Raw genomic sequence first — 576,716 nt, 5'->3', positions numbered from 1 at the left:
TATGGCTAATAGTATTCGAGGCAGAGCCATATACCTCTCACCTTAAAGTACCCACTGCCCATTAATGGTACAATATTTTCCTCAGATACAATCATTCGCTCAGATTTGTACAATCGCCTTGTACTGAAAACCATGCAGTATGCGCGGAAAAACGCAAAATGATTATATGGTCGATTGGTATACACTACAATAGTTCAAAAACATTTGTAAAGTGCTTTTCTCTCATAGGACTCAAAGCGCATAGATATGTCTCACATTAGTTCAGGGTTGCAGGCTGGACTGTGTTACAGAGGAAATAGTCAGGTGCAGTGGCGTACCTAGGGAATTTGACACCCGGTGCTGATTATTTACAGACACCTCCCCCTCCCCCCCTGTTTGTTGATGGGAGGGTTGACGGGATGGGGCGCCAAGCATGTCGCTGAAAATGTGGGAGTGTTTTGGGGGGAAAAGGAGATATCAGGATGTGGACGGAGCTAACCGTTATGAAACTCTGTACTTTATACAATGACGCAGAAGATGTCAGTAATCTGGTAGGACATTAGTTTATGACAATAGTACGATTAGATTGTGAGCTCTGCTGCGGACAGTCAGAAAAGGGGGACATATGAAAGAGGGGGATGCAAAGGAGGAGGAGGGGGGATAAAGAGATAGAAGCACAAGACAGAGAGCCTGGTGGGAGAGGAGAAATGGCAGGAAGGATTCTCATCAGGACTGTAGACATCACCAGGGATGTTAAAAGAAGCCAATGAAATCTGAAAAGAGGAAAGGGTCATGGGGAAGACAACAGGGTGGGTGGGAGAGCTGGGAAAAGCGATACGATTACCTGCAATCAAGCTAATCTAAATTGCCTGCTGGCTTCTCTGCTCACTACAGAAGTCAGCTGTCAGCATCTGTATCACTGGAGTCTGCAACAGCAGACTGTCCTGCATTATTAATTAAGCTGATCAGGATAAATAATCAATAGTCCAGGGCACTCTGGTATTACAGCAGCCACTGCACATAGCTAATAATGACAGGCAGCTTTTGAAGCACTAAACACATCCTGCCACCTCTCCCTGCTAATGTCCCAGCTGCAGCACAGCAATCATTCTCTCTACTCGCCCTGCTGCTCTGCACATTCACTCACTGCAGGCTGTGTGTAGAGAGCAAGGAGACACATTGCCCACGGGAGCACTAAACACATCCTGCCACCTCTCCCTGCTAATGTCCCAGCTGCAGCACAGCAATCATTCTCTCTACTCACCCTGCTGCTCTGCACATTCACTCACTGCAGTCTGTGTGTAGAGAGCGAGGAGACACATTGCCCACAGGAGCACTAAACACATCCTGCCACCTCTCCCTGCTAATGTCCCAGCTGCAGCACAGCAACCATTCTCTCTACTCGCCCTGCTGCTCTGCACATTCACTCACTGCAGGCTGTGTGTAGAGAGGGAGGAGACACATTGCCCACAGGAGCACTAAACACATCCTGTCACCTCTCCCTGCTAATGTCTCAGCTGCAGCACAGCAACCATTCTCTCTACTCGCCCTGCTGCTCTGCACATTCACTCACTGCAGGCTGTGTGTAGAGAGAGAGGAGACACATTGCCCACAGGAGCACTATACACATCCTGCCACCTCTCCCTGCTAGTGTCTCAGCTGCAGCACAGCAATCATTCTCTGTACTCACCCTGCTGCTCTGCACATTCACTCACTGCAGGCTGTGTGTAGAGAGAGAGGAGACACATTGCCCACAGGAGCACTATACACATCCTGCCACCTCTCCCTGCTAGTGTCTCAGCTGCAGCACAGCAACCATTCTCTCTACTCACCCTGCTGCTCTGCACATTCACTCACTGCAGGCTGTGTGTAGAGAGTGAGGAGACACATTGCCCACGGGACAGAAAGGGGGAGGGGTGCTACATCTAGTGCAGGAAGTAGTACAGTCCCCTGCACTGCCTGCTTCTATTTTCCCGAATGGTGGAAGAACGCAGTGACTGAGCACCACAGCAGCACCCCTAGCCATGGCTACACCCGGGGCTGTGAGCACCTGCAGCCTTATGGTAGGTACACCACTGGTCAGGTGTTCATCAATGCCAGACTAAACAGGTGGCTTTTCAGTTTGGACTTAAAGGATACCCGAAGTGACATGATGGGATAGACATGTGTATGTACAGTGCCTAGCACACAAATAACTATGCTGTGTTCCTCTTTTTCTTTCTCTGTCTGAAAAAGTTAAATATCAGGTATGTTAGTGGCTGACTCAGTCCTGACTCAGGACAGGAAGTGACTACAGTGTGACCCTCACTGATAAGAAATTCCAACTATAAAACACTTTCCTAGCAGAAAATGGCTTCTGAGAGCAAGAAAGAGGTAAAAAGGGGGATTTCTTATCAGGGAGGGTCACACTGTAGTCACTTCCTGTCTGAGTCAGGACTGAGTCAGCCACTTACATACTTGATCTTTAACTCTTTCAGGCAGACAAAGAAAAAAAGGAACACAGCATAGTTATTTGTGTGCTAGCCACTGTACATACATACCCATGTCTATCTCGTCATGTCACACGTCACTTTGGGTGTCCTTTAAATGCTTCCAGGGATGGAGCTGTCCTGATTGGTTGTGGCAGGGAGTTCCAGAGTGTAGGGGCAGCATGACAGAAGGCTCTGCCTCCAAAGGTTTTGAGGTGGACTCTAGGGGTGACTAGTTATTAGATCCTTTACATCCAATATTGTGTGGGGTGTGAGGCAGTTGCAACAAATCCTTCAGTTATAGAGGGCCCAGATTGTGCAAGGACTTGAATACAGAATAGTAGTTTGGAATGTTGGATTTTACCATTGTATCTGAAGAGAGAAAGTGTCATAATCGACCCATTTTATGGGAACAATCGATAACTACCTTCCGATGACTTACGATACCACCAATCTGATCGAAAGATCGTTAGAGATGGCCCGAACGGTTCCAGGCGAACTTCCGGCGGTTCGCGTTCGCCATGTAACGCAAACTTTTCCGGAAGTTCGGTTCGCCCCCATAGTGCGCCATTAGGGTCTACTATGACCCTCTACATCACAGTCAGCAGGCACATTGTAGCCAATTAGGCTACACTCTCTCCTAGAGCCCCTCCCCCCCCTTATATAAGGCAGGCAGCGCCGGCCATTACACTCACCCGTGTGCCTGCATTAATTAGTGAAGGGACAGCTGCTGGCGGACTCTCATACGGAAAGATTAGTTAGGGTCTTGTAGGCTTGTTAGCTTGCACCTGGCTGATTGTTATTGCTAAAATAGCACCCTACAACAGCTCTTTTGAGAGCTAATGTTCTCCTGATGTGTGTGGTTTTTTTTTTTTGGTTTTTTTTAGTGTTGCCCACTGACACTGCATTATACAGCCCTATATGTTGCAGCTGGACCTTGCTAATTGCTATAACTGTGCCAGCCAGGCCCTGCCTATCTATACTGGGACACCTACCTATGCCTACCTACCTACTGGGGCATCTACTTACCTATACGGTGACACCTACCTATGCCTACCTACCTATACTAGGGCACCTACCTATGCCTGCCTACCTACCTATACTGGGTCTCCTACCTATGCCTAGCTAACTACTGGGGCACCTACCTATGCCTACCTACCTATACTGGGACTCCTACCTATGCCTAGCTAACTACTGAGGCACCTACCTATGCCTACCTACCTATACTGGGGCACCTACCTATGCCTACCTACCTATACTGGGGCACCTACCTATGCTTACCTACCTATACTGGGACACCTACCCATGCCTACCTACCTATACTGGGGCACCTACCTATGCCTACCTACCTATACTGGGGCACCTACCTATGCTTACCTACCTATACTGGGACACCTACCTATGCCTACCTACATACAAGAAGATAATAAGGTTGTTGCTTCATTGTGGACAGACCAAATTTGATCAGCTGGACAGTCACTGTTCTGTCATTGAGCTACCACAGCCCGGCGACCATATGGGCTGGAAAACTGCCACGGCCTGCACTCTCGCCATGGTGCGCACCAGTCCAGCACGGCCGTCACTACGCAAACAGCTGTTTGCAGTGCGTTACACAGTGAGTTTGGTGTGTCAGTGTGAAGCAGTACACTAATTACACTACCTGATTGATGTATACACATGCAAGATGTTTGAAATTACTTTAGGCCTGCAATTTAGCATTCAATGTGATTTCTGCCCTTAAAACGCTACTTTGCGTCACATCCAGATTTTTCCCCGGGACTTTGGGCATGTATCCCACTCCGCCATGCCCCCCTCCAGGTGTTAGACCCCTTGAAACCACTTTTCCATCACTTTTCTGGCCAGCATAAGTGTTTCTAGTTTTCAAAGTTCCTCCCTATTGAAATCTATTGCGGTTCGCGAAAGTTCGTGCGAACCGAAAATCGGAGGTTCGGGCCATCTCTAATGATCGTATCTGAGGAAAATATTGTCCAGTGAATGGTCACCTTTCACTTTTCCATGCTATGCCGTGCAGGGCGGCAGCAGAAATGCAGCCTGTACGTCTGTATGCATTTATTAAGCATTATTGTGAACGTGCACCTTTGTGACTTGTTGAACTGCATTACCCAGCATGCCTTGCCCTTTCTCCCAAGAGCTGATTTGTAGGCCTATCTATACAAGTATATGTAGAGTGGCTGGATAGTGTATGGATAGTGTACTGGGCTCTGCCTCTGACACAGGAGACCTGGGTTCAAATCTTGGCTCTTCCTGTCCAGTCAGCCAGCACCTGTTCAGTAAGGAGACCTTGGACAAGACTCTCTAAATTGCTTCTTCCTATAGAGCGCGCCCTAGTGGCTGCAGCTCAACCAATTTGAGTCCGCCAGGAGAAAAGTGCAATATAAATCTTGTCCTGTCTTTATCAGTAACTTTGGCATCTGTTCTCAAACCGGCAGCCCCAAACTGTTTCTTGGACTCGCACCTTGAAGCCGACGCGGACAGGCTGAGTGACCGGAGCAAGTTCTACCACCCTGGGGGCGACCATTTCACCCTGATAAACATCTACAGGGAATACAGCCAGACGAGGACGAACCACGCCAGAAGTGAGTGTCGGGGATCCATCAAACACCACATCCCTCCAAAATAACATCCGAGTCCCGTCACAGCAAGTAGTCTCTAGTAGAGAAGGGCAATGAGATGCTTGATGTCACGGTTACACTAATTATATGCAAATGTATGCAGCTTGGGAAAGGACCACTCCAATGCAGTATCCAGACTTTTGTGAGACAACCTGTGTCTGACCTTCCCTCTAGTGTAAATACATTCCTGACGGGAGCTGCAGAGGCAGAGATAACGCTTTAGTGTCTGTAGCAGACCTTTCTCATCTGCATAATACTGTTTCCCAGCCGCAAGATATTGATGCTTATGAAACGAAACCCCAGATTCTGCTGCTCCAGGCAAACTAAATGTAAAGAACCATGTTAAGACATAAAGAATGCGATAGAAGAGGGGTAAGGAAGAGTTTAGCTAGGGATATGGAGGCTGCCATATTTGTTTCTTTTATATTGGACCTGAACTCTTGCACAGGACTAAAGGAAAACCTAGACAGACTCTAATACATAAATGGTGCCTTTCTCTAATTCCTGCTCATTTGTGACTAATCACAAGCTGTGATTTGATCTCTCCTCTGCTACAGCAGAGAAGCTAATAGGAAAACACAGGATGTTAAACCTGTCTGCTTCCATGAAAGAAGGAAGTAGACACACTGCAGATTTATTGCAGGAGTTTAGCAGGAGGCCCATGTGACCCGGCCCTGTGGATGAGGGGGTGGGTGCAATGATGCTATAGGTCCTGGAAAAGCAGCCGGTAAGGGTCCTTCCACAGTAAAAATTGCAAAAGCAGTGCGCTGTGATCGCAACTTTCATGCGTTTTTTGAGCGTGCGTTTGGTCTACAGATTTCGGGTGAAATGGGCGGGTGCAATTATGATTCCCACCATAGAAAAAAAAAAGCCAGCGGGAAGTTTTTGCACATGGGAGATCACACAGCAAATCTCATAGCAACGTGTTAGTTATGCAATCTGCTTGTGCTGCCATTTATTTAAAGTGGACCTGAACTCCGAAGTTCCTCTCTGCTCTAAAAGATACACAACAGAAAAAAAATCTTTGTTACAGCTGATACAGATCCTGCAATAAATCTGCAGTGTCACCACTGTCTGCTTTTGTGAAAGCAGGAAGCAAACATCCTGTGTTTACAAATTCGCTACATTGCAGAGGCATCCAGCTGACACAGCTGAGAGATTAAATTACAGTTGTGATTAGTCACATATGAGGGTGACTTAGACAGGCTTAACACTCTAAATACATACAGGTTGCATTTCTCTCTGTTTTCCTTCTGTCATGTGCAAGAGTTCAGGTCCACTCTAGCCTAATCACTAACACAGGCAAACTGCAGTAGGCGCTAAGTTTATGACTGAGGTAAAAATGTATGGCACTGCGATTACCATGATGATCACATTGTCCTTGCGATCAGCGAAACGCAGGCGCTTCGACAATCTGATGAAAGCGCATGCAGCGTGGGTCGGCACTAAGAACATGTCTTAACTCTTTGCAATCTGAAATGAATTGTGTATACTTCATCCACAATAATGCCTGCATGTTTGCATGGTTGTTTTCCCCACCAGAGGAGCTGGAGCGGTGGTGCCAGGAGCACTGGCTGGACCACGGTGCCCTGGAGATGGCGGGCATCGTGCGGGAGGAGCTGCTGGACATAATGAAGAGGCTGGAGCTCCCGGTGTCACCGCCGGCATTCGGCACAGAGGAGAATGTCCTGAACCTGAAGAAGTCCCTCCTGTCTGGACACTTCATGCAGGTGGGAAAAATGAGGACTTGAAAACTGTAAAAACAGGGATCAAGTGGTCTCTAATGAGCCCCAGCAAGTCCCCCTATGGACCTGACTGCTAACTCCGCCCCCACCTGGCAACTGCTAACTCCACCCCCACCTGGCAACTGCATAGCCTCAATATTGGCGAGGAGTAGAAATGGTCAGTGAAAATTTTATGGGTTTTTTTTTTGTACCGCAGATAATTAAGTCAATGGAAATTAGCATGCAATGTGTGAAATTATGCTGCAGAATGTACTTTGCAGTTTCACATGCGCAAGGGGGGGGGGAACCCCACAATTTTGCAAATTTTTACAGAAGTGTGATGGTCTCTTGACTTTCAATAGATGTGCAGGTGTGGACCCCGCCCAAGTGTTATCATTACCGTCATAGGTGATTGGCCGGGAAAAGAAGCAATGGTTGCAGGCACACTTAAATCGTTTTCTTCTCATTGGCTATTTCACCACATACACTAATCATCAATGTCAAATTATTTTATTTTTAAATCCTACTTCCCTAAGAGGAGGGAAGTCTCTGGGTCCTATAGAACCTTTCCGTCAGGGATGAGCAATGGATGAATTCCAAATAGGTATTATTCGAAATTCATCCAGGTAATTAGCACACCGGAGTGGATAAACTTACCCAGGAGCCTTCTGCTTTAATCCGTCCCATGCTGCGTTCCAATCCACCGCACTTCCTCCTTCAACCCGGAAGGAGGAAGTGCGGCAGTCACGTGACCGTGGATTGGAACGGAGCATGGGATGCGCCGTGGAATGGATTAAAGCAGAAAGCTCCTGGGTAAGTTTAACCCTCCCTCCCACCCCCCCATCCCCGCTCAGGTATGCTAATTACCTGGATGAATTCCGAATAAAATCTATTCAGAATTAAGCCGTTGCTCATTACTTCCCAGGGGCGTAACTAGACATCACTGGGCCCCCCTGCAAAACTTTGGATGGGGCCCCCTCCCCCTGCACACTGATTAGGGACTGTCTACAGAGCTTTGTATGATTATCAGTGGCTGAGCAGATGCAGTCATTAGAACAATTATGCAGAGAGCAGAAAGTTTTTTTTTTTTTCTCTCCTTGCCCTCAGTTGTCAGTCTTTAAGGACTGGGCCCCCTTGCGGATGCATCCCTTGCAGGGTCTATTGCTACTTCCCGTTCCTCTCATGGTCACCTCGGTCCAGCCTGCCATCAATGGAGGCTTCGAGAGCCTGAGTGTTCCCGAAGACTGGCGGCTCTGTACTGCGCATGCGCAAGTGTGCTAACGCAGGCGCTGTAAGGAGCCACTTGTCTTTGGGAGCACTCATGCTCCCGTGGCGGCACAGTAGTATTTGACTGATCGGTCGAATACTGCTCTATCGGGAGCCAGTGCTACAATGTGGGGACCTGGAGAGGGATGGGAAGGACTCAGAGCCTTCCCTCTCCTTAGGAAGTATGTTTTTTTTATTTTTTTATTTCAGGTGACATTCACTTTAAAAAAAAAAATGTATTGGAGGTGTTATTGCTGCAGTAATTCATACTTCTTTAGTTTACACATTATTATATTTTTATTTGCCTCTCTCTGGTGTGCCAGCAGTACAATGTAAACGTGTGTGTTGCAGATTGCACGAGATGTAGACGGATTGGGGCATTACATCATGCTCACCCACAAACAGGTGGGACAGTTACACCCGGATTCTGGCTACCGGCTCAGCCACGCGTTCCCGGAATGGATCCTCTTCCATGAGTTCAGCGTGGCCGACAGAAGCTGCATCCGGACCGCCACCGAGATCTCCCCAGAACTGTAAGTATCCGCATCGGAGCACAGCCCCTTGTCTGCCCACCACTTTCCAAATGACCCCCAGCATACACTGGGGGGGATGGGGACACCGGCTACTTACCCGGGGCTTCCTCCAGCCGCTGGCAGCCGTCCTGTGCTCTCACCGCAGCTTCACATCCAGCCGGTGGCCTGGGGGTCCCCTCCGGTACAAGATGCCTACGCGAGGAACTCACGGAGTCGCGCTGACGTCATCGGGACTGTACTGCGCAGGGACAGTTGGCCTGCGTAGTACAACCTGGATGACATCAGTACGACTTTATGCGCCACGCGCTGAAGCGCAGTAGGTGCCGACCGTGTGAGGTCGGTATCTGCAACGGAGGGGACCGGGAGCCTCCGGAGCTGCGGCGAGGGCACAGGATGGCTGGAGGAAGCCCCAGGTAAGTAGACTTTTGTTTACTCACCTCGGTCCTAACCTTTAAAGAAAGGCGGTGATTGTGCAGTGAAATTATCAGGAAAATAAACTATGGACTTAGGATGGTCAGTGAGATGCAAATAATTTAAGTTGATGCAGCATTATAAAAATTTTGTATGCAAATGTATTCAGCTTGAAAATGATTGGATAAGATTCTGCTGAGGCAAAATTTGACTGGTCCATTTTCAAGCTGCATGAATTTGCATACAAAAGCGTAATCCTGCATGGACTTGAAATTTGCATCTTAATGACCATCCTTAATATGGACCTTATTCAACGAATTTTACTCAAATTTTCTTTGAGTATACTGTTGCGAAAATCTTAACATTTAATATACATGTAAACGTGTAGAAATAAGAAGTACGTTTCTTCCAGAGTAAAATGAGCCATGAATTACTTTTCTCCTATGTTGCTGTCACTTACAGCAGGTAGTAGAAATCTGACATTACCAACATATTTTGGACTAGCCCATCTTCTCATGGGGGATTCTTAGGGTTTTCTTTATTTTTAAAAGCACTTATTGAATGGGTTTTGTTCCATCCAACTGCCCAAAAAAAGTGTGCAGGGAGGCTGGGCAGCATCCTTGTATAAATCTTTTTCAGGGAATCCTATATAATAAAACCCTAAGGCTAGGTTTCCACTTGTGCGTTTTGTGTCAGTTTTTCTGCTCAGAAAATTTGCATAGATTTTAAAACTAATGTTAGTCAATGCAGCCGTTTCCACTCTATGCAAATTTTCATACGCGTGAAAAAATCTGAGGTCCTGTATCATTTTTTCGGACATTGCATACGATTCGCGTAGAATGCTTTGTATAGGCAATGCGAATTTTCGCGTTACTTGCCCGAAAATTTGCATTAGATCCATGGTTACAGGAAGTTGTCAGCAGTCATGACTAAGCTGTTACTAGGCAGATTATGCATATGTAACTAATGCGAATTTTCGCGTACGAAAATTCGCATTAAAACGCGTACAAATTTCCATGCGAATTTTCACCAATCAGAAAAATCTTATATGATTTTTTGCAGGCGAAAATGTAACGCTACAGTGGAAACGTACCCTAACTGTCCCTGCGCGAAACGTACCCTAACTGTCCCTGCGCCATCCTCCTGTGTCTGTGGGTTTTGGCTACTGCGCATGTGTAGCCATTGGGACAGAAGGACGACGCGGCCAGGGAGCCGGGCGGACTGCGTGAAGAGACCTAGTGCCTGTTTTCAAAAGAGCTTAGGTCGACTAATGTCCTTATAAAGAATAAAGGCCATGCTGAGAATATCCCATGAAGAGATGGGCTAGACCAGTGATCTGCAAACTTGGCTCTCCAGCTGTTAAGGAACTACATGTACCACAATGCATTGCGGGAGTCTGACAGCCACAGTCATAATTCATAAAGGCAAATGCATTGTGGGACTTGTAGTTTCTTATGAATCATGACTGTGGCTGTCAGACTCCCGCAATGCATTGTGGTACGTGTAGTTCCCTAACAGCTGGAGAGCCAAGTTTGCTTATCACTGGACTAGACCAAAACCTGTTGGTAATCAGGGATGAGCACCGGATGAATTCAGAATAGGTTTTATTCGGAATTTATCCAGGTAATTAGCACACCTGAGCGGGCCTGTTGGTAATGTCAGATTTCTACTACTAGTGACAGCAACATAGGAGGAAAGTAATGTATGGCTCGTTTTACTCTGGATGAAATGTACTTATTTGTACGCGGTTTAAAAATTAAGATTTTCGCGACACTTCCTCTTTAACATGAACCAGAGATGAAGCACAGCGAGGAGATGAACCACCCTCATGTATTTTACCATATATATCAGTGGGAACATTAGAGAAAACACCAACCCTGCTCTCTGTTTCATCTTTCACTGCTCAGCCTGCTTGTTATCAGCCCTGATAACATCTCTGACTGAGCATTCAGTCTGGCTTTGCTCAGGAATCATTATAGCCGAGTCATTCTAGCAGAGCCACAAGGGGGCAGGCTTAGGCTTGAAAAGCCATCACAGACGACACTCTGGTTTTGCTCAGGAATCATAGCAGAGTGTCGTCTGTGATGGCTTTTCAAGCCTAAGCCTGCCCCCTTGTGGCTCTGCTAGAATGACTCGGCTATAATGATTCCTGAGCAAAGCCAGACTGAATGCTCAGTCAGAGATGTTATCAGGGCTGATAACAAGCAGGCTGAGCAGTGAAGAATGAAACCGAGAGCAGGCTAATGTTCCCACTGATATATATAATCTCAACAAAGCAACTTTTCTCACACCAATCAGTTTGAAAAGGTGCTACAAAGTAAATCAAACTTGAGGTTTTTTTCCTTGCTTTCTGGGGGCCTTAACGTGTACCCAAGGTGACATGAGATAAACATATGTATGTACAGTACAAAAACATATTAACCGCTTCCCGACCACCTAACATGGAATGGAGGAAGGACAGTGGCTCTCTCCGACGCATATATATGCGTCATCTCGCAAGAAACGAGATGAGGGGAGCTTGCGCGAGCGCAAGCTCCCGTGACACAGTGGGACTCAGCCGCCTGCCAGCCAACTATTAGCGCTGGCAGGTTTTTTTCTTTTTATTAATCAGGTATTTATATTGCGCTGACCTCTCCTGTGGCGCTGTACAGAGTATATTGTTTTGTCACTAACTGTCCCTCAGAGGGGCTCACAACCTAATCCCTACCATAGTCATTTAGGATAAAGACAGTTATCTGTATTTTTTTTTTTTTTTTTTTTTTAACAAAATGTAATTTTTAATTAAAGCGGACCCAAACCAAACATTTTTTTAAATTAAAAATATTTAGTTGCACCACTCTAACACATACAAAGATAAATACACACTCCTTCAAAGCTATGAGCATTTCAGTGCATGCTTTTCACCCTTCTCTTTTCATAGCTAGGGTTATACTGGGGGCAGCCATTAGCAATTCCTCCATTGCCAGACACCATCTACTCCACCAGTTTGCCGGAAATTCCCGGCAATATGAAAGGAAGGAAGGGGTTTCTCCAATAAATGTAAAATATTTTATATTTGTCATCATGCAGCTGAAAAAAGGCTGCTATTTATTATTATAATTTAGAAAAGAGATTTTATTTTTGAAATCTTGTATTTTTCATTTGGGTCCACTTTAATATAAAAAAACTAAACATAGCAGCAATCAAATACCTCCAAAAGAAATCTCTATTTGTGGTAAGAAAAGGAGGTAAAATTCATTTGGATGCCAAGTTGTATGACCGAGCAATAAACTGTTAAAGTCGTGAGGTGCCCTGGTCACTAGATGGGTATTCTCCTCTGGGGCTCAACAGGCTGATAACCAGGTTGTTTTACTTGTTTTATTTTGCCGCCCGAGTTAATTTCTAGGCATGGAAGTGACAAGCTTCTGTCTTGTTGATACCTTGTCTGGAACATAGTAAACATCACTGATAAGCAAATTACAGCCATAAACTGTTTCCTGGCAGAATACAACTTTTAATAGCAGGGGGAGATAATACATTAACTATTAACTTTTTTTTTTTTTTTTTTTTTTAACTCTGGGACACTAAATAGGTTGCTGTCGCTGATTACAGACCGTAAACCAGTCAACCTACTTTGTAAATGTTTAAATATAAAAGAAACCCCTGGGATACCTGGGCTCCTTTTAAAATCTATATTTGAACTTACTTGGGGCTTTCTTCAGCCCCCCGTAGCCAACAAGGTACCCCAGCGTCCTCCTGGCTCCTCCCCCGGTCTCGCCGGCGGTTCCGTTAATCGGCGACTTCTCGCTGATGTGCACCTCTGCCATGCACGTTGAGTTCTTTCACATTAGACCACGCATGCAGGAGACGTGTCCTGCACGTATTGAATAGGCTGTGGCGCGCCGTCGGGAATCTGTGGTGCGACGCTGGGTAGTGGCGGTAGTAATTAAACAGAGGGGAAAATGCCGATTCGACGATAAAATGCTCCTGGGTGCGTTGTACCACAACGCAATAAAACGCAGCATCAGGTGTGAAAGGTAAAAAAAGTCTATGGACTTTCATTTTATCTTAGTTAACGCAAAGTTTCAACTTTGCATTAACGCTGAAAAAGGGCTCTAGTGTGAAAGAGCCTTAAGCGTCATCGGGGTCTTTTTTAAACAATTATATTTATCCTCCTACTCCTAAAAATGACTTTTCTCATCAGGTTATTTTCACCGGGGGTTTACTTTGAAAAAAAGTTATTTCCTTGACTTAACGCAGGAGAAAAAGGTAACTGAATAAAGGGCCATTGTGGCTAAAGTAAATAAAATGAAAATGGTTTATACTTTCCCGATCACTCTTTTACCTAGATTATGACTTTGCGCCTGTGTGATACTAGCCTAACGTTGAAGACCATGCCGTCCTCTCTCACGCCTTATTTTCGGTCTTCAGGTTCATGCAGTCGGTGCCTCAGTATTATTTCAGCAATCTGCCCGCCAGTGAAAGCAAAGAGATGCTGGAGAAGGCCGCAAAGCCTCCATCTAACCCTACACAGAACCCACAGGAAACGCCGGGCATAGAACAGGAAGAGGAGGAGTCTCTGAATACTGCCGAGCAGAAATGTCTCCTGCAATGATCACCTCATCTATCCTAAAGGTGCCTACACACATCCAATATTAATTGGTCAATGTTACCACCTTCACGTATAAGGGTTAAAAGGAACCCAAAGTGTGAGACCTACAGACGCTGCCAGCGATGGTTTTTCACTTCCTGAAATCAGTCAGGAAGTGAACTCTTTGCCCCGGAAATGAATAAATACAATGTATTTATTCATTAAAAGCGCTTGGAAAATCGCTTTTCAAATCTTTGTCAAGAGCTTTACAATTCAATAGAAAGGATAGGAAAATCGGTATCGCAGGAGCCGCGTTTGCGATTGGATAGAAAGCTCATCGCTCATGTGAACACTCACAGAGCACCATTGCACAAGCACTTTTAAGGCGATTTTTAAAATTACCAGCGCTAAAACAGAAAATCCTCAATCGCTCTACATGTGAACAAACCCTCACACTACATGGAGGTGGTAAAATTGGCCAATCAAAATTGTATGTGTGTTCCAGGCTTTACCTACCTACAATGATCAACTAGTCTACCCACTGAGCAGATGGTGCCTCCTGCAGGAACCTCAGTGGATAACTGCAGCAAGAAAAGTGCAATAAACATTTTAAGCACAAAAGGATTTAATGAACTGTGAAATGTACAGACGGATGTTACACATTCAGGACTTCGTTTTTGCAGAATTGTGTTTTGGTATAATAATAAAATATATAACTCCTGTTTCTAGTACTGTTAGCTGCACATTTACTTATAACTTGTGCGTTATTCCTCCACATCAGTAAGAGAGGGCAGTAAAATCTGATCTACCTGTGTATAAAAAGCTGACGGGAGCTGCTGGCTGATTCGGGGGGCTGTCAGTTAATGGCGAAATCGTAGGGCTGTACACAGATGTCAAAGAGGCCCTGTAGTGACATATAGCAGGAAGCAGTAAAGAGGCCCTGTAGTGACATATAGCAGGAAGCAGTAAAGTATTCAGGAAACCCACTTATGGTCATTTTCCTGGTTTCATCAGAAACCCTTCATATAGCTATTTATTGCTGTATTATTAGTCTGTAGCCCTGTCCTACCATGTATGTTTAGCCTAGGCTATTAATTAGGTGGAATCCCCCCCACCACCAATGAACATTATAGATTACAAGGTCGTCCCCCTATTGTTTCGAAATAATTTATGTGTACCAATTCTAGTGATATCTCATACCATACATTATGTATTTGTACTTGTATTGCAGGATTGTCATGATCGCACAGTGTCTTGAACTTCTCATGTATATATTTTCCCCAATATTTGTTTTGCACTACCAAAGATGTTGGCGCTAGATAAATAAAAAAATAACATTCCATGGTGGTGCACCTACCAGGACTATAAAGGTAGCCATATATCTAGTGATTTGGCTGTATGATCGACTGTTTATTTTCTCTCGATTCTATAAAATGATTGAAATGGTGTTCCAGTATGCCCAATTGGTGAAGAGGCTGATTTCATGTCAAATCTACCAGCTTCATCGATTGAACAGGATATGAGATATCAGTCGATCGCACAGGAATCTCCTACTGTTTACATGTCATTCGATTGGCTCTGAATTGATTTTTTTGCATGGAGACACATTGGTCAGATCGAATGTGAATTGCTTAGGATATTGTTTGTAGTGTGTGGGTCACTAATCGATCGACTTTTAATCAACCATACTGAAGTCTATTCCTTAATAAAGTCAATCGCTTTGTTGACTGATTCAGAATCTCTAGCTGTATGGCTACCTTAACTGGCAGGGAGAGAAAAGATTTTAAAATGGACATTAACCAAATTATGTATATATGAATGTAGTAAAAAAAGTATTTTCACTACAGTTCCCCTTTAAGAATTCTGAGTTGATGTAAATGTATGCAGTTCTGAAAATAGACCCCTCTAATGCAGTGGCTGCAGGACTGATTTGGTCTCTAAGGGTGCAATACACATGCAATTTTGATTGGCCAATCACTGACCAATTTTACCACCACCATGTACTAGGCGGGTAAACAGCTTGTGCAGGTAAGTTCTTATACTACATGGAAGTGGGAAAATTAGCCAATAAAAATTGGATGTGTACCAGGCTTTAACTGCATACAAATTTGCATGACCTATTTTATCCACATCTCACTGACGGCCCCTAGTGGTGAAATTTTAGTAATGCGGAAGAGTTCTTCACACTGATAAGTGCTTTTTGAATTCCTCTATGATGCCGTCCATTCTGTCTGTAGGGACTAACATGACCGTCCTGAGCGGTTTCACGGGGACGTCGTCAAAAGACCACCTTCCTGCGAGCTGGGAGTCGCTCTCCTCCTGCACCGAGTAGCTGAATTTCAGGATCGCGTTCTGTGAAAATAAATGACACTTTCCATGTTAGAGGGGATATTACACTCCCATAATGCACTGGTGAGGCAAGATTTCATACTCCCATAATGCACTGGTGAGGCAGACCTGCTCTGCCTTGGCACTGACACACTACTAGGAGAAGGAGCTGGATCAGTGAAGAAACGCATGAAATGTAAAGTTAAACCACCCCTGTATCGGGGATAAAACCATTGCATTAGGCCCATATAGGGTTAGATGACTTCATTCTGAGAAGTCTGATGCTGCTTGTTGTCTTCAGGATCCCTCCCATTTCCTGTTCCCCTTCTGTCCCCAGCCCTCCCGGAAGTTCACTCGAGTGATTCTGCACTGCGCATGTGCAAGTGCCACCGCATGGATGAGCACTTCTCTTGCTGTGCATGCACAATTCTGAATCACTTGTTAGGGCTGGGGAAAACCATCTGAGAGGTTCTTTAAAGGGAACCTTAAAGGATACCTTAACTGAAATGTGACATAATGAGATAGACATGTGTATGTACAGTGCCTAGTGCACAAATAACTATGCTGTGTTCCTTTTTTTCTTTCTCTGCCTGAAAGCGTTAAATATCAGGTATGTAAGTGGCTGACTCAGTCCTGACTCAGACAGGAAGTGACTACAGTGTGACCCTCACTGATAAGAAATTCCAACTATAAAACACTTTCCTAGCAGAAAATGCCTTCTGAGAGCAAGAAAGAGGTAAAAGAGGGGAATTTCTTATCAGTGAGGGTCACACTGTAGTCACTTCCTGTCTGAGTCAGGACTAAGTCAGCCACTTACATACCTGATATTTAACGCTTTCAGGCAGAGAAAGAAAAAAAGGAACACAGCATAGTTATCTGTGTGCTAGGCACTGTACATACACATGTCTATCTCATTATGTCACATTTCAGTTGGGGTATCCTTTAACTAAGAGGAATATGGCCGTTTCCTTTTAAACAATACCAGTTGCTTGGCAGTCCTGCTGATCTCTTTGGCTGCAGTAATGGCTGAATCACACACTTGGAACAAGCATGCTGCTAATGCAGTCTGACTTCAGGGGATGCTTGTTGAGGGGCTGTGGCTGAAAGTATTAGAGACACAGGATCAGCAGGAGAGTCAGGCAACTGGTATTATTTTAAAAGGAAAACTCCATATCCTTCGTTTAGGTTCCCTTTAAAGAGACTCTGAAGCGAACAAAAATTGCTATTTTTACCTCACAGTTCGCTTCAGTAGTGGTAAACCGCCGCATCCCCACGACAAGGGGTTTATACCCCCCAAATCTCGGGCAAACCTCCACGACTTTTAGTCGTGGATTTTGCTGCCCAGGGAGGCAGAGCTTTGTGCTGCAGCGCTGCCTCTACTGAAACCAATCTCAGTCTTCCTTCACAGAGAGGGGTGGAGAGGGCCAGGAAGAGGCAGTGATAAGTAGCGTTTGACTGTTCGGTAGAGGCAGAGCTGCAGCAGAAAGCTCTGCCTCTTTCAGGGAGTGCTGCCTGGATTGCCCCCCCAGGGATTTGGGGGGTCTGAACCCCTTGTTTTGCCGGGAGAATCGGCGGTTTAACTCTACTCAGACTCCTGAAGCGAACTACAGGGTAAAAAAAAAACCCCGCAATTTTTGTTCGCTTCATTATCTTTAAAAGGAGATCCCAGTTGAAAAACACCGGGAGGGACCCTGGTTCCCAAGGAGGATCCTTATTAATCTTTTGCAAACCTGATATTATCTAGCAGACAGTATACAAATGGACAGTATTGAGGAACAGTACCGAGCAGGAGGTGAATGAAAACTGATGGTGTAACAAACTGATCATTTTTTTTTTCATCCTTCAGTACAATGTAAATCCAACTTTTAAGGATACCGAAACCAAACGGTTGTGGTAAAAATGATTGCAGCACTGTGTAGAGTGCAAACAGCACATACCAGCTGCTCCTCCTGCCCCCTCCGTCTGCCGCCGCTCGGTGTATACATCCCAGTGTGCGGTGACTTTACTGAACTTTGGCCCGGACATACTGCATCCTGTGTGCGCAGTATGTCCTTCCCCCTTCACTTCTAGCCGGCGCATAGTGCGAGGCTAAGAAGCACGCTGACCCCTCCGTGCTGCGTGTGCGCTCCACTAAACCAAGCGTCACATGCTAATCCATGGAGTTCATGTGAGGATGCCACAATGAAAGACACTGCTGTCTCTCCCCCCCCCCCCCCCCCCCTCAAAAAAAAGAAAATTGCTGCAAGTTTAAATTCAGCATAGCTTGCAGATGGAGTGGTTGGTATGTGCTGTTTACACCCTACACAGTGCAGCTATCATTTTTAGCAGAACCTTTCGGTTCTGGTATCCTTTAAAGGGACTCAGAGATGAGTCTCACTGCAGTTTTTTACTTACCCGGGGCTTCCTCCAGCCCCATAAGCACGGATGTGTTCCTCGTGTCCTCCTCAGCACCGCCGTCCTCCCGCAGTCAGATCCTGGTAAGCGGTTCACGTTGTACGTTGTCATTTCACAATCTAGTGCTGCCATATTCCTGTGTGTCCATCACGGTCTTGGGCCAATTTAGGGAGAAGCCAATTAACTTATCTGTATGTTTTTGGGATGTGGGAGGAAACCAGAGTGCCCGGAGGAAACCCAAACAGAGAAAAACATACAAACTCCAAGAAGAAAGTGCCCTGGTTGGGATTGGAAGCGAGGACACAGCGCTGCGAGGCGAGAATGCTAACCACTACATCATGGTGCTGCCCATATGTGAATATAGCCACATGTATTCCATACAAAACTGCCATTTACATTCTTTAACCTCAACTGGAATTCTGACAGTTAAGTAACATCAATGTAATTTCCATGCCCTGAATAATGAGAGTTGGTGTGATTAGACTGGGACGGGCCTCCAGCAGCAAAATGGCTGTGCAATGGCCCAGGACAGATGTAGCGGATCTCCCCACTGTTCACCATCGTCTCATACTGGTTACCTCATTACTGAGACGCCATCTCGCCGCTCTCCTGGCCTCAGCATCCGGGGAAGGCACAGATCATTTCAATATACAATTTTAATTAAATGTAATTGAGCGTGGATTAGATACCAGCCTCTCGTTTTACACATAGGTTTTGCTGTAAAACATATTTTATGGCCGCATTAAAATGTAGTTTAACAGCAAGGAAGTTTATTTCTGTGGGTGACGGTTACAAATGGGGCAAGTGTGGGCGAGTAATGACCGTACTTACCGACAGTAACTCCATGGCCTGTCACTCCTCGCTAAACGGATGGCGACACGTCTGACACAAAATACTCCAGAGTACAGAGGAACTTTGCTTACAAATAACGACTATTCTCTCTCCTCAAAGTGCATCAAGGAACTAAACTGGACCCACAACCTAGGATGGCCTGTGTGCTAAACTCTGGCCATTGCAACCTGCAGAAGATTTGGGCGCAGGATGAAGCTGAAAAAAAGCTCACCCTGCTTCTGCAAAATTCCTGGCGGCATTAATTGCTATACCTTCAAGCCGCCATGGACTGTTTTTAAAGTTATTTGGGCTCCAGCTTTTGAAGGCGCCCAAATTATTGTCTGAGCGCTAATATAACCACAATTCCTATTATGGCCTATGGTGGCGCCTAGCTTTCCCTGCGCTGTTTCAGCTTGAGGAGGAGCTTTAAATACGTTTAGAATGAGACCACAAATTACCAAAGAGTTAAGAAGTCTCAACACACTAGTAAAAAAATAAAATTATAAATCATTAACCTCCTTAGCGGTAATCTTAGCGGAGTTCAGCTCGGGGGTGGAGAAAACAAGCAGGAGCGGTAACCCCGAGCTGAACTCGGGGTAGCTGCCGGGAGATCTATGCAGAGCGATGCGCGCCCGGGAGATCCCGACGTCGGCCGTCCTCCTTCCTCTCCTCCGAGACTCTGCTGCCCCCGGTGATATTGCCATCTGTTGTCATGACGACAGCCAGCAATCTCATTAGAGCAGATATACAGCGCCACCCAGAGACCTGAGGGAAAACTGCAGTTCTGAATCCCAGGGGGGTGACAGCTGAGCTGCTGCAGCTCTCTCTAGCGGCATAATTTTTCCAGGTTTTAGGATCTAAAAGCATACAAAAAGATTGCACTGCTTTTTACACCCTAAAATCCGGAAAGAATGATAACGCCAAGGCACTGTTTTAGGAAGAAGTTAGAGTGAAACCAAACCAGAAATTACCTCATAGAAAAACTCATCTTCTGCATTCGCGAACATCATCTGCGCTTTGGCAGGAGCTCCGCCTCTTCCTCCGCCCCCTCTGGGTTTCTCTCCCGGCTCCAGGAAGGTCTTGCAGATGATCAGATAGTAGAAGCACCGGCCGCAGGGCTTGTTGGTCCGCTGGGCGTCGGCCAGTTCCTTCCTGTAGGGGGCGGAACAAACAGGAGCCGTTTAGACCATGGAAGCTGCCCACACGCTTCATTGCCTACCATAGCCAAATACAAATCATGGGGTGTCCCAAAGCAAAGCTCTGAGGAGACAATGTACCAGTCTCCCTTGCGCCCCCTAGAGGGCCATATCACTGGTGCGGTCACTGTAACCCATAAAATAAAGAAAAAACAGAACCGATATTCCACACACGACTTATTTCAATATTTATTGGGTACAACTATAATAATAAATGACACGATTGGTTAAAAAAAGCAAAAAATTGGGAAATGCAAAAACACATGATGGTGACAGTATAGAACTGTGTGTCATATCAAAGGGGACTATTAGTAGCATTAAGGCAAACATGAAGCAAAATTGTGTGTGCCGTACAGAAAATGAAGTGAACTTTAGTAGCACAGAAGAGTCTCATTTTTATTTTCAGTGATTGAGCTTTATTTTTAACACATTGCATCATTCTGTCACAGCTGCCATTTTAAAACCACTCTGTCTGCCTGCGATTTTGATTAAGGAAATCGAAATCGCCAACGCAGGACATTTAGCATTTTGGGAGCATTTCCACGCTAATGAATTGTATCCCAAATGGCTTGCAAAGCACTATCACAAATCGCTAGCGATCGCGATAGCGTTTTGCGCTTTCTAGTGGCTTCCAGGCCTGAAGGCCCTTTTCCACTAGCAGTCGCTAGCGTTCACGCTGAACGCTAGCGATTGCTGAATCGCAGTTACCGGCGATTCCCCGACGTTTGTGGCCGCGATTTTGCTATGCACTGCATAGCAAATTCGCGGCAAATATCGCTCCGCCGCGCGTTCGCGTTCCCGTAAAAAACGAATCGCGGTAGTGGAAATGACCTACCGCGATTCCTATGTTAAAAAGCAAACCGTAGCGATTGTAAAATCGCTAGCGGTTTGCGTCTTTGCGATTCAGCCAGCGCAAACACGCTGGTGGAAAAGGTCCCTTAGACTGATACAATCTCTCTACCGGCCTATACAGTGGCTGCACTGCAGGTAGCACAATCTTGTGAGCAATTTTGCATCTTGTCAACTTTCTACTCTAGATTGGCCCTCAGCCTGTCCCTTTTTTGGGGGGAATTTGCCTGAGCTTTCATGGTCTGTCTGGAAAAATCATTTTGGGCAAGAATTCCACAAGATTAATGTCCGTAGCTTTTAAAGCGTAACTGTCAGGCTGCAAAAGCTAATTTAAACCTCTATTCTCCGGTGTTAAACTGTTTAGAAGGAAGCCAAAAATGCAATAGTGAAGTTAAAAATCTCTCTTACTGTGATGTGTGCTGAATAGCAAGGCTGTTATTCCCAAGCTCTGTAAGGAGGGCGGCAGGACGCATAACAGATACTGCAAAGCATTCTGGGGCTGCTTCTCCCCAGTGCACTACCTTGGGTCATCCCCTTCATTTCCCTATCACGCCCTAAGGCTGCTTCACAGGCTCATGTTACAGCAGCTTCTAACAGCAGCAGCCTAAACTCACAGCACTGAAAAATCACAGGGCATAGGTTCCGTTAGAGTATACTGCATAAGTCCGCTATTGTTCCTAGCCACATGGCTAATTAATATTCACTGCACAGTAGTGTTGTCCATTAGGATAGTTTTTGTGAGTGGAATCATCAGGAAGCAGGGAGGATATGACATCACAATTGGCTTCATAGGAGACAGACAAACATGGAACCTGCCATGAGCTGTCAGGAGCATCATTCTCTGCAAATCCTATATAAAAATTGTGTGAAATCCAAACGTGGACAGTGAAATGCATATGTAATGTAAGTAGAGCCAATATTTAGCTACTGATGTGTTTTTTTTCTCTGAGACCCTATACCTAACAGCTCCTCTTTAAGTGGACCCGAACTCTTGCACAGCACACAATGAAAGGTCTTCATTCCACGTATGATTGCTGTAGAAATTCACTGCTCTATGTTCTTTGTTAAGCCAGATCAAACATATTCAGGAAATGCTTTTGATAAAGAAAACCCTAAGAATCCCCCAAAAACAGATGGACTAGTCCAAAACTTGTCGGTTCTGTCAGATTTTAACTGCTTAGCTGTAGTGGTCCTTTACATTTCAGATTTTTTTAGCATCTCCATAAACTGTAAAGAAGATTCACACCCCCCCCCCCCCCCCCATTAAGGTTATAGAGAAAAGAAGAAGTTCTTCCTTTAGTTCCACTTTAATGAAGAAAATATGCAAACCGCTGTACAAAATGCGCCAGTGCGATATATATACGTAATGATAATGTCCGTTCATTTTAAATACAATTAGCTTTACATAATCAAATGAATGGATAATTTTGCCAACAGTGGCGGTAGGTTTCCTAGACTCAGCCGGCAAGGAGGGGGGTCCCCCTCCCAGACAATTCCGGTGTACAGGCATGCCGGCGATACCCGTTTACTATGGACCCCGATTATCACATTTCAGCCTCCTCCTCGGGAGTCGGGCTGTCCCTTGCCTACAATCGCTTTCTGCAGATCATCAGCCTCTAATTGGCCCATAAATTGTGGAAAAAAACAAAACATCCTGAGACGCCATCATCTAAAAGGAAGAAACGCTGAATTATAACTCGTCCACATTGCAAAATAAATTCAAAAAATCTGCCAATAACAATAAACGTTATGCAAATGTGTGCACATTAAGTGTGCTGTGTAAACAGAAAAAAAAACACTTTGCCGACAGTTTACTGTTAAATTACGGGCCGGGAGCCAGCTGGTTCTTACACCGCCATCCGCTTGTAACGTAGAATGCCATTTACCGCCATTACAGCCGGTCTGACCCGCAGGCTTGCCAATTCACTTGTGCCAGATCTTAACGAGATTTACGGCAGCCGCGTGAATGTGGAAAGAGAAAATTTCTCTACGTCCCGGGGTGACCCTCTCCACTATGACGCCCACTATTACGCAAACAATTTTCCTTCCCTACGCTAAACAGCGCCGAACGCTGGCATCCATATTGAGAGTTGTGGTTCATGGCAGGTAACAAAAAGCAACCTCAAAAGGACTTAAAGAGGAACTCCTGTGAAAATAATGTAATAAAGTGCTTCGTTTTTACAATAATTATGTATAAATGATTTAGTCAGCGTTTGCCCATTGTAAAATCTTTTAAACGCTTGATTTACATTCTGACATTTATCACATGGTGACATTTTTACTGCTGGCAGGTGATGTCAGTGAAAGTAGTTGCTGCTTGCTTTTTTGGCAGTTGGAAACAGCTGTAAACAGCTATTTCCCACAATGCAATGAGGTTCACAGGCAGGAAACTGCTACATGGTTCTCACAGTTTCCTGTGGGAGGGGTTTCACCACAATATCAGCCATACAGCGCCCCCTGATGATCCGTTTGTGAAAAGGAATAGATTTCTCATGGGAAAGGGAGAATCAGCTACTGATTGGGATGAAGTTCAATTCTTGGTCACAGTTTCGCTTTAAGAAACTGCACTTAAACTGAGTTTCTAGTTTTCACTCCACCATGATGTCACACAGCACCGTTATCCAATCACAGGTGGTGGATATAGAATTTCTCTCCAACTTTATAAATAAGCTTTATAAGGCAAGTGTAAGGGTGGGGCTTGTATATTACTCCATAAAATGTTTTTACTGATCTGTTTTACGTTACCTGATATTTGGATACAAGTCCATTTTAAAACTCATCTCTGTCCTTCAATTAAAACTACATTACCTGGAAATGTTCATTGTGGACCACATTACACCCCTGATGAAGAGGCCAACCCACGTCCCTGAAAAAAAAGTGCTAACCCATCCTCCTGAAGAAAAGGCCAAGTAACCCACAAGGAAAGGGAGGGCACAACACATTGAAAAAAAGCGCCAAAATAAGCCCCTGAAGAAAAAGCCAACCTATGCCCTGACAAAAAGGGCCAATCCACAGCCCCGACAAAGAGGGCCAATCCACAGCCTCGACAAAGAGGGCCAATCCACAGCCCCGACAAAGAGGGCCAATCCACAGCCCCGACAAAGAGGGCCAATCCACAGCCCCGACAAAGAGGGCCAATCCACAGCCCCGACAAAGAGGGCCAACCTACACACCCCTAACAAAAAGGGCCAACCTACACACCCCTAAAGAAAGGTACAACCCACGCCCCTAAAGGTACAACCCACGCCCCATAAGAAAGCCTCTGACAAAAGGGCCAACTCCCGCCTCAGACAAAAGGGCCAACTCCTGCCTCAGACAAAAGGGCCAACTCCTGCCTCTGACAAAAGGGCCAACTCCTGCCTCTGACAAAAGGGCCAACTCCTGCCTCTGACAAAAGGGCCAACTCCCGCCTTTGACAAAAGGGCCAACTCCTGCCTCTGACAAAAGGGCCAACTCCTGCCTCTGACAAAAGGGCCAACCCACGCCTCTGACAAAAGGGCCAACCCCCGCCTCTGACAAAAGGGCCAACCCCCGCCTCTGACAAAAGGGCCAACCCCCGCCTCTGACAAAAGGGCCAACCCCCGCCTCTGACAAAAGGGCCAACCCCCGCCTCTGACAAAAGGGCCAACCCACGCCTCTGACAAAAGGGCCAACTCACGATATGGTGCTTTCTTCCATTAGCAGAAGGAGGTTGGCACAGTGCAGACGATGTAACCACAGTCATTCATCTTTAAAGGGATCCCGAGGTGAGAGGGATATGGAGGCTGCCATATTTATTTCCTTTTAAATAACGCACACTGGCTGTCCTGCTGATCCTCTGCCTCTAATACTGTAAGCCACACCCCTGAACAAGCATGCGGATCGGATGTCTCTGACAAGATTAGCTGCACTCTTGTTTCAGGTGTGTGATTAGCGCTGTGTAATCTGACCATAAAGATCAGCAGCACTGCCAGGCAACTGGTATTGTTTACAAGGAAACACATGGCAGCTTTCATATGGGTCCTTTTTAATAAGAAATGCTGTTTTTATTTTCCATCACTAGTATTACTGGCTTGTACTGTTGGGGGAACTCTGTAAGATACATTTCCACTAATCCTTATGGCCAGCTGCCTCTTATTTTGCTCTCTTAAAGAGAAACTCCGACCAAGAATTGAACTTTATCCCAATCAGTAGCTGATACCCCCTTTTACATGAGAAATCTATTCCTTTTCACAAACAGACCATCAGGGGGCGCTGTATGGCTGATATTGTGGTGAAACCCCTCCCACAAGAAAAGTACGTACTCCTGACAGTTTCCTGTCTGTGTACGTTGCTGCATTGTGGTAAATAGCTGTTTACAGCTGTTTCCAACTGCCAAAAAAAGCAAGCAGCAGCTACATCACCTTCCAGCAGTAAAAATGTCACCATGTAATAATTGTCAGAATGTAAATCAGGGATATAAAAGATTTTACAATGGGCAAACACCGACTAAATCTTTTATGCATAATTATTGTAAAGAGGACGCACTTTTTTTATTACATTATTGTCACTGGAGTTCCTCTCAATACCACTCTTGGGCTGATCACAGGAGGTGAATTACATCAGTACCAACAAATGAGAACCCAGATAAAGCTAAAGGGGGGTCCTCTTGACCGGCTTCCTTCAGAGGCTGTAATAAAATGTCAGACAGAATAACACAGTGTTTGCGCAGATCTGCAGGAAACAGTAACAGCCTACAACCTATCACTTCTCCCCAAGCACTATTGGCTGGACGCTCTGCCTGGCTAATTCTGGTGAGCTCCCGGCTGGCTCTCCCCTCCTATCACAGCAGCTCATGGAGAGGAGGCGGGACCAGCCAGAAGTGCAGTGAATACTAATTACGTGGCGTGATGCACAAATTTGCAGCTAGGGGGCAGCATTGCAGTTCATGCAGATGATCCTTCTCCAACTTTCTCCTGATCTGCTGCTGCCGACATACGGGACAGGAAGCGAGCTGCAAGTTTCTGGTTCCTTCTTTCAAAAAAATCACGATCTTGGAAATTTTGCCACAATTTTAATGCAAGTCCATGTGAGCATTTAAAAAAACTAAAACTTAATGATCCAAAAAACGTTCTGTGGTGTGTCTCCAGTGGTGGGGCTGGGAGTATATAGGCTCTAAATTTAAAGGAAACCTGAGATGAAAGCAGTCTCCAGTTTTACACTCACCTGGGGCTTCCTCCAGCCCTCCTGAGGTCGCTCGGTTCCTCGCCGTCTCCCCACTCTGCACCTAGCCTCTGCATGACGGCCTGGACGATACACACTTTGTCGTACGTGCGTGGCTGGGATTGTTTTCTGCTGTCAATTTGAAGACTTGGAAGCCCTGGGCAATTGCCCAGTTTGCCCCTGTGGAAGCGCCGGCCCTGTATTTGCCTTTCCCGCCCCACCTGGCTAATTCTTCATGGCACCTGACTGGAAAAAATATCTAGGGAGAACACTGCAGTCCCAGCTCTGTGAGCGGAGTCACACTATAAACCAACGAATGCCAATCAGAAAACGGCACAGAGCATCTAAATCAATCACAGCAACAAGCGCCGAGGTCTTTATGTGCCAATCCTACGAGAAACGATTACCATTCCGCTACTGCTACGAAAGAGAAACAAAGTCGGAACATATTCCATCTGTACTTATCATATCAGCCTCATTGTCTGCGTTCTTCAGGTCTGCGTACTCTGACACATTTACATTTAAATAACCTCGCTGCATCGGAGGGGAAACGAGCGAGAAGGAGAGCGGGGGGGGGGGGGGGGATTTACTGAAGCTGCTGGTGCATGGGGAGAGCGATGTGCACTGGGGGAGGGGAAATGAGTGTGTGGGGGGGGGGGAGGGGGGAGGGAGTTACTGAAGCTGCTGGTGCATGGGGAGAGCGATGTGCACTGGGGGAGGGGAAATGAGTGTGTGTGGGGGGGGAGGGGGAAGGGAGTTACTGAAGCTGCTGGTGCATGGGGAGAGCGATGTGCACTTAGGGAGGGGAAATGAGTGTGTGTGGGGGGGGGAGGGAGTTACTGGAGCTGCTGGTGCATGGGCAGAGCGATGTGCACCCGGGAGAGGGGAAATTAGGAGGAGGGAAAGCGGGGTGCGGAGGGGAGTTACTGCAGCTGCTGGTGCATGGGCAATGAACATCTTGTGGATAAGTTGCCCGACCGGTTTGGGCAGTGATCTGCACTGGCGGAGTGGAAATGAGAGAGAGGGAGAACAGGGTGTGGAGGAGACTTACTCGAGTTGTTGGTGCATGGGGAGAGCAATCTGCTCTGGGACGTTTATGAACCTCTCACTGATGGGCAGCCCGACTGGTTTGGGCACAGCGATCTGCACGGGCAGAGAGGAAACGAGTGGGAGGGTGATTGGGGTGCAGAGGGTACTTACTGGGGAGGGTGATTGGGGTGCAGAGGGTACTTACTGGAGCTGTTGGTGCATGGGGAGAGCGATCTGCGCCGGGACGTTTATGAACCTCTCGCTGATGAGCAGCCCGACTGGTTTGGAGTTGTCCCGTAATATTTTATCCAGCTGTTCCACGGTGCTCTGATCGCAGGAAGTCTCACAGCGGCTCAACACCAGCTCTCTCACTTCCTCTACACACGGGGTGTCCTGAAAGAGCAATGTAAAAAGAATGATAATTTTAAAGCTCTGGTGCATGCTTCAAATTTTGCATATAATGTAATATCTTAATTTGCACTGCACATAAACCTTTATTTGGGTACAGACTGTGGAGGGTGGGCGGAGAACGTGAAATAGAAGTTACAACCCTTTAGGGAGGAGCTTTTCTGCAATAAACTGGTGCACCAGGTAATTTATACTTTATTCTTCATAAAAATGTCTACATTAAAAGGACCGCTATAGCAAAAAGTAAGCAGTTGAAATCTGACAGAACCGACAGGTTTTGAACTAGTCCATCTCCTAATAGGTGATTCTCAGTTTTGTTTTCAAAAGCACTTCTTGAACTGCAGTTGTTAAAGGATACCAGAACTGAAATGTGACATAATGACAGACATGTGTATGTACAGTGCCTAGTACACAAATAACTATGCTGTGTTCCTTTTTTTTCTTTCTCTGCCTGAAAGCGTTAAATATCAGGTATGCAAGTGGCTGACTCAGTCCTGACTCAGACAGGAAGTGGCTACAATGTGACTCTCACTGGTAAGAAATTTCCCTTTTTTACCACTTTCTTGCTCTCAGAAGCCATTTTCTGCTAGGAAAGTGTTTTATAGTTGGAATGTCTTATCAGTGAGGGTCACACTGTAGTCACTTCCTGTCTGAGTCAGGACTGAGTCAGCCACTTACATACCTGATATTTAATTCTTTCAGGCAGAGAAAGAAAAAAAAAAAAAGAAACAGCATAGTTATTTGTGTGCTAATGTAGCATGAACTAATTCCCGCAGGACGACTGCTTTGCGGTATTGGTTTTTTGACCCTGCATAGTTTGGCATGCGAAAGCAAATGCATATTTGCATGAGCATTGCCTCATAAAAAGCCAATTAGGCCGGATTTGCAAAGCCAGACTTGCTAGGGTTAAACTTGGTGTTTGAGCATGCATACATTTTCTCATGGAAAGCATTGTTTTTTGTGTGCTAGGCACTGTACATACCCATGTCTATCTCATCATGTCATATGTCACTTCGGGTATACTTTAAAAGGCTGATATAGAATTTGCCAATATATTCCACATTTTAATCGCTCTTAATGTAAAGAACGCTTTCCTAAATATATGGCTTAACCTCCTTGGCGGTAACCCCGTGTGTGACACGGGGTAAGCCGCCGGAGGGTGCCGCTCAGGCCCTGCTGGGCCGATTTACATAATTTTTTTTTTGCTGGACGCAGCTAGCACTTTGCTAGCTGCGCCAGCACCTCGATCGCCGCCGCCGCGCGCCCGATCGCCGCTATCCGGTGCGGCGCGTGCCCCCCCCCCCCCCAGACCCCGAGCGCTGCCTGGCCAATCAGTGCCAGGCAGCGCCGAGGGGTGGATCGGGTCTCCCAATGACGTCCCGGCCTCGCTGACTTCATCCCGCCCCGTCGCCATGGCGACGGGGGAAGCCCTCCAGGAAATCCCGTTCTTTGAACGGGATTTCCTGATCGGTGATCGCCGAAGGCGATCGAAGCGGGCGGGGGGATGCCGCTGAGCAGCGGCTATCATGTAGCGAGCCCTCGGCTCGCTACATGATTAAAAAAAAAAAAATTTTAAAAACTGCTGCGCTTCCCCCTGGCGGTATTTTTCATACCGCCAAGGGGGTTAAACGTTTTTTTTCCTCCATGCACAGATCACGTAATCCAAGCTTTTATATTGCCCTCTGATGTATTTATACATGTTCATTAGATCCCCTCTAAGGCGTCTTTTCTCTAGACTAAATAAACCCAGTTTATCTATCCCTTTCTCAGTAAGTGAGACCTTCCATCCCTCATTCCATCAGCTGGGACATCTTATTACTACGGATGGTCAGTGAGATGCTAAAAAGGACAGATCGGAGCACATTTTATGCAGCTTGAAAATTGACCAATCAAAATACAGCAGCTGCTGCGTCCAATTGGTCCATTGCATAGCTGCATACATTTACATAAAATCTGCATCCATTCGGAACGATTAGGATCTCAATGAGCGTTACTTTAATAAATCTTCCTTTCAGGCCAGAAATGAAGGTGCCGCCATCAGATCCCATCGGGACTCACCTGCCTCTCTGTCAGGTTCAAAAGACTGATGAAGCCAAAGATGTGATCCTCGTTGTCGCCATCGTCATCGCTGTCCTCTGCGCCTTCAGCTTGCTGTGATAGAGGAGGGAGGGGGAGGAGTCAGGATTTATATACAGATATTGCAAAGATCGTCAGCACACCATTAATCAAAAGCACATAAAATTTATTGTGCCAGTTTCCACAAGATGGACCAACAATTGTTTCGGGGCCACGCAGGGTCCCCCTTTATCAAGGCATGTGGTTTATATACAGAGACATTATCAGGTGGTGGAGGTAATGGGGGGGGGGAATGGGAGGGGGAGGAGTCAGGATTTATATACAGAGACATTAGCAGTAGGTGGTGGAGGTAATGGGGGGGGGGGGGGGGAGGGGGAGGAGTCAGGATTTATATACAGAGACATTATCAGTAGGTGGTGTAGATAAGGGGGGCGGGGGGGATGGGAGGAGTCAGGCTTTATATATAGAGACATCAGTAGATGGTGAGGATAAGCGGGGAGGGGATAATGGGAGGGGGAGGAGTCAGGATTTATATACAGAGACATTATCAGTAGGTGGTGGAGATAAGGGGGGGGAGGAGTCAGGATTTATATACAGAGACATTATCAGTAGGTGGTGTAGATAAGGGGGGTGGGGGGGAGGAGTCAGGATTTATATACAGATACATTATCAATAGGTGGTGGAGGTAATGGGGGCAGTGGGAGGGGGAGGAGTCAGGATTTATATACAGATACATTATTAGTAGGTGGTGAAGATAACGGGGAAGGGGGGTAATTGGAGGAGTCAGGATTTATATACAGAGACATCAGTAGGTGGTGGAGGTAAGGGGGGTGGGGGAATGGGAGGAGTCAGGATTTATACACAGAGACATAAGTAAGTGGTGGAGGTAAGGGGGGGATGGGAGGGGGAGGAGTCAGGATTTATATACAGATGCAATATCAGTAGGTGGTGGAGGTAAGGGGAGGAATGGGAGGAGTCAGGATTTATATACAGAGACATTATCAGTAGGTGGTGGAGGTAAGGGGGCGGGGGGATGGGAGAGGGAGGAGTCAGGATTTATATACAGAGACATCAGTAGGTGGTGGAGGTAAGGGGGCGGAGGAATGGGAGGAGTCAGGATTTATATACAGAGACATTATGAGTAGGTGGTGAAGGTATAGGATGGGGGTTGTCAGAATTTATACATGGAGAAATGATCAGGGAGGACATATACACTTAGGGGGTGGCAGCGGGACAATTTCCAATAGATTTCAGAAATCGGTGTGCAATGTATGAGCAGGAAATATATCCCTCTCAGATCAGATTGCACTAGAATGCGATCTATCTAATGGTAGATCTGGTGGGAGATTGAATAATGTATCACCGCCTACAAAAGTAGAGGACTTCGCTTTCTGCTACCATGGATTGGCATTCGATTAGCTACATACTAGCAACTACTCGGAGAGTTAACTAAAGCACCTGTGGGGGTGGGTGAGGGAGGGTAAACTTACGCATGCTGCCATCTGATCCGATGCGTCCCACGTCGCTTACACGTCACTACCACACTTCCTGCTTCCTGGGTGAAGGAGGAAGTGTAGTAGTGACGTGGACGTGACTTGGAACGCAACGCGGGACACATAGGATCAGATGGCAGCATGCGCAAGTTAACCCTCCTTCGCCCGCCCCCACAGGTGCTTTAATTAACTCTGAGTAGTTTTGAGTATGTACCTACTCGAAAAGCGCATCCCTGTCTGCTACCAACTCAATACACAAGGCTAGGGGCTCCGCCTCTGACACAGGAGACCAGGGTTCAAATCTCGGCTCTTCCTGTTCAGTAAGCCAGCACCTATTCAGTAGGAGACCTTGGGCAAGTCTCCCTAACACTGCTACTGCCTATAGAGCGCACCCTAATGGCTCTAGCAGAGTCCAACAGGAGAAAAACTCTTCTCTACTACAGTAGCAAAGCACAACATTTCTGTTTCCACAATTTGCCACTGTAATTGAAAAAACTGGGAGACCAAAAACCATATCCTTAATGGTGCGCCACTACACCAATAATATAACCGTGTGAGAACAAGGATACAACGATACATAGCAGAAAATAATTTTTGAAGAGACAAAAAAGTTTCAAGATGATCTTAAATTTTAATGTATCAAAAAGTTCTTAAAAAAAGAGTTCACAAATCTTCAAATGGATTCATCTTTGTAAACAACATCCCATTATTACATACAGAAAACATATGATGAAGTATGCAATCGTTTAGAAAGGCGACAACGTCGGAAAAACCTTCAGGCCTTCACAAACAATTGTAATAATCTGTAATGTGCAGGACAAAAATATAGGATGGGTACCATCTGGGCAAAATCAAGCCAGAAAACACCACTTAGACTACCATTGGACACAGCACACAGGCAAGGTGGACCAGGAGAGAGTGGTCCATCTGTATCTAATAATGGGATGTGGTTTACAAACATGAATCCATTTGAAGATTTGTGATCTTTTTGATACTTAAGAATTTAAAGCGGAACTGTCATTATAAAATAAAACACGTTTCACTTACCTGGGGCTTCCCCAAGCCCCCAGCAGCCATGCTGTCCCACGCCGCTTCTCGACGAGCCTCCGTTCTCCCGCCGCCAGCTACTTTCGGTTTCGCCATCGGGCCACTGCGCGGCTCTGGCCACGCGTATCCTTTCTTCGCGTTCCCCGCTATTGCAGAGCATCGACTTACAAGTGGAGGTACGGGATCGAGCGGCGGCGGGGGAAAGGAGACTCGTGGAGATTCGGCGCGGGACAGGACAGCTGCTGGGGGCTTGGGGAAGCCCCAGGCAAGTGAAACAATGGCCTCAATTCACTAAGATCATGCTGGAGATAATAAGGCAAGAGAAAAACTTACCTCACACAGTAAGAGAGTAATCTTATCTCTTCATTCCTTAAGTTACCTCCTCTGTAGTTAATTTACCTCCTCTGTAGTTATTTTACCTCCTCTGTAGTTAATTTACCTCCTCTGTAGTTAATTTCACATGCAGTTAATTAACAGCCTGTCTTTAAAGTGAACCAGAGACGAAGCACCCTTGTGTATTTTACCATAGAAATCAGTGGGAACATTAGAGAAAACATTTACCCTGCTCTCTGTTCCATCCTCACTGCTAAAAGTGTCTGTTATCTAGCTGAGATAAGAATCCCGGACTGAGCATTGATTCTGGCTTTGCTATAATGACTCAGCTATAATGATTCCTGAGCAAAGCCAGCAGGGGGCAGGCTTGGACTTGAAGACAGCAAAGAACACAGTCTCAGCTATAATTATTCTGTAGCAAAGCCAGACCGACTGCTTAGTCGGGATTCTTATCTTAGAGGTGATAACAGGCAAATTAAACAGAGAACAATGTAACAAAGAGCAGATTAGGTGTTTACTGTCATGTTCCCACTGATTTATAAGGTAAAATACATGAGGTTGCTTCATCTCTGGTTCTCTTTAACTCTGGAGTTATTTTAAGGATTGGAGAGTTAACTTAAAGACAGAAGAGTTAACTTTAGGCTTGCCTGAGGTAAAAGGTTTCCTGAATACTACATGCCTTATCACCATGGTAACAACTCTAGAAGAGTTATTAAAGACAGGAGATAAGCTTAGTGAATTGAGGCCAATGTGTTTAATTTTATATCTACAGTTCCGCTTTAAGATCATCTTGAAACTTTTGTCTCTTCAAAAATATTTTCTGCTATAGATCCTTGTTCTCACATGGTTCCAAAATGTGCCAGTCAAACCAGCAGGCGGTGCTTCAAAAACAAACAAACCCCAAAACGTTAATTTGTAATATTTTCTATGTTCTTTATTCATCATTCCTAAGTCTTTCTCAATGGATGCATTTTGGAATGTTTGCTTCTTTCTAGTCCATTTAATTTTTCCGCAGTTGAGAATTCGGCGAGGCAATGTAACACACAGGACATTCGCTGCCTCGTCTTCTGATAGATGACAATTATCGCACAGGTATCGGTGGAAAAAAGAACAATTTCCAAAAAGTACTGAAAAACCTGTGACTTTACGGCCCAATTACCTGCAAATGTGTGCGTTTTTATGATAGATAAAGTGCAGAGGACAGCATGGAAACACGACCACAGGGGTCTAGAAGGTAGACCCCAGGTAAAAGTGAATCTAAAGCGTAAGACATATGGAGGCCGCCATATTTATTTCTTTTTAAACAATACTAGTTGCCTGGAAGTCCTGCTGATTTTTCTGATCAGCAGTGTCTGAATCACACACCCGAAACAAGCAGGCTGCTCATCTACTCGCACTTCAGTCAGAGCACCTGATCTGCTGCATGCTTGTTCAGGGGCTATGGCTAAAAGTATTACAGTCAGGGGATCAGCAGGGCAGCCAGGCAATCTGCACTGTTTGCCATTTGTCAATGATTCAGTCAATGTTAGCACTTTGTAAAATCTTCTGACCCAGATTTGGGCTCAGTCCACGCTACCACAGATTCATGCTGTGTATGGTGACACTGATGTGATGTCACTGTCACAAACCCATCGTTCAGAGTGTCTCTGTTATCAGACATTTTATACAGAGCCTTCCCATTAGGGCTAGTCTGACTTCTGCATGGCATTTGGAGAAATTGCTCAGGACGGGACTTTGCATCTGCCACCGCATCGTACACAGGATAGAAGAACATTCATTATTATTCAGGACAGTTACATGAGTTATTCTGGCTTCAGCATCATAACCACTTCCTAAATCTATGGTATTTATATTGTTATGTAAGCCTGCCCTCCCAGTAATGTATAGCCTAATCTATGATGTCACACAGCCTTCTGCCCCGGAGGACTCTGGGAGATCAGGTGACATTATTCCTCACGTCACAGAGGGGGAAAAACTTTCTACAGTGATTCGCCAGCGGTAGAGAGCAAGACAGAATATTAAATAGTAATAATTCACTATCATGATAAATACGGTACCTTAATGACGCTTCCTATGTGATTCTGCTGAATGATCAGATCTGCCATTTCTGTGATGTTCACGTGAGCTTTCAGAAAGAGCTGTCAAATGAAAACACAAACAAAACCAGGTTAGTATTACCATATATGGTTAGATTTAATGCGGACCTGAACTCAGAACGTCCTCTCTGCTCTAAAAGATAAGCAACAGCATAATAACCTTTACAGAAAAACATTTCTTTGTTACAGATGATACAAATCCTGCCATAAATCTGCAGTGTGTCTACTTCCTGCTTTCATGGAAACAGACATAGGGTTAACATCCCGTGTTAACAAATTAGCTGCTCTGCTGTAACAGAGGAGATCCCTGAGCTGATACAGCTGAGAGATCAAATTACAACTTGCGATTAGCCACAGAGGGGGGGATTAGACAGGCTAAACTCTCTAAATACATACACGATGCATTTCTCTCTGTTTTCCTTCTGTCCTGTGCAAGAGTTCAGGTCCACTTTAAAGTGACACTGAAGCGGAAAAAATGATATAATTAATTGGTTGTGTAGTACGGATAATTAATAAAACTTTAGTAGCAAAGAAAATAGTCTCATTTTTATGTTCAGTTATACAGTTGTTGTTTTTTAGAACATTGCATTATTCTCTAATATTTGCAGTTTACACATTACACTCAGCATTGTACATTATTTCACAGAGCAGGCTAATGACCTTCTGAACTTCCCTCATCAGAAAAACAAAATACAGTGTCTGACAGTTGAGATAACAAGCTTCAGAAGACAGAGCTCTCTGCTACCTTTCAGTCAGAGAGTTCAGTGAAGCTTTTTTGCATAGATAACAACAGATATCTGCGCTGCTAATGTTCTATTTCTTAGCTGTTGTACTACACATACAAATCATTATATTATAAGTTCATTTTCACTTCAGATTCCCTTTAAAGGACTTACGAGGCGAAAGTAAGAAAAAAAGTTAATCACCTGCCTCACCTTTTAAGGCACGGAGGACGCCGTCCGCGCCCTCCGTGTCGATCCGCCGGGTCCTCCCGCACGTTAGCCCCCCGGGCCGGCTGCCTCTCGTAAAATGGCCGCTTGCTACGCTACGTAGCATGGATTGGGGGGGGGGTTGGCCCTAGAGCTGCGCAGCCGCACCAGCGGCTATGCGGACTGCGCAGCCGCAGCCACAGCAAGCGGCCATTTTACGAGAGGCAAGAGAGCTTGACCCGGGCCGTGGGGCTAATGAGCGGGGGGACCCGGCGGATCGGCGCGGAGGGTGCGGACGGCGCCCTCCGTGCCTTAAAAGGTGAGGCAGGTGATTAAATTTTTTTCTTACTTTCACCTCGTAAGTCCTTTAAAGAGACTCCGTAACAAAAATTGCATCCTGTTTTTTATCATCCTACAAGTTCCAAAAGCTATTCTAATGTGTTCTGGCTTACTGCAGCACATTCTACTATCACCATCTCTGTAATAAATCAACTTATCTCTCTCTTGTCAGACTTGTCAGGCCTGTGTCTGGAAGGCTGCCAAGTTCCTCAGTGTTGTGGTTCTGCTATGAACTCCCCCCTCCAGGCCCCTCTCTGCACACTGCCTGTGTGTTATTTAGATTAGTGCAGCTTCTCTCTGCTCTATTATCTTTTACAAGCTGGATAAATCCTCCTCTGAGCTGGCTGGGCTTTCACATACTGAGGAATTACATAGGGGCAGAGCTGTCTGCACTCTGCAGTAAGAAACAGCCTGACACTTCAGTGGAAGATAGCTGCAGGGGGAAAGAAACACACAAATGATCTCTTGAGATTCAAAAGGAAGGGTGTATACAGCCTGCTTGTGTATGGATGTATTTTCTATGTGTGGACATACTGTACATCAACCTACTTCCTGTTTTGGTGGCCATTTTGTTTGTTTATAAACAAACTTTTTAAAACTGTTTTTAACCACTTTTAATGCGGCGAGGAGCGGCGAAATTGTGACAGAGGGTAATAGGAGATGTCCCCTAACGCACTGGTATGTTTACTTTTGTGTGATTTTAACAATACAGATTCTCTTTAAAGCCCAAGAAAATAGTCAGCCAGGTCGGATATTTTCATAAACACAATTGGTAATCTGACTAATTAATAAATTATTATAACTTTTATTGAGATTCCTTTAAAAATCTGTCAAGCTCTGATAATCCTATAAAGAAATACATTCAAGGGGTAGGGGAGCAAATACGTAAATACGTATTAGTGATCCACAGGCATGAGTATTGCTTCTGCTCAAGGCATCAACCCCTCACTCACTTGCTAAATGGTACTAATGATTACATCAAAAAACACCACCACCAACCCAACATATTTCACCCCTCAAATGGGGGGCAGCGGCTGACAGAGCCGAAAGGCTGTTTGTTGTTTTCTTGTTTGAAATGCATATTTAATGTACTTATTTAGCTGGCCCCTTTTCTCTGACGTAGCCCCCCATTTGACCGCCCAATAGAGACAGATAATAGGCTTCAGGCCTGGAACCAACTAGAGCGGGTTTTTTTAAAGCGTTTAGGGAGCAGTTTAAAGAGAAACTCCGACCAAGAATTGAACTTTATCCCAATCAGTAGCTGATACCCACTTTTACATGAAAAATATAATGATTTTCACAAACAGACCATCAGGGGGCGCTGTATGACTGATTTTGTGCTGAAACCCCTCCCACAAGAGGCTCTGGTACCGTACGGTACTCTGGGCAAACTGCCACAATGTAACAATGACACACACAGGAAATGGCTGTTTATAGCTGTCTGTTAAAGCCAGAACAGCTACATAATCTGCCCACAGTAACAATGTCACCATGTAATACATGTCAGAATGTGAATCTGGGAGAGGAAAGATTTTACAATGAGCAAACTCTGACTAAATCATGTATACATAATTATTGTAAAAATTAAGCACCTTTTTATATTAAATTATTTTCACTGGAGTTCCTCTTTAAATCCCTAGCGATATCCCTAAACGCTCAGCCAATGTGAATGGACGGGACAGATTCCACTAGATGGATTGCTATTAAAGGAGATCTGTAGTGAGAGGTATATGGAGGCTGCCATAATCTTTGTATGTGTCAGGGTGGTGCAACTAAATATTTTGAACTAAAAAAAAAAAAGTTTGGTTTGGGTCCGCTTTAAGCAATACCAGTTGCCTGGCTATCCAGCTAATCCTCTGCCTCTAATACATTCAGCCATAGGCCCTGAACAAGCATGCAGTAGATCAGGTGTTTCTGACAATTTTGACAGATATGACAAGATTAGCCACATGCTTGTTCCTGGTGTGATTCAGACACTTCTTCAGCCAAATAGCTCAGCAGGGCTGCCAGGCAACTGATACTGCGTAAAAGAAAATAAATATGGCAGCAGTATATGGGCCTGATTCACAAAGCGGTGCAAACACTTTGCACGCCTGTGAAAAGCCCTTTATCACGCCTAAACTTAGATTAGGCGTGATCTGAAGGAATTCACGCGAACTCCCGCGCGCAAAGTTTTACGCGCGTAGCGCACCGCGAAGTGCCCATTAAGCCCTATGGGACTTTGCGCGCGCAGGTACGCGCAGTAGCTTCGCGCGAGTTAGAGCACAAAGCGGTGATAACTTTGCTAGTGCAAAGGTTATCACGCCTAAAGTCTTTTAGGCGTGATAACTGAGTTATCACCGCTTTGTGAATCAGGCCCTATACCTCTCACTACAGTTCTCCTTTAAGGAAATCGCAGTCACAGGACATGCAGCATTTTGGGGGCGTTTTCATTCTAATGAATTGTATAGGAGCCGGGAAATCACTCCCCAAATCACTTGCAAAGCGCTGCCACAAGTCGCTAGCGATTGCACTTTGCACTTTCTAGTGGGTTCCAGGCCTTAAAGAGACTCTGAAGCCTCTTAAAAATCCTTTCCTGTTTAATAAATTAGCCCTACCTAAACCATTGCATTCTAAAACCCCCCTAACTCCCCAGGGGGCGATCTGTGCAGCGCTTCCGTGTGAGGCGGGGCTATGAGCTGCAGCCCTGCCTCACGCACGTCTGTCAGCGGCGGATCTCTGCCTCTCCCCCCGCCCCTCTCAGTCTTCCTTCCCTGAGAGGGGCGGGGGAGAGGCGGAGATACGCGCTGACAGACGCGTGTGAGGCAGGGCTGCAGCTCATAGCCCCGCCTCACACGGAAGCGCACAGGGGCAGGAAAATCCACGACCAAGAAAGTCGTGGATTTTGCGGGGGAGAGGGAGGGCGAGTTAGGGGGGTTTTAGATAGCGTACAGCGGCGGGAGTGCGACGGTTTAGGTAGGGCTAATGTATTAAACAAGATTGTTTAATTAAAAAAAAGGATTTTTAAGAGGCTTCAGAGTCTCTTTAAATGACAGCGCTCTCGGCCACTTTGAAAGTGGGAGAGATCAGTAAAGCTCTTTTGCATAGATAACAACTGGGGTTTCTTAACTCTTCCTGTACTGGAAACAATATAAGACTCAAATCTGCTGCTAATGTTTTATGTCTTAGCTGTACGACACATACAAATCATATAAGTTTATTTTTACTTCAGATTCCCTTTAAATCAAACAATAAAAGCCACCTAATTAGTCTGGCATTTATGATCCTATAACCTTTTCCCTAACACAGGGGTCCCCAAACGTTTTGGGTCGAGGGCCGGGTCAACATACATCAGACTGCTGGGGGGCCGGAGTATACATAAAATGATGTAGAAGTCTTTGCGGGCCAGACAGTGAAGCATACCCAGGTGACAACCAGCAGTGGACAGCAGTGTCACCTGATGTAGAATTTGATTGGAAACCAACAAATTACTGCTTTCTACCTTCCATGTGGATGGGTGGTGCCAGCACTGCTATTCTATATGCTGACCACCAATATTTAAAGATGTAGTTGACTGCATCTATAAGTAATACATTTTTTGTGCGTGTGTGTGTGTGGGGGGGGGGGTAATCAGGGGGGCGCATTCAGCCCAAGGGCCTTAGTTTGAGGACAATTGCCCTAACACATCACTAGGTACTGATCTGAGACAAGAAAAGCACTTTACAAATGTTTTGTAGCTACCCCATATGAGGTCTGTGGTCACCAGGACAGGCATGTCCAAAGACAACCTGAATGAACAGTCCAACCAACCCTTGTGATGCACTCCGGTGACACCATGCCAAGAGAAAAGAAAGGAGTCCTTACTTACCTACACATACCCTGCAGGGAAAGCTTGAAAAGCCAAATACAAAACCATCACCCCAAAACACCAAGCCTCATAGATTGCAAAAACAAATTATTCACCTGCTTTAGCAACTTCTTGATGCCATCATGGTCGCCATCAGACATGGTGTGGGCTTCAAAGTCAACAGTGACTTCCTGGAGTGAAAAGAAAAAATTATTAGGATGGATAAAAAGAAAAGGACAAACATTCAGTATATTTACTACAAATAGACAGAGCACATTTTAACAGTAACCTGAAGTGAGAGGTAGTGATGATGCTTTCAACCATGAACATCAGGTGTTACGCCCACATTGTAATGTGGCTTTCCGAAATGCATTAAGCAATCCTTCTACTGGGCATGGGCAGTCGTACTCGTGCATGCCCAGTGCGGTCATGTTAATCCAGAAGCATGCTTGCAGACAAAATACTTACCTTAACAGTTAGAAGCCCCGCCTAGATTGTCCAGGGGCGTTCCGGATCCTTGCTGAGACCCACCATTCCAGCGCAGGGTCTCTCTGCATCCATGCTGGGCATGTGGGACATGTGAACTGTCAGTGTGTAGGATGGACTACAGATCTCAGCAGAGGGTTCTGTCAGGCCACACTGATCTGTGCAGAGCTGTCGGGCTCTACAGACGATCAGTGAGCAGGCCGGGCAGACGATCAGTGGGCAGCCCGGGCAGACGATCAGTGGGCAGCCCGGGCAGACGATCAGTGGGCAGCCCGGGCAGACGATCAGTGGGCAGCCCGGGCAGACGATCAGTGGGCAGCCCGGGCAGACGATCAGTGGGCAGCCCGGGCAGACGATCAGTGGGCAGCCCGGGCAGACGATCAGTGGGCAGCCCGGGCAGACGATCAGTGGGCAGCCCGGGCAGACGATCAGTGGGCAGACGATCAGTGGGCAGCCCGGGCAGACGATCAGTGGGCAGCCCGGGCAGACGATCAGTGGGCAGCCCGGGCAGACGATCAGTGGGCAGCCCGGGCAGACGATCAGTGGGCAGCCCGGGCAGACGATCAGTGGGCAGCCCGGGCAGACGATCAGTGGGCAGCCCGGGCAGACGATCAGTGGGCAGCCCGGGCAGACGATCAGTGGGCAGCCCGGGCAGACGATCAGTGGGCAGCCCGGGCAGACGATCAGTGGGCAGCCCGGGCAGACGATCAGTGGGCCGACGATCAGTGGGCAGCCCGGGCAGACGATCAGTGGGCCGACGATCAGTGGGCAGCCCGGGCCGACGATCAGTGGGCAGCCCGGGCCGACGATCAGTGGGCAGCCCGGGCCGACGATCAGTGGGCAGCCCGGGCCGACGATCAGTGGGCAGCCCGGGCCGACGATCAGTGGGCAGCCCGGGCCGACGATCAGTGGGGAGCTGATGATCAGTGGGCAGCCCAGGCTGGTGATCAGTGGGCAGCCCAGGCTGGTGATCAGTGGGCAGCCCAGGCTGGTGATCAGTGGGCAGCCCAGGCTGGTGATCAGTGGGCAGCCCAGGCTGGTGATCAGTGGGCAGCCCAGGCTGGTGATCAGTGGGCAGCCCAGGCTGGTGATCAGTGGGCAGCCCAGGCTGATGATCAGTGGGCAGGCCAGGCTGATGCTCAGTGGGCAGGCCAGGCTGATGATCAGTGGGCAGGCCAGGCTGATGATCAGTGGGCAGGCTAGGCTCGTGATCAGTGGTCAGGCCAGGCTGATGATCAGTGGGCAGGCCAGGCTGGTGATCAGTGGGCAGGCCAGGCTGATGATCAGTGGGCAGGCCAGGCTGATGATCAGTGGGCAGGCCAGGCTGGTGATCAGTGGGCAGGCCAGGCTGGTGATCAGTGGGCAGGCCAGGCTGGTGATCAGTGGGCAGCCCAGGCTGGTGATCAGTGGGCAGCCCAGGCTGGTGATCAGTGGGCAGCCCAGGCTGGTGATCAGTGGGCAGCCCAGGCTGATGATCAGTGGGCAGGCCAGGCTGATGATCAGTGGGCAGGCCAGGCTGATGATCAGTGGGCAGGCCAGGCTGATGATCAGTGGGCAGGCTAGGCTCGTGATCAGTGGTCAGGCCAGGCTGATGATCAGTGGGCAGGCCAGGCTGGTGATCAGTGGGCAGGCCGGGCTGATGATCAGTGGGCAGGCCGGGCTGGTGATCAGTGGGCAGGCCGGGCCGGCGATCAGTGGGCAGGCCGGGCCGGCGATCAGTGGGCAGGCCGGGCCGACGATCAGTGGGCAGGCCGGGCCGACGATCAGTGGGCAGGCCGGGCCGACGATCAGTGGGCAGGCCGGGCCGACGATCAGTGGGCAGCCCGGGCCGACGATCAGTGGGCAGCCCGGGCCGACGATCAGTGGGCAGCCCGGGCCGACGATCAGTGGGCAGCCCGGGCCGACGATCAGTGGGCAGCCCGGGCCGACGATCAGTGGGCAGCCCGGGCCGACGATCAGTGGGCAGCCCGGGCCGACGATCAGTGGGCAGCCCGGGCCGACGATCAGTGGGCAGCCCGGGCCGACGATCAGTGGGGAGCTGATGATCAGTGGGCAGCCCAGGCTGGTGATCAGTGGGCAGCCCAGGCTGGTGATCAGTGGGCAGCCCAGGCTGGTGATCAGTGGGCAGGCCAGGCTGGTGATCAGTGGGCAGGCCAGGCTGGTGATCAGTGGGCAGGCCAGGCTGGTGATCAGTGGGCAGGCCAGGCTGGTGATCAGTGGGCAGGCCAGGCTGGTGATCAGTGGGCAGGTCAGGCTGGTGATCAGTGGGCAGGCCAGGCTGGTGATCAGTGGGCAGGCCAGGCTGGTGATCAGTGGGCAGGCCAGGCTGGTGATCAGTGGGCACGCCAGGCTGGTGATCAGTGGGCAGGCCAGGCTGGTGATCAGTGGGCAGGCCAGGCTGGTGATCAGTGGGCAGGCCAGGCTGGTGATCAGTGGGCAGGCCAGGCTGGTGATCAGTGGGCAGGCCAGGCTGGTGATCAGTGGGCAGGCCAGGCTGGTGATCAGTGGGCAGGCCAGGCTGGTGATCAGTGGGCAGGCCAGGCTGGTGATCAGTGGGCAGGCCAGGCTGGTGATCAGTGGGCAGGCCAGGCTGGTGATCAGTGGGCAGGCCAGGCTGGTGATCAGTGGGCAGGCCAGGCTGGTGATCAGTGGGTAGGCCAGGCTGGTGATCAGTGGGCAGGCCAGGCTGGTGCTCAGTGGGCAGACCAGGATGGTGATCAGTGGTCAGGCTAGGCTGATGATCAGTGGGCAGGCTAGGCTGATGATCAGTGGGCAGGCCAGGCTGATGATCAGTGGGCAGGCCGGTGCTCAGTGGGCAGGCCATGCTGTGTATTCTGGGCTCACCTCATTCACCGCCTCGTCCTGCTCAGACTCGTCATCCTCGATGTCCTCCTCCTCAGAATCCTCCCCGGAGTCAGAGTCGTCCTCGTCCTCCGGTCTCTGCCCTCCCTGCTCGGCCAGGGCTCTCCTCTTAGCGCTGGAAGCCATGCTGTCTCCTCCAGGCTCGGCGTGCGTGAGGCGGAAGTAAACAGGAAGTGACGCGGAGCGTACCACCCTGCAGCCGGGAGGGGGGAGCTGGCTGTGTATGGAGGGGGTGGCCGGGCGGAGGGTGAGGTGAGCGGGGACGGGCTGCTGGGGGAGGAGGGGGGTGCTGGGAGTCTCCCGGCAGGCAGAGGACCCCCCATTATCTCTGCTGCTCTCTGGCTGCTGGGCTGACAGGCGGGGGGACGTCATTATATTGTTAACATTTTGCATTTTACCTCTTGAAATGTTTATCCCTGAGCGTTTATGTCCACACACCATACAATCCTGCTTGTTCCCTTTTACTTCTTCCATGTAGCATAAAAGATTATCAAACAACCCTTTCAAAGTAAGAAGATCCTGTGCTTTCAAATCAGCTTATCTGCCGTGGCAGTTAGGTGACACGGGAGAGATCAAATTACAACTTGTGACACAGGTGAGGGGGAATGAGACAGGCTAAACTCTCTAGATACATACAGGCAGCCTTTCTGCACCGCATTTATCTATGTTTTCCTTCTGTCCTGAGCAAGAGTTCAGCTCCACCTTAAGTGTGAGACCAATGGAAGCTGCCATATTTATTTCCTTTTAACCACTTAAAGGGAAGGTTCAGGGACAGTTAAAAAAAAATCCAAATCCACTTACCTGGGGCTTCCTCCAGCCCGTGGCAGGCAGGAGGTGCCCTCGGCGGGTGGCTGACCCGACCTGGCGAGGCCGGCGGCCAGGTCGGGCCTCTTCTGCGCTCCATTGTGCGTTTCACGCCGGCGCGCTGATGTCATCGGACGTCCTCCGGGCTTTACTGCGCAGGCTCAGAATAACTGAGCCAGGTCGGGCCTCTTCTGCGCTTAAACCCCAGGTAAGTGGATTTGGATTTTTTTTTTTTTTTAACTGTCCCTGAACCTACCCTTTAAGCCCTCGGTCGTTTTCACTTTATGCATCCGAGCAATGTTCACCTCCCATTCATTAGCCTGTAACTTTATCACTACTTATCACAATGAACTGATCTATATCTTGTTTTTTCCGCCACCAATTAGGTTTTCTTTGGGTGGTACATTTTGCTAAGAGCTACCTTACTGTAAATGCACTTTAACAGTAAGAATAAGAAAAAAACTGAAAACATTCATTATTTCTCAGTTATCGGCCATTATAGTTTTAAAATAATACATGCCTGCATATCTAAAACCCACGTATTGTATTTGCCCATTTGTCCCGGTTATTACACCGTTTAAATTATGTCCCTATCACAATGTATGGCAACAATATTTTATTTGGAAATAAAAGCATTTTTTCCGTTTTGCATCCATCACTTTTTACAAGCTTATAAAAAATACATAGATATTTAAAAAGTTTAGACCCTTAGGTAAATATTTGTGTTTTTTTTTTTTTTACTGTAATGTTTTTTTTAATTATTAAACATTTTATGTGGGTATTTTTGGGAGGGTGGGATGTAAATAGTATTTGTTTGGGGAAATATATGTGTATTTTTATTTATTTTTTTACATTTAGATGTAGTTTTACTTTTTGGCCACAAGATGGCAACCTTGAGTTTGTTTACATGACGTCACTCTAAGCGTACAATGTACCCTTAGAGGGACATAGGAGGCAGAAACAGCGAAGCTTCCAAGAGAAGCAGTCGCTTTTTCTGCGGGGGAGAGGAATCAGTGATCGGGCACCATGGCCCGATTCATTGATTCCTGGGCTAACGATCCGTGGACCGGGAGCGCGCGTGCACGCGTACGATCGGCCGTGGGAGCGCACATGTCCTCCTTGACGTAGTTCTACCTCCTACCACCTTAGGTTGCTGGATATAGACATCCATCCGATCTGCATGCTTGTTCAGGGTCTATGGCTTAAAGTATTAGAAGCAGATGATCAGCAGGACAGCCAGGCAATGTGCATTGTTTAAACGGAAATAAACATGTCAGCCTCCATATGTCTATCACTTCAGGTTCCCTTTAAAAGCAGTGGACCAATACAACAGCCAGGTGACCGTTCCTTTAGCCTCCATATTTCTCATCGCCTTCTGTATTGCAGTCGTTTTCCCTAATGCATTCTATTTTGTGACGATTTCGCCGACCAGTCTTGCCATGGCAGACAGATGGGGCTACATGTTGGGTTTGCTGCTTCTGATGATGCAGGGAGTGAGGCTGGTGTGTAATCTGAAGAGTGCAGACCAGGGTCTTATCTCTGAAAAGCCTCCCCTCCTATAGAGCCTCCCCTGACTCATCAGCTCGGCCATAACCGCCTGTCCGTTACACACTCCTCTGCTGCAGGCACAGTTCAGATTGCCATAACTGTTGTCTTTATTTCAGGCCGCATCCATCACCATGAACGTTTTATTACTCAAAGAGCCCAAGTCCGGGGACCTGGCTTCTGATCCTTACATTAAGGTGAGCACAGGAAACTTACCAGCCGTTCCCTTTCCCTTTAAAACTTATATGAGGATGTACAAATGTCTGATGTTCAAAAAGTAAATACAGGGAGTCCCCTGTTAACGAACAATATTGGGACTATAGGATTGTTCTTAAACTGAATTTGTATGTAAGCCAGAGTACTGTGTCTCCAGTACAACCCCCACTGTAAACCCCCCCCCCCCCCCCGAGCCTCCAGTGTCCCCCTCTGTTCCCCTGTGCTTCCACAGTATCCCCCTGTTCCTCCAGTGTCCCACCCCTGTGCCTCCAGTACCCCCCCCCATGCTTCCAGTGTGCCCCCAGTGTTCTTCTCTGTCCCCCAGTGCCACCAATGTCCTCCCCCTGTGTCTCCAGTGTCCCCATCTGTTCCCCTATGCCTCCAGTATCCTCCACCATCCTCCTGTGCCCCCCCCCCCCCCCCCCGCCTCTAGTGTCCTCCTCCTTCCTCCAGTGTTGTCCCCTTGTGCCTCTACTGTACCTTGCCTGTGCCTGCAGTGTCTCCCTCTGTCCCCCAGTGTCTCCACTGTACCCCTAAATGCCTAGTACAAATTGCAAGTGTGCTAATAAATATTGATGTTATGTGTCACTCTGGGTGTGTGTACGTTACTGTGACTTCTCATCCCCCTGCAGGAGTTGTCGTCCCGCGGGCTGCGAGCAACGCTGATCCCCGTCTTATCCTTCCAGTTTGTGTCACTGGACCAGCTCTACTACAAGGTATTATCTCACTGTCTATTACCAGCCGTAATCTTGTGTTAACGGGACTCTTACCATGTTCATTGACTAAGCCGATGATAAAATGGCCTCAATTCACTAAGATCATGCTGGAGATAATAAGGCAAGAGATAACTTGTCACCACGCAGTGAGAGAGTTATCTTATCTCTTCATTCCTTAAAGGTGCGTACACGCGCACTACTAAATGCAACGACGGGTCCGCCGGACCCTCCCGCCGTGTGGATCAGTGGATCGTTCAGAAACAGCCTTATCAGTCCGCCGACAGCGCGTACACACGCGCATACTGTCGGCTAAAGACCGCCCAGCATTTGGTAGTGCATGTGTACGCACCTTAAGTTACCGCCTCTGTAGTTATTTTCACACGCAGTTAATTAACAGCCTGTCTTTAACTTTAGAATTCTGGAGTTATTTTAAGGATTGAAGAGTTAACTTTAGGTTTACCTGAGGTAAAATGAATACTAGGGCCTCAATTCACTAACATCATGCTGGAGATAATTAGGCAAGAGAAAACGTACCTCCACACAGTGAGAGAGTTATCTTAGCTCTCCATTCCTTACGTCACCTCCTCTGTAGTTAAGCTACTTCCTCTGTAGTTATTTCCACAATTCTGGATTATTTATTTCTGGTTATTTTAAGGATTGAAGAGCTAACTTCAGAGATCTCACCTTAACCTCAAGACAGAAGAGGTAAATTTAGGTTTGCCTGAGGTAAATTGTTTCCTGAATACTACATGCCTCATCACCACGGTGACCACTCTAGAAACTTTATTAAAGACAGGAGGTACGCTTAGTGAATTGAGGCCATTGTGGTGTATGCACTGAACTGCAGTAAGCAGAATAACATGATGAGTAGAGCAGAATGAAATACATTACATGCAATGCTTTACGTTCTACTCATCATGCACAAGGCTTATGTACATTAAAAGGATCCTTGAAGTGAGAGGGATCTGGAGGCTGCCATATTTATTTCCTATTAAACAATACCAGTTGCCTGGTTGTTCTGCTGATTTTTTTTTTGGCTGCAGTATTGTTTGAATCACACATCTGAAACCGGTATGCAGCTAATCCAGTCACACTTCAGTGAGAGCACCTGATCTGCTGCATGCTTGTTCTGGGGCTGTGGCTAAAATTATTAGAGGCAGAGGATCAGCAGCACAGCCAGGCAATCTGCGTTGTTCAAAAGGAAATAAATATGGCAGCCTCCATATCCTTCTCGCTTCAGGTTCCCGTTAAGGCTGCCATGCAATTTCCACTTATTTCTGAATGGGAAAATGATCGGATATGGGAAAAGCAGGCTGGACTGGCTATCGTTCCCTGTGAGTGTCTGTTTATGTCTTTCCATTCATTTTCTGTCAATATCCAATCAGAAAAATGATTGGAATTTGAAAACAATTGCATATGTGTGTAGCTAGCTTTCTTCTTTATTTGCTCTATGTCAGATCTGAATATCGATCTGATCACTGACTCGAGTAGGATCTGAAGTGAAAATGGCATGGTGTGTACCAGGCTTCATTCTTTTTAATGGATACAGGAGGTGACATGTGACATGATGAGATAGACATGTGTATGTACAGTGCCTAGCACACAAATAACTAGGCTGTGTTCCTTTTTTTCTTTCTCTGTCTGAAAGAGTTAAAGGGGTTCTGTGGGGGAACCTTAGGATAAAAACCGCAACTTACCTGGGACTTCTATCTGCCCCCTGTAGCAGTAATGTCCCACGTCGTCCTTCTCTGATCTGCCGTTCCCCACCGCCGGCCCCGGTCTAGCGCGTCGCGCGGTCGAACTGCAGCTGCGGCCTGCTCGCTCCCGCCCATGTCATCTGAAGCTTACTGCGCAGGAGCAGTAAAACCTCATACTGCGCCTGTGCAGTAAGCTTCCGAGGACGCGAACGGCACCGCGCATTTTTCGGCGACGCCAGAAGAAAATTGCCCGGGGCCGGCGCCGGGAAACAGCTGATCGGAGGAGGACAGCGTGGGACATTACTGCTACAGGGGGCTGATAGAAGCCCCAGGTAATGGTGGTTTTTATCTTTACCAAACCCCCACAGAACCCCTTTAAACATCAGATTTATGTGACAGTTTATGTCTGGGTCTGACTGGGTTGGACTTGAGCGAAACAACCGTTGATAAGGAATTACATCAATAAAACACTTTCCTGGCAGACAATGCCTTCTGAGAGCAGGAAAGAGATAAAAAGGACAATAGTTCCTAGATGGCATACTTCAATGAATGTGTTATTGATCATAGACTATAAAACAGTAAAGACCTGAACTCAGACCGTCTTCTCTACTCTAAAAGATAAGCAACAGCATAATAACCTTTAAAGAAAAAACATTTCTTTGTGACAGCTGATAGAAATCCTGCAATAAATCTGCAGTGTGTCTACTTCCTGCTTTCATGGAAGCAGACATATTGTTAACATCCTGTGTTTACAAATTAGCTGCTCTGCTGAGGCAGTCAGCTGACACAGCTAAGGGATCAAATTACAGCTTGTGATTAGTCACAGATGAGGGGGAATTAGACATGCTAAACTCTCTAAATACCTACAGGGTGCATTTCTCTATGTTTCCCTTCTGTCCTGTGCAAGAGTTCGGGTCCACTTTAAATATAACATAAAACTGTGGGATACCTAAAAGAAAGTCATTTTTAGTAGGAGGATAGATACAATTGTTAATCTCAGTTTATTTTCACCCCATCTTTCCTTTAATGCAGTTTAGTGTATACAAATCCAAACAGGCATCTGTTGCTAAATAAATAGTCATAGAAGCCTAGTTATCAAAAAAAAAAAAAAAAACTTCACAAACAAGCCGTCTTTAATTTAAACGTAAAATGGTGGAGGCACTCGAAAGGTTTAAAACAATATAAAAAGGAGAGGTAGGCTAAGTTCTGTGGTGATGTAGCAATCAAAAACTCGATTGAGATTTTCAAGAGTTTATTGGCTAAGGGCTCCGCCTCTGACACAGGAGACCAGGGTTCCAATCTCGCCTCTGCCTGTTCAGTAAGCCAGCAGCTATTCAGTAAGGAGACCTTGGGCAAGACTCCCTAATACTGCTACTGCCTATAGAGCACGTCGTAATGGCTGCAGCTCTGGCGCTTTGAGTCCGCCAGGAGAAAAGCGCGATATAAATGTTCTGTGTCTTGTCTTGTCTATTGCATAAAAGGTCTGAACCGAAAAGGAGCACCCATGATTTTAAGTTTGCAAAGCATGCTGGGTTTTCTCATTAGAATGCTCAGAGTGTCCTGTCTGGAATGATCTTCCCGTGCAGTGTAAATATGTACTTCTGTTCTAGCTCTCTCACCCGGAGCAGTACGAGGGTCTCATCTTCACCAGCCCCCGGGCAGTAGAGGCTGTGAGGCTGTGCTTGGAGACGTCCGCTAACAAGGAAGGTGAGTGCCAAAGCCGGTTCTGTGTATTGAGAGAATGAATTGTGATCTTGTGGAGGCAGCATTATGAAGGATTTTCACTGAAAATTAGCTTTGTTCCGATATATAACAGGGAGGACCGGACTTGTACTGTTTACCGCCCTAGGCCAACGGTCAACAACCATCCCAGTCAGTGACATGACTATATATTCTATGGTACTTCAGAAGATGTCAGCACTATATAAATACATAATAATAATATGGGAGGACATTACACTATGACTATGGTAGGATTAGATTGTGAGCTCCTCTGAGGACAGTCAGTGACATGACTATGTACTCTGTAATGTGCTGCAGAAGATGTCAGTGCTATATAAATACATAATAATAATATGGGAGGACATTACACTATGACTATGGTAGGATTAGAGTGTGAGCTCCTCTGGGGACAGTCAGTGACATGACTATGTACTCTGTAATGTGCTGCAGAAGATGTCAGTGCTATATAAATACATAATATGGTAGGACATTAGACTATGACTATGGTAGGATTAGATTTTGAGCTCCTCTGAGGACAGTCAGTGACATGACTATGTACTCTGTAATGTGCTGCAGAAGATGTCAGTGCTATATAAATACATAATAATAATAATATGGTGGGACATTAGACTATGACTATGGTAGAATTAGATTGTGAGCCCCTCTGAGGACAGTCAGTGACATGACTATCTACTCTGTACAATGCTGCAGAAGATGTCAGTGCTATATTGATACATAATAATAATATGGTAGGGAATTAGACTATGACTATGGTAGGATTAGATTGATAGCTCCTCTGAGGACAGTCAGTGACATGACTATGTACTCTGTAATGTGCTGCATAAGATGTCAGTGCTATATAAATACATAATAATAATATGGTAGGACATTAGACTATGACTATGGTAGGATTAGAGTGTGAGCTCCTCTGAGGACAGTCAGTGACAGGACTATGTACTCTGTAATGTGCTGCAGAAGATGTCAGTGCTATATAAATACATAATAATAATATGGGAGGACATTAGGCTATGACTGTGGTAGGGATTATATTGTGAGCTCCTCTGAGGACAGTGAGTGACATGACTATGTACTCTGTAATGTGCTGCAGAAGATGTCAGTGCTATATAAATACATAGTAATAATATGGTAGGACATTAGACTATGACTATGGTAGGATTAGATTGTGAGCTCCTCTGAGGACAGCCAGTGACATGACTATGTACTCTGTAATGTGCTGCAGAAGATGTCACTGCTATATAAATACATAATAATAATATGGTAGGACATTAGGCCATGACTATGGTAGGATTAGAGTGTGAGCTTCTCTGAGGACAGTCAGTGACATGACTATGTACTCTGTAATGTGCTGCAGAAGATGTCAGTGCTATATAAATACATAATAATAATATGGTAGGACATTAGACTATGACTATGGTAGGGTTACATTTTGAGCTCCTCTGAGGACAGTCAGTGACAGGACTATGTACTGTGTAATGTGCTGCAGAAGATGTCAGTGCTATATAAATACATAATATTAATATGGGAGGACATTAGGCTATGACTGTGGTAGGGATTATATTGTGAGCTCCTCTGAGGACAGTCAGTGACATGACTATGTACTCTGTAATGTGCTGCAGAAGATGTCAGTGCTATATAAATACATAATTATAATAATATGGTAGGGCATTAGACTATGACTGTGGTAGGATTAGATTGTGAGCTCCTCTGAGGACAGTCAGTGACATGACTATGTACTCTGTACAGTGCTACAGAAGATGTCTATATAAATACATTGTGATAGGGACATAATTTAAATGATGTAATAACCGGGACAAATGGGCAAATAAAATATATTTTTTTTAATTATGGTACCATTATGTATGTACTATTTTAAAGCGATAATGGCCGAAAACTGAGAAATAATGAATTTTTTCCATTTTTTTTCTTAATATTCCTGTTAAAATGCATTTAGAAAAAAATAATTCTTAGCAGAATGTACCACCCAAGGAAAGCCTAATTGGTGGTGGAAAAAAACGAGATATAGATCAATTAATTTTGATAATCAGTGATAAAGTTATTGGCGAATGAATGGGAGGTGAAAATTGCTCTGATGCATAAGGTGAAAAAACCCTGCAGGCTGAAATTATTAAACTACATAGATTTTTTGAATCTGTACAATTGAGATTGAAGTGTACGGCTACCCTACCACCCGCAAATCGCAGGAGACAAATAAAGTAAATAAAACTCGCTGGGTTCCCTTTGCAGCGGCTGGACTTTTTCTTCTGCGAGGGTCACCTTCTCTCACCTTCTCATAATAAACTCTGTTTCCCGGTGCTGATTTGTACAGCGTGTGGTGACATTTCCAATAAGCCTGTGATGTCAGCTGCTAATTAAATAAAGATAACAGCATTTTGTTTTCAATTAGAGTGTCCCACTCAAGAAATTATTGTAAATTAACCTCCCCGGAAAAATGTGATATTGCGGCCGCGTTCGGATTTTTAATTAGGCCTTTTCATTTTTAAGCTGAAAAAAATCACAGGCCGCGTAATCCTCAATCATCGCTAATATGTTGTTGTAGGTGATTAGCGCCCGCCGCAGAATGAGCCCCCGGCATTTGTATTTATGTTTTTATTCTGCTTTATTACCAATAAAAGCATTAGCTCGGCCGAGGGGAAGAGGCACCTGAGCTAACGACGTTAGGCGGAGGCCAGAGAAAGCGAGAAAATGCGCTGGATTGCAGAGGGGTAGAACAATGCGGAAAAGACGGAAATAAGATTGCATGGTCTCGTTTTTATGAAAACTCAATTGTCAATGTGATGAAAATTTCGAATTTGTGTTGATGCGTGCATTTTACCCTTTAGCAGCCAAATTATGTAGAGGCTTGCAAGTGTTCCAGGCCAATTTATTTTGGCATTATTTTTTTTGTTATTTGTTACATTTTCCTGCTTATAATTAGTACCGCTGTAATGTGTATTTATGGCCACTTGTCACTAGGGGGCAGTGAGTCATCCAGTCTCCTGTAATGTGGCAGCTGTCACTGCATCTTCCTGTAATGTGGCCGCTGTCACTGCATCTTCCTGTAATGTGGCAGCTGTGGCTCAATCTCCTGTAATGTGAAAGCTGTCACTGCATCTTCCTGTAATGTGGCAGCTGTCACTGCATCTTCCTGTAATGTGGCAGCTGTGGCTCAATCTCCTGTAATGTGGCAGCTGTCCCTGCATCTTCCTGTAATGTGGCAGCTGTGGCTCAGTCTCCTGTAATGTGGCGCCTGTCACTGCATCTTCCTGTAATGTGGCAGCTGTGGCTCAATCTCCTGTAATGTGGCGCCTGTCACTGCATCTTCCTGTAATGTGGCAGCTGTCACTGCATCTTCCTGTAATGTGGCAGCTGTGGCTCAATCTCCTGTAATGTGGCAGCTGTCCCTGCATCTTCCTGTAATGTGGCAGCTGTGCCTCAATCTCCTGTAATGTGGCAGCTGTCACTGCATCTTCCTGTAATGTGGCAGCTGTCACTGCATCTTCCTGTAATGTGGCAGCTGTCACTGCATCTTCCTGTAATGTGGCAGCTGTCACTGCATCTTCCTGTAATGTGGCAGCTGTCACTGCATCTTCCTGTAATGTGGCAGCTGTCACTGCATCTTCCTGTAATGTGGCAGCTGTGGCTCAGTCTCCTGTAATGTGGCAGCTATGGCTCAGTCTCCTGTAATGTGGCAGCTGTCCCTGCATCTTCCTGTAATGTGGCAGCTGTCACTGCATCTTCCTGTAATGTGGCAGCTGTGGCTCAATCTCCTGTAATGTGGCAGCTGTCACTGCATCTTCCTGTAATGTGGCAGCTGTCACTGCATCTTCCTGTAATGTGATAACAGACATTGTACAGAATACATCTGGGGTGCAGCATTTCTGTGAACTGTATTGATTATTCTCCTGATTTTCCCGCTGCTAATATATTTCCTGTCTTGTTCCTCCAGCTTGGGATTCGTCTCTGAGGAGTCAGTGGAGTTCTAAGCCTGTCTATGTAGTCGGCAAAGCTACGGGCGGCCTGGGTAAGTACTGAACACCGTCTGGGGTGTGCTGCATCAGCTGGGTGGGTGTCTAATAATGTATTTCAGCTATTCCTAGACATGTGGTGGGGTCAGGACAGCAGCCTGGCGCTATTTCCATGTGTTGCTGGGTAATAGCCACTTACTAGCAGAGGGGGCTGACGCTTGTGACTTTTAAATCAGTGATGAGTTTAGGTTGCATTAGCACTGTGTTGCTTCAGTATCACTTGCTCACTCACGAGGCTCCTGGACTTCTCCAGAGCAGCCCCTACTTTATGGAACTCTCTCCCCCCCATTAGGCTCATCCCACCTTCAACTCATTTAAAGGACAACTGAAGTGTAAGGGATATGGAGGCTGCCATATTTGTTTCCTTTTAAACAATACCAGTTGGCTGGCAGTCCTGCTGATCTATTTGGCTGCAGTAGTGTCTGAATTACACTAGAAACAAACATGCAGCTAATCTTGTCAGATCTGACAATAATGTCAGAAGCACCTGATCTGCTGCATGCTTGTTCAGGGGCTATGGCTAAATCTATTAGAGGCAGAGGATCAGCAGGACACCCAGGCAACTGGGATTGTTTAAAAGGAAATAAATATGGCAGCCTCCATATACCTCTCACTTCAATTGTCTTTTAATTAAGCAGGGCTTAAAGCGGACTTGAACTCAGAACTTCCTCTCCGTTTTAAAAGATAAGAAACAGAATGATAACCTTTAAAGAAAAACCTGTCTTTTGTTAGAGCTGATACAAATCCTGCAATAAATCTGCAGTGCGTCTACTTCCTGCTTTCATGAAAGCAGACATAGGGTTAACAGAGAAGAAAAGAACAATCGAGAGCCCCCGATAGTGTGATATTGTAACACAATGGACGTCAAATGGTTAGAGTAAAAGAATTATACTCACAAGTGTGGGTTGCCACGTTCAGGCAACCACTTGTAGCACGGTCGGGGAGATTAGGCCTGTCCCCGCTCAGGCTAAAAAGTCGCTCTCTGTGTAGAAGAAAAAAGGTGTCCAGACCTATCCACCAAGTGGATGTATCATGTAATGAAAAAACAGAGGCGCCAACAGGATAAAAAATGATGCCAATTCAAACCAAATAAAATGTGGGTGGCACTGGTGGATATGCCTCCCCCACAAAAATAACCACCACAATATATGGTAATCGTTATAAATTTTAATCAATTTCAAACTCCCAACAACAATTAATCTGCAACGCGTTTTTACACTATCTAAGGCTCATCTCGTGTGAAGCCTAACGCTTTTTCCCACGCTTCTTCCTGCAATTACTCCATCTACGTCTTGGGCTCTAACAACATGCCGCTCAGGCATTAGCCCGAATGTGACGTCTGAATTCCGCCTAATTACGTTATGACAGCCTCAACCAACATGGTTGCGTGAGGCACTTGCCCTCAGATGACGTACATCCGCCCAGAGCGAGCACCCAATGGCTGGACAGATACTTGCAGCACTCATTTCCGCATACAGCGGAACACACCCACCTGCAGCTGCCGCTATCCATCTCTATCTAGAGGGTATTTAATAGCTAGCGTGCCGCCCGATCGTAACAGAGGCGCCACGCTAGTACACACCACTGCTGGGGTAAGTCGTTTTGAATCTCCTTCACTTGCCGCTGTATGCCGCTCATATTCACCACACTCATAGCTGCGTTCCAGTCAGGATCAGCACTATGGTATCCTTAACTTCTGCCCTCCATACAACACAGTGTTCACGTCCTTGCATTGCTATGGTCGCCCAATATGGTCCCCTCCTCCCTAGGAGCTAATGGTTCCCCCCCCCCCCCCCCCCCTCTCACTCCCTTATTATTTTTTCCCATCCCATTTCCCTCTCCTCATGAGCCCCTCTAAAAAATATTTCCCTCATGAACCAATAGATACCCACTGCCCCTTAGTGGGGAAATGGCATACAGTACAATAACTAAGACTATGATGATTATTGTTATTATTATTATTATTATTATTACTATTAACATTTGAGTGTTTTCTACCTCCATATGCATATAAATATTTAATTGGTTTATCATATCAACCTAGCTGTTATCACTAATGATTGAAGGTTCAATACTTGAAGGACAAATTAAATGGATTATTGAGGGATGTTTATCTGATAGTACGGTCCTAAAGAGGCCACACGGACAATCGCCATCGACCAATCTAATATATTATATAGATTAACCTATATGTATATTTTTTTTATATATATGGAGTTTGTTGGTCACTAATGTGATTTATGTTTGCGATCTATGTTTTGGATTATACTGTGGTCTTGATGAACTATTATTGCTTTTTGCGTTTGACCCGGTTGGATCAATGCTCTTTGTATATTGTCATTTGCACATGTTGTTCTTTTCAAGCCCCCCCTTTTTTTATTATTGTTTTTTTATTATGTTTTATTCATGTTCTTGTTTTATTATTTATTTTCAGTTGCTCCTGCTTTTATGTGTTTTGCCTGAGGAAGCGGGCTTGTGTCCCGTGAAACGCGTTGCAGATTAATTGTTGTTGGGAGTTTGAAATTGATTAAAATTTATAACGATTACCATATATTGTGGTGGTTATTTTTGTGGGGGAGGCATATCCACCAGTGCCACCCACATTTTATTTGGTTTTAATTGGCATCATTTTTTATCCTGTTGGCGCCTCTGTTTTTTCATTATAGGGTTAACAGCCTGTGTTTAAAAAATTAGCTGCTCTGCCGAGGCAGAAGAGATTCCTGAGCTGACACGGCTGAGAGATGAAATTACAACTTGTGATTAGTCACAGATAAGGGGGATTAGACAAGCTAAACTCTCTAAATACATACAGGGGGCATTTCTCTGTTTTCCTTCTATCCTGTGCAAGAGTTCAGGTCCACTTTAAAGGACACCTGAACTCTTGCACAGGATAGAAGGAAAACCCAGAGAAATGCACCCTGTATGTATTTAGAGAGTTTAGCTTGTCTAATCCCCCTTATCTGTGTCTAATCACAAGTTGTAATTTGATCTTTCAGCTATGCTACCTGACTGCCACTGCAGATAAGCTCATTTGAAAGTACCGGATGTATATGTCTGCTTCCATAAAAGCAGGAAGTAGACACACTGCAGATTTATTGCAGGATTTGGACCAGCTGTAACAAAGAAATGTTTTCCTTTAAAGGTTAGTATGCTGTTGCTTATCTTTTAGAACAGAGAGGAAGTTCTGAGTTCAGGCCCGCTTTAAAGGACACCCGAGGGGAAAATAAACTAATGAAATAAATGATTGTATCTATCTTCCTTCTCCTAAAAATTACTTTTTAAGATATTCCACAGTTTTATTTTATGTTTAAATCTACTTTTTAAGTTTCAACTGTTTTATTGATTTTGCTCAATGACACATGCATTGAAGTATGCCAGAGCTAAAATTTATGAACTATTGACCCCTTTTATCTCTTTCCTGCTCTCAGAAGCCATTTTCTGCTAAGAAAGTGTTTTATAGTTTTAATTTCTTATCAGTGAGGGTCACACTGTAGTCACTTCCTGTCTGACCCAGTCCTGAGAGGAACTGCCACTTACATACCTAAGGTTTAACTCTTTCAGGCAGAGAAAAAAAAAAGGAACACAGCATAGTTATTAGTGTGCTAGGCACTGTACATACACATGTCTATCTCATCATGTTACATGTCACTTCGGGTATCCTTTAAGGCCAGGCTGGATTCCTTTCTTGTCAGATGGACAGCCTATACGCAGCTCCTGTTGGCACTATTGATGGTTTCGGAGTTCTTCCTGTATAAATAAGAGCAGCTATGACAGGGAAGGAGGGGGGGGGGGGTAGCGGGTGTATAAGCCTCTTCTCATATACGGTCGTGACACCTGAATCTAGCCCCGGTCACCTCAGACGACAATCCTCAGTGTAGTTAATAAACTCCAGTCCGTTTGTAAATACATTGAATTTCCTTCTCTGTGGATAGTCCGCTGAACTGGCGTTTCCTCCTCTGTATCTGCCAGTGGCGGTGCCCTCTCCTCTTCCCCCGGTTTAATCTATTTTCCTATGTGAGTGTGTGATTTACTGTCCTGTCCTTGGACTGTATGTAGCAGCATATTGCTGAATTAATTTGTTTTCTAACCACCCGTAACTCTGCAGGAAAGGCTCTTTTATGTGAGGCGTAAAGAGAGGCCGTAAAGCTGTCAGACGGGTGTTTTACTCCGGTGCTAGTTGTGTGTGTGACTGGCGGTGTCAGGGATCAGTCGCATGGGCCGCCTCCCATTTCCCCCGAGCGACCTCCGGGCTCCGGGCCAACGCTAATGCAGCAGAGGATCCGTAACGCGCGCCGGGGAACCGCGACATTCACAGCGCGCCGGGGTAATGGCAGAAGAGCGCAACGTCGCTTTAGTATAGCGCGCTCAGGGCTGTAGAGTCGTCAGTTTATCAAACCTCCGACTCCAGGTACCCAAAATTGCTCAGACTCCTCGACTCCTTTCAGACTGCGAATTGTCTGTAGCGGTATGCGGTAATCCCCTTCTGGCATCCAGACAAACAGGAAGTGGCGCTCACTTCCTGGGGCTGAAGCAATCACATGTGCGGAAGTGTATTGCTAAAATATGAAATGAGATTTTTCAGCAGATTTACTGTCCGATCGTTTTTCTGATAGATTTTTTTTAAACGTTTTTCTGATCGATGTCCATTCACTTCTATGAGAAATCGATCAGAAAAACGATCGGGCAGTAAATCTGCTGAAAAATCTCATTGTGTATTTCCAGCATTACATGACTTCTGGTTCCTCACAGGTTGCCGCAGAGCCACACAGTAACGTAGGTTTGCCTTTGCGTTGGGGATGTGGCGTAAACGTCTTCGCATCGTGCTGCACCGCATCAGTATAAAGGCCCCATAGACTAAGATTGGCCTGCGGTGGGGTGCGGTAAAAATACCGCACCGCCCCAGTGTGAAATGGCCGTTACTTACCAGGGCTGTGGAGTTGGTACAAAAATACTCCGACTCCTCAGTTAATGGAGCCATCGACTCTGACTCCAGCTACCCAAAATTGTTCCGACTTCACAGCCAATTGGCAGCGATGTAACAAGAAGGGATGCAAAGGGTGGGATCGCACCTGGGCCCTTGGATCACGGGTCCGACCCAAGGGCCGTTTCACACAGTCTTCTGCAGGTGGTGCATATAGCTAAGCAGACAAGCGTTGGCATTAGTTTCCATTGTTCCCTCATCACGTTTGGAGAAACGTGGGGGGCACAGAACCGGTGAACGCAACTGCAGCATCTGAAAAATGTTGGATAGACCGCAATGTTTGCGCAATCGCCTGCAAATGATGGGAAAGATGAATGGGGGCGTTCATCCCAATGTGGGTCAGACATGTGCCGGCATCCGTCCTCCTCGTTTACTGACGATTTACGTCAATTGCGCACGCACCACAGACGAAATTTCCAAAGTGCTGCATGTAGCTTCCAGCATCGGTGGCTTTTGCAGCTAAATATCCCCCAGGGGGCTCAAAACACGATGACGAATCAACGACAAATGATGCCGAATGATAGGATGAGGGCTCAGCTACACTGTTCAGAGTATTCAAAATCTGTTGACCCTCATATTACATGGAGGTTGGCCAATCAAAATTGAAGGTGTGTAACCTGGTTCTCACTTGCAATTATGATTGACCAATCACTGACCAATTTTACTACCTCCATGTACTATGCCATTCGTTAACCACCTGAGCGGCCGCGGTGGATTTCTCAGGCCCCCCTCCCCCGGCGCAGCCCACGCTGGCGCAGCCTCTCCATAGCCTCCAGGGGTCGCAATGGCGGCATCTGGAACTGGCGTCATGCCCAATTGTTGCCATGGCAGAAGTCTCAGCCATCGCGGAATCGCGGCTAGGTAAATATCGCCGACGTCGAGCGGAGGGAGAGGGACAATGCCGGTGGACGTTTCAACGTAGGCACGGTTTTTTTTTGTTTTTTTTTAAAAGCATCACATGGCCGCAATTAAACAAACGCCAGGGTGGTTAATACTGTCCTGCATGAGCTGTTATATTTTGTATAGGATCGCAGAAAAATCGCATAGCAATCGCAACGCTATGCAATTTATTCCCGCAATTTGGCAAATCAAAATATTTTCCTGCTGTTTTTGTTTGTTTTTCTCCTGGCGATAATCACAAACGCCCTGCAATGGTGCCGTACAACCGGACGGATCGTGGCTGCATCTAAGTACTGGAAAATAGAAACGCGAATGGAATCTGCGGCGAATGTTTCCGTTGGTGCAATGCATTTGTGATGCGATTGCAATAGCATTTCTTAGTAGAAAAGGTACCTAAGAATTTGCAAGCAAATGGTATGCGGATTTGGATTTTGCCCAATGGAAATCATCAGGAAGTGGATTGGACTAGCGTAGTTCTAAGATGCACTCTGTTTTCATATCTGCTGACTGTAATTGGCTCACTAGCGGACCTGAACTCAGAACTTCCATTGTGCTTTAAAAGATAAGCAACAGCATAATAACCTTTAATGAAAAACATTCCTTTGTTACAGCTGATACACATCCTGCAATAAATCTGCAGTGTGTCTACTTCCTGCTTTCATGGAAGCAGACATATTGCTAACATCCTGTGTTTACCAATTAGCTTCTCTGCCATGGCAGTCAGCTGACACAGCTAAATGATCAAATTACAACTTGTTATTAGACACAGATGAAGGGGAATTAGACTGTATAAACTCTCTAAATACATACAGGGTGCATTTCTCTGTTTTTCTTCTTTTATGTGCATTCTTGACAAACTTAGAACATTCTTGTCATCGATCACTTGTGTCTGTGGCACAATAATATCTTGTCTGATGGTTCCAGGTTCTCTATAATCGCCCTATCCTCCCCGATGATCTCATATCCGGTCCTGTGAACGGCTCGAAGCATCTGCTTATCTGCGTCGCAATGACCCGTTCATGCCCAATGGCTTTCTAATGAGCGTATCGGCGGGACCTGATCTATGGCATCATCTCCCCATCATCGTATGAATCTTTAATACGCCCCTGTCTCTCGCGGCGTTTATTTCGCGGAGCGGCATTTCAATTGCCTTCATCATCGAGCTATCAGCGTTGCTTTTTTCTCTTGAACAAGTTTTAATTGTTGGGTAATTACAATCTCCTAAATATTTAAACAGCGGCAGATGCCAATCTCCTTCTGCCCGATAAGCCGCGGCGTTCCGGATCTCACGTCTTCCGGATGAAGGGACGGTGAGGAGAGGCGATGGGATCGCATGTTTCAGAGTGTGGATGGTTCTTTCTGAACAGCTCAGAAGTATTTGTACGAAATGGACCAAACGGTATCCGTGGACCGAAACAGCACAAGGGAAGGCAAGAGACCTGGGCCCATGTGCAATAAGCTTTTTCTCCTGAGTTATCTCCTAGGAGATAATTTTCATATGCTCTTTAAAATGACTTTTAAAAAGACTCTGAAGCATTTTAAAAACAGTTTTTACCTGTTCTTTAGCTTAAAGATGATGGTCAGGGCTAAAACGCTGCATTCCCACAGCAGAATGAGGGTTTTATAACCCCCAAAATCCCCTGGGCTAAAACAGGGGAGCGCTTCCTGGTAGAGGCAGAGCTTAGGGCTGTAGCTCTGCCTCTACTCGTATCAATCCCCGCTGATCGCTGCCTCTCCCCGCCCCTCTCAGTCTTCTTTCACTAATGGAGGCAGAGCTACAGCCCTAAGCTCTACCAGGAAGTGTCCACGGTTTTTGCCCCATTGATTTTGGGGGTTATAAAACCCTCGTTCTGCCGCGGAAATGAAGCATTTTAGTACTGGCCACATTCCTGAAAGAGGAACTCCAGTGAAAATAATGTAATAAAAAAAGTGCTTCATTTTTACAATAATTATGTATAAATGATTTAGTCATTGTTTGCCCATTGTAAATCTTTCCTCTCCCTGATTTACATTCTGACATTTATCAAATGGTGACATGTTTACTGTTGGCAGGTGATGTCTCTGCTGCATGCTGTTTTGGCAGTTGGAGACAGTTGTAAACAGCTATTTCCCACAATGCAGCAAGGGTTACCGACAGGAAACTGCCAGGAGTACCATGGTCCTCAGAGTTTCTTGTGGGAGGGGTTTCACTACAATATCAGCCATACAGCGCCCCCTGATGGTCTGTTTGTGAAAAGCAATATATTTCTCATGTAAAAGGGGGTATCAGCTACTGATTGGGATAAAGTTCAATTCTTGGTCAGAGTTTCTCTTTAAGCTAAATAACAGGTAAAAAATAGTTTTTAAACTGGCTTCAGAGTCTCTTTAAGCATTTGACAATTGAAAAAGTACTTGAAAGTAGGTGAAAAAAGAAGTATCAAAATTGTTTTGGGTATTTTCTTGCTTGTTGGTGGCTTCAAACGCAATTTATGGCAAGGTATGAAAATATCGCCTAGGAGAAATCTCGGGAGAAAAAGTGAACGGCATATAGCCCCAAAAGCTAATAGTGCAGTATGTTAAAACACCAGCAAAATAGATAGATTAAAGTGGATCCGAGATAAACTTTTACTCATTGCATAATTGTGTTCCTTTCATATAGTTTACAAGCAGACCCAAGCCCGTTTAAAAATGGGCTCTAGGGTCTGTGTTTCTCGCCGCCGCAAGTTACTATGACACGCGCACACCTGGCCGGCCACTCACGCCCGCTCGGCTCCCTGGCCCTGTCCTCCTTTCTCTGTGCAGCTGGGTCCGTGCTGTGCACATGCGCAGTAGCAAAAAGCACGGACCCAGCTACACAGAGACAACACACGCAGGGACACAGGGGCTTTATTATAGAGGATAGGGCATTCCTCAAGCCAAATACTTTTTTTGTTTTGTTTTAAAAACTCTAATTCCCTATAAACTAAACGAGCCTCGCCCACAGCTTTTCACAGTGCCTTGGCACTGTAGCAAAGGCTTATGGGAGCTCAGTCTGGGCAGGAGGAGGTTATTAGCCAGAGATTTCAGAGGCAGAGGAAAGGAGGGAGGAGGAGAGGGGACTGAATTTACACACAGGCAAGCTGATAGCATCTCCAGCTCTCAGCCTGTGACAATGTGACAAACAGAACATGGCTGCCCTCATTGTATCACAGGAATAAATATTCATATACTGTTGAAGCTGTTTGCAGCTAGATATGCTGTGTAAACTATCTAAACTTTAGATAAGGTTTATAGACAAGCTACTTGTTATAGAAAGTTTTTCATCACAAATTTTAGTTTGCAAGAATCCTGCAACCACTGTTAGAGCTTACAGAGGATTGCCCGCCCCTGTTCAGGTATGCGAGGGTCCTCAGAAGGCCGCTTCTGTATCATCTGTAACAAAGAAATGTGTTTTTTTTAAAGGTTCTTATGCTGCTGCTTATCTTTTAGCGCAGAGAGGAAGTTCATTCGTTCAAATTGAAAACCCGTCAGGGCAGCTGTAAAGAGTAGTTATATTTACCTGCGTCTCGTCCCGCAAAGCCGTCCTGAAGACCCCGCATCATTCCACTTCCGGTGCCTGGCCCCGCCTCCCCTCACTCCTCGGAGAAAAGACGTCGTGGGACGAGACTCCGCAGGTAAATATAACTTTTCTTTACAGCTGCACTGACAGGTTTTTTATTTTTGGATGGAGATCCATTTTAAGCAGTTTTGGGGCGTGGCTTTTCATGTTAAAATAACAATTTACCATTTTCCATGCTCCCAATTTTATTCTAATGCAAGGATGGTACTTTTGTGTCTTTTAGTGGAAGACCTCGGTCTGTCTTCAGGAGGGGAAGCCTCGGGCAATGCAGAGAAACTGGCCGACTTAATCTGCACAAGTAAGTTGTCATTCCGAACACCGTGAACCTAAACCAACAGGAAAAATGAGCCACCCTGTACCCTCGCCGGTCCTCAACGATCCTCCGTTTTGTTTTTACCGACTTGGAGTCGGCCACGCGCATCCTTCTTTGCATTCCCCTTCTATTGTGGAGGGGAAATGTAGAATATATATATTACATAAATAATAACTCTCAGTCAGCCTGGCTCTATTCTGGTACATTGCCAGGGGGAGGGAAACTTGTTATTTCCCCTCCCACATTCCTGCTCCTCACTGATTGGCTGAGAACAGTTCAGTGGGACAGGCTGAGGCTGGGAAGGGAAATACACCTCACCTCTGCAGAAGCTGCTACAATACAATTTATGCTGTGCTCACATGTGTTTACAAACCCAGCTAGATATGACAGTGCAGTTTCTCTAGGAGAAAAAGTGAGTAAAGCAGGAAATTACATCAGGATTGGCTTCCTTCAGAGGCAGTAAAGATGGAAAATGCCCAGAACAGTTTTCTCTTGATTTACTATATAAAACTCACTGAAATAAAAATGTGGACATCACAATACATTTGTAAGTAGAACAAGTATTTATCTACTTATATAGGCAAGGTTTTTTTTCTGGGATAGTATGTAAGGATCAGTTACCTGAATGACCCCCGGGTAGGGACGCAGTGAATGAATCCAAAGATTTGTGCTAATCCCAGCCTCACCTGTGTCGCTGCAAACTGATTTGCTTTCCAGTCCGGATCGCCCCCATTTGTATTGCTGACAACATAGCGCAGACCTCTCCGCTCACGTCTGGGCCGCTCTCCTACCTGCCGACATCAAAGAGGACTTTGAAGAAGGGAGAAATGTTTTTAATGTACTTTGGCCTAGATGGAAATTGGGCAGCCCAGGGAGGGGAATGATGAAAACGGCCTCTCCTCGCTCTGAGTAAACACAGAAGAAAGTCATTCTTCCTTTCTGCGTGGGATGATTTCCAGTCACCCCAGTCTCCACTGATGTTGCCTTTTTCATATTTTTTATGTTACAAAAGAACAAAAAGCTCTTTCTTTTTTTTTCTTTTGTGGCAAAAACTTGAGAAAAAAGTTTGTAAGAGGTGAGATGGCGGAGCTGTTTAAAGGGATGACTTGTATCAAAGAGATCTCAGTTCTGAGTATATGAAGGAGAGCTGAGTCACATGGGGAGGGGGGAATCTGTCACATGAGGGTGGGGGGGGCGTCTGCCACAAGGGAGGGGGGGGGGTGCAGTGCAAGATCCCGGCATGAGATCAGGTCCAAAGTCCACCACAATAGAAGAAATAATTGGTATTCGCCGTGTATTTCGTTCATATTGTTTGCTCTACAGACGGCCTGCACATCATCATCTTTACTACTGGCAGACATGAAAAAAAACTAGACAGCACCAACTGCCATTATCAATAATCACACCCCCAAACAATGACATAGGTTAAAAGGTTTTTTTTTTGTTTTTTTTTATAGATATACATATGCACAGGAGGAGATGCTGGTTGCTTGGCAGTTTGAAACATCTGTTATTTCCCACAATGCAACGAGGTTAACAGACAGGAAACTGTCAGGACCTAGGTCCTGACATCACACTGTGGGAGGGGTTTCACCACAATATTAGCTGCTGGTGAATAAAATTCAATCCTTGGTTAGAGTTCCTCTTTAAAGTGTCCCTGATATGACATGGGGTAACGCAGGAATGTGTGGTAATAATGCTGTGCACAGACAGCGCATGGCAATATTACCCTCACTACTGGGACTGTACACCACAAGGTATGCTATTAGCAAAACTCGCGGTACTCTAATAGCGCAACCATTGCTAAGGTAACATGCGTTACTAATGAGCATTACCGCTAGTAGCATGCGTTACCTTAGCAACGGTCGCACTGATCGAGTACCACTGCTCGTGCTAATAGCATAATGCATGGTGCACAGTGCCGGTAGTAAGGGTAATATTGCTGCATGCTTTCTGTGTAGGGCAGTATTGCTGCTCTTTTCTGCATCAGGCCGATGATGAGATAAACATGGATATATCTAATACTACCCTAGTAAGAACTTCTCTGTAGTCCTTTCTGGTTTCCAGTTAAGCAAAAGTTAAAAAAAACACTTGACTTAATATCTGTGCAAAAGAGCTTATCAACAGCTTGACGAATTCAGTCCAGTTTCCTGAAAAGTAAATAGAGGCTAAAACCGCTTAGAAACGATGAGCTAAGGCTTCTCATGAGGAACTTTAACCAAGGATTGGACTTCATTCCAATTAGTAGCTGATACCCCCTTTCATATGAGAAACCTTCACCTTTTCTCAAATAGATCATCAGGGGTGAGGTAGCCATGGAGGGTAATTTGGGTACTTATGTGAACCCAGTGTTTTTCGATTATTTAGGCAAGTGAGGCCATAGGAACATTTCTCTGAGACGTTTTAAAGGGAACCTGAAGTGAGAAGAATATGGAGGCTGACATACTTATTTCTTTTTAAACAATGCACATTGCCTGGCTGTCCTGCTGATCCTCTGCCTGTAATACTATAAGCCATAGCCCCTGAACAAGCATGCAACAGGTTTTTCTGACTGAAGTCTGACAAGATTAGCTGCATGCTTGTTTCAGGTGTGTGATTCAGACACTAGTAATCAGATAGATCAGCAGGGCTGCCAGGCAACTGGTATTGTTTAGTAGAAATGAATATGGCAGCCCCCATATCTTTTCAGGTTCCCTTTAAGAAGAAATTGGTGTCAAGCAGGAAACCGAGGACACTCCGTAAGATATGATAATAAGCGATGGAGTCCTGTTTCTGCGATGGCGGGATACACTTTTACCATAACGTCTGTTTATTTAGCTTTGACATGAAATGTTTTGAGCCGGGAAGGATTGCATCTGTCCCCGCGCCGTCTGGCAATCTCGGAAGTGACAGACAACGTGTTGATGCGTTCGACGGAATGAACGATCCCCTCCACAGCTGAATTTGGTTATTTTTAACTCGGCGGATAACTTCTGTCACGTCTCGTTTTCTCCATCCGCGCACGCTTCAATTTGCTCACCTCTCTGGAAAATGAAGTGAGAGGTTTGAAGTCGCGAAGATCAAAGGATGGCGGGGAAAAACGTTCCGTTTTGTCGAATGAGAGGGATGAATTATGTCTTTAAAGGGATCAGTAATAATGTATGTTTCCTGCGCACTTTGTAACAGCATTGGATTTAATTTTAAGAGCCACATCTCCTCAACACCCGGTGTGAGGTCGGGGAGTGAACTCCTGATTGTCTAGGCGGCGATGTTCAGGGTTGGGGTTTTTATTTTGGGTACTTTTTAGTACTTTTTTCAACTACAAAATGCTGAAAAGTTATTTAAAAAAGAAGTTGAAAAATTATCACCTCGGAGAAAATTCGGGAAAAAGTGAATTGCAGATGGGCCTTCATGTGTAGCATGTACACTACAATATATATCCCTCGGGGCTGTATGTTGGGGACCCAGCCGCAGTGTAGCCTGCAGTCAGTAATAGGGGTATATGGCCACCCCCAACGGGTATATAAAACCTGAATCAGACTAATTGCGTCACATGGGGGGTTTGATTTAATAACCTCCGTAGCGGTAACCCCGTGCTGGACACGGGGTAAGCCGCTGCGGAGGATTTCTCAGGCCCCGCTGGGCCGATTTGCATATTTTTTTTTTAATACACGCAGCTAGCACTTTGCTAGCTGCGTGTTACCTACGATCGCCGCCGCTCTGCACTGATTCACCGCTACCTGCCGCATTAGAGGGTGCCCCCCCGAGACCCCGTTTGCTGCCTGGCCAATCAGTGTCAGGCAGTGCTGAGGGGTGGATCGGGACTCCCTCTGATGTCTGTGACGTCATCGCGCCCGTCGCCATGGCAAAGGAGGAAGCCCTCATGGAAATCCCGTTCAGAACGGGATTTCCTGATAGGCCTAGTCGCCGGAGGCGATCGGAGTGGGTGGGGGGATGCCGCTGCTCAGCGGCTAACATGTAGCTAGCGCTAGGCTAGCTACATGATTTAAAAAATAAATTAATTAAAAACAGTGCTGCGCTGCCTCCCTGGCGAATTTAATTGACCGCCAGGGAGGTTAAAAGATCTAAAAGCAGTAAAATCAAAATATAAACTTGCATTGTGTGTCCATGCACACTTGACCCTTTTTCTAATAACCGTTAAATGTATTGCACTTATTCCCAAATAAAGTACACCTTATATCACCATTGCAGACATCAGTCAGTATACAGTGGCTTGCAAAAGTATTCGGCCCCTTTGAAGTTTTCCACATTTTGTCATATTACTGTCACAAACCTGAATCAATTTTATTGGAATTCCACGTGATAGACCAACACAGAGTGGTGTACACGTGAGAAGTGGAACGAAAATCATATACGATTCCATTTTTTACAAATAAATAACTGCAAAGTGGGGTGTGCGTAATTATTCAGCCCCCTTTGGTCTGAGTGCAGTCAGTTGCCCATAGACATTGCCTGATGAGTGCTAATGACTAAATAGAGTGCACCTGTGTGTAATCTAATGTCAGTACAAATACAGCTGCTCTGTGATGGCCTCAGAGGTTGTCTAAGAGAATATTGGGAGCAACAACACAATGAAGTCCAAACAACACACCAGACAGGTCTGGGATAGACTTATTGAGAAATTTAAAGCAGGCTTAGGCTACAAAAATATTTCCAAAGCCTTGAACATCCCACGGAGCACTGTTCAAGTGATCATTCAGAAATGGAAGGAGTATGGCACAACTGTAAACCTACCAAGACAAGGCCATCCACCTAAACTCACAGGCCGAACAAGGAGAGCGCTGATCAGAAATGCAGTCAAGAGGCCCATGGTGACTCTGGACGAGCTGCAGAGATCTACAGCTCAGGTGGGAGACTCTGTCCATAGGACAACTATTAGTCATGCACTGTACAAAGTTGGTCTTTATGGAAGAGTGGCAAGAAGAAAGGCATTGTTAACAGAAAAGCATAAGAAGTCCCGTTTGCAGTTTGCCACAAGCCATGTGGGGGACACAGCAACCATGTGGAAGAAGGTGCTCTGGTCAGATGAGACCAAAATGGAACTTTTTGGCCAAAATGCAAAATGCTATGTGTGGTGGAAAACTAGCACTACACATCACTCTGAACACACCATCCCCACTGTCTATATGGTGGTGGCAGCATCATGCTCTGGGGGTGCTTCTCTTCAGCAGGGACAGGGAAGCTGGTCAGAGTTAGTGGGAAGACTGATGGAGCCAAATACAGGGCAATCTTGGAAGAAAACCTCTTGGAGTCTGCAAAAGACTTGAGACTGGGGAGGAGGTTCACCTTCCAGCAGGACAACGATCTTAAACATAAAAACAGGGCAACAATGGAATGGTTTAAAACAAAACATATCCATGTGTTAGAATGGCCCAGTCAAAGTCCAGATCTAAATCCAATCGAAAATCTGTGGCAAGATCTGAAAACTGCTGTTCACAAACGCTGTCTATCTAATATGACTGAGCTGGAGCTGTTTTGCAAAGAAGAATGGGCAAGGATTTCAGTCTCTAGATGTGCAAAGCTGGTAGAGACATACCCTAAAAGACTGGCAGCTGTAATTGCAGCAAAAGGTGGTTCTACAAAGTATTGACTCAGGGGGCCGAATAATTACGCACACCCCACTTTGCAGTTATTTGTAAAAAATGTTTGGAATGATGTATGATTTTCAATCCACTTCTCTCGTGTACACCACTTTGTATTGGTCTTTCACGTGGAATTCCAATAAAATTGATGCATGTTTGTGGCAGTGATGTGACAAAATGTGGAAAACTTCAAGGGGGCCGAATACTTTTGCAAGCCACTGTATCTAGAGATTGCACATTCTCCTTTCCAGACCAGGGTTCCCTCTTCTGCTGTCATCAGGGGTGTTATTATGCAAAAGGGTCCAGTGTGCATACATTTGCACACAAAGTTTGCATAATGCTGCATCAGCTTGAAATGATTTGCATCTCATTGACCATCCTTAACCACCTTGGCGGTAATGACAAGCTCAGCTCGTCCATTACCGCTGCGGTGTATTGCTCCGCCCTTTGAGGGTCTTTCTGGCCCAAATTTTCGGAGGGGGTGTAGCTAGCACTTGGCTAGCTACATCACCCCTCCGATCGCCGCCGGCCTGCTTTGATCTCCCGATCGCTGCACTTTTTGCTTAAACCCCCCCCCCCCTCTCCCGCAGCCTCTCCATAGCCTCCAGGGGTCGCTATGGCGGCGATCGGAACTGTGCATGACGTCAGACGTCATGTCCGATCGTCGCCATAGCAACGCCTGAAGTCTCGGCCATCACGGGATCTCGGCCAGGTAAATATCGCCGGTGGCGAGCGGAGGGGGGGGGCACAGTGCCGGGGGACTTAAAGAGACTCCGTAACAAAAATTGCATCCTGTTTTTTATCATCCTACAAGTTCCAAAAGCTATTCTAATGTGTTCTGGCTTACTGCAGCACTTTCTACTATGACAGTCTCTGTAATAAATCAATGTATCTTTCCCCTGTCAGACTTGTCGGCCTGTGTCTGGAAGGCTGCCAAGTTCTTCAGTGTTGTGGTTCTGCTATGAACTCACCCTTCCAGGCCCCTCTCTGCACACTACCTGTGTGTTATTTAGATTAGAGCAGCTTCTCCCTTCTCTCTTATCTTTTACAAGCTGGATAAATCGTCCTCTGAGCTGGCTGGGCTTTCACATACTGAGCAATTACAAACAAGGGCAAAGCTGTTTGCAGGAAGAAAAGAGCAGCCTGAAACTTCAGTGCATGAGAGATGCAGGGGGAAAGAAACACACAATGATCTCTTGAGATGCAAAAGGAATGCTGTATACAGCCTGCTTGTGTATGGATGTATTTTCTATGTGTGGACATACTGTACATCAATCTACTTCCTGTTTTGGTGGCCATTTTGTTTGTTTACAAACAAACTTTTTAAAACTGTTTTTAACCACTTTTAATGCGGCGAGGAGCGGCGAAATTGTGACAGAGGGTAATAGGAGATGTCCCCTAACGCACTGGTATGTTTACTTTTGTGCGATTTTAACAATACCGATTCTCTTTTAGGGGAGAGTGTAGCTAGCTACACTACAAAATAGCCTTTTTTTTTTTTAAAAGCCACCCATGGCCGCACGAAATAGAACGCCAGGGTGGTTAATTGTAACTGATAGGGTAACATAAACAAGATAATGTAATCACTTGAGTTTGGAAAGCCTCATACACACGCTCAACAGCGGTCTTTTATGCAGCACAATTATCAAACAACTTTTGTTGTGAAACAATAAAAAAAAGTTGCTTGTTATTGTTCACACAGCTGATAAGACTGATAAGATGTCAATGCAACAGTTGGATTGAAGTCTTATCAGTTGTGTGAACAATAGCAAGCATACTTTTTTTTGGTAATTTCACACCAAAAGTTGTTCGATAATTGTGCTGCATAAAAGACCGCTGCTGAGCGTGTCCCACTGAAGAAGAAAGCACTGTGTTTAACTGTTTGAATGCTATTCTGCTACCAATTTGTTTCTGCTAGTAGGTCTAATGCTGCAAAAAAAAATTTTTAAAGAGACACTGAAGCGAAAAAAAAAAATATGATATAATGAATTGGTTGTGTACTATGAATAATTACTAGAAGATTAGCAGCAAAGAAAATATTCTCATATTTTTATTTTCAGGTATATAGTGTGTTTTTCTAACATTGCATCATTCTACAATATGTGCAGATTACACAACACTCAGCATTCAAAATGAGTCTTTCAGAGCAGTCTGTGAACTAATGACCTCTCCTCTGGCAGAGGAAAAGTAAATAGTTCAGGAACAGTTGAGATAATAAAAGTTAGATAACAGCCCTCTCCACGACTTTGAAAGTCGTAGAGCTTAATGGCTTTTTTGCATAGAGATAACAACTGGAGTTTCTTAACTCTTCCTGTACTGAAAACAATTAGACTGATGTATCTGATCTTAATGTTTTATTTCTTAGCTGTACTACACATACAAATCATAATATCATCATTTTTTTTTCGCTTCAGTGTCTCTTTAAGTGTAATGTGATAATTTTAGCTACACATGAAAGGTTGCTTCATGATGGACACAGTTAGATAAAGGTGTTCTGTACAATACAGTAGACGAGTATAATTGATAACGTCACCTTGTGTTTTTCTTTTTTTTTCAGAGGCCGCTTCCCACTCGTCCCCCCTCCTGTTCCCTTGTGGATCTCTGAAAAGAGAGGTACTCCCAAAGAAACTGAAGGAGAAAGGTGTGTATACTGCTCAGAAATTGGGATTGTATGTCAGGGGAAGAGAGGCATTTCTTCAAAACAATAACGGAGAGGTTTCTAGGAGGGCAAAGTGATACACATCTTAGTTTTATTGATTATACAAAATTATTTGTGAATGTACAACATAGAATCGGATCGGAATTCCAGTAGAGGACGACACAGGCCACTATTTACCAAGCTCATCTCCTGTATTTAATAATGATTCTGTGCTGTTTTTACTGTTATCACCATGGTGATAAATCATCTAGTATTCCATCAGTAATTTTACCTCAGGCAAATCTTAAAATAAGGACTCTGTCCTTAAGTTAAGCAGTGATTTATAAAATTGGTTTCAAGCCTTAAAATACGGCAGAATTCTAATGTTAAAGACAGGATGTTAATTCACAGAGAGGAGTGCAAGTGATAACAACTGTAAAGTGTGTGAGGAGTTATCACCTGGCCTGAGCTGTCATTAGGTTAAGTGTTACTGCAGACTGCAGTGTAAAGTGAAGTCTGTTTTAATTTTTACTAGTTTATGCAGAAGGGGTCTCTGTATAGAGAGAAATATACACAGCGGGCACACAGAGAGGGGGGGGGAGAGAGAAAGACCAAGCATATATAAACATAGCCACATAGATATACACAGAAACACTCACAGGCCCAGCTACACACACAAAGCCTCTCTCTCTCCTTCCCTGGCTGTCCTACACAGGCTAGCTGTAATCATACTACCAGCAGGAGGGGTGGAGCTACATCCTGCCTGTGTGTGCTCCTTCCCTACCTATCTACTGCATGTGAGAATAACTAGAGAGGCGATAGCACTGGAGTGATAAGACAACTCTCTCACTGTGAAAGCTGATCACTACATGTTAATAAGGCAAGCTTCCTTAATGAATTAACACTATTGATGGGCACGATGCTGATGACGATAAAAACAGGCGCCAACAACTATAAAATATGCTAAAAGCAGTTTAAAAGGCGGTAATGGTGGACTTACCTCCGAAGGACACAAAAGGTCTCATTCAAAGAACCAAAACTTTATTTGGTCAAAATTCCACTATGCGATGCGTTCCACAGGAAAAGAACTCCGCACCTCTGACACCGAATTTACCGAGCGCTATTCTCAGACACTCTAATTTATTTATGACACACAACAAACTAACATTCCAGAGAGATGCACCTGCCAGTAGTAAAAATGTTGCCCACCTCTGATACATTTAAAGGGAACCTGAGGTGAGAGGAATAAAGAGGCTGTCATATTTGTTTCCAGTTGCCTGGCTATCCTGCTGATCCTCTGCCTCTAATACTATTAGCCATAGCCCCTGAACAAGCATGCAGCAGATCAGGTGTTTCTGATATTATTGTCAGATCTGACACGATTATCTACATGCTTGTTTCTGGTGTGATTCTGACACTACTGCAGCCAAATAGATCAGCAGAGCTCCCAGGCAACTGGTATTGTTTAACCCCTTAATGACAACCAGACTTCTAAAAACGTCCTGCTAGAGCCGGGCTCCAGGACATTTTGATAAGTCAAACAGTGCTGCTGCCACTGTGCGCGTGCACGTGTGCGCTCCCGCGGGTGCATGTGCGTTCTTGTGCACGTGAGATTAGTGAAAAGAAAAAAAACATACCAGTGTTTATACTAAAACTATAGGGGCCGAAATTGGAGAAATAGTATATTTTTTTCATTTTTTTCCTTGTTTTTCCCTATAAAATGCATAGAAAATAAAGTAATTACTGAAAACAAATATCAACCCCAAAAAGCCCAATTGTTGGTGAAAAAAAAACAAGATATAAATCATTTCATTGTGATTAGTAGTGATTAAGCTATTGGCAAATGAGCGGGATGAAAATCGCTCTTGTCCAGTTTTCTGTTTTTAAATGTTAAGTGATTGAATTTTCATGCTATTTAGAACAACCACTGATATTATTCTTTGTTATATGGGGTGATTGTTGTTGCGGAATAGGAACCTCTGGCAGCTGCACTGACCTATCCCTACCCAGTTTGAGAGCTGCTGTATCCTCTTTTTCTTACTAAAATCCATTCAATGATTTTTCTTTCTTAACTTCAGATGAGCTTTTAAAGGACCACTATTGCAAAAAAATGTTAAATTTGTGTAAACACATACAAATAAGAAGTACGTTTCTTCCAGAGTAAAATGAGCCATAAATTAATTTTCTCCTATGTTGCTGTCACTTACAGTAGGTAGTAGAAATCTGACAGAGCCAAGAGGACTTGGACTAATCCATCTCTTCATGGGGGATTCTCAGAATGGCCTTTATTTATTTTAAAGACCCCCCCCCCCCCCCCCCTTAGCAACTGCTATTCCCTAAGTGCTTTTGAAATGGAAAAAAATGGAAGAAAACTGTGAAAATCCCCATGAGGTTATGGGCTAGTTTAAAACCTTTCAGATTTCTATTACCTACTGTAAGTGACAGCAACGTAGGAGACAAGTAATTTATGGCTCATTTTTCTCTGAAAGAAACGCACTTCTTTGTATGTGTTTACATGTATTTTAAATATTAAAGCGGAATATAACCCTGCATTTCAACTTTGCTCTAAAACATTATTTACAGCATATTATATGCAACCAACATTTTTTTTTTTTTACTAGACCAGCATTGGAAGGGTTAAACACAGAGGTTTAAAGTTCCGTGGAGAGATATGCAGCAGTTCATTTAGATACATTTAACTAAATAGAATGTAACAAGTGATAAATGTTACACACTCTTTGGCTGTCCTCCAGCTCCTTCTCAGTCAGAGAGATGAGTCACATGCCACACTTAGATACATTTATGTAAACAAAATGTATCTATTTCAGCTTCGGATGTGTCTGCAGAAATCTCCAGGAACTTGAAAGCCCTGTGTAACCCTTCCAATGCTGGTCTAGTAAAAAAAAAAAAATGCTGGTTGCATATAATATGCTGTAAATAATGTTTTAGAGCAAAGTTGAAATGCAGGGTTATATTCCGCTTTAAGATTTTGGCAATAGTGGTAAGAAAGTGTTGGCAAGACCACCGTGGGAACCGCGACCATCCTTCACACGTGTCGCCGCCGCCGCTTCCTCTTTAATCAGGATTTTAAATTGGCGTAATCTGCGAAGGGTTCGCACTTCCCGATGAGGGTGGCGCAGCCTAATCCTCCGCGCTACAAACACGTTTATTGTGTATGATCAGGATTTCCATGAGGGAAGCGGGGCTGATTTTAGTGCCTGCGTTCTCTCGGCGAGATTGCCGGCGTAGGTCTTTGTAATAGGCCTCTGCTCTCCGACAGCCTGTTTTATAGAAATACATTTTTATTTTCTAATTACAGATGTACCTCTGGAGACCATAACTGTTTATCAAACGGCGCAGCATCCGGATATACGGTCCTCGCTGACGCGCTATTTCGCACAGGTATATTAATATTAACAGCCTGCCGTTACACAATCTAATAAATGCTCTGGCTTTATTCCCCTCTTAAAGAAAATGTTCTCGGCTGTGTTTTTTCATCCTTGGGAACATCGACCCGCCGCTGGTCCCCCGTCTTATTATCGTGTAGTGCCACTTGTTTTATTGCTGGTATTGACTGCCGGAATCTGGGTTAAAGGGACCATGCGCAATTCTACCCCAGGAATTAAAGCGGTATTAAGCTCTGACATAATATTCAATAAAAATGTGGTTTCTTACTTTTTATATCCCATACAGTTAACATATTTGCTTTTGTGCATAAGTATTATTATTCATTTAGAAATTACAAGTTCCCAAAGTACACTTTTATTTGCTCTGAAAGCTGCCATTGCGTTTTATTCATGACGGGTGTATTTATAGTATAATGTACCCAGTAATGATTTCTGAGCAGCTGTCTATGTTCTGGACACATTAGAAGAAGTTTCTGCACAGTCAGGGAATGTTTACATTCCTCTCTGCTACAATTAAAGCCAGTGGTTACCTATTTAAAAATAAAAAAGTCAGATACTCACCTAAGGAGAGGGAAGGCTCCCGGTGCCCTCGGTGCTGCGCTAGCTCCCCTGTTCGCGTCTGCCGCCGCAGGGACTTCGGAGGTCTTCGGGAGCACTCGGGCTTCCGAAGACGGGCCGCTCCATACTACACACGCGCGAGTGCGTCATAGAGGGCACTCGTGCATGCGTAGTATGGAGCGGCCCCGTCCTCAGGAGCCCGAGTGCTCCCGCAGGCTTCCGAAACATCCCTTCGGCTGCGGAAGTGGCAGTATTTGACCAAACTGGTCGAATACTGTCACGGGGGATCCTGCGCGGGACCGGGCACCGGGAGAGGAGAGGGAAGGCTCATTAGGACCGAGCCTTCCCTCTCCTTAGGTGAGTATCTGACTTTTTGATTCTTATAATGGTAAACATTCACTTTAAGTAAACACAAGATAATGGCCTCAATTCACTAAGCTTATCTCACTAAGCTTATGTTGTTACCATGGTGATAAGGCATGTAGTATTCAGGAAACATTTTACCTCAGGCAAACCTAAAGTTAACTCTTCTGTCTTTGAGTTAACTCTTTAATCCTTAAAATAACTCCAGAGTTAAAGACAGGCTGTTTATTAACTGTGTGTGAAAATAACTACAGAGGAGGTAAAATAACTACAGAGGAGGTAACTTAACTACAGAGGAGGTAACTTAAGGAATGAAGAGATAAGATAACTCTCTTACTGTGTGGAAGAAAGTTTTCTCTTGCCTTATTATCTCCAGCATGATCTTAGTGAATTGAGGCCAATGTTATCACCAGTTTGGATGCAGGGAGCATTCTATTGAAGTAAGTCATGTGTTTAACCCTTTGAATGCTGTTCTGCTAGGAAAAAAAATTGTGGTAGTATATTATATTATTATATGCTGTAAATAATCTTTTAGAGCAAAGAAGAAATTCTGGGCTTTATACCACTTTAAAGGACCACTATTGCAAAAAAAAGGTGACATTTAAAATGCATGTAAACACATAAAAATAAGAAGTACGTTTCTTCCAGAGTAAAATGAGCCATAAATTACTTCTCTCCTAGGTTGCTGTCACTTACAGTAGGTAGTAGAAATCTGAAGGAACCAACAAGTTTTTGACTAGTACATCTCTTCATGGGGGATTCTCCGTGATTAATTCTTTACAAAAACACTCCCTGGAAAGGAACTGTACACAGACGCAGGCTCCCCCAACCTGTTTGCACACTAATACTGAGCAACTGCAGTCCACTAAGTGCTTTTGAAAAGATAGAGAATCTCCCTGTCAGTTCTGCTCGGTTTCTTCTACCTACTGTAAGTGATAGCAACATAGGAGAAAAGTCATTTATAGCACATTGTACTGCAGGCAAAAATGCACTTTCTGTTTTTTCAGGTATTTTAAATGTTACCATTTTTCGCGATAGCAGCCCTTAAAGGGAAATCCCCTTCCAGCAGCTTGTGGAGCATGCTTAGAATTTTTTTTCAATATTTCCTAAACTTTCTATTCCATTTTTGTGATCACCTATGTCCCCCCCAGCACTTAATTTTTTCTGTTGTGGCGGGGGGGACGTGGGTGATTGCGAAAATGCTGCAACAGTGGGGAGCAAGGAGGCAACCCAGCTTCAGAAGGAGGGGGTGGGGCTGATGCAGCTCCGCCTATGTGCAGTCGCGCCAGCGAATTCCTCTAGTGCGCGGCTACTGATGATGCGATCAGTACAAGCCGCACAGTAGAGGAAGCGTATGGAGAAGCCGAGTGTCTGCTGTCCTTGCTGCGGCATGTACCTGGTAAGCCACTGCCAATACGGAGAGAGGCCAGCGGTACAAGGAGGATAGTGGAGGCATGCGGGGGGAGCGGAGGCACGCGGGGGGACACAGTAGGAGACAGCACACTTGGAGAGGGGCCTGCAGTACAAGGGGGATAGCAGAGGCATGCGGGAGCGGTGGCGGGAAGGGGGGGGCAGGAGGGCGCATGGGGAGACGTGGGGCACACAGGAGGCCATATGGGGGAGACATGGGGACACGGGAGGACACCATTTGGGGGATAACATGTACAAGACGCTCCTGGAATACGGATGCACCGATTTCATTAGCTCCTGGCCGTGTCTATCAATGTAAGCCGCTCCCATTGGCTTACACTGATAGACACGATCAGGAGCCAATGAAAGCAGCTCCTGACCGGCTCACAGGAATTCTGCTGTTATACAGACGGCAGAGTGGGTGGCCCAGGTTCCCGACTTGCGGCGGTTGCGGCGGGTATGTGCGGCGATCGTTGGGATTCCGCCGTTATTGTACCAGCGGTCTCTGGTCCTTAAAGAGAACCTGTACTGAGTAAAAATATTTAAAATAAACACATGAGGTAACTTCAAATGAACATTACATAATTACCTTGCCATCAGTTCCTCTCAGAAGCTCACCATTTTCTTCTGACAATAATCCCTTCCAGTTCTGACAATATTTTGTCAGATCTGAAATATATCAGTTGCTGTCAGTAAAATATCAGTTGCTGTCAGTTATAGCTGAGAGGACAACTGATGTACCGGGTCATGTCCATGTTTCCCTATGGCTCAAGTGGGCGATGTTACAGTTTAACTGTGTGCTGACCAGGAAGCTGTTAGGGTAATGGACATTTTCAAAACGGTGGACGGAAAATTCCCTTGATCGCAGTGAACAAACAGGACGCAGGAGAGGAAAAATAGATTGAGGAGTAGACTACACAGGAGGTAAGTATGACTTGTGTATGTTTATTTTGACTTTTAATTTTCAGTTCAGGTTTTCTTTAAGGGGGCAGAGACCGCTGGTACTTAAGTTGTTAATAAATTATACAGTTAATCTTCAAGTTTGCTTTTTGGGTTAGATTTTTTTTTGTACAAGACCCCCATGGATAGGAGGACCGGTTGCTGTGTTAGCGTTTAGCCTGATCAAGGAACTCCTCTCATCACCGGCAATTTCCCCTCCTAACACCTGAGTCAATAGAAACCCAGCAGATGTCGGCAATTTCCCCTCCGGAAATACTGACTGCTTCAGACAAGCCGATCATCTCCAGCTCACATCATTTATACAGACACAATTCAATATGCCGCCTGTTTGTTGCCATTACAGATTGTTGCAGATTAAAGGTTGACATAAAAAAGAAAAAACTAAACTGATTCTATATCCGCAAGAAAACCAGCTGCTTGCCCACTAACTCATATAACACACTTACTGTATATCAGATATACGCTCTAATAGGCTATATCTTGCATTTTTGATTTTTTTTTCTTTGTGTGTTATGTTTGTTTTCATTTTATTTTTGTTTTTATTATTATTATTTCATTGCATTATTTTTTTTCGTTCATTTTGCATTTTTTTTTTGTTATTTTATTTGTTCCTAATTTGTTTTTATTTGTTTGTTATTTTTTTTTTTAATTGTATTATTTTTTTTAGTTTATTTTGATGATATTAGTAAATCTCTTAAACATATTTTTTATAACTATTACTATTGTTTATTTTATTATTATTATTGTTGTTGTTGATGCTGTTATTATAACTATACTGTTTATTGCCATTATTGCAATTTTGCTTTTGAATAAGATACTGACATAAAGAGAATTTATTTTGCGATGAACCTCACAAGACAAGATCACAGGGCAGGAGCGAGTCTGTAATGTTTGGTACACACCATGCAATTTTCGGTCGGATAGACAGGTCGAATCGATTATTTCCGACCGGACCAATCTTATATCTGATTGTTTTTCTGATTAAATTTGTATAGAAGTGATCAGAAAATCGAGCAGAAAAACGTTTTGAAATTAGAGCGGACCTGTCAGATGGATCGAACCGATTATTTCTATCTGACGGGAAATTGCATGGTGTGTACCAGGCATTAGATAGTGTAGATATATAGAGGCGTGGGCTAGTATTGGCAGATGAGGAAGGTGACCTCATCCTCACTCAGGTGATGTCGGTCTCTTTCCAGAAAAGGTCAATTATGTTGAATTAAAACGTGTGGTGTAACAGGGCTTCAGAAGGGTGACATACGAATTCTGTCCCACAGATATGAGAGAAGAGGGTTTTTTTATGTTTTGGAATTTTTTGTTGTAGTTTGTATACAAAACAAGTTGAAGAGGACCTGTAGTGAAAATGACATCATGAATAGAATTGCTGATCGTTTACAATATTCATTTATTGATTATTTAGTCAGTGTGTAAAATCTTTCCTCTCCCCGATATACATTCTTAAAGAGCTGCACCTGCACCCTACTGCTGTCAGGTGCAGCTCTGCTGAATGTTTGTCGCCGAGAATTCCAGCCAGTGAAAATAACACCAGAATGCTGTTGGCGGAGAACTCCAGATAGCTAAACAGCCTGGGCTAAGCATCACTGGAAGGGCGGAGCTACATAACGCTAGACAGCAATATATATAGATACAGGAAGGGTTTCTGATGAGGAAACCGGGAATATTACCATAAAAGTGGCCACCCTGAATAGTTTACTGTACTCTACTATGTGTCACTACAGGGCCTCTTTAACCAATTTCCATATGGAGGACTTAGGTGAGAAAATCACATGTTTAAAACTGGATCAAAGCAGGGTGTAGATTTCAATCACTGCCGCCTGGAACTGGTTAAAGTGGACCTGAACTCTTGCGCAGGACAGAAGGAAAGCACAGAGAAATGCACCCTGTATGTATTTAGAGAGTTTAGCCTGTCTAATTCCCCTCATCTGTGACTAATCACAAGTGTAATTTGATCTCTCGGCTGTGTCAGCTGGTTGCCACGGCAGAGCAGCTAATTTGTAAACACGGGATGTTAACCCTGTGTCTGCTTTCATGAAAGTAGGAAGTAGACTGCAGATTTATTGCAGGATTTGTATCGACTGTAGCAAATAAATGTTTTTCTTTAAAGGTTGTTATGCTGTTACTTATCTTTTAGAGCAGAGAGGAAGCTCTGAATTCAGGTCCACTTTAAGTGAGCAAGTGTGGTTTCCCATGATGCATCAGTCCTGAATATGCAAATGATTGTAATGTAACCCAGTCAGGGAAGTTTAGTGCATATGAAATAACTAGAGAATGACAGCGAGCAGGAGTGCCGGGATATGTGCATTATATCTGAGCAGACCCTTGTTTCTTACCTGCATTTACTTCACTGCTCCCTTAGGCTTTGCTGCTTTGTGATACTCCAGTGCCCTCTAGTGGAGCATCCTGTAATAAGACTACCAGTGATGTATTTACTGTACAGTGGATCTTGGTTGATGTCTTCATACCTCTAAATGGCGAAAACAAGAAATGATGCACATTTTCGCCTTATTAAATTTCTGTGCAGCGTTCAATAGCGGTGGTTCGATATGCCCTTTTTTACACTTTACATCTTTAAAATATGTGTATTTTTTTTCTTCACACAGAAACTGCATATAAGAATTGAACTTCATCCCAATCAGTAGCTGATACCCCCTTTCCCAAGAGAAATCTATTCCTTTTCACAAACTGATCCTCAGGGGGCGCTGTATGACTGATATTGTGGTGAGATCCCTCCCACTGTGTGATGTCATGACCATGGTCCTGACAGTTTGCTGTCTGTGAACCTCGTTGCATTGTGGGAAATAACAGCTTTTTCTAACTGCCAAGTAACCAGTATCTCCCTCCTGTGCATAGAACTCTCAGTAACAAACATTCTGCACAGATCACCTGGCAGGACGAAAGATGTCACCATGTAAATCAGAGACTCCACCAACAATTATATAATGGGTGAGCAGTGGGCAGGAAATGTACAAAAAATGTACTGAAAACTGCCTTGTACGGGTGCCCACAGATTACTCGATATTGCGGCCTGTCGACCTTCCGATTCGATTATTTTGTTGAATCTGAAAAGAAATGGTGTGGCAACATGGTCACACAATCGATCTTTTAATTGATTTCCTAACAGAATTGGTCAAATGGATTAATCGGGTATGGCAGAAAAATCGCGGTCACAACGGCTCAATCGGCTGCATGTCAATAACCGTTATTAACATGCAGCCGATTGAGCCGTTGTGATATCGCGAGCACCAAGAGACGCTCGTCCGATGTCCCCCCAAGTGTAAAGTGTAAAGTTTTCCTGCTTTACAGTGTACCTGAGATGGATGGTATGGTAGTATTTATACTTATCTGGGGCTTCTTCCAGCCCCATCAGGTGCGACCGGTTCCTCACTGTCCTCCTCAGCCCCTCCCCTCTCTGGTAAATCGCTCCGGTAATCTGGGCAGTCGTGGCTGCGCGCACCCCTGCCTTGTGCGGGAGCATTCTGCGCCTGCACAATACGGCTGCGGCATGCGCTTGTGGCCGAGCCATGCATGCGCAGAAGAGCGCGGCTGGCCAGATTACCAGAGAGATTTACCAGAGAGGGGAGGGGCCGCAGAAGACTGTGAGGGACCTCTTGCACTTAATGGGGCTGGAGGAAGCCCAGGTAAGTATAACTACCCCCATATCATCCATCTCGGGTACACTTTAATTGCTCACTACCAGTTCAAGCAATTTCCTACCTTTATCTGGTCAGCAGGCGCCCGTCAGCTAATCAGGTGTACGGTCATACACCCTTTGCCTGCTGAACCAAATCTAGCAGGAATTGCATAAATTAGCATTCAGGTGGGAGGCTTCGGTTGGACGTAATCGTTGATTACATCTTTTACAGGGACGCCCCGTGTAGGCACATCTCCCACACGGTCCCCTCCCTAACCACACACCTGTCAACCGCATCCTGGAAGCTGCAACGTCTCAACTCTCCGCCGACATGACTCCTGGCCTCTGTCACTGTGCGCCGTCATCGCAGGTGCCTGTACCATGTGGCACTGGTGTGACGTCACAACATGTGCCAAGTCAGTTACGCCAAACACCTGAGGAGGCCGGGAGCTGCGCCGGCGGAGAGACGAGACTGACACTGAGCAAGGGAGGGACACTTTACACTTAGGGGGCGGCAGCAGGACAATTCCCAATAGATTTCACTGGGTATACATCGAGTGATGTGTGGCCAGCTTAACTTTGTCACCCTCTCTGCAGATGAGCCCTCATTTCTTGTTGCCCAGCTGTGTGTGTATTTCCCCACCCGCCTCCTACGAGCTGTCATTACCTATTTTCAGCTTTTCTCCCAGAACGTTTATCCTCCACGTTCTCCTATTTATCAGTGTGTCGCTCTCTTATCTAGGAGGACCTGCCAGCAAGTATCGTCTTCTTCAGCCCGTCCGGAGTGAAGTTTTGTCTGGGCGTTATCCGCGAGCTGTCAGCTGATAAGCTGCATCAAATCAAGGTAAAACGCACCGAGCAGAGGAGGTGAAACTACGAGAAGGTTGTCAGTTATATAGCTAACAATCCCGCGACACAGACGGCCGCAGTGCCAGGCAGGTCTAAAGGTTCCCATACATTTGATTTGATTGTTTTATCGATTCCTCTCATAATCGATGATGTTCCATTCTTCTTGATCAGTGGAAATTGGCTGATATCTGCCTCAGTAAATACATTTCCTCAATTGGGCAGGATGGAAAATATCGGCTAATTGTGAAGGAATCGGTTACTGTTCACATGATTTCGATCGAGTCAATGTTTGGTTTAAGAGCCTGGAGGCAGAACATTGTTCAGATCGATTAGTAAAGGAGAATCGCTAGTATCTCACGTGTAGATTGTCGGCCACTAGTCAATTAACTTTTGATCAACCACATGGACTTTGATCACCCACTAAAATCAATCGCCGCCCCCTTCAGACCTTTGGCTCCCTCGCCGTCCTCCACCAGGATCCTCTGAAACTTCTCCCATTGGGGCGTACTGCGCATGCTCTGACGCGTGCACTTCTGTTGCTGGGAGCATTCTGCACCGACTGGAGACATTTCAGCTGACCCTAGCGGAGGGTCCAGGAAGCCCAGGAAGATGGCGAGGGAGCCAAAGGTCTAAATGGGGCTGGAGGAAGCCCTAGATATGTATGAATTTTTCTCCCACATCTATGTGGAGAATGTATAGGCAAGGGAAACCGTTTGTCAACACAAAATATTCTCTCTGTAAAATATAAAAGTATTCCTGTACTTAGTGATAAGGTCCATGCTACCCCTCTTCATAAGCCTGCATCCAGCCTTGCCTTCCACTGAGATCTACAGAATACTTGCTCCCTTGAATGTGGCCAGCTCTTTTTAGGCACTCTACTCAATTCGCAGAACAGCTACCCCGGTACCAGTTGCAGTTTTGACACCCCTAAAGTTATTTGGGGGGGGCAACACTTTTTTGTTGTTTGTTTTATTTGGAACAGTAAATGAGAAAGCGAATGGATCCAAGCTGAACAAAATGAATGTGTATTTTAATGCATATGCTTTGTATTTATATATGTCTATCTCTTTAAAAATAAGGAGGCTGTGTGTCTCTCTTTTGGGCAGGTGGGTTCACTCCCCCCACCTATAAAAATCCCACCTCCATTTTAGGTCCTTGCAACTATGACTAAGGCCACATACAGACATCAGACTATAGTCTTTGGAAAATGAAAGATCACAGACCAATCTTACCCCCTTCATGTAGTATGAGAGTCATACTCTACACAGTCTTTTCTATGGAGCTGAACTCCACATCAGAAAAAAATCTTTGCAAGATGCTGCACACACAGATGCTGTACAGACACAAAAGATCAGTATCTGCAAAAGATCTGTTCCTGCCAAAAATCCATTCCTGCAAATTGCAATGATAGTCTATGAGATCTGCAGATCATCATACACACATGATTTAACTGACATTCATCTGCAGATCAGATCCACCAGGATGGTTTTTCAGATCTGCAGATAAATGTCAGTTAAATCATGTGTGTATGATGATCTGCAGATCTCATAGACTATCATTGCAATTTGCAGGAATGGATTTTTGGCAGGAACAGATCTTTTGCAGATACTGATCTTTTGTGTCTGTACATCATCTCTGTGTGCAGCATCTTGCAAAGATTTTTTCCTGATGGGGAGTTCAGCTCCATAGAATAGACTGTGAAGGTATGACTCTCATACTACATGGAAGGGGGTAAGATTTCTGTCTGATGGGGAGCTCAGCTCCATAGAAAAGACTGTGTAGAGTATGGCTCTGATACTACATGGAAGGGTGTAAGATTTCTGTGTGATGGGGGAGTGCAGCTCCATAGAATAGACTGTGTAGGTATGGCTCTCATACTACATGGAAGGGGGTAAGATTTCTATCTGATGGGGAGTTCAGCTCCATAGAATAGACTGTGTAGGTGTGGCTCTCATACTACATGGAAGGGGGTAAGATTTCTGTCTGATGGGGAGTGCAGCTCCATAGAATAGACTGTGTAGGTATGGCTCTCATACTACATGGAAGGGGGTAAGATTTCTGTCTGATGAGGAGTGCCGCTCCATAGAATAGACTGTGTAGGTATGGCTCTCATACTACATGGAAGGGGGTAAGATTTCTGTCTGATGGGGAGTGCAGCTCCATAGAATAGACTGTGTAGGTGTGGCTCTCATACTACATGGAAGGGGGTAAGATCTCTGTCTGATGGGGAGTTCAGCGCCATAGAATAGACTGTGTAGGTGTGGCACTCATACTACATGGAAGGGGGTAAGATTGGTCTGTGATCTTTCATTTTCCAAAGACTATGGTCTGATGTGTGTATGTGGCCTAAGGGTGTATTGTAAGCCCGACACGCGTTAGGTGACCTTGTGGAGGATTTTGTGTCTGTCCATCTACAATTAAGTACCACATTTTATGCCTCATGAATGTTTGCGGATCATCTCTTTTCTCCTCACTGTACTCTGCTTGGATACTGGATCCTGCACCTGGGAGTGACATAGTAAGGGGGGTTTCAGAGCATTATGAACTTTGTTTTTTCAAATTATGCTAGCTCAATACTTGCTAAGAAGGGAAAGTTAGACCGGCTGTTCTCTATAAACACACACAGGGTGGATTTCTCTGTGTTTTCCGTCTCTCCTGTACAAGAGTTCAGGTCCACTTTAAGGTCAGCTATACCCACATCCTGATTTGGAGCAGTGAGTGATGGTAGCTTAGCCACACCTCCCCTCCCAAAATGCATTGCTCCCTCTCTACTAGACACTATGGAGAATGAAAAGTAAACAAAAGCAATTATTCGATGCATTCTGTGAAGTGCTGTGAAATTGCTATATAAATATATAATAATAATCTTATCTATTGCCCAGATTAGGTAAATCAGCTCCTTAAATTTTTTTGTGAACAGTTTGACTTACATTCTACCCTTTTTTTTTAGTTTGCTGCTATTGGTCCAACCACAGCCGAGGCGATGGGGGCAGAGGGCCTGTGTGTGAGTTGTACAGCGCAGAACCCCACCCCTGAGGACCTGGCAGAAGGTATACAGAAGATCCTGAAGCAATGACCAGTGGAGGCAGAGGGCCTGTGAGTGAGTTGTACAGCCCAGAACCCCACCCTCGAGGACCTGGCAGAAGGTATTCAGAAGATCCTGAAGCAATGACCATGACTGATGGCATTCTGTGGATTGCCTGATACCCGCAGCACAAGAAAAATCCACTGACTCCACCAATACTGAGGATGACACATAGGAAAACCCATCTTATAGCATGGGCCAGAAGCGTATTATTTTTATTAAAAGCAGAGCATGTGATGGCAAACTACACAATCAAAGGCTACCTACAGACCAGATGGTTAGCAGCTCCAAAAATTGAGGAAGATGTAATAAGACCAGATGGACGTGAGAGTAAAGTTAGCTGGTCTCTAGAGTGCTCCTAATGGAGCCACCCAGCCCACTTAAAGGATACCACAACTGAAATGTGACATAATGAGATAGACATGTGTATGTACAGTGCTTAGCACACAGATAACTATGCTGTGTTCCTTTTTTTCTTTCTCTGCCTGAAAGAGTTAAATATCAGGTATGTAAGTGGCTGACTCAGTCCTGACTCAGACAGGAAGTGTCTACAGTGTGACCCTCACTGATAAGAAATGCCAACTATAAAACCCTTTCCTAGCAGAAAATGGCTTCTGAGAGCAAGAAAGAGGTAAAAAAGGGGAATTTCTTATCAGTGAGAGTCACACTGTAGTCACTTCCTGTCTGAGTCAGGACTGAGTCAGCCACTTACATACCTGATATTTAACTCTTTCAGGCAGAGAAAAACAAAAAGGAACACAGCATAGTTATTTGTGTGCTAGGCACTGTACATACACATGTCTATCTCATTATGTCACATTTCAGTTGTGGTATCCTTTAAGGACCAATAGGGGACATCTGGAGGGGAGGGAGTTCTTCATGACACTTCCTCATCAGTAGTCGTTTGCATATTTTTCTTCTTGCTCTAGCACAAAAAAATATTATTTCCCTATATTTTTCTATGAAGGCAACCTTTGGTCATGTTCTCCTTTTATACAGAGTGGCTACATTTTTAGAGACACTCCCCTCCAATGAATGATGACAGTATAGCAATGAGTAATGTATAAAAGCTCGCTCAGTATCAAAGAGAACCATTTATGCATGCATTTGAGGTAAGATAAAAGATTTAAAGAATTTTGAAGCAGGTATGATCTGGGGACCAAGAAGAGCCAGTTACAATATTTTGGTAACTGTTAACATTTGTTTGTCATGCAACACCATCTTGGGTGTGGCAGTGGGCCCAAAAACACCAGTGCAAGCATGGACTTAAAGAGGAACTCCAGTGAAAATAATTAAAAAAAAATGCTTCATTTTTACAAAGGTATAATTAGGTATAAATGATTTAGTTAGTGTTTGCCCATTGTAAAATCTTTTAAATCCCTGATTTACATTCTGACATTTATCACATGGTGACATTTTTACTGTTGGCAGGTGATGTAGCTGCTGCTTGCTTTTTTGGCAGTTGGAAACAGCTGTAAACAGCTATTTCCCACAATGCAACAAGGTTCACAGACAGGAAACTGCCAGGAGTACCACGGTCCTCAGAGTTTCTTGTGGGAGGGGTTTCACCACAATATTCGTCATACAGCGCCCCCTGATGATCTGTTTGGGAAAAGGAAAAGATTTTTCATGTAAAAGGGGGTATCAGCTACTGATTGGGATAAACTTCAATTCTTGGTCAGAGTTTCTCTTTAAGAGACTTGTGGGTCAAGAGGTGACAGGCGAGTGGCACAAACCGCCTGCAGCAACTGAAGCGCAACAACAACATAACACATTGACACTTGATGCTATGCAGGCGCACCAAAAAAGCATACTGGAACGCACAATCCAATGCAATGGTTTTAATATCAGGAAACCATCGACTGGGGAGTCAGAGCCCCTACTGTGGGCGCTGGATGACTGGAAATGGTTCTTTGTCCTATGGTGCTTTGGGTCTTTATTCTTTTTCACCATTATGTCACACAAGCATACAAGACATACTCAAGCATTACAAGTTCATGGACCCCTCTTGCCAAGTAGTGACCATCAAATGGGCAGCAGTAGAATAATGGACAGGGCCATGTTCTCCTAAATCGTGACTAGTCCCCTTATAGCACAGTTGGCAAAGTCTAGTCCTCGATGGACAGAGAAATGGAGAAATGTCTTCTACTTGATGCACCACACCTTTCCTAATTCAGTTCCATTCTTTAATTTGAGCTGTGCCAGTAACGTGTGAGGACCTCGGCCTTCGAGGGCTGGAGTTAGACATCCCGGCACCATAGAAACATCTCTTAATGCCGCAGACTACCTCAGCGTTGTCGTATATCAGGCGCACTCGTTTCTGGCTTCAGTGATCCATGATCCAGATTCACTTTCAACAGGACAATGCACCCTATCACCGGGCTTGATTGGTCTGTCAGTGCCCACTAACAGTACAACATTTTCCTGAGATGCGACCATTAGACTATATTTTTACGATCGAATTGTACATAAAACCACAAAGTGTGAAGAGAAAATTGACATGAAACATTCTATGGTTGATTGAAAAACAACATTTTGTTGATTGGAATGTTGGATTTTTTCTATCGTGTTTGATAAGAGAAAGTGCAGTAATCGCCCCCGTAATGGGAACAATCAATAATTACCTTCCGATCCCGCAAATCTAATCGAATGATCGCATCTGAGGAAAATATTGTACTGTTAATGGACACTTTTAGATAGGTTTAGAATATAATACAAAAGCCTGCCCTCCTCGTCAGGAAGAGTTAATTTATCCAATCCCAACGTTTTGGGGACCTACAGGACCCCTTTATCAAGAAAAGCAACAACATTTAAGCCATGGGCCCCAGCTAGAGATTGGTTCAGGGAACATGTCTACACCTCCACTTGGCTCATTGGCCAGTTTAGTCACCTGATCTCAACTCTATCAATCATTTGTGGGATGAGGTGGAAAGATCCATTAGAAGCCTAGAAACTCCACCATCCAGTTAGAACCAGCTACGTCTGCATAGGCCAATTTTCTTGCCTAAAACAGTTCCAACAATTTGTGGACTCGAAATGGTCAAATAATTCTGACTTGCATACAAAAATGCAGTTCAACAACGGTTCAATCAGATGCACTTCCTGCTGATTTTAATTGGACTTATTGCAAGTCTGAATTATTGGCAATGACCATGTGGTGTCTCTAATAATATGGCCACGTCTCTATTGGTCGAATATATTTCAAGCCCACTTTAAGTTGAAATGAGCCATTTGTTTGATAGATGAATATAGAATTTTTTGTTTGAAGGAATCCTGTAAGTTAAATAATATTTAATTAAACTTCGAATATATTTTATTGATCTGGTGTTCGTTTTAGCTTTGTTGAAGAGATTAAATGAAAGAGGTTCCCTAAATAAAAAATTATTTTACTGTTCAGATGTGAATATCTTCTATATAATTAAAACAAATCTCACCTCTCATCTTAGGTTCATTTTTTCTTTTCTTTTTTTTTCTTTTCTTCTTCTTCTTCTTCTTTTCCTTTTTTTTTTTTTTAAAGTGGGTGCATAATATAGTGCTGGAACTGCTACTTTGTTGCTGTTTTCTGTCGGCTTGGAGACTGCAGTTTTTCCCCAGGTTGTTTTGCGCCTCTAGTTGTGTCCCAGACACGCCCCCGTATAACAAATTACAACATATATGGCATTGCGATCATGAAGCGATCAGAAACCTCGTCGCTGGAATATGATTCAGGTGCTCAGGGCCGCCGATTTACAGTTCAGGAGCCTGTAGGCACATGCTATGGCGCCCTGATCTCCGCCCCTTAAAGAGAACCAGAGATGAAGCACCCTCTTGTATTTTACCTTATAAATCAGTGGGAACATGACAGTAAACACCTAATCTGCCCTTTGTTTCATTGTTCTCTGTGTAATCTGACTGTTATCACGTCTGATAAGAATCCCCGACTGAGAAGTCAGGCTGCTCCGTCTAGCTTTGCTACAGAAAGATTATAGCTAAGTATGTATTCTGTGGCGTTATTTCAAGCCCAAGCCTGCCCCCTTGTGGCTTTGCTATAATGACTCAGCTATAATCATTCCCAGCAAAGCCAGATTTAATTGCTCAGTCTGGGATTCTTGTGACTGCTGTTATCAGACACTTTTAGCAGTGAGGAGGAAACAGAGAGCATGGTAAGTGTTTTCTCTAATGTTCTTACTGATATACATGGTAAAATACACAAGGGTGCTTCATCTCTGGTTCCCTTTAAAGAACAAGCGACACCCATGCTAACCTAGAAATAAAAAACACATATAAGGAGATAAATACTACTTCTACTTACATAACAGATGTATTGTGCTATCCACATAATGATTCCTGTGAATTTTACAAAGGAAAAGCAGAAAATCCTATTCTAGGCAGTGGCCATCATGCCAAGCTAATGCTGACATCATATCCTCCCTGACTCTTGTTTCCCCCCTCCCTTCTCTTTCTCATTGTGTATTCATTAGCTGCCCTCCTCCCAGAGTCTTCAGACACTCCCACTGAGGTGTGTACTAGGAACTTCACTGTCTTATCCTCCAATCGCTGAGTCACCTCAGCCTTGCTTGTAAACACAAGTAATCAGAGGGAGTTTCTGATAAGCAGCAAGGCAGGGAAATAAATTGAAGAGGAGGAATATATTATAGATGGAATATATTATAGATAAAAAGAACTCCCAGCATTCAACTGTTTGGCACTAGAGCCAGTGCTCCTAAAGTATGTGATAACTACAAACCATAACAGCAGAAAAAAATAGTTCTGAATGCAGGATTAGCATCTTTATCACTTAATACACTCAGACCAGTTGCTGTTGAAATTTGATTTTTATGGTGACGATACCGCTTTTTAACAGGCCATATATGCCCCCTCCCTCCCCCATATAAATAGTCAGATGTTACCCCCTCCCCCGTATAGTCAAATGTGCCCTCCTTCTCCCCCCTATAGTTAGATGTATGCAGCCCTGTATAGCAGTTAATTCCCTCCCTTTGCAGAGAGCCGAGTGGAGCATTAATGAGAAGAAATTCACCGTGCCCCGACCTTCCAGTGTGACATCACTCCACGGCAGCACCGCACACCCGGCTTCATCTCCTTTGTAACAGTGGAATCTGTCATGTGACGCACTCACATACAGGCGCGTCACATGACACCTTGTTACCAAGGAAAGGATACTGGGAGCACTAGAGATGGGAAGTTCGGATCTTTTCAATGATCCGGATGATTCGAATCGGATCTTTGATCCGAATCTCGGATCATTTTACTACCGAAGCATTCAGGGGTGAAATGAATAGCAGGGCAGGTCTTTCCCTGCTGTGGACAGGAGAAGGGGAGGGGGTGGACACACAGAGAAGGGGAGAAGATGGACAGAGGGCAGGGAGTGGACAGAGGAGGGACGAGCAGAGAGCAGAAATGTTTGTTTGCACACAATACCCACATGCTGCAATCATATGCTTTACATGTATTTCACCTATATGCTCATCTGTATACTTTGAATGCAAACATCGCACAGTGAAAGAAAGCATTCCCCAAAGCATTCCCAGAAGTGAAGTGCAGCTGTTTAGAGCAGTGCAGGTGGATCATATTGCACAGCAATCACAGTGCCTGCAAAGTTACTGAGCTGAGCTGAGCCAAAAGCTTCCAATGTGTTCACTGAGCACAACTACGGAACAGACAGCCTGTAATGAGAAGCACGTTTCAGCCAGTATGTGCTCTACACACATCTGGCAGTGGCACCCTTGTCCCCTCTCTCTCATCTACCTGTCTCCCAGCAAGGCTGGCTCCCATCCAACAGAGCGATCCATCTCTGCTCTGCTTCCAGGACCCCGCTGCCCGCTGAGAGGGCAGACACGCTCCTGGCCCCGCCCCTTTTGCGATCCGAATCACTCATTTTGATGATTCGGATGATTCGACTCACAAAATAGATTCGGATCAAAGATTCGAATCGTTCATGATCCGGACAACACTAGGGAGCACTGCTATGGAGAGATGGAACGTCAGGAGTGGTGAGTTTCTTCTCGCCCCGCTCTCTCACAGAGGCAGAGGGAAGGAGAGAAGTGGGGCCACACTGGACGGCCAGTGAGCCGCCTGTCAGCCAGTAGCCGCCTGTAGGCATGTGCCTACTGGTTAATCTGGTGCTGAAGGGACAGTGACCGTCGGTAATGTGTGATCTGCTTTCTACAACCCTAAGGCCTTGTTCACATTAGGCAATGTGTATGGCCGCAAGTGCACCCGATCGCACGCCATCCGCATTGCTGTGCATTGCACTGCTGTTCCTATTTATTACAGTGAATGGGATCAGTAATTTGTTTTGGCGTGCAGCAGTGCGATTGCGCAGTGCGCATAGTCTGAAGTGCTATCCATGCACTTTTGATGTTCTTGCTGATCGCATACTATACGTGCTGACGAAATGCGCACCGCAGCGCGAATAGTGTGAACCTGGCCTAAGGGCCTGCCTCTACTCGTCCACTGCATTCAATATTAATCAATGGGTCAGGTCACACTTGATTGTGTTTTTCACCTGCAGAAAAACAATTGATAGCAATGCAAAACTGCCAAACAACTCACACAGCAAAACTGACGAGTGGAGACAGCCCTGGAGTGTGTGTGATAAGAGTGATTGCTGCCGGTGTTGTGTCAGCTGTAGCCTCCAGCTTTATTTACTGTTCACTGTAGAAACCAGAGGACAGTGAAACTGAGCTGTGTGCGGAGGGCGTGCGCTGATCAGCAGGAGGCGGTATGTGGTATCACTCCAGGAAAACACACAGCAGGGGGTCAACAACCCATAAATATTCCACTAACATCTAAAGCGGACTACTGACCTGACATCCCAGGAAGATGGATCCCAGGGATGTCTGACGACATCTTCCACGCAACACGAGTGAACAGGAAGTCAAGCGATCGCGGTTCTTTGTGCAGAGTCGACGGGGATCTGAAAGATCCAATCCCCCATGACGGTCCTTATCGCCTCATTGCCAAACATTTGCGTAATCGCGTGCCTGTAACCACATCGCAAGACCGCAGAAACATTTGCACATTGCTAAAAAAAATCGCCAGTTGTAGAAATCATGTACTGGGTGTGGCCTTTAGGCAGGGCGCACACTTGATGATGTGTTTTGCCGTTCGATTTCTGGGTCTCTGACTTTCCGCCATCGTGTTTTCCCGCATGCGGTTTTCTGCGTTTGTTTTATTGCAATAAAAATAGATTAGAATTAGGAACGCACGTGTTATGTGGGGTAAAAGCAGAAAGCTCTCCAATTTAAAAATTGCAGGCAAAAATGTGAATGTGGAACCGCAAACAAAATGTGATTCCCAAGTGGGCCATTGACTACCAGGGCCCGTGCTGCAGTGCGCAATTTGCTGTGCGCACCAGAACATGCATGAATCAGGTAAATGTGCTCCTGTAAAGAGGTACTCTGTGCTCCTATGAAACCTCCAAATTCCCTGATTAGGTCCACTTTTGAAACTTTACAAAAGTTAAGCATGAAGTTACTTTTAAAGTGTAACTGTCGGGAATAAAATAAAAAATCAATTCTCAGATTTTATCTGGTAATAAGGATGCTAACCAGGCAATCCAAAAGTTAAAATCACTATTACTTCTCTTGTTTATAAATGATCATTCCCCAGTTTACCTGACTCTTATTTGGTACGTTGCTGCACAAAGGAAGTTGCAGGGCATGCTGGGTTGTCTTTTTTTGCTTCTTTATTTCCCCCAGACTTAACTAATGTACAGAAGCAAAAAAGGACAACCCAGCATGCCCTGCAACTTCCTTTGTGCGGCAACGTACCAAATAAGAGTCAGGTAAGCTGGGGAATGATCATTTATAAACAAGAAAAGTAATAGTGATTTTAACTTTTAGATTGCCTGGTTAGCATCCTTATTACTTGTTTACCAGATAAAAATAAAGAATTGATTTTTGATTTTACGCCCGACCGTTACTCTTTAAAGGGAATCTGACTTAAAAGGAATATGGAGGCTGCCACATTTATAGCAATGCCAGTTGCCAGGCAGTCCTGCTTATCTGCTGCCTCTAATACGTTTAGCCAAAGACCCTGAACAAGCATGCGGATCAGATATTTCTGACAAGATTATCTGTATGCTTGTTTCAGGTGCGTGATTCAGACACTACTGACCAGAAAGATCAGCAGGACAGCCGGGCAATTTGCATTGTTTAAAAGGAAATAAATATGTCAGCCTCCATATCCCTCTCACTTCAAGGGTTACAAAAGGCAAAAAATAAAAAACCTGTTTAACTTACATGAGTCTTCTTGACGCTCCATGCAGTCATCCTGAGTCGGCGGCATCTTTCCGAGACCCTCCGGCCAACAGCGGCAACCCCCTCAATCCTAGCTGGTCATGGCCAGTCAGACGCTACTGTGCATGCGCGGTCCCGAGCCGTGTGCACCCGGATTGCGTTCCCATCGCCTGGAGTGCTCTTTGTATGCACAGTAGCGACTTCCATGTACTGCGCATGTGCACAACGCTCCCGGCAATGGGGATACAGCGAGGAGGTGCGTGGCCAGTCAGCGTTAAGGTCGCCGCTGCTGGCCTGAGGGTCTCACAAGGACGGTGCAGGCAAAGGGCGACTCCAGGGCTCTGCAAGAAGCCCCAGGTAAGTTAAACTGATTTTAATTTTTTTGCCTTTAAATTTCCTTTCAGGTGTTGTGTAAGGCCTTGTACCCCATACACCATTTTAGCAAACAAATGTAATTAGTTGCCTTAACTGTTACTGAGGAGGCTTTCCCAGGCATCCTATCTAAATTGATAAGATCAATAGAATCCTCAACATGACATAAAGCAGACTCTAGTGATGAAGAGACATCGTAAATTCCGAATTCAAATGGTGTCTCTTCATCACTAGAGTCTGCTTTATGTCATGTTGAGGATTCTATTGATCTTATCAGTTTAGCCAGGATGCCAGGGAAAGCCTCCAGTCCTCAGTAAAGGTGGCCATACACTGGCCCGATTTGCGGCAGTTTCGACAGCAGATTCGATCACTGGGATCGAATCTGCTGCCAATCGTTCGCGCAACACGCACCCGCCGATCCGATTTCCTCCCGAAATCGGATCGGTCCGTCGATCGCGCCGTGCGGGAAATTACCCTCGATCGCCCGCGGGTAGGGAGCGCGTCGCTAGCGGCGGCCGATCCGATCAGGTATACATTACCTGAGGCTGGCTCCCGGGCATCCCGTCCGTCACTGCTCCCGTCATGGCGCCTCCGGCATCCTCGTATAACTTCCGCTGTCATGCCAGTGACAGCGGAAGTACAACTAGAGGGCGCTCTATTTGAACTTCCGCTGTCACTGGTGTGATAGCGTAAGTTCTATGCGGATGCCGGAGCCGGAGGTGCCACATGACGGGGACATCACGCCCGGGAGCCAGCCTCAGGTAATGTATACCGGCGGGGGGAGCGGCGGCAGCACCACCACAACAGATTGTGATCGGTTTCAGGCTGAAATCGATTCACAATCTGTTTGCAGGAAAGGCAGCCATACGATCCCTCTCTGATCAGATTCGATCAGATAGGGATCTGTCAGCTGGTCGATCTGATGGCACATCGACCAGTGTATGGCTGCCTTAACAGTTAAGGCATCTAATTACATTTATGTTTGCTAAAGAATGTTTCTCCTCTGTATGTCAGTGTATATAAGCTGTGTTTTTCAGTTCTGGTCAGGAACCAGTCCGACGAAGGCTTTTTATAAGTCGAAAGCTCACTGTTTATCCATCTCTAAGTTAGCCAATAAATGGTATCATCCTGATTCAAAACTTCTTGCTTTTACTCATGGCTAACACGGTAAGACACTTTACTGCTTCTACCATTTTAGCAACATGTTCAACTGTGCGATAAGCAAGGACTTTAAAAAGTATTCCCACGTATGCCTCTGTTCTTGAAACGCACTGCTTTGCGCATTTCCACCCACAGAGCTGCCCCTCTCAGTGTCACTGGGCTTGATAAATAAAGCTAGGATCACACTCGATAAAAACCCTGCAACACTTTTGTAGAGCTAAAAAACGCAAATTCAGGTAATCTATGTTTTTGGCCCTTGCATTCCCTGAAATCACTCCAAAAAATGTTGCAGGCAGGCACAGTGATTTGAGGTTTTGCCCAATGACAATCGTAATACGGGAATCCCAGCCATAGGCTTTCATTAGCCTAGCACAGTGATCTGCAAACTCGGCTCTCCAGCTGTTAAGGAACTACAAGTCCCACAATGCATTTGCCTTTATGAATCATGACTGTGGCTGTCAGACTCCTGCAATGCATTGTGGGACTTGTAGTTCCTTAACAGCTGGGGGGCAAAGTTTGCAGAGCTCTGGCCTAGCACTTTGGGAATCACCAGGGATTCCTCATAACCGCAAATGGTAGCCAAAAATGCTCCCGTGGGCACTCAGGCTTTTTTAGTTTCCATTGAATCCAGCGAGAAATTATTTAAAACCTTATTTGCATGTTCATAGGCCCCAATCCTGGTCTAGATTGCCTGAGCATTTCTGAGTTATATGGAGTATTCGTCTGTTTATTGGCAGAGGGGTAACTAGAGGGGAGCAGCACCTGCGATCGCAGGGGGCCCAGAGCTGTGGGGGGACCACAACCACTACCCTTCTCTTCCTCCGATACAGGGGACTATACTTCACATCAGGGATTTTGTGGCTACACTTGTTATGGGTACGAAGATCATGATGGCCACACTTGTATGACCCTTGTGAGATGGGCCCCAAGGCCGGGAGGGCATCCTGCCGCCGATCGTTAAACTAATGAGACGTTTGTTCCCATTCATCTCCCCTCTAGGCCCACATGATCACTGGCATCAATGAGATGCCTGAGTCACTTCCAAAGTAACACAGCCACGCATTACTTCCTATTTGAGTACTTATTGTACGCTAATAGGAAATAATGTGCAAGGACATTTTGTGGCCAAATAGTAAAATTACACCTACCGGTACATACATTAGGGAATAAAAAATGTTTAAAGGATACCTGAAGTGACATGTGACTTGATGAGATAGACATGGGTATGTACAGTGCCCAGCACACAAATAACTAGGCTGTGTTCCTTTTTTCTGTCTCTGCCTGAAAAAGTGAAATATCAGGTATGTAAGTGGCTGACTCAGTCCTGACTCAGACAGGAAGTGACTACAGTGTGACCCTCACTGGTAAGACATTCCAACTGTAAAACACTTTCCTAGCAAAAACATGGCTTCTGAGAGGAAGAAAGCGATAAAAAGGGGAAATTCTTATCCGTCAGGGTCACACTGTAGTCACTTCCTGTCTGAGTCAGGACTGAGTCAGCCACTTACATACCTGATATTTAACTCTTTCAGGCAGAGAAATAAAAAAAAGAACATAGCATAGTTATTTGTGTGCTAGGCACTGTACATACATATGTCTATCTCATCATGTCACGTGTCACTTCGGGAATCCTTTAATATGTCAAGAGAGTAAATTATTAAATTATGTGCTTGTAATTAGTGATGGATGTAAAACTGAAAAAAATACACCTTTATTACCAAATAAAATATTGTCACCATACATTGTACTAGGGATATAATTTAAACGTTACAATAATTGGGACAAATGGGCAAATAAAATGTGTGGCTTTTATCCACAGTTTTACATAATGGCCAAAAACTGAGAAATAATGATTTATTTCCATTTTTTTCTTATTGCTCCCATTGAAATGCATTTTAGAATAAAATAATTCTTAGCATGATGTACCACCCAAAGAAAGCCTAATTGGTGGTGAAAAAAACATGACATAAATCATTTTGTTGTGATATGTAGTGATAAAGTTATTGGGGAATGAAAGGGAGAAGCGCTGAAATGTGAAAATTCCTCTAGTCCATAAGATGATAACAGCCTGCGGGCTGAAGTGGTTAAATATCGGCTATTGGGCGCATAACTGGACAATTTGGGCGCCCGTTAAATAGTGGGAAATTTTTCATTTTGAGAATTAGTGGTTTGTAAAATATCGTTTTCAAATTTGTTTTGACCATTCTAATTTTTTGTAAATTATAGTTTTAACTGTTTTAATATTTTGAAATTCGTTTTGAAAATTATCCTTTTATTTTGAAATGTATTATCTTACAAATGTATCACTTATAGTATTGAAATGTATTAATTTACAAATGTACCACTTTTTTTACTTACAGCGGAGAAAGGGCGTTTTAGGGTTAGGCAACAAGAAAGGGGTTTTAGGGTTAGGCGTCAGAAAGGGGGATTTTAGGGTTAGGCACCACCAGCGAAGGGGGTCTTAGGGTTAGGCATCACCAGGGGGGAGAGTCTTAGGGTTAGGCACCACCAGGGGGGGATGTCTTAGGGTTAGGCACCACCAGGGGGGGATGTCTTAGAGTTAGGCACCACCAGGGTGGGTCTAAGAGTTAGGTATAGGTAAAGGGTGGGTTCTGTGTGAGAGAGATATTTTCTTTTCATTGTTAAATACTATATTTTGCAACTACGTTTTCACCCAGCACTCTTTTTTTTATTACCGTCATTTTAATATATGTAGTATTCTATTTCAGATACAGATGAAGAAACAGTAAAAATAACTGACATATTTGGGGTTGCAGTACTTCTAATCATTAAAACTAACTTTAGAAACAATTACTAAATTTAACGTGTATATTTACTTGTAAACCGATATTTTCTGTATCATTGCCAAAAAACAATGATTTCGACTTGCGATGCTGAGCCTTTTTTTTCACAGTGCCTCTATTTCATTTAATTCTGGTTACGCCAGAGTTTGACCGGTGAGTTTTGTGCCTCTTCCTGTTCTTTGTGTGATCCCGCACAGGGTCGGGCCGAGGCATAGGCTGGAGAGGCTCCAGCCTCAGGGCGCAGTGTAGGAGGGGGCGCACAATTCATTCAGCTGTCATTCCTAATTGTGTTTGAAGCAGAAAGAAATAAGAAAAGGGGATACATGACAGTGACTGCAAGCCAGATAACTAGATATTAAGGTGTTGGGGAGGTTGTGGGCCCCGTGGCACCTCTTAGTCTAATAGCAATCAGTGTGTGACTGGGGTGGGGGGGATGGAGGGGCGCATTTTGGTGTCTCTGCCTTGGGTGCTGGAGGACCTTGTCCCGGCTCTGATCCCGCAGGTTACAGCGCGGCAAGGACCGATCTGTGCTTTTTACGAAGACTCTGCGAGGAGAATGGTGGGTGTGGAGCCTTGGTCTCTCTCGCGGTGTAATCTCCCCTCATGACTAGTCTGATAGGGAAGACACTGAGGCCTGCTGGAGGAACCCGCCTGGTGTGATCAGAGAAGATTGGTGTGTAAGCGATTCTTGTCAGCCTGAAATGGGCCCGGCAGTGATGTGTGACAGGAAGGTGACAGTCTTAATAGTAAACTAACAGCGGTCTGTTTGATCACCTCAGGTAAATCTCTGACACGCGAGAAGAGAACTCTGTACTTGCCAGCGATACCTTGTCCTGTCCAAGAAGACATTACTAGGCTTGTACAGTAGAAATGCTTTGTGCAGCAGCTGAAATGTCAGCAAAATGTCCAACAAAAGATAAGAGCAGAAACAAAATCCTGACAGTGCCTGTGTTCTGAGGAGATGCTTCCCCCGGTGACACACGGCTGGCGGAGACTGGGAGAGATCTGTGGAGGATGCTTCTTGTGAATTCACCCGTTCTCTTGATGTTACAGAAGTCTATTATATATATTATATAGTAGTAGCAGTAGGGTATTGCTTCCAAACTTAAAACCGCGCTCCAACCAAGCATGAAGTCCCGGAGATAATACTCCAACCGTAACATTAGGATATTGTACCGTGTTAGCCATCAGTAAAAGCAAGAAGTTTTAAATCAGGATGATACCATTTATTGGCTAACTAAAAATGAATAAAAATAAGCAAGCTTTTGGCCTTGCAGCCTTCGTCAGGCTTACATCCTATACATCCTATACAGGACAGGATGTAAGCCCGACGAAGGCTGCAAGGCCAAAAGCTTGCTTATTTTTATTCATTTTTAGTTAGCCAATAAATGGTATCATCCTGATTTAAAACTTCTTGCTTATATTAATTATATGTTACAGGTCTATTATAACGTTATACAGTACTGTATGAATATCAACTATGGTAATAATTACAAGGTTTCAAATGGATGTATACAGTGCATCTAGAAAGTATTCAGAGTGCATCACTTTTTCCACATTTTGTTATGTTACAGCCTTATTCCTAAATGGATTAAATTCATTTGAAAAAAGTTTACTTGTGGTTTTGGCAAATTTAATAAAAATAAAAAAAATTGAGAAAGCACATGTACGTACATATTCACAGCCTTTGCCATGGAGCTCAAAATTGAGCTCTGAGGGCATCCTGTTTCCCCTGATCATCCGTAACATGTTATGCAGCTTAATTGGAGTCCACCTGTGATAAATTCAGTTGATTGGACATGTTTTAAAGGGACCTTGAGCTGTCAATAAAAATAAAATTTGGACCTACCTGGTGCTTGCTCAGCCCACCGTAGGCCGCAAGGTCCCCCGGCGCCCTCCTGGTTCCTCTTCCAGTCCTGCTGGCGGCCCCGTTACTGGCGACTTTTGGGCTGAAGGTCGGTAATACACTTCCTGGACGAGCACGGTATGCGTCATCACACCGGCCAGCGTGAGAGTCCTGCGCATTCATGCATACGTGCGTATGGGGAGTTGTGCAAAGTCTTACCGCACCTCCTGTGCCCCGGCGTCACCCTCCGTACATCTCCAATTCATTTTGTTCTGTCCCCCTGGTCAGTGATGTTGGTGACCTCTGACCTGGACATACTGCGCTGCGAATGCAGGCCTGGCAATCATGCCTATTTAAGGGGAAGTCAGGGCTGGATTACCATGCTGGTGGGGCCCCTTAGAATGTGAATGGGGCCCCAATCGAATGCTTGTGTTGCCTGGTTGTTAATACATAAGGCATTTTAGATACAATTTTGCGGGAGGGGGGACCATTTGCTTAGGGCCCCATGTGGTCTCAATCCGGCTTTGATAATAACACTTTTTATAATGTGTGTGAACTGAAGTGGACACAGGGCATCGGTCATCTATCGCGGCTCAGTACTTAAACAATAACCACCTGACCGACAAGTAATTGATTACTTTACGATTGCAATTGAATTGGGTAGTGGTGATAAAAACAACCTCTTTAGCTACTCGGTTTTGATAGGATTTGAGAAAACAAATTGGATCTAGAATCAATTGAACTGATAATGTTGCACCACTCGATGCGATAAGCTGTAAATGATCCTGTGACAATGATTCCCAATGTTCTGGGAGTCGGAGTTGATGGTTTCATAAACTGAGGAGTCAGTCTGAAGATTTTTGTACCAAATCCACAACCCTGGTAAGTATTAGACTAAAGAGTCGGAGTCGGAGCCATTTTGGGTACCTGGAGTGGGAGTTGGAGTCGGAGTCCGTGGTTTCACAAAATGAGGACTTGGAGTTGGAGTTGGATGATTTTTGTACCGACTCCACAGCGCTGCCAACTGCCAAGCAAGCAACCTCTCCCTCTGTGCATAGAACTCTCAGTAGCTAACATTCTGCACAGATCACCTGGCAGGACTAAAGATTTCACCCCCAGAGATAAATCTCAGAGTGTAAATCGGATAGAGGAAAGATTTTACTATAGGCAAATACTGACTAAGTAATTTCTATATTTAATATTGTAAAAATAAGTAATTGTATTAATTGTTACTTTCACTACAGTGCCACTTTAAAGCGACAGAATGGGCCCCAAAAAAGCCACCTGTGTAAGGCATACATGTCAAACTCCGGCCCGTGGGCCATATCTGGCCCTTGGAGCCATTAGAATTGTCCCTCGAGTAGTTTCCTCATCTTGCATTATGTTTGGCCCACTTAGGACCACCAAAGAACCTATATTGGAGGATAAACCCTAGATCATCAGGGAGGTCATATAGGGATGGGGAAAGCACTAGGTACCAGGGAACTGTGTAGGAGAGGGAGGGGGGCCACTAGAGACCAGGAAACTGTATAGGGGAGGGAAGGGGGCAACTAGAGACCAGGGAACTGTATAGGAGAGGTAAGGGGGCCACTAGAGACCAGGGAACTATATAGGGGAGGGAAGGGGGCCACTAGAGACCAGGGAACTGTGTAGGAGAGGTAAGGGGGCCACTAGAGACCAGGGAACTATATAGGGGAAGGAAGGGGCCACTAGAGACCAGGGAACTGTATAGGAGAGGTAAGGGGGCCACTAGAGACCAGGGAACTCTATAGGGGAGGGGAGGGGGCTCAGCCATACTATGGGGAGGGAGGGAAGGAGGATCAGCCATACTATGCCAGGAAAAAAACATATATATAAGTAGATAAATACTTGATCTACTTACATAACACATGTATTGTACTGTCCACGTTTTGATTTTAGTGAATGTTATATAGTAAATGACGAGAATTCTGTTCCTGGTGGGGGCCATGTCTTTTGCCCACAGTTAAGGCTAACTCGTGATGTCATTTCTGCCCTTTACTTTTTTTCTTGTCTCCTCCAATCGCTGAGTCGCCTCAGCCTTGCTTGTAAACACAAATTATTAGGGGATCGTGTTTCAGATAAGAAGCTGGCAGGGAAATAAAGGGAAGAGGAGGAATAGATAATAGATAAAAAGAAACCCCAGCATGCAATTCTTTGGCACGACTACTAAAGGGCCAATGTTCCAAATCATAACAGCAGAAAAAGTTTTGAAAGTTTTGAATGCAGGATTAGCATCTTTATCACTTAATACACTCAGACCAGTTGCTGTTGAAATTTGATTTTTATGGTGACGATACCGCTTTAAGGATTACCACTATGCAATGCACGACTAGAGGAAACTATTATCAGCATAGCACCAATGCAAAGCTAATAAGATGGATGAAGAAGGCCCCCTAGTGGGCCCCACTGGTCTAAGGGCCCTGGTGCAGTAGCAACCTCTGCAACCCCTACTGCTATGCCACTGGTGTTTCTGTTTTGTTGTGGATGTTTTCCCCTCTGTCTTTGCATGCAGGAACATGTTTGTTACTTATGACGTTTATATTGTGATCTTTTGTACTTTCATTTCTCTTTTTTTGCGAATCCACTCCCTTTCTGAGGTCTCCACAGATCTCAAACTGACGTCACTCGTGAACAAAACAAAAACAAAAGATGTTAATGATAAGAAGACAGAAATAAGGCCATGTAACAAAGTGGACTACCCACTACATTGGCATATTTAAAGAGTAACTATCGGGCATAAAATAAAAAATCAGTTCTTTATTATTATCTGGTAAACAAGTAATAAGGATGGTAACCAGGCAATCCAAAAGTTAAAATCACTATTACTTTTCTTGTTGATAAATAATCATTCCCCAGTTTACCTGCGCAGTAGAGCGAACTCGACTTGGATAGGCTATTTCTGCCTGATCTGTGCCGAGAGCTGCTACTGCGCTGGAGCTTGGGAAGTTAAATATTTACATAGCCGCTGTTCAGAGCAGCCCTGCGAGACCATCGTGGGACGGAGGAGTATGGATGAAGCCTCAATCGGATTCAGAGGCTCCCCCCTCCCAAGGTAATCACCCCGCAGGGGCCTTTTTTTCAGTACAGGTTCTCTTTAAAGAGAAGATGAAAATTCTCTGCTAAGAAATAACTCAGGAGAAAAAGTTAATTACATATGAGCCCTATTATTGTCATGTTTTTTTGTTTCCTGTCCTGGCATAACTTTTTTTCGTACACTTCCAACTTTTATCAGGTTTGGAGGTCTCTGTAGACAAGATAGAATCACAGAAAATAAAGCAGAGCAGAATGCATGTAAAATTAGCTTGATTACCCATAAACTTTATCTCGTCAGCAGATTTTGGCCATCAGTCATTTTTAATTATTAAAAAATCAAGCAATTACCGGTACTCCATTCACAGTGCCTATCTGGAAGACGTATGAGGACCATGCCCTTGCCGAGACATGATGGTTTTAGAAGTCATCCTCAATAAAAACCAGATGACAAGGTCTTCTCCACTGGGCACAAGTTGTCACCAAACTGAGACCCATGTTTGTTTGTGGTGATCCGGCACATTTCAGGCACACTTTGAGGTTCTTCTGTTGAGCAAACACTGGAGAAAGTTTTGTGGTTTAGTGAGAAACACACAAGTCATTAGTCAGCAGTCCATAAAAGGAACCTGGCAGGAGATGTTCGTCACTCGGGCATTGTCACCAGAGCAGAGAGGACAAGCTTGGGAGGGTCAGTGGTAGAGACATGGAGGCTGCCGGTGTCTTGGTTATATGCTGCCAATGGTTTCTGATGATGGCCAGGTTTGGCACCTCTGAGAGGCTTTTCCACCGCCGGGACCACACTGATCTTCAGCCGTCCAACCTCCAGCCTGCCGACCTGGTCACTGACCACATCTCTGCACAGGTGAGTAGGTCAATAGACAATCTATTTTAGGCTTAGTTCACACTGCAAAACGCAATCGCCAAGGCCTAGTCTAGTGGTGTAACTAAGGAGCTTGGGGCCCCAAGTACTCGCTTGATATGGAGCCCCAAAACTTATCAAGGACAGCTGCAGTGTCAGAGAAGTGTAATCAGAGTAAGGAATCAGTTTGGTCCTTCTAGCCCAGGAGCCCCAGTATGGTCCCAACCTCTGCATTCCCTATTGTTACTCCATTGCTAAGGGCTTGGCTATTGCGATTTTACAATGAAAATATCTTGGGTTGGGGGGGTAATATCTTGGAAGTGTACCAGGCCAGGCTTTAGTGTCCTTGACCAGCAGTTGGCTGATGGTGTAATGGTTAAGGGCTCTGCCTCTGACACAGGAGACCAGGGTTCAAATCTCGGCTCTGCCTGTTCAGTAAGCCAGCACTAATTCAGTAGGAGACCTTTGGCAAGTCTCCCTAACACTGCTACTGCCAATAGAGCGCGCCCTAGTGGCTGCTGCTCTGCTCTGGCGCTTTGAGTCCACAAGGAGAAAAGCGCAATATAAATGTTATTTGTCTTGTCTTGTCTTGTCTTGACCCAGGATGAGAATACAGATCAGGTGTTCTCGCTGCTTCAGCTGCATGCTTGCTCCGCATGTATGACTGATAAACGTCTGAAAGCAAACGATCGGCGTACCAGCCAGGTAATCAGCATTAAGACTGCGTTAACATTTACCCACGTGTGCATTTTTCCCCACTTCCAATGCTGTGTTTTGTGATATTTCAAGGTCTTGTCTTTTTTTCCTCTGCGATTTTGTGCATGTTTTTGATGGGAGTTTTTAGACTGTGATTGTTCTGATCATAGCAATGGAGTTAATTGGCAAGAAAACGTATTTCATTAATGTATACCTGAAGTGAGAAGGGTAGGGAGGCTGCCATATTTATTTCCCTTTAACCCCTTGGGGACCGGCTGCCTAACCCCCTTAAAGGGAACCAGAGATGAAGCACCCTCATGTATTTTACCATAGATATCAGTGGGAACACTAGAGAAAACACCTACCCTGCTCTCTGTTTCATCCTTTACTGCTCAGCCTGCTTGTTATCAGCCCTGATAAAATCCCCGACTGAGCATTCAGTCTAGCTTTGCTATAATGACTCAGCTATAATGATTCCTGAGCAGAGCCACAAGGGGGCCGGCTTGGGCTTGAAAAGACATCACAGAAGACAGACTCAGCTATAATGATTCCTGAGCAAAACCAGACTGAGTGCTCAGTGGGGGATTTTATCAGGGCTGGTTAGAAACAGGCTGAGCAGGGTGTTTTTGTCTTGTTTTGTTTTTTTGCTTGTTTGTTTCGGCAGGGGGTGGTGTGGGTTCACTTTAAGGACCAGGGCATTTTACCTGCCAGGGAGGTGGGCGCATTTGGGGGGGGGGTCAGGCAGCCGGATCCCCAGTCTAGCTATTTAGCTACCCCCCCCCCCCCTGTAGCCAGGTGTCCCCCGTCGCCAGCAGCCTTTACTCACCTCCCAGGCTCCAGCGATCAGCAGCTCCAGCCCCTCCGCTCCAGCCGGCATCCCCGCTCGCACTGCCGTTAAGTTCCGGGTCGCGACTTGATGATGTCATCAAGCCGGGACCCGACATTTACGTCAGAGCGAGCGGGGATGCCTGCTGGAGCGGAGGGGAGTGACGATCATCGGGGGAAAGTCAGGAAGGTGAGTGGATCCCCCCCCCACCACCGCGCACCACTAACAGTGATCACGTGATCAGGAGCCAATCGCGATGGCCCCTGATCACTGAGGGGAGATGTCGGCTTAATCTCCCCTCTTGGGTACGAACGATCGTGTCGGGAGTGGAAATGGCAGGTGGCGTAAATACTACTCCGCATCAGGCTAGAACTGCCACAAGTGCGGCGTAGCATTTACTACGGGTGCGGTCCGGAAAACGCTAAACAATACCAGTTACCTGGCTATCCTGCTGATCTCTTTGGCTGCAGGAGTGTCTGAATTACACCAGAAACAAGCATGTATCAAATCCAGTCAGACTTCAGTCAGAGCACCTGATCTGCTGCAATGCATGATTGTTCAGGGTCTATGGCTAAATGGATTAGAGGCAGAGGATCAGCAGGACAGCCAGATAATGTGCATTTGTTTAAAAGAAAATAAATATGTCAGCCTCCATATGTCTCTCACCTCACCTCAGGTGTGCTTTAAAGTCAATGGGAAGCAGAAAAGAAAAAAAACAAAAAAAGAGGGCATGCTCTGGGTCCTATAGAGCAATCCCGCTCCTGTCACGGTCCCGCGTTCCAGCGATGTCTTCCCTGTTAGCGGTATTCAATCGAATTCTGCTCTCTACTGCCACTGGAGGCTTCGGCAGTCTTCAGGAGCCCGAGTGATCCCAAAGATGGCCCCATCCATCCTGCGCCCTCTCTCTCCCACTCACGCAGGCGCAGTCAGTACAGAGCCACTCGGGATCCTGAAGACTGCCAAACCCTCAAAACCAGGAGATTAGAACCAGAGATCCAGTGCTGGAACGCGGGGCCGTGAGAGGAATGGGATGGCTCTATAGGACCCCGAGCCTTCCCTCTCCTTAGGTATCTGCTTTGACACCCCCCCCCCCCCCCCCCTACCCAGAGATTTCAACTGATCTGACAGCCACAGGTTAAATATCAACTCTCTGGCCTTCCGTCTTCTTTATTAAATTCATAAATATCAGAATGATAGAAATATATAAAATATACCGAAATTTTAAGTATATATTTTTTTTTTCTCAGTTAATCGTAATTATGATATAATGCATACCTCACAACATTTTGAGATAAGAAAGCGGGACACTTAAGCCACGCCCCTGATCACGCCCCCGTCACACCCCTAGTCACATATATCATAAAGATTTCATAAGGTAAATATGTTGTTTTATAATTCAGACCACACTGGTCCTTTCTATCCTGGTTCATTATCCTTCATATTAACATTTAAAAATAAGAAGTATGTATGTTTCTACTGAAAAATGTGTTTCATTGACCCTAAACTCTATTCAGTTCTTTAAATTGATATATATTTACATAGCTCTGTACATCAGTCCTGAAAGAGGGACAAATGAGGGAGACAGAGGGACAGGGTTCCCAAAGAGGGACTGTCTCTCCAAAAAGAGGGACAGTTGGGAGATATGATAATGGACATGCTGTTGCAAGGTGAATTCTGCATCTTCTCATAGTTCATCTTCAGTAACAATGTTGGAAACAGGGGCGTTACTAGAAATCACTGTGCTCCCTTGCAAAACTTTGGATGGGGCCCCCTCTCGCCAGCAGTACAGCACTGCACACAAGACCCTACTGCACACTGAATAGGGACTGTCTACAAATCTTTGTCAGCAAAACTTTGTATGATTCCTTATCAGTGGCTGAGCAGATGCAGTCATTAGAACAATTGTGCAGAGAGCAGAACCTTTTTTTTATCTCCATGCCCTTAGTTGTCAGTCTCTCAGGATAGGGCCACCTGTGGCTTCTGGGCCCCCCTGTGGCTGCATCCCTTGCAGGGTCTATTGTTACGCCCCTGGTTGGAAACTAAAGATGATGGATGAGCCAAAGGCTGTGGTAGGGTGTTATTTCTCAACATAATGACAGCATTTCATAGAGGAGCATATGATCAGTTTGATTATGCCACTGATCTGTCCTTCTCTGATTGCAACCACGTGTCCCTCCTTCCTCTGTAGGCCAAAACAGGAAGCCCGAAAAAAACTGTAAATGATACAAAGTTTTATATGTACTTCTTCTTGGCATACACACTAATTACAGAATATTCTGTTTATATCTCCTTCAGCAATACTTGGCGAAGTATGGCTGGACAGAGCCAGTCATTTGGGATGGAACGAAGGTCAAAGATCATGAACCACCAGAAGACCTCAGACTCATGGGCGAGGCGATCATGAATTCAGGACAACAACCGGCTGAGCCTAGTAGAAGTCCACAGTTCATCGAGGCCCTGAAGAAATTCCAGCAGCTCAGCGGTTTACCCATCACCGGCACACTTGACGATGCCACCATCAATGCCATGAATAAGCCAAGGTGCGGAGTGCCAGACAACCAGATCCCAAAAACCACTGTTGAGAAAACTATCTCACCCAGTTCACCAAATACAACCAATACAACGAACCAAGGTTCTGCTCCTCCAAAGATTCGCCGGAAGAGATTCCTGGACTTGCTGATGAACTCGGAGAAGAACAAGAAGGAACAAGAGGCCTTCCTAAGTGGTGGTGGAAGAGTGTTCAACAAAAGGCTGCTGAAGTGGCGGATGATCGGGGAGGGCTACAGCAGCCAACTGTCTATCAATGAGCAGAGATATGTCTTCAGGCTGGCCTTCCGCATGTGGAGCGAGGTCACTCCTCTGGAGTTCCAAGAAGACAACAAGTCACCTTTATCTGAAGTAGACATCAAGCTCGGGTTTGGAAGAGGTATGTGCCCATTGCCTTCATTAAAGTAGACTGTAGATTGTCATCTAGACAGATGATTGTGATTGTCTCATGCAGTGGTGTAGCTAAGGAGCTATGGGCCCCGGGACGAGTTTTGCATTGGGCCCCCCAAGCACCCTATACATAACAGTTGATACGATGCAACAAAACCTGCCAAGGACAACCACAGTATCAGCGGTAGTAAATACGAAGGAGGCACTCGATTGGCTTTCAAACTTGCGTTTTATCAAATCCCAGTAATACACGACATGTTTCAGGGCATATCCCCTTCCTCAGGTGTACATACATTGAATGTCACACTTGGACATTTGGACTCTGTGATGTCAGTGATCAGCTGACTTGTCAGCTGACAAGATGGAGGTGGTCCAATCAAGGGTGTGGTGATTAGGAGTATGTATTTATTCACTGTGTGACATTCAATGTATGTACACCTGCGGAAGGGGATATGCCCCGAAACATGTTGTGTATTACTGGGATTTGATAAAACGCAAGCTTGAAAGCCAATTGAGTGCCACCTTCGTATTTACTATATTGATATCGCGTGTGGAGTGGTGACCCGCAGAGGGATTGCGCACCGGCTACTTAGACTTGACCAGGTCTAATTCTACAGGAACTCGCTGCAAATTGCTTGTTGTGCACAGTATCAAAGGTGCAAGAAGGGATTGGGGACAGTTTGTTGATTACTGCATGTGCAGTGAAGCACTACTGTGGACGACTGGCGGATTTACTGGGTTGCCCAGTGGAGGAACGGATTGGCCTGGGAGAACATCGAGGGAATTGAATCTGTAATTTTGAATCTGAATTTTGGTGCCCACTAACGATACAACCTTGATTGTACAATCTTACCACTTCTATGTAATATGAGGGACTACCTAGAGAATCCATTCATAGTCACTCTCTTTACTCTTTATTCAGACCAGCAGACACATTGCTAGCCAGTAGGCTCTACTCTGTCACTCAAGGGATTGTGTACCAATCCCTGCCGGGCAACAGAGGTCCCCCGAAAGAACCGGGACTATAGATTTGGTAAGATTGTACAATCAAGATTGGTTCACTGATGGGCACTTTAAAACAGATTGTGTAGGTGCGCTTTCTTAATACAAATATAAGAGGTCAATTGGCCAATCAAGGTACACACGTTAAGGTGCCCATTAAGTGCAAGTTTTAGTGAATGATCTAATTTTTTTTCATAAGATCATCCAGATCAAACGAAAAGATCATATTTAATCAATACACAGCATTAACCTTCTGCCGCCCGTGTCACGCCAATTGTCGGTAAAGTCCTGGGGCTGTAATTTGCATGAGATCGCGCACATGGTGCGCACGCATCTCATGCTCGGAGGGCGGAGCTCCGCCCCGCCTTCAGTCTCAGAGCGGCTATTGCCGCTCGGGAGACTATTAGACGGCGATCACGCCGTCTATTTACTAGGTGCAGCGCTGCACTGGGGACAGCCGTGTCACACGGCTGACCCCATGGGGGACAAGAGAGCGATCGGCTCTCATAGGCAGAAGCCTATAGGTAGGAGGGGGGAGCAGGGTGGGGCAGAGGTGAGAGAGGCTCCAGCCTCAGGGCGCAGTGTAGGAGGGGGTGCAGGGCAGAGGCGAGAGAGGCTCCAGCCTCAGGGCGCAGTGTAGGAGGGGGCGCTGGGCGAGGCGAGAGAGGCTCCAGCCTCGGGGCGCAGTGTAGGAGGGGGGCGCAGGGCCAGGCCAAGGCAGAGGCGAGAGAGGCTCCGGCCTCAGGGCGCAGTGTAGGAGGGGGGAGCAGGGTGGGGCAGAGGCGAGAGAGGCTCCAGCCTCAGGGCGCAGTGTAGGAGAGGGGTGCAGGGCAGAGGCGAGAGAGGCTCCAGCCTCAGGGCGCAGTGTAGGAGGGGGCGCAGGGCGAGGCCGAGGCGAGAGAGGCTCCAGCCTTAGGGCACAGTGTAGGAGGGGGGCGCAGGGCCAGGCCAAGGCAGAGGCGAGAGAGGCTCCGGCCTCAGGGCGTAGTGTAGAGGGGGGGAGCAGGGTGGAGCAGAGGCGAGAGAGGTTCTTGCCTCAGGGCGCAGTGTAGGAGGGGGCGCAGGGCGAGGCCGAGGCGAGAGAGGCTCCAGCCTTAGGGCACAGTGTAGGAGGGGGGCGCAGGGCCAGGCCAAGGCAGAGGCGAGAGAGGCTCCGGCCTCAGGGCGTAGTGTAGAGGGGGGGAGCAGGGTGGAGCAGAGGCGAGAGAGGTTCTTGCCTCAGGGCGCAGTGTAGGAGGGGGGCGCAGGGCGAGGCCGAGGCGAGAGAGGCTCCAGCCTCAGGGCGCAGTGTAGGAGGGGGGCGCAGGGCCAGGCCAAGGCAGAGGCAAGAGAGGCTCCAGCCTCAGGGCGCAGTGTAGGAGGGGGGAGCAGGGTGGGGCCGAGGCAGAGGCGAGAGAGGTTCCAGCCTCAGGGCGCAGTGTAGGAGGGGGTGCACAACTCACTCTGCTATCATTACCCTGTTGTGTTTGAAGCAGAGAGAAATAAGAAAAGGGGATACATGGCAGTGACTGCAAGCCAGATAACTAGCGATTAAGGTGTTAGTCTATTGGGGCACCTCTTCGTGTAATAGCAATCAGTGTGTGACGGCTGGGGTGGGAGGGATGGAGGGGCACCCTTTGGTGTCTCAGCCTCGGGTGCTGGAGGACCTTGTCCCAGTTCTGCTCAGACCCGTTATTTAGTTGCAGAGGCACCAGATCAGCTGCACTGATTGTAAATTGCTGGGAGAATTGCTGTCTGGATTAAGCTGCGCACTTGTACTCACTGTCAGCACATTCTAATCACTGGGAGGATAACAGGTAGAGCTCGGCAATAAAATCAAATGACTGAACACAATGTTCCTAATTAGTTTTCCACTCTCCTGAAACTCTTTTATTTGTAGTAAATCTCAGAGTGCTGATCGTAGACGTTCCGCACTATTTTATATGATGAGACAGGGCCTAATTACGCCACTCTCTCCATTATGCAAATTCTATTTCCCCTCATCGTTCTTATCGACTCCTGATTTATATTGGACATAATGAAAAGTAGACAGGCTAAGCCTAAAAAGAATTTGCATGGAGTACTGAGGAAAGTCAAGACGACACTCAGCGCAGCCAATCGGACGCCGGTATAGGGCCAGGACAGATTACAGGAAGTGGAATGCCTAAATGTTAACTGTTTTCTGAAGAAATTATGCTATAGATCAGGGGTTTCTAACTCAAATACAAAGTGGGTCAAAATTGAACACTGAGACCAAGTCGCAGGTCAGCCTAAATGTCTAGTTTCCCTCCTCTACAAAGTTCCCTGGTGTCTAGTGGCCCTCCTCTCTCCCTTATACAGTTCTCTGGTGTCTAGTGGCCCTCCTCTCTCCCTTATACAGTTCCCTGGTGTCTAGTGGCCTCCCTCCCTCCCATATACAGTTCCCTGGTGTCTTGTGGCCCTCCTCCCTCCCATATACAGTTCCCTGGTGTCTAGTGACCCTCCTCTCTCCCTTACACAGTTCTCTGGTGTCTAGTGATCCTGCTCCTGGATCAACTGGGATATGTGCAGATTCAGGATGGTTTGTTTGTTTTTGTTTTTTTCTTTCTGGTTGAATTTGAAGGACGGATGTCATCAAATTCATGTCATTTTCAACCAAACTATGTTGCTTTGAATTGGTCACAAGATGGCAGTAAGTTCCCAGATGTGATCATGTATTTGTGTCCTCTGCCTCCAGGTCGCCATTTAGGCTGTTCGCGGTCGTTTGACGGCTCCGGTCAGGAATTTGCGCACGCCTGGTTCCTGGGGGACATACACTTCGATGACGATGAACACTTCACAGCTCCAAGCAGTGACAATGGCATCAGTCTCTTAAAGGTAAGAGAATAAATATTATGTAAATAAACGTTTCTGTCACTGTGTGAGTAAAATCATAATTCACGTGGAATAGACGCGATAGATCAGCGGAAACAGGCGTTTCTGGATACACACAGCATTAGAGACTTAAGACGGTGTAAAGTGAACTTATTTTGGTACTTATCCGTTAGCCGGGCGCATCCGGCAGGTGGCGCTGTTGTAGCGAATTTGGATGCGCTGTTGTATCTAATTTGTATCTAATTCCATTCATAGTTACTGAACGTAGTACTGTGTGAATGGAAGCGCCGCAGGTGGCGCTAATTACATTGTTGATACGCACGATACAGTGTGTTAATGGCAAGGAATATACATTGTATTTGAAGTGGCCGGAATGAAAATGAAGGCGGCGGCAATGTAACACATGAAGCCGCCGCCGCCTTCGTCTGTTCTCCCCCTTTGCCCTCTCGCTTCTATACAACACTGCCAGCCTGCGGGGACATGCGTGTCCCCCCAGAGTCGTTCGTCGCAAGGAAACAAGCAGGCTTCCCTGCCACGACGAACGACTCTGGGGGGACACGCATGTCCCCGCAGGCTGGCAGTGTTGTATAGAAGCGAGAGGGCAAAGGGGGAGAACAGACGAAGGCGGCGGCGGCTTCATGTGTTACATTGCCGCCGCCTTCATTTTCATTCCGGCCACTTCAAATACAATGTATATTCCTTGCCATTAACACACTGTATCGTGCGTATCAACAATGTAATTAGCGCCACCTGCGGCGCTTCCATTCACACAGTACTACGTTCAGTAACTATGAATGGAATTAGATACAAATTAGATACAACAGCGCATCCAAATTCGCTACAACAGCGCCACCTGCCGGATGCGCCCGGCTAACGGATAAGTACCCTTATTTTTATTTATTATTTAGACAAAAGCTGTCTAAGTAGAATAATGGGAAGAGCTGGGACCTCAGATTCTATCCGAGGGTTAAGAGGGCCACACACACATAGATTGCCATCCAATGTGTCAAACAGATCGATCAGAGAGGGATTGAATCCTTCCCCACACTGCACATGGATATCCTGAATATTCGGCATAAAATGCTGATACTGCTGTTCGATGCAGTACAGTGCTATGGTGACCTGTCAATCTACCGCTACTCTAGGTATAGCCAGGGCCAGATTTCAGGCAAGGCCACATAGGCCATGGCCTAGGGCACCAGGAAGTAAGGGGGAAGTATAGGAGGAAGGAAAGGCTAATAGCTTGCCTTAGGCCCTATTTAATCTTAAAGGGAACCTAAAGCAAGGCTTCCATATGTATTTCCTTTTAAGCAATACCAGTTACCTGGCTGTCCTGCTGATCTCTTTGGCATCAGTTGTGTCCGAATCACACACCTGAAACAAACATGCAGCTAATCCAGTCATACTTCAGTCAGAAACATCTGATCTGCTGCATGCTTGTTCAGGGGCTGTGGCTGAAAGTATTGAAGGCAAAGGATCAGCAGGACAGCCAGGCAATCTGCATTGTTTAAAAGGTAATATTAATATGGCAGATTCTACATACCTCTCACTTTAGTTCCCTTTAAGTCTTACCTCACAATGGCGGAGGCAAGGAAGGAAATACAGGCGTTTTTCAGTTACACAGCTCAGTGTTCGGCCCGGTAAAAGCCTATGCTGAGATAGGAACCTCTCTCTTGTTTTACGAGTTCTGTTTAAAGGGGAACTGAAGTAAGAGGTATACGGAGGCTGCCAAATTTATTTCCTTTTAATCAATACCAGTTGCCTGGCAGCCCTGCTGGTCTATTTCTCTGCAGTAGTATCTGAATAACACCAGAAACAAGCATGCAGCTAATCTTGTCAGATCTGACTTTAAAGTCTGAAACACCTGATCTGCTGCATGCTTGTTCAGGGTCTATGGCTAATCGTATTAGAGGCAGAGGATCAGCAGGGCAGCCACGCAACTAGTATTGCTTAAAAGGAAATAAATATGGCAGCCTCCATATATCTCTCTCTTCAGTTGTCCTTTAACCTGTTGCCGCCCGCGTCACGCCAATGGGCGTGGCCGCGGCGGCAGCCCCAGGACCGCCTAACGCCAATTGGCGTAAAGTCCTGGGGCTGTGTTTTGCAGGAGATCGCGTGCAGGGTGCATCTCCTGCTTGTTGGGCGGAGAGGAGCTCCGCCTTCAGTCTCCGAGCGGCAACCTGTTAGATGGCGTAATCGCCGTCTATTTACATGTACAGCGCTGCAATCAGTGACACGGCTGTCCACTCCTGAGGCTCAGGGGTGATCGGCTGTCATAGGCTGAAGCTATGACAGCTGATCACGGGGATTGGCTAGCGGGTAGCGGGGGGAGGGAGGGGAGTTTACAATTAATACAAAAAAACGACATTTTTGACAAAAAAAAACATCAAATAAACAAACACAAATAAACAAACAAACATCTGAGGGGCGATCAGACCCCACCAACAGAGAGCTCTGTTGGTGGGGAGAAAAGGGGGGAAGAATCACTTTTGTGCTGTGTTGTGTCCCCCTGCAGTTTGGCCTTAAAGCTGCAGTGGCCAAGTTAATGAAAAAATTGCCTGATCTTTAGGGGGGTTTAACACTGCGGTCCTCAAGAGGTTAAAGGACAATTGAAGTGAGAAGTAGGCTGCCATATGTATTTCCTTTAAAAAAAAATACCAGTTGCCTGGCAGGCCTGCTGGTCTATTTGGCTGCAGTAGCATCTGAATCACACACCTGAAACAAGCATGCAGCTAATCTTGCCAGATCTGAAAATATTGTCAGAAACACCTGATCTGCTACATGCTTGTTCAGAGGCTAGGGCTAAATGTATTAAGCCTGGTACACACTTTCAATTATGATTGGCCCATCTCTGACCAATATGAGGGTTAAAAGATATTAAATACTATGAGCAGATTGTGTAGGTAACCTCTCATACTACATGGAGGTTATAAAATTGGTCACTGATTGACCAATTTTAGTTGTAAGTGTGTACCAGGCTTTAAGGCCCCGTGCACACACTCAACAAAACTGCCTGATTGTCGTCCGACTTTAGTCCGTTTTAGACTGTTGGACGACAATCAGGCGTGTGTATGCATGCAAACGACTTGACGAGCGACTGATGAAAGGCGTTGCGCCCGATCCAACTGTCGGATCTATGTTGTCCTACAATCGTCTGATATTGTGCAGTTGGTCCGTGTGAATGTAAAACGACTTATACTTGTTTTCAATGTGTAGTCCGTCGTTCGGGTATTGTGCGCAGTATGTAAATGAGTTGGTCGTTTATCTGTCTGGAAGGGTGTACATACAGGTTGTGCGGTTCATCGTGTCGTGCGGGTGGTCGTTTGCACGTTGTACGCTTGTTGAACGTGTATATGTAGCCTTTGAGGCAGAGGACCAGCAGGGCTGCCAGGCAAGTGGTGTTGCTTAAAAGGAAATAAACATGGCAGCCTCCATATACCTCTCACTACAGTTGTCCTTCAAGCAGTTTTAGCTGCGCAGGATGTGGATGTCTGTACAGTCAGACCGTTATCCGTAATAATAAACGATTGGGTCCAGGCAGCGGTAATCTGCCGTCTGTACCGGTGTTAAGCTGCAGGGTGCAGGTACGTGTGTGCATTACCGACAGAACAGTCATGTGGAAATACCTATAATCCAGCTGCACGCCTTCCTATATGAATTCTGCAAGCTCTTACAGACACGATTAGCTGCCTCCTCTTTAGGCAAATCACAGAACGCTTTGTCCAAGTTGTTTGTTCAGCCTCAGTACAACACTCATTAAAGGACAAGTGAAGTGAGAGGTATATGGAAGCTGCCATATTTATTTCCATCTAAGCAATACCAGTTGCCTGGCTGTCCTGCTGATCCTCTGCCTCTAATACTATTACCCACAGCCCCTGAACAAGCATGCAGCAGATCAGGTGTTTCTGACATTAACCACTTCACCACTCAAGGGGTTTTACCCCTTCAGCACCAGAGCAATTTTCACCTTTCAGCGCTCCTTCCATTCATTCGTCTATAACTTTATCATTACTTATCACAATGAAATAAACTATATATTGTTTTTTTCGCCACCAATTAGGCTTTCTTTAGGTGTGACATTATGCCAAGAATTATTTTATTCTAAATGTGATTTAATGGGAAAATAGGGAAAAATGTGGGAAAAAAATATTATTTTTCAGTTTTCGGCCATTATAGTTTCTAAATAATGTATGCTACTGTAATTAAAACCCATGAAATGTATTTGCCCCTTTGTCCCGGTTATCAAACCATTTCAATTATGTCCCTATCACAATGTTTGGTGCCAATATTTTATTTGGAAATGTGCATTTTTTTCTGTTTTGCGTCCATCCCTAATTACAAGCCCATAGTTTATAAAGTAACAGTGTTATACCCTCTTGACATAAATATTTAAAAAGTTCAGTCCCTAAGGTAACTATTTATGTTTTTTTTATTGTTTTTTTTTTAATTACAAAAAAAAAATTTGGGGAGTGTGGGAGGTAATGAGTAAATTTTTTGTGTAAAACTAATGTATTTGTATATGAAAAATGCTTTAGGGTGTAGTTTTACTATTTGGCCACAAGATGGCCACAGTAACTTTTTGGTTATGCGACCTGCAAGCGTTGGAAGGACGCTTGCAGGAAGTTCAGGGAGGCTTTTTTCACAATGATCGCTCTGCTTCTCATAGAAGCAGCCGATCATTGCGGGGGGCTTAGATCAACGAACGGGAACGGTTTTTCCCGTTCATTGATCTCCGGGCGAGCGAGCTGCAGCGTGCACGAGCGCGGGAGCGTGCGCACGAGCAAGCGGGAGCGCGGGCAAAGGTGGTAGCGCGGGAGGTGCAGATATCTCCGTCCCTGGGGGTGAAAGGATGGAAAAAGGGACGGAGATATCCGCACCGCTGTGGGTAAAGTGGTTAAAGTCAGATCTGACAAGACTAGCTGCATGCTTGTTTCTGGTGTTATTCAGATACTACTGCAGAGAAATAGACCAGCAGGGCTGCCAGGCAACTGGTATTGATTAAAAGGAAATAAATATGGCAGCCTCCGTATACCTCTTACTTCAGTTCCCCTTTAAAATAATAATCAGCTCAACTAATTTAAATTTTTTACCAAAATGATAATCACTTTATGAGCCAAACATATACGTAGTCTCCATAGGCGTCACTAGGCAGACTGGCATTTTTGTATTTTGTTTTTGATGTGCATTTCTGAAGCACATTTGAAAGATCTAAAAACATATCTGAATGTTTGCACGGGCCGTGTAAACCGGCAATAGTAGAGGAAGTGGCATAACTGCAACTCATCGGGCCCCCCTGACTGTTCATACCCCTTCCCTTGCCTCCCCTTGGTATTCTTCTTGACCTTTGGGCCCAACTCACAAGGGTCATACAACAAGTGTGCCCATCCTGATCTTCACCCCCATAACAGGTGTAGTCCCCAAACACACCTGGGGCTTGATTCACAAAAGAGTGCTAACTGTTACATAGTTACATAGTTACTTTGGTTGAAAAAAGACATACGTCCATCGAGTTCAACCAGTACAAAGGTTAGCACGGCCGTTTGCGCGCAAATTTTTTGCGTTTGCGCACGTCCGCAAATTTTTGCGCTCAAACGGTTTCGTGCGCAAACGCAAATTTTCGCGCAAAATCATAATCGGTTTTCGCGCGAAAATTCGTTTTGCGAGCGAAAACGATAACGATTTCACACGAAAATTCACATTTGCGCGCAAAACCGTTTAATTGCGTGTGAAAATTCGCAATCGCGTGCGAAAATTCGTTTGAAAACGGCTGTGCTAACAGCAATCTTTTGTGAATTAAGCCCCTGATCTGTAGTATAGTCCCGTGTATCGGAGGAAGGGCAGGTTAGTAATTGGGGACAGGCTTGGATTGACATCACAGGAGCCTATAGGCACAGATGTCCTGGCACCCTAGACTCCGTTCTCCAGGAACCTACAAACCCCCTCCGAACTGCACTGCAAGTGTGCTGGCTGTCCCAGCTGTCACTGCTCCCTTACTTCCCTTGATCGTCAGAGATAGCTATAGGTGTCCCTTAGTATTAGGTAGCCAGAAGAACCCTCAATATTATGTGTTAGAGGAGCCCCCAGGTATACTATACAGTATATATATATATATATATATATATATATATATATATATCGTCTCATTCATCTTTCTTCTCGATCTTCCTCTGACGACCCTCTTTGTCAAGCTCTTCACTGGCTGCCAATTAACCAGAGGATTCAGCTCAAACTCCTAACCCTAATCTACAAAGCTCTCCACAATCTCTCTCCCCGGTACATATCATCACTAATCTCCAGATACAAACCCAACCGCAATCTCAGATCTGCACATGAGCTTCTGTTGTCCTCCTCCAGAATTACCTCCTCACATTCACATTTACAAGATTTTGCACGCGCTTCACCCCTTCTCTGGAATGCCCTCCCACAACACATCCGTCACTCGCCAACCTTTGTTATCTTTAAACGCTCTCTAAAAACTCATTTGTTCCGACAAGCATATGCGCTACCTTAGGCCACTTCCCTTTGTCCTAAGACCAAATTGCACTCCTACTAGGTATCCTAAAACACAAAGCCTCTATATATTTGCTGCATACTACCCCTCCTCCTGTTCCCCCCCCCCCCCCCCCTTCCCTTTAGATTGTAAGCTCGCAAGGGCAGGGCTCTCTCCCCCTTTTGTGTCTTGGTAACCATTATACATTTTATTCATCATGTTAATTTTATCACTGTCATTACCAATTCGATAATTTGTATTTTATATCATTCTTTGTATTTTGTCACTAATTATGTATCTTGTATATTGGTGTACACCATTGTCTGCATTATTATGTACCCCATGTTTGTTTCTTACTTTGTACAGCGCCACGGAATATGTTGGTGCTTTATAAATCAAACATATATATATATATATATATATATATATATATATATATATATATATATATATATATATATATATATATATATATATATATGTAGCTAGAAGAACCTCAGTAGTATAGAGTAGTTGAGGTGCCCCCAACTGAAAGGAGATCTCATCAGTGGAATGCCGGGACCCGGTGAGTAACCTCTCATTTACATTTGCTTGGGACTCTGCATAGGTAAGGCAGAAGAAAGGCACTTGGGGAGCAAAATGAACCGCCTTTCCATCTTCAGACGCCTGTTGGCACATGCCTACATTGCCTTATGGTAAATCCAGCCCTGGTTGGGGACCCTCACAGTTCTGGGGTCCCCTGCGATCACAGTGGCTGCTCCCCTCTAGTTACACCCCTGGGTAGAGGCTTCTGACAAAAGTACAACAATTGGGGTGGAAGCTCCCGGTATATGAAAAAGTAATTATAATAGATTAACAAAGGAGGGGTATAATCTTACTTCTCCAGATGACAAATCAGACCTTAACTGGAAACAATAATTTATTTAGCACAAGACAAATCATCACAGATTCAATTAACCATCTTAGCGGTATGGACGAGCTCAGCTCGTCCATCACCGCCGATGGCTGCCGCTCAGGCCCTGCTGGGCCGATTTTGTTCAAATAAAGAGCAGCACACGCAGCCGGCACTTTGCCAGCCGCGTGTGCTGCCCGATCGCCGCCGCTCTGCGGCGATTCGCCGCGAGCAGCGGCGAAAGAGGGTCCCCCCAGCCGCCTGAGCCCAGCGTAGCCGGAACAAAAAGTTCCGGCCAGCGCTAAGGGCTGGATCGGAGGCGGCTGACGTCAGGACGTCGGCTGACGTCCATGACGTCACTCCGCTCGTCGCTATGGCGACGATCTAAACAAAACAAGGAAGGCCGCTCATTGCGGCCTTCCTTGTTTATTCTGGGCGCCGGAGGCGATCGGAAGAACGCCTCCGGAGCGCCCTCTAGTGGGCTTTCATGCAGCCAACTTTCAGTTGGCTGCATGAAATAGTTTTTTTTAAATTAAAAAAAAACCCTCCCGCAGCCGCCCTGGCGATCTTAATAGAACGCCAGGGTGGTTAAGGCACTTTTGCTGTTGAACTTACCCGATGAAGCGAGCAAGGACCTGCAAAACGTATTGGCCTCAATTCACTAAACTTATCTCCTGTCTTTAGTAACTCTTCTAGAGTTGTTACCATGGTGATAAGGCATGTAGTATTCAGGAAACATTTTACCTCAGGCAAACCTAAAGTTAACTCTTCTGTCTTTAAGTTAACTCTTTAATCCTTAAAATAACTCCAGAGTTAAAGACAGGCTGTTCATTAACTGCGTGTGAAAATAACTACAGAGGAGGTAACTTAACTACAGAAGAGGTAACGTAAGGAATGAAGAGATAAGATAACTCTCTTACTGTGTGGAGATAAGTTTTCTCTTGCCTTATTATCTCCAGCATGATCTTAGTGAATTGAGGTCATTGTCTTATACTTGTGCTAAATAAACTATTGTTTCCAGTAATACTGGTCTCATTTGGCATCTACATACCTCCCAACTTTTTGAAATGAGAAGGAGGGACACTTAAGCCACGCTCCTGCCACACCCCTGATCACATCCCTGTCAAGCATACCATAAAGATTGCATAAGAAAAATATGTTGTTTTATAATTCAAACCACACTGGCCCTTTCTATCCTGGTTCAGTTTCCTTCATAGTAACATTTTAAAATTAGTAATATATCAATTTAAAGAATGGGATTAAAGTTTAGAGTCAATCAAACACAGTTTTAGTAGAGAAAAATATATTTACATAGAAAGAGGGACAAAGTCCTGAAAGAGGGACAAATAAGGAGGAAAGAGGGACAGTTGGGAGCTATGCGAGGTAAGATTATACGTCTCCTTTTGTTATTGTAGTGTAATTGGTTTTTCATGTACCGGGCGCCTCCACCCCAATTGTGCCAGTTTTTCTTCCATAAGAGGTGTAGATCCTCAGGTTTATATTATTTATATTATTATTATAAACTTTAAAGGGAACCTGAACTGAGAAAAAATATTTAAAATAAACACATGAGGTAACTTCAAATGAACATTACAGAGTTACCTTGCCACCAGTTCCTCTCAGAAGCTCACAATTTTCTTTTTCTTTTGACAATGATCCCTTCCAGTTCTGACAACATTTTGTCAGAACTGAAATATATCAGTTGCTGTCAGTTGTATATCAGTTGCTGTCAGTTACAGCTGACAGGACAACTGATGTGTCATGTATCCCTATGGCTGTAGTGGGCGATGTTACAGTTTAACAGTGTGCTGACCAGAAAGCTGTTATGGGGTAGTGGCCATTTTCAAAATGGAGGACGGAGAATTCCCTTGATCACAGTGGACAAACAGGACACAGGAGAGGAAAAAGAGATTGAGGAGTAGACTACACGGGAGGTAAGCATGACCCGTGTATGTTTATTTTAATTTTCAGTTCGGGTTTTCTTTAAGGTATCTAGGAGTGCGACCAACCAAATCCTGTTCCTGTACTGTGAACAAGCAGGAAGCAATTAATTTCACGCAGGTTTAGCCAGTGGTTGCAAGTCATTGCAACCCACCTTTGTGAATATATCACATCTGTGATTCAATGCACCAACAAACCAGACGATACTGCACCATCCGGGCTCTCAGTCTCTCTTCTTTTTTTAGGTGACCTAGAATAGCTTTCTTCTCATCTTCTGATGAAAGTAGCTTTGTTGCTTTTTCTTCAACTATCCTATTTTTCTGCATTTGATGTGCTTCACATTTATACATTGGTATTTTACTTTTGATGTGCATTTCCAAAGCCCCTGGGACAGATGTGGAACGCATTTGAATTTTGTCCACGATCTTATTTGGCATTGTAAACCAAGATTGGTAGTGGCTTTCTATTTTCCTGCATTTGAAGTGCTTTGCTGATTGTGGAGAATTGAGTGGGTGGCTTCGACCAAACACTGATGCACGTTACAGTAAATGCTGCATTTGTCTGGCATCAGCATCTGATGGATCTCTACAATTCTAGAGATAGCAGTTGAATTATGCTTTGCACAGAACAATCAGTAGCTGATGCCCCCTTTCCCATAAGAAATCTTTTCCTTTTCTCAAATAGATCATCAGGGGGGTCTGTATGGCTGATATTGTGGTGAAACCCCTCCCACAGTGTGATGTCAGAGCCATGTCTGGTTTCCTGTTTGTGAACTAGAGATGGGAAGTTCGGATCTTTTCAATGATCCGGATGATTCGAATCGGATCATTGAAAAGATCCGGATCTTTGATGCGAATCTCGGATCATTTGACTATGGAAGCATTTCGGGGGTGAAATGACTAGCAGGACAGGAGAAGGGGAGGGGGGTGGACACGCAGAGAAGGGGAGAAGATGGACAGAGGGCAGGGAGTGGACAGAGAAGGGGGGAGGGACGAGCAGAGAGCAGAAATGTTTGCTTGCACACAATACCCACATGCTGCAATCATATGCTTTACACACATTTACATATATGTTCATCTGTGTACTTTGCATGCAAACGTCGCACAGTGCAAGAAAGCATTCCCCAAAGTAAAGTGCAGCTGTTTAGGAGGATCATATTGCGCTGCAATCACAGTGCCTGCAAAGTTACTGAGCTGAGCTGTGCTGAGCCAAAAGCTTGCAATGTGTTCACTGTGCAGCACTACGGAACAGACAGCCTGTAATGAGCAGCACATTGCAGCCAGTACGTGTGCTCTACACACATCTGGCAGTGGCACCCATGTCCCCTCTCTCTCATCTACCTGTCTCCCTGCAAGGCTGCCTCCCATCCAACAGAGCGATCCATCTCTGCTCTGCTTCCAGGACCCCGCTGCCCGCTGAGAGGGGGCGTGTCGCTCCTGGCCCCGCCCCTTTTGCGATCCGAATCACTCATTTTGATGATTCGGATGATTCGACTCACAAAATAGATTCGGATCAAAGATCCGAATCGTTCATGATCCGGACAACACTATTGTGAACCTCATTGCATGGTTGGAAAGAAGGTTTGTTTCCAACTGCCAAGAAGCAAGCAGTATCTCCCTCTGTGCATGCTGTATGTATGTATGTATGTATGTATGTATGTATGTATGTATGTATATATATATATATATATATATATATATATATATATATATATATATATATATATATATATACACACACTCACCTAAAGGATTATTAGGAACACTATACTAATTTCACCTTCAGAACTGCCTTAATTCTACGTGGCATTGATTCAACAAGGTGCTGAAAGCATTCTTTAGAAATGTTGGCCCATATGGATAGGATAGCATCTTGCAGCTGATGGAGATTTGTGGGATGCACATCCAGGGCACGAAGCTCCCGTTCCATCACATCCCAAAGATGCTCTATTGGGTTGAGATCTGGTGACTGTGGGGGCTATTTTAGTACCGTGAACTCATTGTCATGTTCAAGAAACCAATTTGAAATGATTTGAGCTTTGTGACATGGTGCATTATCCTTCTGGAAGCAGCTATCAGAGGATGGGTACATGGTGGTCATGAAGGGATGGACATGGTCAGAAACAATGCTCAGGTAGCCCGTGGCATTTAAACGATGCCCAATTGGCACTAAGGGGCCTAATTTGTGCCAAGAAAACATCCCCCACACCCTTACACCACCACCAGCCTGCACAGTGGTAACAAGGCATGATGGATCCATGTTCTCATTCTGTTTACGCCAAATTCTGACTCTATCGAGACTCATCATGTGATTGGTTGAGTAGATAACTGCATTAATGAGAAATTGAACAGGTGTTCCTAATAATCCTTTAGGTGAGTGTATGTGTATGTGTGTATATATATATATATATATATATATATATATATATATATATATATATATAAACATTGTAGCCTATAGCATTGTTAGGGGGTGTGGTTATAGATAATGGCAGTTGGTGCTGGTTTTTTCTTTGTGTACCAGTAGTAAAGATGATGACCTGCAGACTGACTGTGGATCAAACAATATGAACAAATTACATGGTAAATATCAATCATTTCTTCATCTCTCTTCTAGGTTTCAGCTTCTCATTTTGCAATGTATTGATTTATTTTTCCCCCTACGTCTATCTTTTGGTAAAGTGCCTCTTTATAATGCATTTTATTGGTGAAGCGGGAAGACTGTGGAGCGTAGATAAGTGACTGCCGCCCCCCCTCTCTCCATCACACAGGTGGCGGTTCACGAGATCGGTCACGTACTCGGATTGTCTCACATCCACAGGACCGGGTCCATCATGCAACCCAATTACATCCCCCAGGAGTCGGGTTTCGAACTGGACTGGTCCGACAGGAAGGCGATACAGAGGCTGTACGGTAAGCGGCGTCACATGGCGATGTTCTGCCTGCTAGAACACAAAGACATCTTTAGTACTGGCAGCTGCAGCTCTGCAGAATGTTTAGTTACTGAGATTTCTTTTCCAGGGTTGCTTGGGAGAGATCTGCGTAGAGGGTAATATGTTTATATGGGTCATGAAGGTCCCTATTTGCCTGCAGCAGGCCTTCTTTTGTGGTAAAGAATTGGAAGCAGCATATCACATCTCTTGGGACTGAGGCAGCAAGCTTAGCCGGCTTAGGTAGCCTATGTACCCTTTTGATTGCTAGTTCAATCTCAGATAACTTTGGTAAGGTTGAGAGTTGGTAAGAATTTAAGGTTACAACGCCTGTTGCGGTTCCAGGTCTGCAGATTTTAGTTTTAGCCAGGCTATATCTTCTTGGTTTCCCTCTATACAGTCCACTGCTTTATTATGTTCAGTAGTAAGAGCAGCTACACTGTCTTCTACCACCGCTATTCTATCCCCCAGCGAATCTATAGAGATTTGAATTTTACTGGTTATGGTGCTAATCTCCAGAGATAGGGAGCTCTTCATAGCCAACATTAGCTCTTTAATATATGTTTGTGTGGTAGTTTGGTCTGAGGCCGGGAATTGCTCAAAGCTTACTGGAGCGAGGGAGGGTGTCTGAAGCTCCGTGGCTGCATTGCCTACCTGATCTCCGGCGTCATTCAGCTTCTGTCGGGACTTAACTGGGCTGCGAGAAGTTGGTGAGGTGTTCTCCGGTGAGGAGTCCCGATTTTCTGTGCGCTGTGGTGTTTGTGAGTTGCGGGCCGCTAATGAGTCTCTGCTGCCAGTAGCTGCGCCAGAGCGGGGGCCGGCGCCATCTTTATTTCCAGCCCGGGCCTGCATTCCGGCAAAGATTTCTGGTAGCTTCATCGGCTTGGGCGTCTGCTTCTTTCTTTTTTTTTGAGGCATCCGTCTCCATAGGCGTCTCGGACATCTTTGGGGTCTGTTTGGGTCCTGGATAGCTTGCTTTTTCGCCTCTTTTAAGGCTCTCTGCTCGGAGGAGCTGGATTACACGTCCGACATTCACGCTCGGCGGACACGTCCCCTAGTTACTGAGATTTCTAAAGCCAATACAAAATATACCTGGTCTCCCACAATGCCCTGGGATGAGAATTCTGCATAGCTAAACAGCCTAGGCTAAGCATCACAGGGAGGGGCTACATACCAACATACAGCAATATATAGATATAGGAAGGGTTTCTGATGTTGAAACCAGGATACTTACCATAAAAGTGTGTGTCTTGAATAATTCCCTGCATTCTACTAAATGTCACAACAGGGCCTCTTAAGTTTACCGGTAATTCTTTGGCTATAACATCACTGGGATGTATAAGAACCTTCAAAAACTGGATGTGAGTAGAACTGTATAACAGAAACTTACCGCAGAAGCAATGGGTAGCATTTCTGCTTTCTAGTAAGGTGGTCTAGTTACATCGAAGCCCGGAGTTGGCCTTCAAAGACAAAGTTAGAGCCATAAGTTTGGCTGAAAAAACTCAGCCGTCCATGCTCGGATAGTACTTCTTAAAATCCGAATTGATCCGGATATCCAGATATCCGGATCTGGTTCGGATATCCGAATCTGACCTTTTAGATATCCGGACGCATTATCCGCGGATATCCGACCTATTCGGATATCTGGATAGAAAAACAGAAGTGCCCTTTAAAATGCTTCTAAACCGTTTTGGAGGGTGAAAAACTCCTCCCTCCTCCCTCTCCTTCTCCTCGTTCATGGATCTTGTCTTCCAGGGATTTGTAGGATGTCAAAAGCAAGCTCACATACATTGGCCAGGAATCGAACCCAGTTCAACTGCTTGGAAGGCAGCTATGCTCACCACTATACTGCCACACAGTGAATGCTTTGCTGTAGGAAAAAGTGGTGTTAAACTTCTTAGAGCAGACTTACTTCTTCCCTCCAAAAGACACACATACATCCCCATAAAATCATTTAGCAGCAACTGCAGGCAGTCTCTGTGGTGCAATTGGTTAGCGCATTTGGCTGTTAACCGAAAGGTTGGTGGTTCAAGCCCACCCAGGGATGGCCTTGCCTTTTGTGTTCAACAGTTGTCCCGGATATCCGGAATCCGGATGAGCATCCCTGATCAAGTTCATCCAGAAAGCCAGTTTCAAAAAGTGTCAATGCCTGCTCACTGTGACTCCTCCCCAGTCCCCACTACAGTAAAGTCAGTCTGAAACCACGCCCCCTTCTAGGGGCTGTCAGGCCACTGTTTGTACCCTCACTGCAGTCCTGTATGGGTCTGTGATGTGCTTTTAATCTATTGATGAACAATAAAGCTTGGAATTCCTACCAGCTGCCCTCTCTTTGATTATTGGACCTTACGTCAGAATTTTGATGAATTTGACATCAGGGGCGTATCTACAGGGGGACAGCCCCTGCAAGGAGGAGCCCAGAGCTATAAGAGGGCCCCAAATAAGACTTCTCTCCCTCCGATGAAGGGGTCCATCCATCAAATCAGGGATTTTTGAGGCCACACTTGTTATGGGTGTGAAGAGCAGGGACTATGATGCCCACTCTTGTTTTATGACCCTTGTGAGATGGGCCTCCAGGCTGAGTAAGCGAGGGTAAGGGTGGAATTATTGGGGGGCCCCTTCAAAGATTTGCTGAAGGGCCCTATGATTTGTAGTTACGCCCCTGTTTTTGTCTTGTCTCCTCTACTTTTTTTGGGGTTTTTTGGCCCATTCTTCTGGCCATTTCTTAATCATGTTCAGTGAAATACGTATTAATAAAACGTTCTGAAGCCGGTTTTTCAGGCGATGTTGGAGAACTTCAGCATGTAGATGGAAAGGACAGAGACAGCTGCCCCCCCCCCCCCTCCGTTGGCAGAGGCACCACACACAACTTACTTAGCGCCGAATTGGACCTTGACAGCCTCGCACGGTCGTCATTTTTCACAAGTGTACGATCAGATTAACGTATCGGACAGAGTGGAGGGGGAGGGCGCCATCGGCCGGCTTCTAACCAACGTGGAGTCAAGAACTCGCCGGTCTTCTTACCACAGTAAATTGCATTTCCATTGATGTGCGGCGAGCGTCCAGCAGAGCATCTCGATCTGAAAAGGAAAGAGATGTTTAGATAGTGGAGGATCTGTGAGGCGCAGAGGTGTACCTAGGGCATTTGGCACCCGGTGCTGGGTATTATAAGACACCCCCCCCCCAAAAAAAAAGTAAAGGAGCGAGTGTGGTATACTAGGCGTGCCACGGCGGGTAATGCCAGGTATAGGTGCCCCCTATATAGGTAATATAGTTGCCCCAGTATATGTAATAAAGTTGCCCCCAGTGAAGGTAGCATAGTTGCCCCAATATAGCTGCCCCCAGTATAGCTAGTATAGTTGCCCCCAGGATAGGCAGCATAGCTGCTGCCCCAATGTAGGTAGTGTTGCTGCCCCCAGTATAGCTACCCCCAAGATAGGTAGTATAGTGGCCCCCCAGTGTAAGTAGTATAGCTTCCCCCAGTATAGCTAGTATAGTGGCCCCCTTAGTATAGCTAGGCTAGGACAAAGATGTCAGTGCTATATAAATACATAATAATAATATGGTAGGACATTACACTATGACTATGCTAGGATTAGATTGTGAGCTCCTCTGAGGACAGTCAGTGACATGACTATGTACTCTGTAATGTGCTGCAGAAGATGTCAGTGCTATATAAATACATAATAATAATATGGTAGGACATTAGACTATGACTATGGTAGGGTTAGATTGTGAGCTCCTCTGAGGACAGTCAGTGACATGACTATGTACTCTGTAATGTGCTGCAGAAGATGTCAGTGCTATATAAATACACAATAATATGGTAGGACATTAGACTATGACTATGGTAGGATTAGAGTGTGAGCTCCACTGAGGACAGTCAGTGACATGACTATGTACCCTGTAATGTGCTGCAGAAGAAGCCAGTGCTATATAAATACATAATAATAATATGGTAGGACATGAGACTATGACTATGGTAGGATTAGATTGTGAGTTCCTCTGAGGACAGTCAGTGACATGACTATGTACTCTGTAATGTGCTGCAGAAGATGTCAGTGCTATATAAATACACAACAATATGGTAGGACATTAGACTATGACTATGGTAGGATTAGAGTGTGAGCTCCACTGAGGACAGTCAGTGACATGACTATGTACTCTGTAATGTGCTGCAGAAGATGTCAGTGCTATATAAATACATAATAATAATATGGTAGGACATTAGACTATGACTATGGTAGGATTAGAGTGTGAGCTCCTCTGAGGACAGTCAGTGACATGACTATGTACTCTGTAATGTGCTGCAGAAGATGTCAGTGCTATATAAATACATAATAATAATATGGTAGGACATTAGACTATGACTATGGCAGGATTAGATTGTGAGCTCCTCTGAGGACAGTCAGTGACATGACTATGTACTCTGTAATGTGCTGCAGAAGATGTCAGTGCTATATAAATACATAATAATAATATGGTAGGACATTAGACTATGACTATGGTAGGATTAGAGTGTGAGCTCCTCTGAGGACAGTCAGTGACATGACTATGTACTCTGTAATGTGCTGCAGAAGATGTCAGTGCTATATAAATACATAATAATAATATGGTAGGACATGAGACTATGACTATGGTAGGATTAGAGTGTGAGCTCCACTGAGGACAGTCAGTGACATGACTATGTACCCTGTAATGTGCTGCAGAAGAAGCCAGTGCTATATAAATACATAATAATAATATGGTAGGACATGAGACCATGACTATGGTAGGATTAGATTGTGAGTTCCTCTGAGGACAGTCAGTGACATGACTATGTACTCTGTAATGTGCTGCAGAAGATGTCAGTGCTATATAAATACACAATAATATGGTAGGACATTAGACTATGACTATGGTAGGATTAGAGTGTGAGCTCCACTGAGGACAGTCAGTGACATGACTATGTACTCTGTAATGTGCTGCAGAAGATGTCAGTGCTATATAAATACACAATAATATGGTAGGACATTAGACTATGACTATGGTAGGATTAGAGTGTGAGCTCCTCTGAGGACAGTCAGTGACATGACTATGTACTCTGTAATGTGCTGCAGAAGATGTCAGTGCTATATAAATACATAATAATAATATGGTAGGACATTAGACTATGACTATGGCAGGATTAGATTGTGAGCTCCTCTGAGGACAGTCAGTGACATGACTATGTACTCTGTAATGTGCTGCAGAAGATGTCAGTGCTATATAAATACATAATAATAATATGGTAGGACATTAGACTATGACTATGGTAGGATTAGAGTGTGAGCTCCTCTGAGGACAGTCAGTGACATGACTATGTACTCTGTAATGTGCTGCAGAAGATGTCAGTGCTATATAAATACATAATAATAATATGGTAGGACATGAGACTATGACTATGGTAGGATTAGAGTGTGAGCTTCTCTGAGGACAGTTAGTGACATGACTATGTACTCTGTAATGTGCTGCAGAAGATGTCAGTGCTATATAAATACATAATAATAATATGGTAGGACATGAGACTATGACTATGGTAGGATTAGAGTGTGAGCTCCTCTGAGGACAGTTAGTGACATGACTATGTACTCTGTAATGTGCTGCAGAAGATGTCAGTGCTATATAAATACATAAGAATAATATGGGAGGACATTAGACTATGACTATGGTAGGGTTAGACTGTGAGCTCCTCTGAGGACAGTCAGTGGCATGACTATGTACTCTGTACAGTGCTGCAGAAGATGTCAGTGCTATATAAATACATAATAATAATATGGTAGGACATTAGACTATGACTATGGTAGGATTAGATTGTGAGCTCCTCTGAGGACAGTCAGTGACATGACTATGTACTCTGTAATGTGCTGCAGAAGATGTCAGTGCTATATACATACATAATAATAATAATATGGTAGGACATTAGACTATGACTATGGTAGGATTAGATTGTGAGCTCCTCTGAGGACAGTCAGTGACATGACTATGTACTCTGTAATGTGCTGCAGGAGATGTCAGTGCTATATAAATACACAATAATAATATGGTAGGACATTACACTATGACTATGGTAGAATTAGAGTGTGAGCTCCTCTGAGGACAGTCAGTGACATGACTATGTACTCTGTAATGTGCTGCAGGAGATGTCAGTGCTATATAAATACATAATAATAATAATATGGTAGGACATTAGACTATGACTATGGTAGGATTAGATTGTGAGTTCCTCTGAGGACAGTCAGTGACGTGACTTTGTACTCTGTACAGTGCTGCAGAAGATGTCAGTGCTATATAAATACATAATAATAATATGGTAGGACATTATACTATGACTATGGTAGGATTAGATTGTGAGCTCCTCTGTGGATAGTCAGTGACATGACTATGTACTCTGTAATGTGCTGCAGGAGATGTCAGTGCTATATAAATACATAATAATAATATGGTAGCACATTACACTATGACTATGGTAGGATAGATTGTGAGCTCCTCTGAGGACAGTCAGTGACATGACTATGTACTCTGTAATGTGCTGCAGAAGATATCTGTGCTATATAAATACATAATAATAATATGGTAGGACATTAGACTATGACTATGGTAGGATTAGAGTGTGAGCTCCTCTGAGGACAGTCAGTGATATGACTATGTACTCTGTAATGTGCTGCAGAAGATGTCAGTGCTATATAAATACATAATAATAATATGATAGGACATTAGACTACGACTATGGTAGGATTAGAGTGTGAGCTCCTCTGAGGACAGTCAGTGACATGACTATGTACTCTGTAATGTGCTGCAGAAGATGTCAGTGCTATATAAATACATAATAATAATGTGATAGGACATTAGACTACGACTATGGTAGGATTAGAGTGTGAGCTCCTCTGAGGACAGTCAGTGACATGACTATGTACTCTGTACAGTGCTGCAGAAGATGTCAGTGCTATATAAATACATAATAATAATATGGTAGGACATTAGACTATGACTATGGTAGGATTAGAGTGTGAGCTCCTCTGAGGACAGTCAGTGACATGACTATGTACTCTGTAATGTGCTGCAGAAGTTATCAGTGCTATATATACACTGTACATACATAATAATAATATGGTAGGACATTACACTATGACTGTGGTAGGATTAGATTGTGAGCTCCTCTGAGGACAGTCAGTGACATGACTATGCATGTATGTACAAAGTTTATGTGAATTTTATGTAGCTTGGACTTGCTCTAACTTGTCAGTATAATAAAACAAATACTATCAGTATCACATCTTTCATCCATGTTCCCTGCAATACCAATAATCCATCCAATACAGAATAAAATACCGCATGTCTGAAAATCCTAATAACTTCAAAAAAAGGTCTAAAATATTGCATGAGGTCAATGACCAAACATGACATTTTTAATGAATGTGTCTTTATGAATTGAAACGTATGTGTTAAAGAGCACAGAGAAACGCAATTAAAAAATTGATAATCGCATGTGAAAAATGCAAACGTATAAAAATTGCAAATTTGACAAAACTTTACAAAATTTCACACGGCACAAATATTAAAGTACCACTATCGTAAAATATTGTAAAAATTAACGGTGCATGAAAACACATAATATAAATGTGCTATACATTACTTTTTCTTGCGTGTTGCTGTCCCTAAAAGTAGGTAGTAGAAATCTGACAGAGCTGACAGGTTTTAGACTAGCCCATCCTCTTATGGAGGATTCTCAGGGTTTCCTTTATCTTCAAAAGCACTTCGTGATCGGCATTTGCTCAGTCCAACTGTCAGAATAGTGTGAAAATATGTAGGCAGGGCGGGCGACATCTTTGTCTGGATCCTATCCAGGGAGTGCTTTTGTAAACAATAAATTAAATACTGAGAATCCCTCATGAAGAGATGGGCTAGTCGGTTCTGTCAGATTTCTACTAACTACTGTAAGTGACAGCAACCTTTTGAAAAAAGTCATTTATAGGTCATTTTACTCTGAATGAAACTACTTCTTATTTGTATGTGTTTTAAATTTTACAATTTTTCGCAACAGCGGTCCTTTAATGTTATACACAACACGACAATAATCGCTACACTGACAATTTGGCGTAACGTAAATAAACAGGAAACTTAGAAAAAGCCAGGCAGGGAGCGCCGTGAAAAGAACGGCGACTTTCTGACAGCACATAAATAGATGTGTACATGAATATAAATAAGCGCCGCTGGAACATAACGATAAAGCATGCGGCCATGGCGATGCCGCGGTAATATCTCTCCACGCAGGACTGTCTGCTCGTAATAAGAAAGACAAATATTCTCTGGAAGAGTCACCTTAATCAAAACCTCATGCATACAAATAAAGAAACCTAAAAAGCTCATAAAAGCGAGATCCGGCCATCGGCGAGAGCGGCAGCGGTAATACTCCTGTCTGCAGGTAAGTAATAATCATGTAATTGCTGTATAGTAACGCTGCTGGCTGCGTGGGGAAGTGTCGCTGCCGCCCAGACGTGACTGCAATCCAAAGCCCAGATCCATGGCCATAAATATCACAAGTAGCTCATTGGGGGGGGGGTTGCAAATTTTTTTTTCCTTTTTATATATAGCGGACCTGAACTCAGAACTTCCTCTCTGCTCTAAAAGATAAGCAACAGCATAATAACAATTAAAGGACAACTGTAGTGAGAGGTATATACCATATTTATTTCTATTTTAAGGAATACCGGTTTCCTGGCTAGCCCGCTGATCCTCTGCCTCTAATACTATTAGCCATAGACCCTGAACAAGAATAGAGCAGATCAGGTGTTTCTGACATTATTGTCAGATCTGACAAGATTAGCTGCATGCTTGTTTCTGGTGTGATTCAGACACTACTGCAGCCAAATACAGTAGATCAGCAGGGCTGCCAGGCAACTGGTAATGTTTAAAAGGAAATAAATATGGCAGCCTCCACGTTCCTTTCACTACAGTTGTCCTTTAAAGAAGAGCATTTCTTAGATATAGCTGATGCAAATCTTTCAATAAATCTGCATTGTGTCTACTTCATGCTGTCATGGAAGCAGACATGGGGTTAACATCCAGTGTTTATATATTAGCTGCTCTGCCGTGGCAGGCAGCTGACATGGCTGAAGGATCAAATTACAACTTATGATTAGTCACAGATGAGGGGGAAGTAGACGGGCTAAACTCTCTACATACACACAGGGTGCATTTCTCTGTTTTCCTTCTGTCTTGTGCAAGAGTTCAGGTCCACTTATACATCGTCCATATCGGTTCTGATTAATGAGATCTTGATAAGAAAAAAAAACAGCTCCCTTGGTTGATAAGGTAGAATTCCATATGCTGTTAACCACCTTAGTGGTATGGACGAGCTCAGCTCGTCCATTACCGCCAGAGGGTGCCGCTCAGGCCCTGCTGGGCCGATTTTAATGAAATAAAGTGCAGCACACGCAGCCGGCACTTTGCCAGCCGCGTGTGCTGCCTGATCGCCGCCGCTCTGCGGCGATCTGCCGCGAGCAGCGGCGAAAGAGGGTCCCCCCAGCCGCCTGAGCCCTGCGCAGCCGGAACAAAAAGTTCCGGCCAGCGCTAAGGGCTGGATCGGAGGCGGCTGACGTCAGGACGTCGGCTGACGTCCATGACGTCACTCCGCTCGTCGCCATGGCGACGAAGTAAGCAAAACACGGAAGGCTGCTCATTGCGGCCTTCCGTGTTACTTTTGGCCGCCGGAGGCGATCAGAAGAACGCCTCCGGAGCGCCATCTAGTGGGCTTTCATGCAACCAACTTTCAGTTGGCAGCATGAAATAGTTTTTTTTTTATTTAAAAAAAACCCTCCCGCAGCCTCCCTGGCGATCTTATCAGAACGCCAGGGTGGTAAATGAACCATGATAACATTTGTCTAGGATAAAAAAAACAAAAAAAACATGAATCCTGCTGTAGAAAGCATTAGTGTATCTAATGGAAAGTGTACATGTGCTAGTGTGAGCATTCCACCAAATAAAGGGTTAAAGTCCCAGTATACAAACATTCCACAGAGCTGCATCTGACAGGAATAAAGATGTCACCGTCTGTGATAAAATTCAGAATGTAAATCAAGGAGCGGAAAGATTTTATAATGGGAAAACATTGACTAAATTTATAAATGAATATTCAAAGGGGGAAAAAAGCAGTTTTATTCATTGTTATTTTCACCACAGTTCCTCTTTGAGGGCTGGAACCCACAGGAGCGCTTTTGGCAGCGTTTTGGCAGCGCTGCGATACGCTAGCAGTTTGCCAAAACGCTGGGCTAATGTTAATGGATGGGGCAACTTCCACAGGAGCGTTTGCGTTTCCCAGAAACGCAAACGCAGGACCTGCAGCATTTTGGGAGCGTTAGCGCTTCAATGTAAAGTATTGAAACGCTAGCAGAAACGCTCAGCAAAACCTAAACTGAGCGGTTTTGCTAGCGTTTTGCGGTTCAGCACACTGTAACAAAATGAAAAATAATTCACAGGACCAATCAGGATAAAAACGCAAAACGCAAAACGCTAGGCACCCGCTGGGGAAAAAAATACAATGTTGCAAAACGCGACCAAAAACGCGCATGAATCCGCTTGCAAACCGCTCAGACAAAACGCTAGTGGTTGCGTTTTGCGTTTGCGGTTTTCAGTGGGTTCCAGGCCTCAATCAAAGTTTTAACTGAAACTGGACCATGGGACCCACTGTGGAGTAGAGAGACTGATCATGTGATCAGAGTGATGAGGTGTAAGTCTCTGATTGGCTGGTTTTGAACATGTCTCACTTGTGCTCCCTCTTATAGCCTTCAGAGGAAGCTGAACTGAGACATGGTCATGTGATCTTGAGCAGCCAATCAGGGACTTAAAAAAAACCAAACACCTGATCAAGTCCATATAACATTTTTATTTATGTGAAATAAATTAGTTTGCTCTATTAGGTCAGAAGCTTCTGGCCCTGATGCGTGAAGGCTTCTGCTGTCCAATGAGCGGCTCATAATTCTGGCTTGCATGCAAATCTATTTCAAATGTATGCAGTTCGGAAGTGCCCAATCAAAATCATCAGGAATTGTATAACATTTGCATAAGTGCTAAGTGATTTGCATCTTATTGTCCCACTCTAGTGAAGACCTTATAAATGGGAGGATTTCCTTTATCACAAAGTTGGATGTAAATAACGTGGATCTGCTGTTTGATTGGCTCAGCTGGTCATGTTATCTCTGTGAACATTTCCAGGTTCGTGTGAAGGTCCCTTTGACACGGCGTTTGATTGGGTGAGGAAGGAGAGGAACGAGTATGGAGAGCTGGTGGTGCGGTATAACACGTATTTCTTCCGGAACGGCTGGTACTGGATGTACGAGAACCGCAACAACAGGACGCGCTACGGGGACCCCGTGGCCATACCCACCGGCTGGCAGGGGCTCCCCGCTCAGAACATCGACGCCTTCGTGCACGTGTGGACCTGGACCCGGGATGACTGCTACTTCTTCAAAGGTATGATGGCCACAGGTCCAAAACTGTACCGCCTAAAAACCCCCAGAGCATTCTGGGAGACTAGGCATTATTTTCACTGGCTTCAGAACTCTCAGAAACAAACATTCCACAGTGATGCACCTGCCAGCAGTAAAGATGTCACCACCTGTGATTCATTTCAGAATGTGAATCAGGGAGAGGAAAGATTTTATGAGGGGCAAACACTGATTACATGACTTATAAATGAATATTGTAAAAAAAAAAAAAAAAAAAAGTTTTATTTATTCCAGTATTTTCACCACAGTTGCTCTTTTAAAGCACTTCATCTCCAAGGGTTTTTCCTCTGAAAAAAAAACCCGAGAGCAATTTTCACCTGTAAGCGCCCCTTCAAATTCATTTGACTATAACTTTATTACTACTTCTCACAACAAAACAATCTATATCTTGTTTTTTTTCGCCTCCAGTTATGCTTTCTTTGGGGAGTACTTTTTGCTAAGAGTTATTTTATTCCAACTGCATTTTAACACAAAAAAAAAGGAAAAAAAAAAGTTTGTTTTCAGCCATTATAGTTTTAAAATAATACAGGTTACCGTAGTTAAAACTCCTGTATTTTATTTGCCCATGTGTTCTGGGTATAGCAACATTTAACATTTTGCCCTAGTACAATTTATGGTGCCAATATTTTATTTGGAAATAAAGGTGCATTAAAAAAAAAAAAAATTTTTATATATATATATATATATATATATATATATATATATATATATATATATATATATATATATATATATATATCTGAAAATAAAAATATGAGACTTTTCTTTTCTACTAATGTTCTATTCATTATCTGTACTACACATACAATTCATTATATCGTAAGTTTTTTTTTTTTCACTTTAGCTTCCCTTTAAAGGAATACTGTAGGGAGAGGGTTGGGGGAAAATGAGTTGAAGTTACCCGGGGCTTATAATGGTCCCCTGCAGACATCCTGTGCCCGTGTAGCCACTCCCCAATGCTCCAGCCCCGCCTCCAGTTCACTTCTGGAATTTCAGACTTTAAAGTCTGAAAACCACTGTGCCTGCCTTGCTGTGTCCTCGCTCCTGCTGATGTCACCAGGAGCGTACTGCACAGGCACAGACCATACTGGGCCTGCGCAGTACGCTCCTGGTGCCATCAGCGAGAGTGAAGACACGGCAACGCAGGCGCAGTGGTTTTCAGACTTTAAAGTCTGAAATTCCAGAAGTGAACCGGAGGCGGGGCCGGAGCATGGGGGAGTGGCTGCGTGGGCACAGGATGTCTGCGGGGGACCATTAGAAGCCCTGGGTAACTTCAACTCATTTTCCCCCGACCCCCCTACAGTGTCCCTTTAAGCCTGCGTTCCATAGCAACGTTCTGCGTGGTACATGGTCCTCTGTGTATATGAGAACACACATGTTTTCTACAGACCTCGTATGGGAATTGGGGGACGCTGAGCACGGAGTTGAACGCAACTATCTCTCTTCCCCCCAGGAACGCGGTACTGGCGCTACGACAGCGAGAATGATAAAGCCTACTCTGTGGACCCCCAGGGAAGATCCTACCCCCGACTTATTTCTGACGGCTTTCCCGGCATCTCCGGACCCATCAACGCCGCGTTCTTCGATAGAAGGACTCAGCACATCATCTTCTTCAAGGAGTTCCTGGTAAGAGAAAAACCTCCATTATCTCCTCGTCTCCGGGGAGCGGAAGTCTTTATCCAGTTAAAAAAAAAAAAAAAAAAAAAACCACGCAAATTAACCAGGTGTATGCCGAGGGGGCTCGACGTTCATGCTGCATACATACAAGTGCTTTACGGTATAATTTTTCCTTCAGATTTGATCTTTTTACCCGATTTGAACAATCAAAACTAATCGGAAGGCAATTATCGATTGTTCCTATAAATGATTTAAGAAGGTTTAACATTCTGATTTTACAAGCATAAAATCCAACTCTCGAGTCAATTATTTTTCCCTTTCCAATCGACCAAAGAGTCGTTTCACATTGATTTGCACCACAGACGGCACATATTTCTATACAATTCAATCATAGAATCTGAAGGAAAAATTGTACTGTTGATGGGCACCTTTAGATAAAAATTGTTTGAAATATTAGTCATCTAATGTCCATCTTCCACCAACCATGCTTTGTATGGATGCTCTGATTGCAAACAATTCTGAGGGCTAGTTTCCACTATCGCGAATCCGCATGCGTCCAACGCCTGCGGATTCGCACATGTAATGCAAGTGGATGGGCCTGTTTCCAGGCGTTGTTCAGGTGCGTTTTCAGCGGTGAAAAAACGCACAATAGAGCCTCAGAATTCGCCTGTGAGTGGAATGCATGCGAATCACATGCAATGTATTTAATAGGGAAATCGCATGCGATTCCCCATGTTTTTTGCCGCAAATTCGCATAGGTACCTATGTAAATTCACACAGGCAGTGACATGGTTAAAATCGCATATACCCTCACCTATGCGAATTCGTGGCAAAAAAGGCATGGGGAATCGCATACGCATGCGATTATATCAGCGGTGGAATTCAGGCGATTCCGCACCGCAATAGTGGAAACGAGCCCTGAACCATCTCTACCAACATAGTCCTTCCATCTAGACCAGGGGTCTCAAACTCGCGGCCCATTTGCGGCCCTCGATACAATATTTAGTGGCCGTCGCCGGCAAAAGCTTCCTTATAGTTCGCTTCAGTGCTCCCAAGTAATCCGCCGCATCCCCGCCGCTAAACGAGGGCTGCAGAGCCCCCAAATCCCCCGGGCAAACATCCACGACTGCGCTGAGGGTCAGAGCTTCCAGCTGTAGCTCTGCCCCTCCTGACGTCAATCGCCGCACGGGTCGCCGCCTCTCCCCGCCCCTCTCTGTGAAGGAAGAGTGAGAGGGAGGCGGCGATGCACCGCGATTGTGAAATTCCTTATGCGGCCCAGCCTCATCCTGACTTTGCCTCCTGCGGCCCCCAGGTAAATTGAGTTTGAGACCCCTGATCTAGACAGACATACTAATGAGTTGAGGCAAATGGATGCAGCCTGATTACTGACCAATGAAATGCAGCAGCGGTATAGAGTGCAAACTAAAGAGGCTCTCCGGGTCATTCTCATCAGTTCCACAAAGAGGCTGCCAGCTGTTAGCCAGATAGATAGTCACTCTAAGGGCAGGGTAAGGCCTGGTACCCACTAGAAAGGGCAAAAGTCTATCGCAATCGCTAGCGATTTGTGATAGCGTTTTGCAAACGATTTTGGAAGCGGTTTCTCTGCTTTTATACAATTCATGAGAATAGAAACGCTCTCAAAATGCTGCATATCCTGCGATTGCGATTTGCCTAATCGCACTCGCTGTAGTGGAATCTGTCCCATCCGTTTACATTGGCAGAGCGTTTAGGGAAATCGCTAGCGATTAAAAGCGCACCCTAAACGCTCAAAAAAAGAACCTCTCAGGTGGGTTCCAGGCCTGAGGCTGTGCTCCCACTAAGGGGTCGTTCACACTAAGAAATCGCAAAACGCCAGCGATTACCGCTAGTGTTTTGCGGGAGTGATTTTGTGATAAACGCAAAAAAATCACTGGACGAATTAGTGTTTTGGGAGCTATCCTGATTAGCGGTTCTATACATGCTAATCGCGATCGCTCTAGAGTCGCCGGCAAACCGCTGCAGGTAACGCGTTGGCGATCATCACAAAATGCCCGCGACTGAGAACACTGCCATAGGGTAAAATATTAGTGTTTTGTAAAAATGCTAGCGGTTAGCGGGAATCGCGCGAGTCCCGCTTAGATGTGAACGGGGCCTAAAGCGGAGAACTGACTTATGTCCATTCTCCGCTAATTGCTAAGTGGAGAGTGAAGTATGTTATACACAGGAGCCGGTCACACTTGTCACGCTGCAATGGCTCTGGGGGATACGATGCGGTAAGCAGGCCGCACTTCTGTGCAGTCTGTGATAATCCTGGACCAGGCGGATGTGTTCCCCCATATAGGCTATAGGGGAGCACATCTGCCCCAGGCTCCAGCCGGACCATCAGAGGGAACACTACACTGTTCCCTCCCGCCGGCCACACATAGTCCGGAAGTAAGTGGGAATAGTGCCTAAAGGGCTGAAACCCACTAGCGGCCTTTTCTAATCGCTAGTGATGTGAAAAAGCTCTTGCTACTGCAATGCTATGGGGGATTTTTTTAAAATCACATTGCTCAAGTGTGATCACACCCATAGCATTACATTAGCAAGAGCTTTTCACATCACAAGCGCTTAAAAAAGGCTGCTAGTGGGTTTCAGGACTAAGGGTTGGAACCCCCTAGATCAGGCATGGGCAAACTTGGCCCTCCAGCTGTTACGGAGCTACAAGTCCCACAATGCATTGCAGGAGTCTGACAGCCAGTCGTGACTCATAAAGGCAAATGCATTGTGGAACTTGTAGTTCCGTAACAGCTGGAGGGCCGAGTTTGCCCATGCCTGCCCTAGAGCGATTTTTTTTTTGAGCGTTTAGGGAGGTTTTCAATACGCTAGCAATTTCCCTAAACGCTCAGCTCAGTTAATGGATGGGCCAAATTCCACTGGAGTGATTACCAAAACCGCAAATGCAGGACATGCAGCATTTTTGAGCTTTAGCGTTAGCGTTTCTGCAAGGTAAAGTATATAAACGCTGGCGTAATCTCTTGTCAAAACCTGCACAGAGTGATTTGCTAGCGGTTTTAAATTACTGCACACTGTAAAAATCAGAATTCAAATCGCAAATCGCTACACAATCACTGGTAAAAAAAACGTACACTTTTTAAAATCGCTACCAAAATCGTCAGAAAACGCTCATGAAACCGCTTACAAAACACTCATTAAAACCACTAGCGATGTGTATTGGGTTCCAGTCCTAAAGGGAATGTGAAGTTTAGGCAGGGCCGGCTCGCTCATGAGGCGGGGTGAAACATTTGCCTCAGGCGGCACATCTGGGGGGCGGCACCCGCCTGTCCGTGGGTGGGGGGCCGCCCGCCGAGCTGGAGGAGTAGCGGGCAGAAAGGGGGTATTGGGCCTAGCGGTGGGGAGGGGGGTCGGACCCCCCCCCCCTTGCCTGGGTCCCCCAATCTGCGCTCCACTCCAGCTGTAAATAGGTAAGTACCAGCGTATAGAATACGAGGCAACGGGCGGGGATCAATTACCTCTTCCGTGTTCCAGCGAGCGCTCCACTGACGTCAGTTCCTGCAACGCCGCCCACTGTATTGTAAGTGGACGGCGTTGCAGGAAGTGACGTCAGTGGAGCGCTCGCTGGAACACGGAAGAGGTAATTGATCCCCGCTCGTTGCCTCTTAATCTATACGCTGGTACTTAACTATTTACAGCTGGAGGGGAGCGCAGATCGGGGGACCCAGGCGAGGGAGGGGGGGGTCTGACCCCCTCCCCACCGCTAGGCCCAATACCCCCTTCCTGCCCGCTACCCCTCCAGCTCGGTGCCCCCGAGGGAGGGGCGATTTTTTTTTTTTTTTTTAATTTTGCCTCAGGCGGCAAAAAGTGTAGGGCCAGCCCTGAGTTTAGGGCAGTGGTGTACTAGAAGACTTATATCCGCGTTTTGGAATCGACAGTGATTGCAAAAGTGACAGGCTAATGAAAATCAATGAAGGTGAGCCCACAGGAGCGATTACGATTAGATAAATCAATCACTGGTCCGGGAACATTTGTTGAGCAATTTCACTCCAATATAAAAGATATGAACGCTTCAAAATCAATTTTGCAGCGATTTCACTACCCAAACAACAAAAAATTAACAAATCACAATCGCTCTGCAAATGATGGAAATCACTCTGAAATCACTGAGGAAAATAAATAAATAAAAAAACGCTCAGTAGAATGGTTTATTTTAAAGAGGCAGTGTAGTGGCATATAATAGAATGCACTAAATTATTCAGTTAATTTTTATGTTAATTTTGCCAGTTTCAACATCAGAAACATTTCCTACAGCTATATATTGCTGTATGTAGGCACAGGGGCGTTTCTAGGTTACTGGGAGATTCGGGGCACCCCTGGGCACTAAGAGGGAAATATTGTGGCAGAAAATGGGGGTGGTCATGCTGGGGAAAGTGGGCGTGGTCATAGTTGGGGGAAAATGTACATGAACATAGCAGTGGTGTAACAAATACATTCAATAGGTTGTATTTCACATAAACAAGCCCCTCACCTGGCTTCTGTCTTGTTTTTGCCTAGCTGCAGGGACGGATCTAATGGTGGGGGGGTTGCAGGCGGGTATCTTGCCCTAGGCGCAGTTTGTTGAATTCTTAAAAAGGCAGCAAAATGAATGGCAGATTAGGCGCAAAACCTGACCTTTAGGCACCAAAACCTAACCTTGCCCCAGGCGCAACTTGGTCTTGATCCGTCCCTGGCTAGCTGGCCTGTAGGCATGTAATCCCACCTGTCCAGTAATGCTAAGCCTAGGCTGTTTATAATGTTGAATCCCAGCCCCCCATTCTGGGAGACCAAATATCGTTTCTACTGGCCAGAGCAGGGACAAGGCCCTCCAGCACCCAAGGCTGAGACACCAATGTGCGCCCCTCCATCCCTCCCACCCCAGCCGTCACACACTGATTGCTATTAGACTAAGAGGGCCACAGGGCCCACAACCTCCCCAACAACTTAATATCTAGTTATCTGGCTTGCAGTCACTGCCATGGATCCCCTTTTCTTATTTCTTTCTGCTTAATACACAATTAGGAATGACAGCTGAATGAATTGTGCGCCCCCTCCTACACTGCGCCCTGAGGCTGGAGCCTCTCCAGCCTATGCCTCGGCCCGGCCCTGCTACTGGCCTTAGAACTCTCAGTAAGCAAACTTTCTGCAGTGATGCATCTGCCAGTATTGGTTGCTGCCTGTTATAAATTTCAAGATGTGAATCAGGGTGAGGAAAGATTTTACAATGGTCAAACACACATCATTTATAAGTAAGTATTGTAAAATAAATAATCAATTTTATTCATTATGCTACCTTGACTACAGGTCCTCTTTACAGTAAAATTTACAGGATTTTTTCTTATCTTGTGCCTTTTTTCCTCTCCTTATTTATAGGTGTACGCCTTTGACATAAACAGAAACAGCATCGTTTCCAATTACCCCAGAAGAATCGTTGACGTTTTCCCGGCGGTCGTGCGGAACGACCACCCCCGCGGGCACCTGGATGCCGCCTATTACTCCTACACCCACAACGCCCTCTTCCTGTTCAAAGGCAGGGACTCTTGGAAAGTGGTCAGCGATAAAGATCGCAGGTCCAACCCTTCCCTGCCACAGAACGGACTGCTGCCCCGCCGGGCCATCGCTGAGCAGTGGTTTGACATCTGTAACGTCCACACAACATTGCTAAGACTATGACACCGCATTAGCAGCGCGGAGGGGGAGGAGTCTATAGCCTGCACTTATCTGTGGTAACACAGGAATTACTGGCCTACAGGTGATAGAGAACTGCAGATCACACAATGTGTTGCCAGTAAGACTTGAAAGGGACTGGAGTCACTCTTTATCAAGCTATTGGCTGCCGCAGAATTGATCCCACCCACTTTTTCTGTCTATTTTAAAGCAGACCTGAACTCAGAACTTCCTTTCTGCTCTAAAAGATAAGCAACAGCATAATAACCTTTACAAAAAAAACATTCCTTTGTTACAGCAGATCCAAATCCTGCTATAAATCTGCAGTGTGTCTACTTACTGCGTTCATGGAAGCAGACAAAGGGTTAACATCCTGTGCTTACAAACTAGCTGCTCTGCTGAGGCAACCAGCTGGCACAGCTGAGAGATCAAATTACACTTGTGATTAGTCACAGATGAGGGGGATTAGACAGGCTAAACCCTCTAAATACATACAGGGTGCATTTCTCTGTGCTTTCCTTTTGTCTTGTGCAGGTGTTCAGGTCAATTTTATATAAGAAGCCATCGCTATAACCTGCAATCTCGTCAGAGAGATTCAGGCTGTGCCCTCCTCCTTGCAGTGTAAACTGTGGAGTGATGGAACAGCCACCACACCCACAATCTGAACCACACCCACAGTCTGAACCACACCCACAGTCTGAACCTGACTCTCCATTCAGCACTTCTGGTCAGGTGACTTTGCACTGGTGTGAATTCCTATCAAGAGCGCTAAAAGATGCAGTCAGTAGTATTTGAATGGGTGGCTGCATTAAGCTCTATTGATTGGGGGGGGGGGGGGGGAGCAGCGCAGAGCTTCCCGGCCACCACAGGAAGGTGGGGGAGGGTCCTGATTTAAGGGCATTGCTCTGCTTCCCTTTGTGAACTGGCCCGCCCCTCAGGCATATCTAGGTGTGGAGATGGCCAATGAGATCCCAATAATCCCAACCTACATGCAGTGTGTATGCAGGCTGAAAATAAGCCAGTCAAATGCCTTTCAAGCTGTTGATTACAAAGCTACATAGAAAATGCAGTAAAGAGGCCCTGTAGTGGCACATAGTAGAATGCAGTAACTTATTCAGAATAGCCACTTTTATGGTAATTTTCCTGGTTTCAGCATCAGAAACATTTCCTATAGCTATATATTGGTTTGTAGCCCCGCCCAGTGATGCTACATTCTGCACAGATCACCTGACAGCAGTAAAGATTTCGCCACCCGTGATGAATGTCAGAATGTAAATCAGGGAGAGGAAAGATTTTACAATGAGCAAACACTGACTACGTAATTTCTTAAAGGATCTCTGTTGCGAAAATCAGAAAATTTAAAATACATGTAAAAATAGACTAATAAGAAGTACATTTCTTCCAGAGTTAAATGAGCCATATATGACTTTTCTCCTATGTTGCTGTCACTTACAGTAAGTAGTAGAAATCTGACAGAACCAACAGGTTTTGGACTAGTCCATCTTCTCATAGGGGGTTCTTAGGGATTTCCTTATTTTTAAAAGCACTTAAAGGGACACTTGAGCCAGAAAAAAAATGAGTTTTCCTCACCTGGGGCTTCTACCAGCCCCCTGCAGCAGTCCTGTGCCCTCGCAGCCACTCACTAATCCTCTGGTCCCCCGCTGCCAGCTAGTTCTGCCTCTACCAGCCCCCTGCAGCAGTCCTGTGCCCTCACAGCCACTCACTAACCCTCTGGTCCCCACTGCCAGCTAATTTCGTTTTTACCGTCAGGACTGGCCACGCGTAGCTTCCTCCGCATTACGACTGTAATTAGCGCTATTGTGGGCCACAACGCGTACAAAGATACGCATTGCCGCATTACCTACGCGTAGATATGCGGCAACGCGTATTTTTGTACGCATTGCGGCCCGTAATAGCGCTAGTTGCAGTCGGGAATGCAGACAAAGCTACGCGTGGCCGGTCCTGTTGGCAAAAACAAAACTAGCTGGCAGCGGGGGAACAGAGAATTAGTGAGTGACTGCGAGGGCACAGGACTGCTGCAGGGGGCTGGTAGAAGCCCCAGGTGAGTAAAACTCTTTTTTTTCTGGCTTAAGTGTTCCGTCCAACTGCCAAAAAAGTGTGCAGCGAGCAGGAAGGCGGGCCAGCATTATTGTATAAATCATTTTCAGGGAGAGTCTTTATATAGAATAAAGGCCATGCTGAGAATCCCCTATGAGTAATGGACTAGTCCAAAACCTGTCGGTAATGTCACATTTCTACTACCTACTGTAAGTGACAGCAACATAGGAGAAAAGTAATTTATGGCTCATTTTACTTTGGAAGAAATGTACTTATTTGTATGTGTTTTAAATTTTAAGATTTTCGACAATTCCTCTGTAAGTAATCTTGAAAATAAAAAAAGCAGTTTTATTCATTACATTATTTTCACGACAGTAAAATGTGCTTGTAGGACAGAATTAATCGCATCTCACAGACCATCTCTATCCAAGATTACTCTCTTGTTTTTGTACTTTCTTAAAATAATCACTGTTGTGAAAGTGTAAAATACAGGTGTATACATGTGTATAAACGTACATTTGTTCCAGGAGACAAAGGACTAGACATTTCTCTTTTCCTAGGTTGCCCTCGCTTACAGAAGGTGATAAAAAGCTGATTGGTTTGGCACTAGTCTACCTCCTCATGGGGGATTCTCAGGGTTTTCTTTATTTAGGGCTTGTTCACATTAGGGGCAATTTCGTTTTTTTTTTTTTCGTTGTTTAGCGCTGGCGATTTTAAAAATCGCCTTAAAAGTGTTTGTGCAATATTAGCTTATGTGAGTGTTCACATGAGCGATGAGCTTTCTATCCAATCGCAGACGCGGCTCGTGCTCCATTTTCAGCGCGTTTGCAATCCAATAGAAAGGGTAGGTAAATCGCTAAGCACTTGAAAAAGCGCTTTGAAAAGGGATTTCCCCAGCACTTTTTATGAATAAATACATTGTATTTATTAATTTCCGGGTCAAAAAGTTCACTTCCTGACCGACGTCAACAAGTGAAAAAACAAATGCTACACAAAAGTGCTTAGAAAAGTGGCAACAAAACCGCTCAATAAATTGCTCAGCGCTTGCAACGTGGACAAGGCCTTAAAGCTTGTTCACACTAGGGGGCGGTTTCGTTTTTTTTAAAGCGCCCGTGATTTTTAAATCGTGCTAAAAGCACTTGTGCAGTGATTTCCTATGAGAGAGTTCACATCTGAGTGGTTCAATGCCGATCCGGCGCTCACCAAATCACTGCCTGTACCATATTCAGGCCGATTTGCCTATAAAACAGCGGACAAGCTAGTAGAGAAGCTGGAAACCAGCTTTATATGGATCCATTTCAAGAAGTGCTTTTGGAAAGAATAAAGGAAATGCAAAGAATCCCCAAAGAGGAGATGGACTAGTCTAAAATCTGTCAGATATTTTTTTTACTACCTACTGTAACGGTGCTCAGATGTGTTCACATGATCGATCCTGCTCAGATCAGAGTCTGATTGGCGAGAGATCAAATCCTTCCACACACTGTACATAGATTAATAGATCTACTGAAATCTATCAAACTGCAGCAGTGCACCGCTCAATGCTGTCACTGTGGGCAGTCAACCTACCCCCGTTCCTGACCCTCCGCCAATCAATATTTTCTGTCTGGTCAATTCAAATTTTGGTCAAAACTGACTAAATTATCGGTCGGGCCAGCAGGTGAGGCATCAAAGTGATCAAATCTGCTGGGAATGGATGGGAGATTCAACTTGTGGTGAATGGGCAACCTAAGTGACAGCAACAAAGGGAAAAAAATAAATAAATTTGAGGGGAGAATGGAACTTCTTATATAAGTATGCAAAGTAGGGATGGTCAATGATGCAAATAATTTTTGAGTTGATTCAGGATGATGCAAATTTATGGTTGAAATAGACCAATCAAATTTGACCCCAACAGGATTTGATTGGTTCATTTTCGAACTGCATACATTTGCAGGCAAAATATGCATACTCTTGCATCAACTCAAAATTATTTGCATCTCATTGACCATCCCTAATGCAATTTTATTTTTAATTTTTCAATTTCCCATGCTAGCGATCGTTTGAAGTGACAATAGATAGGATGGGATGTCCTGTCTGGCTCTTCAGTGGAAGAATAGCGTTACTCTTGCTCCACCAGCTCATTTATCGCAATGTTTTGTAATGTTTACGACTGTACAATATTCTTGTAAACCCCGATCAATGTATATGGCTCTGTAAAAATATTTATTTATAAATAAATCTAACGTATTTAAATATTGTGTAGGATTGCCTTTATTCTGAATGAAGATGCTGAATGTCCTGGGGAAACCTAGCGATTTACCTGCTACAAAATTGCTCTCACTTTTTAAATGAGAGATATGGAGGCTGCCATATTCATTTTCTTTTAGGCTGGTTTCACAGTCCCACGTTACAGCAGCCAGTAACGCAGCTCAGTAGTAATAATCTCCTTCTCCTCCTCCTCCCCCCCCCCCCCCCCCTGGAGCGGCTGCTTTGAGAGCTGCATAAAGCGGCTCAATCTGACGTCCAACTTCAACACCACCATGCGTTGCTTTAGGGGCACGTTATGCGACCATAACCTCCCCTAAAACGCAACGTCTTGCTGTACTTACATAACATGTATTGCACTGTCCACATTTGATTTGGGTGATTTTTCTACAGTAAAAAAAAAAAGAAAATCCTCCTTAGCATTTTCCATTTTAAGTGGCTATTTTGAAGCCAATTCTGATGTAATTTCCTCCTTTACACTCCTCTGCCTGATTTGCCCACCCTCCACTATAGAAAGTGCATTGTCTCACCAAGAGAAATATTGGCAAATCAGAGAGGGACAGAGGTGTGGGAGGGGAAACCAGGAGGGAAAGAGGCTTCAGCCAATCAGGCTGCATTAGTCAAGTCTGAGGGGAGGTACAGAAGCAGAATTGGACAACCCAGAATGCCCTGCAACTTCTTTTTTATGTACCAAACTTTGTGTATACAAAATAAGAGTCAGGTAAACTGGGGAATGATCATTTAACAAGAAAAGTAATAGTGATTTCAAAGAGAAACTCCAGTGAAAATAATGTAATAAAAAAAAGTGCTTAATTTTTACAATAATTATGTATAAATGATTTAGTCAGTGTTTGGCCATTCTAAATCTTTCCTCTCCCTGATTTACATTCTGACATTTATCACATGGTGACATTTTTACTGCTGGCAGGTGATGTCACTGTAAAGAGATGCTGCTTGCTTTTTTGGCAGTTGGAAACAGCTGTTATTTCCCACAATGCAACAAGGCTCCCACAGTGTGATGTCAGTACCTCAGTGCTGTGAGGCGCTGACATCACACTGTGGGAGGGGTTTCACCACAATATCAGCCATACAGCGCCCCCAGATGATCCGTTTGAGAAAAGGAAACCATTTCTCATGGGAAATGGAGTATCAGCTACTGATTGGGATGAAGTTCAATTCTTGGTTACAGTTTCTCTTTAACTTTTGGATTGCCTGGTTAGCATCCTTATTACTTGTTTCCCAGATAAAAATAAAGAATTGATTTTATGCCCAACAGTTACACTTTAAAGATACAGAGGAGAATGAGCGCAGCATACAAGGGGCGGGGTTAGACTACACTCACCACACATGCAGAAGTCTCAGTAAATGGAGTCACAGGCCAGTGCTGCAGCTTATGCAAGTTTACTATGAAAATGCTGATTCTGTGACATTATACCGATGTGATTAGCATTAGAAGGAAACCACATACTGCTGTGTATTACAATTCAGCCTGAAAAGAACAGCTTAGCCTGCCTGTATTTCATCCCTGTGGAACCAGGCCTGGAAGCAGATGGTAAGCACGTCCCCAGAATGTGCTGCTAATACTGCAGAGGAGATTACCCCCATCCTGGCATCAGCAACCGCTGCGATTATTGGGGGGGGGCTCCTGGCTGCATGAAGCTGCCGCTGCGATTATTGGAGAGAGGGGGGGGGGGTTCCTCGCTGCATGAAGCTGGTGACTGAGGTGCAGCTATTCTGAGCCATGTCCTTGTGCTATCTATAGACATATATTCCAATAACAGCCCAATCTGTCAGTACCGCCCCCCACCCATCCATCCCAGCTCCTGAGGCAGATTATTATGTAGGCCGTACTACAGCTCAAACTGTGCCAGTGGCCTATATGCAAACATATACCCAACAGCTGATACAGAATACTGCTGCCAGACTGCTAACCAACCAACCCCGTCACTGCCACATAACGCCAGTCCTGCACTCCCTTCACTGGCTACCTATAGAATGGAGGGTCCTATTCAAGATCGGCCTACTGACATTTAAATCACTAAATAATATAGGCCCTGGATACATGAAAGATATGTTGCAGCTGCGTAGCAATCCCAGTTCTACAGGTTCTTATAATCTAAGCATACCCAGAGTCCACCTGGAAACTTTTGGTCCCAGAGCCTTCTGTCATGCTCCTCCTACGTTATGGAACTCCTTACCTCAGCAGATGAGGACAGCTCCATCTCTGGATGTGTTAAAAGAAAATCTGTAACGATAAAAACTCCCCTAGGGGGTACTTACCTCGGGGGGGGGGGGGGGGTTGGTCGGATCCTACTGAGGCTTCCCAGTCCTCATCGGTCCCACAGCGGCAAAAATCCTCCCGGAGCGGCGGCGACGTAAATATTTACCTTTTGGCTCCAGCGCAGTATCCACTCTTCCCACGGAGATAGGCGGAAATAACCGATCTCCGTCGGGCCGCTCTACTGCGCCGGCGCAAGTCTCCTGCAAGGTGCCTGCGCAGTAGAGCGGACCCGACGGAGATCGGCTATTTCCGCTTATCTCCGTCAGAAGAACCGCAACAGCGCCCCCGCTGGAGCCTGGAAAGGTAAATCTTGAACAGGCTGTCGGGTCGCTGTTCAGTAGGGCTGCAGCGAGACCCCCGTGGGACACAGGAGGGCGTGGGAAGCCTCATTAGGATCCAGAGGCTTCCCCCACCCGAGGTGAGTACCCCCCAGGGGAGGTTTTTGGTTTTACAGTGTCTCTTTAAATCCAGGCTGAAGACCCACCTGTTCAGTTTGGCATTTACAGAAATATTATTTTTGTTGTGTTAATACTTCATCCTACTACCAATTACTGAATCGGAGAGTCGAATCGTATGGGAGAACAGCACTATAGAAATGTTGTTACAACAGCAGGACATCACAGCCTTGGGAACTATCCAGCCCACCAGGGCATCTTCATCGTAGAATGATGAGTTTCAGGTGTACTGGCAGTATATACATCTGAAATGCAGAATATGTGAAATCTCTATAGTTAAATTTAGTCCCGATTCAAAAATGCTGGTTATGGGGAGTGGCTCGTCTGTAAAACTTTGTGCCCTGCCCCCTCCACTGTAGCTTAGTAAGGAAACCTGCACAAGGCTCCTCCTCCAGCTTTCTGATTGGACAGTGCATAGAGGCAGCACAGTGATGAGTCATCGCTCAGCTCGCCTGTTCTCAAGCTCCCACTTATTACCTACAATGGTGTTTCTGTTTCACTAAAGAATGTATCCATTTATTAATATTAAGACTACCAAGTATCCCTTTTGTGGGAACGTTATCTCAATTAACTCGATACATATTTGTTATAAGTCCTGTGTAATTATATATATGAACACTTTCCAAACATTTAATTGTGTGCATGCAGATTCGGTTTCAGGAAAAAAAAAAAAAAAACATTTAGAACACAATGACCCATTCTACCACTCATAAATTGTTTTACTTGACACCTCAAGTGATAATTATATGCAGGCTGCCATATTTATTTCCTTTTAAGCAATACCAGTTGCCTGGCTATTCTGCTGATCTATTTGGCTGCAGTAGTGTCTGAATCACACACCTGAAACAAGCATGCGGATAATTCTGTCAGAGGACCTGATCTGCTACATGCTTGTTCAGGGGCTACAGCTAAGGGCTAGCTCACACCGGGCGCTTTGGTAGCGTTTTGCTGATCGCCGGCGATTAGCAAAAAGCTGTTTTTTCACTGTACAAGAAAGAGATTTAGGAGTGATTGCGTTTTGTGATTCTATAGCATTGAAACGCATCACTGGTGATCGCTAGTGTGAACACTACCATTGACTTGCATTGGCAGCAGCATTTTGTCGCTGAAAAAAAAAAATAAATAAATAAAAAAATCGCCCATTGTGAGCTGGCCCTAAAAGTATTAGAGGCAGAGGATCATCAGGACTGCCCAGGAACTGGTATTGCTTAAAAGGAAATAAATATGTCAGCCTCCATATCCTTCTCGCTTCAGTTGCCCTTTAAGGCTGGTTTCACAGTGGGAGGTTAAAGTCCCACATTACAGCAGCCAGTAACGCAGCCCAACTCACAGCACTGTAAAGTCAATGGGCTGTTCACAGTGTCCACATTGCGTTAGGGTATAACGCTGCACGTTAAATGAAAGTGCAGCCTATAGAGCTGCGTTAGATTGTTTACACATGCTCAGTGACTAGCCACATGGCTAATTAATATTCACTGCACTGTGGGACTCTTAGTGTTGTCCAGATCATGAACAAATTGTTCATTTGATCCGGATCTTTTTTGTAAATCGAATCATCCGGATCATCACAATGAAAGATTCGGTTCACAGTGCATGTCTGTCTGCAAGAAACAGGAACATACAGAATGTACAGTGCAAGGAAAGTCCTGCCCTGCTAGTCATTTCACCCAGTCTGCTTCCCTAGTAAAATGATTCGGTTCAAAGATCCGAATCTTTTCAATGATCCGATTCAAATGATCCGAATCCTTGAAAAGATCCGGACTTCCCATCACTAACCTGGAGCGGCTGCTTTGAGAGCTGCATAGCGCAGCTCAATCTGACGTCCAACTTCAACACCACGGTGCGTTGAGTTAGGGGCACGTCATGCGGCCATAACCTCCCCTAAAACGTAATGTCTTGGTGGGAAAGAGGCCTAAATGAGTGAAAAGTCATCTTGCAGGACTGCAGTATTCTGCTAATGACTAGCTCGATGATTAAACAAAACATGAACACCAGTTTTAATAAATAAAATATTATAACTTTATTTAACAGGCTATTCACATTTCCAGGTGAAAGAAACATCAAATTAACCATTTTACAAAGAGTGCAACAAAGCTCAGAGAGCAACCTACTGAAAAACGCAACTAATGCACAAAATCCTCATCGACCAATCAGAGGACGGCTTCCATTACCTTCCACAGCAGGCGGATACAAGCCGACTGCCGATTGGTTACTTTGGGTGCTGTCACCTGGAGAACTTGCTGCCCCTTCTGGTGAGGAAGGGAAATGGCAGTGAAGGTTTTGGTAAGAGCTGAAGCAGCATCTGCAGACACCGGCTGTAACCAGAGGTCACCATTATAGTGGACCTGAACTCTTGCACAGGATACAAGGAAAACAGAGAGTAATGCACCGTATGTATTTAGAGAGAACCTGTCTAATTCCCCCTCATCTGTAAGTAATCACAAGTATAATTTGATCTCTCAGCTGTGTCAGCACAGAAATTCGGCAGCCCTCAGCAAACACAGCTAATATGCAAACACAGGGTGTTAACCCTTTGTCTTCCATGAAAGCAGGAAGTAGACACTGCAGATTTATTGCAGGATTTGTATTAGCTGTAACAAAGAAATGTTTTTCTTTAAAGGTTATTATGCTGTTGCTTATCTTTTAGAGTAGAGAGGAAGTTCAGGTCCACTTTAAAGAACTAGCGAGCCTTCATTTTTTAGGGTGTATTTATTAATGATGGTCAAGTAGATGCAAATAAGTTTGAGTTTATGCAAATATTATGCAAATTTACGCAGCTTGAAAACTAACCAATCAAATTTTACCTCATTGGTTCATCTTCTGCATACATTTGCATCAACTCAAAGTTATTTGCATCTACTTGACCATCACTAGTATTTATTAGTGAATGCATTCAATGCGATCCTGCAAAACCATCTCACTGTAGCAATATAAAATGATAAGCACTTGCTGCAAACAGATCACAGGTCCACAACTTCTCACCGGTGAGAGTCGGGTCTAGGAGAAGTCATGGAGAAGCATGTGATCAGTTTGGTCAGGTGATAGATATGCAGCGTACATTTGAATACGGCGCTGGTAGACTTGGGCGCAGGATCCAGCTGTTAAATGGCTGGTCCTGCTTCTGCACAAGTCCGGGGCGTTTTAATTACTATTCCCCCTCCAGGCCGACATGGATAGTGGGGGAATGAAATAATTCGGCTTCCAGCGATTGCTGGAGGCCGAATTATTGTGTTTTTTAAACAACTTCGGCTCCGTCTTCTGACGGAGCCGACCTTCCTCACTGAGCGCCGCTATAGACTGATTCCCATTACAGTCTATAGCGGCGCTGGCTGCGCCCAAAGCTAGCAGCGCTGAAAAGCACTGCTCCGAGATATGCAAGTCTCTGATTAGTGATGGTCGTGTCTAGGAGAAGTCATGGAGAAGCATGTGATCAGTTTGGTCAGGTGATAGATATGCAAGTCTCTGATTAGTGATGGTCGTGTCTAGGAGAAGTCACGCAGAAGCATGTGATCAGTGTGGTCAGGTGATAGATATGTAAGTCTCTGAATAGTGATGGTCATGTCTAGGAGAAGTCATGGAGAAGCATGTGATCAGTCTGGTCAGGTGATAGATATGTAAGTCTCTGATTAGTGATGGTCGTGTCTAGGAGAAGTCATGGAGAAGCATGTGATCAGTGTGATCAGGTGATAGATATGTAAGTTTCTGATTAGTGATGGTCATGTCTAGGAGAAGTCATGGAGAAGCATGTGATCAGTGTGGTCAGGTGATAGATATGTAAGTTTCTGATTAGTGATGGTCATGTCTAGGAGAAGTCACAGAGAAGCATGTGATCAGTGTGGTCAGGTACAGATATGTAAGTCTCTGATTAGTGATGGTCATGTCTAGGAGAAGTCACAGAGAAGCATGTGATCAGTGTGGTCAGGTACAGATATGTAAGTCTCTGATTAGTGATGGTCATGTCTAGGAGATGTCATGGAGAAGCATGTGATCAGTATGGTCAGGTGATAGATATGCATGTCTCTGATTAGTGATGGGCGTGTCTAGGAGAAGTCATGGAGAAGCAGGTGATCAGTCTGGGCAGGTGACATATGTAAATCTTTGATTAGTGATGGTCGTGTCTAGGAGATGTCATAGTGAAGCCCGTGATCACTGTGGTCAGGTGATAGATACAGTATGTAAGTCTCTGATTAGTGATGGTCATGTCTAGGAGAAGTCATGGAGAAGCATGTGATCAGTCTGGTCAGGTGATAGATATGCAAGTCTCTGATTAGTGATGGTCATGTCTAGGAGAAGTCATGGAGAAGCATGTGATCAGTCTGGTCAGGTGATAGATATGTAACTCTCTGATTAGTGATTGTCATGTCTAGGAGAAGTCACAGAGAAGCATGTGATCAGTGTGGTCAGGTACAGATATGTAAGTCTCTGATTAGTGATGGTCATGTCTAGGAGAAGTCACAGAGAAGCATGTGATCAGTGTGGTCAGGTACAGATATGTAAGTCTCTGATTAGTGATGGTCATGTCTAGGAGATGTCATGGAGAAGCATGTGATCAGTATGGTCAGGTGATAGATATGCATGTCTCTGATTAGTGATGGGCGTGTCTAGGATAAGTCATGGAGAAGCAGGTGATCAGTCTGGGCAGGTGACATATGTAAATCTTTGATTAGTGATGGTCGTGTCTAGGAGATGTCATAGTGAAGCCCGTGATCACTGTGGTCAGGTGATAGATACAGTATGTAAGTCTCTGATTAGTGATGGTCATGTCTAGGAGATGTCATGGAGAAGCATGTGATCAGTATGGTCAGGTGATAGATATGCATGTCTCTGATTAGTGATGGGCGTGTCTAGGAGAAGTCATGGAGAAGCAGGTGATCAGTCTGGGCAGGTGACATATGTAAATCTTTGATTAGTGATGGTCGTGTCTAGGAGATGTCATAGTGAAGGCCGTGATCACTGTGGTCAGGTGATAGATACAGTATGTAAGTCTCTGATTAGTGATGGTCATGTCTAGGAGAAGTCATGGAGAAGCATGTGATCAGTCTGGTCAGGTGATAGATATGTAAGTCTCTGATTAGTGATGGTCGTGTCTAGGAGAAGTCACGGAGAAGCATGTGATCAGTGTGGTCAGGTATAGATATGTAAGTCTCTGATCAGTGATGCTCAGGTCTAGGAGATGGCATGGAGAAGCATGTGATCAGTTTGGTCAGGTGATAGATATGCAAGTCTCTGATTAGTGATGGTCGTGTCTAGGAGAAGTCATGGAGATGCATGTGATCAGTCTGGTCAGGTGGGAGATGTGTAAGTCTCTAAACAGTGATGGTCGTGTCTAGGAGATGGCATGGAGAAGCATGTGATCAGTTTGGTCAGGTGATAGATATGCTAGTCTCTGATTAGTGATGGTCATGTCTAGGAGATGGCATCGAGAAGCATGTGAACAGTTTGGTCAGGTGATAGATACAGGGAGTGCAGAATTATTAGGCAAATGAGTATTTTGACCACATCATCCTCTTTATGCATGTTGTCTTACTCCAAGCTGTATAGGCTCGAAAGCATACTACCAATTAAGCATATTAGGTGATGTGCATCTCTGTAATGAGAAGGGGTGTAATGACATCAACACCCTATATCAGGTGTGCATAATTATTAGGCAACTTCCTTTCCTTTGGCAAAATGGGTCAAAAGAAGGACTTGACAGGCTCAGAAAAGTCAAAAATAGTGAGATATCTTGCAGAGGGATGCAGCACTCTTAAAATTGCAAAGCTTCTGAAGCGTGATCATCGAACAATCAAGCGTTTCATTCAAAATAGTCAGCAGGGTCGCAAGAAGCGTGTGGAAAAACCAAGGAGCAAAATAACTGCCCATGAACTGAGAAAAATCAAGCGTGCAGCTGCCAAGATGCCACTTGCCACCAGTTTGGCCATATTTCAGAGTTGCAACATCACTGGAGTGCCCAAATACACAAGGTGTGCAATACTCAGAGACATGGCCAAGGTAAGAAAGGCTGAAAGACGACCACCACTGAACAAGACACACAAGCTGAAACGTCAAGACTGGGCCAAGAAATATCTCAAGACTGATTTTTCTAAGGTTTTATGGACTGATGAAATGAGAGTGAGTCTTGATGGGCCAGATGGATGGGCCCGTGGCTGGATTGGTAAAGGGCAGAGAGCTCCAGTCCGACTCAGACGCCAGCAAGGTGGAGGCGGAGTACTGGTTTGGGCTGGTATCATCAAAGATGAGCTTGTGGGGCCTTTTCGGGTTGAGGATGGAGTCAAGCTCAACTCCCAGTCCTACTGCCAGTTTCTGGAAGACACCTTCTTCAAGCAGTGGTACAGGAAGAAGTCTGCATCCTTCAAGAAAAACCTTATTTTCATGCAGGACAATGATCCCTCACACGCGTCCAAGTACTCCACAGCGTGGCTGGCAAGAAAGGGTATAAAAGAAGAAAAACTAATGACATGGCCTCCTTGTTCACCAGATCTGAACCCCATTGAGAACCTGTGGTCCATCATAAAATGTGAGATTTACAAGGAGGGAAAACAGTACACCTCTCTGCACAGTGTCTGTGAGGCTGTGGTTGCTGCTGCACACAATGTTGATGGTGAACAGATCAAAACGCTGACAGAATCCATGGATGGCAGGCTTTTGAGTGTCCTTGCAAAGAAAGGTGGCTATATTGGTCACTGATTTGTTTTTGAATGTCAGAAATGTATATTTGTGAATGTTGAGATGTTATATTGGTTTCACTAGTAAAAAATAAATAATTGAAATGGGTATATATTTGTTTTTTGCTAAGTTGCCTAATAATTATGCACAGTAATCGTCACCTGCACACACAGATACCCCCCTAAAATAGCTAAAACTAAAGACAAACTAAAAACTACTTTTAAAAATATTCAGCTTTGATATTAATTAGTTTTTTGGGTTCATTGAGAACATGGTGGTTGTTCAATAATAAAATTATTCCTCAAAAATACAACTTGCCTAATAATTCTGCACTCCCTGTATGTAAGTCTCTGATTAGCGATGGTCGTGCCTAGGAGATAGCATGGAGAAGCATGTGATCAGTGTGGTCAGGTGATATATATGCATGTCTCCGATTAGTGATTGCCGTGTCTAGGAGGTGGCATGGAGAAGCATGTGATCAGTCTGGTCAGGTGATAGATATGTAAGTCTCTGATTAGTGATTGCCGTGTCTAGGAGGTGGCATGGAGAAGCATGTGATCAGTTTGGTCAGGTGATAGATATGCAAGTCTCTGATTAGTGATGGTCATGTCTAGGAGATGGCATGGAGAAGCATGTGATCAGTGTGGTCAGGTGATATATATATATGCATGTCTCCGATTAGTGATTGCCGTGTCTAGGAGGTGGCATGGAGAAGCATGCGATCAGTCTGGTCAGGTGATAGATATGCAAGTCTCTGATTAGTGATGGTCATGTCTAGGAGATGGCATGGAGAAGCATGTGATCAGTTTGGTCAGGTGATAGATATGCAAGTCTTTGATTTGCTAGTCGTGTATTGCATAATAAAAAAAGCACCCCACTACAGTTATCGCCAAAAGAGCAGAGAGTACAAAAAACCCGCCTCTGACTTGTTTATTTGTAAAAATCTGCCCCAGAAACGCACAATGACATCTGGCCATCGTTTGGGTTGTATGAGGTCTGTACATCGGTGGGTAACTTCAGCAAATACTCCCTGAAATAACTATTTAGCTGTGCCTGAGACAGGGTGGTAGCTGTACAACAACCTAAAGAATGAGAACCAATCAGTAGGAGGGCTGGAATCCACTGGAGCGCTTTTTTGAACGTTTAGGGAGCGCTTTAAATCGCTAGCGAGTGTATGGCTGCCTTTGCTATGCCTGTGAAGAGATCTGAGTTCTGAGAATGGGGGGTTCCTGCACTGCTGGCTATGAGGGTGCATACACACATACAATTTTGATTGGTCAATTTTACCACTTCCATGTAGTATGAGGAGACACAGATTCTGAATGCTATCATGTAAATGCTCATACTACATGGAGATGGTAAAATTGGCCAGTGATTGGCCAATCAAAATTGGATGTGTGTATGCACCTTAAAGTCTGGTTACAGAATCCGTGTCTGGGCCACTGTGCAAGCATAAAGGTGCTTATTAGCTTTTAGCAAACAATCCTATTATCTATAATAAGTTTCAGATTGAAAGAAAGAAGAAGAAAACTAAAGTTTGCTTTCTTAAAAAAAACAAAGTATGTGCGATAATTCAGGTTGGATGTCTCAGACAATGCATCACTGCTGAATATGCCAATTATCCTTTGTTGTCCCTGTAAGATAGCCACACCTCCAGATCCGCTGAAATGCAATGATGTGTCAGCTGTTAATTGTACAGAGCCACAATAATCCAACATGCATACAGACTGTTTTGGATTAGTTAATCCTCATCAGTGCAGGGCATGGATTAAAGTGGCTCTATGGGGTAGCGGTGTGGCTAACCTCCAGGGACAACAATGGATAATTTGCATATTTCAGCAGTGATGCATTGTGAGAGACACTCACTCCAACCTGAATGATCGCAAATGCCTTCTGTTTTAAGAAGCCAAACTGGTTTTCCATAGCATTTTAGTAAGGAGGTGTTTTGTTCCTTTGTAGCCCCTTACACACTCCTGGGAGTTCTGGTTCACCATGAGCTTGCTGGTCAGTCTGTACCTCAGTTTGGCCCAGTGCACACCAAAAACAGCTAGCAGCAGTGTTGCCAACTCATCCCTTTAATTACTGACACATCTAAGTTATACAGGTTCTGGGGCTATTTGCACATAATCAGTGCCTTAACTGCATCTACCTAGCCACAAAACCTGTATAATTCATATGTGTCAGTAATTAAAGGGATGAGTTGGCAACACTGGCTAGCAGATGTGCAAAACGCTAGAGGTTTTAGGAGCAGATTTCAGAGCGATTCTAGGCGTGTTTAAAGAGGTTTTGTAAACATGCGTAGCGTTTTCTGGAGCGTTTTTGTGAAGCAGATGTCATATAGTGTTACAGTAAAGATGTTACTGAACAGCTTCTGTAACAAAAACGCCTGGAAAACCGCCCTGATCTAGCGTTTTTCAGAGCAGTTTTCCACTTTCCTATACTTAACATTGAGGCAGAAACACCTCAGAAATCTAAAAAATGCTGCAGCCCCCGAGCTTGCGTTTGTGGAAAAAACGACCCGCTCTGGTGTGCACCAGCCCATTCACTTTCATTAGCCAAGCGGTTTTCCCCCTGCAAGCGTTTTAAAAAAACTCTCCAGAACCGCTCCAGTGTGCACCAGCCCTTTGAAAGAAAAAGATCATATTTAATCAATCCACAGAATTAAAGGACGCTACCTATAAAGGGGGCCACAGACAGCTGAAATCTATTTTGGGTCTATATGTCAAAGTTACAATCTGCCGTACACGATTCAATGGTCAGTAAAAAACGGATTATAAATTTCCATCCTGCCCGATTAACAAATCAAAGAAAAAAACAAAAAACAAAAAAAAACCCCACATTTGATCAGATTTCCTTGCCAAACAAAAACTATTTTTCTGTACAATCAATTGTTTTGAAAAGAAAAAATGGGAAAATGAAATTTTTATTGTAATGTGTGTGGCCACCTTTACCGATGTCAAAACCAGTTAAATATCTACTAAACATCTGCCATGCCAATCAACCAGTTCCTTAAAATGGGATAAAACTGACATTCAATAAAAAAATGTGTTTTCTTACTTTTTATAACCAGTTGTGCACAAAAGCAAATATGACAACTGTACATGACTGTCTACAAATCACAAATTCCTAAAGTACAAATTATCTGCTCTGAAAGCTGCAATTGCATTTTTATTGCATAGCTGCATTTGTATTTTGCATTGCTGTATTTATTAATTAAAATCTATCAAGTGGTCACTTCTTAGCTGTTTCTGCTCTTTAGCTCAGTACAACTCAGCTTGGACAGTTTGCTGCTGTTTAGTAAATTTTTTTGACAAAGAAATGTAAACAAAAGTTAATGTCATCACCTCTTTGATGCGGCCAGAAGCTGCCCACGGAAGCAAGGAGATTTCCACTGAAGAACAAAGTGCTGTGTTTAACTGTTTGAATGCTGTTCTGGTAGTAGATTTTATGTTGTAAATATTATTTTAGAGCTAAAAGGAAATGCTGAGTTTCATACTAATTTAAGGAAATTATTGATAATGCGGTTGTGCAGACATTCAGACGCTCTGAGAATAGTCAGAGGTTGATCAGAAATGTCTACCCAGCCCGAGCAACAAACAGCAGGGGAAACAGATTTGATCAGATCTGATAAAAAAAAAAAATAATACAGGTCATTGAATCTTTTTATTGTATAGTGTGTGGCCACCTTTTCTAATGTTGAAACCTTAAGTATCTATGAAAAATAGTCCAGTTCCTTAAGGAAACAATCGATAATGAGTTCAGAATCCACCACCATACAATACGATCTGAATAATCTGATCGAAAATACGATTGTTTATTAAAAAGTGTCGCGATAGTGGGCACCTGAGATTCTCGACCAAGCAGAGAGCCCACCAGCGTCCGGGCAAAGGCAAGGCTGGCGTCACACTATAAATCCCCTGTACACAGTAAGGGAGGTTCTGCTATACATTGTATATACAGGGGCGGGGCTATGTACAGACCTGCTATATACATGGAAGGCGTCCCTGTGATTGTGGAGGGAGCCCTGGAACTAGCCCACATGTTGTGCTTGTACTCTGCTGGCCGTTACCTGTCCCAGAGATGTCCACATTCCCCTGAATGCAGCAGAATGTGTGGAAGAATAAAGCTAGTGTGTCACTAAGCACCAGGTGTTTAAATCTCTGACCAAGCTCCACCCCCAGTAATGTCAAAAAGCATCAAGTGTGCCACACCACCAACCATGCTCCACCCCCAGTAATGGCAGAAAGCATCATGTGTACAGACTTCGGACCAAGCTCCACCCCCAGTGATGCCACAAAGCATCAGGTGTTCAGACCTCTGACCAAGCTCCACCCCCAATGATGCCACAAAGCACTATGTGTTCAAACCTCTGACCAAGCTCCACCCCCAATGATGCCACGAAACATGTGCTCAGGCCTCTGACCAAGCTCCACCCCAATGATGCCACAAAGCATCATGTGCTCAGACCGCTGACCAGGCTCCACCCCCAATGATGCCACAAAGCATCATGTGCTCAGACCTCTGACCAAGCTCCACCCCCAATGATGGCACACAGCATCATGTGTTCAGACCTCTGACCAAGCTCCACCCCCAATGATGCCACGAAACATGTGCTCAGACCTCTGACCAAGCTCCACCCACAATGATGCCACAAAGCATCATGTGTTCAGACCCCTGACCAAGTTCCACCCCCAATGATGCCACGAAACATGTGCTCAGACCTCTGACCAAGCTCCACCCCCAATGATGCCACAAAGCATCATGTGCTCAGATCTCTGACCAAGCTCCACCCCCAATGATGCCACGAAACATGTGCTCAGATCTCTGACCAAGCTCCACCCCCAATGATGCCACGAAACATGTGCTCAGACCTCTGACCAAGCTCCACCCACAATGATGCCACAAAGCATCATGTACTCAGACCTCTGACCAAGCTCCACCCCCAATGATGCCAAAAAGCATAATGTGCTCAGACCTCTGACCAAGCTCCACCCCCAATGATGCCACACAGCATCATGTGTTCAGACCTCTGACTAAGCTCCGCCCCGAGTGATGTCAGAAAGTACCAAGGGTGTCACGCCACCAACCATGCTCCACCTCCAGTGATGTCACAAAACGCAATTCAAACCTCCAACCAGATCCTGTCCCGCCATGGACAAATTAACGTGTGTTACCAGTCAGAGATTTGCATAGCAATTGTTCCTCACCCTAATCTAAACCTGTCATAAGCAGGAACATTTGAATTGGGTCATTTCAGCTAATGATTCTTTTTTGAGTTGATAAAAAATATTTTTACAAACTGCTCGTGGATTGCAACTGGGCCAAGCGCAGCGGATCCGGTAAGTATTTAGTTCAGAAGGTGACCACCTCACCGATCACCTCCTCCGCACACAATCCTTACCCGCCATTGGCCAGACCTGGATGAGATGGTCTTGCATGGGTATGTTTAGTTCCGGCTAGGCTTGTCAGAGCGCACATGGAGAATACGCTATACGCGTGACGGCGTGGAGAAGGAAGCAGTGTGTATAATAGAGGTAGAGCGCCTTCAGAATAAACCTGTAGAAAAACACACCCACAGCGCTATACAAACTGTACTTCAAGAGAGCCCAGAGTCTGCCCTGGCAGTGATGGGGTTAAGACTACGGAAAGCAGCGAGGGACAAATGACCCGCGTCTCACGCAGCATACCCCTTTTCTTTCCCGCATTCCGAGCATCAGGTGAGTTTGCGCTCCGCGTATCCTGCTTGATGGCAGATGAATTGGAGCACAGCGGCCCGCGGCGGGTCTGACAAGGCACAACATCCGCTCGGTGTCCCGGCACAATGGAGCATCACTCTGTGACAGACTCATCGGCTTGGCTCTTAGGGGCGAGCTGATCCAGTAAATTGAGGAGCAGGCTGAGTCGCTCGCACAGAGTGCACGTCCTTCCCGCGGACGCACGCAGCAGGCTGGAATACACTTGCTTGTAGGATTTCAGAGCGCTCTCCTCTTCCGCGCTGTTACTGGAGGAGAGAAAATCAGCTGAAGTCAGACACAGAGTACAACATAATCACCATCATCCTCAACACTACACGCTTTATCGCCGACACTATGGGGTTGATTCACTATAACAAATAACGTGCTTTATCAGAGTAGCATAGCGAGCAGTACAAACTTATGCTAATTAGCAATGACGAGAGCTGCACTCGTCCTACCCTGAGCCCCTGCGGGTCCAATCACTTTAAAGGACATTATCCCCGCACTTCGATTGGCCCAATAGGCTGCCTGGCAAGTTTCCTGTCATGTTACAGACACCCTTTTGGGCCAATCAAAGTGCAGGGATAATGTCCTTTAACCCCCCTGGCGTTACAAAAAAATAAATAGTCAAAAAAAATCATGTAGCTAGCCTAGCGCTAGCTACATGATAGCCGCTGTGCAGAGGCATCCCGCCCGCCCTCTCCGATCGCCTCCGGCGATCAGAGCAAACTGGAGATCCCGTTCAGAACGGGATTTCCTGTTTGGCTTCCCCCATCGCCATGGCGACGATCGGAAGGACATCATAGACGTCATCCACGCCATGGCGCACGGAGGCCCGATCCACCCCTTAGCGCTGCATGGCGGTGACTGGCCAGGCTGCGCAAGGGGTCTGGGGGAGGGAGCGGAGGGTAGCGGTGAATCGGTGCGTAGTACACGCAGCTAGCAAAGCTGCTAGCTGCGTGTAGCAAAAAAATAAAATAAATAAATTTGCAAATCTGCACACCAGGGCCAAATAAATCCTCCGCGGCTGCTAACCCCGAACTCAGCTCGGGATTACCGCCAAGGAGGTTAAAGTGATAGGACCTACAGGGGCTCAGGACAGAACGAGTGGAGCGGTCATCAGTGCCAATTAGCAGGCATAAGTTCGTAGTGCTCACTATGCTACTCTGATAAGGCACGCCAACTCTGATAAGGCGCGTTATTTGTTGTAGTGAATCAACCCCTATGCACTTTATCCACAACACTACAAGCTTTATCTCACTGCAGGAACATACAGCAGCCACAGACTCTATATACTAATCTAACGGGAGGGCAGAGGAAGCCAGAGACGTATCACACTATTCCTGCACCATTCCACTTTGAGGCGATTTGACCTCATCGGTTGAATAGATTCTTTGGCACTCCTCGGACATCCTTCAGAACTACTGTAGTTTAGAAGACGGGTGCAGGAGTACTGGGCATGTGAGAGTCCGTGTTCCTGCACATTCTGTACACATGTGCCCGTCTTTGGAAATTTTCAAGGACACAAGTAGTTCCAAAGGCTGTCAAAGGACTATGGAAGGCCCGGCCAGTCTCAGAACCTCAACCAGGGCGGCTGCAGACAGAGAGCACCTGTCTTATCGGCCAGGAAGTCAATTCACCCGCCCACAGGTGATGGATTGCGGGAGTGATTAAACGTAAGCGATGTGCTGTGTAACGGCTCTGAACACAGGCCTATTACCCTCCGCCCAGCACCTCTATTACAAACCTACTTTCCATTCATCATGGACTCTTGTCTATTGAAGTCTGGTAAAGCAGCAGAGGTGTAGCTAAGGAGCTGTGGGCCCCGATGCAAGTTTTACATTTGGGCCCCCCAAGCACTCTATACATAACAATTGATATGACGCACCAAAACCTGCCAATGGCAACTACAGGGTCAGAGGTACAAGAAGGGAATGGGGAACAGTTTGTTAATTATTACTAATATTCAAAGTATCCATAGAAGTGATTATTATGAGCACAGGATCAATAGAGCGCTTATTCTGAAGTTGAGGGAGGACCCCTCGGGGCCCCATGAAGTTGTAACCTCTGCACCCCCTATTGCTATGCGCCTGTAAAGCAGACCTGTGAGATTTCACCACACCGGGTAGAGCGGTCCGCCAATGAGACAATTACACTAAACAAGAATCTCATTAGAATGCGGGCAGGCAGGCCCTGGAATATCTTGTGTTTGGCGCCATCTTGTGGGCACTCCATACCCTGCACTGGCTCTTCCTGTGCTTCACAGATCTGGTTTAAAAGACACAGTACAGTAATCAGGGTTTATGTCTGAGCTGAGAGACACGGGTAAGGCTTAGCGGGCATAGACATGTTATTTTGATCAATTTTCCCACCACCATGTAGTTGTAGGGCTCACACATTTTGAATACTAGGAACATATTGGGCATGTAAACCCTCATACTACATGGAAGTAGTCAAATTGGCCATTCATCGGCCAATAAAAATTGGATATGTGTATCAGGATTAAAGGACACCCGAGGTGAAAATAAACTAATGAAATAAACGTTTGTATCTATCTTCCTTCTTCTAAAAATTACTTTAAGATATACCCGCCGATACAACCGGCATGGATTCAGTGTTTCCATGGGAACAAGCCCCCCCCCCAAAAAAAAACCCAGCAGAAGTGGCACAGAGGGGGACACTGGAGGCACAGGGGGGCACAGAGGAGTTACAGGAGACAGAGATGGCACATTGTTCGACTTAACAACAGATTCAGGTTAAGAACGAACCTACAGTCCCCATCTCATTCGTTAACCGGGGACTACCTGTATTCCACAGTTTTATTTTATGTTTAAATCTACTTTTTTAAGTTTTTACTGGTTTACTGTTTTTGCTCAATGACACATTCATTGAAGTATGCCAGAGCCAACATCTATGAACTATTGATCCTTTTTATCTCTTTCCTGCTCTCAGAAGGCATTGTCTGCCAGGAAAGGGTTTTATAGGTGTAATTTCTTATCAGTGAGGGTCACACTGTAGTCACTTCCTGTCTGAGTCAGCCACTTACATGGCTGATGTTTAACTCTTTCAGGCAGAGAAAGGGAAAAAAAAAAAAAGGAACACAGCCTAGTTATTTGTGTGCTTTGCACTGTACATACACATTTCTATCTCATGTCACATGTCTCCTCGGGTATCCTTTAAAGGCATGTCACCCAAAGGGGTTGAGGGGGTGGGGGGCATAAGCATAGTTCATGGGAAGACCAAAGACTAAACCATGTCTAGCTGCTCCTCAGAAGGAACCTGAAGCCCTCTGACGCTACATGCTGTGTTGCGTCAGGGGGAGGGGCCCTGGTTACAGAGGGGGATGTCTCATACCTGCTCTTCTTCTTGGAGGACAGAAGCTTGGCCAGCTGCAGCAGAACAAACGACAGGCGGGACTCGAATATGTTGAGCAGCTTCTGCACCTCTTCCTTGCGGAGCCCCCCGGAGGACTCGCCCGGCGCCTCGCTGCCGCCCTCTGCACCCTGAAAACAGAAGACAGACATTCTATTCAGTCATTATTCACGTTATCACAGACACGAGGCGTGAGACTGGATGGCTTGCGGCCTTTATATCTCGGTGAATATAGCGGTGCAATGAGGTTTCCGGGCTGAAGGACCGATGCTCGCGTCCGCCTCGCTAACCCTGCTAGATAAGCTCATTCAATAGACTTTATTAAAGGAATGTATTCCTGGGCTATTCTCAATGCCCCCCCCCCTCCCCCATCCATTATGAACGCCGTACAGAGCTCACATAACCCAGACTGAATGCCAAACCAATCGGGAGAACCTCGCTCCATTGTCCCATTCATAGCGACCTATTCTTCCCTCCACACTTCTACAGAGACGAGTACATTATAGTGCGATTCTCTACAACACAGACAGGGGACATACAATGGGGTCTAAAGTGACATGAATGAAGCCACTCAGCATATACAGAAGTCATTATTAAAGAGACCCTGTGGTGACAATTATTCAGGATATTCATGTTTATGGTAATTTTCATGGTTTCGGCAACAGAAACACTTCTTATACCTTTATATTGGTAAATGTCCATGTGCTGAATTGGTCTGCACTATCTCTGATTTTTTTTTTAAGGCCTGAAAAGGAAGACCAGAGATATGCAGCTTGGAACTGGGCCAATCAGAGGCATTTCCTGCGGATTGTGATTCGCCCAGTTTCAAGCTGTATACAATCTGAAAGTAATCAGGAAGTTCTTAGCAAGTCAGCGCCCAACTCTGCTCATAACTGGCTGATCTGCATGAGTAATGGGACTGCAATACTACACTGAATGCGGTTATTTGCCTTAAAGGGAACCTAAACTGAGCAGGATATGGATTTTTCCTTTTACAATAATACCAGTTGCCTGACTCTCCTGCTGATTCTGTGTCTCTAATACGCTTAGCCACAGCCCCTCAACAAGCATGCAGATCAGGTGCTCTGACTGAAGTCAGACTGGATTAGCTGCATGCTTGTTTCAGGTGTGTGATTCAGACACTACTACAGCCAGAGATCAGCAGGACTGCCAGGCAACTGGAACACAGAGGCATGTTCCCTGGTCCATGACATGACTGTAGTTCCACCCCCTTCTTCCGCTCTCTGCCCCCCAGCGTTGCACTAGCACCCCCCAAAGCTAGTAACAAGGAGAAAGCAGGAGAATGGAAGGTTCCCTTACAGGAGAGGCACTCCTGCATAACACCCACTCTGGCATTAGGAACGCCCCTTCCCCAGCTCTCTTTGGGCAGCTCTGCCTCTCCCCCACCCCTCTGCTCAGTGATGAGACACAGAGCAGAGAGAGCTGCAGCGTTGCAATGACCTCAGGGGTCACTGAAAGCGAAAGTAGAGGATATCTGGCCACAGGAGCATTGGAGAGCAGCGGTAACTGCGGCTACCAGATCCAGCTAGCCCCCCGAATCAGGTTTTTTTATTTTTACAAAAAATGCCCACGTCAGGTTCTCTTTAACCACTTGCCGACCGCCCACAGCCCATGGGCGGCGGCAAAGTGGACGCCTAAAGGACCGCAATACGCCTTCAGGCGGCGCGTCCTTTAGGCATGCCGGGGGAGCGATCGCGTCATTGATGACGCGCGCTTCCCCCGGCAACTGGCTCCGCCCACCCGCCGTAACATCCCGCCGGCCATACGGAAGCGCCGGCGGGATGTTAACCCCGCGATCGCCGCTACAAAGTGTATAATACACTTTGTAATGTATACAAAGTGTATTATACAGGCTGCCTCCTGCCCTGGTGGTCCCAGTGTCCGAGGGACCACCAGGGCAGGCTGCAGCCACCCTAGTCTGCACCCAAACACACTGATCTGCCCCCCCCCGCCCACTGATCGCCCACAGCACCCCTCAGACCCCCCCCTGCCCACCCCCCAGACCCCTGTTTGCACCCAATCACCCCCCTAATAACCCATCAATCACTCCCTGTCACTATCTGTCAACGCTATTTTTTTTTTATCCCCCCCCCCTGCCCCCTCCTGATCACCCCCCACCCCTCAGATTCTCCCCAGACCCCCCCCCCCCTGTGTACTGTATGCATCTATCTTCCCTGATAACCTGTCAATCACCCGTCAATCACCCATCAATCACCCATCAATCACCCATCAATCACCCCGTCACTGCCACCCAACAATCAGCCCCTAACCTGCCCCTTGCGGGCAATCTGATCACCCACCCACACCAATAGATCGCCCGCAGATCCGACATCAGATCACCTCCCAAATCCATTGTTTACATCTATTCTCTCCTCTAAACACCCACTAATTACCCATCAATCACCCATCAATCACCCCCTATCACCACCTGTCACTTTTACCTATCAGATCAGACCCTAATCTGCCCCTTGCGGGCACCCAATCACCCACCAACACGCTCAGATTGCCCTCTGACCCCCCCTTATCAATTCGCCAGTGCATTAATTACATCTGTTCTTCCCTGTAATAACCCACTGATCACCTGTCAATCACCTGCCAATCACCTATCACCCATCAATCTCCCCCTGTCACCCCCTGTCACTGCCACCCATCAATCAGCCCCTAACCTGCCCCTTGCGGGCAATCTGATCACCCACCCACACCATTAGATCGCCCGCAAACCCGCCGTCAGATTACCTCCCAAATGTATTGTTTACATCTGTTATCTTCTCTAAACACCCACTAATTACCCATCAATCACCCATCAATCACCCCCTATCACCACCTGTCACTGTTACCTATCAGATCAGACCCTAAGCTGCCCCTTGCGGGCACCCAATCACCCGCCCACACGCTCAGATTGCCCTCAGACCCCCCCCCCTTATCAATTCACCAGTGCATTAATTACATCTGTCCTTCCCTGTAATAACCCACTGATCACCTGTCAATCACCTGCCAATCACCTATCACCCATCAATCACCCCCTGTCACTGCCACCCAACAATCAGCCCCTAACCTGCCCCTTGCGGGCAAACTGATCACCCACCCACACCAATAGATCGCCCGCAGATCCGACATCAGATCACCACCCAAGCGCAGTGTTTCCATCTATTCTCTCCTCTAAACACTCACTAATTACCCATCAATCACCCATCAATCACCCCCTATCACCACCTGTCACTGTTACCCATCAGATCAGACCCTAATCTGCCCCTTGCGGGCACCCAATCACCCGCCTACACGCTCAGATTGCCCTCAGACCCCCCCTTATCAATTCGCCAGGGCATTATTTACATCTGTCCTTCCCTGTAATAACCCACTGATCACCTGTCAATCACCCATCAATCACCCCCTGTCACTGCCACCCATCAATCACCCCTGTCACTGCCACCCATCAATCAGCCCCTAACCTGCCCCTTGCGGGCAAACTGATCACCCACCCACACCAATAGATCGCCCGCAGATCCGACATCAGATCACCACCCAAGCGCAGTGTTTCCATCTATTCTCTCCTCTAAACACCCACTAATTACCCATCAATCACCCCCTATCACCACCTGTCACTGTTACCCATCAGATCAGACCCTAATCTGCCCCTTGCGGGCACCCAATCACCCGCCTACACGCTCAGATTGCCCTCAGACCCCAGCCCTGATCACCTCGCCAGTGCATTGCTTGCATCTATTCCCCCCTCTAATCACACCTTGTGACACCCATCAATCACCTCCTGTCACCCCCTAGCACACCTACCCATCAGATCAGGCCCTAATTTGCCCCGTGTGGACTCCTGATCACTCGGCCAAACCCTCAGATCCCCCTCAGACCCCCTTCCGATCACCTCCCCAGTGCATTGATTGCATCTATTTTCCCCTCTAACCACCCCCTGAGACACCCATCAATCACCTCCTGTCACCCCCCTAGCACTCCTATCCATCAGATCAGGCCCAATACAACCTGTCATCTAAAAAGCCACCCTGCTTATGACCGGTTCCACAAAATTCGGCCCCTCATAGACCACCTGTCATCAAAATTTGCAGATGCTTATACCCCTGAACAGTCATTTTGAGACATTTGGTTTCCAGACTACTCACGGTTTTGGGCCCGTAAAATGCCAGGGCGGTATAGGAACCCCACAAGTGACCCCATTTTAGAAAAAAAGACACCCCAAGGTATTCTGTTAGGAGTATGACGAGTTCATAGAAGATTTTATTTTTTGTCAAAAGTTAGCGGAAAATTGATTTTTGTTTTTTTCACAAAGTGTCATTTTCCACTAACTTGTGACAAAAAATAAAATCTTCTATGAACTCGCCATACACCTAACGGAATACCTTGGGGTGTCTTCTTTCTAAAATGGGGTCACTTGTGGGGTTCCTATACTGCCCTGGCATTTTAGGGGCCCTAAACCGCGAGGAGTAGTCTAGAAAACAAATGCCTCAAAATGACCCGTGAATAGGACGTTGGGCCCCTTAGCGCACCTAGGCTGCAAAAAAGTGTCACACATGTGGTATCGCCGTACTCAGAAGAAGTAGTATAATGTGTTTTGTGGTGTATTTTTACACATACCCATGCTGGGTGGGAGAAATTTCTATGTAAATGGTCAATTGTGTGTAAAACAAATCAAACAATTGTCATTTACAGAGATATTTCTCCCACTTAGCATCTGTATGTGTAAAAATACACCCCAAAACACATTATACTACTTCTCCTGAGTACGGCGGTACCACATGTGTGGCACTTTTTTACACCCTAAGTACGCTAAGGGGCCCAAAGTCCAATGAGTACCTTTAGGATTTCACAGGTCATTTTGCGACATTTGGTTTCAAGACTACTCCTCACGGTTTAGGGCCCCTAAAATGCCAGGGCAGTATAGTAACCCCACAAATGACCCCATTTTAGAAAGAAGACACCCCAAGGTATTCCGTTAGGAGTACGGTGAGTTCATAGAAGATTTTATTTTTTGTCAAAAGTTAGCGGAAAATTGATTTTTGTTTTTTTCACAAAGTGTCATTTTCCACTAACTTGTGACAAAAAATAAAATCTTCTATGAACTCACCGTACTCCTAACGGAATACCTTGGGGTGTCTTCTTTCTAAAATGGGGTCATTAGTGGGGTTCCTATACTGCCCTGGCATTTTAGGGGCCCTAAACCGTGAGGAGTAGTCTGGAAATCAAATTTCGCAAAATGACCTGTGAAATCCTAAAGGTACTCATTGGACTTTGGGCCCTTTAGCGCAGTTAGGGTGCAAAAAAGTGCCACACATGTGGTATTGCCATACTCGGGAGAAGTAGTACAATGTGTTTTGGGGTGTATTTTTACACATACCCATGCTGGGTGGGAGAAATACCTCTGTAAATGACAATCTTTTGATTTTTTTACACACAATTGTCCATTTACAGAGTTATTTCTCCCACCCAGCATGGGTATGTGTAAAAATACACCCCAAAACACATTGTACTACTTCTCCCGAGTACGGCGATACCACATGTGTGGCACTTTTTTGCACCCTAACTGCGCTAAAGGGCCCAAAGTCCAATGAGTAACTTTAGGATTTCACAGGTCCTTTTGCGGAATTTGATTTCCAGACTACTCCTCACGGTTTAGGGCCCCTAAATTGCCAGGGCAGTATAGGAACCCCACAAATGACCCCATTTTAGAAAGAAGACACCCCAAGGTATTCCGTTAGGAGTATGGTGAGTTCATAGAAGATTTTATTTTTTGTCACAAGTTAGTGGAAAATGACACTTTGTGAAAAAAACAATAAAAATCAATTTTCCGCTAACTTTTGACAAAAAATAAAATCTTCTATGAACTCACCATACTCCTAACGGAATACCTTGGGGTGTCTTCTTTCTAAAATGGGGTCATTTGTGGGGTTCCTATACTGCCCTGGCAATTTAGGGGCCCTAAACCGTGAGGAGTAGTCTGGAAATCAAATTCCGCAAAAGGACCTGTGAAATCCTAAAGTTACTCATTGGACTTTGGGCCCTTTAGCGCAGTTAGGGTGCAAAAAAGTGCCACACATGTGGTATCGCCGTACTCGGGAGAAGTAGTACAATGTGTTTTGGGGTGTATCTTTACACCTACCCATGCTGGGTGGGAGAAATAACTCTGTAAATGGACAATTGTGTGTAAAAAAAATGAAAAAATTGTCATTTACAGAGATATTTCTCCCACCCAGCATGGGTATGTGTAAAAATACACCCCAAAACACATTATACTACTTCTCCTGAGTACGGCAATACCACATGTGTGGCACTTTTTTGCAGCCTAACTGCGCTAAGGGGCCCAAAGTCCAATGAGCACCTTTAGGCTTTACAGGGGTGCTTACAAATTAGCACCCCCCAAAATGCGAGGACAGTAAACACACCCCACAAATGACCCCATTTTGGAAAGTAGACACTTCAAGGTATTCAGAGAGGGGCATGGTGAGTCCGTGGCAGATTTCATTTTTTTTTGTCGCAAGTTAGAAGAAATGGATTCTTTTTTTTTTTCTTTTTTTTTGTCACAAAGTGTCATTTTCCGCTTACTTGTGACAAAAAATAATATCTTCTATGAACTCACTATGCCTCTCAGTGAATACTTTGGGATGTCTTCTTTCCAAAATGGGGTCATTTGGGGGGTATTTATACTATCCTGGAATTCTAGCACCTCATGAAACATGACAGGGGGTCAGAAAAGTCATAGATGCTTGAAAATGACAAAATTCACTTTTTGCACCATAGTTTGTAAACGCTATAACTTTTACCCAAACCAATAAATATACACTGAATGGTTTTTTTTTAATCAAAAACATGTTTGTCCACATTTTTCGCGCTGCATGTATACAGAAATTTTACTTTATTTGAAAATTGTCAGCACAGAAAGTTAAAAAAATCATTTTTTTGCCAAAATTCATGTCTTTTTTGATGAATATAATAAAAAGTAAAAATCGCAGGAGCAATCAAATAGCACCAAAAGAAAGCTTTATTAGTGACAAGAAAAGGAGCCAAAATTCATTTAGGTGGTAGGTTGTATGAGCGAGCAATAAACCGTGAAAGCTGCAGTGGTCTGAATGGAAAAAAAGTGGCCGGTCCTTAAGGGGTAGAAAGACTGTGGTCCTCAAGTGGTTAATAAACACGATTATCACAGCTAATGCAAATCCATTTGCTGGGTCTGAGACAGGGCCGGTTCTAGTCTTCTTGCTGCCTGAGACAAACTTGTGAGGATCCACCCCCCCCCCCCCTCCGATTTGGAATGATCGCACAGCACCTGACAATTTACTCTGCATCATTTAATGTTCTCACATGACATGCTGCAGCTCAACACAATAGCACACTGGCTGGCTGTGAGTCTGTGACAAACACACTGCTCACCCTCAGCCACTCCATTCCTCCTCAGTCAGGACAGCAGTGCCAGCTCCTCCCTTCTGCTGTGCAAGTCAAATGAAAGACTGCTGCTCTCCTGCCTCCCCCTCCTCACTCACTGTCAGCCTCCTCACACAGCATAACAAGCTGCTTTTCCCCAAAGATGCTCTCCTGCCTCCCCCCTCCTCACTCACTGTCAGACTCCTCACACAGCACAACAAGCTGCTTTCCCCCAATGCTGCTCTTCTGCCTCCTCACTCACTGTCAGACTCCTCACACAGCACAACAAGCTGCTTTCCCCCAATGCTGCTCTCCTGCCTCCCCCCTCCTCACTCAGTCAGACTCCTCACACAGCACAACAAGCTGTTTTCCCCCAATGCTGCTATCCTGCCTCCCCCCTCCTCACTCACTGTCAGACTCCTCACACAGCACAACAAGCTGCTTTTCCCCAATGCTGCTCTCCTGCCTCCCCCCTCCTCACTCACTGTCAGCCTCCTCACACAGCATAACAAGCTGTTTTCCCCGAATGCTGCTCTCCTGCCTCCCCCCTCCTCACTCACTGTCAGACTCCTCACACAGCACAACAAGCTGCTTTCCCCCAATGCTGCTCTCCTGCCTCCCCCCTCCTCACTCACGGTCAGCCTCCTCACACAGCACAACAAGCTGCTTTTCCCCAATGATGCTCTCCTGCCTCCCCCTCACTCACTGTCTTTCCTCACACAGCACAACAAGCTGCATTTCCCCAATGATGCTCTCCTGCCTCCCCCCTCCTCACTCACCGTCATTCCTCACACAGCACAACAAGCTGCTTTTCCCCAATGATGCTCTCCTGCCTCCCCCCTCCTCACTCACTGTCATTCCTCACACAGCACAACAAGCTGCTTTTCCCCAATGATGCTCTCCTGCCTCCCCCCTCCTCACTCACGGCTAGGCTCCTCACACAGCACAACAAGCTGCTTTTCCCCAATGATTCTCTCCTGCCTCCCCCCTCCTCATTCACTGTCAGACTCCTCACACAGCACAACAAGCTGCTTTTCCCCAATGATGCTCTCCTGCCTCACCCCTCCTCACTCACTGTCAGACTCCTCACACAGCACAACAAGCTGCTTTTCCGCAATGATGACCTCTTCACCTCTCTCCCCTCGTACTGTGACTGCATGCTATTAGTGTAAACACACAGTACAAACATGCTGTCCCTGTAATCTTTGCTGCCTTATGCAAAGGTTACACCTTGCTTCATGAGAGAACTGGCCCTGGACTGGGAACAGGAAGAGTATTGCAGGGAAAATAATTGCTAGAAGAAAACCCTGCTGTGTTTACCATTTAGTTATGCAGAATTTATCTAACAATTCATCCAGACTACAATAACTAACTAGCAATTGTACAGAGTTATTATATGGCCCATCACTGCAATTTTGAAGAGGAACTGTAGTGAAAATAATGTAATACATTTTTTTTTTACAGTATTCATTTATAAATTATTTGGTCAGTGTTTGGCCACTGTAAATCCTTTCCTCACATGGATTTACATTCTACGGTTTATCACAGATGGCAACCATCTTTAGTACTGGCAGGTGCAGCTCTGCAGAATGTTTACTGAGAGTTCTGATGCCAGTAGAAAATATACCTGGTCTCCCAGAATGCTCAGAGGAGAATTCCGCATAGCTAAACAGCCTAGGCTAAGCATCACTGGGAGGCTATCCTGAATAATTTACTGCATTCTACTATGTGTCACTACAAGGCCTGTAAGTCTCCTCTAAAAGGGGGTAAGGGGTGCTCAGAAGTGGATAAAACTACCGTATATACTCGCATATAAGCCGACACAACACCCCCCCCCCCCCCCACTTTTACCTAAAAAAAAAAGTAAAAATGATTGACCCCCATATAAGCCGGGGGTAAGAAATACTGGCCGCCTTATTCCCCTAGTGTCCCAGTATAGCTAGTATAGTGCCCAGTATAGCTAGTATAGTGCCCCAGTATAGCTAGTATAGTGCCCCAGTATAGCTAGTAAAGTACCCCAGTATAGCCAGTATAGTGCCCCAGTATCGCTAGTATAGTGCCCCAGTTTCGCTAGTATAGTGCCCCAGTATCGCTAGTATAGTGCCCCAGTATCGCTAGTATAGTGCCCCAGTATCGCTAGTATAGTGCCCCAGTATCGCTAGTATAGTGCCCCAGTATCGCTAGTATAGTGCCCCAGTATCGCTAGTATAGTGCCCCAGTATCGCTAGTATAGTGCCCCAGTATAGCTAGTATAGTGCCCAGTATAGCTAGTATAGTGCCCAGTATCGCTAGTATAGTGCCCAGTATCGCTAGTATAGTGCCCAGTATCGCTAGTATAGTGCCCAGTATCGCTAGTATAGTGCCCAGTATCGCTAGTATAGTGCCCAGTATCGCTAGTATAGTGCCCAGTATCGCTAGTATAGTGCCCAGTATCGCTAGTATAGTGCCCAGTATCGCTAGTATAGTGCCCAGTATCGCTAGTATAGTGCCCAGTATAGCTAGTATAGTGCCCAGTATAGCTAGTATAGTGCCCAGTATCGCTAGTATAGTGCCCAGTATCGCTAGTATAGTGCCCCAGTATCGCTAGTATAGTGCCCCAGTATCGCTAGTATAGTGCCCCAGTATCACTAGGTAGTGCCCAGTATAGCTAGTATAGTGCCCCCCGCCTCCCCTCTCCCCCGCTGCTTTTACCTTAGCCGGCGCCGCTTCTAGTAATAGTGCCCAGTATAGCTAGTATAGTGGCCCAGTATAGCTAGTATAGTGGCCCAGTATAGCGCCCAGTATAGCTAGTATAGTGGCCCAGTATAGCTAGTATAGTGGCCCAGTATAGCTAGTATAGTGGCCCAGTATAGCTAGTATAGTGGCCCAGTATAGCTAGTATAGTGGCCCAGTATAGCTAGTATAGTGGCCCAGTATAGCTAGTATAGTGGCCCAGTATAGCTAGTATAGTGGCCCAGTATAGCTAGTATAGTGCCCCAGTATAGCTAGTATAGTGCCCAGTATCGCTAGTATAGTACCCAGTATCGCTAGTATAGTACCCAGTATCGCTAGTATAGTGCCCCAGTATAGCTAGTAAAGTACCCCAGTAAAGCCAGTATAGTGCCCCAGTATCGCCAGTATAGTGCCCCAGTATCGCCAGTATAGTGCCCCAGTATCGCTAGTATAGTGCCCCAGTATCGCTAGTATAGTGCCCCAGTATCGCTAGTATAGTGCCCCAGTATCGCTAGTATAGTGCCCCAGTATCGCTAGTATAGTGCCCCAGTATCGCTAGTATAGTGCCCCAGTATCGCTAGTATAGTGCCCCAGTATCGCTAGTATAGTGCCCCAGTATCGCTAGTATAGTGCCCCAGTATCGCTAGTATAGTGCCCCAGTATCGCTAGTATAGTGCCCCAGTATAGCTAGTATAGTGCCCAAGTATAGCTAGTATAGTGCCCAGTATCGCTAGTATAGTGCCCAGTATCGCTAGTATAGTGCCCAGTATCGCTAGTATAGTGCCCAGTATCGCTAGTATAGTGCCCAGTATAGCTAGTATAGTGCCCAGTATAGCTAGTATAGTGCCCAGTATAGCTAGTATAGTGCCCAGTATCGCTAGTATAGTGCCCAGTATCAATAGTATAGTGCCCAGTATCGCTAGTATAGTGCCCCAGTATCGCTAGTATAGTGCCCCAGTATCGCTAGTATAGTGCCCCAGTATCACTAGGTAGTGCCCAGTATAGCTAGTATAGTGCCCCCCGCCTCCCCTCTCCCCCGCTGCTTTTACCTTAGCCGGCGCCGCTTCTAGTAATAGTGCCCAGTATAGCTAGTATAGTGGCCCAGTATAGCTAGTATAGTGGCCCAGTATAGCTAGTATAGTGCCCAGTATAGCTAGTATAGTGGCCCAGTATAGCTAGTATAGTGGCCCAGTATAGCTAGTATAGTGGCCCAGTATAGCTAGTATAGTGGCCCAGTATAGCTAGTATAGTGGCCCAGTATAGCTAGTATAGTGGCCCAGTATAGCTAGTATAGTGGCCCAGTATAGCTAGTATAGTGGCCCAGTATAGCTAGTATAGTGGCCCAGTATAGCTAGTATAGTGCCCCAGTATAGCTAGTATAGTGCCCCAGTATAGCTAGTATAGTGCCCAGTATCGCTAGTATAGTACCCAGTATCGCTAGTATAGTACCCAGTATCGCTAGTATAGTACCCAGTATCGCTAGTATAGTGGCCCAGTATAGCTAGTATAGTGCCCCAGTATAGCTAGTATAGTGCCCCAGTATAGCTAGTATAGTGCCCAGTATAGATAGTATAGTGCCCAGCGGAGCAGTGCTTTTCAGTGCTGCTAGATTTGGGCGCAGCCGGCGCCTCCATAGACTACAATAGGAATCACTCCTATTGAAGCGCTCAGTGAGTAACGTCGGCTCCTTCAGAAGACGGAGCCGAGGTTGCTTAAAAAACACAATCATTTGGCCTCCAGCAATAGCTGGAAGCCGAATTATTTCATTCCCCCACTATCCATGTCGGCCTGGAGGGGGAATAGTAATTTAAACGGCCCGGGTCCAGAAGCAGGATCAGCCTTATACCGCTGAATCCTGCACCCAAGTCTACCGGCGCCGATTTCAAATGTACTCGTGCCCAGTATCGCTAGTATAGTGCCCAGTATCGCTAGTATAGTGCCCCATTATCGCTAGTATAGTGCCCCAGTATCACTAGGTAGTGCCCAGTATAGCTAGTATAGTGCCCCCCGCCTCCCCTCTCCCCCGCTGCTTTTACCTTAGCCGGCGCCGCTTCTAGTAATAGTGCCCAGTATAGCTAGTATAGTGCCCAGTATAGCTAGTATAGTGCCCCAGTATAGCTAGTATAGTGCCCAGTATAGCTAGTATAGTGCCCAGTATAGCTAGTATAGAGCCCAGTATAGCTAGTATAGTGCCCAGTATAGCTAGTATAGTGCCCAGTATAGCTAGTATAGTGCCCAGTATAGCTAGTATAGTGCCCCAGTATAGCTAGTATAGTGGCCCAGTATAGCTAGTATAGTGCCCAGTATCGCTAGTATAGTGCCCAGTATCGCTAGTATAGTGCCCAGTATCGCTAGTATAGTGCCCAGTATCGCTAGTATAGTGCCCAGTATCGCTAGTATAGTGCCCAGTATCGCTAGTATAGTGGCCCAGTATAGCTAGTATAGTACCCCAGTATAGCTAGTATAGTGCCCAGTATAGCTAGTATAGTGCCCAGTATAGCTAGTATAGTGCCCAGTATAGCTAGTATAGTGCCCAGTATAGCTAGTATACTGCCCAGCGGAGCAGTGCTTTTCAGCGCTGCTAGATTTGGGCGCAGCCGGCGCCTCCATAGACTACAATAGGAATTACTGCTATTGAAGCGCTCAGTGAGTAACGTCGGCTCCTTCAGAAGACGGAGCTGAGGTTGCTTAAAAAACACAATCATTTGGCCTCCAGCAATAGCTGGAAGCCGAATTATTTCATTCCCCCACTATCCATGGCGGCCTGGAGGGGGAATAGTAATTTAAACGGCCCAGACTTGTGCAGAAGCAGGATCAGCCATATACCACTGAATCCTGCACCCAAGTCTACCGGCGCCGATTTCAAATGTACTCGTGCCCAGTATCGCTAGTATAGTGCCCAGTATAGCGCCCAGTATAGCTAGTATAGTGCCCCAGTATCGCTAGTATAGTGCCCCAGTATCGCTAGTATAGTGCCCCAGTATCGCTAGTATAGTGCCCCAGTATCGCTAGTATAGTGCCCCAGTATCACTAGGTAGTGCCCAGTATAGCTAGTATAGTGCCCCCCGCCTCCCCTCTCCCCCGCTGCTTTTACCTTAGTCGGCGCCGCTTCTAGTAATAGTGCCCAGTATAGCTAGTATAGTGGCCCAGTATAGCTAGTATAGTGGCCCAGTATAGCTAGTATAGTGCCCAGTATAGCTAGTATAGTGCCCAGTATAGCTAGTATAGTGGCCCAGTATAGCTAGTATAGTGGCCCAGTATAGCTAGTATAGTGGCCCAGTATAGCTAGTATAGTGGCCCAGTATAGCTAGTATAGTGCCCCAGTATAGCTAGTATAGTGCCCCAGTATAGCTAGTATAGTGCCCCAGTATAGCTAGTATAGTGCCCAGTATCGCTAGTATAGTACCCAGTATCGCTAGTATAGTACCCAGTATCGCTAGTATAGTGGCCCAGTATAGCTAGTATAGTGCCCCAGTATAGCTAGTATAGTGCCCAGTATAGATAGTATAGTGCCCAGCGGAGCAGTGCTTTTCAGTGCTGCTAGATTTGGGCGCAGCCGGCGCCTCCATAGACTACAATAGGAATCACTCCTATTGAAGCGCTCAGTGAGTAACGTCGGCTCCTTCAGAAGACGGAGCCGAGGTTGCTTAAAAAACACAATCATTTGGCCTCCAGCAATAGCTGGAAGCCGAATTATTTCATTCTCCCACTATCCATGTCGGCCTGGAGGGGGAATAGTAATTTAAACGGCCCGGGTCCAGAAGCAGGATCAGCCTTATACCGCTGAATCCTGCACCCAAGTCTACCGGCGCCGATTTCAAATGTACTCGTGCCCAGTATCGCTAGTATAGTGCCCAGTATCGCTAGTATAGTGCCCCAGTATCGCTAGTACAGTGCCCCAGTATCGCTAGTATAGTGCCCCAGTATCACTAGGTAGTGCCCAGTATAGCTAGTATAGTGCCCCCCGCCTCCCCTCTCCCCCGCTGCTTTTACCTTAGCCGGCGCCGCTTCTAGTAATAGTGCCCAGTATAGCTAGTATAGTGCCCAGTATAGCTAGTATAGTGCCCCAGTATAGCTAGTATAGTGCCCAGTATAGCTAGTATAGTGCCCAGTATAGCTAGTATAGTGCCCAGTATAGCTAGTATAGTGCCTAGTATAGCTAGTATAGTGCCCAGTATAGCTAGTATAGTGCCCCAGTATAGCTAGTATAGTGGCCCAGTATAGCTAGTATAGTGCCCAGTATCGCTAGTATAGTGCCCAGTATCGCTAGTATAGTGGCCCAGTATAGCTAGTATAGTACCCCAGTATAGCTAGTATAGTGCCCAGTATAGCTACTATAGTGCCCAGTATAGCTAGTATAGTGCCCAGTATAGCTAGTATAGTGCCCAGTATAGCTAGTATAGTGCCCAGTATAGCTAGTATACTGCCCAGCGGAGCAGTGCTTTTCAGCGCTGCTAGATTTGGGCGCAGCCGGCGCCTCCATAGACTACAATAGGAATTACTGCTATTGAAGCGCTCAGTGAGTAACGTCGGCTCCTTCAGAAGACAGAGCCGAGGTTGCTTAAAAAACACAATCATTTGGCCTCCAGCAATAGCTGGAAGCCGAATTATTTCATTCCCCCACTATCCATGGCAGCCTGGAGGGGGAATAGTAATTTAAACGGCCCAGACTTGTGCAGAAGCAGGATCAGCCTTATACCACTGAATCCTGCACCCAAGTCTACCGGCGCCGATTTCAAATGTACTCGTGCCCAGTATCGCTAGTATAGTGCCCAGTATCGCTAGTATAGTGCCCAGTATAGCTAGTATAGTGCCCAGTATCGCTAGTATAGTGCCCCAGTATCGCTAGTATAGTGCCCCAGTATCGCTAGTATAGTGCCCCAGTATCGCTAGTATAGTGCCCCAGTATCGCTAGTATAGTGCCCCAGTATCGCTAGTATAGTGCCCCAGTATCGCTAGTATAGCGCCCCAGTATCGCTAGTATAGCGCCCCAGTATCGCTAGTATAGCGCCCCAGTATCGCTAGTATAGCGCCCCAGTATCGCTAGTATAGTGCCCCAGTATCTATAGTGCCCCAGTATCGCTAGTATAGCGCCCCAGTATCGCTAGTATAGCGCCCCAGTATCGCTAGTATAGCGCCCCAGTATCGCTAGTATAGCGCCCCAGTATCGCTAGTATAGTGCCCCAGTATCGCTAGTATAGTGGCCCAGTATCGCTAGTATAGTGGCCCAGTATCACTAGGTAGTGCCCAGTATCGCTAGTATAGTGCCCCAGTATCGCTAGTATAGTGCCCCAGTATCGCTAGTATAGTGCCCCAGTATCGCTAGTATAGTGCCCCAGTATCGCTAGTATAGTGCCCCAGTATCGCTAGTATAGTGCCCCAGTATCGCTAGTATAGTGCCCCAGTATCGCTAGTATAGTGCCCCAGTATCGCTAGTATAGTGCCCCAGTATCGCTAGTATAGCGCCCCAGTATCGCTAGTATAGTGCCCCAGTATCGCTAGTATAGTGGCCCAGTATCGCTAGTATAGTGCCCCAGTATCACTAGGTAGTGCCCAGTATAGCTAGTATAGTGCCCCAGTATCGCTAGTATAGTGCCCCAGTATCGCTAGTATAGTGCCCCAGTATCGCTAGTATAGTGCCCCAGTATCGCTAGTATAGTGCCCCAGTATCGCTAGTATAGTGCCCCAGTATCGCTAGTATAGTGCCCAGTATAGCGCCTAGTATAGTGCCCAGTATAGCGCCCAGTATCGCTAGTATAGTGCCCAGTATCGCTAGTATAGTGCCCAGTATCGCTAGTATAGTGCCCAGTATCGCTAGTATAGTGCCCAGTATCGCTAGTATAGTGCCCAGTATAGCTAGTATAGTGCCCAGTATAGCTAGTATAGTGCCCAGTATAGCTAGTATAGTCGCTAGTATAGTGCCCAGTATAGCTAGTATAGTGCCCAGTATAGCTAGTATAGTGCCCAGTATAGCTAGTATAGTGCCCAGTATAGCTAGTATAGTGCCCAGTATCGCTAGTATAGTGCCCAGTATCGCTAGTATAGTGCCCCAGTATCGCTAGTATAGTGCCCCAGTATCGCTAGTATAGTGCCCCAGTATCACTAGGTAGTGCCCAGTATAGCTAGTATAGTGCCCCCCGCCTCCCCTCTCCCCCGCTGCTTTTACCTTAGCCGGCGCCGCTTCTAGTAATAGTGCCCAGTATAGCTAGTATAGTGGCCCAGTATAGCTAGTATAGTGGCCCAGTATAGCTAGTATAGTGGCCCAGTATAGCTAGTATAGTGGCCCAGTATAGCTAGTATAGTGGCCCAGTATAGCTAGTATAGTGGCCCAGTATAGCTAGTATAGTGGCCCAGTATAGCTAGTATAGTGGCCCAGTATAGCTAGTATAGTGACCCAGTATAGCTAGTATAGTGACCCAGTATAGCTAGTATAGTGCCCCAGTATAGCTAGTATAGTGCCCCAGTATAGCTAGTATAGTGCCCAGTATCGCTAGTATAGTACCCAGTATCGCTAGTATAGTATCCAGTATCGCTAGTATAGTGGCCCAGTATAGCTAGTATAGTGCCCCAGTATAGCTAGTATAGTGCCCAGTATAGCTAGTATAGTGCCCAGTATAGCTAGTATAGTGCCCAGCGGAGCAGTGCTTTTCAGTGCTGCTAGATTTGGGCGCAGCCGGCGCCTCCATAGACTACAATAGGAATCACTCCTATTGAAGCGCTCAGTGAGTAACGTCGGCTCCTTCAGAAGACGGAGCCGAGGTTGCTTAAAAAACACAATCATTTGGCCTCCAGCAATAGCTGGAAGCCGAATTATTTCATTCCCCCACTATCCATGTCGGCCTGGAGGGGGAATAGTAATTTAAACGGCCCGGATCCAGAAGCAGGATCAGCCTTATACCGCTGAATCCTGCACCCAAGTCTACCGGCGCCGATTTCAAATGTACTCGTGCCCAGTATCGCTAGTATAGTGCCCAGTATCGCTAGTATAGTGCCCCAGTATCGCTAGTACAGTGCCCCAGTATCCCTAGTATAGTGCCCCAGTATCACTAGGTAGTGCCCAGTATAGCTAGTATAGTGCCCCCCGCCTCCCCTCTCCCCCGCTGCTTTTACCTTAGCCGGCGCCGCTTCTAGTAATAGTGCCCAGTATAGCTAGTATAGTGCCCAGTATAGCTAGTATAGTGCCCCAGTATAGCTAGTATAGTGCCCAGTATAGCTAGTATAGTGCCCAGTATAGCTAGTATAGTGCCCCAGTATAGCTAGTATAGTGCCCCAGAATAGCTAGTATAGTGCCCAGTATCGCTAGTATAGTGCCCAGTATCGCTAGTATAGTGCCCAGTATCGCTAGTATAGTGCCCAGTATCGCTAGTATAGTGGCCCAGTATAGCTAGTATAGTACCCCAGTATAGCTAGTATAGTGCCCAGTATAGCTACTATAGTGCCCAGTATAGCTAGTATAGTGCCCAGTATAGCTAGTATAGTGCCCAGTATAGCTAGTATAGTGCCCAGTATAGCTAGTATACTGCCCAGCGGAGCAGTGCTTTTCAGCGCTGCTAGATTTGGGCGCAGCCGGCGCCTCCATAGACTACAATAGGAATTACTGCTATTGAAGCGCTCAGTGAGTAACGTCGGCTCCTTCAGAAGACGGAGCCGAGGTTGCTTAAAAAACACCATCATTTGGCCTCCAGCAATAGCTGGAAGCCGAATTATTTAATTCCCCCACTATCCATGGCGGCCTGGAGGGGGAATAGTAATTTAAACGGCCCAGACTTGTGCAGAAGCAGGATCAGCCTTATACCACTGAATCCTGCACCCAAGTCTACCGGCGCCGATTTCAAATGTACTCGTGCCCAGTATCGCTAGTATAGTGCCCAGTATAGCTAGTATAGCGCCCAGTATAGCTAGTATAGTGCCCCAGTATCGCTAGTATAGTGCCCCAGTATCGCTAGTATAGTGCCCCAGTATCGCTAGTATAGTGCCCCAGTATCGCTAGTATAGCGCCCCAGTATCGCTAGTATAGCGCCCCAGTATCGCTAGTATAGCGCCCCAGTATCGCTAGTATAGTGCCCCAGTATCGCTAGTATAGTGCCCCAGTATCGCTAGTATAGTGCCCAGTATCGCTAGTATAGTGCCCCAGTATCGCTAGTATAGTGCCCCAGTATCTATAGTGCCCCAGTATCGCTAGTATAGTGCCCCAGTATCGCTAGTATAGCGCCCCAGTATCGCTAGTATAGCGCCCCAGTATCGCTAGTATAGTGCCCCAGTATCGCTAGTATAGTGCCCCAGTATCGCTAGTATAGTGGCCCAGTATCGCTAGTATAGTGGCCCAGTATCACTAGGTAGTGCCCAGTATCGCTAGTATAGTGCCCCAGTATCGCTAGTATAGTGCCCCAGTATCGCTAGTATAGTGCCCCAGTATCGCTAGTATAGTGCCCCAGTATCGCTAGTATAGTGCCCCAGTATAGCTAGTATAGTGCCCAGTATAGTGCCCCAGTATCGCTAGTATAGTGCCCCAGTATCACTAGGTAGTGCCCAGTATAGCTAGTATAGTGCCCCAGTATCGCTAGTATAGTGCCCCAGTATCGCTAGTATAGTGCCCCAGTATCGCTAGTATAGTGCCCCAGTATCGCTAGTATAGTGCCCCAGTATCGCTAGTATAGTGCCCCAGTATAGCGCCCAGTATAGCTAGTATAGTGCCCAGTATAGTGCCCCAGTATCGCTAGTATAGTGCCCAGTATCGCTAGTATAGTGCCCCAGTATCGCTAGTATAGTGCCCCAGTATCGCTAGTATAGTGCCCCAGTATCGCTAGTATAGTGCCCCAGTATCGCTAGTATAGTGCCCCAGTATCGCTAGTATAGTGCCCCAATTTCGCTAGTATAGTGCCCAGTATAGCTAGTATAGTGCCCAGTATCGCTAGTATAGTGCCCAGTATCGCTAGTATAGTGCCCAGTATCGCTAGTATAGTGCCCAGTATCGCTAGTATAGTGCCCCAGTATCGCTAGTATAGTGCCCCAGTATCGCTAGTATAGTGCCCCAGTATCGCTAGTATAGTGCCCCAGTATTGCTAGTATAGTGCCCAGTATAGCTAGTATAGTGCCCAGTATAGCTAGTATAGTGCCCCAGTATAGCTAGTATAGTGCCCCAGTATAGCTAGTATAGTGCCCAGTATAGCTAGTATAGTGCCCCAGTATCGCTAGTATAGTGCCCCAGTATCGCTAGTATAGTGCCCCAGTATCGCTAGGTAGTGCCCAGTATAGCTAGTATAGTGCCCAGTATCGCTAGTATAGTGCCCCAGTATCGCTAGTATAGTGCCCCAGTATCGCTAGTATAGTGCCCAGTATAGCTAGTATAGTGCCCCCCGCCTCCCCTGCTGCTTTTACCTTACCTGGCGCCGCTTCTTCTATTCCCCTCCTCTCCAGCTCCGTAGGACAGCAGGACTCTTCACGGCGGCTGCTGTGATGAGACAGGAAACAGCAGAGAGCACGGCTTCCTGTAGCGGCGGTTGCTATGGGAACCGCTCTCTCGCTCTACTGCAGCCGCCGTGAAGAGCGCTGCTGTGAATTATGGAGCCGGACAGAAGGGGAATAGAAGCGGCGCCGGGTAAGATAAATGCAGCGGTAGCGGCGGCCACGGGGGGCGCGGACCACCACCAGCACCAGACTCGCATACAAGCCGACCCCCCAACTTTTGACCCACTTTTTGGGGGTCAAAAATTCGGCTTGTATGCAAGTATATATGGTATGTTAAAAACGGCTATGAATGGTAAAATATAGGTTGCTTACCTCAATAACGACAAGTTCATATAAATTCGACATTTAACCTCCTTGCCGTTGGGTGGGGGGGCTCGGCGGGTAGCGGCGAATCGGCGGCGATCGCGTACTACACGCAGCTAGCAAAGTGCTAGCTGCGTGTAGGAAAAAAAAAAATTGTGCAAATCGGCCCAGCGGGGCCTGAGAAATCCTCCTGCGCAGGTTACCCCGAGCTGAGCTCGGGATAACCTGCAAGGAAGTTAATAAGCACAGGCAATGCGTTTCGTGGGTCTGCACCCAGTTCCTCAGGCCAAATAAAGTGCCAGAGTTGTATCAGAGCCAGGTATGGAGCGCCTCACAGTTTTATCTACTTCTTGGCTCCCCTTTGTGCTTCTCACCCTCCTTTTGGAGGGGTGTACATTGGTACCTAGTGGCTTTGTCATCAGTAGGACCTTTTGTTGCGTTTCCCAAGAGTGCGACCGCATGCAGCTCCAGACGGACAACCGAGTGGAGTCGGGTTTATAGATCTCCACCTGACTTCAGCGGTTGGTTGCCCCTTGTGCAATAATCCTTAGTGAGTACCTTCATCCTTTCTGTTTTCCATCACTCTTCTTGTGACATACTGCACCATCTGGGCGCGCGTTGTCGGTGTTCTCGGTTTTATGGTGTTTGGTCACCCTAACTTGCATTTCAACTCTAAAGGGGAGCTCCGAGTATTTCAGAACCCTTCCAGCTCACACAAGTCATAAAACTTTATCAAACTCGTTCACTTTCATGCTATTAATTCCACAGGGCAGCACGTTATAAGAGAACGCTTCCAACAGCCTGCCCGGTGTTTATGATTTCACCGCGTACAGCCGGCCTGTTACCAGAGCTGTCAGATCTACCGCTATTAATCATGTAATTAAACTGCCACCTGCTGTACGGCGCTGGGCAAACGCAGCTTTGTTTGTACAGAGCACCAGCAGATGGCCGTTAGGACGATATGCCCACTGGCTTTCACAAGCGTTCTGTATGGTGAGGACAAGCGAGGGGAGCTATGCTCATCCAGGGAAGGGCCCAGGATTTAAAAAGAGGAACCCTCTGCGCTCAGCCACTCACTGCAAACTGGAAAGCTAGGAATACTAAAAAAACAACTACGGTAGATTGCAAGTTGTATTTGGTGGCATAAATGGAGGATATTCTCTTCCAAAATGCTGTGCATGCAAAAGCACTCTGTACTAAACCCTTCCACCAGCGTTGAGGATCCCTTTGTTCGAAAAGAGTCCCTCCTCTACCCACACCAGTCAGCAAGCAAGCACTTCATGCTCATCACTCTGAGATTTACACTGAGGCCTGTCAGGTACTGCCTTTTAAATGTACCCAAGGCCAATTAAAATATAAATAAATAAATAGTTACCCAAGAAGAAGGGAAACCTCTGGATCCTACAGAAGCTTCTCATGTCCTCTTGGCCCCCTGCTATTGCCACGTGTGGACCCCCTGAAACAGCTTGTCAGCTTTCTGATCACCACCGCCCTCCTCTTCATGTGCGCGTGCGGCTGTACTGCGCCTGCATGATGTGGCCACGTCTGCACAGGAAGCTGAGCTACTCGTACATGAACAGCTTTGCAATCTTTAGGAGAGTCCCAGGCGGTAGTGGCAAGGAAGACACGGGAAGCCTTTGGTTGGTCCAGAGTATCTGTTTTTATTTTTCATTGGCTTTGGGTACACGTTAAAGTGGATCCGAGGTGAACTTTTACACATTGCATAATTGTGTTCCTTTCCTATTGTTTATTGGGCATTCCTCAAGCCAAATACTTCTTTGTTTTTGTTTTAATACTCTAATTCCCTATAAACTAAATAACCCACGCCCACAGGTTTTCAGAGAGCCTTGGCAGTAGCAAGGGCTCATGGGAGCTCAGTTTGGGCAGGAGGAGGAGGTGTTCCTAGCCATTGATTTCAGAGGCAGAGGGGAGGAGGGAGGAGATTAGGTTTTTTTCACAGTCTGAGTGCTGATGGTGCAGATAAGCCTGCCTCTGTGTAATGTTTACAAACAACATGGCTGCTGTCATTCACATGAATAAAAAATAATCATTTTCTATTAAATCTGTTTGCAGCTCGATTTGCTGTGTAAACTATCTAACCTTTAGATAAGATATATAGACAAGTTACTTGTTATAGTTCGTTTTTCATCTCGGAGGCCTTTCAGGTTACAGCCTGAAAGGCCTCCGTGTGAATCTTAGGTTGAAGAGAACGAATCTTAGGTTGAAAAGCATGAATCTCAGGTTTAAACAAAAACATGCAGTGATCCCAAGCCAGAGTTACCGCCGAGAGGGTTACGGAAGATGCGTAGTGAAGTGGCATATAAAACTTATCTCCTTGGGATCTAGGCAGTCTCCTCCAAGGCCCTCAATCTCTTGGGCGAGATCGATGCCTGTCACATGACTAGCTGAGTTCTCTGACGAGTCATTAGTTCTGAATCTGAGGGTCTGAAAGCAGAAAAGACCCCAAAATCCAGAACTAATCAGAGCGCCAAGGAGGTTAAAGGGTTCACTTGCACTTGAACTCTTGCACAGGATAGAAGGAAAACAGAGAAATGTCCCCTGTATGTATTTAGAGAGTTTAGTCTGTCTCATTGCCCCCTCATCTGTGACTAACCACAATTATATCTCTTAGCTGTGTCAGCTCAGGAATTCCGGCAGTCCTCTGTAGAGCAGCTAATTGGTAAACACAGGATGTTAACCCTATGGCTGTTTCCGTGAAAGCAGGAACTAGACACACTGCAGATTTATTGCAGGATTTGTATTAGCTGTAGCAAATACATTTTTTTCTTTAAAGGTTATTAGGTTGCTGCTTATCTTAGAGCAGAGAGGAAGTTCTGAGTTCAGGCCTGCTTTAAAGACAACCTCAGGAAGAGTATTGGGAGGAGGAAATTGGACCATGTCGCCTCCGCTAACCCTCCTGACGGCTCCTCAGGGCGGACGAGGGGCGTTTCGTCCTTGCGAGATGTACGCGGGAAGCTGCAGTCAGCACATTTCCAGCCAATGCTAACTGGCGCACATCAGCAATCTCTCCTTACCTGATCGCTTTCACACTCCAGTTCTTTCTGAAGCACAACAAAAGCGCCTCGTGTGTTCGTCATAATCTCCAGGGCGCCGTACAGGCTCTTCAGCTTCCCCGCCGCGCTGTTCTGGCCTGTAATCAGCACGATAAACACATTAAATGCCTCTGATATCCACAACGGCAGAGAAGAAAAGGGGCAGAGAATGGCTGCAAGCGGCTAATTTCTTATCCTGGGGACACAACGCGCTAAAATCGGCACGCTGGAGTCATTATTCACGGGCAAAAGAGCAGTCAAACCGCTGAATCCACAGTCTGCACAGATGTACAGAAATGATTAAATTATAATGATTAAATTATACAGAAATATAAAACCTTAGTAAAGCGCATGATTATTATTTAGTATTTGTATAGCACAATCATCTTCCGCAGCGCTGTACAGAGTATATATAGTCTGGTCATCAACTGTCCCCCAGAGGGCCTCAAAATCTAATCCCTACTGTAGCCATGTGTCTATTTTTTAGTCTAGGCCAATTTAGGGGGAAGCCAATTAACTTATCCGTATGTTTTTGGGATGTGGGAGGAAACCAGAATGCCCGGAGGAAACCCACACAGACATGAGCAGAACATACAAACTCCGTGCAGATAGTGCCCTGGCTGTGATTTGACCCGGGAACCCAGCGCTGCAAGGAGAGTGTGCTAACCACTACGCCACTGTGTATGAAAAAAAATCCTGATTCTCAAGCGCCCCTTTGTCTGAGTTGATGTTGGATGACAGAAACGTATGCAGCTTGAGAATGAACCAACTAATCTGTAAAGTGCTGCAGAAGATGTCAGCGCTATATACAGTGGGATGCGAAAGTTTGTGCAACCTTGTTAATCGTCATGATTTTCCTGTCATTGGTTGTTACGATAAAAAATGTCAGTTAAATATATCATATAGGAAACACACACAGTGATATTTGAGAAGTGAAATTAAGTTTATTGGATTTACAGAAAGTGTGCAATAATAGTTTAAACAAATTTATGTAGGTGCATAAATGTGGGCACTGTTGTCATTTTATTGATTTCATAACCTTTAGAACTAATTATTGGAACTCAGATTGGCTTGGTAAGCTCAGCGACCCCTGACCTACATACACAGGTGAGTCCAATTATGAGAAAGAGTATTTAAGGGGGTCAACCGTAAGTTTCCCTCCTCTTAATTTTCTCTGAAGAGTAGCAACATGGGGGTCTCAAAACAACTCTCAAATGACCTGAAGACAAAGATTGTTCACCATCATGGTTTAGGGCAGGGGTGGGTCAGGAACTTTTTTGGCTAAGAGAGCCATAAACGCCATATATTTTAAAAAGTATTTCCATGAGAGCCATACAATATGTTTCAACTGGGATAGTACGCATGCGCAGCAGCAGGCTCATGTCCCTGTTGACATATACTAAACTGAAAAGAAAATTGGTTACACAGCCTCATAAAGTATACCAAGTCACGTTTATTGTATCAAATGTTAAAAGACACCGATCCTCAGACAATTTGCCATAGGTCAGTTGTTCCCCAGATAATCCCCATAAAAACAGTTACTGCGGATAACATATATGACGCTGACTGCGTTCCAGATAGCAACAATTCAATGTGTTAAGCATATAAACAAAACTGTGTCTGGCCAGAAACATCAATTTTGCTGCACTTATCCTTGCATCCGCGCATTCATTCACCACATATACATGTGCCCAGATATTGGATATGGGGGGCCCCCTTTATATTAACTTGGATTCCTCCAAATGGTTCAGTTCATCATGTCCCTGTTGCCATGGTAATGTGTATACAGTTTATCCGCCGGGCAGTAGAAGTGTCAGACACGTCTTCAGCTTCTCTTGGGTTTCAGCAACATCAGCGATTTCCCCGAGAGCCAGACAGGAGAAATACTGACTAACAGCTTGTACATGCTCGGAAGCCATCAAACCTGAATGAACTAGAGATGTTTTGTAAAGAAGAATGGTCCAAAATACCTTCAACCAGAATCCAGACTCATTAGAACCTACAGGAAGCGTTTAGAGGCTGTAATTTCCTGCAAAAGGAGAATCTACTAAATATTGATTTCATTTCTTTTTTGTGGTGCCCAAATTAATGCACCTGCCTAATTTTGTTTAAACAATTATTGCGCATTTTCTGTAAATCCAATAAACTTCATTTCACTCCTCAGATATCACTGTGTGTCTCCTATATGTTATATTTAACTGACAATTTTTTATCGCAACAACCAACGATTTATACAGGAAAATCATAACAATTAACAAGGTTGCCCAAACTTTCGCATCCTACTGTAAATACATAATAATCGCAAAAACAATAGTAATAATATGGTAGGAAATTTGATTTTGATAGGATTCAATTGTGAACTCCTCTGAGGACAGTCAGTGACATGACTATGTACTCTATACAGTGCTGCAGAAGACGTCAGTGCTATATAAATACAAAATAATAATAATATGGTAGGACATTAGACTAGGACTATGGTAGGGATTAGATTGTGAGCTCCTCTGAGGACAGTCAGTGACATGACTATGTACTCTGTAAAGTGCTGCAGAAGATGTCAGTGCTATATAAATTCATAATAATAATATGGTAGGACATTAGACTATGACTATGGTAGGATTAGAGTGTGAGCTCCTCTGAGGACAGTCAGTGACATGACTATATACTCTGTACAGTGCTGCAGAAGATGTCAGTGCTATATAAATACATAATAATATGGTAGGACATTACAGTAGGACTATGGTAGGATTAGATTGTGAGCTCCTCTGAGGACAGCCAGTGACATGACTATGTACCCTGTAATGTGCTGCAGGAGATGTCAGTTCTATATAAATACATAATAATAATATGGTAGGATTAGAGTGTGAGCTCCTCTGAGGACAGTCAGTGACAGGACTATGTACTGTGTAATGTGCTGCAGGAGATGTCAGTGCTATATAAATACATAATAATAATATGGTAGGACATTAGACTATGACTATGGTAGGGATTAGATTGTGAGCTCCTCTGAGGACAGTCAGTGACATGACTATGTACTCTGTGTAAAGTGCTGCAGAAGATGTCAGTGCTATATAAATACATAATAATAATATGGTAGGACATTAGACTATGACTATGGTAGGATTAGAGTGTGACCTCCTCTGAGGACAGTCAGTGACGTGACTATGTACTCTGTAAAGGGCTGCAGAAGATGTCAGTGCTATATAAATACATAATAATAATATGGTAGGACATTAGACTGTGACTATGGTAGGATTAGACTGTGAGCTCCTCTGAGGACAGTCAGTGACATGACTGTGTACTCTGTAATGTGCTGCAGGAGATGTCCGTGCTGTATAAATATATAATAATAATAATAATAATAATATGGTAGGACATTAGACTAGGACTATAGTATATGGGCGGGGCGAGACTGCACTCACCTAGCATACGAGTCACAGAGTAGATTGAAGTCTGCTATCGGAAGCACAGACCTGCATAGCCATTTATGGGTTAAGATCTTTGTGAATATTTACAAAAAATGTTAATGTGGATAACATCATTTTCTATAATACATGACAAAAAAAAAAATCTACTAACTGCTGCTGCTATGAGTAAGTCGATAATTCAGCTTTTTTCCTTCATGTGTCTTTTTGTGGAAACAGCGCCACCTATGTTTGGTTAGGGGGATTCTCCACAAACCACTGCTGGAAAACCTCTACAATCAGCTGACATAATTCATGGAGAACTTACTGGCCATCTGGAATTCAGCGAAGGCCACTCTCTCCAGCTGGACCCGCAGCAGCTCACACGGGGCGTCCTTCAGGATCTGGAAGAGCTTCACTGCTTTGCTGTAATGCAGATCAGCCAGAACCCGGTGCTGCTTCCTCAAGTGCTCATCACCCACCTGCAGAGAGAGAGAGGGAGAGGGAGAGACACAGAGAGCGAGAGAGTCAGAGAAGACCTACAGGAGAGGCTTCTAGGCCAGAGATGTCAAACTGGGGGGCCAAAATCTAAAGCCTAGTTGAATTTGGGCCAGATTGTTTATTAAAGGACAGATGTGAGGAAAAAAAACAAAAGAAGATCTACTTACCTGGGGCTTCCTCCAGCCCCTGGCAGCCGACCTGTCCTTTGCCGCAGCTCCAAATGTTCACTCTGCTGTAGATGCCGCCCCTCGCCAGGTCAGCATCTACAGGTGGGAGGCACATATTCAAACTGTTATAATTCCTGACCGGTCACCTGATTTGGATGTAATTACCCTCAAAATTAAAGCGGACAGTCGGCAGTTAAAGCACATTGGCCTCAATTCACTGAGCAGTTTAGACAAGTCTACAGATAGTTTTTAGTCTACTGATGGTTTGGTGTCATGTTTTAAGCCCCATCTACACGATACGATTCTATGTGTGATTAGATTACGATTCTATTTACGATCCGATTAAATCCGACATTTCCGATCTGGATTTGATTCGATTCAATTTGATTTGTCATTGTTTTGCAATGGCAAATCAAATTGAATCAAATCGAATCCTGATTGAACATGTCTGATTTAATCGGACCGTAAATAGAATCATAATCGAACCGCACACAGAATCGTATCGTGTAGATTGGGCTTTAGACCTGTGTTTAGACCTGGTCTAACACTCAGTAATGACAACTCACAAAGGCAAACAAGGAGTAACCACGCCCACTTCCTCTGACAAGAGATTAGACCAGCTGATTTCTGCAGGTAAAGTAATTCTGTGAGGTATTTTAGATGTGAGGATGGAACCTTTTGAATTCATTATGCAGGAGAATTGTATCCAGAGGAGAGCTCATCAGAGGAGAAGGATGTCAGTCATAGCTACTCGTTTGTGAATTGCATCTTGATAATTTCCCCTGCTTTACCCACCTAATTACCAAATGTTTAATGCTGGGGATACACGGTACGTTTCCGTACCGTGTATCGACCAGCTGATCCGGCCAGCTGATAATATTCAGCTGGCCCGATCAAGCCGCTCAACTCCCGCCTGCCCGATCCCCGCCGGCGGACAATGGCAGGGAATAGAGAGGTGATAAGAAAGCGCCGGCGGGGACGAGCGGCAATCGATCCGCGCGGACGAGCAGGAATGCGCCGGCATCGAGCCGCTGGCTCGATCCGGTGCATAAAACGTGCCGTGTATGCCCGGCATTAGACCAGGTCTAACACATTTGATAATAGTGAATTCCCCCTTTGATGCAACTGACCAAACCATCAGTAGACTAGTCTAAACTGCTTCGTGAATAAAGGCCATTGTGTTCGTTTCATTTCAAATCCATCGTGGTTGTGTATAGAGCCAAAAAATGTTAGAATTGGGACATTGGGCTTGATACATTAAAGCCAATGGGTACCGTTTAAAAAAAGAAAAAGTCAGATACTCACCTAAGGAGAGGGAAGGCTCGGTCCTAATGAGCCTTCCCTCTCCTCTCCCGGTGCCCTCGGTGCTGCGCTGGCTCCCCCGTTCGCGTCCTCCGCCGCAGGGACTTCGGAGGTCTTCGGTAGCACTCGGGCTTCCGAAGACGGGCCGCTCCATACTACGTACGCGCGAGTGCGTCATAGACGGCGCTCGCGCATGCGTAGTATGGAGCGGCCGCGTCATCGGGAGCCCGAGTGCTCCCGAAAGCTCCCTTTGGCATGCGGAAGTGGCAGTATTTGACCGAAGTGGTCGAATACTGCCACGGGGAACCTGCGTGGGACCGGGCGAGGGAAGGCTCATTAGGACCGAGCCTTCCCTCTCCTTAGGTGAGTATCTGACTTTCTTTTTTTAAACGGTAAACATTCACTTTAAAGAGACACTGAAGCGAAAAAAAAATGATGATATTATGATTTGTATGTGTAGTACAGCTAAGAAAAAAAACATTAAGATCAGATACATCAGTCTAATTGTTTCCAGTACAGGAAGAGTTGAGAAACTCCAGTTGTTATCTCTATGCAAAAAAGCTATTAAGCTCTCCGACCAACTTGGTCGTGGAGAGGGCTGTTATCTGACTTTTATTATCTCAACTGTAATTATACTGTTTACTTTTCCTCTGCTAGAGGAGATATCATTACTTCACAGACTGCTCTGAAAGACTCATTTTGAATGCAGAATGTTGTGTAATCTGCCATATTATAGAGTGATGCAATGTTAGAAAAAAACACTGTATACCTGAAAATAAAAATATGAGAATATTTTCTTTGCTGCTAATCTTTTAGTAATTATTCATAATACACAACCAATTCATTATATCATATATTTTTTTTCGCTTCAGTGTCTCTTTAAGCTGCACTGCTAAAGTAGCACACCTTAATGTGAAGGAGCGGCCACTATGCATGCCTTACACAGCAGCGCTCGCTACTATGTAAGGAGTTTGCCTTCCTATACATAGTAACTATAGTTACTATGTATAGCTCCTATCTAAGAAAGGCACCCTCCTTACATAGCAGTGAGCGCTACTATGTAAGGCATGCATACTGGCCGCTCCTTGTGCTGCTTTAGCAGTGCAGCTTAATGTATCAAGCCCTATGTCCCAATATTTATGGACCTGACTGTATTTCTGACTTACAAGAACATAAAGTAAATAATGTAAAATCAAAAGAGGCTTTGGCAGTTTAAATCACAAAATGTTATTCTCAATTCATACCAATCAGTAGCTGATACTGCTTTTCCCACTGAAAATCTTTACCTTTTCTCAAATAGATCATCAGGGGATCTGTATGGCTGATATTGTGGTGAAACCCCTCCCATAGTGCGATGTCATAACCAAGCTCCTGACAGTTTGCTGTCTGTGAACCTTGTTGCATTGTGGGAAATAATGGCATTTTCCAACTGCCAAGCAACCTGTACCTTCCACTGCGCAATGAACTCTCAGTAAGGAACATTCCGTACAGATCACCTGGCAGAACTAAAGATGTCACCACCAGTGATACATGTCAGAATGTAAATCAGGAAAAGGAAAGATTTCACAATGGGCAAACACTGACTAAATCTATAAATGAATAAAACCATAAGTAATTTTTTTTGACTACAGTTCTTCTTTAAAGTACATTCCAAACTATATCCATTGCCTGTTCTTTCACAATCCGATTGCACCAGAGAGGTCTGCCAGAAGGATATGGCCGCTGGGAAGTCCTGATAGGCGTTTGTGAACAGGGCTGTGGAGTTGGAGTCGACCTGTTTGTGACCCAGCCGCTGCTCGCGCCACCAGGGAGGACACATACCTGGTTCCGCAGACAGCTGTGGTACATGGATGCCAGCCGGTGATGGATGGTGGCTGCCCGGTACTGGCATAACGGCTGTCGGGCTGAGACAGTCTCCACATCGCAGTACTTCAGCGACTTCATCATGGCTTCCGTGACCTCCTTCTCAATCTATAGAAAGAAAAGCACCATACACATTATAGGGAGGAAAAAAAATATTATATATATCCAATATATTATGTATGTATGTAGTGTTTATGATGATGAAACCAGGAAAATTACCATAAAAGTGGGTGTCCTAAATAATTTACTGCATTCCACTATATGTCATTACAGGGCTTTAAATGTTCTGATTCAGGTGATACAAGTGTGAACTGAGCGCAAGTACCACGGTGTCACCAGTGCACAGTATCATGGTACGTTGTTGGCCAGAGCTGCAGGACACCCCTCTCTCCCCCATCGTAGGAAGCTGCCATCATGCTTTCCATAAAGTTGCGCTGAAATCTAGTGTTGGGTGCTACAAGTAGCTAGGAGGAGGGGTTAACTTACCTATGCCGCCGCCTATAGCTGATGCGTTCCACTCCAGGTCCACACAACTCCACTACTTCCTCCTTCAAACTCAGAAGCAGGAAGTAGTGGAGTTACGTGGACCGCGAGTGGAACAGCTACAGGTGGCAGCATGGGTATGTTAACCCCCCCTACATACTCGTAGCGCCCAACACTACTGGAATCTACAGAGGCAGAGACTGCACTGTGGTGTAGGTATCAGTCGCTCTGATTAACCACTTCACCACTGAGGGGGTTTACGGCCTGACCACCAGAGCAATTTTCACCTTTCAGCGCTCCTTCCATTCATTCGTCTATAACTTTATCATTACTTATCACAATTAAACGATCTATATCTTGTTTTTTCCACCACTAATTAGGCTTTCTTTAGGTGGGACATTATGCCAAGAATTATTTTATTCTAAATGTGTTTTAATGGGAAAATAGTAAAAATCTGGGAAAAAATTAATTATTTTTCAGTTTTCGGCCATTATAGTTTTAAATTAATGCATGCTACTGTAATTAACCTCCCTAGCGGTATGGACAGAAATGTCCGTTCAAAAAAACATGCTGTGAACAGTATAAACATGCATACCCATCAATACTCTCCTGCACTGTATACTAGACCCTTGCTTGACACATTTTGGCAAGTTACAGGAAAAAAAAAGTTTTAAAAATAAATTTTATCACTGTTTGCACAGAAATCCTGGGGAAATTGAACGCTGGGAAGGTTAAAACCCATGAAATGTATTTGCCCTTTTGTCCCGGTTATAAAACTGTTATAAAATTGTCCCTATCACAATGTTTGGCACCAATATTTTATTTGGAAATAAAGTTGCATTTTTTTCAGTTTTGCGTCCATCCCTAATTACAAGCCCATAGTTTATAAAGTAACAGTGTTGTACCCTCCTGACATAAATATTTAAAAAGTTCAGTCCCTAAGGTAACTATTTATGTATTTTTTTTTATTGTACATTTTTTTATTTTTTTTTTAATTACAAAAAAAAATAAAATTGGGAGTGTGGGAGGTAATGAGTTAATTTTTTGTGTAAAAGTAATTTATTTGTATGTGAAAAATGTGTAGGGTGTAGTTTTACTATTTGGCCACAAGATGGCCACAGTAACTTTTTGTTTTAATGCGACCGCCAAGCGTCCTTCCGGAAGCTTGGAGGAAGTACTTGGAGGCTGGGTAAGATCACAATGATCGCGCTGCCCATCGGAGAGCAGCGGATCATTGCGGGGCTTAGATCAACGGACGGGAATGGATTTTCCCGTTCATTGATCTCCGGGTGGCGGCGTGTTTACTAGCGGCGGGCGGCGTGTTTACGAACGGGAGCGCGGACAGCGGCGGGAGTGCGCAAAGTACGGATTTCTCCGTCCCTGGGGGTTAAAGGATGGAGAAATTCGTACGGGCGGGGGGAAAGTGGTTAATGTCTGATCAGGGAGGGCTGAATCTGCTTGCCGTAACGGGCAGCGATGCACCTCTGTAAGCTGAGCACCTAGCAGTGCGTAGTCTGCCGACACACTTACCTGCTCCTGAGCTTTCCTGGAGGTTGGCGCGTAGTCCTGCAGAAGGGTGGCCATTGTGAAATAGGTGGTGGACAACTCCCAGCAAACTGAGTCCCAAACAGCTTGATGTGCCTCTCGGCTCACCAGAGACTTCAGAGCTTTGTGATAGTAATCAATAGCCTAGAGAGGAAAAAAAAAAAAAGTTAGTCACTATAAAGCAACAGATAACAGAATGTTTAGAAAATCCTAAAGGTAGCCATACACTGGTCGATTTGCCATCAGATTCGACCAACAGATAGATCCCTCTGTGATCGAATCTGAGCAGAGAGGGATCGTATGGCTGCCTTTACTGCAAACAGATTGTGAATCGATTTCAGCCTGAAACCGTTCACAATCTGTGGTGGTGGTGGTGCTGCCGCTCCCCCCCTTCCCCCCGCATACATTACCTCCTCCGCCGGCACGTCTCCCCAGGTCTCTGCTGTCTTCTCCGCTCCGCTCTGGTCTCCGGGTCCGGCATGCTTCACTTCTTCCTGTCTGGGGGAAGTTTAAGCAGTAGAGCGCCCTCTACTGTTTAAACTTCCTGTCCCGGCAGGAAGTTCAGTGAAGCATGCTGGACCCGGAGACCAGACCAGAGCGGAGAAGAAGACAACGGAGACCTGGGGAGTCGTGCCAGCGGAGCAGGTAATGCATTGCAGCTGTATTGCATCGGTCGTCGGGCACTTGAACGCCGCTAGCGACGCGCTCCCTACCCGCGGGCGATCGGCGGTAACTTTCGGCACGGAGCGATCGTCGGGATCGATCTATTTCGGGACGAAATAGATCGAAATTTAGCGTGTAGCGTGAACAATGTGACAGCAGATTTGATCCCAGTGATCGAATCTGCTGTCGATCGGCGGGGAATCGGCCTAGTTTATGGCCAGCTTAAGTGACAATGTATCAAAACACAATGGCGTGGACGTAGACCACAACAATAGCAACAACTGAAGTGAGAGGGATATGAAGGCAGAAATTATATATATATTTCCCCCCCCCCTTCCTTTTAAACAATACCAGTTCCCTGGCAAGCCTGCAGATCCACTGCCTCTAATACTTCTAGCCATAGCCCCTGAACAAGCATGCAGCAGATCAGGCGTTTCTGACATTGTCAGATCTGACAAGATTAGCTGGATGTTTGTTTCAGGTGTGTGATTCAGAGACTACTGCTGCCAAACAGATCAGCAGGGCTGCCAGGCAACTGGTATTGTTTAAAAGGAAATAAATATGGCAGCCTCCATATTCTAACTTCAGTTGTCCTTTAATTCCTAACCAAACAAATAACACCACAAGCATGAATCATGAATGGCAGTGCTACCTTATTGTAGTAGAGCGCCTCCTCTGGTGAGAACTCTCCCCTGCGGTCTTGGTTCCCGCCCCCGCAGTGCGCCTGCGCGCAGATCCTCATCAGCCGGCTCAGGTTACACAGCAGGAGCGCCGTGTTCGTAGGGTCCTCGATGGACTGGAAGTTGGCGATTCCTTTCTCGAAGCTGGAGAAGCTCTTCTTCCACAGATCCTGCTCCACTGCGGACACGCCCCTCCCTGCTGCCAGCCGTACACAAAGAGTTAACTGCGTTTCCCCTCAATAAAATGATACAACAAGTAACCTAAATATCATATCCAAACAGGAAACCAATGGCTTCCATCCGTGGTCAGCATACAAGAGATGTTAACTATACTTAAAGAGAACCCAAGGACACAAAGACATGTTCTGTATACAATGACCTGCCTCTTTGTCCTTTTATTGTGCCTCCAGCCCCTCCCCTGCTGTCCCCAATTAAAGAACAAGTAAGACACATGCAAACCTAGGGATAAAAAATGTATATAAATAAATAGATAAATACTACTTCTACTTACATAACAGATGTATTGTGCTATCCACGTAATGATTCCTGTAAATTTTACAAAGGAAAAGCAGAAAATCCTATTCTAGGCAGTGGCCATCTTGCCAAGCTAATGCTGACATCATATCCTCCCTGACTCTTGTTTTCCCCCTCCCTTCTCTTGCTCATTGTGTATTCATTAGCTGCCCTCCTCCCAGAGTCTTCAGACACTCCCACTGAGGTGTATACTAGGAACTGCACTGTCTTTTCCTCCAATCGCTGAGTCACCTCAGCCTTGCTTGTAAACACAAGTGAGCAGAGAGTGATTCAGATAAGAAAGTAGGGCAGGGAAATAAATGGAAGAGGAGGAATATATTATAGAAAAAGAGAACTCCCAGCATCCAACTGTTTGGCACTAGGGCTAGTGCCCCTAAAGTATGTGATAACTCCAAACCATAACAGCAGAAAAAATAGTTTTGAATGCAGGATTAGCATCTTTATCACTTAATACACTCAGACCAGTTGCTATTGAAATTTGATTTTTATGGTAACAATACTGCTTTAAAAAAAGCGACCAGGCTAGGGACACGCAGATTGTCGCTAACCGGCTTTTTACCTAAGGCTGTCAGTCACCGCCGCTCCCCCACCTCTGTAAGCCGATTGGAGGAACCTTACAGAGATGGGGAGGGAAGGGACACTGGTGGGGAGCAGCGGCGGTGACTGACAAGCAGAGGTAAATGGCAGGCTAAGGACAATCTGCGTGTCGCTAGCCTGGCAATGGTTTAATGGGGGACAGCAGAGCCCGGGGGAGGGGAGGGGCTGGAGGCACTATAGAAGGACACAGAGGCAGGTCACTGTATACAGAAAATGCATCAGTGTCCTAATATGATTTGACAAAACCATCTTGGGTTCTCTTTAAAGGGAACCTAAACTGAGAGGGATATGGAGGTTTCCTTTTAAACAATACCAGTTGCCTGGCAGTCCTGCTGATCTCTTTGGCTGCAGTTGTGGCTGAATCACACACCTGAAACAAGCCTGCAGCTAATCCAGTCTGACTTTAGTCAGAGCACCTGATCTGCATGCTTGTTGAGGGGCTGTGGCTAAAAGTATTAGAGACACAGGATCAGCAGGAGAGTCAGGCAACTGGTATTTCAAAAGGAAAAATCCATATCCTTCTCAGTTCAGGTTTTCTTTAAGGTGCCCATACAATGGCAGATGGGGCAGCAGATTCAATTGTTAGATTGACCCTCTCTGATAGAATGTTATGAAAGAGGGATGTATCTGCACGCAGAGTTTAGCATGAAATCTGTGCAGCAGCCTTCACTTGCCTCTTCGGTATCCCCCCCCCCCCCACCTCACCAGTAATGTGTCCCCCCTGGGGCAGTGGTGATCACTGCAGAGTCGTTTTGGCTCACCTGTTTGCTGGTGCTCCTCCTCCTGTGTCACGCATCTTCTCTCCATTGCCGCCAGGGTGAAGAGCGACGTGATGACGCGTGCATGACCTCATGTGTGCCGTAAGGTCACATGATAAAGGCTTCCTTGTGGCAATGGAGAGGAGACATGTGACAATGGGGGAGGCAAACCAGCAAACGAACACGCTGTATCCGGCGCCACCATAGACCATAATAGGAATCACGGCTATAGTGGCACAAAGTGAGCAACTTCGGTGCCGTCAAAAGACAGAGCTGAAGATACTTTTAAAACACTAATTAAGCCGCCAGCAATCGCTGGAAGCAGAATTACATCATTCCCCACTACCCACGTGGACCTGGAGGGGGAATAGTAATTAACGCCGCCAGGACTTGTGCAGCAGCAGGATAAGCCTTACATCGGTTGTATCCTGCGCCCAAGTCTCCCAGTGGCCAATTCATATGTACGCCCTAAAAACCACTCTGCAACACTCATAAAAATATGCCCGATATGGAAGAAAGTTACAAACCGTCCACGCATGTACACATGTACATGTCCACACATACACACACATACGTACACTCACCCGCTCTCTCGGACTGGAGGGCTGCGGACTGGTTCATGAAGAAGACCCCGATCTCGTTCCGGACGTTGCCCAGCCTCTTCAGCACCTGCATCTTCTGATCGGGGTGTTGGTCCTGCAGGTGGGTGAGGATCAGGATCTCGTGGGCGGCCTCGTAGCACTTACAGCTGACCGCCAGCTGGCACTCCAGGTCTGTGATCAGATCCGTGACGAAGGAGAAGCCTGGGGAGACCAACGCTTGTGAGTTACGTTAGATCATTTTATAGGATGCATAATTAGAAAGTTAGAAGTGGCTCATAATGGAATGCACTAAATTAGCCAGCATACCCAATTCACATGAGTTATCCCTGTTTCAGCATCAAAAGCACCTCTCATATCAATATATTGTTGTATGTTGGTATGTAGCCCCGCCCTCCCAGTGATGTCACAGCACAGGTGTGCAAATTCTAAGGTAGGGATAAATACAAGTCACTGAGTCCATATGGTGGCAGAGAAGGGCCTTCCAAATAGGCTTACAGTCTAAAGGTTGTAGGAGTGGGACACATTAGGGCCAGTAGGCGGCAGTTAAACCACTTAAAGAAAACCTGAACTGAACATTAAAAATCAAAATAAACATACACAAGTCATACTTACCTCCTGTGTAGTCTACTCCTCAATCTATTTTTCCTCTCCTGTGTCCTGTTTGTCCCCTGTGATCAATGGAATTCTCCGTCCACCGTTTTGAAAATGGCCATTACCCCATAACAGCTTTCTGGTCAGCACACAGTTAAACTGTAACATCGCCCACTTGAGCCATAGGGAAACATGGACACTTCAGTTGTCCCCTCAGCTGTAACTGACAGCAACTGATATATAACTGACAGCAACTGATAGATTTCAGTTCTGACAAAATGTTGTCAGAACTGGAAGGGATCACTGTAAGAAGAAAATGGCGAGCTTCTGAGAGGAACTGATGGCGAGGTAACTATGTAATGTTCATTTGAAGTTACCGCATGTGTTTATTTTAAATAATTTTACTCAGTACAGGTTCTCTTTAAGGACCGGGCTGTTAGCTGATCTGTGCTGCGTGGGCCCTCCTCCGCAGCACGATTCCTACCTCCCCTTCGCTCCATGGGCGGCACAGGACTGCGATCCGACCTGTACCGCCTCCAATAGGCTTTAGCCTATCACATGGCGGCGATCCCCGGCCTATCAGAGGCCGGGGATCGCCGATCTGCTTTACGGCGCCTCTGCGCAGCAGCGCCGTATTGATGTAAACAGCGGGGGATTTCTTCCCCGCGTGTTTACAATTAGCCTGCGAGCCGCGATCGGAGGCTCGCAGGCTGTTCACGGAGACGCCCTCTGAACTGACATGGAACGTTTCGATGCAAAGCCATAAACGACCAGCCGCCGCCTATCGGCATTAGGCGGTCGTTATGTGGTTACTAGGTGAAAGGAGAGGGGGGGGGGGGCAGATGGGTTGGAGATATGAAGATGGCTGGTAGGATATGATAAACAGATGGGTCCTTAAAGAGGAGCTGTCAGCCATACTATCTCAGAAAGAAAATAACACATATATAAGTTGATAAATACTTGCTCTACTTACATAACATATTTAGGGTACTGTCCTTGTTTTGATTTTAGTGATTTTTCTACAGTAAAAAGAGAGAAAATCCTTCTTAGCATTTCCCATTTTAACTGTGGCTACTGAGAAGCCAATTGTGATGTCATTTCCTCCCTTACTCTCCACTGCCTGATTGTGTATGCATTGCCGCCCTCCACTATAGAAAGTGCATTGTCTCAGCATGAGAAATATTGGCCAATCAGAGAGGAACAGAGGTGTGGGAGGGGAAACAGGAGGGAAAGCCAATCAGGCTGCATTAGTTAAGTCTGAGAGGAAAGTAGAGAAGCAGAAAAGGACAACCCAGCATGCCCTGCAACTTCTTTTGTATGTACCAAATAAGAGTCAGGTAAACTGGGGAATGATCATTTATCAACAAGAAGAGTAATAGTGATTTTTAACTTTTGGATTGCCTGCTTAGCATCGTTATTTGTTTACCAGATAAAAATAAATAATTTTTAATTTCATGCCCAACAGTTACACTTTAAGGCCTGCATGAATAAGCTGAAGGTGGGGGTGACCCTGATTGGGGGGAGGGAGTTCCACAGAAATGGTCTGCTCTGGAGAAGTCCTGGAGTTTTGGAGAGAACCTTTTTTTTATGGGACCTCTTTATAGTTCATTGGTTAAAGATCCCAGCTTTCACACAGTACACCAGGTCTTGAAGCTTGGCTGAGACCACTATCTGTTTACTAAGAAGTCTTTGGGCAAGACTCTTATGTCCCAGGGGTGGGGGTTATATACTGACAAAGGTGGGATGCAGTTCCTGCAACCACTGTATAAGGCTGCAGGGAATTCACTGACTCGCTGATCCCCCCCTTCTGTACATGGCCATGTGACCCCAGTGCTCACCATCACAGCTGGACTCTCTGTGGAGGCTGTGCAGGATCTCCTGGTCGTCCCGCGTCTGGTAATTGTACTCCTCGAAGTAGGCGGCCCGGTTGCTGGCGTTCTGGGCGAGCATCAGTTGGATGTCGCCGCACAGGGTGAGGTACTGGCACAGGAGCAGCATGACGTCAGGAACGTGGCCGGTACACAGGGCGCTGTACGTATCTGTGGGGAACGTAGTAATATGGTCAGGTGGGGAAAACACGAACACCCACAAAAACAAATAAAAAGTTGCAATATGCCAATCAGTATTCATATTAGTGGCGTTCAGTATCCCAAGTAATTAGCATTAGGCCTCTTTTCCACAGACTGTTGAGCTGTGTGATCAGCAAGCAGTTACCAGGCAGCAGTGAGCAGTTACCAGGCAGCAGTGAACAGTTGTGAGAGTTTGAGAGGCATTTAACTGCCTATCAACACTCCGTGGGAAAAAAGAGGCCTTACTGACATAGATTTATGTTTATTATAAAAACGGCTACAATTTGAACAATTACCGTACATAAAATAAGTATTATCGATGGCTTGACAGTTCAGCTCCAATTTGAAAACAGCCAACCCTTCCACCTTAGCCACGGTCAACAGGAGGCTAAAGGTTCAGGGCTGGGCCAATCACAATGGTCAGGAAATGCATCTGAACAGTCCAGCTTCCCAACTGCAATTTTGCACTAAATTTGCATGTAAGCTGTAATCATCAAGGGACATGTCTATTTCATAAATTTCTCTCCCCCTTACGAAAACAAACCCCTCCTATAATGTTTGTCTAGCACATTGATCTGCAAGCTAGGCCCTCCAGCTGTTAAGGAACTACAAGCCCCACAATGCATTTGCCTTTATGAATCATGACTGTAGCTGTCAGACTCCTGCAATGTATTGTGGGACTTTTAGTTCCTTAAAGGGGAACTTCAGCCTAAACAAACATACTGTCATTAAGTTACATTCGTTATGTTAATTAGAATAGATAGGTAATATAATCTCTTACCCACCCTGTTGTAAAAGAACAGGCAAATGTTTGTGATTCATGGGGGCAGCCATCTTTTTGGTTGAAAGGAGGTGACAAGGAGCAGGAGACACAGTTCCAACTGTCCTGTGTCCTGATCACCTCTCCCAGCTGCATGCGCTAGGCTTCAAATGTCAAATTCAAAATGTAAAAAAAAAAAAAATTGCACCAAAACAGCAGAACGAGAACAACATCAGAAATCCCATCATGCTTTGCACAGCATCAGGGGGGAAATGCCCGGGCAGTTTTCTTCTGTGCAGCTAAAAATGAGGCTTGGGTAAGAGAAACAAAGTTCTGATGCTGTGAAACTGTTAAAGAAACACCAAGCCTTTTCAGTGCTGCTGAGTCGATTTTTAGTCCGGAGGTTCACTTTAACAGCTGGAGAGCCAAGTTTGCAGATCACTGGTCTAGCACATCTGGCGATTTTGACGGGTCCAAGCCCAATCTGCATTCCTTTGCATACAATTAACCTAAACTTTGCACCAAACTCAAAATGATTAGCATCTCATTTTCTGTCTGTGGACGATGTATGGTCAGATCGAGCAAGAGAAAGATCTCTCTCTGATCAAACCTGATGAGAGAGAGATTTGTCGCTTGCCCATACAGCACAGGCTGATTCCCCATCAATTTCATGCTCAATGATCATTGGGGGGGGGGGGGGGGGGAGAGGGAGGGGAAGAGACAGCATCAGGGGTTTTGTTGCGTTCGCTGGTCGTCCTGATATCGCATGCTGTTAACACCCTGCACCTGACTGACACCACCAGATTCGTGACCATTTTCGGCCTGAAATTGGTCGCAACCCAGTGTTCTCCACAGGCTCTTTTAGCCGGGTGCTCCACTCGGCTAGTTTTGGTGACCACCCGGCTGTCATTGGCTCACCTCCTCCTCTGCTGTAAGCAGAGTTGCTCATAGAAGCACCGGCCCTGCATTCGTATCTTGCCCCACCCGGCTACTTTTTCATGCCACCCAGCTGAAAAACATTTCTGGGGAGAACACTGCAACCATTGATCGCGCATGCACTGTTAGATTATAATAATTGAATCGGATTGATGATCGGCTGCTAAGTCAGCTAATGTATGGCCAGCTTTAAAGTTGCACAGTATGGATACAGATGCGCAAAAAGGATAACAGTATCTAAAAAGTGTAAAACATGAGCAGGCAGTGGTGGACTTACCTCCTCCAAGCAGACACAAGAAAATGCCGACAGATGCCTGGCTCTTCTACTGACCACACATGCTATCGCTCTGTTATTGCCGAATGAAGCGGGATCAAACATGCAAAATGTGTTGCATTGTCCCCCGGAGTATGTAAATAAACCTGTTCTATTTGACAAAGACATTGACAATGTTTGTGTCTGCTTGGAGGAGGTAAGTCCACCACTGCCTCCTCATGTTTTAATCTTTTTAGATACTTTTATCCTTTTGGCGCCTCTGTATCCATACTACGCTATATCAAGTCCCCCTCTGGTGGAGGGGTGTTACCCCCTTTTTTCCTCATCTACGGAGAGAGACTTCTTAATCCTGAGTGTGGTCAGGTCTAATCTCCCCTTCTGCCTATACAGTGGTTGCCTTTGAGGTAACCCTGCTAAATTGTGAGTATAGCTTATTACTCTATACTTCATTTCAACTATCAGTACATACTACACTATATTTGGCTCTTGGTGTCCCTACTCTGTGTTCTGTTTTGCAAAATAAGTAGGGTGAAAGTTTGAAATCGGAGATGCGGCCACTCTCAGTCTCTAAGTACGATTCTCTCCGCCACGTAAAGCCTTATTCCTGGAAGCTCTGCGGCATTATACCAGCTGTTTCTCTTCCTAGAAACAAGTGGTGCACCCCTGAAATCATTCCCCCCCCCCCCCCATCACACTGGAGGGGAAAAAAGTTCCTGCACATCTTCAGGGTTTGATAAAAGGTTGGCAGAATCGCCGCTTCCCACCAGAAATGAGACACTCCAGATAACGAGGATTTAATATTGATATAATGTGAATGAAGCTTTAGTCATGCCTTCCACATGTCACCATATCGCCGCCACTTACCGTAGCACTGCAGAGCCAGCCTGATGTATCTCAGCGCTCTGCCGTATTTCTGCAGGCCCAGAGACGCGTCCGATAATACATAATACGCTTTAGAGGCCTTAATAATCAACTGAATCTTCATTTTGAACTGCCAGGACCCAGGGACGATCCCCGATCTACTTGGATTTGGTTTATCTGCACATTCCACTGGGGAAGAAAGAACAAAAACAGTTTGTCATCTTATATTAAAGCAAACAAAGCTAAAATAAACGTATGAGATAATGAATTGCAGTACAGCTAAAAAATAGAACATTAGAAGAAAAAAAAAAAAGTCTCATTGCTTTCCGGTACAGGATGAGTTAATAAACTTCAGTTATCTATGCAAAAGAGTGTCTCTGAGCTCTCCGACCCAACTTAGGTAGAATACAATGCTGTTTTCCGAAGCACATTCAACAACCAAGAGACAGTGCGAGAAAGCTTTAGATAAGGCTTTACTGCAGGGAAGTTCCAAGGGCCATTAGCTCTGCTCTGTTTTATAGTTTAAAATACAGTGTGGTTTGTAAACTGCTAATAGGACAGAAAGCAATGCTATAAAATAAAATCTATATAACAGCAAAGAAAAGAGTTTTTATTTTTAACTAATGATCTATCAATTATCTATACTAAACATCATATCATAAGTTTATTTTTCCTTCAGTGTCACTTTAAACCAGGGCTGTGGAGTCGGTACAAAAATCTTCAAACTCCAACTCCTCAGTTTCTGAAACCATGACTCCGACTCCAACTCCGGGTACCCAAAATTGCTCAGACTCCGACTCCTCGACTCCATAGTCTAATACTTAACAGGGCTGTGGATTTTGTACAAAAATCATGCGACTCTGACTCCCCAGTTTCTGAAACCACGACTCCGACTCAGACTCTGGGTGCCCAAAATTGCCCCGACTCCGACTCCTTGACTCCGACTCCACAGTCCTGGTTTAAACATTTAAATAGTAAATGGAATGCATTTATATCTCAACAAAATGGATCAGCAAAAAGGACTTATGAAAGAAAAGGCTGGCTTTGCTGTTACTGCCTCCAATAACTACTTGCCCATTACAGCAGGTCAGCCTTACTAACCAATAGTGATGCTCCTAGGGGAGGGCTAAAGAGGCCCTGTAGTGACAAAGTAGAATACAATAAACTATTCAGGACATCCATTTTTATAGTAATTTTCCTGGTTTCAGCATCAGAAACAATTTTTATATCTAATGTATATACAGTATTGCTGTATATTGGAATGCACAGCAATACTCTGCAATTGGGTCTCTGAGGAAGCAGAAGTCCGGGAAACGGCTGTAAGGCCGCAGACTTGTGCCCCCACTGTACGGTAAGGTTTGTCTTTGAATGTACACTGTTGTCCTATGGGATTAATAAAGCCTGGAACTTTTACCTAGTGCCCGACATTCTACAAATTAAGAGTGATGTGTACTGCTGCATGCCTTGTCTAGTGATAGCAATCAATTACTTTTTGTTGAATTGGGTCATTGTGATCAGCACAAGCGCAGAACGCTTCCAGCCGTGGAAGCGCAATCGAGGGAGGCGTGCAAATGCACCTGTGCGGTAGCCAGTGACCACAGATGTGGCGTGAGATCTTTCGGGGGGGAAGCAACCCCCTGGAGGGCAGCGGAACTATAGCGAGGGGCCAGATAGACAGCTAGGGGCTGGAAGAAGTCCCAGGTAAATCTAATCTCCGATGCTTGGATATGCTATTCTGCTATCAATTTTTCCTCCCAGTAAGTTTTGCCCTGGAATTCATCTTTCAGAGCAGAGCAGAAATGCCCAGTTGTATATGAAGGCGGCTTTCATAACGTTATGGTGAACTGAGAGCACACAGACTGACGAGAGAACGTACTCTTGTGCAGGAACAGCTGCATCTGCTTCTCCAGGCACTGAGACACGACGTTCACTGACTCGTCCTGATACTTCAGAGGAATAGGAGTATTGGGGTCCGCAGCAGGCAGCTCCCCTTCATTCTTAATGCTGCAGTCAATGCACTTCAGACCCTTAGAGGAACACAGGCAATTACATGTTAAACAAAAAAGTATGTTTATTAATATAATCACCATCGCCACCATCTTCAGTGGCGATGTACAGAATAAAACGCAGGCTAAAGAAGGTACAATAAAGGCATGCACAGTACAAGAGGAATGGCCAGCAACACAAGGACAAAAAAAATGCATATTAAAGTGAACCTCCGGACTAAGAATCTACTCAGCAGCACGGAAAAGGCTTGGTGTTTCTTTAACCGTTTCACAGCATCAGAACTTTGCTTTTCTTACCAAAGCATCATTTTTTTGCTGCATTTTTAGCTAAGCTCCACCCATCAAAGAAAACTGCCCGTGCTTTTTTCCCCTGATGCTGTGCAAAGCATGATGGGATTTCCTATGTTGTTATTCACGTTGCCCAGCAACTGGGAGAGGTGATCAGGACACAGGACAGTTGGAACTGTGTCTCATGCTCCCTGTCACCTCCTTTCAACCAAAAAGATGGCTGCCCGCATGAAATCAAACATTTTCCTGTTCTTTTAAAACAGGGTGGGTAAGAGATTACCTATTTATTTTAATAAACATAACTAATGTAACTAAATGACAGTATGTTTGTTTAGGCTGAAGTTCCTCTAACAATAAAACTTTATTAATAAAATGTCATCATCTTACCCAGCGCTGTACAGAAGATAAGGAAGACATTACAGCATTAAATAAGGTCACACAGGGACATTACAGTGCTAAACAGACGCTTAATAGTGATGTCATAAATAATGCTGCGCAGATGAGTCACTGAGTCCACATGGTGGTGGAGAGGAGCACACAGGGAGGAGGGCCCTAGCGAATAGGCAATCTAAGGGGTGGAGGAGAGGGAACAATAAAAGGGGGTGGGTGCATGCACTAGGTAGGGGATGAAGCAATGAAGATGGCAGGTAAGTGATGGTGTAATGATGGGGCTTTAAAGTGTACCGGAGATGAAAAAATAAAAAGCATTTACTTACCGGGGGCTTCCTTCAGCTCCCTTTAGGCTCTGGATTCTAAGGACCAGGTCCCAGAAACAAAAGCGCAATTGGAGGGGGATGGGGGGGGGGAGGGTGCTGAGAGGGTGTATGTGCAGTGCAGAGGAACTGGGGTGACAGGAGGAAGAAACTTGGATGGCCAGCGGGGGATCGACGCGCCCCAGGAGGACAGGCAAGGGAGCCCCAGGTAAGTATAAAAAGCTTTTTATTTTTTCGTGTCAGGTTTCCTTTAATGCCTGCTTAAATGTTGAAGGTGGGAATGAGCCAGATGTGGAGAGGAAGGGAGGGAGTTCCATTGAGTAGGGGCTGCTCTTATGAAGTCCAGAAGCCTTGCGAGTGAGCAGTTGATTTGATGTGTGGACATCAGTATCTCTGGATGAGATCAGAGACATACGAAGCGAAGGTATGGTGGATGGATACATAGTCAGCAGATGGTACACAATAAATACACATGGTACAAAACATCCAGCAAAACAGGATTATTTATATAAAAAAAAAAAAAAAAAAAGCAGTAGAGTTTGGTGGGAGATGAACAGGAAGCGGTCTGTCTTGCGGTAGTTTGGTAGGGATTGAACAGGAAGAGGTCTGTATTGCGGTAATTCGGTAGGGATTGATCAGGAAGTGGTCTGTCTTGCTGTAGTTCGGTAGGGATTGATCAGGAAGTGGTCTGTCTTGCTGTAGTTCGGTAGGGATTGAACAGGAAGCGGTCTGTCTTGCGGTAGTTCGGTAGGGACTTAACAGGAAGCAGTCTGTCTTGCGGTAGTTCGGTAGGGACTGAACAGGAAGCGGTCTGTCTTGCGGTAGTTCTAGGGACTGAACAGGAAGAGGTCTGTATTGCGGTAGTTCGGTAGGGATTGAACAGGAAGCGGTCTGTCTTGCGGTAGTTCGGTAGGGACTTAACAGGAAGCAGTCTGTCTTGCGGTAGTTCGGTAGGGACTGAACAGGAAGCGGTCTGTCTTGCGGTAGTTCTAGGGACTGAACAGGAAGAGGTCTGTATTGCGGTAGTTCGGTAGGGATTGAACAGGAAGCGGTCTGTCTTGCGGTAGTTTGATAGGGACTGAACAGGAAGCGGTCTGTCTTGCGGTAGTTCGGTAGGGATTGAACAGGAAGAGGTCTGTATTGCGGTAGTTCGGTAGGGATTGAACAGGAAGTGGTCTGTCTTGAGGTAGTTCGGTAGGGATTGAACAGGAAATGGTCTGTCTTGCAGTAGTTCGGTAGAGATTAAACAGGAAGCAGTCTGTCTTGCGGTAGTTTGGTAGGGATTGAACAGGAAGAGGTCTGTATTGCGGTAGTTCGGTAGGGATTGAACAGGAAGCAGTCTGTCTTGCAGTAGTTTGGTAGGGATTGAACAGGAAGAGGTCTGTATTGCTGTAGTTCGGTAGGGACTGAACAGGAAGCGGTCTGTCTTGTGGTAGTTCGGTAGGGACTGAACAGGAAGCGGTCTGTCTTGTGGTAGTTCGGTAGGGATTGAACAGGAAGAGGTCTGTATTGCAGTAGTTCGGTAGGGATTGAACAGGAAGTGGTCTGTCTTGCAGTAGTTCGGTAGAGATTAAACAAGAAGCAGTCTGTCTTGCGGTAGTTTGGTAGGGATTGAACAGGAAGAGGTCTGTATTGCGGTAGTTCGGTAGGGATTGAACAGGAAGCAGTCTGTCTTGCGGTAGTTTGGTAGGGATTGAACAGGAAGCGGTCTGTCTTGCGGTAGTTCGGTAGGGACTGAACAGGAAGCGGTCTGTCTTGCGGTAGTTCGGTAGGGATTGAACAGGAAGAGGTCTGTATTGCAGTAGTTCGGTAGGGATTGAACAGGAAATGGTCTGTCTTGCAGTAGTTCGGTAGAGATTAAACAGGAAGCAGTCTGTCTTGCGGTAGTTTGGTAGGGATTGAACAGGAAGAGGTCTGTATTGCGGTAGTTCGGTAGGGATTGAACAGGAAGCAGTCTGTCTTGCGGTAGTTTGGTAGGGATTGAACAGGAAGCGGTCTGTCTTGCGGTAGTTCGGTAGGGATTGAACAGGAAGAGGTCTGTATTGCAGTAGTTCGGTAGGGATTGAACAGGAAGTGGTCTGTCTTGAGGTAGTTCGGTAGGGATTGAACAGGAAATGGTCTGTCTTGCAGTAGTTCGGTAAAGATTAAACAGGAAGCAGTCTGTCTTGCGGTAGTTTGGTAGGGATTGAACAGGAAGAGGTCTGTATTGCGGTAGTTCGGTAGGGATTGAACAGGAAGCAGTCTGTCTTGCGGTAGTTTGGTAGGGATTGAACAGGAAGAGGTCTGTATTGCTGTAGTTCGGTAGGGACTGAACAGGAAGCGGTCTGTCTTGTGGTAGTTCGGTAGGGACTGAACAGGAAGCGGTAGGGATTGAACAGGAAGCAGTCTGTCTTGCGGTAGTTTGGTAGGGGTTGAACAGGAAGAGGTCTGTATTGCTGTAGTTCGGTAGGGACTGAACAGGAAGCGGTCTGTCTTGTGGTAGTTCGGTAGGGACTGAACAGGAAGCGGTCTGTCTTGCGGTAGTTCGGTAGGGATTGAACAGGAAGAGGTCTGTATTGCAGTAGTTCGGTAGGGATTGAACAGGAAGCAGTCTGTCTTGCGGTAGTTTGGTAGGGATTGAACAGGAAGAGGTCTGTATTGCGGTAGTTCGGTAGGGACTGAACAGGAAGCGGTCTGCCTTGCGGTAGTTTGGTAGGGATTGAACAGGAAGAGGTCTGTATTGCGGTAGTTCGGTAGGGATTGAACAGGAAGCAGTCTGTCTTGCGGTAGTTCAGTAGGGATTGAACAAGAAGTGGTCTGTCTTGCGGTAGTTCAGTAGGGATTGAACAGGAAATGGTCTGTCTTGCGATAGTTCGGTAGAGTTTAAACAGGAAGCAGTGTGTCTTGCGGTAGTTCGGTAGGGATTGAACAGGAAGCGGTCTGTCTTGCGGTAGTTCGGTAGGGATTAAACAGGAAGTAATCTGTCTTGCGGTAGTTCAGTAGGGATTGAACAGGAAGAGGTCTGTATTGCGGTAGTTCGGTAGGGAGTGATCAGGAAGCTGTCTGTCTTGCTGTAGTTCGGTAGGGATTGAACAGGAAATGGTCTGTCTTGCGGTAGCTCGGTAGGGATTGAAAAGGAAGCGGTCTGTCTTGCGGTAGTTCGGTAGGGATTGAACAGGAAGTGGTCTGTCTTGAGGTAGTTCGGTAGGGATTGAACAGAAAATGGTCTGTCTTCGGTAGAGATTAAACAGGAAGCAGTCTGTCTTGCGGTAGTTCGGTAGGGATTGAACAGGAAGCGGTCTGTCTTGCGGTAGTTCGGTAGGGATTGAACAGAAAGCGTCCTGTCTTGCGGTATTTCGGTAGGGATTGAACAGAAAGCGTCCTGTCTTGCGGTATTTCGGTAGGGATTGAACAGGAAGTGGTCTGTCTTGCGGTAGTTCGGTAGAGATTGATGAGGAAGCAGTCTGCTTTGCGGGAGGCCATATGAACTATGACACATATAGATTAGGAGAAAGCTTACCTCCAGAACGTAGTTCAGCACCAGCCTGCAGCGCTCCTCTGTGTCGCTGCACATGGGGAAGGCACAGCTAGGCTGCAAAGAAACAAGGAACCATTCGGTAAGCTATTACCTGCTATAAACTATACAGAAACTCTACCATATCAAGCCACGTAGCAAAGGAATGAGCAGGATCCGGATAGACACCCGGTGTAACCAGTTAGAACTCTTTACTGAAGGAAAACATGCAGAGATATATCCTACTAGTGATGGTCAAGTACATGCAAATAACTTTGAGTTAATGCAAATTTATGCAGATTGAAAATGAACCATTTGAATTTCACCTCAGCAGGATTTGATTGTCATTTTCAAGCTGCATACATTTGCATCAACTCGAAATTATTTGCTTTTACTTGACCATCACTACATCATCAGGAAATGCAGCTTGCTTAGAACAGAGAGAATACAGGAAATGACAATCCCATAAATATCACCATTGCCCTTTACACACAGTGACATCTTGTGGTTATTTTACTATACTGCAAATACTCCTCACTGTAATGGGAAGGCTCTGGGTGCACCAGGAGACTTTCCCAATGCCCACCAAGCCCTCTACGTCTCAGCAGGACATCCTTCTTTGCGACCATGCTCCGCCCCCTGTGTACGAGCGTGGACACACTGCACAGGCGGCAGTAGGGTTCGTGCCTGTGCAGTTGCATGGAGCAAAACGTTGTACACGAGCAGCTTAGTGCTAACGCGCAGGGTGTACTTTGAGCCTGTGCGGTGCAGCTTGGCGCTCATACACATAGGAGGCCTGGCCATGAGCACCGTATGTGTCACTATTGTCAAATATTTTCTATTTCCCAGCACAGGAACAGAGGGGTGGAAGAAGATCAATACCCCCTCTATGGAGGTAAGTAATTTTTCATGTCACTTCAGGTGCTTTTTAACCATTTAGCAGCTAATTTATTTAGAGGCTTGCAAGAGATCCAGAACAATTTTTTTAGCACTTTTTATCTCCTATTTGTTACATTTCCTTGATAATAATGAGAGCTGCATTAATATGTATTTTGGCCACTTGACACTAGGGGGCACTGTGAGACAAGAGGACTTCTGCTTTCAGGTTCTATATTTTCTGCTAGTAGAGAGACATCAAAGCATTCCAAGAATTTACAGCACAACAAGTTCTGGCGACTGAGGTCAAAGGCGCACTTCTCTATAAACAATTTCTTTGAAGCTGCTAATTGGTTAAAAGTGATTTGCTAACCTTTAAACACCTTAAAGCGGATCCGAGATGAAAAACTAACTAGAACAAGTAACTTGTCTATATATCTTATCTAAAGTGTAGATAAGATTTAGATTATTTCTTCCTGTGATACAATGACAGTAGCCATGTTGCTTTTAAACATTACAAACAGGCAAGCTTTTCTGCATCTTCTGTGAAAAAAACCTAATCCTCCTCCCTCCTCCCCTCTGCCTCTAAAATCTCTGGCTAGTAATACCTCCCCCTCCTCCTGCCCAGACTGAGCTCCCATGAGTCCTTGCTACTGCCAAGGCTCTCTGAAAAACTGTGGGCGAGGCTTGTTTAGTTAATAGGGAATTAGAGTATTAAAACAAAAACAAAGAAGTATTTGGCTTAAGGAATGCCCTATAAACAATAGGAAAGGAACACAATTATGCAATAAGTAAAAGTTCACCATGGATCCACTTTAAAGGACCAGTGAGAGGGATGTGGAGGCTGCCAGTTGCCTAGCAGTCCTGTTGATCCTCTGTCCCCAATACTTTTAGCCATACACCCTGAAAACGCATGCAGATCAGGTGCTCTGACTGAAATGTGACAAGATTAGCTGCATGCTTGTTTCTGGTGGCATCCATGTGCTTCCCGCTTCTGGTGTACTTCAAGCCTCTACACACAACAAGGTCTAACTCTGAATACTGCACAGGACTTGGGTGACATCTGTATGTAGTATAACTTTATCAACAACACAGCCAGCAGCTTCAGCAGGTCCTGTCTGCAGCGACGTACCCGGATCTGATGCGTAGACTTGTACTTCTCGGGCTCAGAGAGCTCGCACACAGACTTTATGATGGCCACGGCCTTGCTGTCCTCCGCAGGCTTGGAGGAGGTGCTATAAGAGCTGTTCTCGTCGCTGTCAGCCATTTCCTCCTCCTCTTCCTCCTCCTCGCTGTAGCTCTCGTCAGAGTTCCCGTTAGAAGCGGTGTCTCCTCCCTCTTCCTTCTTCGGCTCCAGCTGGAAGAGCTCGGAGAGCATGTAGTTGGCTGATGCAATTATCTGATAGCGGATTAAAGAGAAGCAGAAATTGAGACTTGTGTTATTACTTGTGGAAGCAGCGGCGGGCTGTGAAGCTGCGAGTCTGAATACAGCTTATATCAAACACAAGACTTACAATCCCAGCTTGAACAGATCAGAAAACAGACTAAGGACTGATTCACACTGAAAGAGCTTTTTAAGCTAGAGTGATTTTGAAAAGCTCTTGCTAATGCAATGCTATGGGGGATTTTTATAAAAGCACATCGCTGCAGTGTGAACACACACATAGGATAACATTAGCAAGAGCTTTTAAACCACAAACGCTTAGGAAAAGCTCTTGCAGCATGAACCAGCCCTTAAAGAGTACCTACTTTATAACCAAGCACCACTTTTTCTCCCTGGTTTCTAATAACACACCTGCTCAGAGAAGCCTATAATTTGCTATAGGTAGCATTGGAGGCTCAATGCCTCATCCGCTAACACCTGTGTCTCCATCCCTAATGCCTCCACCCACTTCCCTCTAGATTGTAAGGGCAGGGACCTCCTCCTAGTGTTTATTATATTGCTGTAAATGTATTTACATATGCACATGTACCAACTTCACAACTATGTATGTATATTTATCTGTACTTGTACTATTGAATGTCATGACTGTACAGTGTCTCAAACTTCTCATGTATACATGTTCCCCAATATTTGTTTTGTACCATGTACAGCGCTACGGAAGATGTTGGCGCTATATAAAAACAAAAAGAATAGCAGCAGCTATAGGCGCTGTCATGTAAACCTGGAGGGGGAGGGGGGTGGGGCAGGGCGCCACCAGGCTGCATTTATTTATCCAGGGGAAGGTGTGAAGATAGCATCTATGACTTCTGTAAACTCTTTGACGCACACTGTCCAATCTACCCGCTCTTCCGGCTGATGAAAGTTTTTAGTTTGCTCTCTGCTAATGTGTGCAGTAAAGAAGCATTTTATACTGACCTGCGGATGTCTCCCTTTGTCTACTAATTTCAGGCAGTTTAATAAAAGTGTCCGAATAGTTCCGTAATGCTTCCTGTTCTGCGTTTTCTTCATCATCATATTGCAGGCTACCCTAAAAAACAAGAACAAAGCATTACTTTCTGGTTTAAGCGGCCCGTTTGTAAAAAGGTGCTAAAGAGCAAAGAAATAAACTAACAAACCAAAATTCAGGAAGCTTAGAAGAGACACATAGCAGTTCTGGAGCAGGTAAGTATTAAACTTTTCCACCACAGAAGGGGGAGGAGCGGGGAACCAGACCCCAGTCCCCGCCCCCACCCGTGGCCGCTATGGTTACGACACTTTGAGACTGTTTAACAAATGTTAAAGAAGAACTCCATTGAAAAAAATGTAATAAAAGGGCTTCATTTTTACAATAATTATGTATAAATGATTTAGTCAGTGTTTGCCCATTGTAAAATCTTTCCTCTCCCTGATTTAAATTCTGACATTTATAATATGGTGACATTTTTACTGCTGGCAGGTGAGGTCACTGGAAGGAGATGCTGCTTGCTTTTTTTTTGGCAGTTGGAAACAGCTGTTATTTCCCACAATGCTACAAGGCTCCCACAGTGTGATGTCAGAACTACAGTCCTGACATCACACTGTGGGAGGGGTCTCACCACAATATCAGCCATACAGAGCCCCCTGATGATCAGTTTGGGAAAAGGAAAAGATTTCTCATGGGAAAGGGGATATCAGCTACTGATTGGGATGAAGTTCAATTCTTAGTAACGGCTTTCCTTTAAATCTTCACAAACAATTGGGCCCATGACTTAGACTATGTTTTAGATTTTGGCCCCTTAGGTGATTGACTTTGACACCCCTTTATTAGACTGTAAGCTCACCAGGGCAGGTACCTCCTCCTAGTGTTTCTTAGCCCGCTGTAATTTATCATATGAACATGCACCAGTATTGATGATGTCACAAACCACTCAGTCTTGAACCTCTCATATCTATGTTACTATTTGTTTTGTACGGTATGGGCAGCACGGTGGCGTAGTGGTTAGCGATCTCGTCTTGTAGCGCTGGGTCCCCGGTTCAAATCCCAGCCAGGGCACTATCTGGAGTTTGTATGTTCTCCCAGTGTCTGTGTGGGTTTCCTCCGGGCACTCCAGATTCCTCCCACATCCCAAAAACATACAGATAATTTAATTGGCTCCCCCTAAATTGGCCCAAGACTATGATACATACACAGACATATGACTATGGTGGGAACTAGATGGTGAGCCCCTACGAGGGACAGTTGGTAACATGACAATATACTCTGTACATCGCTGCATCATAGGTCGGCACTAAATACTTAAAGAGGAACTCCAGTGAAAATAATGTAGTAAAAAAAGTGCTTCATTTTTTACAATAATTATGTATACATGATTTAGTCAGTGTTTGCTCATTGTAAAATCTTTCCTCTCCCAGATTCACATTCTGACATTTATTACATGGAGACATTGTTACTGTGGGCAGGTTATTTAGCTGTTTCTAGCTGCTCTGGCTGTTAGACAGCTAATAACAGCTGTTTCCTGTCTCTGAACATTGTTACATTGTGGCTGTTTGCCAGGAGTACCGCGGTCTTCAGAGGTTCTTGTGGGAGGGATTTCAGCACAAAATCAGTCACACAGCGCCCCCTGATGGTCTGTTTGTGAAAATCATTGTCTTTCTCATGTAAAATGGGGTATCAGCTACTGATTGGGAAAAAGTTCAATTCTTGGTTGGAGTTTCTCTTTAAAGCAGGGATTGTCACCATAAAAATCAAATTTCTACAGCAACTGGTCTGAGTGTATTAAATGAACACTATCGATACCCAAGTGTTCTAAAATGACAGTGTGCACATAATGTCTAAGTAGCTGTGTAAACATTTTCCTACTTTTCATGTTACATATCAGAGGCAAAAGCTGTAATTTATTGAGAGTAGGATTTAGCTATATTGGGACAAATCAATTGCAGAAGGGGTGTCTACTTCAATGCACAGCCAGAGTTGCATATCAGACTACAGAAAGCAAATATCAACCATATCAAACTCTGAAAGCAAAAACAGTATGAAAAAGCTGTGACAATTAGTTACATTTCCTCTGCTCTCTTCAGACAGGTCAGTCAGACACAGAGGACACAGGAGCAGCAGCTGTTGGGAGCTCTCTTCTCTATCACACACAGAGCTACACATAGAGTTAACAGATCAAGTGTGAGGGGAATTTCCCCTCTCCTCATGGCTCAGTCTGCCTTCAGTTTTGGTCAGTAAACTTTGAATGTATTTTGCTAACAGTAAACAAAGAAGTTGCTACTAAAATGTATACACCAGTACTTAGCAGCACTACCCAAACAATTCCTGTGTCAATTGAAAAAAATGTGAATCGATAGTATTCTTTTAAGTGATAAAGATGCTAATCCTGCATTCAAAACTTTTTCTGCTGTTATAGTTTGGAATTATCACATACCTTAGGAGCACTGGCCCTTTAATTGCCCATTACCAAACAGTTGCATGCTGAGGTGGGGGTCTTTTTATCTAGAATATATTCCTCCTCTTTCCTTTATTTTCCCCTCCTTCTAATGACATAAGGCAGTGCACTTCCTAGTATAGACCTCAGTGGGAGTGTCTGAAGACGCTGGGAGGAGGGCGGGTAACAAATACACAATTAGCAAGAGGTGAAAAAAAGAGTGAGGGAGGAAATGATGTCAGGATTATCTTCATTCAAAGGTAACCAAGATGGAAACTGTCTAGAATAGGAATCTCTTTATAACATTCCCATAAATCATAACGTGGACGGTGCAATACATCTGTTATGTAACTAGAACTAGTATTTATCTACTTATGTGTTTTTTTTTATTTCTAGGTTAGAATGGGTGTCACTTGTGCTTTAAATAAATATAAATACTATCTACAGGAGATGTTGGTGCTAACTAACAAAAAAACTCCCCAAAAACATAATAAAGATCCTCAGATGGTATCATGCTGCACTGCACGTAGCTGCCTTCACCCATAAACGTAAACAAGCTCTTTACTTTTGCTGCTGTGCCGCAGTCTGTCATTTCTTACAGTATTCTGCATCAGGATAAATATTTAAAGTGCTGTCTGACAGGGCAGGACTCAGCAGAGGCTTCTGCTTTGTTTACTGAGCACGCCGGGGGAACATCACCGCCGACACGGATTACAAACACAAAAGCCATCAAAGTCGCACAGAGGCTGTTATTGATGTTATTAGCAGGATGGGAATGAGGGATGGGTTTTAATTACCCAACTCATCAACAGTTAATTATACATCTGACATCCCGCTGAGACGCAGCGCTGTGCGCCTTTTGTCAGTTCCCGAATCTGCTGAGATGCGGATTACATAAGCCGAGGCGGCATTGGGGGGGGAGTGGAGCTCAAAGCATATTAGGCCATTATAAATGAGCAATGGCAATTGACAGATGCATTATGGGTAAAAGTCCGCTGGGGATATTCACACAATTGAGTTATCTTTTCTAAATTGCGTTAGACTGGCCCCATAATGAATATAATAAATAAGCGGAATTAGTGATATTGCCCCCGATGAGCCCTCGCTGCGCTATAAAGTGAGATTGTATCTTCATTCAAAAGCTACGAAGACGCTCCTCTCATTAAAGTAGTCTGAAACTCCGACATAACATTCAATAAACATGTATTTTCCTACGTTTTATTATTCATACAGTTATCATATTTGCTTTTGAGCACAAGTAATATTGTCTGTCTACAAATTACACATTTCCAAAGTGTAGTTTATCTTGCCCTGAAAGCTGCCATTGCATTTTATTCAAACTGCTTTTTATTATATATTAACATCTCCTAATTAACTGTTCTGAGCTGTGTGTGCCTGAAGCACAGAGAGCTTCTTTTCACTTGTTACGCTGTGTTTACACAAATGTATCAACACTGGAATGCAAACAAAGATACTGTTATCTCCAGTTTGGATGCGGATTTGAAGCTGAATAGCAGGACAAAGTGCTTTGTTTAACCATTTCAGTGATGTTCTGCAAAAAAAAAATTCTGGGCTAGTCGCTTTCAAGCTGTGAGGAATCTTTTAGAGCAAATTAGAAATGCTGACTTTCAGACCACTTTAAGGGCTGGTTCTGAGGGGCGGTAACCGCGAGGGTTTACAGCGGGTGACAAAAGCGGCATTTGAAAGAGCACTGCTGAATGCTGCCCAGGAGTCGAGACTGACTGACGATCTGTGAGAAACACAGGCGAATCGGGAAGATTCGCACAGTCGTTTCTGATCGCTCCCTGGTTAGATTTGCTCAGTCTTTGCAGCGATCAGAAAATGACATTTTCTTTTTTCCCCTTCCAGGCCAGTGACTTGTTAATTAGCATGTGACTGGGATCTGGGCCTTAGCAGAGGTGTCATGCTGGGCATACACGGGTCGATCCGGCGGCCGATTAGCCACTGGATCGACTCCCGCCACGTCCCCGCGTGCACCCGAATCGATTCCCGTTTATGTCCGCCAGCGCTTCTCATCTTCCGCTCGATTCGCCGCTATTGTCCGCCTGCGGGTATCGAGCGCGGAATCGATCCCCGCGGTGATCGGACATGTCTGATATTATCAATCGAGCCATCAGAGGCTCGATTGATAAGGTAGCGTCGAGCCGGGTTTACCCTGCAGAAGAGTTTCTCCGAGCTGATCTCACTCAGATGTTAATTAACACACCAAAAGCCATTCATCCATGGAGAGCCAAAGGAAGCTAGTCACAGCAGGAAGGCAGACTGCCTCGCACCGTCAGCAGCAGAGGAAAATGAATGTTGTATATGATTTTTTGCCTATTTACGGAATACCGTAAATAGGATGGTTAGGAGAGCGGTATCATTGGGTTAGTAGAGTCTTGCTGAATCTTTTGATACCAGTCTAGAGGGGCAAGGGGTCCTCTACAACTGAGTTATTAACTTCTCAGGAACTGGACCCTCTGCCCTAATCAAGTCTGATGTCATAGGAATTGTCATCATCTGAGGAATATTAATCTGTTATCAGTGCAAATGTGGCATTTATCGGTTTTGAATTAGTGTTTCATAAGGTTAACCCTAAATCGCTCTCAGAGGGAATGAACTGTGATTGATTTGTAATTCAGAGGGGACAGGCGTTGCCACACCCCCAAACAAGCTTCATCAAAAGCACATTGCCAGCAGGCGAACCTCATTCCTCCAAATTCCATCTTCATGGGAGCATGCTGCCACTTTGAGGAACAGTGGCGGCCATCTTGTCTGAACTTTTCTCCTGAACTGAAACAAAGGAACTTTACAAGTGTTCCCAGAAAGGACATATTTCCACGAACCTAAGTATTTTCTCCCTTTTATTTTCATACTGTGCCATTTGTCTCTATAATTGTTGATTTTAACGATTTTCTGTATATATTAATTATTCATATTGCATATTTAATAAACGACGCTACCGTCATTTATTTATTCAGCTACCCTGCTATTCAGCCGCACAAACTGAACCCTGGTCTCTGAAGAGTCGCTACTATGGTTGCTAGCTAGACAGAATAGAGTGTGTTTAACCGTTTTTATTTGCAGGTCTAGACTCAGCCAGTCAGTGGGTGCCTCTGTCCCATGATAACAGAGGTGGTGGCAGTTATACCCTGAAATAGTGTGTAATTTGTAATTACCGTAACTCACAGGCTCCCTTCTAGTCGGTCTGCTGCCAAAATTCCAGCGGTTTCTGCGTACCGATTGCGACCACAGCTTGCATGGTTTGTGTGCTGAAACAGATTGGAAGGCATTGTGCGGTCCGGCCACTAGGGGTCCTGTGACAGGGACCCACCACAGAAATGAACACTACTGCACCTTTTGGACTGGAACACCTTGGCCAGCACTGCCAGATGCCAGCAATCCTCAGCAGCGTCAGCCACCACTGACGAACCTTGCCCCCCCCATGTCTCCTTAGGGATGACAGATGATTTCCAAGTGTGACTGGCGGAACCATTGTATGGCAGCCTCGGCACTTTGGACATTTTCCCCTCCTTCCCCTCACTATCCACCCCCCCCCACCCCCCCTTTCCAGAACCTGTAGGAGCCAAATCCAATTTGTACTGATTCTGATTGGACAGCAGGGAGCAGGAGGTGCTGCTGTGGTCACATGACCACCACTGTTAAAGGGAACCCGAGGTGAGAGGGATATGGAGACTGCCATATAGATATCCTGTTAAGCAATACCAGTTGCCTGACAGTCTTCCTGATACTCTGCCTCTAATACTTTTAGCCATAGAACCTGAACAAGCATGCAGCAGATCAGGTACTCGGACTCAGCTGACTGGATTAGCCATATGCTTGTGTCTGGGGCCGGCCCCACGGCACGCCTGCAGAAACAGTTCCCGACTGCGGGTTTGACCAGATCACGAGGGGAAGCAGCTTTATTCAAGCTAAAACAAGGCTGTCACCCCTCAAAAACACTTCTCACTGCCACCACCAGCTGCTGCTAGACACTTCAACAATTCCCACTCTGCTATCGAGTGGCCTGCACTCAGTCCAGCGGTTTCGTATTTGGGTCAGCTTTGCGCTTAGGCCAAAATACGGGAACACGCGCCACACACACACACGTTATACTGCAGCCTCTCCAAGACTATGCGTTTTTGCATAGTCCAGAAAAAAGTGGAACAGTGCAGAAAGTAATATATACGAAAGATTTACAAAAACTACATAAAAATTACAAAGATACACAACAAGACAGTTTTCTCAAAAATAAAAACGGGAATAAAACCTTACCAGCATGAAGGTCTGAACGTTGTTTGCGAGGAGCACTCCGTTTCTGGTTGGACCAGCCTAGTCCTAGCGTCTTTGCTATCTCCAGGGAACTACGAGGTTTGAGCGTTCTATGCTGGCTCTTATAGGCCGATTTGTTGCCCGGGACACTTAATGTTCAGTCCCAAAACTAATGCAATTTCCCCAGATTGTGACAACAACGTCTGCAGAGCCCCCCTGTCACACCTGGGCTTGCTGTGACATGCAAATTTCAAGTGTTTCCTGTCCCACTTAGAATCTAGTCCAATATTCAGAACAACAGGTAGCCGTTCACATGTATAGGCTTCAAAGCAATGCAGTACCTTTTCAGGACAAAAGAGTGTGTCGTTTTCTAATTACCTGTTTCCTTGCTGGAGGCCGCAGTGTCCAGAGGAAACTGAATGCAAATGTACTTTACACTGCCATACAGACAATCAAATTAGCAGCTTCCTTCAGCCTGGTGCCCAATTATGCCTCAAAGCCAACTGCCACTTAACATAAATACACATCTGAAATAGTACACAGCAGACAGAAAAATGAAAAATATGGCATCTGTATTATATGCAATATGGCTGCTGTATTATACACAACTTTACACTTGGTCCAGGGTTTTGAATTAAACACTACTTATGCCAGAAGATCAACAGGGCTGCCAGCCCACTGGCTTTTCTTAAAGGCAATAAATATGGCAGCCTCCATATCTGTCTCACCTCGGGTTTCCTTTAAGAGTTTTTCAGGCATTTTACCATTTTCAATGTTCTCTTGGTAGATTACTGGGAAGAAGCAGGAGTGGCCAGAGTACAAAAACGAATCCCCCCAAACCCCCTCTCTACACAACTACAGGCGTCTGAAAGGGACTCCGAACACCTCTCATGGGTATGCCTTTAAGCATATCCACAAACAACTGAGTGTGTCAGCACACTTACCAGCCACCTGTTTTATCCAAACCCCCCTCGGTATTGCCGCTATAAAATGCATGGGGCCAGACTACTTCCAACAAAGTCGTGCTATGACCCCTCTGGAGGAGCCTCTTGCAATGGCCATGCGCATCACTTCCTCTTCCTGCTTCATTCCGTGATGCACTTCTCTAACAGAGAAGACAGGGGTGACCCAGAATTTATAACATAGTCAAGATGGCAGCCGCGGTTTTTAAAATGAGACCGAACAAAAACGATTTGGTGTAGACCGGCGATTCAGGCATTAAAGAGAACCCGAGGTGGGTTTGAAGAATATTATCTGCATACAGAGGCTGGATCCGCCTATACAGCCCAGCCTCTGTTGCTATCCCAAACCCCCCTAAGGTCCACCTGCAGAACTCCGGTCCCCGCCTGCATCCCTTCCCTCCCTGCTGATTGGAGGGAAGGGACGGGGGCAGGGACCGGAGCTATGCAGGAGGCGGGGGAGCAGCTGAGACTGACACTACAGATGTAAACACAGCCTCACAGCATGGACTGCCCGGAATTAATCTATTCGTTTTAATGTGTCCATTAGATACTAGCTAGCACTACGCTACCTAGTATTGTCTGCCAGCACCTCCTGATTGGCCCCAATCCCATCCGATTGCCTGCTGGATACATTACTACGCCAGGATCCAGCGATTGAGCAGCCTCCCGCTCAGCTCCGGTCCTCACTATATTTCCATGGCCATTCACAACCTCACTTTTTCCCAACAGTGACAGCAGGGGGCCAGAAAGGAGATTTAATTTAACAGAACACAATGATCTTTGTCTATGGAATACGTTCACCACTGACACACAGATATAGGACGCTGACGCTTACTTGTAGAGGAGAACGGCTACCGGCATGGTGAAAGGATTCTGATATTTATCTTCTGTTTCTTCACACAGAGTAGTCAGGTCATACAGCTTCACTATGTCACTGCCACTAGCTGCGAGACGGACAAGATGGAGGTCACCAAACTTCAATTGTAACAGATATGCAGGTGGGAATACTGAACAGTATCAGACAGGTGTCTGCCCCCAGTGTCAGTGGAGACAGTTCTGTGCAGCGAGACTCAAATTTTGAGCATTTAGCTAATACAAAACATTTAAAGTGAACCAGAGACTAAACACCCTCATGTATTTTACCATATATATCAGTGGGAACATTAGAGAAAACACCTTCCATCTTCTCGGTTTCATCCTTCACTGCTCAGCCTGCTTGTTATCAGCCCTGATAAAATCCCCCCCTGAGCATTCAGTCTGGCTTTGCTCAGGAATATTTATAGCGGAGTCTGTGTTCTCTGGTGTCTTTTCAAGTCCAAGCCTGCCCCCTGCTGGCTCTGCTCAGGAATCATTATAGTGGAGTCATAGAAAAGCCAGACTGAATGCTCAGTCAATGATTTTATCAGTGCTGATTAGAAGCAAGCTGTGCAGTGCAGGATGAAACAGAGAGCAGGGTAGGTGTTTTCTCTAATGTTCCCACTGATCTATATGGTAAAATACATGAGGGTGCTTTATCTCTGGTTCACTTTAAAGTGTACCCAAGGCAACATGTGACATGAGATAAACATGTATATATACAATGCAACACATTAATAACCAGGCTGTTTTACTTGTTTTATTTTGCTTCCTGAAAGAGTTAATTTCTAGGCATGGAAGTGACAGCTTCTGTCTTGTCGGTACATTGTCAGGAATATATTAAACATCACGGATAAGCAAATCACAGCCATAAAAGTTTTTATGGAAGAATACAACTTCTGAGGGCAGGGAGAGATAAAAAAAACTATTGACCTTTTTCTAACTGAGACACTTAATAGGCTGCCACTGAGCAGAGGAAACAAAACATTCAAACTGCTTTATAAATGTTTAAATATAATATAAAACCATGGGGTATGTAAAGAAAAGTCATTTTTAGGAGTAGAAGCATAAAGAATTATTTAATCTCATCAGATTATTTTCACCTTAGGTTCACTTTAAAAAGAACCACTATTGTGAAAAAATTGTCAAATATACCGTATTTTTCGGTCTATAAGACGCTCCGGACTATAAGACGCACCTAGGTTTAGAGGACAAAAACTCAGGAAAAAAAAAAACATGCTAAACCTGGTGCGTCTAAAGTGCAAGGGCGTTTTGTAGACATTTTTTTCCCCCAAGCTGCCTCTGTTCAAGATACACTAAGCCCTGCTGTCCCCACTAGCTAGACTAAGTACCCTAATTTACCCCTGATGCCTTCACTAGTTACTACACTACACACTACACTATACCAGTATCACTACACTGCATTCAACTAACTCCTGCTTCACCCCCAGTAACATTACACTACTTTAAACTCTTGCTTCCCCCACCAGTAATAACTAACTAAACATTACATCTAAAGGGTGGAGGATCTCACCTATCCAGGTGTCCATTTGGGAATCCGTGCTCTCTGTGTCCTCCTGCTGCTGCTGAGGTGATCCTGATGCAGTGTGCTTCTTGGTGCAGGCCACTCCATGGCAGGGTGGAAGCAGTGTGATCCTGGCATCTTCTCTCTTAATCCCTAGTACTTGCTGCAAGGGGGAAGCCTCAGTGTGATCCCAGCATCTTCTTTCTTAACCCCCGGTACTTGCGGTGGTGGGGGCAGCCTCAGCGCGATCTTAGCATCTTGTCCCTCAACCCCTGGTACTTGCTGCGGGGGTGGGGGGAGCCTCAGTGTGACCCCAGCTACTTCTTCCTTAATCCCTGGTACTTGCAGCGGTGGGGGCATCCTCAGTGTGATCCGGCAACTCTCAGCGCGATCCAGTAACTTTTCCCTTAACTCCCGGCACTTGTGGCAGGCAGGCTCAGCTCGATCGCGGCATATCCCCTCTGGGTACTTTGGCGGCGGGGCAGAAGAGAGGCAATCCTAGCGCTAGCCGCAGCCACTGTCCGTCCTGATGCCGGTGTACTTCCTTGTTTACCGGCGCCCCCTCATGACGTAGGACGCACGTACAGGAAGTTAAGGGAAAAGTTGCTGGGTCGCACCGGCTCACGCTGAGAGTATCCGGATCATGCCGGCTCACGCTGAGAGTATCCAGATCACACCGGATCGCGCAGAGTTGCCGGCTCACGCTGAGAGTATCCAGATCAGGCCGGATCGCGCAAAGTTGCCGGCTCACGCTGAGAGTATCCGGATCAGGCCGGATCGCGCAGAGTTGCCGGCTCACGCTGAGTGTATCTGGTTCGCGCTGCGTTGCCGGCTCACGCTGAGAGTATCTGGATTGCGCTGAGAGTTGCCCCCACCGCCGAAAGTACCAGGGATTAAGGAATAGGTAACTGGGATCACACTGAGGCTCCCCTCCAGCAAGTAACAGCAGTAGAGGGACAAGATACCAAGATCGCGCCGAGGCTGCCTCCCCCGCAGATATCAGAAGTTAAGAGGGGAGATGCCAATACCGCAGGAGGATCAGCTCAGCAGCTGGAGAAGGAGGAAACAGCGCACGGATCGGTAAGACCTTCCGCTGCGCTTTGTGCATCAGCTTGAATAGGGCACATTCGGACTATAAGACGCAGTGACTCCCCCCCCCCCACTTTTGGGGGAGAAAAAGTGCGTCTTATAGTCCGAAAAATACGGTATCTATCCATCTATCCATCGAGAGTCAAGAAAAATACACATGTAAAAAAGATTAAAAATGTAAAATAAATTGCTTTTCTCCTTTGTTTCTGTCGCTTACAGTAAGCAGTAAAAATTTGACAGATTTTGGACTGCTCCATTTCCTCATGGTGGATTCCAAGGGTTTTCTTTATTTTGAAAAGCGCTTAAAGAGACACTGAAGTCTCTTAAAAATCCTTTATGACAAAATATGGTTTACCATATTAGCCCTAACTAAACCGCCGCATCCCCGCCGCTGTACACTAACTAAATCCCCCCAAACTCCCCCCTCCCTCTCCCCTGCAAAATCCACAATTTTCTTGGTCGTGGATTTTGCTGCCCTGTGCGCTTCCGTGAGAGGCGGGGCTATGAGTGGAGCTGCCTCCATTCCCGTCTGTCAGCCGCGTAGAGAGGCAGGGCTGCGGCTCATAGCTCTGCCTCACACGGAAGCGCTGCCCAGATTACCCCCCCCGGGAGTTAGGGAGGGATTTAGTTAGTGTACAGCGGCGGGGATGCGGCGGTTTAGGTAGGGCTAATATGGTAAACAATATTTTGTCATAAAAAAAAAAAAAAAAAAAAAGGGATTTTTAAGAGACTTCAGAGTCTCTTTAAATTAACGGCAGTTGCTCAGTCCTACAGCCAGAATAGTGAGCAAGTGAGTGGACAGGCAGGATGCCATCCATACAGTGCTTTCCCAAACAATAAAGGAAATACTGAGAATCCCCCGTGAGGAAATGCACTAGTCCAAAACCTGTCAGGTCAGTCAGATTTTTACTGCCCCCTGTAAGTGACAGCGACATAGGAGAGAAGTAATTTATAGTGCAATTCACTTTGGGAGATATATACTTCTTATATGTATGTGTACACAAATATTTTATGTTTACAATAGTGGCCCTTTAAAGAGGCCCTGTAGTGATATATAGTAGAACGAAGATATGTATTCAGGACACTGACTTTCCCTGTACTTCGCCTGGTTTTAGCACCAGAAACATCTACATACTGCTGTACTAACTGATGGCCTGGCGTTGCCTGGGTATGTATTTGGCTGATGTTGGCTCCACCCACTTTTTCTAACCCTAACACACAATTACTCAATGACCAAGTTTGTGAGCTTTGCGCTGTTTGGCATCAATAATTTGCAATTAAATGAAACAAATCTGATTGGCTGTTGTGGCCCCACCCCCTTTTCTGAATTTGAACCCCAGTCACCCAATGACCAACTGTACCAGGTTTGAGGCTTGTGCCATTAACAGTGCAGAAATAGCAGCAATTAAATATTTCCCTTGAAAAGCAATAAGTGAATGTTGATTCACTTTTGTAGGCTCCACCCACTTTCTGAATATTAATCCCAGTCACCCAGTGACCAACTGTGCAAAGTTTGAGAACCCTGCCATTGACAGTGTAAGAATGGCTGCAGTTTATATTTTCCCAGTGAAATTTGTATTTGTCTCCGCCCACTTTTTGGTTATGGGGATAAAAAGTATCCTATATGTTATTTCAGGTAATGTACTATGTGTGTGCCAAATTTCATTCACATCCGTTCAGCCATTGTTGTGTGATTGAGTAACACACGTCCAAACATCCACATTTATAATATTAGTGAGATACTGGTAGGTAGCTCCGCCCTCCCAGTGATGCTTAGCTTAGGCTGCTTAGCAGTGAAGAATTCCCCGCCCAGAGCAGTCGGAGAGACTTGGTATATGTTGTACTTTTATTGTTTACAATAATAATTTAGAAATATAGCAAGTGTTTGCCCATTGTAAAATCTTTCCTCTCCCTGATTTACATTCTGACATTTATCACTGGTGTTGACATCTTTAGTCATGTCAGGTGCAGCTCTGTGGAATGTTTGTATACTGAGAGTTCTAAAGCCAGCGGAAAATATACCTGTCTCCCAGAATGGTCGGGGTAGGTGACATACCAGTATACAGCAATACTGTATACTGATACAGGAAGAGTTTCTGGTGCTGAAACCAGGAAAATTACTATAATAGTTGGTATCCTGAATAATTGCATTCTACTATATGTCACTACAGGGCCTCTAACAAAAGAAGCAGAAGGTCACATGCAGAAACTGAAGCATATAACGGTGACATCAGCATGGCGGGCTACCTTTGAACAGCCAGTAGGTGTGGCCTTCTTTGGTGCAGTTGGACTTCAGGAAGGAGAGGATATTCTGGGCGATGTCTTTAATGACCTTAGTGGAGAAGTTGGAGTTCTCCAGGTTTGGGATGTCTTCAGTTTTAATCATCTCATATTTCTGCGGAAAGGAGAAAACATTAGCTGGGTTCCCCGGAGAGACATCAGTTACCTCTGGGCACTCTAAGCGTACAAGAACTGACACGTGACACAATGAGATAGATATGGGTACAAGTAGTACTAAGCCTGCTTAGAGCTTGCCACTTGCTGGATTGCAAGAGTACAAACAACAACAACAACATAAACATGACGCAGATGCTCTCCTGAAAGTAAACAAAAAGATAAAACACTTACTGTATATACTCGCATATAAGCCACATTTTTAGCATAAAAAAAGTGCTAAAAAGTTACCCCCTCGGCTTATATACAAGTCAGTGGAGCAAAACAGATGGTGGAGCAGGTTTTGTTACTGGTAGAGGAGTTTAAGGATTGTGCACTAGTGACCCTGCTCTTACCAGCTGCCTCCCTGCTGTGTCTGTGTCCCCAACCCCTACATCACAGTGTGCAGAGTGCGCTGCTGAAGACTACCTGTGTCCCCTGGCTTGTGAAGCAGAGCATGCAAGCAACGTGTCAGCAGTGCAATGATTGGGGATTCTTCCTGTGTGGCAATCGCTGTGTCTCATATCTATGATGCCATCTAGTGGCCTCTTGCGACACAGCTGTATGATCCTGGAGCACATCTGGCTATCGGGAGGAGGGCTGACTTGTACTGGGGGAATATCTGGCTACTGCAGAGGGGGCTTATATGCGAGTCAATCACTTTTTCCTGGTTTCTGAGGGGAAGTGGGTACCTCGGCTTATACACGGGTCCGCTTATATGCAAGTATGTATGGTATCTGTCTTCACAGACATCCTAATAAGGACATCATGCTAAAAAAAGGCCATATAATAGATAACTTCTGGGTGAAATAGAAGTTGGAGTATTAACCCTTCCAGTAGCTTGAAAGCTATATCATAGTTGTATGCTGTGTGTCAAGCTTTAGAGAAGCCTTTCTCAACCTTTTTACCCTGGAGGAAGCCTGCAAATACATTTTGGATCTCAAGGAACCCCTGGCATTGTCATTAACAGCTGATGCAGCTGTATATGCAACTACCCCCTATTACACTGCCCTTTATTGCAAATTCTAATGCTTTTTAATAAAGTGCTCATTATTATTCTGACCCCCAATTTGGTGCTTCTTTTTACAGTACCCCCTATAATAGTGTGCTGTCTATGATACTTCCCCGCCCCCACCCCCGTGATGGGGAAAAATGCCAAGCAACCCCTGCAGAGTACTCAAGGAACCCTGGTCGAGAAAGCCTGCTTTAGAGCACAGATGAAATTTGAGTTTATACCACTTTAATCCTAGCAATGTACAGAGACTGACTAAAAACAGCAAAAGTAGAAGTTCCCTTTACTATTGTTGTTACTATTGACTATTGTCATCCAGATAGGAGCCAAGCTATTCAATCTGGTTGCGTATGTGCGTCCAGTGTTGCTGCGGCAGGTGCACGCACACAGGCACCTGCCCGGCGCTCATTCATGGTGGGATTTAAAGGGTGGCCATTGGTGAAGGAGAACAAGTGTTCCCTGAGCCAATCAAAGTGCCTGTAATAAATGGGCATTAACCCGTTCAGGTGCCATGTTCATTCATAATAAAGAAAAAAAACCAAAACAAAAACAAACAAACGAAACCAACAGTTTACAAAAGAAAGTGCATAAATAGTTGCCTTAGGGACTCAGCTTTTTTTTTTTTTTATGTATGTCACGAGGGTTTCATTTCTGTTTTAGCAAATAAAGGGTTATATTTATTGATCGGGTACAAAAATAAATAAATAAATAAATAAATAAAAATTGAGAAACAGAAAAAATACACCAAATATTATTGTGTCGCCAAACATTGCACTAGGAATATAATTTAAACGTAGTTATAACCGGGACAAATGTGCAAATATAATGGGTGGGTTTTATTTACAGGAGAATTTAAAAAGAAAAAAAATTCTCAAATTCCGGTATATATATATATATATATATATATATATATATATATATATATATATATGGGCTGGAATTTGAGAAATCGTGCATTTGTTTCCTGTTTTTCCTTAAAAAATGCATAGAAAAATTACTGAAAACAAGCACAGCCCACAAAAAGCCAAATTTTTGTAAAAAACCCAAGGTATTTAGGTGTGAGAAGCAGTGATAAAGTTATTGCCAAATGAATGGGAGGAGCGCTGAGTGAAAAAAAAGGCTCTTGGTGGTAAAGGTAAAATAGCCTGTGGCGTGAAGTAGTTAATGCTTTAGAGTATACATAAAATGTGAGTTGCATAAATTACTACCAGTACTTTAATCCTTGCAATGTGTAGAGACTGACTAAGAACAGAGAGTTTAACAAGTCATTTTATTATACTGCAAAAGTCACCAAAATTCCCCACTGAAATAGTTCTTTCTATTATAGGAGGATTCCTAACTGCACTAGAATACGTTAGACTGGCGTCTCACCTGTACGATGCCGTTCACGTGAAAACACATAACGAGCTCCGGGACGTTACAGATCAGATTGTCCAGCCAATAGTCAATCCCGGTCAGCACGTTGATTGGCTTGTTATTGTCCCTGGGGGTGATATGAGATATTATCAGCGAGAGTCCAGCAATCTGACAATATAAACAATAGACTGATGAGCTATCCACCAGCAGAACGCTGGCCGTACATTAGATCTAATGCTGGGCATACACGGCTCGATTTTGGTGTTCGATTCTCCCGCTTCAAATGATGGAAGTTACGGTGGCCACTAATGATCCAATCTTTTTCATCCAATCTTACAATTCTATGTAATACAATGCCTGGTACACACGATGCAATTTTCCATCAGATTGATGGTCGAATCGATTATTTCAGACAGGTTCAATCTGATTTCCGATCGATTTTCTGATCGCTTCTAAGCAAAAATCGATCGGAATAGCCTTGTGATGCTGGTCAAAATAAAATATTTCTCCTTTACTGTTTTTGTTTTTTTAATCAGTTTTATTAGTCCAAACTGAAAAAACACTCAACTTGGAGGACGTACCATAATGATGATGTGATGTATTCCAGGCCAAGGCAAATTTAGAGGAAACCCCCTAACACTAACATTCATGCTCACTTGAATTAAAATCTGAGCACACCTGAGGGTTCCTCAGTTCCCCCCCCCCCCCCCAACGTCAGTGTCCCCTCAGCTTAGCCGGCCTCCCCTCTGTCCTCTTGCTGAGCCCAGCTGGAACCAGGGCATATGCTTGGTCCTGCCCTTTTCCATCACGCTCGCCAATGGCCAGGAGCGTTGTAGGCATGTGCGGTTCGGATACATGTGTGACCTGCACACACCATTGGTGAGCACACATGTAGAGCACAGCTGTGGGCAGAGCGTGCTCCCTTGAGGGACATGGGGGCACTCAGGTTTTTTGGAAAGGTCTCACCTCGTATATCTGGCTGGGGACTGAAGCAGGCGGTTTTGGCGCAAGGCGCTCTGCGCGGAAACTAGGTTCGTCTATAGCGGAAAACTATAGTGCACAAGGCTAATTTATGGTTCCGACGATAGACCCCAAATTACAGCTTCCTCAGAGTTGCTAGCACTCTGTCTCTGAGGGAGCATAGTGTTTAAAGCCGACCCAAACCAAACATTTTTTAATTTAAAATATTTAGTTATAAATGTAAAATAATTTATATTTGTCATTAAGCAGCTGAAAAAAGGCTGCTATTTATTATTACAAGTTAGAAAATAGATTTTATTTCTGAAATCTTGTATTTTTAATTTGGGTCCACTTTAACAATGCCAGGAATTTGAGCAGCAGCAGGGAGAGCCAGCTATTCGGATCACCATGCGCCCACCTCACATACGCACACCTGGGGACACCTGTATTGTTTACCTGCAGGCAAGCTTGCATCCCTCTTAAAGTACTACTGAGGTGACATGTGACATGATGAGATAGACATGGATATGCATAGTACCAAGCACACAAATAACTAGGCTGTGTAACTTTTTTTCAATGACACCTTCATTGAAGTATGCCAGAGCTCATATCTATGAAACATTGACCCTTTTTATCTCTTTCCTGCTCTCAGAAGTAATTTACTGACAGGAAAGTGTTTTAACCTATTTTAGTTCCTGGACGTAGAAACTACGTCCAGGAACCATGCTCGCTACCGCGCACTACCGGCCCACGGTTCGTTAGCCAGGTAATCAGTGAATCGGGCTATGGTGCCCGATCACGGATTCCTCTCCCCCGCTGAAAAAGCGACAGCTTCTCACGGAAGCTTCGCTTTTTCTGGCTGTAGCGTCCCCCATGCGTCACTCTAAGCGTATGTTACACTTAGAGTGACGTCATGTAAACAAACTCATGGCCGCCATCTTGTGCCCAAAAATTAATACCACAACTAAAAGTAAAAAATAAATAAAAATCAACACACATTTACATTATAAACCTACTGTTTACATCCCACCCTCCCAAAACTACCCAAATAAAATGTTTAATAAAAAAAAAAAAAAAAATTACAATAAAAAAAAAAAAATACAATATGTAAATATTTACCTAAGGATCTAATCTTTTTAAATATCAATGTAAAGATGAAATATTTCTATTTTTTTTTATTTTAAACTTGTAAATAGTGATAGATGCAAAACAAAAAAATGCACCTTTATTTCCAAATAAAATATTGTCGCCATACATTGTGATAGGGACATAATTTAAACGGTGTAATAACCGGGACATATGGGCAAATACAATACGTGAGTTTTAATTATGGAGGCATGTATTATTTTAAAACTATAATGGCTGAAAACTGAGAGATAATGATTTCTTTCAGTTTTTTTCTTATTCTTCCTGTTAAAATGCATTTACAGTAAAGTGGCTCTTAGCAAAATGTACCCCCCAAAGAAAGCCTAATTGGTGGCGGAAAAAACAAGATATGGATCAGTTCATTGTGATAAGTAGTGATAAAGTTATAGGCTAATGAATGGGAGGTGAACATTTCTCAAGTGAAAACGACGGAACGCGAATGGGTTAAACTCCCCTTATACTGGCATTAAATCCGACGCTGTTCTTATCTGGGATGCACAGTAAAATAATGCTGTTGAGCTAAAATATGATTATTCCGTGCTACATAATTTTATATAGCATCCCGTAGGATACCTTCAGTTTACACACAACTAATGTTAAAGTGAACTAGAGCTCAAAAATAAAAAAAAGATTTTATACATACCTAGGGGTTCCACCAGCCGCATCCGCCTGGATCGCTCCCACGCTGCCGTCCTCCGATGTCTGCAGCTCCGGTAGCGGATCTCCGCACTCCCGTCAGTCAGAGCCAGTCTAGCGTAACAGAAGTGCGCAGTTTGCGTATCTCTCCAGCAGCCGCTGGAGAGATACGTAGAGGGCGCACTTCTACTGCATAGACTGGCCGCGATAACGGAAGTCTGGGGACCCAGTAACGGAGCTGCAGACATCGGAGGATGGCAGCGTGGAAGCGATCCAGGCGGATAAGGCTGGAGGAAGCCCCAGGTATGTATAAAAATGTTTTATTCTTTCAGCTCTGAGTCCCTTTTCTGCTTATTGGTCTATAGTTTCCTGGCTCTGATTTTCTCCCCCTTCTTGAATAAGGGGAAAACATCAGCTGTACACCAGGTCATAAGGAACTGACCCATTTGAAAGAGAATCACAGAAAATAAGATAAAGTGGCTTATTGATAACTGAACTCAACTCCTTTGATACCCAGGGGTGGATGCCATCTGCCAAAACCCCCACCCTATCACTGTTCAGTAGCTTCAGTGGGGTGTGCTGGGGACCAGGATACTCCAAACCTTGTGCCTACATCAAGACATGGTCCCTACTGCTTTCTTGTTCTGCTCTAAATCCACTGCATGGAAAATTGGAGCAAAATTGGTGAAAAAAATGTGACCACTTGTCCAGATAACATTCTGATTGGTTACTCTAAGAAACCATAACAATGTCGCATGCATTTTTCTTGCACTGGTTCTGATAACTCTGCCCCAGTATTGGATAACATTTCTGGCACATATAATTGTAAGACACTGATGACCACACCACAAAGTCCTTTAGTGGATCTTTTACAATACTCCTGTATACATTAATCAGTGTTTGCCCACTCTAAAATCTTTCCTCTCTCTGATTTACATTCTGATATTTATCACTGGTGGTAACATCTTTAGTCCTGCCACGTGATCTGTGCGGAATGTTCATTACTGAGATTTCTATGCACAGAGGGAGATGCTGCTTGCTTGACAGTTGGAAAAAGGCATTATTTCCCACAATGCAACGAGGTTCACAGACAGGAAACTGTCAGGACCATGGCCATGACATCACACTGTGGGAGGAGTTTCACCACAATATCAGCCATACAGCGCCCCCTGATGATCCGTTTGTGAAAAGGAAAAGATTTCTCATGGGAAAGGGGGTATCAGCTACTGATTGGGATGAAGTTAAACGCTGGGTTAAAGTTCCTCTTCAAAGTGGACCTGAACTCTTGCACAGGACATAAGGAGAACACAGAGAAATGCATCCTTTATGTAGAGAGTTTAGCCTAATTCTCCCTCATCTGTGACTAATCACAAGTGTAATTTGATCTCGGCAGTCCTCGGGAGAACAGCTTATTTGTAAACACAGGATGTTAACCCTATGTCTGCTTCCATGAAAGCAGGAAGTAGGCACTACAGATTTATTGCAGGATTTGTATCAGCTGTAATAAATGTTTTTCTTTACAAAGTTATTATGCTGTTGCTTATCTTTTAGAGCAGAGAGGAAGTTCTGAGTTCATCTCCGCTTTAAGAAACTGCTTATTAATCAACTAAAAAGTAGCTTCACCTCAATTTGTTACAGCCGACTTACCGTAGCCTCAGACTCACAGCTGGGTACCTCCCACCTCCAAATATGGGCATATTAGAACCCACCAGCATATGGATATCTTCAAACGTCCAAAGGATGTTTCGGACAAAATCATTTTTTAAGCCCTTTAAAAACAGGAAGAAAAAAAAGTTTACAAAATGTGTGGTCATTGTAGAGCAATATTCAGCAGCCACTAAAAGTGCCCAAAGTACAACATTTTCCTGAGATGCGATCACTTGGTCAGATTTGCGGGATTGTAAGTAATCTGAAGGAAATATCGATTGTTCCCATAAACGGGTCGATTAGGGCACTTTCCCACTATAGGTACGATCGTTAAATCTAACACTCCTTTCAACAAAATTCTGTATTCCAATCCACAAAAGAATCGTTTCATGACGATTTGTTTCTACATACTGTGTGGTTTTCTGTACAATACGATTGTAAAAATCTAATTGAACGATTGCATCTGAGGAAAATATTGTACTGCTAATGGGCACCTTAAAGGAAATCTGAAGTTGGAAAAAGCAGTTTTGCTTACTTGGGGCGTCTTGAAGCCCCCTGCAGTCATCCTAGGCCCGTGCCGGCCTTCCGAGGCCCTCCAGCCAGCGGCAACTACCTCAAAGTTGGCCGGCCCTGTACCTCCTCATCACGCCCCCACGTACAGCAGCGTTGTACGCATGCGCAGTACTGGAAAAAAGCTATTGCGCTCGCGCAGAATGCGCGTACGAGAAGAATCGGCGCGGGAGACTTGGGCGCAGGATACAGCCGGTATATGGCTGATCCTGCTGCCGCACAAGTCCAGGCCGTGTTAAATACTATTCCCCCTCCAGGCCGCCATGGATAGTGGGGAATAATATAATTGCTGGAAGCCAAATTACAGGGTTTTAAATGTAACTTCAGCTCCGTCTTCTGACGGCACCGAAGTTACACTCTGTGCACTGCTATTGCTGTAATACCTATTATGGCCTATGGTGGCGCTGGCTTCTTCGCAGAATGCTACTGACGGGAGAGTGATCAGGGTGCATGTGGCTCAGGGCCACGCATGCGCAGTAGCCTCTGACTGGCCTGCTTTGCGGGGGTCGTTGCTGCTAGCTGGAGGGTCATGGAAGGACAGCGCAAGCACCGGATGACTGCAGAGGGCTGCAAGAAGCCCCAGGTAAGCAAAATGGCTTTTTTTTGCCTTAAGTATCCCTTTAAGAGAAATCTAGTAGACAAAGCATCCTAAGTCAGCCATAAACAGGTTGATACAGGCCAATTCGGCAAGGAGATTCCATGTGTCTGAAATATATACCGGTGTACTGCCTCGGCCAAGAACTTCCTGTGACATCACAGAACACAGTCACTGCAGAGGAGCAGGAATCCCCCCTGGCTGGGCTGTGGTTGCACCCGGCACCAGAGATCTGGCCGGCTGGAGTAAGGGTCCTTTTCCACTAGCAAGCGCTTGCGATTGCTCCTTTTCCCACTGTCGGCGTTCTGATGTACCGCTGTCGGGAGTGTAACGCAATTGTGACAAGAATCGGGCAGATCGGCCATCGCGTTTTGGCAAAAAAATGAATCGCGGTCGAAGCGCTGTAGTGGAAAAAGAACACCGTGATTTACGCTATCGCGGTGCTCTAGCGATTAGAAAACCGTCTGCGATCCGTTTTTTAAAATCTGATCGCAGCCAGTGGAAAGGGGCCCTAAATCACGACCAGGTCAGGAGAGGGTGGAGGAAAAATATCACAAAAGAGCAAAGAGTGAGGGAAAAAGAAGCTGAGAAGAGCCCACTGTGATTGGTTAAAGGTGCCATTTTCACTGAAGCCCCCATCTAGGCACAAATTCTGTATGCCATTGACAGATTTTAAATTATGCAGAATAAAAGTTTTGTAAAGAAAAAAAAATTAACTACCTGTTCTACCAGTCGAGAGATTCTCATGGAATTATTATTATGTAGTATTTTTATAGTGCTGACATCTTCCGCAGCGCTGTACAGAGTATATCGTCTTGTCACTAACTGTCCCTCAGAGAAGCTCACAATCTAATCCCTACCAGTCATAAGTCTATGTATGTATCTTGTAGTGTATGTATCGCAGTCTAGGGCCAATTTAGGGGGAAGCCAACTAACGTGTTTGTTTTGGAATGTGGGAGGAAACAAGAGTGCCTGGAGGAAACCCATGCAGACACAGGGAGAACATACAAACTCCTTGCAAATGTTGACCTGGCTGGGATTCGAACCGGGGACCCAGCGCTGCAAGGAGAGAGCGCTGCCCACTATGCCATCGTGCTGCCCATCGAATGACAGCAGCCTGCTCAACAAGCCTCTAACAGCTTTACTTTATTCGCATAGGCAGGAAGAGAGGGAGAGGGTGCTCTGTCAGTTGAAGCCACATCTTAAAGCTGAATGCCTACTACAGCTTCCAACAGAGGAAAGAGGGAGTGAGCAGGCTACTGGAGGTTGCAGAGGAGGAAATGAGAAACGTCAGCAGGTACAGATACTCATTTAACCATTTCAGCCCGCGGGTATTTTTCAATTATGCATCCAAACAATTTTCACCTCCCATTCATTTGCCAATAACTTTATCACTACTTTTCACAATGAATTGATCTGTATCTTGTTTTTTCTGCCACCAATTAGGCTTTCTTTGGGTGGTACATTGTGCTACGAATTATTTTTTTCTAAATGCAATTTAACTGAAATATTAAGTAAAACAAATAGAAAAAAATTAAATTATTAGTTTTCGGCCATTATAGCTTTAAAATAATACATGCTACCATAATTAAAACCTATGTATTGCATTTGCCCATTTGTCCCGGTTATTACACCATTTAAATTATGTCCCTATCACAATGTATGGCGACAATATTTTATTTGGAAATAAAGGTGCTTTTTTCAGTTTTGCGTCCATCACTATTTACAAACTTATAATTTAAAAAAAGTTTGCAATATACCCTCTTCACATGCATATTAAAAAAGTTCAGACCCTTAGGTAACTATGTTTTTTTTTTTTAATTGTAATGTTTTCATTAAAAAATGTATTTGGGTAATTTTTGGTGTGGGAGGTAAACAGTTATTTTTAAATGCAATAATGTTGGTTTATTTTATTTAAAAAAAAATGTATGTAGATGTAGTTTTACTATTTGGCCACAGTTAACTTATTTTATTTTTTTATTTTTTTTTAAGCCCTGGAAGCAAAGTGCTCGCTACCAGGAAGTATAAGGAGGACGGGAAACAATTTTTTTTTTTTGTCAGAAAGACCGCGGCCTCTGATAAGCAGCCGTCAGTTTTTCTGCCGGGGACTTCGATCAATGAAAGGGAACTATGTTCCCATTCATTGATCTCCAGGCTACCAGGGGCGGCACGGGAGCGCGCAATCGCAGGCAGCTTAAATGGTTAAAGCAACTCTGAAGTGAAAAATTCACGTCAGGTTTATAGACACCTATGTAAAGGAAAGTCTCTGAATACCACAGTTCAGAAGATGACTGCATCCAGAAGATTTGTGCGTGCACAGTACGGACGGGCTTGTCTTCGAGAACTACTTGGTGACGCCAGTAGTTCCAAAGGATGTCCGAGGAGTACTAAAGACCTAGCAGGTCGAATAACTTCCACCGGGGATGGGGCAGGAAGGATGGGATGGGCAAGGACCATAGTTCTGCATCAAGCCGGAATTTCATTTTCCCCTTCAGATCCCCTTTAACCATTTGCCCACTGAGTGGTTTTCCCCCTTCTAGACTAGAGCAATTTTCACCTGTCAGCACTCCTCCCATTCATTCGCCAATAACTTTGTCACTGCTTATCACAATGAAATGATCTTGTTTGCCACCAATTAAGCTTTCTTTGGGTGGTACATTTTGCTAAGAATTATTTTATGCTAAAGGCATTTTAATGGTAATAAGAGAAAAGAAAAAGGAAAAATTACATCCTTTCTTAGTTCTCCGGCACTTCAGCATTACAGTTCAAGTTTTAAAATAAAATGTGGCACTGTGGAGAAAAAACCCATACATTTTATTTGCCCATTTGTCTCGCTTATTACAACGTTTAAATTATGTCACTAGTTCAATGTGTGGCAACAATATGTAGTTTCTCAATGAACAATGTATTTTCTCCATTTTGCTTCCATCACTAATTACATGCCCTTATTTGCAAAAATATCAGTAACATACCCTCATGACATACATATTAACCATTTCTGCCGCCCGGACGTGAAGCTCACGTCCGGGCAGCTGCTCTGCCGCGCTCCCAAGCGATCGCGGGTGCGCCCCCGTGGTGTCCCCCGGTAGCCCTGGGATCAGTGAACGGGAACATGGTTCCCGATCACTGATCCGTGTCCACAGCAGAAAAAATGAAGCGCTCTTACAAGAGGTTTCAGTCTTTCTACACGTCCCCCTTGTGCTTCCGCTTAGCGAGAAGCACAAGGAGGGGGAAAAAACTCATAGTAACTCATAGTAAACCTACATCTACATATTTTTTTACACATAACATTAAAAATTAACTGTTTATTTCCCACACCAAAACATTACCCAAATAAAATTTAATGGAAAAAAATTACAATTAAAAAAAAATAAAAAAAATAAAAAGACAAATAGTTACCTAAGGGTCTGAACTTTTTAAATATGCATTTGAAGGGGGTATACTACAAACATTTTTTAAATTATAAGCTTGTAAATCGTGATAGACGCAAAAACGGAAAAATGCACCTTTATTTCCAAATAAAATATTGGCGCCATACATTTTGATAGGGACAAAATTTAAATGGTGTCATAACCGAGACAAATGGGCAAATAAAATACATCGGTTTTAACTATGGTAGCATGGATTATTTTAAAGCTATAATGGCCGAAAACTGAGAAATAATGAATTTTCTCAATTTTTTTTCTTATTAATCCTGTTAAAATGCATTTATAAAAAAAAAAAATGTACCACCCAAAGAAAGCCTAATTAGCAGCGGAAAAAACAAGATATAGATCAATAAATTGTGATAATCAGTGATAAAGTTATTGGCTAATGAATGGGAGGTGAAAATTGCTCTGATGCATAAGGTGAAAAATCCCTGCGTCCTGAAATGGTTAAAAAAGTGGAGTCCATAAGGTAGCTATTTATGCATTTTTTTTAAATGTCTTTAATATGCAAATGTTTTATTTTGGTTACTATGGGAGAGTGGGGGAGGTAAAGTGTTAATTTTAATAGTCGATGTATTTAATTCTATTGAAGAAGTGCATGTAGTATATTTGGCCACTAGATGCCCCCCCTCTACCCACTTTATCTTCCTGTGTGCACTGTTAGTACACTAACAGGAAGTAATGTATGTACGTGTTACTATCATCTTTTTAAAGACCACGGCATCTCATTGATGCCAGTGATCATTGATCACAAACACCTAGAACTGTTTACTAGTGGGCAGTGACGAGAACACACTCGGGAGCATGCGCACGAGTGGGAGTGCGCACATCGGTGACTGCGGCATCTACCAAGATGAAGTCTCCGGGGGCCTACATATATGTGGTTAATACAAACTGCATACAGCTTAGAAATGCAGCTGCTGCCAATTTTGATTGGTGTACTTCAAAGCTGCATGCAATTTGCATAAAAAAAAAAAGTAGCATATAACTGGCCGTCTTCGTCTCTGCAACATTTACTGTATATACTCGCATATAAGCCTAATTTTTCAGCACAAACTATGTGCTGGAAAGTTACCCCCTTGGCTTATATGCGAGTCAGTGGAGCAGAACGGAGGGGGGGGGGGGGAGCAGGTTTTTGTTACTGGCAGGTTTTGTTTGCAGCTCCCTGCTGTGTCTGTGCCCTCCATTCCCTGCAACATGGTGTGCAGAGTGCACTGCTCAGTACTACCTGTGTCCTCTGGCTTGTGGAGCGAAGCGTGCAAGCAATGTGTCAGCGATTCTTCCTGTGTGGCATTCGCTGTGTCTCATATCTATGATGCCATCTAGTGGGGACTTGAAACAGCTGTTCCTGGCGCACATCTAGCTATGGGGAGGGAGGCAGACTTGTACTGGGGGCACATCTGGCTACTGTGGAGGGGGCTATACGCGGATCAATCACTTTTTCCTGGTTTCTGAGGTAAAAGTGGGTACCTGGGCTTATACGCAGGTCGGCTTATAAGAGAGTATATACGGTATTATTTATTTATTTTTTACAAAACTTTTATTTATGTATAACTTAAGTAAAACATCCACCTGTGAAATGCATAACAACGCCCTGTACCTGAACTGAGGCTTCCAGTTTAAGTGAAGTGATTTCCCGAGTTGGGGAATTATGTGGCGTCTCCGAAACCTCATACCTGGTTATCCTCCCTGTCATTAATCAAACTGGGGAGTGGGAGGTCCTGGGCAGATGCCACGTGGCCTACAAGACGAGAGGGCTCAGAGCTCACGTCTCCCTGTGACGAGGGGGAAAATCACATGAGATTTGGTTCTAACACTCGTCAGAGCAGGAGGATAGGGATGACAAACATCTAGCATATAGCACAGCAAGCAACAAATAAGTGAATGCATTTCTGTTATGTGTAAAATACCAAAGCCACCCTAGAAAAGAAGTTAAACACTCGCTCAATGTGGAGGGAAGGCTTCAGATCCCATAGAGCCTTCCTAGTCCTCTCTCGGTGCCCTCGGACCACTGTTGGATACATATAAAATCGGTGCGGGAGACTTGGGCACAGGATACAGCCGGTATATGGCTGATCCTGCTTCTGCACAAGTCCGGGCCATGTTAAATACTATTCCCCCTCCAGGCCGCCATGGATGGTGGGGAATGATGCAGTTCGGCTTCCAGCTATTGCTGGAGGCCGAATTACAGTGTTTTATAAGTAACTGCAGCTCCATCTTCTGACAGCACCGAAGTTACTCACTGTGCGCCGCTATAGCCGTAATTCCTATTACAGTCTATGGTGGCGCCGGCTGCACCCAAGTCTACCTGCGCTGTAATTAAACAAGTCGATAAAGAATCACACACCACTGTAGAGGTGCTGGACTGGTGTAAAGTACAGAAGAATCCAAAAGGTCCGCACACTCAATGAACCAAGTTCCTAGATTTTATTCAAATATCATGACAATTCCACTCCATACACCAACAAATTGTTTCGGGGCCCCGTGGGGTCCCCTTTGTCAAGGTAACAAGATACAGAATGGCAATGAAAGCGCTTGCCACTGCTACCTCCCTCCCCCCATATCGTTGAAGTTATTTGACCAACTAGTATTTTTGAACAGGGCTGTGGAGTCGGTACAAAAATCATCCGACTCCTCGTTTTGTGAAACCACTGACTCCAGGTACCCAAAATAGCTCCGACTCCTCGACTCCGACTCCTTAGTCTAATACCTACCAGGGCTGTGGATATGAAACAAAAATCATCCGACTCTATGAAACCACAGACTCCGACTCCAGGTGCCCAAAATTGCCCCGACTCCACAGCAGAGCTTCTGAAGCCCTCTGAGAAGTCCTGAAGGCTTATTTGTGAGTCCACAAGTGCTTCTGAGGACGTGCAGCTTTGTGCTGCGCTCGCACATGCTCAGTAGATACCCCATCCTCTGAAGCACACTAGTACTCCCAAAGCCTCCTAAGAAGTCCTGAAGGTGTGAGCTTTGAACTGGGGGACATCGGCAGACTGAAGGCACGGAGAGAGGACTGGAAGGTCCTAATGGATCCAGAGTCTTCCCTCTATATAGGTGAGTATCAAACTTTTTATTTTTAGTGTGGCTTCAGCATTGCTTTTAATACAAAATTTTCTGAGACACTTCATGTAGCTTCTAGCGTTGTGTTCCTGGTGGTCTCCCCCTGGGGGCTCAGAACGCAATTCGATGACAAACCAATGAAAACCTATGTGTAACGTTTTTCTGCTCAGTATCAGCTGGCAATCGCCTGTGTGGACAGAGCCTATGGACTACAGTTCTTCAAAACGAGTGTAGACAGCAAACACACAGGTAAAAGATAACTAAAGGTGGCCATACACTTATAGATTTGCAGCAGATTCGACCATCAGACTGTCACGTCGAATCTGACCCTGCAAAATCCACGACTTTCTTGGTTGTGGATTTTGCTGCCCTCTACTCTTCCGTGAGAGGCGGGGCTATGAGCCTCAGCCCTGCCTCTCAGCGCGTCTGTCAGTGGTGGATCTCCGCCTCTCCCCCGCCCCTCTCAGTGAAGGAAGACAGAGGGCCGGGGGAGTGGCGGCTGTCCGGGCTGACAGACACGCTGAGAGGCAGAGCTGCAGCTCATAGCTCTGCCTCTCACGGAAGCGCAGCCCGGATTGCTCCCCAGGGAGTTTGGGGGGGGATTTAGTTAAATCAGAGCGGCGGGAATGCGGCGGTTTAGTTAGGGCTATTCGGTTAAACACTTTTATTAAATAAAAAGAAGCTTTTTTTGAGACTTCAGAGTCTCTTTAAGGTGGCCATACACTGATAGATTTGCAGCAGATTTGACCATCAGATTTCTGTCAGATGCCTGTCAAGCCCAATCTGACAGGAATCTATCTGATGTGTGCCACACACTAGGAACAGATTTCCAACAGATTTCAGAATGAAATCTATTGGAAATCGATCTAAATGCATTATTGCACCATTAGATCCAATGCAACTCTATGGGCCTGGGATCTGCTGCCTGCAGCAGATCGACCTAGATTTTCCATCCTGTCAGATAGATCAAATCGTTTGAAATCGGAGGCAAATCGATATATAGATTTGATAGAATCGATTTCTGACCGATCGATTCCATACAATCGATCAATCGATGGCTGAAATCGAACAGTGTATGGGCCCCTTTACAGAAAAATACAAAAAACAAACAAAAATAAACCATGATAGAATGTCATCAAAGAACTAGTGAAATAGGCAATGTCTGCGAGATACCATTAAACGACAAATGTAGTGAGAGGGATAGAGCCCGTCATATTCTTTTCCTTTTAAGCAATACCAGTTGCCTGGCTGTCCTGCTGATCCTCTGCCTCTAATGGTTAGCCATAGCCCCTGAACAAGCATGCAGTAGATCAGGTGTTTCTGACATTGTCAGATCTGACAGGATTAGCTGCATGCTTGTTTCAGGTGTTATTCAGACACAACTGCAGCCAAATAGATCAGCAGGGTAGCCAGGCAAATGGTATTGTTTACCAGGAAATAAATATGGCAGTCTCCATATCACTCTCGTTTCAGTTGTCCTTTAAGTCGGAGTTGCTGATATTTTATGCAAGTAGCTGCTGCCTACATCTGCATAACATTAGCATCAACTGAGAATTATTAGCACCTCACTGACCATTCTTAATGAGAAGCCTTGGAGAATGTACTAATATGCGATGGTGGTGCAGCTCATGCAACCAGCTCATAAAACAGACAGACAATGCTCCAAAAGGTGACTGAAGTATTTATTCTAGTTTGTGTATGTAGAACAGAGGCGCCAGCAGGATAAAAGTCAATAACGTTTTTAAAAATTGCTTGGAGGAAGTGGTGGGCTTGCCTCCCAAAAGCAGACGAGATCCTGTCTTCATATAAATCAATAAATTTATTATACGGTACCCCAAAACAGTGCAACGCGTTTCGCAGGCCCAGCCCGATTCATCAGGCAATAAACACGGGGACAAAACAGAATTTCGGCAATAGCAGGTGTAGTGCCTCAGTTCGCGCTACACCTATTGCCGAAATTCTGTTTTGTCCCCACGTTTATTGCCTGATGAAGCCGGCTGGGCCTGCGAAACGCGTTGCACTGTTTTTGGGGTACCGTATAATAAATGTATTTATTTATATGAAGACAGGATCTCATGTCTGCTTTTGGGAGGCAAGCCCACCACTTCCTCCAAGCAATTTTTAAAAATGTTATTGACTTTTATCCTGCTGGCGCCTCTGTTCTACATACAAAAACTCTGTGTCCCCTCCTGGTGGAGGGGAGTGCTACCCCCTTTCTTGTTTCTTTACTACAGAGAGCGACTTCTTAATCCTGAGTGAGGACAGGTCTAATCTCCTCACCTGCCTATTGAGTGGTTACCTGAATGGTAATCCATGTTTTTTTACATAGTTACTATGGTAGAAAAAAGACATACGTCCATCGAGTTAAACCAGTACAACCAGTTTGTGAGTATAAATTCTCTCACTAAACCACTTACCAATTGTCTTCAACATACTACACCATATTGGGCTCTTGTTTTTTTTCTATTTTATTTATTCTAGTTATTACACTATGGGGGGCTCACCTGATTAGAGGCTCCACCTTCCTCTGAGACAGAAGGTAAGGTCTCGAAAGGGGCGGGCCAGGCCACATCCTCTTCCTCGGGGGAGTCGCTGAGATTCTGAGCTCCTCTGGGCTCCGAGGGGGCGGTCGGGACCGGCTCTGCTGCGTCGTCACCGTTAATGCTGAAAGTGGGAGACATGAGAAACCAGCTCGTTACTGCCCACAAGCTGCTGGAGAGTCTCAGTGAATGCTCGTGTGGACACAAGACCTTTCCATACAGGGATTTACACCATTTTCCTATTACTTGCCGAAAACATTACAGACTGGCTCTTTCCAATACATCCCGCCACTGCTGCAGCGGCGGGGATCCAGACAGTCTCTACTTATAGTCAGGGCTACACTGAGGCATGCTGAGGCACTGGTTTCCCTGGGAATCACTATGCCCCTCTGAGTGCCCCCCTCCCCCCCGCCGGGAACAAACGGTTAACTATTTTCAGGCTTAAGCAGCATATGCTGAACAGGATAGGGTGTGTAAAAAAAATTCCAGGTTTCTCGCCCTCCTGCCTCTTTCCCCTCCCTTGTAGGGTCATGAGACGCAGGTTGGGGAATAGAATGATTTGTCTGTGATCTGTCCACACAGGAGCAGCTTGTTAGCAAAAAATAAGGATTAAAGCATGCCATCCAACTAGCCAAATACATCTGTAGGTAGCTTTTCTTCATTAATAGCACCATCATTTGATTCCTATCATTGCTGAACTAGTTAGCCTTAATTTTATCATCTGAGTTAGGCAAAAAATATCTAATGTTTGCCATACAAACATCGATTCTGATCACCCACCAGTCGGCCATTGTGCCCCCTTTGTGGGCCTCCACCCCCACCCCAAATAATTTGAAGCTGGAGCCACCACTGTCTCTACCGCATCACACTAGATTAAAGTGGATCCGAGATGAACTTTTACTCATTGCAGAATTGTGTTCCTTTCCTATTGTTTATAGGGCATTCCTCAAGCCAAATACTTCTTTGTTTTAATACTCCAATTCCCTATAAACTAAATAAACCACACCCACAGGTTTTCAGAGAGCCTTGGCAGTAGCAAGGGCTCATGGGAGCTCAGCCTGGGCAGGAGGAGGAGGAGGTGTTACTAGCCATTGATTTCAGAGGCAGAGGGGGGGAGGGAGGTGGGAGGATTAGGTTTTTTTCACAGGGTGAGTGCTCAAGATGCAGATAAGCCTGCCTCTGTGTAATGTTTACAAACAACATGGCTGCTGTCATTGTATCACAGGAAGAAATAATCATATTCTGTTAAAGCTGTTTGCAGCTAGATTTGCTGTGTAAACTATCTAAACTTTAGATAAGATATACAGACAAGTTACTTGTTATAGTCAGTTTCTCATCTCGAATCCGCTTTAAGGAGGTGACCGCACATCAGGGGGTGGGGCAAGCACTAGTTTGTGGACTGTAGCTCTGGATCAAAGTGTCAGAGAGATCCACATAGAGTGATGCCGTTCCTGACCAGGTCTGGCAACGGTGCCCTTAGTGACGAGCCCAAAGGCGCTCAGGTAATATTAAAATTACTTGGCGCAGGTGTTAGTCCTGCACTTTGATCTAAAGGGGTAATAGTGCCATCTTGTGGCAGCCATTTTAACTCTGTCAAACATTGGACCTATGCCGGAAAAGGCCAATGTTGGACATAGTTCGACATGGGATTGGAAGGTTTAGGAAGAGTTTCTGATGCTAAAACCAGGATAACAAATCTGAAAGTGGGTATCCTGAATAAATGTACTGCATTCTACTATATGTAAGTACAGGGCCTCTTTATTGCATTCTACTACATGTCACTACAGGGCCTCTTTACTGCATTCTACTATAGGTCACTACAGGGCCTCTTTACTGCATTCTGCTATATGTCACCACAGGGCCTCTTTACTGCATTCTACTATATGTCACTACAGGGCCTCTTTACTGCATTCTGCTATATGTCACTACAGGGCCTCTTTACTGCATTCTGCTATATGTCACTACAGGGCATCTTTACTGCATTCTGCTATATGTCACTACAGGGCCTCTATACTGCATACTGCTATAGGTCACTACAGGGCCTCTTTACTGCATTCTACTATATGTCACTACAGGGCCTCTTTACTGCATTCTGCTATATGTCACCACAGGGCCTCTTTACTGCATTCTACTATATGTCACTACAGGGCTTCTTTACTGCATTTGCTATATGTCACTACAGGGCCTCTTTGCTGCATTCTGCTATATGTCACTACAGGGCCGCTTTACTGCATTCTGCTTTATGTCACTACAGGGCCTCTTTACTGCATTCTGCTATATGTCACTACAGGGCCTCTTTACTGAATTCTGCTATATGTCACTACAGGGCCTCTTTACTGCATTCTGCTGTATGTCACTACAGGGCCTCTTTACTGCATTCTACTATATGTCACTACAGGGCCTCTTTACTGCATTCTCCTATATGTCACTACAGGGTCTCTTTACTGCATTCTACTATATGTCACTACAGGGCCTCTTTACTGCATTCTACTATATGTCACTACAGGGCCTCTTTACTGCATTCTCCTATATGTCACTACAGGGTCTCTTTACTGCATTCTACTATATGTCACTACAGGGCCTCTTTAGTGCATTCTGCTATATGTCACTACAGGGCCTCTTTACTGCATTCTGCTATATGTCACTACAGGACCTCTTTACTGCATTCTGCTATATGTCACTACAGGGCCTCTTTACTGCATTCTACTATATGCCACTACAGGGCCTCTTTACTGCATTCTGCTATATGTCACTACAGGGCCTCTTTACTGCATTCTGCTATATGTCACTACAGGGCCTCTTTACTGCATTCTGCTATATGTCACTACAGGGCCTCTTTATCTGCGATGACTGTAATAGAATACTGTTTGGTGAACAGCACAGCCAAAACTTACCATTTCATGCTGCCTGAGCAGTTCATCTGCAGAAACACCCTGAAACGGCTTGTGTCCAAAGGTTCAATCAGGAAACCCATCTGATTCTAAATACAACACATTTGCTACACCTTTGCAGAAGATAAACTTCGCTTTTATTACAGCGGACCTGAACTCTTACACGGGACAGAAGGAAAACGGAGAAATGCACCCTGTATGAATTTAGAGAGTTTAGCCTGTCTATTTCCCCTCCTCTGTGACTAATCACCAGTGTAGTTCTATCAGCTGTGTCAGCTCAGGAATCTCAGCAGAGCAGCTAATTGGTAAACACAGGATGTTAACCCTATGTCTGCTTCCATGAAAGCAGGAAGTAGACACTGCAGATTAATTGCAGGATTTGTATCAGCTGTAACAAAAACTTTTTCTGAAAAAGGTTATTTTACTGTTGCTTATCTTTCATAGCAGAAAGGAAGTTCTGAGTTGAGGTCTGTTATAATATAAATAATTAGTCTTTGTGCAGTATAACACATTCTGGGGAGGGGGGTTATGGGGAATAAAAGTATACCCTGTATAGGAACAGATAGCTGTTTTGACAAGCAGATTTTTTACTGTAGGCCAGACTAAGAATAATGGTTACATGTGTGAATACAACACCACACCAAATAAGAATGTGTTATTTATCCTGCACACAGGTTGTTTTAACCTCCTTAGCCGTAACCCCGTGCTGGACACGGGGTGAGGCGCCGCGGAGGATTTCTCAGGCCCTGCTGGGCCGATTTGCATATGTATTTCCTTATGGGCAAGCGGCGCCGACGGCGATCAGACGCTACAGGGGGAACGCCGCAGGGAGGGGGGGGGGGGAGCATGTAGCCAGCGCTAGGCTAGCTACATGCTAGAAAAAAAATAGGTAAAAAAAAAACCCTCCCGCGGCAGCAAGGCCGCGGAAATCATACCGCCAGGAAGGTTTAGGGCTCGTTTCCACCATAGTGAATCCGCATGCGGTGACGAGATGCGGATTCGCTTGTTACACTGAAGTAGCCGGGGCTGTTTCCACATGTGCGGCGTGCGGGAGCGATTTGGCGGCGGGCCAAATCTGCACGACGGGACCCACAGAATTCGCCTGCGTCGGGAATCCGTGCGAATCGCCGCTAATGTATTTAATAGTAAAAACGCATGCGTTTGTTACATGCGTTTTTACCCGCGATTTCGCACCTTTTTCAATGTTATTTTGCCCTGGCAGTGTCATGGTTAATTTCGCATGGCACCCTGCCATGCGAAATCGCGGGTAAAAACGCATGCGGAAACGCATCCGCATGCGTTTTTACAAGCGTCGGAATGCCGGCGAAATCGCGTCGCAACAGTGGAAACGGGCCCTAAGTCATTAATATAAGTTAAAAAGGAACTGTAGTGAAAACAACATCATGAATAAAATAGCTTTTTTTTCTTACAAAATGTATTTATAAATGTATTTGTAAAATCTTTCCTCTCCCTGATTTACATTCTGACATTTATCATTGGTGGTGACCTCTTTAGTTCTGCCAGGTGATTTGTACAGAATGTTCGTTTACTGAGTGTTCTACTCACAGAGGGGGATATTCAGGGCCGGCCCTAGACTTTTTGCCGTCTGAGGCAAATTTTTAAAAAATTGCCGCCGCCCCCGCCCCCCCCCGTGAGGGGGCCGCCGAGCTGGAGGGGTAGCTGGCAGGACGGGGGTATTGGGCCAGCGGCGGGGAGGGGGGTCGGACCCCCCCTCCCTCGCCTGGGTCCCCCGTCCTCCGCTCCCCTCCAGCCTTAACTAGAAGCAGCCGCTATGTGATGTGTAAGAGGAACGGGTGGGGAGGACACTCACCCCTTCCCAGCGTGCGCTCCACTGACGTCACTTCCTGCAGCGTTGCAGGAAGTGACGTCAGTGGAGCGCACGCTGGAACGAGGAAGAGGTGAGTCCTCCCCGCCCGTTCCTCTTACACATCACATAGCGGCTGCTTCTATTTAAGGCTGGAGGGGAGCGGAGGACGGGGGACCCAGGCGAGGGAGGGGGGGGTCCGACCCCCCTCCCCGCCGCTGGCCCAATAACCTCGTCCTGCCCGCTATCCCTCCAGCTCGGCGGCCGGCTCCCCGCACCCACGGACGGGCGGGTGTCGCCCCTGGAAATTTGCCGCCTGAGGCAAAAGTTTCACCCCGCCTCATGAGCGGGCCGGCCCTGGGGATATTGGTTGCTTGGCAGTTGGAAGAAGCAGTTATTTCTCACAATGCAACGAAGTTCACAGACAGAAAATTATCAGGACCATGGTCATGACATCACACTATGGGAGGGATTTCACATCCATACAGATGTCTTTGATGTTATTTGAGAAAAAGGTAAATATTTCTCGTGGGAATGGGGGTATCAGTTACTAATTGGGATGAAGTTCGATGGTGGGGTTTAATTTCCTCTTTAAAGAGAATCTGTGAGATCAAAAGTTCCCCTGGGGGGTACTCACCTCGGGTGGGGGAAGCCTCCGGATCCTAATGAGGCTTCCCACGCCGTCCTCTGTCCCACGGGGGTCTCGCTGCAGCCCTCCGAACAGCGGCGACGTAAATATTTACCTTCCTGGCTCTTGCGCAGGCGCTCTGACGGCTGTCGGCTCCGAAGTAGGCGGAAATACCCGATCGTCGTCGGGTCTGCTCTACTGCGCAGGCGCAAGTCTCCGGCGCCTGCGCAGTAGAGCGGACCCGGCGGAGATCGAGGTATTTCCGTCTATTTCCGAGCCGAAAGTAGCCACAGCGCCCCCGCTGGAGCCCGGAAAGGTAAATATTGAACAGGCTGTTGGGTCTGTCGGGCCGCTGTACGGAGGGCTGCAGCGAGACCCCCGTGGGACAGAGGACGGCGTGGGAAGCCTCATTAGGATCCTGAGGCTTCCCCCACCCGAAGCGAGTACCCCCCAGGGGAACTTTTTGAGGTTAGTGTGTCTCTTTAAGGTTTTAAAAACTTCTCTTCTGCAGAGGTTTAGTAACGGTTCCATGAGCCCTTGCAGACAGAAGTTTAGGTACCCTTTACATTACTCTCCAGGCTGATGGAAGGAGAAGAATTACCTGTAATAGAGGAATTTGGAGAGGATGGCTTTCTGGTACCAGTGCTCTTTACTCTTCTTCTTTCTTTGCCATTTCTGATCCATGAGCCTCTGATAGAACTCCTTCAGCCACGTCCAGTCTCCTGTCTGCAGGACAAGTCACAGCCGTTACATGTATAGGGCACAGTCACACTGGCATACAGTCAGGAGGAGCGAGGCTGGCACTGCTTGGCAGGAATATTTATTAGAGTGTGAGAGGCCAGGTCAGCAGCAAGGGGACCACTGGTGGATGGTGTTGGGTCTGACTGGCACAACGGCCATTTCCCACTCCTGGCATTTGTGCGCGGCTCGGTCAAATATGGGGGCTTGTGGTGTATGGGCAGCCAACAGATAATAATCCTAACATTTGTATAGCATTTTTCTCCTGTTGGACTCAAAGGAATCAAGAGTCGCAGCTACTAAGAGCGAGCTCAAAGGGCCACCCTGCAATGTTAGGGAGTCTTGCCAAAGGACTCCTTACCGAATAGGTACTGACCCTAGCCAGGATTCAAACCCTGGTCTCCCATGTCAAAGGCAGAGCCCTTAAACGGAAAGGTTCAAGCAAAATAAAAAAAATGAGTTTCACTTACCTGGGGCTTCTACCAGCCCTATGCAGCCATCCTGTGCCCTCGTAGTCACTCACTGCTGCTCCAGTCCCCCGCTGGCAGCTTGCCGACCATTACTGGTTCAATGCGTAAAAAAAGGTACGCATTGAACCAGTAACGCGTAAAAATGTATGTGTTAATGTTCCTGCACTAGCGGGAATGCGTAAAATGCAATGCGTCCCCTGACCTCCGAGGTCGGCAAGCTGCCAGCGGGTGACTGGAGCAGCAGTGAGTGACCATGAGGGCACAGGATGGCTGCAGGGGGCTGGTAGAAGCAGAACTAGCTGGCACCGGGGGACTGGAGCAGCAGTGAGTGACTACGAGGGCACAGGATGGCTGCATGGGGCTGGTAGAAGCAGAACTAGCTGGCGGCGGAGGACTCGAGCAGCAGTGAGTGACTACGAGGGCACAGGATGGCTGCATGGGGCTGGTAGAAGCAGAACTAGCTGGTGGCGGGGGACTGGAGCAGCAGTGAGTGACTACGAGGGCACAGGATGGCTGCATGGGGCTGGTAGAAGCAGAACTAGCTGGTGGCGGGGGACTGGAGCAGCAGTGAGTGACTACGAGGGCACAGGATGGCTGCATGGGGCTGGTAGAAGCAGAACTAGCTGGCGGCGGAGGACTCGAGCAGCAGTGAGTGACTACGAGGGCACAGGATGGCTGCATGGGGCTGGTAGAAGCAGAACTAGCTGGTGGCGGGGGACTGGAGCAGCAGTGAGTGACTACGAGGGCACAGGATGGCTGCATGGGGCTGGTAGAAGCAGAACTAGCTGGCGGCGGAGGACTCGAGCAGCAGTGAGTGACTACGAGGGCACAGGATGGCTGCATGGGGCTGGTAGAAGCAGAACTAGCTGGTGGCGGGGGACTGGAGCAGCAGTGAGTGAGTGACTACGAGGGCACAGGATGGCTGCATGGGGCTGGTAGAAGCAGAACTAGCTGGCGGCGGAGGACTCGAGCAGCAGTGAGTGACTACGAGGGCACAGGATGGCTGCATGGGGCTGGTAGAAGCAGAACTAGCTGGTGGCGGGGGACTGGAGCAGCAGTGAGTGACTACGAGGGCACAGGATGGCTGCATGGGGCTGGTAGAAGCAGAACTAGCTGGCAGCGGGGGACTGGAGCAGCAGTGAGTGACTACGAGGGCACAGGATGGCTGCATGGGTCTGGTAGAAGCCCCCAGGTAAGTGAAACTCTTTTTTTATTTTGCTTGAACCTTCCCTTTAACCACCCTGGCGTTCTATTAAGATCGCCAGGGCGGCTGCATGAGGGTTTTTTGTAAATAAAAAAAAAAACTATTTCATACAGCCAACTGAAAGTTGGCTGCATGAAAGCCCACTAGATGGCGCTCCGGAGGCGTTCTTCTGATCGCCTCCGGCGGCCAAAAGTAACACGGAAGGCCGCAATGAGCAGCCTTCCGTGTTTGGCTTCTCCTGTCGCCATGGCGACGAGCAGAGTGACGTCATGGACGTCAGCCGACGTCCTGACGTCAGCCGCCTCCGATCCAGCCCTTAGCGCTGGCCGGAACTATTTGTTCCGGCTGCGCAGGGCTCAGGCGGCTGGGGGGACCCTCTTTCGCCGCTAGAGCGGCGGCGATCGGGCAGCACACGCGGCTGGCAAAGTGCCGGCTGCGTGTGCTGCTCTTTATTTCATCCAAATCGGCCCAGCAGGGCCTGAGCGGCACCCTCTGGCGGTAATGGACGAGCTGAGCTCGTCCATACCGCTAAGGTGGTTAAAGGAATACTATCGATTCACATATTTTTTTCAATTGACACAGGAATTGTTTGGGAAGTGCTGCTAAGTACTGGTGTATACATTTTAGTAGCAACTTCATTGTTTACGGTTAGCAAAATACATTCAAACTTTACTGAAGCCAAAACTGTGGGCTGACTGAGCCATGAGGAGAGGGGAAATTCCCCTCACACTTGATCAGTGAACTCTATGTGTAGCTCTGTGTGTGACAGAGAAGAGAGCTCCCAACAGCTGCAGCTCCTGTGTCCTGTGTTTCTGACTGAAGTGTCTGAAGAGAGCAGAGGAAATGTAACTATAGGGTCTTCTCAAAAAATTAGCATATTGTGATAAAGTTCATTATTTTCTGTAATGTACTCATAAACATTAGACTTTTATATATTTTAGATTCAAATACACACAACTGAAGTAGTTCAAGCCTTTTATTGTTTTAATATTGATGATTTTGGCATACAGCTCATGAAAACCCAAATTTCCTATCTCAAAAAATTAGCATATTTGATCCAACCAATAAAAGAAAAGTGTTTTTAAAACAAAAAAAGTCAACCTTCAAATAATTATGTTCAGTTATGCAGTCAATACTTGGTCGGGAATCCTTTTGCAGAAATGACTGCTTCAATGCGGCGTGGCATGGAGGCAATCAGCCTGGGGCACTGCTCAGGTGTTATGGAGGCCCAGGATGCTTCGATAGCGGCCTTAAGCTCATCCAGAGTGTTGGGTCTTGCGTCTCTCAACTTTCTCTTCACAATATCCCACAGATTCTCTATGGGGTTCAGGTCAGGAGAGTTGGCAGGCCAATTGAGTACAGTAATACCATGGTCAGTAAACCATTTACCAGTGGTTTTGGCATTGTGAGCAGGTGCCAGGTCGTGCTGAAAAATGAAATCTTCATCTCCATAAAGCTTTTCAGCAGATGGAAGCATGAAGTGCTCCAAAATCTCCTGATAGCTAGCTGCATTGACCCTGCCCTTGATAAAACACAGTGGATCAACACCAGCAGCTGACATGGCACCCCAGACCATCACTGACTGTGGGTACTTGACACTGGACTTCAGGCATTTTGGCATTTCCCTCTCCCCAGTCTTCCTCCAGACTGGCATCTTGATTTCTGAATTACATGTAAAAGTTGCTTTCATCTGAAAAAAAGTACTTTGGACCACTGAGCAACAGTCCAGTGCTGCTTCTCTGTAGCCCAGGTCACTCGCTTCTGCCGCTGTTTCTGGTTCAAAAGTGGGTTTATGCTTCCATCTGCTGAAAAGCTTTATGGAGATGAAGATTTCATTTTCAGCACGACCTGGCACCTGCTCACAGTGCCATAACCAGGGCTGTGGAGTCAGAGTCTGAGTCGTGGAGTCGGAGTCGTGGAGTCGGGCAATTTTGGGTGCCTGGAGTCGGAGTCGGAGTCGGGAAAAAATGCACCGACTCCGACTCCTAATGAATTTGTAACTGTAATTAAAATAGAAAATATGATAAAATGTTCTATTTCTCAGATATTAGTCATTAAAAATAATGTATATATACAGTATATATACAGTAATAGCTTAGTCCACAAAAATGAAATAAACCAATCAAAATTAGTTACTTGTGCTGCTGCAATAAAGCAGTCCCCGTATTTTTAAGGTCAGATATACATATCTGATTGTGACTGTATATATGATGTGTACACAGGAATCTCTTATATATACTAAATAACATCTATGCTGTAAGAATAAAGCCTGATGTGTAGCTGTGTCACTAATAGAGATGGTCAATGACATGGAAATAATTCTGCATTGATGCTGATTTATGCAAATGCATGCACTCCCTTTGCTGATGAAATCAAATAATGTGATATGTTATTAAAATTTGGTTTGGTCACTACAAATTAAAGGGTAACTGAGACGGATGAAAAGTAAAGTTTTATACATACCTGGGGCTTCCTCCAGCCCCCTTCAGGCTAATCAGTCCCTCTCTGTCCTCCACCACCCGGATCTTCTGCTATGAGTCCTGGTAATTCAGCCAGTCAGCGCTGTCCGGCCGCATGCCGCTCCCACAGCCAGGAACATTCTGCACCTGCGCAAAAGTGCTGCACAGGTGTAGTATGCTCCTGGCGGCGGAGTGTGTGCATGCGCACTACGCCTGACTGGCTCAAGTACCTGGACTCCTAGCAGAAGATCCAGGTGGTGGAGGAGGACAACGAGGGACTGATTATCCTGAAGGGGGCTGGAGGAAGCCCCAGGTATGTATAAAACTTTAATTTCATCTGTCTCAGGTTTACTTTGTTACACAGTAGTACTATACTCTACATATGCACTCCCCACAGAGCTGCAGGGAATCCACTGAGAATGCTGTGCACATTGAACACAGAGGTGTTGTCTGTTTACAATCTCCTCATTCCCCTGCAGAGTACCTGCACATCATTCTTACATGTACCCACACTTACATTGCCTAGGGCCTGATAGATGTTCAGATTGTGCATGAAGAATGTGTAATAGAGGAAGAATCTCCTCATTCCCCTGCAGAGTACCTGCACATCACTCTTACATGTACCCACACTTACATTGCCTAGGGCCTGATAGATGTTCTTTGTTCCGGTTTGTACCTTTTACAAGTACTCTTACCAAGGACTAGTTTTAGTCTAAAGGGAATAAATATAGTAGTCTACATATCCTTCTCACTTCAGTTGTTTTGTAAAATTCCTAAGCGTTGGCAGTTAAGAGACGAATTTCATGTTACATACTTTTAATCAACAAAAATGTAATATGCAAATTAGAGGAGTCGGAGTCGTGGAGTCGGTGGAATCCTAAACTGAGGAGTCGGAGTCGGTGGATTTTTGGACCGACTCCACAGCCCTGGCCATAACCACTGGTAAATGGTTTACTGACCATGGTATTACTGTACTCAATTGGCCTGCCAACTCTCCTGACCTGAACCCCATAGAGAATCTGTGGGATATTGTGAAGAGAAAGTTGAGAGACGCAAGACCCAACACTCTGGATGAGCTTAAGGCCGCTATCGAAGCATCCTGGGCCTCCATAACACCTGAGCAGTGCCACAGGCTGATTGCCTCCATGCCACGCCGCATTGAAGCAGTCATTTCTGCAAAAGGATTCCCGACCAAGTATTGAGGGCATAACTGAACATAATTATTTGAAGGTTGACTTTTTTTGTTTTAAAAACACTTTTCTTTTATTGGTCGGATGAAATATGCTAATTTTTTGAGATAGGAAATTTGGGTTTTCATGAGCTGTATGCCAAAATCATCAATATTAAAACAATAAAAGGCTTGAACTACTTCAGTTGTGTGTAATGAATCTAAAATATATGAAAGTCTAACGTTTATCAGTACTTTACAGAAAGTAAGGAACTTTATCACAATATGCTAATTTTTTTTAGAAGACCCTGTAATTGTCACAGCTTTTCATACTGTTTTTGCTTTCAGAGTTTGATATGTTTGATATTTGCTTTCTGTAGTCTGATATGCAACTCTGGCTGTGCATTGAAGCAGACACCCCTTCTGCAATTGATTTGTCCCAATATAGCTAAATCCTACCCTCAATAAATTACAGCTTTTGCCTCTGATATTTAACATGAAAAGTAGGAAAATGTTTACACAGCTACTTAGACATTATTTGCACACTGTCATTTTAGAACACTTGGGTATCGATGGTATTCCTTTAACCAGTACACTATCCAGGCACTGTGATCTCTGATCTAATCTGATCAGAGATTTGTCTCTTGGTTGAATCTGCCCATCATCGCTAGATGTATGGGCACTATTTCCACTGGGAGCCGCAGGCAAAATCGATAGCCGTGCCAACAGCTAAATACAAGTCGTGTAAAGGTTTTGTCGTGGGGTCGGTTGTGTCTATGTACCTTAAAGAGAACCTGAGGTGTGTTTAAAGAATGTTATCTGCATACAGAGGCTGGATCTGCCTATACAGCCCAGCCTCTGTTGCTATCTTAAACCCCACTAAGGTCCCCCTGCACTCTGCAATCCCTCATAAATCACAGCCGTGCTGTGAGGCTGTGTTTACATCTGTAGTGTCAGTCTCAGCTGCTCCCCCGCCTCCTGCATAGCTCCGGTCCCTGCCCCCGTCCCTTCCCTCCAATCAGCAGGGAGGGAAGGGATGCAGGCGGGGACTGGAGTTCTGCAGGAGGCGGGGAGAGCAGCAGACTGACAGTATAGAGATAAACACAGCCAGCTCTGACAAGCTGTTTGTCAGCAGCGTGGCTGTGATTTATGAGGGATTGCAGAGTGCAGGGGGACCTTAGGGGGGTTTGGGATAGCAACAGAGGCTGGGCTGTATAGGCAGATCCAGCCTCTGTATGCAGATAATATTCTTCAAACCCACCTCGGGTTCTCTTTAATACAGAATCATACATACAATAGAATACAGTACATAGAAAGTCTTGATAAAGTTTACACAACGCCCACTCACCTGGGAGGATCTCATGAAGAGTTCCTGTATGTCCAGCTCATCCAGGAGAAGCGTTCGGCCGATACGGTGGACCGCCATACTCACATGTGACTTACTGTACGGAATCTTCAGCAGTTTCTTGATATTCTGAGGAGCAAGTAAAAAAACATGCAAGTTTCTCCAGTTGCAGGAATCAAGCGGTCAGGCTGGAAGCTGGCTGTGGTCGATAAGACACTAATAATTACAGCTTGGGTTTAAAAAGAACCCTGAAAAAGGCGGCCACACACACACCGTACAATTTTTTTTAAAATATCTTTTCATTCAAGAATTGTTATCAATTTTTTTTAATCAATTTTAACATTTAAAAAAATCTGACCAATGTACCACACACATATGTTCAATTATTTCCGCAATTATGCGTGGGTCTGTACATCAAGAAAATCAGAGAAATTTAACACCCCCAATTTTCTTTTATCGGATAAAAACAGGAAATTAGATCAGAATTCTAAAACAAATTAAGGAAAAAAAAAATGCTTTTCATTTTTTGTGATAACCGATTGTTTTCATTGAATTGCTGTAAAATTGATATCATTTTATTGTATGATGTGTGACCATATTTAGACTACCACATACGCCTTTAGACGTTTTGGAATTCTGGTCTCCATGCACAGCACGTCTAAAGATGAAAACGTCTTCAGGAGTTTACGAATATTCACATTCATTCGTCGCGGACGTCTAAAAGGTGCATCTTTGGAAAAACTTTTGCTGAAGATACGACTTTAGACGCCTGTGAAGTATGGAAGTGAACATTCAGGAACATCTAAACAACAGTATGCCGAAACAGCTGGCAATGGCATCCGTTTTTTTTTTTCATAAAAAGTTAGTGGCAATCTAAAGGTGGCCACACACACGCATAGATTTCTGCCCAATGAGGCAAACTGATCAATTTCTATCTGATCTAAAAAAGATCAGAGAGGGATCGACTCCCCCATACACAGCATGCACCATGACATTTATTGAAAATCCGTTGAACTACTGTGTTGCTCTGTTCAATACACTGCAACGCTAAGGACTACCGCTGCTACCCCGCGACGTCCGATTTACCAAAATTTACCATCTGGTCTGATAGTTACTTGGGTTGGAAAAAAAAAAAAAAAAAGACATACGTCCATCGAGTTCAACCAGAGAACAAAGTACAACACCAGCCTGCTCCCTCACATATCACTGTTGATCCAGAGGAAGGCAAAAAACCCTTACAAGGCATGGTCTAATCAGCCCCAAAAGGGAAAAATTCCTTCCCGACTCCAGATGGCAATCAGATAAAATCCCTGGATCAACATCATTAAGCCTAGTAATTGTAGCCATGGTGGTCTTTCAACACAAGGAAAGCATCTAAGCCCCCTTTAAATACAAGTATAGAATTTGCCATAACGACTTCCTGTGGCAATGCATTCCACATCTTAATCTTGATTGTAATTCCGATTGATATGGCTCATTGCGTCGCAGATACCGGACATATTTTGATCACGGTGATCGAATTGGCCAGTAGAAAGAAAAAAAAAAAAAATCAGTGTGAATGGCCTGTTTTAGGTTAATTTAAACTGGACGCTGCTTGGAATGGTGTCAAAATCACATGTGATTATGGACCAATGAGCATACAGAGCAGAAAGAATGCTTTCTTAAAGGGAACCAGAGATGAAGCACCCTCATGTATTTTACCATATATATCAGTGGGAACATTTGAGAAAACACCTACCCTGCTCTCTGCTTCATTCTTCTAAATCTGCCTTTTATCAGCCCTGATATGAATCCCTGACTGAGCATTCAGTCTAGCTTTTCCAGGAATGATTATAGCTGAGTCAGTCTTCTGTGATGTCTTTTCAAGCCCAAGCCTGCCCCCTGGTGTTTCTGCTTTGTTGCTTCAAGGATAAATAGTAGCAAAGCAGAACCACAAGGGGGCAGACTTGGGCTTGAAAAGACATCACAGAAAACTGAATCAGCTATAATCATTGTGAAAGCCAAACTGAATGCTCAGTCAGGGATTCTTAGCAGGGCTGATAACGAGCAGGCTGTGCAGTGAACAATGAAACAGAGAGCAGGGTAGGTGTTTACTGTCATGTTCCCATTGATATATATGGTAAAATACATGAGGGTGCTTCGTCTCTGGTTCTCTTTAAAGGGAGTTTAAACATCAAACCCCCAAAACAAAAAACAAAAATGTAACACCTCTCCCTTTCCCCCTGAAATGTCCCAAAAAAAAAAAAATATATAATATATATATATATATATATATTTTTTTTTTTTTTAACCTGATTTAGGTGCCTTTGCTCAACAGTAAACAAGGAAAAGTTTTAGGATCACATAAGGACATACCTCAGAATCCGCCACCACATCGACCTCCTTCCCCACCGTGTCGATGAAGTCATATGCCATACCGAAGCTGCAAGAGGAAACCATCACATAGCCGTGAGCAGATATGGAAGAACACAAACAGTCCTGCAGTCACTGAAACGTCACAGAGGGATAAAGTGAATCCGAGGTGAGAGACAGAGGCTGCCATGTTTACTTCCGGTTAACTCATTAGCAGCTTCAGTAGATTTATCTCATTTGAGATAAGTGCTCTGCTTATGACCTCAGTCGGCAGAACTCCTCGTGCTCTAAATTCCTGGAATGCTTTCATCTCTCTCTGCTAGCAGAAAATATAGAAACTGAAAGCAGAAGCAGGGATGAAATCCGGATAAGTTTCATTCGGATTTCATCCGGATAATTAATGCAGCTGAGCTGGGTGAGGGGGTGTTAAACTTACCCAGCAGCCATCTTCTTTCATCCGTCCCACGGCGCCTCCCAGGCTGCGTTCCAAGCGGTGGTCACCTGACTACGAAAACATCTTCCTCCTTCCGGTTTAAGGAGGAAGTGTTTGTAGTCACGTGACCGCCACTCAGAACGCAGTGTGGGACAGGTTAAAAAAGAAGGCTGCTGGTAAGTTTAACCCCCCTCCCCCACCCGCTCAGCTGCATTAATTATCCGGATGAAATCCCAAAAAACCTAATTCGGATTTCATCCGTTGCTCATCTCTGAGCAGAAGTCCTTTGTTATTGTCTCACACTGCCCCCCTAGTGACAAGTGGACATAAATACGCTTTACAGCAGTACTAATTAGTAACAAGCAAATATGTAAAAAAAAAAAAATGTCCTAAAATAAATTGGCCTGGAAGACTTGCAAGTCTCTAAATTGGCTGCTAAAAGGTAAACCTCCTTGGCGGTAGCCCCGAGTCAGACGGAAATCTGTGGTAATACAGAGTTGGATCCATGGAAGGTGTGTAATGTACAGGGCTGCCACAGATCTATCTAGCAGTATGATTTTTAGAGTCTAAAAGGTTGTGAAAAAAATTGCACAACTTTTAAACAATACCAGTTGCCTGGCAGGCCTGCTGATCTATTTGGCTGCAGTAGTGTCTGAATCACACACCTGAAACAAGCATGTGGCTAATCCGATCATACTTCAGTCAGAAACATCTGATCTGCATGCTTGTTCAGGGGCTGTGGCTAATGCCCGGTACACACCATGCAATTTCCCGTCAGACGGGTCAAATTAATTTTTTCCGACATGTCCGATATGAGTTTTTCTGATTGATTTTCCGATTACTTCCATATAAAATCAATCAGAAAAACGATCGAAAAACAGATCAGATCAGTTGGAAATAATCGATTTAACTAATCTGACGAGAAATTGCATGGTGTATACCAGGCAGAAAAGTATTAGAGGTACAGGGATCAGCAGGCAATGTCCGTTGTTTAAAAGTAAATAAATGTGTCAGCCTCCATATCCCTCTCGCCTCGGGTTCCCAAAGCGATGCACATAATCAGCTTATTATTAGAAAATAAATTTGATATAAATTTGGGGCAGCACGGTAGCATAGTGGATAGCACATCCGCCTTGCAGCACCGGGTCACCAGGCTAATTCCAGGACCAGACACGGTCTGCAATGAATTTGTGTGTTCCCCCCATGTCTGTGTGGGTTTCCTCCGGGTAATCAGATTTCCTCCCACATACCAAAAACATACACATGGTTTTACTCCACCCCCTGGAAAAAAAATGGGCTTAGACTATAATAGGAATATAAGACACAAACTAAATGTAATAGGGAGTAAATAAGCAAGTGACATGACTGTGTACACCAGTGGTCCTCAAACTAAGGCCCGCGGGCCGAATGTGGCCCCCTAAGGCTTTCTTACCGGCCCCCCACACAGAAAATGTATTGCTTATAAATGCAGTCAGCTACATCTTTAAATATTGGTGGTCCACATATGGAATAGCAGTGCAGCACCCCCCATCCACATGGAAGCCAGAAAGCAGAAATTTTGCTGGTTTCCAATCAAATTCCACATCAGGTGACACTGCTGTCCAATTGGCTTGCAGATTGTCACCTGGGTATGCTTCACTGTCTGGTCCGCAAAGACTTCTACATCATTTTATGTTTACTCCGGCCCACCAGCGGTCTGAAGTATGTTGACCCGGCCCTCAACCCAAAATGTTTGGGGACCCCTGGTGTACACTATGCAGAAGCAATGTGGAAGATGTCCGTGCTTTATAAACACACAATCATATAACACACCAGGAACTCTTATTTTTATTCCATTGCACTCTCTTTAATATTTCCTCCATAAACCTCTTGCAAACTGCACAGCAGCGCAGGAGTCATCCATTTGTTTCATATGAAAGCACTAAATTCCAAGAATACTTATTTTTGTATCACTTTAATGATAAATTCCAGATTCCCAGCAGCAACAATATTCAAGATTTACTTTCAAAGGCAGGCATGAACTTGATAAACTGCAAATAGGAAATTTTAAAAACGGACCTGAACTTAGAACTTCCTCTTTGCTCTAAAAGATAGGCAACAGCATAAACAAAAGGTGCGTACACACACGCACTACTACAGAGAACGACGGGTGCGTCAGACTCTTCCGCTGGGCGGTCGTTCTCCCGACAGTAGTGCGTGTGTACAGTCTATCTGCAGACTGATAAGCCTCATACACACGGGCCACAATTGTCGCCGCAAACACGTGGCGCGCACATGTTGCGGCGGCAGGTCGCCCATGCGTATTAGGCGCGCGCCGTGAATCGTCGCTACTTAGAGCTGTCGCCAGGCGATTGACTTGGTCAATCACCGGCAACAGCTGTCGCCGCAACTTCACAGCAACACACATGCAGTGAGCGGAGCTTCCGGCGGGGAAGAGGGGGTGGGGGAGGGACCTTCGGCAACAGCTTCCGCCGAATCTCTGTCCCTCTGTGCGCCGTGTGTACGGCTGTTGCACAGAGGGACCTGGCGACAAACTGTCGCTGCTTTTTTGTTTTCTCGTCGACTAGCAACATTTGTGCCTTGTGAGTATGAGGCTATAAGGCTGTTTCTGAACGATCTGCTCAGCGGATCATTCAGGAATCAGAAACAGCCTTATCAGTCTGCAGACAGACTGTACACACGCACTACTGTCGGGAGATCAACCGCCCAGTGGGATGGTCTGACGGACCCATCGTTCTCTGTAGTAGTGTGTGTGTGTACGCACCTTCAGAGAAACATTTGTTACACAGCTGCCACAGCTGTGCAGCTAAATTTGTTAACACAGGATGTTAACCCTATGTCTGGTTCCATGGAAGCAGGAAGTAGACACACTGCAGATTTATATCAGCTGTAACGGGCACATGTTTTTCTATAAAAGTTATTATGCTGATGCTTATCTTTCAGAGCAGAGAGAAAGTTCTGAGGCCAGTCATTGGCGCACCTGGAGAAAGGCTTCCCCTTCTTGCTGCTGCCGAGGATGGTGGGCCCGAGCCTGGCATTCTCCCGCAACCAGTTAGCAGGCGGCAGCTTCAAATCCGTCTTTTCCTGAAGTTGGGCGAAGGCCGTGGCCGGAGGGGCGGAGGAATACTTCACTATTGCCCGACTCTTCACCTCATTCCTGCCGACAGACAGCGGGGAGTCCTACAATACAGACAGAACATTCATTATAACCAGAAAATAATATCCAAGGTCGTAAAAACCGGTGGGGCTGATATGGAAACTGAAGAATAAAAGTGTGTATAGAGTTATGTACAGAACAGCGTATAGAGAGAAGAGGTTCGTTTCACAAAATGTGAGTTTGGTAATGGTTTACAGGACAATCTGCTCTCTGCAGAGACGCCCCTGATGTCTACAGCTTCACACTGACATGGCTGTTACCCAGCCAATCACTGCATACATTGCTTGCAGCAGGACACCACCTACCTCCATATATGCCATACAAGGGATCAGCACAGACAAAGCTCCTATAACCCCCATACATCCAGTATACAGCTGGTAGCAGTACAGGGAGACTTCCTATACCACCCATAAATTCATACAGTATACAGCTGGTAGCAGTACAGGGACGCTCCCTATATCCCCCATACATACAGCATATAGTGAGGCAGGCATGGGGGAGGCTCCTGGGCTCATAGCAGTGCAAGGAGGCCCACTAGACACATACAGTGAAACAGGTGTGTGGGAGGCTCCTGGGCTGGAAGCAGTACAGGGAGATCCCCCATGCACACAGTATGCAGTGAAGCAGGCATGTGGGAGACTACTGGGATGATAGCAGTACAGGGGGCCCCCTATACACACAATTTACAGTGAGGCAGGCATGGGGGGGGGGGGGGGAGGCGGTGCTCCTGAGCTGGTAGCAGTACAGGTAGTCTCCGTATACCTCCATACATATATACAGTGTATTCAGTGAGACAGGCATGTGGGAGGTTCCTGGTCTGGTAGCAGTACAGGGAGTAGCCTTATATCACCATACATACAGTATACAGCTGGCAGCAGAACAGGGTGGCCCCATAAACACACATTATACAGTGATGCAGGCATGTGAGGCTCCTGGGCTGGCAGCAGTACAGGGAGACCCCTATATCCCCCATACATACAGTATACAGCTGGTAGCAGGACAGGGAGGCCCCCTATACACACAGTATACAGTGAGGTAGGCATGTGGGAGGCTCCTGGTCTGGTAGCAGTACAGGGAGTCCTTCCATACATACATTATACAGCTGGTAGCAGTGAGGCAGGCATGTGGGAGTCTCCTGGGCTGGTAGCAGTACAGGGAGTCCCTCCATACATACATTATACAGCTGGTAGCAGTGATGTAGGCATGTGGGAGTCTCCTGGGCTGGTAGCAGTACAGGGAGTCCCTCCATACATACATTATACAGCTGGTAGCAGTGATGTAGGCATGTGGGAGGCTCCTGGGCTGGTAGCAGTACAGGGAGTCCCTCCATACATAAATTATACAGGGCTGGAAGCAGTGCAGGAAGTCCCCCCTATATCCCCCTGCAGGGCTGGCAGCAGTACAGGGAGCCCCCATACATACAGTATACAGCTGGTAGCAGTACAGGGAGGCCCCCTATATCCCCATACATTATACAGGGCTGGCAGCAGTACAGGGAGCCCCCTATATCCCCATACATTATACAGGGCTGGTAGCAGTACAGGGAGCCCCCCTTATACCCCCCAGCAGGGCTGGCAGCAGTCAGACCCTCTCCATAGGGAAGCCGCATTACCTGGCTCTCGTCAGGCTCAGGCAGCTTCTCCTCCTCCATCTCCCCGCACTGTCACCATGCAGCCGCCTCTCTCCTTCCACACACTGGAAACTTCCAGACCGCTTCCCCGCAACCGGAACTGCCCGTCCGGCCCCGCCCACCTCCTCAGCCTCGGAGGACTCCGCATTCACCATAGAGAGCGCACGCGGCGCAGAGCGGCCCGCTTTCCAAGGCCTCCGCACCATAGAGAGCCCCGTCCGGCTAGACGAACACTCGTCCGCACCATAGAGAGCCGCGCTTGGCTAGACAAGCATCGCGGCTTCCTCATGTAACTGTTACTATGGCAACCGCTGCTTGGCTACAGAAAAATGGCGCCTGGTTTGAGGACACGTGTTAGTGGGTGGACTGTGGTTTCCATGGCGACCAACAGACGCCTGGCTGTTACTGGGAGACAGGCAGGGAAGACGCAGAGCTTTCAGGCTGGAGAGTGCTGCTGGGAGATGCGGCTGTGGTGAGGAGGCTCAGCATGAAGGCAGCGCAGGGGTGACACCAGAGAGAGAAGACCATGCCCAAGCGGCACCTGTGCAACCCCCCCACCGCCAGGGACGGCACCTGGGTAATGCGCAACATTGTAGGGAACGTTTTTGTAACTTTATGGGCTCGTTCACACTAGGGGCGTTTCGACCTTTTTTCAAGCGCTGGTGATTTTTCAAATTGCCCACAAAACTCTTGTGCAATTAATCTCTATGAGAAGGTTCATATCAGCGCGGTTCGTGCGCTTTGCATTCAGCAAAACGGTGCCTGTACCATTTTTGGTGCGGTTTTTTGCTATAATGGAAGGTATAGGAAGAGCGCTAAACGCTCACAAAGCCGGTTTTTGCGGCGATTGCGTTTGCATTTTTTAGAATAAATACATTGTATTTATCCTTTTCCGGTTCAAAGAGTTCACTTCCTGATTTGCGTCAGAGAGGTAATCTCAAAACCGCTCTGGAAAAGCGTTTAGAAAAGCGATTTTTTTTAACGCAGCGCATAGTGGATCGCCGGGAGGGGGAAAAAACAGCGCACAAAAACGCAAAACGCTTGCGTTTTGGTTTTTAGCTGTGAATGAGGCCTTTTAGACTTTTGCAACCAGCTGCAATTATTTATAGCTCCTACTATCATAAAGTGCAACCTAATCAATCGCTCAATGTTATTGCTATCATCAAATGCAACCCAACCTGACCCTATTCTCACACAAAATCCTTCCTCTACTGATGCCTAACAAAGACCCCGCCGCCAATGCCTGACCCCAGCAATCTCTCCGTTGATGCTTGACCCCAACCACCCCTGTCCAACCCCAACCACACTCCACCATCAACAAACCAATCTCAAATGACGATAAAAACAGCATAATTTAGCCCCAGCAATAGCTGGCAGCCAAAATTACATCTTACCCCAAGTCAATGGCGGCCTGGAGGGAAAATAGTAATGAACGCATCCGGGACTTTTGCAGGAGCAGGTGAGGTTTTTTTGGCTTTACCCTGTGCCTAAATTTCCTGGAGCCTTTATTACATGTACATACCTATTAATTCACCATAGAGTGTTTGCAGGATAGCGGCAGTATTTAGAGGCTTCCCACTACTGAGGTATTTATTTTTGTACTTTATTTTACTTTGGGCACACTTGAAGTAAACGAACTTGAATTTTCATGTTTTCAGTTTCCACACATAGAAGTGAATATGAGGTTGCCTAGGACCAGTACACAGGACATGCTTCAACACGCTAAGTCAGCTTCCTGGAAGGAGCACCGTCTACCCCTGATCTGTGCAGCCAACAAGGTAATAATTACAGGCAAGCATTGTATGCATGCAATGTGGAACGGTATATGTTACATACCCCGACATTACAGTACACCTAAACTTGGGAAAACATTTAAAAATAAAAGCTACGGGCACCTCTCATGTTGTGAGAAGATCAAGTTATTTTTTTCTTTAAAATGGACCTGAACTCTTGCACAGGATAGAAGGAAAACAGAGAGAATGCACCCTGTGTGTATTTAGAGAGTTTAGCCTGTCTAATACCCCCTCATCTGTGACTAATCACAAGTTGTAATCTGATGTCTCAGCAGTGTCAGCTGGCTGCTTTGGAAGAGCAGCTAATTTGTAAACACAGGATGTTAACCCTGTGTCTACTTCCATGAAAGCAGGTAGTAGACACACTTCAGATTTATTGCAGGATTTGCATCTGCTGTAACAAAGAAATGTTTTTCTGTAAAAGATATTATGCTGTTGTGTATCTTTTAGAGCAGAGAGGTAGTTCTGAGTTCAGGTCCGCTTTAAGACTGCTTTCACACTGGGGTGTTGCATTGTGTTGCGTTATAACATACACATAACACAAACATCATTTCCATTCTGCACTCTTCAGCCAGGATAGTAAAGCTTTGCTCACATGTACAAGCCCTGTCACCCGGCATGGAAGAGCAGGTGTTATCCTTGGTGAATTGTCACTTTATGATGTATTAGCCGCACAAGTTGGTAATTAATAACACTACCCCATGTTTCCCCGCAAATAAGTCAGTGCCTTATATTAATATTTGCACCAAAACATGTGCTAGGGCTTATTTTCAGGGGATGTCTTATAACAAAGAAGTGCCTGTGCTGTGACCTCCTGACTTCCCCACTGTGCCGCTTCTTCCTCTGCTGGACCCACCTCTTGTGTGCCCCTGTGTCCCTTGTACCTTTAGTGTCCTCCTCTAACCCCTGTCCTCATGTGTCATCCTATGTCCTCCACTGTGTCTTCCCATGACCCCCTGCATCCTCCTCTTACCATCAGCTCCATGCCACGCTGCCCCCCTGCATCCTGTTCTCTCCCCCAGCTCCGCTGTGTCCCTGAGCTTCAGCCTATAGGGAAGAAGTGCTGAAATTTGTGTTTCTACACGAGCCAATAGTCTCGCAGGCAGGAACATGGTTCTGTCATTGGGCCAATCACTGCACTCGCTGTGTAGCGGTGAGTGCAGTGATTGGCTCAATGACAGAGCCGTGGTCCTGCCTGCGAGACTATCGGCTCCTGTAATAACACAAGCTGCCATACTTTTTACCCTTAGGCCTCTTTCACAGTGGGAAGTTAAAGTCGCACGTTATAAAAAATAACGCAGACCAACGCACAGCAATACAAAGTCTGTGCGACATTCACAGTGCACACATTGCGTTGTGTGTATTGTTTAGCAATATTTAGAAAGTGCTGCATGCTGTGCGTTTAGCAATACATTTGCTGCGTTATGTGTGTTGCACATGCTCAGTAAGGTTTAAAAAAAAAATGTTACGCATGCGCCGTTTTCGTTCCATCAGTATGTAAAGAAAACAGCGCACCGAGACACATAACGTAGTACAAAATAACGTCTAATTTTATAACCTACATGCGCTGCGTTAGGGGCGCGTTGTGCGACTTTAACATCGCATCAAACGCAACGTCCCACTGTGAAAGAGGGCTTACTGCCGCTAGAGCTTACTTTTAGGGTAGAGCTTATATTTTGAGCATGCTCGAAATTCCTGCTAGGACTTACTTTCAGGGGATGTCTTAATTTCAGGAAAACAGGGTATTTGCTCATTTCAGTTTTCCAAGTGTTGTTTAGCTACAGGTTTGGTAAAATCAGCCGTTTTCTGCATTTCTGCATGTGGTAAAGCTTTGTGAATTGAGCACAGTGTCTTATAACAGCTAGATTACTGCATTCGTATTGGGAGGTCGGGCTATTGCACGACTGGCGAGTGGGGAATGTAGTATGCAGAACAGTCCTGGAAATGCTGCACATAGTAAGGCTGACTGTTAGTTATTATTGCTGTCCATGTTTACTTGCAGGCAGAAACTCCGAATGGATTCCCATTTTCCTCACATGACAACCGACACACAATAGAGTGGGCTGGAGAATACCTGGATTCTGTAAGTACATACATATTGTAAATACTGCTGCGCTTGCTTCCTGTACAGAACACTGGGGAGTGTTAGAGGATGATCTGTGTGCAGCTACAGCTAACCCTGACCATTTATACACAGCTCTGTAGTGGTCAGTGGCTAAGGGCTGGTGCACACCAAGAGCGCTTTTCAAAACGCCAACGCTGAAAAGCGCTTGGCTAATGTACTTTAATTGGATGGATCACACCAGAGCGATGATTTTTCTCCCAAACGCAATCGCGGGTCCTGCAGCATTTCTGAGGCACTTCAGCCTCAATGTTATGTATAGGAAAGTGGAAAATTGCTGTAAAAAGAGCTAGAACAGAGCGATTTTCCAAGTGTTTTTTTTTTTTTAAAGCTGTACACTTGCAGCTCTACTGTACAAAAAAATAAATAATCGCTCCATAAATCGCTAGCCATAGCTAGAAAATTCCTAGAGTTACTTAGAAAAATCACTTCTAAAAACGCTGATCGTTTGCGATTACAGGTGCTTTTAGGTGTGCACCAGCTCTTTGGCTTTGTTCACACTGGACAAAAAAAAACGGTACGTTTAGCAGACCGTAACTGGATGGATCCTAACAGAGGTGAACGGATCCTATGTTAATCAATAGGAAGCGTTCATATTGCCCCCCTCAAATGGATCTGTTTGGTCTGCTCCACCGAACGGGCCGCAAGTTTGGGTCTGCAGCGATTTTTCCAATCGATGGATGCGTCGCATTGCCCGCACCCTAACGGAAGGGAGGGTCACGGATGGGAAACGTACAGATTGCACAGCAAGCTCATGGTGAACTACTCCATCCTGAATAATGGCCAATAGCTTCTGCTTTAAGAAGGATAATAGTTTGGTGTTTTGTAGCCCCTTCCACACTCCTAGTTCTGGCTCACCATGAGCTTGCTGGGTAATCTGTAACACTGGGTGTTTCAAGTCCTATCCCATAGAGCATTATTAACCCATGCCATGCACTGATGAGTAGAGATGTAGCGAACGGTTCCCGAACGGTTCGCCGGCGAACATCTCTGAATACATGGGGCTTTTACTACTTCCGGGTCGCTCTGACCCAGGGTAGTACTCCTGCGCTGCCCGGCGAAGCGTGTCCTAGATCGTGCTCCTGTTGTCGGGCACTCTCTGTCATGAACGACGTCACGCACATGCGCAGAGAGTGCCCGGCAACAGGAGCGCGAACAGTTCGCAACATCTCTACTGATGAGTCCCAACCAATCGGAAACAGTCTGTATGCATGTTGGATTATTGTGGCTCTGTCATATTAACAAGCTGACACATCATTGCATTCCAGCGCTTCTGGAGGTGTGGCTATCTTACAGGGACAACATAGGATGATTTGCATATTTCAGCAGTGATGGATTGTGGGAGACATCATATGCTCACTCCAGCCTGAATAATCAAAAATACCTTCTGTTTTATGAAGGCAAACTTTGGTTTTGGATGATAATAAACGGATCCGTTCCATAGATCAGTTTTCCATCTGTGCCAGTGTGACCTTAGCCTATCTCCCATTCTTCCTGTATATGTGGCTCACAGCGGTGTCAGGTCCTGGTAGCTGGCAGAATCCTTAGTTGTTGGCTCAGTGGATAGCATGCTTTCCTGGCAGCCCCCAGGTTCATATTTCAGCTCTGACACACTCAGATCTTCATGGAGTATATACAGTATATTCTATGTGTTTACGTTACAATTAAGAATTCCAGTTCCCTAACAAATCCACAAAACATACCAGAAAGCGAATGGGTTTGGTACAAAAACTGGCCTTAGGCCCCATTCACACTTACTAAACACAAAATGCTAGCGCTTTTGCTCTGGCGATTTTTGGCGATTAACACCAAAAAAAAAATCACCATTCACACTTGGGGCGATTTTCCGCGATTAGCGCATCTATAGCACTAAACGTGATCACCGGGAAATCCCCTGAAAATGGTGCAGGATACAATTTTTTGAGGGGCGATTTGCGTTAACCGCCGGTGATTAACGCAAATCGCCCAAGTTAAAGAGCGCTAGAGCTTGAGCGTTTTACCGAAATCGCTGGCAAACCGCTCTAGTGTGAATGGAGCCTCAGTCTAATGGGAGCATTAGACTATGGCAGGGATTAGATTGTGAGCTCCTCTGAGGACAGTCAGTGACATGACTATATACTCTATACAGTGCTGTAGAAGATGCCAGTGCTATATAAATACATAATAATAACATGGTAGGACATTAGACTATGACTATGGTAGGATTAGAGTGTGAGCTCCTCTGAGGACAGTCAGTGACATGACTATGTACTCTGTAATGTGCTGCAGAAGATGTCACTGCTATATAAATACATAATAATAATATGGTAGGACATTAGACTATGACTATGGTAGGATTAGATTGTGAGCTCCTCTGAAGACAGCCAGTGACATGACTATGTACTATGTAATGTGCTGCAGAAGATGTCACTGCTATATAAATACATAATAATAATATGGTAGGACATTACACTATGGCAGGATTAGATTGTGAGCTCCTCTGAAGACAGCCAGTGACGTGACTGTACTCTGTAATGTGCTGCAGAAGATGTCAGTGCTATATAAATACATAATAATAATATGGTAGGACATTACACTATGACTATGGTAGGATTAGAGTGTAAGCTCCTCTGAGGACAGTCAGTGACATGACTATGTACTCTGTAATGTGCTGCAGGAGATGTCAGTGCTATATAAATACATAACAATAATATGGCAGGACATTACACTATGACTATGGTAGGATTAGAGTGTAAGCTCCTCTGAGGACAGTCAGTGACATGACTATGTACACTGTAATGTGCTGCAGGAGATGTCAGTGCTATATAAATACATGATATTAATATGGTAGGACATTAGACTATGACCATGGTAGGATTAGATTGCGAGCTCCTCTGAGGACAGTCAGTGACATGACTATGTACTCTGTAATGTGCTGCAGAAGATGTCAGTGTTATATAATACATAATAATAATATGGTAGGACATTAGACCATGACTATGGTAGGATTAGATTGTGAGCTCCTCTGAGGACGGTCAGTGACATGACTATGTACTCTGTAATGTTCTGCAGAAGATGTCAGTGCTATATAAATACATAATAATAATATGGTAGGACATTAGACTATGACTATGGTAGGATTAGATTGTGAGCTCCTCTGAGGACGGTCAGTGACATGACTATGTACTCTTTAAAATGCTGTGGAAGATGTCAGTGCTATATAAATACATAATAATAGGGTAGGACATTAGATGTTGACCGTGGTAAGGATTACATTGTGAGCTCCTTTGAGGAACAGTGAATGACTGTCAGGCCAGATGAGTGGTGGGGAAGTTATTCCTTCATACCTTTCTATTACAGCATGGGGGGAGCATGGTGCCCAGGTATGCGCTATAAGATGCTAATTTCAAGTTGATGAAAATGTATGCAGCTTTGAATCGACCAATCAAATGCAGTAGAAACAGTACCTCTTAGGTAGGTAATTGCAGAGGTACTGCCTCTGCCTGTGAAGCTTGAGGTCATAAGTTAGACTCCCAGGTCAGAAAAAGAAAAGCCCCCCCCCCCAACCCTCTATTCATTGCTCAGCACTGTGTGATGTTAGCAATTTACAAGTAAATGATTAGTTAGGAGTAGAGTTGGGCCGAACGGTTCCATGCGAACTTCCGTGGTACGCGTTCGCGTCCCGCAGGCAAACGTTTTCGGAAGTTCGGTTCGCCCCATAATGCACCATGGAGGGTCAACTTTGACCCTCTACATCACAGTCAGCAGGCCCAGTGTAGCCAATTAGGCTACACTAGCCCCTGGAGCCCCACCCCCCTTATATAAGGCAGGCAGCGGCGGCCATTACGGTCACTCGTGTGCCTGCCTGCATTGGTGAGAGTAGGGCGAGCTGCTGCACTGTCTCTCACAGGGAAAGATTAGTTAGGCTTAGCTTGTTCCTGGCTGCATACCTGTTCTGTGAACCCACCACTGCATACCTGTACTGTGTCTGTGAACTCACCACTGTATACCTGTTCAGTGAACCCACCACTGCATACCTGTTCAGTGAACCCACCACTGCATACCTGTTCAGTGAACCCGCCACTGCATACCTGTTCAGTGAACCCGCCACTGCATACCTGTTCTGTGAACCCCCACTGCATACCTGTTCTGTGAACCCACCACTGCATACCTGTTCTGTGAACCCGCCACTGCATACCTGTACTGTGAACCCACCACTGCATACCTGTACTGTGAACCCACCACTGCATACCTGTTCAGTGAACCCACCACTGCATACCTGTTCTGTGAACCTGCCACTGCATACCTGTACTGTTAACCCACCACTGCATACCTGTTCAGTGAACCCACCACTGCATACCTGTTCAGTGAACCCACCACTGCATACCTGTACTGTGAACTCACCACTGCATACCTGTTCAGTGAACCCACCACTGCATACCTGTTCTGTTCAGTGAACAGTTTGGTGTGTCAGTGTGAAGCAGTACCTTAATTACACTACCTGATTGATGTATACACATGCAAGATGTTTTAAAGCACTTTAGGCCTGTCATTTAGCATTCAATGTGATTTCTGCCCTTAAAACGCTGCTTTGCGTCAAATCCAGATTTTTCCCGGGGACTTTTGACGTCTATCCCACTCCGCCATGCCCCCCTCCAGGTGTTAGACCCCTTGAAACATCTTTTCCATCAGTTTTGTGGCCAGCACAATTTTTTTTCCCAAAGTTCGCCTCCCCATTGAAGTCTATTGCGGTTCGCGAACTTTAACGCGAACCGAACCTTCCGTGAAGGTTCGCGAACCTAAAATCGGAGGTTCGGCCCAACTCTAGTTAGGAGGGTGGTGAGTAAACCGAAGCTGCACAGTTTATCTGACCAGAATTGTTTCCTTAGGGACTCGGAAGAAGGAAGACTCCGCATGACAAGAGACAACACGCGGATGGAAACTGCAGCTTCTCAAGTCACGCCGCTCCTTTAAGAGCCTCAAGTTACTGGGACGGCTTCTCCAATTACCAAGCCTCTTACAGAGGGAGGCAGGACACAGAGACCCCCTTCTGCCGGAGATACCCCAAACATCACCCGGAACGGTCCGCTCACGTCAGAGACGTCCCCGAAAACCGCTTCATGTGGTTTGGCGATTACCGCGGCCGATCATAGTGACCTCATCATTTCAGTATTCGGTATAGTTTCTCATTTATAGGAGTTATCACACCATGATGACATCATTACCTTACAAGCCCCTGATTGGCTGGTCTGTAGTCATTGGATAACATCACTTTTACCGTTTATTCTCGCCTATGCAGGGAGACTGTGTAAGACATGATCATGTGACCATGCCCAGCCAATGTAAGGCTTACAGATCAGTCACATGATCATATGTGACCAGGGCTGTGCCAAGGTTTGTTCTATATAAGAGAAACTATGCAGAAGAAATCTATCTCTGTTAGGTACCATATATAGTGTATAGCCAATAAATCTTAACTCAAATTGCTATGTGTTTGACCTGTGTGGGTATTTAACTTTATTTGGACGGTATGATCTCCATTGGAAAAAAGGCTGTAAAGCATTATCTACACTACAGTACCCTGCACCTCATTTCAGTTATTTAAAGCAGACCTAAACTCAGACCTCCTCTCAGCTCTAAAAGCCACACAACAGCTAATAACCTTCAGGCTGCTTCCACACAGGGACATTCCAGGCGCACGTTAGTGCAGCCTGTAACGCTCCCCAACTCACAGCAATACAAAGTCAATGGGGCTGTTCACTCTGCCCACGTTGCGTTACATGTAACGCTGCACGTTCTTCAGAACGTGCAGCATACTATAGGGTTCCAGCGGCTTAAGCCGCGTTAGACTGTTTGCACATGCTCAGTGGGGGGCGGAGAGGAGGCGGGGAGAGGCCGCTACGTATGGCTACTCAATATGCACCGCACTGGTGGCCGCTGATTGGCTGGCGGTACCACGTGATGCGGAGTGTTTCACTCCGCATCACGTGGTCCCACCGGCCAATCAAGCGCTACTCTCACTGCCCTAATGCGGAAAGACCTGCTTAACGCGGCTCATTCAACGTCCTCTACCAACACCGGCAGACGTTGCGTTAGGGGACTTTATGCGACCATAACGTCCAGTATAACGCAACGTCCCGGTGTGTAACTAGCCTCAAACAAGAAACATGTATTTGTTACAGCTGATACAAACCCTGCAATAAATCTGCACTGTTTCTACTTCCTGGTTCATGGAAGCAGACATATTGTTTACATCCTGTGCTTTCAAATGGGCCTATCTGCTATAGGCAGTCATGTGACACAGGGGAAGATCAGATTACAACTTGTGATTAGACACAAATGCGGGACAATTAGACAGGCTAATCTCTCGAAATACATACAGGGGGCATTTCTCTGCGTTTTCCTTCTGCCCTGTGCAAGAGTTCAGGAGCAGTATTCTTTGATTCAGGCATTCTGCATGAATTTCATTTACACTATCATCCCACTATCTCAAGTGAGATAACTATTGAAGCTGCTAAGTGCTCTGCTTTTGACCTCAGCTGGCAGAACTCGTCGTGTTGTAAACTCTTGGAATGCTTTGATCTCTCTCTACTGAGCAGAAAATATAGAAACTGAAAGCAGAAGTCCTCTGTTATTGTCTCCCACTGCCCCCTAGTGACAAGTGGCCATAAATACACATTACAGCAGTACTAATTAGAAGCAGGGAAACGTAACAAATAAGTGCTAAAATAAATTGGCCTGGGGCACTTGCAAGCTTCTAAATAAATTGGCTGCTGAAGGGCTAAAAAGGTAAAAATGTATTTTGTCTCGATTTTAAAAAAGTGGTATGTGCTTAAATGTATGCATGCCTTAAAATGGCGGCGCTAGTCTAGCTTAGGGAACCCAGCGGGAAACCTTATAGGGGCCAATTCTCCAATCACAGCACCCTCTATAGCTCAAAGCATTGTAAGTGGCTGAATAGTGTGGGTGTGGCTTACTACAACCTATATGAAACCTAGAAGCTGTGGAGTGTGCTGTCATTGGAGGACTGTAGAAACCACAACCCATCACTTTAGCGGAATTTCCCTCAGCACCAAAATGGGTCAGTGACTGATGATGCAACATAATTGACTGTTTATTATAGCATCTTTCCAATACATACACATCAGCCTTTGAATGTACAGTATAGGCTGTGACTCTTCGGCTATACTGATTGTAAACTAGCTGCAGTGTATGTGCTCAACCCTTCCTCACCGCTTCTATAGCTGTAAACTGACTCACAGCACGTTATCTTCCCTGTATTGAAATGCCAAAACCATCTGCAGACATGGAGCAGTGCAGGTAATAAGCACTTATTTATAACATTAGCAGAAAACACAAAGAAATGCACCCTATGTGGTTTTAGAGAGAAGAGCCCACCTAATTACCCCCTTATCTGTAAGTAGTCACGAGTGTAATTTGATCTCTCAGCTGTGCCAGCTCAGGAATCTCCTCTGCTGTGGCAGAGCAGCTAATTGGTAAACATAGGATGTTAACCCTATGTTTGCTTCTATGAAAGCAGGAAGTAGACACATTGCAGATTTATGCTCTGGATCCCAAGAAGCCTTCCCTGTCCTCTGTGCCCTAACTTTTTGGATCTCAGAGAACTCCTGCATTAATTGGGGGAGGGATTTATTTTGCAGGAAGCATGGTCTTTAAACGTGGGTGTGGTTCTTGTAACATTCCATGTTTCTTCCTTACAGTGTTTCCCATTATTTATTTTAAGTATTTATATAGCGCCAACATATTATGCAGCACTGTACAGAGTATATGGTTTTGTCACTAACTGTCCCTCAGAGGGGCTCACAATCTAATCCCTGCCATAGTCATATGTCTATGTATGCATTGTGTATGTATCGCAGTCTAGGGCCAATTTTAGGGGGAAACCAATTAACTTATCTGAATTTTTTTTTGTAATGTGGGAGGAAACCAGAGTGACTGGAGGAAACCCACACAGACACGGGGAGAACATACAAACTCCTTGCAGATGTTGACCTGGCTGGGATTGGAACTGGGGACCCAGTGCTGCAAGGCGAGAGTGCTAACCACTACGCCACAGTGCATGTCAGTGTTTCTTGCTTTAGACCCCACAATTATAGTGCCTCCCCTATAACAGCATTCGTTATTACACTACTCTCTATTATGGTGCTGCTCATTATACTACCGTCCTATTCTAACGCTTATTATTAGTGTGCCCCTTATTCCCAGCTCTAATTTATATACAGTGCACCCTATTATAGTGTACATTACTATACTTTTCTCCCCTCCACATTTGGGGTGAGCATATGAGTGAAAAGGACACAGAGGAGACTCAGACAACCATTTGCGATTGCTTTCAGGCACAGATCTGGAGCGTGTACATTGCTGAGCTGGTCACTGGAAGATGGACGAAGGCAGAACCCTGGCTGATGAGTGTACTGAACTTCTGCTCATATCTGGTTTATTCTGTTCGGAGCACTGGTCTCTGGGGATCTGGCAAGCCCCTCCCACACTATAGCATACTACAGAAACTCAGGTCGGCACAAGCTCCGAGAAGTCTCCCACGATGCATCACTGCTGTATATGCAAATCATTATTTGTTCCTATAAGATAGCCACACCTCCAGATCCACTGGAATGCAATGATGTGTCAGCTTGTTACCGGTTATTGTGAGTCACTATAATCCAACATGCATACAGACTGTTTTGGATTGGTTGATCCAAATCCATGCATAGCATGGATTCATGTGGCTCTATGGGGTAGGACTCGAAACACCCAGAGTTACAGATTACCCAGCAAGCTCATGGTGAACCAGACGTCCCAGTAGTGTGTAAAGGTGGCCATACACTGGTCAATTTGCCATCAGATCGACAAACAGATAGATCCCTCTCTGCTCAAATCTGATCAGAGGGATCATATGGCTGCCTTTACTGCAAACAGATTGTGATCAGTTTCATGCTGAAATCAATTCACAATCTGTGGTGGTGCTGCTGCCACTGCCTACCCCCCATACATTACCTGCTCCGGCCGCCGCGTCACCACTGGGTTCCGCGTTCCAGTCCGGCTGGCTTCACTTCTTTCTGTCCGGGGACGTTTAAACAGAGGGCACTCTACTGTTCAAACTTCCTGCCGGGACAGGAAGGGAAGCCAGCCGGACCGGAACACAGAACCCAGCAGAGAAGACGACATCGGTGACACGTGCCAGTCGGAGTAGGTAATGTATTGCGTCGGTCATTCGAACGCCGCTATCGACGCACTCCTGACCCGCCGGACAGCTCGATGGGAACGATTGACTCCGGACGGAAATCAATCGTTTGCACAACGATTTCACAGCAGATTCGATCACAGTGATCGAATCTGCTGTATATTGGCGGAAAAATCGTTAGGTGTATGGGCCCCTTAAGGGGCTACAATGGACTAAAAAGCCCTCTTAATAAAATGCTATGCAAAACAGAAGTTTGCTTTCTTAAAACAAACAGAAAGGATTTGTACATTTAACAAGCTGACACATCAATGCATTCCAGCGGTTCTGGAGGTGTGGCTAGCTTCCAGGGACAACAATGGGGTATTTGCATATATCCAGCAGTGATGAATTGTGGGAGACATCATGTGATCACTCCAACCTGAATTATTGCAAATACCTTCTGTTTTAACCTTCCTGGCGGTAAGCCCAAGCTGAGCTCGGACTATGCCGCGCAGGAGGATTTCTCAGGCCCTGCTGGGCCGATTTGCTTACTTATTGTTTTTTGCAACACGCAGCTAGCACTTTGCTAGCTGCGTGTGCATTCCGCTCCGCACTGAATCACCGCGCCGCCCCCCAGACCCAATCAGTGTCAGGCAGCGCTGAGGGGTGGATCGGGACTCCCTTTGACGTCACGACCATGACGTCATCCTGCCCCGTTCCCATGGCGACGGGGGAAGCCCTTCATAAAATCAGTTCTTTGAATGGGATTTCCTGATCAAAGATCGCTGGAGGCGATCGAAGCGGGCAGGGGGATGCCACTGTACAGCGGCTATCATGTAGCGAGCCCTAGGCTCGCTACATGATTTAAAAAAAAAAAAAAATAAAAAAAAAATAGTGCTGCGCTGCCCCCTAGCGGTTTCTAATAGACCGCCAGGAGGGTTAAGAAAGCAAACTTTTGTTTTGCATAGCATCTTAGTAAGGGGGCTTTTAGGTTCTTTGTAGCCCCTTACAGACTCCTGGTTCACCATGAGCTTGCTGGGTACTGCATAAGATCACATACAAAATAAACCACTCAGGCAAGAAAGACGCATCACACAGATTTAGAAATCCAAAAACGGTACCAAAAATATTTTAATCAGGAAAAAAATGAAATGTTATTTTCATAAGTACTTAAAAGAGGACTCCGCAAAGAAAAACGATAGACTCCGGATCAGTCTGTCCAAATTCTGATCCGGTAATCTCTTCTCCAAACTTTCCTGAGAAAGATAAATCGTATTTAAAGCCGGCCTGAGCAAGCAGAAGATGGCCTCCAAATATACTCCCGTGACCTAGCATGAGGCATGCTGGGACCTGTAGGCTGATGCTTTCTGAGGCATGCTGGGATCTGCAGTCAAGATTCTCTAGTGACGCACGCCGAGTCCTATTGTCATAGGCTCTCATACTGAGGCATGCTGGGACCTGTAGTACTAGGTTCTTATAATGAGGCATGCCTAGTCCTGAAGAGGAGGCCATTCCTAGCATGATAGGACAACTAACTAATCAATGAGATGTAAATAATTCAGAGACGATGCAGGATTATGCAAGTTCTGTATGCAAATTTATGCAGCTTGAACATGCGCTTAAATCCACCTTGACATGGTTCGAATGGTGCGTTTTCAAGCTCCATAAATTTGCATGCTAAATTTGCATAAACGTGCATTCACCAAGAATTATTCACAGCTCACTTATTCCTACTTGTCATGATTATTTAGTATTTGTGTAGCGCTGACATCTTCCGCAGCGCTGTACAGAGTATTCTATCAGGTACTAAAGTTCAAGAAATATGTAAAACATTTTGGGGAAAGCGCTGAACCAAAACCTTAGGAGAAGCTACTCAGATTTGGGACATGCTGATTAATTAGCAGCTGATCACCCTTCTGACTCAGATTAATCTCGTGTAAAGTTCTGGTTCATCCTGGGCAAATTCTGTTTCTCGGCAGTCCAGAATTTGAATACTCTACAAACCTTGTGCTCATCTTTGGCTGTGGCCTACAGTCAGTTACATTATTATTCAACATGGCAGATGCTAATCTTAAATGGTTTGCAAATTGTATGCACTTTGGAATCAGCCAATCCAGATTCACAGGAAGTTCATAAGGTTTGCATACAATTTGCAGGGAAGCCAGAAAAATTAGACAATTTCTAGTTATCATGAGGTATACCTGAGGACCTGTAATAAGGGACACCATGAGGCATGCTGGGACTTGTTATCCAGGGCTCCTGTTTCCCATGCAGCATGCTGGGACTTGTAGTCTGGACCATTCTTACGAGGTAAGGTAACAGCTATGGCGCCCTCTAGGGACAGCATGACATAACATTCCCAGCTAGGTATGATCAATTATATGCAAATCATTTCTCCTTGCATTTAAATTTCATGTGAATGTTTTGCAACTTGGAATTGGACCAATCAGAACAACTTCCTGTACATTTTTTACTGGTCCAAGTTCAACCTGCAAAACATTTACATGAAATTTGGATGCAAGGAGATATTTTGCATTTCATCCCTATTCCCAGCATGATGTTGTATAGATTCACCTTCAGACACTGCTTGCTCACGTCGACTTTAAACGCATTAATCACTTCGAAAGGATCCGGTCATTGACTGGCCTCAATATTTTAGGACAAAGGAAAAAAAAAATACCGGAATAACAAAAGATGATATCTGAAATCTCTGAGGGCTTAATTGTTATTACAGTAAAAATCTCCGGCAAAGGTAACGCGTTACCATCGTGGTATTATAAGTGCTGATTCCTTAATCAAGCCCATCCTGTGATTGTACAGCAATCATACGTGTGACACGACTAAGTCCCTGGGCAATCTCTGCTGTGACATCCGGGGGAATCGGGGCATTAAATGCCCTCTCGGCTATAGACTAAGGTGCGAGGAGGAGGCCGCTATGCCAGCGAGGGGGTGCGATCGCTAACCCCATCTCTACGCAGCAGCTCCGAGGGCTGAAGGGGGTTGGCTTCTAGCTGCTGGTTCTGTGGATGACGGGGATGTACTCATGGAGATACTTCATGCTGCCTTGCTCAGCAAAGTCAGAGACCACGTGGTCTTCACCGCGCAGTAACCATTTGGTGGTCAGCAGCCCCTCGATCCCGACAGGGCCGCGAGCATGGATCCTGGCAGTGCTGATGCCGACTTCTGCGCCTGGAGGAACAGAGAGAGAGAGTGAGATCAGGCCACGGGATCCTCGATCAGTGACCGGGATCAGCCCCTGAAACAATGAAAAATAGTTGCATTAATGTTACCTAATCCAAATCGATAACCGTCTGAAAATCTTGTGCTGGCGTTCCAGAATACGCAGGCGCTGTCCACGTGCTGGAGGAAGTATTCCGCCGTGGCCTCTGAAAGATAAAACACCACACATCAGACACACAGCCTGGTCGGCTAAGTATAACGAAGCATGCGACGCATTATAAACCTTCCTTATGGGGAGGTTAGTTTAAATCAGCTGTGTCAACCCCTTATAAAGTTCCCTGGTGCCTAGTGGTCACCTTCACTCTTTATACAGTTCCCTAGTATCTAGTGCTTTCCCCCTCCTCATATGGCTTCCCTGGTGGTCTAGGGCTTACCCCCCAATATGGCTTCTCCAGTGGTCTAAAGTGGGCCAAACATAATGCATAGTGGGGAAACCACCTGAGGGCCAAGTCTGATGGCTCCGAGGGCCAGATTTGGCCCACGGGCCGGAGTTTGTCATGTATGGTTTAAAAGAAAAAAAGACCCCGCTCAGTTAGCTTTAAACCTAGCCCCATATGTACCGGCGGTTTCGCCTCACAATGAAAGTAGACATTAAATCTGATTTGACAAAGAATACTCTCCTGAGGAAATAGGCCCACTGGCCTCTTTTCACAGCCCTACATGACTGCAGCTGCTGACATGCTCTGAACAAAAAGTATAACATCAGAATGAACACGCTGCAGGTAATCCGATTCTACACAGCGGACTTACATTACGCATGTATATTAAAGAGACTCTGAAGGTTCCTAAAAATGAGGTTTTTACTTTAAAAACCTCTTTAATATAACTGCCCCTCCTAAAGCGCCACATCCCCGCGGCTGCAAAATCCATAAACCGCCCTAACTCCCCTGGAAAAATCCACGACTTTCCTGGTCGTGGATTTTTCTGCCCGGGGAGGCAGAGCTTTCAGCTGCAGCTCTGCCTCCATTCGCGTCAATCTGCGCTGATCGCCGCCTCTCCCCCGCCCCTCTCAGTGAAGGCAGACTGAGAGGGGCGAGGAGAGGCGGCGATCCGCGCTGATGGACGCGTGGAGAGGCAGAGCTGCAGCCCAAAGCTCTGCCTCTATGCGGAAGGAGCCGGTCCATGTGCTCCGGGGAGTTTGGAGTGATTTATGGAGTTTTCAGCGGCGGGGATGCGGCGTTTTAAGAGCAGCAATTATGTTAAAGAGACTCTGTAACATTAAAAAGATCCCCTGGGGGGTACTCACCTCGGGTGGGGGAAGCCTCCGGATCCTAATGAGGCTTCCCACGCCGTCCTCTGTCCCACGGGGGTCTCGCCGCAGCCCTCCGAACAGCCGGCGACTGTGCCGACTGTCAGTTCAATATTCACCTTTGCTGGCTCCAGCGGGGGCGCTGTGGCGACTTTCGGCACGTAAATAGACGGAAATACCCGATCTCCGTCGGGTCCGCTCTACTGCGCAGGCGCCGGAAACTTGCACCTGCGCAGTAGAGCAGACCCGACGGCGATCGGGTATTTCCGCCTACTTCGGCGCCGACAGCAGTCAGAGCGCCTGCGCAGGAGCCAGGAAGGTAAATATTGCGTCACGGCTGTACGGAGGGCTACAGCGAGACCCCCGAGGGACGCAGGACGGCGTGGGAAGCCTCATTAGGATCCTGAGGCTTCCCCCACCCGAGGTGAGTACCCCCCAGGGGCCGTTTTGTCGTTACAGTTCCTCTTTAAAGAAGTTTTTAAAGTAAAAGCCTCATTTTTTGGAGACTTCAGAGTCTCTTTCTCATATCATGAGATTTATATAAGGGAGGAGAGACTCACCGTTCTCTGTGATGATGGTGTCCGTGTGCGAGCTGCCATATTTGTGGATGTGCTCAATGGCGTCCTGCATGCTGTCCACCACTTCAATGCAGCACTCCAGGTCTCCGTATTCCGTCCGCAGGGACTTCACCTCCGAGGGGCTGAAGGTCAGATAGGAGGCAAACTTGGGGCCGGCGTGTATCTTCACCTGCAGAGAGACAGCAAAGTCATGTGACGTTCTCTTACAGAAAGAGAGCAGCCAGTTACAGTTCACTAATCAGCATTGCCTAACAGCGAGGGCGGAGCTTGTAAAGCACCAATCTCTATCCTATCAGCAAGGCACACGTTCTGACTGATCCACACTGAAGCTACACGGTTACCTATAGTGGCCAATCAGATTGCTTCCTTTAGTAGACCTAAGAATAGTTGATGAAACCTCAGTGGTTGCCAGGTTAACAATATCATTTCTATTATTTATTATTTTTTTTTGTTGGGAATGTGTTCACAGCAATAGAGCCAACAACTCCTCCAGATGAGATCTGACTATCAGCTCTCATGTGGCTCCAGACGGCAAAATATTTTTTTGTTAGCAATATATTTTCTATAATTATGCCTTGTACTCGCAGGGAGCATTATACACCTCCCTAGAACAATGCAATGGTAATTTGCATTATTTTATATAGTTTATTCTAGTGTATCTCTGGCAACAGATACGGACCAGTACAGAAATCGGCTTTCATTGAATGATGAGCCTGTTATAAGTGTCCTCTCTCTTCCCTAATGTATATTTCTGCCTTTGCTCCACCATAAGAGATCAGGTCAGAGAAAGGCACCCCTGAATTTGCCTCAGCGTCATCGCTCTTCTAAACAAAATCTCTCTGCCTCCTCTTGGCTGTGCCTGTGAGAAAGTAACATATTGTTCATGCACTATAATTCATCTCCATTTCTCCTGGTTCTCACGAAATAAGACCCCGACTATTATAAAACATGGGACACTTGCAGCAGACCACCACCAGGGACATCAGGTCCGGCAATCTGCATATTACAGGTTTAGAAGCCAAGTTTACAGACTTTTTCTGAAGGCAGTTATAGTACGTCATATTTTTAAAGCACAAACATTTATTATCAAAAAATGCTCACGCGTTCTAAATAAAAATAAAAAACCTGGTGCGGCAGTTCATAGCCCCTCCCCTCTTTGCTGCCATTCTTCCTCCTCCTACTCCTTCCCTCAGTTAGTGCCCACCCCTTGAAATGATTTGAGCAGCATGGGGAGGGTGTACCTGCTCGCCTCACTGAAGCCACGCCTCCCCACTGATGCACAGATAGTCACTGCAGGGGGCGGGCTTCAGACTGAAGGAGGGAGGAGTAGCAAGTTAACAGCAAGGATGCAAGGAGCATTGAACAGGTTAAAGGAGAACTGTAGTGAGAGGGATATGGAGGCTGCCATATTTATTTCCTTTCAAGCAATACCAGTTGCCTGGCAGCCCTGATGGTCTATTTGCCTAAAGAAGTGTCTGAATCACACCAGAAACAAGCATGCAGCTAATCTTGTCATATCTGTCCAAACTTGTCAGAAACACCTGATCTGCTGCATGCTTGTTCAGGGCCTATGGCTGAAAGTATTAGAGGCAGAGGATTAGCTGAATAGCCAGGCAACTGGTATTGCTTAAAAGGAAATAAATATGGCAGCCTCCATATACCTCTCACTACAGTTCTCGTTTAATATATCTAACACGCTTCAGGTTCACACTCGGAAACGGGCCCTCAAGTGTGGACTTTAACCTCCTTAGCGGTATGCCCGGCACTGTGTCGGGCATACCGCTCTGTGGCCCCAGGAGTCCCCCATAAATAAATAATGTGGCAAATGGCTATAAACCCTCTAGCTAGCACTAGGCTAGCTAGTAAGAGTCTCCGGCACCCCTGGATCCCCCCCGTTTATACATTACACCCCCCTGATCCAGCGATCGCGCAGCCTCCCGCCACAGCTCCGGTCTCTCTAAGGGGAGGATCGGGTTTGCGCATGACGTCATGTACGATCCTCTCCATAGTGAAGACCGGAGCTGTGCCGGGAGGCTGCGCCGATCACTGGATCCAGGCTGGGTAATGTATAAGCGGGGGGAGCGGCGGGGGTCGGAGGGTGATGGAGACTTCTTCTAGCTAGCCTAGTGCTAGCTAGAGGGATTATAGCCACTTGAGACAATTATTTTAAAATCGGGCATAAAGTAACAAAACCTCCTGAGCGGCGTAATGCTCAGGAGGTTAAAGAGAACCTCCTGGATCCCTCTTTGCAGTTTCAGCCTCTCCCCGCAGCGATCCTGGCTTTTGAATCGCCAGTTTTAGGCAGTGTTTACAAACAAAAAACATGGCCGCTAACCAGGAAGTGATGTGTGATCTATCTATCTAAGGTAACAGTACACTAAAAGTTTTTATTACATAGTGAACTCCAGTCAGGGATTCTCAGTTTCTCAGCATGGGCAGCTCCCTCCCCTTCAGACAAGCTGAAATTGAAAGCAGAGACCCTGTCTGTGACTAATAAACAAAGCACACACATCGAGCCGCTCTGCCTCGACAAAGCTTGACAAAGAAAAGAAGATTAGATATATTACAGAGCCAGTGCAACTAGGAAAGGCTGCAGTAAGCCAGAGCACATTAGAACAGGTATAGGAACATATAGGATAGAAGAAATAAGGCTGAAATTGTTGTTACAGAGTCTCTTTAAAGGACAACTGAAGTGAAAGGTATAGGGAGGCTGCCATGTTTATTTTCCTTTTACACAATACCAGTTGCTTGGCTTCTCTGCTGATCCTCTGCCTCTAATACTTTTAGGCTGCTTTTACAGTGGGACGTTACAGGCGCACGTTAGAGCAGCCTGTAACGCAGCCCACCGCACAGCAATAAAAATCAATGGGCTGTTCACAGTGCCCACGTTGCGTTACATTGTAACGCAGCACGTCTACATAACGTACTGCATGCAGTACTTTACACGCGGCTAAGCCGCGTTAGACTGTTTGCACATGCTCAGTAGTTTTTTTTTTTTCATTTTATGGGCGGAGAGGAGGCGGGGAGAGGCCGCTACGTAGCCAGGCACATGGCTACTTATTATTCACTGCACTTGCAGTGTTTACATCCTGGAGCGGCCGAGGATTGGCTGGCGGGACCACGTGATGCGGATAGCTCCGCTCACGTGGTCTTCGCAGTGCCTCCGACAGAGCAGGCGCACCAAGAGCTGTTTGTAACGCGGCTCTTGGTAGCGTCCTGCTCCAACACCACCAGGCGTTACGTTAGGGGCACGTTATGTGCCCTATAACGTCCCCTAAACGCAACGTCCTGGTGTGTAAGTAGCCTTAGCCACAGCCCCTGAACAAGCATGCAGCAGATCAGGTGTTTCTGACGTTATTGTCAGATCTGACAAGATTAGCTGCATGCTTGTTTCAGGTGTGTGATTCAGACACTACTGCAGCCAAACAGATCAGCAGGACTGCCTAGGAACTGGTATTGATTAAAAGGAAATAAATATGGCAGCCACCATAGTCTCACTTCAGGTATCCTTTAAGCTTCCTAGACACCATAAATTACCTGCTCCATTCTCAGCATGTCAATGATCTGGTCGAATACTGGCGTGCGCAGGACATCTCTGTGGATTAGCAGGGTCTCCATGGCGTTGCAGGCGGCCGGATACTCACACTTGGAGTCTCGCACTACAGAGAGACGAAAAAGAAAATATAAATGGTGGAAATCAGTGTAAAAGTGCACCTGTCACCTTTATCTCTGCACATGGGGGGTGGTGGGTGACAACACAGCCATCACCAGAACACACAGGGACCGGGCAGACAAGCAAGCTTTGATCTTGCACCACTAGCAGCTTATTGAGCTTTTATGATTTTAGGTCTCTGCTGCTGTGCGCACGTGGCTAGTTGTAAGCCTTTTGGAAAGAGAGATATGGCTGCATATTTGTAGATGGACAAACAGCAATAGAGCAGCTGTTGTATTTTCCTATCCTCGGGTTATACGAGTCAATCATATTTCCAGTTTGTTTTTTTTTGTTAAAAGTTTGGAGAAGGGGGGGGGTCAGCTTATACACGAGTACATATGGTATCGTTTCGAAATAAAAAGGTGTGTTTTTTGTACCTGATCAATAAGTACAGGCCCTTATTTGCTATATGCAGATGATAGCCAGATCTATTTCCAAACCCCCAATCTCTCCCTCTCCACCATGGACAAGGTCTCCTCCTGCCTCTCGACCAATTCCTCCTGGATGCCAGCTAGGTTCCTGAAGCTTAAATTAGATAACAGAGTTCCTGATTTTCCCGCCCTGCACCACCCCTCCCAGATATTCACATCACTATCAACAGAACGACCATCCGCTCTACCTCCCAGGCCCGCTGTCTGGGCATCACCCTAGACTCTGCTTTCTCCTTCAGCCCACACATCTAAAATCCACCTCTTTTTGAATCCGGACACTACCAAGCTTCTCATCTCTCTGACCACGCTCCCTTCCACTCCTCCGCACGCTGGTAGAGGATCTTTTCTTCCAGCATCGTGACCCCAGAGGTCACAAAATATGTCAACGGAGCGGCAGGGATGGCGACTACCTGATCCACACAGCCCCACGGATCAGGTAGCATAGTTTTTTGTTTTTATTAGGTGCCTACCTTGGGCTCTCTAATATATTTCATCAGTCCTTGCTTACCGATCCTGGTGACCTTCTCCACGCTAGCCTCGCTGTCCACGTAGACGTGGCAGATCCCCTCGCTGTGGCCCATGACTGGGATGCCTTTAGCTGCCTTCTGGATGTCCCTGACCAGCTCTGAGGAGCCGCGAGGAATGATCAGATCAATCAGCTTGTTCAACCGACACAAATCCTCCACCTCTTCTCTGGTGTTCACCTGCAAGGAGAGGACGGTAAAGTCACTTCTCAGGGGAGGGCTGGACACGTTACAATGAGGGCCGTACACACCTCACATTAAAGTGGACCTGAACTCTTGCACAGGACAGAAGGAAAACAAAGAAATGCACCCCGTATGTATTTAGCGAGAAGAGCCGAATTCCCCCTCATCTGTGATAAAGTTGTGTAGAGTGTAATCTGATCTCTCAGCTGTGTCATCTGACTGCCTCAGCAGAACAGCTAATTTGTAAACACAGGATGATAACCCTGTGACACACTGAAGATTTATTGCTGGATTTTATCAGCTGTAACAAAGTTGAAAAGGTTATTATGCTGTTGTGTATCTTTTAGAGCAGAGAGGAAGTTCTGAGTTCAGGTCCGCTTTAAGTAACCGCGAAAGCTGCAGGGTACCGTAGATAATGCTTTACAGCCTTTTTTTTCCAATGGAACCTTTTTTTTTCCAATACTATCCAAATATAGGCAAATACCCACCCAGGTCCAACAAACAAATAGCAGTTTGAGTACAGATTTATTGGATACACATTATATAATGGTACCTAACAGAGATAGATTCAATCTGCATAGTTTCTCTTATATAGAACAAATCTTGGCCCAGCCCTGGTCACATGTGATCATGTGACTGATCTGTAAGTCTTACATTGGCTGGGCATGGTCACATGATCATGTCTTACACAGTCTTCCTGCATAGGCGAGAATAAACGGTAAAAGTGACGTGATCCAATGACTTCAGACCAGCCAATCAAGGTCTTGTAAGGTAATGATGTCATCATGGTGTGATGATGCCTATAAATGAGAAATTGCCCAGTATGCTGTTGCCTATCTTTTAGAGCAGAAAGGAAGTTCTGAGTTCAGGTCCGCTTTAACTGGATCCAGTTTCGGGGCTTTTACTCTTTAACCTCTTGACGACCAGCTAACGCCGATTGGCGTAAACTGGTCGTCTGCGGGTTACCATGGTAACGGCCGCTCAATCGAGCGGCCTTCCATGTCAGTTCACGGAGGGTGTCTCAGTGAACAGCTGGAGAGCCGCCGATCGCGGCTCGCCGGCAAAATGTAAACAGGCGGGAAAGAAATCCCCGCTGTTTACATCAAACGGCAGCGCCGTAAGGCAGATCGGCGATCCCCGGCCTCTGATTGGCCGGGGATCGCCGGCATATGATAGGCTGAAGCCTATCCTTCAATGCGCAGGACGGAAATCCGTCCTGCGCAGCTCACAGGGGGAGGGAGAGGGAGCGAGACGGCGGAGAACGCTGCGGAAGGAGGCTTTGAAGAGCCCCCCCCCCCCGCTAAGCAAATGCAGCCGGTGGCGATCAGACCCCCCCAGCAGGACATCCCCCTAGTGGGGAAAAAAGGGGGGTAGTCTGATCGCCCTGCTGCACTCCTGATCGGTGCTGCAGGCTGTAGAGCCCACGCAGCACCGATCACTGAAAAATCCCCTGGTCGGCAAGTGGTTAAAGAGACTAACAAAATTGTCCTCCTTATTTCTTCTATCCTAGAAGTTCCTATGCCTGTTCTAATGTGGTCTGGATTACTGCAGCCTTTCCTAGTTGCACAGTGTCTGTATTATCTCTGTTATATGATCTAATCTTCTTTCAACTGTTGGCTCTGTCGGGCTCAGGCACTCAGGCTGGAATGCGCAGCCCTTCTTGTGATTGGATAGCAGCTATACACACCCTCTCCAGGCCCCCTGCATGCTCTGTATGACTCACACACTAAGCTCCTCTCAGCCTATCACTTGCTATGTCTTTTGTTTGTAAACACTGCATAAAACTGTTAATTACAAGCCAGGATTGCAGCAGGGAGTAGCAGAAATAGCACAGAGGGGCCCAGGAGAACATAATGAATAGAATGGTATGCTTTTTGCTGTAAGAATTTTACAGTACTGATTCTCTTTACAGTGTACCAGAGACCAAATAATAGAAAGAATTGATACTTACCCGGGGCTTCCTCCGTCCTCCCGCAGTCTGCCGTTCAGCCGCAATCCATGCAAATGCAAGTGCAGAAGACCACGGCTGGCGTGACTGAGCCAGTTACCGAGGCTGATCGCGGCTGAACTGCAGACCGCAGGAGGACGGCGAGACGCTCCCGCGTGCTTATGGGGCTGGAGGAAGCCCCGGGTAAGTATCGATTCTATTTGGTCTCTGGTACACGTTAAGGTTCCTGACAATTGTGAAACATTAGCCGTGCCGCTTTTGATACAGCAGTAACCTTTTAATTACGTAGATCATCTTTATGATACAGATTGTTTCTTTTTTCAGTACAATCTATGCTTTATCTGGGTTATCATTTCCCCCCCCCCAATACTATTTTATTTGATAGTCATTGTAGGGGAAGAATTAAGCATATATGCAGAAAACATTTTTTCCAACCTAACCAGGCCACAGCTTACACAGAAAGCATAGGTAATGCAGGTACAGTGCTGTTTACTAGATACAGTGTGTTTCTGTGTAGCTTGCCTGATACTACAGGTAGAGCTTGCCTGATACTACAGGTAGTCCCTGACTTACAAACGACCCGCCAATACAAACGGCATGGATTCTATGTTTCCATGAGAACAAGTTAAACTTTTTTCTCAAATTGGACTTGTAGTTTTTGAGAAAATGGATTTTTAAAAAATTCAAAGAAAAATGGCTTTTAAACTTGTATAAGCAGGTACAGAGGGCAGGGGTGACACAGAGGGGGACACTGGAGGCACGGGGGGGGGGGGGGGGGGCACATAGGAGGTACAGGGGACAGAGATGGGACAGTGTTCTGACTTAAGAACAGATTCAGGTTAAGAACGAACCTACAGTCCCTATCTCATTCGTTAACCGGGGACTACCTGTATAGCTTTGATGCCATGCACAAGCACGTCAGAGATGTCAGGCAGCTCCTTCAGTTATCAGGCAGCAGCTTGCACAGGAAGCATAGGTCTCACCAGTTAATGTAGGTACAGTACGGATAGTGTGCTCCTCTGTGCAGACTGAATGATGCTGTAGGGTTGCAGCCATGCACAAGCAAGTCACAGATGACAGGCAATTCCCTCAGTAATTAGGCAGCAGCTTACACAGGAAGCATAGGTCTTTCATGCTGGTGCTTTTGAGGTAATCTACAGAGGCCCAGAGTAGTATGCAGATAGCGAGCAGACTACAAGTGGCTGCGAACTGACCATGGATCAGCGATTGGCAGTGGATACATGTGCCCGCCCACTTTCGTCTCACCGTAACACAAGCAGCGCCATGTACAGGCGCAGCAGAGGATGGACACAGCGGCGCGGTACGTACCAGCTGCACGGCGTCCCGCACTCCATGTAGCGACAGGGCCTCCTGGGTGAGGCGGTACAGAGTCTGGTTGCTGTTGGACGCCTCTTTCCCTCCTTTCAGCAGGAGGCCGTTACCGCTGGCAATCGCCAATGCCGATACCTGGCATGGAGGAGGATACAAGACACTATTAACTTCTAACTCTGCAAGTTTATTAGGAAAACAAACTACAAGGTACTTAAAAAGGAACTTTAGCAAAAAGGGGGGAAAAAAGGCAATCAATGCATTGCAAAGTGAGAAGGTAAAAAACAGAAGAGCGATCATGAAACGATTGATATTCACCATGTAATCTGCAGGTCATAATCTTTACTACAGGCAGAAATGAAAGACAGCACCAACTTTCATTGCCTATAACCACACCCCCTAACAATGCGATAGGCTGAAAGTTTTTTTTTTTTTTTAAATATACATATGCACAGAGGGAGATACTGGTTGGATTTCAGTTGGAAACAGCTGTTATTTCTCATAACACAACAAGTCTCACAGACAGGAAACTATCAGGGCCATGGTCATGACATCACACTGTAGGAGGGGTTACACCACAATATCAGCCATACAGACTCCCCGACGATCTATGCGAGAAAAGAAAAACATTTCTCATGGGAAAGGGGGCATCAGCTACTGATTGGGGGAAAGTTCAGTCCTGGGTTACAGTTCCTCTGTAACATGAGTGGAACACAGCACAATGGAGTAATGACTTGTGTTCTATAACTTCTGCCACTGACTTATATGCAAAATTAACGCACACTGTTCGCAGCCTGAAAATCACCCAATCAAAAAAAGTCAGCAGGGCTTTCCTACGGCCCACTTTTAAGCTGCATACTCTATGAATTATAATCTTGCCGTTGACCATCATTTGGTGTCAATGATGCAGAAGTGACAGGACACAGAAATAACATTATTACCACCTAAGTTATACTGACAAATCCACCAGTTTCTGACAATGTATAGGCCAGAGAATAGAGCAGTGAGTGTACAAGGATTGGAGAAGGAAGGGAGGAACTGGGAAGAGCTCAATTCACTCCCAGTTTCAAGCCATCTGATCAGGGGCGTATCTGGGTAAAATAGAGCATGTGGCAAACACTGAAATTGTGCCCCTCCCCCTTATCAGTGCCCCCTTCCCCTCTCGCTTGCATGTGAGTGATGGGGAGGCAAGGTGGAGGGCAGCTCAGGGGCAAGCTTGGCGCTGTGGCGCCCATGGCATGAGCCATGCCTGTACCCCTCTAGATACGCCTCTGCATCTGATTTGTGACAAGTTTGTGTGATTGTGAGACTATGAAATTGCATTTTTAGCACCAGACACAGCTACTTTAGAATAAATGTAACTTAAAATATGCTCCATTTCACTTATCCAAGCGGTTACACTGAAGGGGAGGGGGGAGAGGAAGGTGTTAAAAAAAATAATTGAAGTTTAATGAAAAAAAAAAACAAAACAAAAAAAAATAAAAAAATAAAAAATAACCTTGAAACTGGACATTAAACTTTTGTTGCACCTACATTGCAATTTTTGCAGGAATTTGCAAATTGTTTACGCGTATCTAGTAAGCTTAAAAAAAGGACCAATCGAATTTCACCTGGGCAGGATATGATCGATTCATGTACAAGCTGCATAAATTTGCATACAAAATTTGCATAATGCTGCATCAACTCAAAATTTTCTCATCTCCTTGTCCATCCCTCGTTAAGAGTATTTTCTCCTCATGACTAATATGTGCGGTTGTCCCAGCATCCTGTTTAGTGATAAAAGTGGCTATAATACCTGAGGAAGGCAGTCTGGTCGAGATTCGAAGATAACCAGCAGGACCCCGATGGGCACGGTCACCTGCTCCAGTTCCAGCTCATTGGCCACTCTGGTTCTGCGGATGACCCGCCCCACACTGTCCTGGGAGGAGGCGGCTATCTGCCGGAGCCCTATGGCCAGACTGTTCAGCTTCGCCGTTGATAAACTCAACCGTTTCAGGAGAGGCGGAGCCAGTCTTCCTGAAGAGCGGAAAAAAACATTCATTCAGCTTCTACACCACAATAATATTTTACAGCATTTGCATTTTTTGCGTGGAATTATTTTTAAACTCTTGAATTGCATTTGCGTGCATTTTAACAAATCATGACAAAATATGGACACACATTACATGTGACGGGGACAGGCAGAACAGATAGGATGCCTTCCAGTACATCTCATGCTGAAAATATAACCATCCTGGTGCTTCCTCCAGCCCCCTCCAGGCTGATCCCTCCCTCGCCGTCTCCCTCTGCTGCCTGGGTTGTCCAGTATTTTCCCTGAAAGTCCTCTGGTCTAGGGAATTCTGTGGCCTGCTTCTTCTGGCCAAGAATGGAGGACTGAGAAAAAGAGAGAACACCAAGAGCCCAATATAGTGTAGAATGGACTGGTAATGTATAATTGGAAGAGTAATAATAATTTAATACTCACAAACCAGGGTTACTAAGTAGGCAACCACTGTCAAAGCAGGTGGGGAGATTGTCCTGACCCCACTCAGGATTAATAAGTCGCTCTCTGTAGAAGAAGGAAGGGTACAACCCTCCACCAAGGGTGGCCTTGATGTAGATTATAGGATAACAGAGGCAACAACAGGATAAAAAAAACACTAAAAGAACTTAAAGGGATACTGTAGGGGGGTCGGGGGAAATGAGTTGAACTTACCCAGGGCTTCTAATGGCCCCCCGCAGACATCCTGTACCCACGGAGACACTCACCGATGCTCTGGCCCCGCCTCCGATTCACTTCTGGAATTTCAGACTTTAAAGTCTGAAAACCACTGCGCCTGCGCAGCTGCATCCTCGCTCCCGCTGATGTCACCAGGAGAGTATTGCACAAGCCCAGTATGGTCTTTGGTCTGCGCAGTATGCTCCTGGTGCCATCAGCGGGAGCGAGGACACGGCAATGCAGGCGCAGTGGTTTTCTGACTTTAAAGTCAGAAATTCCAGAAGTGAACCGGAGGCGGGGCCGGAGCATCAGTGAGTGGCTGTGCGGGCACAGGATGTCTGTGGGGGGCCATTAGAAGCCCCGGGTAACTTCAACTCATTTTCCCCCGACCCCCCTACAGTATCCCTTTAAAAACCCATCTTGGTAATAGAGGAGGTAGTGGTGGGACTTACCTTCTCCAAGCAGAACACACGACTGTAGATTTTCAGTCAAAACAGTTTTATTGGATACTTCCATTTGGAGTATCCAATAAAATTGTTTTGACTGAAAGTCCACAGTCTGACTCACCTCCTCCAAGCAGAGCATACGCCACTACCTCTTCCAAGACTGGAGGACTGTACAGGGCCAATTACAGATGATCCAGGCGGTGGCAGAGGAGGATGGCGTGGGAAAGATCATCTTGGAGAGGCTGGAGGTAACCCAGGTATGCATTTCTTTTTTATTTTGCCTGTTTCAGGTACACTTTATCAAACCAGCATCCAAATTACTAATAAAATAATACATTAATTTGTCCCTCAAGGGGATGTAAGAAACAATTGGCTGACTACCCCTTAAGGTAGCCATACACTGGTCGATTTGCCATCAGATTCGACCAAAAGATAGATCCCTCTCTGATCGAATCTGATCAGAGAGGGATCGTATGGCTACCTTTACTGCAAACAGATTGTGAACCGATTTCAGCCTGAAACCGATCACAATCTGTGGAGCTGCCCCCCCTTCCCCCTGCATACATTACCTGCTCCGCTGGCGCAAGTCCCCTGGTCCACCGCTGTCTTCTCCGCCTGGTTCCGGCATCTTCTCCGCATCGGCTCCCAACTGGCATCAGCGTATAACTTTGTCACTCCAGTGACAGCGGAAGATCAAATAGAGCGCCCTCTATTTGTACTTCCGCTGTCACTGCAGTGACATAGGAAGTTATGCCGGATGCCGGGATGCAGAAGAGGATGCGGAGAAGATGCCGGGACCAGGCAGAGAAGACAGCGGTGGACCAGGGGACTCGCGCCGGCGGAGCAGGTAATGTATACCCGCTGTATTGCGTCGGTCGTCGGAACGCACTCCCGACCCGCCGGCGACCGAGAAAAATCTTCCGCACGGATGGATCGACGGGAGTCGGCGGGAACGATGGATTTCGGACGGAAATCCATCGTTCTGTCAGCGGTGTGCGCGGCGATTTCACGGCCATTTCGATCACCGTGATCGAAACGGCTGTATTTCGGTGGGAAAATCGTTTAGGTGTATGGGCCCCTTCACAGACAGACACTTTTAGTGCCCATACTTCACTCAGTATTGCAATGATTGTCCTTCAGATTCAATATCTATCAAATTAGAATAATCTGTCCTGGAACATGGCTGCCCGATTGATCTCTTGATCAATTTTCGGTCTAATGGATCGATTGGGAATGACTTAAAAAAATTAAAAAACAAAAAATATAATAATCTCAGTCGTGGGGTCTCGATCAGGCTTGAGGATGTATCCGCGTTCGATATTGCAACAACTAACAGACCACCAGCTGATGTCCCCCAAAGTGTACAGTATTCCCCCATGCTCAGCGTTTTAACCACTTCGCATCCAGACCTCGTTTTCCCCTTTTGGACCAGAGTAGTTTTGACATTTTTGCTGTCCCTATTTAATCAACAATAACGTTATCCCTACTTATGACACCTAAATGAAATGCATACTGTATCTTTTTTTTTTTTCTTCAAGACTAACTAGGCATTCATTGTATAGCATTCCTCCCCCGAACAATGTTTTTTCATGCATTTTAATTGGGAGGGGGGGGGGGGGGGAGTGTAGAGGGAAATAAAAAGGACATACATTTCTCAGTTTTACCAGTTCCAGTTGAAAAATAAAAAGCAAAAAAACTTGATGATGAGGTTAATGTCACAATTTATGGTGACGATATTTAAATCTGAAATAATGCTACAGTGTGTATTTTTCAGTATGAACTGAGAAAATAAAAGTATTTCCAATGGTAAAAATCAATCTTATTGGCTCAGGGAACATATATTCCCTTTTGTCAAGTAGTGTTGCAGCAGATAGTGCCAGTGGTGTGCACAGGAGCAATGCCCAACCGTGCTTCAGCTACACAACTTACAACTACGCCCTTGTGGCTTAACGGGAGGGTTCACAGACATTAAAAAAAAAAAAAAAAAATACAAATCCACTTACCTGGAGCTTTCTCCAGCCTGTGGCAGGCAGGACGTGCCCCAGACGCCGCTCCGGAGGCTCCCGGTCGTCTCCGGTGGCGCACCCGACCTGGCTGGCTTCCAGGTCGGGCTCTTGTGCACTCCAACGTGCGTCTGACGTCAGCGCGCTCGTGTGAGACGCACAAGAGCCCGACCTGGAAGCCGGCCTGGTCGGGTGCGCCACCGGAGACGACAGGGAGCCTCCGGAGCGGCGTCTGGGGCAGGTCCTGCCTGCCACGGGCTGGAGGAAGCCCCAGGTAAGTGGATCTGCATTTGTTTTTTTTGTTTTTTTAACCATGGATCCTCCCTTTAAGCTGCATCTACACCATACAATTTTTTTTTGTCCGATTCGATTCAACCAGACATGTCCGATCGAGATTCGATTCAATTTGCCATTTGAATCATATCGAATCCCAATCTGACATGACGGATTGAATCGAACAAAAAAAAAATTGTATGGTGTACATGGGGCTTTAGATGAGTCCCAGAGGACTTAGATATACTGTAGTGGTAGAAAAAGTGGTTAAAGTCTCACCTCTCCACCAGCACAACTCCTGGGCAGCACTGGGAGCACCTGTGCCACGTGAGGATGTGTGACATCACATGTGCCAAGTCATGTGGTACCAGCGATCTTTTCGTCGTAGAGTCCAGCAGGCGGCGACAAGGAAGATTCCTAATAGATTTCATGCTGAAATCTATCGGAAAACACTGTGCAATGCGTGCGCAGGCATAAAGATCCCTCTCTGATCAGATTGCATCAGGTAGGGATCTATCTAATCATCGATCTGCCCATACATCGATTGATATATGGCCAGTTTTTAACTTGAAAACAGCTCATATTTTTTTTATATGTTGTATTTCATTCTGTACGCTTGGGCTACTGAATCATGCAAGTCTAGCAGTCAGCCCCCACTTACTGCTACCAGGGCATCCCCCCACTGTTGTGCATCACTGTGCAAAAATGTTACTGTAGATCTGGTCTGACCACTGTTGTCTGCATGTACTTTCCACTTCCTCTGTGCCAGGAAGCATAACAGCCAGCATACAGAATAATCAGACCTGATCTATCGATCACAGATACGCGAGTGAAGCTCACACACAGGCAAAGGCAGCAGAGACAAAGTGATCTCAGATCACTTCAGGGATGAAAAATCATTCCGATTAATGTATGATTAGGGAACAGTTTTGAGTTAATCAAATAGATTTATAGACGCAATAACTACACGCCCCTTACACCGCCTCCCTCTGACTGGCTGGCATTGCGTACCTTTCTCCTCAGCATCCTCCATGTCCTTCTTGTTAGCAGCTAGAATCTCATCTCGGTTATCGGTCAGTAAATCGGCCAGGCGAAAGATGATCTCCGCCCTCTGTCACACAATCACAGCATTATTCCGATGACCTGTCACCTCTGAACACAGTGAAGGCACAATGCTAAACAGCAACTTACATACAGATCCCTACGAGGGAGGGACACTGAGGCTGGCATAGGAAAACTGGCTACTGCTAGGTGGCGCTGTTGCTGGATAAAATCTCCCACAGCATCCGCCCCTTCAGATCAAAGAGTAAGGCCCCATCTACACTTATAAATCAGTTGCTCTCAGTTATAACGGTTTTCCTATTGCACCTTTCACATTTAACGCATTTTAACTGAAATATTTTTCACAATGCACTGCTATGGAGAACAAAAAGCGTACCAACTGATTACGTGTAAACGGGGCCTTAGGCAAAGTCCAACACTGCCCGCCCCCCCCCCTCCTCCTCGCCACATGGGGGCGGTGTTACAGTTTGTGAGCTGGCCCCACCCCTGCCACCGATGCCTTGTCCCCTACTTGAGAAAGAACAGACTTCTAGATCCCTGCTGTCACCACAAGTTCTGATCACCCACATAAACCCCCCCCCCCCCCCCCCCCAGCACACTCGAAGAAATTAAATGCGGGGGAAGGGGGGGTTGTTGCTTGGGAGAAAGTATTGGACCCGGTTGCCCTTTTTTGTAATGTTTACACACAGGAAAGGTCAGAACTGTTGTCGGATAATGGATTTCCTCATCCTAAATGGGGAGAATTTCTCATATGCCCCCCCCCCCCCTCTTTTTACAACCCTGAGTAGGCTTGCTATCAGAGCTGAACAAGTTTTCAATAACCCTCACTATAAGGAAAACTGGTTTATAACGGAGGTCTGTGTCCCTTTTAAATTGTTATCTCACTTACAGTCCTTCTTAAACTACCCCAGAAGTGAGAGGGATATGGAGGCTGCCATATTTATTTCCTGTTAAACAATACCAGTTCCCTGGCAGCCCTGCTGATATTTTATGTATTAGTAGAGTCTGGATCACACCTGAAACAAGCAAGCAGCAAATGTAGTCAGATCACCTGATCTGCTGCATGCTTGTTCAGGGGCTATGGCTAAAAGTATTAGAGGCAGAGGATCAGCAGGGCTGCCAGGCAATCTGCATAGTTATATGACAGGCTCTATATCCTCCTCAATTCAGGCTTCCTTCCATGATAAAACCATAGAGCAAGTAAAATCTTCCAGCGCTCCCAGACAGACATAAAGGGTCTAACCTTCATACCTAAAACAGAAAAAAATAAGTTTTGAGCTTAGTCTGGCTTTAAAAGTGGATTTAAAGAGCAGCCGCCATGTAACCTAGGCCAGTCTTCATTCCCCCGTTTTTAAAGCACACCTGCAGTGAGAGATATGGAGGCTGCCATATTTATTTCCTTTTAAGCAATACCAGTTGCCTGGCTATCCTGCTGATCCTCTGCCTCTAATACTTTTACCCACAGCCCCTGAACAAGCATGCAGCAGATCAAGTGTTTGACATTGTCAGATCTGACAAGATTAGCTGCATGCTTGTTTCTGGTGCGACTCAGACACTACTGCAGCCAAATAGATCAGTAGGACTGCCAGGCAATTGGTATGGTTTAAAAAGGAGATAAACATGGCAGCCACCATTTGCCTCTCACTTCAGGTGTCCTTTAAACAATACCAGTTGCCTGGCTGTCCTGCTGATCTCTTTGGCTGCAGTAGTGTCTGAGTCACACCTGAAACAAGCATGCAGCTAATTCAGTCACACTTCAGTCAGAGCACCTAATCGGCTGCATGCTTGTTCAGGGGCTGTGGCTAAAAGTAATAGAGGCAGAAGATCAGCAAGACAGCCGGGCAATGTACATTGTTAAAAAGGAAGTAAAATATGACAGCCTCCAAATATCCCTCTTAGCTCAGGTGCGCTGTAACTCTCGCAGACTCGGATGGCACATGCAGCTAGGAAATGTGGGCGTAGTTTATGGAAAGGTTCCCCCGTACCTGCTGTGGCTGCAGTGTAGCCAGGCTCCTCCCTCCGGCCCGAGCCATCTCCGCCTGCTGCTCTACAGTGGGGCCTGGAACACAACACGGCAGTCAGTGACCAGTGGGGAGAGAAACAGTCTATAAAAAGTCACATGTGAACCAGGCTGGAGGTGGGAGAGGCCTTAAAGAGAAACTCCGACTAAGAATTGAACTTTATCCCAATCAGTAGCTGATACCCCCTTTTACATGCGAAATCTATTCCTTTTCACAAACAGACCATCAGGGGGCGCTGTATGGCTGATATTGTGGTGAAACCCCTCCCACAAGAAACTTTGAGGACCGTGGTACTCCTGGCTGTTTCCTGTCTGTGAACCTTGTTGCATTGTGGGAAATAGCTGTTTACAGCTGTTTCCAACTGCCAAAAAAACATGCAGCAGCTACATCACCTGCCAACAGTAAAAATGTCACAATGTGATAAATGTCAGAATGTAAATCAGGGATTTCAAAGATTTTACAATGGGCAAACACTGAATCATTTATACATAATTATTGTAAAAATGAAGCACTTTTTTTATTACATTATTTTCACTGGAGTTCCTCTTTAAAGCAGAACTGAAGAAAGTTTTTTGGCAACAATTTGATAATTTGGGTATGTACCTTTAAGGCTCACATAGCTCTGCACAGTTTATGTATCTTGCTTGTGGCTCTCCTGGTCCAGAATACTTGCCGTTAAAATCATCGACTTACAAGTCGATGCTGAGATCAGGCAGAAGAGTGACCTCTATTCCTTGCCTCTGTCCAAGTCTCCGCCCTTACTCTGCCCCAGCGCAGCCAATCCGTGCTCATTGATGCTGCTTTTTGTCACCAAAACGAGCAGGAGAGGGAGAGGACGAGAGGACAAACTGAGCATGTTCAGTGCTGCAGTCCTCTCGTGCACGTTATCTGGAGCAAGAGAATGCGTACTAGTGCCGCGCAATGACCCGGAAGTATTTTGGTATCGCAGCCATCTTGCCTGGATCCCGGAAGCCTAAAAACTATTAAAAATCCCGTAATTGCGGCGGCGGGGAGCTGCGAAAATTAAATGAAAGTTTATAGGGAGACAAGGTAAAGCTGGTGGTATGCTTTTTATTAAGATTTAACACAATATTTCAGTTCTGCTTTAAAGAGAAAAAGTACTTATTTTTATTAAAAATTACTTTAAAAAATTAAATTTGAAACAGAGAATTTCCTGCAAACACTTTAAAAAAATGTGCACAGAATAATCTTATACAATCACTTTGGGCAAGTCACGATGCAAGTGTAGACAGGCACAGGTGTCTAATAGACGCCAATGCATGAGTATCGCGCGCTCAACTGCCTGATCTGGGAGTTGTAACCATTCGGGTACTCTGATGGCTGTGGAGTTGGTATAAAAATATAAAAATCATCCGACTCCTCAGTTTATAAGACCACCGATTTCGGGTACCCAAAAATTGCTCCGACTCCACAGCCCTGGCAGGGATATGGAGTGGGACTGTATATATATATATATAAAAATAAAAAAAATCATCCGACTCCTCTATTAAACTTCGACTTCAAGTACCCAATGTGTGTGTATGTGCGTTTTAGGCACAAGACGGGGAGGATTAGATTTATGCATTGGGGGGGGGAGGTTAGTTTTAGGCTTGGGGGTTCAAGTGGGAAGGGGCGCTGGTTTTGTCTAGAGTAAAATATCAGTAATTTCAATTAACAATATTCTACAAACATCATGAGTGGATAAAACAGCCACACGCTAAATTGATAACTACTCTGTAACTCACCTGCCGGTTTCACTTCGGAGAAGAAGGTGCCAACCTTCTTCCCTTCTACGATGTCTGTAATCACATGACCAGATATTTTGGGCAGCGTCCCATTGGCTATCACCACAGAGGTGCCACCTTGCAGGGCCCACAGGGCAGCTTTCACCTGGGAACACATCAGTGCAGGAGTGAGCGTACAAGCGGTCAAACGCAACATACATCCGAAATCCCAAACACACTACAAGCTACAGGAAATCACAGGAAAGGCAACAACATACATCCGAAATCCTAGACACTGCTACAAGCTACAGGAAATGCAACGCAACATACATCCGAAATCCCAAACACCACTACAAGCTACAGGAAAAGCAACGCAATATACATCCGAAATCCCAAACACCACTACAACCTACAGGAAATCACAGGAAATGCAACGCAACATACATCCGAAACCCCAAACACCACTATAAGCTACAGGAAAGGCAACACAACATACACCCGAAATCCTAGACACTGCTACAAGCTACAGGAAAGGCAACACAACATACATCCGAAATCCCAAACACCACTACAAGCTACAGGAAATGCAATGCAACATACATCCGAAATCCCAAACACCACTATAAGCTACAGGAAAGGCAACACAACATACACCCGAAATCCCAAACACCACTACAAGCTACAGGAAAGGCAACGCAACATACATCCGAAATCCCAAACACCATTATAAGCTACAGGAAAGGCAACACAACATACACCCGAAATCCCAAACACCACTACAAGCTACAGGAAAGGCAACACAACATACACCCGAAATCCTAGACAGTGCTACAAGCTACAGGAAATGTAATGAGACATACATCCAAAATCCCAAAAACCACTACAAGCTACAGGAAAGGCAACAACATACATCCGAAATCCCAACCACCACTACAAGCTACAGGAAAGGCAACGCAACATACATCCGAAATCCCAAACACCACTACAAGCTACAGGACAGGCAACACAATATACATCCGAAATCCCAAACACCACTACAAGCTACAGGAAATGCAACGCAACATACACCCAAAATCCCAAACACCACTACAAGCTACAGGAAATGCAACGCAACATACACCCAAAATCCTAGACACTGCTACAAGCTACAGGAAATGACAGGAGAGGCACATAGAATGAAGACGCTACCTTTGCCTCCATGCCTCCCATGCCCACTCTCGATTTGTTCCCGAACGTCACAGACTGTTGGTCTCCCGGGTAAAATATGTCTATGAGTTTGGCATCATCTGAGCCTGGTGGGCTGTCAAAAAGACCTAAAAATAAAATGTCAGAAGATCCAGTCATTTATTATGCTCGATTCATGCTTTAAGCCAAACTAAACCTGAAAATTACCAGGTTAGTGTGATAAACTATGTACAGAAGCAAAATGGTGCTCGTCAGCTTCAGTACAGCTTGCTTCCTGACCTCTGTAGATTTAGCTGGTGGGCGGGTCAATCAGGAGTGACCATGTGACTGCCAAAGTAGGAAAAACAATAAGGTTCAGACTGCATTTCACAGCATTACAATGAGGGTGATGGTGACTGAGGAAGTGATGAAGGCGGAGCAAGTAAATAGTTTGCATACTTGTTTCTTTAGTGAGCTAAAGAATAGAAAAGCAGGAGGACAGCTTTGTATAGATCCTTTTCAGGGAGTGCTTTTGTAAAAAGAGTAAAGGTAATAGTAAAACATTTTCCGCCGCGGGAGGCTTCACAAGTCTTTAGGAACCTGAGTGCTCCTGAAGACAGCAACTTATTGTGGTTTTATTTTATATTCAGTTTTAATAATTAGTATGACTAGTGTGGCTGAACAGTCTGATTAATGAAGAGGGAGCATATACACACAAGTATGCAGGTGAGGATAATCCTCAGACTAACTCCCTAACTATCGTAGGCCATTGTCTGGCTGCTCACAATGGCCTATACCAGTGGTCCTCAAACTAAGGCCCGCGGGCTGAATGTGGCCCCGAGGTTTTTTTTTTTCCGGCCCACCACACACAAATTGCATTACGTATAGATGTGGTCAGCTACATCTTTAAATATTGGTGGTCCGCATATAGAATAGCAGTGCTGGCACCACCCATCCACATGGAAGCCAGAAAGTAGTAATTCGCTGGTTTCCAATCAAATTCAGCATCAGGTAACACTGCTGTCCAATTAGACTGCAGGTTGTCACCTGGGTATTCCTCTGGTGTCACCACGTGCTTGCCCGACCTTCCTGATGCCCCTGCCTAGCTAGTCCTCTCCTCCTGCCCGGACAACACCTACACCAAGGCTTGCTCCACCTGTGCCACAGCGGCCGTCAGCCTCCCGACTGGAATCTGAACTACAACTTGTTGTATGGACTGGTGAGCTTTCATTCAACATGCACATGGAGAAGCTTTCTGGAGGCTTGTATGCCTGTACGTAAGGTACCCAGCTATAGCCCCCATTGATTCCTACATACAGTATGCGTTGACACTATACGTGGAGGATCAAGCTGGCTGCTTGGACACTGCTGATACATGTTATGCACGCTGCTGCTATGATGCTATCTACTCACCTGCTGTGTGCTATGCTTCATGGTTTGCTGAGGAACTAACAGCACGTCACTCTTCTGGGTTGGTGCTAAGGTGAAGAGGAACGCTTTACTGTCCTGCAACTGTATGAAATTTTGAACTTTGTGGAGCATTTGGGACTGGCCATTGTGCTATGTCGTTTGCAGCTTTTTTTTTTTTCACCCACTGAGATCATAACTCGCTGGCATGGACAATGACCCTTCCTTTTAGGCATGGCTTTTTCAATAGGAAACTTGTCCCACTTTTTTGCTTCCCTATACTTAAAGAGACACTGAAGCGAAAAAAAATATATGATATAGTGAATTGGTTGTGTACTATGAATGATTACTAGAAGATTAGCAGCAAAGAAAATATTCTCATACTTTTATTTTCAGGTATAGAGTGTTTTTTCTAACATTGCCTCATTCTATAATATGTGCAGATTACACAACACTCTGCATTCAAAATGATTCTTTCAGAGCAGTCTGTGAACTAATGACCTCTCCTCTGGCAGAGGAAAAGTAAATAGTTCAGGAACAGTTGAGATAATAAAAAGTCAGATAACCGCCCTCTCCACCACTTTGAAAGTCGTAGAGATTAATGGCTTTTTTGCATAGAGATAACAACTAGAGTTTCTTAACTCTTCCTGTACTGGAAACAATTAGACTAATATATCTGATCTTAATGTTTTATTTCTTAGCTGTACTACACATACAAATAATATCATTTTTTTTTCGCTTCAGTGTCTCTTTAAGTGTACCGGTTCCATTGTGCATTATATGCCTGGCGTGCTTTGTCTGGTGTGCATGGAGGTGCGTGTGATTGGTGGGTGCAGGGGTGGATTTGGGGTAGTGGTTTCTGGGCAATTTTAATCATGTCTTTTTGATAAATAAAATTTATATATTTTTTTTTTTCTTTAGTAAAACGGATTTTTGTGTGTTACTGGTGTGTACCATCCACTGTTTATTTCCTTCCTAAGTGGTTCAGATGTCACCTGGGTATGCTTCACTGTCTGGCCCGCAAATCATTTTATGTACACTTCGGCCCCCCAGCAGTCTGAAGTATGTTGACCCGGCACTCGACCCAAAACGTTTGGGGACCCCTGGCCTACACACTATGTTGATTAATGTATTGATTTATATTATGTAATATTACACTGTAGCACTCCAGCACTAGGCACCTTCTTCACCCCTGACAAAGCTTCCAATTAAGTGAAACATGTTGCATCATTTGGTGGGGTGTTGCGTTATGCTTACAATGCAATGATAGAGGGTCAGTCTGAGGATTATCCTCACCTGCATACTTATACATCTGATTCCTCTTCATTGATCAGACTGTTCATCCACATTAGTCAGCAACTTATTGGTGTTTTTATTTTATATTAGAAGTTAAGTTTTAATAATTAGTCCTACAAGGTTACTCTGTGTATATTTACCTTAAAGGGACACTTAAGTCAAACAAAAAAAATGAGTTTTACTCACCTAGGGCTTCCAATAGCCCCCTGCAGCTGTCCGGTGCCCTCGCCGTCTCCCTCCGATCCTCCTGGCCCCGCCGGCAGCCACTTCCTGTTTCGGTGACAGGAGCTGACAGGCTGGGGACGCGAGTGATTCTTTGCGTTCCCAGACACATTAGCACCCTCTATGCTGCTATATGGTATATGATATATGCTATAGCAGCATAGATGGCGCTATTGTGGCCAGGAACGCGAAGAATCACTCGCGTCCCCAGCCTGTCAGCTCCTGTCACCGAAACAGGAAGTGGCTGCTGGCGGGGCCAGGAGGATCGGAGGAAGACGGTGAGGGCACCGGGCAGCTGCAGGGGGCTATTGGAAGCCCCAGGTGAGTAAAACTCATTTTATTTTTTTTTATTTAAGTGTCCCTTTAATCAGGTTTTTGTTGTGAATTGCTCCTGAAGGCTGGCAGCTCTCTAGTACGCATGCGCACTCTCTCATGCAGGCGTAGTATGGAGCCGCCACAAAGACATCCAAAGCCTCCCATGGCAGAAGAATTGAACAGGGGAGCCTGCGGTGGAATGAGGGGACCACGAGAGAAACGGGTAGGCTATTATAGGACCCAGAGCATTGGCTTTCTATTTTTTTTTTTTTTTTTGCTTTAAAGGGAAGGTTCAGGGACACTGTGAAAAAAATAAAAATCCAAATCCACTTACCTGGGACTTCCTCCAGCCCGTGGCAGGCAGGAGGTGCCCTCGGGCGCAGCTCCGCAGGCTCCCGGTCTCCTCCGGTGGCGCACCCGACCTGGCCAGGCCGGCTGCTAGGCTGGGCTCTTCTGCGCTCCGATGTTCGTCTCACTGGTGCGCGCTGACGTCATCGGACATCCTCCGGGCTGTACTGCGCAGGCTCAGAACTACTGAGCCTGCGCAGTACAGCCCGGAGGACGTCCGATGACGTCAGCGCGCACCAGTGAGACGCACATTGGAGCGCAGAAGAGCCCGACCTGGCAGCCGGCCTGGCCAGGTCGGGTGCGCCACCGGAGGAGACCGGGAGCCTGCGGAGCCGCGCTGAGGGCACCTCCTGCCTGCCACGGGCTGGAGGAAGCCCCAGGTAAGTGGATTTGGATTTTAATTTTTTTCACAGTGTCCCTGAACCTTCCCTTTAAAGAGAACCAGAGACGAAGCACCCTCATGTATTTTATTACATTTATCAGTGGGAACATGACAGTAAACACCTACCCTGCTTTTAGTTTTATTCTTCTCAGTCTAATCTATCTGTTATCAACTGTGATAAGAATCCACCGACTATTCAGTCGAGGTTTGACCTGGAACCATTATAGCTGAGTCACTCTTCTGTGGAGTCTTTTCAAGCCCAAGCCTTCCCCCTCCTGGGTCAGATTTCCTGCTTTGCATACTGAGAGCTGTGATGACATGGGAGGGGCTGCTGCTGCTGATAGAGAAGCTCTGAAACAGACAAGTGTGGCTGCAATATGATCTGTGTGCTCTGTCTGCATAGATACTGATGATGACTGCAGTTTAATTCCTATGGGAGACACTTCCTACAGGCAGCTGCACATCATACCAAAATGAAAGCACACAGATGAAAGGCTGCAGCAGCCTAGTCTCATATAGCCTAGACCATAGGTTCTCAACATGCGGTACGCGTACCCCAGGGGGTACTTCTGATGGGTCCAGGGGGTACTCGGGCTTGATATACTTAACCAAGAATAACAAATTTAGAGATTTAGAAAATTATAATTCTTATTTAAACAACACCAAATTAGTATTTTAGCTAATTAAAAGCAATAATACATGCTTGCACATTGTTTAGAAGCAATTATCATGTACTACGATTAAATATATATTTGTCAAGGGGTGCTTGTGATCATGTTTACTATGCTAGGGGGTACTCGATGAGTACAGGGTTTTAAAAGGGGTACACACTAATAAAATGTTGAGAAACACTGGCCTAGACAACACATCCAGAACAACTCATAACCCGGAAGCAGAAGGGATATGAGCCGGTGGCCATATTGGATATTTCCTGGAGCAACAATGGATAAAAAAAAAACACTAAAAAAGGCACACCAGAGTGGCGAAATTATTCTTTACAAGCTATCGACTGATATGTTTATTTTGTGTGAAACATTCATCTCTGGTTCCCTTTAACATTTCGAAAATTTCACAATAATTGTCCTTCAATGAGGACATTTTTAGCCCATGCATGTGTCATTTCTGTATATTTTCCTCATCCTTAGATTTTTGTGACCTTGCACAGAGAAAGTGTCTAAAAAGCATATAAATGACTGGACACACCCAGCCATCAGAGATAGAGTACAAATAGCAGCTGATTCTGTTACCCCAGCTGACTCTGTTCTATTCCCTGGCGCAGAGCCCAGTGATATTATAATATTACCTTCCACATCAGATAGAACGATTATTAAATCTGCCTTCATTTCTACGGCCAGCCGCGCTGCCAAGCTGTCATTGTCCTTGATACTGATTACCTGCGGGAGAAAGGGAAAGGTCACCGAGTCATGTGCACCAGATTCTAGACGAGGACACGTCGGAATTTCAGCCATTAATGGACAACCACAGAAGCGGAACACAGAAAGCAGGCGATAAGCGACATGCTGCGCAAAGCAGAAGACTCAGTGATGTCACATTAGATGCAGTGGCCAGGTCCAGCTGGGAAATGTCCCAAAACACTTATAAAAAGAAAAAGCTTTGACCACATACCTGAGCCTTGAGGGGAGAACGAAAATAAAATCAAAGCTAAATCAATAAAAAGAGGAATAAACAGCATTGAGGAAGATATCCCAGCATCATCATTTCTGCTAATTTGGTGTAAAAGTTCTTCAGGTACGAGGAAGGAGAAGGCAGACAAAATAGAATACAAATCAAAACGTAGAAATCAAGGTAAGGATCATAACTGGACTGAAGCTACCCCAAATTGGTCACTGATCAATACTAAAACACAATTATTTAGAAGCCCCCCCCCTCCCCCCTTCCCACCCAGAGAAGTAGAAATGCCTATTATAGAGATACTTCTCTCCTATTGCAGCCAGTATGCTGTATGTAAGCTCTACTGTTTCTGCATCCTTATGTGTGAAAGCTTTGGTCTCTTATCGGTGATCTGTAGATCTGGCCTGATCATTGCTTTCTGCTATCCGTCCTATTGCTGTGCCCCTCCCGCTTCCTGTGAATGCCCCTCCCTAAACAAAAAGGCCCTAGACCAGAGGTGCCCACACTTTTTAGGCTCGTGAGCTACTTTAAAAATTAGCAAGTCAAAATGATCTACCCATGTACAGGACCTCATTCAACTGAATTCTCAAATCAAAAGTTGATTCTGAAAAGTGATAAGTGACACGTGGTCAATGACTGCACACCATCGTATTCTATCAACTCGTACAAAGCAGATGGTGATGGGTGGTTGGGTCAATGTTCAACAGATTTCTACTGCAATATGATCAAAACTGAATGGTGCAAAGTGGCGAAAGACTGCTTCACCCCGACTGACTTCCAATTGGTAAATAAATGTTATTTAGCTGGATGGGGGTCTCCTTCACACTGAATGGTTTGCTAAACCCATTAGCAGCATCAATAAAGTTCTCTCGTTTGAGATAAGTGCGCTGCTTTTGACTTCAGCCAGCAAAACTGGTATGCTGTAAATTCTTGGAATGCTTTGATCTCTTGCTACTAACAGAAAATATAGAGACTGAAAGCAGAAGTCCTTTGTTATGGTCTCACACTGACCCCTAGTGACAAGTGGCTATAAATACACATTACAGAAGTACTAATTAGATGCAAGAAGTGCTAAAATAAATTGGCCTGGAAGCTGCTAAAGGGTTAAAGAGTACCTGTCCTGGATGAGTAAACGGTAAGGCTGCACCAGATCATGCTGTTACTCCACTTTTAACTTTTCAGGAGGCTTCCATAGTCCCCCCCCCCCCCCCCCCCCCCTGTAGCTCATGGGGGGTGCTAAAGATGCCCACTTATGGCCCCTCTCTAATGAGTAGTGAATGAAAGTGAGTAGTAATGAAAATAGGCACTTGTCAAAAATCTAAATTTTCTCAGAAACAGCTGTCAGGATGAAGTCTCAGCTGCCTGAGATGTCGCTTTATGTAATAGTTCTGGTTTCCTGAACTGCAGCACATTAGGCACAGAGGATCCCTTGAATGCTGTCCACTTCCGGCACTTTTGGTGTAGCAAGTTTTGGGCTCCAGCGTTTAGATTGCAGGTAGAGATGGGCCATTGAGACGCCAATACTTCCAGCCTGCATGCAAACAGTAGGCAGCTTGGAATTCGGCTAATCAAACGCACTCCCTGCCGATTTGGACTTGCCCAGTTCTAAGTGTTTGTGCAGCTTTGAAACGGACCAACCACAGGCAACAATCGTTGCATTTCATTGGACCATTTCCAAGCCAAATTAGCATCTCTGAATTACTAGGATGTCACCGACCCTCCCTATGGATAGCATCTCTCAACGGGCGTGAGACGATAGTCCGCCAGGCGACTGACCAATCACTGCAGCCATACATCACCCGCCTTCTCCGGCACCCATGCAGAGTCTAGCTGAGCACCAGCGGTAAAGCAGCTCTCCGCCAGGCCACACCCACTGTTATACTTCACCCACATTTACCCCCTGCAGGTCACTGTTGGGCTCTGGCGGGGGCACGACGGCATCGTTGGTGTTGATGATCGGCACAATGTTCATCCGCAGTAACTCGTGTAACGTGCCGTTTAAGTTCCGCCTCTTCTGCTCGTCATGGAAATCCAGGTTTGTCACAAGAATCTATAAAGAGAGCAAAAGACAGAATAAGAAATCTGCCCCTGGTGTGTGATTATTCAGAACAGCAGGGCCTCTTTATATCCGCTGTACGAAAGGAGACTGGAGAGTTTGGACACTACAGTAGTCCTCATACTCTGCAAAAGAGCGAGACTCGTCCATCATTGTGGGTCCAGCAGTGGACACAAGAAGACTTTCCTTCTCCATCCGAATATTTAAGAGACACCAAAATCGAGGCAAAGCTACCTAACCACTTCACAACCGAGGAGTTTTTCCCTGTACGGACCAGAGCAATTTTCACAGTTCAGCTCTCCTCCCATTAATTAGCCAATATCTTTATCACTACTTATCACACATAAGTAAATCTATACATTACTTTTTTCACTACAAATTGGGCTTTCTTTGGATGGTACTTTTTGCTAAGAATTATTTTATATGCATTTTAATGAAGAAAAAAAAAATGAAAATTCATTGTTTCTCACTTTCCAGCCATTCTAGTTTTAAAATAAAACCCACACATTTTAGCTGCCCATTTGCCCAGGTCATTACGTTAAAATAATGTCCCTAGTACAATGTATGGCTACAATCTGGGCCCTGGATACATGAAGGACCTGCTGAAGCTGCACCACACCTCTCACAACCTCAGATCAGCAAGTTCTATAAACTTGGTCAATCCCAGAGTGCACCTCAAAAAATCTGGAGATAGAGCCTTCTGTCATGCTGCCCCTACTCTTTGGAACTCCCTGCCACACCCAGTAAAGACAGCACCATCCCTGGAGCTATTTAAATCCAGACTGAAAAGCCACCTGTTTAGCCTGGCATTTCCGGACTTATAAAATTCTTCCTCTGTACCACGATGGTCTGAGCCATGCTTATGCGCTTTGAGTCCCATGGGAGAAATTTTAATTATATGTTATATAATGAGAAAGTGTAGTTTTTGAGTTTTTAGTTTTTCCCATTGTACTTTATCAATAACTACAAGCGCTTATTTGCTAAATAACAATATACCCTTTAGTTTGGCAACTATATTGAGGGTGGGGGGGAGACAGAAAGGGTTAATAGGCTTTCCCCCCCCCTCTTTATTTTTTCCTTTGTTCGCAATACTAAATCTGGCAACTAGATGCTGAGCATTCTGAAGGAAAAATCTAAGTATTTTTCTTTTATATACATTTATTGAATAAACATCACTGTTCATTGCTGCTCTGATTATTTATGAATCAATTCATGACAAGTTTAACATGACAAAACTATAGGATATCTAAAAGTCATTTCAGAAATAGAAGGATAGATACAATCTCAGTTTATTTTCGCTCAGACATATTGTTAACATCCTGTGCTTTCAAAAAGGGTTTATCTGCTGTGGCAGTCAGGTGACACAGCTGAGATATCAAATTACAGGCTAAACTCTCTAAATACATACAGGGTGCCTTTCTCTAGGTTTTCCTGCAAGAGTTCAGGTCCACTATAAGAATGTGTTGAGTCTATGCTCAGCCGGCTGGGAGTCAGTTTTACTCGTCTGTAGAGATCGCACATATCTTCCCCCCGCGCACTGGGTAACCAGGTCCTTTCAGGTGAACCCAGCTGGATGGAAAAGGCAAAATAAATATCGCATATTTCAGATAGCTGGTGGTTAATCTGTCTGTACTAGAGGACGGCTATAAATGACAAGCCCGGAATCTGGCTGCCGTCCAACGAGGGTAAGTGGAGTGCATAGAAAGCAGAACACGCATGTAGTGCGGGATCCGATAACCTTACATAACATCATAAAACACTGACTCACTTTACTGCATCCCTGGGCAGGCTGGGTTCACACTCAGGCAGGGCTGTGGAGTCGGTACCAAAATCATCCGACTCTGATTACTCAGTTTATTGAAACCGACTCCAGGTACCCAAAACTGCTCTGACTCCTCAGCCCTGCACTCGGACCAGAGACTCACTGAAAGTAGCGACTGTGCTTGGTGTTGCTTTTTTTGTGGCATCTTCCACTGCAATATTGGATAATTTCAAAGTCCTTTTAATGTAATGCTGGCAACTGTACAGCGATGACATGCCTAACCACGCCCCCTGCAAATGCCTACCCACCTCCCTGCCAATGCATAACCCTACCCCTCCTCCAATGCCCAACCATAACCACCCCCTGCCGATGGCTTATCCTAAGCAACCATCCGCCAGTGCCTAACCACCACCCCTTCCGCCGGCCAATGCCTAACCCCAACCACTGCCCCTGCCTTACCCTAACCAACCCCCAGCCAATGCCCAACCATCCCACTGCCAGTCCCTAACCCCAACTAACCCCTCCCCCTGCCAATGTCCAATTCTTATCACACCCCTTCTGATGCCTAACCCTAATCAACCCACTCTGATCCCTAACCCAACCTTAAACTCCCACAACAGATGCCTAACCTTAACTGCCCCATCGCAAAAACGCAAGATATCGTTTTTGCTTAAAACGCTAAAAACTAGCACCGCCATAGGCTTTTAACAGGAAATTTGGACGCCGAAGGAGCATGCTATTTATCAAGTCACCTTCAGCACCTAGAGCTTCTGCTATAAATGATTTTGTATGCGCACCTTTGGCGGCCCCCCTAATTTCCTGCCTGGGGTACGCTTAAAGAGAACCAGAGAGGATCTAAAGAAAAGCTTTTATACATACCTGGGGCTTACTCCAGCCCCATACGCACGGATGGCTCCCACACCGCCTTCCTCCGCTGGTACCGGGTCCCGTCATTTCCGCCGTCGGCGGACACGGCCAATTCTCCGCATCACAGGGGCTCCCTCCATACACTTGCGCGTGCAGCTGCCTACTACGCAGCCGCATGCGTAAGGGTATGGAGGGAGCCCCTGTGATGCGGAGAATTGGCCGCGTCCACCGGAAGTGACGGGACCCAGTACCGGCGATGAAGGAAGCAGAGGATGGCGGCGTGGGAGCGATCTACGCTTATGGGGCTGGAAGAAGCCCCAGGTATGTATAAAAGCTTTTTCTATTTTTACAGTTCATTCCTCTCTGGTTCCCTTTAACCCTCCTGGCGGTTTATTAAAAATCCGCCAGGGGGCAGCAAAGTCTATTTAAATTTTTTTTTTTTTTCCATGTAGCGAGACAAAGTCTCGCTACATGATAGCCGCTGCTCAGCGGCATCCCCTCAGCCCCTCCGATCGCCTCCGGCGATCCCGTTCAAAGAACGGGATCTCCTGGAGGGCCTCCCCCGTCGCCATGGCGACGGGCGGCATGACGTCACCGATTGGGAGACCCGATCTACCCCTCAGCGCTGCCTGGCACTGATTGGCCAGGCAGCGCACGGGGTCTGGGGGGCATCACGGCGCGGGGAGCGCCGCGTAATCGGTGCGGAGCGGCGGCGATCAGAGGGCACACGCAGCTAGCAAAGTGCTAGCTGCGTGCTGCAAAAAAAAAAAAAAAAAAAAGAGAAATCCCCCTGCGCGGCATAGCCCGTGCTCAGCACGGGCTTACCGCCAGGGAGGTTAAAGCTGCACACCTGTGGATAAAAGAGAAACAGACAACATCCATCAGGTGTTACTAAAACTCAATAACCCCGATGGCTTACCTGGGCCGCACAGATGCTGTACTGGGTGAACATGGCCTCGTATAGCGCCATCAGTCCGCTCTGCCCGGCAGCGGCGCAGGCTCGGGCCTCCAGCACAGGAACTTGCTGCAGAGACAAGAGAGATCGATGAGAGGAGAACTCGCCAGACTACCGATTCCCAGCACATCACACAATACTCACCATGTCCTTCAGCTGGTTCTGCCCAGAATGCAACGCCTGCCTCACGCTCTGAGATAAGAGGATCTCGTGGCGGAGTCGCTGCTTCCCAAACGCCACAGCTCCACTGGTGACAATCATCATCTCTCTGCCCTGATTCTGCAGCATGGACACCTGAGAGACAAGGGGCTCGTTATTTGGGAATAGACAGAGGCTGAGGCCAGCATGAAGTTTGACTACAGGATAGATTGTGTCTCTCACAGCAACCAATCAGCATCCTTCAGATCACATCTCTGGCACGGTCCTCCCTTCCCTAGTGTATTCTACATGATCGTGTGCTCCTTCCCTAGTGACAGCCTCATACTTGTATTACTGGGCCTACCTAACCAGCCCAAATCACATGATCCTGTATCTTGTACCCTCTCCCTTCCCTAGTGTATTCTACATGATTGTGTGCTCCTTTCCTATGACCGCCTCATACTTGTATTACTGGACCTACCTAACCAGCCCAAATCACATGCTCATGTATCTTGTACCCTCCCCCTTCCCTAGTGTATTCTACATGATTGTGTGCTCCTTTCCTATGACCGCCTGTACTTGTATTACTGGACCTACCTAACCAGCCCAAATCACATGATCATGTATCTTGTACCCTCTCCCTTCCCTAGTGTATTCTACATGACCCTGTGCTCCTTTCCTATGACAGCCTGTACTTGTATTACTGGGCCTACCTAACCAGCCCAAATCACATGATTATGCATCTTGTACCCTCTCCCTTCCCTAGTGTATTCTACATGATTGTGTGCTCCTTTCCTATGACAGCCTCGCACTTGTATTACTCGGCCTACCTAACCAGCCCAAATCACATGATTATGTATCTTGTACCCTCTCCCTTCCCTAGTGTATTCTACATGACCCTGTGCTCCTTTCCTATGACAGCCTGTACTTGTATTACTGGGCCTACCTAACCAGCCCAAATCACATGATTATGCATCTTGTACCCTCTCCCTTCCCTAGTGTATTCTACATGATTGTGTGCTCCTTTCCTATGACCGCCTCGTACTTGTATTACTGGGCCTACCTAACCAGCCCAAATCACATGATTATGTATCTTGTACCCTCTCCCTTCCCTAGTGTATTCTACATGATTGTGTGCTCCTTTCCTATGACAGCCTCGTACTTGTATTACTGGACCTACCTAACCAGCCCAAGTCACATGATCATGCATCTTGTACCGCTTGCCTTGTATAACTTTGTCCTATGTTGTACAACCTTGCTACGCCTGTGATCCTTGTATCATTGTATATAGTTATTGTCCAGCGCTGCGTAATATGTTAGTGCTCTATAAATACAATAAATAATTGCCCCATCTCTAGGTTTCTTATCAGCACTAGTCTAGTTGAGGGGAGCCAGTAGGAAACCTCATAGGGAACAGTTTTCCAATCCCAGCAACCTCTACTACACAAAGTGTTTGATTGGCTGAAGAGTTTGGGACTAGTTTACTGGACTACTGTAATGCTCTCTACACTGGCCTTCCAAAAAAGGTCTTTTACCGCTTACAGCTGATACATAATACTGCTGCCAGACTGCTAACCAACCAACCCCGTCACTGCCACATAACGCCAGTCCTACATTCCCTTCACTGGCTACCTATAGAATGGAGGGTCCTATTCAAGATCGGCCTACTGACATTTAAATCCCTGAATAATCTAGGCCCTGGATACATGAAAGATATGTTGCAGCTACGTAGCAATCCCCGCATTCTCAGATCCACAGGTTCTAATAATCTAGTCATACCCAGAGTCCACTTGGAAACTTTTGGTCCCAGAGCCTTCTGTCATGCTGCCCCTACGTTTTGGAACTCCTTACCTCAACAGATCAGGACAGCTCCATCCCTGGACGTGTTTAAATCCAGACTGAAAACCCACCTGTTCAGTCTGGCATTTGCAGTAATATAACTTTTGTTGTGTGAATACTTCATCCTACTAATTACTGATTCTGAGAGAGCCTAAGCGCTTTGAGTCCTATGGGAGAAAAGCGATATAGAAATGTTATTGTATTGTATTACAATAGAAACCTAACAGATTGAGAGGGGGCCATGGAATTTCCCTATGAGATTTCCTGCCGATTGCCTCTATTTTTAGAGCCTAAATTGGAAAAAAATGAATTAAATATTCTCGTATAAAAAAATAAAAATAAATAGTAGCTGATAGACTATCATTAATAAATCTTTATTATTCAGGCTGGGGACAGACATGCTGAGCAGCTCCAGAAGAGGATGTATGTGTAAATACAGCACAATCCCTGGTATCCAACACTGGTGGAGATCGACTGATGCTGGATACATGGGCTTGTCAGTTGCTTGAGTATCCAGCCAAAAAAAGCACAAAACTCCCAACCCCAAAATATTACAGAGCCTCCAGCAACATCTAGCAGCCTCCCTGTACCTCCTTGCGGGCTCCGAGAAGCTTACCAGCTTCCCCCGTGCATGCAAGCTGTGGCGTCTCTCCTGATCCCCACCAGGTCATGTGACACTCCAGCTTCTGTACACATACGCTGAAATCCGCTAGAAGCCCGCGGGGGGTTACAGGGAGACTTGTAGACATCACTGGAGGCTCGGTAACTATTTCCCAGCCTGCCAGCACCCTCAGAAAGCCCCCAGCAGAGGTCCCAGTTATCCCTCAGGCATGACGGTTAGTTGAGGCTTCTGGTTGCCAGAATTCCAGATAATCTGCGGTATATTGCTTTCCTCTTCATCACAGGAGAATGTCAGAGGTAACATTCAGCTTCACTGTCTCACCCAAATCCAGTCAGCAGCTTTGAAAAGGGAAGGTTATCGAGTTTGGAGCAGTTTAGGGAACTTCTAAGCATGACCTAAATACCACATATATGGGGCGGAGGTGAACCCCACTGGCACTTTTTTTTTTTTCTTGATGACTAGATCTGATTCCTACCAGATTGCTTTATTTGCATGATTTGTCAGAACAGCAATGTACACACGAAGCCGAGCTAATGCTATTGCGCACACCCCGCGTGCAAGGGTAATTTGAAATTACGGTGATCGCCAGCAGTGTCGGACTGGGAGCTGGAAAAGCTGAGGAGATCCACTTGCTGGCCAAGCAGCAGTAATCAGGTGATGTTGCTCACAGTGAAGACTTGCTGCAGGTTTCTATTGGGAGCAATAACATGGTTACTGCTGCTTGGCCAGCAGGTAGATTATGGCCCAGTGCACACCAAAAACTTCTAGCAGATCTGCAGAAAACACTAGAGATTTTTGAAGCAGATTTCAGAGCAATTCTACGGGCTTGATTCACCAAGCGGTGCAAAGTGTTTGCACGCTGGTGAAAAGGCCCTTATCACGCCTAAACTCACTTTAGGCATGATAAGAAGAAACTCGCGCGAAGTTACCGCGCGCGCAACACCCGACGCTTCGCGCGAAGCTCCCATTAAGCCCTATGGGACTTTGCGCGCGTACGCGCGGTAACTTCGCGCGAAGAGCAGGAAAAAGCGGTGATAACTCAGTGGTGAAAAGGTCATCACGCCTAAAGTCTTTTAGGCGTGATAACTGGGTTAGCACCGCTTTGTGAATCGAGCCCCACATGTTTAGAGAAGTTTTGTAAACATGCCTAGCGGTTTTTGGAGCGTTTCTGTGTAGCAGATTTCATCTATTGTTACAGTAAAGCGGTTACTGGACAGCTACTGCAACAAAAACGCCTGGAAAACCGCTGATCTCGTGTTTTTCACTTTCCTATACTTTAACATTGAGGCAGAAATGCCTCAAAAATCTCAAAAATGCTGCAGCCCCCGACTTTGCATTTGTGGAAAAAACAACCCGCTCTGGTGTGCACCAGCCAGGGGCGTAGCAATAGGGGGTGCAGCGGTAGCGACCGCATCGGGGCCCTTGGGCCAGAGGGGCCCCGAAGGGCCCTCCCTCAACTACAGTATTAGCTCTCTATTGGTCCTGTGCTCATAATAATCACTTCTATAGATACTTTGAATAGTGGTAATCATTAACAAACTGTTTCCCATCCCTTCCTTGCACCTCTGACTCTGTAGTTGCCATTGGCAGGTTTTGGTGCGCCATATCAATTGTTACGTATAGAGTGCTTGGGGGGCCCCATTGTAAAACTTGCATCGGGGCCCACAGCTCCTTAGCTACGCCCATTCACTTTCATTAGCCAAGCGGTTTTCTCCTTGCAAGCGTTTTAAAAAACGCTTCAGAACTGCTCTGGTATGTACCAGCCCTCCCTTAGTTTTTCCACCTCCCAGTCCAACACTGATCGCCAGACCCCAAATTACAGGTCCTTCTTAAAAAATTAGCATATTGTGATAAAGTTCCTTACTTTCTGTAATGTACTGATAAACATTAGACTTTCATATATTTTAGATTCAAATACACACAACTGAAGTAGTTCAAGCCTTTTATTGTTTTAATATTGATGATTTTGGCATACAGCTCATGAAAACCCAAAAATTCCTCTAAAAAATTTTGCATATTTCATCTGACCAATAAAAGAAAAGTGTTTTTAAAACAAAAAAATGTCAACCTTCAAATAATTATGTTCAGTTATGCACTCAATACTTGGTCGGGAATCCTTTTGCAGAAATGACTGCTTCAATGCGGCGTGGCATGGAGGCAATCAGCCTGTGGCACTGCTCAGGTGTTATGGAGGCCCAGGATGCTTCGATAGCGGCCTTAAGCTCATCCAGAGTGTTGGGTCTTGCGTCTCTCAACTCTCTCTTCACAATATCCCAGAGATTCTCTATGGGGTTCAGGTCAGGAGAGTTGGCAGGCCAATTGAGCACAGTAATACCATGGTCAGTAAACCATTTACCAGTGGTTTTGGCACAGTGAGCAGGTGCCAGGTCGTGCTGAAAAATAAAATCTTCATCTCCAAGCTTTTCAGCAGATGGAAGCATGAAGTGCTCCAAAATCTCCTGATAGCTAGCTGCATTGACCCTGCCCTTGATAAAACACAGTGGACCAACACCAGCAGCTGACATGGCACCCCAGACCATCACTGACTGTGGGTACTTGACACTGGACTTCAGGCATTTTGGCATCTCCCTCTCCCCAGTCTTCCTCCAGACTCTGGCACCTTGATTTCTGAATGACATGTAAAAGTTGCTTTCATCTGAAAAAAGTACTTTGGACCACTGAGCGACAGTCCAGTGCTGCTTCTCTGTAGCCCAGGTCAGGCGCTTCTGCCGCGGTTTCTGGTTCAAAAGTGTCTTGACCTAGGGAATGCGGCACCTGTAGCCCATTTCCTGCACACGCCTGTACACGGTGGCTCTGGATGTTTCTACTCCAGACTCAGTCCACTGCTTCCGCAGGTCCCCCAAGGTCTGGAATCGGTCCTTCTCCACAATCTTCCTCAGGGTCCGGTCACCTCTTCTCGTTGTGCAGCGTTTTCTGCCACACTTTTTCCTTCCCACAGAGGTGCCTTGATACAGCACTCTGGGAACAGCCTATTCGTTCAGAAATTTCTTTCTGTGTCTTACCCTCTTGCTTGAGGGTGTCAATGATGGCCTTCTGGACTGCAGTCAGGTCGGCAGTCTTACCCATGATTGCGGTTTTGAGTAATGAACCAGGCTGGGAGCTTTTAAAAGCCTCAGGAATCTTTTGCAGGTGTATAGAGTTAATTAGTTGATTCAGATGATTAGGTTAATAGCTCGTTTAGAGAACCTTTTCGTGATATAATTTTTTGAGATAGGAATTTTGGGTTTTCATGAGCTGTATGCCAAAATCATCAATATTAAAACAATAAAAGGCTTGAACTACTTCAGTTGTGTGTAATGAATCTAAAATATATGAAAGGCTAATGTTTATCAGTACATTACAGAAAATAATGAACTTTATCACAATATGCTAATTTTTTTTAGAAGGACCTGTACTTCTCCCTCCAACTTGCTATGAACTAATTGCTATGTGAGCCTCTTTGCATTGTGGGAAACAACAGCATTTTCTGTGCACAGAACTCTCAGTAACGAACATCCCAGACAGATCACCTGCCAGCAGTAAAGAGGTCACCAACTGTGATAAATGTCAGAATGTAAAGGTAAAGGTTTTACAATAGGCAAACACTGACTAAATCATTTATAAATGAATATTTAAAAAAAAAAATAAGCAATTTTATTCATTATGTTATTTTCACTAAAGTTCCTCTTTAAAACTACCCTTTAAAGGACAACTGAAGTGAGAAGAATATGGAGGCCGCCATATTTATTTCCCTTTAAATATTAGTTGCCTGGATGTCCTGCTGATCTATTTGGCTGCAGTAGTGTCTGAACCCCACCAGGAACAAGCATGCAGCTAATCTTCTCAGATCTGACAATGTCAGAAACGCCTGATATACTGCATGCTTGTTCAGGGGCTGGGGCTAAAAGTATTAGAGGCAGAGGAACAGCAGCACCACCAGGAAATAAATATGGCAGCCTCCATATCGCTCCCAATTTAGTTGTCCTTTAACAGGACAAACTAAAGTAGGCCTCTACTGCATTGGCCACTAATTCTGTGAACAATGCCACATGCCAAGGGATGGTGTCTATCAACCAATGGGAGCAGCTTAGTGTAAACTGGGGGTTTCTAGTTCATCATCTGATAAGTTCGGGTTTTTCGCCAACACTTCGCATGAATGAGGTAAATTCTGCTGTAGCCTTCGCCTTCCACCAACAATTACACTTTGTCACACCTCTACAATGCAGATGCAAAGCTCACCTGCTCCACGATAGACGCCAGCCTTCCGAGGGCCAGTCCGCATTCATCTCCTCGCGTCACCACGGCGCTCCCCAGCTTCACCACTATGCGCTTGGCGTGCTTCAGCTCGCTGCGGTGTGCGAACGGCTTCCCATGTGAGCGAATGAGAGGCATCGTCATGTAGGGGACGGTACTCCAGTGCCGGGAGCTCTGAAGGGAGGCGGCCAAGGGCGGGGCATCTGGTGTTAGAAAGTAGAGTCAGTATTACAGCACACATCAGCGGGAAGGCAAGTCAGCGCCAGCAAATGCGTTTTTACCAGCTCAGAGAAAGACAGTGAGGAGGCATACACACCAAATTTTGATTGGTCAATCGCTGACAAATTTTTACCACTTCCACGTTGTATGAGGGTCCACCGATTTTAAAGGATACCCGAAGTGACATGTGACATAATGAGATAGACATGGGTATGTACATTGCCTAGCACACAAATAACTATGCTGTGTTCCTTTTTTTTTCCTCTCTGCCTGAAAGAGTTAAATATCAGGTATGTAAGTGGCTGTCTATTTCATCATGTCACATGTCATCATGTCACATGTCACTTCGGGTATCCTTTAAATGCTGGTTGTGTAGGTAAGCTCTCATAGTACATGAGAGTGATAAAAATTGGACATTCATTGGCTAATCCTGCTGGGTTAGGCTTTTACATGGCAAACTTGCAACACACAGATGTGCACAGACCCCTTCACACACCCTGGGCTGTGTAGTCGGTACGAAAATGATCCGACTCCTCAGTTTATGAAATCACCGACTCCAGGTACCCAGAAGTTCTCTGACTCCACTGCCCTGCACACCTCTGTGGTGATAAATACAGCACAGGCCTGAAGTGAAAATAAACGTATACGATTATTACCATCTTTTCCGCTCCATAAGACGCACCTCCCTTCGCCCCAAAAAGTGCAGGGAAAAAAAACCCATCCCCTAAACCTGGGTGTGTCTTGTGGTGAAAGAAATATGGTGACTGTATGTGTACAGTAGTACTAATGGTAAAGCACAGAACAGAGTACAACTTATTTTCAGTTTAAGGCCTGCATTTTTAAAGTAAACTTTTCAGGAGAGGAGTAAGAGGATTCATACTTAAATTGGACCTGAGGTGGGAGTGATATGGAGGCTGCCATATGCGTTTCCATTTAAACACCACCAGTTGCCTGGCAGCCCTGCTGATCTATTTGGCTGCAGTACTGTCTGGAGTACACCAAGAACATGCATGCAGCTAATCTTCTCAGATCTGACAATATTGTCAAAAACACCTGATCTGCTGTATTTTTGTTCAAGGACTTTGGCTAAAAGTATTACAGTCAAATAGGTCAGCAGGACAGCCAGGCAACTGGTATTGCTTAAAAAGAAATTAATATGACAGCCTCCATATAACCCTTATCTTGGGTTCACTTTAACTGGGGCTCCTCCCAGCCCCCTGTAGTCCATCGGCTCCCTTGGTGTCCATCCGGTGTCCCCCCCCTCCTGCCATTATTAGCCCCGGTAGGCGCAGTCCTCTATCACGCTTGCCTAGCTGGGAGCCTTCTGTGACTGTGCAGTTAGTTAAGGCTTGTAACTGAGCAGGTGCTGAACGCTTAATCAAAGAGGTGTGGCCAGGGCCCTGCTTTCGTAGTTGTCCCCAACTGGCTCAGCCGGGGACTTTACCGGGGCTGACAGTGGCACAATAGAGGGGGGGGGCGGATACACTTCAAGGGAGCCGACGTACTACAGGGGGCTGGAAGAAGCCCCAAGTATAAACCCACTTGCTCCCCTCTGGCCAGCTGCACTTTAAGACTGAATTCTTCATCTGTTGTAAAGTCTACTTCATTCAGAGACAAATAACCATTTGAACTTTTCAGCACTAAATTGTTAGCATAGTTTCCTCAGCCAGATAAGTGTTCTGCCTTCTATTTACTTTTTTAAAGACAGACTAAATTTGACTTTGACTACCTCATTTCATTTGTATACAAAACATAACTAGTGACATAAAAACAGAAAGGGCATTCAGACAATTTCTTAGTAGGACAAGTACTATATGTAGCTATGTTTATCTCATGTCACTCCAGGTAGCCTTTAAAGAGAACCCGAGGTGGGGTTCTGACAATGCAATCCACATAGAGAGGCTGGGTCTGCCTATACTGCCCAGCCTCTGTTGCTATTTCAATCCACCCTAAGCCCCCCCCCCTGCGCTCTGCGATCACCCGTAAATCACAGCCGCGCTGCCGACACGCAGCGTGTCACAGAGGGCTGTGTTTACATCTGCACTGTCAGTCTGCTGCTCCCCCTGCCTCCTGCATAGCTCCGGTCCCTGCCCGCGTCCCTTCCCTCCCCGCTGATTGGAGGGAAGGGATGCGGGCGGGTGCGGAGCTATGCAGGAAGCGGGGGAGCAGCAAACTGACAGAACAGATCTAAACACAGCCGTCTCAGCGCGGCTGTGATTTATGGGGGCCAGCAGAGCACAGGGGGAACTTAGGGGGGATTGAAATAGCAACAGAGGCTGGGCTGTATAAGCAGACCCAGCCTCTGTACGTGGATTGCATTGTCAGAACCCCACCTCGGGTTCTTTTTAAAAGGTGGCTGAAATGAATACATGGTCTGCTAGGAATCATCTTATTTCAGTAAACCTTAAATGATCGTTTGTGATCCTTGGGCATTCACGATCTCGCCCTGTCCTGGCTTTCATCCTACCTCTCCAACCGCTCCTTCACGACCACCTTCAATGAGTCCTCGTCCACCCCCAACCACCTCTCGATGGGAGTCCCCCAAGGTTCGGTCCTTGGCCCCCTACTGTTCACATTATACACATCCTCCATTGGCAAGGTTATCTCCTCCATGGGTTTTAACTATCATCTGTATGCAGATGACACCCAGATCTACCTCCACACCCCTGACATATCCACCACTACCATGGACAAGGTCTCCTCCTGCCTATCCGCCATCTCCTCCTGGATGTCTGCTAGGTTCCTGAAACTAAATCTAGACAAAACTGAATTTATGATCTTCCCACCCCGGCCATCCACGAACCTCCCAGATGTGCATGTCACTGTTAACCACACTACCATTCGCCCTACCTCTCAAGCCCGCTGTCTGGGTGTCACCCTGGACTCCGCACTCTCCTTCACTTCCCACATCCAAAACCTCACAAAGTCCTGCAACTTCCACCTTCGTAACATCTGTAAGATTCGCCCTTTCCTGACCTCTGCCACCACCAAACTCCTCATCCATGCCCTCATAATTTCCCGCCTTGACTACTGCAATGCCGTGCTGTCTGGTCTCCCTATGACCCGAACAGCCCCACTGCAGTCCATCATGAATGCGGCAGCCAGAATTATCCACTGCTCCCATCGCTCCACCACGGCAGATCCCCTCCTAGAATCCCTCCACTGGCTTCCTATCCAGTCCAGAATCAGATTCAAGATACTGTGCCTGACCTACAAATCTGTCCACAAAACCTGTCCAACCTACATTTCCGATCTTACTCAGAGGTACACACCTAGCCGCTCACTCCGCTCTTCCAATGAACTTCGCCTAACCGCTCCCCGCATCACCCAGTCCCATGCACGCCTCCAGGACTTCTCAAGAGCTGCTCCAACACTATGGAACTCCCTACCTCCACCCATTAGGGCAGCCCCCTCCTTCAACATCTTCAAGAAAGCCCTCAAAACTCACCTTTTCACTCTGGCCTACTACCCCTCACAAGTGCTCTAAACCTACAGCTGAACTCTGGTCCCCTACCATTCGTGTCCTTACCTCTCCCTCTAGATTGTAAGCCTTTGGGCAGGGTCCTCCTCCTTTTGTGTCCTACCTGATCTGGCACCTCCATTACTGTGAACCCATGCTAGGCATCTGAGTGAACATAACTTGCCTAATCTCCATGCTTCCCTCCAGTGACTGACTAAGCATTACCTTGTACTCATACTGTGCTGCATGATCTGATCTTTCTTGTATTCCTGTATTGTCATATTGCTGTATGTCACCCCTAAATATTGTCTGTAACCTAAACTAATGTCCAGCGCTGCGGAATATGTTGGCGCTTTATAAATACAATAAATAAATAAATGTGCCGTCGAACAGGCAGAGAATTGCAGTCATGCAACTAGCATATTTCAGAAGGGCCTCAAGCCATGGCATCCTCTATATTCATCTCAGGACGAGTTTCCACCGAAGACCAGATTTTCATATTTAACTTCATAAGCATGTGACGGAGCTGACCAACCCGTCCGAGTATCATACATCAGCTATATTTAATCAGAGGTCATCACTCAGCCGCCATGCATTGCAAAATAGCTCGACAGAGCATGGGTGGGGAACGCGGGGCTGTTGCCCATAGCAACCAGATTCTATTTGGGCAATTGGTAAAAACTGGAGTAAAAAACAAACAAAAAGCAAACGGAAAATTGGATATTTCCAGCAGATCTGATCATTGATCACGTGATCTGCTTACCCCGAACATTCCCAATTATAAACACCTGACTGACTTCATGCATGTTATGAACTGATCAGGTGAGAAGACCAGACTGAAATCTCAACAAGTGTGTGGGGGAGGAGCCGCAGGGGACGGCATTCAGCAAAGCGCAGCGACAACCTATCCCTGTGGGAAATTTGTGGAGAATGGATTGAGCCACAGCTTTGCACTGTTCGATGCGGTGCAATGCTATGGCCCATCGATTGACCACCGCTCCTGCTCACTACCCCCCCAAACTAGCAACATTTTTTGTCCTCTCCGATCGATACTCCCCATCATTCGTAATTCGATTGATACATAAACAATACATCAGACCCAAAAGGAAGGCAGCTGAGTCAAGGGCTGAGATTCTGTACGGACCCTGCTCTAGAAAGAGGCTACAGAACACAGGTCAAGACAGGAGGAGAAGACATATCCAGTTTCCCTGAAATTAAGACATCCCCCGAAAGTAAGTCCTAGCAGGAATTTTCAGCATGCTTGAAATATAAGCCCTACCCCGAAAGTAAGCCCTAGCTACAGTAAGGGGAAATGTATGGCAATTTGTGTTATTACTGGAGCCGATTGTCTCACAGGCTCTGTCACTGGGCCAATCACTGCTACTCAGGGAGTAGTCCCCATAGGCTGAAGCGCAGAGGAACAGCAGCATGAAGCTGGGGGAAAGAAGAGGGTGCAGGGGGACATCTGAGGACACGAGGGACAGCATGGCATGGAGCTGAGGGTAAGGAGGAGGATATCAGAGGACATGGGGACAGCGGAGCACAGGAGATAGAGGAGGTCACAGGTACAGAGGGGGACACAGGAGCACACAAGAGGTGGAACCAGCAGAGGAAGAGGTGGCACAGTGGGGAAGGCAGGAGGACACAGCACAGGAACTTGAATGTTAGGAGGACACCCAGCACAGGAATGTGTATGTTTATACAAATATAAGACATCCCCTGAAAATAAGCCCTAGCATTTTGGAGTAAAAATAAAGGAGTGTCTCATTTTCGGGGAAACAGCATTCGGACATGAAAGCTTCAGGATGAGATGAAAGCAGTAGTTATTGGTAACAGGCTGATGGGCTGCAGGCTGTGCACATGGTAACTGATACTCCTCTACCTCTGTGACCAGCGCTAATCTCTAATGTGCACCTGTCAGCGAGCTGTACAGGCTGCCATCCTCACCTGTAATGTATGCTATTCTGATCTATCATGCTGAGATTTTGGCATCAGACCGCTTTGCCCAGGTGGAACCAACAAGCAGCCAGGTGAGTCACAACACCTGATCTACACATCACTCCCGGATGGAGACTATAGTAAAGCCCCGTACACACGATAGACGACACTCAGCCAATAACGACCGCCTCTGCCCATAATCTATCGTGTGTACAGAAGCCCCCCAACGCATCAGCAGGCAGTGATCAGAACGCTATTGACCTCATTCACCCCTCCCACTGTATGACATCACTCCCACCCCACTCTGCCGGCCCTCCTTCCCTTCAGCATGGCAACCAAACAGTTTCTGCCAGCCCACGGGACTGGGCCCCAATTCCAGCTGGGTGACCGACGCCACATGTGTACCAGGGCTGTGGAGTCGGGGCAATTTTGGGCACCCGGAGTCGTTGATTTCATAAACTGAGGAGTCGGAGTCAAATGATTTTTGTACAAAATCCACAGCCCTGTTAAGTATTAGACTAGGGAGTCGGAGTCATTTTGGGTACCCGGAGTCGTGGTTTCATAAACTGAGGAGTCGGAGTTGGAGTCAGAAGAATTTTGTACCGACTCCACAGCACAGTGAGAGGGATATGGAGGCTGCATAGTTATTGCCTTTTAAACAATACCAGTTGCCTGGCTATCTTGCTGATCTATTTGGCTGCAGTAGTGTCTGACTCCACCACCAGAAACAAGCATGCAGCTAATCCTGTCAGATCTGATCCTGTCAGAACACCCGGTCTGCTGACTGGAAGGCTCCATACTTCTCTCCTGATGAAGCCCTTTACCATTAGATAACACATACATATCTCTGCATATAGTGAGAATCATATACTGCCCTGTACAGGGGTACTTACATTTGGGATGAGAAGTGGCGGCCGCGGTCCAGAGGCGGGAGAGGAGGCAGCGAGCGTTGGTGCACCCGCGGGTGCTCAGAGACACCCGGCACAGCATTCTGCAAAAGAGAAGACGCCAGGTTATCTCACACTGACTATAAACGTGGAAAAACTGCCGACTCGCGCAATCCTCAGCCCCTCCCTCTCATGCTGCCTGTCACTAACAACCAGGGATCACTGTGCAAACACAGACAATCTGGCCACGCCCCCACAGTCTGCTGTGTCTGAGGATCAAGAGAACCCGTCTCAGTTCATCTGTCATAGTCCCAGCTGCTCATATGTCTGCATTCACTAGAACGGTACAATATTTTCCTCAGATGCAATCAGGTTTGTGGGATCAGAAGTAACCTGAAGGTAATTATCGATTGTTCAGGTCAATTACGGCACTTTCTCTTTTGAGACACGATCGTAGAATCCAACATCCTGATCGAACAAATTCTGCATTCCAATCAAGCACAGAATCGTTTCAGGTTGATTTTCTCCACACACTGCATGGCTTTCTGTACAATTCGATCTAATTATCGCATCTGAGGAAAATATTGTACCGTTATTGGGCACCTGTAGATAATCAATATCTTCCTGATCAGTCATTTGCCAGCTTCCCTCACAATATTACATCAGATTTTAGCAAAAATCTTACCTAATATTTTTATCACAACCAGTGCTAACTTCATATTGCCCAACCCAGAACAGATCTAATCCCCCCCTCGCTCTCTGTAGTCCAGGAGCAAACTCATCCTAGTGATTTGCGTGTCATTTTGCGGTTCCCATCGCTCTGTGATCGCATTTGCATTTTCCGTGTGCGATTTTCAGCATTCATTTGTGATTTTCCAGATTGTTGGGAACAAGCATCATGCAGAGAAAAAAAGGCTGTCCAATTTAAAGTCGTAAAAAAACAAAAACAAAAAAACAAATACGCACCAATGGAACACAAGCAGATGCAGAAAACCTCAGTGAGCAGCAAAAGTGTGATCCCTGCCTAAAGCCTGGTACACACTTTCAATTAAGATTGGTCAATCGCTGAGCAATTTTAGCACCTCCATGTAGTATGAGAGCCAAGAGACTGAATACTGTAAGCAGACTGTAGGTAAGCTCTTATACTACATGGAGTTGGTAAAACTGGTCAGTGATTGGCCAATCATCATTAAAAGTGTATTCCAGGCTTTACTTTTCAGGAAGGATTAAGCACCTGCAATAAATTGTTCTTTTTAGCCGCAATTTCACTTTTTTTTGTTTTGATTCGCAGCATACAGATGTACGAGAAATCATCTTTGTTTTTTTCTGAATCTGTGGGTTCATTGTACAATCACAATCTTGGCACAAGGCCTGCATCAATCTGGGATAAACGCGGAGTTCCCCGTTACTTATGCAAAACAATGATCAAACTTTCACCCAACAAGTTTGTTCACTTCACCCAGGAGGTGAAAGTCATGTCTAATAATTCCCCGAACAACACAGCCGCTGGCTAAATGAAACCGCTGAATACACGCTTAGATTTGCTAAACCCGGCTTCTGATACCCAGGAAAGGATGATCTTCTAATTAAAGGTTCAGGAAAGAACCGCACACCGTAGTGTGGGGGTGCTGGTGCAGGATTCCCAGGCAACAGAAATCCAGTATTCGAAGGAACAAAATGCCAGTTTTGTTCCATCATACACACATACAATTTTCATCTGAACAAAAGGGCCGACGATCGTTTCGGGTCAACAGGCTCCTCTTTTCAAGGCATAAGACATGTAAAGGTTTCTCCTGTCTTATGCATTGACAAAGGGGACCCTGCTGGCCCCAAAATGATCGCCGGCCCTTTCGGTCAGATGAAAATTGCATGTGTGTGATGGAACAAGGAAACTGGCATTTTGCTTCTAAAAGTCTGTGTGCTAACTCCTCCTTCGAATACCAGCTAATTACGGTAACGTTATGCTCATCTCTTATAGTCTATAGAAACACACAGCACTTCTAAAGCAGCCCATACATGAATAGTCTTGCCCAATTCGACATTCAAATGTCCAATTGGGATAAAAACGGTGCCTCCCCCCCCCCCCCTCCCTTACATTGCTTAGATCGTCTGGCAGACAACATCCCATGATCAGGATAGTCAGCAATTGAACCGCAATATCGGTCATAATGTTGCTCGAATAGCGAATGGGTAGCTTAAGAAACAAATTAAAATATATCCACCACTAATCCATATAAATAACCAACCCAGAACAAGTAAAAAAAAAAAAATAAGGAGATAAAAACAAATACATAAAAAGCCTATAAACATTTACAATATTTCTGCAAAGTTATTCAAATAAGCATAATCAAAAAAAATTGTTGCGCTAGTGAAAGCCAACACTAAATAAGCTATTTCTTTTTAAACTAAAGTGCCAAAATATTTCGCAATAACTTTTACTTACCTCTGGGGCACAGAGCAGAATCTGAACCGCCTGACCCAGACTGCAGATGTAAGCTTCAGTAAAAAGCACCATCAGCCGCCCCCCCCCCCCTCCCGAGAGGTAATGGCAGGGGCGTAGCAATAGGGGGTGCAGCGGTAGCGACCGCATCGGGGCCCTTGGGCCAGAGGGGCCCCGAAGGGCCCTCCCTCAACTACAGTATTAGTTCTCTATTGCTCCTGTGCTCATAATAATCACTTCTATATATACATTGAGTAGTGGTAAACATTAACAAGCTCTTCCCCATCCCCTTCTTGCACCTCTGACACTGTAGTTGCCATTGGCAGGTTTTGGTGCGCCGTATCAATTGTTATGTATAGAGTGCCTGGGGGGGCCCCATTGTAAAACTCGCATCGGGGCCCACAGCTCCTTAGCTACGCCACTGGGTAATGGAACTGGCCACGTGCTGAATGGATGAACCATTATGTAGCAGCCAATGGGATGAGGAGCAGCAGTGATGAAGACACACAGAGCTGATGAAACATCAGGCATGATTGCAGGACAGCGTGCAAACTGCCACATAGTAAATAAAAGACAGCAAAAAGCAGCAAATCAGATAGGTTTCTGCTTCTGCCTGTCTATAGAACTTTGCATCATGTATTTCTCTGTCCACATTTTATACTTAATCAGTTTATGTTCTACATAACAGCAAAGAAATAAAAGAAAGTTGAAAAAGTGGAAAGGATGAAAAGTTGCCCAAAGTAGATACAATTGTGGAATTTACATTTCTGAAAAGCAAAATCAAACCAAAGAGGGGTTGGACTAACTCTGCTAGTTACCAACACCTGTTTTTTCCAAGAATACTCCATGGATTTTTTAAATAAAAAAAGATAAGTTGATTGTTTTTGAGAATTGTTAAAACTTTTTTGACAAAGAAAAGAAAGCTGAAAACGTGAGGAATACGTCCCCCAGTCTGCCACGTCGTCAGTCACAGAACTCTGCAGCCTCCCCAGACACAGAAGCCGGCAGACAGTGTCAGATTTCAGAAGCTGAAGAACGCTTGTGTCCGAGTTTGTGCGGAAGACGCATCACCAACAATGTACAGTATAGTTCCCCGATCTTTCCCCACAGCTCTAAAGCCTTCTACACATGTTGGATAAAAGTTGTTTGAAACGTCTGACAGATATCGGACGCCAATCAGTATATAAAAAAAAAAAGAAAAAACGGCCCGGTGGATCAACTCTGGTGACTACTGCCCAGGTATCGTGCAGTCGGCCGGTGTCTATAATATCAAACAATATTTTTCCGGAGCATTCACGCATGTCTTGAAAAGTAATTGTTTGGAATATCGCCGTGTGAATAATGTTGTTCAAACGACTTGTTTCTTTTTGCCAGGTAATGTGGTTTGACGATGTCGCTCGTTCGTGTGCGTCGACTTCAGGCGTGTATACACAACTTGAGGCTCCAGCGTTCTATCCCACCCAGGACGCATACATCCAAAAACAGCGCCGGGAAGTTTGGGAGCAGGGTGAAGACAAAAAACAGCTCACCCTATTCCTACAACAGGGGGGAAAATGAGTTGAACTTACCCGGGGCTTCTAATGGTCCCCCACAGACATCCTGTGCCCACACAGCCGCTCACCGATACTCCGGCCCAGCAAAGACCATACTGGGCCTGCGCAGGAAGCTCCTGGTGACATCAGCAGGAGTGAGGACATGGCAACACAGGCGCACTGGTTTTCAGACTTTAAAGTCTGAAATTCCAGAAGTGTACCGGAGGCGGGGCCGGAGCATCGGTGAATAGCTGCGGGGGAACACAGGATGTCTGCAGGGGACCATTAGAAGCCCCGGGTAATTTCAACTCTTCCCCGACCCCCCTACAGTAGTCCTTTAAATTATTGCGGAGTGTGTGTGCAAACTGTAAAGCTATGTAACCTCAAAGAATAAACGTTACCTGAAATGAGAGGTGTGGGGGGGGGGGGGGGTTGATGGTTGGGGGCAATGATTGAATATGGGGGTCAATTATAGTGTCTGGTGGGCAAACGATGGCATCAGGGGAGCAACGGTGGAATTGAGTTGGACAATAATGGTATCTGGGGAAACAATTATGGAGTTTAGGGGAGCAATGATGGTATCTGTGGGAGCAAAGATGTTATCTGAGGGGCAAAGATAGTCTGGGGGGAGGGGGGGGGGGGCAAAGATGGTGTCTGAGGGGCAAAGATGTTATCTGAAAGGGGGGGGGGGGGTGTCCAAGATGTTATCTGAGGGGCAACGATGGATCTGGGGGGCAAAGAAGGTATCTAAGGGGAGCAAAGATGTTATCTGAGGGGCAACGATGGATCTGGGGAGCAAAGATGGTATCTGAGAGGAGAAAATATGTTATCTAGGGGGGGGGGGCAATGATGATATCTGGGGGAAAAATGATGGAATTTAGGGGAGCAATGATACTATCTGGGGGAGCAATGGTGATATCTGGGGGCACAGGGCAGGACTGGTAGAAAAGTTTAGCCCATGCCACATTGCACACCTCATGCTGATGACAGAGGCAGACCCCACAGCTCAGTAGGAATCAGGGCCCTCGCTCCGCCCCCCTATATGCCCCCACCTTACCTTGCACGACCCCCTGCTGTCCGCAGATAAGGTGACACCAGCCCCGCACGCTACACTCCCCCGGCTGGAAGAGGCCGCTGCGCAGGCGCGGGACACGACTTAGCACGCAGCGCGCATGCGCGGAAGCATTTCTGCACGCGTTCACTGCGAGTCAGTCCTGTGCGCATGCGCGGTGCCCATGTGTGGAGGCCGGGGAGGGACGCGCCGACAGTTGTTTGGAGCGCGCTCCCGCGGAGGATTATGTCTTGTGTGTGAGGAGACTTTATAGAAATCATCCTATCTGATTATATTATGTATTTATATCTCTGTGCTCAGTCTGCTGGCTGCTCTGCCCTCATCAATAATGTATAGAGGCTGCACTGCGGACAATGGAGCCATTTGTGAGGATGTATTTAAAGGGTCCACATTAGTCATGAAGTGGCCATAAATATAAATGGTTTCTGTACAAATCCGTCTGCAGTTCCAGGCTATAGTGCAGATTATCTCTCAGTCTGCAGCCAGTTAGGAACTTCCATCACTGCCAAAAAGCCCAAATGGCTTTTCATCGTAACCATGGCGACAGTACTGTGTTTGGCGTACTATTACCAGGAGGGTTGGTGCAAGGCAGTAGCTTTGGACCAGTTCCCACAGCCAGCAGCTCGTTTAGGTGCGGCCAAACGATTCTCTGCTACCGCGCAGAAAAGCATTTGATATTACTGCTGATTTGTCATTGCGTTTGACCCTGGGGAGATGGGCTGCAGAGGCGTATCTAGAGGGGTACAGGCATAGCTCGTGCCATGGGCGCCAAAGCACCAAGGGCGCCATGCCTGCTCCTGTGCTGCACCCTCTTGCCTGCCTCATACCTCCCCATCACTCAGACATCAGATCAGATTAATTCTGTCATCTGGGAAACATGGCTACTTATGTATATAGAGCGCACTTAGCTTATTCTTAAAAAAAACAAAGAGGGAATAAGAAGAGAGATTCCCAGATAAGTAATTTCAGCATCATTCCAAACCAATAAACACAGGCAACCATGTTACATGTACACAAGAAAGGATGCTGTCTTTAGAGGGGAGTTGGGCTCCTACCGGGGTGCAATTTCTGTGTTTGCCATAGGCTCTATATGACCCAGATACGCCCCTGATGGGCTGTAACCACAAACGCCACCAAAAGCTACATGTAGCGTTAGGGAAATCTCAATAGCCCTGCCTAAATGACGGTAAACAACACGAGATGAACGCCTCCATTTAATCTCAATCACCATGCAATCAGGACACGGTGGAACCCGAGCGGTAGATGCTGGAGACACGGGCCCATAGGCAATTCACTTTTTCTCCTGTCATATTTTGAGACCTGTCAAAAAAATGTCTTTTAAATCACCGGAAAGCAAGAAAATACTAAGGCCCCGTTCACACTGCACGTTTTGTTGTCCAGTTTTCAACAACACGTGCAATATGTGTTTTGTGAGGTCCATAAAAAAAATCGATGGTTTTCTATGGACCTTGTTCACATGAGCGCGTTCCATCTGTACGCGTTTTTGACATGCATTGATGCATGCATTTCTGTGCATGGCGCACAGAAATGCACGCCAAAGCACGGGCTAGTTGAAAACAACAAAAACACAGGAACATCAGGAGCCCAGTATCGTGTGATAACTTCACTCAATATGGTCAATATTCAGAAAAAAGAATTATACTCACAAGTGTGGGTTGCTTATAAAGAGCAACCACCTCCAAAGCATGTGGAGAAGTACCGTCTCCACTCGGCCTTTTTTTGGTCGCTGCTCCTGAAAAAGGCGTCCTACGTGAAAGTAGGGACGCTGCCCCTAGCTGGAATACTAGGGTCACAGATAGTTATGTACAGCAAAAGGAGGCGCCCATAAGATGTATATAGATCAAATATTTATATATATGCAGTAGGGTATTGTACCGTGTTAGCCATCAGTAAAAGCAAGAAGTTATAAATCAGGATGATACCATTTATTGGCTAACTACAAATGAATAAGAATAAACAAGCTTTCGGCCTTGCAGCCTTCGTCAGGTTTACATCCTGTTAGTTTGCAAGCTGGTGGTACAGACAGCTTATATACATGCAACATCAAAAGGGAAAACAGATATTTTTTTTCAAGCATAAATACGTCATTAAGATGCCTTAAAGGGAAGGTTCAGGGAGGGTGGGGAAAAATAAAAATCAATTTCCACTTACCTGGGGCCTTCTCCAGCCCGTGGCAGGCAGGAGGTGCCCTCGCCGCCGCTCCGCAGGCTCCCGGTGGCCGACCCGACCTGGCCAGGCCGGCTGCCAGGTCGGGCTCTTCTGCGCTCCAAGTCCTTGTACTTCTGCGTCCCACGCCGGCGCTCTGACGTCATCGGACGTCCGCCGGGCTGTACTGCGCATGCGCAGAACTACTGCGCATGCGCAGTACAGCCCGGCGGACGTCCGATGACGTCAGAGCGCCGGCGTGGGACGCAGAAGTACAAGGACTTGGAGCGCAGAAGAGCCCGACCTGGCAGCCGGCCAGGTCGGGTCGGCCACCGGAGACCACTGGGAGCCTGCGGAGCGGCGGCGAGGGCACCTCCTGCCTGCCACGGGCTGGAGGAAGCCCCAGGTAAGTGGAAATTGATTTTTATTTTTTCTCCACCCTCCCTGAACCTTCCCTTTAATACAAACAGACCATCTAAATGGGGTAAGATAAGGATCCTTGTTTACTCCATTGCTCACAGACCTGGTATTAGGATTGACCCAGAGGTATCGTAAATTCTTAGTTCACAAGTTCAGCTAGGGTGGCTGAGACAGTTCATATATCATCAATCTCATACCAATATAGAAAGTTGTTGTCCTTATTCAAACCCTTCTGCACAGCTTTGAACCAATTTATAAATTTTGTTTCTGCTATTAATGCAATATATGTTTAGTGACTAGGTAAGAAAAAAATACTCTGATCTGCTACTACAATTGGAGACAATTGTATAAGAATATAACAATTTATTTGATTAGCACCTTGACAACGCGTTTCGCGACATAAGTCGCTTCCTCAGGTCATGTAAAGTGCTCTATTACAGCAATGAAAAATCCGGGCGCCAAAGCAAATCAAGTCAATCACTCAATCTGAAAAACATGTACAAATGCATGCAAACGAATGCACGTTTTTTTTCTGCACGTTTTTGAAATGTTTCTGTGCCAGGACAATGTGAACGAGGCCTTAATACAATTTTGATAGTACTATTTCACCTACGATTGGGAAATTTCAATTGCAAACTGCTGAAAAGTTATTCTAAATAGAAGATGAAAAATGATCTCCTAGGAGAAAACGCAGTAGAAAAAGTTAATAAAGGGGGGGGGGGGGCAGCACATGTGATTGCGGGGGGAGGGTAGAGCTGTGGGGGGCCCTAACTCTTACCTTCCCTTCCTCCCATACAGGGGACTGTACTTCACATCAGGTGTTTTGTGGCTGCACTTGTTACGGGTGTGAAGCTCATGATGGTCACACTGGTTTTATGACCCTTGTGAGATGGGCCTCCAGGCTGGGAGGGTCACCAGGGGGAGGCAAGGGAAAGGGGGGGGGGGGAACATTGGGGAGCCCATCAAAGCCTTGCTGGGGGGCGGGGCGCCATGAATTGTAGCTATGCCACTGCAGGGACGCATGCCGGAAGCCCTCCATCTGAACAGACCCTAATGCTACGTACACACTTGTGATAACGATCGTTTACAAGGAACGATAATTACCAGACGAACAATATTATAACGGTTGGAATGCAACGATGGGATACAGCAATCATCATATTAACGACTGTTCTCGCAGAAAAGAACGATCAGAGGGAAATGTTGCGTATATTTTTATATTTAAAAAAAACACAAACATGAGGTTACAATAGATAAAAATCTATAATAGTTAAAGAGACTCTGTACTGTGAAAATCTTACATAAATAAACGTACCAGCCTGTTTGTTGTCTTCTCCTAGCCCCCTCTGTGACATTTTCGTCGCTCCACGCTGCTTTCCTGGTGATAAAATCACAGTTTTATTCATTGTTTTTGTAAACAATGAAGATGTTCACCAAACAGGAAATACATCCTCAGAGCAGGTGCCTGTTTGCAGAAGCTCCTCTCAAATGTGACTTTGTGTGATTGATTGCTGTAATGTTACTCCCACGTGTTGCCTTGGCTGCTTGTCTGAGTTGTGCACTGATCTCTCTGCACTGACAGCTGTTTGAAATGTCTCAGCTCCACGAGCCTTGCAGAGATGCTGGCTGTGAGCAGAGACAAGCCTGTGACTCATACACACACACAGGAGAGCCTGCAGGGGGTGTGCATAACTTCTCCCTATCACAGCAGAGAGAGTGCATTCCTCTTTGTCTCGACAAGGCTTGACAAGAAAAGAAGATTAGATCTATTACAGAGACAGACAGTGCAACTAGAAAAGGCTGCAGTAATCCAGACCACATTAGAACAGGTATAGGAACTTATAGGATAGAAGAAATAAGGCTGAAAATGTTGTTACAGAGTCTGTTTAACTTGAAAACAGAGTTTATGTAAAATTTATAATGTAACGATTGTTACGGGCCTCCCTACACAGGAAGTACGGAAGCTGGGCAAAATCCAACGCAGGCGCATTGGCCCTTGTAACGATCGTGCTCGGCAGATAACTGTACACACTATAGTTTTGTAACGATTGTCGTTCAATATGATCCATCCTGTAAGATTTTTCCATCGTGCCGATATCGTTCGTCCGTCGTTGTACTTAACCACCCTGGCGTTCTATTGTTTGCGCCAGGGTGGTGGCGCAGCAGTATTTTTTGCATTTTTTTTTTAACCATGTAGCTAGCCTAGGGCTAGCTACATGATTCCTCCCTCCCTGCGGCATCCCTCCCACCCCTCCGATCGCCGCCAGCGATCAAGCCCATCCGAAAATCCCGTTCTGAACGGGATTTCCTTTAAGGCTTCCCCCGTCGCCATGGCACTGATTAGCCAGGCTGCGCAGGGGTCTCGGGGGGGGGGGGGGGGGGTGTTACGCAGTGAGTAGCGGCGAATCGGCGGCGAGCGGCGGCGATTGTCCCGAACACGCAGCTAGCAAAGTGCTAGCTGCGTGTTTTGTAAAATTTTTTACGAAAATCGGCCCACCAGGGCCTGAGCGGTGCCCTGCGGCGGTTATGGACGAGCTGAGCTCGTCCGTGACGCCCAGGAGGTTAATGATCGTTTGGTAAAGTTCTTTACCTGATTGTCGGCAGACCGATCATTAAGCTGCTGTTTCAAACAACCATAGTCGCCAGTGTGTACGTAGCATAAGTTATGTGTTTTCAGCACACAAATCCCTTTCCACTACAAAATGTCCTATTGCATGTGTTTTTTCTGCGGGTAGGAACACACTAGGCAGTGCGTGAAAGTTTGTGTTTTGATGCCTAGGCATTTGTGCGTTTTTCTTGTGTTTTGTGTGCGTTTGCGTTTCTTATATATAAATCACATATGTGTTTTTTTATATGCATTTTATGCTAATCACTAGGAGGTCAACAGGAAGCGGAAATACATTGACAAACGCCTAAAAAATGCACTAAAACGCAATACCGCTGCCTCATCATTGACATTCATTATGTGCGTTTTAGATGCGTTTTGGAAAAATATGCAGCAGGTCCTGCGTTTTCAAAAAACGCACATTGCAGAATGCAAACATATGCGTCTTTCCATGCGGCCCATTGACTTGCATTATGTGCGTTTTCGCTGCTTTTTCTGCAATGCCAGCGTTTCTGCCTAGTGTGTTCCTACCCTTAGTTTGTTTGTATGCGTTTTTGCATGTGTTGCATTTTCTTCCTACTATGGGCTCTTCTACTTATTTATCACCTGATTGATAAAAATAACCTTTCAGCACATTTACAAGCAAAATAATCACTCAGGCCTTGTTCACATTGCGTTTGGCTCGCGTGTTTTTGAGGAGGTTTTTTTTTCCGATTCCCAGCGCTTGGATGGGCGATTTGTTTTTTGTGCTTAGCGGTTTTCTAAGCGTTTTTTCCGAGTGGTTTTGTAATTCACTCCCTGACGCAAGTCAGGAAGGGAAATCCTTGACCCGGAAAAGAATAGATACAATGGCTATCATTCATAAAAGAGCTGTCGGTAAGGGGAATCAGTGCGGGAAAACACCGATGCCGGTATTTTAGACTTCTGGGTTGGCATTCATAAAAAAGTATCCCTGTGCGGTAGCAGTGCGGAGATTCCCCGAACTAGGCAGGCGGTAGGCAGGCGGGGACACGGAAGCTGCAGAGTTGAGACATTTCTCCGTGTTCCGCTCTGCTGCAGCTGCCTGGGAGGTCTCAGTGTCTCCATTCACTTAACATTGTTATTGCCACATCAGAGGGAGCGGTACTTCCCGACCTCACACCGCTTGCGGTGATCTTCATGAATGAACATTTTGCTACATTTGTTCCGATAATCACAGCACAAGGCGGTGATTTATCACTCTGCTCGGTAGTGTCATTTTTTCATGCGGAAAGAGGCTTTATGAATGCTGACTTTGCTAAGTGGTCGGGAAAGTCAGCTGTTTTAAGCATTTCCGCATGCAAAAATGCTTTATGAATGATAGCCAATATATTTATTCTTAAAAATTGCTCCTATACTTTCCATTGAGGCGGAATTGCCTAAAAAATGGTCCATGCACCGCAACCCGCGCTTATATGAACCTTCTCATAGACATTCATTGTCCACGCGGTCGGGGGGCGTTTTTAAAAACCACATGCGGGCTAAAAAAAGCCAAAAACGCCTGCAGTGTGAACAAACCCTCAAAGTTGTTCCTGATTTACTTCATTTCAATATTACCTTTCTTACCTTAATTATATAATACTAGTAGGCCTAAGGGCCTGTACACACTGCTGCGCTTGCGCTGCGTTTTTAAAATCGCAAGATCTTTTGAAAAATAATGAAAATCGTGATGACCTGTACACACTGGTGCAATCGGGTTTTAGAAAAACGCAATCGCAGTGCCTGCTGCGCATGAAAAAACGCATGAAAAAATGCAATGCAATTCCATTGCGTTTTTCAGAAGTCAGTATCCCAGAAGACTTTGCAATTTCCTGATTCCTGTTGAAATGTAAACTAGGAAAAAAACAAAGGATTCTTTAGCCAATCAGCAATTACAAGAAAACCGCAAACGCAACAAAAACGCAGGCAAAAGCACATGTGATGCGTTTTTAAAATTATATGCACTTGCGATTTTAAAAACGATTGTAATGGTATCCAGCGCTCACCAAAATATATAGATAGTGTAAAACCCCAAATTAATGGAGGAGCCTGAAGAGTAATTAAAGGTTATCTTCAGCAAAAGGACTGTCTCACTTAGTTTCAATAAACACTTCAATATTTATTTAATAGATATCTGCATACAAAACCCCCCATTAACCCCCATAAAACCGAGCCTAAGAGTATATACCAGCCTAGCATACACAGCCGGCCGTGTCACTCACGCTGCACAGCCAAACAACAACACTCAATCACAGAGCATGCGTTTTTCAGTGTGTACAGGTCCTTATTTAGCCCGTTAATATATCTGTGTCGCAACCCCCTCCCCTCCTGCTCCTGTGACGGCCACATAGTCAGCGAGCACATGTTTTCCCCGCGCACATGCCCACCTGACTTCCTGCTCCCCCTGTCCCAATGGCTGTCCGTGCTGCACATGCCCACCTGACTTCCTGCTCCCCCTGTCCCAACGGCTGTCCGTGCTGCACATGCCCACCTGACTTCCTGCTCCCCCTGTCCCAACGGCTGTCCGTGCTGCACATGCCCACCTGACTTCCTGCTCCCCCTGTCCCAACGGCTGTCCGTGCTGCACATGCCCACCTGACTTCCTGCTCCCCCTGTCCCAACGGCTGTCCGTGCTGCACATGCCCACCTGACTTCCTGCTCCCCCTGTCCTAACGGCTGTCCGTGCTGCACATGCCCACCTGACTTCCTGCTCCCCCTGTCCCAACGGCTGTCCGTGCTGCACATGCCCACCTGACTTCCTGCTCCCCCTGTCCCAACGGCTGTCCGTGCTGCACATGCCCACCTGACTTCCTGCTCCCCCTGTCCCAACGGCTGTCCGTGCTGCACATGCCCACCTGACTTCCTGCTCCCCCTGTCCCAACGGCTGTCCGTGCTGCACATGCCCACCTGACTTCCTGCTCCCCCTGTCCCAACGGCTGTCCGTGCTGCACATGCCCACCTGACTTCCTGCTCCCCCTGTCCCAACGGCTGTCCGTGCTGCACATGCCCACCTGACTTCCTGCTCCCCCTGTCCCAACGGCTGTCCGTGCTGCACATGCCCACCTGACTTCCTGCTCCCCCTTTCCCAACGGCTGTCCGTGCTGCACATGCCCACCTGACTTCCTGCTCCCCCTGTCCCAACGGCTGTCCGTGCTGCACATGCCCACCTGACTTCCTGCTCCCCCTCTCCCAACGGCTGTCCGTGCTGCACATGCCCACCTGACTTCCTGCTCCCCCTCTCCCAACGGCTGTCCGTGCTGCACATGCCCACCTGACTTCCTGCTCCCCCTGTCCCAACGGCTGTCCGTGCTGCACATGCCCACCTGACTTCCTGCTCCCCCTGTCCCAACGGCTGTCCGTGCTGCACATGCCCACCTGACTTCCTGCTCCCCCTGTCCCAACGGCTGTCCGTGCTGCACATGCCCACCTGACTTCCTGCTCCCCCTGTCCCAACGGCTGTCCGTGCTGCACATGCGCAGTAGCGCAAACACACTGACTCATTGACACTTGTAGATTATTATATTGGATTTTTGCTCTTTGGGAGCTTAAAAAAGTAACAAAGGAAAGGTGAAAACAGAGTGAGGGCTGGTGCACACCAAGAGCGCTTCTAAAAGGCACTTGGCTAATGTATTTGGATGGGATGGAGCACAACAGAGCGATGAGCTTTTTTCCTAAACACAAACGTGGGTACTGCAGCATTTTGCCTGATTTCTGAGGTGATTCAGCCTCAAGTATAGGAAAGTGGAAAATCTCTCAGGGCCCTTTTCCACTACCAATCGCTAGCGTTCGTGCTAAACACTAGCGATTGCAATTCAGCAAAAGTCCAAAATTTCCCAGCGATTTCCCAATGTTTGCGCGTTTGCACTGCATAGCAAAATCGCAGCAAAAATCGTTCCACGGCGCGATCGCGATTTAGTGAAAAACGAATCACGGTAGTGGAAATGACCTACCGCGATTCCGTTGTTATTTATCAAACTGCAGCGATTTTAAAATCACTAGGGGTTTGTGATTTTGCGATTCAGCAATCACAAACGCTCTAGTGGAAAAGGGCCCTGAAAAGTGCTAGATCAGTGCGATTTTCCAAGTGTTTTTTGTTACAGAAGCTGTTCAGTTCCAGCTCTACTGTAACAAAAATAAAAAAAAAAACACTACACCAAAACGCTCCAAAAATCGCTAGGCATGATCAGAAAATCGCTAGGCACATGCCTAGAATCGCCTAGGAAAATCACTTCAAAAAGCCTTGAGCGTTTGCGATTAGGCTAGCGCTTTTTAGTGTGCACTGGCCTGAAAACAGGAGAAAAGGCTTTGTGAGCCACACCCTATGCGATTCTACCTAGGACAATGTCTATCTCTTTTTCCCCTACAAATCGCATAGAACTACTGTACTCGAGCCTTTTCCATTGAAATACATTATACGCAAATCACAAATGCATCTGGAAAGTTTCTGCACGCCGTTTCTTCATGCATGCGAAATCAGCATAGCATGGAAACTATGCCATATGCTTTCATATTCCGTGCGTTCTAACGCAAATTCGTTTGCGCAAAAAACTGAAAAAGTGATGTAGTGGAAATGGGGCCTCAGGAAATCTTGGAAAGCGGGATTGTCTGTTCTGTCTGCTTTAAAAGATAAGCAACAGCATAATAACCTTTAAAGAAAAATAAAAAAATAAAACATTTCTTTGTTACAGCTAATACAAATCCTGCCATAAATCTGCAGTATGTCTACTTCCTGCTTTCACGGAAGCAGGCATATTGTTAACATCCTTACCAATGAGCTGCTCTGCCAATGCAGCCAGCTGACACAGCTGAGAGATCAAATTACAATTGTGAGGAGACATTAGACAGGTTCTTCTCTCTAAATACGTACTGTGTGCATTTCTCTCTGTTTTCCTTCTGTCCTGCGCAAGAGTTCAGGTCCACTTTAAGAAAAAGCTAGCAGCCTAGCAGCCAAGTCAAATTTTAGCCCCACCCCTAGTCAGTTGGGAGTGGGACCCTCCTATTATTGTCTGTGCTAGGCTTGTGTCTTTCCAAACTAGAGTCATGTGACCCTGATCAGATCACCACCAGTTCCCAGCCAGCCCAGCTAGTAGCAGGTACAAGAGATGCAGCAGAATGGTGGAGAGAGGTCAGAGTTACCCCAGCACTGCCCATTCTCACATTTGCAGGTTGTGGAATTACTCCCTGACCAATCTGGCTAAACTTCTGTGGTTTCTTTCAAGGGTTAAAAGATCCCCACATCTGTACCGTCTGCGCAGCCAATCAGAATTCAGAGAAATCGCAGTATATAGCCCATCTGCCTTCAGGGAAGCAGGTATGTGCGTATAGAATGTTGCCATGACGTTATTTACATATATTGAATGTTTTTACAGCACACAGTACTGGTTATTGTTATTATTATTAACTTATAAATCTTGAGGGTGCTTTCACACTGGGGTGGTGCTGTATTTTTACCGCACCCCAATGAAAGTCTACGGGGCCGGTCATACCGTTGTGGCGCGGCGTAATATGACAGAAGTGACGTTTTTGCTGCATACCTGACGCAAGGACAGATCTACGTTGCCGTGTGGCGGATCGGAAGTTGTGTACGTTTGTGGCGATGCAGGGTTTTTTAAAAATGTGCATGATGGCTTTGTGGCGCATGTGCGGAATCGTAATTTTACAATACGCTTCTGTATTTCCGAAACAGGAAGTGAGCGTCACTTCCTGTTTGGCTGTCAGCCAGAAGGGGATTACCTCCTGTTTTTGGTGGTGTCATCCCTGGACCACACCGTACCGCTAACGCCAGCCGGTAGTCTGAAAGCGGCCTGAAGGCTATAAGGCCTTCACTGCTGAATATTCAGACCAGACACTGTATTTGTCTTAAAGGACAACTAAACTAAGAGTGATATGGAGGCTGCCATATTTATTTGCTTTTAAACAATACCAGTTGCTGACAGCCCTGCTGATCTATTTGGCTGCAGTAGTGTCTAAATTACACCAGAAACAAGCATGCAGCTAATCTTGTCAGATCTGACAATATTGTCAGAACCCCCTGATCTGCTGCATGCTTGTTCAGGGGCTATGGCTAAATGTAAGCAACTGGTATTGTTTAAAGGACAACTGAAGAGAGAGCTATATGGAGGCTGCCATGTATATTTCCTTTTAAGCAATCCTAGTTGCTTGGCTGCCTTGCTGATCCTCTGCCTCAATACTTTTAGCCATAGACCCTGAACAAGCATGCGGCAGATCAGGTGTTTCTGACATTATTGTTAGATCTGACAAGATTAGCTGCATGCTTCAGAATCAGAATCAGAATCCATTTATTTCGCCAAGCATGATTTGGGTCATGCCCGGAATTGGTTTTAGCAGCACAGAACACCTTAGACTTGTTCACATAGACACACTGACAGTAGAAGAAAGCAGTAATACAGCAAAAAATCAAAGTAATCATAAAAAACAACATGACAGTAAGCAACTCATCAGCAGATACAGAGACATTTCAGGAGGAGCAGCACAGAGAGAAGTAGAACATTAGTATTAACACTGGTGTCAGACTACGTAGATGCCTCCCTGGGTGGCGGGGGACCCCGAAGGGCTCGTACAGAGTTCAAGAGTCTCACTGCTGTGGGGAAAAAAGTGTCCCTGTGTCTTGATGTCTTGGTGGGGATGGCCCGGAATCTGCGCCCCAACGGGAGCCATTGGAAGAAGCGATGGCCTGGGTGCGTCGAGTCGTTTGCAATCCTTGTTGCTCTGGAACACATCCTGGCCTCATGAATTAGATCCAGTGGGGGAAGGGGCTTCCCGATTATTTTCTCTGCAGTTCTGATGACCCTCTGGATTTTGTATCTGTCGCTGGTTGTGGCCCCAGTGTACCAGACGAGGATGGAGGAGCAGAGGACAGACTCGATCGTGGCAGAGTAGAAGGACTTTAGGAGTTCGTGGGCCATGCCAAACTTTTTTAGTTGCCGCAGGAAGAAGAGTCTCTGCTGGGCCTTCTTTTGGGTTGAGATGGTGTTGGCTTTCCAGTTCAGATCGTCCGTGATGGTCGTGCCCAGGAGACGGACACTGGAGACTCTACTGACTTCGGACCCATTTATATGGATCGGGCGGGGGGTGGTGGTGCTCCGCCTTCTGAAGTCAATAACCATTTCCACAGTTTTGGTATTATTGAGCACTAGCTTGTTTTCCTTGCACCAGTGGCTGATTCTTTCCACCTCCTGGAGGTAGGCCCGTTCATCGTTGTTCCTAACAAGGCCAACAATTGTGGTATCATCTGCGAATTTGATGACTTTGACGGAGTTCTCTTTGGATGTGCAGTTGTTGGTGTATAGTGAAAACAGAAAAGGTGACAGGACACATCCCTGTGGGGCTTGTTTCTAGTGTTATTCACACACCACTGTAGCCAAATAGATCAACTGGACTGCCGGGTAACTGGTATTGTTTAGAAGGAAATAACAGTTGTATTTGTCTGTCCGGGTCTACTGCTCATGTACGGGAGGTCCACGCATGCGCAGAAGACCCAGACTGGATGCGACTGACCTGTTACTGAGGCTGATCGCGGCTGAACGGCAGAGGACGGGAGGACGGGGTGGGACTCAGACGGGTTTATGCTGCTGGAGGAAGGAGCAGGTGAGTATCAAATCTTCTTTTTACAACAGCTCTGGTATACTTCAAAGAGGCCCAGTTACCTATAGCAGAATGCAGTACATTATCCAGGATAGCCTCGTTTACTGTAATTTTTTTTGTTTCAGCATCATAAACACTCCCTATGTGTATGTATTGCTGTATATTGGTATGTAGCCCCGCCTTCCCAGTAATGTTTAGCTATGCGAAATTCTCCCAGAGCATTCTGGGAGACCAGGTGTTATTTCTACTGGCTTCGGAACATGAGTTCCTCTTGCTTTACAACAAGCGCTAATGACAGATCTTAAACCAAAATTTGAAGCGGTGACGCGCAGCGAGAAATCTCAATCTAAACAACTAACGCATCCCGTTCTGCCGATTATTGAGTTAAAAAAAAAAAAAAATTGGATAATGATTTTTTTTTCACTGTTCCCTGACCGACGCAGTTGAAATCTACGTCCTGCATGTGGCAGCGTGGATCTGGCAGGACGTAGATTTCAACAATGGTCGCCGTGCAGTCACGCTGCTCCTGCCGACCCTGCCGCTCTCTCCCAGGCGCGATACACTCGCTCGGCTGTCTCTATGACGACAGAGCTCTGTTAGCCTGTCAGAAGCTGCTTTCATTGGCTTACATTGATTGACAGGGTCAGGAGCCAATGATGGCGGCTCCTGACCGGCGCACAGCGCTCTGCCGTCCTAGAGACGACTGTTTAGAATGTGCGTTCTTTTCTGCCTGTGTTCATGGGATTTGTAACGATTGTTTGTGTGTATTGGAATCAGGCGATAACCTCATTTGTTTCTGTGCGCACATGATTAGAATATTGTTTCATTTCGAATGATTATGACTTAAAGAGAGTCTGAAGCGAGAATAAATCTCGCTTCAGAGCTCATATTCAGCAGAGGCATGTGTGCCCCTGCTAAACCGCCGCTATCGCGCCGCTAAATGGGGGTCCCTTACCTCACAAATCCCCTCCGTGCAGTGAGGGATCACTTCCGGATTGAGGCAGGGCTAACCGCCGCAGCCCTGCCCCACGCGCGTCTGTCAGCGCGTATCTCCGTCTCTCCCCCGCCCCTCTGTCTTCCTTCGCGGCGATGCGCTGCTGATAGACGGCGCTGAGAGGCAGGGCTGCAGCCGTTAGCCCTGCCTCAAGAGCAGCAAAATCGGTCGTTGATTTTGCGGGGGGGGGGGGGGGGTGTTGGGGGTGAAGGGACCCCCGTTTAGCCGCGGGATAGCGGCGGTTTAGCAGGGGCACGCATGCCCCTGCAGAATATACAGTGGTGTGAAAAACTATTTGCCCCCTTCCTGATTTCTTATTCTTTTGCATGTTTGTCACACTTAAATGTTTCTGCTCATCATAAACCATTAACTATTAGTCAAAGATAACATAATTGAACACAAAATGCAGTTTTAAATGATGGTTTTTTATTATTTAGTGAGGAAAAAAAACTCCAAATCTACATGGCCCTGTGTGAAAAAGTGATTGCCCCCCTTTTTAAAAAATAACTTAACTGTGGTTTATCACACCTGAGTTCATTTTCTGTAGTCACCCCTAGGCCTGATTACTGCCACACTTGTTTCAATCAATAAATCACTTAAATAGGAGCTATCTGACACAGAGAAGTAGACCAAAAGCACCTCAAAAGCTAGACATCATGCCAAGATCCAAAGAAATTCAGGAACAAATGAGAACTAAGTACTGTAATTGAGATCTATCAGTCTGGTAAAGGTTAAAAAGCCATTTCTAAAGCTTTGGGACTCCAGCGAACCACAGTGAGAACCATTCTCCACAAATGGCAAACACATGGAACAGTGATGAACCTTCCCAGGAGTGACCAGCTGACCAATATTACCCCAAGAGCGCAGAGAAAACTCATCCGAGAGGCCACAAAAGACCCCAGGACAACATCTAAAGAACTGCAGGCCTCACTTGCCTCAATTAAGGTCAGTGTTCACGACTCCACCATAAGAAAGAGACTGGGCAAAAATGGTCTGCATGGCAGATATCCAAGGCGCAAACCACTTTTAAGCAAAAAGAACATTAAGGCTTGTCTCAATTTCGCTAAAAAAACATCTCAATGATTGGCAAGACTTTTGGGAAAATACCTTGTGGACCGACGAGACAAAAGTTGAACTTTTTGGAAGGTGCGTGTCCCGTTACATCTGGCGTAGAAGTAACACAGCATTTCAGCAAAAGAACCCCATGCTAACAGTAAAATATGGTGGTGGTAGTGTGATGGTCTGGGGTTGTTTTGCTGCTTCAGGACCTCGAAGGCTTGCTGTGATAGATGGAACCATGAATTCTACTGTCTACCAAAAAATCCTGAAGGAGAATGTCCGGCCATCTGTTCGTCAACTCAAGCTGAAGCGATCTTGGGTGCTGCAGCAGGACAATGACCCAAAACACACCAGCAAATTAACCTCTGAATGGCTGAAGAAAAACAAAATGAAGACTTTGGAGTGGCCTAGTCAAAGTCCTGACCTGAATCCTATTGAGATGTTGTGGCATGACCTTAAAAAGGTGGTTCATGCTAGAAAACCCTGAAATAAAGCTGAATTAAAACAATTCTGCAAAGATGAGTGGGCCAAAATTCCTCCAGAGCTCTGTAAAAGACTCGTTGCAAGTTATCGCAAACGCTTGATTGCAGTTATTGCTGCTAAGGGTGGCCCAACCAGTTATTAGGGTCAGGGGGCAATTTCTTTTTCACACAGGGCCATGTAGGTTTTGAGTTTTTTTTCTCACTAAATAATAAAAACCATCATTTAAAACTGCATTTTGTGTTCAATTATGTTATCTTTGACTAATAGTTAACGGTTTTTGATGAGCAGAAACATTTAAGTGTGACAAACATGCAAAAGAATAAGAAATCAGGAACGGGGCAAATAGTTTTTCACACCACTGTAAGCACTGAAGCGAGATTTATTCTCGCTTCAGTGTCTCTCTTTAAGGGATTTCGTGGGATAGTTTATTTTTTTTTGTTTGAGTGTAGAATTGATATTGTGTGTTGGGGGCTTCAAACGATCATTATCTAATGTGTGTACTTTGCTTTGGGTGTCTCTCACCCGAGAGGCTACAGGCCGTTAATTTACCACTTGTCAGCTGTTCCCGTGCAGCGGCCGGGAGCCTACTAGAGCATGAACCGTGGAGAAGCCAGCCGGGTGCTTGCTAGTGCATGAACCGTAGAGAAGCCAGGCAGGCGCTTGCTAGTGAATGAACCATGGAGAAGCCAGCCGGGTGCTTGCTAGTGCATGAACCGTAGAGAAGCCAGGCAGGCGCTTGCTAGTGCATGAACCGTGGAGAAGCCAGCCGGGTGCTTGCTAGTGCATGAACCGTAGAGAAGCCAGCCGGGCGCTTGCTAGTGCATGAACCGTGGAGAAGCCAGCCGGGTGCTTGCTAGTGTATGAACCGTAGAGAAGCCAGCCGGGCGCTTGCTAGTGCATGGACCGTAGAGAAGCCAGCCGGGCGCTTGCTAGTGCATGGACCGTAGAGAAGCCAGCCGGGCACTTGCTAGTGCGTGGACCGTAGAGAAGCCAGCCGGGCACTTGCTAGTGCGTGGACCGTAGAGAAGCCAGCCGGGCACTTGCTAGTGCATGGACCGTAGAGAAGCCAGCCGGGCACTTGCTAGTGCATGGACCGTGGAGAAGCAGCACTTGTATTGAGACGCATTTAAATATAGTTGAACTCACGGTTTCTTGGTGCTGGGTAACCGCACCATGTGTCTCCAGTGGTGGCTGCAGCTTCAATTTTTTCTTTTTGGGGGGTGGGGGCAGCACAAAGGGGGCACATTGGCTGTCTGGTTGGGCCCATTTAATTGATCAATATCAATGTTTGTATGGTGAGCTTCAGATATTTTTTGCCTAAGTCCAATATAACCCTCTTCCCCCTTTTGGGGCTAATCGGTCCATGCCTCATACTAAGGGTTTGTCGCCGTCCTCTGGATCAGCAGGGATATGTGAGGGAGCAGGCTGGTGTTGTACCTTCCTCTGGATCAGCAGGGATATGTGAGTGCACAGGCTGGTGTTGTGCCTTTCTCTGGATCAGCAGGGATATGTGAGGGTGCAGGCTGGTGTTGTGCCTTTCTCTGGATCAGCAGGGATATGTGAGGGAGCAGGCTGGTGTTGTGCCTTCCTCTGGATCAGCAGGGATATGTGAGGCAGCAGGCTAGTGTTGTGCCTTCCTCTGGATCAGCAGGGATATGTGAGGGGACAGGCTGGTGTTGTGCCTTCCTCTGGATCAGCAGGGATATGTGAGGGTGCAGGCTGGTGTTGTGTCTTCCTCTGGATCAGCAGGGATATGTGAGGGAGCAGGCTGGTGTTGTGCCTTCCTCTGGATCAGCAGGGATATGTGAGGGAGCAGGCTGGTGTTGTATCTTCCTCTGGATCAGCAGGGATGTGTGAGGGAGCAGGCTGGTGTTGTGCCTTCCTCTGGATCAGCAGGGATATGTGAGGGAGCAGGCTGGTGTTGTGCCTTCCTCTGGATCAGCAGGGATATGTGAGGGAGCAGGCTGGTGTTGTGCCTTCCTCTGGATCAGCAGGGATATGTGAGGAAGCAGGCTGGTGTTGTACCTTCCTCTGGATCAGCAGGGATATGTGAGGGAGCAGGCTGGTGTTGTGCCTTCCTCTGGATCAGCAGGGATATGTGAGGGAGCAGGCTGGTGTTGTGCCTTCCTCTGGATCATCAGGGATATGTGAGGGTGCAGGCTGGTGTTGTACCTTCCTCTGGATCAGCAGGGATATGTGAGGGAGCAGGCTGGTGTTGTACCTTCCTCTGGATCAGCAGGGATATGTGAGGGAGCAGGCTGGTGTTGTGCCTTCCTCTGGATCAGCAGGGATATGTGAGGGAGCAGGCTGGTGTTGTGCCTTCCTCTGGATCAGCAGGGATATGTGAGGGTGCAGGCTGGTGTTGTACCTTCCTCTGGATCAGCAGGGATATGTGAGGGAGCAGGCTGGTGTTGTACCTTCCTCTGGATCAGCAGGGATATGTGAGGGAGCAGGCTGGTGTTGTGCCTTCCTCTGGATCAGCAGGGATATGTGAGGGAGCAGGCTGGTGTTGTGCCTTCCTCTGGATCAGCAGGGATATGTGGGGGACGGGCTGGTGTTGTGCCTTCCTCTGGATCAGCAGGGATATGTGAGGGAGCAGGCTTGTGTTGTGCCTTCCTCTGGATCAGCAGGGATATGTGGGGCAGCAGGCTGGTGTTGTGCCTTCCTCTGGATCAGCAGGGATATGTGAGGGTGCAGGCTGGTGTTGTGCCTTCCTCTGGATCAGCAAGGATATGTGAGGGTGCAGGCTGGTGCTGTGCCTTCCTCTGGATTAGCAGGGATATGTGAGGGAGCAGGCTGGTGTTGTACCTTCCTCTGGGTCAGCAGGGATATGTGAGGGAGCAGGCTGGTGTTGTGCCTTCCTCTGGATCAGCAGGGATATGTGAGGGTGCAGGCTGGTGTTGTACCTTCCTCTGGATCAGCAGGGATATGTGAGGGAGCAGGCTGGTGTTGTGCCTTCCTCTGGATCAGCAGGGATATGTGAGGGAGCAGGCTGGTGTTGTGCCTTCCTCTGGATCAGCAGGGATATGTGAGGGTGCGGGCTGGTGTTGTACCTTCCTCTGGATCAGCAGGGATATGTGAGGGAGCAGGCTGGTGTTGTGCCTTCCTCTGGATCAGCAGGGATATGTGAGGGTTCAGGCTGGTGTTGTACCTTCCTCTGGATCAGCAGGGATATGTGGGGCAGCAGGCTGGTGTTGTGCCTTCCTCTGGATCAGCAGGGATATGTGAGGGAGCAGGCTGGTGTTGTATCTTCCTCTGGATCAGCAGGGATATGTGAGGGAGCAGGCTGGTGGTGTGCCTTCCTCTGGATCAGCAGGGATATGTGAGGGTGCAGGCTGGTGTTGTACCTTCCTCTGGATCAGCAGGGATATGTGAGGGAGCAGGCTGGTGTTGTACCTTCCTCTGGATCAGCAGGGGTATGTGAGGGAGCAGGCTGGTGTTGTGCCTTCCTCTGAATCAGCAGGGATATGTGAGGGAGCAGGCTGGTGTTGTGCCTTCCTCTGGATCAGCAGGGATATGTGAGGGAGCAGGCTGGTGTTGTGCCTTCCTCTGGATCAGCAGGGATATGAAAGGGTGCAGGCTGGTGTTGTACCTTCCTCTGGGTCAGCAGGGATATGTGAGGGAGCAGGCTGGTGTTGTGCCTTCCTCTGGATCAGCAGGGATATGTGAGGGAGCAGGCTGGTGTTGTGCCTTCCTCTGGATCAGCAGGGATATGTGAGGGTGCAGGCTGGTGTTGTACCTTCCTCTGGGTCAGCAGGGATATGTGAGGGAGCAGGCTGGTGTTGTGCCTTCCTCTGGATCAGCAGGGATATGTGAGGGAGCAGGCTGGTGTTGTGCCTTCCTCTGGATCAGCAGGGATATGTGAGGGAGCAGGCTGGTGTTGTACCTTCCTCTGGATCAGCAGGGATATGTGAGGGAGCAGGCTGGTGTTGTACCTTCCTCTGGATCAGCAGGGATATGTGAGGGAGCAGGCTGGTGTTGTGCCTTCCTCTTGATCAGCAGGGGTATGTAAGGGTGCAGGCTGGTGTTGTACCTTCCTCTGGGTCAGCAGGGATATGTGAGGGAGCAGGCTGGTGTTGTACCTTCCTCTGGATCAGCAGGGGTATGTGAGGGAGCAGGCTGGTGCTGTACCCTTCCCCCCCCCCCCAATAAAAATCTCAAAGAATGTAAAAATTATTAAAAGAAATGTAAAGTTATGTCAAAACAATAATTAACTGAATTATGATTCTAAAAATGAATGTAAAATTGATTTAAAAAAAGTACAGTATCAAAATATTGAAGAGTTAAAACGATAATTTAAAAAAATAATTGTGAAAATAAACTTTGACAATATTTTCTATTTTAGTATTGTAAAAAGGATAAATAAGCGCAAAACAGTTTAATGGGAGCCCAATTCGTCCAGTTTTGTGCCCAATAACCAATATTTAACATTAGAGTCAATGACGGCGCCCGATTTGTCCTCTTTTCATATGCGCCCGATTTTTCGATCCACAGTGGTGTTTACCTACCATAGGGGTTAGATACCATAGTATCAATTAGATTGTGAGCTTCTCTGAGGGCACTCAGTGAAGATGTGATCGATTTTGTATATAAATGCATAATAACATAGCTCCCAACTTGCCATCTTTTTGAGGGACAGTGCCTCTTTGGGAACCATGTGCCTCTTTCTTCCATGTTTGTTTCAGTATGGATGTGAAGATTTGGGTTAATATGTCTTTTTCTATTGAAAATGTGTTTAATTGACTGTAAACCATATTTCAATGGATATATTTCTTGTTTTTTTTAAAGGGACTCCGAGCACCTCTCGGACGACTTCCAATAAAGCCGTGCTATGACCCCTCTGGAGGAGCCCTTTGCAATGGCCATGCGTGTCACTTCCTCTTCCTGCTTCAGTAATGCACTTCTCTAACAGAGAAGACAGGGGTGACCCGGAAGTTATAACATAACCAAGATAGCAGCCGCGATATTTAAATTGAAATCAAACAAAAACTATTTGGTGTAGAACGGCGATTCAGGCTTCAAATGAAAGAGGAGAGCACAAGCTACAGAAAGGTATGCATCTTTAAGTACTTTGCAGTAATGGTGGTCGGAGTCTTAAAGGCATGCCCATGAGAGGTGCTTGGAGTCCCTTTAAATGACTGAAAACTGAGGATAAGCAGGACCAGTGAGGTTTGGTATACAATATAAAACTGCATCTTTGCTTATGAATTGTTTGTCGAATGTGTGACTAGGGATGTGGTGGAGGCGTGGCTACGGGTGTGTCTTACCCCAAGGTATGTACTCTAATAATGATTGTAATAGTGAACACTGAGTGTTCTGTAGTTGGTTGTGATTTGCTTGTTAATTCTATTTCTAACACTAGATGGCAGCATAGTCTTCAGATTAGATGTCTGCGTCATTTTTAGTAGCAGTACAGTACAGTGAGTAATCTCTAGGCCTGGGGCCCACTACAGCATTTTCTTCAGCATTTTGGAATAGTCGTCGATCCCCAAAAGCACTAGGATACTTAAAGTCATTGGAGGTGATCCCACAGTAGTGATGGCGATTTTGTGTAATCACGGGTCCTGCCGCATTTTGTAAGCTTTTGCACTTCCATACAAAGTATACGGTCGCTGCAATATTAGTTTTCACACACTACCCAAAACATTTCACACACTACCCAAAAACATTTGCTGTACTCATAAACCCTTGTGCTAATGGAAATCGCAAATGGTAATCTCTGTAAAATTGTCAGAACTACCTGGGGAGGCAAGTGCTTCCGAGGCCTTCAAAGGATTCCTAAGACACAGCTGGGTGCAAATTTTGAATATGGGACAGCAGTGGAAGCAGGGCACGGAGAGGACAGGGAAGGCTTTCTGGGATCCAGAGCCCTCCCTCTCCATAGGGGAGTATCTAAGTGTGGTGTCGGAGCAGTTGTCGGGGGCACAGCGGGTGTCGGAGCAGTTGTCGGGGGCACAGCGGGTGTCGGAGCAGTTGCCGGGGGCACAGCGGGTGTCGGAGCAGTTGTCGGGGGCACAGCGGGTGTCGGAGCAGTTGTCGGGGGCACAGCGGGTGTCGGAGCAGTTGCCGGGGGGCACAGCGGGTGTCGGAGCAGTTGCCGGGGGGCACAGCGGGTGTTGGAGCAGTTGCCGGGGGCACAGCGGGTGTCGGAGCAGTTGCCGGGGGCACAGCGGGTGTCGGAGCAGTTGCCGGGGGCACAGCGGGTGTCGGAGCAGTTGCCGGGGGGCACAGCGGGTGTCGGAGCAGTTGCCCAGGGCTTGTCTTGAATATAGAGCCAGCCTCTGCCTACCTCCTCCCACCAAGTACTGTGAATCTCACCCAACCTCTTCCTGCTGCCAATGGCCAGGGGCAGGTGGGTGGAGAACTGCATCTCACGCAGGAAGGGAGCGGCTGTTACTGGAGGAACAGGGAGTGGACAATGGAAAGTTCGCCACTCGCCCTCAACCACCCTCCTGCCCAGCTCTCTGCTAATGATCGTGATTGAGGAACTTATATTCATCCCTGCGCTGGCAAACAAAGTTTTGCTCACGTTTGCCAAACTTTTTACCCATAATGCCCAACATGACCTTTTGAACTAAGGTGAGCTGGACTAGGCTAGCCAATCAGGATTGAGGCCATTTGTGCATTGAGCATCAGTCTTGATTCAAGCTGCAAGCCTGTAACCTCTTGTAAGCTCACTGCTACTCTGCATGCTTGAAAAGCCAGGAGTTGGGGAAGTACAAAAAAAATGTGAGTGAAGCACATGGTGGGGTAGTTTACCACCTCCATAGGTTTCTGACACTGCTCATTGCCCTTGGGAGTCCCGCCCATTCCGTGACCCCGGTTGTTACATCCCTAATTACACCCGAGTCCATCGGTGACTACTCAACGGCGGGGGGGGGGGGGGGGGGGGGGTTCACCGACCCAGCAGACTTCCAGGATTAGCAGCCTCTGCTGTCTAGGCATGTGTGCGCCCCCCCATCTCCAGGTGTGTTTGTGTGTGTGTGTCCGCAGTGCTGAGAGTCAGGCTATTTAAACCCTGAACGCTTATCAGTCCACCACTGTTGCATCACTACACTGCCACAGCGTGCGCCTGTACACTGCCACAGCGTGCGCCTGTACACTGCCACAGAGTGCGCCTGTACACTGCCACAGCGTGCGCCTGCGCCCTTCCTCTCAATCTAGGCTCATTAAGCTTGCCAGTAAATCTACCAAGAGCCTTGCCTGCCTAACCTCTAGCCTGTCAGTTTCTCCAGTCTGGTCAACTTGCCAGTCCCTAGTCCCCCTGCCTGTTTAGTCAGTCCTGCCTGTTACTCCAGTCCTGTCTCTTCCCATCTGTCCTGTCCACCAGTTTCGGTCCCGTCATTGCAGTCCGGTACGTCCCTTCCAGGATGTCTCCCATGCTGCTCATTCCAGTACTTATCCAGCTAGTCCCCGTTCAGTCTGTCCCTTCCTGTCTTATTCAGTTTGTCCCATCCACTCTGTCCTGTCCAGCCACTCCTGTCCCTCCTGTCCAGTCCATCTCATCCAGTCTATCCCGTCCGCTGTGTCCCATCCAGTTATTTTGTCCTGTCCTTCACTTCTTCCCTATCGGCAAGGTACCCCTTCTGTTCTTCTCATCACTGGTGGGTTAGTCCCGGGGTCGTGACCTGGAGGGCACCAGGCAACAAAGTAGTCTGGCACCCATTAAGGGGTGACAACCCATCATCCCTTGCGGGGTGCGCTGGTGAATACCTGTGCTCGCTTAGACTCCACGCCCTGGAACTGCCCGTATCAAGATCAATTGTACCCTGACACCGGTCATCTAAGTATTCCCTGCATCTTTATATCAAGTATTTCACAGTGGGGAGAGCGGATATAAACTTTAAGAAGGTCCGAGGCAGCGGTGGGGGTCTCAAGGAAGACAAGGGAACCCTCTGGAGGAACCAGAGGCTTCACTCTTTGGGCCTGATTCACTATTCGGTGCTAACCTAGTTAGCACGCCTAAAGGCTTTGGGCGTGCTAACTAGGGTGCGGTGCTAAGTAGTTAGCATGCAGAAAGGTGAATCAGGCCGCGCGCAAAGTCCCCGCGCGTTTTGTGCGCGCAAAGTCCAGTGCGCACGAAACGTCGCATCGCGGTGTGACGAAAAGGCGCACCCGATGCGCCTATAAGGGCGCATTGGGTGCGAACTTAACGTTGCATAGTGAGGAATGGTTCCAAACCATTGCTGAATCTGTGCCATTAAAGTGAATGGGAACCGCATTTTTTTTTTTTTTTGAAAGTATATTTTTTATCAAAGATTTTTCATAGAAAAACAAAAAACAGGTGTGCCTGCCAACCGTGGCGGCACTGAAACAATTATAACATAACTTTTGACATATTTACTCTCCATTCCGATAGAGTGCATAGGTAATAACATAATATCTTCCTATGTGGCCCAAAATTTCAATGAGAAACATCATAACATAGGATAACAAACAGTTGTGCCACAAGAAGTAAGACCTGATTCGAGTGCATCTCCCCGCGAGACTCCAGTGAAAATCGTGTTGTCATATGAACTCAATCATCAAATTTGAGCTTGTAGTGTGAGATCCAGCAAGACCACATTTTCCTAAATTTTTGGGGGCATTTTCTTTTAAGATAGATAGGTTTGATGATGGCTACATCCATGGGAACCGCATTTAAAAAAAAAAGAGACAGATACTTACCCAAGGAGCGGGAAGGCTCTGGGTCCTATAGAGCCTTCCGGCTCCTCTCTTGGTCCCCTCGTTCCAGTGCTGGCTCGCCCGGTAGCACTAATTTAGTCAAATACTGCTTTACCCAGACAAAGGAGGCTTCAGAAGTCTTCAGGGAGCCCGAGTGCTCCTGAAGAAGGGCGGCCCTGTACTGTGCCTACGCATGCACGCTCTCTTGCACGTCTTCAGGAGGACACGGCTCCTGAAGACTTCCAAATACCCTTTCAGCAGGGGATGGGGGGGGGGGGGAGCCAGCCAGCCAGCCAGCCAGCCAGCACAGGATAGAGAGCACCGAAAGAGGAGACAGAAGGCTCTATATGACCTAGAGCCTAGAGCCTTCCCTCTCTTTAGGTAAGTATTTGCTTCATTATTTTTTTTTTTTTAAAATGCAGTTCCCATTCACTTTAAAGAGAATCTGTATTGTTAAAATCGCACAAAAGTAAACATACCAGTGCGTTAGGGGACATCTCCTATTACCCTCTGTCACAATTTCGCCGCTCCCCGCCGCATTAAAAGTGGTTAAAAACAGTTTTAAAAAGTTTGTTTATAAACAAACAAAATGGCCACCAAAACAGGAAGTAGGTTGATGTACAGCATGTCCACACATAGAAAATACATCCATACACAAGCAGGCTGTATACACCCTTCCTTTTGAATCTCAAGAGATCATTTGTGTGTTTCTTTCCCCCTGCAGTTCTCATGCACTGAAGTTTCAGGCTGCTCTTTTCTTCCTGCAAACAGCTTTGCCCTTGTTTGTAATTCCTCACTATGTGAAAGCCCAGCCAGCTCAGAGGACGATTTATCCAGCTTGTAAAAGATAAGAGAGCAGAGAGAAGCTGCACTAATCTAAATATCACACAGGCAGTGTGCAGAGAGGGTCCTGAAAGGGGGAGTTCATAGCAGAACCACAACACTGAAGAACTTGGCAGCCTTCCAGACACAGGCTGACAAGTCTGACAAGGGAAAGATACATTGATTTATTACAGAGACGGTGATAGCAGAAAGTGCTGCAGTAAGCCAGAACACATTAGAATAGCTTTTGGAACTTGTAGGATGATAAAAAACAGGATGCAATTTTCGTTACGGAGTCTCTTTAAGAAACAAGGCAGTTCTGAAGGCAAAAGGCAATCCAACCCAGTACGGGCATGGTGTACTTAATAATAAAGTGGCCAGTAAGTGCAAATCATAAATAATAATTTGGGTTACACAATTGATCATAGGAGACACTATACAGTTCTCCCCTGCCGTCTGCCCACAGCTCATTGGCAATCAGGCATGCAGGAATATCCTGACCAGTGGTGGGCTGAAGTTTTGCATAAGCGAATGTTCGCATCGAAATTTGCATTTACACATCGTAATTGTAATGTGAAATTTCAGAGAAAGTCGTAATTCATTTTGTATGTTGTAGTAATATTTCCTAATTTTACTTAATTCTTTACGTAATTTTGTTCAGACTATAAAATGCAATGAAAACTGTTTTTTAAACTGAATTTTCAGAGTTTAAAAACCATTTTTTCTTTGCATTTTTAAAATGGATTTTCTCAAAAACTACAAGGTCTTTTTGGAAAAAAATTTTTTGATTTGTACACACTATTCTCCTTAACATATGTAGCAATTTTGGTGACAATAGCATGAAAATACGCAAAATTTGACGCAAAATTACAACTGACTATACGAAATCAATCGAAATTACAAATCATATTTAGGTAAAGGCGTAATTGCGAAAATGTACGCAAAAATTTGACCGATCACTATTGTTGTGCCCTGCCACAAATGCCAGCAACATAGGCCCCCTGCTTGCGCTAACCTCTCCACAGAGCAGAACATGCTGAGGGGCAGAAAGGAGAACAGTGGGCCTGTAATCGTCGTCTAGAGGAAACAAGAGCTTGTTTTTGGATGGCTGGTTTTGCCTGTGCGGGCCATAGATGTACCCATACATTGGTCGAACTCGTTGCAGATCGACCCATAGATATATCCCTATCGGGTCTGATCAGAGAGGGGTCTATTGTCCGGACATGCTGAAGTGTATTGCAAATCGTCCTAGCACCGCCACCTGCCAGCCCCCCAAGTGTAAATTGCCACCCACCCCCCCTTCCCCCAGGCCCGTGCTCAGTGTTTTAAAGTCTCACCTCTGCGCCACACCTGGCCTCTTCCGGTGTTCAATGTCACCGAGGATGGTGGTACCATGTGGCTTGGCAAATGATGTCACACGTGCTAGTGACACGTAGTACCAACGCTTGCGTTGATGGTGGACACTGGGGAAAAGTTGTGCCGGCACAGAGGTGAGTATGGAGGGTGGAGACACTTTACACTCGTGGGACTTGGTTCACTAAACCGTGATATGACAAATAGCACACCTTATCAAAGCTAGCACACCTTATCAGAGTAGCATAGCGAGCACTACAAACTTATGCCTGCTAATTGGCAATGGCACTCGCCCTGCCCTGAGCCCCTGCGGGTTTGTAGCGCTCGCTATGCTAATCTGATCAGGTGTGATATCTTTGATAAGGCGTGATATCTTTGATAAGGTGTGATATCTTTGATAAGGTGTGATATCTTTGATAAGGTGTGATATCTTTGATAAGGTGTGATATCTCTGATAAGGTGTGATATCTCTGATAAGGTGTGATATCTCTGATAAGGTGTGATATCTCTGATAAGGTGTGATATCTCTGATAAGGCGTGATATCTTTCATGAGGTGTGATATCTCTGATGAGGTGTGATATATCTTTGATAAGGCGTGATATCTTTGATAAGGCGTGCTATTTGTCATATCACGGTTTAGTGAATCAAACCCATGGGGTGACACTGCCCGAGGTCCATCGATTTGTTGTGGTATCCAATGCCTTTACCGCTGCCCACCCGATCAAGCCTTTATGAGATTTTCTGCCATTCCTGATCGATCCTCTCAACCGATTTCAGCTGGAAATCAATTGAAAGCTTGATCCGATTGGCAATGTTGCGGCACCGATTCTCTGAAAATGATCGAATCAGAAAGTCGATCGGGCCGCATTATTGATTGATGTATGGGCACCCTTCCTCACATTAATCTTTCAATATCATCCCCCAAAAAATCTGACCTATCGCCACGGAAATGGTTCTGCTAAATTTCAACGTTTACTTTAAAAAGCCGCACATCCTACCCCGAAGCCACGGAAACAAAAACCACACATGTTTTATATCTGCAGATCAGAAGTAACTGTCCGGTCAGCGAATCGCCCCTATCGCTGCTGATGAGGGACAGATGCGGCCGCATACATCACTAGGAAGGAATCTCCCTTTGTCTCGAGTTCATAGATGATTCCGTCTAACGATTACCAGCAGTGCGTCCTGCGGGCGCAAACAATGCCGACTTCAGCCTTTGTTCCCCCAAACACAATGCCGAGGTCCGAGAACGCGGCCTGGAGAACTGTATCCTCATCGGCATGGAAACCGAGTAAGCAAGGAAAATAATGGCTGGATAAATAAATAAACAGAATAAGATGGATGGGAAACGTTCCTTCTCGCTGGGATTACCAGGAGCGGAAAAACACTTTTTAATTTGTCTCATCCAAGTACATGGGAGGGGCGTCCGAAAATAGTAAAAAGAGAACGTGGTAACAACGAAAAATACAAAATATACATAAGCCTTCATCATTTATTTTTGCAAAGTGGTAACTTCTTATAAAGGACAACTGAGGTGACCTGTGATATGATGAGATAGACAGGTGTATGTACAGTGCCAAACACACAAATAACTAGGCTGTGTTCCTTTTTTTCTTTCTCTGCCTGAAAGAGTTACAAATCAGGTATGCAAGTGACAGTTTCTGTCTCTGTCAGGACCGGGTCGGACTATAGCATAACCCTCACTGATAAATAATTACAGCCATAAAACATTTTCCTAGCTGAAAATGGCTCCTGAGAGCAGGAAAGAGATAAAAATGGCAATAGTTCATAGATTTTAGTTCTGGCATACTTCAATGAATGAAGAGGCCATGAAACCATAAAAACTTAAAGTAGATTTAAATGTAAAATTAAACGGTGGGATAGCTAAAAAAGTTATTTCGAGGAGGAGGAGGATAGATACAGTTGTTAATCTTGGATGTCCTTTAAAGCAAACCTACCCATCAATCTTTCTCCTCTCCTGAGTCCTGTTTGTTAAACTGTAATATCGTCCACATTTGAACCATAGGGATAAATGGTCATTACCTTGCTCATCAGTTGTACTGACAGCAACTGATATAAACCTGACGGCAAATGATATATAGCTATAACTGACAGTAACTGATATAACTGACTGCAGCTGATATATTTCAGTTCTGAAAAATCTTTTTTTCTGGAAAAGAGGTTAATTTTTATGTGTATTTTAAATCTTACAATTTTTGGCAATAGTAGTCCTTTGAATCCACTTATAAAAATAAAGGTTATGTAACAGCTATCCCCATCCCATGAGTTGTGTTTGCAACAACATGCCATAAATGTCAACTTCAGCTCATCACTGTTGCATTTTTTTTCTTTAGGAAACTTGGTAAGAGCCATGGCAACAGGCTAGATTAGGAACACCTATTTCCATTGTATCACTATGAAGGATATGGAGAGGCTCAGGAACTTATTTTGACCCCTACTTATTTATAATAAAAAGTTTGTTTCTCTGAAAGATTAAAAAAGCTAATATAAATGATCCCTAGAAACCTGAGCTTAACTTATTAAAGAGGGCCTGCTTACAGATGTCCACTGCACACGCCCTCCTTTATTTGCCTGCTGTGGGATTGCCCTGTGTTTTAAGGGATTTTGGGAGCAGGTAGTGACATTAGCAAATGATAAAATGGGGCGCCCCATTGCCCTATCCCCTGATATGTGCTTGGTAGGTGTGATCAGGGGAGGTTCTCCCATGAAGTAATGTGAATCACGTGACTCAGGGTGGCAACAATTAGAGGGTGGCAAGAGACTTCTGCCCTCCCCAAATGTCCCCCTCCTCTCCCACCTCCGCCTCCCTAGATGTGCAGCGCTGTTTCACTCACCTGCTCTCGGCGTTCCAGCGATGGGATCTCCATCCACCTCTCCAGTGTCCTGTATCCATGGCTACAGCGTTGCCTTATGTGACCTGTTACGTGCTACTGGGTCACATGAGGCACCGCTGTAGTCAGAGAGGAAGCAGGACTTCATTTGTGGCTGGTGATCCCATCACTAATCTGCTGAGAGCGGGTGAGTGATGCGGTGGCAGTGCAGCACATACCCGGCATCCTGGGGATCAGATGCTGCGGGCCAACAGGGAGGAGATGCTATGGGAGGAGGTGCAGCACATACCCAGCATCCTGGGGATCAGATGCTGCGGGCCAGCAGGGAGGAGATGCTATGGGAGGAGGTGCAGCACATACCCGGCATCCTGGGGATCAGATGCTGCGGGCCAGCAGGGAGGAGATGCTATGGGAGCAGGGGCAGCACATACACGGCATCCTGGGCATCAGATGCTGCGGGCCAGCAGGGAGGAGATGCTATGGGAGGAGGTGCAGCAAATACCTGGCATCCTGGGGATCAGATGCTGCGGGCCAGCAGGGAGGAGATGCTATGGGAGGAGGTGCAGCACATACCCGGCATCCTGGGGATCAGATGCTGCGGGCCAGCAGGGAGGAGATGCTATGGGAGGAGGTGCAGCAGATACCCGGCATCCTGGGGATCAGATGTTGCGGGCCGGCAGGGAGGAGATGCTATGGTAGGAGGTGCAGCACATACCCGGCATCCTGGGGATCAGATGCTGCGAGCCAGCAGGGAGGAGATGCTATGGGAGGAGGTGCAGCACATACCCGGCATTCTGGGGATCAGATGCTGCAGGCCAGCAGGGAGGAGATGCTATGGGAGGAGGTGCAGCACATACCCGGCATCCTGGGGATCAGATGCAGCAGGCCAGCAGGGAGGAGATGCGATGGGAGGAGGTGCAGCAGATACCCGGCATCCTGGGGATCAGATGTTGCGGGCCGGCAGGGAGGAGATGCTATGGTAGGAGGTGCAGCACATACCCGGCATCCTGGGGATCAGATGCTGCGAGCCAGCAGGGAGGAGATGCTATGGGAGGAGGTGCAGCACATACCCGGCATTCTGGGGATCAGATGCTGCAGGCCAGCAGGGAGGAGATGCTATGGGAGGAGGTGCAGCACATACCGAGCATCCTGGGGATCAGATGCTGCAGGCCAGCAGGGAAGAGATGCTATGGGAGGAGGTGCAGCACATATCCGGCATCCTGGGGATCAGATGCTGCGGGCCGGCAGGGAGGAGATGCTATGGTAGGAGGTGCAGCACATACCCGGCATCCAGGGGATCAGATGCTGCGGGCCAACAGGGAGCAGATGCTATGGGAGGAGGTGCAGCACATACCCGGCATCCTGGGGATCAGATGCTGCGGGCCAGCAAGGAGGAGATGCTATGGGAGGAGGTGTAGCACATACCCGGCATCCTGGGGATCAGATGCTGCGGGCCAGCAAGGAGTAGATGCTATGGGAGGAGGTGCAGCACATACCCGGCATCCTGGGGATCAGATGCTGCGGTCAGCAGGGAGGAGATGCTATGGGAGGAGGTGCAGCACATACCCGGCATACTGGGGATCAGATGCTGCGGGCCAGCAGGGAGGAGATGTTATGGGAGGAGGTGCAGCACATACCCGGCATCCTTGGGATCAGATGCTGCGGTCAGCAGGGAGGAGATGCTATAGGAGGAGGTGCAGCATATACCCGGCATCCTGTGGATCAGATGCTGCGGGCCAGCAGGGAGGAGATGCTATGGGAGGAGGTGCAGCACATACCCGGCATCCTTGGGATCAGATGCTGCGGTCAGCAGGGAGGAGATGCTATGGGAGGAGGTGCAGCATATACCCGGCATCCTGGGGATCAGATGCTGCGGGCCAGCAGGGAGGAGAAGCTATGGGAGGAGGTGCAGCACATACCCGGCATCCTGGGGATCAGATGCTGCGGGCCAGCAGGGAGGAGGTGCTATGGGAGGAGGTGCAGGACATACCCGACATCCTGGGAATCAGATGCTGCAGGCCAGCAGAGAGGAGATGCTATGGGAGGAGGTGCAGCACATACCCGGCATCCTGGGGATCAGATGCTGCGGGCCAGCAGGGAGGAGATGCTATGGGAGGAGGTGCAGCACATACCCGGCATCCTGGGGATCAGATGCTGCGGCCAGCAGGGAGGGGATGCTATGGGAGGAGGTGCAGCACATACCCGGCATCCTGGGGATCAGATTCTGCGGGCTAGCAGGGAGAAGATGCTATGGGAGGAGGTGCAGCACATACCCGGCATCCTGGGGATCAGACGCTGCGGCCAGCAGGGAGGAGATGCTATGGGACGAGGTGCAGCACATACCCGGCATCCTGGGGATCAGATGCTGCAGGCCAGCAGGGAGGGGATGCTATGGGAGGAGGTGCAGCACATACCTGGCATCCTGGGGATCAGATGCTGCAGGCCAGTAGGGAGGAGATGCTGTGGGAGGAGGTGCAGCACATACCCGGCATCCTGGGGATCAGATGCTGTGGCCAGCAGGGAGGAGATGCTATGGGAGGAGGTGCAGCACATACCCGGCATCCTGGGGATCAGATGCTGTGGCCAGCAGGGAGGAGATGCTATGGGAGGAGGTGCAGCACATACCCGGCATCCTGGGGATCAGATGCTGCGGGCCAGCAGGGAGGAGATGCAATGAGAGGAGGTGCAGCACATACCCGGCATCCTGGGGATCAGATGCTGCGGGCCAGCAGGGAGGAGATGCTATGGGAGGAGGTGCAGCACATACCCGGCATCCTGGGGATCAGATCAGATGCTGTGGGCCAGCAGGGAGGAGATGCTATGGGAGGAGGTGTAGCACATACCCGGCATCCTGGGGATCAGATGCTGCTGGCCAGCAGGGAGGAGATGCTATGGGAGGAGGTGCAGCACATACCCGGCATCCTGGGGATCAGATCAGATGCTGTGGGCCAGCAGGGAGGAGATGCTATGGGAGGAGGTTTAGCACATACCCGGCATCCTGGGGATCAGATGCTGCGGGCCAGCAGGGAGAAGATGCTATGAGAGTAGGTGCAGCACATACCAGGCATCCTGGGGATCAGATGCTGCGGGCCAGCAGGGGGAGATGGTATGGGAGGAGGTGCAGCACATACCCGGCATCCTGGGGATCAGATGCTGCAGCCAGCAGGGAGGAGATGCTATGGGAGGAGGTGCAGCATATACCCGGCATCCTGGGGATCAGATGCTGCGGGCCAGCAGGGAAGAGATGCTATGGGAGGAGGTGCAGCACATACCCGGCGTCCTGGGGATCAGATGCTGCAGCCAGCAGGGAGGAGATACTATGGGAGGAGGTGCAGCACATACCCGGCATCCTGTGGATCAGATGCTGCGGGCGAGCAGGGGGGAGTTGCTATGGGAGGAGGTGCAGCACATACCCGGCATCCTGGGGATCAGATGCTGCGGGCCAGCAGGGAGGAGATACTATGGGAGGAGGTGCAGCACATACCCGGCATCCTGGGGATTGGATACTGCGGGCCAGCAGGGAGGAGATGCTATGGGAGGAGGTGCAGCACATACCCGGCATCCTGGGGATCAGATACTGCGGGCCAGCAGGGAGGAGATGCTATGGGAGGAGGTGCAGCACATACCCGGCATCCTGGGGATCAGATGCTGTGGGCCAGCAGGGAGGAGATGCTATGGGAGGAGGTGCAGCACATACCCGGCATCCTGGGGATCAGATGCTTCGGGCCAGCAGAAAGGAGATGCTATGGAAGGAGGTGCAGCACATACCCGGCATCCTGGGGATCAGATGATATGGGAGGGGGTGCAGCACATACCCGGCATCCTGGGGATCAGATGCTGCAGGCCAGCAGGGAGGAGATGCTATGGGAGGAGGTGCAGCGCATACCCGGCATCCTGGGGATCAGATGCTGCGGGCCAGCAGGGAGGAGATGCTATGGAAGGAGGTGCAACACATACCCGGCATCCTGGGGATCAGATGCTGCGGGCCAGCAGGGAGGAGATGCTATGGGAGGAGGTGCAGCACATACCCGGCATCCTGGGGATCAGATGCTGCAGGCCAGCAGGGAGGAGATGCTATGGGAGGAGGTGCAGCACATACCCGGCATCCTGGGGATCAGATGCTGCGGGCCAGCAGGGAGGAGATGCTGTGGGAGGAGGTGCAGCACATACCCGGCATCCTGGGGATCAGATGTTGCGGCCAGCAGGGAGGAGATGCTATGGGAGGAGGTGCAGCACATACCTGCATCCTGGGGATCAGATGCTGCGGGCCAGCAGGGAGGAGATGCTATGGGAGGAGGTGCAGCACATACCCGACATCCTGGGGATCAGATGCTGCGGGGCCAGCAGGGAGGAGATGCTATGGGAGGAGGTGCAGCACATACCCGGCATCCTGGGGTTCAGATGCTGCGGGCCAGAAGGGTGGAGATGCTATGGGAGGAGGTGCAGCACGTACCCGGCATCCTGGGGATCAGATGCTGCAGGCCAGCAGGGAGGAGATGCTATGGGAGGAGGTGCAGCACATACCCGGCATCCTGGGGATCAGATGCTGCAGCCAGCAGGAAGGAGATGCTATGGGAAGAGGTGCAGCACATACCCGGCTTCCTGGGGATCAGATGCAGCAGGCCAGCAGGGAGGAGATGCTATGGGAGGAGGTGCAGCACATACCCGGTATCCTGGGGATCAGATGCTGTGGGCCAGCATGGAGGAGATGCTATGGGAGGAGGTGCAGCACATACCTGGCATCCTGGGGATCAGATGCTGCAGGCCAGCAGGGAGGAGATGCTATGGGAGGAGGTGCAGCACATATCCAGCATCCTGGGGATCAGATGCTGAGGGCCAGCTGGGAGGAGATGCTATGGGAGGAGGTGCAGCACATACCCGGCATCCTGGGGATCAGATGCTGCAGGCCAGCAGGGAGGAGATGCTATGGGAGGAGGTGCAGCACATATCCAGCATCCTGGGGATCAGATGCTGAGGGCCAGCAGGGAGGAGATGCTATGGGAGGAGGTGCAGCACATACCCGGCATCCTGGGGATCAGATGCTGAGGGCCAGCTGGGAGGAGATGCTATGGGAGGAGGTGCAGCACATACCCGGCATCCTTGGGATCAGATGCTGTGGGCCAGCAGGGAGGAGATGCTATTGGAGGAGGTGCAGCACATACCCGACATCCTGGGGATCAGATGCTGCGGGCCAGCATGGAGGAGATGCTATGGGAGGAGGTGCAGCACATACCCGGCATCCTGGGGATCAGATGCTGCAGGCCAGCAGGGAGGAGATGCTATGGGAGGAGGTGCAGCACATATTCAGCATCCTGGGGATCAGATGCTGAGGGCCAGCAGGGAGGAGATGCTATGGGAGGAGGTGCAGCACATACCCGGCATCCTTGGGATCAGATGCTGTGGGCCAGCAGGGAGGAGATGCTATGGGAGGAGGTGCAGCACATACCCGGCATCCTGGGGATCAGATGCTGCGGGCCAGCAGGGAGGAGATGCTATGGGAGGAGGTGCAGTACATACCCGGCTTCCTGGGGATCAGATGCTGTGGGCCAGCAGGGAGGAGATGCTATGGGAGGAGGAGCAGCACATACCCGGCATCCTGGGGATCAGATGCTGAGGGCCAGCAGGGAGAGGAGATGCTATGGGAGGAGGTGCAGCACATACCCGGCATCCTGGGGATCAGATGCTGCGGGCCAGTAGGGAGGAGATGCTATGGGAGGAGGTGCAGCACATACCCGGCATCCTGGGGATCAGATGCTGTGGGCCAGCAGGGAGGAGGTGCTATGGGAGGAGGTGCAGGACATACCCGGCATCCTGGGGATCAGATGCTGCAGGCCAGCAGGGAGGAGATGCTATGGGAGGAGGTGCAGCACATACCCGGCATCCTGGGGATCAGATGCTGCGGGCCAGCAGGGAGGAGATGCTATGGGAGGAGGTGCAGCACATACCCGGCATCCTGGGGATCAGATGCTGCGGCCAGCAGGGAGGGGATGCTATGGGAGGAGGTGCAGCACATACCCGGCATCCTGGGGATCAGATTCTGCGGGCTAGCAGGGAGAAGATGCTATGGGAGGAGGTGCAGCACATCCCCGGCATTCTGGGGATCAGACGCTGCGGCCAGCAGGGAGGAGATGCTATGGGAGGAGGTGCAGCACATACCTGGCATCCTGGGGATCAGATGCTGCAGGCCAGCAGGGAGGGGATGCTATGGGAGGAGGTGCAGCACATACCTGGCATCCTGGGGATCAGATGCTGCAGGCCAGCAGGGAGGAGATGCTATGGGAGGAGGTGCAGCACATACCCGGCATCCTGGGGATCAGATGCTGCGGGCCAGCAGGGAGGAGATGCTATGGAAGGAGGTGCAGCACATACCCGGCATCCTGGGGTTTAGAGGCTGCGGGCCAGCAGGGAGGAGATGCTATGGAAGGAGGTGCAGCACATACCCGGCATCCTGGGGATCAGAGGCTGCGGGCCAGCAGGGAGGAGATGCTATGGGAGGAGGTGCAGCACATACCCGGCATCCTGGGGATCAGATGCTGCGGGCCAGCAGGGAGGAGATGCTATGGGAGGAGGTGCAGCACATACCCGGCATCCTGGGGATCAGATGCTGCGGGCCAGCAGGGAGCAGATGCAATGAGAGGAGGTGCAGCACATACCCGGCATCCTGGGGATCAGATGCTGCGGGCCAGCAGGGAGGAGATGCTATGGGAGGAGGTGCAGCACATACCCGGCATCCTGGGGATCAGATGCTGCGGGCCAGCAGGGAGGAGATACTATGGGAGGAGGTGCAGCACATACCCGGCATCCTGGGGATCAGATGCTGTGGGCCAGCAGGGAGGAGATGCTATGGGAGGAGGTGTAGCACATACCCGGCATCCTGGGGATCAGATGCTGCGGGCCAGCAGGGAGAAGATGCTATGAGAGTAGGTGCAGCACATACCAGGCATCCTGGGGATCAGATGCTGCGGGCCAGCAGAGGGAGATGCTATGGGAGGAGGTGCAGCACATACCCGGCGTCCTGGGGATCAGATGCTGCAGCCAGCAGGGAGGAGATGCTATGGGAGGAGGTGCAGCATATACCCGGCATCCTGGGGATCAGATGCTGCGGGCCAGCAGGGAAGAGATGCTATGGGAGGAGGTGCAGCACATACCCGGCGTCCTGGGGATCAGATGCTGCAGCCAGCAGGGAGGAGATACTATGGGAAGAGGTGCAGCACATACCCGGCATCCTGTGGATCAGATGCTGCGGGCGGACAGGGGGGAGTTGCTATGGGAGGAGGTGCAGCACATACCCGGCATCCTGGGGATCAGATGCTGCGGGCCAGCAGGGAGGAGATACTATGGGAGGAGGTGCAGCACATACCCGGCATCCTGGGGATCGGCTACTGCGGGCCAGCAGGGAGGAGATGCTATGGGAGGAGGTGCAGCACATACCCGGCATCCTGGGGATCAGATACTGCGGGCCAGCAGGGAGGAGATGCTATGGGAGGAGGTGCAGCACATACCCGGCATCCTGGGGATCAGATGCTGCGGGCCAGCAGGGAGGAGATGCTATGGGAGGAGGTGCAGCACATACCCGGCATCCTGGGGATCAGATGCTTCGGGCCAGCAGGGAGGAGATGCTATGGAAGGAGGTGCAGCACATACCCGGCATCCTGGGGATCAGATGCTTCGGGCCAGCAGGGAGGAGATGATATGGGAGGAGGTGCAGCACATACCCGGCATCCTGGGGATCAGATGCTTCGGGCCAGCAGGGAGAAGATGATATGGGAGGAGGTGCAGCACATACCCGGCATCCTGGGGATCAGATGCTGTGGGCCAGCAGGGAGGAGATGCTATGGGAGGAGGTGCAGCACATACCCGGCATCCTGGGGATCAGATGCTGCAGGCCAGCAGGGAGGAGATGCTATGGGAGGAGGTGCAGCACATACCCGGCATCCTGGGGATCAGATGCTGCGGGCCAGCAGGGAGGAGATGCTGTGGGAGGAGGTGCAGCACATACCCGGCATCCTGGGGATCAGATGTTGCGGCCAGCAGGGAGGAGATGCTATGGGAGGAGGTGCAGCACATACCTGCATCCTGGGGATCAGATGCTGCGGGCCAGCAGGGAGGAGATGCTATGGGAGGAGGTGCAGCACATACCCGGCATCCTGGGGTTCAGATGCTGCGGGCCAGAAGGGTGGAGATGCTATGGGAGGAGGTGCAGCACGTACCCGGCATCCTGGGGATCAGATGCTGCAGGCCAGCAGGGAGGAGATGCTATGGGAGGAGGTGCAGCACATACCCGGCATCCTGGGGATCAGATGCTGCAGCCAGCAGGAAGGAGATGCTATGGGAAGAGGTGCAGCACATACCCGGCTTCCTAGGGATCAGATGCAGCAGGCCAGCAGGGAGGAGATGCTATGGGAGGAGGTGCAGCACATACCCGGCATCCTGGGGATCAGATGCTGCGGGCCAGCATGGAGGAGATGCTATGGGAGGAGGTGCAGCACATACCCGGCATCCTGGGGATCAGATGCTGCAGGCCAGCAGGGAGGAGATGCTATGGGAGGAGGTGCAGCACATATCCAGCATCCTGGGGATCAGATGCTGAGGGCCAGCAGGGAGGAGATGCTATGGGAGGAGGTGCAGCACATACCCGGCATCCTTGGGATCAGATGCTGTGGGCCAGCAGGGAGGAGATGCTATGGGAGTAGGTGCAGCACATACCCGGCATCCTGGGGATCAGATGCTGCGGGCCAGCATGGAGGAGATGCTATGGGAGGAGGTGCAGCACATACCCGGCTTCCTGGGGATCAGATGCTGCAGGCCAGCAGGGAGGAGATGCTATGGGAGGAGGTGCAGCACATATCCAGCATCCTGGGGATCAGATGCTGTGGGCCAGCAGGGAGGAGATGCTATGGGAGGAGGTGCAGCACATACCCGGCATCCTTGGGATCAGATGCTGTGGGCCAGCAGGGAGGAGATGCTATGGGAGGAGGTGCAGCACATACCCGGCATCCTGGGGATCAGATGCTGCGGGCCAGCAGGGAGGAGATGCTATGGGAGGAGGTGCAGTACATACCCGGCTTCCTGGGGATCAGATGCAGCAGGCCAGCAGGGAGGAGATGCTATGGGAGGAGGTGCAGCACATACCCGGCATCCTGGGGATCAGATGCTGCGGGCCAGTAGCGAGGAGATGCTATGGGAGGAGGTGCAGCACATACCCGGCATCCTGGGGATCAGATGCTGAGGGCCAGCAGGGAGAGGAGATGCTATGGGAGGAGGTGCAGCACATACCCGGCATCCTGGGGATCAGATGCTGCGGGCCAGCAGGGAGGAGATGCTATGGGAGGAGGTGCAGCACATACCCGGCATCCTGGGGATCAGATGCTGCAGGCCAGTAGGGAGGGGATGCTATGGGAGGAGGTGCAGCTCATACCCGGCATCCTTGGGATCAGATGCTGAGGGGCCAGCAGGGAGGAGATACTATGGGAGGAGGTGCAGCACAGACCCGGCATCCTGGGGATCAGAGGCTGTGGGTCAGCAGGGAGGAGATGCTATGGGAGGAGGTGCAGCACATACCCGGCATCCTGGGGATCAGATGCTGCAGGCCAGCAGGGAGGAGATGCTATGGGAGGAGGTGCAGCATATACCCGGCATCCTGGGGATCAGATGCTGCGGTCAGCAGGGAGGAGATGCTATGGGAGGAGGGACAGCACATACCCGGCATCCTGGGGATCAGATGCTGCGGGCCAGCAGGGAGGAGATGCTATGGGAGGAGGTGCAGCACATACCCGGCATCCTGGGGATCAGATGCTGCGGGCCAGCAGGGAGGAGATGCTATAGGTGGAGGTGCAGCACATACCCGGCATCCTGGGGATCAGATGCTGCGGGCCAGCAGGGAGGAGATGCTATGGGAGGAGGTGCAGCACATACCCGGCATCCTGGGGATCAGATGCTGCAGGCCAGCAGGGAGGAGATGCTATGGGAGGAGGTACAGCACATACCCGGCATCCTGGGGATCAGATGCTGCGGGCCAGCAGGGAGGAGATGCTATGGGAGGAGGTGCAGCACATAACCGGCATCCTGGGGATCAGATGCTGCGGGCCAGCAGGGAGTAGATGCTATGGGAGGAGGTGCAGCACATACCCGGCATCCTGGGGATGAGATGCTGCGGGCCAGCAGGGAGGAGATGCTATGGGAGGAGGTGCAGCACATACCCGGCATCCTGGGGATCAGATGCTGCAGGCCAGCAGGGAGGAGGAGCTATGGGAGGAGGTGCAGCACATACTCGGCATCCTACTTGTCTTGCTGGAAGCAGATATTGCCCATATTATTAGATTTTCGAATGTATAGTTTACTGCATCGGTTTACGGACTACCTGTCTATCCGCTGTGGGACCACTGAACCAGGGGCGTAACAATAGACCCTGCAAGGGATGCAGCTGCAGGGGGACCCAGAATCCACAGGGGGCCCTGTCCTGAGAGACTGACAACCATGGGCAAGGAGAGAAAAACTTTCTGCTTTTTGCAATTGGTCTAATGACGGCCTCTGCTCAGTCACTGATATGGAATCATACAAAGTTTTGCAGACAAAGACTTGTAGACAGTCCCTATTCAGTGTACAGCAGGGTCCTGTGTATAGTGCTGTTATACCCCCAGTTTTGTACACGAGAGGGGGGGGGGGCTGGGGAGAGGTGGCGGGAGGGGGCCCTATCCAAAGTTTTGCAGGAGGGCCCAGTGATTTCTAGTTACGCCCCTGCACTGAACGTTCTAATATGTTGTATTGGATACCTCCGCTGTTAAGAGGCCCTGTAATGACATGTAGTATAGTGCAGTGTCGTAGCTAGACATTATGGGGCCCCATAGCAAACTTTTCATGGGGCCATCATATCTAGGCACTTTTCAGCAATACTACCTGCCCCTGCCCAATGGATGAGTTTATAGTTCCGTTTACATTCTCATGCAATGCACACTGTATATATGGTCCATGAGCACCGAGATAAAGGGTGAAGTAACAAAGTTAATAGTGAACACATCAAGTACCATCTGGGCGCCACTCTTCTCCAGGGCTCCATAGCAGTTGCTATGGCTGCTATGACTATTGCTACGCCCCTGGTAGAGTGCAATAAATTATTCAGGAAATCCACTTATACTGTAATTTTCATCAGGAAAATAATGAATTCCCCCCCCCCCCCCTCCCCTTCAGACCCTATACAGTTCCCTGGTGCCTAGTGGTCCTACCTCCCCTACACAGTTCCCTGGTGTCTAGAAGCCACCAACCTCCCCTATGCAGTTCTGTGGTGTCTAGAGGCCCCCACCCTTCCTTTTACAGTTCCGTAGTGTTTAATTATTTTGCCCATCTCCCCCATATGGCATCCCTGGTGATCTAGGGCCTCCCCCTCCAATATAGCTTCTCTTGTGGCCTAGAGTGGGCCATACATAATGCAAAGTAGGGAAACCCCTTGAGGGCCAAATTTAATGGCTCCGAGGGCCAGATTTGGTCCATGGGCCAGAGTTTGACATGTATGCTTTAGATTGTCAGCTTGGAAGGGCAGGGCTCTCTCACCAGCTTGTGACTTGGAATTTGTTACACGTTTTATTCATGTCAATTTTGTCACTGTAATTACCAATTCTGTATTTTGTATACTGGTGTATACCCATTGTCTTTATTATTATGTACCCCATGCATGTTTTGTACAGCGCCACGTAATATGTTGGCGCTATATAATCCAATAATAACTTTATTCAATATATTATTTCCACTACAATTCCTCTTTAAAGGGACACTCAAGTCAAACAAAAAAAATGAGTTTTACTCACCTGGGGCTTCCAATAGCCCCCTGCAGCTGTACGGTGCCCTCGCCGTCTCCCTCCGATCCTCCTGGCCCCGCCGGCAGCCACTTCCTGTTTTGGTGACAGGAGCTGACAGGCTGGGGACGCGAGTGATTCTTCGCGTTCCTGGCCACAATAGCGCCATCTATGCTGCTATAGCATATATCATATACCATATAGCAGCATAGAGGGTGCCAATGTGTCTGGGAACGCGAAGAATCACTCGCGTCCCCAGCCTGTCAGCTCCTGTCACCGAAGCAGGAAGTGGCTGCCGGCGGGGCCAGGAGGATCGGAGGGAGACGGCGAGGGCACCGGACAGCTGCAGGGGGCTATTGGAAGCCTCAGGTGAGTAAAACTCATTTTTTTTTTTTTTACTTAAGTGTCCCTTTAAAGCAGGGGTCTCAAACTCAATTTACCCGGGGGCCGCAGGAGGCAAAGTCAGGATGAGGCTGGGCCGCATAAGGGAGTTCACGTGTCCCCGCCGCAAAACGAGGGCTGCAGAGCCCCCAAATCGCCCCGGGGGCAATCCGCCGGCATTTCCTGGAAGGGGCAGAGCTTTCAGCTTCAGCTCTGCCCCTCCTGACGTCAATCGCGGCGGATCGCCGCCTCTGCCCGCCCACTCTAAACATAAAAAAAAAAATTGGGAAAATAGGAAAAAATGCCCGGAATCTTCATACAGCCATATTACGGCTGTATAGCGATCCCTGGCCAAAGCGCTGCGGCTGCGTATGGACCCCCTGGAAACTCTGTCAGGAAATGTATTGCTCTTTCTTTTGATACATGTAAAATTACACTACCGTTAGGCTTGCTACTAAAAGTGACATTTACCGCATTTAAAAGTATACTATTTTCCTTCGAAACTTTAAAATCGATTTTCTCAAGAACTATAAGGTCTTTTTGAAAAATTGTTTTTTCCTCTTATTCCTAATGATCTCCTTAACATATCCTGCAAATTTAGGGTTTCTAGCATTTAAGGTGGATTTGCTATTAACCATTAAAGTCGGCGGGTTTTTAAATGTGTATTTTTTTCCTTTGCAACTTTAAAATCGATTTTCTCAAAAACTATAAGGCCGATTTGAAAAATTTTTTTTTCCTCTTGTAGCCACTGGGGGCCCCTACAAGCTCTGGGGCCCTGGGGCCACAAAATATTGTATCGCGGGCCGCAAATGGCCCGCGGGCCGCGAGTTTGAGACCCCTGCTTTAAAGGGATTCTGTAGGGGGGTCGGGGGAAAATGAGTTGAGCTTACCCAAGGCTTCTAATGGTCCCCCGCAGACATCCTGTGCCCGCGCAGCCACTCACCGATGCTCCGGCCCCGCCTCCGGTTCACTTCTGGAATTTCAGACTTTAAACTCACAAACCACTGCGCCTGCGTTGCCATGTCCACGCTACCGCTGATGTCACCAGGAGTGTACTGCGCAGGTACAGACCACACTGGGCCTGCGCAGTACACTCCTGGTGACATCAGTGGGAGCGAGGACACGGCAACGCAGGCGCAGTGGTTTTCAGACTTTAAAGTCTGAAATTCCAGCAGTGAACCGGAGGCGGGGCCAGAGCATCGGTGAGTGGCTGCTCGGGCACAGGATGTCTGCGGGGGGCGGAGCATCGGTGAGTGGCTGCGCCAACACAGGACGTCTGCGGGGGACCATTAGAAGCTTCGGGTAAGTTCAACTCATTTTCCCCCGACCCCCCCCCCCTACAGTATTCCTTTAAAAAATTTGTTTTTGTGGCTGAATGAGCTTACATTGTTGTTTGTTTGAACACCGCGTCCAATGCTCAGAGAAGCGTATAATTCTTCTGCATGTCGGACATAAAGGCCTCGTTCACAAGGCGTTCCTTCATTTTATAGCGTGTGTCCGGTCACACAAATAATACATGACATCTTTCTGCGGGTCCCAGACTGACGTTTGGCTGCCTGTTCTTTATTCTTATTTGAAACCAACTTCATATATTTAATAATTATATCAGCCAGTTGACAGTTCAAGCGGATCTGAACTCAGAACGACCGAACTAAAATATAAGCTACAGCAGAATTACTTAAAAAACTTTAGTTACAGCTGATACAAATCCTAAAATAAATCAGCAGGGTTTCTACTTCCTGATTCATGGAAGCAGACATATTGTTAACATCCTGTGCTTTCAAATGAGCTTATCTGCCATCTCTGCCATGGAAGTCATGTGACACAGGGGAGAGATCAAATTACAGTGGTGATCAGGCACAGATGAGGGGAAATTAAACAGGCTAAACTCTCTAAATACATACAGGGTGCATTTCTCTCTGTTTTCCTTCTGTCCTGTGCAAGAGTTCAGGTCCACTTTAAACTGCACAGTTCGCAAGCAGGCTCTGCTCATTCAACAGCTGATCTGCCGGGAATCTGATATACTAACCAAAGGTTGTAAATGTGCAAATATCCTGCAGCACCAATGGGCAGCGTTTATTTGCAGCGGTGGCTTAATGCGGAAGTTGTGGTGTGCATGAGCAGCTGCAGGTGTGTCTGTGAGAATCTCCCATGAAAAGATGGACTAGTCCAAAACTTGTCGGTTCTGTCAACTTTTACCTGCTCACGTTTTTTTACGATAGTGGTCCTTTAAAGCATAGCTGAACTGAAAATTAAAAGTCAAAATAATCATACACAGGTCATACTTACCTCCTGTGTAGTCTACTCCTCAATCTCTTTCTCCTCTCTTGCATCCTGTTTGTCCCCTGTGATCAATGGAATTCTCCGTCCTCCATTTTGAAAATGGCCATTACCCCATAACTGCTTCCTGGTCAGCACACTGTTAAACTGCGTCATCACCCAGTTGGCCCATAGGGAAACATGGACGTTACCTTGCACATCAGTTGTCCTTTAAGTTATAACTGACAGCAACTGATATATTTCAGCTCTGACTAAATCTTATCAGAGCTGGAAGGGATCATTGATAGAAAAAAATGGTGAGTTTCTGAGAGGAACTGATAGCAAGGTAAGTATGAAATATTCATTTTCGGGTACATCATGTGTTAATTTAAAATAATTTTACTTGGTTGTTATCTATGCAAAAGAGCTTCTCTGAGCTCCCCCACCAAGCTTGATCAGCTAAAGTGTGTTTTCTGAAGCACTTATTTCAGTCTGTTTTTCACTGTTTCTTGTTTTTTTAAGGTCTTACTGCAGAAAGTTCAAAGGGTTTTTAGCTCTGCTCTGTTTCATAGTTTAAAATACAGTGTTGTTTGTAAACTCAAAATAATAGAGAGTGATGCAATGTTATTTAAAAAAGAGCTATATAACAGAAAATAAAAATGACTCTTTTCTTCGCTACCAATGTTCCATAAATTATCCATACTACACATACAATTCATTTTAATCATAAGTTGTTGTTGTTTTTTTGCTGCAGTGTCACTGTAGTGACATATGCAGGATACCTACGTTTACATTAAATATCCTGATTTTAATATTAGAAACACGTCCTATAGTTATATATTGCTGTATATTGGTATTTAACCCCGCCCTCCGACTAAGGCCTTTCCTAGACCTATTATGCAGATTTCTTCCCCCAAGCACTATGGGAGACCAGCTACATTTTGTACCGGTTTTTGAACTATCAGTAAACAAACATTCTACAGAGCTGCACCTGACAGGACTAAAGATGTCTAGGTAGTTATCCGTTAGCCGGGCGTATCCTCTAGGTAGCGACAAAACTCCACCAGAGTTACATCTTTCCCTACTATCCATGTCGGCCTGGAGGGGGAATAGTAATTAGCGCCACTTGCCGGATGCGCCCGGCTAACGGATAAGTACCGAAGTCTAAATAATTTATAAATAAATTATAGTACAAAAAAGCATTTTTATTTGTTATTTTGACTACAACTCATTTAAAAAAAAAAAACAGTTTTTGAAATTTATTTAGTGGAACAAAAAGTTCCGACTGTTGTAGACTTTCCATTTGTGACAGTCTCTTTACGCACAACTGGATTCTGGCGAATTTCACCGAGCTAAGCGGATACAGTGGCTCAGTCATGCCAAAACGTTAATAATAAAAAGGGCAAGCTTGATTAAGAGTGAAAACAAGGTTCTGGTAATTATTTGTAACAAGGAGAGATAATCTGTTTACACAGTTGAATGCCACATGTGTAAACACACTCAGGAACATATAAACAGCCACTTGCCCAACCTGTAAGACGGCCTGCGCTATTCAGAGCCGGAGACGGTCACACAAACCTGCTGACATAAAGCACGCAGGCCGTCATGTCTGTTGTACCGTAAAGGTAACGATTTCATGCTGCTTATAGGTCAGGCCACTCCATCAGGCTATAAGTGTCCTTTATAGGAGGGCCTAGAAGACTGCTAAACTGAAGGGGACACTTTCCAATTATAACAGACAGGAACTACTTTAAAGGACATCTGAAGTGAGATGAATGTGGAGATTGCCACATTTATTTCTTTTTAAAGAATACCGGTTTCCTGGCAGTCCTGCTGATCCTCTGCCTCTAATACTTTTAGGCCTCTTTCCCACCAAGACGTTGCGTTTTAGGGGACGTTATGGTCGCATAACGTGCCCCTAACGCAACGCATGGTGGTGTTGAAGTTGGACGTCAAATTGAGCCGCGTAATGCGGCTCTCAAAGCAGCCGCTCCTCGATAGTGATGGGAAGTCCGGATCTTTTTAAGGATTCAGATCATTTGAATCGGATCATTGAAAAGATCTGGATCTTTAAACCGAATCATTTGAATCATTTTACTAGGGAAGCAGACTGGGTGAAATGACTAGCAGGACAGGACTGTCCCTGCACTGTACATTCTGTATGTTCCTGTTTCTTCCAGACAGACATCCACTGTGAACCGAATCGTTCAGTGTGATGATCCGGATGATTCGACTCACAAAAAAGATCTGGATCAAATGAACGATTCGTTCATGATCCGGACAACACTACGAGTCCCACCACGAGTCACCACAGTGCAGTGAATATTAATTAGCCATGTGGCTAGTCACTGAGCATGTGCAAACAATCTAACGCAGTTCTATAGGGGTATAACGTACAGTATGCTGCACTCTCATTTAACGTGCAGCGTTGTACCCTAACGCAACGTGTGCACTGTGAACAGCACATTGATTTTACAGTGCTGTGAGTTATGCTGCATACACACTTGAGATAAGTCTTTGGAAAATGAAAGATCACAGACCAATTTTACCCCCTTCCATGTAGTATGAGAGCCACACCTACACAGTCTATTCTATGGAGCTGCACTCCCCATCAGACAGAAATCTTACCCCCTTCCATGTAGTATGAGAGCCATACCTACACAGTCTATTCTATGGAGCTGAGCTCCCCATCAGACAGAGATCTTACCCCCTTCATGTAATATGAGAGCCACACCTACACAGTCTATTCTATGGAGCTGCACTCCCCAACAAATAAAATCTTTGCAGGATGCTGCACACACAGATGCCCGTACACACTCAAAAGATCATTATCTGCAAAAGATCTGTTCCTGCAAAAGATCCATTCCATGCAAAATGCATTATAGTCTATGAGATCTGCAGATCATCATACACACTTGGTTTAACAGACTTCATCTGCATATCTGGCAATCATCTGCAGATCTGAAAATCCACCCTGTTGAATCTGATCTGCAGATGATCTGCAGATGATTGTCTGTTAAACCAAGTGTGTATGATGATCTGCAGATCTCATAGACTATAATGCATTTTGCATGGAATGGATCTTTTGCAGGAACAGATCTTTTGCAGATAATGATCTTTTGAGTGTGTGCAGCATCTGTGTGTGCAGCATCTTGCAAAGATTTTATTTGTTGGGGAGTGCAGCTCCATAGAATAGACTGTGTAGGTATGGCTCTCATACTACATGGAAGGGGGTACAATTGGTCTGTGATCTTTCATTTTCCAAAGACTATGGTCTGATGTGTGTATGAAGCATTAGGCTGCGTTACTGGCTGCTGTAACGGGGGACTTTAACGTCCCACTGTGAAACCAGCCTTAGCCACAGCCCCTGAACAAGCATGCAGATCAGGTGCTTTGCTTGAAGTGTGACTGACTGGATTAGCTGCATGCTTGTTTCAGGTGTAATTCAGATTCACACTACTGCAGCCAAAGAGATCAACAGGACAGCCAGGCAACTTGTATTGTTGAAAAGGAAATAAATATGGCAGCCTCCATAACCTTCTCGCTTCAGGTTCCTTTTAAAAGGCCACCATCGCAAAAAAAAAAAATGCACAATGTAAAAATGCATGTTTACACATACTTATAAGATGTGCATCTTTCCCAGAGTGAAATGCACTGTAAATTACTTTTATTGCTGAGCTGCAGTGCTACCCACAAAGAGGCAATCTCTCAGCAGCAGAGGGAGGAGGCGGGGAAGGTCAGGTGATCAGCTCTGGGTTCATAGAATACATTCTCGTTGATTGGGAATTGAGGAAAGTGTGCACAGCTGAGAGACTGCTGCCGTGACGTCTGAGCAGCATCTGTATTTGCACAGGAAGACAGCTCTGCAAACTCAGCCAGCTAGGTGATAAATTCACACCTCTGTGCAGTGCAGGGAACTCCGCCCATTGCAGGAGAAGCAGTAGGAAGCATGCAGGCCTGATCTGAGGCTATAAGCAGCCTCTCCTCGGCAGCGCTTGGCACATCAGGGACGTCTATAATCACCCAATGGCTGGAGAAACCATGATTATCAGATTATGTCATTATAGACATTTAAAGGGTTTTACTTTCAAGCTGCTGACTGCAGTGAGGCCTGAGGGCAGACATAATACTCTGTGCACACTGCTGCTTTCTCCTGAAGATCCCCATTGTACTCACAGCCACATTGCCTCATCACCCCCAGGAGGTCATTACAGTCTTACCCAGTGCAGGAAAACAACCTTCTATAGCTGGTGTTTGTGTTTAAAGCGCAACTCAGATCTTCCACTCGGCTCTGAAAGCATAATAACCTTTAGGGCCCATTCTCGCTACGGCGTTTAGCGGGTGATTCCCCACTATTCCCTAAAGCGCTGGCACTTTTTAAAGCGCTAGTGCAGTGGCAACTATATAGCAGTGATCTCACTGCCACGATTGCCACCGATTGCGGGCGTTTCCATGATTAGTGACAATCGCAAAAGCATTGTATGCAGCATTTTGCCGCAATTCTCAAGCGGTCGCGGTACAGTGCTTAGCAAAGCGCTGATCGCGATTGTTGGAAATTGCAAGGATGTCCAGTGATTTTTACCACGCTAATCACAGTAAAATCGCCCACGCAAAACGGTTTTGCTACTTGTAGCGTGAATGGGCCCTTAAAGAAAAGCATTTCTTTTGTTACAGCTGATACAAATCCTGCAATAAATCTGCAGTGTGTCTACTTCCTGCTTTCATGAAAGCAGACGTAGGGTTAACTTCCTGTGTTTGCAAATTAGCTGCTCTGCCGAGGCAGTCAGCTGACACAGTAGAGGGATCAACTTACAGTGGTGATTAGACACAAATGAGGGGGAATTAGACAGGCTAAACTCTCTAAATACATACAGGGGGCATTTCTCTCTGATTTCCTTTTGCCCTGTGCAAGAGTTCAGGTCCACTTTAAAACTGTCCAGTGTGGCCATGTCCATTATAAGCGAACTTTGAAGTGTACCTGAGATGAACCAGTGGAAATGATTTATACTTACCTGGGGCTTCCAACAGCCCCCTGTAGTCAATCTGCTTCCTCTCTGCCCCCTCCCCCCAACCCCTCCTTTGTGCCATTGTCAGTCCTGTAAAATCCGCAACTCGACTTAATAGCTGTCTTAGCGGCCCCCAATCGTACTGCCGTAGCCGGAAATATGGCAAACTCCATATCCCTCTCACTTCAGGTTACCTTCAACTCCTCCACATTGTCTGAGCGCTCCTCAAAGCAGAACAGAAGACTTCAGACACAGAATTAGAACATCACAAGAGTCGTCCATCTGGTCAATAAACCGATTCTTCGAGACATAGTAACACGTTTCCACCAAACTCGCAACATTGTATTTCTTTACAAACCTCAGCTGCAGCAAACAGCACATTCTCATTACACTCAACATAAATTCTCCGAAAAGCCACAGACGCGCTGGCGGGATGAAATTAATAAAACGCTTGTGAAGTTCGCTCTTGCGGTCTTCCGTCGCTGTTGTCGTTAGTCCAGGCCCCGTGTTCACAAAAGGCTGACAGGGATATTTATTGGCATTACAAGGCCAGAGACACATTCCGCAACTGAATCATGTCACTGCAGAGGTGATTTCAGTGCTAGGGAACGCGAGGCAAAATAAAATCATCTGTACAGCACATAGCTGGAAGCCAAGGCAACAAAGTCTGGGGAAATAGAGGAGAAATCTGCAGGACGGCCAAAATGAGCACAAAAGCAGGGGCGGAACAATAAACCCTGCAAGGGATGCAGCCGCAGGGGGGCCCGTGGGGGGAGAAGTTTATTTTCCCTGTCCTTAGAGACTGACAACTAAGGGCACAGAGAGAACAATCTTTCTGCTCTCTGCACAATTGTTCCAATGATTGCATCTGCTCAGCCACTGATAAGGAATCCTACAAAATTTTGTAGAGAAAGATTTGTAGACAGTCCCTATTAAGTGTGCAGCAGGCTCTCCTGTACAACGTCCAGTCCCAACCTCTCTACCCCTCCCCAAGTGCTATGTACTGTAGCATACCTCCCAACTTTTTGAGATGAGAAAGAGGGACACTTAAGCCGTGCCCCTGCCACACCCCTAACCACGCCCCTGGCACACCCCTAGTCACACATATCATAAAGATTTTATAAGCAAAATATGTTGTTTTTATAATTCAAACCACACTGGTCCTTTCTATCCTGTTTCATTTTCCTTCATATTAACATTTTTAAATTAGTAATATATCAATTTTAAAGCAGAGCTCCCCAACCCTGTCCTCAAGGCCCACCAACAGTACATGTTTTGCAGGAAACCACAAACATGCACAGGTGGGGTAATTAGTGTCTCAGCAGAGCTGTTTACTTACCTGTGTGGATTTCCACAAAACATGCACCGTTGGTGGGCCTTGAGGACAGGGTTAGGGTACACTGACTCTAAACTTTATTCCCATCCTTTAATCAAACACATTTATTAGTAGAGAAATATATATATTTACATAGAAAGAGGGACAAAGTCCTGAAAGAGGGACAAATGAGGAGGACAGAGGGACACGGCTCCCAAAGAAGGACTGTCCCTCCAAGAGAGGGACAGTTGGGAGCTATGACTGTAGTGATGCTGAGGAGTCTGTAGAGCCCCGCCCCCAGTCTCTCCACCCCTCCCCAAGTGCTGTGTACTGTAGTGATGCTGGAGGAGTCTGCAGAGCCCCGCCCCCAGCCTCTCCACCCCCTCCCCAAGTCCTGTGTATTGTAGTGATGCTGGAGGAGTCTGCAGAGCCCCGCCCCCAGCCTCTCCACCTCTCGCCAAGTGCTGTGTACTGTAGTGATGCTGGAGGAGTCTGCAGAGCCCCGCCCCCAGCCTCTCCACCCTTCCCCAAGTGTTGTGTACTGTAGAGATGCTGGAGGAGTCTGCAGAGCCCCACCCCCAGCCTCTCCATCCCTCTCCAAGTGCTGTGTACTGTAGTGATGCTGGAGGAGTCTGCAGAGCCCCGCCCCCAGCCTCTCCACCCCCTCCCCAAGTCCTGTGTATTGTAGTGATGCTGGAGGAGTCTGCAGAGCCCCGCCCCCAGCCTCTCCACCTCTCGCCAAGTGCTGTGTACTGTAGTGATGCTGGAGGAGTCTGCAGAGCCCTGCCCCCAGCCTCTCTACCCCTCCCCAAGTGCTGTGTACTGTAGTGATGCTGGAGGAGTCTGCAGAGCCCCGCCCCCAGCCTCTCTACCCCTCCCCAAGTGCTGTGTACTGTAGTGATGCTGGAGGAGTCTGCAGAGCCCCGCCCCCAGCCTCTCCACCTCTCGCCAAGTGCTGTGTACTGTAGTGATGCTGGAGGAGTCTGCAGAGCCCCGCCCCCAGCCTCTCCACCCCTCCCCAAGTGCTGTATACTGTAGTGATGCTGGAGGAGTCTGCAGAGCCCCGCCCCCAGCCTCTCCACCCCTCCCCAAGTGCTGTATACTGTAGTGATGCTGGAGGAGTCTGCAGAGCCCCGCCCCCAGCCTCTCTACCCCTCCCCAAGTGCTGTGTACTGTAGTGATGCTGGAGGAGTCTGCAGAGCCAGTTCTGCTGCACCAGAGATGGACAGAGTAAATGTAAGAAGCTGAGGCTGGGAGTACACTCGTCGGTTTTCTGTATGCGTTCTCTGCACACCATGTGTGTCTGTATGTGTGAAAACATGCATGTTTTATCACAGAAGCTAATGTAATTGAAAGAGGAAATGTGCACAGTGCTTCCCTGGTGTCTGTTTTTGTCTGCATGGGGAAAACACATTAACGTGTGCGCTAGCCAAGTGATTAACATTATTAGTTCACAGCTTACCTGTGCAGAAAGCAGGGGGGGGGGGGGGCATCCAAAGTTTCCCAGGGGGGCCCTGTGATTTCTAGTAATGCCGCTGTACAAACGCTAGGCTAAATTATAACATTAAGGGCCAGATCACACGGCTTCTGCTGCCATCTCGTTTAGCTAATGCTGAACTGTTTTCTGTAATCGAGCAGAGATTGGCGTCGGTTCCCATCATCGCGTTTTGAGCCCCTTAGGGGGACACTGGTACAAAGAATTTAGCCAATCCGCGACCTACATGTAGCATCCAGGATGAAACGGCGGGATCTAGGGCGGCGTTCACACAAACAGGGCTGTGGAGTCGGTCCAAAAATCATCCGACTCCAACTCCTCAGTTTATGAAACTACCGACTCCAACTCGCACTCCAGGTACCCAAAATGGTTCCGACTCCTAAGTCTAATACTTACCCGGCTGTGGATTTTGTACAAAAAAACACCCGACTCCGACTCCTCAGTTTATAATTATTGTAAAAATTAATCACTTTTGTTGTTGCATTATTTTCACTGGAAGTCCTCTTTAAAGAGGAACTGTCGCGAAAATCTTAAAATTTAAAACACATTCAAATAAGAAGTATATTTCTCCCAGAGAAAAATGAGCCATAAATTACTTTTCTCCTATGTTGCTGTCACTTACAGTAGGTAGTAGAAATCTGACATTACCGACAGGTTTTGGGCTAGTCCATCTCTTCATGGGGGATTCTCAGCATGGCCTTTATTCTTTATAAAGACATTCCCTGAAAACGATTAATACAAAGATGCTGGCCAGCCTCCCTGCTTGCTGCAAACTATTTTGGCAGATGGACGGAGCAACTGTCATTTGCTAATTGCTTTAAGAAATAAATAAAACCTTGAGAACCCCCCTATAATAACATGGGCTAGTCCAAAACCTGTCGGTAATGACAGATTTCTACTCTCTACTGTAAGTGACAGCAACATAGGAGAAAAGTAGTTTATGGCTCATTTTACTCTGGAAGAAATGTACTTCTTATTTGTACTGTATATGTTTGAAATGTTTAAGATTTTCGCGACAGTTCCTCTTTAAGTAACAACTGGCTGCTGCCAAGCAATCTTCAGATCATCGGTTTAATAAGTAAGAAGCTTCCATCAGATCGTATAGGCATTTCAATTACTATAAACACGGCCGGCAAGCTTCTTGGCAACGTAGCCAAAGGCAAATCGCAAGTCTATCAAATAAATAAAATCGAGGATCTGAACAGAACTGTCACAACAAGTCTGGCAGATCGTTTGGAAGTCTGTAAAAACATTCTTTTGTAATCCGTACATAGGGAAGGTTGTTTCTTCAGAGCGGGGCGAGGAGTTCCTGGATATCGTTCCTCTTCCTGAACAATCACAGGAGGATTTAAAGGTATCAAACTCTTCTGTGACGGAAGCCAGAATCCGTCTAGCTATAAAATCCATGGCAGATGGGAAAAGCCCCAGGCCCAGAATTATACTCCTTTCAATACTTTCAAATCCTAAAGCCTATATAATAATCTTTCCAAAAAAAGAGAAAGGTAAATACTTCTTTAATCCTGGGTCGTTCCCGTCAACGAGGATGTCAGATTGTTGTCAAACACTGGCACTATGCCTGGAACCTCATTACCTTTAAAGAAAACCTGCACCGAAAATCTAAAGTGAAAATACCCATACACAGGTCATACTTGCCTCCTGTGTAGTCTACTCCTCAATCTCTTTCTCCTCTCATGCGTCCTGTTTGTCCAATGTGATCGATGGAATTCTCCATCCTCCATTTAAAAATGGCCATTACCCCATAACAGCTTCCTGGTCAGCACATTGTTAAACTGTAATATCACCCACTTGAGCCATAGGGAAACATGGACATTACCTTGCACATCAGTTGTCCTCTCAGCTATAACTGACAGCAACTGATATACAACTGACAGAAGCTAATATATTTCCGTTCTGACAAAATCTTGTCAGAACTTGAAGGAATCATTGTTAGAGTAAAACGATGAGCTTCTGAGAGCAACTGGCAGCGAGGTAAGTATGTCATATTCATTGGCAGGTACATCAATTCTGGTAGGGTTTTCAAACAAATTACCTCATGTACGATGATTTACCTTATGAGGTAATGATATTTAGCAATTCTGGTAGGTTTTAGGCCTAGTGCACACCAGAGCGTTTCGGCTGCAGTTTGCGATCCGCTTGCAGGAGCGGATCCGCTTGGGTAATGTATTTCAATGGGCTGGTGCACACCAGAGCGGGAGGCGTTTTGCAGAAACGCATACTCCCGGGCTGCTGCAGATTTTGGATTGCGGATGCGTTTCAGCCTCAATGTTAAGTATAGGAAAACCGCAAACCGCTCTGAAAAACGGCACTTCAGAGCGGTTTGCCAGGCGATTTTTGTTACAGTAGCTGTTCAGTAACAGCTTTACTGTAACAATACAGGAAATCTACTACACCAAAACCGCTACACAAAACCGCTAAACGCTAGCTGAAACGCTACAGAAAAAGAAAAAGCGTTTCAAAATCTGCTAGCATTTTGCGGATCTGCTAGTGGTTTTTGGTGTGCACCAGGCCATAGTCATGTTTTTACTGCATGTGGTAAATTATGAGGTCATTCCTGAGGTAATTTGCATTCATTTTACTGAAAATCGCTATTCTCATGGAAATTAGGGTGCATGTTAGCAGATAATTTACCGACCAGTTTAAGACCTGCCTGTACCTGGAGGTAAAGCCAATTCATATGCATTTTGCAGTTTTTAGTGGAGTTCCTATTCAGGTTGTGTAATAGAAAAGAATAGTAGAAATAAAAGTCCAAATATTTACTGGATTTTTTTTATAGTGAATGCCTATAAATATACTTTTCATAGGTTGCTATATAATTAAATATACCTTACCCGCTCAAAAAACATCTTCCAAAGACTATCCTAACTCATGGAAGACAATTAAAGATGACTATTGTTTCTGTACTGCATGCTTACCGCTAAAATACCTCATGTTTTACCGCATATTCGGAAATGCTGAAAAATCTTTCAGAGTTGCTAAAAAAAAAAAGGAAAATATTGCATGAGGTATTTTACCTACAAAAAAATATTTACCTCACATAGCTACCAGAATTGAGGCTAATGTGTTTATTTTGAACTAGTGGACCCAAGCCCGTTTTAAAAAATGGGCTCTAGGTCTGTATTTTTAACGTCGCCATCGCCGCATGTCAGTGCGCATGCGCTCCCACCGCTCATGCACGCGTGCCTGTCCACCCGCGCACACGGCCGCCTGGGTCACTGGCCCAAAGGCTATCCGGTCTGTGCTGCGCACATGCGCAGTAGCAAATAGCACGGACCCAAGGACAAAGGGACCGTTAGGTTTTATTAGTAAGGATAATTTTACTCGGTTCAGGTTCACTTTCAGTTACCCTTCCTAATCCAAAGAGTCGAACTCCAGTCCTCCAGGGCTGAGGTACTTGCTCCTTTTTGGAACAGATCAAATTAATTGAGGAGTCTGAATCGGGAAAGGCGTGGCTTGTTCAGTAAAGCGCATTCCTTAGTCCATCCCTGGCATGGATCTGGCCTTTGGGGACTGGAGTTCAACACGGGCCCTAATCAGAAAGGATATGAGGGCCGTAGTGTTTGATAAAGATAGACAACAGAACTAGTCTGTCGAATACTAAAGGAGAAATGACGTACATTTTTGGTGTACGCGGAAAAAAGGGTGCTGAGGAAATTTGAGTACCAGGAATTAGGTGACAGTTACCGACATTCTACTTTTTACAGTTTTAATTTACTATATTCAATAGTAAAATGTTACTGATATTTAACTACAGCTAACCTGTCTCCCACCACCCGACTCAGAACCTTAACCCTCCGCCCCTACGTGCAAACTCCCTATCCGACGACTAACCTTAAATCACCCCCCCGCACAAACCTCCTTCCTGACAAACACCCCCCTCCCCAGGGCCGGTTCTCCCATGATGCAAGGCGAAACATTTGCATCAGGGGAGGCATTTTTTGTACTGTGTGTACCTTCCTGAGGAGAAATGGAGTGGCTGAGGATGAGCAGTTTTTATCACAGACTCACAGCCAGCCAGTGTGTTATTGTGTTGAGCTGCAACATGTCATGTGAGAACATTGAATGAAGCAGAGTAAATTGTCCGGTGCTGTGCGATCATCCAAATCGGAGGGTTGGGGGCATCCTTTTTTTCTTTCTCTGCCTGAAAGAGTTAAATATCAGGTATGTAAGTGGCTGACTCAGTCCTGACTCAGACAGGAAGTGACGACAGTGTGACCCTCCCTGATAAGAAATTCCAACTATAAAACACTTTCCTAGCAGAAAATGGCTTCAGAGGCCTGGTGCACACCAAAAAACGCTAGCAGATCCGCAAAATGCTAGCAGATTTTGAAACGCTTTTTCTTATTTTTCTGCAGCGTTTCAGCTAGCATTTTGCGATTTTTGTGAAGCGTTTTTGGTGTAGTAGATTTCAGATATTGTTACAGTAAAGCTGTTACTGAACAGCTTCTGTAACAAAAACTCCTGCAAAACCGCTCTGAACTGCCGTTTTTCAGAGAGGTTTGCGTTTTTCCTATACTTAACATTGAGGCAGAAACGCATCCGCAATCCAAAATCTGCAGCAGCCCGGGAGTATGCGTTTCTGCAAAACGCCTCCCGCTCTGGTGTGCACCAGCCCATTGAGATACATTGACCAAGCGGATCCGCAGCCGCAAGGGGCTGCAACAACGCTGAAAAAGCCGCTCGGTGTGCACCAGCCCTGAGAGCAGGAAAGAGATATAAAAGGGTCAATAGTTCATAGATTTTAGCTCTGGCATACTTCACTGAATGTGTCATTGAGCAAAAACAATAAAACAGTAAAAATTTAAAAAGTAGATTTAAATGTAAAATATCTTAAAAGGTCATTTTTAGGAGAAGGAAGATAGATACAATTGTTTATTTAATTCGTTTATTTTCACCTTGTGTGTCTTTTAACCACCCTGCAGCAAACGCGCTGCAAAAAAACACTGGGCGCCATTCACCACTCACGCTTAGGGCAGCGTCCAAACTACCATTCCAATTTTTGCAGGTGTGAAAAATGAATGCAACACTTGTATTGTGTGTTTAGTGTAAGTGAATCCTATGATAAAATGTTGACAGTAAAAATAATACTTCTGAGATAAAACAGTAGCTTAAGGCACTGAAGAAGTTAATGGCCCATACTCACGGGCAGCAAATGTTGCCTGTCGCCAGCACACGTGAGCGTGTGGGCGACAGGCCGGCGACAGCTCCTCGCCAGGTCCCTCCGCGTACACACGCGGAAGAGGGACCAGCGGCATGACGGAAGCTGTCGCCGACGTTCCTCCTCCCTCCACCGGAAGCTCTTCATACCTCAATGGAGGTTGCTGTCGCTAGTCCGCGTACTCACGCGGACTAGCGACAGCTGCGGCGGAGTTGCGGCGGCGACTGTCGCCAGGCGATTGAACTTTTCAATCGCCTGGCGACATCAGCAACGGGCGACAGTTCGGGGTGCGCGCCCGTTGCGGGCGACAGTACGGGGTGCGCGCGGCCCATACTCACGGGCGACCTGTCGCCGCAACACGCGCGCGCCGCGTGTTGAGGCGACAAAAGTCCCTCGTGAGTATGGGCCATTAGCCTTTCCAGTCCAAGGTGAGATAACAACTTATGAGATACATTCAGTGCTTCAGCGCCAAGGTCAGGAAACAGAATAGTCGGAACTTAATTCACGTATTTGTGCAGCTCAGCCAGGCCATATATCTGATGGATAGCAGGCCAAGATCTGGCTTTACTGCTGATAAAACCCGAATCCCACACATTACTAATTCACAACATCTGCACACGTGAGCGTTCCCATGCTACAAACACAAGAACACACAAACATTGCTATTTATATGCGCTTATTTATCAGAGGCTCCAAACAAACCAAATACGTGGAAAGGATTGAGATGTGGGCAAGAGGACAATGCAGAAGGGAATAATTATATATATATATTCCAATCTGCACTGAACTCAGCTGCTGGTCTCATTCATCTCTCTTCCCGCTCTTCCTTTGCTGCTCCTCTCTTTCAAGCTCTTCACTGGCTGCCAATTACACAGAGGATCCAGTTCAAGCTCCTAACCCTAACCTATAAAGCTCTCCACAATCTCTCTCCCCTGTTCATCTCCTCACTAATCTCCAGATACCAACCCAACCGCAGTCTCCACTCTACATACTACCTTCTTCTGCCCTCCTCTAGAATCACCTCCTCACATTCCCATATACAAGATTTCTCACAATCCTCACCTCTCCTCTGGAATCCCCTTCCACAACTCATCCATCGCTCGCCAACCTTTGAAATCTTTAATTGCTTGCTCAAAACTCACTTTTTCAGACTTCCACATCCAAAACCATCCTTCCTTGGTCTGCCGACAGAAGACAGCTCCATGGATTTATGCTGCTGTCACCAAATTCTGATCCCACCACCTTGTGTCCTCCAGAAATCCCAGAAAACTCACCATAGCTGTCCAGTTTTGGCAATCCTCCTCTTTCGGTGGCCTCAGCTTTCTGTTCTTGGCTGACAGGAATGAAACCCAATGTGGTTACGCGTGTTGTACATTCTGAAATGCTTTTTTGCTCACCACAGTTGTATACATCGGTTATTTGAGTTCCTGTAGCCTTTCTGTCAGCTAAAGCTAGTGTGGCCATTCTCCTTCAACCTCTCCCATCACATCATCAAGTTTTTTTTCATCTGCCAAACTGCCGCTCACTGAAATGTTTGTTGTTGTTTTACTCATTACTGCCTCCTGGTGTTTGTGACATCTGCATTTTTGGCACTTTCCACCTAGCGCATGAATGTTGCCCTAAGCAGGAAGTGCTGTCTCTTATGCCCGTGTTTGATCCAGGGATGGGCGTGTTGTCCTATTATGGACTGATTATTAGTTATCACTTTTATCAACTTGCAATTATGGATTTCATGTTTATCTGTAATTACCCTTCATTATATTTTCGTGTAGCAAAGATGGGAGCCGGGCCAACAGCCTCCATGATGTCACCAAGCTGTCATTATAGTAGCAGTACCATAATTATCTGTTGTTGGCAAGGAAAGCCACACCCGGCGGGCAGCCCGGGCTTCTATTAGTATTCAAGCTGATGGTTCATGATATAGTAGTAATCTCACAACCTTAAAGAGACACTGAAGCGGAAAAAAAAAATATGATATAATGATGGGTGTTGTACAGCTAAGAAATAAAACATTAGGAGCAGAGACATCTAAGAGTCTAATATTTTTTCCAGTACAGGAAGAGTTAAACTCCAGTTGTTATCTATGCAAAAGAGCCATTGAGCTCCAACACTTTCAAAGTCGCAGAGAGCTCTGTCTTCTGAAGCTTGTTCTCTTAGGCCCGGTTCACATTAGCGGTGGCCGTCCGGAATCGCCGTGCCGGAGCCGCACCGCTTGCAGAACGGACGGAACGGACGCACGGCATAGCAATGAAAGCCTATGCGTCCGTTCACATGCGTCCGTTCTGCCGGACCGGATCCGGGCCGGATCCGGACTCCGGCCTCCGTTCCAACATGCGCTATTTTTTGATCCGGCTCCTCCGGCAGCCGTATCCGGGGCGGAGCCGGACTGCACCATCCGGCCAATACAAACCAATGGGAACCGGAGAGCGCACAACACACTGGCTGAGAAATCCGGATCTTCTACCCCACTTCCTATGCGGATTGTTGCGGCGATATTGGATGGGGACACATGGGCAAGCATTTTGGAGTGGAGCAGCACAGCTGGATCCGGATCCGGAGATGTTGGCAGCATGTCGCAGGTGGAGGTGAGTGCTAAACAGCAGAGGGCCTGATTCCACAGGTCCCCCTTCTGCTGACCTCCCAGACCCCAACATTTTTTTTTGTTTTTTACGTTACTTTTGCCAAACGGATCCGGATCGCATCCTGATGAACACCTGATGCAACCTGACCGGATCCGGATCGGATCCGGATCAGAACCGTACGGTTCCGATCCGGATCGGATCCGGTCAGGTCATCCGGTCCGTTTGGCAAACAACCGCAAGTGTGAACGGGGCTTGCACTGTCAGTCACTGTATTTTCTTTTTCTCTGCCAGAGGATAGGTCAGTAGTTCGCTAGCCTGCTCTGTAAAATAATTTAGAATGCTGAGTAGTGTGTAAACTGCAAATATTAGAGAATGATGCAATGTTATAAAAAAAACACTATATACCTGAAAATAAAAATATGAGAATATTTTATTTGCTACTAATGTTCTAGTAATTATCCGCACTACAAAACCAATTCATTATATCATCATTTTGAAATTGTTTTCTGTTATAGAATTCCGGAAAAACACGATGTACAAAAGTAGAATGGCAAAGGGCACCTGTGGTGTGTCTTTTTTCTTTCCCTCTCTTTAGGGATTCAGTGATAGGAAGAAAAGTTGTAGGCCATCTGTAGCCCTGAAATAATGGCCCATCAATGCTTTTGATAGAAGTGGCAGCCATTTCACAAAACAAGTTGGTACGTGTTGGGCATTACGCAGGACAGATGACTTAAAGAGAAACTCCGACCAAGAATTTAACTTTATCTCAATCAGTAGCTGATACCCCCTTTTACATGACAAATCTATTCCTTTTCGCAGACCATCAGGGGGCGCTGTAGGACTGATATTGTGGTGAAACCCCTCCCACGAGAATCTCTGAGGACCGTGGTACTCCTGGCAGTTTCCTGTCTGTGAACCTTGTTGCATTGTGGGAAATAGCTGTTTACAGCTGTTTCCAACTGCTAAAAAAGCAAACAGCAGCTACATCACCTGCCAGCAGTAAAAATGTCACCATGTAATAAATGTCAGAATGTAAATCAGAGATTTAAAAGATTTTACAATGGGCAAACACTGACTAAATCAGTTATACATAATTTTTATAAAAAATGAAGCACTTTTTTTTATTACATTATTTTCACTGGAGTTCCTTTTTAAAGCAAACTGGAAGCAAAAATAAACTTATGAGATAATGAACTGAACTAGTACAGCTAAGACATAGAACATTCTAAGCAAGAGAGTCTCATATTGCTTTCCAGTACAGGAAACTTCAGTTGTTATTTATGTTAAAGAGCTTCTCTGTATTTATACGTACTACACATACAATGCATTATCTCATAAGTTTATTTTCTTCAGTGTCACTTTAAGCAATGGCAGAAGACTGCTAGCTATAGTTTGGATCAAGGAAGACTCCTAGATGTGCAGCTGCCCAAAGCTGAACCATTACCATACCTCCCAAAGTTTTGAGATGAGAAAGAGGGACACTTAAGCCACACCCCTGATCACGCCTCCACCGCACCCCTAGTCACACATACCATAATGATTTCATAAGAAAAACATGTTGTTTTATAATTCTGACCACACTGGTCCTTTCTATCCTGGTTCATTTTCCTTCACAGGGACACTTCACTATTTTGGCTCGTGCCGTGCCGGAGACTGCAGATAAATCCGACATTGGCTGCCTGGGGTGGTCACTTTCCGGTGTATGCAATGCCGCCATAGTCATTAGTTGTGAATCTAGAGCGAGTGTCGGGAGCTGAAGGGTAAACGGTCTCCTCCAGCCACTATTAATTATGCCTTAATTGCTTAGTATTAAATGTTGTGTAAACAGAAATGGAAAATGACTCCATGCGAAAGATAAACAGGAATGGAAAGCCCTGAATCTAAAAATAAAGCAAAGCCTAGAATTAGAGCGACAGAGAGAGGACACTGAGGGCCGGTTCACACGGGTGACTGCCAGCGGCCGCGCGGGTGGACCGCATTGAGATCAACGGGAGCCTTTATCTCAACGTGTTTTATCGTTTTTAATTGGCGACCATCGCAGTCGATCGAAATTTCTGAGACGCTCTGTGCAGCAACCAGCAGCGGTTGCGTTAGGTGTTTACATGTCCCCTATAGGGCTCAAATCGCAAAACAATGATGGAACGTCGAGAACCCATGTGAAGCATTTTTTGACTTTAAGGGCCCATTCGCACTGGGGCGATTAGTAGGGTGATTAGTGGGGGATTCCTGCTAATCACAGAAGCGCTTGCACCTCTTAAAGAGCTAAGGCAATACTAAGTATATGGCAGGAATCTCACTGCCGCGATTACCGCCGCTCGCGGGTGAGTCGCGATTGCGGCAATTGCAAAATGCATTGCATGCAGCATTTGTCGGCGATTCTGGAGCAATCACGATACAGGCTTAAAAAAGCGCTGATCGCAATCGCTCCGGAATTACGAGAGTGTACAGTGATTTTACTGTGCTAATTACGATCAAATCACCCATAGAAAACACTATCGCCAAGCGTTTTGCATAACGCTATGCGGTAGCGTTTTGTGATTATAAGTGTGATTATACTGCCCCCCACTGCCTGGTTCTGTGTGTGGCACAAAGACGCTGCTAAGATCTACCCCAACCCAGTATAAGAAAACCGAAAACCCGCCATTCGTAGACAAATGGTAACCTGTTAAACTACATATTTTATTTGTTAACTTAAATGATTATTCCTGATTGATTCAGGTGATTGTTTGTTTAATCCCTGAACACTGTACAGACGCTGCCTGGCTCCCAGCTAAGCTGCATTTTTCTGTCCCTATGCAGAAAAGAGGAGAGAGTGAGACCATTGTCAGGGGGGGGAGGTGGGGGCGGGAGGGACATGCTACCGTGAGGAACCTACAATTTCACCAACCAAAGACTTTCTGCCGTGTCCAACCGATGATAGAGGGACCTTCAACATCACGGGACTGCTGCACACGCTCCCCTGACTTGATCGGTAACAATCATTTCAAGTGAGGAAAATGTGATGTGTACACATGGCTTCTGCACTGCAGTGCTTAAAGTGTAACTGTCGGGCATAAAATCAAAAATCAATTCTTTATTTTTATCTGGTAAACAAGTAATATGGATGCTAACCAGGCAATCCAAAAGTTAAAATCACTATTACTTTTCTTGTTGATAAATGATCATTCTCCAGTTTACCTGACTCTTATTTGGTACGTTGCCGCACAAAGGAAGTTGCAGGGCATGCTGGGTTGTCTTTTTTTTTTTTTTTTTTTGCTTCATTTCCCCTCAGACTTAATTAATGTACAGAAGCAAAAAGGACAACCCAGCATGCCCTGCAACTTCCTTTGTGCGGCAACGCACCAAATAAGAGTCAGGGAAACTGTGGAATGATCATTTATAAACAAGAAAAGTAATAGAGATTTTAGCATTTGGATTGCCTGGTTACCATCCTTATTACTTGTTTACCTGATAAAAATAAAGAATTGATTTTTTATTTTATGCCCGGCAGTTACTCTTTAAGATTTTACACCATTTGTGTACTGCAGCCAGCAATTTATTAGAAAAATCAATTCCAAAATTGAATCAATGGTTACTGAAAGATCGATTTAAAAAAAGAAAATACAAAGGGAGAAACCTTCAGGATTGTGAATTTAATCATCATACATAATAACCAAAACCCAGCTATACAATAGTCGAGTACCCAGCGCCCAAATTACTCAGTTGGTGGCACCATAGATGCAAATTAAATTGTGGTCTGTCCCGGTGCCTAATTTAATGATTTAAACATTATTGAAAGTGGAGTATGAAGCATCAGTCTGACAGACTGGTAGCACACTAGGCAGTGCAGAAGACCATGCATTTTCTGCATTGCGCATGCTTTCATTTTTGCGTATTTCATGCGTGTGCATTTTTTCAATGTTTTGCCTTAAAGGACCACTATCGTGAAAATTTTTAAAATACATGTAAACGCATACAAATAAGAAGTATTTTTCTTCCGGAGTAAAATGAACTATAAATTACTTTTCTCCTATGTTGCTGTCACTTACAGTAGGTAGTAGAAATCTGACTGAACCCACAAGTTTTGGACCAGTCCATCTCTTCATGGGGGATTCTCAGCATGGCCTTTATTTTTTAAAGAGACAATGCCTGCAAAGGATTTATACAAATATGTTGGCCAGCCTCCCTGCGCGCAGCACAGTTTTTTTTAGCAGTTGGACAGAGAAACTGCCATTTACTGCCATTTGAAAAAAAATAAAACCCCGAGAACCCCCTCTATGAGAAGATGGGCTAGTCCAAAATCTGTCGGTTCTGTCAGATTTCTCCAACCTACTGTAAGTTGCAGCAACATAGGAGAAAAGAAATTTATAGCACATTTTACTCTGGAAGAAATGTACTTCTTATTTGTATGTGTTTATACGTACTTTAAATTTTACAATTTTCGTGATAGTGGTCCTTTTAATCAAGTAAAATACAGTATAATATAAAAAAAAAAAAAAAACCCACACATACACACACCTCAAAAAAAAAACACATGTAAAAACACAGACCTCTGCATCTCAATTGAGATATTATATTATACAGTATAATATGCGTTTTTACATGAATTTTTGAGAATTAGGGTCCTTTTCCACTAGCTGTGATCTGCTTCAAAGAGTGGATTGCGGACGCTTTTCCGATCTCATTTCTCACTAGTGCGCAGCGTTTTTTCTCCAAATGCAATCGCTAGCTTGTGTAATTCTTGTTGCGCTCTGTTCCCGACGGCTACAGTGCAAACGGTGGCAAATGGAAATAGCTGCTTGCGCGATAGCAAGCAGCAGTGGAAAGGGGCCCTTCTGCAGCAAGTTTTGCGTTGTGCATTTTGAAAACTCACACTGTAAAGCGCACATATATGTGTGTTTACATGCAGCCAATAGACTTTCATTTATCATTAGGAAAATGCTAGCGATTCTGCCTAGTGTGCCACTAGCCAGATAAATCTCAATGTAATAGTTTGCAGGTGTATAGCAGAAGTCTACTGGTGTAGTTCCAATATAATTCAGCAGAGGGCGCATTTCTGCAAATGTTACTTCTGTAGAAGAAGATTGCAGTAGAAGCGGAGGGGCAGTGGACTGTGACAGTGCAGAAGGCCAGCCAGAGATCAGTGGGAACCCAGAGAGACTAGAAAGATCACTGTAAGCTTTGGCGATGGTTACAGATCAGGAACAATCTCTGGCAATAGTGTTGATGACTTTTTTTGTAATTCTGAGTCACTGACCCAGAATGAGTATGCAGATCTGGCGCTCTGTACAGATGTCAGGGATTTGACAGTTAAACTATTGCTAGAGATCGATATTCAATCTTACATCTGTACAGGCTGCTCCAGCAGTTTTCATAGTGGGAGACATCTGCCTGCACCAGGTTTTTTTGTTTTTTTGTTTTTTTTTTAACCGCACTCATCCTCGAACACCTCGGCTTCTAACCCCCCCCCCCCTCCCCATAGGCCAGCAAATACAGCTTATAGTCTAATGTCCTACCATATTACTATTATTATGTATTTATATAGCACTGACCTCTTCTGCAGCACATTACAGAGTACATAGTCATGTCACTGACTGCCCTCAGACTCAGAGGAGCTCACACTCTAATCCTACCATAGTCATAGTCTAATGTCCTTCCATATTATTATTATGTATTTATATAGCACTGACATCTTCTGCAGCACTTTACAGAGTACATAGTCATGTCACTGACTGTCCTCAGAGGAGCTCACAATCTAATCCTACCCTAGTCATAGTGTAATGTCCTACCATATTATTATTATGTATTTATAGAACACTGACATCTTCTGCAGCACTTTACAGAGTACATAGTCATGTCACTGACTGTCCTCAGAGGAACTCACTCTAATCCTACCATAGTCATAGTCTAATGTCCTACCATATTATTATTATTATTATGTATTTATATAGCACTGACATCTTCTGCAGCACATTACAGAGTACATAGTCATGTCACTGACTGTCCTCAGGAGCTCACACTCTAATCCCACCATAGTCATAGTGTAATGTCCTACCATATTATTATTATGTATTTATATAGCACTGACATCTTCTGCAGCACTTTACAGAACACATAATCATGTCACTGACTGTCCTCAGGAGCTCACAATCTAATCCTACCATAGTCATAGTCTAATGTCCTACCATATTATTATTATGTATTTATATAGCACTGACATCTCCTGCAGCACTGTACAGAGTACATAGTCCTGTCACTGACTGTCCTCAGAGGAGCTCACAATCTAATCCCACCATAGTCATAGTGTAATGTCCTACCATATTATTATTATGTATTTATATAGCACTGACATCTTCTGCAGCACATTACAGAGTACATAGTTATGTCACTGACTGTCCTCAGAGGAGCTCACACTCTAATCCCACCATAGTCATAGTGTAATATCCTACCATATTATTATTATGTATTTATATAGCACTGACATCTCCTGCAGCACTGTACAGAGTACATAGTCATGTCACTGTCCTCAGAGGAGCTCACAATCTGATCCTACCATAGTCTACAGTCCAACCAAGGTGGCGTAGTGGTTAGCGCTCTCGCCTTACAATGCTGGGTTCCCAGTTTGAATCCCAGCCCGGTTAACCTCTGCAAGAAGTATATTCTCCCTGTGTCTGCATGGGTTTCCTCCGGGCACTCCAATTTCCTCCCATGTCCCAAAAAACATACAAATAAGTTAATTGGTTTTCCCCTAAAATTGGCCCTTGACTACGATACATGCACAACACGATACATACATAGACATATGACTATGGTAGGGGTTAGATTGTGAGCTCCTCTGAGGGACAGTCAGTGACAATATACTCTGTACTGCGCTGCAGAAGATATCGGCGCTATATAAATACTAAACAATAATAATAATAATAATAAAAGAAGAAAACAGAGGCATTGTGGCGGGTCCTTGACAATACTGTCTTATTGCATCATAAAAAATAAGTACCCACCGTGCTGGTATAATGAAAAAATGCATAATGGCAAGAATGGAATTATGGGTAATGGCAAATAATGGAATACTGAAAATTGTGGCTGGTATGGTGGTAGCTTACTAAAAGAAGATATTGGAGGCATTGTCAAAGGACTTGCAGCGCACATGCACGCTCATATTATTGTTTACTACTGCTTATTATGTTTTAAATGTTGTAATAAAGCTTTGGCATTTAAACTGTACGGTTTCTCAAAGCATCTATCTATCTATATATATAATAGAGTAAGTGCCTCAACCTTCAAACAAGAAGAAGAAGTACTTTGCATGAGAAAATGTATGCGTGCTCAAACACCAAGTTTAAGGCCTCTTTTCCACGGACTGTTGAGCTGTGTGCTCAGCAAGCAGTTACCAGGCAGCAACAAGCAGTTACCAGGCAGCAACAAGCAGTTACCAGGCAGCAGCAAGCAGTTACCAGGCAGCAGCAAGCAGTTACCAGGCAGCAGCAAGCAGTTACCGGGCAGCAGCGAGCAGTTACCGGGCAGCAGCAAGCAGATACCAGGCAGCAGCGAGCAGTTACCAGGCAGCAGTGAGCAGATACCAGGCAGCAACGAGCAGTTACCAGGCAGCAGTGAGCAGTTACCAGGCAGCAACAAGCAGTTACCAGGCAGCAGCGAGCAGTTACCAGGCAGCAGCGAGCAGTTACCAGGCAGCAGCGAGCAGTTACCAGGCAGCAGCGAGCAGTTACCAGGCAGCAGCGAGCAGTTACCAGGCAGCAGCGAGCAGTTACCAGGCAGCAGCGAGCAGTTACCAGGCAGCAGCGAGCAGTTACCAGGCAGCAGCGAGCAGTTACCAGGCAGCAGCGAGCAGTTACCAGGCAGCAGCGAGCAGTTACCAGGCAGCAGCGAGCAGTTACCAGGCAGCAGCGAGCAGTTACCAGGCAGCAGCGAGCAGTTACCAGGCAGCAGCGAGCAGTTACCAGGCAGCAGCGAGCAGTTACCAGGCAGCAGCGAGCAGTTACCAGGCAGCAGCGAGCAGTTACCAGGCAGCAGCGAGCAGTTACCAGGCAGCAGCGAGCAGTTACCAGGCAGCAGCGAGCAGTTGTGAGAGTTTGAGAGCCATTTCACTGCCTATTCACAGTCCATGGAAAAGAGGCCTTACCCTAGCAAGTCTGACATTGCAAATTTGGCCTAATTGGCTATTCATGAGGCAATGCTCATGCAAATGCATGCACAAACCAATACCACAAAGCAGTCACCCTGCTACATGCTACATTAGCACTATCCGGCTTAGTGCACACCAGAGCGGTTCGGCAGCGTTTTGCGATCCACTTGCGGCTGCGGATACGCTTGGGTAATGTATTTCAATGGGCTGGTGCACACCAGAGCGGGAGGCGTTTTGCTGAAACGCATATGTCACGGACGGTTAACGGTTCCTGCGCATTGACTGCGACCAGAGTTCGCACGATCTGTGGGCTGGCACCGTTTAGAAGGCTAAGTGCGGTCAGACCACTAAGGGCTCTTGTGACAGCATACTCCCGAGGTGAGGCATTTTTTGGATTGCGGAGGCGTTTCTGCCTCCAATGTAAAGTATAGGAAAAACGCAAACCGCTCTGATAAACGGCAGTTCAGAGCGGTTTTGCAGGCGTTTTTGTTACAGAAGCTGTTTAGTAACAGCTTTACTGTAACAATATATGAAATCTACTACACCAAAAACGCTTTACAAAACCGCAAAATGCTAGGTGAAATGCTACAGAAAAATAAGAAAAAGCGTTTCAAAATGTGCTAGCATTTTGCGGATCTGCTAGCAGTTTTTGGTGTGCTCCAGGCCTCCAGGAGCGCCACGGGGAGGATTCCCAATGCCCCCTTTTTATACAACTGGGGGGACCGCAGGGTCCCAGGCTCTCTCACTGCCTGGAAACCACAGCGGCACCCCGGAGGGGGAGGCTGGGTGGCGTTGACGACCCCCCCCCAAGTGCGGCCAGCGCCGGGGAGAGCCGTCTGCACCCACCTCCCAATATTAAAAACAGTCACTTACTGTTAGGACTTTTCTTCAGTCCCTGTTGACCCTCCCACGAAGGAAGAGACGTTCCCCAGTAGTGGAGTCTAGGTGACCACGGGTCTTCACCCGCACTCCCTTGAGGGGGGTGCAGGACCACACCCCCAGGAGGGGGATGTGGAACTTAGCTGCCTAGTGCCCTACCAGGTCACTACTGGGATAGTCTCAGCGAGTGGTCAGGAGAACAGGTGACACTATTTATGGAGTAGGCGGAGTCCGAGAAAAGCTGAAGGTCCGGAGGCAGGCGGCAAGCAAGCAAGGTCGGGGTCACAATCCAAGGTCGGGGCAGGCGGCAGACAGGCAGTAGTAAACTAGACAGGTCCAAGGGTCGAGGCAGGCGGCAATCAAGCAGAAGTCGGGGTCACAGGCAAAGGTCACAACAGGAGATCAATCAGCAAGGCACAACTGGAACAACGGTTCACCGGGACGGCACACTAAGCTGATCAGAAAGAGCAGCACTGCAGTCAAGGGCAGTGCTGCTTATATAGGGGATATTGGCGCCGAAATTAATGCCCTGCGCATGCGCAGGACGTGCGCGATCCTTCTGCGCATGCGCGCTCACTTCTCTGCGTGCGCGCGCGCACACAGGTGTGCGCATGCGTGAGTGCGCGCATGCGCGGTGCCCTAGGTGGTGCGCGTGCAGCGTTCTGCGCGCGTGCGCATTCAGCCACAAACAACGACGGGCAGGGAGAGAGCACAAGAAGCCCAGCAAACCCCCGCGCGTGCGCACAGCAGGACGCGCACGGGGACGCCGAGACGGAAGTCTTTGGTGAGTGTGACATTGCCCCCTCCCTACGGGCAACCTCTGGGTGCCCCTAGGTCCTGGTTTTTCAGGATACCTTTGGTGAAAGCGTCTAACCAGTAAGGGCGCATGGATATGACCCGCAGGCTCCCAGGAATTATCTTCAACCCCGAAACCCTTCCACTTAATTAGATATTGAAGGGAGTTCCTTAATCTTCTGCTATCAAGAATTCTCTCCACCTCAAATTCTTCAGAACCTTCTATAATGACTGGTTGAGGGTGGTCAGGGGTGCGGCCTGAGAATACATTCTTCACCACCTTCTTAAGACAAGAAATGTGGAAAACAGGGTGCACTCGAAGAGAGGAAGGGAGAGACAATTTGTATGCCACCGGGTTAATTTGCTGCAACACAGGGAAGGGTCCCACGAACTTGGGTGCTAGTTTCTTTGAAGGACAACGAAGCTTGAGATTGGTCGTGGACAACCAGACAAGGTCTCCAGGGGATAATAATGGAGCCACTCTCCTGAGTCTGTCTGCAGACTTCTTCCCTCTTTCCTGTGTATGTTCCAGAATCCGGCGCACAGTCTTGAAGTTCTCCTGAATGGCCGAGATCCTCTCCTGCACCCCGGGACATGCTGAGGAGGCATCTAAGTCAGGCAAGAATGCAGGGTGAAAACCATAGTTGATAAAAAAGGGGGATTGACGGGTGGATGAGTGGACGGAATTGTTGAAAGCAAACTCGGCTGTGGCCAACAAAGAGTACCAGTCATCTTGGGCAGCGGAAGTGAAGCATCTGATGTATTGCTCCAGGGTCTGGTTTGTTCTTTCGGTTTGGCCGTTGGACTGCGGGTGATAGGCTGAAGATAGTGAAAGCTGGATTCCCAACTTCTTACAGAGTTCTTGCCAAAAACGAGAAGTAAACTGTGTTCCACGATCTGAGACTATGTCCGAAGGCAACCCATGGAGCCGAATAATCTCTCGGATAAACACTTGAGCGGTCTTCACAGCAGATGGAACTTGTTTGAAAGGTAAGAAGTGAGCCATCTTGGAGAACCTGTCTACCACAACTAGGATGGTGGTAAATCCTTCCGAGGGAGGTAAATCGACCACGAAGTCCATCGCAATATTGCTCCATGGTTGGGTTGGTACAGGTAGAGGATTTAACAGTCCCCAAGGTTTAGAACGAGGGGTCTTGGACCGTGCACAGACTTCACAGGAAGAGACATAGGAGCAGCAGTCTTTGGCTAACTCAGGCCACCAGAACCTCCTCCGGACAAGCTCTTGTGTGCGGGTGACACCAAAGTGTCCTGCCAGTTTGCCGTCATGACAAGCTTGGAGTACTTGTAAACGTGCTTCAGAGGGAACAAAGACCTTGTCCTCAAAGTAGTATAGACCCTCTCTCATGGGGAGTTCAGGAGGTCTACTGTTGGAAGAAGAGGAAGCTTGTTTAATGGAGTCCAATAGACCAGATTGCATGAGTAAGAAATGTTGTGGAGACAGGATGTTCTCAGGTACAGGGTCAGGAGCCGACTCAGGGTGATACATGCGGGATAGAGCATCGGGTTTTACATTCTTAGATCCAGAGCGATAGGTGAGATGGAAATTGAACCTCGAGAAGAAGAGAGACCACCGAGCCTGACGGGGCCTCAGTCTCTTGGCAGTTCGGAGGTACTCCAAGTTCTTATGATCTGTAAGAATTAGAATTGGTTGTTCCGCGCCTTCCAGAAGGTAGCGCCATTCCTCAAGAGCGGCTTTGATCGCCAACAGTTCGCGGTCAGCCACGTCATAATTTCTCTCCGCATTACTGAGTTTCCTGGAAAAGAAGGCCACTGGGTGAAGGATGGCCTTTGGCCCGAACCTCTGGGAAAGGATAGCCCCAATGGCAACTTCAGAAGCATCCACCTCCAGGACAAAGGCTCTTGCGGGATCCGGATGTTTCAAGATGGGTGCTGAGGTGAAACAAGACTTGAGGGTCTCAAAAGCAAACTGAGCCTCGGGTGTCCAGTGGAAAGACCTGCTAGTACTGGTAAGGAGAGTAATAGGTGCTACAATCCGTGAGAAGTCTTTAATGAATTTCCTATAGAAGTTGGCGAAGCCAATGAAACGTTGTACAGACTTACGGTCCACTGGGACTGGCCATTCCAGAATAGCTGCCACCTTTTGAGGGTCCATCTCCACTCCTCCTGGAGAAATCTTCAGACCCAAGAATTGTATGTTCACCTTGTCAAATTCACACTTCTCAGGTTTGGCGTATAACCCATGGGTACGAAGGCGGGCCAGAACTTTCTTTACGTGCATCCGGTGTTCCTCTTGAGAAGAGGAAAAGATAAGGATGTCATCCAAGTATACAACCATAAAGTGATCAATGTAGTCTCTAAAGATGTCGTTGACAAAGTGCTGAAAAGTGGCGGGAGCATTGCACAGGCCAAAGGGCATTACAAGATATTCGAAGTGCCCAAAGCGGGAAGATATTACAAGATATTCGAAGTGCCCAAAGCGGGAACGGAAGGCCGTCTTCCACTCGTCTCCTTCTCGGATTCTAACTAAATTGTAGGCAAATCCAGTTTAGAAAAGATGCAAGCGGACCCGAGGCGTAGAAAGAGATCAGGCATCAGAGGAAGTGGGTAGCGGTTCTTGACCGTGATTTTATTCAACTCCCGGTAGTCTATGCAGGGTCGTAGGGAACCGTCTTTTTTTTTCAACAAAAAATTTACCGGCTCCGGCAGGAGACGTGGACGGGCGAATGAACCCCTTGTGGAGATTTTCCTCAATATATTCTTTCAGGATTAAAGTTTCAGGCTCAGAAAGAGGGTACGTTCTCCCGAATGGGATAGGAGCTCCAGGTTGCAGATCAATGGGACAGTCATATGGACGATGAGGAGGAAGAGTATCTGCCTTAGCCTTGTCAAACACGTCCAAGAAATCATGATAGGCCATCGGAATTAAATCTTTCTTAGGTGAATCCAGGCAGAACAAGGTACCTGCTCGAGGGAAGCAGGAACGTAGACAATAATCCGACTGGAAAACTACCTCATGAGAGACCCAATTGACTGCAGGGTTGTGAGTTCTGAGCCAGGGCATTCCCAGGATCACGGGGAACAGAGGAGAGGAGATCAAATCGAAGCTCAGGTATTCTTGATGTTCCCCTTGAATGGTGACCAGAAGTGGCAGAGTCTCCGTGGTGATGGGACCCGAACTGATGGCAGATCCATCTGCTAGTTGGATGACCAGGGGTTGGCGTTTTTGATGTACGGGGAGTCGAAGTTGTTGTGCCAACTGAAGATCCAAGAAGCATGAGCAAGCTCCCGAGTCCACGATAGCTTTAATTGGGACGGTCCTTCCTTGCGGCCCCTGTAACGAGAGAGTGAGTGGTACGTGAGATGAGGTAAACGGAGGAGAAAGGGCACCACTAGTACACACCCCATACCCAGGCTCACCCGAAGGTCTGACCGGGCAGTTGATACGGAAGTGACCCGAGGCCCCGCAGTACAGACAAAGATTAGAAGATCTCCTGCGCAACCTTTCCTCTGGTGAGATGGCCGGTCGAGCCAGACCGATTTGCATAGGCTCAGATTCATCCTCCGCCTGAGGACCAGAAGGAACTGGGGTAGGTATGGGTCGGGGATTAGGCACCCCCCATGCTGGTCTAACAGAACCAGACCTCTCTGAACGCCTCTCTCTCAGCCGTCTGTCGATTTGGATGGACAGATGGATCAAGTCCTTCAAAGAGTCAGGAACTCCTACTCTGGCCAGCTCATCCTTGAGAGTATCAGAAAGCCCCTGACGGAACTGGAACCTCAAAGCGGAGTCGTTCCAGGTGACATCTGCCTCCCACCGGCGGAACTCCATCACATAGTCCTCCACCGGTCTTCTTCCTTGCCTGAGAGATTGGAGAGCACTCTCGGCAGATGCTGCCCTCCCTGGATCGTCATAGATCTCTGCCATGGTCTCAAAGAAAGTATTAAGGCTCCCTAAGGCCGGATGTTGTTGCTCCACTAGACGAAGGGCCCAGGCCTGAGGTTCCCCTTGAAGCAATGAGATAACTGCCCCGACTTTAATCTCCTCACTGGCATATGTCCGGGGTAACAAGGAGAAGTGGAGCCGGCAGGCACTCTGAAACCATCGGAATTTAGAACGGTCTCCCGAGAACCGTTCAGGCAAGGGCAGTCTCGGCTCAGGAGGAGGAGAAGCAGCACCTTCCACGGGAACTGCTCTATCCCCAGCTGGGGACGGAGCCACTGGAGCAGGGACAGCGGGAGGAACGGGCACGGCCTCCGCGACGGGAATGGCCACCCGGAGCTGATCGCGGATCTCTTGATAGCCTCTCTGGACCTCATCCACCGAAACACGGAGTTGCGTCACTAGCTCATATAAGATTTCCACGGGGGTACGGGCTCCATTAGCGTCCATCTTGGCTGCTCTTTACTGTTAGGACTTTTCTTCAGTCCCTGTTGACCCTCCCACGAAGGAAGAGACGTTCCCCAGTAGTGGAGTCTAGGTGACCACGGGTCTTCACCCACACTCCCTTGAGGGGGGTGCAGGACCACACCCCCAGGAGGGGGATGTGGAACTTAGCTGCCTAGTGCCCTACCAGGTCACTACTGGGATAGTCTCAGCAAGTGGTCAGGAGAACAGGTGACACTATTTATGGAGTAGGCGGAGTCCGAGAAAAGCTGAAGGTCCGGAGGCAGGCGGCAAGCAAGCAAGGTCGGGGTCACAATCCAAGGTCGGGGCAGGCAGCAGACAGGCAGTAGTAAACTAGACAGGTCCAAGGGTCGAGGCAGGCGGCAATCAAGCAGAAGTCGGGGTCACAGGCAGAGGTCACAACAGGAGATCAATCAGCAAGGCACAACTGGAACAACGGTTCACCGGGACGGCACACTAAGCTGATCAGAAAGAGCAGCACTGCAGTCAAGGGCAGTGCTGCTTATATAGGGGATATTGGCGCCGAAATTAATGCCCTGCGCATGCGCAGGACGTGCGCGATCCTTCTGCGCATGCGCGCGCACTTCTCTGCGTGCGTGCGCGCGCGCACACAGGTGTGCGCATGCGTGAGTGCGCGCATGCGCGGTGCCCTAGGTGGTGCGCGCGCAGCGTTCTGCGCGCGTGCGCATTCAGCCACAAACAACGACGGGCAGGGAGAGAGCACAAGAAGCCCAGCAAACCCCCGCGCGTGCGCACAGCAGGACGCGCACGGGGACGCCGAGACGGAAGTCTTTGGTGAGTGTGACACTTACCTTAACGTCCATTGCGTTCTGCTACATGCGCATTAATTTGGGTGCACCACATGAGAAAGGAGAGAAGCATGGGTCACCCCGAGCTTTAGAGCTCAGGGCTGGCTCACATACAGCACTCCAGAGGGGGGGAGGACAGGCGCACTCACTCCAGGGTTCACACCACCGGAGCAAGCCATCCACCACCTGCCTCCAAAGGATACAAACTGCACAAAATGCTTTCCATGAGAAAATTAATGCGCATGTAGCAGAACCCAATGGACGTTAAGGTAAGTGGCTGTTTTTAATATTAGGAGGTGGGTGCGGACGGCTCTCCCCAGTGCTGGCCACGCTTGGGGGGGGGGGGGGGGGGCGGGCGGCTGTGCCACCCAGCCTCCCACTCCGGGGTGCCGCTGTGGTTCCCAGGCAGCGAGAGAGCACTTTGTAGTATTGGTTTTTTGACCCTGCATAGTTTGGCATGCGAAAGCAAATGCATATTTGCATGAGCATTGCCTCATGAATAGCCAATTAGGCCAGTTTGGAAAGCCAGACTTGCTAGGGTTAAACTTGGTGTTTGAGCATGCAAAATTTTTCTCATGGAAAGCATTTTTTGCAGTTGTATCCTTTGGAGGCAGGTGGTGGATGGCTTGCTCTGGTGGTGTGAGCCCTGGAGTGAGTTGTCTGCGCCTGTCCTCCCCCCCACCCCGGAGTGTTGTATGTGAGCCAGCCCTGAGCTCTAAAGCTCGGGGTGACCCATGCTCCTCTCCTTTCTCATGTGGTGCCCCCAAGTTAATGTGCATGTTGCAGAACGCAATGGACGTTAAGGTAGGTGCCTGTTTTTAATATTGGGAGGTGGGTGCGGATGGCTCTCCCCGGCGCTGACCACACTTGGGGGGGGGGGGTGTAGCTGCGCCACCCAGCCTCCCCCTCCGGGGTGCCGCTGTGGTTCCCAGGCAGTAAGAGAGCCTGGGACCCCGCAGTCCCCCGGTTGTATGGGGGCATTCGGAATCCTCCCCGTGGCGCTCCTGGATAGTGCTAATGTAGCATGAACTAATACCCGCAGGGCGATCGCTTTGCGGTATTCGTTTTTGGACCCTGCATAGTTTGGCATGCGAAAGCAAATGCATATTTGCATGAGCATTGCCTCATGAATAGCCAATTAGGCCGGATTTGCAAAGCCAGACTTGCTAGGGTTAAACTTGGTGTTTGAGCACGCATACATTTTCTCATGGAAAGCCTACTTCTTCTTGCTTCAAGGTTGAGGCACGTACTCTATTACTATTAGATAGATGCGGCGTATGCTACGACGCGGGTTGGCTAGTCATTTATATTCAATGGTAAGGTCTTCTCAATTGGGTCCCTGCCCCGGTCAAGGCTGGGAACTGAACCCCACGGTCTGTAATGGTGCAAGGCAAGAGATATAGCCACTGCGTGCATGTTTGATATTATCTATGACAACACCTAATGTCAAAGAAATTATTTTTAGAGGGAACCCAAGGTGAGAGATGCAGTATATGGTGGCTGCCGTATCTGTTTCCTTTTAAACAATACCAGTTGCCTGGCAGTACTGCTTATCTCTTTGGCTGCAGTAGTGTCTGAATCACACCTGAAAGGAGCATGCAGCTAATCCAGTCACTCTTCAGTCAGAAACATCTGCTCTGCATGCTTGTTCAGGGGCTGTGGCTAAAAGCTTTAGAGGCAAAGGATCAGCAGGACAGCCAGGCAACTGGTATTGTTAAAAATAAAGTAAATATGTCAGCCTCCATATCCATTTAACCTCAGGTTCCCTTTAAAGCATTGTGTCAGTAGATCCGGAGTAGCCCTTTAATGTAGCAATAGAAGTTTACCTCCCGTCTCCTCCCTGTAATATTGTAAGGAAACAGTGTGTCGTTTTTTTCTCCCCTCGGCTAAACCCTTCAGAGTCGTGCGTAAGGCTGTCACACTGCCAGCAAGTGTCCTCGCCTTCTGCTTGTATCTACCATGCAGACACCCACGGGAGGGAGCAGATAAGGTTTATCTGCAGAACGCCATGCTCCCCGATTCCCCCCATATCCTGCACACAGGGGGTGACGGTATTGCAGCCACACAGATGGACTTCTCTTCTGGCTCCTCGCCTCCGATCGCCGCCAGGCCTCCGCCAATCACGACATCTTCCATGGAGCTGTGACCATCTCCTGCATGCCATCACGTTTTACGCATTTGTGAATGAACAGACTGCGCTACTCGCGATCTGTGACGAGGCAACAGCCGGCACTATGCATGGGTGATCATCTGACGAGGCTGTCTGTCATCGTCCCCGATCTGCGACAATTTCACACGACACAAACGTAATACGAGAAAAAAAATCACTGGACAATGGGGAAAAGGGGACATAAGGCACTGTGACAAATGATAGAATCAGAGGTTAGGAGCGTAAAGGTGGCCGTACATCAGGGACGGATCTAGACCAAGTTGCGCCTGGGGCAAGGTCAGATTATGGGGCCTAAAGGTCAGGTTTTGGAGCCTAAACTGCCATTCATTTTGCCGCCTTTTTAAGAATTCAACAAATTGCGCCTGGGGCAAGAGACCCGCTTGCTCCCCCCCCCCCCCTAGATCCGTCCCTGCTGTACATCTAGCGATGATGGGCAGATTGGACTAAGAAACAAATCTTTCTAATCTAATCTGATAAGAGAGAGATAATAATAATACGAACAATTGTATAGCGCTTTTCTCTTGTTGGACTCAAAGCGCTCAAGAGCTGCAGCCACTGGGGCGCGCTCAAGAGGCCACCCTGCAGTGTTAGGGAGTCTTGCCTTGAACTCCTTACTGAATATGTACTTGACCTAGCCAGGATTTGAACCATGTCAAAGGCAGAGCCCTTAACCGACACACTATCCAGCCCGCTGGATCTGGCAACCCATACATGGCAGGCCGATTCCTAATCGATTTTATGCTGAAGTAAATCCGGAATCGGCCTTGTGACGCCGTATCTCTTGCCTCGCTGGTCCGACGCTGTCCCCTTAATGTGAAACGTGCCCAAACCCCCCCACCCGTGCACTGTGCACTCTACAGTATATATTACCTGTCCTTGTATGCCGCTAGCTCCGCCCTTCATACATACACGCACCCCACGCATGTTCTGCAGCAGGAATCGTGCCTCTCTGTCCCATCTACCTCTCCTGCGCCGCCTCGGGTACACTTTTTAAGAGCAGAGGAGAAAGTTCATGTACGTTCTACCCGCCTCCAATCGTACCAGTCGGTGCAGGATCTGGTGAGCCAGGCCAATCGAAAAATGTACAAACCAGGAGGGATCCGCAATCAGACAAGGTTGATAAAAAAAAAAGCTGATATATTTATTGAAAAATTCCACGATACAGTGCAATAAAAACGACAGGATCAACTGACGCGTATCGGGCCTACAATCTGCCCTTAGTCATAGTTAAAGTGAGCCTGTTAAAGGGAACCTAAACTGAGGATATGGATTTTTCCTTTTAAAATAATATCAGTTTCCTGACCCTCCTGCTGATTCTGTGTCTCTAATACTTTCAGCCACAGCTCCTCAACAAGCATGCAGATCAGGTGCTCTGACTGACATCAGACTGGATTAGCTGTATGCTTTTTCCTGGTGTGTGATTCAGCCATTACTGCAGCCAAAGAGATCAGCAGGACTGCCAGGCAACTGGTATTGATTAAAAGGAAACATCCATATCGCTCTCAGTTAAGGTTTCCTTTAAGGGATGAGGCTTATATGCAGGTGGGAGGAGAAGGAACTCCGCCCTATACCCCATAACAATACATCTATTAGATGGTGTATATATAGAAAAAACATGTTACAGACATATTTTGGATAATAACATTAGTATTAAATTTAAAATCGATGTAAAAAAGTTACCACTGCAATTTAGAAAACATTGTAAGTACAATGATGAGAAACCGAATGTACAAGGAAACAGGAAGGGGAAGCATCAACCAATAAAGAATATATACATTTATCCATATTAAAATGGAAAGACTAATAGAAAAGTATCAATACGTGTATATTAGACTCAGATCCCAAAGTTTATGGAGTCCTTCTGGTATCCGGGTGCCCAATCTATGAATCCAGAAGGCTTCACGCCTCAAAAGTAACCTCTGAATATCTCCCCCTCTGATTGGGCAGACAACACGCTCCACCCCTTGAAAACTGAACGAAGATAAATCGAAACAAAGGTTTTTATTGCACTGGATCGTGGAATTTTTCAATAAATATATCAGCTTTTTTCATCAACCTGGTCTGGTTGCGGATCCCTCCTTGTTTGTACACTTTTTAGAGTTTACGGACTGGGCTAATTGAAATCTACGCTCTGTTTGGGACCCGTTATCCCTGCCAGGGCGTAGATTTCATTTAGCGCGCCGCATGCTACGGCTGAACTCTCCTGTCACTGCAGCCGACCCGCCCTGCTATGGATATGGCAGCAGAGCTCTGTGATCCGGTCAGGAGCTGATTTAATTGGGTTAATTCCCTCTGTCTGGCTTGTTACCAACAATTAGGCTCTATAAAAAAAAAACTAAAAAAAACCCTTCAATTTCATCTTTTCTTTTTACATTGAAAAGTTTAGCAGAGGCCTTTATTACTATAGTTCCTCCTACTTCCCAGGCCTGCCCAACCGCAGAAATTTCAGGCAGATAAGGACTGCTGTCATTCGTTTTTTGCACACATTAGCAGAGAACAAACAAAAGCTTTCATCAGCAGGGAGGATGGAGATATTGGACACTGTGTTTCAAAGAGTTTAGAGAAGCCACACACGTTATCTTTACACCTTCCCTGTGGATGAATAATGGGCAGCTAGAAGGGGGGGGGGGGGGGACATGGCAGCTCCTATCGCTATTAGAAACCAGGCCAAACTGCAGAAAAAAAAAGTGTCACTCTGCTCTCTTTAAGCCTGTATGGATAGGAGCAGAACTGCAGAAAGCACAGTTACAGAAAGTTAGCTGGGTTTTGAGGTGCCCCCCGCCCCCCCAAAAAAAAAATAATCTATAAAGAAAATGTAAACCATAGGTAAGTGGAACACTTATCTCCCAAAAGTTATGGTAAAAAAAAGTGAAATAAGGGTTTGTTGGCACTATGATGCATTTCGTAGGCCTGCCCCTACTTCCTCGGGTAATGTGCCTATTAGGCTGTTCCTCACTAGGATAATGAGTTGCTTATACTGTATTCTCATACTTGCCTTCCTCCTCTGGCCGTTTTGCATGCCTGTGCTGTTATGCGGGTGCACCCTAGTCTGTGGTCTTAGGACCATGGGTGAGGATGTGTGCGTGCCAGCGTTGTGACTTTACATGTGCACCGTGGACGGTAGCATATGCGGAAGCGCATGCGTGATGGAATTGCGCACCAGATTTCTCATCTTCCACCTGTATACTCGCTATCCTGACGGCACCCAGTGCAAATAGCTCTTCCGCTCTGCAGCAGGTTTCTGTTCTGGTTGTTCCAGCGTCCCGTTGTAGCCCAACCAGTTTGACTGCTCCTGATCTATTTTGGTTGACAACCCTGCTTGCCTCTCTGTCCTTGATCTGCTGTTCTTGTTGTTACCTGGTCATTCCGTTCATTCCTGCTTGCCTGTTGGTTACCTCTGCTAGCCTTATTGACTTTGTCTGACCACCACCAGGCCTGATACTTACCCTTCTACCATCTCCTGGTATCCTCATCTGCATACTCTCTCTGACTCTTGGACCATCTCCAACAGGAAACAGGATCTGGGAGTCCTCAGTAGCAAAGAATCCAATGCCCAGCAGGATTACTAATCGATCCAGAGCGTTCTGGTGAAGACCGGGAAGGGGAGGTGCTTCTTGGAGACCGTAGTCTGCATGAGCTTCTATCGTATGTTGTTCACTAGCCTAACCTATATATATTATTTGATCTCAATCTGTTCTTTTCTCCTTGGTTGTGTGATCTGTATATGCCCTTTAAAGCGGACCCCAACTGAGAACTTCCTCTCTGCTCTAAAAGATAAGCAACAGCATAAAAACCTTTAAAGAAAAAACATTTCTTTGTTACAGCTGATGCAGATCCTGCAATAAATCTGAAATGTGTACTTCCTGCTTTTACAGAAGCAGACATAAAGTTAACATTCTGTGTTTAGAAATTGGCTGTTGTGCCGAGGCAGGCAGCTGACACAGCTGATTGATCAAATTATAGTTGTGATTAGTCACAGATGAGGGGGAATTAGACCGGCTAAACTCTCTAAATCCATACAGGGTGCATTTCTCTGTTTTCCTTCTGTCCTGTGCAAGAGTCTAGGTCCATTTTAAAGGGAACCTGAAGTGATAGACATATGGAGGCCGACATGTTTATTTCCTTTTAAACAATGCAGATTGCCTGGCTTTCCTGCTGATCCTCTGCCTGTAATACTTTTAGCCATAGACCCTGAACAAGCATGCAGATCAGGTGCTCTGACTGAAGTGAGACTGGATTAGTCACATACTTGTTTCAGGTGTGTGTGATTCAGACACTACTGCAGCCAAATAGATCAGCAGGACTGCCAGGCAACTGGTATTGTTTATAAGGAAATAACTTGCAGCCTCCATAGGTAGCTCCCCTCTGATTCCTTGTAAACCACTTCCTAACATTTATGTCCCCTTGAGGAAGAAGACATTGGCTCACGAAATGTGTAGCAATAGACTCTGCAGATTAACATCTGGATGCAGTTAATGCAATATGTGTAAATGCCTCATTAGTGTTTGTGTACATTGTTTAGTAACACTTCCTACACACACAAAGAGGGACGGTTTCCACTACAAAAGGCAAAACTCACGGAAAACCACAAATGTTTCTCCTGTGCTTTTGCAAGCCTACCAAAAATCGCATCAGCTTCCTGTGCTTAAGTTATGGTAGATGTGGATCCCATTTATTGTATCGCTGAGTGACCAAGGAGCCCATTATCTTCTAACTTATTATTCTCCATTCATCAGTACTGCAGCCAAACAGCATCTCTGTACAGCGCTCACTCCCTGAACTGTCACGCTAATAATTGGACACTAACGATTAATCGAGCCAGGGACTTGAGCACATGAACTAGACTTTAAAGGGAACCCGAGGTGAGAGGGATATGGAGGCTGCCATATTTATTTCCTTTTAAAAAATACCAGTTGCCTGTAAATCCTCCTGACTCAGATCACTCTCACCTCGGGTTCTCTTTAACCACTTCAGCCTTCAGTGTCGTTTCACCTTAAGCATCTGAGCAACTTTCACCTCCCATTCATTCGCCAATAACTTTATCATTACTTATCACACTGAAATCTATATCTTGTTTTTTTCCGCCACCATTTAGGCTTTCTTTGGGTGGTACATTTTGCTAAGAATTATTTTATTTTAAATCCATTTTTAACAGAAGGTTTAAGAAAAAGATGGAAAAAAATCATTATTTCTCAGTTTTCGTCCATTATAGTTTTAAAATAATACATGCTACCGTAAATAAAACCTATTTTATTTGCCCATTTGTCCCAGTTATTACACCATTTAAATCATGTCCCTATCACAATGTATGGTGCCAACATTTTATTTGGAAGTAAAGGTGCATTTTTTCCCCCCAATTTTTTTTTTAAATAACAGTGATATACTTTACTATATACATATTAAAAAAAAAAGTTCAGTCCCTAAGGTAACTATTTATGTAATTTTATTTATTTTTTTATTGTATATTTACAAAAACAAATTTGTACCTATCGGAGTGTGGGAGGTAAGGGGTCAATTTTAAAAGTAAAAAAATGTCATCTGGAAATTTTTATTTCCAGATGTAATTTTAGTATTTGGCCACAAGATGCCCTCGCAGCTCACTTCTGCATGTGGAAACTGCTCCACAAAGCGGAAGTAATGCGTGGCCGGGACAGAAGGGGATATATGAAAGACGGAACCGCCTCGTTGACGGTGTCGGCCTTTCATACGGGGACTTAGATCAATGAATGGGGACTGGTTTCCCATTCATTGATCTCTGGGCTAACGGGGGGCACCCGGGAGCCCGCGCGATTGTGCGCACCAGGGCTGGGCAGCAGTGCAGGCTCTCTGGACGGATATATCCGTCCGGATAGACTTAAGTGGTTAAATATAAGTGTAGTGCAGATGAGAATAAGGGTGTAAAGCATCGGTATTATCCGCAGTGTCAGACTTCTTACCCTGGAAGGTTCCCTCTAACGGAACAATCCCCCGAATGATCTGCCGTACGACCGATCAGTCGGGGACCGTGAATGATGGCGATCGGTGGTAAATGATCGTTCTAGATTGTTCCATCGATTTGAATTTTGGAATGGTTAATTGTCTCTGATCAAATTGCTTACCCTTTTCAACCTCCGTTAGTGGGCCTGAACGATTTTCTGGTCGATCGGACTGGCCGGTTGATCTTTCAGGAAATTGGCTTGTTATTGTGCAACTTAAGGGGCCTTTTACACTGAATCCATTGCATACCACCGCAGCGGACAATACCATCGCCTCCCAACGCTGATATTCCTGTGGGAGGCGCTCTTCTGCACCTGGCTTTTGAAACCCTTCAGCACTTTATTTGGCCTGAGGAAGCGGCAGAGTCCCACAAAACGTGTTGCCTGGGCTTATTACAAATAATCATTCCGGACGTCTAATACGCGATGCGACTTTTCGTCACCGTTGTGATGGTATCGTAGCGTGGAAGGACCGTAACTGACGATCACCTGAAATGAAAACATTTATTCATGGATAGCGGTGGCCGCAGCAGTCATTCCACGTATGCCGCTGCTGTTACACTTTTACGCATTCGTGAATCCATCGCAGCGAACGCACAGCCAGCCCCCCTAGTCCCCTCCGTGCGGCCAGTGCCAGCCCCCCTTCTTCCCTCCTGCACTCTTGTTTTGACAGCTCGAGCCAGCCAGGCGAGTCCCCAGCCCTGCCAATGAAAGGTGATCTAACGAAACATCTGTGCAAACAGGCTGCATTGTGGCTCTTTAAGAACCGTATCTCTCTCTGCCTCTCTCTCTCCTCGGCTCTCTCCCTCTCTCTCTCTCCTCTCATATGTATTCTTTCCAGAGTCTGCTACAAAAGCATGCATAATGACTGCCTGTCTCTGCAGCCATGGCTCATTCTTCGTCCATGGAGAGGCTTCGGCTGCAGTGGGCTCCTATGTGCTGCTGCTGCTGCTACCGCTGGGCTGCCTGGCTGAGAGGAGGAAGAAGACATGAGCTGCTTGCATCAGATCTCCAACACACACACAGATAATAAGGAGAAGCACTAGCCACCCTGCTGTGTGTGTGTGTGTGTGTGTATGTATATGTGTGTGTGTGTGTGTGTGTGTGTGTGTGTGGTGGGGGGGATAGCCCAGGGATCTCCTATCCAGCACAAGCACAGCAGCAAAGCAGCACAAGGGCCCTGACTGTGTGTCCTCTCCTCTCCTGGTCCTCAGCACAGGGCTGACCTCCTATGTCACCAGGAATCCTCCATGTCAACGCTCGAAAGCTGAGTCCACCCACAGGCATGGACCGTTAAATAGGCAAGTCTCTCATGTGCATCTCTTCAGTGAGACCGCAGGAAGGCACAGGCTGAGCTAGAAGCAGCAGATCTGATGGAAGAACCAAAGGGTAAGTGTGGATCCTGAGTGCTTGCGCTCACTCCTTAACCCTTTCCTGCCGCAAACCTGACCGCACTCTCAGCGCAACTTCCCGGAAACTTTTTTTCCTTTTTTTTTTCTTCTTTTTTTATTCCCTGGTTGTCTGACGGCGTCTATCTGAAGCCACCTGCAGTCACCGGCCTGGAGGCGATTACAGCGGAAGGGGTGGTGGGGAGGAGGGGGGTTATTAAAGATGAGGAAAAGTTTAGACAAGCATTCGCCGCTCATCCAAGACTCTATAGCTGTCAGTGTGGTTTCCTATAGTTGTACTGAGTATTGGCTGACTGTGCTGCAGTACCACCATCCCCTGGGGGGTCAGCTGTGTGGTCTGACCATTGTTTCAAGTTTGTCTTTATTTCAAACTTTATTATGAACCATTTTCCTATGTGGGATGGTTCGTCTGTTCCTTGTCACCTGCGCCGCTTGATCTTGGCCGGGGCTGATTGACAAGATTCCCAAATCGCCCCACATCTCTCTCGTCATTGATCTTTCCACTTTTGATCAGAAACTTTTTGACAATAGAGGATAACTTTCAAAATAGCCATTTTGTGAATGAATGTGAAAAGGTTTGGAGTGATGCCAACATTGCGGACTGGCCGCCAGCTTTCCATGTTACTCAAATTGTGCTGGTGAGATTTCACCACCATAATCCCCCATTCCTGCCCCTATTTACTATTATTATATATGCCGTATTTATATAGCACTGTTATTACCAAGCATGTGACCGAGGACAATGGACCTTCTGATTCATTAACTGTATTATTATTATTGATAATTTATAGTTATATTGCACCGATACTTACTGCAGCACTTCTGACTGTCCTCGGAGAAGGTCACAATGTAATCCCTACCATAGTCATAGTCTAATGTCTTAACATGTTATCATTATTATGTATTTATATAGCACTGGCATCTTCTGCAGCACTTTACAGAGTACATAGTCATGTCACTGACTGTCTTCAGAGGAGCTCACACTCTAATCCTACCATAGTCATAGCCTAATGACCTACCATATTATGTATTTATATAGCACTGACATCTTCTGCAGCACTATACAGAGTACATAGTCATGTCACTGACTGTCCTCAGAGGAGCTCACAGTCTAATACTGCCATAGTCCTAGTCTAATGTCCTGCCATATTATTATTATTATTATTATTATTATTATTATTATTATTATTATGTATTTATATAGCACTGACATCTTCTGTACACAGAGTACATAGTTATGTCACAGACTGGCCTCTTTGTATTATACTATATAATCACTACCGTAAACACTGATATAAGGAGGAACCAACAAGGGATAAAAAAGTCTAGATCTAAAATAGGAGGGGGGTGGTGATTTGCCTCTTCCAAAGACAACTGACTAGGAATTTCAAGTGTTATTTATTAGACACAAAAGACAACACGTTTCGCAGGTCAAACCTGCTTCATCAGTGTCAAAATAGCAAGTGATAGCAGCAAAGCACTTCTTGCAGAGAGAATTGAAAAAGTTACATCACTAACTGTCATTCATAAGATATATCACTAACTGACTTTCAGAATATACATCACTGACAGAATATACATCACTAACTGACATTTAAAGGATACATCACCAACTGACATTCAGAGGATACATCATCAACTGACATTCAAAGGATACATCACCAACTGACATTCAGAGGATACATCACCAACTGACATTCAGAGGATACATCACCAACTGACATTCAGAGGATACATCACCAACTGACATTCAGTGTATACATCACCAACTGTCATCCAGAGCATACATCACCAACTGACATTCAGAGGATACATCACCAACTGACATTCAGTGTATACATCACCAACTGTCATCCAGAGCATACATCACCAACTGTCATCCAGAGCATACATCACCAACTGACATTCAGAGGATACATTACCAACTGACATGCAGAGGATACATCACCAACTGACATTCAGAGGATACATCACCAACTGACATTCAGAGGATACATCACCAACTGACATCCAGAGCATACATCACCAACTGACATTCAGAGGATACATCACCAACTGACATCCAGAGGATACATCACCAACTGACATTCAGAGGATACATCACCAACTGACATTCAGAGCATACATCACCAACTGACATTCAGAGGATACATCACCAACTGACATTCAGAGGATACATCACCAACTGACATTCAGAGGATACATCACCAACTGACATTCAGAGGATACATCACCAACTGACATTCAGAGGATACATCACCAACTGACATTCAGAGGATACATCACCAACTGACATTCAGAGGATACATCACCAACTGACATTCAGAGGATACATCACCAACTGACATTCAGAGGATACATCACCAACTGACATTCAGAGGATACATCACTGACATTCAGAGGATACATCACCCACTGACATCCAGAGGATACATCACCAACTGACATCCAGAGGATACATCACCAACTGACATCCAGAGGATACATCACCAACTGACATCCAGAGCATACATCACCAACTGACATCCAGAGCATACATCACCAACTGACATCCAGAGGATACATCACCAACTGACATCCAGAGGATACATCACCAACTGACATCCAGAGGATACATCACCAACTGACATTCAGAGGATACATCACCAACTGACATCCAGAGGATACATCACCAACTGACATGCAGAGGATACATCACCAACTGACATGCAGAGGATACATCACCAACTGACATGCAGAGGATACATCACCAACTGACATGCAAGAGGATACATCACCAACTGACATGCAGAGGATACATCACCAACTGACATGCAGAGGATACATCACCAACTGACATGCAGAGGATACATCACCAACTGACATGCAGAGGATACATCACCAACTGACATGCAGAGGATACATCACCAACTGACATGCAGAGGATACATCACCAACTGACATGCAGAGGATACATCACCAACTGACATTCAGAAGATACATCACCAACTGACATTCAGAAGATACATCTGTAACTGACATTCAGAAAATGCATCACCAACTGACATTCAGAGGATACATCACTTACTGCCATTCAGAGGATACATCACTTACTGCTATTCAGAGGATACATCACTTACTGCCATTCAGAGGATACATCACTTACTGCCATTCAGAGGATACATCACTTACTGCCATTCAGAGGATACATCACTAACTGACATTCAGAGGATACATCACTAACTGACATTCAGAGGATACGTCACTAACTGACATTCAGAGGAAACGTCACTAACTGACATTCAGAAAATGCATCACCAACTTACTGACATTCAGAGGATGCATCACCAACTGACATTCAGAGGATACATCGCTAACTGACATTCAGAAAATGCACCACTAACTGACATTCAGAAGAGCTAACTGTCTAAAATTCCCAGCACAGTCTAGGGACATATTTTGGTGGAGTTCGTTAAACCCCTTGGTGTGTTAGATTGTGGGTGGAATCCAGGTGCACTTATTTATTTATCATTTATTAATATTATTTGTTGTATTTATAAAGCGCCAACATATTACGCAGCACTGGGCATTAGTTTAGGTTACAGACAATATTTAGGGGTGACATACAGCAATACGACAATACAGGAATACAAGAAAACCAGATCACACAGTACAGTATGAGTACAAGGTAATGCTTAGTCAGTCACTGGATGGGAGCATGGAGTTAGGCAAGTTAGGTTCACTCAGATGCATAGGATGGGTTCACAGTAATGGAGGTGCATGATCAGGTAGGACACAAAAGGAGGAGGACACTGCCCAAAGGTTTACAATCTAGAGGGAGAGGTAAGGACACGGAAGGTAGGGGACCAGAGTTCAGCTGTAGGTTTAGAGCACTTGTGAGGGGTGGTAGGCCAGAGTGAAAAGGTGAGTTTTGAAGGCCTTCTTGAAGATGTTGAAGGAGGGGGCTGCCCTAATGGGTGGAGGTAGGGAGTTCCATAGTGTTGAAGCAGCTCTTGAGAAGGCCTGGAGGTGTGCATGGGACTGGGTGATGCGGGGGGCGGTCAGGCGAAGTTCATTGGAGGAGCGGAGTGAGCGGCTAGATGTGTATCTCTGAGTAAGATCGGAAATGTAGGTTGGACAGGTTTTGTGGACAGATTTGTAGGTCAGACACAGTATGTTGTATCTGATTCTGGACTGCATATGCTAGAATGCCATTGGATAGTTTGTTAGCTGACATTATTATTTGCAGGGTGTACGGCGGCGTACACTGTGCGTCGTGGCACAGCAGGTGCGGTTGTGGCATCTATGTACGGGTGAGAGGTACAACGCGCCTGGCCGATCTTGGAAAGCTGCGTAGCCACCCTGCAGCCAGGCCCAGTGACTCCTCTGAATAGTGCTGACTCTCCATTCTGGGCTGTTATTCTGGGGTGTTGCTGCAAGTCATTTTTATCATTTTGCAGAACGCAGTGACCTTGGCGTGGTGACTGATAGCGCTGGGTTGTTCTGCTGGCAACATGTGGATTTCTGTGGATAAGCGCTCAGCGGGCTTGCACTGCATCCTCCCTCGTTGACAACTCTTTTTTTTTTTTTTATTTTGTAACTTTTTAAAATTCTGAAACATATGACAAATCCTAAAATGGAAACTTTTCTCATCACGTCGCACGTCTCTGGCTCGCATAGTTTGCATTTTTTATAGACCTTGTCCAGACAAAACTCTTATTAATCGAATGCGTTCCTCCCCAGACAGGAAACATGAGTTTAAGAATCTAAAAATTATTCCTGAGTTCTTAAATTTGTTGGAAACTGCGCCAAGTGCATGACATCAGCTGCGTTCCTCCACGACAGGCGCGCTCCTGTCTGCGAACTGCTGTCCAAACTCCTCCCCCACTCTGCCGGGCGTGCCACCCCCTTCCCCAATAAGCAGGGACCTTTGTCCTCCGCTGAATCCTGATTGGAATAGGTGGTGGGTACCTGTTTAGCCACGCCCCCTCCCAGAGCCAACATATTCCCTGGCGCTGTACAGAGTAAGAACAAAACTTGGTGTACATCTTAATCCAGACAATGGTGTACAACAAATATAGACACTGGTACAAATGAAAGAACTGGCAGACCTAATAATTACAGCGACCATTGTAACATGATGAATGCATAACAAAATTCAAGACACAAAAGGGTGAGAGAACCCTGCCCTTGCAGGCTTACAATCTAAAGGCAACTAGAGGTGGGGTAGTGTACAACATGTAGTATGGAATATTTTTAGCTAGCGCAGTACGTTTTTGGTTTTATTTAGTAAGGAGCAGAACTTGGCTAGAGGTTGAAGGGGGAGTGGCCTAAGGTAGAGTGTATGCTTGTTGGAAAAAGTTAGTTCTGAAAGAGCGTTTAAAGATTTCAAAGGTTGGAGAGTGGCCGGTATGTTGTGGAAAGGGATTCCAGAGGAGACGGGAAGCACGTGAGAAATCTTGTATATGTGAATGCAAGGAGCTTTGTAAAAGAGTCATTAGCCGCACAGCAGTGGAGCATTTGTTAGTTGCTTTTCTCACCTGTACTGAGTGAGCGTTGCCAGCTTTGACACTTTCATGTGTGTGGGATCACTGTGGAATGGCTGCGTGCTTATAGGTGCAAATGAGATTTGGGTGAGCCAACTGAAATCATGTTTGCCATTAATCCCAGCACTGGAACTGAATGGATTGCTTATTAATCAATGAACGTGGCATTTTTTCTTTAAAAACTATAATGAGAAGAATATGAAGGCTGCCATATTTATTTCCTTTTTAAACTATGCCAGTTGCCTGGCAGCCCAGCTGGTCTATTTGGCTGCAGTAGTGTCTGAATCAAACCAGAAAAAAGCATGCAGCTAATCCAGTCAGACTTCAGTCAGAAACGCCTGATCTGCTGCATGCTTGTTCAGGATATGTGGCTAAAAGTATTAAAGGCAGAGGATCAGCAGGCTAGCCAGGCAACTGATATTGCTTAATAGGAAATATGGTAGCCTCCATACCCCTCGCCTCAGTTGTCCTTTAAACCAGGAAAATTGCCATAAAAATGGGTATCCTGAATAATTTACTGCAGTCTACTTTATGTCACTACAGAGCCTCTTTAAAGCTCTGACATGTAAATATAAACCTGTTTTGGAACCCTGTTCCATGTGTGAGGAGCCGTCAGCGCGGTGTACAGGTGGTGGTGTGCGAGGAGCAGTCAGCGCAGTGTACAGGTGGTGGTGTGTGAGGAGCAGTCAGCACGGTGTACAGGTGGTGGGGTGTGAGAGGCAGTCGGCACAGTGTACAGGTGGTGGTTTGTGAGAAGCAGTCAGCACGGTGTACAGGTGGTGGTGTGTGAGAGGCAGTTAGCACGGTGTACAGGTGGTGGTGTGTGAGGAGCAGTCAGCGTAGTGTACAGGTGGTAGTGTGTGATGAGCAGTCAGCGCGGTGTACCGGTGGTGGTGTGTGAAGAGCAGTCAGCGCGATGCACAGGTGGTGGTGTGTGAGGAGCAGCCAGCACGGTGTACAGGTGGTGGTGTGTGAGGAGCAGCCGGCACGGTGTACAGGTGGTGGTGTGTGAGGAGCAGTCAGCACGGTGTACAGGTGGTGGTGTGAGAGAAGCAGTCAGCGCTTTGTACAGGTGGTAGTGTGTGAGGAGCAGTCAGCACTGTGTACAGGTGGTGGTGTGTGAGGAGCAGTCAGCGTGGTGTACAGGTGGTGGTGTGTGAGAGGCAGTCAGCATGGTGTACAGGTGGTGGTGTGTGAAGAGCAGTCAGCGCGATGTACAGGTGGTGGTGTGTGAGGAGCAGCCGGCACGGTGTACAGGTGGTGGTGTGTGAGGAGCAGCCGGCACGGTGTACAGGTGGTGGTGTGTGAGGAGCAGTCAGCACGGTGTACAGGTGGTGGTGTGAGAGAAGCAGTCAGCGCTTTGTACAGGTGGTAGTGTGTGAGGAGCAGTCAGCACTGTGTACAGGTGGTGGTGTGTGAGGAGCAGTCAGCGTGGTGTACAGGTGGTGGTGTGTGAGAGGCAGTCAGCATGGTGTACAGGTGGTGGTGTGTGAAGAGCAGTCAGCGCGATGTACAGGTGGTGGTGTGTGAGGAGCAGCCGGCACGGTGTACAGGTGGTGGTGTGTGAGGAGCAGCCGGCATGGTGTACAGGTGGTGGTGTGTGAGGAGCAGTCAGCACGGTGTACAGGTGGTGGTGTGAGAGAAGCAGTCAGCGCGATGTACAGGTGGTGGTGTGTGAGGAGCAGTCAGCGCGATGTACAGGTGATGGTGTGTGAGGAGCAGTTAGCACGGTGTACAGGTGGTGGTGTGTGAGAGGCAGTCAGCATGATGTACAGGTGGTGGTGTGTGAGGAGCAGTCAGCGCGATGTACAGGTGGTGGTGTGTGAGGAGCAGTCAGCGTGGTGTACAGGTGGTGGTGTGTGAGAGGCAGTCAGCATGGTGTACAGGTGATGGTGTGTGAGGAGCAGTTAGCACGGTGTACAGGTGGTGGTGTGTGAGGAGCAGTCAGCATGGTGTACAGGTGGTGGTGTGTGAGGAGCAGTCAGCGCGATGTACAGGTGGTGGTGTGTGAGGAGCAGTCAGCGCGGTGTACAGGTGGTGGTGTGTGAGGAGCAGTCAGCGTGGTGTACAGGTGGTGGTGTGTGAGGAGCAGTCAGCGCGATGTACAGGTGGTGGTGTGTGAGGAGCAGTCAGCGCGGTGTACAGGTGGTGGTGTGTGAGGAGCAGTCAGCGCGGTGTACAGGTGGTGGTGTGTGAGGAGCAGTCAGTGTGGTGTACAGGTGGTGGTGTGTGAGAGGCAGTCAGCATGATGTACAGGTGGTGGTGTGTGAGGAGCAGTCAGCGCGATGTACAGGTGTTGTTTTTCTCATCAGGTAGGCTGGAGTTTAGCACTTTGTATGATCTAGGGAGCCGTGACTGTGCGTGCTCAGCTGCCGGCTCACAGCTCTTCCTCTGAGGGAGGCATCACCCCAGAGACTTGCCGCGCTGCGCTTGTAAACACTGAGCAGGATTTCGGTAACCATGTAACTTGTGTACCCTTCAGGCAATGTTTCGGAAAGGACTTTTAGAAGTTTTATAAATAGCACGTGTCCTGTTTCTATAGCGCTGCGCGGTGCTCACGATGTGGCGTCTGAAACGCCGGTCACACACGAGGTACGACTAGCATCCTGTCACGCTAGAAAGGCGATGCAACTAAGGATTCCTACACATAGAGCAACAGAAGAAAAAAAACCTTTTTGAGCGATTGCGGCAACGTTTGAAAAACTTTCATAACTAATTTCTGTATATATAATTAGCATAAATGTGAGAGAGTTGGAAATGGCGCAATAGCGTATTTACGGACATACGTTACAAACCGCGTTTTGCTGGTTAGAGGTTTGGAATATACATAGATAATCAAGTTGTCTTAAAGGGGCACTATAGCGAAACATTGTGAAATTTTAATTTTTGTGCAAACATAAACAAATGAGTACATTTTTCTCGAGTAAAATGAGCCATAAATTATTTTTCTCCTATGTTGCTGTCACTTACAGTAGGTAGCAGAAATCTGGCAGAAGCGACAGGTTTTGGACTAGTCCATCTCTTCATAGGGGATTCTCAGCAAGGCTTTTATTCTTTATAAAGATATAACCTAAAAAGGATTAATATATTGATGCTGGCCTGCTTGCTGCACAGTTTTTTGGCAGTTGGATGGAGCAACTGCCATTCACTAAGGGCTTTTGAAAATAAATAAATCCCTGAGAATCCCCCATGAAGAGATTAACTAGTCCAATACCTGTCGCTTCTGCCAGATTTCTACTGCCTACTGTAAGTGACAGCAACATAGGAGAAAAGTAATTTATGGCTCATTTTACTCTGGAAGACATGTACTTCTTATTTGTCTATGTTTGCACATATTTTACATTTTAGACTTTTTTGCCATAGTGCCCCTTAACCCTCCTGGCGGTCTATTAAAAACCACCAGGGGGCAGCGCAGCAGTTTTTTATTTATTTTCAATTATGTAGCAAGCCTAGGGCTCGCTACATGATAGCCGCCGTGCAGCGACATCCGCCCACCCGCTTCGATCGCCTCCGGCGATCTGCGATCAGGAAATCCCGTTCAAAGAACGGGATTTCCTGGAGGGCTTCCCCCGTCGCCATGGCGGGATGACTTCACCGATGTCGTGACGTCAAAGGGAGACCCGATCCACCACTCAGCGCTGCCTGGCACTAATTGGCCAGGCAGCGCATGGGGTCGGGCAGCGCGGTGCGGCGGAGATCGGAGTGCACATGCAGCTAGCAAAGTGCTAGCTGCGTGTCACAAAAAAAAAAACATTCAAATTCAGCAGGGCCTGAGAAACCCTCCTGCGCGAACTGCGTTCGGGGTTACCGCCAGGAGGGTTAAAGTACCACTATCGCGAAAATCATATACTTTTAAATACATGTGATACCATACAAATACGACATACGTTTCTTCACGAGTAAAATGAGATGTAAATTACGTTTTTCCTATGTTGCTGTCACTTACAGTAGGTAATAAAAATCTGACAGAACCAACAAGTTTTGGAGTAGCCCATCTCCTTATGGGGAATTCTCAAGGCTTTCGTTATTTTTAAAACCACAGTTGTTCAGTCCAACTGCCAAAAAAGTGTGCGGCGAGCAGGGAGGCTGGCCAGTATCTTTGTATGAATCTTTTTCAGGGAGTGTTTTTATAAAGAATAAAGGCCATGCTGAGAATCCCCCATGAAAAGATGGACTAGCCCAAAACTTCTCGGTTCTGTCAGATTTCTACTAACTACTGTGAGTGACAGCAACATAGGAGAGAAGTAATTTATGGCTCATTTTACTCTGGAAGAAGTTTACTTATTTGTGGTTACATGCATTTTACATTTTTTCCGCGATAGTCATCCTTTTAGATAATTGTACTGACTGTGAGACGATGGCCGTTCATTGCCTGAGATTCTCAAATGGGTTGGGGTAATCAATCAACGATAATTCTGTCCCTTATCATTGCCGCCTTCTGGGTTTTCAGTACAATCTTGTTTATCTATAGAAACTTTCACTGTAAAAGACTTAACCGAGTGGATCATGTCATAGCACACATGGAGATACATGCATGATGCCAACATGGGCGGGGGAACGCGAATAACGGAAAAACACAAGTTGTGTTAATGGGGCATTTTTTTTTTTTTTTTTTTAACTCTCTAGTACCTAGAATATCTTGGGCAACAGTGCAAACAATGTCAGAGAAATCCCTCCCTTACTCCCTCCCTATTCACTTAAGGGGGCGTGTCTCTGGCTGTGAGCAGGCATCAGGAAGTTGCTGAGGTAGACCGGAATTGTGAACACAACAGAGGACTGCCTGCTGCCCTCATTCATAGATCCTGTTCTAATTCTGTGTAATTTTTATGCAGCTCAGAAATGAACCTATCCGATGCGGCAGCTGCTGCGTTTGACCGCCCCCAGTCCATACTCGCCTCTACTCCGACAACCAGCGAGCGACTTCTCATAGGACAGGAATGGGTTAACAGTCGCCTGGGTTAATAAGCTTGCAGACAAAGGAGGTAATTAGTGGAGTCAACACAGCAGAGGTGCTTTTTGTGATGGTAAATGGAAGAAAGCCAGCTGCATGAGCAGGAAGGTGCTTTCCTGTGTCCTCTGTAGTCTGATACTCCTGCCCTCCACTAATCATCATTCTACCTGTTTGCATTCCTGAATGCAGAGACTCTGGCGGCTCTTCTCGCAGGTCTGGGCTATTCTGGAAGATTTAGTGGTAGTAAAAATAAAGGATGGTGTGGGATTAGTCCTGGCCTGCAGCCGCAGCCGCAGATCAGCAAGTCCTTGTGTGTTACACATGAACTTCTATTAACCCTTTACCTGCCAGCTTATTTAGGGGCTTGCAAGTGCTCCAGACCAATTTATTTTACCACATTTTTACATTTCTTTATTTGTTACATTCCCTTGCTTCTAATTAGTACTGATGTAATGTGTATTTTTGGCCAATTGTCACTAGGGGGCAGTGTGGGACAATAACAGAGGACTGCCGCTTTCAGTTTCTGTATTTTCTATTAGTAGAGAGAGATCAAAGCATTCCAAGAATTTACGAGTTCTGCCGACTGAGGTCTAAAGCAGAGCACTTATCTCAAACGAGATAACTTTATTGAAGCTTCTGATGGGTTAAGGAACTGGTCGAAAATGGACCGTTGTAGTAATCATAATATGACTTTACACATCCTTTTTCTTACGAGGTACCTGAAAAGCAGTGATGAGCAGGTGTTTGGGCACTGGTCTAATTTAGGGGACCCAGCATGAACTCTCATAGGGAAGAGTTCTCCCATCACAGCACCCTCTTCCCCCCTCAGCAAGTGATAAAGTGTATTTTATAAACTTTTTTTTTTTTTTTTGCTTGTTGGTGGCTGACAAAATATTTTGTAGATGTATTTTCTTAGCTGTACTACACATACAATTCATTATATCTTACATTTTTTTTCACTTCAGGTTTGCATTAAGCTAAGTACCCAAAGACAGATCACGGCCAGATAGATCAGGGATCTCCGATCCATCTGCGCGAAATTGCAAGCTGCCTTGGAAATGAACAATCGGGTAAACGATTGATTACACAATCGTAGGAAGACCCGGGAAGGTCATTGAGGATCAGAACGATCCTCCGTGACTTAATCCAACATGACGGTCGTACGAAAACGAACGATTGCTGCGTGGGACTTGCGTCATGAAACATCGTTTAACAAATTTTGGTGAAACGATGTTGCGTGAGATTGTTGAAAAAAATCATTGGTTGCGCAAAATTGTTCTGAAAAATTGTTAGTGGGTATGGGCCTTAACCAGTTCGCATTCAGTCGTTTTTCGCTTCATGCATCCGAACAATGTTCACCTCCCATTCATTAGCCTATAACTTTATTACTACTTATCACAATGAACTGATCTATATCTTTTTTTTTTTCCGCCACCAATTAGGCTTTCTTTGGGGGGTACATTTTACTAAGAGCCACTTTACTGTAAATGCATTTTAAAAGGAAGAATAAGAAAAAAACGGAAACAAATCATTATTTCTCACTTTTCGGCAATTATAGTTTTAAAATAATACATGCCTCCATAATTAAAACCCACGTATTGTTATTGCCCATTTGTCCCGGTTATTACACCATTTAAATTATGTCCCTATCACAATGTATTGCGACAATATTTTATTTGGAAATAAAAGTGCATTTTTTCCGTTTTGCATTCATCACTATTTACAAGCTTATAATAATAAAAAAAAAAGAAATATTTCATCTTTACATAGCTATTTAAAAAGTTTAGACCCTTAGGTAAATATTTGTGTGTTTTTTTTTTTATTGTAATGTTTTTTTGTTTTTTTTAATTAAACATTTTATGTGGGTATTTTTGGGAGGGTGGGATTGAAATTGTATTTTTTTTTGTAAATATATGTGTATTTTTATTTTTATTTAACGTTTAGATGTAGTTTACTTTTTGGCCACAAGATGGCAGCCATGAGTTGTTTACAGTGACGTCACTCTAAGCGTACCACGTACGCTTAGAGCGACATAGGAAGCAGAAAAAGCGTAGCTTCCGAGAGAAGCTGTCGCTTTTTCTGCGGGGGAGAGGAATCAGTGATCGGGCACCGTTGCCCGATTCACTGATTCACTGGCTAACAAACCGCCGGCCGGGAGCGCGCGTGCACACGCGCGATCGGCCGCGTAGACGCGCAGGAGCGCACATGGCTTCCTGGACGTGAGTTTCACGTCCAGGAATGTCAAATAGTTAAGGGAAAAAGTGAATTGAATACCGGCCCCTGGTCCATATGCAATTCACTTGTTAGTTAAATAAATAAAAAAATAAATACATCTTCTGGGAGATTACGTTAATCTTCTCTTTAAACTAACTTTTCAGCATTTTACAATTGAAAAAGTGCCCAAAGTAGGTGAAAAAGGACCATCAAATTTATTTATTGTATTTATAAAGCGCCAACATATTACGCAGCGCTGGACATTAATTTAGGTTACAGACAATATTTAGGGGTGACATACAGCAATAAGACAATACAGGAATACAAGAAAACCAGATCACACAGCACAGTATGACTACACGGTAATGCTTAGTCAGTCACTGGATGAGAGCATGGAGATTAGGCAAATCAAGTTCACTCAGTGCGGTAATGGAGGTGCAGGAACAGGTAGGAGAGATGAAGAGGAGGGCGGCCCTGCCTGAAGGCTTACAATCTAGAGCAGTGTTTCTCAAACCTGTCCTTGTGACTCCCCAATGGTGCATGTTTTGCAGGTATCCTCACCTATGCACAGGTGGGGTAATTGGTGTCTCAGCCAGGTGGTTTCCATGCAACTGAGACACTAATTACCCCACCTGTGCATAGATGAGGTTGTCTGCAAAACATGCACCGTTGGGGAGTGACGAGGACAGGTTTGAGAAACGCTGATCTAGAGGGAGAGGTGGGGACACGAAAGGTAGGGGACCAGAGTTCAGCTGCGGGTTTAGAGTACCGGTGAGGAGGAGTAGGCCAGAGTGAAAAGGTGATTTTTGAGGGCCTTATTGAAGATGTTGAAGGCTGCCCTAATGGGTGGAGGTAGGGAGTTCCATAGTATTGGAGCAGCTCTTGAGAAGTCCTGGAGGTGTGCATGGGACTGGGTGATGCAGGGGGCGGTCAGGCGAAGTTCATTGGAAGAGCGGAGTGAGCGGCTAGGTGTGTACCTCTGAGTAAGATCAGAAATGTAGGTTGGACAGGTTTTGTGGACTGGTTTGTAGGTCAGAAACAATATCTTGAATCTGATTCTGGACTGGATAGGAAGCCAGTGGAGGGATTCACAGAGAGGAGCCGCCATGGTGGAGCGATGGGAGGAGTGGATAATTCTGGCTGCAGCATTGATGATGGACTGCAGTGGGGCAATTCGAGTCATGGGGAGACCAGACAGAAGGGCATTGCAGTAGTCAAGTCAGGAAATTATGCATGGATGAGGAGTTTGGTGGCAGCAGAGACCAGGAAAGGGCGGATCTTGCAGAGGTTTGAGTCGTTTCTTGCTTGTTGGTGGTTTAAAGAGATACCGTAACCAAGAATTGAACTTCATCCCAATCAACAGCTGATATACCTCCTTTCCCATGAGAAATCTTTTCCTTTTCAAAAATGGATCATCAGGGGGCTCTGTATAGCTGACTTTGTGGTAAAACAAACAGCCAATCAGGATTCCGATTGGCTGCCCCTTCAGGACAATGGATGGGGGATGAACAGACGATTCTGTACTGAGTACAGTTTTTAGTAAAGAACTTTTAGGTACTTTTTTAATTCACCACATAAAATCTTGGTGCTTCCGGGCCACCATACGTTGGTACATTACATTTGGAAGCAAAGTTGTAGTCATGAGTGGGCGGGGCACAGGAAGTGAGTGCAGGAGAAGAGTACAATGGCAATCATTGAGCCAGCCACACTTTCCTCACGAGGCAGAGTTCCTCTTCCAATGATAACAGTCATAGCATTGATATGGATTGTTACGGCCGGCAGCAGTCAGACGTTTAGCACATTCCATTCACACCAATTAGCCCTCATTCTCATCAATTTATAAAGGCATTTCTGTGAGTCACTCACGTGTCAGACTTGCCTCATCCTGTATGTGATCTAACCTGCTGTATATCATCATGGCCAACATGACAACTACATGGGGACGGCCATCAGGGATAAGGGCCCTTTATTCAATTCGAGTTTTCTTCTGAATGATATATTGTCCTAAAATGCCCTTTAAAGGGATACTGTAGGGGCGGTCGGGGGAAAATGCGTTGAACTTACCCGGGGCTTCTAATGGTCCCCCGCAGGCATCCTGTGCCCACGCAGCCACTCCCCAATGCTCCGGCCCCGCCTCCGGTTCACTTCTGGAATTTCAGACTTTAAAGTCTGAAAACCACTGCGCCTGCGTTGCCGTGTCCTCGCTCCCGCTGATGTCACTAGGAGCGTACTGCGCAGACATAGACCATGCTGGGCATGCGCAGTGCGCTCCTGGTGCCATCAGCACGAGAGAGGACACGGCCGTGCAGGCGCAGTGGTCTTCTGACTTTAAAGTCAGAAATTCCAGAAGTGAACCGGAGGCGGGGCCAGAGCATCGGGGAGTGGCTGCGTGGGCACAGGATGCCTGCGGGGGACCATTAGAGGCCCCAGGTAAGTTCAACTCATTTTCCCCCGACCCCCCTACAGTATTCCTTTAAAGAGGAACTCCACTGAAAATAATGTGATTAAAAAAAGTGCTTCATTTTTAAAATAATTGTGTATTCACGATTTAGTCAGTGTTTGCCCATTGTAAAATCTTTCCTCTCCCTGATTTATATTCTGACATTTATCACATGGTGACATTTTTACTGCTGACAGATGTCAGTGGAAGGAGATGCTGCTTGATTTTTTGGCAGTTGGAAACAGCTGTAAACAGCTATTTCCCACAATGCAACAAGGTTCACAGACAGGAAACTGCCAGGACCATGGTCCTCAGAGTTTCCTGTGGGAGGGGTTTCACCACAATATCAGTCATACAGCGCCCCCTGATGGTCCATTTGTGAAAAGGAATAGCTTTCGACTTGAAAAAGGGGGTATCAGCCACTGATTGGGATGAAGTTTAATTCTTGGTTACGGTTTCTTTCTCATGCAGCATAACTTTACTTGGCCATCGATCCTCCCCTCCAATAAGTTTGATTACACTTCCAATCGGTAAGCCACTTAGAATCGTTGGACGGTGAATCGATGACGTGTGCCTAGCTCTTTTCTCCTTTTGGCGCGCTCCTATAAACCTTCCCCTGGTAATTGTAGTTCTCGTAACTCGGCACTGTTCATCTTCTGCATGAGCGCTCGCTGTCTTTCCCTGCAGCAGAACTGTAGCCCTGCGCCGCCAATTCATCATATTTTACCCATAAAACCTGTCGATTAGCCCCTGGCGCTAAATCCTGTCCCTCGGAGGCGACACATGACCTGAGCGGAGGCAACACATCAATGTATCCCGACACATAGAGGATGGGAACTGCGGCACCAATACCAGATTGCAACCACCGCGGGTACATAACACAGATTTATAGCTCATCTTACTGTACTGACATGTAACAGAATGCAGTAAATTATTCAGGATAGCCACTTTTATGGTAATTATTCTGGTTTCAGCATCAGAAACCCTTTATAAAAAAAGATGAATATTGCTGATTAGCTATGCAGAACTCTGAATTCTCCTCCCAGAGCATTTTATATTTTGTACTGGCTTTGGAACCTATCAGGAAACAAACATTCCGCAGAGCTCCACCTGACAGTACAAAAGAAGTCACCACCTGTGATACGTTCCGGAATGTAAATCGGGGAGGAAAGATTTTACAACCGACAAACGCTGACTAAAGCTGAATTCTCCCCTAACGATGCAGGAAGTGGGATTACAGCGATTTTAAACATCCGTGTACATGCGCACCTGCGCCCACATCGCAAGATCATGGCAGCTCACAAAATTGCTGCTCATTGGACAAATTTATGTAAAAAACAAATGGTGGACATGGGCTTTAAAGGGAACCTAAACTGAACTCTAAAAAACAAGTTATACTTACCTGGCGCTTCTACCTTCCCTCATAGCCGCCCTGTGCCCGCGCCGTCACCGAACGATTCTCCGATCCTCCGCAGCCGCCCCTCTTTCGGATCGGCGAGTCGATGGCCACTGTGCATGCGCACAGCCCTGTCCACACACGTCCTCGAGCACGCTCCTGTCATTGGGAGCGTTCTGAGCATACGCAGTAGAGATCTCCCCGTACTGCGCATGCTCAGAGTGCTCCAGTGGGGTCAGGAGGTGCGCAGACTGCCATTTGTGTGCAATTAAAGAGAAACTCCGACCAAGAATTGAACTTCATCCCAATCAGTAGCTGATACCCCCTTTCCCATGAGAAATCTTTTCCTTTTCCCAAACGGATCATCAGGGGGTGCTGTATGGCTGATATTGGGGTGAAACCCCTCCCACAGTGTGATGTCAGGACCATCATTTCATTGTGAGAAATAACAGCTGTTTACAGCTCTTTCCAACTGCCAAAAAAGCAAGCAGCATCTCCTTCCACTGACATTGCCTGCCAGCAGTAAAAATGTCACCATGTGATAAATGTCAGAATGTAAATCAGGGAGAGGAAAGATTTTACAATGGGCAAACACTGACTAAATCATTTACACATAATTATTGTGAAAATGAAGCACTTTTTATTATTACATTATTTTTACTGGAGTGCAGCCGAACGGCAGCTGGGATAACCCCACACGTGTTACGCACTGACACGCGGCTGCGTTACCTGATGGCGAAACACCGTCTTATGTCGCATCTGAATTCACCGCCTGTCACCTGCTTGTGGAAATGAGACCTGAATCATTTATAAATGAATACTGTAAAAAAGAAAAATAAGTAATTTTAACCACTTAATGACAACCAGACTTATAAAAACGTCCTGCTAGAGCCTCTTAATGGCTCCAGGATGTTTTTATTAGTCATACAGTGCTGCTGCCGCTGTGCACGTGTGCGCGCTCCCACCCGTGCAAGTGCGTTCCCGTACATGTGAGATTAGTGAGAGAAAAAAACATAGAAAAAATACACCTTTATTTCCAAATAATATATTGTCACCATACATATTAGGGGCATAATTAAAATCTTGTGATAACCAGGACAGATAGGCAGATACAATGGGCTCGATTCACAAAGCGGTGCTAACCCAGTTAGAGACTTTAGGCATGATAACCATTGCACCATGCTGGTGAAAAGCCAGTTTAGGCTTGATAAGTTTAGGTGTGATAAGTTTAGGTGTGATAAGTTTAGGCATGCTAAGTTTAGATAAGTGTAGATAGTGTGCAAAGTCCCGCACGCAAAGCAGCGCCATTAAACTCTATGCGATGTGCACCAGACTTTGCTAGCGCAAAACTTTTGATCAGCTGTGCACTGCGGTACTAACGCAGTTGGTGCTTAAACTTATCATGCCTAAACTTATCACACCTAAACTTATCATGCCTAAACTTATCACACCTAAACTTATCACACCTAAACTTATCATGCCTAAACTGAGTTTAGGCATGATAAAGGGCTTTTCACCAGCGTGCTAACTGTTAGCACCGCTTTGTGAATCAGGCCCAATGGGCCTGATTCACAAAGCCGTGCTAACAGTTAGCACGCTGGTGAAAAGCCCTTTATCATGCCTAAACTCAGTTTAGGCATGATAAGTTTAGGTGTGATAAGTTTAGGTGTGATAAGTTTAGGCATGATAAGTTTAGGTGTGATAAGTTTAGGCATGATAAGTTTAGGTGTGATAAGTTTAGGCGTGATAAGTTTAGGTGTGATAAGTTTAGGCGTGATAAGTTTAGGCGTGATAAGTTTAGGCGTGATAAGTTTAGGCGTGATAAGTTTAGGCGTGATAAGTTTAGGCGTGATAAGTTTAGGTGTGATAAGTTTAGGCGTGATAAGTTTAGGCGTGATAAGTTTAGGTGTGATAAGTTTAGGCGTGATAAGTTTAGGCGTGATAAGTTTAGGCGTGATAAGTTTAGGCGTGATAAGTTTAGGCGTGATAAGTTTAGGCGTGATAAGTTTAGGCGTGATAAGTTTAGGCGTGATAAGTTTAGGCGTGATAAGTTTAGGTGTGATAAGTTTAGGCGTGATAAGTTTAGGCGTGATAAGTTTAGGCGTGATAAGTTTAGGTGTGATAAGTTTAGGCGTGATAAGTTTAGGCGTGATAAGTTTAGGCATGATAAGTTTAGGCGTGATAAGTTTAGGTGTGATAAGTTTAGGCGTGATAAGTTTAGGTGTGATAAGTTTAGGCGTGATAAGTTTAGGTGTGATAAGTTTAGGTGTGATAAGTTTAGGCATGATAAGTTTAGGCGTGATAAGTTTAGGGCCCATATGCAATTCTCTTTTTCACCTGAGTTTTCTCCTAGGAGATAATTTTTCATTTTCAATTTAAAATAACTTTCCAGCACTTTTCAACTTAAAAAGTACCAAAAAGTAGGTGAGAAAGTACTATTAAAATTATTTTGAGTATTTTCTTGCTTGCTGGTGGCTTAAAAGAAATTTTATTGGCAAGTTTAAAATTATCACCTAGGAGAAAACTCAGGTGAAAAAGTGAATTGCATATGGGCCTAGGTGTGATAAGTTTAGGCATGATAAGTTTAGGTGTGATAAGTTTAGGTGTGATAAGTTTAGGGGCTCGATTCACAAAGCGGTGCTAACTCAGTTAGAGACTTTAGGCATGATAACCATTGCACCACTCTGGTGAAAAGCCAGTTTAGGTGTGATAAGTTTAGGCATGATAAGTTTAGGTGTGATAAGTTTAGGCATGCTAAGTTTAGATAAGTTTAGATCGCTTGCAAAGTCCCGCACGCAAAGCAGCGCCATTAAACTTTATACGAAGTGCACCAGTCTTTGCTAGCGTAAAACTTTTGATCAGCTGTGCACTGCGGTGCTAACGCAGTTGGTGCTTAAACTTATCATGCCTAAACTTATCACACCTAAACTTATCATGCCTAAACTTATCACACCTAAACTTATCACACCTAGGCCTCGATTCACCAAGCGGTGATAACTCAGTTATCACGCCTAAAGGACTTTAGGCGTGATGACCTTTTCACCACTGAGTTATCACCGCTTTTTCCTGCTCTTCGCGCGAAGTTACCGCGCGAACGCGCGTACGCGCGTGAGAGCGCGCGCAAAGTCCCATAGGGTTTAATGGGAGCTTCGCGCGAAGCGTCGGGTGCTGCGCGCGCACTTACGCGCGAACGCACGTACGCGCGGTAACTTCGCGCGAAGCCCTTCTTATCATGCCTAAACTGAGTTTAGGCGTGATAAGGGCCTTTTCACCACGGTGCTAACACTTTGCACCGCTTGGTGAATCGAGCCCCTAAACTTATCATGCCTAAACTGAGTTTAGGCATGATAAAGGGCTTTTCACCAGGGTGCTAACTGTTAGCACCGCTTTGTGAATCAGGCCCTAGGTGTGATAAGTTTAGGTGTGATAAGTTTAGGCGTGATAAGTTTAGGCGTGATAAGTTTAGGCGTGATAAGTTTAGGCGTGATAAGTTTAGGTTTGATAAGTTTAGGCATGATAAGTTTAAGCACCAACTGGGTTAGCACCGCAGTGCACAGCTGATCAAAAGTTTTGCGCTAGCAAAGTCTGGTGCACTTCGCATAGAGTTTAATGGCGCTGCTTTGCGTGCGGGACTTTGCACTCTATCTACACTTATCTAAACTTATCACGCCTAAACTTAGCATGCCTAAACTTATCATGCCTAAACTGGCTTTTCACCAGCATGGTGCAATGGTTATCACGCCTAAAGTCTCTAACTGGGTTAGCACCGCTTTGTGAATCGAGCCCAATGTGTGGGTTTTATGCACATTAGCAGTGTTTATATTAAAACTATAGGGGATGAAATTGGAGAAATAGTGTGTTTTTTTTTCATTTCTTCCTTGTTTTTCCCTTTAAAATGCATAGAAAATAAAGTAATTACTGAAAACTAATATCAACCCCAAAAAGTCCAATTGGTGGTGAAAAAAAACAAGATATAGATCATTTCATTGTGATTAGTAGTGATTGATTATTAGCAAATAAAAGGGATGAGCACTGAAAGGTGAAAATCGCTCTTGTCCGTTACGGTAAAAACCCCTCTGGGGTGAAGTGGTTAATTAGGTTATTTTTATTACAGGTCCTCTTTGAACTGTCTGGTCTGTGGTCCACCTGCCATAGTCTTCCCCTGTTCCTGTCTGTGTGTGCTCATCGCGAAGCAATGCGCAGATTACCGTACACAGCGCGGATGCATTCTCAGAAATCTGCCTCAGGTTAGACAGGTTTGTAGCGTGACGTCTCGTCCGCGCCGATCTCCTCATCTGCGATGACACACAGACGCTTCTGCGGTGACTGGGCCTCTTCGCGGTGTCAGACGGCCCGAGAACAGGAAGTGCATTCCACGCTGTGTTACCCTCCCCAGGCCATCCATCACAGCACATGTGTAAAGAGTGTTTATAACTCATCACCGCTTGTTATACGTAGTTTACACCATATGCCTATCCAATAAAGAATGATAAAGAGCGTGTTTAGCGACCGGTTCTGCCTTGATGCCGGTGTCGCGTAATTCCAGAACGCTCCGCGGTGACTCTGTGAGGAGGGAGGGGCTGCCTCGTGGGAAAATCGCGCTCTGCATTATACTGCGCTGTCAGTGTGGCAATACATGATGCAATCTTATTACATAACCTTAGGCAACCCTTCTGTAATATCACCTAACCGTACAAACAGGTGAGAACAGCTTTTGGTTGTACACCTTAAAGGGGACCTGAGGTGAGAGGGAAATGAAGGCTGCCATATTTATTTCCTTGTAAACAATACCAGTTGCCTGACTATCCTGATGATATCTTTCGCTGCAGTAGTGTCTGAATCACACACCTGAAACAAGCATGCAGCTAATCCAGTCACACTCTGGTCAGAACACCTGGGGCTCGATTCACAAAGCGGTGATAACCCAGTTAAAGACTTTATGCGTGATAACCATTTTTATCATGCCTAAACTCAGTTTAGGCATGATAAGTTTAGGCATGCTAAGTTTAGGCATGCTAAGTTTAGATAAGTTTAGATCGCACGCAAAGTCCCGCACGCAAAGCAGCGCCATTAAACTCTATGCAAAGTGCACCAGACGTTGCTAGCGCAAAACTTTTGATCAGCTGTGTACTGCGGTGCTAGCCCAGTTGGTACTTAAACTTATCACACCTAAAAACTTATCACACCTAAACTTATCACACCTAAACTTATCATGCCTAAACAGAGTTTAGGCGTGATAAAGGGCTTTTCACCACGGTGCTAACTGTTAGCACCACTTTGTGAATCAGGCCCCTGATGTGCTGCATGCTTGTTCGGGGGCTATGGCTAAAAGTATTACAGGCAGAGGATCAACAGGCCAGCCAGGCAATCTGCATTGTATAAAAGGAAACCAAGATCAGCAGCACCACTCAAAAGAAATAGCTGTTTATTCAGACACGTAATTAAAATCGCATGCAAAAAAATCTAGTCTAGAGAAAAAACGCCTTAGAGGGGATCTAGTTAACATGTATAAATACATCAGAGGGCAATATAATAGCTTGGCGAATGAGCTTTTTGTCCCTAGGCCTTCTCAAAGGACTAGAGGACATGATCTGCGCATGGAGGAAAAACGTTTTAGCCATTTATTTAGGAAAGGGTTCTTTACAGTAAGAGTGATTAAGATGTGGAATGCATTGCCACAGGAAGTCGTTATGGCAAATTCTATATCTGCATTTAAAGGGGGCTTAGATGCTTTCCTTGTGTTGAAAGACATCGATGGCTACAATTACTAGGTAATGCCTAATGATGTTGATCCAGGGATTTTAACTGATTGCCATCTGGAGTCGGGAAGGAATTTTTCCCTTTTGGGGCTAATTGTACCATGCCTTGTAAGGGTTTTTCGTCTTCCTCTGGATCAACAGGGATATGTGAGGGAGCAGGCTGGAGTTGTACTTTGTACTGGTTGAACTCGATGGACGTATGTCTTGTTTCAACCAAAATAACTATGGAACTATGAAGGGTAGGAGACGCACCCCCAAAATATAAAACACTTCAAAACAAATCCTTACTTATTAACTCACAATGTATTTATTAACAATGACTTGGCTCATGATTTATAAAATGGGCTTAGACGCAGCTACAGCCCGCTGTTTCGAATGCTCATAATGAGCTTGCAGCGTGACAAAGAAGCATTCGAAACAGCGGGCTGTAGCTGCCTCTAAGCCCATTTTTTGGCGTGTGATTTTAATGACGTGTCTGAATAAAGAGCTATTTCTTCAAGAGTATTGCTGCTGATGTTGGTTTCCTGAATCGGCGACCCTTGGGCATCAGGGTCATATCCATTGGAGTGCTTGGTCTAACACTGTGTGAATTGTATAAAAGGAAAGAAATATGTCTCTGATATGCAAACACTAACGATCAGAGTTCCGCTTTGTTCTCTTACCTCTGCACTAGAAATGCTACAAATTCCAACTTGCATGAAAAATTCATACAAATTGTAACATGATCAATCAAACACACTTCCTACTAATTTGGTTCGGTCTACTTTTATTCCGCTTACAATTTTCATGAAATCTGCATGCAAGCTGATCATCAGCATGCCATTGGCTGTACTGTACACCACATCTCCTATTGCTTGTTATAGAAACTGGAAGTGCCTCAGACAGTAAATAAAAAATGGTGACCTTAGCGGCCTTCTCTGTTTCCTGGGCAGAAGTTGTGAAATGTCGTCCCCCCCACTTCCCCATTCCAGAGCTGCGTCTGTCCAAACAATATATGGGGATCCCCTGAGGATTGCTTCATCGGTTGCCATAGCGCAGGAAGAACCCCGCAGTGTATTGTCCTGGTAACATTTCTGTCTGACATGCAAGGGAGGCATCCTCTGTGCTCTCCCTCTATAGGCTGCTCTCCCCTAACTCTGCTTATAGTAAACCTTCAAGTGAGAAGGATATAAAGGCTGCCATATTTATTTCCTTTTAAAAAATCCATGTTGCCTGGCTTACCTGCTGATCTATTTGGCTGCAGTAGTTTCTGACTCACGTACCAGTAACAAGCATGCAGATAACCTTGTCAGATCTGACCATGATGTCAGGAACACCTGATCTGCTGCATGCTTGTTCAGGGGCTATGGTTAAGGGCCTATTCACACTAGAGCGATATCGGCAAAACGCTCAAGCGATATCGCTTTTTAAAGCGCTAGGGCAATAATACCCTATGTGCCCGTTCTCACTTATGCGATTTGTGTTAATCGCTGGCGAGTAATGCAAATCGCCAAACACAAATGTGTAGCCTGCACCATTTTCAGAGGATTTCCCGGCGATCGCGTTTCAGTGCTATAGAAGCACTAAACGCAATCGCTAAAAAAAGCCAAGTATGAATGGCAATTTTTTTTTGCATTCAACGCAAAAAAATCGCCTGAGCTAAACGCTAGCAAAATCGCTAGCGTTTAGCAAGTGTGAATAAGCTCTAAAAGTATTAGAGGCAGAGGATCAGCAGGGCAGCCAGGCAACTGGTATTGTTTAAAAAGGAATAAATATGGCAGCTTCCATAGCCGGGTGGTAACTAGAAATCACTGGGCCCCCCTGCAAAACTTTGAATGGGGCCCCCTCCCTCACCCACACTTTTTGTACAGGTAAACTGAGAACCAATGTTATGCATTTGGCAGGTGCACACTTGAATGTGTTTTCCTCCATGCAGATAAAAACAGACAGCAGTGAAGCAATGCATGCATTTTCTCTATCCATTACATTAGCTTCTGTGATAAAACATGCATGTTTTCACGAGTGTGCTCCCAGCCTCAGCTTATTACACTCACTCTGTCCATCTCTGATGGAGCAGAACTGGCTCTGCAGTAGGGCTGCATGATTTTAGGGAAAAATTGAAATTGCGATTTTTCACTCAGAAATTGCGATTTCGATTTTTTCACGATTTTTTTTTAAGCATGCTTTAGCACTAAATTGCACATGTATGCAGGTGGGGCCTTCTGTGAGGACGTTGGGTGCAGTTAACAATGTGCAGCGTATTGCCGGGGCCGGATTTCTACCATCCTAGGCCCACCATCACCAGCTGCCCTGACCAACAGCATCTCAACCAAACCCCCCTCCCCATCTTTACACACACACACACATTTCCCCAACACTATAGGTAACCTCACCTAACCTTCCTGCGTTATAGGTATCCAAATTACCACACACACCGCACTCCTCTCCTGCAGTATAGGTAGCCATGTGACCCCCCCCCCCAGTATAGGTAGCCAGATGACCTACTGCCCCCTATAGTATAGGTAGCCCCCCCCCCCCTTGTGTAGTATACATAGCCACAGGTGGTCGGATATTGGGAATTGCGAGCGGAAGGAGAATAGGCAGTAGCTGTAACTTCTGAGCTTTGCAATCAATCACCGCTTCTGGCTGGAACCGAGTCCGCTACAATACGGAAGCTTCCTTCTCCCCTTAGCTGCCGCTGCTTGTCTCTCCACCCGGCATCTCTTACACGTAAATCGGCATCTCTCACACGTGATTCGCCGAGATGTCCGGTGGAGGAGAGACAAGCAGACACTAGCTACGACTAGCAGTGCATATTTTTGAATGTTAATGAGCCGGGCAGCGGGGGGGGGGGGGGGGGGGGGGGGGGGGGGGGGGGGGGGGGGGCGAGTCCAGTCCAGAGAGGCACACAGCGCCACCAATCACTGGATACAGATGGTATGACGGTGGCGGTAGGCGGAGCTGTACCCTCTGTACAGCTCCGCCTACGTCATACCATCTCTATCTAGCCATTGGTGGAGCTGTGTGCCTCTCTGGACTGGACTCGCCCCCCCCCCCGCTGCCCGGCTCATTAACATTCAAAAATTTGCACTGCTGTTTGTGACGGCGCGGCGGGAGGCGAAACCATGCGGCCAAGCGCAGCGAGCGCTGAAAAAAAAAACGAAGCTACTGACGATCTGAAGATCGCCTGCATGTGAATTGCGGTTTCGGTTTTAAACCGCAACACCGTGCAGCCCTACTCTGCAGGCTCCTCCAGCATCACTACAGTACACAGCACTTGCGGAGGGGTAGAGAGGCTGGGGTCTGGGTGCTGTACAAAAGACCCTGCTGCACACTGTATAGGGACTGTCTACAAAACTTTGTATGATTCCTTATCAGTGCCTTAGCAGATGCATTAGAACAGTTGTGCAGAGAAAAGAAAGCTTTTTCTCTCTGTGCCCTTAGTTTTCAGTCTCGCTCCACGGGGCTTTCTACGGATTTTGAGTCCCCCTGCAGCTGCATCCTTTACAGGGTCTATTGTTACACCCCTGCTCCATAGCCCTCTTGGAGGAATTTTACCCCAGGATTTAACTTCACCCCAATCAGCAGCTGACACTCCCTTTCAGACCAGAAATCTTTACCTTTTTTGAAGAGATCATCTGGGGGGTCTGTATGGCTGATATTGTGGAGAAACCCCTCCCACAGTGTGATGTCATGACCATGGTCCTGACACTTTGCTGTCTGTGAACCTTGTTGCATTGTGGGAAATAATGTCTTTTCCAACAGCCAAACAGCCAGTATCTCCCTCTGTGCACAGAACTCTCAGTAACAAACATTCCGTACAGATCACCTGGCAGGACTAAATATGTCACCACCAGTGATAATTCTCAGAATGTAAATCAGGGAGAGGAAAGATGTTACAATGGGCAAACACTGACTAAATCCTCTATAAATGAATATTGTAAACAATAAGGAATTGTATTCATTATGTAATTTTCACTACAGGTCCTCTTTTAAACTATATCCTGTTAAAGGGGCACTATGGCGAAAAATTTGAAAATGTAAAATATGTGCAAACATATACAAATAAGAAGTACATTTTTTCCAGAGTAAAATGAGCCATAAATTACTTTTCTTCTATGTTGCTGTCACTTACAGTAGGTAGTAGAAATCTGACAGAAGTGACAGGTTTTGGACTAGCCCATCTCTTCATAGGGGATTCTCAGCAAGGCTTTCATTCTTTATAAAGATATGATGCTGGCCAGCTTCCCTACTCCCTACACAGTTTTTTGGCAGTTGGACGGAGCAACTGCCATTCACTAAGTGCTTTGAAAATAAATAAATCCCTGAGAATCCCCCATAAAGAGATGGACTAGTCCAAAACCTGTCCCTTCTGTCAGATTTCTACTAACTACTGTAAGCGACAGCAACATAGGAGAAAAGTCATTTATGGCTTGTCTTACTCTGGGAAAAAATGTACTTCTTATTTGTATATATTTTAAAAGTTACAATTTTCGCCATAGTGCCCCTTTAAGTCCTTCTTTTCCAGTACACAAAAACAGATCCTGTGGCTAGAATCTCAGACCGTTTGACTCCTGTAGGCAGCCTCTGGCCAGAAAGTGATTCTCTGCTGGGAGAACGATTGTTTGAGATTCTGAGCTCAGGTGGGGGGTAAGGCTGTAGGAGGGGCTGCGGTGCTTCCCGCCCACCTCTCTGTTCATCCCCTCCCCAGTAAGGAGTCCTCGGCCAAGGCTCCCTAACACTGCTACAGCCTATAGAGCATGCTGCAGCTCTGGCGCTTTGTGTCCACCAGGAGAAAAGCACAATATTAATGTGATTTTTCTTGTCTTGTCTCCACGGCTGCCTGGCCTTCTCACTCTTGGATCTCTTCCTATTAAGACAAGCTGAAGGGGTCACTGCTATTGGCAGCATCTGCAGGAAACGGGAGAGCGGAGCTCAGAATCAAAGGAAACCTGCTGTGGAAGGAACATGTAGAGAGTTTCCATGTTTATACATGTTACCTGCCTGTTCCCTGATCCTGCACTGCTAACTGCTGGCCCAGAACCGGCATGCAGACTCCACTGACTGCATGCTTGTTCCAGGGCAAGCATTTCTGGGGTATCAGAATTACTGCCTCTAGTTCCTTCTGTCCCTCTTGTTGTGTGTTCAGAAGTTTTGGGGTTTAGCGCCTAGGCTCTTAAAGAGACACTGAAGCGAAAAAAAATATATGATATAATGAATTGGTTGTGTACTATGAATAATTACTAGAAGATTAGCAGCAAAGAAAATATTCTCATACTTTTATTTTCAGGTATATAGTGTTTTTTCTAACATTGCATCATTCTATAATATGTGCAGATTACACAACACTCAGCATTCAAAATGAGTCTTTCAGAGCAGTCTGTGAAGTAATGACCTCTCCTCTAGCAGAGGAAAAGTAAACAGTTCAATTACAGTTGAGATAATAAAAGTCAGCTAACAGCCCTCTCCACGACTAAGTTAGTCGGAGAGCTTAATGGCTTGTTTGCATAGAGATAACAATTGGAGTTTCTTAACTCTTCCTGTACTGGAAACAATTAGACTGATGTTTCTGATCTTAATGTTTTATTTCTTAGCTGTGCTACACATACAAATCATAATATCATCATTTTTTTTTCGCTTCAGTGTCTCTTTAACGTGTGGTACGCATACCCCAGGGGGTACTTCTGATGGTTCCAGGGGGTACTCGCGCTTTATATACTTAACCAAAAATAACAAATTTAGAGTTTTAGAAGATGATAAATCTTATTTAAACACCACATTAGTATTTTAGCTAATTAAAAGCAATAGTAAATGCTTAGAAATTGTTTAGAACTAATTATCATGTACTACCATTAAATATATATTTGTCAAGGGGTACATGTGATAATGTTTACTATGCTAGGGGGGTACTTGGTGTGTACAGGGTTTTAAAAGGGGGTACATACCAATAAAATGTTGAGAAACACTGGTTTAGTGAATACTAAATTATGATTATGGTGGGTATTATCCTCTGAGGACAGTCAGTGGCATGACTATGTACTCTGTGAAGATATCAGTCCTATATAAATACATCATAATAATAATAATTAATAAAAATAATATGGTAGGACATTAGACTATGACTATGGTAGGATTAGATTGTGAGCTACTATGAAGACAGTCAGTGACATGACTACAGTATGTACTCTGTAAAGTGCTGCAGAAGATGTCAGCTCTATATAAATACATAATAATAATATGGTAGGACATTAGTCTATGACTATGGTAGGATTAGATTGTGAGCCCCCCTGAGGACAATCAGTGACATGCCTATGTACTCTGTAATGTGCTGCAGAAGATGTCAGTGCTGTATAAATACATAATAATAATATGGTAGGACATTAGACTATGACTGTGGTAGGATTAGAGTGTGAGCTCCTCTGAGGACAGTCAGTGACATGACTATGTACTCTGTAATGTGCTGCAGAAGATGTCAGTGCTATATAAATACATAATAATAATATGGTAGGACATTAGACTATGACTATGGTAAGGATTAGAGTGTGAGCTCCTTTGAGGACAGTCAGTGACATGACTATGTACTCTGTAAGGTGCTGCAGGAGATGTCAGTGCTATATAAATACATAATAATAATATGGTAGGACATTAGACTAGGATTATGGTAGGATTAGAGTGTGAGCTCCTCTGAGGACAGTCAGTGACATGACTATGTACTCTGTAAGGTGCTGCAGGAGATGTCAGTGCTATATAAATACATAATAATAATATGGTAGGACATTAGACTAGGATTATGGTAGGATTAGAGTGTGAGCTCCTCTGAGGACAGTCAGTGACATGACTATGTACTCTGTAAGGTGCTGCAGAAGATGTCAGTGCTATATAAATACATAATAATAATATGGTAGGATATTAGACTATGACTATGGTAAGATTACATTGTGAGCTCCTCCTGAGGGCAGTCAGTGACATGACTATGAAAGTGGTCAGAGCATTATGATAGAGATGTTGCTTAGAATAAGGCTGATCTGGGTATGCTTGGCCACAGGTGACGGATGTACAGGTAGTCTATACAGGAAACATCCGGTTATCGTTTTCGGGTTCTCGGAGTCTGCAGGATGTGGGGGGGACTGCATGTATTTTCAGGCCACACAATGGCTGCGGTCTTCACAGATGACTACCAGAAAGGTCATCGTCATGAAGAGAGAGGTGCCGCTTTCTGGAGGAAATTCTGAGTCATATCAGACATCACACATCAGTGCTGGGTGCTTCTGCTATAGAATACGACCACAGAGATCCTGCAAGTATGACGGTCAGCCTACAGTTACTGTAAAACACCAAATATGACATTTTCTAAACTGCACTATTTGTTCTCTATATATATTGGAAAATGCCACTTTTGTTGTAAGCAGACAGTACAGAGGTGGCAACATACAAAACATACATAGACATATGACTATGGTAGGATTAGAGTGTGAGCTCCTCTGAGGACAGTCAGTGACATGACTATGTACTCTGTAATGTGCTGCAGAAGATGTTAGAGCTATATAAATACATAATAATAATATGGTAGGACATTACACTATGACTATGGTAGGATTAGAGTGTGGGCTCCTCTGAGGACAGTCAGTGACATGACTATGTACTCTGTACAGTGCTGCAGGAGATGTCAGTGCTATATAAATACATAATAATAATATGGTAGGACATTAGACTATGACTATGGCAGGATTAGATTGTGAGCTCCTCTGAGGACAGTCAGTGACATGACTATGTACTCTGTAATGTGCTGCAGAAGATGTCAGTGCTATATAAATACATAATAATAATATGGTAGGACATTAGACTGTGAGCTCCTCTGAGGACAGTCAGTGACATGACTATGTACTCTGTTACGTGCTGCAGAAGATGTCAGTGCTATATAAATACATAATAGTAATATGGTAGGACATTACACTATGACTATGGTAGGATTAGAGTGTGAGCTCCTTTGAGTACAGTCAGTGACATGACTATGTACTCTGTAATGTGCTGCAGGAGATGTCAGTGCTATATAAATACATAATAATAATATGGTAGGACATTACACTATGACTATGGTAGGATTAGAGTGTGAGCTCCTCTGAGGACAGTCAGTGACATGACTATGTACTCTGTAATGTGCTGCAGAAGATGTCAGTGCTATGTAAATACATAATAATAATATGGTAGGACATTAGACTATGACTATGGTAGGATTAGATTGTGAGCTCCTCTGAGGACAGTCAGTGACATGACTATGTACTCTGTAATGTGCTGCAGAAGATGTCAGTGCTATATAAATACATAATAATAATGTGGTAGGACATTACACCATGACTATGGTAGGATTAGATTGTGAGCTCCTCTGAGGACAGTCAGAGACATGACTATGTACTCTGTAATGTACTGCAGAAGATGTCAGTACTATATACATACATAATAATAATATGCTAGGACATTACACCATGACTATGGTAGGAATGGAATGTGAGCTCCTCTGAGGACAGTCAGTGACATGACTATGTACTCTGCAATGTGCTGCAGAAGATGTCAGTGCTATATACAGTATATACATAATAATAATATGGTATGACATTACACCATGACTATGGTAGGAATGGAATGTGAGCTCCTCTGAGGACAGTCAGTGACATGACTATGTACTCTGCAATGTGCTGCAGGAGATGTCAGTGCTATATAAATACATAATAATATGGTAGGACATTACACCATGACTATGGTAGGAATGGAATGTGAGCTCCTCTGAGGACAGTCATTGACATGACTATGTACTCTGTAATGTGCTGCAGGAAATGTCAGTGCTATATAAATACATAATAATATGGTAGGACATTACACCATGACTATGGTAGGATTAGAGTGTGGGCTCCTCTGAGGACAGTCAGTGACATGACTATGTACTCTGTAATGTGCTGCAGGAGATGTCAGTGCTATATAAATACATAATAATAATATGGTAGGATTAGAGTGTGAGCTCCTCTGGGGACAGTCAGTGACATGACTTTGTACTCTGTAATGTGCTGCAGAAGATGCCAGTGCTATATAAATACATAATAATAATATGGTAGACCATTAGACTATGACTATGGTAGGATTAGAGTGTGAGCTCCTCTGAGGGCAGTCAGTGACATGACTATGTACTCTGTAATGTGCTGCAGAAGATGTCCGTGCTATATAAATACATAATAATAATATGGTGGGACATTAGACTATGACTATGGTAGGATTAGATTGTGAGCTCCTCTGAGGACAGTCAGTGACATGACTATGTACTCTGTAAAGTGCTGCAGAAGATGTCAGTGCTATATAAATACATAATAATAATATGGTAGGACATTAGACTATGACTATGGTAGGATTAGAGTGTGAGCTCCTCTGAGGACAGTCAGTGACATGACTATGTACTCTGTAAAGTGCTGCAGAAGATGTCAGTGCTATATTAATACATAATAATAATAATAATATGGTAGGACATTAGACTATGACTATGGCAGGATTAGAGTGTAAGCTCCTCTGAGGACAGTCAGTGACATGACTATGTACTCTGTAATGTGCTGCAGAAGATGTCAGTGCTATATAAATACATAATAATAATATGGTAGGACATTAGACTAGGACTATGGTAGGATTAGAGTGTGAGCTCCTCTGAGGACAGTCAGTGACAGGACTATGTACTCTGTAATGTGCTGCAGGAGATGTCAGTGCTATATAAATAGATAATAATAATATGGTAAGACATTAGACTGTGACTTCAGTAGTTAAAGCCTGCCCCCTCCCACTACCAGATGAGGTTTGCAAAAACTTGCCACAGAAGTTGCAGAGGTTGGGACTGCTGCAGCCCCAACCTCTGCATCCTCTACTGCATAGCATAAATGCCAAGTTGTATGTCAGAACTGAAAGAGGGATGAGAAATTTGGTTCCAAAAAGATTGGGATGCTCGTACCTAACTCGCTAGCTCTGTGAGACATCGCTTGATTGACCTGAGGAAGCGAATGTGGCCAGCGAAACATGTTGTTTGTTCTGATGAAAACCTTTCCCGTTCTAGTGGCTGGTTGTTTGGTAAGCCAACGCTCGTCTCTTTTTTTTTTTTTTTTTTTTTTAAACTGTGTTTAATATATTTTATGTCTTTGAAATGGTGTCTCCTATCCCTTTTATCCCGGTTCCAGGGGCGGATTTTTACTTTTTCAGCTGTCAGGCCACCTTTCTTGCAGCTCCCCTTCCATGTGCAGCACCCGCTCCTATTCCTTGTGCAGCCCCCTCTCCCATGACTAACATTCATATACAGCAGCCGCCTTCAGTTCTGTACAGGTCCCTCGGGCAGCTGCTCCCATTTCCATGTGTTTCTTCTAATTTGCAACCTCTGTATTCCATTTGCTACTTTTTCATCCATATGCAGCAATCCCTCTTCCATGTCCAGCCACCCCTTGGCCAGCTGCTGCCCAATGCCCGGGCCTGAATGGCCTTTCTAGTAATCCAGCCCTGCCCGGTTCTGAAAAAACCACCCTTGCAAGTTACGCCTATATTTTCAGCTATTTAGGCCTCGGGAACATTTAGTAAATCCGTCCGTATATATTTGAACGTCTGCATCCATTTATATGATTATATTAAAGGAATGATAGTTTTCTATTATACTGAAGTAATCTAAGAGGAATGATAGCGTTCTATTATACTGACGTAATCTGAGAGGAATGATAGCGTTCTATTATACTGAAGTAATCTGAGAGGAATGATAGCGTTTTATTATACTGAAGTAATCTGAGAGGAATGATAGCGTTCTATTATACTGACGTAATCTGAGAGAAATGATGGAGTTCTACTATACTGACGTAATCTGAGAGGAATGATAGCGTTCTATTATACTGAAGTAATCTGAGAGGAATGATAGTGTTCTATTATACAGAAGTAATCTGAGAGGAATGATAGCGTTTTATTATCCTGAAGTAATCTGAGAGGAGTGACCTCGTTCTATTCCTGTACATTTCCTCCTGAGAGGGACGTCTTCAGGTATGTGCAGTGAGTCTGTGGGGGTCCCGTGTGGTAGAATTCCCCCCTCGCCGGGGACTGCAGCGCTCTGTGTGTCTGTAGGGCGGGCGGCGGTGATGCAATGTTACACAATATGGCCTTGATGAAATCATCTCACAAGGGGGTTTGTAAATTGCTTTTATGTTCTGCACTGTTTGTTGTTCTTCCCATCGTTTGGCTTGAGTTGTTAGAAATCCTAAAAACGTCCTCCTGGAAAGCCCGTGCATGCAGAAGTCATCTGGACGCCACAAGGCGCTCGTGAGGTAACCGGGGGCTTATCTCCCGAGACGCCCAGGGAAATGTTCCGCTTGTCAGCCGGGGAAGCGTGTGGCCCGAGCTTGCCGTCGCGTGATCGAGCTGCTTTATTCGCCTCCCTTTTTTCGCACATTGGCTATCATTCATAAAGCATTTCCGCATGCGGAAATGCTTAAAACAGCTGACGTTACCGCACACGTAGCAAAGTCAGCATTCATAAAGGCTCTTTCCGCATGAAAAGCTGACACTACCGAGCAGAGTGATAAATCACCGCCTTGTGCGGTGATTATCGGAACAAATGTAGCAAAATGTTAATTCATAAAGATCACCGCAAGCGGTGTGAGGGTGGGAAGTACCGCTCCCTCTGATGTGGCGATACCAATGTAAGTGAATGGAGACACACATAGACCTCCCAGGCAGCTGCAGCAGAGCGGAACACAGAGAAATGTATCAACTCTGCAGCTTCCGTGTCTCCGCAAGCCTAGTTCGGGGAATCTCCGCACTGCTACCGCACATGGATACATTTATATGAATGCCCACCCAGAAGTCTAAAATACCGGCAGCGGTGTTTTCCTGCATTGATTCCCCTTACCGACAGCTCCTTTATGAATGATAGCCATTGTCAGCTGGCTTAAACCCCTTTCGCACAACAGAATTTGTGTGTGATTCCTGTTTTTGCAAATTCACGTTTGCCACACATCTAATGCAAGTCAATGGCATCGCATTTGACTTCCATCAATGTGCGATTTTCTTTTAGTTTTTTTTTTAAGTTTTATTTTCTCTGCTCTGACACAGTATTTTGAGTGTCCCTGAGCTAAAATATATGAACTACTGACCTTTTTTTATCTATCCCCTGCACTGACTCATTTGTCAGTGAGAGGTAAGCTTATAGTTGGACTGGATCCAGACTGGAAAGAATCTGTCACATGCATGCCTTAAAGTTAAAGGGGCACTATAGCGAACATTTTTAAAATTAAGATATGTGCAAACATAGACAAATAAGAAGTACCGTACATTTTTTCCAGAGTAAAATAAGCCATAAATTACTTTTCTATGTTGCTGTCACTTACAGTAGTTAGTAGAAATCTGACAGAAGCGACAGATCTTGGATTAGCCCATCTCTTCATAGGGGTTTCTCAGCAAGGCTTTTATTCTTTATAAAGATATTCCCTAAAACGGATTTATACAATGATGCTGGCCAGCTTCCCTGCTCGCTACAGTTTTTTGGCAGTTGGACAGAGCAACTGCCATTCACTGTTTTTGAAAATAAATAAATCCCTGAGAATCCCCAATGAAGAGATGGGCTAGTCCAAAACCTGTCGCTTCTGTCAGATTTCTACTACCTACTGTAAGTGACAAACATAGGAGAAAAGTAATTTATGGCTCATTTTACTCTGGGAGAAACGTACATCTTATTTGTATATGTTTGCACATATTTAAAATTTTAAAATTGTTCGCCATAGTGCCCCTTTAACTGTCTTTTAGGCAGAAAAAGAAGAAAAGGAACAGTCTAGTTATTTGTATGCTTGGCACTGTAGATACATATGTCTATCTCGTCATGTCATCTCAGGTATACTTCATATGCACATACGATGCCTGTTAGCCATCTGGGCTTGGGACTTGATCTCTTGGGTGACAGTTTGGAGCAGAAGCAGTACAGATGTGTCGCTAGCCTGCAGGCTAGCATCTCGATCGGTTGCTATGTAGAAAGGTGGAGGGAGTGGCGCACAATGAGTGGGCGGGGTGAGTGAAAGAACAATGCCCTTGGCCAATTTATCCGCTAATCGCATCACATTGCATTGCCACTGTTATGAGTGCGTGAGCAGACTCTGTTGACCAGGACATAGGCGGATGGCGCAGGCTCTCCAAAGGCGTGGAGTCTAAGTGGCTATGGGTTTTCACCAGAGCACCCTGCAAGGGATGTTGGGCTGCTACCCCTAGTGGGCAGCGGGCTCTTTAGGTGCCTTGTAGCCACCAGGTCATGACCCCTGGAATTGCCCCACCGGTAACCGCCGAGAACAGGAGACGTCGCGATGAGGAGTTTGTTCGGGAACTGCAGGAAACGTACACGTAGTCAGAGACAGAGGTCAGGGCAGCGAGACAGAGGCCAGGGCAGGCAGCAAACAACAAAGTCCATATAACAAGCCAGAGGTCGGGGCAGGTAGCAGGCAAAAAAGATCAGAGCAAAGGATCAGGTCAGGCAGCAAGCAGGATTGTCAGGAACCGGAGCCAAAGTCAAACTGGAAATAAACAAAGAAATAGCAGGGGATTCCCATCACTAGCTTAGCCCAAGCTGTCAGAAGTAACAGCACAGCCAGTGCGTAAGGAGGCCTTTTATAGATCTGGCGTTTGAATCTGGCACTAGAATAACGCTGCGCATGCGTACACGCGTCTCCTACACCTTGCACATGCGGTAAACACTTACGCATGTGCACGTGTACTAAAGAGATTGAGGAGTAGACTCCATGGAAGGTAAGTATGACCTGTGTATGGTTATTTTGACTTTTTTTTTTAGTTCAGGTTCTCTTTAACACGGACCGGTGGGTGGGCACATACACTTGGGGTGAGACTGGCCAGGGGTCCCTCAGTCATCAGGAAATGGGACGGTGTTACCGCCTCCATATCACTCCCACTTTAGGTGCGATTTAAAGCAAAAAAAGGCAAGAGACATAAATTAGTCCTTACTCTGCTGGACAACTATTGCTGTCTGTGTCTCGGAGAATTTCTCTTGCTTCCTGTCCTCAAGGTTCATCTCTTCAACAATAGCAAAAACAGGAAGAAATCCAAGAACCCGAGGTGAGGGGGACATGGAGGCTGCCATATTTATTTCCTGGTAAGCAATACCAGTTGCCTGGCACCCCTGCTGGTCTATTTGGCTGCAATAATGTCCGAAACACCTGATCTGCTCTATGCTTGTTCAGGGTCTATGGCTAATTGTATTGGAGGCAGAGGATCAGCAGGAGAGCTAGGCAACTGGGATTGCTTAAAAGGAAATAAATATGGCAGCCTGTATATCACTCTCTTCTCAATTTCACTTTAAGTGTCATCCTTACTACTATGTTGTTCCTATAGACACCTCTGACAGACTGGCCGGTCTCCTTTTTTTAGAAATCGGGAAGCTCTGCTCTTTATTTTGGAGAACAGAAAAGCCGAATTCAATAGAAAGCTCTGAAGTTCCATCTTTTATTGTGTGTGAACTTTTGTTGACAATAGAAGGTCACCTGAGCCTGCTTGTGAAGCTGGGAGCGAGCGGCAGAGATGATGGATCTATGGACAGCGTGGCTTATACGGTTACTGGCTTCCCTTTATACACAACAGTAGCCTTCTTCTCATAAACGGCTCTCCCTCTGGGCCTCCATTGTCCCTGTGCCCTACTGGAGGCTCAGGCCAGCCAGGAAGCAAAAAGGACAACACTGATTAGCTGCACTTACAGTTCAAGTTTCCTTAGCAAAACTCTTCTATCTCTTGTTTATCTGACTGGCGACGTCAGTCCTCTGCACAAGACAGGGAGAATTTGCAGCGATGGGGACGGTCACTGAGATGCAAATCATGCTGAGTTGATGAGTTAAATTTTAAGGTACTGTTATTTTTTGGACTATAAGACTCACCTTTTCTGCCCCACAAGTGGGGAAAAGTCACTGCGTCTTACAGGGGCATAACAAGGTCCCACCGGGCCCCCCTGCAGAGGGCCCACTTGGGGCCGTTTTGGGGGCATGGAGAAGTCGCAGCATGAGGGGAAAGCCATGCTGCACTTCGGTGGGGAGGGGGGTTGCCCCCCTCCCTCATCTCGGGATCTGCGCTCACTTCCAGCATCAATACGTTTGTGTGGGCAGCGGCGGGCAGCGGCAGATACATACCTTCTGTGCGCTCCTGTGTGGACGTTCCTCTCTCTAGCCTCTGACGAGACTTCCTGTTTATACAGGAAGTCGCGTCAGACACTAGAGGGAGAAACGTCCACGCTGGAACGCAAGCAAGGTATGTATCTGCCACTGCCCGCCGCCTGCATACACAAACTATTCAACGCTGGAGGGGCGCGCGGAGGGGAGAGCCCGAGGTGAGGGGGGACGGGGACTGTCCCCCCTCCCCACCGAAGTGCAGCATGGCTTTACCCTCACGCTGTGACCCCTCTAGCCCCCCAAAACGGCTTCAAGCGCCCCCCCCCCCCCACGGGGCTGGGGCTGCAGGCCCTATTGTTACGCCGGTGGCGTTTTATCGTCCAAATGCAGGGAGCTCCTGAACGCCTGCCAATATGAACTTACAACCCGCCGCAATGGCAGGGACTCCCTGTACTGTGGCCATGCAGAGGAGGACAGGGGGACAAACGGAGGAAACTGGGGGACACAAAGGGACATAAAGGATGATGAAGGGGGACAGAGGAGGACACAAGAGGGACAGAGGAAGACGCAGAGACACAAGAGGTGCAAGGGGGCGTAATCCACAAGATGTCCCTACACCACGGATGCACCAGGTTTAGTATATATATTTTCCCCTGGTTTTTGTGCTGTAAACCTAGGTGCGTCTTATAGTCTGAAAAATACAGTAATTAAAGTGGACCTGAACTCTTGCACAGGACAGAAAGAAAACATAGAGAAATGCACCCTGTAGGTATTTAGAGAGTTAAGCCTGTCTAATTCCTCCTCATCTGTGACTAATCACAACTGTAGTTTGATCTCTCCGCTGTGTCAGCTGGCTGCCTCAGCAGAGCAGCTAATTTGTAAACACAGGATGTTAACAATAGGTCTGCTTTCATGAAAGCAGGAAGTAGACACACTGCAGATTTATGGCTGGATTTGGATCCGCTGTAACAAAGGAATGTTTTTCTGTAAAGGTTATTATGCTATTGCTTATCTTTTAGGACAGAGAGGAAGTTCTGAGTTCATGTCTGCTTTGAGAAAAGTAATTGAGTTCGGGGCCTGATGTTTGATATCAATCTTCAGCATATGAGAGGCAAGAGATGCGTTCAGAAGTCGTTCCTGTTTAAAGTCAATCTAAACCGAGTAAAATTATTTAAAATAAACACATGATGTACCTGCAAATGGATATTACATACTTACATCGCCGTCAGTTCCTCCCAGAAGCTCACCATTTTCTTCTTACAGTGATCCCTTCCAGCTCTGACAAGATTTTGTCAGAACTGAAAATATATATCAGGTGCTGTCCGTTATAACAGAAAGGACAACTGATGTGCAAGGTAATGCCCATGTTTCCCTATGGCTCACATGGGCAATATTGCAGTTTAACAGTGTGCTGACCAGGAAACTGCTATGGGGGTAATGACCATTTTCAAAATTGATCACAGTGGACTAATGGGACGCAGGAGATATTTTCATCATACAGAAATTTTTATTGAGAGATAATAAAGTTGAACATACAAAGTAGATAATCTGTGCCATATCCTTAAACAACGATTTACACGGGTATAGAACATAAAACTTCAGTATATATAAAAAATACGTCACATTGTACAATACAGGTAGAGTCTAATATGATAGGTGATTGCTGTTAGGCAGATGAAAAGTTGTATAATAAATTGGGCTCAGGCCCTCTAGAACAGGGCTGCCCAATAGGTCGATCGCGATCTACCGGTAGATCGCGACCGCCTCCTTGGTAGATCGCGGCCTCTTGGCCGCGTCTCGTTAATGTTTGTTGCGGCCAGCAGCTCGTGTTTAGCTGCTGGCCGCTGGCCAATAGAATGCATGCAGGCGAGGAGAGAGGGAGGAGAGAGGCGGCGCGTCCGCTGCGTCATGGCTGGGGGCGGCGGAGGGCAGCCTGTGTAATGTGCGTGTGTAACGTGCCCGGCGCCGCCCCCAGCCATGACGTAGCGGCCGCGCCGCCTCTCTCCTCGCCGCCTCTTCTCCTCCGCCTGCAGGTACATATACCTGGCTAACCTACACTGGGGGGCCCTATACCTGGCTTACCTACACTGGGGGGCCCTATACCTGGCTTACCTACACTGGGGGGCCCTATACCTGGCTAACCTACACTGGGGGCCCCTATACCTGGCTAACCTACACTGGGGGCCCCTATACCTGGCTAACCTACACTGGGGGGCCCTATACCTGGCTTACCTACACTGGGGGGCCCTATACCTGGCTAACCTACACTGGGGGCCCCTATACCTGGCTAACCTACACTGGGGGCCCCTATACCTGGCTAACCTACACTGGGGGCCCCTATACCTGGCTAACCTACACTGGGGGCCCCTATACCTGGCTAATCTACACTGAGGGCCCCTATACCTGGCAAACCTACACTGAGGGCCCCTATACCTGGCAAACCTACACTGAGGGCCCCTATACCTGGCAAACCTACACTGAGGGCCCATATACCTGGCTAACCTACACTGAGGGCCCATATACCTGGCAAACCTACACTGAGGGCCCATATACCTGGCAAACCTACACTGAGGGCCCATATACCTGGCTAACCTACACTGAGGGCCCTATACCTGGCTAACCTACACTGAGGGCCCATATACCCGGCTAACCTACACTGGGGGGCCCTATACCCGGCTAACCTACACTGGGGGGCCCTATACCTGGCTAACCTACACTGAGGGCCCATATACCTGGCTAACCTACACTGAGGGCCCTATACCTGGCTAACCTACACTGAGGGCCCTATACCTGGCTAACCTACACTGGGGGGCCCTATACCTGGCTAACCTACACTGGGGGGCCCTATACCTGGCTAACCTACACTGGGGGGCCCTATACCTGGCTTACCTACACTGGGGGGCCCTATACCTGGCTAACCTACACTGGGGGCCCCTATACCTGGCTAACCTACACTGGGGGCCCCTATACCTGGCTAACCTACACTGGGGGCCCCTATACCTGGCTAACCTACACTGGGGGCCCCTATACCTGGCTAATCTACACTGAGGGCCCCTATACCTGGCAAACCTACACTGAGGGCCCATATACCTGGCAAACCTACACTGAGGGCCCATATACCTGGCAAACCTACACTGAGGGCCCATATACCTGGCTAACCTACACTGAGGGCCCATATACCTGGCTAACCTACACTGAGGGCACGCAACCTATGCTGCAGGCACATATACCTGGCTAACCTACGCGGGGGGGGGGGGGGGGGGCGTGCTTAGCATTTGAGACGTTGGTAGATCTCCTGGCCTCGGCAAATTTAAAAGTAGCTCGCGAGCCGAAAAAGTGTGGGCACCCCTGCTCTAGGATATTGTCTTGCCAGGCTTTTACAATACCCATTGGGTAGCCAGGCGGGGAGTGTATATCGTTGATGGAATTAGTATGTATTCTAGTGGTACCAGTGGGCCAGAACGGACCCCCACCAGAACGTTAATTTGAGTTCTGACTTTGTACAACAGTCTAACTCATAGTGGTTATAATCTGGAGTAGTGTGTTAAGTGTAGCTTACGTATGTCCGGATCGGCAGGTAACGGTAGTAATCGAACTTGTTAGGTTTTAACAAAAACATGAACATAAACACAACAAATAGTTGCAGACCAAAACTTTGGAAAAAGGACTACCAAGAGAACAGTCTGATTTGGCACTCTATTCTGTTACTCTGAAAGTTTCTATAAATTATGTTGTCTAGGATAGGTGAGACTCGGGTATTATTCATTAAGTTGATCATTCCATCTTGTAGGAATATAGAAATTAGAATAGTCAATCTCTAGTCTAGCTCTTATCTTTTGTTCTAAAAGGATATTATTTTTCGTATGTGTAAGAAGCAGATGGGGTGGAATTTTTTCTTGGGATTTCTAATTACTTGTTATTAGGGACGCAGGAGAGATTGAGGAGTAGACTACACAGGAGGTAAGTATGACCGGAGTATGTTGATTTTGACTTTTCATTTTCAGTTCAGGTTTGCTTTAAGTAGGGCAGTTTCTAGGCTAAATTGCACCCAGGGCAAGGGTGTAAAAATTGTGCCCCCCCCCCACCCCTGTGGACTCGGAAACCCTTACTCTTTAGGAACAGAAACACAGCCACAGGTCACAAGTAGATCTGCCTACTTTCTAGTGACCAGCCGCTCATCCAGGAGGAAGCAAGAAAACACCCAGGCGAGGACTAGAGCCCGGAAAGCCGACTCCTCCATGGGTGCCGCGCACTCACAGCCTGCAGTACCGCTACAAGACATCAGGTGTCATCACGTGGTGGTGACATGATGATGACTTTAAGTCTGACGCAGGCAGCCCAGGATGAGTCAAGGAAGGTGATCACGCTGGTAATCTTCTTTCTTCTTCCATTTGGCTGCACTGCTCGTCACCAGCTCGTCACTAGCGATAATGTCCTTCTGCCTGCGCCCCCCTTCATCTACTTTCTGGTCTGCGCCCAGTGCGGTCGCCCTGCCCGCACTGCCCAAGAAACTGCCCTGGCTTTAAGGCTTGGATCAGACTGCCATCCCCATCATTTACCGCCTGGATCCACTTCGCCCATTGAGTTAATTGGGAGCGTTTATCTCAATGCATTTAATGTCAATTGCAAAAGCACTGCGGTCAATCAAAGTTTCAGAGACGCTGCATGTAGCTTGTACCGTCGGCTATCAGCATCGCCCCCCCCCCCCCCCCTCCCTCCCGGGGCTCATTGAGATGAGAAACGCTGCCAAACCTTTTCTCTGCTCCTTGGCAGTGACGTGTGTAAACCAGCACTGAGTTGTCTTTGGCATCAGCAGAACTGTAACTTTTTGTCACTTTGGGTTTTTTTTCTGTTTGCTTTATTTGCTTTATCTTTCTCTTGCCGGTGGTGCGTTGGGGTACGTTTTTGATTTGGAACAAATTCTTATCCAGACAAATTGCGCTGCGGTAACGAACGGATCCGTTAAAACAAACAACTGTAAACAGTTCCTATACTTAAAGGATACCCGAAGTGACATGTGACATGATGAGATAGACATGTGTATGTACAGTGCCTAGCACACTAATAACTATGCTGTGTTCCTTTTTTTTTCTTTCTATACCTGAAAGTTAATCAGGTATGCAAGTGACCGTTTCTGTCCGGGTTGAACTGGGTCACACTATAGCATAACCCTCACTGATAAGTAATTACAGCCATAAAACACTTTCCTGGCAGTAAATGGCTTCTGAGAGCAGGAAAGAGATAAAAAGGGTCAATAATTCGTAGATTTTAAACGATGCTAGTTGCCTGGCCTCTCCTTCTGGTCCTGTGTTTCGGATGCTTTTTAGTCCTGGACCCTGAACAAGCATATGCAAATCAGGTACTCTGAATTAGCTGACTCAGGTTTTACTGGATTAGCCATATGCTTGTTCCAGGGTTTTGACTACGTATGCTGGATTTGCAGGACTGCCAGGCAACTGGAGTTGTCTACAAGGAAGGAAATGTGGCAGCCTCTCTCGTTACATCTTAATCCATCTCTGCCTGTAAGTATTTATCTCTGTTACATTGGTAGGATTACTTAGATGCTCCCCTACACAACAAGGCATCAATCTGCTTCCGAGGAGTTGGGTTCATTTTTGAAATGTTTACAAACTGATATTTTATATTTTTTTAGTTGTTTGTGTTAACACTTCCCCCCTCCCCCCCCCCCCCAAATAAATATTTATACATGGAATAATTCGTAGATTTTAACTCTTATACGCATACTTCAGTGAAGGTGTCATTGAGCAGAGACAATGAAACAGTCAAAATGTAACAACTGGATTTAAATATAAAATAAAACTGTGAGATCTCTCTATAAAAAAAAAAAAAAAAAAAAAAGTCATTTTTAGGAGAAGGAGGATAGATACAACAGTTTTTCTCTTCAGTTTCTTTTAATCTCGGGTGTCCTTTAACATAGGATCCTTTTGTGTGTCTGTTCCTCCATTGATGTCCGATCCAAAAAACGTTTTTCTCTTAATTGTAGACCGAATGGTATATATTATTCTGATTTTTGCCGTGTTGGAGGATTGTTGTACTAGATCGTCCTTTAGATCCCTTTATACAAACGATCCTGTGTCTGGCGGCTCCTGCGAACGCTCTCATCTGCTGCTGAACAAACAGACGAGGCGCTCATTGTCAGCGTGTGAATAATAACGTTTAATCAGCTGGTACAAGATAAGCAATGTGGCAGAACCTGAAATGATACCCGAGGCGACATGTGACATGATGAGATAAACATGTGTATGTACAGTGCAAAGCATATTACACAGCTCCCAACTGTCCCTCTTTTGCAGGGACAGTCCCTCTTTGGGAACCTTATCTTTCTTTCTCCCTCATTTGTCCCTCTTTCGTCCCTCTTTCACGACTGATGTACAGATCTACTGTATATTACTGTATATTGGTTTGTAGCTCCGCCCTCCCAGGGATTTTTGGCCTAGGCTGTTTAGCTGTACGGATTTCTCTTCCCTAAGCATTCTGGGAGACTAGGTATATTTTGTACTGGTTTCTGAACTCTTAGTTACCAAACATTCATCAGAGATCACCTGCCAGAACTAAAGAAGTCACCACTTGTGATGAATTACAGAATGTAAATCAGGGAGCGGAAAGATTTTACAAAAACAGAGTTCGCCGTCAGGTAAGTATGTGTATGTGTTATTTCCCAAAAACAAAGGATTTTAATAATGCAGATACATTTTCTTACCCTGAACCTCTTCTTCTTTGGCCTCATCCAACCATGTAAAAGTTCATATATTATCTCCGAGTAGCTGTATCTAGCTGAGCTTGCTAACCTCCATGTGATCACTTCTCGGCCCCTCCCTTCAGCCCCTCCCCTCTGATGACTCATGCTGCCTGGCTGGAGAGAAGACAGCATGGCCCTGATTCAGTTGACTCACATTTCTTCCAGGAATAGTTGCCTACTATGTCATACTTTTTCACTTCCTAGCTGTTAAAACTTTGTTATGCCCTCTAGTGTTGGAAGTGTAGCCAGTCAATGTGCTAATGAGCTGCATGATATTTAGTGATTCCAGCGTATACATGAAATAAAGGGGAATAGAAAAAAGAGCACAGGGGATTGCCGCTAGTAAAATATCGCTACAATTAGTGATATTCTACTGCTGGATTCCCATAGTAAAATATCTGTAAATTTTACCGATTTTGCAAGGATTAAACCTAACCCTACTCTCACAGAACTCTCCCTCTACCAATTCCTAACCCCAAGACCCCCCCCTAGTGGTACCTAACCCCAACAAGACCCCCACGGTGGTGCCTAACCCCAAGACTCCCCCAGTGGTGCATAACCCCAAGTCCCCCCCTAGTGGTGCCTAACCCCAAGTACCCCCCTGGTGGGGCCTAACCCCAAGACCCCCGCGGTGGTGCCTAACCCTACGACCCTCCCCCCCCCCCCCCCCCCCCTGGTGATGCCTAACTGTAAGACCCCACTAGTGGTGCTTTACCCCAAAACCTTCCCCCCAGTGGTGCCTAACCCTAAAATCCCCTTTGTGGTACTTGAGCCTAAGACCGCCCCCCAGTGGTGCCTACCCCAAGATCTCTCTCCTCCTCCCCCCCCCCCCCCCCTTGGGTGCACGGAGGCTCTCACTTACCGGCAAGCAGAATACATTTCCGTACCTGGAGGCACCTGGTAGAATCGCGGGCGCCCTGTGACCGCTATGCAATGCTGCAATTTGCATTTCCGCAAACCCCCTTTGCCCGAGATACTATCAGGTGCCTCCAGGTGCGGAAATTTACTGTGCTTGCTGGTAATCTGGTGCGCCCAAATGTAACTTCTTTGGTGCATTAAAAATACCACAATTTGCGACAAAAGCAGTACATTTTGGTGCCCATTAGCGGCTACCGCCATGCACCCGAATTTCCATTGTTTGCCGATGATCGCAGCTTTTATAATAGGCACCTATGGCGGCCCTTTATACCTGATTTGATTCCGGTAACTCCGCCCCCACCTCAGCAGACGTCTCTGTTTTAATCAATCGGCTGGTTTCTTTAATGGGATTAATTCAGTGCAGATGAATTTCTCGTGGCTGCAGCAGTCGGACTTCAGGTGGCGGTTTCAGTGTACGTCCCCCACATGATGCTAAGCCGATAGAAACTGCTTTATTACAGGGTGATGGTGGGGGATAAGCGGGCAAATCAGCTGAATCAAGTGCAATAGTGTATACAGATGAGGCTGTCCAACAGAGAGTGGATTAAGCGCAAAATGTCCTGAAAAGCTAAGTAGAAGGCAAAACACTTTTATCTGGCTGAGGAAGGAATGCTGATAAGGTTTTACTGCTGCAAAGTTCCAAGGGTCTTTACTTATTTTTGTTTTGCACATAAATGAAGCAGATTTTACAACAAACTGTCATGGCTGCTGCTTAGAATTCAGATCTTAAAGAGACTCCGTAACAAAAATTGCATCCTGTTTTTTATCATCCTACAAGTTCCAAAAGCTATTCTAATGTGTTCTGGCTTACTGCAACACTTTGTACTATCACAGTCTCTGTAATAAATCAATGTATCTTTCCCTTGTCAGACTTGTCAGCCTGTGTCTGGAAGGCTGCCAAGTTCTTCAGTGTTGTGGTTCTGCTATGCACTCCCCCCTCAGGGAGGAAAGAAACACACAAATGATCTCTTGAGATTCAAAAGGAAGACTGTATACAGCCTGCTTGTGTATGGATGTATTTTCTATGTGTGGACATACTGTACATCAACCTTCTTCCTGTTTTGGTGGCCATTTTGTTTGTTTATAAACAAACTTTTTAAAGCTGTTTTTAACCACTTTTAATGCGGCGAGGAGCGGCGAAATTGTGACAGAGGGGAATAGGAGATGTCCCCTAACGCACTGGTATGTTTACTTTTGTGCGATTTTAACAATACAGATTCTCTTTAAAGCAGAATGAACCCCAGCATTTCTTCTTTGCTCTAATAGATTATTTACAGCATATTATATACAACCAGCATTTTTTTTTTACTAGAACAGCATTCAAAGGGTTACACTTTATATAATGTTATCTTTATTTACATTCCTTACTTGATACAATTAAATACAACACTTCTCTGACACTGCAGACTCTCCTGAAAACAGTCAGACAATCAGAAAGCATTTCTGCTTATGTTAGAAGATGAATAAAGCAGTTATCAATAAAATGCAAAGGCAGCTCTCAGAGCAAAAAAAGTGTACTTTGGGAATGTATAATTTCTAAATGAATAATATTTATGCACAAAAAGCAAATCTGATAACTGTATGGCATGTAAAAAGTAGGAAAACCTGTTTTATTGAATGTTATGTCAGGGTTTTATACCGCTTTAAAATAATAATAATATGAGATCCTGTTGTATGTCACTAGTGTTCCATTTACCAATAGCACTACACATACAGTTTATTATCTCAAGTTTATTGTCACTTCATGTCTGCTTGAAACTGATTTGTTTTTTCTAAATGTGAAATCAGCTGATTTCTGCAGAAATAAGGCCACTTTAGTGGCGTTCACTCGCTCACTAATGATACAATCCGGATTGTACAATCTTACCAAATCTATCTAGTAGAGGACTAAACTGAGTAAATATACTTTGAATGTATAATTTAGGTAGTCCCTCCTTTTACACACAAGTGGTAATATTGTTCAACATTGTATCATTAGTAGAACATCAATAATATGCTGATTTTGCCCTTGCATGCAGATATAATGCAAATTGTATGCGGCCTGGAATGGAGCCAATCGGATTCATTTTCTGCAGTTTGGACTGTATTAAATTTGCACGCATGCTGCTGGATTTTTTAGCCTCTCGTCGGTCATCTCTAACGTTAGTATGATTTTGTTGGGTGAACAATCGAGGAGGCCCTACATTTCTGGTCTTTTTCATTAGATGCAGCCTTGTCTATAAATACCGTTTGTTGTGCCATTTCAGCAGCGCTGCTGTCATGTGTGGTTGGGACGGAAGATGTTGGCATGTTATGTGGAGTCACGCTAGCTGCCCACTTCCCTTTCACTGAGTCGGCAGTTCCCTTTGTCACCGTGCTTCCTCTTCCTAAAAGGAAATTGTGACACAGCCAACTGTCTAAACACCTCTGTCTGGTGGGTCGCCTTCCCAAACCAACTGTCCAAACACCATCGTAGGGCGGGAGTCACCTTCTCTGGCCAACTGGTACCAAACACCTCCATAGCACAACAGTTCCCTTCTCAAATCAACGATCTATCTCCAGTGCGTGGTAGTTCCCTTCTCCGGCTTACTGTCCAAACACCTTCAGTGCACGGGAGTCACCTTCTCTGGCCAACTGGTACCAAACACCTCCATAGCACAACAGTTCCCTTCTCAAATCAACGATCTATCTCCAGTGCGTGGTAGTTCCCTTCTCCGGCTTACTGTCCAAACACCTCCAGTGCACGGGAGTCACCTTCTCTGGCCAACTGGTACCAAACACCTCCATTGCACAGGAGTTCCCTTCTCAAATCAACGATCTATCTCCAGTGCGTGGTAGTTCCCTTCTCCGGCTTACTGTCCAAACACCTCCAGTGCACGGGAGTCACCTTCTCTGGCCAACTGGTACCAAACACCTCCATTGCACAGGAGTTCCCTTCTCAGATCAACGATCTACCTCCAGTGCATGGTAGTTCCCTTCTCCGGCTAACTGTCCAAACACCTCCAGTGCACGGGAGTCACCTTCTCAGGCCAACTACCCAAACACCTCCAGTGCGCGGGAGTTCCCTTCTCCGGCCAACTATCCAAACGCCTCCAGTGCGCGGGAGTTCCCTTCTCCGGCCAATTGTTCAAACACCTCCATGCACGGGAGTCCCCTTCTCAAAACATCTGTCCAAACACCTTCAGTGCACGGGAGTCACCTTCTCTGGCCAACTGGTACCAAACACCTCCATTGCACAGGAGTTCCCTTCTCAGATCAACGATCTACCTCCAGAGAGTGGTAGTTCCCTTCTCCGGCTAACTGTCCAAACACCTCCAGTGCACGGGAGTCACCTTCTCTGGCCAACTGGTACCAAACACCTCCATTGCACAGGAGTTCCCTTCTCAGATCAACAATCTACCTCCAGTGCATGGTAGTTCCCTTCTCCGGCTAACTGTCCAAACACCTTCAGTGCACGGGAGTCACCTTCTCTGGCCAACTGGTACCAAACACCTCCATTGCACAGGAGTTCCCTTCTCAGATCAACGATCTACCTCCAGTGCGTGGTAGTTCCCTTCTCCGGCTAACTGTCCAAACATCTCCAGTGCACGGGAGTCACCTTCTCTGGCCAACTGGTACCAAACACCTCCATTGCACAGGAGTTCCCTTCTCAGATCAACGATCTACCTCCAGTGCATGGTAGTTCCCTTCTCCGGCTAACTGTCCAAACACCTCCAGTGCACGGGAGTCACCTTCTCAGGCCAACTACCCAAACACCTCCAGTGCGCGGGAGTTTCCTTCTCCGGCCAACTATCCAAACGCCTCCAGTGCGCGGGAGTTCCCTTCTCCGGCCAATTGTTCAAACACCTCCATGCACGGGAGTCCCCTTCTCAAAACATCTGTCCAAATACCTCCAGTGCACGGGAGTCACCTTCTTATTCAAACTATCCAAACCCCTCCAGTGCGCAGGAGTCCCCTTCTCAAGCTCAGCTACCCAAACACCTCCAGTGCACGGGAGTCACCTTCTCAGGCCAACTATCCAAACACCTCCAGTGTGCTTGCAGAGGCTGGGGGTGGGGGGTACAGTGATTGGTGTGTTAGCTGAAGTTATGCCCCCTTCTGACTGCGGCTATCTAGTTAGGGGCACATTGATGTACCAATATGGTCGATTTAAGGTGGGATTTTAAAGGGTTAAGGGGTGTAGGTGTAGGGTATGATCGACTATAGCTATCGCTGAATCTGTGCAAATTGTCATTGTTATAGAAATTCCATTGAATAAAGTTTTTGATATTTTTTGAATTGTATATTTGCAGTCCATGAATTATTTCAAATAGGCAGTGTGCAATATTAGGCTGGTTGGTGTTTGTCTGTGTGTATTTTTCTATCTAGTAGGGAGTTGTGGCTTCAAGCTGGCTTGGAGGGAATAAATCAGAAGGCAGATAGAGGTTGCTGAGGAGGAGATAAAGATCTGATTTGGTACAGCTGGTATTCTCCTTTATTTTACTTTCTGTGGATTTCTATGGAAATACCATATTACCGCAACTCTGTAATTTTAGCCCAATCACTGAACTCGGAAGCAATTGACCAATCAGGGAATGCAGAGTTAACTCGGAGGTATTTGGCCAATCAGAGAATGCAAAAAAAAAAAAAAAAGACTCCTTGAAAAACGGAATTCGAATTTCTGCGTAAATACTGCATTTTACCGCTACTCAGTAATTTTAGCCAAAGCACAGAACTTTGAAGCATTGGACCAATCCAAGAACGTTAAAAAAGACTACTTGGGAATCAGGTAAACAGAAATCCGAAATCCGTGGTATGGGAAATTGGCATTGTCGACTATCCCTACTAGTACCAAATCCAAGCATTGGCATTGGTATCTATATAATATCTAAATGACACTGTCCAGGGGATAACCCTTGTGACTAAAATAACTTCTGTGGATGAACTTCCTCAACTCCGGCTTCATCTGTGTTGTCTGAGCACCAAAATCAGCACTGCTGAAGATCAACATTTTGAGGAACTCGCACCTAATGCCAGCCTAGCCTCTTCTACGAAGTCCATTGTCTGTAGCTAGATGCAGCTGTGTGGAGGTTAGCAGGACGTGAGATTCAGTATCGTCACAGGCTGATCTCCTCTGTGAGCGAATCTTTAGTCATATCACTGCCTGTCTTATATAAACCAAACTTTAAACACAAGAAGATGATCTCATCCTCTGTGAAACAATGGCTGGTGATTAATCCAGAAGAGCCACTTCTGGTTTGTGCAGGTGTTGTGCCCCTCAGCTTTGTCAGCGTGCTTCAGCGGTGGGAAGTCCTCCTCCGATTCATCTTCATCTCCTGAGCGTTCTTGAGGTTTCCAGATAATGGCTGTGTCCCGGCTTTATATGGAGTGAATCACCACCATGAGCTCATTGGAAACCTCATCTCTTTCAAAAGTGCTACAAGACTTAAAATAGCAGAAATAGACATTAGGGTATGAATACCTAATCTATCCCGGCACTGATTGGAATAAGAACTGTTTAAATACAGGTAGGCCTTTCTTTCTGTATAAAGAGTGCACAAAAATTTAAGTAGGGCTCCAACTAAAACTTTGTTTTAGTACTTTGGAAAGTTATTGAAATTGTCTGTTTTATTTGTGGGTTACGGAAAGGCCAAGGCATCACTACAATGCATAATAACTGAGAGAAAGTAAGACTAGTATATTCTTTCAGTGATCTACCACACCGGTTTATAAGGTGTATAAACTTTATTTTTATGTCTTTTATTAATCTCAGAATTGCACTCCGTATATTCCACAGACATGAACGATACACCTTCACAAAAATGTATCATAGCACAACAATAATCAACAAAGTATTTCAGCAGTTGATCCAATACTTAGGTCCTGTTTCCACTACAAACAGATTGGATGCAGAAAAACTTGACTCCAATGAATGCCTATGTGCCTGTTTCCACTAAACGTGACTTTTCTGATGCAGATTTTCCTATAGGCATTCAATGGAGTCAGTTTTTCTGCATCCATTCTGCATACAATCTGCGTGTAGTGCAAACAGGCCCTAAGGCGATGATGCTAGCTCATTGCGGGCCTGAATAAGCCCATAAATAGGTTTATATTTGAGCACAGAGTACTTTCATGGTAGAGATAAACTGCAAGCTGTTGAAGATAGCACATGGAGCTGTTGTGGATAGCCCACGGAGCTGTAGTGGATAGCCCACGGAGCTGTTGTGGATAGCCCACGGAGCTGTTGTGGATAGCCCACGGAGCTGTTGTGGATAGCCCACGGAGCTGTTCTGGATAGCCCACGGAGCTGTTGTAGGTAGTCTATGGAACTGTTGTGTATAGCCCATGGGGCTGTTGTGGATAGCCCACGGGGCTGTTGTGGATAGCCCACGGGGCTGTTGTGGATAGCCCACGGAGCTGTTCTGGAAAGCCCACGGAGCTGTTCTGGAAAGCCCACGGAGTTGTTCTGAAAAGCCCACGGAGTTGTTCTGAAAAGCCCACGGAGCTGTTCTGGAAAGCCCACGGAGCTGTTCTGGAAAGCCCACGGAGCTGTTCTGGAAAGCCCACGGAGCTGTTCTGGATAGCTCACGGAGCTGTTCTGGATAGCTCACGGAGCTGTTCTGGATAGCTCACGGAGCTGTTCTGGATAGCCCACGGAGCTGTTCTGGATAGCCCACGGAGCTGTTCTGGAAAGCCCACGGAGCTGTTCTGGAAAGCCCACGGAGTTGTTCTGGAAAGCCCACGGAGCTGTTCTGGAAAGCCCACGGAGCTGTTCTGGATAGCCCACGGAGCTGTTCTGGATAGCTCACGGAGCTGTTCTGGATAGCTCACGGAGCTGTTCTGGATAGCTCACGGAGCTGTTCTGGATAGCTCACGGAGCTGTTCTGGATAGTCCACGGAGCTGTTCTGGATAGCCCACGGAGCTGTTCTGGATAGCCCACGGAGCTGTTCTGGATAGCCCACGGAGCTGTTCTGGATAGCCCACGGAGCTGTTGTAGGTAGTCCATGGAACTGTTGTGTATAGCCCACGGGGCTGTTGTGGATAGCCCACGGGGCTGTTGTGGATAGCCCACGGAGCTGTTCTGGAAAGCCCACGGAGCTGTTCTGGAAAGCCCACGGAGTTGTTCTGAAAAGCCCACGGAGTTGTTCTGAAAAGCCCACGGAGCTGTTCTGGAAAGCCCACGGAGCTGTTCTGGAAAGGCCACGGAGCTGTTCTGGAAAGCCCACGGAGCTGTTCTGGAAAGCCCACGGAGCTGTTCTGGAAAGCCCACGGAGCTGTTCTGGATAGCCCACGGAGCTGTTCTGGATAGCCCACGGAGCTGTTCTGGATAGCCCACGGAGCTGTTCTGGATAGCCCACGGAGCTGTTCTGGAAAGCCCACGGAGCTGTTCTGGAAAGCCCACGGAGCTGTTCTGGAAAGCCCACGGAGCTGTTCTGGATAGCCCACGGAGCTGTTCTGGAAAGCTCACGGAGCTGTTCTGGATAGTCCACGGAGCTGTTCTGGATAGCCCACGGAGCTGTTCTGGATAGCCCACGGAGTTGTTCTGGAAAGCCCACGGAGTTGTTCTGGAAAGCCCACGGAGCTGTTCTGGAAAGCCCATGGAGCTGTTCTGGATAGCCCACGGAGCTGTTCTGGATAGCCCACGGAGCTGTTCTGGAAAGCCCACGGAGCTGTTCTGGATAGCCCACGGAGCTGTTGTAGGTAGTCCATGGAACTGTTGTGTATAGCCCATGGGGCTGTTGTGGATAGCCCAGGGGGCTGTTGTGGATAGCCCACGGGGCTGTTGTGGATAGCCCACGGGGCTGTTGTGGATAGCCCACGGAGCTGTTGTGGATAGCCCACGGAGCTGTTCTGGAAAGCCCACGCAGTTGTTCTGGAAAGCCCACGCAGTTGTTCTGGAAAGCCCACGGAGCTGTTCTGGAAAGCCCACGGAGCTGTTCTGGATAGTCCACGGAGCTGTTCTGGATAGCCAACGGAGCTGTTGTAGGTAGGCCATGGAACTGTTGTGTATAGCCCATGGGGCTGTTGTGTATAGCCCATGGGGCTGTTGTGGATAGCCCATGGGGCTGTTGTGGATAGCCCACGGAGCTGTTGTGGATAGCCCACGGAGCTGTTGTGGATAGCCCACGGAGCTGTTGTGGATAGCCCACGGGGCTGTTGTGGATAGCCCACTGGGCTGTTGTGGATAGCCCACGGAGCTGTTCTGGAAAGCCCACGGAGCTGTTCTGGAAAGCCCACGGAGCTGTTCTGGAAAGCCCACGGAGCTGTTCTGGAAAGCCCACGGAGCTGTTCTGGAAAGCCCACGGAGCTGTTCTGGAAAGCCCACGGAGCTGTTCTGGAAAGCCCACGGAGCTGTTCTGGAAAGCCCACGGAGCTGTTCTGGAAAGCCTAACGGAGCTGTTCTGGAAAGCCCACGGAGTTGTTCTGGAAAGCCCACGGAGCTGTTCTGGAAAGCCCACGGAGTTGTTCTGGAAAGCCCACGGAGCTGTTCTGGAAAGCCCACGGAGCTGTTCTGGAAAGCCCACGGAGCTGTTCTGGATAGCTCACGGAGCTGTTCTGGATAGCTCACGGAGCTGTTCTGGATAGCCCACGGAGCTGTTCTGGATAGCCCACGGAGCTGTTCTGGATAGCCCACGGAGCTGTTGTAGGTAGGCCATGGAACTGTTGTGTATAGCCCATGGGGCTGTTGTGGATAGCCCACGGGGCTGTTGTGGATAGCCCACGGGGCTATTGTGGATAGCCCACGGGGCTGTTGTGGATAGCCCACGGAGCTGTTCTGGAAAGCCCACGGAGCTGTTCTGGAAAGGCCACGGAGCTGTTCTGGAAAGCCCACGGAGCTGTTCTGGATAGCTCACGGAGCTGTTCTGGATAGCCCACGGAGCTGTTCTGGAAAGCCCACGGAGCTGTTCTGGATAGCCCACGGAGCTGTTCTGGATAGCCCACGGAGCTGTTCTGGATAGCCCACGGAGCTGTTCTGGATAGTCCACGGAGCTGTTCTGCATAGCCCACGGAGCAGTTCTGCATAGCCCACGGAGCAGTTCTGCATAGCCCACGGAGCTGTTGTGGATAACCCACGGAGCTGTTCTGGATAGCCCACGGAGCTGTTCTGGATAGCCCACGGAGCTGTTCTGGATAGCCCACGGAGCTGTTCTGGATAGCCCACGGAGCAGTTCTGCATAGCCCACGGAGCTGTTCTGGAAAGCCCACGGAGCTGTTGTGGATAACCCACGGAGCTGTTCTGCATAGCCCACGGAGCAGTTCTGGATAGCCCACCACGGAGCAGTTCTGCATAGCCCACGGAGCTGTTCTGGATAGTTCAAGGAGCTGTTGTGTATAGCGCATGGACCTATTGCACACATTGCCCATGGAACAGGTGTAGACAGGACACGGATCTGGTGTAGAGACCCTGTTGGCGGTTATCAGTGAGCTGTCAGTGGTTTATGGCTACAGAGTTCTGTAGGATGACTGCTTCCACCTGCAGAGCTCATCCTGTAAGTATTTGCATTTCTTGCATTTTCTCAGCAGAAATAAACCTGTCTAGTTTGCAGCTTTGAGAACGAGATCCAGAAATCTTGCTTATCTTTTAATTATTTCACATTTTTTGTATGAACCGGTGTGCGGACCATTACAAATGTTTACGTGAAACGCGCTGATAACAGGTCCTCGCTTCTGTTCATGGAAAACGTTTATCGGAGAGCTGATATGAGCCATAGAACTGATATGTGAGTCATTTCTGCCCATCATTATTAAAGTAGTATTTCCATTTCAGTCTCTAGGCAGCCAAGCTTCCCATCACTCAAAAAAAGGTGTTTCCTCCTGCAACCATGGCAACATCACTCACTTTTCAAAATGATCACCCCTGCTCTTGTCATTTGGTTTATTTCTCATGTTTTGAAGAAAGGGTCATCCACATATGGCCTCAATCCACTAAGCATTACAGCAATCGGTAATGCAGAAAACAGCTGATTTTACCGATCACCTTGCCCAATGCCAATTCACTTAATCCTATTACCGCACTGAAAAGTAAAATTACCGACTAGCGAGGTAAATTACCGACTTGTGCGGTAAATACTTCAAGAAATTGCAATTCACAAAGATTGAAGCTTTCGGTAAATCAAGTAAAGGTGTTTGTTTTTTACCTCCAGCTCTGACCAGCCGGTAACTCACTCTCCATGCGGTAACATTGACAGATGTAACAGGCAGCCAATAGGGAGAGACACACAGCCCTGCTTCTCACCCCATTTGGTCCAATACTCTGGCGGGTGGGACTTCAGAACGGCAGAGCAGGAGGAGGAGACATTTAAAAAGGCTTTTCTGTATCTCTTTAGATATGCATATATGTATACTGATGCACAGAAGAGCTCCCTCTAGTTAGTATCTACTTAAAGACCGCTCCACGCCAATTGGCATGGATGCCGCAGCAGCCCCAGGACCGTCTAACGCCAATTGACGTGCAGTCCTGGGGGCGTATTGTGCTGGCGATCGCGTACGCCGATGTGCGTGCATCTCCGCTTGAATGACGGAGCTCCTCTCCATCATCAGTCTCCCAGCAGCGATTGCCGCTAGATGGCGAAACCGTCGTCTATTTACAATGTACAGCGCTGTGATCTATGGCAGCGCTGTACTGGTGACAGCCGTGTGACATGGCTGTCCCCCTGGGAGGCACAGGAAGCCTAGGCTGATAGGCATGATAGGCACAGGAAGCACAGGCTGATGCTTATGACAGTTGATTGCTGTGAGGGGGGGGGGGGAGGGAAATAAAAAAATGGCTATATTTATAAAAAACAACAACAATATATATATATATATATATATATATATATATATATATATATATATATATATATATATATATATATATATATTGCTGCTGGGATGTTTTTTTTAAATAAATATATATATATATATATATATATATATTAAACATCCCAGCAGCGACCACAGCCCACCAACAGAAAGCTCTGTTGGTGGGCAGAAAAGGAGGGGGGGGGGAATCCTTTGTGTGCTGAGTTGTACGGCCATGCTGTTAAAGCTGCAGTGCACTGAATTGTAAAACATAGCCTGGTCACTAGGGGGCTCTAAGCCTACAGTCCTGTAGTATAGATGCACATCTAAAGGGATGTCGGGGTTACACTGGCCAATAAAATGGCTTGTGCACAGACTTCTAAGAGAAGACTCTCCGCTTCCTGCCTGACCACTGAGCATTCCCAGCTTCCTGCCTGACCGCTGCTTCCTATCAACAGTCAGAAGAGAGCTTTTTCCACCCACGAGGCAAGCTAGGCCTAGGGCTGCCCAGACCTGACTGCTATTTCTTCTGACCTGCCTTCTCATTGCCGAAAAGGGCGGGTGGCAGTCAGGAGGAGACAGAGCTTCTCTCTTGCAAAGGGTGCTTTCACACTATGCACATTACGTTATGCATTCCAAAAAACAAGATCGCGAACGTGTTTTATGAGTGTGATAAGGTGCATACAGTACAACGAAGTATGCTGCACTGCAGCTGAAATCGTGCACGTCGTCCGAAAATGCATGAAGTGTAAAAGGGCCCTAAAGCGAACCTAAACTGAGGAGGATATGGATTTTTCCTATTAAAATAATACCAGTTGCCTGACTCTTCTGCTGATCCTGTGTGTCTAATACTTTTAGCCACAGCCCCTGAACAAGCATGCAGATCAGGTGCTCTGACTGAAGTCAGACTGGATTAGCTGCATGCTTGTTTCAGGTCTGTGATTCAGCCACTACTGCAGCCAAAGAGATCAGCAGGACTGCCGAGCAACTGGTATTGTTTAAAAGGAAACCCCCATATCCCTCTCAGTTTAGGTTCCCTTTAAGTATACGTTCACATTTGACCCATTGCGGTGTTTTGCAACAGACATCACAATGCGACGCAATTATATTGCAATGGCCCATACACTCCTGCAGAGTGGTACTTCAGGTAACTAATCTTTAACCACTTGAGGACCACACAGGCTTACACCCCCCCCCCCCCCCCCTAGTGACCAGGCCATATGTTACAATTCAGGGCTCTGCAGCTTTAACAGTTCGCTGCAGGGCCCTACAACGCACCACCCAAATGAATCTTGTCTCCTTTTCTTGCCACCAACAGAGCTTTCTGTTGGTGGCATCTGATTGCTGTTGCAATTTTAAAAAAATGAATTGTATTAATTGTATTTTTTAAAAATAAAAATGGATATTTTCTTTAAATTATCCCCCCCCCCCCCCCGAGATCTAATTAGTGCGATCACCTGTCATAGGCATCAGCCTAGGAGAGGGATCACTTTATCAGCCTCTCTTGGGGACAGCTCAGGGACAGAGCTGCCCCCCATACAGCGCTGTACTAGATTGCAGCGCTGTACCTGTCATTTCGGAAGTTTTTTTGTTTTTTTTTATAGCCTACCAGCTCTGATCATGGCTGGCAGGCTGTTCACAGAGCAGAACAAGCCCCACTAATCTCCGCCTCCAGGACTTAGCGCTGATCATCGCTAGGTGGTCCTGGGGAGCCACTTTGCGGCCACGGATCGGCATTAGGCGGCCGTAGAGTGGTTAAAAGATACTGGCCCATATGCAAAAGTTTTTCTCCTGAGTTTACTCCTAGGAGAGAATTTTTCATCTTGTATTTAAAATAATTCACTTTGCAAAAGAAAAAGTACCTAAAAGTAGGTAAAGTACCAAAAAGAAGGTAAAGTACCAAAAAGTTGGTTAAAAAGTACTATCAACATGATTTTGAGCATTTTCTTTGCTTGCTGGTGGTGTAAAGGGCATTTACTGACAAATTGTGAAAATATCACAAATATCAATCGCATCACAATGCAACGTAATTCTATTGCAATGGCACATTCACACCTGCATGGCAGTGTCTTTATATTGCTGGCTGTTGGTATGTTGCCCCGCCCTCACAGTGATGCTTAGACTAGGCTGATTAGCTATTTGTAAATCTCTCCACCCCCCACTCTTCTGAGCATTCTGGGAGACCAGGTACATTTTGTACTTACAATGGGACTCTTACCAACCAAACATTCCGCAGAGATCACCTGACAGCAGCAAAGATGTCACCAGAAAGTAAATCTGGGTGAGGAGAATTTTTACAATGGGCAAACACTGACTAGATCATTAAAGAGGAACTTCATCCTACACAAACATAGTGTCATTAAGTTACATTAGTTATGTTAATTAAACTAGATAGGTAATATTACCCACCCTGTTTTAAAAGAACAGGCAAATGTTTGTGATTTCATGATGGCAGCCATCTTTTTGGTTGAAAGGAGGTGGCAGGGAGCATGAGACACAGTTTCAACTGTCCTGTGTCCTGATCACCTCTCCCAGCTGCTAGGCAATGAGAACAACAACATCAGAAATCCCACCATGCTTTGCACAGCATCAGGGGAAAAATGCCCAGGCAGTTTTCTTTGATGGGCGGAGCTTAGCTTCTAAGCAGCTAAAAATGAGGCTTGGAGATGAAAAACAGAGTTCTGATGCTGTGAACCTGTTAAAGAAACACCAAGCCTTTTCAGTGCTGCTGAATAGATTTTTAGTCTGGAGGTTCACTTTAATAAATTAATATTGTAAAAAAAATAAAAAATAATCTGTTTTATTCATTACATTACATTCACTACAGGTCCTCTTTGATCTGTGATCCCGCAGTTTGGGAATCGTTATTCTGGCGGCGTGACGGCGTGTGGAACTGGCCATGCCTGCAGCTCGCTAACGTGACTGCCAGCCGTGGAATTTCTGTCGCGTTTCTGCCAGATAAGTCAGTCGGGAGTCAGGGAACGGTTTGGCGTCACGCGCCGGGCCATAATGAAATGACGCGCGGATCGGATGACGCGCAAAACCCAACATGAAAGTCTGTCGGCTGATTACGTGTGGCTGTGCCCCGGCTGAATAGCGGTGATTAGCATGTTTCCAATGAACTGATTGGCCATTGTGTTTTGGCGGCGTGCGTTCGCCAGCGGAGAGTCTCTGTCAGACCGTCCTGTTACGTGGGATCTCGGATTCGGTATAAGGGGGGGGGGGGGGGAGAGAAAAAAGCATCATTGTGTCTAAATTGTCAACAGGTGCTCTTGCTTGCCTGCCTACGTAGTCCGCGGGGCCTGTGCGTCGCTAATTGCCGTCTTGAGTAACAGATAGTAATTTCCATATTTGAAAAGTGTATTTTGGCTGGTGACGCATTGTATCCATATGGAGATTGTCCTCGCGACTTCACACTGTGTCATACGTAGAGCTGAGCGCGTCGCTGCAGACGTACGGGGCCTGTACACATCCAACGTCTTTTCTCCAGCGTTTAAAAATAGCTCGCAGTATATTCTTATTTCTGCAAGCTGTGGGTAGCATTTCAATGCGTTCCTGTGGCCCTGACTCTTAATGAGTAAAGCAACTTAAAGGATACCCGAAGTGACATGTGACATGATGAGATAGACATGGGTATGTACAGTGCCTAGCACACAAATATCTATGCTGTGTTCCTTTTTTTCTTTCTCTGCCTGAAAGAGTTAAATATCAGGTATGTAAGTGGCTGACTCAGTCCTGACTCAGACAGGAAGTGGCTACAGTGTGACCCTCACTGATAAGAAATTCCCCTTTTTTCCCTCTTTCTTGCTCTCAGAAGCCATTTTCTGCTAGGAAAGTGTGTTCTAGTTGGTATATCTTATCAGTGAGGGTCACACTGTAGTCACTTCCTGTCTGAGTCAGGACTGAGTCAGCCACTTACATACCTGATATTTAACTCTTTCAGGCAGAGAAAAGAAAAAAAGGAACACAGCATAGTTATTTGTGTGCTAGGTACTGTACATACACGTCTATCTCATTATGTCACATTTCAGTTCGGGTATCCTTTAAAGGGAACCCGAGATGATAATATACTTATGAGATAAACTATTATATTTATCCTACTCCTAAAATGCCTTTTTTTAAAGGCTACCCGAGGTGACAAGTGACATGAGATAGACATTGGTATGTACAATGCCTAGCACACAAATAACTATGCTGTGATCCTTTTTTTCTTTCTCTGCCTGAAAGAGTTAAATATCAGGTATGTAAGTGGCTGACTCAGACAGGAAGTGACTACAGTGTGACCCTCACTGATAAGAAATTCCAACTATAAAACACTTTCCTAGCAGAAAATGGCTTCTGAGAGCAGGAAAGGGATAAAAAGGGTCAATAGTTATATTATATATATTAGCTCTGGCATAGTTCAATGAATATGTCATTGAGCAAAAACAATACAACAGTTAAAACTTAAAAAGTAGATTTAAACATAAAATAAAACTCTGGGATATCATTTTTAGGTGAAGGAAGATAGATACAATTGTTTATTTCATTACTTTGTTTTCGCCTCAGGTGTCCTTTTAAGTATCCCAGGGGTTTCTGTTATATTGAAACATTTAGATTAGAAACAGTAAAACATGTAACCTTCTTTGTAATCAGTGGCAGCCTATTAGGTGTCCCAGAGTTAGAAAAAGGTCAATAGTTCATTTATTTTATCCCTCCCTTCCCTCAGAAGTTGTATTTAGCCAGGAAAACTTTTATGGCTGTAATTTGCTTATCAGGGAGGTTTAGTTTATTGCTTTACCTAACCTACCTCCCACTCTAATTCTCCCCCAACCTACTCCTAGCTCTAACCTACCCCCGCCCTATACCTAACGCTACCCCCCCCCCCCCCCCACACACACACACACACACACATGCTTGCCTACACTTAACACTTCAGTTAGTAGCGACTTCAGAGCATCGTTTTCACACTCCCGCCGCATTAAATCTACCTGGAATCGGCCTAGCTGGCTGCCCGAAAATGTAATACGTCCCCCCTTCTCCCTCAACCAATGTCCGTTCACTATAAATTCTCAGCTATCCAGCCGGTGTGACTGCTGGCATCATCTGTTACACAGGGATGACCGCTCCAGCGATACAGGTGAGAATTTACACTGCGCACAGGGGTGGGGGGGTTGTTGGACATTTTACACATGGGTGGACAGCGGCTGGCGGTCCGTCCCATACGGTAAGTGTCACAATAATGAGGGCTGTTACTGCCGCACACCCAATTTTACCACGTCGGAGCGAGATTTTCCAGTGTGCTTGAATGATACATTGTACCGATTTCAGCCCAAAATCAATCGAATCATCCATCAGGCATGCTTGTTGTAGCATTGATTTACATCCAGTTTGATAAAATTATTAAAATGGATTAGCCATCCGGGCCACAAAATCACTACAGCAGCACGGTGGTGCCATGGTGAGCGCTCTCGCCTTGCAGCGCTGGGTCCCCAATTCAAATCCTAGTCAGGGCTCTATCTGCAAGGAGTTTGTATGTTCTCCCCGTGTCTGTGTGGGTTTCCTCCGGGCACTCCGCTTTCCTCCCACATCTCAAAAACATACAGATAAGTTAATTGGCTTCCCCCTAAATTGACCCTAGACTACGACACATACACAACACAATACACACTTAGGCCCAGTGCACACCAAAACCGCTAGCAGATCCACAAAACGCTAGCGGTTTTTGGAGCAGATTTCAGAGCCATTCTAGGCATGTTTAGAGAGGTTTTCTACACATGCCTAGCGGTTTTGGAGCATTTTGGTGTAGCAGATTTCATATATTGTTACAGTAAAAGCTGTTACTGAACAGCTTCTGTAACAAAAACGCCTGGGAAACTGCTCTGATCTAGCGTTTTTCACAGCGGTTTGAGCTTTTCCTATACTTTACATTGAGGCAGAAACGCTTTTGCAAACCGCAAAAGTGCAGCAGGAGGCGCGTTTGCGGTTTGCTAAAAACCTCAAACCGCTGGTGTGCTCCATTCCATTGAGATACATTAGCCAAGCGTTTTCACAGGCGGATGCGGCTGGCGGATCGCTCCTAAAACTGCTCGGTGTGCACTGGGCCATAGACATATGATTATGGTAGGGATTAGATTGTGAGCCCCTCTGAGGGACAGTTAGTGACAAGACAATATACTCTGTACAGCGCTGCGGAAGATGTCGGCGCTATATAAATTAGGCCTGAAAGATAAATCGAATTTAAATCGAAATCGTGATCACCAAGATCACAATTTCGGAATCGTCAAAGCGGCAATTATCGCGATCACGTCATTTTCACATGGGGGAAGTTTGAAGAAGTGTGCTTGGCAAAACTCTGTGTTCCTGTATGTCACATGACATACAGGAAGTATTCTGTGCATTAGAAGATATGTCCAGAACTGATGCAGCTTGGGGGACAGAGGAGGCACAGAGAGACACAGAGAGAAAGAGCGGGCACAGAGACACAAAGGGGGCAAGAGAGAGACCCAGAGGAGGCATAAAGAGGCAAAGGGGGCACAAAGAGACAGGAGGGAACAACTAGGCAAAGAGGGGGAACAAAGCTTGATTGGAAGGAAACCGTGCATCGAACCGAAATCGCAATTTCAGACAGAAATCGCTCAATTCAATTTTTTCTTAAAATTGTTCAGGCCTAATATAAATACTAAATAATAATAATAACAGATGTATGGTCACCTTAAATATTCCTTTGAATGATGACAGACCAGACCAGTCTTTTCATGTTTTCTTTTCATGTCTTTGCTGTGTTTAATACACCCGTAATGGTTTAACGTTTCTATGTAATGTTCAGCATTGCGGGGATATTTTATCCTCACAGTCTGGGATTGACGTGTGTCTCACAGAAATGACATGTGGGCCGCCGGCTCTCTGACCTCTTCCCAGCGTGAGTGTGAGAGGCGCCCGGTACCGCCAGCAGCTTGGACACCTAGGTGAAGGGCGCGCTGAGGGTACAGCGGGCGTTGCTGCCCGCCAGGAGCACAGATGGGCAACGTTCATCCTAACGTTCACCCCGTGATTCCCTCTGCAGGCTCACACTAAAATATTCACCCGATTTTATAAAGCAGTCACCTGCTGAACCGTGCTGGCCGCTACACTGGGGAAAATTACCCAATATATGGTATTATCCTGATTTATAACCTCCTGTCTGTAAAGTACAAGCTCTAGTCTGCAGAAATGCTTAGCTACTAATGCTGGGAATACACGATTCTCTCATCTTCCGGTCGTTTTTCTTATCGTTTTTCATTCCCTTCTATCAGAAATCGAGCGGCAAAACGATCAAGCGTGAGATCGGACATGTCGGAAATTATCTATTGAACCATCTATCTGCTGCAGAAACGTATAGTGTACTCCCAGCATAAGATAAGTAGGTAGTAAAAAGCTGACATATTTTGGACTAGTCCATCTCCTCACGTGGGATTTTCATTATCTCCTTTTATTCTTTACAATAGCACTTCCCGCAAAGGATCTATACAAACGTGCAAGCCGGCCTCCCTGCTTGCACCACGCACACTATTATGGCAGTTGGACTGAGCAACTGCCATTCAGTTAAGTACCTTTGTAAATAAATACCTAAGAATCACCCACGAGGAGATGGACTAGTCCAAAACCCTTCAGATCTGTCACTGCCTTCTGTAATGGCTGGTACACACCATGCAACTTCCCATCAGATAGACGGGGCGATAGATCATTTTTAACAGATCGTTTTTCTGATTGAAAATCCGATCAGGCCTGTCGGAAATGATCTATTCGACCCATCTATCTGACGGGAAATTGCATGGTGTATACCAGGCTTTAGTGACAGAAACCTAGAAAAAAGAAGTGGTTTTTACTCTGAGAAATCTACTTTTTATATGTACAATATGTATTTTAAAATTGTACATTTTTTAGGGATAGTTGAATGAATGTTTAATCTCATTAAACTACAAAGGATTCTGTGTTTATGGCAATTATATAAGGAAAGCTTCAGTTCTCCTTTTAAAGGACAACTGAAGGGAGAGGGGTATGGAGGCTGCCATATTTATTTCCTTTTAAACAATACCAGTTGCCTGGCTGTCCTGCTGATCATGCATCACTATTGTCTGAATCACACACCTGGAACAAGCGTGTAGCAAATGCAGTCAAACTAAAATTAAAAGCTATATACTCACTGAAAGATAGATTGTGAGAATCACCAAATAAAAAAAATTGTTCCAAAACCTATCTCTTACGATATCTGCGCAATGTGTTGATGGGCGATACAGTAAACGTTCTTCTCCTTAAAGGACAACTGAAGCGAGAGGGATATGGAGGCTGCCATATTTATTTCCTTCTAAGTAATACTAGGTGCCTGGCTGTCCTGCTGATCCTCTGCCTCTAATACTTTGAGCCACAGACTCTGAACAAGCATGCAGCATATCAGGTGTTTCTGACATTATTGTCAGATTTGACAAGATTAGCTGCATGCTTGTTTCTGGTGTGATTCAGACACTACTGCAGCCAGAGATCAGCAGGGCTGCCAGGCAACTGGTATTGTTTATAAGGAAATAAATATGGCAGCTTCCATAGGTCTCACAGTGTGGATTCCTTTTAAAGGCCTTCCTAGGTTTTCCCTGCAGGATGTGAGGGTCTGGCTGTGGTCCTGACATCCTGCCGAGTGTGGTTTTTATTCCTGGTAAAATAATAATCAGTTGTGCGATTTTTCAGCTATCTGCCAGCACATCAGCGCTGTCAGCACGAATCGCCATATAAGGCGCCCAGCTCCCGCGCTGCCTTATTGTTCTGTTCCAGCGGCGCGCTAGACACCCCGCGCCGCTCAGGCCTGTCATAACACATCACCAGCACCGCGCTCTAATGTCCGCGGACAGCGCTGAAGACTTATCAGGCAGCCGCGTCTGCAGGCGGCCGCACAGACATGACTTCTGTGTCTTTCTTCCCACATAGTGAATGCGGTGCATGGCTGCCTTTACCCCTGTGAGGAGGCACCAGAGAAGACAGCAGGGCCTCTTTGTTTAGGGCAGGGGCTAGGAAACTTTTTGGCTGAGAGCCATAAACGCCACATATTTTAAAATGTAATTCCATGAGAGCCATACAATGTTTCAAACTAGGACAGTAGTGCTCACGTCTCTGTTGCTATGGTGATGTGTACGCAGTTGATCCGCCGGGCAGCGGAAGTGTCAGACACGTCTTCAGCTTCTCTTGGGTTTCAGCAACATCAGCAATTTCCCAGAGAGCCAGACAGGAGAAATACCGACTAACAGCTTGTACAATTAGCTGGCTGACTTGGGGGTTGATTCACTTTGTAGGATGAAATCCCCGCACTATGGCCCAATAGGATGCCTGTCAAGTGACAGACAGCCTTTTGGGCCAATCAAAGTGCAGGGATCTCGTCCTACAAAGTCACTGGAAATGACAGGGTCCAGAGTGGGACAATTGGAGCAGACGTTCATTTTGGGGGGAGAGCGAGTAAGTTAGTGATGCTACAGCAGTATTGTGCCTACTTTGAAAATCTTACTTGCGCTGCCACACTAAGCTGTGCTGCTTGAGCAGTGTAGATTAGTGACTCAACCCCTAATGATTTGTCTGTGAGCCAGATGTAGCCATCAGAAGAGCCACATCTGGCTCCCGAGCCATAGGTTCCCTACCCCTGCCTTTTAGGCAGCTGAGCCACAAAGCATTGTCTGTGTTTGCTGTATCCTGCCTCCCGCTCCAGTCCCCTCGCTCTGTTAACACCCAGCACTAAAGCTTCGTCCACCGGTCACGTCAATGAAGCCTTGATGAAATTTGGACGCCGGTATGTCCTCAGTGTAATCGGCTATCAGCAGTGCGCATAATGTGAAATGTGGGTTATCAGCAGCAGCACACAGGTGCGTTGCTGGACACTGGTTATCTGTGGCGAATAATGTGAAATTTCGGTGCAGCGCGCCGGTTATCAGCGGCATGACTGTTAAACTTCGCTTCCGCTGATGTCACCAGGAGTGTACTGCATAGGCCCAGTATGGTCTGTGCCTGCACAGTACACTCCTGGTGACCTCAGCGGCAGTGAGGACACGGAAACAAACGCAGTGGTTTTCCGACTTTAAAGTCTGAAATTCCAGGAGTGAACCGGAGGCGGGCCGGAGCATTGGGGAGTGGCTGCGCGGGCACAGGATGTCTGCGGGGGGCGGAGCATTGGGGAGTGGCTGCGCGGGCACAGGATGTCTGCGGGGGGCGGAGCATCGGTGAGTGGCTGCGCATGCACAGGATGTCCCACGGGGGCGGAGCATTGGGGAGTGGCTGCGCGGGCACAGGATGTCTGCGGGGGACCATTAGAAGCCCCGGGTAACTTCAACTCATTTTCCTCCGACCCCCCCCCCCCCTACAGTATCCCTTTAAGACTCTCCTGTGATGGGTCATCACAGGAGAGTGACACTTGGGAACATTTAGACACACAAAGGCACTCAGGAGGTGGAATTGTAATTAACTAGACTGAACGGTATTACCCTATGTGGAGTTCATATGTGTGTTTCAGGTCTGGAGAGCGCAGCAGTAATTTTGAAATAGATCACTGAACATCGGATCTTCTGCAGCAATCCTAGCGACTGGTGAAAGTTTCATATAAGAGTTTGGGAACTGTGGCGCAGTATCTCTGCATTCAAGATAAGGCATTACACACACACAGTGTTTCTCTCCCTCCTGCCTCTTCTCCCTCCCTTTGCTTGTAGAGTCATGAGATACAGGTTGGAAGCTGGAATGATTTGTCTGTTATCTGTCCTCATAGGAGCAGCTTGCTAGCAAATAATGCTAGGTACGCACGATACGAATATTTACTGTCAGGCCGATTATTTCCAACATGTACGATCTGATAGAAGTGAATGGAAAATCGTTCGAAAAATCGATCGGAAATCAGATTGGACATGTTGGAAATAATTAATCTGACAGAAATTCTGTCAGAAAATTGCATCCAGTGTACCTAGCATAGGGGTTAAAGCATGCCAGCCCACTAGCCGAGTACATCTGTAGGTAACTTTTTTTCCATAATGGCACCATCATTTGGACATTCTGCTCTGCTCAAAAGCCTCTGAGTTCTGTTTGTGATGTTTACACTTGGTTCCTATCATTGCTGATCTAGTAAGCCTTAATTTTATCACCTGAGTTAGGCATTGATTTTGGTCACTTAAATGTGCCCGCCGGCCATTGTGGCCCTCCAAAAATTTGAAGCTGAGGCATCTTCTAAGGGGGGTGTCCACGGCTGCCCCCCAAAAGCAAAGATTCCCTACCCATTTGCACATTTCATCAAACTGCAAAAGTATGCAAACTCATAGCTCCCAAGTGTCCCTCTTTCCTCCTCATTTGTCCCTCTTTCAGGACTTTGTCCCTCTTTCTATGTAAATATATATATTTCTCTACTAAAACATTTGTTAGATTGACTCTAAACTTTATTCCCATTCTTTAAATTGATATATTACTAATTTTAAAATGTTAATATGAAGGAAAATGAAGCAGAATAGAAAGGACCAGTGTGGTTTGAGTTATAAAACAACATATTTTTCTTATGAAATCTTTATAGTATGCGTGATTAGGGGTGTGGCAGGGCGTGATCAGGGGCGTGGCTTAAGTGTCCCTCTTTCTCATCTCAAAGAGTTGGGAGGTAGGCAAACTGCATGACTTGGGAGCAACGACATGGATAAATGAGGTTGTTCCTCACGTTACACAGAGAGGGGTTGATCTGTCTGCCACATGGGATGGATGGCTGTCTAGTAGCAGTGGTCCCCTCACGTTACACAGATGTCTGCTCTGCTGGAGGCTGGTCTCACATCTGTGCTCAGGCCTGACAAAGGGGCTGAAGTCTTCTCACTGAACTTGGGTCGTGACCGGGTCACTTTAATGGCCGCCCGCTTTTAATATTTCCACCCAGCTGCGGCCCAAAACAGGAAGCTGATGCCAGAGATGGCTGACCTCCCTAAAAGTGACTTCAGTGTCTGCGGTGCTCCCCTGAAATGCCCCCTTGTGATCCCCCCTGTGCCTGAGGACAGCTCGGCAGGCCTTTCCTCCAGAACAGGCCCGGCACAGTCCCCTGCGCACAAACGCCTGCTGTCACTGCGAATGTCAGGCAGAGGGACAGTGGACCGTTCTCTGGCTCTTAATGCAGATGAGGCTGGAGAGGAGCTGGGGGCGGCTCAGCTGTGTAAAGCCCCCCCTGTCCCCAGCCCTCCTCATTCTTCACCCGCAGCCGGGAACGTATCCAGACGGAAAGAATGTGCTTTGCGAGAGGCAGTGAATGGCGCGGATTGTTAGTATGGGCAGCGCCGTGCTGCAGGGAATCCCGGCTTACACTTGTGTGACATAATTGCACCGGAAGGCCGGGGTATTGCCCCCTCTGCCTCCAGCCAGACTCGCTGCTGTCCCTGCAGAGCACTGTACCGAAAGTTCCCAAACTCTTCCTGCGTTACCAGAACGCTGTCCAGGAAACGTTCCCCGCCTTCCTCACAGAACCGCTCTGAAGAGCTGCACGATGCAGCAAACTTACCGCCTTTCCCACGAGATATCGCTCCTTATCGTATTCTCATTTTCTATGACCTGGTCAATGGGAAAAAAATGCTATAGAAGAATAGTGTCCTCAAACTTTAGCGCCCTGATGCCTTAACTTTTTTCTCTACACTCTTAAAGCAGTAGGATCAGCCATACTATTCCAGGGGAAAAAAAAACACATATATATATATAAGTAGATAAATACTTGATCTACTTACATAACACATGTATTGTACTGTCCACGTTTTGATTTCAGTGAACGTTATATAGTAAATGACGAGAATTCTGTTCCTGGTGGGGGCCATGTCTTTTGCCCACAGACTAACTCGTGATGTAATTTCTGCCCTTTACTTTTTTTCTTGTCTACTCCAATCGCTGAGTCGCCTCAGCCTTGCTTGTAAACACAAGTGAGTAGGGGATCAGGTTTCAGATAAGCAGCTGGCAGGGAAATAAATGGAAGAGGAGGAATAGATTATAGATAAAAAGAACCCCCAGCATGCAATTCTTTGGCACGGACTAATAAAGGGCCAGTGCTCCTTAAGTATGTGATAACTCCAAATCATAACAGCAGAAAAAGTTTTGAATGCAGGATTAGCATCTTTATCACTTAATACACTTAGACCAGTTGCTGTTGAAATTAGATTTTTATGGTGACGATACCGCTTTAAAGAAAGGCTTGTTCACACTAGGGGCGTTTTTAACATTTTTTTAAGCGCTGGCGATTTTCAAAATCGCCCTGAAAGCGCTTGTTCAGTGTTTCTCTATGAAAAAGTTCACATCTGAGCGGTTCGTTTCCGATCCGCTCAGAAAATCAGTGCATGGGCCATTTTTGAGGCGATTCTGCCTCCATGGAAGGTATAGGAAAACTCAAAACGCTCACAAAATTGCTTTTTGCAGCGATTGCGTGAGCGTTTTTAAAAATAAAAACATAGTGTTTATTCTTTCCGGATCAAAGGGTTCACATCCTGACGTCAAGAAGTGAAAAAACGCAATCGCTTAGAAAAGCGCTTAACTAAAACGTCCAACGAACAGAAATAGCAAAAAAAAAAGGCGTAAAAAACGGCCAACACGGACAGACAGACACGCAAGCGGAATGCAATGGGAACAAAGCCTCAAAGAGACTCTGTAATTAAAAAACCCTCTGGGGGTACTTACTTCCGGACGGGGAAGCCTCCGGGTCCCTATGAGGCTTCCCCGACCTCTGAAGTTTGGAGGAATCCAGCGCCGGCTACCCCGATTCCTCCCCCGACAAGCAAAGATTTATTTACCCCTCTGCCATCCTGCGCAGGCGCAGCACAGGCTCTTCATACGGGTAAGGCGAATATAGCCGAGCCTGATCGTATCTCCTCTACTGCGCAGGCCCAAAGTCCTCGCGTCTGCGCAGTGGAGCAGATATGATCGGGTTTCGCTATTTCCGCCTAGGCTGTATAAAGAACCACTAGTGCGCCTGCGCAGGATCACGATAGGTTAATACTTACCTCGCCGTGGTTCTGGGGCTGCGGTCCTGGATTGCCGGAACACCAGAGGACGGGGGAAGCCTCCTTAGGATCCAGAAGCTTCCCCTTCCGAGGTAAGTATACCCCAGAGTTTTTTTTGTTTTGTTTTTTTAATTACAGATCCTCTAAAGCAGCGCTTTTCAATCCTGTCCTCAAGTACCACGACCAGTACATGTTTTGCAGAAAACCACAAACTTGCACAGGTGAGGTAATTAGTGTCTCAGCAGAGCTGATTAAAGCGGATCCGAGATGAAAAACGAACTATAACAAGTAACTTGTCTATAAATCTTATCTAAAGTTTACGTAGCAAATCTAGCTGCAAACAGCTTCAATAGAATATGATTATGTATTCCTGTGATACAATGACAGCAGCCATGTTGTTTGTAAACATTGCACAGAGCTTATCTGTATCTTGAGCCATCAGCCTAATCCCTCCTCCTCCCTCCTCCCCTCTGCCTCTGAAATCAATGGCTAGTAACACCCCCCCCCCCCCTCCTCCTGCCCAGACTGAGCTCCCATGAGCCCTTGCTACTGTCTGAAAGTGCCTTGGCTCTCTGAAAACCTGTGGGCGTGGCTTGTTTAGTTTATAGGCTATTAGAGTATTAAAGCCAATGGGTGCCGTTCAAAAAAAGAAAAAGTCAGATACTCACCTAAGGAGAGGGAAGGCTCGGTCCTAATGATCCTTCCCTCTCCTCTCCCGGTGCCCTCGGTGCTGCGCTGGCTCCCCCATTCGCGTCCGCCGCTGCAGGGACTTTGGAGGTCTTCGGGAGCACTCGGGCTTCCGAAGACGGGCCGCTCCATACTACGTACGCGCGAGTGCGTCATAGACGGCGCTCGTGCATGCTCGTGGGAGCGGCCCGTGTTCGGGAGCCTGAGTGCTCCCGAAGCCTTCCGAAAGCTCCCTTCGGCATGCGGAAGTGGCAGTATTTGACCGAACTGGTCGAAAAATGCCACGGGGGATCCTGCGCGGGACCGGGCACCGGGAGAGGAGCGGGAAGGCTCATTAGGACCGAGCCTTCCCTCTCCTTAGGTGAGTATCTGACCTTTTCTTTTTTAAAACGGTAAACATTCACTTTAAAACAAAAACAAAGAAGTATTTGGCTTGAGGAATGCCTTATAAACAATAGGAAAGGAACACAATTATGCAATGTGTAAAAGTTCATCTCGGATCCACTTTAACTACCTTTGTGGATTTCCACAAAACATGCACTGTTGGTGGGCCATGAGGACAGGGCTGAAAAGCCCTGCTCTAAAGGACACCTGAAGTGAGAAGACTATGGAGGTTGTCATATTGATTTCCTTTTAAACAATACCAGTTGCCTGGCTGTCTTGCAGATATTCTGGCCGCAGTAGTGTCTGAATCACACACCTGAAACAAGCATGCAGCTAATCCAGTCAGACTTCAGTCAGAAACATCTGATCTGCTGCATGCTTGTTCAGGGGCTATGGCTTTTTTATTTTTTTTAAGAGGCAGAGGCAGTCTTCCTTGCCAAATGGTATGGTAGTAAAAGTTGTACTTTATTTTATAATAGCAGTTATGTTGTTATTAAAGTACTGTTTGTTTATTGAGTATGCTTTAATGATTCCCATGCCTTGCGTGCGATGTTCACTTTGGGTTGCCCCCTTTGTGTCGGTCTTTTTATTCTCTTTCTGCTGATTGCTTTGCTGAATATAAACCCTGGCAGAGAAGGGACATAATTCTTATTTGTCCTGCCAGAAACTTGTGAGCAGATAAAACAAACATTCCAAAATTAGGAGTGAATTCTTCGCCTGCGAAGCACAATGTAGCTGATGAAAGACGGTTCTCTACAAGACGGCTCTCTTATCGCGGAGAATTATGGCTGTCCTTGTGAGCGCGCCAGCGGGGGACGGCGGGTGCCAAATGTAGTCGGCCCGAAATCAAGGCTGTTTTAATAACTGGGCAAAAGAGAGTGTTTGCCGGGGTCCCACTAACAGCCCGAGAGCTCATTATCTTACTTAGCTGATTATCTAATGCTGGCAATATCATCGTACAATCTTTGTGCAATCACACAGGCTAGATGGTTCTCAGCCGAAGCAAAAAACGTTTGCTGAGCATCTAGCACAGGGGCAGGGCCGGGCCGAGGCAGAGGCTGAAGAGGCTCCAGCCTCAGGGCGCAGTGTAGGAGGGGGCGCACAACACATTCAGCTGTCATTCCCAATTGTGTTTGAAGCACTAAGAAATAAGAAAAGGGCATACATAGCAGTGACTGCAAGCCAGATAACTAGAGATTAAGGTGGTGGGGATGTTGGGGGCCCTGGGGCGCCTCTTAATCTAATAGCAATTAGTGTGTGATGGCTGGAGTGGGAGGGATGGAGGGGCGCACTTTGCTGTCTCAGCCTTGGGTGCTGAAGGACCTTGTCCCGGCTCTGCACAGGGGTGTCAAACGCAAATACAAAGTGGGCCGACATTGAACACTGGGACCAAGTCACGGGCCAACCACAATGTCTAGTGGCCTCCTCTCTCCCTTATGTTCCCTGGTGTCTAATGCCTCCCCTCCCCTATACAGTTCCCTAATGTCTAACAGCCCCCCTCCTCTATACAGTTCCCTGGTGTCTAGGGGGCCCCCTCCCTCCCCTATACAGTTCCCTGATGTCTAGTGGTACTCCGTCCCCTATACAGTTCCCTGGTGTCTATGGCTCAAGATGCAGATAGGCTGATGGCTCAAGATGCAGATAAGCCTGCCTCTGTGTAATGTTTACAAACAACATGGCTGCTGTCATTGTATCACAGGAAGAAATAATCATATTCTATTAAAGCTGTTTGCAGCTAGATTTGCTGTGTAAACTATCTAAACTTTACATAAGATATATAGACAAGTTACTTGTTATAGTTAGTTTTTCATCTCGGATCCGCTTTAATGTCACCTCTCAGGTACGCATGATCACGTTGGGATTGTTAATAGCAGGTGGCTAAAATCCTACGCCACATCATGCTTAGGCAGCCATAAGTGCGGTGTAGGATTTACTACACGCGGTCCCCAGAAGGTTAAAGTGACCTTGTGGTACATCTGCACACATGCTAGATTCATGGCTGAGACCACCCCAAATTTCCTCCTTGGTCTAATGTGTCAATGAGGCAGTACACTTCAGTACCTCCACCACAGCCCACCACTAGGGGGAAGTATTCATTTTTTTCATCATCTTTGCGCCTCACATCCCTTTCAAAGCCCTGGAATCCTTACAGTGTTTTTTTTTCTGTTTTTCTCTTCTCGATAACAGTTGTAAAACAGAAGACATGGAACAAGAAGGCTCTTTTCATCCTCGGAGTTCTCTTTGTTTTGGGCATCGCCGCTCTGGTTGTCATCGCAGTCCTGCAGAATAAACCTCTCCCAGAGAATATCAAGGTGAGGCAAGTCGCGTGTTACACCGCGGGCAGCGCAACGACGTGCTGGGGACATCGGGACGCTCTTACTAAAATTAAAATTTTAAAAAATGAAGGAGAAATTTACAATCTATAAATACATGTTCCCCAAATAATGTCAGCTGTGACGGATTTCTACATTTTCTGTTACTTAAAGGACCACTGTTGCGAAAATCCTAAAATGTAAAATATATATAAACAAATAAGCAGAATGTTTCTTCTCATTTATGTCTCATGTCTATGTATTTATCATGTATCGTGTGTATCATAGTCTAGGGGCAATTTAGGGGGAATCCAATTAACTTATCTGTATGTTTTTGGGATGTGGGAGGAAACTGAAGTGCTTGGAGGAAACCCACACAGATACGGGGAGAACATACAAACTCCTTGCAGATGTTGACCTGGCTGGGATTCAAACGGGGAATCCAGCGCTGCAAGAGCGCTAACCAGTACGCCACCCTACTGCCAGTTGCCTGGCTATCCTGCTGATCCTCTGCCTCTAATACTTGTAACCATAGCTCCTGAACAAGCATGCAGCAGATCAGGTGTTTCTGACATTGTTGTCCGCTCTGACAAGATTAGCTGCATTTTTTGGGTCAGGTGGTATTCAGACACTACTGCAGCCAAACAGACCAGCAGGGTTGCCAGGCAACTGGTATTGTTTAAAATGAAATAAATATTCCTCTAGTTACAGTTGTCCTTTAAAGAGGAACTCCAGTGAAAATAATGTAATAAAAAAAGTGCTTCATCTTTACTATAATTGTGTATAAATGATTTAGTCAGTGTAAAATCTTTTAAATCCCTGATTTACATTCTGACATTTATCACATGGTGACATTTTTACTGTTGGCAGGTGATGTAGTTGCTGCATGCTGTTTTGGCAGTTGGAGACAGCTGTATTTCCCACAATGCAACAGGGTTCACAGACAGGAAACTGCCAGGAGTACCACGGCACTCAGAGCTTCTTGTGGGAGGGGTTTCACCACAATATCAGTCATACAGCGCCCCCTGATAGTCAGTTTGTGAAAAGAAATCGATTTCTCATGTAAAAGGGGGTATCAGCTACTGATTGGGATAAAGTTCAATTCTTGGTCTGAGCTTCTCTTTAAGCTTTGAAGATTTTTTTTTTTAATGGCTGCTCTTAGTAAACAGACTGCAGGCCTAGCGGACCGTCCGGATTGCAGTTGTCCTTTAACCACTTACGTCTATCTGGATGGATATATCCGTCCAGATAGCCTGTACTGCTGTCGTTGTGCCGGGCGCACGCTCCCGCCACCTAACGTTAGCCCCGAGATCAATGAATGGAAGCATAGTTACCATTCTTTGATCTAAGTCCCCGGCAGGAAAACCGACAGCTACTTATCAGAGGCCATCATCTTTCTGAGCCTCCTAATGCTTCCTGGAAGCGAGAGCATTCGCTTTCTGGATAAAAACAATTGGACTGTGGCCAAATAATAAAACTACATCCACATACATTTTTTATGAAATAAACACATATTATTACAATTAAAATGAATTGTTTATTTCCTGCAACAAAAATTACCCAAATAAAATGTTTAATAAAAAAATAAATAAAAAACAATAAAAAAATACATAACTAGTTACCTAAGGGTCTGAACTTTTTTAATATGCATGTCAAAGGAGTATATTACTATAACTTTTTTAAATTATAAGCTTGTAAATAGTGATGGACGCAAATTGAAAAAATGCACCTTTATTTCCAAATAAAATATCGCGCCATACATTGTGATAGGGACATAATTTAAATGGTGTAATAAACGGGACAAATAGGCAAATAAAATACATGGGTTTTAATTACGGTAGCATGTATTAATTTCAAACTATAATGGCCAAAATGGGAGAAATAATGAATTTTTTCCATTGCTTTCTTAATCTTCCAGTTAAAATGGATTTGGAATAAAATCATTCTTAGGAAAAGGTACCACCCAAAGAAAGCCTAAATGGTGGCGGAAAAAACAAGATATAGATCAATTCAGTGTGATAAGTAGTGATAAAGTTATTGGCGAATGAATGGGAGGTGAAAGTTGCTCGGATGCATAAGGTGATACAACACAGTAGGCTGAAGTGGTTAATAGCGAGGTAAGCTGCAGAGCGCACTCCAGGCCAGCTTGCTGCTTGAGAATGGTAACATCTAATTAATGTGGCAGACCCTCCTCGGTAATCTCCCTCCTCTCCTTCCGTCTCCATTCATTGTCATTGTGCGGATCTCACAGAGCAGCTCATTAGTGTCAGCTTCAGACTGTAACGTAGCATTTACTGAGTCTGGGAGAGATTCCAGGACTAAACATGCTGACAAACGCACAGGATTATCTACACCATTACCCCATTACACATCATCCTCTGCACCGTACAGTGTACCGGCCTATATATACAATATAATACAATAACATTTCTATAGCGCTTTTCTCCCATAGGACTCAAAGCGCTTAGGCTCTCTCAGATTCAGTAATTAGTAGGATGAAGTATTCACACAACAAAAGTTATATTTCTGCAAATGCCAGACTGAACAGGTGGGTTTTCAGTCTGGATTTAAACACGTCCAGGGATGGGGCTGTCCTGATCTGTTGAGGTAAGGAGTTCCAAAACGTAGGGGCAGCATGACAGAAGGCTCTGGGACCAAAAGTTTCTAAGTGGACTCTGGGTATGACTAGATTATTAGAACCTGTGGATCTGAGAATGCGGGGATTGCTTCGCAGCTGTAACATATCTTTCATGTATCCAGGGCCCAGATTATTCAGGGATTTAAATGTCAGTAGGCCGATCTTGAATAGGACCCTCCATTCTATAGGTAGCCAGTGAAGGGAATGCAGGACTGGCGTTATGTGGCAGTGACGGGGTTGGTTGGTTAGCAGTCTGGCAGCAGTATTCTGTATCAGCTGTAGGCGGTACAAGGCCTTTTTTGGAAGGCCAGTGTAGAGAGCATTGCAGTAGTCCAGTCGGGATGTGATGAAGGCGTGGACTAAGGTTGGCAGATCTTCTGGGGGTATGAGGTGCTTGATTTTTGCAATGTTCTTCAGGTGAAAATAGGATGATTTCACAACAGCAGAGATTTGAGTTCTGAAGTTTAAATCCCCATCAATTAGAACTCCCAGGCTACGCACATGATCAGAGCTGCGTAGATCCGTGCCTCCTATTCCCAGTGGTGAAGACTGCAAGTTAAGTTGTTTTGTTATCATGCTCTGCCCTCCAATCAGAAGGACTTCAGTTTTGTCTGCATTTAGTTTCAGCCAGTTGTCATTCATCCATTGCTGTAGTTCACATAAGCAGGCGTTTATAGTTAGAGTTGGGTCTGTCACACCAGGCTTGAAGGAAAGATATAGTTGGGTGTCGTCTGCGTAGCAGTGGTATGTGAGGCCATGTTTTTGGATTAGTTTTCCCAACGGTAGCATGTAAATCGTGAAAAGCAGGGGAGAGAGGATTGAGCCCTGGGGCACCCCATACTTAAGTGTTACAGGGGTGGACAGGAAGGGCCCCATAGACACTTTGTGGGTTCTGCCACTCAAGAAGGATTGGAACCACTGAAGTACTATGCCATCAATGCCGCAGTATTCCTGTAGCCTGTTTATCAAGATGTCATGGTCAACTGTGTCAAAGGCTGCAGAAAGGTCTAGCAGTATGAGGATCGAGCACTCTCCTCTGTCTCTTGCCATGAGCAGGTGGTTGCATATTTGGATGAGGGCAGTTTCAGTGCTGTGGTGTTTCCTGAAGCCAGACTGGAATGGGTCATAACTGTTATTTTGTAGGATTCTGGCTTCTAGATGGAGGTATGCAGCTTTTTCAATTAGCTTTCCCAGAAAGGGGAGGTTAGAGACAGGTCTGTAGCTGGTCATTGCATCTGGGTCCAGGGAGGGTTTTTTGAGGAGAGGCCTGATGATTGCTTCCTTCAGTAAAGCAGGAAATATCCCTGATTGTAAGGAACAGTTAACAATTTTGAGGAATACCGGTACGAACAGGTCGGGGCAGTTCAACATGAACTGTGTTGGGCCAGGATCCAGGTCACAGGTAGTTAGGCGGACGTGAAGGAGGATGCTTGATGTGACTTCTTCATCAATTTCTTTGAAGTTTGACCAAGGTGTTACGTTGTCTCTGCTAATGGTCTTTGGCGCTATATTATGCTCAGATGCTGTAAGTTGGATGGCGGACCTTATAGCGGAGACTTTGTCTGTGAAGAAATGGGCAAATTGGTCACAGAGGTCCTTTGAAGACTCGATATTAAGTTTTTGACATGCTGGGTTGCAGAGTTTTTCCACTGTGCGGAACAGTTGGGCTGGTTTGTTAACTGCATTTGCAATCTCTTGTGATAGAAAGGATGATTTTTTTCCCGTGATTACCTTTTGGTAGCTCTTCAAGTGGAAGATTAAGGCATGTTTGTCTTCTGGGGACTGAGATTTGCGCCACAGCCTCTCAAGTTTTCGGCCTTGTCTTTTCAGCTCTTTTATAGCGTTATCAAACCACTGTGCATGATGGTGTGGAGTAAGATATTTGGTGCGCAGAGGAGCAATGGTCTCAAAGGTGGAGGACACACATTTGTTGTATTTAAACACCAGAGTATCAGGGTCCAAGCTGGAGTCAGTCAATTCATCAAAGCTAAGGTTATCTCGGATATGTTGAGGTGTTAGCCCTTTTAAGCGGCGATATTTTATTTGATTCTTGACCTGGTGTTTGACGGCTGGTATTGAGAGGGAGAAGTGGATAGTGTGATGGTCTGACCAGGCAACAGGATTAATTTCCACATTGGCTATTGACAGCCCAGTATGGAATATAAGGTCCAGAGTGTGACCTTTCCTGTGAGTAGCAGAGCTGATTGATTGGAGGAAGCCCAGTTCATGTAAGGCACGAGGTAGCTCTTTTCCAAATTGTGAGGAGGAGTCTGCCTGTGTGTGGGCATATCTGTGCAACCAGTACAATGTGGAGTGAGCTACAGTGTGTCCATGTCATGGGATGTTTTTAGAGATACCCCCCATTGTCATCATACCTATCAAGCCCACCTATCATAGCAGGAATTATTATTCTGTATTTCCATAGCATTGACCTCTTCTCAGCACTGTACAGAGTACATAGTCATGTCACTGACTGTCCTCAGAGGAGCTCACAATCTAATCCTACCATAGTCATAGTCTAATGTCCTACCATATTATTATGTATTTATATAGCACTGACATCTTCTGCAGCACATTATAGAGTACATAGTCATGTCACTGACTGTCCTCAGAGTAGCTCACAATCTAATCCTACCATAGTCATAGTCTAATGTCCTACCATATTATTATGTATTTATATAGCACCGACATCTCCTGCAGCACATTATAGAGTACATAGTCATGTCACTGATTGTCCTCAGAGGAGCTCACACTCTAATCCCTGCCATAGTCATAGTCTAATGTCCTACCATATTATTATTATGTATTTATATAGCACTGACATCTTCTGCAGCACTTCACAGAGTACATAGTCATGTCACTGACTCTTCAGAGGAGCTCACAATCTATTCCTATCATAGTCAGTGTAATGCCCTACCATATTATTATTATGTATTTATATAGCACTGACATCTTCTGCATCACATTACAGAGTACATAGTCATGTCACTGACTGTCCTCAGAGGGGCTCACACTCTAATCCTACCATAGTCATAGTCTAATGTCCTACCATATTATTATGTATTTATATATTACTGACATCTCCTGCAGCACTGTACAGAGCACATAGTCATGTCACTGACTGTCCTCAGAGGAGCTCACACTCTAATCCTGCCATAGTCATAGCCTAATGTCCTACCATATTATTATTATTATGTATTTATATAGCACTGACACCTTCTGCAGCACATTACAGAGTACATAGTCATGTCACTGACTGTCCTCGGAGGAGCTCACAGTCTAATCCTGCCATAGTCATAGTCTAATGTCCTACCATATTATTATTATGTATTTATATAGCACTGACATCTTCTGCAGCAATTACAGAGTACATAGTAATGTCACTGACTGTCCTCAGAGGGGCTCACAGTCTAATCCTACCATAGTCATAGTCCAATGTCCTACCATATTATTATTATGTATTTATATAGCACTGACATCTCCTGCAGCACATTACAGAGTACATAGTCATGTCACTGACTGTCCTCGGAGGAGCTCACAGTCTAATCCTGCCATAGTCATAGTCTAATGTCCTACCATATTATTATTATGTATTTATATAGCACTGACCTCTCCTGCCGCACATTACAGAGTACATAGTCATGTCACTGACGTCCCCAGAGGAGCTCACACTCTAATCCCACCATAGTCATAGTGTAATGTCCTACCATATTATTATTATGTATTTATATAGCACTGACATCTCCTGCAGCACATTACAGAGTACATAGTCATGTCACTGACTGTCCTCAGAGGAGCTCACAATCTAATCCTACCATAGTCATAGTCTGGACACCAGGGAACTGTAAAAGAGAGAGGGACCACTAGACACTAAGTAACTGTATAGGGGAGGGAGGAGGCCACTGGACACCAGGGAACTTTTATAAGGGAGGAAGGAGGGCCCTAGATATTGAAGATGGCCCACAACTTTGTCCCAGTGCTCATTTTCGGCCCACTTTGTATTTGTGTCTGACACCCCTGATGAAGCGTTGTGCGTTGTGTTGTCTGTGTGCGTGTGTCTGCTCTGTCAGTAACGTGTTGTCTGTCTCCTCCGCAGTATGGCATCGTGCTGGACGCGGGCTCCTCGCACACCAGTCTGTACATCTACCAGTGGCCGGCAGAGAAGGAGAATGACACAGGCGTCGTGCACCAGGTAGCGGAATGTAAAGTGGAAGGTGAGTCTTGGCATTCGTAGGTCTCTGCGGAATCTTTGCACACAAGTGAGAAATGAGTGGTGAGGCTGACATTTCTATCATTCCTCAGAGTCACTGTGGGGAGACGTCTTCTCAGCACCAGGGTTTATTATTTTACTTTTGGGAGAGTCCTCTGCTAATTTCCTTCTACATGTAGTGGAATGACGCTTGAGAAAATTCAGAACTGGTTGGCCCCGGCGACATTGCAGGGCCGACGCTAGACGGACACATCGCTTGGTACTTTTTCTATTGCAAAGTGCTTAATAGTTATTTTAAAAGAAGTTGAAGAATTATCTCCTAGGAAAAAAAGTTAATTGCATATGGGCCTCTTTGTTTTGTGCAATAACATCACATGATCTCCCAGAGTGCTCTGGGGCAGAAGGTTGGGTGACCTCATAACCTAGGCTAAACCTCTTTAAGAGGGTGGGGCTACAGTCCAATATACAGCAAGATATAGATATGCAAAGCAGGTTACATACCTCCCAACTTTTTGAGTTGAGAAAAAGGGACACTTAAGCCACGCCCCTGATACACCCCTGATTACGCCCCATCACACCCCTAGTCACGCATACCATAAAGATTTCATAAGAAAAATATGTTGTTTTATAATTCAAACCACACTGGGCCTCTCTATCCTGGTTCATTTTCCTTCATAATAACATTTTAATATTAGTAATGTATCAATTTAAAGGATGGGAATAAAGCTTTAGAGTCAAACACATTTTTAGTATAGAAATATATATATTTATATAGAAAGAGGGACAAAGTCCTGAAAGAGGGACAAATGAAGGGGAAAGAGGGACAGAGGGACTGTCCCTCCAAAAGAGGGACAGTTGGGAGCTTTGAGGTTATTTCGCCCCGTGGCTCTGAGCGCCGTAGCTAGGTGCCGTGTCATAGCTATGCTGCGCGCCCCGTGTAGCGGTAATTTGGAGCTCCAGCGGCTGCCAGACCCCGAGTTGTTGTTGGAATCGTATTTAACGTCACCTCAGAGTTTAGCAGCAGAAGGGACAGCCGTCATTTGTCTCTTCTTGCGCCGGACTGAACGGCGCCAAAATAATATATACTCACTAGTAGACCTAAGTCCATTACAATAAGGGGCTCTAGGCCTCCCTCACAAAACCCCCTCCCGCCTCTGTCACTGCTGCTGCCGCATGTCAGCACGCATGGCCCGCGCACGCACACGCTCATCCCCCTGGCCCCGTCCTCCTTCTGCTCTAACTGCCACGATACGCAAAAGCACGGACACAGGGACACACAGGAGGACGACGCAGGGACACAGGGGTTTTATTGTATAGGATAGATATGGTAAGTATTTCTGATACCAGAATAATTCAAAAGTTGGGTGTTTTACCTAATAAAATCCCAGTAATCTGTATCCATGAGCTGCATCCGTGTCAGGCGGCAAGTGTACAGGTGCTTTGCCCGTGATTGCGTTCAGCTCCGTAATCGCGATTTGCGGGCAAAATCTTGCGGTTCAGTGCGATTTGCGCTTGTGATTCCCGTTCAATAGAGTGAGAATCACATTGCAATCGCCCCCAAAACGTAGTAACAGCGCTTTGCTGATCACCGGCGATCAGCAAAGCACTGAAGAATTGCCCCAGTGTGTACCAGCCCTCAGCCTTCTCATGCGCGGGGACGGACTTGGGCACGCTTGCGCACGCAGGTGTACGTGGGCTTTTGTGTTCAACCCTGGGCATACTTGGGGGGGGGGGGGGGGGGGGATAGGGTGCGCATCGGCATTTGCGACTGCTGCTACTAGCACCCATTTTTGAAATGGGCCTACATGTCTTATCCTGAATAATTTGCTGCATTCATACTACAGTTCCTCTAAAGGTGGCGATTAACGGTCCAATTTCCAACAAAAAATCGTTAGAGCGATCAGAAATTCTGATTGTAATTGATTGTGCCCATCAATGGAGATTATTTATGACTATTTCAAACGATTATAAAAGTCGTCCGATTGGATTTTCGTTGAACCAAAATTTGGAATTTTCTGTTGGTTGTGGTAAATAGGAAGCAAAGATTGGTTTGTTAATGGTTTGTTGATGGTGTAGTCAACAGTTTCACTTTCAAACAAAATGATCTGATCGCTCAAACGATTTTTCACTAGAAAGTGGATCGTTAGCGGCCACCTTAAAGGAATACTGTAGGGGGGTCGGGGAAAAGTTGTACTTACCCGGGGCTTCTATTGGTCCCCCGCAGACATCCTGTGTTGGCGCAGCCACTCACCGATGCTCCGGCCCCGCCTCCGGGTCACTTCTGGAATTTCTGACTTTAAAGTCTGAAAATCACTGTGCCTGCGCTGCCGTGTCCTCGCTCCCGCTGATGTCACCAGGAGCGTACTGCGCAGGGGTCCGTATGGTCTGTGCCTGCAGAGTACGCTCCTGGTGACATCAGCGGGAGCGAGGACACGGCAACGCAGGCGCAGTAGTTTTCAGACTTTAAAGCCTGAAGTGACCCGGAGGCGGGGCCGGAGCATCGGTGAGCGGCTGCGCGGGACCATTAGAAGCCCCAGGTAAGTTCAACTCATTTTCCCCCGACCCCCCTACGGTATTCCTTTAAAGCACAACTGTAGCGAGAGGTATATAGAGGCTGCCATAGTTATTCCCCATTAAGCAATACCAGTTGCCTGGCAGTCCTGTTGATCTGTTTGGCTGCAGTAGTGTCTGAATAACACCAGAAACAAGCATGCAGCTAATCTTGTCAGTTCCGACATTAATGTTGGAAACACCTGATCTGCTGCATGCTTGTTCAGGGGCTATGGCTAAAAGTATTAGAGACAGAGGAGCAGCAGGACAGCCAGGCAACTAGTATTGCACAAAAGGAGAAAAAAACATGGCAGCCTCACTACAGTTGTCCTTTAAGTACACTAAAGGTGGCCATACATTTATCGATGATGGGCAGATTCAACCAAGAGACTAATCTCTCTCTGATCCAATCTGAGAGAGATCTGTTGGCTTCCCATACACAGCAGGACGATTCCAGATCGATTTCAGCATGAAATCTCTCAGGAATCGTCCAAGTCCGCCGCATCTGCTGCCTCGCTGCTGCCCCCTAGTGTATAAATGTACCCCCCCGTGTATTCATTTATATATAACCTGTCCTGTCGCCACCTGCACACTGCCCGTCCGTCTTCCAGTTCCCGCTCCTCCATTTACGCTTTGCACATCCGCTATACAGCGGCGGCGTGTGGAAGCTGGATGGGCACTGCGCGGTGGGCGACATAGGTCAGGTTATGTATAAATGAATACACGGGGGGGGGGTACATTTATACACTAGGGGGGCAGTGCCGGGGGATTCGTCGCTCATCTTCATATCGCTCGCCCATTATCGCCACGCACACGATCGACCAGGACGGCCCGACATCTTGCAGCATGTCTGATCGACAAGCTTGGCTCACTGATCGGGCATGCTCTTGGGGTCACCGACCTTATTCCGATTGGATAATTATTGAATCGTCTGGTCTATCGGCCGCTAGGTCAAGAGACGTATGGGCTCCTTAAAGAGGAACTCCAGTGAAAACAATGTAATAAAAAAGTGCTTCATTTTTACAATAATTATGTATAAATGATTTAGTCAGTGTTTGCCCATTGTAATATCTTTTAAATCCCTGATTTACATTCTGACATTTATCACATGGTGACATTTTTACTGTTGGCAGGTAATGTAGCTGCTGCATGCTTTTTTGGCAGTTGTAAACAGCTATTTCCCACAATGCAACAGGGATCACAGACAGGAAACTGCTAGGAGTACCATGGTCCTCAGAGTTTCTTGTGGGAGGGGTTTCACCACAATATCAGCCATACAGCGCCCCCTGATGATCAGTTTGTGAAAAGGAATAGATTTCGCATGTAAAAGGGGGTATCAGCTACTGATTGGGATAAAGTTCAATTCTTGGTTGGAGTTTCTTTAACAGTTCTTTACTTTCTGATTACAGAACGGGATTTATTTCCTGTTTTTGCGTATTTTCCTGGCATTCAGTGATTGGATGCGGTCAGTTTGCGTCCACCTCTGTTTCTACATCTTGATCCTCCACTCATCCATTCTTCTGACTAATGTAAACTGCAGAAGGAGGAGGGGGGGTCTCGGGGGAGGAGGGGCTGCTATAATTAGACATCCGCCCGTGATTAATGCCGCTGAAATTACTATGAAAAGTCCTTTTCTTCTAATTTTGTCCCGAGCTGTGAATACCAGTTGGGTAAGACATAAGCCTTGGCCACCCTCCATCCATCCATGCTATATTTGGAACTGGGGGGAGGGGGGGATACAGCAGATTTGTGAACGGATTGTTTTATTTCTGTCTTCGCGTCAGAAGCTGTGCGTCTGCCAACGCTGAAGCCGGCAGATCGCCAGGGACGTGAGATAGTCCGATATGGCTGGTCCCGGGGTCTGCGTTCTGCGCCACTCGTGGCAGAATCTGATCCATCGCTGCTTCATCCATACAATGATTTGCAGATGGAAAACTTGATTTTGAAGATGTTCATCAAGATGCAAATTTAAAGGACCATACATGTGTACACTTTTCGCACAAGAATTACATGTCTCCCAGGATAAAATGAACTATAAATAACTTTTTTCTTATGTCGCCGTCGCTTACTATAAGCATTAAAAAATGTACAGATCTGACAGTTTGACTAGTCCATCTCCTCTTTCTTTAGTGTGGGTGTAGACGGGTGTTTTTGCAGCGGTGAAAAGACAATTGCCGTTTAAGCACTGTCCATTTAAGATGAATGGACAGCCTGCGAGCAGAATCGCTTACCGGGGCTTGCGCAAACGCTGTGATTGATTGCGTCATTTTCTGACATTTCGTTTTTCCCTGGACGCTACATAATCAGGCATACAGCAGCATTTCTGTGACTACCTGCGGGCGTCAAAACGCAACGCAAAATCAACAGGCAGCACAGCCAGAGGTTTCTGCATGCTTGCTGAAAAGCATTTGAATCGAGACACCGGGCGGCTGAACCAGCCCTCATTCTTTAGATAAAGCAGTCCATGGAAAGAATGTGGTGGCTGGATAGTGTACTGGTTAATGGCTCTGCAGGAGACCAGGGTTCAAATCTCGGCTCTGCCTGTTCAGTAAGCCAGCACCTATTCAGTAGGAGACCTTTGGCAAGTCTCCCCAACACTGCTACTGCCAATAGAGCGCGCCCTAGTGGCTGCTGCTCTGGCGCTTTGAGTCCGCCAGGAGAAAAGCGCAATATAAATGTTATTTGTCTTTTGTCTTTGTGTATACAAACAGCCAGACTCTCTACTTATTCATTTGCACACTATTTTGGCAGTTGGACTAAGCAACTACCATTCAGTACATGCAATTGAAATAACGAAAAAAAAAAATCCTTAGAATCCCTCATGAGGAGATGGACTAGTCCAAAACCTGTCAGATTTGTTATATTTTTACTGTTTACTGTGATCTACAGGAACATAGGAAAAAAAAGTAGTTTTTAGTTCATTTTACTCTAGTAGGTGTGTAGTTATAAGTATGCAAACACATGTTACACTTTTTGCGATATTGGTTACTAATGCAAGTTTTATGCAGCTACGAACTGGGCCAATCCTAGGAATTGCTTGGTGATTTTAAATCGCCCACTTTAGAGCTGCATACAATTTGTATGATATCTGGATACAAGTCATCATTTATTGGCATCTCGCTGACCGTCTGTCTTGGGTCCAGGTCTCTCGCGCCGTTCGTACGCACGCTCGTTGCGTTCCTGAGTAGAGATGGTTGGTGTGATGCTAATACTTCCAGCTTAAATGTAAATTTCATGGAAAATGTCTTCAGCTTGGAATGGTACCAGTCCAATGCACTTCCTGTTGCTTGTGCAAGCGGCTTACAGTTGTAGAAATATACATGCAAGCTGAAATTATTGGCACCTTCTTGACAATCTCTATTTATTGAAGATCAGCCTTCTAGCCAAAATGGTCCAAAATCCACTCACCACATTCAGGGTCAGGACTGTGAATCACAATTAGCAACACTTATAGTGGTTTGGACAGAGCCAGTTCTAGATAAAATGGGGCGCTGGTCAAAAGTTAACAATGCCCCCCCCATATAGCTTTATCAGGTGTCCTTTCCTCCCTCCAACTTCAAAAAATGGTTCTTCCAACTTCTAAAAACCAACAAAAATGGTTTTGCAATGGTACGACCCAACAGCTGTGAAGCCAGTTGGATGGTTTTGCAATGGTACGACCCAGCAGCTGTAAAGCCAGTTGGATGGTTTAGCAATGGTATGACCCAACAGCTGTGAAGCCAGTTGGATGGTTTAGCAATGGCACGACCCAACAGCTGTGAAGCCAGTTGGATGGTTTTGCAATGGTATGACCCAACAGCTGTGAAGCCAGTTGGATGGTTTTGCAATGGTATGACCCAACAGCTGTGAAGCCAGTTGGATGGTTTAGTAATGGTGCAACCCAACATTTCCTGGCTGAGATCATCCCCTTCCTCCAGGCTGGTTCCCACCGTTTCAGGAGGCCACCATGTCACCGTGGGAAGGTGGTGATATCACTCTCGAGATGTCGGGTCTCACCATTGTTCCTCGTCGCCCTCCCGGACTGCTTTCCCCGCTGCTGTTATCTTTGGCACCATCTGTGTTTTTTCTCCCAGATACTTTTATTAATCATCTACTCTACTGTGCCTCGCTGTGCAAACTGCCGTTTTCAGAGGAACTTTACCTAAACCTAGTAGTAGGAAAAATAAATGAATCAAGACATTGCAAAGTGAGAAGTAAAAAAAAAAAAAAAAAATAGTTTACGAAATAATCGATACTCACCATGTAATTTGTTCATATTGTTTGATTCTTTATGAGCCTCTTGGGTCATCAATTTTACTGCTGGCAGGAATGGGAAAAAAAAACAAATGGCACCAACTGCCTACTTATCTATAAACACACCCACTAACATTGGGATAGGCTAAAAGTTTGTGTGTGTGTGTGTGTTAAGGGAGGCTCAATGAGATGCAAAAATTTCAGAGTTGATGCAAATATATGCAGTTTGAAAATGGACCAATCAAGTCCCACCCGGATTTATATTAACCTCCCTGGCGTTATGATTATTTCCAGATTTGGACCTCTTTCACACCAAGACGTTGCGTTTTAGGGGACGTTATAGTCGCATAACGTGCCCCTAACGCAACGCATGGTGGTGTTGAAGTTGGACGTCAGAGCGAGCCGCTGCTCTTGGTGCGCTGGTTTCTATCTATACTGATAGAACAGCTGCTCCAGGATAGTGATGGGAAGTCCGGATCTTTTCAAGGATTCGGATGATTCGAATCGGATCATTGAAAAGACCTGGATCTTTGAACCGAATCATTTGAATCATTTTACTAGGGAAGCAGACTGGGGGTGAAATGATTAGCAGGACAGGACTTTCCCTGCACTGTACATTCTGTATGTTCCTGTTTCTTCCAGACAGACATCCACTGTGAACCGAATCTTTCATTATGATGATCCAGATGATTCGACTCACAAGAAAGATCCGGATCAAATTAACGATTCGTTCATGATCCGGACAACACTACGTGTCCCACCAGGAGTCACCACAGTGCAGTGAATATTAATTAGCCATGTGACTAGTCACTGAGCATGTGCAAGCAGTCTAACGCAGCTAAAGCCCAGTATAACGCACAGCATGCTGCACTTTCCCAGAACGCAACGTGTGCACTGTGAACAGCACATTGATTTTTCATTACTGTGAGTTGGGCTGCGTTACAGGCTGCTGTAATGTGGGACTTTAACTGCCCACTGTAGAAGCAGCATTAAGGTCTAAAAGCCATAACATTTTCACAAGCTTTTAGAGCCTAAAAACAAGAAGAAAAACATACCTCAGAGAGGTCTGCAGCAGCCCCTGGATATAACTCGCTCAGGCACGGGATTACCACCCTGTTCGGCGGCTTTCTGTCCCGAGCCTCACTCGGGATTACTGCTAAGGAGGTTAATTGGTCCACTTTCAAGCTGCATATATTTTCATAAAAATTAACATAAATCCGCATGAACTCTGAAATATTTGCATCTCATTGATCATCCCTAATGTTTGCGTATATATACTGTGTCCCCTGTGTGGCCAGGTGTCCCTCGTATTGCCAGCAGCCTTTACTCACCTCCCAGGCTCCAGCGATGGGCAGCTCTAGCCCCTCCGCTCTGGCCGGCATCCCCGCTCGCACTGCTGTTAAGTGCCGGGTTGCGGCTTGATGATGTCATCAAGCCGGGACCAGACACTTACGTCAGAGCGAGCGGGGATGCCGGCCAGAGTGGAGGGGAGCGACAATCGCCAGGGGAACGTCAGGAAGGTGAGTGGATCCTCTTCTTCCCCTCAGACAGCCACTGCTCTGTTAGTTATCACTACAATCCGCCGGCGATCGTAGTGATCACGTGATCAGGAGCCAATCGCGATGGCTCCTGATCACTGAGGGGAGATGTCAGCTGTGATATGACAGCTTAATCTCCCCTCTCGGGTGCGCACGATCGCGTCGGGAGCGAAAATGGCAGACGGTGTAAATCCTACGCCGCATCAGGCTAGAACTGCCACAAGTGCGGCGTAGGATTTACTACACGAGGTGCCCAAAAGGATAAACACTGGCATGGTTCAAGGGCTGGAGTCGGACACCCGTGCCATAGTGTGAATTGTGCCTTTCACCCTGTGTGTGTGTGTGTGTCTCTCTCTCTCTCTCCCTCTCTCTTAATAGATACATTGTAATTTGTACAAAATCTTCTGGCTACCCTGGAACACTTTGGGGTTCTGAAGCCAGGCCTGAATGTTGAGATCTAACATGTTTCCTCTTCCTGTGACAGGCAATGGCATATCCAGCTACCACGAGAATCCAATAAGGGCTGGCCTCTCTCTCCAGACTTGTATGGATAAGGCTCTAGAACACATTCCCGCCAACAAGCACAAAGAGACGCCCGTGTACCTGGGAGCCACGGCTGGGATGCGGCTACTCAGGTATGTCTACCTTCCAAGCCAGACATTATCCATCTGCAAATAAACTCATTTACTGCTGGCTAGTGCCCAGTGCCAACCCACAGGGGTACAGGTCCCTCAACTGTGAGTATTATAGAGGCTTCTGTTCAGGACTTCTCTGCTACAAAAATGTCAGCTTGTTTCCTATGGTTCCAGTTTATCAGCATAGACCAGTGCTGTCCAACTGGTGGCCTGAGGACCACTCTTGCTTGTCCGGCCTGTTTTTATATCAGTCTCCTCCCCCTTCCTCCCCCGGCAGGCGGACCTCTTGTTCACGCTTGGCTACACCCCCGAAGCCATGATGTTGATGCTCTGCACAATTCCTGGTGCTTGCCACGCCCCTGCCCATGAGGTCGGATAGCATTGGCATAGACCATTCTATGCAGATGTTTTTAGGCAGATGTGAAAAAAATGCTTTAAAGTAATACTAAAGCATCCTGAAAAAAAAGTTATATACTCACCTATGCAGAGGGAATGCTTTGGGTCCCATAAGCTTTCCTGATCCTCCTTCCATCTCCTGAGCAGAGAGATGCTACTACACCTGCGCAGTAGCGCAGACGGAAATATTGTGGTCAGCTTCTTCTCAGGGCTGGCAGCGTTGGATCGGACTGTCAGGGGGAGATGGGGAATCCTTATTAGGATCCAGAGGATTTTTCACCTACAGGCTTACTTTATGAAAAACAAAAGAGAGTGGAAGGCACTGTAAATGCAAAAGGGGTACTTTAACTAAAAAGTTTGCCCGTCTAATCACAATATGTGGCTCCAAGCAGATATACATTATCATTTCTTATTTTAATGTTTAATGATTAAAATAATTGCTTGAAATAAATCCCTTTTTTTTTACATATTTTTTTATTTCGATCATTCAACAGTCAATATACATTTCTTTTTACTGATGATTCTAGCTCAATAGGTGCATTTTGTGTCCATCTTAAAGGGAACCCGAGGTGAGACATCTATGGAGGGCGGACATACTGTATTTATTTCCTTTTAAACAATGCAAATTCCTTAGTTGCCTTGATGACCCTCTTCTAATACTTTAAAGCTGGCCACTAACTGTCCAATTTCTAGCGAAAAATCGTTCGAGCGATCAGAAATTCTGATCGGATGAAAAATCGTTCACTACACCATCAACTAACCAATCATTGCTTCCTATCTGTCACGATCACCAAGAAAATCCAAATTTTCGTTCGACGAAAATTCATTTGGGCGATATTTTTTTTTCACTCGTTCATAATCGATTGTGTCCACCAATGGAGATTATTTACAACCAATCCGATCAGAATTTCTGATCGTTAGAACGTTTTTTCGCTAGAAATTGGACCGTTACCGTTAATGGCCAGCTTTAGCCATATCCCGATAGATCAGATGTTTCTGGCAACATTCGCTGCATGCTTGTTTCAGGTGTGTGATTCAGACACTACTGACCAGAAAGATCAGCAGCACTGTCAGGCAACTGGTATTGTTCAAAATGAAATACTGTATTTTTTGGAGTACAAGACTCACTTTTTCTCCCCCAAAAATGGGGGGGGAGTCACGGCTCATCCGCGCGGATCGATTCCCGCTCGTCCCCGCCGGTGCTTTTTATCACCCGCTCGATTCACCGCTATTGTCCGCCTGCGGGGATTGAGCGCGGAATCGATCCCCGCGGTGATCGGACACGTCGGATATTATCAATCGAGCCATTAGCGGCTCGATTGATAAGGGGGCATCGAGCCGTGTATGCCCAGCATTACAGTCTAAATGCAGGGAGTTCCTGACTTGTGAACGCCTGTCAGTATGAACCTCCAACCCTCCGCAATGTCAGGGACTCCCTGTACTGTGCCCATGCAGAGGAGGACACAGGAGGTACAAGGGGGCACAAAGGGGCATAGAGGAGGGTACAAGGGGGACACAGAGGAGCATAGAGGACACATGGGGGACAGAGGAGGGCACATGAGGGACACAGGAGGTACAAGGGGGCACAAAGGGGCATAGAGGAGGGTACAAGGGGGACACAGGGGCATAGAGGACACATGGGGGACAGAGGAGGGCACATGAGGGACACAGGAGGTACAAGGGGGCACAAAGGGGCATAGAGGAGGGTACAAGGGGGACACAGAGGAGCATAGAGGACACATGGGGGACAGAGGAGGACACATGAGGGACACAGGAGGTACAAGGGGGGCACAAAGGGGCATAGAGGAGGGTACAAGGGGGACACAGGGGCATAGAGGACACATGGGGGACAGAGGAGGGCACATGAGGGACACAGGAGGTACAAGGGGGCATACTCCACAAGATGCCCCTTCACCAGGTTTAGTATATATTTATGGTTTTTGTCCTCTATACCTAGGTGCGTCTTATGGTCAAGAGCATCTTATAGTGCAAAAAATATGGCAGCCTCCAATGGTCTCTCACCTCGGGTTCCTTTTTAAAGGTTTTCACCCTTTTGCGTCTTGTAAGGTGCTATATGTTGTTATTCACCATACAGTTGTTACTATTCATATATTGTCTCCCATTTCTGTATTATGTACCAGTGTGTGTATTTTTCTGTACCCATGTTTGCTTGTTTTACTCTGAATTGCGCCGTGGAAGACAATGCCGCCATATGAATGAATAACAAGAATCCTTTTTTCTTTGCATTGCCACGATGGCTGACTGTTTAGATTACGTTGTGTGACTAATTAGCTTGTTCTGCTTGTTGTTGTTTTAGGCTTAGTAACTCCAGGGTGGCAGAAGAGGTCCTCGTCTCGGTAGAGAACACGCTGCGCTCGTTTCCGTTCGACTTTCAAGGTGCCAGGATAATTACAGGGCAAGAGGAGGGCGCGTATGGCTGGATCACCATCAACTATCTCCAGGAGAACTTCAGACAAGTTCGTACACGCTCGCCCGCCGCCAAAGCTCGTGTTTACGGCAGATGTGTCCTTCTGTGTCGCTAGCAAACCCCACATCTCACAGCAACCACCGTTGTTATGCTGCACAGTCTCCAATCTAGCTTGGTAGACTGTAATCAGTGTGACCGAAATAAAACTGACCCATATTTATCAAGGTGTCTGAGGGAAAGAGTGTCTCAAAGCAGGTTATAATTCTCCATTGCAGCATCATTCTGTACAGAGTAATCAGTAAATCTGTGCCTGTACTGATAGTAAACTAGCTGCTCTGTGTCTGCACTGATAGTAAACTAGCTGCTCTGTGTCTGTACTGATAGTAAACTAGTTGTTACATACCCATGTCTACTTTATCTCAAGTAACTTGTCAGTTCAGGTTTTCTGAGCAACTGTTAGCCATACAATGCCATTAAAAAAAACATACATAAGCCAGTAGATAATTACTTGCTGCCTGTTACTACGTAACAGATGAATTGTGCTGTCCACGTTTTCATTCAGATTTTACAACATTTGTAAAATCCAGAGAATTCTGTTCCTGGTAGGGTCCCGTAGGCTAAAGCATTCTAATGGTTCCGGCGGTAGTGCAGAGAGTATAGATGGGAACTCCAGCGCCTGGAACCATTAATAGGTGAAGTCTGTGTGCACTGTCTTTTTCCCTCCCCGCTCTACTCTGCAATAGTGCGGGGAGGAGAGGGGAAGCCGAGGGGGCATGCGGGGGAGACAGAGGCGGGAGCGCGAAGGAGAGGACATGGCACATTACAGGAGGGGGGCTGAGGACAGTGACAGGGAACAGCTTCTGGCCCCCCCTTCCTGCGCCCAAGCAGCTGGCAGTGGCCAGCGTTAAGTGGCCAATCACAGAGGTGTGGGAGGGGAAAACAAGAGTGACAGAGACTTAAGCTAATCGAGGCTGAATTAGCATGTGATGCAACGTCTCTTCTGCGTCTCTGTACCAGATGAGAGCAGGGGGCATGAGGAATAGAAATCGATTAGGAAAAAGATGAGATTGATTTTAAACTGCCTGGTTAGCATCAATTTTACATGTAGAACAGCTACTAATGGAGAATTGATTATAGATTTTGTGCCTAACAGTTACTCTTTAAAGCAAACCTGTGACTTTAAAAGGAGAGAGTCACATACCGTACTTACCTCGATAGAGGAAAGCTTCTGGATCCTCCACATCCTCCTCCCAACCACCGACGCAGCACTGGAACCCTCTGGAAGTTTGTTACCGCACTCCCGTCCGTAAATATTCGCGGTCACACTGCGCATGTTCAGGACCTTACTGCGTAAGTGTGAGGCAGTGTGCAGAGCATGGCCACGCCCATTCACGGACTGCAGTGGGGCACGCACACCTCTTGACAATGCCTTGTCGACCAGGTTTCGGGGCTGCCAGTGCTGGGTGGATGGAGGCTGTGGGGGTACGGGGAAGCTTCTGGATTTTTCAGAGGCTTTCTTCTACTGAAGTAAGTACCCATTTGGTGAACTTTTTTTCCCTACAGGTAAACTTTAGACTCATTGATTAGTTTTCCTGCTTTTTTTTTTACTTTCCCGGGCGTCCTCCATGCCCCATAAGCATGGATATGTCCCTCGCCGTTCTCCTCCGTTCCTCCTTTTCTGCCACAATCTTCCCCAGTAAGAGGCTAAGTGACGTCAGCGGAAGACCTTCTGCACATGCGCGGACCTTATGCACAAGCGCAGAAGGCCCCGGCTGACGTCACTCAGTCAGACTGAGCCTGACCGAGCCGCATAGCGGGGGTTGACCGGGAGGACGGCGGCGCTGAGGAGGACGGCGAGGGACATATCCATGCTTATGGGGCTGGAGGAAGCCCCGGGTAGGTAAAAAAATGCAGAGAGACTCATCTCTGAGTCTCTTTCAAAGTACTGGTGAAACTCGAAAAATTAGAAAGTCCCTTTATTTCAGTAATTCAACTGAAGGTGAAACTAATATAGGAAATAGACTCATTACATGCAAAGCGAGATATTTCAAGCCTTTGTTATAAATATGATGATTATGGCTTACAGCTTATGAGAACCCCCAAATCAAAATCTCAGACCATTAGACTATTGTGAAAAGGTTCAATACTGTAGGCTCAAAGTGTCAGACTCCAATCAGCTAATCCATCCAAAACACTGCAAAGGTTTCCTAATTTTCAAGTTTCACCTGTAGACTATAAAATGAGCAGTAAAAAAAACAAATCACAAGAAAACTATGATAACTTCGGGTACTCTTTTATTTAACCACTTGACGACCACAGTGCTACCCCCCCCTCCCCCCAAAGACCAGGCTTATTTTTGCAGTGCTGGGCTGTGCAGGCTGTTCAGCCTCCTGCACAGTCCAGCTATGGAGCCCAGCGATCGGACTCGCCTCCTTTTTTTGTCCCTAAGGGGACATGTTGCCGGAGGTGTCCGATCGCTGTGGCCGTTTTTTTTCCCCCCCAGCCTTTATGAGGCTCTCTCTCCCTCCCTCCCCTCCGTAATATTTATGGAACAGGATGGCAATCCGTCCTGTTCCGCCTCTCATAGGCATCAGCCTATGAGAGGACGGCGCTCCCCGGCCAATCAGAGGCCAGGGATCGCCGATCTCGTACAGCGCTGCAGGGGACCACAGAGCTGTACAGTTGTAAACAAAGGGGATTACTTTCCCCTTTCGTTTACGAACAGCCTGCTAGCCACGATCGGCGGCTAGCAGACTAATTCGGTGAAGTGGCAGGGAACGATTGCGCATGCATCCGGCCGTTTCCTGGGAAACTGCAGCCCCAGGACTTGACGCCAATTGGCGTTAGGCGGTCCTGGGGCTGCCGCCGTGGCCACGCCCATCAGCGTTAGGAGGTCCCCACATGGTTGATGAATCATAACATTTCTTTAAAAAAAAATGAATCTGACTAAAAATATTCTTTCTGTAATTTGAAGGATTTATGCCATACAGTAATGTTTTTATATTCATTTCCCTCTTTTCATTAGGATTCACCTCTGCTCAGATTCAAGCCGAATTCGCGAACGGAAACGTCTGGCGCGTTGGATCTGGGAGGAGCCTCCACGCAGATCACATTTGTGCCCGAAGAAACGATCGAATCGCTGGAGAACTCTTTGCACTTCCGGCTATACGGGAAGACCTACAACGTGTACACCCATAGCTTCCTGTGCTACGGAAAGGACCAGGCCCTCCGCCAGCAGCTGGCCCGCAGTATGACGGTATGCAACGCCTCTCTGCTTACTACACTGGGGCCCGTTTATTAAAAGGTCTCATTAGATGATTCTTTCTCTTCTGATAGTGGTTGGGTAGAAAGTGTAAGGGGGATGCAGTGCTTTACCAAGCCGCAATCCGTCCTACCCCAGCGCTAATGCTGCACGGTGAACGCTGCACAGGTGGTGCATTGCAGTGCGGTAAGCCGCCATACGATGCAACGCACTGCACCTCTGTGATACGGGCCTTACTCTTCACAAAAGCCTGCCTGTCAAAACAGCAGATGAGACTCTTGAGAAATAAAATTGTGCACATGATATTACATTTTCATTTTCGATATTTAATAATTTCCTGATCTAAAAAAATTATTAAATATAACAGTATTTAGTACTTAATAAATAAAATACTTAAAAACATTCTCTTTAAACTTTAATTCACAAGAACAAGGAAGCTGAAATTAATGACAATGTCAATTAAAGTGTACCTGTAGTGAAAAAAAACAAACCCAACCCATTATGATATAATGAATTGTATGTGTAGTACGGATAATTAATAGAACATTAGTCTCCTATATATATATATCCTTGCATCATTCTGTCATATTTTCTGTTTACAAACTACACTCTGCATTTTAAGCTATGAAGCAGAGCAGAGCTAATGACCCTTTGAACTCCCCTGCAGTAAAACTTTATCTGAAGCTGTCTCTCACTGTTTCTTTGATTAAAAAGAAAGGAAAATTGGAGAGCTCAGAGAAGCTCTTTTGCATAGATAGCAGCTGAAGTTTCTTAACTGTTCCTGTACTGGAAACAATATGAGACTTATGTCTCTGCTGCTAATGTTCCATTTCTTAGCTGTACTACACATACAGTTCATTATATCATATGTTTGTTTATTTTCACTTCAGATTCCCTTTAATACCTCACTAAGTAAAAAATAAAAATGGGTTGATTTTCATCCACTTAACATGGACGTGAGTATTTTCCAGTCCCTGCTAATGTCACTTTTATATTTCCAGAGATAAACAAGACCTATAAGGCCTCTTGCACACTGCAAGCGATTCCGATTCAGATTTCCGCTTTTTAATCAGTGTTTACATCCGATTCAGATTCCGATTTGCAGTTTGCTCCCTGCACACTGCAAATCAGAATCTGAATCGGATGTAAAAACCGATTAAAAAGCGGAATCTGAATCTGAATCGCTTGCAGTGTGCAAGAGGCCTAAGGAAGGTCTTTTCTTTGGGGGGGGGGGGGGGGGGAGCAGTGCAAAGTTAAAGCAATGTTTCCATGATGCCCTCTGCCATTTTGTCTTTATTACATATTTTTGTTTTTCTGGGGGTTAATACCTTAAACATGCTTTCAAATGACTTATTTTCGCAAAGGCATGATCCATTGCTAATGAAACCATGTAAGATTACATATAGAAATGTAGAACAAAAGTATTTAGTAACAATATCAAGAGTTTCCAATAAAATAAAACTGGTATGATTGTGGCTGGAATTTTAACAATGGGAGATTAAAATGTATATAAATGCATACAATAAAAATATGACTGAAATACAACTATATAATAATAGTAATAAAAGTAAATATTTGATGGAATCTTTGAGCAAGTTACAACAAGTCCCCCTGCTGAGCTCAAAGTATCTAGTTGTAGACTTGTGTTGGAATTTAACTTCAACCATTATTGTTTTGAACAAAATAATTAAAATGTATTATAATTTTCATTGTTGATACATTAGTCATTGCTTTACGGAGTCCATGGATGAATTCACATCATTCACGTTTCCTTGGAGGAGTTCACAATATAATGACCCCTGTGTAAGGCCAATTTTGGGGGAAAGCCAATTAATATGAGAATATATTTCTGCGGCAGGACACCAGCAGCCGAAATCCAATTATAAAATGAATCAATGCGCACGTGCAATATATTCCTGCACACTTGTATATCACGACCCATCAAGTTCCAGGTATATCCCAGAAGAGGTATGGCATCAAATAACGATAGGTTGGCTTCAGTCTGTGAGCGTCATCACCACACCCTCAAGATGGAGCAGTCACACTTAAAGGGGCACTATGGCCAAAAATTGTAAAATATGTGCAAACATAGACAAGTACATTTTTTCCAGAGTAAAATGAGCCATAAATTACATTTCTCCTATGTTGCTGTCACTTACAGTAGGTAGTAGAAATCTGAGAGAAGCAACAGGTTTTGGACTAGTCCATCTCTTCATGGGGGATTCCCAGCAAGGCTTTTATCCTTTTATAAAGATATTCCCTAAAAAGGATTTAAACAATGATGCTGGCCAGCCTCCCTGCTCGCTACACAGTTTTTTGGCAGTTGGACAGGACAACTGCCATTCACTAAGTGCATTTGAAAATAAATAAATCCCTGAGAATCCTCCCCCATGAAGAGATGGACTAGTTCAAAACCTGTCGCTTCTGTCAGATTTCTACTACCTACTGTAAGTGACGGCAACATAGGAGAAAAATAATTTATGGCTCATGTTACTCTGGAAACCATACTTCTTATTTATTCATGTTTGCACGTCTTTTACATTTTACGCTATAGTGCCCCTTTAAGGCTGGTTTCACAGTGGGACGTTAAAGTCCCACGTTACAGCAGCCAGTAACGCAGCCTAACTCACAGCAATAATAAATCAATGGGCTGTTCACAGTGCCCACGTTGGGTTACATTGTAACGCTGCACGTTCTGGGAAAGTGCTGCATGCTGTACGTTATACTGGGCTAAGCCACGTTAGACTGCTTGCACATGCTCAGTAATGTTGGAGGAGGAGGTCTCCCCTCCTCCTCCGCGGCCAGCCACATGGCTAATTAACCACTAGTCACCACAGTGCAGTGAATATTAATTAATATTCACTGCACTGTGGTGACTAGTGGTGGGACTGTAGTGTTGTCCGGATCATGAATGAATCGTTCATTTGATCCAGATCTTTTTTGTGAGTCGAATCATCCGGATCATCACAATGAAAGATTCCGTTCACAGTGGATGTCTGTCTGGAAGAAACAGGAACATACAGAATGTACAGTGCAGGGAAAGTCCTGTCCTGCTAGTTATTTCACCCCCAGTCTGCTTCCCTAGTAAAATGATTCAAGTGATTTGGTTCAAAGATCCGGATCTTTTCAATGATCCGATTCGAATGATCCAAATCCTTAAAAAGATCCGGACTTACCATCACTAACCTGGAGCGGCTGCTTTGAGAGCCGCATTACGCGGCTCAATTTGATGTCCAACTGCAACACCACCATGCGTTGCGTTAGGGGCACGTTATGCGACCATAACGTCCCCTAAAACACAACGTCTTGGTGGGAAAGTAGCCTAAATATTGCCCCTCTGTGAGATTGTGTCCACAGTGCATCTGGGGCAATTTTGAGGCCTCCCCTGCCCGTAGTTCTTCCACTCCTTCTCAGTACACTGTACAGTCTTCGTAAGCAATTGACCTCAAATACAAATCAATAGGCTCCATAGTGCAAAAAAAAATAAAAAAAATCTTACCGTAGATACACACCTAAGAAGAGGGAGGGTTTTTGGTGACATCTGAAAGTCCCCAACCATTATAAGGGGACCCTCAGTGGCTGCCCCTTTCAAAAAAAAAAATAGTATATTTTTTTAAAGCTTGTGTTAATTCATGATTTTGAAACTAAAATAAAATATATTTGAGTGCTAACCTATTACGCAGTGCTGTACAATCAGTAGTGGAGACATTACAGCATTAAACAATGTTACACGGGGGTATTACGCCATTAAACAATAGTACACAGAATAGTGATTTTATTAAAAATATATCAAATATGGTCATACAGATTTCATGGTAGGCTCTACACTCCTCCAGCACCTCTGCCTGCTAATGTGTTGTAAGCAGAAGAGAGAGTCCCTGTAATATTGCAGTAAAACAAGTCTCTAAAATTACAAGGGCAAATTCCAGCGGCCTTAGAGACCGATAACCAAACTCTATTCTAGTTTCTCCATTGAGCACTCTGACTGCATCTCTGCAGTACAATGGGGCCATTCTTGTGGTTACAAAGGTGACCTGAAAAACCAGCAGGGGGAGCTCTTTGCTAATACCACATTTCTATTAGTGATATTTCATATTTTCCCAGCAAAAGAAGAAAAAATATGATGGCAATGTTTCTTATGGTGGCACTTATATCTGATGGGGGGTTGGGTGAGAAAGGTGTGCATTCTTTCCATGATGCACTGTGCCATTTTGTCTTAAAAGGAATACTTTAAGAAACTAATTTGTTACTATAGTTATTTGAACATCAAATATGTCTATATTTGCAGTATTTATCAAAAAATAGGTGCAGACACTGCCAAAACCAGAACATTGACAAAAACACAAAAGCTACCAAGTCAGTATGTGTCGTACACTACTAGAATAAGAGAAAGTACACTGCAATTAACGTAATGCAAAAATATATACAATTCTTTATTTTTTATTAAGAAAAGGATAATATGTGCTAGTATAAGCTTTTATCAGTGAGTGCCAGGCCAGACCTGGAGTCCACCTATATCACCCATCCCATCCTATATAATAATAATAATAATAATAATGGCAGTATTTGTATAGCGCCTTTCTCCTGTCGGACTCAAAGCGCTTGCGAGGCAGCCACTAGAGCGCACTCAGTAGGCAGTAGCAGTGTTAGGGAGTCTTGCCCAATGAACTCCTTACTGAAATAGGTGCTGGCTTACTGAACAGGCAGAGCCGAGATTTGAACCCAGGTCTCCTGTGTCAGAGGCAGAGCCCTTAACCATTACACTATCCAGCCATATACTGGAGGTTTTGTGGGGTACCAATATGGTCTAATATATAGGCAAGGGTTTTATATATGATGGGATGGGTGATATAGGTGGACTCCAGGTCTGGCCTGGCACTCACTGATAAAAGCCTATACTAGCACATCTTATCCTTTTCTAAATAAAAAATAAAGAATTTTATATATTTTTGCATTACGTTAATTGCAGTGTACTTTCTCTTATACTAGTAGTGTGCGACACATACTGACTTGGTAGCTTGTGTGTTTTTGTCAATTGTCTTAAAGGGAACCTGAGGTGAGGGTGATATGGAGGCTGCCATATTTATTTCCTTTTAAACAATACCAGTTGCCTGGCAGTCCTACTGATCCTGGGTTCCGAATACTTTGGGCCAAAGACCCTGAACAAGCATGCAGCAGATCAGGTACTCTGACTCAGCTGACTCAGGTTTTACTGGATTATCCATATGCTTGTTCCAGGGGTTTGACTCAGACACTGCGTATGCCAGAAGATCAGCAGGACTGCCAGGCAACTGGCATTGTTTACAAGGAAATAAATATGGCAGCTTCCATATCACTCACCATATCACTGTCCTTTAATTGCCTTTAGAGGCTAAACTCTCTAAATACATTCAGAGTGCATTTCTATGTTTTCCTTCAGTCCTGTGCAAAGGTTCAGGACAGGCCCACTTTAACCCATTTCTTTTATTGATTTTCCAATCTTTCTCACATATCGGGCGCCTCTCACCCCCTGGACTAGTTTGTTTACCCTCTTGGAAGAAAGAAACATCGGTCTCTATTCACAAAACTTCTCATAAATGACTTATCACCTAATTGATAGAAATAACCTTTCAGCACGTTTACAAGCAAAATAATCACTCAAAGTAAGTTGTTCCTGATTAACTTCATTTCAATATTACTTTTCTTACCTTAACCACTTTGTCCTCCTTGACGTATAAAAACGTCAAGGAGGACAGGCGCGCGCGTACACGCGCACTCCCGGCCGCGGATTCGGTAGCCACGGAATCAATGTATCGGGCTAGGGAGCCCGATCATTGATTCCTCTCCCCCGCTGAAAAAGCAACAGCTTCTCTCGGAAGCTTCGCTCTCTCTGAAGCTGTGTCCCTCTAAGCGTACATTGTACGCTTAGAGTGACGTCATGTAAACAAACTCGAGATTGCCATCTTTTGGCCAAAAAGTAAAACTACAAGTAAAAGTAAAAAAGCATTACAATACACAAATATTTCCCCAAATAAAACACTTTTATATCCCACCCTCCCAAAAATGCCCACATAAAATGTTTAATAAAAAAAAAAAAAAACATTACTATAAAAAACAACAACACATAAATATTTACCTAAGGGTCTAAACTTAAACTAAACTAAATATCTATGTAAAGATGAAATATTTCTCTCTATTTTTTTTTTTATAAGCTTGTAAATAGTGATGTATGCAAAACGGAAAAAATGCTCTTTTATTTCCAAATAAAATATTGTCGCGATACATTGTGATAGGGACATAATTTAAATGGTGAAATAACCGTGATAAATGGGCAATTACAATACGTGGGTTTTAATTATGGAGGCATGTATTATTTTAAAACTATAATGGCCGAAAACTGACAAATAATAATTATTCTTCCTGTTAAAATGCATTTACAGTAAAGTGGCTCTTAGCAAAATGTACCCCCCAAAGAAAGCCTAATTGGTGGCGGAAAAAACAAGATATAGATCAGTTCATTGTGATAAGTAGTGATAAAGTTATAGGCTAATGAATGGGAGGTGAACATTGCTCGGATGCATAAGCTGAAAACGACTGAGATGTTAAGTGGTTAATTATATTATATTTTTGCAGAGGCGTATCTAGAGGGGTGCAGGCATGGCTCGTGCCATAGGCGTCACAGCACCACGGGCGCCATAACTGCCCTCGCCCCACGTGCTCCACCACCATACTGAGGGATGCCTCTCAAATGTTTGTACCTGATACCACTGGAGAACATCTCTCACTATCAATACTGGGGGGGGGGGGGGGGGTAATTGTACTGGGGGGACACCTCTCATTACCTATACTGGGTGGGCTACTTATACAGGGAGACATCTCTCACTACCTATACTGGAGGGGGGGGGGGGTAATTATACTGAGGGATACCTGTCACTAACTATACTAGGGGGCTACTTATACTAGGAGACACCTCTCATTACCCATACTGAGGGGATACGGGGGGTGTACTTATACTGGGAGACACTTGCCACCATCTATACTGGAGGGAGGGGTAACTTATACTGTGGGAAACCTTTCATTACCTATACTGGGGAGCTGCTTATACTGGGGGGGGGGGCACACCTCTCACTACTTATGGCAATATTTCAGTGTCTGCCATAGGCGCTCTATTGCCCAGATACGCCCCTGTATTTTTGCTCTTTGGGTATTCCTCACACGTGTTAAGAGTTGGGCAACCCTAGTTTGTGAGTACCATTTCTTTTGTCTCACAATGCCCATTGCCTGAAATACTGCACTATTGGGCTCCTGCTCTTCGTTTGTGTGTTTTTATTTATTTTTTTATCAAGGTTGCTTAATATACCCTCAATTTCCCCGGTGTATAGCCACTTTTGGGGGAAGGCCAATTAATCTGACAATATATTGTCTGGGATGCGGCAGGGAACTGGCGATGATTACTAAATCGAATTGGTTGGCAAACTTTTAAAGTCTCGCATGTTATAAATCGCTGCAGAGAGATAGAAAAATCGGTTTCCTGAAGTAAGTTATGCTTATAGAACGTTCCTAGCAAACCTCTTTACTCACTCAAACTGAAGTTACTACACGTGTTGTCCACTTCAAGCTGCCTTATTTTTCTTCGGGTAAGCCATGCCAAAGCTGCAGCCACTAGGACGCGCTCTATAGGCAGTAGCAGTGTTAGGGAGTCTAGCCCAAGGTCTCCTTACTGAATATTACTGAACAGGAAGAGCAGAGATTTGAACCCAGGTCTCCTGTGTCAGAGACAGCGCCCCTATCTTCAGCCATACTGAGGAGGAGAATAGGAGGCTACTGATCAGTAATGACTTTTAATGCTTTCTATGAACAAACTCTGAAAAAAAGGACTCTATCCCTTTAGCATTTTTTTTTAAATATCTGAGCCATTGCTAAGAGTTAAGCAGCACCAAAATACCTCCTGTAGCACTTCCATTCACTTGTATTGGGAGTTTGCTGAAACCCCATAATTGGTACAGAAAATAAAGCGTATCTCAAACTTAACTCAGGCATGTTTCTGTGCCAAGTGCACAATGGTGACAATTAACTGTTTTTATTGTTCCCTTTTTTCTCACACTCTCCGTTCCATGTTGGGATTTTTTTATATCTCTTCCAGTAAATAGAGTGTATTTTAGTTTCATAATTATTTCAACAAATTGCGCTTTTTGCCGAGCTTCTGAAACTTTTCACATCTCGGCGTCCTAGGTATTTTTAGAAGAATATAGCATGAAAGATCGGATTTTTCTAATCCGGGGGTGGTTATATAAATTCTCTCGTTTTCCTGTTAATTTTTGAAATCCTCTGCCTATGTTATTGATACATCTATTTATAGGTATGGGGATTGTTCTTTCATTTTTTTTTTCTTCAATACATTTTTTTCTTTTAACCTGTTAAATACAAGTTGTCCATTTTGTCATTGGCGTTACTGTTGGAATAGACAGATGCCTTATCTGTCTGACTCCTCAAATATAACTAATGCCCATATACTCCAATGCCAGAATACTGACCACTTAGCAGTGTGATTATGGCCTCAATTCACCAGAGTTTACCAAACTATTTATCACATGGTCGGTAATTTACCTCGTGTGATAACTCAAAATAGCAATTCTCCAAAAATATAGGCTGAAATACAGACAGGTCGAAATTCGTGCCATAAATAGGCGATAGTTATTCGTTATTTTTTCTCAAAAAGCAGGCCGGTGGCGATTGGAGGGGTGATGTAGCAAGCCAAGTGCTAGCTACACCCCCTCCGAAAATGTGGTGTAAAAAGAGTTTCCAGGGGCTAAGTAATCCACCGCGGCGGTAATGGATGAGCCGAGCTCGTCCATACAGCTCAGGTGGTTAATATGCAGAATGGAGGGAGGGATTTGTAATGGAAGGAGGGGGGTCAAAAAACAGGGAGGGAAACCCTCTGCGGTCACATGCTGGTAATAAGCTCCTCCTCCTACCCACAATCCTTTACTTCCAGCATCCAGAGAGGCAAAGTATCGCATGCAAATCACTAACACCGCATAACTATTGACCGCTTATCGCTCGGTTTTCGCATCCATATCGCTCCATTATCGCCTGCTACCAAACACTCCTCTCACTATCCTCACACAGTGGTGAATTGCAAAAAAAAATGTTGAAATACTGCATGAGATAAAATACCGACCTTTTATCACTTACTAACTTTCCTCTGATGAATTGAGGCCATTGTCTACTGACCCAGGAAGAGAAAGAAATGTACCCAATTCTCCAGAGCTGCTGATCATGTAGCTGGCTATAATACCGTACTTCACCCAAGTATTGGTTTAAAAAAGTTTCACAATTATGCCTACACAATCGGTTCAAAAGGATGACTTCTTTTTTTAAATTTGCAACGTGATATATTATTATATTACTAGTGGACCTAAGCCTGTTTAAAAACGGACTAGGTCTGTCACTGCGCATGCGCCTGACGCGCACACACATTTCCGCTGCGCCTGCCACGCCACGTGCACGACGCGCACACCTGCCCGCCAGGCCCGTCCGCCCCTTCGCCTGTCATCGCTTGCGGTGCGTCACTCTCCCTCAATGTATCTGCGTCCCTGAACATGCGCTCTCGCATGTGGGACACACACAGAGACATGGAACGCAGAGACCGTAGGGTTTTATAATAGAGGATTTAGTATTTATATAGTGCTAACATCTTCCACAGCGCTGTACAGAGTGTATTGTCTTGTCACTAACTGTCCCTCAGAGGGGCTCACAATCTAATCCCTCCCATAGTCATGTCTATGTCTATATCTTGTAGTGTATGTATCGTAGTCTAGGGCCAATTTGGGGGGAAGCCAATTAACTTTTCAGTATGTGGTTAAAATGTGGGAGGAACCCAGAGTGCCCGGAGGAAATCCACACAGACACTGGGAGAGCATACAAACTCCATGCAGAAAGTGCCCTGGCTGGGATTTAAACCCGGAGAACCAGCGCTGCGGGGGGAGAGTGCTAACCACTTCGCCACCGTGCTGCCATATTGGGCCCAATGCACCTAACTGTGGTAACATTGCCATGTACAGACAGCCCACGGCAATTTTACCCTTACTTCCGCCAGTAAGTGCTACGAGTTACACTATTAGCGCAACCTCAGGTACTCAAGTAACAATATCATTGCTATGGTAACGTGCGTTGCTAATGAAATTACCGTTAGTAACGCTCGCTTCCCTAGCAACAGTTGCGCTACTCAAATACCCCTGGTCACGCTAGTGGCATAACTCGAGGTACACACTGCTGGGAGTGAGGATAATATGCACAGCAATGTTACTGCAGTTACATGCTTTGGGCCTCATCCAATTTTACTCAGTTTTCCCCTGGGTGATCTTTTTAAATCTTATCAATAAAATGCATTTTAAGCCACCAGCAAGCAGGAAAATACTCAGAATTATTTTGACAGTTCTTTTTCACCAACTTTTTGGTACTTTCCAGTTGCAGACTGCTGCAAAGTTATTTTTACCCCATTGCCGTCCGCGTCGGCAGCCCCAGGACCGCCTGGCGGCGATTGGCGTAAAGTCCTGGGGCTGTGTTTAGCAGGAGATCGCATGCAGGATGCGCGCGCATCTTCTGCCTGGTGGGCGGAACGGAGCTCGGCCTTCAGTCTCCGAGTGGCTCGGGAGACTGTTAGACGGCGAAAACGCCGTCTAATTTACCCATACAGCACTGTGATCGGCAGCAGCACTGTACTAGGGACAGCCATGTGACACGGCTGTCACCTCCTGAGGCTCAGGGGTAATCGGCTGAAGCCTATGACAGCTGATCACGGGGATTGGCTGGCGGGGGGAGTGTATAACAGTTAAAAAAACACATTTTTTTTTATTAAAAAACACGCATAAACATAAATAAACAAATAAATAAACATCTAGGGGGCGATCAGACCCCACCAACAGAGAGCTCTGTTGGTGGGGAGAAAAGGGGGGGGGGGGAATCCCTTGTGTGCTGTGTTGTGTGGCCCTGCAGCTTGGCGTTAAAGCTGCAGTGGCCAATTTAATGAAAAATGGCCTGGTCTTTAGGGGGTTTTAACACTGCGGTCCTCAAGTGGTTAACCTCTCTGCACGACTGCCTAACGCAGGATGGCGGCCTGCAGAGAGGCGCTCTCGTTCCTCAATCATGTCACATGACATGATCTTGCGAGGAACGAGATTTGCAGGGAATGGGCGATCGCTCGAACGTGCGTTTCCCTGCAGTAAACACAGGGGGACGCTGCAAACAGCCTGCCAGTCTGCGATCGGGGCTGGCAGGCTATTATTTACATGTATAATGCTCAAAAACGTGTACAGCGCTGCGGTCTAGCGCAGCACTGTACCGAGAACAGCCTTGTCACTTAACTGTCCCTCCGAACGGCTCACAAACGAATCCCTATCATAGGCATATGCCTATGTATGTGTAGTGCAGTGGATGTAACGTGATCTAGGGCTAATTTAGGGGGGGATGAGGACGAATAAAAGAAATAGAGTTTGTTTTGTTTTTTTTAAATAATGCTTTTTAATTAATATAAAAAAAAATTGCAGCACCAATCAAATATCACCAAAAGAAAGCTCTATTTGTGAGAAGAAAAAAGGGGGTAAAATTCATTTGGGTACTAATTTGTATGACTGAGCAGTAAACCGTTAAAGTTGTGAAATGCTGAATTGTAAAAAAAATGGCCTGGTCATTAGGGGGGTGTAAACCTCTGGCCCTCAAGCGGTTAAACAGTTTAAAAATGATCTGCTAGGAGAAAGTTTACGAGAAAAATGAATTGAATCAGGCATATTATTTTTTTTACCTGCACAATCTGTTATTTATTGCAGCTTCATATTGTTATTGTGACGGTTTGCTTAGTCTAGACCTGTGCTGGTTATGAGATGGCCACCAGACGGCATATGTCATCCATTCATGTACAGAGCAGGGTGTACAAATCTCCAGGCCATGTTACTCACCCAGTCTGGAATCTCTTTCTTCTGAGAACTGATTATTGTGCGGACAGAGCACTTCGTGAAGGGTAACAAAAAAAACGTAACACTCTTCCTAGCGGTGGCATGATTTTTTCACCAGAGGATATATAGAAAGTGTTAGTGTTCTCGTGCTTGAGGGTGGTGAACTGGCCAAAATATAATACTCTTCCTTACTGATCACACCAGAAAAAAACAAGGCCCAGACAATTGACATGGAGCACCTCGGATGAGAAACTAGTGTGAATACAGCCAACCCATGACAACTGTGTGTGGGGATCAGTTACAGTGGATGAGTAATGAACAGATAGGCCTGGTGCACACCAGAGGAGTTTTTCTGAGCGTTTTGAGTTTTTAAATCTGCAGCTAAGGTTATCCTATGTGTCTGTGCACACTGGAGCAATGAGATTTTGTAAAAAACCCCATAGCATTACATTGGGAAGAGCTTTTAGAGGTTTCAAAAGCTCTTCCCAATGTAATGCTATGGGTTTTTTACAAAACCTCATTGCTCCAGTGTGCACAGACACATAGGATAACCTTAGCAGCAGATTTAAAAACTCAAAACGCTCAGAAAAACTCCTCTGGTGTGCACCAGGCCTGAATGGGAACATTAAACACACCCCAGGATACAGCTCGCTCATGTGCCATCTATTGTCTGCAGAGTGCTTGTTCACAGAAATATCGCCCTAAATCTCAACCGAAGATAGCTAGTAGAATGTAGAGTTTTCTCTTGTCCTCTAATGCGTTAAAATTGTCTGGAAATAGTTCCATCAACTTCTTAAAGCGGAGTTACATAGTTACATAGTTATTTGGGTTGAAAAAAGACATACGTGGATCGAGTTCAACCAGTGAACAAAGTACAACACCAACACCAGCCTGCACCCTCACATATCCCTGTTGATCCAGAGGAAGGCGAAAAAACCCTTACAAGGCATGGTCTAATCAACCCCAAAAGGGAAAAATTCCTTCCTGACTCCAGATGGCAATCAGATAAAATCCCTGGATCAACATCATTAGGCATTACCTAGTAATTGTAGCCATGGATGTCTTTCAACGCAAGGAAAGCATCTAAGCCCCCTTTAAATGCAGGTATAGAGTTTGCCATAACTACTTCCTGTGGCAATGCATTCCACATCTTAATCACTCTTGCTGTAAAGAACCCTTTCCTAAATAAATGGCTAAAACGTTTTTCCTCCATGCGCAGCTCATGTCCTCTAGTCCTTTGAGAAGGCCTAGGGACAAAAAGCTCATCCGCCAAGCTATTATATTGCCCTCTGATGTATTTATACATGTTAATTAGATCTCCTCTAAGGTGTCTTTTCTCTAGACTAAATAAACCCAGTTTATCTAACCTTTCTTGGTAAGCGAGATCTTCCATCCCACGTATCAATTTTGTTGCTCGTCTCTGCACCTGCTCTAAAACTGCAATATCTTTTTTGTAATGTGGTGCCCAGAACTGAATTCCATATTCCAGATGTGGCCTTACTAGAGAGTTAAACAGGGGCAATGTTATGCTAGAATCTCGAGTTTTTATTTCCCTTTTAATGCATCCCAAAATGTTATTAGCTTTAGCTGCAGCAGCTTGGCATTGAGTATGATTATTTAACTTGTTGTCGATGAGTACTCCTAAGTCCTTCTCCAAGTTTGATGTCCCCAACTGTATCCCATTTATTTTGTATGGTGCTAGACCATTGGTACGACCAAAATGCATGACTTTACATTTTTCAGTTGTCAGCCACAAAATAAAATTCCATTTACCCACTGCTCTGTGTTTATTATGCAGCCTGCAACCTGACCCTGCAGTGCAAGCACTCCAATCTATTCAGAAATGTTTCTGCTGTAATAAATCTTATCTTAGTCAGCCTGGCTCTATTTGGTACATTGCCAATGAGAAGGAAGCTTGTTATCACCCCTCCCACATTTCTGCTCCTCACTGATTGGCTGAGGGCAGTTCAGTAAGCTGCTGAAATCTGATCTATGCTGTGCTCAACTGTGTTTACAAAGCTAGCTAGGTATGACAGTGCAGTTTCTAGGAGAAAAAAAAAGTAAGGGAGGAAATGACCAGGACTGGGTTCAGTCAGAGGGAGTTAAGATAGAAAATGCCCGGAACAGTTTTCTCTTTATTTACTGTATAAAACTCACTGAAATCAAAATGTGGACAGTACAATACATATAGTATTAGGGATGGTCAATGGGATGGAAATAAGTTCGAGTTGATGCAGGATTATGCAAATTTATGCATGCTTGAAAATGGACCAATCGAATTTTACCTCAGCAGGATTTGATTGGTTTATTTTAACCACTTAAGCTCTCAGTCGTTTTCACTTTATGCATCCGAGCAATGTTCACCTCCCATTCATTCGCCTATAACTTTATCACTACTTATCACAATGAACTGATCTATATCTTGTTTTTTCCGCCACCAATTAGGCTTTCTTTGGGGGGTACATTTTGCTAAGAGCTACCTTACTGTAAATGCATTTTGACAGTAAGAATAAGAAAAAAACGGAAAAAATTCATTATTTGTCAGTTTCGGCCATTATAGTTTTAAAATAATACATGCCTCCATAATTAAAACCCACGTATTGTAATTGCCCATTTGTCACAGTTATTTCACCGTTTAAATTATGTCCCTATCACAATGTATGGCGACAATATTTTAGTTGGAAATAAAAGAGCATTTTTCCCGTTTTGCATCTATCACTATTTACAAGCTTATAAAAAAAATATAGAAATATTTCATCTTTACATAGATATTTAAATAGTTTAGACCCTTAGGTAAATATTTTTTTTTTTTTTTTTTTTATTGTAATGTTTTTGGTTTTATTTTATTAAACATTTTATGTGGGTATTTTTGGGAGGGTGGGAAGTAAATAGTGTTTTATTTAGGGAAAAATTTGTGTAGTGTCATTTTTTTTTTTTACTTTTAGATGTAGTTTTACTCTTTGGCCACAAGATGGCAACCTTGAGTTTGTTTACATGACGTCACTCTAAGCGTACAATGTACGCTTAGAGGGACATAGGCTCAGAAAAAGCGAAGCTTCCGAGAGAAGCTGTAGCTTTTTCTGCGGGGGAGAGGAATCAGTGATCGGGCACCATAGCCCGATTAATTGATTCCTGGGCTACCGAATCCGCAGCCGGGAGTGCGCGTGCACGATCGCCCGCGGGAGCGCACATGTCCTCCTTGCCGTTTTTATACGTCAAGGAGGACAAAGTGGTTAAAGCTGCATACATTTGCATAAAAAAATTGAATAATACTTCATCAACACAAAATTATTTGCATCTCATTGACCCTCCCTAACTGGTATACGGCTAGCTTTTTGTTCTATATCTAGGAGGCTGCTCTGCTCTGAAAAACCGAACTTGCTCTGAAAAAGATTGTTACCTTGTTAGCAGTAAGAACGAGTAGAGAGGGTCATTTAGATGCTAATAAAATCGCTTGCATGAATATTTTCATTTTGGCACTTAGCAACTGACGTTCAGGAAATGCTTTTGAAAACAAAGAAAACCCTGAGAATCCCCCACGAGGAGATGGACTCATTCAAAACCTGTCTGTTCTGTCTGTGCAGATTTTAACAGCTTACTTATTTCGCTGGAGAGGTCCTTTAAATAGTATGCAGTTTAGTATTGGACAAATCAAAATGTCAGGAAGTTAATTTGATTAGACCAGTTCCAATCTGCATGGTCTCGGTGACCATGTACAACGTGAGACCTTGGATAGAAATACATTATATATAAGTTCAGCTCTGCTTTAGGTGCATCACATATACAATATTAATGAATAGTTTTTTTGTCCTAGGATGAACAGAGCACCCTCTTGGACCCCTGCTTTAACTCAGGATATATCCGGAATTTCAGCACGTTTGACCTCTACAGCAGCCCCTGTGTATCCCGCTTAGGACTCCTCCCACTCACCCTTTCCAAGACCATCCAGATCCAGGGGACGGGCAATTACCATCTATGCAAGGACAGGGTCCAGGCGATCTTCAATGTGTCTCATTGTAACTATTCTCGGTGTTCCTTCAATGGTGTTTACCAGCCGCTGCTGCACGGCAAGTTCGGGGTAAGTACCGTTCAGTCCTGTGGATTTGAGTTTACTTGCGAAGTGTGTGTTTGGAAGATGTAGCCATCAGTGGGATACAATGTATCAGTTCTTTGATTAATGTTGGGGGCAGGCCCGGATTGACATCACAGGAGCCTATAGGCACTGATGTCCTGGCACCCCAGACTCCGCCCTCCATGAACCTACAAACCCCTGCCTAACCACACCTGCCGTTACTTCCTTGCTTGGCATAGGTAGCTACAGGTGCCATCTAGTATTAGGAGGGCTGTTTTGGGGGGCAGGAGGGGCCGCAGAATGAGGGGAAAGCATGGTCGCACATCGGCAGGGAGGGGGACAGTCACCCCCCCCCCTCACCTCGGGCTCTCCCCTCAGTGCTCCCCTCCAGCATCAATTAGTGGCAGCAGGTAGCGGGCGGGAACAGATACCTCCATCCGGTCCGATCTCTAAGTGCCTCATGCTACTTCCTGTTTAAACAGGAAGTAGGGTCAGACACAGAGAGCGGAACCTCCGGCGCATGGAGCACATGAAGGTATGTGTTCCTGCCCGCCACCTGCTGCCACTAATTGATACTGGAGTGGAGCACTGATGGGAGAGCCCCAGATGAGGGGGGGACTGTCCCTCCCCCCCGCCAATGTGTGGCCAAGCTCTCCCCTCATGCTGCGGCCCCTCCTGCCCCCCAAAACGTCCCTGAGCAGGGGCTGCAGCCCCTATTGTTATGCCACTGAGTATTAAGTAGACCAGAGGTACCCTCAGTATTCAGTAGCTAGAGGTGACCCCAGTAGAAGGTAGATCTTGTCGTTGAAATGCTGAGATTCGGGTGAGTAACCTCATTTACACTCCACTCGGGACTCAGCATAGGTAAGAGGAGGCAGCACTGATGAAGTGAAATGAGCCTTTCCATCATCAGGCGTCTGTAGGCATGTGCCTACTGTGCCTATTGGTAAATCCAGCTCTGGTTGGGGGGTTATTCCACTAATAAGATATGCAAGATGCAAGCCTCGGGTCAAAAGCCACATACTTACCTAAGAAGAGTGAAGCATCTGGATCCTGCAGAGGCTTCCTTTCTCTTCCTCCGAATCACCGTTGCAGAGCATGGACCCCTAAAGGAATCTGACACGCTCTTGTCAGATTCTGTACTCGTAACTGCTCTTCTTTTCAAACATGAGCAGGGGCATAACTAGAAATCACTAGGCCCCCCTGCGAAACTTTGGATGCCCCCCCTCCCTTCGCGCTGTACACAAGAGCTTGCTGCACACTGAATAGGGACTGTCTACAAATCTTTGTATGATTCCTGGTCAGTGGCTGAGCAGGTGCAGTCATTAGATCAATTGTGCAGAGAGAGCCCTTTGTGCCCTTAGCTGTCAGTCTCTCAGGACAGGGAAAAGAAACTTCCCCCACAGGGCCCCCCTGAGGCTTCTGGGCCCCCCTGTGGCTGCATCCCTTGCAGGGTATGTTGTTACGCCCCTGAGCATGGCTTTACTGCGCTTGCACATGCGTGGCCACGCCTGCGCAGTAAGCCAGAACCACTCGTGCAGGGGCGGCCATGCTTGCGTGTGGCCGCTCTTGGGAATTAAGAGGAGTGCGGTCACCATGTGCAGGAGGGTCCCATACGGCGGTGGGGGTCCAGAGGAAAGCGTGGGTATCCTCGGGAGGATCCAGAGGCCTACCTCTCCTTAGGTAAGTATTTGATTTTTGACCTGAGGTCCCCCTCGGATTATACAATATACAGTATGGGCCTGATTCACAAAGCGGTGCTAACAGTTAGCACGCTGGTGAAAAGCCCTTTATCACACCTAAACTCAGTTTAGGCATGATAAGTTTAGGCGTGATAAGTTTAGGTGTGATAAGTTTAGGCGTGATAAGTTTAGGTGTGATAAGTTTAGGCATGATAAGTTTAGGTGTGATAAGTTTAGGCATGATAAGTTTAGGTGTGATAAGTTTAGGCATGATAAGTTTAGGTGTGATAAGTTTAGGCATGATAAGTTTAGGTGTGATAAGTTTAGGCATGATAAGTTTAGATGTGATAAGTTTAGGTGTGATAAGTTTAGGCATGATAAGTTTAGGTGTGATAAGTTTAGGCATGATAAGTTTAGGTGTGATAAGTTTAGGTGTGATAAGTTTAGGCATGATAAGTTTAGGTGTGATAAGTTTAGGCATGATAAGTTTAGGGGCTTGATTCACAAAGCGGTGATAACTCAGTTATCACGCCTAAAAGACTTTAGGCGTGATAACCTTTGCACCACTGAGTTATCACCGATTTGTGCTGCTCTTCGCGCGAAGCTACCGCGCGTACGCGCAAAGTCCCATAGGGCTTAATGGGAGCTTCGCGCGAAGAGCCGGGTGCTGCGTGCGCGCTTGCGCGCGGAAAATTTGCGCGAGTTTCTTCTTATCACGCCTAAACTGAGTTTAGGCGTGATAAAGGGCTTTTCACAGGCGTGCAAACACTTTGCACCGCTTTGTGAATCAAGCCCTAGGTGTGATAAGTTTAGGGGCCTGATTCACAAAGCGGTGCTAACAGTTAGCACCCTGGTGAAAAGCCCTTTATCATGCCTAAACTCAGTTTAGGCATGATAAGTTTAGGTGTGATAAGTTTAGGTGTGATAAGTTTAGGCATGATAAGTTTAAGCGCCAACTGCGTTAGCACCACAGTGCACAGCTGATCAAAAGTTTTACGTTAGCAAAGACTGGTGCACTTCGTATAAAGTTTAATGGCTCTGTTTTGTGTGCGGGACTTTGCAAGCGATCTAAACTTATCTAAACTTAGCATGCCTAAACTTATCACACCTAAACTGGCTGTTCACCGGCGTGGTGCAATGGTTATCATGCCTAAAGTCTCTAACTGGGTTAGCACCGCTTTGTGAATCGAGCCCTAGGTGTGATAAGTTTAAGCACCAACTGGGTTAGCACCGCAGTGCACAGCTGATCAAAAGTTTTGCGCTAGCAAAGTCTGGTGCACTTCGCATAGAGTTTAATGGCGCTGCTTTGCGTGCGGGACTTTGCACGCTATCTACACTTATCTAAACTTATCACACCTAAACTTATCACACCTAGGGCTCGATTCACAAAGCGGTGCTAACCCAGTTAGCATGCCTAAAAGACTTTAGGCATGATAACCATTGCACCATGCTGCTGAAAAGCCAGTTTAGGCGTGATAAGTTTAGGTGTGATAAGTTTAGGTGTGATAAGTTTAGGCATGCTAAGTTTAGATAAGTTTAGATCGCTTGCAAAGTCCCGCACGCAAAGCAGCGCCATTAAACTTTATACAAAGTGCACCAGTCTTTGCTAGCGTAAAACTTTTGATCAGCTGTGCACTGCGGTGCTAACGCAGTTGGCGCTTAAACTTAGCATGCCTAAACTTATCACACCTAAACTTATCATGCCTAAACTTATCACACCTAAACTTATCACACCTAAACTTAGCATGCCTAAACTGAGTTTAGGCATGATAAAGGGCTTTTCACCAGCGTGCTAACTGTTAGCACCGCTTTGTGAATCAGGCCCCTAAACTTATCACGCCTAAACTGGCTTTTCACCAGCGTGGTGCAATGGTTATCACGCCTAAAGTCTCTAACTGGGTTAGCACCGCTTTGTGAATCGAGCCCTTTGTGTGTAGCTTGGAACCGGGCCAGTCAAATGCATTTCCTGCCAATTTCGGTTGACGTAATTCCAATAGCACACTACAGTACACTTTCCCAAAGTAAAAACAATCCTTAGTAAATTGTATTACATGCACATATTTGTGATTAATCATCTTCTTTCATAGTAAAAGTAGCTTGCATGGCTGCGTCAGTGGCTGGGGGGATGGGAGTGCATGCACATACCCATTATCCTGTTAAGTCTGTTAAACCACTCCCACTTGTGGAATGAATGCGTCACTACAGTAAAGTAGGTGGGGTGTGAAGGAATGAAAAAAGTTTTACTTCCTGTGTTATGCAGACTTATGAACTACACAGAGGAAGTAGAATTCTGGGCATGATTAACACCAAACGTTATACTGTTGCCATGGTAGATAGGTGTCATCTGATGCAGTGTGTGATGTGTTCCTACAGGCATTCTCCGCATTTTATTTTGTCATGGACTTTTTAAAACGTGCCACGGGAACCTTTTCTTTGGAGAGTGTAAAAGAGGCAGTGGAGATGCACTGCGCCAAACCCTGGAACGAGGTAAGCCACAGACCCAGTGTGCGACTTTTATCAATATGGCCGGTCATAAGCTTCCAACTGCAGCCTGGTCAGTGTGGGCGGGATTTCAATATTCAGATAAATATAAACAGTGGCGTAGCTAAGGTGCTGTGGGCCCCGATGCAAGTTTTACAGGGGGCCCCCCAAGCACTCTATACATAACAATTGATACGGAGCACCAAAACCCGCCAAAGGCAACTACAGTGTCAGAGGTGCAAGAAGGGGATGGGGAAGAGTTTGCTAATGATTACCACTGTTCAAAGCATCTACAGAAGTGATTATTTTGAGCACAGGACCAATAGAGAGCTAATACTGTAGTTGAGGGAGGGCCCTTCGGGGGCCCCTCTGGCCCAAGGGCCCCGATGCGGTCGCTACCTCTGCAACGCCTATTGCTACGCCCCTGAATATAAAGCTTTTATGGCTACCTGCATTTCTCACAATAAACTTTAATAGTGAAAAAACTGCAAACAGTAGTTTGTCCACATTAGTGATATTCATGTCTAGGAGAAGTCATGGAGAAGCATGTGATCAGTCTGGTCAGGTGATAGATATGTAAGGCTCTGATTAGTGATGGGCGTGTCTAGGAGAAGTCATGGAGAAGCATGTGATCAGTCTGGTCAGGTGATAGATATGTAAGGCTCTGATTAGTGATAATCACGTCTAGGAGAAGTCATGGAGAAGCATGTGATCAGTTTGCTCAAGTGATGGATATGCAAGTCTCTGATTAGTGATGGTCGTGTCTAGGAGAAGTCATGGAGAAGCATGTGATCAGTCTGGTCAGGTGATAGATATGTAAGTGTCTGATTAGTGAAGGTCATGCCTACGAGAAGTCATGGAGAAGCATGTGATCAGTGTGGTCAGGTGATAGATATGCAAGTCTCTGATTAGTGATGGTCGTGTCTAGGAGAAGTCATGGAGAAGCATGTGATCAGTCTGGTCAGGTGATAGCTATGTAAGGCTCTGATTAGTGATGGGCGTGTCTAGGAGAAGTCATGGAGAAGCATGTGATCAGTCTGGTCAGGTGATAGATATGTAAGGCTCTGATTAGTGATGGGCGTGTCTAGGAGAAGTCATGGAGAAGCGTGTGATCAGTCTGGTCAGGTGATAGATATGTGTCTTATTAGTGATGGTCGTGTCTAGGAGAAGTCATGCAGAAGCATGGGATCAGTGTGGTCAGGTGATAGATATGTAAGTCTCTGATTAGTGATGGTCGTGTCTAGGAGAAGTCATGGAGAAGCAGCTGATCAGTTTGTTCAAGTGATGGATATGTAAGTGTCTGATTAGTGATGGTCATGTCTAGGAGAAGTCATGGAGAAGCATGTGATCAGTTTGTTCAAGTGATGGATATGTAAGTGTCTGATTAGTGATGGTCATGTCTAGGAGAAGTCATGGAGAAGCATGTGATCAGTTTGGTCAGGTGATAGATATGTAAGTCTGATTAGTGATGCTCATGTCTAGGAGAACTCATGGAGAAGCATGTGATCAGTTTGATCAGGTGATAGCTATGTAAGTCTCTGATTAGTGATGGTCGTGTCTATGAGAAGTCACGGAGGAGCATGTGATCAGTCTGGTCAGGTGATAGATATGTAGGTCTCTGATTATTGATGGTCATGTCTAGGAGAAGTCACAGAGAAGCATGTGATCAGTTTGTTCAGGTGATGGATATGTAAGTGTCTGATTATTGATGGTCATATCTAGAAGTCACAGAGAAGCATGTGATCAGTTTGATCAGGTGAAAGATATGTAAGTCTCTGATTAGTGATGGTCGTGTCTAGGAGAAGTCATGGAGAAGCATGTGATCGCTCTGGTCAGGTGATAGATATGTAGGTCTTTGATTATTGATGGTCATGTCTAGGAGAAGTCACAGAGAAGCATGTGATCAGTTTGTTCAGGTGATGGATATGTAAGTGTCTGATTGGCTAGTCATGATCATGTGCTAAATGATGTGATCACAGCCAACTAGATCTTTGCAAATCTGATCAAAGTTGATCAAACAAATCACTTGCTTCTCCATGAGTTCTCCTAGACATATTAATATTATTTGTTGTATTTAGAAAGCACCAACACTAGTCCACATGGTTTAAAGCGGCCATCTTTATGCAGTTTTCATCAGTTTTTAATAAAGCTGTGAAAATGAAAGGTCAGTGGATGAAATTATTGCAAAAAGTAACAACTGAGATCAGGATAAAGGGTTGCCAGAAGGTAAGGGCCCCTATGCAATTCACTTTTTACCCTGAGTTTTCTCATTGGTGATATTTTTAAACTTGTCAATAAAATGCATTTTAAGCCCCCAGCAAGCAAGAAAATACTCAAAATAATTTTGATAGTACTTTTTCACCTACTTTTTAATACTTTTTAGATTACAAAACGCTGAAAATCTATTTTAAAAAGATGTTGAAAAATGATCTCCTAGGAGAAAACTCTAGAGAAAAAACTAATTGCATATGGCCCAAGGTCAGAAGGGCTGAATTCCAAATCCAACAAAATTTCATCATTTTGCCTGATGGTCTAGGATACAGCGCTCTCACTGCCACGCCCCGGGTTCGTTCCCCGGGGAGGGAACATGTATTTTTCAGCGCCACGGAATATGTTGGCGCTTTATAAATTAAGAATAATGGAATCCAAGTTTGCTGTGAAATTGGAATTTATTGTAAATAGAAATATTTTCAAATTAGCCATAACATTAATTATGGCTCCCTTGGGCTCAACAGTCATTTTAAGCCATTTATGCAAAAAATAGGTTTGTAGATTACTCTTATGTAATTTTGCAAAACTATGATGTAGTTCATTCAAATTCTACGTGAAATTGGAAAATTCCAGTGCAAAGGACAGAATTCCTCGAAATCCTGTGCGCTGATCCATAGTTGCCTGTCATTTCTGAATAAAAAAAATGGCAAAAAAATGAGTGGAAGCCTCTCTCTTTTAAATTAAAGGACTATGGCCTCGATTCATCATTGTCTTTGCGATAAATTTCGAATTCATTTATTTAACAAACTGGAAAAAGTTTATCGATTTCTAGTTGTATTCATCAAGGTTTTTCCGCATTCGGTGTGACTTCGATAAAATATCAATAACAATGCGGTAACCATTCGGTAATGTGTCGATATTTCCATTTTGCAGCGGTAATTTAACACAAGGCTATAAGATTCCCGTGGAATTGTGGGTAAAAGGCAGTCCTTTGAACACGTAGCAACATTCTAAATTGGTCTTAACACCTGGACCAGGATTCTGGAAGTGGATTGGGACAATCCCACAATTTTGCCAGCTGCGGCTTGATAGGAGCCTTTTCTGAAAAAATGTAGTGCAGCTAGCAATTTAGTTAACCCCTGGCACTGCCTGTGTTCTCTTACAGGATGATTCAAGAGAAACGCCGATGTCCTGTTATAGCAAATAAATCCATTCTCTTGCAAATTGATCTGGTTCTAGACCTTATTCTTGCCCTTCTGCGCCTTTGAATCACTCTCAGCTGATACATAACCACTTCACATGGCTCCATCTTCTCTGTCAGCAATGATCTGACAGGAATAACGACAGAACAGTGAAGGAGATAACTAATCCTAAATGTAACGCTAAACCACGCCCACTTTCATTTTCATGAATTGCACTTTCTTCCGTTTTACCGCATCGTTACCGAATGATTACCGAATGCTCGCTAACAGCTGTAGATAACTTTGATGAATCCTGAAATCAACTTATTGAGTTCGGTATTTTATCGTGCTGTTGGTAATTGATTCGATAAGTCTTGATGAATCGCCCTTTTTCAATCAACTTTTTTGTTTGTTTTCTCCTAGGAGATCATTTTTCATCTTCAGCATTTTGTTATTGAAACAGTACCAAAAAGTAGATGAAAAAATCACTGTCAAAATTATTTTTTGCTTGCTGGTGACTTAACCCTCCTGGCGGTTTATTAAAATCTGCCAGGGGGCAGCACAGCCGTTTAAAAAAAAAAAAAAATGTGTATCATGTAGCGAGACAAGGTCTCGCTACATGATAGCCGCTGCTCAGCGGCATCCCCCCAGCCCCTCCGATCGCTTCCGGCAATCGGAGATCAGGAGATCCCGTTCAAAGAACGGGATCTCCTGGAAGGCTTCCCCCATCGCCAGGGCGTCAAAGGGGACTTCGATCCACCCCTCAGCGCTGCCTGGCACTGATTGGCCAGGCGGCGCACGGGGTCTGGGGGGGGGGCGGCTGCGGCGCGACGGATCGGCGGGGAGCGGCGGTGATCGGATTGCACACGCAGCTAGCAAAGTGCTAGCTGCGTGTAGCAAAAAAAAAATTATGCAAATCGGCCCAGCGGGGCCTGAGCGCATGCCTTCGGGAGCTTTCGGAAGCCTTCGGGAGCACTCGGGCTCCCGATGACGCGGCCGCTCCATACTACGCATGCGCAAGCGCCCTCTATGACGCACTCGCGCGTACGTAGTATGGAGCGGCCCGTCTTCGGAAGCCCAAGTGCTCCCGAAGACCTCCGAAGTCCCTGCGGCGGCGGACGCGAACGGGGGAGCCAGCGCAGCACTGAGGGCACCGGGAGAAGGAAGGCTCATTAGGACCGAGCCTTCCCTCTCCTTAGGTGAGTATCTGACTTTTTCTTTTTGAATCCGGTACCCATTGGCTTTAAAGTGAGTCTGAAGCCAATTTAAAAAACAAAACAGACACTCCCCTAAGGAAAAGGGAAGCTCTGGGTCCTTTAGAGCTCCCAGTTCCTCCCACGGTCCCCGTCTTTCAGCGATGTGTCCCCTGTTACCAGTCTCTGCTCACTTCCGCTGTGGGAGGCTTTCGGAAGACTTCGGGAGCCCAAATGCTCCTTTTCGGTGTTACCCTTAGGATTTTCCCTTTCTTGCATTTCTTACCGCTTAGAACTCGGGGAATTTCTAGTGGAATTCAGAGGGTCTGTATCGGCTTTCTTGCACCTGTCCTGGAAAACTTTTAGATCATCTTCCATTCCTATATTAGTATGTAAAGCAGAGGCGCCAGCAGGATAAAATTAGATAAAACATTTTTTAAATTGCTTGGAGGAAGTGGTGGGCTTACCTCCAGAAAGCAGACACAAAATACTGTCTCAATAGTATCAAACACATTTATTATAAGGTACCCCAAAAGTGCAACGCGCTTCGCAGGCCAAGCCTGCTTCATCAGGCAAAAATGTGGGGACAACAGAATTTCAGCAGTAACGGGTATAGCGCCTCAGTGAATATATAAATAAGAAGAGTCCACACACCGTAATCCAGGAACTGTGGTTTATTGTTCCCTCTGCATAAACATCATTTGACCGTTAACACCAACTTACATTCTTTCCCGACAGCTATCATGTTCTCCATAATGTGCAGTGTTTTCTATCCATTCCCTGAATGTTTCTCGTTCTTCAGGTGAAGAGGGAATCTGGGAAGATAAAAGAGAAGTATCTCAGTGAGTACTGCTTCTCCGGAGTCTACATCCTGAACCTCCTTCAGCTTTACGGCTTTAACGCCAGCATCTGGGATGACCTCTCATTCGTAGGCAAGGTAAGCACCTGTTTGCACTGGGGTAACTATAGCCCACAGGTGTGGAACTCCAGGCCTGGAGGGCCAGATCCATGCCAGTGTTTAGGATGGACTGAGAAAGAGAGGAATGTGTTCTACCTGATGGACCGCACCTTTCCTGATTCAGACCCATCAATTTATTTGAGCTGTGTCAAAAATGTGTGAGGACCTCGGCCCTCGAAGGACCGGTTTGACATCCCTGCCATAACCCCTGCAACCCCAACAGTTGCAGGGGGGCCTGAGAGCTAGGTGATCGTGGGGGGGGGGGGGGAGGGCTGGTCATGTATCCATCTTGTGCAGAGCGTTGTACATACCTGCTCCTGGCACAATACAGGTATCCTCCACTTTCTGGTTGGCAGCACTTTTCAGCAGAAAAAAAAATCTCTTAGCATAAATTAAAAATTAAATAACGTTCATTAACTTAAGAAAAAAAAGCAACACTGAAATTATTTTTTATTAGTCATGTGTTTGTTGGGAGTTTACAGTGGAATGAAACTCAAATTCCATCTTTAGTCTAAAACCGGGGCGTCAGACTCAAATACATAGTGGGCCACATTAAACACTGGGACCAAGTCAAGGGCCAGCTTCAATGTCTAGTTGCCCCCTCCCTCCCCTATACAGTTACCTGGTGTCTACTGGCTTCTCCCTTCCCTGTACAGTTCCCTGGTGTCTAGTGCCTCCCTCCCCCATACAGTTCCTTGGTGTTCAGTGGTTCTCCCTCCCCTATACATTTCCCTTGTGTCTAGTGCCCCCCTCCTTCCCCCATACACTTCCCTGGTGTCTAGTGGTTCTCCCTCCCTCCCATATACCTTTCCCTGGTGTCTAGTGTCAGCCTTGCTGCCCCTTTTTCTCCCCTATACCGTTCCCTGGTTTCTAGTGCTTTCCCCCTACCTACCCCATATGGCTTCCCTGGTGATCCAGGGCTTCACCTCCAATATAGCTTCCCTTGTGGCCTAGAGTGGGCCAAACATTCAGAGTGGGAAACCACTTGGTTTGGATGAAATTTGATGGCTCTGCGAGACGTCTGCAGGTTAGAGTTGTATGGTGTAAAGCATCAAACGATATGACTAATAACTAAAAACATATGACTGTCTTCCAAGTTACTGGAAGAGTTAATAATGTGCAAACGTTTCACTCCACTTAGCTACTAATTGATAAGATTGCCCAGAATTATCAGATGGTGTTGAAGTGTACTAAGCTGTGCAAACAATCCACTTTAGTTAAGTTATGTGGAAACTCTTTAATTCTCATCTGGGAACCCCCCCACAATTCAACAATTCAGAACTTCTGTACTATTTGGTAGAGAATCCAGTTGAGCACAGATCTGAAGAGCAATGCTGTTAATGTACTTTGTAGAATGTGGCAAAACCATTGGCTTGAATAAACGTATCCCCACCATGTCCTCTTCACAGATTCACGGCAGCGATGCTGGATGGACTTTGGGGTACATGCTGAACTTGACCAACATGATTCCCGCCGAGCTTCCTCCCTCTCCTCCACTGTCGCACGGCGGTTACGTCGGACTCATGGTCTTCTTCTCCGTTCTCTCAACGTTCGTCCTTCTAACTTGCTGGTTGGCCTTCCGGAAACCAAAATGTCTACAAAAGGGCATCATCTAAAAGCCTGACAATTTCCCACCACCGGGGATGGACGGACGGAGAGCTGCCCTTCAGATTTGGCTCGCCGTGGATTAATATGGTGACTTTGCCGACCGCATGGACCAGATGAGGACAATGGAAGGGGACGATGGGATCTGCTTCGATCGAGGGACCACTTAGGCTGTGCATGGACCCGAGAGCAGCCATTCCTGGAAGGGTCACTTGTTTTATTTTTTTTAATTTTATCAACTTCATATTTATGGAGAGAATAAAGAACATTTTTTATCCTTCTGAAGAGAGGAATATGAAAGAAGACTGTGAATAGGAGACTATTACCACCGGACACCACGATGGGGCTTGTGTTCGGAAAATTACACAAAAAATATAAACTGATCTCAGGTTACATCATATAGTTAGCGCTATTATTGTATTTTTATAAGTCCTCTTCATTTATAATAGGTTACATTCCTCTGTCTTTGTTGAGAAAGCCATAGCAATGCTACAGTGTACCCATACACATGAGATTTATATATAAAAAGAACGAAAAACCTCCCAGAGTTCACTGTGGTGTGTTATGTGCTGGTCCAGACACTCTTCTTTCCAAGAAGAACACAACGGGAGCTCAATAGAGTGTAAATATTTATTTACGTGCTCCAGGAAGTGCAACGCGTTTCGCAGGCGTATCCCGCTTCCTCAGGCTATGAAAGGAGCATATAACAGAGGCGTGAAGCTTGACACCAGACTTGCATGAGTTATACGCGCCTGACGAAGCAGTGTATGTCTGCAAAACGCGTTGCACTTTCTGGAGTATGCAAATAAATAGTTTTGTTGAATAACGGCAACAGTATTTTGTGTCTGCTGGATGGAGCCAAGTCCACCTTGGCCTCCTCTTATTTTAAACTTTTTAGCTAATGTTATATTTGTTGTGCCTCTGTTTTTGCCTACACATTCTTTCCAAGAAAGACCTCTTGGGTGTTATTTATTTCAAATGCCCTAAAGGGGGTCCTCTGGGCAATACGTGGGATTCTCTCTTCAGGTTTATTTGAGCTAATCTTATGACCAGAGGCAGGGCTGTTTTTAGGCATAGACAAACCAGGCAGATGCTATTCTTAGTAGACTGGGCTTTATGAAATTCTTATTTTACGCTAGTTCCATTTAGACAAGGATGAATGGTCATTTTAACACCTAAATGGGCACTAGTTAACCACTTGACGGCCAGGGGATTTTCCCCTTATCTGTGCTGCGTGGGCTCTTCAGCTCACAGCACAGATTGTGTTTGCAGCATGGCGATCAGACTTCCCCCCCCCCTTTTTTCCCCACTAGGGGGATATCCTGCTGAGGGGGTCTGATCGCCCCCGGCTGTTTGGGTTTTGCGGGGGGGGGGAGCTCCTCAAAGCCCCCCTCCGCAGCGCTATTCTGCCCTCTCCGCCCTTCCCTCCCTCCCCTCCTTGCTGTGGGTGGCACAGGATGGCGATCCGTCCTGCGCCGCCTCTAATAGGCTTTAGCCTATCAGATGCCGGCGATCGCCGATCTCCTTTACGCAGCAGCGCCGTATTGATGTAAACACAGGGGATTTCTTCCCCGCGTGTTTACAATTAGCCTGCGAGCCGCGATCAGAGGCTCGCAGGCTGTTCACAGAGACACCCTCCGTGAACTGACATGGAAAGGCCGCTCGCACGAGTGGCCGTTTCCATGGAAACACCACTTCGACCTGCCGACGCCTATCGGCGTTAGGCGGTCGTTAAGTGGTTAATGGGGATGGTCAGTTAGATGCAAATAATTTTGAGATGATGCCAATGTATGCAAATTTATGCAGCTTGAAAATGAACTAATCGAATTTTACGCCAGCATACATTTGCATCAACTCAAAATTATTTGCAGCTCATTGAGCATCCCTACTAGGTAATAACAAAAGTTTCCATGAATAGCATAAAAATGAAAGGAAGGAACTGTTCATAAGCTAATTAAGCTGGGATTGTTTTGATTCGGTCTGTATTGATTCTTGCAACTCTTCTGGATTTCAAGGACAGTATTCCAACCTGTAAAGATCCAGGCCTCTCACAGAATGTTTTTTTCTTTATAAAATAGCTACACGCCCCTCTTAACATTTATAGGAAGGATTTTGTTGCGTGGGCTGAGCGCAGTGTTCTAGACTTTTTACCGCCTTAGGCAAACTTGTGAGATGCCGCCGCCCCCTCCCTCCTCTCCCCCCCCCCCCAGTATAGGTAGCCTGGAGGGGGTAGCAGGCAGGAAGGGAGGCAGAAGGCACAGTGGCGGGGAGGGGGGGTCAGACCCCCTCTCCCTCACCTGGGTTCCCCGATCTGTGCTCCCCCTCCAGCGTAGTATTATCAGGCAGTGGGCGAGGATGACTCACCTCTTCGCGTTCCAGCGTGCGTTCCACTCTCGCCACTTGCTGCAATGCCGTTCTCTTACAGTACAGTGGGCGGCATTGCAGGAAGTGACAAGAGTGAACCACCCCCCGACTTTGCCGCCTGAGGAAACCGCCTCACCCCGCCTCATTTGCGGCCAGGCCCTTGTTGAGCGAGATCCTGTGAGCCGTATCTGACCTATTAATAATTTTTGCAACGCCAATTAATATGGGCTAAAGGCTAAAGACTTCTAATTCATAAGTTTAGGCTGTGTGTGTGTTTGGGGGAGGGGGTGGTCAGGCAACAGCTGCCTGGCCTCAGGCGCCAAAATGACCAGAGGTGACATTGACCGGATGTTAATGTTTTACTCATTACTGCCCATCTTCTAGTCACTAAAGAGCTCTCCTTGCCATTCCATAACAAGGCGGATATCTTGCTAGGGCGGAGCTTCTGGACAGCAGCATCTGGCATCCTGCGTCAAGCCGAGGTGGAGGCGGAGTAATGGCACTGGGAGGAGAGTTGGAGAGAAGAGCTGACTGGGTGATAAGTGGGAGGCTGGAGTAGAGTTTGTCAATATAACGTATTGGGCGGGGGGAAGGATTTTTTTTGCAAAGCATTTTATACTACCAGTATATGAAGCGAATATATTGTGAGGTAGGATGTGAGAAACAGCAGTGTTCTCCCAAGAATATTTTCCAGCAGGGTGGCATAAAAAAGTAGCCGGGTGGGGCACAACTCTGCTTACAGCTTAGGATGAAGAGGTAAGCTGATGACAGCCGGGTGCTCCCCAAAATTACCCGGGTGGAGCCCCCGGCTAATAGAGCTTGGGGAGGACACTTAACGGGAATATGAAGGAAGAGGTTTTGTGATAAAAGCAAGACGTTTTGAGTCAGGATGATACCAGTTCTTCATCCGCATCTTGTAAGCAAGCAGGATTGAAGTCTGAAGAAGGATGCACAGCCAAAAGCTCGCTTACTTTTATTCTTTTATTAGCCATAAGTAAAAGCAAGAAGTTTTGAATCAGGATGATACCAGTTCTTCATCCGCATCTTGTAAGCAAGCAGGATTGAAGTCTGAAGAAGGATGCACAGCCAAAAGCTCGCTTACTTTTATTCTTTTATTAGCCATAAGTAAAAGCAAGAAGTTTTGAATCAGGATGATACCATTTATTGGCTAACACAGTACAATGCTGTTCTGCTTTCTGATAAGCTAGTTGTACAGCAGCACTGGACTTTAAAGGGAATCTGAGGTGAGAGGGATAAGGAGGCTGCCATATTTATTTCCTTTTAACCACTTAATGACAAGCTGACTTATAAAAACGTCCTGCTAGAGCCTCTTAATGGCTCCAGGATGTTTTTATAAGTCAGACAGTGCTGCTGCCGCTGCGCGCGTGCACGTGCGTGCTCCCGTGCGTGCATTCTCGTGCACGTGCAAATAGTGCAAACAAAATAAACACCAAAGACAAAAATACACCTTTATTTCCAAATACTATATTGTCACCATACTTTGTACTAGGGACATAATTAAAATCTTGTGATAACCAGGACAAATAGGCAGATAAAATGTGTGGGATTTATGTACAGTAGTAGGGTTTGTATTTAAACTAGGGGATGAAATTGGGGAAATAGTGTATTTTTCATTTTTTCCTTGTTTTTCCCTTTAAAATGCATAGAAAATAAAGTAATTACTGAAAACAAATATCAAAAAGCCCAATTGGTGGTGAAAAAAACAAGATATAGATCATTTCATTGTGATAAGTAGTGATTAAGCTATTGGCAAATAAAAGGGATGAGCACGGAAAGGTGAAAATCGCTCTTGTCCGTTAGGGTAAAAACGCCTTTTGAGTGAAGTGGTTAAACAATACTAGTTGCCTGGCAGTCCTCCTGAACCTCTGCTTCTAATACTTTTAGAAATAGACCCTGAACAGGCATGCAGCAGATCAGGTACTCTGACTCAGGTTTTACTGGATTAACTATATCAGGCGCGGAGCTAGGGGGGTCGGGGTAGGACAAGTGCCCCGAGGCGCCTGGTCCCCAAGGGCGCCCAGCTGAGCTTCGGGGTTTTTTTTTTGTTTTTTTGTTTTTGTTTTTTTGCGGGGGGGGGGGGGGGGCGGGGGTGAGGGGAGCAGCGCAGACAAGAGGGAGAGCTGTGCGGACGGTGGGGAAGGGGGGCCATCTCCCCCCTCCTTCCCTCACCTTAGGTGCTCTCCCTCCCTCGCTCTCCCCTCCAATGTCCGGGGGCGGAACTCGCCTCCGTCTCGCTCCAGCGCCGGCCGGAAGTTCGGGTGCGCAGCCGCTGCTCTGGTCTGGACCAGACCAGAGTAGTGGCAGATCCATCCGGCGGCGTTGCGACGAGACGGAGGTAAGTTCCGCCCGCTGCTGCCAGCCATCCGGACATTGAAGGGGAGAGGGAGGGAGGGAGAGCAGCTCTTCCTCTTCTCTGCGCTGCTCCCCTCCTGCTGGGGAGGGGGACACCTGACCTGGCTACCTACTCTGGGCACATATACCCCTGCCTACATATATTGGGCACATATACCCCTAACTACATATACTGGGCATATACCCCTGGCTACCTACTCTGGGCACATATACCCCTGCCTACATATATTGGGCACATATACCCCTAACTACATATACTGGGCATATACCCCTGGCTACCTACTCTGGGCACATATACCCCTGGCTACCTACTCTGGGCACATATACCCCTGCCTACATATATTGGGCACATATACCTCTAACTACATATACTGGGCATATACTTCTGACTACCTACTCTGGGCACATATACCCCTGGCTACCTACTCTGGGCACATATACCCCTGCCTACATATACTGTGCACATATACCCCTAACTACATATACTGGGTACATATACCCCTGGCTACATATACTGGGCATATATACCCCTGGCTACATATACTGGGCACATATACCCCTGGCTACATATACTGGGCATATATACCCCTGGCTACATATACTGGGCACATATACCCCTGACTATATATACTGGGCACATATTATACCCCTGGCTACATATACTGGGCACATATAACCCTGACTACATATACTGGGCACATATACCCCTTGCTACATATACTGGGCACATATACCCCTGGCTATATATACTGGGCACATATATCCCTGACTATATATACTGGGCACATATACCTCTGGCTACATATACTGGGGACACATACCCCTGCCTACATATACTGGGCACATATACCCCTGGCTATACTTTTCCATCTTATCTCCTATCTAACTTTTCAGCACCTGGGAAATGGGAACTAAAGAAAAAAATTCATAAGGTTAATGAAAAATGTCATTATTTTGAGTATTTTTTTTTTCCTGGGGAGAGGTATGAAAACTTCTCATGTGAGAATACTCAGGAGAAAAGTTAATTTAATATTGTTCCCCTAGAGAGTGATTGGCAGGTGGATTTCTCTGAATTCTTAATTGGTACCGATTCCCACTGAAGTACTGATAAGTATATAAAGTTGATGATCAGGGCTGATTCTCTCCTGAAGCAAGGTAAAACATTTGCATCAGGCGGCAGAGATTACAAGGGCAGCACGTTTGTACTGTGTTTACACTAACAGCATGCAGTCAGAGTAGGAGGAGGAGCTAGAGGAGGGCGGGGTGAAGAGGTCATCATTGGGGAAAAGCAGTTTGTTGTGCTGTGGAAGGAGTCTGACAGTGAGTGAGGAGGGGGTAGGCAGGAGAGCCACATTGGGGAAAGCAGCTTGTTGTGCTGTGTGAGGAGTCTGACAGTGAGTGAGGAGGGGGAGGCAGGAGAGCATAATTGGGGAAAAGCAGCTTGTTGTGCTGTGTAAGGAGTCTGACAATGAGTGAGGAGGGTTGAGGCAAGAGAGCATCATTGGGGAAAAGCAGCTTGTTGTGCTGTGTGAGGAGACTGACAGTGAGTGAGGAGGGAGGAGGCGGCAGGAGAGCATCATTGGGGAAAAGCAGCTTGTTGTGCTGTGTGAGGAGTCTGACAGTGAGTGAGGGGGGAGGCAGGAGAGCATCATTGGGGAAAAGCAGCTTGTTGTGCTGTGTGAGGAGTCTGAGAGTGAGTAAGGAGGGGGAAGGCAGGAGAGCATTATTGGGGAAAAGCAGCTTGTTGTGCTGTGTGAGGAGTCTTACAGTGAGTGAGGAGGGGAGAGGCAGGAGAGCATCATTGGGGAAAAGCAGCTTGTTGTGCTATGTGAGGAGTCTTACAGTGAGTGAGGAGGGGAGAGGCAGGAGAGCATCATTGGGGAAAAGCAGCTTGTGCTGTGTGAGGAGTCTGACAGTGAGTGAGGAGGGGAGAGGCAGGAGAGCATCATTGGGGAAAAGCAGCTTGTCGTGCTGTGTGAGGAGTTTGACAGTGAGTGAGGGGGGAGGAGGCAGGAGAGCATCATTGGGGAAAAGCAACTTGTTGTGCTGTGTAAGGAGTATGACAGACAGAGAGTGAGGAGGGGGGAGGCAGGAGAGCAGCATTGGGGAAAGCAGCTTGTTGTGCTGTGTGAGGAGTCTGACAGTGAGTGAGGAGGCTGACAGCGGCGATCGCCGCTCGGAGACTGTTAGACGGCGACACCGTACCATGTAACTGTGTACAGCGCTGTACTGGGGACAGCCGTGTGACTTCAGCCGGAGCACCTGATCTGCTGCATGCTTGTTCAGGGTCTATGGCTAAAATTATTGGAGACACAGGATCAGCAGGACTGCCAGGTAACTGGTATTGCTTAAAAGGAAAAAAGTATGTCATCGTCCCTTTCACTTCAGGTGTCCTTTAAGCTATGAGGTCACGCCAGTGTGGTTTTGAAGGGGTTAAGCCCTGCCTGATGAAGACACAGATTCCCATTTGTCTGTAATATCTCTTCCCGTCTATTTCTATCTCCTGCTGAGTCTTGGAACAGCTGGGAAAATAATGCCGAAAATCACAGCCTCCACGATTCATCCGCAAAGTGTGCACACGCAGCGCGACACGTGTCGCCTGGATCACACAGGGGTGACACCCAAACTGGCAAAAGGGGAGCCGCGCTTATAATGTGTGACCACCAGGGGGAGCACAAGGGCTAAAGTCATAGCCAAATGCATGATGAGAATTTGGTGATGCTATGACAGCTAATATTTATCCTTTAAAGGGCAACTGTAACGAGTTGGATAATGGAGGCTGTCATATTTATTTCCTTGGAGAGACATTGGAGGGGAAGAGGAAAAGGTCGGCACTGCAAAGGATTCACATCTGTTCATGTACAGGACTTGCGGGGCTGTAGTGAGTTGAACTCTTGTGGCGCACTCAGCGTGCTCTGACTGGAATAGGTAGACGTCAGATAGATGCAATAAGGATACAAAGTCGGCACTGCTGTTGGTGTGTTTATTGCCAGATGGTGCTTACATCATATTGCGTGCAAGATATAAGAAAAACACATACCGTGCAAAAGAGGCTTGTGGCTGTGAGCTGGTGGTGGGCGCTGGGTGCAGGAATAGCCTTTTGACATAGGAATCATTATGTGGCCAAATGGTACCAAACCATGTGGGTTAAAATGCTCATGTAGTGAGTCATGATAAAAAGGGAGGTATAAGGGATAGGAGGGGCGCTGCAAATATACTGACTAGGGTATTTCAGAATGACCGACTAGATACAAATTCATACAGGGATGCAATACAAAAAATATGAGGAATGGGGTGGCTCAAAGCAACCTTCTAATCTGAATTAAACACTTAATCTGAATGTCCACATTTAGGGATCTAAAAAACATGCAAAATCCACATAATCATTGAGACCCATTGGGCCCATAGCTTCAGTCCTGATAATCAATATAATCTCCTCTCTTTTGAGCTTCTTCTCCCGATCACCTCCTCTTCTCAGTGGAGGGACGTGGATGATGCCTGCAAAAGTTAATACTGAGGGATCACCATTATGTGCTTCTCTTATGTGCTTGATTAATCTGGGTGAGCCATGGCCAGATTTAATAGAGTTGAAGTGTTCTCTAAAACGTCTGTTAATTGATCTTGTGGTTTCTCCCACATAGAAACGACCGCAGGGACACCATATAGCGTACACGACGTATTCTGTCTGACACGTAAAGAACGCATTAACTTTGCGTCGTGTGGGCCCTAACTGAAAGCTGTCTCCTACATTCATCTGATTACACGATACACAATGGCCGCATTTATGGTTCCCATGAGGTTTCGATCGTTCCAACCAGTTGTCTCTATGTGGGGTGTTAAATTCACTTTTGCTGACTTTTGACCCTATCGTAGGGGCTCGCCTGAAAGAAGTAGAAGCGCCTAGACAGCGCGAAACGGCCGTCAGGCTATTCCTGCACCCAGCGCCCACCACCAGCTCACAGCCACAAGCCTCTTTTGCACGGTATGTGTTTTTCTTATATCTTGCACGCAATATGATGTAAGCACCATCTGGCAATAAACACACCAACAGCAGTGCCGACTTTGTATCCTTATTGCATATATTTATTTCCTTTTAAGCAAAACCAGTTGCCTGGCTGTCCTGCTGATCCTCTGCCTCTAATACTTTTAGTCACAGACCCGGAACAAGCATGCAGCAGATCAGGTGTTTCTGACTTTATTGTCATGTGACAAAATTAGCTGCATGCTTGTTTCAGGTGTAATTCAGACACTACTGCTGCCAAATAGACCAGCAGGGCTGCCAGGCAACTGGTATTAAAAGGAAATAAATATGGCAGCCTCCGTATACCTCTTACTTCAGTTCCCCTTTAACCAGTATATATATGGAGCGCTGCCTCCCCTTTATACTGAATATTTCATATTATTCTTATGGTGATGTGGTATAAAATGCATTAGATTACATTTGTATGGGAAGCTTTGAGGCAGGGATCGCAGTTGGCGGTATTGCATGCATTTTGTTGCAATGCAAAATCGCATGTGTAAATGCAAGAAATAGTTTCCTATGGGCCTAATGCCATTTGAGAACCTCCATGCATGCGATTCCTCGATGAAAATCACTGGCTACAATGTTATTTTTATTATGAGACTGTAAAAAAAACCTCCTGCATTCAGTCGTAGACAGCGGTACATATCATGAGGACAGTTGCTTGCGAGGAACAGTCTGTATTTCTCACAGACGCAAAAATTTCTTTGCAAACTTTTTTTTTTCGCAGAGCCAAGTCCGTCCTCAAAATGCAATGAATGGTTTTTTGTAGGTCCCAAACAAGGAACATAAAGATCAGCATTATACTGAGCTTTACTGACTACAGTATATACTCGGGTATAAACTCTAGTAATTTAGGTCTGATTTACTTCATAAAATTATAAGGGTCGACTTATACACGAGTCACAGACAACACTGAGCTGACTGAGTAATGCGTATACTAATAATGACATTCCCATTTGCAGCAATGTACCCAGTGATAAGTGATACTTTGAGGAAATGAAATGCAAAGAAAACACAGGCGTGAAAGTCCTGGCCACAGCAATTAACAAAGAAAGGGGCAGAGGAGAAATACTGGGCTGCATAAAACGGAGTGAATAATTGCAGCACTTGGGGGCCTGGAGGAGTTATTGGCTGCACATAAGGGACAGGAGGGGTTAATGGCTGCAATACTGAATGCAGTACAGTCATTAACTCCTCCTTGACCCAAAGTAAAGCCGTTAACTTTGCTGGGTAGACTTATACTTGAGTCAGTAAATTCCAGCTTAAGAGGGTCGAATATTGAAGTCGACTTATACACGAGGTCAACTTGTACTCAAATATAAACGGTATATACTACAGAAAAATCTCCTTATAGTACACTCTGATATACTGTAGTAAACCTCTGGCTATAGGAGACATCGAAACGGTCGTACAAAGTGTAAAATATTATATTCTGTTGAAAAATGAAATAAAAGTTCTCTCACATTAGGTAAGACAAATGCGCTTTGTATAAAATCCACATGGCCACTCTGTCGGCCCTGTCTCCCGTCTTTACAAAGGGCAAACACTGACTAATGTATAAAGGAATATTATAAAAGTTATTTTATTCATTTCAGAAATATTCATTACAGTTTTTCCTCAAGCAAATTCATGAAAGTTTGTTTCCCTGTTAGACGCTAATTTTTTTTAGTCCTTATTGGCTCCTGAAATGTAAATCTGGCCAAGTGGGAGGCTGGAACCCACCAGGAATCTCTACAGCGCTTTTAAATCACGCAAGTACTGCGAGCAGCCATTCCGAAGGCTGATTGCGATCGCGATTTGCTCTGATTTGAAGTGCTGTGCAGTGAACTATATAGCACTTCCAATTAGCATTTTTTTTTTAAAAAAATTCTTTTTAAATAAACTTTATTCTACTTACCAGTTGTCCTGGTGTCCGACTTCTGTCCGTAGCCCCGCCCCCTAATGGAAAAGGTCATAGGTGCTTCTGTAGTAGGGATGATCAATAAGATGCAAATGTTTTCTAGTTCATGCAGATTTATGTAAATTATTATGCAAATATAGGCAGCTTGAAAATGGACCAATCCGTTTTATCCTGGACTCGATTGGTCCATTTTCAAGCTGCAGATATTTGCATAAAAAAATTTACATAAATCTGCATGAACATGGAAATATTTGCATCTCATTGATCCTCCCTATTCTCTAGGACCAGTCAGAGAAGCGCCTGTGACCTCCTCTGCTAGGGGGCGGAGCTACGGGCGGAAGCTAAACATCGGTATGTACAATAAACTGTATTTAAAAATCAAGACGCTTGGACCCCAAATCGCTGCAGAATCGCTTTACAAAGCGATTTTGCAGCCCTTCTATGTATAGCATCGAGTGCAAATGCACCCAAAATGCTGCATGTCCTGCAATTGCGATTAACCCCATTGCAATCGCACTAGTGGGCTCCCTAACATTTAAATATATTGACAAAGCATTTTTTGGAATTTTGGAATTGGTCGCGATCCAAAAACGCTGCCAAAATCACCCTAGTGGATCCCAGCCGTTAGGCCTCATTGGCATTACGTTCCGATCGCGGTTGCGTTGGGCGTTTTTTGAGGCTTTTTTCCCCCTTCCTGGCGATTTCTGTGACTTGGGCGGTTTTGGTAGGCGTTTTTGCAGAGCGATTCCGTTTTATCATTCCCTGACGTCAGTCAGGAAGTGAGCTCTTTGACCCGGAAAAGAATACATACAATGTATTTATTCTTAAAAACCGCGAATGCAATCGCTGCACAAAGCGGTTTTATGAGCGTTTTGCATTTTTCCTATACCTTCCATTGAGACAAATTGCCTCACAAATGACCCATGCAGCCAGGGCTGTGGAGTCGGTACAAAAATCTTCCGACTTAAACTCCGACTCCTCAGTTTATCAAACTTCCGACTCCGGGTACCCAAAATGCCTCAGACTCCTTAGTCTAATACTTACCAGGGCTGTGCATTTTGTCCAAAATCATCTGACTCCCGACTCTGACTCCTTCGTTTATGAAATCACGACTCCGACTCCAGGTACCCAAAATTGCTCCGACTCCTCGACTCCAACTCCGACTCCACAGCCCTGCATGCAGTGCAAATCAGAACGGCAAGCGAGCGGAACGCCCCAGTGAGAACTATCTCATTGGAAAGCATGGTATCAGCTCTATCAGGAAGCTTTTAAAAAATCGCCAGCGCTTAAAAAAAGGCAAAAGCGCCTAATGTGAAAGAGCCCTAAAAATGTTTTATAAACTGCAGCATTTTAGAACTAACCATTTTACCATCCATGAAGAGAAACACTGTAGATTGAAATAAAGCCTTGATATCTGTAGCCTTGATTTTTCGTGGCATCCAATGCTTCCATTTTAATGTTCAGCCTGATCTATTTTCATCCTTCCCAGATCTGTTATTTCCTCCCTGCTGTAATGAGTGTTTTTATCAGTTCTTTACAGACAGGAACGACAGGTCCAGATTTTCTCTGTCAAACACGGGGACGGCTTAATAATTACTTAGGAGTAAACAGCTTTAAACGTGTTCTGTAATTAAGCCAACAGCTGCGCTTTAACTCCAGCTGCAACCACAAAAGATAAAAAGTCAGATCGTTAAATCTCCCTTTCCCGCCTTACACAGGGGTAACGTTTAGGCCGCGGCAAATGGATGGCCGTGTGTGGCGATCACGCGGAACGTGAAACCCGCTAACTGGTGACGTAACATTGATTAGCGATTTCCCTAAACGCTCTGCCAATGTAAATGGAAGGTGCAAATTCCACAGAAGCGATTGCGATGAGCAAAATCGCAAACGCAGGACATGCAGAATTTTGTTAGCGTTTGCGCTTCAATGTAAAATATATAATCGCTGGCGTAATCGCTCATCACAACTTGCACGGAGCGATTTTGCCAGCGTTTTGAAGTGAATGTACACTGTAACAAAATTAGAATTAATACAAAGGACCAATCAGACTTTAAAACGCTAATCGCTAATCGCTACACTACCGCTGGCAAATTGATACACTTGATAAATGACTCTCTAAAACTCTCAAGGAATCACTTACAAACTGCTCATACGAAACCCTAGCGATTGCGATTTGCAGTGGGTTCCAGGCCTGAAACTGTCTATTCAAGTAAATACAAATTTATTGGCATACTCCAAAGAGGGGGCGGGGGCTGCAACGAGTTTCACAGGTTTAGACCTGCTTCCTCAGACAATAAAACATAGGATCATACAGCAGCAGTAAGTCTGGGTAACTCCTGGCGCCTCTGTCTTCACTGCATACTACTTAATATCCACCCTTGGTGGAGGGGGATACCCCTTTTTCCTGTCTACGGAGAGCGACTTCTTATTCCTGAGTGGGGACAGGATAATCTCCCCACCTGCCTTTACAGTGGTTGCCTTGGAGGTAACTGTGCTCTGTCAGTATAATCATTGTACTCTTTTACATTTCCAACTCATACAGTACTTACTACACTATATTGGGCTCTCGGTTTCCCTTTCTCTTCATGGCTAAAAAGCAGGACAACCAGGAAATGTGCATTGTTTAAAAGCAAATAATATGGCAGCCTTCATCCCCCTCTCACTTCAAGTGTACCTTTAACCTTTGCAGAATTTGCCCATGTAGTGTTTCAGACTGGTGTACTTCTGGGAGACTCAGCCTTTCTGTAATGCTCTGTTTATTATTATTCTTTAGTATTAGGCTGCTTACACACAGGGATGTTACAGGCGCACGTTAGTGCAGCCCGTAACGCTCCCCCAACGCACAGCAATGTAGCACAAGTGGGCTGTTCACACTGCCCACGTTGCTTTACATGTAACGCTGCACGTTCTCCCGAAGGTGCAGCATGCTACGGCGTTTCATCGGCTTAAGCCGCGTTAGACTGTCTGCACATGCGCAGTCATGTTGGGGAGGAGCGGAGAGTGGCCAGGCACATGGCTAATTAATATTCACTGCACGTTGTGACGTGCAGTGTTTACTTCCTGGTGCGGCCGCTCTGTGCGGCGATTGGCCAGCGGGACCACGTGATGCCGCATGCGCACAAGAGTACGCATCACGGACGCCAGAGTGAGCTGCACAACGCGGCTCACTCTGACGTCCACATCGAAGAGCACCAGGCCTTGCGTTAGGTGCACGTTATGCGACCTTAAAGAGACTCTGTAACATTCAAAACATCCCCTGGGGGGTACTCACCTCGGGTGGGGGAAGCCTCCGGATCCTAATGAGGCTTCCCACGCCGTCCTCTGTCCCACGGGGGTCTCTCCGCAGCCCTCCGAACAGCCGGCGACTGTGCCGACTGTCATTTCAATATTTACCTGTGCTGGCTCCAGCGGGGGCGCTGTGGCGGCTTTCCATTCCGAACTACACGGAAATACCCGATCTCATTCGGGTCCGCTCTACTGCGCAGGCGCAGGAAACTTGCGCCTGCGCAGTAGAGCGGACCCGACGGCGATCGGGTATTTCCGTGTAGTTCGGAGCCGACAGCCGTCAGAGCGCCTGCGCAGGAGCCAGGAAGGTAAATAATGACGTCACCGCTGCCCGGACTCCACGGAGGGCTGCAGCGAGACCCCTGACGGATGGAGGACGGCGTGGGAAGCCTCATTAGGATCCGGAGGCTTCCCCCACCCGAGGTGAGTACCCCCCAGGGGATATTTTTATGTTACAGTTCCTCTTTAACGTAGCATCTAACGCAACGTCTTGGTGTGCAAGTAGCCTTAACGTAGCACCGAAATCTTCCACAGCGCTGTACAGAGTATATATAGTCTTGTCACTAACTGTCCCTCGGAGGAGCTCACAATCTAATCCCTACCATAGTCATATGTCTATGTATGTATGGTGTAGTGACTGTATCGTAGTCTAGGGCCTATTTAGAGGGAATCCAATTAACTTATCTGTATGTTTTTGGGATGTGGGAGGAAACTGGAGTGCCCGGAGGAAACCCACACAAACAGGGAGAATATACAAACTCCATGCAGATACTGCCCTGGCTGGGATTCAATCTGGGGACCCAGCGCTGCAAGGCAGGAGTGCTGACCACTACACCACCGTGCTGGAAAAACAACTGAGCAGATGGACTAATCTAAAGAAAGGTCATTTATAATAAATCATTTATAGTAATAAATCATTTTATAGTCATTTAAAGTAAATCATCTTTTGTATAGATGATTTCTAGGAAGGGCTTTTGTAAAGCATTAAAGTAGTACTGAGAATCCCCCATGACGAGATGGATTAGCCCAAAACCTGTCAGATCTGTCAGCTTTTAACTACCTACTGTAAGTGACAGTAACATAGGAAAACAGCGATTTATAGTGTGTTTTGCTCTGAGAGAAACGTACATTTTATGTATATGTATTTTGAATGTTACAATTTTTCGTCATAGTGGTCCTTTAAATTTGCATACCAGCTGGAAATATTAGTATCTCATTGACTATCTCTGCTCTTAAACTGAACCAGAGACGAAGCACCCTCATGTATTTTACCATAAAGATCAGCAGGAACAGTAGAGAAAACACCTACTCTGCTCTCTGTTTCATCCTTCACTGCTCAGCCTGCTTGTTATCAGCTCTGATAAAATCCCAGACCTGGCTTTGCTCAGGAATCATTATAGCTGAGTCATTATAGCAGAGCCACAAGGGGGCAGGCTTGGGCTTGAAAAGACATCAGAGAAGACAGACTCAGCTATAATGATTCCTGAGCAAAGCCAGACTGAATGCTCAGTCGGGGATTTTACCAAGGCTGCTAACAAGCAGGCTGAGCAGTGAAGGATGAAACAGAGAGCAGGGTAGGTGTTTTCTCTAATGTTCCCACTGATATATATGGTAAAATACACATGAGGGTGCTTCGTCTCTGGTTCACTTTAAGTGTAAAGCAGCATTGTACTTTGAGTTTATGTGAAGCAGTGAAGTTGGGTTGGTTACAAGTTTGGTTGCGTGAGAGTTCGTAATCGTATGACAGGCAGTAGAATCTCCCGGGGTCATCCGGCACGCGTGATGAAATGTACCGTGTTGGGCTTGTGTGTGAAGCACGGCAGATGTTGTGCAGATGCTGCAGAGGCCACATGTAGTGCACCCAGCTTCCCCCCCTGGACGTCTCATACAGCCCGTCCTGTATTCTGGCGGTACATGAACTCATCCGGTGCCTGCGGCTAATCCGCGGACAGAACTTCTCACCGGTGCCTGGGACAGCAGCTGCACTATTGGTTAACTTCAGTCCGTGAAGATGAGAACACGATATTTGTTGGAGGAGAGGGGTCAGTACACACAGAGAGGCACCCGGTATAACAAGTTAGAACTCTTTACTGAAGAAAAACATGCAGAGATACATTATACACCACCATCAGGAAAGGCAGCTTGCTTAGAACAGAGAGAATACAGAGTGAAAACAGGAAATGACAATCCCAAAAAGATTACCATCACGTTTTACACAAAGAGACATCTTGTGGCGGTTTTACTATACTGCACCTTAAAGCGAACCCGAGGTGGGCTCATAAATTTAGAAAGAAACTAGGCTACCTGATCCAGATAGGCTGAGCGAATCAGGTAGCCGCCAAAACCGCTGCTCTCTGCCGCTCCTATGGGTCGCACTGGCCCACTCTCACTTTAGTGATTCTCACTCCCATTGTGCAGGGGGTGTGGCCAGGGAAAGAGCTGCCTAATGACAGCTCTGGAAACCCTGCAGGAATGCCCCTGGCTGACATTTTGAACAGGGAATCCCTCTCCTACATGTTTAGCCTCCGAGATGGTGACATATATTGGGCTCTATTCTCAATGAGTTACCGCATGAGTTAAATTAGGTAGTGATAAACACCGACCAAAATATCTCCCTTTTCAAATTCACAAAAATGTTTTACCTCATGCGGTAAAAGTGTGGTAATTACCTCAAATTTATCTCCAATTTGAGATTCTCAATTGAAAAGTTGGTGTTAATTAAGGATGTTTTTATCACCTACAAATGGTAGGTGATAATTATCACTTCTCTGCTTTTGGCCTTCAGGATGCTTTTTTTTGCTCGAGTTTATGTCAGTTTTACAGAGAAGGCAGAAAAGACGAGTGTGTCTAATCTTAAGGTGCACTTTCAGACCTAGTATAGTCTTTTAGATGATTTAATAGATGCCGAGGAGGAAATTCTTCTCTGTTCTAAAAGATAAGCAACAGCATAATTACCTTTAAAGATAAATATTTTTTTGTTACAGCTGATACAAATCCAGCAAACAATTTCCAGTGTATGTACTTCCTGCGTTCATGGAAGCAGACATTGGGTTAACATCCTGTGTTTACACATTAGCTGCTCTGCTGAGGCAGCCAGCTGGCACAGCTGAGAGCTCAAATTACAGTTGTGATTATTCACAGATGAGGGGGAATTAGACAGGCTAAATTATATACATACGGGTGCATTTCTATATGTTTTCATTCTGTCCTGTGCAAGAGTTGAGGTCCCACTGTAAATGTGACAGGCTTTCCTGGGTCGTCTCTGTGTAATGGGTGGCAAGTATATGGGCTGCCCTACAGCAGAGCCGGGACAAGGTCCTCCAGCACCCAAGGCTGAGACACCAAAGTGCGCCCCTCCATTCCTGCCACCCGAGCCATCAAACACTGATTGCTATTAGACTAAGAGGTGCCACAGGGCCCACAACCTCCCCAACACCTTAATCTCTAGTTATCTGGCTTGCAGTCACTGCTATGTATCCCCTTTTCTTATTTCTTTCTGCTTCATACACAATTAGGAATGACAGCTGAATGAATGAATTGTGCGCCCCCTCCTACACTGCGCCCTGAGGCTGGAGCCTCTCCAGCCTATGCCTCGGCCCGGCCCTGCCCTACAGTGGTCAAAAAAGCTTTATTTTCGTACATATTACTGACAGTTTTATCACCGGTTTTATCACCTGTTTATCACCTGTTTTATCACCTGTTTTACCGCACTTTTATCAAACATTTATCACACTTGGTACATTTTTAGTGAATACTCACTTTTTTCACTATTTTTAGTGAATTATCACTGGAGGTAATTTTTCACCCAAAAAAGAGTTACCGCACATGGTTTTGTGAATAGAGCCCATCGTCGCTAATCTCAGGGGGCTATAGTGCGGCGGGCAGGGGGGGGGGGGGAGGGGGGAAGCGGCAGAAAGCAGCAGTGTGGGGACACAGAGTCATGTCATGTGGCAGAGAACATGTCTCTGCGACCAATCTGCCCCCCCCCCCCCCTTCCCACAAACCGCCTAGGGTTCTAGGGTTTAACTGTTGTTAAACCTCCAACAATATCCATGGGCTGGAGCAAAGGACATAAGGGGCCCATATAGCACGGTGGCGTAGTGGTTAGCTCTCTCGCCTTGCAGCACTGGGTCCCTGGTTCGAATCCCAGCCAGGGCACTATCTGCAAAGAGTTTGTATGTTCTCTCCGTGTCTGTGTGGGTTTCCTCCGGGCACTCCGGTTTCCTCCCACATTCAAAAAACATACGGATAAGTTAATTAACTCCCCCTAAAAAAAATTGGCCCTAGACTACAGTACTTACACTACATAATATAGACATATGGCAATGGTCGGGATTAGATTGTGAGCTCCTTTGAGGGACAGTTAGTGACAAGATATATATATATATATACACTGTACAGCGCTGCGTAATATGTCAGCGCTATATAAATACTAAATAATAATAATAATAATATCTCTTGATCTGCCACCAGATCGACCATGAGACAGATCCCTCTGATTGAATCTGACCAGAGAGGGATCGGTTATCTGCCCACACACTGCAGACAGATTTCCAAAAGATGTCAGCATGAAATCTATTGGAAATCCTCCTAGCGCCGCCCCCTGCCAGGCTGCCCCCCCCCTCCACCCTCCATGTAATGTGTGCAAACCCCCCCCCTGCACACCTCTGGGCCCGGGGTGAGTGTCGATTGCTCACCTATCCACCGGCACGCCTCCTGCTGTGTCTGGCGTCCTTCTGAATTGTCACCCTGAGCACCTATACCACATGCAGTGACATCAGTACACGGGGCGGTGTCACACGGTACAGGTGCTCGTGGTGACAATTCAAAAAGTCACCAGCAGAGCCAGTTCTAGACTTTTTTACTGTCTGAGGCAAACTTGTGAGGATGCTCACACCAACCCCTCCCCCCCTCCCCCCCATTTGGAATGATCACATAACACCCGACAATTTACTCTGCTTCATTTAATGTTCTCACATGACATGCTGCAGCTCAACACAATAGCACAATGGCTGGCTGTGAGCCTGTGACAAACACACTGCTCATCATCAGCCACTCCATTCCTCCTCAGTCAGGACAGCAGTGCCGCCTCCTCCCTTCTGCTGTGCAAGTCAAATGAAACACTGCTGCTCTCCTGCCTCCCCCTCCTCACTCACTGTCAGACTCCTCACACAGCACAACAAGCTGCTTTTCCCCAATCCTACTCTCCTGCCCCCCCCCCCTCCTCACTCACTGTCAGACTCCTCACACAGCACAACAAGCTGCTTTTCCCCAATGCTGCTCTCCTGCCTCCCCCCTCCTCACTCACTGTCAGACTCCTCACACAGCACAACAAGCTGCTTTTCTCCAATGCTGCTCTCCTGCCTCCCCCTCCTCACTTACTGTCAGACTCCTCACACAGCACAACAAGCTGCTTTTCCCCAATGATGCTCTCCTGCCTTCCCCCTCCTCACTCACTGTCAGACTCCTCACACAGCACAACAAGCTGCTTTTCCCCAATGCTGCTCTCCTGCCTCCCCCCTCCTCACTCACTGTCAGACTCCTCACACAGCACAACAAGCTGCTTTTCCCCAATCCTGCTCTCCTGCCCCCCCCCCCCCCCCCCTCCTCACTCACTGTCAGACTCCTCACACAGCACAACAAGCTGCTTTTCTCCAATGCTGCTCTCCTGCCTCCCCCTCCTCACTTACTGTCAGACTCCTCACACAGCACAACAAGCTGCTTTTCCCCAATGATGCTCTCCTGCCTTCCCCCTCCTCACTCACTGTCAGACTCCTCACACAGCACAACAAGCTGCTTTTCCCCAATGCTGCTCTCCTGCCTCCCCCCTCCTCACTCACTGTCAGACTCCTCACACAGCACAACAAGCTGCTTTCCACAATGATGCTCTCCTGCCTCCTCCCTCCTCACTCACTGTCACACTCCTCACACAGCACAACAAGCTGCTTTTCCCAAATGCTGCTCTCCTGCCTCTCCCCTCCTCACTCACTGTCACACAGCACAACGAGCTGCTTTTCCCAAATGCTGCTCTCCTGCCTCCCCCCTCCTCACTCACTGTCAGCCTCCTCACACAGCACAACAAGCTGCTTTTCCCCAATGCTGCTCTCCTGCCTCCCCCCTCCTCACTCACTGTCAGACTCCTCACACAGCACAACAAGCTGCCTCTCCCCAACAGGGCTGCCATCAAAAATTTTGGGGCCCCTCACACATCATCAGGCCTGGGCCCCCTCCCTTCCTGGGCCCACCCACTGGTTGCTGTGCCCGCCCACTAGCCACCCCACCCCCGTGTCTGTGCACGAAGTGCATAGCGGCGAAAATGTGCATGGCTCCGACACTGAAGAAAGCGGCATGCACAGCGTGATGCGGCAAAAAGTGGGTGTGACCATGACATTTTGTAGGTGGAGCCAAATACTAGAAAAATACAGGTAGTCCTCGGTTAACACATGAGATAGGGACTTGTAGGTCCGTTCTTATCCTTTACCCATTCTCTTTTGTCCCCCTCTTTTCATCCTGTGCCTCTTTTGTCCCCCTCTGTCTCACCTCAGTTTGTGCCTCTTTTGTGTCCCTCTGTGTGACCTCATGTTCCCATCTCATCTCTTTTCTCCCTGTGCCTCTTTTGTCTGCCTCTGTTCCCCCTGTGCCTCTTTTATGTCCCCCTGTTACCTCTTGTCCCCTTCTGTCTCAGCTCATCCCCCTGCCCTAGCCAGGTATAGGTGCCCCTATAGTGCTGGAACGCGGTGTGCTGGTTAGTGAGCCACAGGCCCGCAGCCAGTACATGCGGCCTTTCCAGCGCTTATGGGGGGTCCAGGGCCCCCAGAAGCCCTGGGCCCCTCACTGCAGTGTCAGTTGTCCCCCCAATGGCTGCCCTGCTCCCCAATGCTGCTCTCCTGCCTCCCCCCTCCTCACTCACTGCCAGACTCCTGACACAGCACAACAAGCTGCTTTTCCCCAATGATGCTCTCCTGCCTCCCCCCTCCTCACTCACTGTCAGACTCCTCACACAGCACAACAAGCTGCTTTTCCCCAATGCTGCTCTCTTGCCTCCCCCCTCCTCACTCACTGTCAGACTCCTCACACAGGACAACAAGCTGCTTCTCCCCAAAGATGACCTCTTCACCTCAATCTCCTCTCGCTTCTCCCCCTACTCTGACTGCATGCAGTGTAAAAACATTACAAACATGCTGCCCCTATAATCTCTGCGCCTGATGCAAATGTTTCACCTTGCTTCATGAGAGAACCGGCCTGGTGACCATACACAGGAGGAGGCCAGTAATTGTGTCGGTGGACAAGTGAGCATTTAAAGTGAATGTGTACCAGTGTAAGGGCTGGTTCAGACGGACGCTTGTGCAGCGTTTACCGCCAGCGTTCAGGGCTTGGCGTTAAACGCTCCCATTCAAGTGAATGGGAGCGTTTGTACCAAGCTTTTACGCGCGTTTACACGAACGCGGCGTTCGGGTCCCGATTTTCCCTGGCGTTCAAGGAGCCCCTGGAAGCTACATGTAGCTTCCAGGGGCGGTTAACCGCGATGGGTAATGTCCCCCTAGGGGAAGAAAAAACGCGACCGCATCCGAACACAACGCGAATGCTGCTAAAAGCTCAAACGCATCACCACCGCGACGCCAACAAACGCAACGCCTCTGAACGTCTGTCTGAACCAGCCCTAAAAATAAAAAAGTCAGATACTCACCTAAGGAGAGGAAAGGCTCGCTCCTAATGAGCCTTCCCTCTCCTCTCACGGTGCCCGGTCCTGCGCAGGATCCCGAGTAGCAGTATTCAACCAGTTCGGTCAAATACTGCCACTTCCGCCACCGAAGGGAGGTTTCGGAAGCCTTCGGGAGCACTCGGGCTCCCGAGGACGGGCCGCTCCATAGTACGCATGCGCGAGCGTCCTCTATGACGCAATCGCGCGTGCGTAGTATGGAGCAGCCAGTCTTCGGAAGCCCGAGTGCTCCCGAAGACCTCCGAAGTCCCTGTGGCGGCGGACGCGTACGGGGGAGCCAGCGCAGCACCGAGGGCACCGGGAGAGGAGAGGGAAGGCTCATTAGGACCGAGCCTTCCCTCTCCTTAGGTGAGTATCTGACTTTTTCTTTTTTTAAACGGTACCCATTGGCTTTAACACTCACCCTGGGCCGGGAGGAGGGGACATACACTTGGGGGGAGACCGGCTGGGGGACCATCATTCATTAGGAAGTTAAACGCCATTATCGACGCACACCCCTATTGAGCCCTTACACCCGAGATCTTCCAGCATGCCTGATCAATCCTTTCAACGGATTTCAGATTAAAAAAACGATTTATTGGGTTGATGGTTGTGTTGTAGCATCAATATCTGCCAGATCCAATCAGTAAAATATATGCCAGAAGATAAATGCACAAAACCATCTACTGGGATCTCTCGCCCAAAACTGGCCAGCGCCAAGTGGGCAGAATTGTGCTACTTTAGGACTTAGCTGACATTAGTGTTACTCTCCTTCTCCCTCTCCTTCCGTGGCCGGCGGTGTCAGGAGGATGCTGATCAGACACTTTTCTTTGTGGTTAGTAAAAAAAAAGCACTTCTGTCATTTTTTTCTGTTGATTGAAGCAAAACCCTGAGGAAGCGGATCGTCCATCTGCGCAGAGCCCACGCGTGGTAACCACATTGCTTTCCACATGGGCATGACATTTACTCTACAAGTGTCCTCTCTCCTCCTGCGTGACATCAGTCTCTGCCTATCCCTCTTGAGAAAAAAGTGGGGTCAGCATGAGGATCCATCTGAAAATGGCGCCTGCGAATAATGGCACACGGTGTTGCCGCTAATCCGTTTGTCGCTTATCGCTATTTAATGTTAAACCTTATCAATATTTTGCATTAACACACAGAACCCTCTCTGTACCTATCCCTAACCCCTAGACCCCCCCTGGTGGTGCCTAACCCTAACCCCTCCCCTGGTGGTGCCTAACCCTAACCACTCCCCTGGTGGTGCCTAACCCTAACCACCCCCCTGATGGTGCCTAACCCTAAGACCTCCCTGGTGGTGCCTAACCTTAACCACCACCCCCTGGTGGTGCCTAACCCTAACCACCCCCCCTGGTGGTGCCTAACCCTAACCACCCCCCTGATGGTGCCTAACCCTAAGACCTCCCTGGTGGTGCCTAACCCTAACCACCCCCCTGGTGGTGCCTAACCCTAACCACTTCCCTGGTGGTCCCTTACTCTAACCACCCCCCTGGTGGTGCCTAACCCTAACCCCTCCCCTGGTGGTGCCTAACCCTAACCACTCCCTGGTGATGCCTAACCCTAACCACCCCCCTGATGGTGCCTAACCCTAAGACCTCCCTGGTGGTGCCTAACCCTAACCACTTCCCTGCTGGTGCCTAACCCTAACCACCCCCCTGGTGGTGCCTAACCCTAAGACCCCCCTGGTGGTGCCTAACCCTAACCACCCCCCTGGTGGTGCCTAACCCTAAATCTCCCCTGGTGGTGCCTAACCCTAAATCTCCCCTGATGGTGCCTAACCACCCCCCTAGTGGTGCCTAACCCTAAATCTCCACTGGTGGTGCCTAACCCTATCCTTGACAATGTTACATTAAATCCATTCCCCGCTTTGCAGTTAAATAACATCTGCAGTTTGGCTTATGTAGGGCGCTATTGATAAATAACGTTAGTGTGTGCCACTATTGCTAAATAACGTTAGTGTGTGCCACTATTGATAAATAACGTTAGTGTGTGCCACTATTGCTAAATAACGTTAGTGTGTGCCGTTTTTCTTTTTTTTTCCCTGTGCGCCATTATTATGCAGTACTAACGATAAATAGCGATAAGCGTATCTTTTTAATGCGGCGCCATTTTTATGCATAGGCGCTGTGCGCCATTATTCACTGATCCGCAGCATGAGGCTTATCCGCCGCACCCTTGTGGGGAATAAGATATAAACCCGGAATGCCCACCCATTTCAGGGATTTTTTTTAAATGGGTGTACTTAAAATGGACCTGAACTCTTGCTCAAGGGCAGAAGGAAAGAAGAGAGAAATGCACCCTGTATGTATTTAGAGAGTTTAGCCTGTCTTATTCCCCCTCATCTGTGACTAATCACAAGTGTAATATGATTCCTCTGCTGTGTCAGCTGGCTCCCCCAAAGTCTCCGGCAATCCTGGCTCGACAAGCTACATTTATTTACCTTCCCTGGCTCCAGCGGGTGGCGCTGTTGCGGCTCTCAGCACGGAGATAGAAATAGATGATCGCTGTCGGGTCCGATCTACTACGCAGGTGTAGGACATTTGCACCTGCACAGTAGAGCGGACCGACAGCGATCAGCTATTTCCGCCTATTTCTGAGCGGAGAGCCGATACTGCGCCTGCGCTGGAGCCTGTAAGGTAAATATTTACATTTGCGCTGTTCGGAGGGGCCAGAGCGAGACCGCCGTGGGACACAGGAGGACGGGGGAAGCCTCGATAGGATCCGGAGGCTTCCCCCACCCCAGTTGACTACACCCCAGGGGAACTTTTTCTCATTACAGGTTTTCTTTAAAGGAGATTTAAGGTGAGATACAGCTTTATGCTTTAATTATTACATGGGGCTTCTTCCAGGCCCTAGAAGTCTGTGTGGTCCCCGTCGCAGTTCCGCTGACATCCAGCCCACCATCGCAGCTGTACTACTGCTCATGTGCATAATGCTTCTAGCCACAGGACCACGGTCGCAAGAGGCGCGCCTGTGCAAGCATTTATATGAATGATGCAAAAAAGATGTACCTGTCATTTAAAGGGCCACTATCGCAAAAAAAGTAGGCAGTTAAAATCTGACAGAACCAACAGGTTTTGGGCCAGTCCATCTCCTCGTGGGGGATTCTCAGGGTTTTCTTTGTTTTCATCAGCATTTCCTGAACAGCAGTTTAACTGCCAAAATAGTAAGATACCAGCCAGCCTCCCTTCTCACTGGCACACTATTTTGTCAGTTAGACTTTGCAACTGCTCTTCAGGGGATCAGTGAATAATGGCGCACAGCGCCTATGCATAACAATGGCGCCGCATTAAAAAGATACGCTTATCGCTATTTATCGTTAGTACTGCATAATAATGGCGCACAGGGAAAAAAGAAGAAAAACGGCACACACTAACGTTATTTATCAATAGTGGCACACACTAACGTTATTTATCAATAGTGGCACACACTAACGTTATTTATCAATAGTGGCACACACTAACGTTATTTATCAATAGCGCCCTACATAAGCCAAACAGCAGACGTTATTTAACTGCAAAACGGGGAATGGATTTAATGTAACACTGTCAAGGTTAGGGCTAGGCACCACCAGGGGGGTCTTAAGGTTAGTTACCACCATGGGGGTCTTAGGGTTAGGCACCACCAGGGGGGTCTTAGGGTTAGGCACCACCAGGGGGGTCTTAGGGTTAGGCACCACCAGGGGGGTCTTAGGGTTAGGCACCACCAGGGGGGTCTTAGGGTTAGGCACCACCAGGGGGGTCTTAGGGTTAGGCACCACCAGGGGGGTCTTAGGGTTAGGCACCAACCAGGGGGGTCTTAGGGTTAGGCACCACCAGGGGGGTCTTAGGGTTAGGCAACACCAGGGGGGTCTTAGGGTTAGGCAACTCCAGGGGGTGGTTAGGGTTAGGCACCACCAGGGGGTGGTTAGGGTTAGGCACCACCAGGGGGTGGTTAGGGTTAGGCACCACCAGGGGGGTCTTAGGGTTAGGCACCATCAGGGGGGTCTTAGGGTTAGGCACCACCAGGGGGGTTTAGGGGTTAGGGATAGGTACAGAGAGGGTTCTGTGTGTTAACGGTAAATAACAATAAGGCTTTAACGTTAAATAACAATAAGGCTTTAACGTTAAATAGCGATAAGCGGCAAACGGATTAGCGGCAACACCGTGCGCCATTATTCGCAGGCGCCATTTTCAGATGGATGCGCTGTTCAGGAAATGCTGTTGAAAAGAAAGAAAACCCTGAGAATCCCCCATGAGGAAATGGACTGTCCCAAAACCTTTCAGTTCTGTCAGATTTTAACTGTGCACTTTTTTTTTTTGCGATAATGGCTCTTTAAATGACAGGTACAGCTTTTTTGCGTCAAAACGCTTCTTGCCATTTGAATGGACAGTGGTTGATCTCTTTGAAATGCCGCTTTCGTTACCCGCCGAGAACTTCTTCTTGACCGCCGTGCAGAAGCCCATGTGAACTGGCCCTAAGGCCGACCCTTTTATCGCCGCCGACCCCATCCTCCGCCTCTGCGCCATGTAATTAACTATACTATGTGGACGCATTTGGACCAATCACTAGGGGTACCGCTGGTGGATCTGGTGCATAACAGGGTCACCCTATGTAAATCAAAGTGTCTGACAAAGTCAGTTGCTTTGACCCCGTCGGCACCATGCTACACTGCATAATAATTTTACCACGCTGGCGCGCGTGCAATGGGGCGGAGCTACTGCACGCCCCCTCCCCCTGATGCCGGGTTGCCTTCTCTCTCTAGTGCGAAGAGGTAGAGACCACCTGCATCCCCGCCGCTGCAGCACTCTCTGGGAGATGTGGGTGATCCAAAAATGTAACTGGAAAGGGTTAACGAGTATTTAAATTAGTCCGAAAAACGCGCTTTGCACATCTCATCATTTTTTTCCCTTTTTAGTGCTAGAAATCCCGTCGTTCTTCCTGCGTGTCTCTGCAGCCCGATGATGACTGTATCTCGGTGATGTGTGCCGGTGCCTCATAATGTCCCTCGCCGTAGTGATACAGATATGACGCATTAATCGCCATGGCAACGGAGTACATTTCACAGCTTTGTGTCAGTGCGAGTCTGACTCATTTATAAACTGCTACGGAGACGGGGAAAGCTGTGAAATGAGAGAAGGGCAGTGCTGGATCGCAGTACGTGTCGCACATCCAGTCGCCGTATATCGCATACCGTGCGTGAGGGCGTCTCAAGAGATAAATATATCTGCGCTGTCTGCAGGAGCCAATCAGATCCTATCACTAGAGGAATCCGGGGGCAATGCAGAGCAGGGTTTCATTTTTAGGTATCTATTTGGGTCCTTTTACATTTGGCGCAGTGCGATTTGCTCATGGCAAAATGGCTACCGCAACGCACCGCATCTTTACAATTACTTTGTTACATGCGGCAGTAGTGGTGGTTCCAGCTTCATATATGTTGGGGGCACAATGGCTGGCTGGTAGTGATGCTCATGTCTAGGAGAACTCATGGAGAAGCATGTGATTTGTTTATATCAGCTGACAGATTTGGAAAGCTCTGATTTGCTGTTATCACATCTTGCTTTAGCACATGATCATGACCAGCAAATCAGAGACTTACTTACCTATCACCTGACCAGACTGATCACATGCTTCTCCATGAGTTCTCCTAGACATGACCATCACTAATCAGAGACTTACATATCTATCACCTGACCAGACTGATTACATGCTTCTCTGTGACTTCTCCTAGACATGACCATCACTAATCAGAGACTTACATATCTATCACCGGACCAGACTGATTACATGCTTCTCTGTGACTTCTCCTAGACACGGCGATCACTAATCAGAGACTTACATATCTATCACCTGACCAGACTGATCACATGCTTCTCCATGACTTCTAGACATGACCATCACTAATCAGTGCCTTATATATCTATCACCTGACCAGACTGATCACATGCTTCTCCGTTACTTCTCCTAGACATGACTATCACTAATCAGAGACTTACATATCTATCACCTGACCAAACTGATCACATGCTTCTGCGTGACTTTTCCTAGACATGACCATCACTAATCAGAGACTTACATATCTATCACCTGACCTGACTGATCACATGCTTCTGCGTGACTTCTCCTAGACATGACCATCACTAATCAGAGACTTACACATCTATCACCTGACCAGACTGATCACATGCTTCTCCATGACTTCTAGACATGACCATCACTAATCAGTGCCTTATATATCTATCACCTGACCAGACTGATCACATGCTTCTCCGTTACTTCGCCTAGACACGGCCATCACTAATCAGAGACTTACATATCTATCACCTGACCAAACTGATCACATGCTTCTGCGTGACTTCTCCTAGACATGACAATCACTAATCAGTGCCTTATATATCTATCACCTGACCAGACTGATCACATGCTTCTCCATGACTTCTCCTAGACATGACCATCACTAATCAGGGCCTTACATATCTATCACCTGACCAGACCGATCACATGCTTCTCCATGACTTCTCCTAGACATGACCATCACTAATCAGGGCCTTACATATCTATCACCTGACCAGACTGATCACATGCTTCTCCATGATTTCTCCTAGACATGACCATCACTAATCAGACACTTACATATCTATCACCTGACCAGACTGATCACATGCTTCTGCGTGACTTCTCCTAGACATGAGCATCACTAATCAGAGACTTACATACCTATCACCTGACCAGACTGATCACATGCTTCTCTGTGATTTCTCCTAGACATGAGCATCACTAATCAGAGACTTACATATCTATCACCTGACCAGACTGATCACATGCTTCTCCATGCCATCTCCTAGACACGACTATCACTAATCAGAGACTTACATATCTATAACCTAACCAGACTGATCACATGCTTCTGCGTGACTTCTCCTAGACATGAGCATCACTAATCAGAGACTTACATACCTATCACCTGACCAGACTGATCACATGCTTCTCTGTGATTTCTCCTAGACATGAGCATCACTAATCAGAGCCTTACATAGCTATCACCTGACCAGACTGATCACATGCTTTTCCATGCCATCTCCTAGACACGACCATCACTAATCAGAGACTTACATATCTATCACCTGACCACACTGATCACATGCTTCTGCGTGACTTCTCCTAGACACAACCCTCACTAATCAGAGACTTGCATATCTATCACCTGACCAAACTGATCACATGCTTCTCCATGACTTCTCCTAGACACGACCATCACTAATCAGAGACTTGCATATCTATCACCTGACCAAACTGATCACATGCTTCTCCATGAATTCTCCTAGACACGCCCATCACTAATCAGAGACTTACATATCTATCACCTGACCACACTGATTACATGCTTCTCCATGACTTCTCCTAGACATGACCATCACTAATCAGGGCCTTACATATCTATCACCTGACCAAACTGATCACATGCTTCTCCATGACTTCTCCTAGACACGGCCATCACTAATCAGGGCCTTACATATCTATCACCTGACCAAACTGATCACATGCTTCTCCATGACTTCTCCTAGACACGCCCATCACTAATCAGAGACTTACATATCTATCACCTGACCAGACTGATCACATGCTTCTCCATGACTTCTCCTAGACACGGCGATCACTAATCAGAGACTTACATATCTATCACCTGACCAGACTGATCACATGCTTCTCCATGACTTCTCCTAGACACGGCCATCACTAATCAGGGCCTTACATATCTATCACCTGACCAAACTGATCACATGCTTCTCCATGACTTCTCCTAGACACGCCCATCACTAATCAGGGCCTTACATATCTATCACCTGACCAAACTGATCACATGCTTCTCCATGACTTCTCCTAGACACGCCCATCACTAATCAGAGACTTACATATCTATCACCTGACCACACTGATTACATGCTTCTCCATGACTTCTCCTAGACATGAGCATCACTAATCAGTGCCTTATATATCTATCACCTGACCAGACTGATCACATGCTTCTCCGTTACTTCTCCTAGACACGGCCATCACTAATCAGAGACTTACACATCTATCACCTGACCAGACTGATCACATGCTTCTCCATGACTTCTCCTATACATGACCATCACTAATGGCTGGTGGAGCCCATTTGGGTGATCAAAATAGATGTTTGTATGGCAAGCTTTAGATATTTTTGCCTAACTCAGGTGATAAAATTAAGGCTAACTATTTCAGCAATGATAGGAACCAAATGTAAATATCACAAACAGAACATTGCTTTTGAGCAGAGCTGATTGTCCAAATGATGGTGCTATTATGGAAGAAAAGTTGCCTACAGATGTACTTGGATAGTTTGCTGCCATGCTTTAATCCTTACTTACTAGCAAGCTGCTCCTGTGTGGACAGATCACAGACAAATCATTCCAGACCCTCAGCCTGTGTCTGACGGCTCTACAAGCAAGGGGAGGGGGAAGAGGCAGGAGGGGGAGAAACACTGTGTGTAATTCCTTATCTTAGTAGCTAAGCATTGCTGGAGACCAGAGCTTGCATTTTACAGACAGCAAGTTTGGATTCAGGATAACACCATTTATTGGCTAAATGACAAGAAAAACAGTGAGCTTTTAGACAGTAAGCCTTCTTCAGACTCCATACCTGTTGACTGACAATGTTAGAACATACAATCACATGGAGGTAGAGATGCAAATTCTAGTGTCATCCAGATACATTAATTACAAGGGATCGTGCAAGGATTGTGAGGTATTTATGGCAAATAGATAAGAACCTTGCTTTACTTAACTACTTTCGCCTCCTGGATGTAGAAGATACAGCCAGGAGGCCATGTGCGCTCCCGTGGCCGATCTCGCGCGCCCGCGGTTCGTTAGCCAGGGAATCAGTGAACCGGGCCATGGTGCCCGATCACTGATTCCTCTCCCCCACAGAAAAAGCAACTGCTTCTCTCAGATGCCTAGCTTTTTCTGCCTCCTACGTCCCCCCTATGTCCCATGCTACATGTTACGCTTAGAGCGACATCATGTATACAAACCTAAGGTTGCCATCTTATGGCCAAAAAGTAAAACTACATCTACATAAAAAAAAAATAACCATATATTTACATTACAAAAATTACTATTTACATCCCACCCTCCCAAAAATACCCAAATAAAATGTTTAATAATAATAAAAAAAACAACAACATAACTATAGAAAAAAAACCCCACATAAATATTTACCTAAGGGTCTAAACTTTTTAAATATCTATGTAAAAATGTAATATTTCTATTTTTTTTATTTTTATTATAAGCTTGTAAATAGTGATGGATGCAAAATGGAAAAAATGCACTTTTATTTCCAAATAAAATATTGTCGCCATACATTGTGATAGGGACATAATTTAAAGGGGAACTGAAGAGAGAGGTATATGGAGGCTGTCATGTTTATTTCCTTTTAAGCAATACCAGTTGCCTGGCAGCCCTGCTGGTCCTCTGCCTCTAATACTATTAGCCATAGCCCCTAAACAAGCATGCAGCATATCAGGTGTTTCAGTGGTTCAGACTTATAAGTCTGATCTGACAAGACTAGCTGCATGCTTGTTTCTGGTTTTAATCAGATACTACTGCAGAGAAATAGACCAGCAAGGCTGCCAGGCAACTGGTATTGATTAAAAGGAAATAAACATGACAGCCTCCATATACCTCTCTCTTCAGTTCCCCTTTAAACGGTGTAATACCCGGGACTATTAGGCAAATACAATACATGGGTTTTAATTATGGAGGCATGCATTATTTTAAAACTATATTGACCGAAAACTGAGAAATAATGATTATTTTTCTTACTGTTAAAATGCATTTACAGTAAGGTAGCTCTTAGCAAAATGTACCACCCAAAGAAAGCCTAATTGGTGGCGGAAAAACAAGATATAGATCAGTTCATTGTGATAAGTAGTGATAAAGTTATAGGCTAATGAATGGGAGGTGAACATTGCTCGGATGCATAAAGTGAAAACGACCGAGGGTTGAAGTGGTTCATGCCTACATAGGCTCAGACTGAGACAAGGAGTTTTTACAGACTCTATCCTGTTCAGTGTACACTGCTGGAGCCTGGAAACAGGTAACTGTATGTTACTGAGCAGGGGAAGGGGGATGGAGGGCACTTAGAGGGGCACAGTGATTTCCAGCAGGGACCAGTGCCCCAGTGTAGCGCTGCCACTGTGAGGCAGATTGTGCCGACAGGGAAACCGGAGTCAACCCACCCCCAGAAAAAACCTTCATCCCCCAGTCATGTGCACACTGGTGGTTAGGCATCAACAGGGTGTCTTAGGGTTAGGCATCACTGGGGAAGGGGGGCGGAGGGGGTCTTAGGTTTAGGCATAGGTAGAGGGAGGATTCTGTATGAGAGTAGAGTTGGGTTTAGTTGTAGCAAAATATGTTTTACTATGCTTATTACGATTGTACATATATTTTCGATTTTCATTGTTATAAACTATATTTTGCGATTTTATTAGATGAACAAACAACAAAAATATTGTTATAGATAATATTTTAAAATGTTGGCTATTCCCAGCGCCCTTTTTTGATGTAGGCCACTTTATCACCTACCTGCACTTTATTTACCCAAATGAAGAATACAGCTTTCAAACAGCAGGGCCTAGTAACCAGAAGAAGTACTGCTGTTCTCCATTCTCACCACTAGAGGGCACTGTTGCTTTGAACAGGCATTAGAAGACTTTCTACTAAAAACCTGAAGTGAGAGACATGTTAGCGGTATGATTACTAATGATACAATTTGCCGAATGATCGATTGCGAACTATTCTTTGTAATAACGTTCGTAAACGATCATTTGGGACCACTAATGGACAAAAATCTCCTAACCAATCCAATCAGATTAATGAAATAGATCCGAACTTCGGTTCGATCCCATCAAGCTGATCGGATTGGTTAGAACTTTTTGTCCATTAGTGGTCCCAAATGATCATTTACGATCGTTCAAATGAAGAATCGTTTGTAATCAATTGTTTGGCCAATTGTATTGCTAGCGGACACCTTTAAACCCCCAGCAAGCAAGGAAATACACAAAATGATTTTTATAGTACTTTCTCTACTCCTGTTGATATTTTCTTAATTATGAAATACTAAAAAGTCATTTTAATGAGAACCTAAAAAAAATATCACCAAGGAGAAAACTGTAAATTGCATATGGGCCTAAAAGCAAGACTTTTTTTTCTTGTGCTTTTAGTCCCTAAAAGCAGGAAGAACAAAATCATACTGCAGAGAGATCTGCGGCAGCCCTGCACTATACTCACCTCCTTGAGATCCAGCACTGCAATTCTTCCTCCTGTCCTCCAGGTGGCGCTGTACCCTTATAGTGAGATGTCAAGTGACAGACAGCGATCTCACCTGGGGGATCGAGAGCCTCAGAGGACCGGAAGAAGACAGGCTGCAAGTGCCTGGATCCCGGGGTAGCAGGGCCGAGGCGAGAGAGGCTCCAACCTCTGGGCGCAGTGTAGGAGAGGGCGCAGGGCCGAGGCAGAGGCGACAGAGGCTTCAACCTTAGGGCACAATGTAGGAGGGGGCGCAGGGCCGAGGTAGAGGCGAGGCGAGAGAGGGTCCAGCCTCAGCACAGTACAGGAGGGGGCGCAGGGCTGGGCCGAGGCAAGAGAGGCTCCAACCTCAGGGCGCAGTGTAGGAGGGGGTGGGCCGAGACAGAGGCGAGAGAGGCTCCAGCCTCAGGGCGCAGTGTAGGAGGGGGCGCACAACTCACTCAGCTATCATTCCCATATTGTGTTTGAAGCAGAGAGAAATAAGATAAGGGGATACATGGCAGTGACTGTAGGCCAGATAACTAGAGATTAGGAGGTTGGGGGCCCTGGGGCGCCTCTTAGTCTAATAGCAATCATTGTGTGACGGCTGGGAGGGATGAGGGAGGGGCCTCTTAGTGTAATAGTAATCAGTGTGTGACGGCTGGGGTGGGAGGGATGGAGGGGCCTCTTAGTGTACTAGCGATCAGTGTGTGATGGCTGGGGTGGGAGGGATGGGGAGGGGCCTCTTAGTGTACTAGCGATCAGTGTGTGATGGCTGGGGTGGGAGGGATGGAGGAGGGGCCTCTTAGTGTAATAGTAATCAGTGTGTGACGGCTGGGGTGGGAGGGATGGAGGAGGGGCCTCTTAGTGTAATAGTAATCAGTGTGTGACGGCTGGGGTGGGAGGGATGGAGGGGCCTCTTAGTGTACTAGCGATCAGTGTGTGATGGCTGGGGTGGGAGGGATGGAGGAGGGGCCTCTTAGTGTAATAGCAATCAGTGTGTGACGGCTGGGGTGGGAGGGATGGGGAGGGGCCTCTTAGTGTACTAGCGATCAGTGTGTGATGGCTGGGGTGGGAGGGATGGAGGAGGGGCCTCTTAGTGTAATAGCAATCAGTGTGTGACGGCTGGGGTGGGAGGGATGGGGAGGGGCCTCTTAGTGTAATAGCAATCAGTGTGTGACGGCTGGGGTGGGAGGGATGGAGGAGGGGCCTCTTAGTGTAATAGCAATCAGTGTGTGACGGCTGGGGTGGGAGGGATGAGGGAGGGGCCTCTTAGTGTAATAGCAATCAGTGTGTGACGGCTGGGGTGGGAGGGATGGAGGAGGGGCCTCTTAGTGTAATAGTAATCAGTGTGTGACGGCTGGGGTGGGAGGGATGGAGGGGCGCACTTTGGTGTCTCAGCCTTGGATGCTGGAGGACCGGGTCCTGGCTCTGTGGGGAGGTGAGTTACAAACGCCGCCATGCTGCGTCCTTATACCTTCCGGCGATCACCCCAAGCGAGGCTCAGAATTACCAATAATAGCATCTTTTTTTTCACCCTGAGCCTGGC

General features: G+C 46.1%; 8 protein-coding genes across 15 annotated transcripts in view; 5 read left to right on the top strand and 3 right to left on the bottom strand.

The window, feature by feature from the left end:
* The window catches only part of DHX32 (DEAH-box helicase 32 (putative)), a 118,058-nt gene extending 103,752 nt beyond the window's left edge, over window positions 1-14,306 (top strand). For both annotated transcript variants that reach the window (XM_068255728.1, XM_068255727.1), the window contains 4 exons: window positions 4,898-5,044; window positions 6,623-6,810; window positions 8,422-8,603; window positions 13,425-14,306. In XM_068255728.1, the coding sequence (XP_068111829.1) occupies window positions 4,898-5,044; window positions 6,623-6,810; window positions 8,422-8,603; window positions 13,425-13,608 (701 nt within the window). In that variant the 3' untranslated portion in view covers window positions 13,609-14,306. The remainder of the gene's footprint in view (window positions 1-4,897; window positions 5,045-6,622; window positions 6,811-8,421; window positions 8,604-13,424) is intronic.
* On the bottom strand, window positions 14,192-43,454 carry BCCIP (BRCA2 and CDKN1A interacting protein). Its single transcript, XM_068255729.1, has 7 exons — window positions 43,270-43,454; window positions 40,056-40,130; window positions 34,807-34,887; window positions 29,859-29,951; window positions 27,598-27,785; window positions 20,109-20,289; window positions 14,192-15,936 (listed from the first exon to the last, which is right to left on the bottom strand). Exons 1-7 carry the CDS (start codon window positions 43,411-43,413, stop codon window positions 15,766-15,768), a joined length of 933 nt encoding a protein of 310 aa, XP_068111830.1. The 5' UTR covers window positions 43,414-43,454; the 3' UTR covers window positions 14,192-15,765.
* On the top strand, window positions 43,446-86,710 carry UROS (uroporphyrinogen III synthase). 3 transcript variants are annotated; one of them, XM_068255732.1, is made up of 11 exons: window positions 43,523-43,539; window positions 43,766-43,882; window positions 45,756-45,833; window positions 46,485-46,568; window positions 49,876-49,972; window positions 53,955-54,029; window positions 63,715-63,789; window positions 71,944-72,027; window positions 75,344-75,426; window positions 83,117-83,218; window positions 86,174-86,710. In XM_068255732.1, the coding sequence occupies exons 3-11, from the start codon at window positions 45,771-45,773 to the stop codon at window positions 86,297-86,299; spliced, it is 789 nt and encodes a 262-aa protein (XP_068111833.1). In that variant the 5' UTR covers window positions 43,523-43,539; window positions 43,766-43,882; window positions 45,756-45,770; the 3' UTR covers window positions 86,300-86,710. The 3 variants fall into 3 exon arrangements, with proteins under 3 accessions (XP_068111832.1, XP_068111833.1, XP_068111831.1); XM_068255731.1 differs by lacking the exon at window positions 43,766-43,882 and having other exon boundaries at window positions 43,446-43,539; XM_068255730.1 differs by lacking the exons at window positions 43,523-43,539; window positions 43,766-43,882 and adding an exon at window positions 43,891-44,299.
* Window positions 86,711-104,485: 17,775 nt separating this feature from the next.
* On the top strand, window positions 104,486-144,010 carry MMP21 (matrix metallopeptidase 21). The gene is made up of 7 exons (XM_068257815.1): window positions 104,486-104,644; window positions 108,459-109,089; window positions 112,798-112,937; window positions 125,028-125,169; window positions 136,416-136,673; window positions 138,162-138,334; window positions 143,711-144,010. The coding sequence occupies exons 1-7, from the start codon at window positions 104,486-104,488 to the stop codon at window positions 144,008-144,010; spliced, it is 1,803 nt and encodes a 600-aa protein (XP_068113916.1).
* A 9,027-nt stretch (window positions 144,011-153,037) lies between these two features.
* EDRF1 (erythroid differentiation regulatory factor 1) lies at window positions 153,038-269,076 on the bottom strand. 2 transcript variants are annotated; one of them, XM_068257516.1, is made up of 24 exons: window positions 268,920-269,076; window positions 267,131-267,330; window positions 263,721-263,787; window positions 261,369-261,494; window positions 254,583-254,707; window positions 248,602-248,761; window positions 238,442-238,563; window positions 234,068-234,179; window positions 231,499-231,646; window positions 226,618-226,726; window positions 218,078-218,189; window positions 216,851-217,117; window positions 214,849-214,920; window positions 210,219-210,369; window positions 208,346-208,531; window positions 205,281-205,481; window positions 202,834-203,052; window positions 200,333-200,559; window positions 199,003-199,161; window positions 196,948-197,097; window positions 193,485-193,638; window positions 189,738-189,853; window positions 166,798-166,946; window positions 153,038-163,709 (listed from the first exon to the last, which is right to left on the bottom strand). In XM_068257516.1, exons 1-24 carry the CDS (start codon window positions 268,956-268,958, stop codon window positions 163,538-163,540), a joined length of 3,543 nt encoding a protein of 1,180 aa, XP_068113617.1. In that variant the 5' UTR covers window positions 268,959-269,076; the 3' UTR covers window positions 153,038-163,537. The 2 variants fall into 2 exon arrangements, with proteins under 2 accessions (XP_068113617.1, XP_068113618.1); XM_068257517.1 differs by having other exon boundaries at window positions 200,333-200,556.
* A 153-nt stretch (window positions 269,077-269,229) lies between these two features.
* Window positions 269,230-278,318, top strand: TEX36 (testis expressed 36). Its single transcript, XM_068257518.1, has 4 exons — window positions 269,230-269,514; window positions 270,596-270,715; window positions 272,733-272,813; window positions 277,721-278,318. The coding sequence occupies exons 1-4, from the start codon at window positions 269,464-269,466 to the stop codon at window positions 277,982-277,984; spliced, it is 516 nt and encodes a 171-aa protein (XP_068113619.1). The 5' UTR covers window positions 269,230-269,463; the 3' UTR covers window positions 277,985-278,318.
* Window positions 278,319-283,111: 4,793 nt separating this feature from the next.
* Window positions 283,112-336,318, bottom strand: ALDH18A1 (aldehyde dehydrogenase 18 family member A1). 2 transcript variants are annotated; one of them, XM_068257756.1, is made up of 18 exons: window positions 336,226-336,318; window positions 331,203-331,300; window positions 324,678-324,895; window positions 317,984-318,133; window positions 317,804-317,908; window positions 314,091-314,249; window positions 311,871-311,961; window positions 306,622-306,746; window positions 305,455-305,599; window positions 303,674-303,747; window positions 301,638-301,737; window positions 297,002-297,222; window positions 295,207-295,344; window positions 291,731-291,926; window positions 290,617-290,738; window positions 287,062-287,248; window positions 285,303-285,398; window positions 283,112-285,201 (listed from the first exon to the last, which is right to left on the bottom strand). In XM_068257756.1, the coding sequence occupies exons 2-18, from the start codon at window positions 331,297-331,299 to the stop codon at window positions 285,020-285,022; spliced, it is 2,406 nt and encodes an 801-aa protein (XP_068113857.1). In that variant the 5' UTR covers window position 331,300; window positions 336,226-336,318; the 3' UTR covers window positions 283,112-285,019. The 2 variants fall into 2 exon arrangements, with proteins under 2 accessions (XP_068113857.1, XP_068113858.1); XM_068257757.1 differs by having other exon boundaries at window positions 314,097-314,249.
* Window positions 336,319-336,408: 90 nt separating this feature from the next.
* Window positions 336,409-542,761, top strand: ENTPD1 (ectonucleoside triphosphate diphosphohydrolase 1). 3 transcript variants are annotated; one of them, XM_068255123.1, is made up of 11 exons: window positions 336,409-336,476; window positions 346,648-346,739; window positions 492,889-493,013; window positions 499,748-499,865; window positions 508,667-508,817; window positions 511,531-511,690; window positions 514,667-514,897; window positions 530,651-530,914; window positions 534,964-535,077; window positions 540,459-540,593; window positions 542,024-542,761. In XM_068255123.1, the coding sequence occupies exons 1-11, from the start codon at window positions 336,466-336,468 to the stop codon at window positions 542,228-542,230; spliced, it is 1,608 nt and encodes a 535-aa protein (XP_068111224.1). In that variant the 5' UTR covers window positions 336,409-336,465; the 3' UTR covers window positions 542,231-542,761. The 3 variants fall into 3 exon arrangements, with proteins under 3 accessions (XP_068111224.1, XP_068111223.1, XP_068111225.1); XM_068255122.1 differs by lacking the exon at window positions 336,409-336,476 and adding an exon at window positions 346,471-346,553; XM_068255124.1 differs by lacking the exons at window positions 336,409-336,476; window positions 346,648-346,739 and adding an exon at window positions 419,266-419,790.
* The last annotated feature ends 33,955 nt before the right edge of the window (window positions 542,762-576,716 follow it).

The sequence above is a fragment of the Hyperolius riggenbachi genome, chromosome 10 (genome assembly GCF_040937935.1).
Source record: "Hyperolius riggenbachi isolate aHypRig1 chromosome 10, aHypRig1.pri, whole genome shotgun sequence".
NCBI lineage: Eukaryota > Metazoa > Chordata > Amphibia > Anura > Hyperoliidae > Hyperolius > Hyperolius riggenbachi.
The sequence above is the reverse complement of the archived record's forward strand: the minus strand, read 5'-3'. Positions and strand labels throughout refer to the sequence as shown.

What these genes read in the sequence shown, in the direction of transcription:
- EDRF1 (XM_068257516.1), bottom strand. Translation starts at nt 268,958, where the DNA reads ATGGAGGAGGAGAAGCTGCCTGAGCCTGACGAGAGCCAG. An exon ending in ACGTGAACGGCATCGTACAG is followed by an intron (nt 231,647 to 234,067) that starts GTGAGACGCCAG and finishes TCCTTTCCGCAG; the next exon opens with AAATATGAGATGATTAAAAC. An exon ending in GCTGGCTCTGCAGTGCTACG is followed by an intron (nt 205,482 to 208,345) that starts GTAAGTGGCGGC and finishes CGTTCCCCACAG; the next exon opens with ATACGTACAGCGCCCTGTGT.
- ENTPD1 (XM_068255122.1), top strand. Translation starts at nt 346,531, where the DNA reads ATGCAGCAGAATGGTGGAGAGAG. An exon ending in AGCTGGCCCGCAGTATGACG is followed by an intron (nt 514,898 to 530,650) that starts GTATGCAACGCC and finishes TTTTTGTCCTAG; the next exon opens with GATGAACAGAGCACCCTCTT. An exon ending in GCGCCAAACCCTGGAACGAG is followed by an intron (nt 535,078 to 540,458) that starts GTAAGCCACAGA and finishes CTCGTTCTTCAG; the next exon opens with GTGAAGAGGGAATCTGGGAA.
- BCCIP (XM_068255729.1), bottom strand. Translation starts at nt 43,413, where the DNA reads ATGGCTTCCAGCGCTAAGAGGAGAGCCCTGGCCGAGCAGGGAGGGCAG. An exon ending in AGGACGAGGCGGTGAATGAG is followed by an intron (nt 40,131 to 43,269) that starts GTGAGCCCAGAA and finishes TTTTCACTCCAG; the next exon opens with GAAGTCACTGTTGACTTTGA. An exon ending in CCCATGCACCAACAGCTCCA is followed by an intron (nt 20,290 to 27,597) that starts GTAAGTACCCTC and finishes CGCCCCCTACAG; the next exon opens with GAAGGAACTGGCCGACGCCC.
- UROS (XM_068255730.1), top strand. Translation starts at nt 44,216, where the DNA reads ATGTCATCGGACGTCCTCCGGGCTTTACTGCGCAGGCTCAGAATAACT. An exon ending in TGGACCAGCTCTACTACAAG is followed by an intron (nt 46,569 to 49,875) that starts GTATTATCTCAC and finishes CTTCTGTTCTAG; the next exon opens with CTCTCTCACCCGGAGCAGTA. An exon ending in GACGTCCGCTAACAAGGAAG is followed by an intron (nt 49,973 to 53,954) that starts GTGAGTGCCAAA and finishes TTGTTCCTCCAG; the next exon opens with CTTGGGATTCGTCTCTGAGG.
- MMP21 (XM_068257815.1), top strand. Translation starts at nt 104,486, where the DNA reads ATGGAGGCTGCCGGTGTCTTGGTTATATGCTGCCAATGGTTTCTGATG. An exon ending in GGCGATACAGAGGCTGTACG is followed by an intron (nt 125,170 to 136,415) that starts GTAAGCGGCGTC and finishes GAACATTTCCAG; the next exon opens with GTTCGTGTGAAGGTCCCTTT. An exon ending in TCTTCTTCAAGGAGTTCCTG is followed by an intron (nt 138,335 to 143,710) that starts GTAAGAGAAAAA and finishes CCTTATTTATAG; the next exon opens with GTGTACGCCTTTGACATAAA.
- ALDH18A1 (XM_068257756.1), bottom strand. Translation starts at nt 331,299, where the DNA reads ATGCTGTGCCGGGTGTCTCTGAGCACCCGCGGGTGCACCAACGCTCGC. An exon ending in GTGACCTGCAGGGGGTAAAT is followed by an intron (nt 311,962 to 314,090) that starts GTGGGTGAAGTA and finishes TTTCTCCCGCAG; the next exon opens with GTAATCAGTATCAAGGACAA. An exon ending in ACATGCTGAGAATGGAGCAG is followed by an intron (nt 287,249 to 290,616) that starts GTAATTTATGGT and finishes GTCTCTCTGCAG; the next exon opens with GTGAAGATACACGCCGGCCC.
- TEX36 (XM_068257518.1), top strand. Translation starts at nt 269,464, where the DNA reads ATGCCCAAGCGGCACCTGTGCAACCCCCCCACCGCCAGGGACGGCACC. An exon ending in CCGCCAGGGACGGCACCTGG is followed by an intron (nt 269,515 to 270,595) that starts GTAATGCGCAAC and finishes TCATGTTTTCAG; the next exon opens with TTTCCACACATAGAAGTGAA. An exon ending in CTGGAGAATACCTGGATTCT is followed by an intron (nt 272,814 to 277,720) that starts GTAAGTACATAC and finishes TTGTTTCCTTAG; the next exon opens with GGACTCGGAAGAAGGAAGAC.